The 576716-nt window shown below is 38.3% G+C and overlaps 7 protein-coding genes and 1 long non-coding RNA gene across 17 annotated transcripts; 4 read left to right on the forward strand and 4 right to left on the reverse strand.

Moving 5' to 3' along the window:
* The first annotated feature begins 504 nt into the window (after positions 1–504).
* SLC15A1 (solute carrier family 15 member 1) lies at positions 505–36925 on the forward strand. Its single transcript, XM_007421301.4, has 23 exons — positions 505–607; positions 7251–7273; positions 8057–8141; positions 8243–8384; positions 10891–11010; positions 12301–12400; positions 13002–13092; positions 14369–14452; positions 14784–14866; positions 16551–16637; positions 19304–19393; positions 20379–20423; positions 20675–20707; positions 20818–20906; positions 22729–22810; positions 24622–24741; positions 26308–26451; positions 28188–28237; positions 28826–28927; positions 30498–30591; positions 32159–32305; positions 32652–32759; positions 36068–36925. The coding sequence occupies exons 1-23, from the start codon at positions 604–606 to the stop codon at positions 36296–36298; spliced, it is 2154 nt and encodes a 717-aa protein (XP_007421363.1). The 5' UTR covers positions 505–603; the 3' UTR covers positions 36299–36925.
* LOC112541468 (uncharacterized) lies at positions 28921–42500 on the reverse strand. Its single transcript, XR_003085451.2, has 5 exons — positions 41488–42500; positions 41313–41367; positions 36919–37182; positions 29170–29483; positions 28921–29045 (listed from the first exon to the last, which is right to left on the reverse strand). It is a non-coding gene; the product is annotated as an uncharacterized LOC112541468 (long non-coding RNA).
* Positions 42501–42798: 298 nt separating this feature from the next.
* Positions 42799–75992, forward strand: STK24 (serine/threonine kinase 24). The gene is made up of 11 exons (XM_007421299.3): positions 42799–43078; positions 48880–49110; positions 59583–59639; positions 60279–60387; positions 60472–60629; positions 61996–62181; positions 64309–64454; positions 65539–65662; positions 66840–66908; positions 69204–69340; positions 70183–75992. The coding sequence occupies exons 1-11, from the start codon at positions 43034–43036 to the stop codon at positions 70217–70219; spliced, it is 1299 nt and encodes a 432-aa protein (XP_007421361.1). The 5' UTR covers positions 42799–43033; the 3' UTR covers positions 70220–75992.
* A 1077-nt stretch (positions 75993–77069) lies between these two features.
* FARP1 (FERM, ARH/RhoGEF and pleckstrin domain protein 1) lies at positions 77070–229314 on the reverse strand. Of its 5 annotated transcripts, none has more exons than XM_088136503.1 (27): positions 228661–229314; positions 210366–210560; positions 145369–145473; positions 141457–141499; positions 138981–139059; positions 137515–137612; positions 136427–136541; positions 135767–135914; positions 135377–135472; positions 133948–134111; positions 128702–128770; positions 127651–127714; positions 125977–126217; positions 110103–110293; positions 109621–109710; positions 108221–108354; positions 95739–95820; positions 94334–94571; positions 93256–93386; positions 91325–91393; positions 89974–90063; positions 88561–88643; positions 87893–88005; positions 87133–87296; positions 84428–84535; positions 80246–80397; positions 77070–78622 (listed from the first exon to the last, which is right to left on the reverse strand). In XM_088136503.1, exons 2-27 carry the CDS (start codon positions 210534–210536, stop codon positions 78541–78543), a joined length of 3120 nt encoding a protein of 1039 aa, XP_087992629.1. In that variant the 5' UTR covers positions 210537–210560; positions 228661–229314; the 3' UTR covers positions 77070–78540. The 5 variants fall into 5 exon arrangements, 4 of the variants coding, with proteins under 4 accessions (XP_087992629.1, XP_087992626.1, XP_087992628.1 ...); XM_088136500.1 differs by having other exon boundaries at positions 127639–127714; XM_088136502.1 differs by having other exon boundaries at positions 110103–110290; positions 127639–127714; positions 228661–229313.
* Positions 229315–235642: 6328 nt separating this feature from the next.
* On the reverse strand, positions 235643–276332 carry IPO5 (importin 5). The gene is made up of 26 exons (XM_007421298.4): positions 276124–276332; positions 272168–272248; positions 269784–269976; positions 268743–268845; positions 267395–267491; positions 266873–266977; positions 265678–265800; positions 265466–265586; positions 263095–263182; positions 261735–261841; positions 260457–260581; positions 260282–260371; positions 260029–260202; positions 259711–259929; positions 259402–259485; positions 257754–257886; positions 257550–257671; positions 257047–257143; positions 256350–256522; positions 252606–252717; positions 251742–251797; positions 244942–245064; positions 242734–242953; positions 240992–241220; positions 238275–238416; positions 235643–236375 (listed from the first exon to the last, which is right to left on the reverse strand). The coding sequence occupies exons 1-26, from the start codon at positions 276214–276216 to the stop codon at positions 236289–236291; spliced, it is 3297 nt and encodes a 1098-aa protein (XP_007421360.1). The 5' UTR covers positions 276217–276332; the 3' UTR covers positions 235643–236288.
* A 242-nt stretch (positions 276333–276574) lies between these two features.
* On the forward strand, positions 276575–308156 carry ERCC5 (ERCC excision repair 5, endonuclease). Of its 4 annotated transcripts, none has more exons than XM_088136504.1 (16): positions 276575–276847; positions 283818–283936; positions 284424–284599; positions 287872–287987; positions 288084–288176; positions 288310–288370; positions 290073–290216; positions 291698–291905; positions 292067–292987; positions 293446–293696; positions 294123–294242; positions 296739–296952; positions 300983–301127; positions 301223–301423; positions 301918–302002; positions 304238–308156. In XM_088136504.1, exons 2-16 carry the CDS (start codon positions 283849–283851, stop codon positions 304787–304789), a joined length of 3375 nt encoding a protein of 1124 aa, XP_087992630.1. In that variant the 5' UTR covers positions 276575–276847; positions 283818–283848; the 3' UTR covers positions 304790–308156. The 4 variants fall into 4 exon arrangements, with proteins under 4 accessions (XP_087992630.1, XP_015744661.1, XP_087992631.1 ...); XM_015889175.3 differs by lacking the exon at positions 276575–276847 and adding an exon at positions 282295–282424; XM_088136505.1 differs by lacking the exon at positions 276575–276847 and adding an exon at positions 282793–282812.
* Positions 308157–309538: 1382 nt separating this feature from the next.
* Positions 309539–327626, forward strand: LOC103060116 (methyltransferase-like protein 21E). 2 transcript variants are annotated; one of them, XM_007421293.3, is made up of 5 exons: positions 309539–309695; positions 313227–313335; positions 321359–321516; positions 323767–323884; positions 325967–327626. In XM_007421293.3, the coding sequence occupies exons 2-5, from the start codon at positions 313263–313265 to the stop codon at positions 326380–326382; spliced, it is 765 nt and encodes a 254-aa protein (XP_007421355.1). In that variant the 5' UTR covers positions 309539–309695; positions 313227–313262; the 3' UTR covers positions 326383–327626. The 2 variants fall into 2 exon arrangements, with proteins under 2 accessions (XP_007421355.1, XP_087992634.1); XM_088136508.1 differs by lacking the exon at positions 309539–309695 and adding an exon at positions 315460–315695 and having other exon boundaries at positions 313225–313335.
* A 46314-nt stretch (positions 327627–373940) lies between these two features.
* SLC10A2 (solute carrier family 10 member 2) lies at positions 373941–391557 on the reverse strand. Of its 2 annotated transcripts, XM_025170954.2 has the most exons (7): positions 391096–391557; positions 388031–388149; positions 379274–379362; positions 378279–378454; positions 376228–376385; positions 374604–374779; positions 373941–374202 (listed from the first exon to the last, which is right to left on the reverse strand). In XM_025170954.2, exons 1-6 carry the CDS (start codon positions 391533–391535, stop codon positions 374607–374609), a joined length of 1155 nt encoding a protein of 384 aa, XP_025026722.1. In that variant the 5' UTR covers positions 391536–391557; the 3' UTR covers positions 373941–374202; positions 374604–374606. The 2 variants fall into 2 exon arrangements, with proteins under 2 accessions (XP_025026722.1, XP_015744656.1); XM_015889170.3 differs by lacking the exon at positions 373941–374202 and having other exon boundaries at positions 374384–374779.
* Positions 391558–576716: the final 185159 nt, after the last annotated feature.

Consider the following 576716-nt stretch of genomic DNA (forward strand, 5'->3'; position numbering starts at 1 on the left):
CAGCTACTGGAGCCATTACAGATGCCCATTAACATTTTTGCATTTACTTTCAGGATTTTTAGGATTTTAAAAATCCACCTGAGATACTTTCAATTCTCTCCCAGTCCACCAGTGACTTGGGATTCAACAGGTGCCTCTTGACCAGCAACTGTGACAGAAACAGCACCTGTTGGATTTCTGTCCAATCATGATACCTATAAAGGCACAGTAGGACTAAGAGGACAAAGGCAATGGTTGTGGTGGGGCTAATTTCCCTTCCTCGACTGCTGTTTAATGATGTGCCGAATAATGGAGCGTGGAGGTCGAGAGCCAGCCTTCCCTCCCTCTCCCTGCCCTAAAAATTCCTCCAGGGGCGATGGAGGAAAGCGGTTTGCCTTCTTCGTCTTAAGTGTTTTGCTCTCTCGGGAGCGAGGGCGGTAGACCCAGTTTCTCCCTGCCCGCCGCCTACCTCCTTCCTCGCTTTCTTGGCCAGGTAGGGGTAGGACTTGGAGCCAGGCCAAGGGCAGAGGCTTTAAAGAAACCGATCTCCGTGGCCCTCTTCCCTTTCCACCTCGGCATTTGCCCCAAGTAGGACCGTCGAGAGCACCAACAAGGGCGGCCCCAATGGGTAAGTATGGAAAAGGGACTGGCACCGCGGCTGGACCATATGGCGAGCGGGTGGGTTTCCCAAGGAGCCTCGTCTCCGAGGAATACGAGCAGCTGTGCAGCAACAGGCGGGTGGCTTCCCTCGCTCAGGCGCCCCCTCGTTGCCTCGCCGGGTCGGGAGGAGTCTCCTCACTTTTAGGGCGACTGGGAGCGTTTGTGCGTCCTTAGGCTGCGATTATGCTGTACGCGGTTCTCGGCGTGCAAGCCCCACGGAGGGCTTGCTTCTGAGGGGACCACTATGGGCTGAGGAAGCCAGGGGGTTCCCCGGACATTTTCAGCCAAGGCTACCCCTCTCCCTTCCAGAAAGAGGTCCCAGGGAGCGTGAACAGCTGCTTGCGTTCCCGTGACGCTTTTGGTGGCTCGTGCAGGGAGTAAGTGTTAAGCGCAGGAGCGAATTATGGGCGGCAAATTTAAAACAAAAAAGTCCGGGCTCCGCTTAATAAATCTCCCTTTCCCCGTAGACAAGACCTTGAGGAAAGGAAAGGAAGCTAGCCAGGCCCCCTCCCCCCCGTGGTGAATTCGACTCCTAATACAGCAACAACAGCGCTCTAACCCCCGTTGCGCAAGTGAGCGAGACCGCAAGTGCTCGCGGCCGCCCAGGTGCTTCGAGGAGCGAAAGAACGAGCGGGATTGGCAGGAGTTTGCGGGTTGTGGGCAGCGGAGAACTGGCCGTCGGTGGAGACGGGGTGGGGGGAGGGAAAGCAAGCCCGTTCCGTCAGCGGCTACCAGGGCAGAGCCGAGGAAATCCATCGCCAAGCACCAGCTGTGTGAGAGGAGCCGGCTGTTTCATCATCACCTCGCTCCGGGGGAGCTTTCCCAACGCCCCCGGCTGTGTTCACTTGACACACTTACCCGAGGTTCAGTCAGCCGTGGCTTGCTTATTAATGAACCCCATTTTTTCTGGGCGGGACACATTGCACCACAGACGAAGCACGGCGCGCGAGGCTGAAACGGGGCGGCGATGCGCTGGTTCTCTGCGCACCCCGTCCTTGCGCAGGGGCCGAAACTCCGAGGCGCTTCTCTCCCGCTCTTTAGGAAGGCGCGCGCGCTCCTGGCCGGCGAGGGGCCGCTGACCCTTGGCCAAGGATGAGAGGGGCGGAGGGGAGTCTCGAACGGGGTGGGCTGCAAAAGGCGGGACGGTCTGTGGCTGCTCTTGATCCCGCTAGAGTAAAAAAAAAAAAAACTTGCTCCCAAGAGGAAACGAGCTGTGGCACCTTAAATCGGGTGGGATGTAGCTTCGCGGACTAGAAGGTGTATCCCATTTATACATGCACCTGCTCTTCTTCAAGGTACCAGAAGCTTCAGTATAACACTTGTGTTGCTTCTGGATGTTGTTCCCCAGTCAGCACGCGACTATTGAGCTGAGGTTCACGTGAGCAATCGGTTTAAATGCCTTTCTCTCGGTCTGGCTTATTAAGCAATTAGATCATGGAAGGCGGGAAGGGGGTGTGTTCCATCAACAACGGAGCTAATTGTTAGGCAGGCTTTTCGAAGATGCTCAAGTAGATACTCACTCAGAGCTTGTGTAAACCTTGTCTTTAAATGTTCAATGTGCAGCCAGTACAATTTTAAGAGAAAACCATGACAAACTGGCATTACATTCGGTAAGAAAGCAGTCTCCTCTAGACAAGAGCAAGCCTTTCGTCAAGCCGATTTTCTGCCTTTGTGCAGTCCCCAGCCGCAAAGTAACCAGAAAGGCTGAGCTCACGCAACACAGTGCTCAGCTTGGTCATGGGTTTAGTCAACCTATGGCAGTGTTGTCCAAACTTGGCCACTTTAAGATGAGTGGACTTCAACTCCCAGAATTCTGGGAGTTGAAGTCCACTCATCTTAAAGTGGCCAAGTTTGGACAACACTGACCTATGGGAAGCCTGCTGGGGATTAATACATTCCATGAATTCAGTCACTGTTGTGATCACTTGTAAATGCTGTGAACAGGCAAAGCACAACGAAATGTGTTATCTAAGATCAGGGGTTTGCAAACTTTTTGGGGCAGCAGAACCTGTTTTTTAAAAAATAATGGAATCCACGATCAAGAGGCAAACTTCTAGTGGTAGAAAATTGGTTGTGTTTGGGTGATTTTGTTGCCATTCATTTGTTCACCCCGAGTCATCTATGGAACCCCATAAAGTTCTTGTGGAACACTAGGTTTCCAAAAACTGAAGCACCTTAGGTAAATGTTTTGTTTTGTTTTTAAGTTTGCTGTTTGTTATTCATATTTCTACAATGCTAGACCGAACCTAAATACTTTAAATAATCTAGGGATACTAGAGGTAATGTTTTCCTTTTCCTCCTTCCACAATACCTTCTCAGTATAAAGTGCATTTTGTAACTAAAGATTGATCCACATTATTGATATGAAGCCAAGTTCAGTGTACCATAATCCACACCAACCACTGTCACAAAAATCCCAAGTGTTTTGGAATCTGCTGTGGTCATAAGTATTGCATCTATATGTAAAAGAGATCTACCTGGATGTCACTCTTTTTTACATGTCAGCTTATAAATTCATGTATATTTGGGGTTCCTTAATCTGCCTAAAATGCAGTGAAAAAAGTAAAAAGCTGGAGGTCTTACACTCCCTTCATCAAAAGTTCTCTGGATCTATCTCCTGCCTTGATGTGGGACTTGGTAGCTACTGCTGCTACCACCACCTATTTTTCAGGAAAATGCTTTTATGTAGCATCCTCCTCTACAACCCCAGTATGTGAGAGAAGAGGGCTTCTCCATTCTGAATTCCTTACTGGCAAATGAAAGAGAAATAAGTGATAAAGGGGAAATTAATTTTACAGCACCACCTTCTGGCCCTGTAGCACTGATGTGTATGGCTAGGAAAATTGGTCCGTCCTCCCCCTGCGCTTAATAGGTAGGTAGACCAATCTCACAAGGGATAAATAAATCAAACTTTACTGTAAAAGAAAGAAAAAAAAAAGGTTTGTATAAAGCATACAAGGACTGAGCTTATGGAGAGAGAATAATAATCAGAAAAAATATAATAGACTTAAACACACATAATGTTAAAATAAAATGTAATTGTGTGGTATATTTATAGCTAAACGTATTATCTGTTCCTTAGGATGACCTCATGCCTGAAGCTAACTCCTCGTGTTTGCTTCCGTCGATGTTTTTTCCAACTTTTAAAATAGTTTTTCCTTTTTATCAGAGGTCTTCTAGATTCCGTTCCTCTTTTCAGCCGCAGCACACTGCTTCTTGCTCATTTTCACCTGCAGTCTTTTCAAGGACCATACCTTTTCCTCTCTAGTAGAAAGCAAGTGGGTTGGGTAGTCTAACTTGGTACATGACCCAAGCCATATAACTGTCCCATGTACAGATGCCAATTGGGAACTCTGCCTGAGAGGATGTATTTTAGGAATCTGCATCTGCAGCGGGGGGGGGGGTGTCAAAAAAGTTAAGATGACAGGTAAGAGCATGTGACTGAAGAGTTGCCCCTTTGTACTTATGCCTGATGTTAAATCAGTGCACATACAAAAAGTGCAGGGCTTTGACTGTGGGTTCATGACCGTCATTGTTACTATTTTTGAACCACCCTATGGCCACCCCAATAGGGAATGTCTTCAGTTCTGCTGCCTTGTAAGGGTCCACCAGTCAGAACTTACTGTTCTCAGTTTGTTACCTCATTGTTATTCCCATTTGTGCTGAAATTACCCCCTTTACACTTAAGTTGGCTGTGAACTTTGTACATCATACTTTTTAAATCCTGCGCATTCAGATACTGACACTTCTATTTGCTATAACAAAAAAAAGCCATCAGTTCAAAGAAAAAGCTTGAAAGGTATAGTTAAGGTGGTGATAAGCAGTCACCTGTACATAACCTTCTTTCCCCTTTTTGAAAGATATTTGATGGTTTTGTATTTCTAGATCTAATTAGAAAATAACAATTTGCCTTTAAAATGATACATTACAAAAAGCATTTGATTATCTCTTAACCACATGATATCTATTGTTGCTTTTAGCCTTTTACAATGGCTTTAGAAGTTGACCTTTTCACATGCTGAAAGATGCACAGAATTGTATCTGCCAGGAATGAATGACAGCTGACTTTAGCAAAACCTTTGCAATGGACACCACTCAAGGCTCAGTTGTATGACTTCTGACAATTAATTTCTTTGTGTTTGGAGTGTAGTGCAGCAGTGTGATGCTTAAAAGTAGCTAACAGCCTTGTCAGTTTTTTCATGCATTGTGAACTATGAACCTTTTGCTATTAGAATAACCACAAATAGACCTGTAATAACTATTTATTATAGATATGTTTACCCCACAAATCAGAGTTCTAAAGTACAGATCCTTCTTGTACTTAGGTTTTATCTTTAAGATAGTAAAGCAGGGTACAAAGGTGCTTAAGAAACGCTGACATGAATTCTGGTGGTGTCCCAACTTTTAAAAATCTGAAGTGATTTACTTGCTGATTTATTTGATTCAGACCTCTAGAAGATTTAGAGATGGAAGCAAAACAATCACTGTGACGCAGATAAATAGTTGTGTGTTCATAGTGTAGATAACTTCCATAGTCTCAATCCAAAGAGAGGAACTGCACTTAAAGTGACATTTATAGATAATATTCAGCACAGAGAAGAGCCACACCATTTGCTTTTGCAGGATTTAATACATTTACAGAATTATATGAATTCTGAACTAAGAACAAGCATGTCATAATCACTGCTATAATACTGCACTTACCCTGAGGAGACATGGATTCATTAATGTGTTCTAAGATGTAAGGCTCACTGGGTCACTCAGTTTGTTTAGCTTGCTGTAACAAGCGTTAATACAGTATCTTGCATCATGATCTGGCATTGAGATTTATCATCTGGAGCCAGAAATATATTAGGGGAGAGGCCATAAATCACAATAATCATACTTTAAACTTAGTTACCTAGTATCAGGCATGACAGAGCATGTTATATGAACCAAGATTAACAGTTCTCTTATAATTAAGCAGGCATTAATCCTCTAAGAAAACAAAGCTCATGGTAGCCAGAGGTGTGCAGGAACATCTGCCAGCAGAGCTGTTCCCACTGCTTCATATCTGGTTTTGTTTTTTCACCCCCAAAGGTACAGGGTAGAAAAGTCCCCTTATCCCCTGGACCATGCCTCTGATCCCAAGTGGCCACCAGAAGTTTTATTCTGTGGTCTACAAAAACAACCCCTTACAGTCTTTCAAGCAAAGCCAGTCTCTCCCTGCACAAGAATTACTGGGATTGTGGTTTAAAAGGAGGAGGGGTTCACAGTTGAAAGGGAACCATGGTTTGCCATTTCATTCCACAGTTCATTTGTTGAACAAGTGCCTTAACTGTAGTTAAGGCTAAGCCTGAGTTACTGTGTCATGTGATGGTCTCAATACTTAAATTCAGTTATACTTGTTGATATATTTGTAAGTCATTATTCTTATTGTCTTTGGAGAAGGAAGTAAGGCTCATGTGTTTATTGTCTCTTACAACCCAATTTTCTGGATTCACACAAGATATTGGATTATAAACTAATCACATGAACAGGGTTTCTTCAACACGCTAGGCTGAAATGTTTTCTTAGTTTGTAGTTCAATATGTTCTGCGAACAAAGCAATTGGGTTGTTACCAGAGGTGGTTAAAAAAAAAAAGTCCATGGCTGACAGGTTTAAAATCAAAAAAGTATGAACAACAATTAACACTCTTTATTTCCCATATTTTACCTTCATGTGGAATTAATAATTTAAATTATATAGTCTAGATGCAGTGAAATATTTTAAAATACAATGATAGTGATAAAAGGGATATCAGAGTGAGATTGAAATAACATATTAAGACTTTTTAGTTGAATAATTGTTCAGAAAAACCTTAGGTTTAAAAGCAACTTGTTCTTGAATTTATAGACCAAATAAGTCTTATCAGATCTGAATGGGTATGTATCTAGGTTTCAGGCAAAATCAAAAGATTGATAAAATCCGTTCTTAGACATTTTGACGATGAGAAGTAATTATGGATTAAGATAATTCCTTGGAACAACATTTATTAGTAATTATCTGGGATAAATAGATGTTGAATGTGGAGGAGAGCCACATTGGTGACAATTGTATAATTCCTGTATGTTTTCATCTATCATATAGGAAATAGGCACATTCCATGTTCTGCATATATTCTGAAACCTATGTACATTCTGTATAGGTGGCATTCAACATATTATGTAATATTGTTATGTAAATTGGTCTTCACCAACCTGGTGCTCCCCTAATATACTGTATTTCAATTTTTATAATTACCTATTCAGAACAGGCAATAGTAATGGGAAAGGTTAATATAAGTAAATAAATCTACTTTGCATCTTCTAAAGGGAAGGACTTTTTAAAATCTGCAGTTTGGAAAAGTAGCGAAGTATGATTATCTTTCAGGTTTTCTATAGATCTTTCATGTTACAGTACTCCTTTTTAAATTTATATTTTATAGATATGTAATAGAAGGATCAACTTTAGGTTCTGCTGATGTTCTGTGCCTATAACACAAAACATAGCTAAAATTCCATCCTCTCAGTAAGAAATGGCTGTTGTACCGTGCTGTTACTTTTATCAAAACTGCTTATTTTACTACCAATTCTTGTTTTTTTCCCCACAGAGAAAAGTAAAGGAAAACATCGGGTAAGTGTTTATGCTGAAAAATGTGGAAGTTTTGTTCTTGGCAGGTTCCTACTCTTTTTCTTCTTCCTCCTAAGAACACATCATTTGCACTCTGTACTCTCTGTCAGGTTTAGCTACCTGTTGCTTTGTAGTGCAAAATCCAATGTTGATTTTGGTCTTGGTCTGTAAGGTTATGCCATCCTAACCTCTGTATCCTTTGAATATAGCCTTTACATATTTATTGCCTGATTTTAGTAGCATTTTACAAAGCAAAACAGAGAGATGACATTAACCTGTTACAAATCTTTTTCTCATTGAGCTATTATGGTACACGTTTGGATTTTAATTTAATCTAGCAAAAATTCTATTTTCTAATCAGAGTATAGTCCAGAGATGAGCTAGGGGTTATTGGGTTTTTTAATGGTCTTAGTGGATTTATCTAATGAATTTGACTGTAACCTCAAGCATTAGTACAGTACTTAGCCATCCTATCAGAGGCTGGACATCACCATATATTATATTCCAGTAGCCACAAAGCACCATCCCCTCGTTCCTACTTTGTGCAATCCCTCCATTTTAATTTGTAGAGCACTTACAGAGTGATGTCACATTAGTGGCTCTTGAATCTTTGCTATCTCTAGGTAACTTGGAAAGGCCCACTGTAATGGGAGGGGGGAAAATAGTATAGGTATTCTGTAGTTTCAGTACTTTTTCTTCTTTGAAGGATGCTAGATTGTGAGAGAACAGTTCTGTAACTTTTTGAACATTACAGTTAATTTTGTTGTTGTTTTTGTCTTACCACAGTTTGGTTGCTTTGGCTACCCACTTAGCATCTTTTTTATAGTCATCAATGAATTCTGTGAAAGATTCTCCTACTATGGAATGCGAGGTGATTTTAAAAATTCATACTCTAGTTTGATCCTTATTGATGCAGCTGCTGAGTGATTTTCTCATTAATCACTCTTGTTATTTTCTTTTTTCTTTTTTTAGCTGTGCTTGTCATCTATTTCAAGTTTTTTCTCAGCTGGGATGATAATCTCTCTACAGCCATTTACCATACATTCGTTGCTCTCTGCTATCTAACACCTATCCTTGGAGCACTCATAGCTGACTCCTGGCTGGGGAAGTTCAAGTGAGTGTATGTCAGTGGGAAAGCACAGTTAGGAGATTCAAACTCCTTCACTGGGGCATTTGAAGGTGGGGATAATTTCCTTAATTCTGAATCAAATCAAATCAATGCACCTTACACTCATTAACCAATATATAGTTCAGGATCTTATATGAAGACCAGAAGCTTTGCTTTAATAAAGAGATGCATATTTTTTTTAAGGCAGAATGTGTGCTTGGTACACTCCAATAAGTAGGTAGTGGCAGGCCTAAAGGGAGAAAAATTGTTTGATTTATTTAACTTAAAATAACCAATTAAATATAGCTATCATTCTGCTTCTGTCTTATTAAAATTACAATTCAGTGTTTTGATAAGTTCAGGGGCCATACCCAATGCTTGTAGGGCCCCTGGGTTTGCACACTTATAAAGGAAATACATTTTGCTGCAATTTTTCTATTCCTACACAGTAAAGTCTATCATTTTCCTCTCATAAAGATTATGGCAACATAGTTTTCTGGATTCTAAGGGGAAAAGATGACTTAGACCATGTACAAGTTCATACTTAGCTCCTCTCACCAACTCTTAAGTCAAACACAACTTTTCCCAGGATTGTACTGCCCCTGCAGAGGGCAGTTGCATGAACCAGGAGAAGGCACAGGTGTTACAAGGACTTGCAGACAGGTGCAACGTGCATGCCCCCTTCAAATCCCAGATCCTGCTGCCCTAATAAAGATGCAGTGATTGAGGAATACCTACTGAATGACTTCCACTTTTGCTTCTATGAAAGCCATTGGTTGTTCATGTGCCATCAAATCAGTATCGACTGTTAGATACCACATAGATAGGTTTTTCTATGACAATCAGTGCTTAACCCAGAGGAAAAAAATTACAATGACTAGGAAATATGTAATATTTATATATTCTCCAGAAATTTAAATTCCAGCTCATATTTTGTTTTACTTATGAAATTCAGCTAGGCTACCTTTTTTTAAAAAAAGTTTTGTTAAAAAATTACAAAATTATGTTAGAGATAATTTGCACGTAAGATCTTATTAATTATTATAATGAGTATCGAGCAGGTTAACCACATCAATTAAAGAGATGTTCAGATTTCATGTTGCCAGTTGCTGTTTGGTTCTATTTTCTATCTGGGTGTAACCTGGAAGTTATTCCCTACTTTGTTGTGCTAGGAATACTGGTTTCATGGGAGATCAGAGACAACATGTCTGATATCTCATGTTCTTATGACTGCAACAATGAAGAACTCTACAAGAAAACTATCATTTGATTTCCCTGATCTGTTTTCCAGTGTGGCTACCGACAGTATGATCAGGAAGGGTTCAAATCAATCAGTTTATTACAGTCATAGACCAGTACAACTAAAAATGCACATAACATGTCTACTTAAAAATCTTAGATATAATAATATCAAGTAAAATCTATATCATAATTATAATTTGGCCTAAATGTCATTTATACATGAAGTCAACCGGCCTATCCTATAGTGTAATTATTACTCCTTAAATTATGATATCCTACAATTACTGATCGTTAGCTAAAATAAGGTGATGATAAAATGATAATATCTAAAATTGATCAGGAAGGGTTAACATTCATTGATGGAGGAAGCAGAGTTATTTTATTTATAAAAGGGCCCAACTGAACTCACCAATTTAGAATCTTTGCTGCCTGTTCCTAATCAAACATACAGAGGCTGAACTAGATGAGCCAATGATCTCATTTTATGTAAATTCCATGTTTCTACTTTTATAAAGTGTTTTATCAAGATTTTATAAATCATGTACAAAACAAATACAATAAAGACTTTTGACTTCTGTTGACATAGTTATTTTAAATGCCAGATATACATGATAGTAATACTCTCTTAAAAGTGGGTTTACTATGTAACACCCCAGAAATGTTTTTTACAGATGATTGCCAAGTACAACAGATATAACTAGAGAACAGAATATAGGGTTTTTCACAAGTTTTCTTCATTGCCAGTATTCAGACATGGGGTTTAGCCCACATTTATATGAACGTTAAATACAGTAATGTGTGCATGCATACTCTGTGTGTGTGTGTGTGCGTGCATTGTGCAAATAGGATTAATTTCAATGGGATACAGTTTCAATTGGTTTACTTTGCTTATTTTTCTAGAATTAGAATTTAATTTGGAAGGCAACTGCAAACCATATATTACTGCCAAGAAAACTATATAGACATGTCTCTAGAGTCCCCAGAAGCTGTATCCTATTTGAGAGTCTTTACCATTTTGTTAATTTTTCACTCCATTATCCATATTTTACATCTTCCCCTAAGAGACTCTTAATACTGACAACCCAAATAGAAGAACCATCAAATACTGAATAGTATTCAGTGATATTTACATATGTGCAATTGAGTATGCTCATTTTTTATTATTACACACCGTTTAACTGAGTGGACCAATGTCACATTCTCGTATTCAAAAAAAAAGAGAGACCTATGTCATTAAAAATACATCTTCTGTTTCTGTCCTTCATTGCAGAACCATTATTTCCTTGTCCATTGTGTACACAGTTGGGCAAGCTGTCTTGTCGATAAGTTCCATAAATGACTTGATGGATGGTAATCGAGATGGTGTTCCAGATGACACTAAAGTTCCCGTGTAAGTTGCAGCACTTATCTTTATCTTCCACATGAATGCATATTGGGACCTATTAGGCATTCAATGTACCACAAATCTGTTTATTGTGAGCTTAATTATTGTAGCCTTGGTTCCTCCCTTTGCATCATCCTATGACCCCTATCATGTGGCAAAGTCCAAGGACCTTTTTTCTGATGTAGCAACAGAATCACAAATCTGCTTTTATAGACAAAGTGCTATCATTACTGTATTTTGATTGTGCTGTGAAAACCATCTGCAAGAGTTCATTTGGTTTTCAAAATGGAAACTTTGTAATCTTACACTATCAATTTATAGAAAAAATTATTAATTTTATAGCACATGGCTAAAGATTAATTGCCAGATACATGCTAATTTTTTAAATTCTTGCCCTTCTAAGGTACTATGTAAGAAATAATATTCCCTCTGCCCATTATTAATGGCTAAATTAGATGCTTGTCCCTTATAAAATTAAACTTTCAATATTATATTTTATAATATTAATAGACATGCACAGGGGACAGGAAAATTGTGTGGTTCACAGAAACAGCATTGAAGAATTTTGTAGGAACATCTTATATGTTTACAGATTATCCTAGAAAAATTTTGCATACTGTATTCAAGAATAGTTTTATAATACTGCATTGCTTTTAACCTTTGCCTAGCAGCATGTATGTCAGCTTTCATTCTTAATCTGTAATCTTATTTATGTCTTCATTATTTTCCTAATGACAATAAAATCTCTGCATATTTATTATACAAATGCTTGTATAATAAATACAAGTATTTGTATAATAATAAATGCTTGGGCAGGGGTTCTCTTTATATTCTGGCAGGCATACAAGTATCAGTTTAGTGAGCTCATCTTTAATATTTATTATTGTAATGGTTGGTTTTGACTTTGTGGGCCATTTACATAAAACCTGGATCTGAGATGTATCACAATGATCACCATTATGACAATTACACAGGAGTAAATCTATACCATACTAAAAATATGCTTCGGATAGGGTGTTGGCCAACATGTATTTGTTTCATGTTTTTTTTTTTTTTAATTTAACTCTAGTTCCTATCTTCACAGTGGTCATCTTCAGGATGACTAGATGTACTTTGTGCTGTGATCCCTGTAGGATTTTCAGAGATCCTGTTATGTGCCTCAGCTGTTTGCTCATGTAGCCCATTAGCAAGTACATAATGCTCAAAGTAAAATGTAGACAGAAAAATATATGTAAAAGAACCAGGGTACGTTTACCTCATTTGCCTACTATGGTTAATCTACTTCTGTTGTTGCAGAGCTTTGTCTATGATTGGTTTGGCCCTTATTGCTCTGGGAACTGGTGGGATCAAACCATGTGTATCAGCATTTGGTGGAGATCAGTTTGAGGAAGACCAGGTATCAATTTTATTTACTTACTTACAAAGATTGTAAACTGTCATGCTTTAGTTTGATTCTTGGTGGTATGACAGTACTGTCGCTGTATTGTCAATTAAGGAAATAGAAGGTCCAGAGGTGGAGCCATACATGGATTTGACTTGATTTTTTTGGTGGGGCACTATAGAGATTTCTGACATTTTATTTACAATATGCAGCTTGAGGATCAATGGAAGTACAGCAGATCTACATAATATTTCAGGATTCACACCAACTCCTACCTAGAATACTTCAAGAGCTTGTCCTCTGCCCAGATCTCCCCCCAAATGCAACTTTTATTTTTCCACTATTGCATCTTTGCAGCAGCTGCAATGTTTAACTGTAATTTTCTTAGTCAAAGTTATACCTGCCAATTTTTCCACTGAGGTACATATATAGTCATTTTGGTCCCATTAACCCTCTGCTTATTTCCATGTACTAAAAAATAAACATTATGTTACAAAACTTCTTTTAAAAAATATAGTGATTTTGCAAAAACATGCTTATTTATAGAAACCCTGCATTTTTATATTAGAAGAATTTCAAAAACTAATTTATAATAAGGTTCTTCTTCGTGTTTCAGGAAAAACAAAGAAGCAGGTTCTTCTCTATATTTTACCTTTCCATTAATGCTGGAAGCCTTCTTTCTACTATCATCACCCCAATACTTAGAGGTAAATTTTTCTACATCAGACCAATATGTCTGTCTTGATATAGGCATGGGGTTTGCTAAATATGGACACAAATATAAGGGAAGTCATTTAGAGGGACTTGTATTAGTCTGTGTTTGTGATTGAACTAGTATTCTTCTGGCTGGGATTTGCAACTCTATGATCATTTAAATCTTTTGCTATCTACTCCCAAAGCCATTTCTGAAGATCAAGCAGAAGTTGATCTATACTGCTTTCGGAAGTATAAATTCCAGCATGTAAAGTATTGGCAAGTGAAACTAGAGTAGACATAAATAGCCTTTTTTCTCTCCTTACTGTTTCTGACACAGGCCAAATGTCCTTTCTCATTATATAGGACCCTGTTTGGAATCCAAGCCATAGGCTCTAGTAATAGTGAGGACATTGTTAATAGCAACAAATTAAATTGATTTACGTAAGTCAAATACCCTGGCTGTAAAAACTATGGGTGGCTGTATTAATAAGATCAATATAGTCACAATCTAGTATAACAAGAAGTAACTGCACCAAATAATGATAAAATATATTGTTTCTTCAACCTAATCTTACATCTATAAAAGAACTGATCTTTATTCTTTGCATGGAATCTTTATCTTCCATAATCCAAATCTGGAATGGAATTGCTGAGATCAATTGATAGTTGGATTGTGATCTGTTGTCTGTTCTGTAATGGGGTCCACTTGTTTTACTAAGACGTAATGGTTTAATGTTAATTCATACCCTATGGTTTGTACAGTCGTAGCTTATTCAGTGAACCTTTGTGAAAGAAAGCATGGGTCATTGCAATGTGCAAATGCAGTTACTGTAAGAAAAAGTTGGTGGTTGATAGGGATATTATAGTATATATGTCCAGGAAGATCTGCCCAGAGGAAATAAATGAACTGGGAATTATTTTCCCGAAGGCGGGAAGACACAGCAGCAGGGGAAGTGTCCAAGGGGAAGACATGAAAGTCTGCCATTGAGACTGAATACCTTCTCTGCTTGGAGAGGATTTTCTTACACCAGCTTAGTATCAAGACAGCATGAGATAAGACAGTAGAGCAATTGAAGAGTGTGCTATCGATATACCCTAAGTCTAAAATCATTACAAGCTGCCTACAATTCTGAATGGTACTTCAAATGAGACTACCAGATATAAATTTTTGTTCAAATACAATAAGTAATTCAGTTCACTGAATAATTGACAGGAAAGGCCTGTCCTTTCAGACTATTGTCCCAGGAAAGAATCATGTCTATGCCTCCCGCTTATTTCTTTGTACAGGAGTGGAATGTGGAATTCACCACAAACAAAAATGTTATCCTCTGGCATTTGGTGTTCCTGCTGCACTAATGGCTGTTGCACTGTGTAAGTCAGACAATTTACTAGATATATTGCTTTTGAACTTCCATGTTATTTATTTTGTTACAGTGATATAATTGTAATGTGTTGGGGTTCATTATGACAGTTTCCCAGAACATTATTGATCTATTATGGGTTGTGCATGAGAGAGAACCTTCAAAAAAATAGTAGAATGTCAGAAAATACATATATCTTAGATTTAGTAGCAAATTCCCCCTTTCCTTAATTGTTTAATACTAGTTTTTAAAGTGGTTGTAAATTGATTTGCTACCCAAATCCCCTTGTTGACATTTAACTACTTGCTCAAAATTTGCTGTCTTCTGGTTTCTCTCTGCAGTTGTGTTCATAGCTGGAAGTACAATGTACAAGAAAGTTAAACCTCAAGGCAACATCATGGTCCAAGTCACTAAATGCATTACAGTAAGCAATATATAATGCAAGACTAGTATTTTCAAGGGCAACTTATTTTCCTGAACTTGATTTTGAATAAATCTGTATTCAGTGACTTCCCCACTAGTTGTCTCTGGGTTCCTCTCTTTTTTCTGACCTACATAAAAACCCTTTCTAGTTCCTTATCTAGAATTAGAGCAGGCTGGGTTTTAGTTCTAGATTGACTCAATGTTTGCTTGGTGATCAAGAATGTTTTTTTTCCTGATCCTTACCTAAAATGTTCTTCATGTCCTATCTCTGTTCTTCTCTGAAGCCTAACCTCCACTTATGGAGCCAGAGTTGTTGTTACAAACTAGGAAGAGAAATAGTGTAAAACCTTTCTGGCAGACCTCTTCTTCCAAGGGTTCCTTGGTGAAATATAATTATGATATGCTCCAAAGAGGCAGACTAAACCTCCTTATACTCCATAATTTGTCTATGTGAAGAATTCTTGGCTCTTCTGCCAAAGACGTCTCCCTTCAATTCAGCTCTAGGAAAAACTGAAAGGAAGGTAGTTTAAATCTCCCAACCTAAACCCCCTAAAATGCAGAACTTGACAGACCTTGTGCCACGGTCTGAAATCCAAGGAGAAAAGACTCTGCAGTTACACCATGGGTTTCAGAACTGGAACAAAGTTTGTCCCTGCCTTGTTCAACTAATTAAGCCAAATGTCTAGGTACAAAAAGAATTTTGGGAGGGAGTGGGGAAGAGAAATATATGCAGAATTCTTTAAAATGTGTAGGTAGCCTAGTCAAACCAGTTACTTATTACCTGGTTCAATAAGATTTTAACTTTAAGTATTGCATCTGGGCCTACTCCTTGGATATTGTTAGATGACACTCCTTGCTCTTTTCCCCCCTTTTTTGCCTTTTATTGTTTCTTGAGCACTATATTTATCTTTTATGGAAAATAGAGGATAAATTATAGCTAATATCGTTGGGACAGTTCAAGCTAAATACTCCAGCAAATCAGCAACTGTCTATTGGCTGATTTGTTCTTCTTAAAGACATTGTGGGGGAATGGTTAAGGTGCAGACTAGTTATGCCCTTGCACAAAAAAGTTTAATGGGAAAGGTATTTTTGGAAAACAGAAGCCGAATTCCATCTGTTCAGACCTCTTAGCATGGGATGAACGTACCAGCTACTTTGGGGGGACTGCTATACCATACAAGCAGTTTGACACAGTTCCCCAACAAAAAGGAGGTTTTATATTCTGAATAAAGCATCTATTGAGTCCAGACCAGCTTTTAAATAATTGTTTTGCTTCCTTAAATTTACCAGTGTGTTGTGGCTCTAGCTGGAAGTTTTTGTCTCGTTTACATTTGTTTAAAAAAATTAAAAATTAGTCCTCCTCTAGATGACACTCTCTGGCTGACGGGACCTCCCACTGGACCTGTTGGGTGGGTAGATGTAATGTTGAGGGTACAGTGCCCAAATCTACTGTGTGTTCACTACACCACTAAATAACCTTTTGCTTGTGTGTCTGTGCATATACCTGTGCATTTGTGAATGCATGTGCATGGAGAACTTTGATCACATCCAGTTAGCACCATTTCTATTCCCATATCTTTCTGTATTTCAGGCAATTAACTTGGGGTATTCTCCTGCAAATATTTGTGAATGTAATTAAAGGAAAAATAGTATTCTTGTTAATTTGCAAATTATTCTTTTTCCAGTTTGCTATTCAAAATAGATTTAAACATCGCAGCAAAGTATTTCCCAAGAGAGAGCACTGGTTGGACTGGGCTACCGAGAAGTATGATGTAAGTTGTACTATTTGCCTATATTGAATTTTATAACTACTGTAATTATAACAGGTTTGCCTTTGTTTTTACATTTTGGATTGACCTGGTTTCATTAAGTGCTTGTTATCTTAAGTGCCATTGCTAAACGTCTAATTTTATGACCCCTATGGCTGCCTTAAACATTTGCATGCAACTTCAAAAAGATAAATGACAGCACTTATACCTGGATAGCAATGGCCATGAAACTCCCAAACTTCAGAAATTTGAACAAATTTAACTAAGTTCAGAATAACGGCTAGAGAACCCTGTGGAACATTGTCATTAGGGACATTAGATTTAATCTAGATCTTACTTTGAAAGCATGCATAGCATAAAAATAATAAACAAACAAATGAGCAACAGTTTAATATTTCTTCAATAAGTCAATAGGCTGACTAGGCTGATTAATAAAAGCAATTCACACAGTTGTGGATATCTACCCCATTTACCTGACCAAAAATGTGGGTCTGATCAGTTTAACTTTTGGACCTATCTTGTTTTTTTTTTGAAAGCTGCAATAAAGCCAGCATTCTGTTCTTTATGGAGACCATGCATTCACATTTTTTAATATCTGGCCATGTACTACTCATTCTCAGTTACACAATTTTGAGATGTAAAAATAATTACTGCATTGCTTCATCAATTATATAATTCTGACTCACCTGGGTTTCAATTACAAGGAGGCATAAAAATATAACCTAATCCAATTTTGGCTATATTCACACAATACGGTTGCTGAATTTACAGTGAACCTAAATTAACCAAATGGGGTGGACTTACAAACATGCTAAACCAAGTTGAGTTAACCAAACATAATATTTATGATCTTGTGCAAATAAACACTTAACTGAGACAGTTACTCTGTTGTTGAAGTGACCAGTAAGGTATCTTATGTGATTTATTAATACCCTCTCAGTCAACACTGATACTGAGAGAAACTGTTTTTGATCGTTGAGATATCTATCCATCAGGACCAGAACACTTTATCTTCCATGAATTATCTATTTCCTTTTTACAGCAATCCAAGCTGATGACAATATCCACTAAGTAGAAAATATTTCCTTTTCTGAAGCACCAGAGTTCTTCTAAAAGATTCTAATACATTGAGAAATACCTATTTTTACCATCAATAACTATAAATTTCTACCATACTTCCACTACTTACCTGATGTTTTCCTTTATTAATTAGCTCCAAATGTTGTATTTTTTTCCATGGGGAAACTGCTTCCTTTGTTGAACTCCCCTACACCTTTTCCAACTATTTGAGGATTATCTGCAGATGCACCACAGAATTGGATAAAAGCATTCTTCAATGTGTTTCCTCATTTTTCAGAATAATTTGTTTTTTTTCACAGTTGACATTTCCATCATTTCACCATAACATCAAGAACCCATGATGGTATACCATGGTTGATGGAATACCCTGGTTTCCTTGACTAATTTTAACCTTCTGCTGGTCTTTGCTCTGTATTCTAAATAGTTCTGCTTATAGCCAGTACAGGTAGTCCTTGGATAATGATGGTATTTTGGGACTGGAATTTCCATCGCTAAGCGATACAGTTGTAAAGTGTGATGTCACATGACTGCATTGCTTAGTGATGGCAATCCCAGCAGTCCCCATTGCTATGGTTAACTGAATCCCACCTGGGAAGGACCCATCCCGATCCAAGCCATTCATGGCTTGGTCTCTCCCAGCCCTGAGCCTTGGTAAGACTACCTCCTCTTGAATCCCCCCCCACTTATCTCCCCCCATCTCTGCACTTTTGGCTGCCCTGCACTCTGCCAACCCTACCACCCCCAACTGACCTTCACTGTCTTCTTCCTCCCACTGCTGACAAGGCGCACCTGGCCTAGCCCTATGTGAGGCAGCCGCTGGCCATGTGAGGCCTTCTTCCCAAAGTCACATATGTCCTACTCCAAGTCATGTGCAGTCTTCTCCAAATCACGCGTGGCCTTCTTGCGAGGCTTTGGAGGCCTTGCAAAGCCTTGCGAGAAGGGCATACGCAACTTGGAGAAGGGCATGCACGGCCTCAGGAAGAAGGCCTTGCATGGCCAGCAGCTGCCTTGCAAAGGCCAAGGCTGGGTGTGCCTCATCAACAGCGGGAAGAAGAAGAAAGTGAGTCAACTGAGGGCAGCAGAGGTGGCAGAGTGCAGGGCAGCCAAAAGGGCAGAGATGCGGGGGAGATAGGTGGGTGGGGGGAGTCATAATGAGGGCAGGCTGCCAAGTGCCCAAATTTTAATCACATAACGGTGGGGGCACTACAACAGCCATAACTTCGGGGATTAGGTGTAAGTACCATTTGTTCAGCTCTGCTGTAACTTCGAACAGTGGCTGAATGAATGGTCATTAACCGAGGATCACCTGCAATGTAGTTTTCATTTTGAGGGGTGGGTGGAACATACCACTTCTGTGATATGCCTATGAATAAAGCCCTCTTCCATATCTACTGCTATTCCTTCTCATACTTTCCTTATCTCCTGGTACCTCTCAGTAGATTAGGTGCATTGTTGCTGCTTATTTCAATCTATATATGGAGAATGGTCTCATTTTGCAGAATTTAAACATTTAATATTTGACACATAAACAAATGCCTATGAATAAGGAATAACTATTTAACATTTCTTCTTTTGTTCTTTTGTTATAGAAACGGCTTATTACAGAGGTTAAGATGGTCTTGAAGGTTTTGTTCCTGTACATTCCTCTTCCCATGTTTTGGGCCCTTTTTGATCAGCAGGTAATTTGAGAGAAGGAATCATTATTCCTTTGGGTGTTCATATGGTCATGCATTGCTTTTGCCAGAAATATACGTAGGTCAGGATTTAGTATTGGACATAGACTTTAAAAAACTCTATACGAACATTTTTATTACAGTGGAACAAAATATATAACATATATTCCAGTGGACCACCAATGTGATTGTATATTAGAGATGGTGTACCTTATTCTTCAGTTAAACCTTTTTACAGTCTTAATACAAATTACATCCATCTTCCCATGCTTCCCATCATTCTACAGTATTTCCTTTTGAGAGAAATACCTTATACAAAGCACAGAAAAAGGGTATAAGGTAATGAACGAAAGCCAAATTAGGGGCAAGATAGAAGACAAAATCTAATTAAATCTAGTTTACACAGACCATTCACTATGCTTCTCTGTACCCTTGCAAACCATTGTCACTTCCACCGTGACCATGTCTTACTGCTTCATACATTACCTTTTGTTCTTTAAAATTCTCACCTCTCTCTTTTTGAGGATATCAGCAACTCTACCCAACCATGACCTTCTTAGTTTCCTCTTCCTCTTGACCCACTCACTCTTCCTCCATATATTTGTTTTATAATTCAATCACCATTCATTCTCTCTATATGTTCAAACCATGTCAATGTATTCATTTCATTTTATTTTGGTCACTCACTTTAATATTCAATCCATATTTCATTCATCTCCCTTTCATTCTGGATCCTATAGTTTCTTGTTTTATCAAAAAAGCTTCTTAAGTGGCATTCAATTTACTTTATATTTTCCGGACATATCCAACTATCACTTCTAGACAACAATGTGGGATCTTCATCTCTTTTTCATCTACCACTGACTTGTATAACAGTAATGTAAATATTGTTGATATACTGCAGACACTTACTGTATTTCTACTATTCTGAGAATATTTAATATTTAACTAGGGTTATTTGCTTACAAACTTGTAATTTTTTGTTCTGAAGGGATCTCGATGGACATTGCAGGCCACAACAATGGATGGAAATTTTGTGAGTTATTTCTTACTCATGAACCTTGATCATGTTCTAATTGAGTCTTTAATATGTATTTTTACCTAAAATAGCTATCCATAGTTCCTCATCCAGCAAGTGATAAACATTCCATTGATGTATATCCATGTATATTTCCCTTGCTGGAGTGAGGAAATGGTATTTAAATTAAATTAAATTATATTAATTAAATTACATTCTTATGAGTTTTTAAAAGTGAAATGCATCAATTTCTTTTTTCTCTCTTTTAGGGTGGTATTTCGATTCAGCCAGACCAGATGCAGGTACAGTAAGCAGGAATTTTTTTCCTTTTTTGGGTTTTCAGCTATTTCCAAAAATCATTTTTAGGTTTTTCTCAACATTGTTAATTTTCTTATTTTTTCTTCCACAACAGACTGTAAACCCAATTCTCATTGTTATCATGGTCCCAATTGTAGATGCTGTGGTTTACCCTCTAATTAAGAAATGTCACATAAATTTCACGTAAGTAAATATAGATTTTTAAAAATTATAAGTAGAAATTTGCATCAAATTCTATTGCATGAAATTCAATGGTGTCTTTAAGAGATGGTAACATGAATGACCTGGGTTAGTTAAATATTATTTTGATTTACAAATCAAACTATAAAGGAGCCATACCAAGTAAAATACTTTTATAGAAAAAATAGTATCTCTGTTCTTCTCTGAAGCCTAACCTCCATTTATGGAACCAGAGTTGTTGTTACAAACCAGGAGGAGAAATAGCGTAAAACCTTTTTGGCAGACCTCTTCTTCCAAGGGTTCCTTGGTAAAATATAATTATGATATGCTGCAAAGAGGTAGACCAAACCTCCTTATATTCCATAATCTGTCCATGTGAAGAATTAGAAACCTGCTCCAAGTCTTTGGGTATTGTAAGAATGATATATTTACAAGAAAAGCATTTTCCTCTAGACTAGCAGGTGCTTATTTTTACTATATGGGAAGTAGAGATCTACTACCTAAGGCGTAATAGGGTATTGTAGCCCCAGTCCTAGATAAAAGTTGCTTCTGTATTGTCATGTTTATATTTTTTTCTAATTTATTGTCCTGGCTCAGCCTATCATTTGGACCCCCAACATGCCACTCAAAAGCCAACTGCAGTACTTGGTTTGAAAAATGTTGTAAAATGACTATCTTAATAATTTTCAAAGATATAACTCCATGAATAGGTATTATAACAGCTGAACATTTTAGGTTAAATATGTGTTCCTCAACATTGCAACATATTGTACTGGCAGGTTTGAAGGGATTGCACAAAGAACTAACAATATTGGAATAGGTTTTTAGGGAGATAAGTAAGATATATGCATCACTACTTCTAGTGACACTAGACATATCGGGGTTCTTTGTTGTTGTTTATTATTGTTTTCTATCTATTTTAATATTCTAATAAATTGTCTGTTGCCTAGAGTCCCTTGGATGATTGAGTTTATAAATGGAACAAATCAATAAATAATACTTTTTATCATTATTAGAAGGAGAAGAGGACTGTATTAAAAATAAAGACATGCTTAGATTTTTGTTGCTGTCAGCAAGAATATAGCCTATAAATGGAAGGAGAGCAGAATGTCAACTTTAGATTTTGTACTCAAAACTATTAGAAATCATTTAATGGAAAAAAACTTATCGACAGAGTACATAAAATGCAAGATATTAGTTATATATATTAGGTATATATTCCCTCTGGAATGAGGTTCCTCCCAAGATTTAGGTGGCCCCCACTCTGCTGTTGTCTGGAAGACTGCTAAAGACCTGGCTCTTCACCCAGGACTTTGGTGAGGGAGCGTGAGACCCTTTGCTTAATTCCATCTGGTCTGTCATGCTTGCCATCTTTTATCTATCGTTGATTTTATTGTAATTTATTTGATTGTTGTGAGCCGCCCAGAGTCATAAGATGGTGTACAAGTTTAATAAATTATTATCCTCCAGTGAGGCATTACCTTGACGTGGTTGTGGGGCTTGTGTGCTCTGTGGAGGATGAGATGATGATGATGATGATGATTTCTTTTTAAAACTCATTTGGAAAGGTTTTCTTTGGTTCACTAAAAGCTCAGAAGCAATTAGGAGATGTTTGTCCTCAACAGTGATGTGAAGTTGAATGAAAGGGAGAATTTAAAGATGTTGTGAACTAGTTATGTATTATGACATTTTTAAAAATTTAATTATTTGAAGCCCTAATTATTTTTATTTTAATTTGTTAATTGACAATAATGTTGTTTTAATGCTTTTAATATTTAATTTAAAGTGTTCCTCAATAGCTCCTTGTTTCTTCGTTCTACTCCAGGCCTCTAAGAAAGATGACGGTTGGCATGTTACTTGCAGCCTTGGCTTTTGTTGTTGCTGCACTGGTACAAGTGCAAATTGATGTAAGTAAACATAGAGCTAAATTCTGCTTAGGGGGTATTTTGCATTATAGTACTTAAACTTTTAAAGTGGTGGACATTGTCTACTCATGGATCGCTCATGTGATTTAGAATCCTGATTTTGCATTTATGGGAGGGAGAACTACTGCATATAGGTAGTCCTTGGTTAATGACTGCCCTGTTTAGCAACTGTTTGAAGTTACAACGGTGCTGAAAAAGTAACTTTATGAGCGGTCCTAGAACTTATGACCATCACAGCATCCCCATGGTCATGTGATCATGATTTGGGTGCTTTGCGACCGGCATGCATTTACAACCATTGCAGTGTCCTGTGGTCACACGATCACCATTTGCAAGCTTCACAGCCAGCTTCCCACAAGTAAAGTCAATGGAAAAGCCAGCAGTAAAATCGCAAGACATGGTCATGTGATGTCTCACTTAACAACCATGTCACTTAGCGATGGAGTTGCTGGTCCCAATTGTGGTTAAGTGAGGACTACCTGTATATCTTTCTCATACAGGGGGATGGGTATCATTTAAAAATAACTGAGCAACCAAATGGCTTAGATAAAAGGATCTTGGCTCAATATCTCTTAGATTAGGGTTTTTCAAACTGGGTTCCTTGAAGAGTTTTTTTCCCCCTTGGTCCATTACAGAGAGGGTTGTTTTTTTTTTTTAACTCTCTGCAAGGGACCAAAAAGCTTGGTCCCTTGGGGAGAGATTCCCCCCCCCCCTTAGTCACTATGGTATAGCAGAAAGGACAGACTTACAGCTGACATTCAAAAGCCCCACCCAACTTGATAAGGGGTTCTTTTTTTTTTTTAACCAACAGGTTTCATGGCCTGAAAAAGTTTGAAAACCTCTGTCTTAGATTAGGTCTAGGTCTTTCACAAAGATTTCTTTGTGAAAAGTGGAAAGAGACTGCAGAGACAAAGAATTGATCTGATTCTTAAGAAACAGGAGAAGTTAGTTCTTTCCCATCATTTGGACAGTCTAGCTATGTTTAACATATAGAGGTAAGGCAAGATTTGTTTTAATGATCATTTTTTTAACAATTCAGATTTGCAAATGAGCAGCATAATGTTGGCTGGTGTGTTCTCTCCCTTGTCTAACAGAATTACATCCAGAAGATTTTTCTCAGTCTTTTATCTCCTCAAACTAGTGGTCCCCCACAGGATGCTGGGGCCCCCCTTAGCTGCAGGTTGCCACCCCATTTTAGACCCTGAATTTCATGGGTAGTTTCCTTCAGAGTGGCAGCATGTGCTGCGAATAAGTACAATTTTCTTGCAGACAATACATTTTAAAGTAAAAGTTAAAAAAGAATGAGCAGCAACAGCCCCACTGGATACTGTTTTGTCCTGTTCTTGTCCATTGCAGCATCAATGAGAGGTGATTTCAGGGACTCCTGTGTAGTTCATTTTATTTATTTTATTTATTTAGTGGACTTGTCCCCGCCCATCTCCCCACAATGGGGGACTCTGGGTGTTTTACATCAAATTAAAACCATAAATACGTCATTAAAAGTTATAAAAAGAGAACCATTTGTTGCTACCTGGATGTTACCTGGTCTATGAATTTTGACCCTGAAGCCCAGCCCTAGTTGTAGCTCAGAGATGAAAGACATTTTGCAGTGAAACTGCTTGAGGGTGGGTGGCTGGGTGGGTGGCTGGGGAAATAATGTAATAGCAATGAAAACTGCCATTAGTAATGCAGAGCCACATTTTTTGTATGTGAATAAATGCTATTATTTCTCAAGTTACTTTCAAGGTGGAGTTTGGCATAATAACATTTTCTGTTCATTATCATCTACACAGAAAACTCTTCCAGTCTTTCCTTCAGAAGGCCAGTTTCAAGTCCAAATAGTAAACCTGGGAAATGATACTGCAAAAATTGCTACTGCTGGGCAAGATATTACCTTGAGTCCGTTTAATGCGGTACGTTTGAGGATTTTTTTAAAAGTTTCATTCCAATTTCAAAATTGATGGATTTTTAGTGGGATAAAATTTCTCAGCATTAATTAGAAATGAGTGAATTTACTATTATTTGAACACTTTGGTCTTGGAATATGTACCTTCTCATGCATATACCATGATTCCCTATATTACATACCATCTCATAATTAAAAAAAAAGATTTTCTATTTTAATACTAATAATCTCTACATTTCTGAAATTACACGATCATTCCCTTTGGGATGTATCTACCACACCTAACTTGCCTGTTTTTAAATTGGTACTTGGGATGAAGATTAGTATCTTTTGGTGCCTATAACCTTGTCAGCAACGCAGCTTCCCATTGCTACTGAATCAGTATTTCTAAGTATTGTATCGCTTTGCACATCTTTCCCTTCCTTCTCCATATGTAGAAAAAAATTGGGGATTAGTAAATTCTAGAAGAACACCACTCTGTCTCTTAAATGACAAGTCCTAATTTGACTGCAGAAGCAATCCTTTACTTTGGAAAAGAACTTAGAATAGCTATTTACTGTTGAGTATGAGTCTTCTGCTTTCAAACTTTCATACATCTGGAGAAGAAAGTACACTTGGATTTAGCAGATAATTTCATATAAATAATTAATCACATCATTTTGTTCCGATGCTAATGCAATATTGTATTGAGAAAGAAAAATATATTTTGATTCCTTAGTGCTTTTTTAATGTTAGGGAGTCTGAGGTTGAACTATAGAAGCAGAAATAACACAGTGAATTCCATTCAAGCTCCACTTTAAATGCTCACTAAAAACCACTAACCCTTTGCTGACTTTCTAATATTTTTAAATACAACCAACCCTCTGAAAGCTGTATTGTTAATTAGTACACACTTGGGTTTGATTCCAAAATGGTGCTTTGGAGCACACAAGGCGAGGGTGCTAATGTAACATCTGATTGCAACTTTTTAAAGCAGAAACATACTTTTGCAAGATCAACAACCTGATGCAGAGGTAGCTAAAACATTTTTCCTAATTATTTTCAGAAGCTCTGCACAACCCTAATGTACACTTATCTAGCCACAAGCCTCAATTGGCATACTTCTGACAAAACTTGTATAGATTTGTGAATGAATTTTTTCTAACCCAAATTTCCTCATTCACTATCATCCACTTCTAGTTCCTTAGTCTAGGCACCCTTTTGTTTTGTTTTTTGTTTTTCTGAGATATCCTCCATAGTTGGGTGAGCCCCATTTGGACCCATATTAGGAAAGCAAGCACAGAATTTCATTGCTTGCGAGCACCGCACATCACAGAAGAAAAAAGAAACCAGTTATTCAAAAATCATGTTTCATGTGTACAACTGAAATGGTTGGGATGTACAATATTAGAAGCAAAATAATTACAAAGTCTGATCATATTTCAGCAATTCTGATTGATCAAATGCGGGGCATTTTTTTGCCTAGGTATCAAAACCATAAAATAGGAAACATAATTAATTAGCATATATGCAAATTATTTAGTTACATGAAAGGAATGCCAACCATTTTATTGTTCTTTCTTTTTATTTACAGACAGAATATATCACGTATGACGTAAAAGAGTTAAATGTTACTGTATCATATGTAAGTGGAACTCTAACAGAAACAATAATTAATTCGGGACAACAACGTCACACTCTTGCAATAAAAAATACACCAAGTACTACAGCAATACCGGTAAATTTATTTAAAGATTCCTGGTTCTGTTTAGATAATGTATTGTATATCAAGAAGATAGTGCTAGGTGAATGAGTTATAGACTGTATAAATCAGCTACAACAGCAGATGCTGTAATAGCACTGTTGTTCGTAAGTATACCCAGAGTTTTGGCATAGGGATAGTATATAAATAATTATAATAATTAAATAAAGAAAAAAAATCTCCAGCCAGATGAATTAAACAACAAAAACAGCAGAATAAGTCTCATAAGGGATCACAAAGAAACATTTAAATTAAGGTTGCATGTGTCTAAATGATGGCTTAATTCTTCTGCCTTCTCATTTGTGGAAAATATTTGTATATAGCCTGTAATACACAGAAACATAAAGACTGTATCCATATAAAGAGCCCAACTGCCAGTGTTGTTATATGGAAATTAGGAGAAACATACAAATATGTTGAATGCAGTTGGATGGGATATTTAAAAAGTAGTAAAACAGGAAGATATAAGGTCAAAAATGAATGAATGAATGAATGAATGAATGTAGATAAAATACAAAAATGAGTGATCAGCACAAAAGAAATACATTGAGGTGATTTGGCTCCATAGAGAGAATGAATGAGGATTGAATCACAACACAAATATATGAAGGAAGAGTGATTGGACCAAGAAGAAAGAAAATATCAATAAGGTTGTGGCTGAGGAAATTAATGAGAACCACAGAAAGAGAAGAGAGCACACAGATTGACAATAACCCAAAACCATCATTTGATAAACGGTTAAATGAAGTATTATATATAATAATTATGGAAAAATTAAAACATCTAAAATGTATTAAAGGATACATGGCCCATTTTTTATTATTAGTAGAAATAATTTTATTAGTAAAGATAATAAGGTTAAAAGATTCCTCAGGACTAAGGTTAAAAGATTCCTCAGGACTATAGAATACTCCAATCAAATATTTAACTTAATGTTATATATTATTATGATGTTTGTTGATTTTTCTCTTTTTATGAATTGGTTGGGTTTTTTAAATATATAAATATATTTGAATGTGGTGAAAATCAAATAAATGTGAAAGAGAGACATATGTGATGTTTAAAGAACAGAAGGAAGCATAAAAAAGGTGGGATCAAAATATATTAATAATAATAGTAATAGTAATATGAGGTGGAATGCAGACAAAGTGGTGGCAAGGATAGTTTGCAGGAGTAGAAAAGTATGGATATGAATGGTATCAGCACAGACTAGATTTAATTAGATCTCCTTTCTTTTTATCTCCTGCTTACATGAATGGTATATGTTTATGTATGTATGCATTTTAAAGCCTAGAGCCAGTACACCTGTGTTTCTTATTATTCCTATAATCTCATGACATTGTCCATTGTGAAAGTTAATCAGGCTCTTTTCTAAATCAGGGTTGAAACTGGCTTGAAATCCTGATTAACAGGATTTGTAGTTAAAATGAATGTTAATATATCCATTAATATAGTTAAGATTGGTTGATGTACCCATGAAGTGCACTTCAGAAAGGAGTACAAAACTGCATAAGTATTGAGCAATTGAAAACACTGTGTGTGCATGTTTAATTTAGTCATTATTTGTAGACGGCATTCAATTAATTATTAATGGTACTATAAGCATGTCTGTGAACAAAAATCATGAAATCTGCCTGTGATGTAAACAAATATACTGTTCCATGTGGTAGTATAGATTTTATTACTGTTACTTAAGCTATTTCTCCTCTCAGTCTGTAGATGGCATTACAGAAAAACCAGAACAAGGAAATAATATGATCAGGTAATAAAAATTATTTGTATGGACTTATATTTTATTGTGTTTTATGTTTAATTTGATTAAGATATCTATTAAGATAAGAGTCTGGAACTAAATATCGTGGCAGTGGTTAGTTGCTTTGACATTGAAGACAGTCCTGCAAGGTTCCACTATCTAGGTGTAATGATACCGAATACATGACAAACCACAAGTTTGTCTCCAGATTGCCCTCTCTTACACAGAAACCCCCACCAGACTCCACTGTAACAGCCTGCCAGTTTCAAAGACAAGACAAGTTGAGACATCATGTAATGTATGTAGAGCGTCTCTAGATTGCACATGGGAGAGAATGGAAGGAGAGGTGTACTTTTTAAGGAAGTTTTTTAGATTCAATCTAAATTAAAACACCTTTAGCTGCATAACTAAATTTTGTATCAAAGAATTTCTGGAGCAAGAAAGCTTTGGATATAGTATAACTGGACACTTGCAAATCTCTGTTAACAATATTTAACAGTGAAACACAATGCAATATAAGGAAATACCAATTAATGATAATACATTGCTAAAGCACTTCTGTTTTTTTAAAATGCAACATTTTAATATTTTTTAAAGATTCATAAACAGTTTGGATTCAGTTGTTAATATCACTATGGGTGATGTGGCCTTTGGAGAGGTGATGAATTTCTCAAACTACATTGCTTTTCAAAGTGGGTCGTAAGTATCACTGTTCTTTAACATTATGGTAGAGCAGCATTCCTCCAGTTGGTGCTGTTAGATGTGTTGGGACTTCAGTTCTCAAAATTCAAAAGTGACAGTTGCAGTTGCAATATTTCTGGAGGATATCAGAAAGGGAATGTATGCTAGTAATATGGAACTGATATGAAGTGAAGCTTAGTCCATAAAAAAATTAGGCACAATTAATGAGTACATGTCACAGCATACACTAGTAGGTTTACCTGTAATAAAGTTGGGTCTAAGCTGTGATCCATTGGTTGACTAACAACTGGTGTTGAAGAGTTCATGTCTCATTTTTCTTATCTAAACCGGCTTCTAAAATTGCTGTTAGCCTTTAGGAGTGAAGATGACATCTCAGTGGTCTAATCTTTGATTCAGATAACCATGAAAGTCTAGGCATTCTGGGTTAATACAGTGGCAATTCCCCCAAGTCATGGTGGCTTCCATTTTTCCCAACTTGGCCTGAAATGATTCAGTGTCCATCACACGTGAGTTGGTAAAACTGCCGTGACTGTCAGAGCTGGCAGCAAAATGGCTTAAAAAACAGGAAAAAACATATATGAGAAGAATAAATAATGAAACTAATGGACCTTTGAGAAACAAATACCAGAACAGTCAAAACTGGGAAAGGAAAAGAAAAAAAAGTGGGGATGGAGGGAGGCCACAAGTCCTTTTAAATTTTCTCACCTATGCCCGTTATTCTGACATCATTGGTGAAAGGAGATGGTGGTGAATGTTGAATATTAGCAAAAGATTTTTGCTAATTGTTGAATTTAAATTCAACATTAATTGTTGAATTTAAAAAGCCAGCAAACACATGTGGACTTGTAAAACAATAAAATAATTTAAATCAATGGTTTTTCATAAGCACAGATAACATTTGAGTTGAAATAAAAAGAAGCTACTGTGGTTGATTTTGAGAGGAAAATATTTCATAGAAAGAGATGAGCAAAACGAGTGATGTCTGTTATTTCCTTAATGGAAGATTTGAAAAGAACCTTAGACACAGGCTTACCAAACTTTTCCTTTGGTAAAATACTGAAAGTAGCAGCTGAGTTACAGAGAGGGACAGGAAAAGTTCTTAAGTGTTCACTGGATCCTGGTTTGTAGGCTATTGTTGCCTGCTTTGGGGTTACCACTTTGTGGCAGTAGACTTGCTTGCTTCTTGCCTGTTCAACCAGCCTATTTTGTAAAATGCATGTTCTTTCTGTGATTCTGTAAAACAGCTTGGCAAGTTTCTGTTCCTAATGAGACACTTGCAAGAATGTTGTGCTGCTTGATTACAAGTAGCAGGAACACATAATGATGTGTTGGGAATTGTCACAAACTATCTTAAAAAGTGCCTGCTACGCCTATTTTAAGATCAGTAATTAAAGTTTGCAAACCTATCTTGGGGTGATGCTCATAACATGAATAGGCTTTATTTATGCTATTACATTTGTTTTTGGTATTCTTTCCAAAATTTTGGTATTCTTTTCCAAAAGAAAATTCAGCTTTTCTTCTGTAAATTACATTATAATTACCTATTTTTTCCTATTTCTTTTTCTAGAGTCAATATTACTGCTCAAATTGATAATGCGGTGTGTGAAGTTTCATCCATAGCATTTGGTTATGGCAGTGCTTATAGTATTATTATAAAAGGGGTAAGTTCTAAATTGTGTGTCTAAATTAACAAAATATTTAATACAGAGCCAAAGATATAAACACCTATAATAGGGTCTTGGTTGAATATTTAGCATTGTCACATTCTTATCTTAATGCTTCTTACACTGTCACAGGTGTCAGATGTCATAATAATAAAATAAGAAAGCAAAGAACTAGAGTTGTATTGTTGTTTACAAGCAGATGTATGTTCGTGACAGTTTTGTTGGTGATGGTGGTAATCAAAAATATAGGCAATGCAAATAAGGAATGGGCTTTTATAAAGTAATACAAAAGCTTTTGGTTTCACCTTTACAGTTTTAAGAGACTTCAAAACTTAAGTCTTTAATAAACTCTGTTCACAGACCATAATTTCAAATTTGAAACTCCAAGTTTTACATTATGAAGTAGTAAATAACAGCTTTTAAAGCTAAACATACCCATTTGTGTTTAGTGTAATGCCCATTATTAGCTAATGTTTTGTGAAGAGATATCTGCTTATAAATAACTGCTTTGATTGCATTTGTGTATGTTTTGATATAATGTGGCTGTTGGAAAAGCCACAAGAAAAGATGAAAAAATAATTTTTGTTTGAATTTATTGTAGTCATGAAATTCTACCCTAGATCCACAGAGTTGGGTATATGTTGCTGTGCAGATATGTTTGTATGGGAGCTGATTTTCCTGTTAAACTTCGATATAGAAGACATCTCCCAGCAGGCTCTCCTACTGCATATGGAGTAGTTTGTTCTATGGCAATGAATGGAGAGTGCTTTTGAGCAGAAATCTCATGTGTGTGTATATGTATGTGTACACATGCATACTCAAAAGAGGTATTATATCAATCAGGGATATCCTCAGAGGGTCAAAACAGTCAAGATGGTGGCCCTAACAATGTGAACAAAACCCTGCCTCTTTTTAATAGTGGTTCTGGCCACCATCTTGATTTCTCGCTCCCTGATGATTCCCCTGATAACAATCAGAAATCTCTGCACAGGTTCATATGAGAATATGTTGCTATAATTCTTGGATGTGTTTGTTATTTTTTTTTCCAGTTTGTACACTGTGCCCAGGTACCATCTTGGTTTTGGATAGTATTGGTTTTTATGTTGTTATTTGTGAACCGCCCAGAGTCAGCTGGAGTTGGGTGGTGTCCAAAGTGAATTAATTAATTAATTTGAAGAACTTCAAAAAAATTATTATAGAAAACAAACTACCCATCTTTTGTGATTATTTATGTCTTATATATCTTGAATGCCATGGAGAATATTGAGAGATTATTGTATTTACTTGGGAGGGCAAGAGATTCCCCCTCCATGCTATAACTTTAAAATGGGGAGGTCTGCTTAGATTGAGTGAGAATATGATTATGGAGCTAGATGAAGTTTTTCTATCTTACTCTTCTTTTATGGGGGTCGGGGGGAAAGGAGTTGTCTTCAGTTCAAGATTGTCTCCCTTTCAGATAAATATGGTATAACAATAAAAGATATATTTTGGTAACTTTCCCCCTTTTTTTCAGGAAAAGGCACTTTAATAATATATGCATTAATATATTTTGCTTTTCTTTCAGTGTACTGGTGATAAACTAGACATCAAATACATTGAAGATATTCAAGCCAGTACAGTCAGTATGGCATGGCAAATCCCCCAGTATTTCATTATTACTTGTGCTGAAGTTGTCTTCTCAGTGACTGGACTTGAATTTTCATACTCACAGGTAACTCAATTGACTTTACAACAATTTTTGCTGCTGTGTGGAATGTTGTGCTGTTGACCACAGAAGACACCTTTTTCAGAAAAGGCTGAATGTAGGATTTGGAAGTGCTGTTGGGTCATCAGTATCAGAAAAATTGTAAACCCTTGGACCCAGCACAGTCACAACAACTCATTTCAAAGTGGTTCTTCAGAACAGGCTTCCTTGAGATGGTCGAGTTTTGTTCAAAACAAGGTTCTCAGGACCATCTTGATGCTGAAGCATTTTGCACATCCCTAAAACTAAACATCCCATACTGTATTTTGAAATAAGGTGCAAAACTATTGAATTGGATATCTTGTTTCTGTAGGCACCTACCAACATGAAATCTGTGCTGCAAGCTGGCTGGCTATTGACGGTGGCCTTTGGCAATATCATTGTTCTTATTATAGCTGGTGCTTCAAAACTCAGTGAACAGGTAAAAAATTATTAAACAAAACAAAGCTTTGATAACAATGTCAATGTTCAATAGTCATAGGTAAGAGTCATAGGAAGAGTCACAAAACAGCTGTACTATTATACTAGAGCCATAGCTATATTAAGATGCTGAATATATAAATATGGCAATATGATAAAAACTGGGCATTTCATCCATATGCCAGCTTTCTGTAACATAGTACATTCCAGTAATTACTAGAAGGAAATCTTCCTGTTACATTACTTTTAAATATATGAGCCTTTCTTTGGTTCCATTAAGGCAATGGAGGAATAATGTGTAAACCAGGGGATGGGCAGACTCAGTCTGCATTATTTTGGGAAAAGACTTGTTGGGGACTGAATAACTGTGTTGAGAAATGGGTGGGACTGGGACTCCCAAACTTATTCTCATACAGATTTCTGCATCCTATGCATACTCTGGCAACCATGGATTAAATACCTACTCGCGCCATACTTTTTATTCCATCTCTCTCTCTCTCTCTTTCTCCATTCTGTTCTCTTCTTCCCTTTTCTACCAGCTGTTGACTGCTTATTCTCTTTACTTCTTCTACTCCATTGACCATTCAGGACTTTATTCTCTAAACTTTATTGCCTTATGAACAGATGAGTGTTTCAGTGAAGTGAAAATTAAACCCACCCACCCACCCACCCACCCACCCACCCATCCATCCCTCCATCCATCCATCCATCCATCCATCCACCCACTCACCCACCCACCCACCCATCCTACCTAAATGGCTCAAAGGTTTCTGTAGGCTTTGTACAGTATAGCATAATACAAAACAATATGTTAGAGGACAGATGGACATAGCAGCTCAGTTGGTTACTAAGTCAACAAAATGGCTAGCAAGAGTTAAATCCCAGTTTCAAGAAGAAAAGTATCTGTCCTGTCCATTGAAAAGAGATTATTGTGTAGCCTTTATTCATCTCCTATTTGAGCAAATGCATACAATGATGCAGCAAAGCAGATTCCTAGGTAGCTCAGTGGAAGATAGATTCTATGTGTGGGGGACTGGTGAAATAGAGGATCTGTCACATTATATATTGGAATGCTGGTTGTATGTTAAATATAGGGATCATTATTTATCCCTATTCCTTGATGACAAGAGGAATTGGAATGCCAAAAATAAATTGGATTTCCTCCTCCTTCTACAAATACTAATTAGTGTGTGACACAACGAGTTGCTATCTTTGCAGTTAAGGCAGCCAGGCTAAGAGAGGAAAGGGATAGTACATTCTACCTGACATGGCAAATTATGTAATACCTATATTTCGTAGGAGTCTGACAAGGTGCATTAAAGTCCCTGCTCCGTTTCATTAACTATTTTAAAGTATTATCTTATAAAGGTTAAAAGATTTTAATATGATTATTGTTTAGATTTTAGATTTAAATTTTAATGTCTATAATTTGTTAGTTTTAGTGTCTTGTTTTAAGATATGTAGGTAATGTTGTTACCCACTGTATACTTGAAATGGTCTGGAAACTTATTCAATAAACTACTTACTTACTTACTTACCAATAGAATGAAATATACTGTATAAAATCAATAAAATAAAACCCACAAATAGCATTAGGAACAAAAATAATAGATCTTAAATCCTGGGAGCGGGGGAAAGAAATGTTTTCATCTGGGGCTAAAAAGGCAGCCATATTGATGGCGGTTGGACTTCCCTGGGATAGGTACTTCAAAATCCCTATCAAGAAAGACTTTGTTGCTGTTGCCACATGTGAGATTCAGAAGAAAGAGATACTTCTTTAAAAAATAGTAAACTATGAGTAAGGTGTGAGAGGTATTCTCTTAGGATATGAGGATCCCACCTATGCTGAACTTTATTGGTCAAACCCATTGATCTGGACTGGCCCTTAAAACAAATAAGAAATCAGTGTAGACCAACATATTATGAACGTAACCCCCTGTGTGAGTTTTTTTTTTTTTAATATTTTAGATGTGTTTTGCAGTAGCTTAAATTTCTAGACTATTTTAAAGAGAATCTCATATACAATGAAGAACTGTAATTGAAATGAGAGGTTATCAGAGCATGGATCACTGCAGGTTGGCTGTCTGCTTCCAGATAGCGTCACTGAATGAAGCTGGCAAGTGATGCTCTTTTCATGGCAAAATATCCTATTTGCAAGAATGGACTTTTCCTTCTGACTAAGCCTAATTGCTCTACCACCGGGGAAAGCTATAGGCTATATCATATCTCTAGGCAAGCAGTTCCTCTCTTTATGAAAAGACTACTGGTACAATCATAGGCATGTCTACTGAAAATCCCATCAAGATACCTCTTCCCAGGGAACTAATGTTGAACCCTTTTCCAAATTATGCTTTTCCCTTTTCTATTACCCAGTAAATGTTAATCCCTTTAAAAATGTATCCGTATGTATGACAAACGTGTCCAGAAGAAGACGGGGTGGCATACTGTTTGCCTTAAAGCTCTCTGTGTTCTAACTGAGCATAGCTTCCTAGGATGAACATGGTTTATGTTATGCTGGGGAATCAGGCCCTCCTGATATTGATGATCTATCACTACTTAAAGCCCAAGGCAGAATGGCCAGTAGTGAAAAGAAGCTGAGAGTTGTCATTGGGTCAGAATTTCCCCAAACCTGGCTCACACCATCTGGCCTACAGACTGTAGTGTAAATACCATGGACAGAAGATCAGTGCCATTATTGCTGGGAAGTGAGAAATTGAAGACTTTTTAACATCTAGAAATTATTAAAATTTTGTATCAAAGCATGTGGATAATGTAGTGCAGCTCACAAGGTCTAGTGACATTTGCATGGTGTAAATTGTGGCATGAGTTGCACAGTGTGATATCATCTCCCAGATATGTGATACTGAAAGGCACGTGCATGCATACAACTTGCAGTCCTTTAGATGTAACTAAGAAAGAAAAGGTTGAAAAGTTTCTACTAAAATTTTAGAAAATGGAAGGGATTTCAGGGATGTTCCAAATATGAAATGCCATTTACAGTCCTGTAAATTTGCCATATGAGTACTAGTTCCTGCAAGCACCTTAGTATTCAAATTGCTATTTGTACCACTTGGATTCATTGGAGGTTATTTTGATGGCTAAAAAAATTGTAAGTTTCGCCTTGTAAAGAAGATAAGAATGTTCTGTTCTCTGAACCAGTGTAGACATGCTTATTCATTAGCAAGATCATAATGTGCAATATACAGTGAGATGGGTGGCGTATAAATTTGATTAATAAAATAAAATAAAATAATAACGTGCAATAATCCTGTTTTCATCCTTTTTTCTTTTCTTTTCTCTTTTTCACAGTGGGCAGAATATGTTCTCTTTGCAGCTTTGTTGTTTGCAGTTACTATAATTTTTGCTATTATGGCCTATTTTTACACCTATGTGGATCCAGCTGAGGTTGAAGCTCAGTTTGCAGAAGAAGAACAGAAGAAGAAAGAAAAAGACCAACTGGAAAAGGAACAACAGGAAAAGAAACAATTAGAAAATATTTATGAAAATGAAGTTGGAACTGAGCTACAGACTAATATGTGAAAATATGTTTCAAATCAGAGTGAGAATGTAAATTAATGCGCAGAACACTGCACCTGTAGTTTGAGATTCATAAGGGATACTTTGTCGCTGGACAAGCTGTCTTACTGAACAGGAATGAGTAACGAGCACCATAAAATGAATACCGATGCCTGTGGCTGAAGATTAAGAAATCAGTTCTCCTATGAAGAACTGAGGTTTTCATTTTCTTAGTCGACAGAAGGCTGCACTTGGATAAAATCTGAATCTAATTGCGCTTGGCCATTGTGAAAAGACATTCAAAGTATTATTTTTATATGTAACTACTTTAATTTTATATGGAGAAGGCAAACACTCATAGCAATAGACATTTATGTCTCCTGCTATACATAGGCCCAAAGATTTGCAAATGTTTTGATGCTGCAATACAAATAATGATCATATATATATATACACTTTTTCCTGGAGACTGATCTGAGCCAGTTAAATGTTTACGATCAGGTATTGCACTAAACACTTCTTCATTTTCTGTCAGAGGATTCTGCCAAGCCTAACTTTATGGGGCTGTTGAGGTGGAGATGGGGGGGGGGAGGGAACTGCTTTGTCAGACAATCAAGGCAAATGAAATAAAACTTGGTTCTTACCATTAGAGTCCAAGTTTACTTTTTTCAGAAGGAGAAGAATACCCAGGCTTTAACTTTTGTTATTAATTCATTTGCAGATAGGGTGCTTTTGAGTAACATCATTGAAGCCGTACCCTGCTACCCTTCAGCTGGATCGGTTGGGAGCTGTAATCCGATTTGGATAATATCAGGGTTAAACGTTTGGGCGCCCTTGTAATGGCTTCTTTAAAACATCCATTAGCTCAAATCAGCCCTCATTTCTGTTTAAACTTATGTTGCTCCGTCCTTGAGAGAGAGAGAGAGAGAGAGAGATATTTATCACACCACATTCACAGTGGTTTAGAATATTAAATATGAAAATAGCACAACAAAAATGGGGGGGGCGGGACAGAGGGGGGCTGACAATAGAAATGCTACCCTATTTCCAAGCTATGTTTTTCTTTGTCACTGTGTAAAAAATCTCCAGAAGTATTCCCTTAGTACTGTACAGCTGTGGAGGTTGACCATGGCTGCCTTAGCAAGAATGTATGATGGGTCTATATTCGAATGTCATTCTGTGCTACAAACTAGCCAAACCCAGCTTCTGTAGTTAGTTTATAGTTCAGTTGAAAGTTAACCATTAGTAAGTATATTATACTTATTTGTCATAGTAAATGCATTGATTAATTAGCTCCCTCAGGTAATCTACCTATGAGTCATACCAACTCAATGTTATCCAGACCTTTTGAGTACCCCATTCACTGCACAGAGGTGGTTTCCCTTTGTGCTAAGTCTGTCATTGTGGGAAACCTCCCAACTGTTTTCTAGGAAAACCCAACTTTTATTTAGAGGGTAACTTTTATTTATTTATCAAATTTATATAGCCGCCCATCTCACAAAAAGTGACTCTAGGCGGCATACAACAATGAATAAAAAAAAAACATAAAAAACAGTCATTATTAAAATTTAAAGCAGTCATTTTGTGCTCCTGATTGACATTGTTGGCTGTGGGTTTTTAAAACAGTGTCACAAAATGTGGACTCTTCACATCTTTCATCTTCCCTTATTTTGAAGTGGGTGCAGAACAAAAGGTCTTGCTCTTAAGTTTTGTATATTTTGTACATTAGTCGTAACATTGTGATTATTCCAAGAAATTAATAGGAACTGTTTTTCATTGGCTACCAAATCTGGACTGCAAGAATCCAGATGACCATTAGGTGGAAGCAGGTTTTTCTGTCTCCTGATCCCGTGGTCATCTGGATCTTTGCAGCCTAGATATGGGAGTTCTAGCTTCATTATCCTACCTGCCCATTTTTTCACATTTTTATTACTTTTACCTTGCCATTTTTCAGTCTGCTTCCCTTAAACGGATTCATGTAAATGTTTCTAATTCTGGAGTTTCCAATATAGTGCTCAGAGGCACTTTTCTGAACACCTCCCCATTTTCCTCTGGAGTCTTGGGAAGTGTGTCCACAGCTGTGAAAGAAAGGTTGCTCCCTGCCATTGACAACTTACATTCTTGCTTTCCAGTAAGCTGGTATTTCATGATATGGTTTTCACCATGACAAGTGTTTTGTGTGACTGGACAAGCAACCATCTCCGGTGGCAACCATTTTGCAAGTGTACATGTGACACCTTTTAAAAGTCCAAGTACTCCCACTGTCCCAAGCAACTTGAGGTTGGCTGTTATAAATTTACCTCTCTGTTGGTGGATAATCGCTCTTTTTCAGGCCTCCAGAAACTATGTTCATTGCAGAAGTGGAGGGACTGGTCTACACATCCCTCCTTCACCCTCTTCTGGGTTATTAAATATACATACGGAGCTCTGCCACGCCATTATCTGTTCCATTTGCAAAACATCCCAAAGGCACTTTAAACTCAATGCATATCTTTCTCCACTTTGTCCTCACCATCCAGGGACCCCAAACATGTTTAGCATTACGGTGAGCTCTTAGGGAGCACCATTATACAATACTCCAGACGGAAGAAAGGCTCCGCTTCATTATGGCATCTTTCTAGCAAGCCCTGTGAAGGCTTTTGGGTGAGCAGATCTGGTTAGCTGGTGTGCTGTCAGTCTTCCTTTTTGTCTTTTAATCAACACAGGCAAACAGCCTTTCCTCAAGCTGGACTGTGGGACAGGCACTGAGGGCATTTGTCCAACCTAGGATGACCTTGTTCTAACCCATCTCTGGAATAGGGAGGAAGAAAAATATTTTGCTCTGGCAGAGAAGCAGGGGATTAGGGATTTTGCACTAGGTTACAGATCGTGGCTAGTGCCCAGAACTGTAGTAAAATCTTCATGTGGCTGGGGTTATGCCCAAAGGAAGTTTCTATATGGCCCCCAACAGGCAACCACTGATTCAGAAGAAATCAAGAAATATCCTGTTTTCAGTTGCCTCCACCTCTTTCTGGAGGGGTTGGATTGTGCAGCTTCTAATCCTTGGAACTACAGGTTTTTTTTTTTAAAACTCTACTCTGGTCTTACAAGATATTTCTCAAAATTTCTCCCAGATTATACTTCAATCATACGTTCAAGTTCAAATGATCCTACTTTGGACAATTTAGAGGAAGACCTAGCTCTCTTGAAAAGGCTGTAATGCTGGGAAAGGTAGAAGGAAAGAAAAGAGGACGACCAGCAACAAGGTGGGTGGACTCAGTTACAGGAGCAAGGGGTGCACCATTAGAAGACCTGGAAGACCAGGTTAGGGGCAGATCGTCATGGAAGAAATCTATCTATGTGGTCGCTAAGAGTCGTCAACAACTTGATGGCACATAATCATATATTAAAAATTGCTCTCAGACAACTGATAGTACTGTACACCAGATGGCTTTAATACAAAGACAAGAACTGACGGTAAGCAAGAACTTCCTGGGTCTAGCTAGATTTAAGTTGTTTTTCAGATTGCAAAGCAAGTGCACTGAGGAACCAGCAAATATGGTATTATATCTTGACGTCTGTGTCTATGCAGCAGGGCTGGGAGGGCAAAAAGAGAACCTTCAGATGCAACAGGGCTGTCCTTATCTCCATGGGTATCTGCAGGAGGAGCAAGTGATGTCACGCTCGCCATGACATCATCATACCAAGGATGTCAATTATGAAGTTTGCACCATTTGCACAATGACATTGTGACTTTTATCAGACACCTATGCTTATCCCATATTGAAGGAAATAAATATGGACGGCCACAGAGAGGGTAGCAGTTGAAATGATCAATCCAGAATTTAAGATTTCAATTCCTGCTACTATCTGATATCAATTCCACAAATGGGAAATTTAAGCTTCCTACATCAGGGGATTAAAAACCTGTTCTTGACTGTCTTTTTTCTTACTAAGCCAAACTAATTAATTATATCATAGTTCAGGGTGTGTGTCACAATTTATCAATTACTATAATTGATATCCCACAAATATAATTATATCTTAAGGAAAACTGAATGCAAATACAAGTTCCATGGAAATTACATCACATTCTGATTATTTTTAGTATACTTTATTTGCTATTAATCTGTATAAACAAATGTGTAGCTTTGAATCCTTTTCCCCAATAAATAAATGAGTAAGTATAATGTTTTTGACTCATTTGTTTAACTGGGTTTTCTTTATCTAGTTTTAGGACTTGTGTAGAGAATAGATCACATTTTAGGTCATATTTATGCAGAAATATTGAAAATTCAAAGGGGGTCACAAACTTTTAAGCACCACTGTGTGATGGGGTGAACCAAGCCGTTACTAGGAATCGGGGACAATCCAGCGGCATCCCCTGGACCTTGCTGTTTTGTCAGAATGACAAAATCAGGGTCCTGGCCCACCTTTTTGGGGCATCTGTGTGATGTCATGATTCATGTAGAAAGGGGGGGGGTTGCATTGCAATGCTCCAGCGCTGCTTTAATCAGACAGACCCCACTGCCACTTGGCATTGATTATTTTTGCAGTCTCCAGATCACTGAAAAGATATTGAAGAAATCTGATGGCAAAACCTAGAGATCCAAAAGGTACTAATCTACTCCTATGCTGGTTCACAGGAATTCGAAAAAAACCGAAGCGTGTTTTTTGGTCATCAAATTATTCCCTAATGTAAGACCTGTTATCTAGCTGCATTTTGTGTGTGTGAAAATAGATGTACTGTGACGCATGTGCTGGCTGTACTGCGGTGAAGCAGAGGTTAGAGAAATGGTAGTACCGTACTGGGGCAACCCAACCAAGCTGGGCCCATTTTCCCCTCTGAAAATCCTCCCATCAGTAATGAAGACAGTTTCTCCTCTTTCATATTAACAAAAAAGGTCTCAGTATGCAAGTTAGCTTGACCCTAGTTTCTCCAGCATCCTGGATTTCTCTCCTCACTCTTTACATGAACAACTTCCTGAACCAGGATGAATTCACACATTTATTATTGAATACAGATCCGGACCAAGCAGAGGCAATGCCTAACACTGACCTTAAACTTATCCCTTTCTCCCAAGGCATCCTGGGAATTGGATCCGTCCATCCTGCTTTTAGGTAAAAACAAAACAAACGGGTATTTTTGTTTGTTTTTCAACAGAGCAAAGGAATACGAAAACATTAGAACAGTGTTAAATGTCGGGGGTATTTAAAAATGGGACTACACTTACATGCATTAAAACGCTTTAGAAAACCAAATGAAGGAGCGTGCGTTCCAAGGAACGGGTGAGAGGACCTTATTCCAAATTTGGTCAGTTAAAAGAAAACGAATCCGTCCATCGTAGCAGCCCCTCGCGCTGCAAGTTCCCGAATGCATCTCTGAGGAGCGAAGCCTCCTCCTTCCTCCCCGGCCATCCGCGTCCCTCAGACGGGCGAAACGCTCTTGAAATTCACCCCGCTTTCGCGAGGCACCGAGGGGGCTCGTTTTGCCTTCGGGACTGGACTGGACTGGCCAGGAAAGCCCGCAGCCCTTCGAGGCGGCTGCCCGACATCGGGGGTGGGTGCGGGGGCGTGAAATAAGCAGCCGCAGCAGGTCTTTCTCGACTGCACCTGCCCGAAGAGGGAGCCGCGGGGCTGGGTGCGGGGTGCAGGCGCCCCTTCGGGCCGGAGCTGAAGCTGAGGCGGGAGACGGCCAAGGTCGCCCTCTGCGGCAAAGGCGGCGGGAGGAAAGCAGGAAGCGAAGGAGCGGCCGAGCCGCCCTCCTCCTCCTCCTCGCTTGCTTCCAGGTTGCGGCCGCTCGCTCCGCCTTCCTCCGTCCGGCCCGGGGTCAGTAGTGAGGAAAGGAGCCAGACGGGCGCGCGTAGAGAGCAATTGCAGGACGGTGCCAGGGCCTGCATTAAAGGGCGAAGTCTCCTCGGCGGGACTTCGCGGACAGCTCCGGGCACTTTTCTCGCAGAGGTTGCAGGCGGGCTGCCCTTGGCACCTCCCCAGTGGTGCATACGGCCCTGGGTCTCCCCATCCGAGTCGCAGCGAGCGCAAGCAGCTTAGCTGACCTTGGAAAAGCTAAGCGGGTCACAGCTAGTTAGGACTTGGATGGGAGACCACCAGGAAATGCCAGCGGTAGACTGGCCTGGGAGGCCAGAAAGCACCCCGGAAGAATATAATGCAAACCGGTTCCTTTTCCAAAGGGCCCTATCTGGACCCCCCCCCCGGGGCGTGGAGCTCAACTCTTTATCTTTCAACGCGTTCGTAACACGCGGTTGGCAATCAGGATAATTAAAGATGCCCCCGCAGCGCTCCCTCATTTGGCATGGCGGGATTAGGGCCCCCTACAGAACAAGAGGGGGGCGAGAGCCTTCCACCCGCGGCTCCAGCCCGGGCGCAGCCGGAGGTGAAAGACCCGGAAAACCCCCGCACGCCGCCCTCCCGCCTCCGCGAGCCGACGTCCCCCGTGGCCCCCCCAGTTCGCCCAGGAGGCGGGGCCGCCATGGCCCCGCCTTCTCCCACTCGGCTGTTGTGCGCGCGCGCACGCAGCCCAGCAGCCAACCAACCAACCAGCCTCCGTTCGCACGTTCCTTCCGTACTCCGTCCGTGGTTCTTTCTGGTGGGGGGGCCTGAGGGGAGAGCGAGGGCTGCTGTGCGGAGCGGAGGCTGATGTGAATCCTTCGGGTCCTGCCTGGAGCTGCTGGAAGGGGAAGGGGGAGGGGACGCGAGAGGAGGAGGAGGAGGAGGAGGAGGAGGAAGAAGAGCAGCGCTGCTTCTGCCGCTTCCGTCATCATGGCTCACTCCCCTGTCCAGCAGCCTGGCCTGCCGGGGATGCAGGTGAGCAAGCAGCCCCCCTCCCCGGCCTTCTCTTTTCCCCCGCCGGGGCTTGCAGCTGCTCTGGCGGTCCTGGCGGGAGAAGGTGGTTCGGGTGTGGGGTCCCCTGCAGGTATCTGGTGGGGGTCTGGCACGAGGTTCCCCGCTCCGGGGGGGCTGGAAGGGGCGCCGGCGGCAGGCGGGGAGAGGGCCGGGGTCGTCGGGAGGCGGGCGGGGGCATCTGCGGGGCGCATCCGTGTGCGGGGAGGGGGCGAGGGAGGCGTGGGCGTGATGGTGCAGCCGCTCTTCCATCTGCGCCCCTGGCAACGAGGGAGGGCGAAGAGAGCGGGTTACCCCGCTTGCCTTCTCTCTTGCGAAATAAGTTGCCCGTGGATGGATCCGTGTTCCGCAAGTGGGGCTGGCAAAAAATAGACCACCTTTGCAGGCACCCCTCGATCCACTGTAATTAAGAAGAAGGGTTGACCTTCAGGGCGTCCTGCGCTGCTCATTTGTGTACGTGCCCAGGTTCTCATTTGGAGCTGACTTGTAGAGGACACCGCAGATGTTATTTGGGGATCCATCTCTCTCTCTCTCAAACGATTTGTATCTCCAGTCGCTCTTTTTATTATTTAGGTGTTGGTTAGCAAAATCAAAATGTAGGAAGGCAGCATGGGGATGGCATTCCTGAGGTAATGGGGTGGGGGGGGGGAGTTTAAAATTTACATGTTAAGGAAAATCACTAATGAAGAGGATCATTTCAGACTTTTCCACTTTTATGGCTATTTTTTACAAGTGGTAGTTGGACCGTGCATATACATTTGAGAGATTGCTTGGCCAATAGGGAAGCTGTGGTTAGAAAAACTCTGTAGTATACTTCCAGGATACCTTTTTATTTTGAATTCTAGGACTCGGTGGGCCTGATATCTCAAACCCTAAATGACTTTTGCATTTTAGGAGGCCCTGTGAATTCCAGAGCTCTGAAATGTGGTTGTAGAGGAAGACAAGTCCTCATCTTCCATTCACTTGATCAAAGATGGAGGTGGGAGGAGAGCTGTGAGCCATCAGTTAAAGGGATGCTAAGCTTTTCCTCAATTAACAGATTCTCCTTCTCTGTCTTACCCAGAATATCACCAGATTTCATTGACCTCAAGATCAGTATCTATCCAGATCCTCTGCTGAGATCTTTCTTATAGCTCTTCTCAAAGGTCATCATCTTCATCTCTTTTAAAGACATTAATCAGACCCTGAAGAGAGATCCTATCAGTGTTTGACTAAGAACTAGAACTTATGAAGGCTCCACATTCTCTGTTTTCTCCCATCTTGTGGTTATTTCTCATTTTGTGCTGCCTCCTCCAATAACCTGTACAGGAGGGCTCTGATAATCAAGGGTTGCATGTATGTGATATGCACATGTACCTCTTACAGCGTTGTGTGCAATGCAAATCAGGCTGGCACGAAAGAGGGAGCAAGAACAAAAAAAGGAATTCCACTTTTTTTTTCCAAATTGGGCAAGGAATCTGAAAGCATGAACCAAGTTGGGCCAAAATAAATTATGCATACTTAAATTGCTCTTACCTAGCTGATGTGTATATGATTAGTCTCCGGGAGCCTCTGTGGACAGTGTTGGATCTCTGTGTGGTCACCTGGATTCAACAGGGTATAGTTACATGGTTTGAAATGTAGGTATAATTGTTGGTGAGAGTGAGATCCTGGGGGGACTCCCGCTTTCCAGTGTCCAGTTGTAAATGGTAAAAGTAGGACATTTTTACTTGATAAAAATGTAGATTGTAATTCATAGTTTAGCATATCCAAACATACAGTGAAAAGGGATTTAAAACATTGACAAATGCAGTGCAATATTATCTAAATATAGCTATATTTAAATATCCTTTTTTAAATGGGGAAAAAACCACTTAAAGTCACCATGTTCCCATTGGATCAGTCAACTTGTATCAGAAAATTACATATAGGTTATCTGATAGTCTTCTACCCTCCACAGCATAATAAATTGTGTATATAGCACCTTGTATCTCCATATTCTTTTGAGTTGTTTTTCAAAGAGTTTTCAATATTATTCCATTTGTGGATACTATAGTCTGCCTATAGTAAGTCCTTATATTTTTTAATATTTTTAATTTGTTGTCTTTATTCTTTATCAATATACTCTATATTTTATTTTTAACAGGGCTTTGAATATCTTTTAAAAATAACCAGTTCTTCAAAAGTTCCTAGCCTACAAATTTTTTTTCTTGCATTTCTACTCATGTTAATTAAATTAAGAGGAAAAGTCCTTACAATTAAAACTTTTGGAAAAGCTTCCCTGTTATTCATCTGAAGCAATTTGCTATGTAGTCATTCTCAGATGTTTTCCAGGTGTGTTGTAATGTAACTCCTGTTGTAATTACCAGTATTGGCCATGTGCCTGAGGATGATAGAAACTATGGCTGAATATACCTGGAAGGGGGCATCAAACTGGTTAAGGCAGCACTGTTTACTTATTTATCAAAATTATATACTTCAGAGGCTCCCAGTGAAACCAGCCCATGCAGTTAACAGTCAGTACAATAAAATCAAGCACAAAGAGCTTACAATGAAACTGGAGGAGACAGACTGTGTTTGCCTCCCCCGCTTCATTTAAGTGAATTTTCACAGCATAATTTCTCACGTTTCAGGAGACAGAAAAAGGGCAAAATCAGTGTGATAGGTGTATCTGCATCCTTTTTACCCATTTACCTCTTCCTCTATGGGCTGAACATTTCTCTGTATATTTTTAGCTTTGTTGCTGTTTCAGCAACACATCCCTAGGATTCTGTGCAACTCTTGGTAAAGCTAAAATATCAGAAGTTACTGGTATTCATAAAGAGACTTGCCTGTTGAAAGAATATACATCAGTTATTTTATTACAGTCTTAATCTTTAAATTTATTGTTATCCATCCCCAGTTGCCTGTGTGTGCATTTGCAGGCAACAGTTGCTGGGACTACCAGCAAAGTGAAGTGTTCCTCATGCACGCACACACTGAGATGGCTGAGGACAGGTAAGCTTTGCAAAAGATGTAGCTGCTTTAATGTGTCAAAGAGAGATGCTTGCTTTGTTCTAAAGTTCTCTGGGAAGCACCTCTTTCAAATGCTGCATACCCCTTGCCTAGAATCATACTTTTATTTTTCAAAATGAATGGGCTTATAGACTATACTTACTGATTTTCTGTGTGTCCCTTTCAACATCTTTTTGTTGGACTTATGTGAATCATTTTGTGTTCCTGTTGTCTTGAGGAAAGAGAACAAACTGTTGAGCCCCTGGGGACTTTCCAATGTATGGTTGCTGCTCCCATGCTTAATTAAATTGGGCTCTTAATATTTTTAAATAGGATGTATTTTTAAATAGGATTAATCAGAGAGCAAAGTTAAAAATAGAGGAGCTTTGCTGAAACTCTAGGCCTGGTTCTGCCTATATATTGCCTTGAAACGTAAGATAGAAGAAAGTTGGGATTTTGATATCATATTTTTATCCCCTCCCCCCATCTACACACACACACACACACACACACGTATATATGATCAACTCAATCATATTTGTCATGTTAGATTTTTGTGTGCATTAGGATTAGCACCAAAAAGCCTATGGAACATGGAAACTTCATATGCTGTTAATAGGCTTTCATGTGGTTTGGTTATAAAACTACTTACTAATTGCTCAAAGCCACAAATTCAATATCACCTTTATGCTTCATCAGTGTTTCCCATTCTCAGTTGTCCTTTGTTTTCTTACCGCCTGTTTCGGTGTTTAACACAGATTAATCTAAGACCACCAATTGGAGAATCTTTGGCTCTCAGGATGAGTTTCTGGCATTCTTCTCCATGGTCTGTGAGACAGATTGTTGTCTTAACCTGGATTGATGCTTATGTTTAACGAGACATTTACTCTCCAAAGAAATGAGGTTAGAAATAACCACAAAGTGAGCCAGGCCTCTGACTGTACTAAGCTGTTCCCTCTTCATAGTGCATTAGAACTTTAAGGGCTGGGAGATGACTTAGTTTTTCCTCATCCTGTGCACGGTGCCTCCAGCCCAGGTTGGGTCATGGTTGACTTTATCAGTATGCAGAAACAAAATTACCCACCTCTCTAAGCAATTGCTAATTGGCCAGCTGTGATTTGCTCAGCATTAATTGTAAGTTCTGCATAGTGTGTAATGCAAACCTGCTGTATACTATAAGGTAGAAGTTCTTAGATTTCAGGGACTCCGTGAATGTGGGTGGGGAAAAAAATGGACTAAACTCTATGTTGACTAAACTAACTTAAATTTAACTTTTCATTCAATAATGTATGTAAGCAAAACGTAATTTATGGCCTCTAGACTCCAAAAATGTTCATTAACATCAATAAAACTAACTATCTAGAATTGTTATGTTCCAAAAATGGTATTGTCTTGTTACTTCTTTAAGGGATTAATAAAGAAACATATTACCATATTACTTATTTGTTATAAGCGTAATTTTCCTTTGCAATACAGCCTGTATCTATGCATTTAAATACATTTTCCTGAGAAGGGTTGCGTAGGTTTCTCCAGATTCTTCTCCAAAAGATCCAGGGCACAAAAAGGTTAAGAACCCCTGTAGAAGGAAAAGACTTTCTTGGTTTGAACTGACTCTTGCTGACTTCATGAGCATGGTCATGTAGTTATTTTGATAATAACTTGATTTGCCATTGCTGCTTCCAGGAAGTGGGTTTTTTTTTTTTTTTAGTTTCCCCATGGAGACCACAGGGATTGGCCCAATCTTAGGTTTTCTCGAGATCAGCCAAACTCAACTAGAGTTAAACTACCTAGGCATTTTTATAATTCAAATATATTCACTCTGTGCTTATGCAAATGTATTGAAAACAAAAACAGACTTGCTAAAATACATCTTCAGTAGCTGGTCAAGTGGATAAATTCTGTGGCAGTGGCAGTCTGTCCCACTTTGATGATTGCCTGTTGTTTTTCCTTCAGCTGCCTTCCTAATCCTTTGTTCTAATTTAGAGATTTCCACTATTTCATTATACAACTGTTACCTGTGAAGATTTGTAACCCTTCCAAATAAGGATGGTGTTTTAATGTTAATTAATTGAACTTCAAAAATGGTGTTAATTCTGTAGAATGTTTAAGTTACACTTGGCTGTGATCAATCGGCTGACTTGATAGACTGATGCCAGCACTAGTGTACTTAATGTTAGACTCCACAGTGTTAAACTGCGTTTTTCTTGTAATTTTAGGTGCTTATTGAAAACAGAAGTTAAATTATACTGTAATGTTTGTAGGTCAAAGTGTGAATAGTATAAAGCTCAATCTTCAAAGTAATTGGGGAGATAGGATTGTAATGGCAAAGATAGAAGATCACACCCTTGCCTTCCTTTTACCATTGTCCCTGACTCCCCCTTTTAGTTTTGTCTTGTTTTTAGCCAACATCCTGGTTGCTTGCTCAAGTCCTTCATTTTTGCAAACCCTCAAATATAATGATTATATAATTTTTAAAAATCCCAAATCTAATTTTGTTAAAATCTTCAGCTTCTGGTTTATTTTTCATGGGTCCATTGTTTTGATTCCTTTACATTTCTTGTTTCCGGCATTTCTTCCATTTAAGTTTTGCACAAAGTCTATGTGAGATTTAATTTCTTACCTTTAAAGTACAGTTAGGGTTAGAGTTAAAATAATTGCTTTGCGCATCTCCTTGAAGCATCAGTGATCTCAAAATTGCTAACATATCTCAGTTATAGTGAACTGTGAGTTCGCTATAAAGTATTTGATAACATCAGCTTTATTTATTATGTTCATTTAAATATTTCTTCCAGAATTTGAAGGCAGATCCAGAAGAACTCTTTACAAAACTGGAGAAGATTGGCAAAGGTTCATTTGGTGAAGTTTTTAAAGGCATTGACAACCGAACACAGAAAGTTGTTGCTATAAAAATTATTGATCTTGAAGAAGCTGAAGATGAAATAGAAGACATACAACAAGAAATAACAGTTCTCAGTCAGTGTGACAGTCCTTATGTCACCAAATATTATGGGTCTTATTTAAAGGTAAGTCTTTCTTTTGAAACACATTATTTGCATTATGCCTGTTTTATGGTTTGGAGTATTTGTAAAATAACTGAATGGTTGTAAATGAAGCCATCTGACATTTTGAAGCCTGGGCAAAGCAAGATGCTTATTCTGTAAGACCTAAAGAAGATAAATTTATGTCTTTCTGTTCCTTTATATAGAGACATCAGCATATGTTGAAAACTGATCAGTATAAAGTTGAAGTACATACGTATTTATAAAATATTTAGGGTGTATATATGTTTTCATGTTTTATATACATAAATATATTTACATACATAAATATATACATACATATACACACATCTCCACACATACATTTTTCATGAATAAATACAATGTCAATGCTAATTTAGCCTTTTAAATTACTAGTCTTCTTATGAAGAATCTTGGAAGTTGTCATTTGGAAAGCATACAGAATGCAAGATATTCCTGACTCATTTTGCAGGATGTTCCTTAGTGTTCTCCACAGCTAGGGAATTCAGAAAGTCCTTTTGTACACCCCTGATTTCCCTCTTTCCCATTTGCACCCTTCACCAATATTGAAGTTTTCCTGAGCCTGGGAAGCCGCAGAAGGTTTGGTTCTGATCTTTAAAGGCCTAAATAACTTATTATCTGACCATTTGAGGAACTGTCTCCCTCATTGTTGAAGTTGTCTTGACATTAAGGTCAGCCAAAGAGGCTATCTTAAAAGATTTCCTAATTTAGTTGTTGGGCACATGGAAGAGGGTCTTCTCTTGTCTTGCTCCATGCTATGGAATGTACTCCCATTAGGAGATGTGCTCAAGAGCAGATATTACCGTGGTTAAGAAAGGTCTTCCCGTACAGCTAGACCTTGTTCATCGGAATAAGTTAATAGTTGATTGTAACTGCTTTTATTAGATTTTCCTTAGGTGTTTATTTTTATGTTGTCTATCTAGAAGATAACTAGATAACAAGGTAGTTAAGGTGGATATGAATCCAATAAATAATAACATTGATGTAGAATTTGGAGGGGCAAAGCAGAATGTCCTAGTAATTCTTGATCCAATAAATTTTAGATGATACCTAGTCTAAAATATATGAATGTATAAGAATGGGATATATTGGGTTTATCAAATACGTGGTCAGAAGTCTAAGGATTGGTTTTTGGATCATGGAAATTCCTATAGGGTTCATGTGACATCAGGTACCAGTGTCCATGCTCAGATCTGTGCCTTGTTCTTATTGCATAAGTCTAGAGACATAGAAACTGGGGCAGAGTTACCATTCCTTTTCTGTTGCCATAACAACATCTGATGGTTTTGATGGCATACTTCCAGGGAGAGGTGGGTAGGTATTTCTCAATTGCTAATAGTGTGTGTACTGTGTGTATCCAGGTTTTGTTACTACTTCAGTCTTTAAGAACTTGCCTGTTCTGGGTGACTCTGCGATTAGAAACAGATCTCAGTACAAATTGGAAAAGCAGCTTCATTTTCCTGTAGAAATTCTGCAGCGATGGCAGGTCTGGTGTTAAAAGAAACAGCTCATGAGTGAGTTTTGTAGTTTGGAGAGTGAAATGTTCTCAGCTTGAAGAATTAGATAAAAGTTCTTGAAGGTCACTAGGTCTGTCTTGGAGAATCATGTCAGCGCACAGTGCATTTCAATTACTATTTGATTTCTGTTTTGTACCTGTAGTACACTAAACTGTATGCAGTCCTAAGCATCTATATTTAAACTAAGAATAGGAAGAAGATTAGCATGGTAATACCATGGATAGGTTAAGTGCAGGATCACTATTGCTTTCCCCATCACCGCACTTACCGTATGACTAGGAATTCCCTAGTTTCAGATTGTTCTGTCTTTTGCACAAATCCAACATAGTACAGTGGGATTGCAGGGCTTCCCTAAAACTGTCAGTATATGTCTGCAGTATAGTTGTCCTTCAAACTAGACTTTAGAAATGCATTATTAGTTGATCCACTTGATTCTTCTATTTCCCCAGAAGGTGGCACCAAATTGTCAGTCTACCTTGTGCTCTTAAATGTGCACTGAGAGATTTTTAAAAAATGGACAAAATGAGCAGTCCTCAAAACATCCACAAAAATTTTAGAAGTATAATTTACAAAAGAAAAGAGAACGCTAATTAAAATATTCTCAGAATCCAGTTGACACAAAATCGTAGTTTACTGAAGTCAGATGGGTCATATATCTGAAAGCTTATAGAGAGAAGTATGTTGGAAATATAACACAGCTTGCAGAATGAAATAAGTATTTGGAGCTCTTGGTTGCTTTGGAAGAACGAGTGTGGGGATGATGCGTAACGATGGATGTTCAGAGTGGGGTAAATGGGTTATGGTGTCATTAGGTATGTAGAATCTAGGGACTATTGAGATATCCTCTTTTTATATCCTTTATTACAAATCTTCCATAAAGGGTCTTTTCTTAAGAGGTTCTAAAAAACCTAGTAATATATAGAATTGTGGCAAATTTAGGATTATCCTAGTACTGGCATAGCTTGTTTCTGCTTAATTTTCCTTTTTATTTCTTGTTTTTCTGTGATGTGTAGCTGGTTATATTCCAGTTGGAGATATAATAGATACTTTGTAAACTTGTTGTATTGGTCATATAGGATTGATCATGAGATTACTACAGGTAGACCTCGCTTAATGATTGCCCTGTTTAGCGACTGTTCAAAGTTACGACAGCACTGAAAAAGTAATTTTATGACCAGTCATCACATTTACAACCATTGCAGCATCCCACAGTCATGTGATTGCCATTTGCATGCTTCACAACCAGCTTCTGACAAACAGTCAATGGAGAAGCCAGCAGTAAAATCACAAGTCATGGTCATGTGATGTCTAAATAATCTACAGGGACTTGCTTAATGACTGAATGGGAAGTAATGTCATAACTCCATCACACTCACATAATGTTTCCCTTAGTGATGGAGTTGCCAGTCCCAATTGTAATCGCTAAGCGAGGACTACCTATAATTGAATATTTGCAGGAAAAAGAAGGAAAGCAAAAAATAAAAGCAGATTTTTAGGCCTATAAAGAAAAGCTGAATGCTGTAACTAAAAAAAAAAAGCAAGGAAATAATTGAATGTCCAATGAGTTGTGAAGTTTAAAATATAAGAATGGTAGGGTTGGCTGCACTTTTAGGCAATTTTACTGCAGAAAGCAAATTTTGAAATCCTTAAAAAAAAAGAAGCAACAAATTGTCCTATTTTTCACCACTATAGTGGCTGCTATTTAAATTATTTGCTTTAGACATCAAAATATGTCTGATCTTTTCTAACTAGAAGTCACTATATTTTAATAGCTCTTCAACAAGATATGATTTCAGTGCATAAAGTCCATAATTTTAAAGTCTTGTCCACTATGTTAGATTTTACTGCAGTGTAGAAAGATGCAGAAATGTGAAAATATGTTGTTTAGGCAGATCAGGTCTTTTGTAGCGGCTTACAATTTTGTATGCAGTAATAATGTAGATAAAATTCAAAGTCTGAGTAAGATTCCAGTTTAACAAATTGACTGATTGTACTAATAAACATTCATATGGATATGACTTTCCTACCATGTTGAAACTATTTGTGTTACAGCTTCCTTATTAGCCTCCAACTGTAAGTTATGCTAGAATTTTGTTTTGCCAAATGTATTCTTCATTGCTTGTCAAGATGTGTATATTTTCTCTTGTGGTTGACCTTGTGGGTGGATGGGAAACTAAACATGACAGATGCGTCATGTTCAACACCAGTATTTCTTTTCTTGCAAGGATATTTTGTACAGCTAGCACTAAGGATTAGCATTCAGAAGATAAGTTGAACTATATCTCCCCTCAAAGAAATATCATCTGAGGGCAGCTGATTATCATACTAAGGGTTTAAAGGATATAAGGATCTCCAATGATCTCTCAAACGTGTTGTTAGGTAAAAAGATCGAACATACATAATCTCTTTCAGTTGGCAAACCTTTTTAATGTTTAAAGTTAGTGCACAACTACTGACAAGGTTAATTCAGTCACCAGAGAGAAGAAGTTTTATCAAGTTATTAAAAGACCATACTGACACTTGGATTGGAAGTGAAACGTAAATGTTCGCTGTTCCCTCTCTTTTCCTGTCCTGTTTGGCACCGCCGCAGCTTCAGTAGTAACTGAACAAATACTAGTTTTACTTGTTCTTCTGGCAAAACAGGCTCTTCTCTACCGTAGCTCATATTTCTGTGAATTTTTAAGATTCTATTTTCAGTTTTATTACAAGAAACTACTACTGTTTTCGAAACACAAATCCGGGTTTTCTAATCCAAATATTTGTTAATGAGCCTGCATTTTCTTTTTGTAAAAATATTATATGAAAGGTTCTAGTATTGCCCTGAGTCAACTGGAAAATAGAGATTAAGATACGTATGTTCGTGGGTGAAATACTAAATTTGTTCTAAGGTGGTAGAAGCCAAATATTAAATTCCTATGAAATCTTTATTTTGATAGAAATGTCATGAACAGTGTATGTTACTCAAAAAAGTCTTGCCAAGCATCCTTTATTGAGGGAGCAGGCAACCAGGCAGCCTGTGTTTATTGCATTGTTTCCAAGAGTTGTAGTGCAGGTCTTTTTAAAAAATGGGTGAAATCCATCTCGGTTTTTAAAAATGTGGAGTGGGCTCTAGGAAGCTGTGTTTTGGTGTAGAGTTTTTGGAGACTGAAGAAATGATATTAGGGTTGCGTGCAGGTTTATTTTTATTTATGTATATCATTGCCTATCTCACATGGGTGACTCTGGGAGGCATACAAGGATTAAAAGCTCAAAAACCACAACCCCAGTGCCCAAGGATGAACAATGGCCCCATTCATAAAAAAAGAACACATCAATGACAACAGAACTCAGCAAATCTCCTGACCCAAATGTCTGGGGGAAACAGCCAGGTCTTCCATGCCTTGCAAAAGATTCACAGGGTCAGGGGTATCTGAATCTCTGGAGGGATACTATTCCATAAGTTGCCAACCCTATGTTATTAGTATTAGTTTTCAAAATCCTTATTTATTGAAAAGAGTATGCATATATTAAGTCATTACAAGTGTCATATTGAAGAACAAGAATTCTATATAGCACTGGCTACTTTTAATTTCAGTACTGAATGCCCTTGAATTCAGAAACATAAGTGTCCTTAGGCTGCTATTTCAGTTTTAGCTTTAGCTTAATGGACTAAGTCAATTTAAAAGAATTCAATTAAAGTTTGTTGAACATGTTCTCCAGTGCAGGAACAGGCTAAGATAAATTTGAATGTACTGGTATATTTTTGGCCAATTGCTGTAGATTGGCAAGGATGTCCAGATCAGTGATTTAACTGTAGAGGAAAATAGAGAAAAAGATTACCCTCTTAATTCAGACTGTGAAAATCAAGAAAGCTGAGGTCAGAGTACAGGACAAATAAATCTATGTATGGCCTTCAGTTGTATTGTCAAAAAATCCCACCGTTGATCATGTCCTTAGAAGCCCATTGCTTCTCCATTCCGTTTTTGTCTTTCCAAGTTACTAAGGATCTAGAGATTTTCATAAAACGAAAGAAAACAAAACACCTATCTTAAAACCCTAGGCTCTTCCAACCTTTGCTATAGTGATAAAAATTCAAATTGGTTTAGGCAACCTATTGCCATGGTCTCAATTCTTCAACAGTTTTTCCTAATATAGCTGAAAACTGGACTCATTTTGTGTCTGGGATTAGATCTTTTCAAAACAAAACAAGGAGTCTTGTGGCATCTTTCTTATTTTATCATTCATGTCCTCTTCATTATATGGATGGAGTAAAGTCTGGTGAGAGAGATGTTATAGTACATAGAAATGTAGGGGGAAGGGGATAGGCAGAAATACCGAACAATCTTCTAGTCCATCTTCTAGGTCTTCCCTCTTATTTCTCTCATACCATAGTCAATAGGCCTCTAAAAATAGTTTGCTTTTTTCTTTAAATGATACTAAACCTCTAGCAATAAAAGGATGTGATCAGAACTTTGAACCAGAACTCTGTATGGTCTTCACTGATGGTCTTTACTGTCTTCAGTAAGAAAATAAGCAAGAATTACCTCCCCATTTGTCATTGGAATGATCTTTTATTACAGCTTTGTATAGATTTGGGCCCCCTCCAGTTTCTTATTTGTTTTACATTACCCTGCACATATTTTAATGCCTTAATTCCTCCTTACCATTTGCAGAATAGATGGCATTTCATTGAACCTTTCCCAGCTTTAGAACCCAACTGTAGAGCCATTTCCAGAGAATACTATTCTTTTGAATATAATGAGTTGTCTAATAAATGGCTGTTTTGTAGATAAGTAAACCAGAGTTGCAGTTTTCTTCTTTGCAATCATTGATATATTAGAAAGACATTCATGAGATCAGCAGAGGGGAATGGCTGAAGTGGCAGGTAGTTAATGACAGAGCCATCAATGGCAAATAACCTTTTCTCACTTAATTGGTAAGCAGTGATTGCTGTGAGGGTTCTGTCCTCACCCACCCCCTACCTCTAATCTATGTGTATAGCTAAATATACAATCAGTATGAATTACAGGTTTGTCCACAAGCAAAACAGACTATCAATAATATTATTTTTGCTAGTGTCTATAAGGTTCTTTCTGATCTCTATTTTTATTATTCTCTTTTTTGGTCCTCTGGCAATGGCAATGTATATGTAATGATTCTTAAGGCAACACTGTGTGCATCTGATGAGGAGGACCATGATCCATGAAATCTTATGTATTAATAAATTTGTTAGATTTTAAGATATTGCAGGTTTCTTTATTAAGTAACAAACATAGCTATGCCTGTAGAAAATATTCAGATCTTAGTTTATTTATGAAATAAATAATTGGACATTCAGTGTTCTAAAGATGCATGAAAGAATGTGTTGAAGGAAACTTTGATTTGAAAATGAAAGATAAAAGCATTACTATGTTGCATACTTTTTCTGTGTTGCTGTTTTGAGTTTCTATGATGTGCTGTATTTTGCTAGTGTCTGCAATTGGTGAATCATAATACTACAGAATTGCTAATATCAGATTAAATATCTTGGCAGTACAGTGGTACCTCTAGTTACGAACACCCCTCCTTATGAATTTTTCAAGATACGACCAGCTCCGGCCCCAAAAATTTACCTCTACTTGCGAACTCCGCCTCGAGTTACGAACCAGATCCGTGACCATTTTCCCTGCTGCCACAGGGTCGCGGCTTCCTGTGGGCGAGATCGCGGTAGCAAGGAGACGTTCAGTGAGGCTTGTGGTGTGTTTTGTGGCGTTTGGAAGGTTTTTGAGGTTTAAAAAAAAAATGCATATGTTTCAGAACTGTTTAGCCGTATTTACATTGAACCTTATGGGGGAAATTTACCTCGGGGTGCGACCAAATTCGGAGGGCGGATTAGCCGTATTTACATTGAACCTTATGGGAAAATTTACCTTGAGTTGCAACCAACTCGAGTTGCAACCAGAGTCACGGAACGGATTAAGTTCGTAACTAGAGGTACCACTCTATTTGCCTATCTTCCAAATTTAGAGTTTGTGAACTTAAGAACCAAGAGTTGTATGTGGAGTAAATCTGAGATTTGATATTAGGGGTGTGTAAAATAGTGAGCATCATACCTTCATTAATCATTGCAGTCACAGGACATTGTCCTAATACAGTATAGTCTCAAGCTGAAACTAGCATTTAGAAATGTGGAAAGCCTCCAGCCTTAGCAAATGGAATAAATTAAGATAGTATAACTTGGACAGAGCTAGCCTGGAAGCTAATTGAAATCCACAGACCCCCAGCTGTTAGTGGATTTTATAGCAGTCCGGCATCAGATGCAAGAAGAAGCAGAATGGGATGACCTTATGTTACCCCTTATCCCTTGCCTGAGCTGGAGCACAGCCAGTAATTATTATTACTATTATTAAACTTTAAAAAAAAACATTTTATTGGTGAAATATAACCACCAGAAGATATGAAGTGTAACCAAAAATATAACAGTGTTAATAAAATCAGAAGAGAATATACCCTTCTGGAGGGCTTTGAAGACCTGGTTCTGCCACTTGGCCTGGGGTGGGGAGGGAATACATCAAGCGTGGGGATGACTAGCCCCATAGATGCCTGCTGTCTTCAGCCCCAGATCCATCATTTTCTTGGAATTTCTCCTTGTTTGTTAATGTTTTGTATAATTTTTTTATATTTTATGTATTTATATATATTTATTGTTTTACTGCTTTGTGTGAGCTGCCCAGAGTCCCCCATTGGGGGGAGATGGGGGAGAGAAATTTAATAAACAAACAAACAAACAAATAAATAAATAAACAGAATAAATGAGTGAATATACAGATTAAAAGAATGTACAAATTAAATGAGTGACATTTGTAGAAACTAAAAATATATCCATAAAGGATTAATATAGAACTAGCTCATTCTTTTAACATATTATTAAATCTAGCCGTACAGACCATCCATTGCTCCATCTTCTCAGTTTTGGCACAATATATTATTTCAGTACAATGATATTTATATAATACACTTAGATTCTTAATATTCTATTATTTATTTTATTATTATTAAATTTGTATGCTGCCTGACTTTGGGCAGCTCACAATAATCAAACAAAGAAATTACAATAAAATCAATAAAAGATAAAGATAAGAGATGGCAAGTATGACAGGCCAGATGGAATGAAATGAGGGGTCTCATTCTCCTCTCCTTCAGCTTAAGGTGAAAGGGGAGGCACAAAGACATTGCCTGCTTGCAATGATGCCCTGAGCTCAGGCCTGGCTGCAGAGCAAACACTCTGTCCTCTCTTTAGCTCTGAGCTGCTGGGGAGTAGGAGATTGCTTTTGCCTCCCCCATCTTGAGTTCCAAGTTTAGAGTGGGAAGGACGAATGGATTCTCCGCTGACACTGTGCTACTTCTAAAGCCGAGCATAAGAACAAGCCTTCTGGTGAAAATTAAATGCTACTTGGACTAGAAGATCCACCCAAAAAATTGGTCATCCTCCAACAATATGCTTATTAGTAGTAACTGTACCATCTTCTGTCAGAGTGAACGATAAAAGGAGAGTTGTAATTTATATGGCACTAGAATTTGGATTCTTCAGAAGGAATTATAGTCTAAGTTTTTTTTTCTTATTCTGGAAACTTCTAAAAATGCTGTCCTGAAATACATATTTCTGATACTTTTACTGCTGTTAACAATACCAGAATGAATGCTTGGCATGATATATGAGATATACATTCTTTGTTTCACATCGCTTATTTTACAAATGATGACATATTTAGGGTTGTTGGTGTTGTCTGCTTTGCAGTGAGACAATTATTGTCAATGTATTCCCTATAGTTTTACATAATGCTGATAAAGAATATCAAATTTTTGAGGGAATTGCTAAGCAAATCTTAGTTATATCTGAAGCATATAGTTATCATGGTAGATGCAAAATGAACGATATGGGGTGTGAGAGAGAAAAAAAGTTCCAACTGAAAAACAAACCAGAATGCCACTTTTGTGAAAGTAGCAGAAAATCAGAGTCTTTTGAACCCTCAGTTTTCATGTTTAATAGAATACCTGTTTCTTTGAAAGGACAGCCAGTTTCTCCAGATGATCTCTAAATAAATTATTATGAGGTTCAGTTCTCCATAAATGATTTTCCCCAGATTATGCAAGAGACTCCACACAGATCACACTCCCCTAGTGCACGCTTGGCATGGCTCGACCCTAAACTCTCAGAAGCCCAGATACCCAGAAATGAACCACACTCAACCTACCCATAGGTTCCTCCTCCTTGGGGTAATTCAGCCAGCTTTTTCCTTCCCTGGGCTGCTGCCCTCGTGCTTCCTCCACACTGCCCTGGCTGGTTTTTGCCTCTGTCCATTTCTCTTTGGTCTGCCTGGCCTCCTGCTGGTCCATCCTCTTGATCGAAGACCAAAGTCATTCTGGCAAGAGGAGGGTGAAGGACGCAGGACGAGATGACAGGGCAGCTTGGTTTTTCACCCCAAGGTTTCTTTGTTTTTTAAAATACAAAAGTTCTAAAAAAAGCAGTTTCAAGGGCATTTTCAGTCCAAAGCGTGGTTGCATCTCATCATTTAAATTAGGGTTGTAACAGAAGATTTTGCAGAAGATAAAAATTCCCATGCTTTGGAAATGGTTTTGTTTATATCCAGATTTTTTTTTTTTTAGTTGCCTGTGTGGTACAGTAAAACTCCTTTTAATAACTCAAACTATCTATTGAGTGCTTATTGTAAACTCCAAGTTGACTTTTAATTACTATAAGGCATGCTATACTTATAATTATCTCTGTTTATTTAGTTTATAATGACAAGCCATTATTAATGGCAGCAAATCATATTTATTTTGTCATTCACTTTGTGCTTCCTTTAAGTTGTTAAGTACAGACACGACATGAAGCAGGCATAATATAATAAACACTCAAAATTATGAAGAATTATTCGTTTTTTCATTATTTGGATGACATTTTGTATACATTAACAGGACACAAAATTATGGATAATAATGGAATATCTTGGTGGTGGATCTGCTCTTGACCTTGTAAGTAACCAGTTTTTATTAAAATATCTATAATTCATCTGGATTTCTAAATATTGTCTTGTAGCTTTTATAAAATATCTTGTATACATCCTACTTTTTATCATAAAAATAGACCTATGACCGCAGAACTGTAAACTTCACGAACAGAATTTTAATTATTCATGTAGCAAGGGAGAATATGTGCATTACTGAAAGAATCTTGGTTGAATAGTATTGAAAATTTATTTGAAAGTGCATAGATTTGAAACTTATGGGTATTGAATTACAACTTTTATTTTTCTAGTCAAAAGTGCCAATGGATGGGGCTTTTACCTTCAACCCCTAACCCACAACTCTATTCATACATGTGCCTCATGGAAACTTTCAGGTTGCTCTCCCATCATAGCTTCAGATAAATATTTGAGTGATTAACATGTTGGACCTGAAAGACCTATGTTCAAGTCCACTCTCACACATGGAAGCTTCCTGGGTGATTTTGTGCCAGTTGCTGTCCCTGAGACTGACAGAATTGTTGAGCATTACAACAAGTATTAATGAAATTAGAATAAATAAAAACGTACTATGTTGGACTTCAGGGTTTTTAGTTAATGTTTGTTAATTATGTGGTCTTTTGTTCTGAAAGTAATGTGTTTCTTCTAGTTAGAACCAGGTTCACTTGATGAAATCCAGATTGCTACAATATTAAGAGAGATTCTGAAAGGACTCGATTATTTGCATTCAGAAAAGAAAATTCATAGAGATATTAAAGGTAAAACTATTGGGGTTATGTTAGTGTTTTAACAATTGAAGCTTCAATTTTCAAATTACAAACTTTTAAAAAAATATTTTCTAGCTGCTAACGTGCTCCTCTCAGAACAAGGCGAAGTCAAGCTAGCAGACTTTGGTGTAGCGGGACAATTAACCGATACCCAAATAAAGAGAAATACCTTTGTGGGTACACCATTTTGGATGGCACCAGAAGTAATAAAGCAGTCTGCTTATGATTCAAAGGTAAGATTAATGTGCTTCTTAATATTTTCAGGCATCACTCAGAGCCCTATTATCTTTAACTTTCTTAGGAAACAGAAACATCTTTTGCACTGTGAGATGTGCATATGTGGACTTGGCAATTTACCTGTGGGAATTTTTATAGATGAGAGCACATTCATTCAGTGGTTTCTAACTGTAATTTCCACATATAGAATGATCAGGAAAGGCTGGAAAAGATTCCATGTGTTTTTATTGTGCTTACAGTCACATTCCAGAATACTTTAAAAACTTACTCTGAGTGGCAGAAAATTCTAGGAATTTGAGAGCATGTCCATGCTCTCAAGAGTGCTGTAGGTGAACTTTACAGAAGAGGCCTTATTCCAACACATTTTTATTTGGAATGAAGATTATTTTTAAAAATGGAGAAAGTATGTAAAGCTGTTCCTAGGGTTTCCTATTTCCTAGCATCTTCGTGGACTTTTCTTGGCTTGTCATGAGAACCATCCCTAATGTACCAAAATTATTTTCTTCATTTTAAAAACATCGCTAGATGCTCTGGTGAAGAATAACAGTGGAAGCTGTAGGGAGGCTCTCAAATAGGGTAGATGACATGAGTAAACACTTGATCAGGATTTAGAATTTGAAATGAATGTAAACTGTGTACTTTGGATATTGTTAACTGCTACTTTTCAGCTAAAATAATGCAGCTTTTATATTACTTGATATGTGACTGACAACAAAAATTCTTTTGCAGCTGCCCATATATGTAGGTTGCTCAATATAAAGAAATCCCAGAGAACATCAGAGAACAGTTGTACCATTTCTAGAAGGTACAACAAGATGTGGGACAGGTCAACTGAGGGAAGTAGATTTGGCCTCTGAGAAATATGTATATTCTATCCAAATCCATTTCTTCCCTTGGCTGAACCTTTTTCATTCTTTTTACTAATATGATGTTCCTTGGCTGTGGTTAATGTAAGAGATAAGCTTACTTGCTCAAGCTTGAGACCCTGGGCATTTTTTTCAGAGTAGCCACAAAAACAGTGCTGTCTGTACCATGGGGCTCTTTAATAATGGAGTATATGGGAAATATTGGGATATTAAAGGCCTGTTTAGAATTAAGGATATTTTGCATGTCCACTTTTGATCAGGCACATGCCCGTTCAGAATAATAGTCTTTCCCTTCTTCCAGAAATATAATGTGTGGGAAACATATTCATAAAGTTGACTATAAGCATTTAATGTATATTCTACATTTTGTACCTAAAATTAAGATGCAGAGAGAAGAACATGTATGTTTGAAAATGGCCAGTAAAAAGATGGAAAACTTCTAAATGATTTCATTTTTTATTTCTGTCAAACTATAAACATGTCCCTGTGTTAATAGGCAGATATATGGTCACTGGGCATAACTGCCATAGAGCTTGCGAGAGGAGAACCGCCACATTCTGAACTGCATCCAATGAAGGTTTTATTTCTGATCCCAAAGAACAATCCACCAACATTAGAAGGAAACTACAGTAAACCTTTAAAGGAGTTTGTTGAGGCCTGTTTGAACAAAGACCCCAGCTTTGTAAGTTACTAAACTTTGGTAGATATAGTATCTGAATTATGTGTGAATTGCCCAGTGGATTGTAGCAGTAGAAGGGTCGAGTCCGTGTTTGTTTTTAGGAGCCCTAGTGATGAATGTACATGAATGTTCATGCCATGTAAGATTTATTTTAAAAATAAAAAGTATACTATATAAGAGTTAAATCTAAACATGTTTTATGTCCAGAACAGTGAAGGTCTGAAATAAAACTGAAAAAACATTTTTTTCTCTTTTCAGGTCCCCCCCCAAATTTGGAAATTAAGAAAAATAATTATGAAATATTAATATTTTATTTTAAATGATACATAAAACACTTAAGATGTGAATGAAGCATGTGAACTCAAGAAATAAACTGACAGGAACGTTCATGAAAATAAAATAGTATCAATAAAGGATGAGAAGTAGCAACTGCTGATAGTGATAACATTTCAGGTTCATTACATGGGACAAATTGGATTTTCACATGACAAAATATGAATTCTCTTTCTACTCAACTTTTTTGTAAAAAGAGAGCTTTCTGTATCTGTCTGATACAGTCGATAAATAAACAAAACCAAACCCCAGAAACATCACTGTCTTTTTTTATAGTGGTGATGGTTTCTTGTTCCCAACATTAAGCAAAAAGAGGAGCTCCTGAGAGTTCATCAGCTTAATTTACAGTGAGAATTCAAACATTCTAATATAAATTCAAAATGAGTATACTTGCTGTTTCAGTAAATGTTGCTTTTCCATTTCATACACAAAATACACTTTTATAATAAAACCAAATTATACATAATTCATTTTGTAAAGAACAGTTGCAGAATAATTTTTAAAAATGAATATATGATGTTCTGGAGCATGGATAAATGGGGGGATGAGAATCAGCAGGATTGCTACGAAGAGCTATATAGATAATAGCTCTTTTATTTTCAGTGGATTTTTTTCCATTGCTTCAAAACCTGTGGAAACTACTTTTCTACCACTTTCACAAAATTATTTTATGTTATATAGTTACTGTGTTCTGTAGGTAGACTTGAATAATTGCTCATATTAAAAATAAATTTGTTTTTTTTTATTTTGAAAGTATATATAATTAGAAATTAAATTTTCAGGATATCCTTTCACAGTCCATGTTGTCAGCTACCGTATTTTTCCGACTATAAGACGATACTTTTTTCTAAAATCCTTACCCTAAAAACTGAAGGGCGTCTTATTCAAGGAAGTCAGCCGAGAATCGCGGTTGCAAAACTGCCAAACTTTGTTTCTGCAGAGAGGCTTCCTCCTATTGCTAGCCTCCAATCACGAGTGAAATAGCTTGTCTCCCAAACAGACTTCCTCCAATCAATTCCTCCGAGCCTGATATAACTCATGTCAGCTGATGCTGAACAAACCAATTGGAGGAAGTCTCTTTGCAGAGATAAGCTATCGGCAGTTTCACTCGTGCTTGAATGTAATCAGTTATGCAAAAGAGCCTGGAAATAGAGCTGCAGAGAGACGGTTTGGACCTCCTCCCACCGAGTGTATCAGGTAAATGTTAACTAATTACTAAATAAAAATGTGTTCTGCACTATCTTTAAAATACTGATTTTTAAATTTTGGGCTGGAAAAGTGGGGGGCCTCTTGTACATGGGGGTGTCTTATTGTCGGAAAAATACGGTACTTTTCTTCTAAAGCCATGTTAATGGGCTGAGAGGTTATAGCCTATAAGTTGCTTCTTGCTTCATTCTTTCTCCCACGGTGCCCGAAATGTTTCTGGAAAATGAATAAAGTAACTTGGCAAATCGTGATTTGGCCAAGTTTCTTTATGTCCCAAATGCATTGTATTTTGTGCATATATTGTATTGATGGCTCATATTTTACAGGTGATATACCTGGGATGTGCAAAACGTTTCAGATTCAAACCACTTTGAATTTTAAACATTGCTTCAAGTTCACAATACTTCTCAATTGTTGAAATAACCTGTTTTGACTCGGAAGTGTTTGACTAGAAATATTTTGGGCATCCTCACTGTCTGTGGTTAAAATATCATGCCTAATGATGCTGATCTGTCCTCTGGAACTGTATTATATTTAGCCATGTAGTAACTGAACTCAATTTAGTAAAGAAACTTACTTTCTATTTTTAAGAGACCAACAGCCAAAGAACTCCTGAAGCACAAATTTATAATACGAAATGCAAAGAAAACTTCCTACTTGACAGATCTCATTGACAGACATAAAAGATGGAAGGCTGAACAGAATCATGATAATTCAAGCTCTGAAGATTCAGATGGGTGAGTGTGAGCACAAGGGTTGTCAATTTGGTGTGTGAGGATGGAGGAACACTTCAGATAAGATGGGCAAGATTCACAATAAGATTCAGAAGTCTATTCTTAGATGTGTTCTGGATTAATCTTTTAAAAAGGAGCAAAACATTTATAGCCAACATGTAGTATATGTTCCTGGAAAATTAGGTTCAAATAAATACGTGCACTCTATCTTTCTAAGAATGGAATGTTTTAGAGAACTCTAGAATATCCCATCCCTTATCTGGAACACACTAGTTATCGGGTTATCCAGTGGTTTTTTGGAAACAAATCCTCTGAACCGTTTTGTGATATTCATGTAAAACTCAATTCTGTTACTACCTGATGTATAGAAACTAAAAACTGAATTATTACCCACCATCCTCCTTCATGTTGAAGAGTGTCCTCAAGCTCTTGAAAACTTGACTTAATTTCTCTTAGAGGCTTTCTCCACAACTTCAGTCTTTCCACTGGCCATATCCAATTCCCTTCCTTATCAATTCTTATTATGCTTTGGGGGAAGATATGGGGAATAAATATCTCCTCTGTAGTGGGAAAGAGGAAAGAGGATGGATCCTAGATTATTCTCTATACGCCTATCTTTCTGAAAGACATAGATCATTTTCAAGAGATATGATATGGACTTCAAAAAACTTGGCTAATAAGACAACTAAAGTTGAGATTTTACCAAAACCATAATCCAGTGACTTTGAATCTTAAAAAGAAACCTACTACCTGCAGATGGAGATTAAATGAGATGTTACTACAAAAAGACTGGATAGTGAAAGATTGCAAAAAAAAAAAAAAAAAAGATTAGAATTTTTTGAGAATAATTTAAATAAAGGCACAGATTTAAAAACAGTTTGGGATACAAGTAAAGCTTTTATTAGAGTTACTTTATTCAATATAATATGGAATTGAAAAAAAAGCACCATTTTTTATTTCTAATATAATTCAGATTTTTGTGGTTGCTTTAAAATACGATTGCATTTGCCAGTTTTGCATTGTCATCAGTACATAACAAATGGAACAAGACCATCTCGTAAATGTCATGTATGTATTTGCGTTAAAGTGAGACCGATGAGCAGGCATCAGGCGGTAGCGATTCGGGTGACTGGATATTCACAATCCGGGAAAAGGATCCCAAGAATCTGGAGAATGGAGCAACCCAACTCCACGAGTGGGAAAGAAACAAGGTATCTTACTATTACAAATATGGCAGGACGTGAATGTTGTAATATTTTAAACAGGAGTGCCAATATTTGGATTGCTGCCTTAATCTTGAGGACCTAATTCTGTGCACGTTGAAAACTCAAATGTGAAACACATAGGCTGCTTACAAGACTATTCTGTTTCTTTGAGACTATTAATGGTTTCTCAGCAGTGGTGGACTGCTGCAGAGTAGTGCAAAATGTGTCAGTTTGTTGCATTATCCATTGTTTGCCCTTATATGTTCTCTATCCTGCAAACTGGGAAGCCTGCCCAGCGATCATTTTACTTGGAACCCAACTGAAAGTGCAGCAGTGCCTGAGATCCAAAGAACTGGGAGCCTGATTATGTGCTCCAGCAGTCTCCCAAATGTCATGAGTCCAGTGTGTCTCCAGCTCTGTTTTTGCAATCCCTAAAGCAATGTTTTTCAAACTCGGCAACTTTAAGATGCGCGGACTTCAACTCCCAGAATTCCCCAGCCAGCTTTGAAAAACACTGCTCTAAAGCATCCTTAGGTTGCTGCTACTGTCGTTCAGCAGCAAAGCCTCTCCCTCCCCCAAGATTATGTTGAAAAGTTGGCAGAAGTTTTCAGCAGCAGTATTTTTCTCTTTTTGAGGGCAAAATAAAGGTTACCCGTTTATCCTCCTCAAATTCCACCCGACCCCCTCTCCCCAATCGGATGGCATTGTTGGTCATGCTTACTCTGCTGAAACTCCCACTTGGTTTAGAACAATGGACCACCCATTCCAGTGAAAAGCTGTAGATGAGGTTCAAAGGGATCCCTGATTAAGCATTTGAAGAGCTGTTGAAGAGCCATTGTTGGAGAGAAAAACCAGCAGTCGTACAGTCAGTGTGCGCACCTCTGTTCTTGTATTCCCTTCTCTTATTTTGTTTCTCTTTCTCGCTGAATTCCAGAGTTCCATCAGATTCCTATTCCATCTATTTTGCTAGATTTAGTTTTTCATTTAGGATTTGAATGTGTTGTTCAGTACTAACATGTTCTTTGCCAAGCACATAATTTGGTTACTCGATACATGTCGATTATCTTTTTTGTAGTATAATAACTTGATCAGCAATTATCCAGGCAATCTGGCTTCTTACCAGTCTTTATATTCTGTTTTAACTAACTTGCAATGCATGTATCTTTTCGTTTTTCTATATAAGGAAAATACCATTCAAAGGCGCCCTGCATCTCGATGTTTATCTACAATTATATCACCATTATTCACAGAGGTAAATTATGATTGGATTAATCATTTCTTCTCCCATTTAGAGATTGTATGGAAAGGATAGAGAGAATATGGGAAAACTAATGCAGTCAGAGTTGTTCTTATAAGAGTATCTTTCAAGCATTTTTTAAAGAGAAGTTGTTCAGTTATAATGATGGCATTTTGATTGCTTCAAAACGGTCAGTACTTACCTTATTTTAGAGCAACTGGGAATCTTGGATGGGGGGGTGGTTGTTTAAGGCCATTCATATTAGTGACTCCATGACTACCTCCACCAAGAGTTTAAGGTGGGGGAAATGTACACTAATCTTGGCATGGCGGTTGTCATAGCAAAATCCTGACAAGTGCCACGTGTTGGAGTGACATTTATTTGTTTCAGTTTATTTACTTATTTTAATGTATATAGCTACCCACTCAAACAATTCTGGGCAGCAAAGAAATGAAAATAATTAAGATCCAGGAAAAAAATAGATAATACAAAAGAGCATATAGACACACACACACTTGTAGTGCTGGGGTCAAAATTAATTTTGCATAAATATCAACACATTGATGGTCCATGCAACCTCCTGGCCCAGTGCCCAAGGGAAGAGCCACGGCCTTTCTAAACACCAGCAGAGTCAGAACCATCCAGATCTCGGAGCAACAGTGCACTTCCTAGATCCTGCCTGATGGCACTGTTTAATAGATGGAATCCAGAGCATGGCAACCCAAACTTGTTGGGTGGCGAGCAACAATTGGGGTTAGACAGTCCATCAAATATCCTGGTTCTGTACCATGAAGGGGCTTATGCACTGATAACCAGTACCTTATATTACAGCCAGAAATCTACTGTAACAAGTGTTATATGGCATACTGTGCCTATAACTACCTGCACCGCTGCACTCTGGATCAGCTGTAGCTTACAAGTGATCTTCAGAGGGAGTCCCATCTAGAATGCCTTGTAGTAATCCAATGAGGAAGTCACGAAGGCATGAGTGACCAATACCTAAGCCTCCCAATTGAGGCGTGGTTGCCACAGGCATGTAAGATGGATTTATGCAAAAGCCCTTTCAGCCACAGCTGCCACCTGCTCCAGAAGCAGGAGCTGCAAGACCAGGAGAATCCCCAGATTGTACACCATGTCTGACTGGGGCAGTGCAGGCCCCTCCACAAATAAGGGTGGAAGATCTCCATGATCTAGTAGTACTAAAACATGCAGCCACTGAGACTTGCTAGCCTGAGCCTGTTTCTCTCCATCCATACCCCCACAGCCTCTAAACAAGGAGATGGAACCTTGACGACATTACCTGAGTGAACAGGAGCTGAGTTATACCACTATGTCACCAGATGACCTCCCTCATCAGCCTTCTGTAGATGTTAAATAGGAGAGAGGGGCTGTCAAGCTCTGTATATCCCTTAAGCAGGGGGCTAGGGCTAGACTTCTCACACACCAGCCCTGATTGGAACTGGCCCTGAAGGAAGGAGGAGAACCACCTTCCTTTCCATGGCTTTAAGGTCAATTGAGAGCAGGGTGGGTGGACAAACCGGCAGCTTTGCTCTCAAAGCAGGGTGCAGCAGCCATGAGAGAACTTGGCTTGCCTGCCTTTGTGATGCCACAAGAGGGATAGAAACTCCCAGTGAAGGAGGACGCCGGCCATCTTTGTTATGCAAATGTAAAGCTGTTCCACATAGACTTAACTGGGCATTTAATGCTGCAGTTCCTACTTTGCTGTTTCTTAAACTGTTATTTATGCTGAGTCTTCGGCATCAGTAAGATCTTTTATTAAAAGGCAGTAAAAAATGTCTTTCTTCTGCTTACACAAGAGGAAATTCACTGCTGCATAATAAAGGCAGTTTCAAATATTAGTAGGATTTTAAATGTAGCGTGAATGATTAGGTGTAATAAAACTTCCCCCCCCCATCACATTTCCTCACTTCTGTCACTTCCCTCTACTTTTGAAAGGGATTTCTAATGTAGGGAAGAAGGAGCAAGAGAGGTAGTTGTGCTCAAAATAACGGAAATGGTCCTGTTGTGTTAGCAGTGTACCATCTGGATTATGGCTCTTATGTAAATTGACAAATGGTTGCCAATTTAAAGCTCATTTCCTTCCCGAAGTTCCATAGAAAATGTGTATTTTCTAATTTGCATTTATTTAATGCTATATTCAGACTTTGTGAAATGGTTTTGGTGTATCCTGTATGTTTCCCCACTATCTGTAGACCTAAAATAGAGAGCTCTGTTTATTTTTTTACCCATGTACATTTATTTTGCAGACATGTTTCAAATGCTTAGAACTAATCCCCTTCTGATTTTTAGCTGAAAGAGAGAAGTCAAGCTTGTGGGGGGAATATGGGCTCCATAGAAGAACTGAGAGAGGCTATTTATTTAGCTGAAGAAGCTTGCCCAGGAATTTCAGATACAATGGTGACCGAGCTAGTGCAGCGGCTTCAGAGGTAATAAATAATATGTAACGTTTCTTTTGGACACAGAGTTATTATGCACGTTTCCTATCCTTATTATTCCTATTAAAATCATTGGAGCTATTTTTTTGTCTTTGTACTTATGCACTTCCTATTAAGGTACATAGAATACCTTAATTGGGCATCATGAACACAAAATGACTTGCAACGTACTAGCATTATTTTTTTGTTAGAGTGCATGTGAAAAAATGATGGTGGCGATGATAATATTCTAAATATTTTAGAATATTTAGAATTCTTATTACTGAACCAAAAGTAACAATACCAATTTAAAAGCAGTTTGGATGCATCAATCTAAATTTTTATTGGACTGTTCCTATTGGACCATGGTCAATATTACTTCTTTTGGAATGGGGTTATTAGCAGTTATTTTACTGATGGAAATATTTGTCTTTTTGTTTTGATGTTGGTAGAGTTAAGCTAGCATCTCTGCTGAAGGCCATAGTCCCTTCCAAAATAGCCAATCTTTTTGAAAGATGAAATGTTTTTTTCTATCTCAATTTCAGCTAATATAAAATCAGAAAAAATGTGCTAAATTCATACAGTTCTTTGATAGCAAAAGTCATTTTATATTTGTATGCATGCACTGGCCATTGATACTGCATAACTAGAAAATCAGTAATCTTTTTTAAAACCTATGAGAACGGTACCTTTGGGGATCTGGTTCCCAACCTTAAATCTTGCTCAAAACTCTTCCTTAAGTACGTGAACATGTTTTTTCTAAAATATTGCAACTGAGATACTTATTTTTATTGCCTGTGTAAAACATTTTGTTCATTATTTGTGTTTTAACAATGTGCTTTTTCCCATCCCAGGTATTCAGTAGCTGGAGGGAGCACATCATCCCACTGAAGTATGATTTTGTGACCTTTGCTATTTCACTGAGGTTCCTGTAGGCACCTGTTCTAATGTTGGTCTTCCACAATTGGCAAGCAATGATAAGGACATTCCTGAAGGTGCAGCAACAGAAAAGGGTATTTTAGCAAGGGTATTGTTTTTCAACTCTGTACAGGTTTTTTTTTTTAATAATGCACATATTCAAAGGAGGTATCTTTATACATTTCTGAGATGTAAATTTAGGATTGCAGTTAGGAACTAAAGCTATTGTGAAATCTCAGGTATCTTGTGTTAAGTCATTGGCCTTCAGCTCATGGATCTGGATCCATAAGTGGGTGGCATTTCAACCTGAAATATGGGCACTAGCGGCACTGCCACCATTTTGTTTTAAGGTTTTGTTTTAAGAAAGAAATGGAAGTCTGGAATTGAGTCCCATGTTCCACGTTTACATTTAACATGGATTTGGGGTCTGAAAGAGTTGAAGGCAACTGCTTTAAGTCAAAGAATCTGTGAATTGGATGTATTATTGGCTCTGTGTACAAATTTGTATATAATCACTTTTTTACTGAATTTGCTTGACATGCATACGGAATTCCTCTGTACAAATTGCCAAGTGCTTCTGTAGATGATACTAGTGAGGTAAATATTTTGACAGATAGATCAACTTATTATAGGCTCGTCTTTGTTTATATGAAAATTTTAAATTGTATTATAGCAGGTTTTGCTTGACCTTTGTTTACAGGTCAGAAATAATTAAAGCCGTGCTATAAAAATCTGGTTTATACCTCAGATGCAGGTTTTTTTTTCTTATTTTGTTACACAGTAGCATTTTTTGTTTCTAATCATGGTACGAATTTGATTATTTTAATTTAGTACATCATATTCTTTGGAGTTCTCTAGTTTTGCTTATCTTCATGGTTTTACATCTGTTTAAAATTGTGCCAATCCAAAGTTTAAATTTGTTTTTAATAGTTTTGTTTTGGAATTAAATGGTAAAATCTTAACATATAACTAAATTATAGGCATTTTTCTTTTGAGATGCTTCCTAGAAATCCTGGATGAATAATGGCAGTTTTGTAAAATGCTGGTCGTAAAGAGGATTAAGAAGATGTGAACAACTTTAATTACAATCATTGAGATTAAAATTTGGTTTTAGTTTAGTATCTGAAATTCATTGTGGGGGGGAATGGAGATATATGAAATTTCATTAAGATCTAAAATAGCAAACTGCAGTCTCACTTTTAATAGGTAAGAACTAGTACAGTATAACACTTGTCTATTGTTAATCTTAAATAAATATATGATAGAAATCCCATCTGAATTTTTATTTTCAAGAGGTATTTGGAAAAGAATGGAATAAAAATGTAGTTAAAAGTCTGAGGATGTGATTACTCAAGAATTTTACAAGGGGCTTGCTGTTTGTTCATTTACAATAAATTAATGTTTTCAGTATTATTACACTGTTTTGATTTCAACATGAAACCTATATTGTAATCTTAAAAAAAATAAACACATTAACACTAAAAACCAACTTGCTGTAGAAGATTTAACCCTGTGACCAAGCCTTGAGTAAGAATTTCCTTTCTGTTTTGAGAAAAACCTAGAAATGGATTAAGGAATAGGTACATTGTGTCAGTGGAAATGAACTCAATGAATTTTTCGAACCTGCAATATCCCCTTACCAATTTAGAGATTGAACAAAGTGTTAATATCTTACTGCCTTGTGTGAGTCAGACATGTTGCCATCCTTTTAGAGCGGGTGTGATGTTAACTGGATGGACTTTGTGTCAGTCTCTACCCCAGTGTTTACACTCTGTGAAATGGTAGTGTAATGTAGGCTGCGCATTGAATTGGAATAGGATGGGTGAGAGACCAGCTCCCCTCTTGAGTTTTCAGCTAAGTTTGTATGCAGTCCAAGATCTAGTAGCTGTTTAAGAATTTTGATTGCAAGAATGTTGACTGCAAGATTTTCTAAATGGAAACCAAAAAACCTCAATGGCTTGGCTCTTTAGAATCAATAAATTAACATTTTGCCATGTTATACAAATATGGCTTTTCCAACAGTTTATTTTAAACCAGTTAAAAGATTACTATTTAGCTAGTTTGTTGCTTGATCCTGTGCAGTTTATTTAAAATCAGTTTAAGTGACTCAATCCCATATAAATTGTAAATATGCATAGAATTTCAAAATAACATGTTTGATCCAAAGGATGAAGCAACTTGGTGAAAGCAAATTGCCTTTGCATTAGATGGTAATCAAATTTAAACTCTAAAATACAGGTAGTCTCCAGCTAAGAATGCCCAGGTTACAGATGACCTATAGTTAAGAACAGAGCCTATTGTAGCAAAATTCGAGTTAAATACACAATGATTTGAGTTAAATACACAGTGGTTCAAGTTCATTACCCAATATTACTTATACAGTATTATACAATAATACTGTTCTGGCTTACATACAAATTCGATTTAAGGACAGACCTTGGGAACAGAACTCGTTCTTAAACCTGGGACTACCTGTATTTTGTTGTTGTTGTAGTTTTGAGTCCATTTTTACTTTGACCGTTTAACTTTATTGTTTATTAAATACTGTTTTAGAACTGTCCTAGAAAAACCCAGCATTGCAGTGTTGTATGTATTCAGGATTATTCTGTGGCAGTTTATGGTAGAGTTAGCACTGTTTTCTGCCTATCGAATAAGGTAAGAGTTCTGTCTTAACCTTTTTACCAGAGGGCACCACAATTTGCTTATGTATAGAGGAGAAATTTCCCATTTTGCATAATGAAATTGCTAAGCAGTCTAAAAGTAACCCAAGTCTTTCAAACTACAAAGGTTTTCTGTCTGAGTCTGTTGGGCCACTTTTTAACTATTTAATTAGAAGACATAATTCCATTACAGCCACCCCCTTGTAAATGAACTGGAAGATCACTGTTTTTTCTGGGAAAATTGTGAGAAGTTGCTCCTGTTTACTCACAACGTCACTTAGGTGCCGTTTTTCCCCCCTTGTAGTTCATTGCACTGTTTTGTTTGGTTCTTGACCTTTATATGAAACCTTTTGTATTTTTCATAATTTTCAATATTGATGTTTTTGTAATAGTTTTAGGACCTATTGAAAAGTGTGTGCTTTCATTAATAGATAGTAGAATTTTGCAGTCATTAGTGCACACAGGGGTAATAATTAGTACATTGGCTTATATATGTATCAATGGATGGAAGATTTTATTATCTGATTTTGGAGTGGAAAGATGGCAGGTGTGTTAGGTACAAAGTCATGAAATTGGCTTCCTCCCTCATATATAGACAGTGAGCCAAAGCACAAACATGAAACTTAAGCTTCATTGTGTCCTCGTAGATCTGCTACTGAACTGAAGTTGTAAATACACAAAATGGCAAAAGTGTTATTTTGGCATCTTAAGGGCTTACTGATTTACTGTTACATAAATGTTCATGGGCTAGAGTCCATTTTATCACACAAATAGCAATTCTATATTGTAGTGGGATTGAAATGCTGTGAAATACCTGTAGAATGCAGACAAGGACTTCAAGTGAATTTTGCAAAGTTACATCTAGAGTTTCATGGCTTTCCATCTGATTGATTTTTTTTCCCTTTGGCACTCATAATGTATATGGATGTACACACAATTTTAGTAACACTTGTGCATCTGACAAAGTAGAAGCTTAGTCCAGTGGTGTGGAAAGGATATACATTTTCGTGGGACCATTTTCATTTCCAAAAATGCATTGCTTTATAAAATGAATTAGCAATGTACAGTAACTTATGGATCTTATATTAGTCCAAACAGGTCATTTCACACAGGGGTTTTGGGAGGGGAGGGAGAGGCTATCCCAGGAAAAGTATGTGCATATATGATGCATAGAGTGTTGGAAGTGCTTAAATTAGCATGTAAAATCCTCCTTTCCATAATATACACAACATAAAGGTATATAATACTGTGTGAAATTTTGAAAATTATGTACATTAGAATACTTGTAATATTTCAGAAAATTACACTAAGTATCCCAGAGTATTTCCTGGAAAGCTTTCAATTTAAAATATTTTAGTAAATCAATCTCACTGATCTCTAATCCAATTTATGCCGTAATAAATTGGTTAAGATGCCACAAGACTTCATTTTTGCTCTTTTAGGTTAGCATAGTTACTGTAGTACATTATGATGAACTGGAAATGTCTTAATTAGGGATGTTTTATAGTCAGAGCCATAAACCAACTTTAAAGGTCTTCAGATATAAAATTACTTACACTTAGGAAGAGAGCAGTAATTGTACATTTCTATCTTCTAGTAACTTTTAGTAAGGATTCTGAATATATGGAGCATCTACACAGCTGAGGAATTCACAGTAGTTGGATAAAATATTCTAAGTATGAGCTGGTTGCTCTTTAGAGAAGCATAAAACTATGATTTCCTTGCTGAATTATGGCAAATGTCTAATGCTGGTCAACAGCTGCTTTTTGGAAATGCACAAACACAGCAGTCTAATACCTAGCTTATTTTTTTCATAAGCATCTGGGAATGCCTTTTTTATCTCTATACATGGAGGTCCCATTTTTTAGCCATCATGTGACATATGCAGTGAAGACCTATTCTTTGATCAGGCTCTGTTTACTTCTGTAATTCTGCTGTTTATAACTGTATACAGTATATTTGCTTATGTCAGATATCAACCTATTCTCAAAACCGTGTATGTTTCATGACACAGAAATAAAGAAATACAACCATTTTGTTATGTCATTGATCAGCGTATTTATATCAGATATTTTACAAGAAAGTAGCTTTCAAAATTTAATGACACTTGAAGGGGAAAAACAGAACCATAAGAAATTGCACTTCTGCAAGTCCAAATACTGTTATGGCCACCATGTTCTGGAAAAATGGATGTAAATATTCTCCTCAACCCTGTTAGGCTGCATACAGATGGAAAAATTGCCTAAGAATTTTGAGTATTTTTTCCAGTCGTGGCTACACTAAAACAGAAGGATAAGGGAAGGATAAAGGAAGGAATTGGATCAGCCATACTTAAAGTACACTTGTTGAAATCAGTTTGGATATAGGATGTGTCATGCATATTTGACTAAGTCTGGACCTACACCACCAATGTGCATACCAGTTTTCCAGTCAGTCATTTTATAAAAATGCCACATATCTTGCCAAATGTCTTATGGTAAGGTAGAAAGTTGTTGTCCAAACAGTGTTACGTAACAAATTGTAACAGAAGTTCATAAATAACATCAGAAATTGAACTAAGTTAACCCCTTCCTATTGTATCAAAATGAAGTGCTAATATTCTGGTATCTAATGTATTCCTTTAATTGGTCACCTTTGTAAATCTGAGGATAAAGAAATACAAGTATGGAATATCCTCACTGGAACTGAAGTAACTTTAGAAAGTTTTACTCATACCAAAAGGCGACAGGTGGAATTGTAAAGAAAGTATAATGAACTAAGGATAATCATCTTGGCCATCTCAAGCAAAAGAAACTCTCTCCCATAAGCTTTGTATGGTATCCTCAAATGAGGTTGTAATGTAATTGTGTAAATTGCTGCTCTTAAGAACAAAGTGACTCATAGCTGATGCATACTTCTAAATACAGTATTTCCTTGTTTCCAAGTGATAATATCTTAACTGGTCAGACAAGGGTGGCTTCTGTCAGTAAGGGGAGTTGTTTACTTCCTTTCTTTAGTTATTCCAACCTACATATGATCTAGGAAATGTCAACACACTTGGCATAAATCAAACTCTTTCAGTTAATTACCTAATTAACTTTATAATTTTAATTATTTAAAAAATATGGAAGTGCATAAATTATAGTCTGAAAGATACACCTTTGGAGTAAAGTGGGTAACATCTTTATATGCTCCTCCCTCAGTGCTGTTGCTAATTTATGAACATTAATGTTAAGAAAAAAAAGGTGTGATTATTATATTTTGTATGGAAATCCAAGTAACGAGCTGAAAGCAGAATTAAGTTGCCATAAGCAATGTTCCTGCAAGAGGTTATCTGATAGCTAATAAAAAATACTGAATAAGTGAGTTGTGCTTATGGTATTTATTCTCTGAGAAGCAGACAGTGGGCAAAAGCTGAAAACTGGTGCCACCCTTGGCATTATGATACAGTGACTGCCACAGGGAGCAAATCCAGCTGCTAAAAGCAGACCATGGAAACCTTGCTGAATAGAAAAGGCACAAGCTAAAAGCTGTATCTAGTAAATAAGAGAGATTGTCATAAGCTTGCATGATGATCTTATGTGACCTTCTTCAAAACCATCATCAGTGTAAAACCTACTCTAAAAATAGTTCCAGCTGTTTTTTTTTTAACTTTGTTCTTTTTTTCCCAATCTATTTGTAGCTTTTTGCTTTCCCCCCTTTCCTTTTACTTCTCCTTTAAGAAATAGAATTGCTGAAGAGGTTTCAAAAAGACATAATTGGGGCAGCACCAGCCAGGTTGACTTTGATCATCTTTCCTCCACTTCAAAACAAAACAACAATAAAAAATGAGAGACTCTTTTTACAGCAACAAGGTTCTGTGACCTTCTGGTGTTCAGCCTTGATCTCATGGTTTAGTGGGAAAAATCAAACCGCAGCCAAGGGGGGGGGGGGAAAGGTATTGGAAAGAAAAAGCTTTGAACCAACCTTGGACTGCAAAATGCATGTTGGGATATGTAAGCCAAAGGAAGGTTCATGCCTGTGGCCAGACAACTTTTCATAGACGCTTTTTGACGACCCAATGTAAGTTGCCTAAATCAGTTACACACACATAAATTATGTGATATCAATTACACGCATTCAAAATAACAAATTTTTGTAAATGGCAAGAAAGAAACATCTTCAAAAGAAACCCTCAAACTATACAGTGTTTAAAGCTGTTGAGGTATTTTATTCCCTTTTCAGTAAGCAAATCTTAAAACATGTTTATACCATGTAGGAACAATAGAGCCTCTATATTTGGCAAACCCACTCTTAAAACAAGAGATTGATTGATGCGGTAGTAACCAGTTCCTCAAACGTGTGGCAAACTTGGTGGGATTCATATTGCATGTAATAGTTTACGATAAATCTATTTCAACTGCTGGAAGGTGTGTACTCTCAATCAAATCTTCAGAGCAGCCTTTCTCAACTTGGGTTCCGTGAGAGCTTGTTATTATAAAAAAAATACTGCTTTTTTGAACTCTGTGTGCCATGCAATGCGAGCACTCCCAGCAGTGGGGATTTTTACATGCGGCAACCCAGCTTACTGATCACGCTGATGTACCGTCAGCTCTAGATATAACCACTTTTATGCAGGGGTTCCTTGACCCTGGAAATTACTTCAAGGGTTCCTCCAGGGGAAAAAAAGGTTGAGAAAGGCTGTTTTAGACTCTTAACTGGGCTGAAGTTGATTAAATGAACATATTTAAGGCTAATTGCTTCCAAATTTGTACAGACAAAATATGAATGGATTTATAGTACCACTGATAAAGGTGCAGAAACACACAGTATATTGGGACAAAACATTACAGAAAAAAATGTTTCCTCTGAACACCTGCACCTGTCCTTATTGAAACACCAATTTTCTGACAAAAAAATGCCACAATCTTTGTAGAACACAGATATTGACATTTTGTTACACCAACTATTATACCATCTTAAACTTCCTAAGACATCATCGTTACGAGCATTTCATGGGGTAAAATGTGTAAACTGTTTCTTGCGCATGATTTCTGGATATTAATTTTCACCAGGAAAGAGCAGGCAAAGCCGTCCGACAATATCGGAAGGAAATATTTCCAACTTCCGAAAGTGAGATGAATTAAACAAAATACATATTTGGCTGCCAGTTTTAATTTTTAGAAGCAAACTCTGTAAAACCACCAAAAATAAAAGAACTTCCATGTGCAGGTTTATGTTGAAGGTGGTAAATGCAACAGATAGGAATTAGGAAAAAAAAAAATCAGTCCAAAAATCATTTTGAGGGTCTATATTTTAAAGAAGAGGCATCTTGTTTTCAAGGAAATACAAAAAAAACATTGCTACAAAAATTGGTCTGTATATTTCTGGTGCAAATTTTTGAGGCAAAGAAATATATTTTGGCATTTGGCACTCCAAGGACAATATTTTAATACTGGCACAAGCTAAAAAACCACACCGAAGAACAAATACAAGACATGAAACCATCACTTGGCTGATAATAGTAAACAAACCTGCTGAGGCATTATTTCAAAAGCTGATCCAAAACATTTTTTAATAGATCTGTGTTTTACTAAACCTTAAAAGGGGAAAATAAATTCAAATATCCTCTAAAAAAGCAGCAGTTGCTGGAATGAACCATTTGGAGTTCAGCCATCAATAAACATGGGATTCTTCATGACTTAATACACGGATGCGCGAGGCTGGGCCTGTGGCACTTCGGATCACCTCCATCCACCTAAGCAATAGAGAGACAAACATCAGGGCTTCCTACACTGCACAAGTGGGAAACTTCTTTTGTGGATGTGGGTCCGCGGAAGATGTTTGCCTATTTGGTGAGTTTGAGAGAGGTAAGCGGGATGGGAAAAGAGAATGAGTGGATGGCTCTCCTCCTCACCTTCACATGGCTTGTTCTTCTTTCCCTAATTCTATTCCAGCCTGTTTTTCAAACAGTTGATTTGGTTGGCCAGAATGGGATTGAGTTGGGGAAGAAAGATGGAGGTGACTCTTCCCATAGGTTGTCTTTCCCATCCTAATGGCCCTGCTAAACAACTTGAGATTAAGAGGACCACGGTGGGATGCAGAAAAAAGTGAACTGAAATGCCAGTCTTTTCCCCACCCCATTTTAAGTTCACCTCTCTGGGCCAACTGACTATGTATGGGAATTCTGATGGCATCTCATATGGGAAGGAGAGCCTTAAAACTTCCAAACATTGTGGTGGCAGAGGGAAAAGTCTGTAGGAGTGGTTCCGTTGTGAGAGGTTTCTGATGTTTCTCAAACCTCAGCAACTTTAAGATGCGTGGACTTCAACTCCCAGAATTCCTCAGCCAGCATGAAGTCCACACATCTTAAAGTTGCTGAGGTTTGAGAAAGTCTGCACTAAACCACCATTTGTAGGCCAAACTTTACCCATTTTATAGAGCAAGACACATTTATTTAAATGCATTTTGCAACAGAGAACTTAGGTTTCACTATGCAAAGTTTGAAAATTTAGAAGTCCATTTTCTCCCAAGTACCACACCTTCCTGTTTCTGGTTAGATGGAACTGATTACTCAGATTGCTAATTTTCCTGGCTGTTTCCTTCTCTAACCTGCCAACCCCATCCCAAATAATTTCTGTCCTCAACGATCACATTTCAGTCCGTACATGGAAGTAAACAATCTAGTTTTGTTTTATGGACCACAACATCCTAAATATACATGTTTCGGTTCAAAGACAGACTACCTTACATCTAGCTCATGCACAAACATTTTGCCCACCCCTAGTGTGAACTATAGCTATTTCTGCTCAGGTCAGCAAAAATGAGTCCCTTGTACCAGCTAGTGGGGTATAAGAAGGGGCTCCTGGGTCAATGACTCTGCACACATGGTAGAAATTGGAGAATAAAATCATGATAAATTCTTTGTATCAGTGATTTAGTATTCTCATAACGAAAACATCAAAATATTCAGGGAATTTTGAAAATTACAATCCCTACCCCCATTTCAGAACTTTAAATACGTCTCTCTTCAGTTTCACAACATGTTTGTATTCTTTCACAAGACGTTACAAGATCTTAGTTTGAAAATGTTTTGTGATATCTTGTCTTAGGACTGGTACAAGATTTTGGAAATGATGCATGAGATTAGCAAAATAAAATGTGATTTAGTGATTTTGTGAGATTCCTGGGTCTGGACTGGAAAAGTCTGCACTAACTTACATTTTGCAGAAAACAAAGGATTTGACATTTCAACTCTTTGACAGAGCCCATGTTGACTTACTTAAGCTGGTTTGATTATAACAGCCCCTATTAGCCACCCATTTTTTATGACACAATTTAACAGCATACTATGTAGTAAAATCATAGTAAACAAACATACCTTTCAAATGTATATTCACTCTCCGCCCTAAAATAGTACACATGGGATTTGAAGTGTAGCTTAAAGACATAGTCTTTATTAATGTTCTCCGATTCAGAAGGAATGGTAAGTGAATAACCGAGCAGAGGAAGGCTAGCTAAGGGATGATTGTCCTAAAAACAAAAGGGGATAGAGGCTGTAACAAAAGCAGTGGCCTTGCTTCACAAATTCACAAATTGCATGCAAAGAGCTTCAAAATTATCTTTGTGCCATCAAATCAGAATGTGTTTCAAGCAAAGGACAAAACCCAGGAAGCTCCTCCCCAGAAGACAGTGGCTTCTTGTTTTGCCAGTACAAACACATGTATGGGTTGGGATTGACCCAAGACTTTGCCTTCTTAGTAAGAATTTCTCAGAGCCCAGTGAGTGAATGAAGCAGTGTTTCTCAACCTTGGCCACTTGAAGATGTGTGGACTTCAACTCCCAGAATTCCCCAGCCAGCATTGACCTGCTCATAAAAATGACCCTGCTCATAAAAATCAACAGCGGCAGAGTTCACCTAACCTAAACCAAATGCCTAGGGAAACAGCCAGGTCTTCCGTGCCTTACGAAAGGCTATTCTCAGGTGCAGAAGGCAGTCTCTTCCCCACATTTCGTAGCTCACTGGAATTGAGAGAAGCTTCTATCAAAGGGACCCCACGCATATTTCACCTAAATGTGAATCACTACCAGGAGGATTTTCTAGTGTAAAAGGTTTCCCTGCAACGCCTGTGGCTGGAAATGCTGTTTCTCACTTTCCTGTTGTCTAGTATATTTATATTTGACCAGATATACAAGTGGAAAGGATAGGTTGCTCATCTATTTGTGGCCTTCAAGTGGTTATTTGTGCATTATATGGAATTTGGCATGGAGAGGATGGTCAGAACATTCTAGAGCTAAGGTTCATGTTAGGCTCTTGGATGACTAACCTCAGCCACAGCACATGATCATTGGCAACTCTGTTACTTATCTCAATTACTTGAGATGATGCAGGCAAAGTATCTACAGCACATACAGGTAGTTCTCACTTACCAAGCACTCATTCAGCGACCGTTTGAAGTTACAACGGTGCTGAAAAAATAACTTTATGGCCAATTTATGGCCATTTATGACCTTCACAGTGTTTATTAGTCACATGATCGCCATTACAGAAAGTACACGTTGTCCTGTGCCTGACCTGTGGTTTTTTCTTTTTTTCCTCTCTTGCAGTGCAGAGAGATTGGAGAGGAAAGGATTGCAGGAGAGGAAGCTGTTTGCTCTTCTACATATCAAAAGCAATGCAATTGTGCCGGCAGCCTGGGGCTGGGAGCTGCAGGTACACTACACAACAACTTATGGTACTCTCTTGAAATCTCTTTCTCTTCAATCTAAAAAACAAGCAATTTCTGTAGGCAATCTCTCTTTTGCCTGACCCCCCCCCCCCCAGAATAGAGAGATTAGAGAGAAAGAGATTTCAAGAGAGTACCGTAAGATTGTAAGAGAGTAAATTGTTTGCTCTTCTACACATCAAATACATCATTGCACCAGCAGTGGGAAAGCAGTCACATGATTACAATTTCCTATGTTCCCTGCTGGCTTCCTAGAAGCAAAGTCAATGGGGAAGCTGGCAGGAAGTCTGAATTCGTGGTCATGTGAGGTCCTTGCTTAATGATAATTGGGACTGCTGGAACTGCCATCGCTAAGCAGCGCAGTCACATGACATCACACTTTATGACTGTATCGCTTAGCGATAGCAATTCCTGACTACCTGTACTAGCTTTGATGGACTTGCTTCATAAAACTCGGACTATAAGAAGAAAAGCCCACCAAGAAATCTCTGCCCAGGGGAAGTAGTTAACTACAGCATTTCATGCATTGGTGGCACAGAAACTTAAAGGCCATAAGACATAGAAGGGATGTACATCAAAACCACGGCAAGGAGAAATGGGGGGGAGTGCCATCTTCTTCTTGACTCTCCTCCTTAGCTGACATCAAAAGAATACAGTGGTACCTCTACTTACGAACTTAATCCGTTCCGTGACTCTGATCGCAAGTCGAGTTGGTCGCAAGTCGAAGTAAATTTTCCCATAAGGTTCAATGTAATTACCGTTAATCCGTTCCGGCGTCCGCGGACCACGCATCAGGGGCGGAAAAAATGGCCGCGGACCATGTGTCAGGGGCGGAAAAATGGCCACGGACCACGTGGAACGGGCAGAAAAATGGCAGTGGACCATGTGGAACGGGCGGAAAATGGCCACGGACCACGTGGAACAAGCAGAAAAATGGCCGCGGACCACGTGGAACGGGCGGAAAATGGCCGCAGACCACGTGGCACGGGCGGAAAATGGCCGCGGACCACGTGGCACGGGCGGAAAAATGGCTGCGGACCACGTGGTACGGGCGGAAAATGGCTCATAAGTCGAGGCGGGTTTGTAAGTAGAGGTAAATTTTTGGGGCCGGAGCTGATCGTTTCTTGAAAATTTCATAAGTAGGGGCGTTCGTAAGTAGAGGTACCAATGTACTTGAAGGCAGCTCAATAAGAATGTTCTCAAGAAAAGGCCTATAGTTCAGGTGACTGCTCTGATCCTCAAGATAATGCTGTAGTAATGAGGCAAATAATTACATTGCTGTTGAACAGTGCAATGGATGAGAGAGGCCTAAAAAGTTCAACATTATGAGAGGTCTCTGCAGGCTTACAAAAACTCTTATGTATGATACACAAAGACCATAAAGAACCCATTGGTGCTCTTGCTGGATGGAACAACAAGGCAAGAGACCGAAAGAATAAGGCTGCATTGCTTATTTCTTCCCCTCATTGATGTTCTGTGCTCCATCTGCTTCCAGTCTGTTCAGTTCCTCCATTTTCCACACACTGCCATATCTGTGCCAGTGTAAATGTGGACATCACATTTCAACTGATATTTTCTTACTGTAAACCTAACCTTTTCCAGTAGCAATATACACACCAAGAATCACTTTCTATTTTGGGGGGGGGGCAGAAGGAATATATCTTTTTTAAAAAGAGGATTAACAACTCTGCAAATTAAGTAGAGGTCTGGATAGCAAACCCACTTAAACATCCTAGTTCTGAAATAGTGAAGGATTTAGAATTCCCAGAAATCCATCAAGTGCCTTTGGAATAAACTATAATTCAGTGCCTATTTTTCTCTCCAAGTTGTTCAAGTATAATTAATGAACAATAATCCATAATTAATTATCCCTCCAGCTAATCCATTTTCTGTAAAAGTGCTCCATATTAATTCATCCTAAATATCCTTAGGTGCATCCTTCCTCAGAGAACTGAAATTTATGAACCAAAGCCACCACTGATAGAATAGCAGCTTTCAAACAGCACTCATGGCAGCACACGCTTCTTATTGCAGACATTTCCAATACAGGTAGTCCTCAACCTACAACCATTCGGTCAGTGACTGCTCCAAGATATGACGGCACTAAACAAATGGTGGTTACGACCAGTCCTCAGAATTCTGGCTATTCCAGCACCCCTACAGTCGCATGATTGCCATTTGCAATCTTTCCTGCCAGCTTCCCCAGAAAGTCAATCAGGAAGCTGGCACGGAAGGTCACAAATTGTTGGAGTGTCTCCCACCAGTGCACACTCCTCCAGCCCCTCTGCACTTGCACTGCGCCAGCCACTTATACACCACCGTGTACCCTCCCTGACCCACCCCCCACCCCCTCCCTGACCCACGCCCCTTGCACCCCCTTGCACTCTCACACACTGTCCCTGACCCTCCATCATACCCTGGCGCACCCTTCCTGTGCCATGCCGTGCTTCTTGCACATCCTCCCCAACCCTCCCCCGTGGCCCCTTGCTCCATTCCCCACCTGCCAGCAGCCACTTACCTGCCTGCCGCCTGGGACTTGAAACTTCCTGCTGGCTTCCCCACTGACTTTGGTTGTGGGAAGCCGGCAAGAAGTTATCTTGCCTAATGACTGTGGGATTCGGTCAATGATGGCAACCAGGACTGCAGGGATTGCCATTGATAAGCAATGCAGTTGTGCTTTACAACCGCATTGCTTAGGGACAGAAATTCCAGTCCCAATTGCTGTCATAAATCAAGGACTACCTGTAAAGAATACTAGCTCTCGTGTGGCTAATCAAACTGCATTTCAATCCTTTAATGTGAAAAACTTATTTTCTGAATTCAGAAGAATCAGTTACCTGGTGAGATTTGTAGAAAAACATGCAGAAGTTGGTGAATACCACCCAGAGTTTCTGCCACCCATTGCTGTTTTTGAACTTTCTCAGAAGGTTTCCAGAGAGTTGGTTCTGAAAAAAGGAGGGAAATAGTACAACAAACAAAATAAAATACATGGAGATGGTAAAACACACTTATGGAAAGCAGGCAAGCCTCATGTAGAATAGCATTTTTTAAAACCTAAATTGGAGGAGTTTATTTTTGTCTGTTGAGAATGGTAATAAATTGTACTGCACGTTTCTGAATTTAATGCATTATTTCATTAAACAAGGTCTGCTTGTAAGTTGATTCTATCAAGAAATAAATTATCGACTGTTACCTTATTAGATTCCCCACTCAAAATGAACTGGTGTTGGCACCCATGCAATTTTCTTGAGAAAGTTACAGAAATGTTTTGCCATTGCCTTCTTCCAGAACAGTCTCTTGGCTTCCCAGCCTATGTTCTAGCCCTGGAATTCCTGGCAGGCCCCCCATCCAAGTACTCACCAGAGCTAGCCCTGCTTAGCTCCTGAGATCAGCCAAAATCAGTTAAGTGCACCCACTTGCTGAAGCACATTAAATGCAGGAGTATTTATTTTTAAGGGAGTGTGGGTAGAAGGCAATTTTACAGTGATTCTAAATTACAAATCTTTGGGGGGGGGGGAGATTTATAAAGAATATTTCACATAACACCACTATTTAGAAGTGACCAGAAAAATGAATGCATTTCCCTTAAGTCATGTTTAGAAAGCTAGTTTAGTCACAATAACTTAGGTCCCACTGATTTTAACAGGTCAAATGTAGGTAGATTATAAACCTACATAAATGAGAGGCTTTGTCTTGCATGAAGTATTTGAAAACTGTTTTTGGAGAAACAAAGTTAGTTTGAGGTGCTTTGGATTAAAAGTGCACCTATCGTATCTTTGGAGGAAGCTAGATGCTAAATATCGAATGTATCCAGTGATTATGGCAAAGGGGAGATAAACACACATTTTAGCTTAAAATAATCAGTCTTGCTGTATCTTTACTCTCAGTGGAAAAGTTTTATTATTCTTTTTGTTCTGCTTGACGTTTAGCAGCATAATGAGTTAGGCTCTTATGAAAACAGCTAAACAGAAATGCTACTGCCTTCTAAATTGTCAACAGGGCCAGCAGGCATTTTACTGCATTTTCAAAGTTTTAATTTTGACCCATTCCAGTTTCAAAAAACCAGACAGAATGTGTGCATACTGGGGTACAATGACACACATGTAGTCCTAATTCTCTACTTTCGATTTTGGTTACCTCATCATTCTGAAGGATATCATAAAAGGACAGGCTTTGCATTCGGTACCAGCAGACATATGAAATGGAAACAGGCCGCTGATCACTGATCAGTCCAACAGGTGGGGAAGGACAGTCACTGACAGTGAGAGGGTCTTCTACCACAAGAAAAAGAGAAAGAAGGAGGGAAAGAAGGAAAGACACAGAGAGAAAGCATAAACTATAATGCTGATGTGACATTACACACAGAATTAGGAAAGTATGCCTGTAACTTGCCGGTCATGGGAAAAGCTGTGGAACTAAAGACAGGTGTGTAAGTGCACATGGATCTGCTTCTAGGTTGTGTAAGAGTTTGTTCTGATTAAACTCCGAGCATTACAATGGTTCTGATTGAACATGGAACACCGACTCTCAGAAGTAAGACCCAGTGTATTTGAAGGGAATTACAACCAAGTGTGTCTGAATCCAAAGGAAAGATTTAGTTCTTTAAAATATTTAATTTTAAAGCTATAGAACCTTTTATTTGATTCTATAAAGCTAAGGCATGTATCTCCAATGTGTTCCTCATTACTCAATGTGACCAAAGCAACCTAGAGGCATTCCTTTGGAAATGGGTGTCTGCAGGTACCTTAAAGAAGCTAAACCAATTTATAATTTAAATGAAATTCCATGTTATTGTTTCATCTAGATCCAATTTTACTGAAAACATATGTGCTTCACAAGAATGGTTTCCTTCTACTTTCAACAGTGTTGAATGGAGTCTTACTTTATGAAGAAGAACTAAAAGCAGAACAGTAATTATTATCTCCACAAATATCCCATTTATTTTGGTGAAATTAAGCATTGAAGTTCCACATAAAAGCTGACATGAGTTGATATGAAAATGCAATACTCTTCCATGCAAGTTTCATTGATTTGGGATGAGAGTGTTTTAGATTCAATACCTCATTAATCTGTGTCAAATTGGTTTAGCTACAGTCAAAATGTATCTTTAAAAACACACACACAGATTTCCTGTGATAGAGAAAACATGAGAGAGGCAGATGAGGCTGAGAAGAGAACATTGTAAGATTCCAGAGAAAAATAGACAGCTGAAAATAAAACAAGGTGCATAGAAATGCAAATTTCAGACTGCAGCGGATAGACAGACTTATTGTCCTTTCCAAATACACTGAGAATTAAAAAAAAAAAAATGCTCAGAAGAAACCCTCTTGATCTCAACATGTGAAAATTAATTTAGAAGCATGAAAGGTGTCACACGGAAATCAAAATTATTCATAAATTGCCTGAATGTCTGTTAAAATTGTGCCTTTCGAATGGAGTTAATAGTTTCCAATTAACCAAGAGGGCAATGATTGGAAAGGAAACCGTCTCTGAGGAAGACTGCTCTCTCGAGCTGCAGTCCAAGTCATTTTGAGGCAGATACCTCCACCGCAATACTAAAGTCGACCATAGAAACACTGGTATTTCTGTGCCAGCAGACGTGCACCGTAGTGTTGCCACGGTGAGGAGCCTGACGTTCAAGCGAGGTGCGGGATGCATTGAGATCATCTTCCGACTCCTGGTCTACAGAGGATTCTTCGGGGGACTCTATGAAATGCAGGGAAAAAGCATCTCTTTTTTTCCCCTTGTATCAAATATGGAGTATGAAAACATAAGCAAAGACTATGCCTGATACAGGTGGGTGTGTAGGGGAAAGAAAATATGAAAGGAGGAAGATTTGTTTCCCCCAGGGAAAATAAGAAATTAAAGGATAATTGATGAATTAACAATCCAGCATGGGACTGTGCACAGGAACATTATTATTAATTGCAGCTTGGGCCCAGGCAATTCTGTGCTGTAAATAGAGTGACTTAGAATACACTTCACTGAAACATGAATGATTCTGAAAGTCACGGCTTTGGACACAGAAGACATTCTTTCATTTCAGTACTAATTCATTTACTATTTTGCTTATTATTCTATTTATTACTGTCGAACACATTTCTAAAATTCTTAGAAGGGAATAAAATTTAGGGTTTGATACCCACAGACCAACGGCCATGTAATATATCTGAACTGAAATCAGATAAGGTAAGACCATACTGAGAATCCTTGTTTTTAAAGGGGGGGGTCCTGCAAAATTTATGTATAATGATGCTTTGGAGCTGTAGGATTCATCCCACGTTTCCTTGCTCTGGACTTACTTGTGTCAGGTGGGCTATTTCCAAGGAATTCAGCAGCAGGATCATTACAGTTCTCTGCTAAGTCAATTGCCATCTGTATGTCCTCAGTCCACTTATCCATTTCAATGCGGCTACTAGGAAAATAATGGAAGTTTATTTAGTATTTATTTACAGGACTTATATGACTGCCTATCTCATATTTCATGATTCTAGGCGGCTCACAACAATCCATAAAAACAAAGATAAAAACAGAAGGACCCTTCCCCTTCCAAGTGCCAGACCAAACAGCCTCCCAGCTCAACCCCCACCCTAGCCCAATGCTTGGGGAAAAGTCAGGTCTTCTTCACAGCTCTCTGGAAGGCTAAAAGAGTAGTTCTTGTTTATTTCATTGCGAACAGTAGTGAGCTTCACAGGTTGGGCAAAATTAAGCCAGATCTTGCTTTCAGACTATTTTGGGGGGCCCCACCTATCTAACCAGGCAAGAAAGTATACTATCACCTCCTGCACCACAATCTTTACAATATATTAGCTAATGCTTGTTCATTGCAAAGGATAATTACAAATGCATTCAGAATTACCATTGTAACCAGCTACCTAAAACAATCCAAAGCATTTTTTCTGTAGCATATGCATCATCGTCTCACATCCCTACGTAGGTGTCCTAAATGCATATGGTTCAAGGTAATTACCTCGCAGCAACGACAATGGACTGGTGTTGACCTCTCAGTGTAAAGCAATGGGGAACCCCCCATTCTTCTTCACTCTCTTCAATCTGAGAAAATGAAAATATAGATACCCTCACCCCACTGGAAAAGAAATTTTCAAGCCCATGTAGACAATAATTTACAAAAATTCAAGCTACAGCAGCCAGATCGTTCTTCACTAAGAAAACAAACAATTGGATTTTTTTTTCCCTTGACAACCCTACTGTAATACTACGGAAATTCTGGAAATAAACAATAATAGCTATTTAAAGCTATGCTGCTCCAAGGTTACTAGCCATTCCTGGTAATATGCAAATAGGATAAAATGCAAAACTCTTTAGGACTGGCAAAACTCATAGCTGCAGACACTACTCTAGTTAGATCTGGAGCATGTCCATATACACTAAAAGCCACAATTAAAAATAAAGCAATCAAAGGGAGAATATGGGCATCAGAATCATATACACTACCCCCTTGGCACACAGGCCAACTTCAGGGTTGAAATACAGGCAGCTGTTTTGTTTTCTATGGGAGATGTCAAATTAAGGGCGAGTTTTCTGAAAATTTTTAAAGTGTGCATTTCTCATAAATGCCGTAGCTTGGCAGTTGGCACAGAAGAATCCGTGGGTCATACAGGCCTGCTGCCATTTTTATGTGTTGCAACAACCCACCAAGTTTTCTCCCTCTAGCAAAGAAAATGCAGCCGACGGCAGCAACAGAATGATGATCTCCACCCTTTTATTGTTCTTCTTCATTGCATGGAAGATCACTTATCCCCTCCAACAAGGGAGATCGAAAATCACCATGCCTTCCAGCAATGCCACAATGAGTTTCCTCCCACTCTACTGGAAGGGAAACATGAATCTTCTGGCTTGTTTTCTGCTAGCAAAGGGGCTGAAAATCACTCTGGCAAATTGACAATTTCATTTCCCTTCGCATCTCCATTTGTGTGCAAACGTTATGCATCCCTCTGTGCATTTATCCCCGTGCATTTTCTTCTGAATAAGTTTGTATTTATAGGAGGTGACGTTTGGGCGTACACACTCAAGAGCAAACTTTCACATATTCCCTCGTGTGCAAGTCTCCAAAGGACTGATCTAGAACCTGATGGATGCTCAGATCTGAAAAGATTATCGAGAGCTGCTCTATGGAGCAAGATCCCCCCACCAACAATTCCTGCAGTTTGAAAGGATGGCTATGATTGAAGTTATATCCACTAAGTTTTCAAACTTTCCATTTTTTTCCAGATGTATATATTCATTCAAATTTCTCATGAGTCTAGTTGGAAAATACTTGACGAGGCTTAACTTTCTAAACAGCAGATATGAACCATAGCCTTTTACATTTTGAGAGATTCAACAGTAACCAATCCACAGTCTCAACTCAGCACATACTCACCATCATACCATACAGTGGAAGCTGCCCATGAACCTTAAACTGATTTGATGCTGTTAGGCCTCTGCTTGTGTACAGCAATATATCATTGAACTGAAACAGAACAGGCAAGAATACAATTTGTTTCACGGGGCTACAGTCAGGACAAAGGGAACAAGATTCCTGAATATGTCTAATATTCTATATGTGACCCAATGTACACTGATCATAGGCATACCATTTAGATCCAATGAACATATTATAATTTTTGCAGGATAACATGCATGAGCTTGGGGCTGTTATCCCAGTATATCTACGTTAAACCAGAGGATCAATCATATGAACCAGCCCTTAACAACGTGGGAGAAAACCACATCCATTCAATCATTTCTAGTAGTGGGGTGTTTTTCCATCCCTTGTCTACAATAACCCAACTGTTTCTCACTTTCTGCCAAAACCATTTAAAACTTATCTTCACCATTGTTCACTAGAGATGTAAGAGCTTTTCCCCAAAAGAAGTGTAATATATGCCAGTATTTTAGCAGCTAGCTTTGTTTCCTTGAGATAGAATATGCAGACCCTTCTGTTGCATTTGAGATCCAAGTTGACTGACAAAGAATGAGCGCATTTCCTCATACTGCTTTTAACAGGGAGTCAGGATTTAGTGGCCGAATTCAGACAGTGCCTGGTTTGGCTCTTGGGAAGATTCAGACTCATTTTTCTGCTTTCTGCACTGTATTCAGATTTTTTCCCTATATAGGACAAATACTTTCATGTTATATTCCAACGAGCTGCCTTCTGATCAGGAGTCATGGTAGATCTATTAAGGCGTTTTCTTTGCTATGTGATAATGCTTTATGCTTTATATACCAGCTCTGTCCTATGGGCAAGCTAATAAAAAAGTGTTATGATCTAATAACTCTCTAGACTAAATTGCCAAAATAAGATGTATCATAGGACTGTGTGTAGTGTAATGCAGATCTGCACATCTTATCGCAAAACGCTTTCAAGATAGTGATCCAAGTTAAAGTTTCTGTATTAAGTTAATTCTAGATGCATCATTTTCTGAAATCTATATATTGGGCTGCATATATTTCATAATTCTCAGGAAGAACAGAAAAAATGCAGAATACGTGAATGTAGAATTTGATTTCTTAGGAATCACACTACATTTATTCCATAAATTGTTTGTTTATTTAACATTTGGCCGAGCTTCCTTCCTTTATGGAGAACAGAAAACACAGATCTCTTCTTAGATTATTCCACAATTTGCATCTCACTGCTTCTGTAAAATTCCTCCCCCTTCCTTGTCTCTTGGTATTTGTGGCACAATTGTATTTAATTGCACACATTCTAAGCAGTTCTTGCCACTTACCAAGAAGAACATCCGTTGCTGTAAGCCTTTCCCAGACAGCTTGCTGAGACTACCCAACCTAATAAATTCCTGTGGAGGAATAAACACAAAACATGAAACATCAAAATCTCTGGCTGAAAGTCTAGGGGTAATTAATAAGGCTGGGCAGCATTTGAGATTCAGTTCCAAATATATAGCACCCGTCTGCTAACAATTACAGCATCCATGCCTTTTCTCAGGATCCTGCAGCTGCCCAGTAATCCTGGAAAAAGACACACTCTTTAAAGAGTTTTAGACAGGTACTATGTTCATGCCACTATGTTTTCCAAAACATATTTTTGGAACTGAATACAAACCCTACCCAGCTCCACTCATTAATGCTGCAAATCACCAAGGTCATTAAGTGAATCATGTGGTTGTTAAGCAAATTCCGGCAAAAAACGTCCATTGGAGAACCTGGATTCATTTAACAACTATGTGATTTGCTTAACAACCATGTGATTCGCTTAGTGACCATTGTAAAAATAGTTGTAAAATTGGGTCTGGTCATGTGGTGACTCGCTTAATGATTGCCCCACTTAATGACCAATTTTCTGGTCCCTATTGTGGTCGTTAAGTGAGGACTACCTGTACTTTATTTCAGCCCAATAAGGTAAACCAGACTAAGAAACCAATGCCATATAGGTCAGGATGGCTTTTATTGTAACAGCTACAGTCCAATTCCAGGTCCAATTCAAGGTGTTGGTTATCACCTTTAAAGCCCTACATGGCATGGGTCCAGGTTACCTAAGGGACCGCCTCTCCCCTATGACTTCAACCCGTCCCATCCAATCACACAGAGAGGGCATGCTTCGCACCCCCTCAGTGAAAGAACTTCGATTAGCGGGGTCCAGAAGGTGGGCCTTCTCTGCGGTAGCCCCCGCTCTTTGGAACATTCTGCCCCTGGAGGTGCGATTGGCCCCCTCACTCCTGGCCTTCCGTAAGGGTTTGAAGACCTGGTTCTGCCACTTGGCCTGGGGTGGGGAGGGAATACCTCAAGCATGGGGATGGCTAGCCCCATAGAGGCCTTCTGGCTTCAGCCTAAGATTTTTCATCTTCTTGGACTCTCCTTCCCCTTTTTAGTAATGTTTTTAACTGATGCTTTATGTATTTATATATATTTATGTTTTTAATGTTTGTATTGTCGAAGGCTTTCACAGCCGGCATACGATGGCTGGTGTGGGTCTTCCGGGCTGTGTGGCCGTGTTCTGGAAATTTTGTTTCCTAACATTTCGCCAGCACCTGTGACCGGCATCTTCAGAGTGCGGGAGCACCGACAGGAACAGTTCTCTCTGTGCCTGTCAGTGCTCCTGCACTCTGAAGATGCCGGTCACAGGTGCTGGCGAAACGTTAGGAAACAAAACTTCCAGAACACGGCCACACAGCCCAGAAGACCCACACCAGCCATCTTTTTAATGTTTGTTGTAAGTCGCCCAGGGTTCCCCATTGGGGGGAGATGGGCGGCCAAACAAATAAATAAATAAACAAACAAATAAATAAATAGTAATAGAATATTACAAATCTGATTGTGCTGTTATTCCCCCATTCTTATACACCCATGACTCAGGGAGGCATTTGTGGAGTCCCTGGGGTTCTCTGAGCTTGGTTCTTTTCTTGCAAATGTTTCATTACCCGGCTAGGTAACATCTTCAGTGCTAAAATGGGATGGGGTTTGCTCTCTATTTATGTGCTGTGGCCTGCCTTGCCAGTGCTGGTAGGGGTGGGAGTTTTGTTTTGCTCCTCTGGTAGTTCTTTGATTAGCATATGTTTATCTGTTTTCATGTTTCCCAAATAAAGGACACAATGATTTCATTCCACTTATCTCCTCACCAAACACAGTGCTATGTTTCCAGCTCTCTCACCCACTTTATCGTAGCCAAATAGTTTATTCCAAATACCATGGGGATACCTACCCTTCCTGGAGCCACCAGATTGTCCATAATGATCAAGTCTTTTTTCAGTTCATGCAGTTTCTGGAAGTTTTCCATTTTTAGCATACTGCTATGAAGTTGGGCCACCATCTCTGAAATTTCTGCCAGAGCAGCTGTGCGAAGGGGAAAAATAACAAAACAAAGAAATATTGCTATTAACTAGTGCCACTCTATTAGATGTCTGAAGAGCAATAGATAAAACATTCAATGTTTATAATTTTGTTAACTTTAAAATAGAATCTATAGCTACAAGACTTCCAGTTTAAGTTAAACCTGCCCCTTTAAAATAGAACTGAATTTCACTTGGAGATGATGGGTTTCCTCCTCCATGTTATTCTGGATGGTTGCTAGTGAACTAGTATAAATTATGTGACAGACTGAACTGATTCAGCCCCTGAAAGAATGTAATTTTTTCCCAAAATCTCATGTATAGCCTGAACTTAAGGAACCTATTTAAGCACTATGATCAGAGCATCTTTGCCCCTATGAAGCAAAGCATGATCTGACTGTATTTAAGAACAAATTACTAGACATATTTTCCCACCTTTCTGCATTTTTCAAGATTATTCAAATCATGCACACATACCTAAAAGCAAACCTATCTTTGGTGTAGATATCTAGAGCTTTCTTCTATATTCCTTCGTTATCTCCTCACTCTGCCTGCTTGTTGACTGTGAGATTGCTAAACTCAAGGTGCTCCCTTCCTGCCTCTCTCTTCCTAGCACACGTCCTGTCTGACTCTCTGCTTTGCCCATCCTTCTACCCCATGGGTGGCTGCTGTTGTTGTTATTATTTTATTAAATTTATAATGCTGTCAAACTGAAAAGACTCAAGACTTACAACTAAAAACTCAATAGAAATAATAAAGCAAATACAGAAAATAAACTATGTTGTGGGGAAGCCTAGTTCAATTCCCTGTAATAAACCTTCTTTCTGTTAAAGATAAAAGGTACTAATTGTGGCTCAAGTTGGATTCCTCCTCTCCGCGAACACACTCAGGTCACTTCCTCCAACATTTAAAATTTAGAGAATTGCTACAGGGAGAGTCCCCTGCATTTACCTCTGGAGTCCCTGAAATCCACATGATTTGGTGGATAATGTTTGCAGAGCCTTTCCATTATCTGCTTGTAGTGCATAAGCCTGTGCAGTGGCCTGAGAAGGAAGATATTGAGGGGAAGGTAACAGACTTTCTGCATCTCAAAATCTCTGCATAAGGCTTCCAGCCTGCGAGAGTTCTTGATCCCATTTTCCAGCTCTAGCAGAATTTCACTATGCTTTCGCAAATGAACAGTTAGTTGCTAGAGGAGAGAGAGAAAGGAGGATAAGTCCACATGGGAAAGAATTCTTTATTTAAATTTATTTTCCCATAATATCTGCTCTGATGTAACTTTTGGTAAAATAAAAATAAAACAATCAAAGCCACCTTGCAACATAAGACAATGAATCACACAGAAGAGATGACAATAACTTCCAAGGTAGCTCAGCAAGTATTAGAAGTCTGAGAAACTAAGAAGAGTTTTGTCTATTGTTGAAGCAAGATGAGATAAAATGCTAAGTAAGCCTTCTGAGGGGAGGATTCTAGAAGTGGCAGTCCACAACTGAGAAGAATCTGTCTTTGGTTGCCCTTTCACTGTAACTAAGAAGTGGGGCCCCTGAAGGGGAGCTACCAATTATGGTTGGGATCCTGGCAAAGTCTAGTTGTAAGATGTGAAAAGAGTGGGACCATGTTGCTTTTCTAACAAAGAGTTCCTTGGATACGCACAAGGGCTACCAACTCAGAAAAAGGATCTAGATGCAGAATCTTTTATCAAACTTCTCCCTAGGCTGGGTTCTCAACATATAATTGGAATCCAAATCCCATCAGCCCCAGACAATGTAATCAATGGTCATGGATTGATTACATTATAATCTAACCATATTAGGAGAGCCACCATTTCTCTACTCTTACCCTACGAGTCTTCCTTCTTCATGCACTCTTGAAGTCTGAGTGCTTTAAAAGTCTGGTGGCCACCACAAAGAACATAATCACTCCCGGGGCAGCTTCTTTCCAGTGCAATGCTCCATTCCCACAAGCCATAATACAATTTGATTGAGTTTGGCTCTATTTTCTGTGTGAACATGGCCACTATGTGTTTATTCACCCGATCAGGATTCAAACAAACTACGGCTTAATGCAATATGTGAACCCAGCTACTATAGGATGGCTGAGCACAGCTAAAAGAAGGAAGGCCTTGGAGTGATGATGTGTAGGAAAAAAGCACTCTATGTTTACATTGGATCATAATCAGGCTGGAATGTAGCAGAATTGAAGAACTGCTTTCATACAGACAGATTTGTTATCTCTTCTGACCAAATGTTCAGAAATGCATTGACTTGTTTTAATTTCAGTGAGCAAACAGAGCAGAAGTTTATGCATGGTTATCATTCCAAGAAAGAGCTAGCATGGAATCACATCTAATTCATACCTTCATACTCTGAATATTCTTGAGCATAACATCTCCAATTTTTTGGTAATCTCCTTTCAAGTGGGCATTAGAGCGGCCTTCCCTGCCAGAAACAGAATTATCCATGTCAGTCAAGCCTTATAATACCATTTATGTATGTGCGTCCAGACATTTTCAAATTTTCTTAAAGAAGTGACAGCACTTAAACATGCATTATTTAATTAATGTTCATTTTAAGAAGATCAAAGCAGTCAAACATCTCGTGTTTAGGGTTTGTAATTACATTCCAAAATGCACTGGCAATGAATATTCGTAAACCTGGGTGAGCAGAGAGGAAAGCAAACTTTCACCGATAGAAGTCTGTCTAGACAATCCAAACATCTGCACAAAAAGACATTAATTTGGGGTGAATGCTTCACTTTAATGAAACCCAAGTTACTGGCCTGGGATTGGACTCAGTTCCGCTTGTAAACATCTGAGGGAGCAACGTCTCCACTGCTTGAGAAATGTCTTCCCTTGGACAGAGATTTTGCTTCTGCCATATTCTTTAGAGACTTTCAGGTAGAACATACACTTTTTCAGTCATTTTGACTGCTTCTTAAAGGAAAACAAAGATTCCCTGAAAGTTGATTGCCCTCACTTATGGCCCTACCGTTCTTTTTCCCAGGTATATATTGTACAACGTAAAATGAGACAGATTTTCATGGGTAATACTTAAGGGACAAACTAACATACATATTCTAGAATAATAATTATTTACTGTGACTGTCTGATCCTCCTCTACAGTAGTTCCTCTCACAGCTCTTGGCTTCAGTGGAAAATTGCTGATTCAGAAATTGGGGCTTGGTTGTGTTATGTTTTTAAATTCTTATTCTCATATGCTGCCCAGATATTTGCAGGCATTCGTTTTAACCAAAGTGTAAGTTATCTCCTCAAGCAGCATTTGCTTGCAAATATGCTCTTATATGGATAATGAGGCAGGAAACGGCAATAAACTTTCTTGACTTAACTTATATTAGACAGTGTAACTATATTCAGTTATGCTTTCAGGGCCAAGTAAGGCCTTGATAAGAACCTGGGGACATAGGTGCCTGGGAGTGGGAGTAGGGGGGGCAGAAGACAACACACATGTGATGACGTCACCACACAAATGTTGCAACAAAAACAATGTATTTGTATCAGACATTGTGATGCAAATACATCTGAGATGGTTGCATGATTACAAGTGTGGTCATTTTGACATCATCGCAGTTTTTTAGGGATGTCACTAGGCCCATTCTCATGGGCCTAGGCACTCCCTCCTCTACCTCTATCAGCTGCTTGCCCTATACTCTTGCCCTGGAACATACTCTCCTGTTGCTCTTTGCTTCTCTTTCGGGGAGCAAAGTCCCCAGAAGCTTGCAGGAAAATGTGGTTGTATCAGAAAGCCAAGTGACAGTCCCCCCTGGAATCCTGATATTCCCAGGGTGCCTCTGAATAAAAAAAATGTGGAATCCAACTACATTTAGAGGTTTTCTGGGCTGCAGAATCAGTTTCATAGAACATGATCAAATGAAGTCTGTGAAAATGATTTCTTGTTCAAAAGCTTCAGTAGTACAATTGTTTTTATTAACAATCTTCTCTCTGAAAATAATACATTTTTTTGCATGTCAAAGACCACACTTAAATCCAATCTTTATGACTCCATAATTGAGGAACAAAACTTGGATATCCCTAGTACAGTACCATTGCCAAGGCTTTTTATTAACTTCTGCCAAAAAACATCCTACTTAGAGAATAACAAGAAATGGCTCTATACAGAAACAGTAAACTTGGACAGAGCCAATTTTTAATATATTCTTGGCTAAAAGACTACCAAGCATAGAAGATCAATAAAAATAATCTTATAGAAGCAAGAAAAGACACTATTGTAGCTCAATTTCCTTGTTATCCTTATGAAATAACCTAAGTCTTGTTATGAGCATATCACTCTTTATATTCACAATAAGATCTGCATGTTTTGGGACTAGGAGTAGTTTATTGCATGTAACAGTTGGGCTCTTTTGAAACTAAGAAAAACTGCTTTACTACTGTAATTCTACTTCCCAAATACTGTCATCTAGATCTTTAATGCTAATGGGATTATACTGGGAGAGTAGCAGAATACAAATACTTTGTTAATGTTTTTGCAAATATGAACTATCCTTAGCCTGACTCCCCTGAAATCAGTAAATAGGCTAACTTGCTTTCAACATTCAGAATAGTCAAATTTTGGGTGAATAAAACTGAACAGTTGGAGGAACATGTGATAATATTTACTCAACTGCATATTGGAATATAGAAATTCTTGACTCTATTGTGAATGGGCTGCAGGCAAGGCATTGAAGCCTGTTCTGTTTCCATTCAAGGTTGCAACTAAATATATTAGCTCATTAAGAAAAAAAGGAGATTTAAACATAATCCCATAAAAGTATAAAATATCCCAAATTTTATAAAATATGAGATTGTAGAGAGCCAATGCAGTGTACAGGTAGTATAGTACAGTCCTCGTTTAACAACCATTCAGTTACAACGGTAATAAAAAATTAACTTTACAACCAATCCTCACATTTACAACCTTCACAAGTCTGTAAAGCAAAGGAAGGCTGAAGTAAGATCATAAGCACAGTCGCAGTTTCACTTAGCGACCGCTTCATTTAATGACCGAGTTGCCAGTCTCAAGTTTCCAGTCCCTTATTTTCTCTTTCAATTGGAATGTTTTATTTTATTGTTTCCTAACCCAGAATCCTTCAGGATTGGGGCAGGAAATGCTGAAAAACAAACATAGAAGTGTGCGTTAGGATAGGGGGGTTCTGCAAAGAAATGGGGCAATATATTTTCTCCCTTATAATTCTCCTTCCCACAGACCTTGTGCTATATCATACAATCATCTAGGTATCACTTTTTGTTCTGTTTAGCAATAGGCTGATTTTTTTTCTAATTCACATTTTAATTCACATTTTTATGTGAATTCTGTACTTCTATAATTTTACCAGTTGAACCAATAATTGAATTAGTCTCAAAATTTTGTAAGGCAATAACACCAGTCAAAAATGTTTATCTATAAAAAAGCAAAGATTGGGGGAAACTGAACAAACCTACTCACATTGATGAAATAATCTGACAAGTGCATTAGATTCAAGAATTTACTTGCCCAAAATATGTATATTTAGAAAAATGTACATGCAAACATGTGAATTCTCTATTTAAAGCTGATCTTTAAGGGGCCAGAAAGATGGCGTCGAGGTAGCATCTATTGTTAAGAGCTCCCTCTAAAGCCAATTTTTAATGTTTAATTAGCTCTTTTGCTTTTCTTTAATTTTCATTTCATTTTCATTCTTGTTCTGCTGGAGTTTTGGATATACTGTGAGATCAAAGCAAAGAACACCCTTAAGATCTGTATTTTTACTATTTTTACAATGGGGAAAAGGAAGAAAGTCTTGCTTCCAAGACTTCACTCAAGCCTACCAAACAGCTCAAAGTTGTCAAATACCTAAAAAGCAAACAGCTACTTGCTGCAAATAACCAACCCCCCTTCCTCTTCCTGGTAGCCTCTCTAATAAATATGACCCCCTTGAGTGGGATCTACAAGCAAAGAGCTCCCAACTTTTAGATCTTTCCGCTTCTATCTCTGACGAAGCTCCTCCCTCGCAGACCAGCCATTTAGCTAGCTACTGCAAGGCTTATACAACAAGGAGATGAGGACCTAAAAAATGAAAATGTTACTGATTTTATAACCAGACAATGCCAACTGACAGCATTGTCAATTTTTGAGCTTCTAACTACAGTTAACAACAAAGTGGATACTCTAAAAAAGACCTTTATTAAGCTGACACAGAGTCATCCAAGTTCTATTGCTGAGACAGTCAAAATGAGCACATCCAGTGACAATGGTATCTCAAAAGCAATTAGTAGTGATGGAAAGGTGGATCCTACTTTGGAACCTAAAAAGGGAGTCAGGAATAAATTAAGAGATTTAAACCTACATCTAGAGGAGCGTGCGCGGCAAGCACCACTCTCCCAGGAAGTATTGGACAGAAGTCCAATAAATCATAACTGTCCCTTACAGGTCACTCCACAAATCCAAAACAACAGAATGAATAGAGAGAAATGGGGATCCAGAAGGGCAGCCATTCTCTCCCTCAGTCAGCTTCTACGCTGTGAAAGGCAACTGACTGATTTGCAGAAGGTTGAAGGGCTTCCATCCAGGAGAGCCTCCTAACGTTTAAACATTCTACTATTGCCAGCATGTTGTTTAAAATGAAGCCTTTTCTGAGCAAGTTTGAGGTCTTCCCATTATGTGTGTTTCACACAGAGGGAGTTAGCTCATCAATAACTCATCTTGGCAATAAGAGTGCCATTACCTTAAAGTTAAATTGTAGCAGCACAAAAGTAGGTAACTTCAAGGACGTTCTATCCCCACTGTCCTTGAAAAGATGCAGTTTGAGCAAACAATCTGTATCTCCTACAGCAAATCAGTCAAGTGGGTATTATAAAAAGACTAGACAATCTAAGGAATTACTAGCAATAACACATAGAGTTGCTAAACTTTTAATAGAGCTGGTCACCCCAACTGCCCGAGAAAATAGTACCTATCTTGAGAAACCATCTGCTGGTTCACCTCCTATTTTAATTAATTAATTAATTAATTAATTAATTATTAAACTTGTATGCCGCCCATCTCCCCCAACAGGTGACTCTGGGCGGCTCACAATAACAAAAAAGAAAAAACACACCAATCCCTCCAACAGTGGCTAAAATCCATAAATAATTAAAATACAAACTTACATTAAATTTGGGATATAGAGACACAAAAGAACAACGAAGAGTCATTGTATTCCCCACTTCCTGATCAAATACTACACCACACAGAAAACATAAGGAATGGAATCATAATTGAGGCCGATAGACAAGAGGAAGCAAGATGCAGCCCAAACCTTTGTGAGTTACTATCTGAGGACGGCTCTGGAGTGGGACAGAGTTACAAGGAGGACACCTTAGGCTCAATGCTTCTAAAAATAGACCCAAGCCCCAAATCATCCATTAGGGCTATAGCTTATGAAGCAGTCCAAAGTGGGTTAAGAAGAGAACTTGAGATAGGAAAGTCATCATTGCCTAGGGGTAAGCCATCTCTTCTGGACATTGATACTATTCTGAGCTGCCAACCTGCAAAAGCCCCCCACCCAAATTGCTGCTCACCTCAAAACCTGTCAGAGCTCATACATCAGCAAGGCAGTGATGAAGGCTGACAAATTTCCAACCAGTGTGTCTTTTTCGATACTGAAGGAATTTTGGACAACATCACTCCCACTGAATGACTGAAAGACTCATGTTCTTTAACCCAAAATTCCAATATTTTCCCAATCACCTCCACTGATATTAAGCACAAAGGTTCTTAACATGTCCAGTTACTGACATCGGATATCGCTGGTTGGAAGCACAGAGCAACAGATAGTGACCTGGTAGAGTTTCTCTCTGACTTTGACTTCATAGCACTCCAGAGACATGGCTGACCACAGATGATGAAAAGTTTCACTTACCAGGCTTTAGTTCCTGGACTATTCCTGCAAGGAAATACAAGACTAAAGGGTAGGCATCAGGAAGACCAAGGCAGAGTTGGACTGGCAAGGACAGGAATTGGTCCTCAGAGATGACTCTCCCCATTACTTAGCTGTTAAATTCTCATACACATACTCTGAAACGGTGCTACTGAACATGTACCTACTCCCACACTTGTCTCCCCACTTTTACCCTGATACTTAGGTGAACCTAGAAAAGACGGGGTTAAAGATAAATCACCCTAAAACTACTGTCATTCTAGCAGGGGACTTCAATACCAGGGTGGGGGCCTCCTTACACAATTTTGTACATCTGGGTGGTATCACTGAGGACTATCTGATAAATGACCCATCCTGGCACTCTAGAGACCCCAAAAGAATCATGGCGGGCTCGTAACTGGTCTCCTTGATGTACAAATGTAACCTTCACATTTTAGGAGGTAAAGAACCTGGTTTTATATATCCTTTTACATACCATTCAGGAGACTCTAGCGGTGTTTTAGACTATGTATGTGTTACATGAAACAAGACTGGGATGTTTTCAGACATCCAAGCCCATGTGAGGCAGGACAGTGATCACCAACCAATCACAGACTATTTCCAAGGCAGATCTGATACTAGATCATCCATGCTTCACATTAAGAGGCTACTAGCTAACCTTGAAATGAGGCAGAATAGAAGGCTCAATTGGGCCAAGGTAGACACTAAGGCAATATCCACCTTTCTGAACTCAGAACAGGCCCAGACCTGGAGAAATGCAATCTCCTCCCCTAACCAAGGCCCAGATAAAATCCTGACTCCATACACTGATCTGTGTCTTTTCTTAAAAAACATCTTAATTGATAAACTCCCCACTAGAAATCGACAGCAAATAAGTTCTAATTGATTTGATTCTAACTGTCTACGTACCAGGAAGTTACTGAGGGGAGCAATGTGCCAGACCCAGGGACACCCTACGATAGAAAACCACACTAAAATGTTAAAAATTAGGTGTGATTATAAGAAACTGATAGCCTCTAAAAAAGCTTGCTACATAGCTAAAATCTGATCAGAACTGGAAATTTCAGCGAAAGGGACAAACTCAATTTTTTTTCTGGAATACTATATCTGGTTTATTGAAGAAACGTAAATTCCAACTCAATATCTCTGTTCCAGCTTCAGTTTGGGAGGATCTTTAGACAAATTTATTTGCTAATCCTAACCAGCCTCCCACATAAGCAAATCATTGACCCATTAGGCTCTGAAAACCTTCTCCCCTGGCCTCCAATGCTAGGACTTGTAACAGTCCATGAACATCCTGCATAGCCCACGCTTTAATTTCCCACACCTTTAAAATTGCCATCAAAATAATGCTTTAAATAGTTTATAATGTATAATTTATTGATTAACTAGTCTTATGATCATATCAAACAAAATAAAATAAAGGAAAAATACAAGGTCTATTTCCAGAATAAAATAGGTAAAAGAAAATACAATAATAAAATACATATGTGCTAAATACAAAGAATCAAGGTTCAGTTAAAAACGTCGCCTTTACACAATACCCCGATGTGTTCAATATAAGAGATTCTTAACTGCCTTGTCTATAATTTTTTGGATCCTTTATATATATGGACTATAATGGTGACTTCCCATCCAACTGGGATGCAACCTGTGTAATTTATATGCTAACAATGGGGCCCACCAATCAATATGTGTCCTGAAGGGTAGGAAAACTTCTCCAAGCACCTTTGTGGGTTTCAGAGATTGAAGAATAGATTTGATTTCTAATTTTATTTTGTTTGATATGATCATAAGACTAGTTAATCAATAAATTATACATTATAAACTATTTAAAGCATTATTTTGATGGCAATTTTAAAGGTGTGGGAAATAAAGCGTGGGCTATGCAGGATGTTCATGGACTGTTACAAGTCCTAGCATCTCAGCTCTCAAACTATAAAACATATATGATCTTAGCAAAAAAACAATTGTAATGTTAGCACGGAGAAGAGGATAATCTGAAACAAATATAGTAAATAAGATTACAAACTGAAGTATTAATGTAAAGATCCCTTGAACAGGAAATAAAGAGAAACAGCAGCCCTGTTCACATGTTTAAAAACTGGAATGCCAAATCTTGTTTCCCTTGTGTCACTCAAATAATCTTGGCTCAGGCTGAACATGCCACTGCCCACCCAGAGCCAGCATCATGGGTGACTTTAGCTGGGAGGTGGGGGTTAATGACCATCTAGAATCATGTTCTAGATTTTGAATGCATGAATGGAGTCTTTGATGAGGAACAGCATACATTAAAACAAGAAGCACCACACATTTTACCTGAGATTATTTAAAAGAAAAATACTGTAACCAACCCTGGGTTTATTGTCTTAAACAAATAATTAAAAGGACTATTTTAAATAGTAAAATTCATATCCTTGTTTCTTATTCAACTATTTTTTATTACGATGGATGCCACACATCTGACCTTGTTTCATTATCCTTTCCAAGTAAATGACGCTTTTTTTGTGGTGCTAAGGAACTAGACTCAAGGAACCCCATCAGAATGTAAGATTAATGATATGTTGCCTATTCCTTTCCATTTCTTAGTCCAGTGAAATGTATTAATCCCAAATGCATAGCAATTATAGGCCCATCTTGGGCTATTTAAATTACAACAAAAGTTAATAAGAAATTAAAGGGCTGTTTCTCTAATCTACAACCTGAGCTTTATATTTCACTTGAGGAAATCCAATATATTAAGATTTAGCTTGACTTTTTTTTTCCTTTATGAATTTTATGTTCTAATGCAGTTTTCTCCAACTCTACACCCTCCAGAAATGTTGGATGTGCTGGCTAGAGAAAGCAGTGACCTTCACTGCAATGCACAGCCTTGCAAAGCAAATAAAGCTGGTCTTTGCTTTCAGCAATGCCTTATGCTATTTTTCTCCACTGGGTCCAACAACACAGATTCTCCCTCCTACTCCCAGGTATGCATTTAAGCTTGGAGGATTAGAATGCAATTCTGTAGAGACCATATGTTTCTCACAAGCCAGGAGAAGAAAAACAGAAACATCAAACATAGTTGAAAGGTTTCTTAAATATTTAGTTCATTCTGAGAAGTCACTAAATCTTCTTATTGCTGCTCATCATGGTGTAAAAGAGGCTTATGAATACTATTAGCCATCCTGGGTTAATTCTACCTCTCTTTTTAAAAAGCTTTCTAAGATCCTCAATTGAATTCCTGTACACAGGGGATTCCCTAAAACAAGAGCTTTAAAGAGCTATGAAGTGCTTCCATGGTTCTGGGTTTTTATCTATTTCTAAAAACATGACTGCTAAAGATATTGTTTTCTAACCTTTTGTCTTCAGAATCTTTCCATGCTGGTTCATCTAGCAATTCCAAGATCATCTGCAGCGTAATTCCCAAATCTTACAAATGACTGGGTTCTAGGATATACTAAAGCTACCAGATGTGAGCTACAAAATATGGATTATCTTAGGGGGGTAGCAAATAGTTCACTTTCTCCATCTCTTTTCTGCCATCTGGTGGTTGGACAGATTTCTGCAGTCCAAATTTGGTAGCATTAGGTTATTTACTGCCTGTCCATGGTTATCATGGAGTCCCAACCTTAGAGATCACCCAATATTCCCTTGCAGAGCAGAAGATTGAAAATGACAGATAAGCATACTTAAAAGCAGCATGGCTAATACTCCTGATTCTTTAATTGTGGAACCTGTAATAAACTCACAGGAAGATTCCCTAATAGTTGAACACCACTGTTTTACAGTTACTACTACAACTATGATAGAAACCTTAAACACAGGATTGGTTTTCACTGGGCTCCTTCACCAAGGCTGATGACTGACAAGAAAACAGAACATACCTGTCAAAAATATACTAAACAAACAAACAAACAACCAAAACTTCACAGTTTTTATCTACTCATGTTGCCACAGTGTACTTGAGAATTTGTAATGCAATGTATTCTTTCCAGATAGCTATTTAATGTACAACAATTAAAATAACCCTCCAACAGTTGTGGAAGTGATCAAGTCATGATATCTGGGATTTCCTAAAAAACAAATTGCGTTCTTCATTTTTGCAGCAAAATCCAACCAGTTCTTGGTAGGATTAACTTTGCCCAGTCTTGAAGGCTTACATTTCCCCCTAGCAATGCTGCCCTCCTTTATATCACTGCAGTATAAAGCACATGGTGACAGTTAATCTAAATCACAAACTCTCATCAATCAGCAACTAATTTCTTAATACTCAGAAAATCCATAGTGGATTATGAAAGCTCACACCCTGGAAAACAATGCCTTCAGTCATTTGCTTTATACTTCAATTCAACTGATGCAATAAACAACATTTATGTATCTTTTCCTAACATTGTATTCCAACTATGAAATATGATTTAGTAAAACACTGATGCTTTTCTTGGGAAGAAATGCCTGGGGACTTAGAGAGTAATGTGTAGGTATTCCTATCTGGGGGCTGGATAAAGAAGAAGACATGTAGAGAATTGGGTAACTCTTCTCTGTGTTACTTTTTTTTTGGCTAATAGAACTTCCTGTCCCCCCAAAATTTGGAAAATTATTTTCCTTAGAAATCCTTCAAGAATATGTGGAATAACAGTTTGGTAGAGATGGACAAAATATATTCACCATTGATTTTGAGTAATTGTAAAGCAAAGTCTTTGAAAAGAGCGATCTAATTTGTAAAGGTCTGGCTCAGATGACACTGAAAGTGTTTTCCCCTAATATCCTGAAATTGGCTTTAATATTAAAAAGTAGCTGCCAAAATGGGTGGCTTTGTTCACTCTTAGGAGAGTTTACATTACGCTGGAAATTCAGATAAGAAAAATAAAATTGGCAAGAAAAACTGTGAAGTCCAGAGATCAGAAGATAGGGAAAAAGAAAGATGCATCTTCAAATGGGAAATGAGAAGCATGGATCTTGCCACAGTGCAGTGAATGATCCTTAGAGAAGATATAGCTACCTCACAAATACATTTCTTTAGTGTCATTCAGGTGACAATTCCCCTTCACATGTTCCTGGGTTCTACATTCAGGATTTGTTTCCTGCTTTTCCCCACCACAATGACTTAAATCATCAAACTGGGAGTGGATTTAATCTTGTACTATCAAAAAGCCATTTGGGTTACTCAGCTCCTTGCAGAAATGGAACCAGAGAACACATCTGCATGATTTAAGGGCATTTTAATTTATTACAAGATCCAGAGAGAGAAACAGATGTAATCTGAACAGGGTCTTGCTAGTTTCCAAGATGAAGGAGAGAATTTTGCTTATTTTGCTTAAGTGTGAGTTGTGCTAAAATAAATGCTTCAGAAATGATGAGCCGCGTGCTTTAAACAGTGCTCTGAATTAGGAATGACGGTAAACAGCCTCTCCTAGCCCATGGCAGCACTAGAGATGAAAGAATAAGAGATTCCTATGAAAGGTAATGGAATTCTAAATGGGCATAGCTAATTGATTAAAGGTCTCCTTTGATAAATATTTATTACAAATGAAATGTCTCGCTAGACTAGTAGTATTTTATTACTGCCATCTTGCTTTTAATCAATATAATAACAAGCAATCAAAATACGTTTTTAAAGGCTAATTTGAAAACCTGTAACAATTCTTTCGTTTATCAGCAATGCAATCAAATCAAATACTCTTCAGAAAATAATATGAGAATACAGATTCAACAAAACTACCTCTGAAAATAATTTAGAAAGCGTCTGCTCCCTACATTGTGCAACCTGCTTAACTTATTAATCATTCTAATTAAAGCCCTTGGCCTTAACTGTGATGCCATTTCATTATCCATTAAAACCTAACAGCTTATATCCCAGATTCACTAACTTCACTGGAATAATTATTTAAGAAAATGCTTCTACTATTCAGATAACTACATCTCATTATTTTACTCTTGGCAGCTATCATTTTGAAGACATTAAGATGGGATTTGCCAAGGAAAGAAATACTGAAATTAGAGGGGATCCACATTGGCTATATATTTGCAGATCAGTTGGTCTTTGCTACAATGTATGCGGTAGAGGGAAAATGGTCAAGATCCTTCTATGGCTGGCTCACACTGACCCCACTCATGGGACCTCCACTCACATATTTCAATTATCTGTATTCTCTTATATTCTTCCTTTATTTTAAAGAATTTGGAGCCCCAATACCTTCTCTACTTATGGTGGTGGTGGATTGACTGAATCTGTATTGACATATTTAGCAAAAGGAAGTAGCAAAATAGGTCTGTTTCACAGTGCAGTGAATGAACCCCCATATTAGAAAGTCCCTGCAAATATAAAGCACATAGAAGGAAAGTTTATACACTAGTCCTGTTGCTAACTTTACCAATTTTCTATTTCTTTGCAGAAAGTTTTTAGTACAGAAAAGTACCTGCGCATTTTGTTTCAGTTGAAGTATGACACGGTGCACTCCCTTCTATACTTATTTAGCTTTGTGGGGAAGGGAAGTGGGAGGTGGATAAAACTGAATTAAATGCAAACTTCTGTTGGGATGAAATCAAACTTGTTGGACTACATTATTCCAGAACTTGAAAATAAATCTGTGATGTGTGCTGGAGAGAAGGGAACTCATTCACTAAGATACTTTAAAATTTTATATTTCCATATTGCAAATGTCAAGCAAAGCCATCTTGAAAGTCTAAATAACAATGCCTTTGCACAAGGTCTACTGAGACTGAAATTCTTCTAACTTAATTGGTTAAAAATAAATATCTAAGAACAACTATCAGCCATACATGCATCTTCTGCAGTTTTTAAGAAAATTCATAGCCTTCAGACTTTCATCAAGCATCAAGTTGGAACCAACAGTACATCCATTCTGGATTGAAGATAGTAGAACAGAATGTAAAATATTTAGCACCAAAATGTCATTTTATTAAAATAACGGCTGGAATTCTCACCATAGAGCAATGCGCTGTTCTATCTCCTTTAGAAAGTTGGTGTGAAATTTGTGCAAAGGTTCAAAGTTTGAAAAGATGAGATTCTTCAGTGCTTCTGGCATGCAGTCATCTTTACTTACTGTGCTCTGGAACCACTAGAAAGACCAAGCAAAGTAATCAGGGAAGCTCTTGCGACCAAGGTTCCTAGTTAGGATATGTATATAGGGGATTCAGACTATACTTGCTTATTGTCTCTCCTTACCAATACATTAATATTATGAAGTTGAACTTCTGTTTTTTTGAACTTATTGCCAATGGTACAGCTTCTTTTGTTTAAGAAACAGGCGTCCACATTTATTATACCACAAGCTGAAGTTCTGCTGACTCAAAATAAGTGGGAAATACCTAGTTTCTCATTATTTTTTCATGTTCACCAGCAATTCTTCTATTTTTGATAAATTTCTTTGTGTACGCTAGTGCATAAAACATTAAATTTCTTGGGTTGCATAGTCATTCTAAAACACCCAAGTTATCCAGAACCAACACAAGAATAATCAGAACTATCCCTAGTCTTCTGTGTATGTATGGAAACTATTTAGTAGGATAGTTACATCTTGTATTTGGAAAAGAAAAGATTTCCAAAGATGTTATTTAGAATATCCGCAGCCAGTGCTCTTCCTGGTACATCTGAGCATAACCTGAATTAATAATGCAGAGCCTTGAGTTCAAGTATCAAGGAACCTATAAAGGTTCACAATTGATGTGAAGTACTTGAGAAAAAATAATTCACTTTAGGAAAAAGCTGCTGAGCAAACGTATCAGTTAATGTGGGTGTTTTTACTTCATACAGCAAGATGTTGTAGACAGAATTGACAAGGCTATAGAATCCCAGATTAAGTATTATCTGTACAGCCTCTATTGAATTCTAAATTCTAGAAGGCTAACCACCCCCACTCTTGGATCCTAGACAGACTGGGATATTGTTGCTCAATCAGATTTTCTATTTATTAAGCAGACATTCTTTGATTTTCTCACATTTCAAAATATAGCTGAAGTTGATAGAACAGTATAATGACGGTAGGAATGCTGTTCTGCAGATATACTGAAATGATGAGAGAAAATGTTTAAAGATCCAAAGTACAAAGCATTAAAACTGCAACAAAATAAAGATAACAAAACTATCAGAAATTAAACGGTCCATCTGTGCATTTTAAAAAAAACACAATTAAATGTTTGTCTTCTGCTACTTAGATGAAATTCTAATCTCATCAGGAACATTTTGTGATTGTATATGCCCGTGATAAAGGCTACGTTGGCTGGAGATAGTGGGAACTGTAGTAAAAGACAGGAAGACAGATATTTAGGGAAAGATGGGCTGCATAATTTTGAATTTAAGGGGAAAAAAAAAGAAAAAAACATACCGATGTGATGACTTCAAGATCTTTCAGGTAAGTTCGTTCTGTAGTGGAAACTTCTTTAGCAATGAAGTATGCCTTGTCAGTTGGAAACCTCTGAAAGTAGTAAAAAGATAAAATAGCTTTAATTTGTACCCAAATGACAATGATAGGCCTCTTACAGTCAGGGAACTTTGGGAATTAAGAGTTCAATGCTGCAGAGTTACAGAGAATTAAAAAAAATGCCCAATATCACCAGATAGGAATACCTTTATTTCAACAATATAAATATTACAAAGCAGTTCTGGATTCAGAAGTGGTGCGTATACATAGGAATAGAGGCAGCTCTGCCACCACTTCCAGGCCCTACTGCTTATGTAGCCCTGGATGGTGATGGATACTTTGCCAGGTTTTTCAGCATGGCAATTTTTAAACAGTCATCCGCTGAAAACAAAGAAAAATTGCTAGACGTCCTTTGCATATCAAATAGGCAGATTCAAAATCAGTACCTTTCTCCTGACCTCCTCTTCATCATCAGCCCGGACACCAGTTTGATCATTCAGCAAGGGACTGACCAATGGAGAAACTTGCCTATTGTCAGGACTCAAATTAGGAGACAAAGTTGCATTTGCTATGGCTGGTCCACCTTGAGAATTGATTGACAGTTCTGAAAGGTGAGGGCTGCCAGCAAGAGAGCCTGCTGAAGGAACAACACAATACATTCAGAAAACTTTCATTTAGTTGATATGATTAAATCCCCTCAACCCATTTAGATAGGTATGGTATCATCATGTTCAGTGGAGCCTTTGCTATTTAAATGGCTCAAATCCTTTTAGATGGGCTCTTGAGTAGCTAGCCTAATCTGTTCTGAACATAGACAACTGATTGGAATAAGTTCCACATTGCTTGTAGCTGTGGAAAAAAATCTGTTTTATTATGTGCTGCTTTCTTAGCCCCTGATGAATTGAATGTAAGCAGTTCTAGGCATCATAAAGAAATAGTTATGGAGATTTTCTTAGATCTCACACAACAAACACATTGTTATAAACAATGAAGGTGCTACAGTTGTGCTCAGTCACTTCTGCTACTCTGCTTCTTCTTCATACGTAGCAGGAAAAACTTAAAGCCTCTAGTTGTGGTTTTGAACAAACTAGTTTTATGTTATGCCTAAATAAAACAATTGATTTGTTTCAATGTGCAATCCAAGATTAATCTGCATTTTTCATATCATGCTTTGTCAACAAATTAAAATGAGATCAAATCACATTTTATATAATCAAATACAGTGGAAACTGTTGCTTACTCAAAACCACAACTAGACGATTTACACATCCTTTCTTTTGAAAAAGAAGGAAAGTGAAGATTCTTGCACCTTTTTATCCTTACTTACCTGTAACTGAAGTTGAGTAATCAACTGCAAAATTCACATATATGGGTTATGCACTTGTGCAGAGACCATTCAGAAAGATATATACCTTACAGAATTCTTGGCAAAAGACACCCCTTCCTTGTATGGCTCCCACAGGACCTCCTCCTAAGATGAACACAGCAGAGCCAAGAAAGGAGTAAAGCAATCCATCAAGAAATGGAGTGGGAGGATAGATTGTCTGAATTCACAGATGAGCAAAGAACCTCAGTTATAGATTAGTAAACAGTTCATCATTGTGGTCTCTTGTGATCCACATATATGTGAGGAGCTTCTTTTACTACTTGGAGGAGAATCTATGCCAAAAGCTGGCTAACAGATGGATTATTTTTCCAAAGTGACAGTGATGATTGGTTGCCATTACCATTTTGAGAACTGTTAGGGGCAGAGACCAAGTACTTTGGATGGAAATCCAAAAATAAGATGCCAGTCTCTTTGGAATGACATCATTTGGTTAATACAACAGGCAAGAACTCTTTGGATATTTCTCTATCAGGGTCAAAGGACTAGGGAAAAAGGGTAGGGAATATAATGTCTGACACAAGAGGAATGCAGAGACAAATTTTGGGAGAAAGGAAATGTTAGTTCTATTAAGAATAAAGAAAGATGGATCTCTACATGTGGTACATAACTCTTCTGCTCACAAAACCTATGTTAAAGTTACTGAAAATGATGTCCAAGATAGATGAATAGGAGCAGTAGCCATTATCTTGAAATTATTTGACATCAACGTAGACAGAACTCAGGGAAAAACTCCAGGCAGGGCCAGGTGAAGAAACTAATGGATAGAAGTGAACCAGGCCTTTCATGAAGGGAGATACCTTCCACTGAAGCGCAGAAGGAAGACAGGTGTGACAAGAGTGAACACTGACTGTTGAGGCAGTTGGCTGAATCTGTGTGGATATTTCCAAGGACTTTGGTCAGAGGGATATTGGTGATATAAGAGAGTTCCAAAAAGCATCACAAAGAGAATGGGGGATTAATTGCTCCTCTGCTCTAGAAGCTTAGGCATTAACAGTTGTCCAAGAAACTGACCTTAGGTTGACCCAGTGAGATTTAATGATGATGGAGGGATATAGTCTCCATTCAGTGATTGGTCAACTGGGCAGAGGTAAGTTGGCCAGCTTGGACACTTTTGTTCCCTGACATATGGATTGCCTGAATAGATATGGATCATAGGAGACTTAATACCAAGGAAGCAATCAGCATCCTTGACTGTTGCTTAAACTTGATAATGGATGAGGGAGGATAAGTTGGAATTAAATCTAGACAAAACAAAGCTTCTGTTGATAAAGGACAAAGCTAAATTTGGGGTCAAGGTAAGTTATTTTGGATGGGACTGCATTCTTCCAGAACGTACAGGTTTGCCATTTGGAAGTGCTGCTTTACCTCCAGCTATCACAAGATTTGCTAACTGCTACAAGGTACATGGCTCATATGCCTTAAATTAAAGTGCTGGTGTGCTTAAATTAAATAAGGGCTTATTTAACTGACTATTGGAGGCCCCACTCTCTTAGGATTTAGGAAAACAGCAACGTTCCATCTCTTTTACCAAGCTTTTGTTAGTTGACTTTTGATTTTTACATTGAATCAAATTTTGCATTGATTTTATTATATTATTTTTGTATTTTTCAGTATTGTAAATCATTTTGAGTATTGTGTAAACAGAAATGTGGAATATAAACTTAATAAAACATAAAATAAATACAACGACTTGCCTGCAATGTGAGATATAAAAGAGGTGGATTTCACATCATCTTTTGATTTATACCAGACAACTGTAAAATTCCCTGATAAAATCTGGACAATTTAACCTCAGAATAATCCCTCAAAGTCTTGAAGCACCTTCCAAATTAGCAATAGTTCTAGGTCATTGATATGCCATAATACTTTCAGACAGACTGTAGATGTACTACCCATCCAGACATAGAAGCATCAATGATGAGGATGTGCATTGGGAAGGGAAGCATGAAAACTACGCTTCCCACAATTTTTTTTGTAACTAGCCACTAGTGGGTAGACTCCTAGATGCAAAGTGAGGTGGAAAGATGGAACTATGTAACATCACCCAGAGACACAGTATATAAATACCATGTCTGGATCTGAAGATGTGCAAAATAAATGAAGTTATAGCTACCAGGCAGCCATTGCTGAAGTGATCTTGCATGTGAGTGTCTGCATTAAATGCAGCTATGGCAGTGGGATGAAGGTCAATTCTGTGATAGTATTAATTGTTGCATCTTAGCAACTGAGATCTCTCTAAAGCAGGAGAGCTTCACAAACAAGTTAAGTTGGAAAAAATCCAATATAAGTATGAGCTTGTCATTCTTTTTGGAAAGGTGACATACTGTATTTTGAGTACAAGGTGGGAATGTATCCTTACTGGCACATAGTCAATCACCCGTTTTTGTAAGGGAAGGCAGAACTTCTGGCATAATTCCAGAATTGCTCAAGAATCAAGTGACTTGGTGATAAATCTGGGAAACAAAAGACAAAAGCCACAGGTCATTTGATATGGAGGCCCATGTAATTTGAAAGCAAGCCAGTAGAAGGCCTGGGTGAACATGACAATAAAAAACACCTTCTGGAGTCTCAAGTGTATTGCCTAAGGCTCTGCTGCAGAGATTATTTGGTATCAATGTCTGTTCAAAGCCTCTATCTCCATTTGGAAAAGAATGCACCAATTGGAAAACTGGTAGTCCCTGGTAGAGGTAGAAGTGAGAACATGGATTGATGAGAGAAGGGATGAAATAAGGCTGTTATAGGCCTTATCTGTCCAGGATATTGTCATTTTTAACAGTAAATAAGCCATCTTAATTGAAAAGAAGGTCCTTGACAAGTATTGGCCTCCAGCACAAGCCCATTAGAATGAAGTCACACCTAGTGATGAATCTCAACAGAAGACACTGTAACTTTAGCCATGGAATCAGCTGCATGATGAATCTTATTAAGTTCCTATTTAGCAAATGTTACTGTCCATGGAATGACAATTTGATCACTTGGAAAATGATAAGGATGGAGGCACTGTCATCCATAAAAAGTGATGGTATCTCATTCTTTCATTATTTATTCCCTATAGACAGTTATGTGAACAGACAGCACTTCTGAATAACTGAGTTTGCGATAAAACTGTCCAACCTTCAGCCTTTCTTGTCTGTGGATGTGGAATCTGATTTAGATGCCTCCACTATAATGGAACTGAGAGATGGATATTGAAATATGAATCAGCAACTCTCTTCAGCTCTAGAGATTCTCTACACAGTGAACTAAATGGCACTTTAGCCCATCTCTTCCTACCTTCAGCAAGATTGGAAATATGGGAAAGAGGATTGGAAAAGCAGTAGCATCTTGTACCAGCTGTTAAACTAGGTCCTCCATACTAAAGTGATTGTTGAACTTTTAGTCTAAGAGAGACTACTTGTTGTTGTTTAGTCATTAAGTCGTGTCCGACTCTTCGTGACCCCATGAACCATATTGCGCCAGGCCTTCCTGTCCTTCACTGCCTCCCTGAGTTCGCTCAGTTTCATGCTCATTGCTTCAGTGATGCTATCTAACCATCTCATCCTCTGCCGTCCTCTTCTCCTTTTGCCTTCAATCTTTCCCAGCATCAGGGTCTTCTCCAAAGAGATCTCTCTTCGCATTAGGTGGCCAAAATATCTGAGCTTGAGCTTCATTATCGATCCTTCCAATGAGCAATCAGGGTTGAAAGAGAGACTACACTAGTCAACAAATATACTCAATAAAGGAACAAGATTTTCAGGAGGAGAAGTGGTTGCCTGAATACCAACGTGAGCATTGGGTGGAAAAATACTGAACCAAATGGCACTGGAGATGTAATTATCCCTTTCTGAGATTATCTTGAGCCTTACACAATGGTAAATTGAGTTGATCCCAAGGATCGATTGCAGTTGCAATGTTCTGGTCATGAGAAGCAAAACAAATAATTGAAGCTAAAGAAGGGAAAAATTAGGAGATCAGAAAATGAGTTTCTGTTAGAAAGAAAGAGTTCCAGTAGGAGCCATGTCTACCGAAGTGTGGTTAAAAGAGGATAAGATTCCTGCAAAACATTACAAAAGCACCACCCATGTGTGTGAATCAAAGGCACCATGATGGAGAATATTAAGTTAAGGTATGGCATCTGTCCTAGAGAATCTGGTTGTGGAAATCTGGTATTAATCTAATTGAGTAACAACACTTTACAAGCAACAAAAGTCAAACTTTGCTACAAATGTAATTACCATTACCATCAATTAATAATTACCATCTAATCTATACCATCCAGAGAAACAACTACTGTGAGGATTTATTCATCCCACCCTACCCCAATCATTATATGCACAGTAATGTAGGTATACACAAACTTCTCCACACATTTCCCTTATCACCTGACCCACTCCTGGAAAAGTAGGTGAGTGGGATGGGTGGGTGAAGTAATATGATTAAGGAAGTCCCATATTTAGATAAAATAGGGTATATAATTTCAGCCACTACTTCTTATAATTCTAGAAGCAACCTACGCTCACTATGTGTGTAAAGTTGTGTGGGAGGGGCAGAATCACATCCAAAGAGGACCTTGTTGTTTATTTTTTCAGAGCTCTATCTTCAGTTTTTAATACCTAAAACAAAAAAGGTGTTACTGTTTTGTTTTTTTACTCTTCTACTAATGCAGCTTGTCATTTTTACTGCACAGGATGCTAAAGAAAAGACAATGACTAGGGGAAAGAAGCAATTTGCTATGTCAAAAGTCACATCTAGAACAGATGGAGAAAACTATTTCAGACCCTCTGGCTACTTCCAAGAAAATTAAGTACAGTATACCTTGATGAGTGGCTCCTTTGATTGTTTGGGACAGAAATGCTAGCATTGCAATAATAGAAAATGCATTATTTCAAAGCGCGTAATAGGAGCGTTTCAAATGTTCAGAGTTATGCTAATAAGTGCCCAACAGTACGGGTAATCCCCGGATTAAGAACACCCGGTTTAAGGACAACCCATAGTTAAGAATGGAGCCTACTGTAGCAAAAATCAAGTTAAATACACAATGGTTTGAGTTCATTACACAATACTAATTATACTGTTCCAGCTTACATACAAATTCGACTTAAGGACAGACCTTGGAAACGGAACTCGTTCTTAAACTGGGGACTACCTGTACACTTTTATGCCTATGTGAACTACAAGAGTGAAAAAAGTTTCAGTTTCTATTCCCTTTTCTAAGAAGGCAAGTAGGTTACAGATTCTGCAAAGGCAGAGCATAAAAATCTATGGACGTTATTATAATGACACCAGCCATTTCCTTATATAACCTTTCATTATTTCCCACACTTCCCAAAGGATTTTAATTTAGAAAAGTGGATATGCTGTCAGCTAGGCAGTTATTAAGACCCAAAGCTAAAATGCAATGTTTCACACTCAAGTAAGTATCTCTTTGTTGAAAATAAAGTTAGAATTTTAATTTGCATCTGAGTGTGGAAACATTAGGAAAATGTGGTATAACTGCAAAACATGGGAGCAAGAGGTCAGTTTATTTTTCAGTAATACATGTAACCTCTTTAAACAAATCACCAAGATTCATATTCATCCCATTATCTTTCCCAGCACTAAGTCAAACCATGATTAAAAGGACAGACTTGCCTGCATTAAAGATTTTTGCTCTTAATGTGCCAAAAATCTGACAGAAAAGTCACAGCTTGTTACACAATTGTCAATTTTATTGACACTAGTACACAACCTTATACAATATTTTCATAATAGAGTGAATCCACATGTAAGAAAAAAGAGGAAAGGATTTATACTCATAAAAAGATACTTTCTAAGTTTATAACTGGTACATATTCAAACTACATTTACAAGACCTATGGAAATGATGGTGTAATTTTAAATATGAAAGAAAAAAGGCAGGAACTCTGGCACTATACGGTCTCATTACAGGACGAGAACGTCACATCTGTGTGTGAAAATATTTAACCTATCCAAACTAAGCATAGTCCAAATCTCAAAGCTTTACATACTTGCCAAAGAAAATTTTAAACAATGGCAGATACACATTATTAATATTATTTTCTATTTATCCGGGAAGTGGTTAACCAGAGGGAGGCCACACCACAAGCCTGTTTGGAGGCTGTCGTACCACACAGATTCAAGTATAGGGGCTCTTGGGGCCACTTTCAGATTCACCACCTTGCTGGGGCTGCACAGAGGCCCCCCATAGAAGAATCCAAAGTGCTCCAGGGAGCAAAGGAACGCATCACCTCAGACTAAGTAAAGTAAGAGTTGGCATTAAGCACTTCTCTGGATTAAACTCTCTACTGAGAGTTGGGAGATCTTGTAGCAATTGAGCAATAAAGGCTCAGCTCCATGGACTGTTTTTAATTAAGAGTTCAGTAAACACCAAATGTATCTGGTTTGTATTCCTAGAGGCTTTATACAATATTGATCACTTACCAAAATATCTGGGAATCAAGAGATCATGAGTAAAATATATTCAAGGCCAAAAGATAACAAGTTTAATCGGTTTTTTAAGTTCATTTTTTTTTCTTTTCTAAATATGCATTTCAACCAAATTTATTATTTTGTACCTTGCACACCAAATAAATGCATTGCTTTGTACTTATCAAAATGATTGGGCATAGCAGTATGTTTTCCATTTTGCTTCTAAGAAAAACATAGCATTTCAAAGGGAGAAAGCTCCTATGTTTAACAAGAATCAGGAATTTTTCTATTTTGAATAGCTCCTACAAAGAATAATCTTCATGTAAAAAATCAATAATGCAAAACCTTATTATATTATAATCTGAAGGTGGGAAATGCTTGCTCTGCATATTTTTATGCAAAAATACACAATCTTTCTATAGGAAACAAATGAAATTTTAAGTGGCCCCAAGAACCACACCTAGATTTTAAATTGATATCATGTGCATTATTTTCCCTGTAAGCAATGTAGAGACCTTATTGTTAATAAATTATTGCACTCATGTATTTCTGCTCTAAAACTTCCCCACAGTAGTAAAAACTCTGCTAATGCCTTTAAGGGTTTGCATCATTACATAAATTAACATTTAACCTTAAATAGTTCATACTATTAACCTACATGTAATTTACTCACAGGACTGAAGATGTTTCATTGCTTGGTGCCTGTACAATAAGGTCTTTCCCAAAATTAGATGTCCAGAAGAATACAGCAGATAATGGGTAACACATGATTCCCTAGAAGAATTCTTACCAAGTGTATGAAAGGTTAAGCTTTCCTTTAGATTTCTAGACATCATTGAATCAGAATATGTTTGAGCAATCCTAGGTTTTGCTACTACAGACCTCATAAATATTTATCATTACTTCATATTTTACTTGATATGAACTCAAGTGAGTAATGCAAATGCATTTCACGTTCTTCATGTTTTTAAATAGCAAATGAAGAAGTAATTTGCTGCCAATCAAACAGCTTATTGGTGCCGTGATCTGAAAATAAGCTGTGTTCTTACAATTCCGTGTATCACCACCAATTCTTTTTTTCCTCCAATCAATATTTGAAAATTCTATGCTTGGGAAGGTAGAACTATGGTTACCCTGATTTAACCATTATGGCTTTGGAAAGCATTTGAAAGAGGTTAAAGCAGCCACATTTTTGCAACTCTGCATGTCTGTTTCAGAAGCTGCATGGGTATGAAGTGTGGTGCTTTCAGCATTTGAAGAGAAGTGCTTTAATTGTGTCCAAGAATCTTTTTAATAGGTTTTGCACAGGCCTACTAAGTAGAGCTATTTGACCAGAACCAGAACCAAAACTTTTGTTAGCTGTTACAAACAGGCATCTTCAAAGATAAATGGAAAGCAGACACATTCAACAAAGAATGTATTAGAAAAATGCAGAAGCAAAATCAATGCTCAAAACCTGGCACCCTTGATGGTTCTGATTATAAGTCTGTAGTAAATTCTAAGTGCAGTATTGTTGTTATTGGATCTCTTCCCAATTCAATTATACAAGAAAGAAGTATGATTGTATGGAGGGATAAAAAGGGCTGTAGAGGCGAAGAAATGAATATTTGTATTCTGGCCCTGAATCAGAAAGATGTAATATATCTTCCGATGGAGAAAAAAATAATATCCACTTTGGGAGAATCAGAAGTTGGGAGGTAGGGAGCACTGCTCGTGTTTCCTTTTCACCACTTCAAAAAGAAACTAGCTTCAAATTGGACAAGATTATTACATTATTAAAGGAGTAGAATGAAATTTTCTGACAATAATTTATTTTTATGGTTGGTCGCACAGTCAGCCAGATGTTTAGATTTTATTTGGCATTTTTATCCACCTACCGAGTCCTTCCCAAGGACCTGGGATAGGCAGATATTGCTTGATGGTTTGATGGTGTTAAATTATTATTATTATTATTATTATTATTATTATTATTATTATTATTATTATTATTTGCTACTTTGGAAAAGTTACAGTGTACTATCCACAGGGAAAAGGGGAAAGAAGAAAAGGTTGGATTCCTAAGCTTAAAAAGGATAACCATGATAATGGTGATGGTGAATGATATGTGAATTTGGAGGATCGTACCAAGAACACAGACCCCATATTTGGTCAAGCAGTTCAGCCAATAACTTGAGAGCACAATAAGCAAGGGAGAGTTTTAAAGCAAGATACCAGCCAGAAAGGGGAAAAAGCCTTCAGTACAAGTAACAGAAAGCAAAACAAATTTAAGATCATGCGTATATAGGTGAATAAACAGCTTTGGCTTGACATGCTTACAAACAGTCACCAAATTCATAACTAGATTTAGCAGCCAGTAACACCACCTCTTGCATACAAATTTCAGGGTAAAGTGATATAAAATAGAATTAAACAGTGGCAAGTACAAAACTGAACAGTAACCGCAGCAGTTAGCAAATAATTGAACACTTTTGACAGAAAAAAACGACAGGGCATTGCAAACTTTCTAATAGCAGGATAAGATGCGTGAATTTAAAAGAACAGTATATTGCTCTTTTCTATCTTTATTTTTTCTACCACTGGGAAAAAACAGAAAAAAAATGACCTTTTCTTTAAGCATAAATACAACCCCCCACCACCACATTAAAGAGTGGTTCATGTAATTGTCTATGCACATTGGACTAGAGACCCAATCCATAGTAAGCTCAGGCTATAGTTACTGTCTATTTTGGCTTAACATCTTTCAATACAGCAGTGACCCTACTTAAGAGAAATTTTGCATTTAGAATAATTTTTAAATTATTCTTAATTTTTCTTTTACCGAAATGAAGGACCAGGTAGTCTATGTAGTTATCATATGGTTCCCAATATGTGTAGGAGGTCACTATTGCTCATATCTTTTTTCATATTTGTTTTTATTTTTGAGTTTTGCAAAGTTGGGTCCTTTCATGAAATGGAGAATTTTATAGATGGATCACAGTAAAAGGAAGTCTTTTCATTCTGCATTATTTCTCCCTCTAGGAAAGGGATATTGGGGAATGGGATAATAATGCAAAGAACATAAGATACACCATGCTTTTTAGTATAAAGATAGAATAGTGCAAAAAAGCATTTTCCTTCCATAGAGGCACATGCTGATAAAACAATGCATACAGTGAAATAACTAAAAAAAACGTTATAACCTCGTTAAACAAATGACAAGAATGAGTATGAAAATCCCAGCAATTTTTAAACTGATCTTACAAGTTAGACTTATATTTAGAATTTGTAATACAATCAGAAAAGAGATGGATGATAGAAATAAAGCAGTAATTTGTATCTTACATTTTGTTAGTTGCTCAATATTCACCAAAAAAGAAGATGGGCAATGTAAGAAATTCCAATAAGAACAAGAGCTCTAATATGGCGGGTGCTTCATATTTTATTCTTTTGAAGCCAAAGATCAATATTACTTACACTGAAATTTCAGCTTTGAGAAGTAAAAGAATGAATGATGATACCTTGCTGCTAAGGTACATGTGCAGATAAAACAGATGAGTTTTGTGGTTCCTATTTTGAAAAGTGACATGATAAATTTGCTTTAACTGATAACGTTCTATTGGGGAGGGCAGAATTGGGGAAGAACAGTACCAGAGAGTTGCTTTGGGAAGAACACTGGCAAATAAATAAATAAATAAACAGTAAGTTATCTCACTGCGGTAGATGTATAAACTCTTTTTGCCCAAACCAGAAAGACTTGAATATGTTGATTTTATTGGGAATAGCCCTAAATTTTAAAAATGTTTTCATTTTACCCATTATTCCATTTAATAATGGTTGATGTTTGAGTAGGAACAATTAAAATTTGTGGTACATGTGAAGGACAAGCCCTCTAAATAAATGAATAATATAGTACCTTAATTCTTATTACTACATGGATTAAACATGTATACCATTTTAAGTTGAAAAAAAAGGAAGGGCAGCCATGAAAAGATTCTCTCTGATTAGGAAATAAACATGCAGGCAACAGTTTATTCATGGACCACCAAGCATGTCAAGAGACTGGAAATGATATTCTTGAAAAATCATTTTTAATTGGGAGTAATCTCATATATTCCATAGAAGCAGGAAAAGGAGATGATGTATTCTGGAGGAATACAGAAATGCATTTTTCTCTGGAATATATATACATCAATAATTTTCACAAAAAAAAAAAAAAAAACAGGAAGAATGAGGATAAAACTGCTGTTTCCATGAGTGGTCAACGTGAACAATTTGTTTCATCTTTTCCCTACTGTTAAAATATATTGTTATCACTTTATTATGGAATTTCAATAATATCTTAATCCATCACAGAAACTTGACAAATGTAGACAAGACAATTCTAATTGTGACTCAAAAATATAAAAATTAGATTTTTTATATTTTTGAGTCACAATCAGAAATCAAGAAATGAGTGTCTCTTGATACAGTTCATAATTTTACGCTAGCAGTAACGTTTGATGTGATTTAAAGGAACTTAGATCTGATAAGACCACTGTCTCTCTTTTACAGTCATGTCTGTTGTATATATCAGCTCTACAAGTATTATGCCAATGAAGTCCTGCATATTTATGGCATCATTCATTCATTGCAAAATGCCAGCCTTCTTTTCATATATTTTCTAGCCTCCAACTTGCTTAGCTAGAGACTAGCAGCTATGTCAGAGACCCAAGTTAAAAAAAATATGATGAAAAATAATAAATTGATGTTAACGTAGTGTGGGAAGGCACACACATGCACACACACCCAGCACACAAACCAGTATTTGTTGGAATTAAGAACATCTGACTAGAGAATATAGGTGAATTATTATTATTATTACTGTGAATATTTATCTGAAACAATGAAGCAGGTGTATTTATTTCAATCAGAGATAGGGAACTATTTAAGCTTATATCACAAGACTCTGTTTTACAAACTGAATACGAAATGCCTATCACATGGTTAATATGCATGTCTGGCATTTATACAATCAAGTCAGCCTGAACACTGAATTATGTGTAAAATCCCATATATTTCTTAACCTTTCTTACAATGTTTGGTACATTCTCCAGTCAGATAAAATTAACTATTAGATATATATTTCACAGCTCAATTGCCAGTTCTAATTAATGTAACATAAGCCGTGGGAATTTTTTTTTCTAAAAAGGAAATTACACACTTGAAAATGCTTGGAGAAATCATTGAAGCAACTAGTGCTAATATGAATCCCTAATCTACCAATGTTTGCTATACAAGACACTCGATCTACACTTCTTCAGTGAAATTTGTTTAGATATATTTTAAAAGCAAACATTTAAAAAATTAAAGGCAATAATTTGACAAACTATTCTAAGGCCCAAATCTGATCACCTTTTGACAATGTGACTTAAAATCTTCATCTGCTATTTTCTAACCACAGAACTGTAGATTTGCCTACATATTTTCTTGTTGTCTACTGTCTAAACAAGTATCTGAACTGTATGCTCATAAGGTAAGTAACAATACTAAGCAGTTACTAGGGTAGAAGAAGAGAACACATTAAGTCTGAGCAAATTAAATGTTCCTATGTATATGCCTACTTTCCCAAAGCTGGAGAGCATGTGGTAAAATTATTTTTAAAAGCTAATCCTTTGAGATTTTTACAGAAATCTGAAAACCTCAGTTTCCAGTTGGCCTGCATAACTACAGAGATAATTTTGCTTAAAGAATGTCAACATTTCTGATGCTGGCTGAAACGGATATAAACTGTAGTTCAACAGGGGATCACCAGATGTTGGGGAAGGCTGCTTTAGTGCAAAAAGGTTGCCTCTCCGAAGAACAGTTAAAGCATTACCACACTTGGCATCTACAGACTGAGTTCAATCCAAATATTTATACTGATTTACCCTTACTATTTCTTTTTTGAATGCATCAGAAGTAGTTATCAACATTTCCTGATGCTGTTCTATAAACACAGAAAGCCATTAAAGCTCAGCTTTAAAAAAAGTTCTGAAAATATTTAGAATCAACTACATGCAGCAAAAATCTGTCAATTCCATTTTTTATTTATGATGCCCTTCCTTCAGTATTACCCGACTAAAACGCATTTCATAACAGCGGTAAGGTTATTGGGCAGATAATAACATACTCATTCCAGGTATAAATCTTTACATCAAGGAAGCTCCTCTAAATGCAGGGTTCCATTTAAAATGCTGTTCATTTAATGAACACCTTCTGAATGTTTATGCTCCCACATCCTACATTTGTTAAATCATTAAATGAGATCTGGAATAATAATATTTTATGCCTTGACAAACATGCAAGCATGCAGACTGGCCATGACAATATACACAGAGCCATTTCACAAACTACACCATTATGCTGACTAGATCTAGGATGGTGAAGAATTGCAACCAGCTGATTGACTCTATTGCTTTTCTTCTGAAAGGGTTGGATAATGATATGAAGCGTGTGTACAGAAGCTATACACATATGGTTCATATGGTTCCTCACTCAGCTGAGAACATATGTGTGAAAATTATTTCCATGTTTCCATTCAACTCCATCTGAATCCTGGCTTAACTGTTGCTGAGAACTTTGCAGAGTCAACTATACAGGGTCTAATTTTGTAACAAACTTCTAGAAATCATAATTTTGCTTAACTGAGGCCTTTCAAACAGTTGCTCCAGTCTTTCATTTTTTAAATCCCTGTTTTTTCCTCTTTTCTATTTCTTCAGTACGGTATTTCCAAACAGAAATGTTAAATGTTTAGAATAAAAACCTGTCATTTATAATACAATATGTATGATACATAATGTTGATGGGTAAAACATGGCATTAGTTCTTGTAAAGAGGCATAATCAAACTTAGTAAAAAGTATTTGCTTAAATATCAAATTTCTTTCATTTTGATTGCAGTATAAAACTTTAAATAGAGGCACTGAATAATAAGTTCTCCCTCAGTAGGAGAGAAATGCATATTTGTATCATATTATGTTGTTTCACAAGCAGCAACGGCTGCGGCCCTAAACACATCTACTTGGGGATAAATTCTACTGAAAAAAGTGGGAATTATTTCTAAATGAGAACCAACAGTACTGATCTGCAAGTTATCTTTTTCAATGTCCATCCTGCCTACACTTCATTAAGTACCTCATTTATACCAAGAATATAGTTCTTTTCCTTAACGAAAAATCTACTGCCAAAATTATCTTGTCTTTCAAAAACAAATAAAGAACATGCCACCATTAGATTTTACTGTAAACTACCATCATCACCATCACAAACTCTTCATCTATCATCTCATTAAAGTCATTTTATATTTTAAAGATCAACATTTTTTTGTTGATAATCAGATAACAACACGATATCCTCTATATATCTTGGGCAACAATTCCCAGTCAAAGTTCATATACCTCTTATTGAAACAGAGAATACATCTGTAAATGCCAAGCTGTGGAAGGCTACTCTAACAGTGACTTGACTGGAATAGTCCTTAGCCTCTTCTTAGAAAGACTGTCCAAGATTCTCAACAACTGAAGACATGAGCAACCTCTTCATCACTGAGGTCCAAAGATACATCTTCAGCTTCTTCACCTAACTGAAGGCTACCAAAGGGATACTTGTTTCTAGACCTTGGAGATGAATTCAGCACTACCGGATTACTAAACACAAGAGGGTGTGTGAAAGAATTAACCATTTCTGAATCTGAGTCACTAGACTCTGTTCCACTGCTTGTAGAACCTTCTGTCATTTGTATAGTAGACATATGGTCCATCATGCCCCTAGCATATAAGGACTGCATAATGGGACTTTGTTTTGATTGTGCAGTTGCTGGCACACCATTAGCTATACTTTTGCCTTCTAAAGGGACCGTTTTAACCACTTGCCTTTTACAAAACCTTTCTGATGTATATTCTTGACCCGGAGTTGAAGATACTTGGCTCAAAATAAATGGATCTGTTTCAGATCTGTTACAAGCATTCTTAAACATTTGCATATGTGGTCTTTGCAAAACTGGGGAAAATCTGCTATAATTATGGCAACTAATAGTATGTCCATCATTATTTTTCCTTCTAACCCTACATTCCTGATTCTCTTCAGAGAGATAGTTTTGAGGACCTGGACTACCAATACTCATATGGGGACTTGATCCTTTGCTACTAGAATGCAAAGGAGTGGCTAGCAGACTACGGATATCTGGGCCACTAAACATTTCTTCAACCAGCGTACTGTGCCGTGGGAATCTGAGATTCTCACCAACAGAGAAGGACATATTACTAGGGCTACCATCAGTGCAGTCTTCCATGACATTGTAGGATGCCTTTACAGGGGAGGTAGAGGATTCCCTATACCTATTTTTATTATGATTTTCACTTCTATAGTCAACATAGACCCCACTGGTTGAATCACCCTCATAATTGTCATTTGTTTGGGAATGTGACTGACTCATTTGCCCTCTGAGGAGATCATACTCGCTATCTACATCACTGCAGTCAATAAAAGGTATTGATGTGCTACTGCCACGAGTAGCTCGGGATGCAGGACCTGTGCTTGGCTGCTGCGTCTGAGATCTGCTGAGTTGTGACCTGTCCTTTATGACTTCCTCTTCTTCCTCCATCGTTGCCATTGTAGTACCGTCCATCCCCTGGCCTTCTTTAGGGCTTTTTTTCAGGGAAGGAGTTGTGTGTGGTCCACCATCTTCCACTGAAATGTTTAATTCCTTTCCCTGTCGGCAGCTTTGCACAACCAGGGAATCAGCACCATCTCCACGTGTAAAACTACCACTCTGAAAAGAGAAAGAAAGAAATGTGATACAGGAGGCAACAAATTATTATTAATCTTTATAGCAACTGTTTTACGAATTCAACAAAAATAGGATTCTATTCAGTCTAAGAAATTCTTTGCTTTGGGTTGCCCTCTATTAAAACCACCTAGTGTTTCTTTATGTAAAATCATAATCCTTTCCCTAAAATACTGGAAGAAAAGAATTTAACTCTGATCAAATTATATCAAAATATGCAGATTAAATACAACAAAAAGTGATACTTCAATGTAATTTACTACTGCAATATGAAGCTATAGCCAACTTAATTCTAAAAAAAAAATCAGAAAAACTTATAGCAGATAAGAATATCAAAAACTATTAGTAGCAATGGCTTTATACTAATCCAGAGCAGAGGCAATAGGTCTCACACCATCACTGGAGCATGAATGGGAGAATACAACCTCGCACACATCCTGCTTGCGGGCTTTAAGAGTGTCCCTTGGATCAGGCAAAGGACATACCTGAAACCAGATGAAGATAACTCAAAAACACTGACAGAAAATACTGGTAGAGCAAATGGCTCAACCCATCCCAGTTCAGATTAAAGCCTTCCATGAAGCAAAAGGTAACACCATAACAGCCTTGTTTTTTTTTAATAAATTTTTTTTTTCCATAAAATTGCATGGCATGGAAGGGAATGAAGGGGGGTTGGGGTAGAAGAAGGAAAGGGAAGGGAAGGACTCAAGGAAGAGGACAAAGTTCAGTGATAAATAGTTCTGTTTTAAAATGTGAGTGACTCTTGAGATTGGTTTCCTCAGTCACAATAACTTGAGAAGAGCTGAAAGTAGAGAGTAAAAAGTAAGTGTGTGTTTCACTTACAACATCTCATCACTGTTACTTAGTCTCTGAGCAATGGCACATCCTGTTATTATTGAACAGATTGACATACTTTCTCCTTCTTTTCATTTGTCATCCTCGCTTATCCTTGACACTTTTATTATCTCTTTGATCTGTTCTTTCCCCAACATCCATTTCCAAGCATTTACATTATTTTGTACACAATGATTCAAGTGTATTACTTAGACCTCCTTTGTTTAAACATTCCTCCAAGATTGATTTCAGTCAACTTCCTTTGGGAGCGGGTCTACATCTCATCTTGTTCTTTGTCCTGACAAACAATGCCACACATCCCTGTTAGACCTCCCAAAAGGTTTGTGTGAATTTACTAGATACACAGTTTCAGTATTTTTATTGGTAAAGCTTGTTGAAGTCAAATCCTTTCTCATTGCTTGCATTTTCCATTCATTTGGCAGTATTCCAAATCAGAGGGAAGACTACTGTTCCTTCAAGCAATTTGTTTGCCCTCTTTAAACAACAGTGCACAACAAAGAACAAAACAGATATTGGACTTTTAGTTATCAAAAGCATGAAAGATAACTGACTTGTTTTGGCACCTCAGAAAGTTGCTCTGCAGATTTTGGAGTCAGACTCCTAACAGAATGAATCTTGCTGTGTTTTCTGTGGAGAGAAAAAGAACCATTGGAGCAGGGACTGTCATAGCTGTTGCCTTGAGCTCCTGAAGGCAGGCTATAAATTTAACAAACAAAATTAATTAAAAATTAAAAGCATTTACACCCAATTCCTTGATTTCCTTAACCCTGGTAATAGCTATGGAAAACCCCAAATATTGCTTTTGGGGTATATATGTACAGTGTGTGTATGTGTGTACAGTGTGTTGTCAGATACATATTTCACTCAATGTATTACAAAAACTTCACTGAGAAAAGGAAGACCTCTGATTCCAAAAGCTGACTCAGAACATAAAACCTGTTGCTAAGATCATTAGAAGATTTAACAAGAACACTGAACTCACCATGTACAGATGGCTTTAGAAACAGATTTGGCAATGGCATGCCAAAATCCACTCTTCTATTGTCTAACATTTCACCACTAGTAGTCAAAATTGCTTTTTTAAAAAGCACAAAAAATATTATATATCATTAACAATGTAATCCAAAGAAATGTTCTGAAACAATCACATCTGTCACCAGAATCACCTTCTTTTGGCAGAAAACCTCTTCTGCTCTTAGCTTAATTTTCTGCCAGTCAAGTCAGAGGTCTCCCAGCAGAAATACTGTGCTGGCTATGAGTTTCAGAAAGGGTGAATCTAATAAAAAGTTAACGTGCAGGAGTTGGCAAGTTGGAACTATTTACTCAAAGGGGACAAAGAGCAATACAATTAATTAGTCACTAAACAAATGCTCCCAGAGTCAAAACAGCACCGTGGTACTTTGCTAGAAAAGCAAAAAGCTATAGGCCCCTGGATGGGGAAAAATATGCAATGCTTGTTTTTCCTTTTCTTTCAGCAGAGGTGCAACTAAGTTCAATCCCGATTGCCTGCAGCTATCTTATGGCCAACTAAAAAAAATCAGCATTCCTGACACAAGAGAAAGACCTTAAATGTAAAAGATATCATCATCATCATCATCATCAAGTATCTCAAACCTCTCAAATTGCACTTTTTTATGTCCTCCTTCTTTAACATAGTCAAGGACCTGCTTCTGAGTACGGCCACTAAGGGGAAGAAGGGAGAGAAAAGGAGGGAGGGAGGGAGAGAGAGAAACAATTATAAAAACCAGAAAATTAATACTTAATACATTCTTTTTGTCTTTTTCATTCCTATACGTTCTTATTACATTTTGCTTTCTTATGAGCAGCAGCTGATGTCAGGAAAGAACGTATGAAGAGTGGAAAATGCATTGTGGTCGTCATGATAGCTCTGAAAATAGCCTCTGTGCTGCTGAGTCAACTATTCTAAAAAAAAAATTAATATTAGAAAGACCACTGATTTTATGACCTTTAAGAGATTCAGATATTCATTATACAGGCACTGGCAACAACTGAGTGCCTTAACATTAAATGCAATCCTTTGGCTACATCCTTAGGGAGCTCAGTAAACTTTCCTATGAGACTGAGAAAACAAAAACCAGATACTGCAAAACTATATTGAGCTTCATAGCATTACTGTTCACTATAAATTCCAGTTGTTATTCAGTGATTTTGTGTTTGCATTTATTATTCTGCAAATTACCCCAAGAAATGGACTGTTATCACCATGGACTTAATGTGGCAGAGAGGAGCACCTGCACATCTACTGGTATCCATGTAGTGGTCACGTAGGACAAAGATGACATGTGTATTGTGACATCAGTGTAAAGGTTGCAACTTGCATTCTTGCATCCAGCTTCATTATGCAAGCATATAATTGCATTATTTGTGTGATAACATCATGATGTACCATATATGCTCATGTATAAACCCATCAGTGGATAAGCTGACCCCCAATTTTTAAAACAAAATACCATGAAAAACATGCCACCCGTAGATAAGCTGACTGCATTTTTCAAGGTATTTTGGTTAAAAATTTGAGTGTCTGCTTAGCCACGGATGGGTTTACACGTGAGTATATATGGAATATACAGGTACTTTAGAAAGCTATTACCATATGTACTTGAGGATAAGCCCATCTGCAGATAAGCTGAACCCAATTTTGGGGTCTATTTTGGCACCTAAAATTCTCAGCTTATCTGTGAGTATATACAGTACAGGTGGTCCTCATTTAACAACCACTCGTTCAGTGACCATTTGAACTTACGATGGGGCTAAACAAGTAGTACTTATGACCGGTCCTTGAAGTTCACAATGTCCCATGGTCATGGGGCTGCCATTTGCGACCTTTTTGCTGGCTCCCTACAAGCAAAGTCAATGGGGAAGCCAGCAGGAGGCCACAAATGGCAACCATGTGACATCCTCAGTTAATGATGACAAGGGATTCAAAATGGCAACCAGAAGTGCCAGAACTGCTATTGCTAAGTAGTGCAGTTACATGATGTTGTTCTTTATGATAACGTTGCTTAGTGATGGAAATTCCAGTCCCAAGTGTCGTTAACCAAGGACTACCTGTATGCATTTTCATTTAGACATCATCATGTCTTGTAACAGATGCCCATGCTTACCATAAACTATGACATAGTGCATTTAATATGGTCAAACTTTTATGGAGAAAAATATGCCTACTCTGAAATAGTTTGTGAATCCTGGTAACCTGGAGCACTCCTAGTAGCTGAAGATTTAAGTCAAATATGGGAAAAAGTCAGTTTGGAGTTAGTAAAGTATTATGTTAGTGTGCAGCTAAACATGCTACCTTGAAAAATTACTTCACATTGAGTGAAGTTCATGCAAGAAAGGGTGGTTCTGATTACTTAATCATCATAAAAATGAATGGACATGTGCCTATGTCTAAAACTGTAACTGTAGAACAGGTTATTTGTATTCCTATAGTGGTTGTTTTGATCCATGCTCTTACTGCTACCTGCTAAGGAACTGCCCATCATGATGAATTATGAATGGCTCTAGTTGAAGATTTTTTAAAAATAACGATGTTCAAATTCTAAATTTCAAGTATACAGTTCCAAACATTTGATCTGAAAAAAATCTGCTGGCTGCTATTAGCCAGTGACCTATATATTGGATTCCTCCATTCCCTGGCCCCAGTGACAGTGACATTTGGTGCTGGACTGCAGGCTTTGATCCTGCCAAGAGGTGGCTGTTTCCTTCTGCCTCATTTACAGTGGGGCAAAAAAGTATTTAGTCAGCCACCAATTGTGCAAGTTCTCCCACTTAAAAAGATGAGAGAGGCCTGTAATTTTCATCATAGGTATACCTCAACTATGAGAGACAAAATGGGGGGGAAGAAAATCCAGAAAATCACATTGTCTGATTTTTAAAGAATTTATTTGCAAATCATGGTGGAAAATAAGTATTTGGTCAATATCCAAAGTTCATCTCAGTACTTTGTTATATATCCTTTGTTGGCAATGACAGAGGTGAAACATTTTCTGTAAGTCTTCACAAGGTTTTCACACACTGTGCTGGTATTTTGGCCCATTCCGCCATGCAGATCTCCTCTAGAGCAGTGATGTTTTGGGGCTGTCGCTGGGCAACACGGACTTTCAACTCCCTCCAAAGGTTTTCCATGGGGTTGAGATCTGGAGACTGGCTAGGCCACTCCAGGACCTTGAAATGCTTCTTACAAAGCCACTCCTTCGTTGCCCGGGCGGTGTGTTTGGGATCATTGTCATGCTGAAAGACCCAGCCACGTTTCATCTTCAATGCCCTTGCTGATGGAAGGAGGTGTTCACTCAAAATCTCACAATACATGGCCCCATTCATTCTTTCCTTTGCACGGATCAGTCGTCCTGGTCCCTTTGCAGAAAAACAGCCCCAAAACATGATGTTTCCACCCCCATGCTTCACAGTAGGTATGGTGTTCTTTGGATGCAACTCAGCATTCTCTCTCCTCCAAACACAACAAGTTGAGTTTAGACCAAAACATTCTACTTTGGTTTCATCTGACCATATGACATTCTCCCAATCCTCTTCTGGATCATCCAAATGCTCTCTAGCAAACTTCAGACAGGCCCAGACATGTACTGGCTTAAGCAGGGGGACACATCTGGCACTGCAGGATTTGAGTCCCTGGTGGCATAGTGTGTTACTGATGGTAGCCTTTGTTACTTTGGTCCCAGGTCTCTGCAGGTCATTCACTAGGTCCCCCCATGTGGTTCTGGGATTTTTGCTCACCATTCTTGTGATCATTTTGACCCCATGGGGTGAGATCTTGTGTGGAACCCCAGATCAAGGGAGATTATCAGTAGTCTTGTATGTCTTCCATTTTCTAATTATTGCTCCCACAGTTGATTTCTTCACACTAAGCTGCTTGCCTATTGCAGATTCAGTCTTCCCAGCCTGTGCAGGTCTACAATTTTGTTTCTGGTGTCCTTCAACAGCTCTTTGGTCTTGGCCATAGTGGAGTTTGGAGTGTGACTGTTTGAGGTTGTGGACAGGTGTCTTTTATACTGATAACAAGGTCAAACAGGTGCCATTACTACAGGTAACGAGTGGAGGACAGAGGAGCCTCTTAAAGAAGTAGTTACAGGTCTGTGAGAGCCAGACATCTTGCTTGTTTGTAGGTGACCAAATACTTATTTTCCACCATGATTTGCAAATAAATTCTTTAAAAATCAGACAATGTGATTTTCTGGATTTCCCCCCCCATTTTGTCTCTCATAGTTGAGGTATACCTATGATGAAAATTACAGGCCTCTCTCATCTTTTTAAGTGGGAGAACTTGCACAATTGGTGGCTGACTAAATACTTTTTTGCCCCACTGTAGTCCCTGAGGAAGCCTCATATCTGGCTTCCAAAGATGATTATTGAAAAGAGGGAAGAAACATTACATAATTCAGTGTTACCTTAATAAAGCACTATATTGCATATATCTTCCAATAGAAGAGAACATACATAGCTGAGGGTTGAACTACGGAATCCTTGGTGCTCTCTGAGCTTGGTTGTTGGTTTGCAGATGTTTCATTACCAACTAGATAACAACATCACCAGTGTGATAATCAAGAAAAAAAGCCAAAACACCAAACAGCCAGCCACAACAGGATACACAGTTTGTGAAAGTGTGTTGAGGACTATCAGAGCCTTTATGGAGCAGATAAAAGGAACTGAATCCCATCTCCATGTCACTGACACAGGCTTGGCTCTGCTTTCATTTGAAAGGACACCTACCATATCACCTGAAATCCAATAATACCATTACTTCACCCTTTCTCTTTCCTACCAGTTTTCCATGAAAGGGTCTTTTCTGTCCATCTGTAGCACTCTAAAACTCTTAAAATATAAATAAAAACTGGACCTTTATCTGGATTCAAACAGAAAACCACTTAGGTAAATCCTACTTCATCCTGAGTCACTAAAAGATGTCACTGAACAGTTCTGCCAATAGGTATTTTTAAATAATTTCCTATGCTGAGCAATCTCCTACAGCAAGAGCTGCTAACATGTCACTTCCCCCTATCTCCACTGGCTAGCACCTACAGACTGCCAAGTAAATTAGACCTTGGTGAGTTTCAGTTATTTTTAATTTTAAAAATATTTCATTAAAAGACATCCATGACATTTCATGGAATTCTACGATGGTGTCTACCACCTAAAAATGTTGCTGACTTTTGTCCTACAGGTATTTCCAACATTAATTCTGAAGCTCACAGAAACATCTAAAGAAGTTATCATACCTCACTAGTAGGGATTACATATACTTCAAGGAAATAATATGGAAATCACATGGTACCTCTTAAGGTCAACTGCTACTGTATCCCAAATTTCTTAGATATTCTCATAAATCCTCCTCCTCCTCCCCCCCACTGGAACCCGATGGATCCAGTGCAAAGATCCAGAAATGATAAATACTAAACATGATCAAACAAAATGTTATACAGTGAGCAATATATTCAAGAAGACAAACTGACATTAACAGTCTCTAATCAAAATGAATGGGCAGTGAAATTTCAGAGGACAAACAGAAATTCAATTACTTGTTACTTGATAACAAGTAAGTTTCCCTTTTAGCATCCTTTGCCATACATAATGCTCTTTTTCGAACAAATTGTGGTTTCCTGCAATGGGAAAGTGTAATAAACTCAAGAATTCCATTCTCTCCTTAGCTGTCTGGTTTCAACAACAAAAACTGTAAGTAGGTTTGTAGGGAACTGTGTAACCCCATGCTCTGAGTTTGGACACTATAGTTTAACATACCAAGTACTACATTTGAACCAATCCATTCTCTTCAACAAGTGAACAAACTTTTTCATGGATTATTATTATAATGAAAAACAAAATCTTACCTGAACCTAAAGGATGAACCTCTGGTGAAAAGAACAGGTTTGGGTTTGGGTTTGGGTTCCTCAAAGAGCCTGAAGAACGCATGGTGTTCTACACAAATTTTCCAAAAGGCCTTGCAAAAATCCCGACTAGCCATTAGGAATTCCAGGGTGTCTTGGAAGTTACTCTAAAAATTAATAAAACTAGGTTTAGTATTGGAAAGAGAAAGGGAAAACAGCAAAAATATTTTTTTCCTTTGACGTGGGCATTTTCTCTTTGGCTGTTTGGTTTACTTGAAGATGGTGCATATTTTGCCTGTAATGAAGATGAAAATGTTTATAATTATGTGCTGTAAGATTGATTCTTTGGATCTATTCTTGTTTATCCTCCTAAGTGTATATAGCATTCAAACAAATAAGATCCAGGTGAAAAGCTGTATTATTCATGTTATTCTTTGGGGTGAAAAGCAGAGTGGATAGGAACTTTCCTGACATGTGAATTTTGAAGGAATATTTTGTGCAAAGCCCAACTATATTAACATGACCATTTTCATTTCTTTAAAGCAGTGCCTAATAAGTTTAATTACTGGCTTAATACATCTTCCCTAGAGGAAGTTTTCCAGATGTGTGAAGGTGTTACTGGTTGTTTTGTCAGTTCCAGATTTGTCCCCCTCTTTTGCCACCCATAGGCTCTCCTCAGATCCCAGCAACAATAAAGACTATTTTGCATCTGTATGTATGGCCTGTGTGTATGCAAGTGCATGGTACATTCCATTTATGGCAGTCTTTTTGACTGAATGTTTGAAGACTGGTGCATGGCTTTATTTTGCTCACGTCCTCGTCTTTCATTTTTAAGGCAATGAATGCTTCTGGGGAGGAAGGCAAAGAATATTCTTGTTAGCTGCCTGGTATTATTTTTTACATGGTTGTGTGGCTAATGTATTTCTGGGATTTGCTTTGGTGTGAGTTTGTGGTGCACAGATTTCTTCCACTTATGGGGTAACTGCTTTTGTTCGGTGTTGGGCTTGTTCTGAAGTACAGTCAATTTTTTTTTTTAATGAAGGCTGTGTGTTGCTTTGCTTGTGTGCATTTTTCTGCATTATCACTACTTTCCCCTCTGTGAAATAGGTACTCTGTTGTCCTTTTTGAGAGAAAATATATATGCTTAGCAATTGGAAGTCAGATTGTTATTTCTGCCTTGTGCTTGAGAATTAGCTGGACATGGGCATAATAACTGTTGCCAGGGTGAAGTAGGAGTTGGAGGGAAGAAAATAAAGTTGACCTGGGGAACAGGGCCTTTTTAAGCTACTTTTGCCTTGCACCTTGGCAGACTGGAGAGAAACTTGGGGTACAGAAATACACCAGGAATAAATGATTTAATTTAAGGAAGCAATGAAAAGCATCCTTCTAAAATGCTAAAATTCCAAGAGGAGCTGACATTTCAGAGACTTACATTTACATCTGGCCGTAGTTTAATAAGAAAACGCTTCCTCTTAAAGCTGAGTTTTCGAACTTTAGCCCAGTTGAATGCATTTATCTTCGTGTAACCCTAAATATGATGCATAATGAAGGAAAATAAGGTATTTGCCGAGTCAGTTTGCATTATTGCCCCTCATATCAAACAAAAACAAACAAACAAACAAAAAAAACCCTCCCCATTTGTAGATGGATACTGGATCTTATGGTTACTGGATGTTAACCATATCCAATTTAACAAAGACTTGGCTTATAAAACTTATACAATAAATTTTACCAGGGATTTATGATCTTGAGGAACAGTCAATACAATCCAACCTTCACTGTTTGCAATTGGGATTAACTATGATTAGGACCACTTACGCACCTGAAACACCAGGATGCCTGTATGAGCCACCCCTAGGTTGATCTTCGTTCCTTCTCTATCCTTGGCTGGGTGCAACCGGATTCCATACATTTCCAAACGACGGGCAATCTCAAGCAGCTGGAAATCAGATTCTGCTGGCGTTTGACCACTGAAGGAATTATAATACATTTCACAAAGTAAAATGGAAGTAGGCTTAAAGAACTTGCTTTTCCAAGGAGACACTGTTTCCTCCTCAAACATGCTCTGTTATTCATTGTAAGAAGAAATGGACAATAAATCATATTGTCTAGTACAATATCTACTTATACCACTTAGCAGAGATGGGAGTTTCATATGTAAGAGTCATGAACTAAAGCACAATCACCTTGTCTTCTTGCTTTTCTGCAAAGCAACCTAATGTTTCTTTCAAATTTGGAAGATACTAATCTCTAATTTAAAATAAAGTTCTTCACTGATAATTCAAATATTTTGTATTAACCTTCCTCCTCTTGATTTATATATCTATCACTATATCCAGTTCTCTTCACCACGCTTTTATTTTTCTTAGACTTATTTTATAATTAAAATAAAAATTATACTTTATATATTCCCTACTGTATTAAGCATGTCATTGGCATTCTAGCATCACATAATAGTAATGCTTAAGTATGATGTACTTACATATGATTATGATGAAATTCCATTATTTTGTCTTCTAAAGCTTCTTGCTGAGGTATATATTTGTTTTTTGCTAAGTGTTCACGATCAATGGTTTCATCAAAATCCCCAATCTCAGCTAAAGGAAAAAAAAGTACGCTCAATGGATAAAATCTAGACTTGGAGAGGTGACTTCCACTGGAAGGTAGGAATCAGCCTGATTCTATGAACATCAGCAATATATTCTAGCTACTTTAATAGGAAGCACTTTCAGAATATCTAATTTTTATTCTCAAGATGGCACAATGTATTTTTCATGTGAAGATGTGAAAACACAAAGACAAGATACTGGACAATTGCAGCAGTCATAAACTTCTAAGGCTGCTGTTATGCTTAATTAACTGGAGATTTAAAATGAGGAAATCAGAAAAAAAAAATACACCAATTATTACTTGTTTCAAAGTAATAATTTGTAGCAGCCATCTGATCTACATTCAGGCACTGAAATTGATCTAAAATTCTATTTTCTCATGCAACAGAGATTTTATACCAGAACACAGAAATGTCTTACACTTGATTACTGCCAGTATCTCCTGTTTGGGTCTACACTGGCACATCTAAATGCAAAGCAGCTAAAGGTGTTCTGACACCTTCAGAGAAAGGAATGAGACAACAATTCTTTTTCAGAATGTAAGTGGGCTCTCATAAGAAAAAGCTGGGATTTGGCTAAGGGAGCTGTACCTTCCCCCATTGTTATTTTGCATCCTATTTCTAAAGATTGGATGTATTCCCACTTTTCCAGCTTCAGCACTTAGAGTTGTGGGGATAAAGTCAATTACTTTAGAATGCCAACAAATATAGCCCTGACTGTAAACAAGGAAACAGTTTATTAGAAATCCCTACTCCTTCCCCACCAAAAACAGACACTGTGGATCTACCATTGATCAAATATTTTATGTAAATATTGCGTAATATTTGAGGAGTAAGAATACAAGAAAAAAATAAACCTTTGGAAATAGCTTTATTTTCTGCTTTGCAATCTACAGAAAAATGTTATCTAACACTACATTGTTCAAAATGCAGAAGTTAAAAGATGAAAAAGCTTTACTTACACTGTACAATATGTGATATTAAGAGAGCAGCACTAGTGTCATTACAGGTTAGTCTTCCTTGTGCTAAATCCTGTTTTACTTGCAATGCAAATAAGTACCTGGAAAGGTACACAAAAAAGAAGATATTACTAACACTTTTATGGAGTATTTGTAAAATCAACATGTTTATACATCCCTTACTAACAAGTTTACTTGGGATGAACAACCTGCCTATACACTAAGATGGTCAGGTAAGGTTTTTCTCTGAGCACCTTATACATTATTTACATATAAAGGGTGCTTATATCTTTTTTATGCCAGCACCTTGGAATATGTTCTTTATTGAAGTCTCGCTGCTGACAATATTAGAATAGCCAAGCCTCTCCCATTTTTTGCCTCAGCTTTTTCAATTATATTATTCTTTCCTTCTATAGTTTCCATTTCTAAAAGTTTATTGTTTGCACTATTTATTTTATGTTATTATTTGTAATTCTGAACATGCATACTGTGCAAATATTGCTAATTTATCATTGCAAGAGCTGTAAGTTTTAACCATAACTTTTTTGCACAACAAACATCCCAAAATGTTTTTACAAATTATGAGCTACATAGATTAATAATTTCGCTAACTATTGTATCAATTTAGCTCTTTTAGAAGAGGGAAAAATACTACCAAATACTTCAGTCAATGCTGAAGTACAAGTTGAACTTCATCTATTATTTTGTGTCATGAAAAAAACTGTCCTTTCATTGTTAGTACAGAACTCCATTTGACTTAGCATTTTCTTTGAAAGATGTCACAATAATACCCTTACAAATCCAAAGATTCTGCAAGAACATCTCAGTGCAATCGCCCAGTTGATTTAAGAGGAATAGAAGATCAGCCTGCCATCCCTCAAACTCGGCTTCTTTCTCTATGCATAGAGGTCAGTAGAAGGGGCACAGGTGTGGACAGACATTATTTAGCAGAAGGTTACTTATGATATGGGAGATCAGAGGTGGGGGGAAGAGAAGGGAAAATTCAGTGGGGATAAAATCCTGAGTAAATGAATACAGGTAAGAGCAGTCTTTCCTAATTAAATACTCTTCAAATGTCTAGCATGCTGGGTAAGAGCAATACAGAATATTAATAAACAATTATGGATTAAGGTTAGATGGAAATGTAATATTAGCAAGTGCTCACAATTCATTTTAAGGCACGAAGACACTGTGGTACGTAAATAAAAACCTGCTCCCAGGACACGTTATTTATATATAAGCTTTGAGTATCTTTTAGGTCTAGGTTTCACTCCCACTTAAAAAATAAATCTGAATATAGTAATAGAACAAGTTAAGCTAAATTTCAGATCAGACACTGGAAAATCTGGAATCCTTTCAAGTTAACTCCTGACCTTGCCCTAACCTCGTTTGTTTGAAAGTTCGGTATGAATTCTTCCAATTCTTATTGCTTTAATGAAGAGGAACTTAAAATGGATGCTTACACCAACCTTGTTAATTCTTCTTGTAGCTGAGCATGATCAGGTGGGAAGAACTTCACCACAAATTTTAGAATGACATGCTTAGGTCCTAAAAGACAAAAAGAGGGACAACAATGACAAACTTCATGAATTTAATGTTTACATATATTGCATACAAATACTTCATTCACAGAAGTGACTGAACAATATATAATGAAGTATATAATAAGAAGCAACGCAAAATCCAATATAATATTGATTAAACCAAACTAAGACTCAGAATGGAATGGAGAGGGCAAAAGAAATTTAGCCACTGTCTTAATAATCCTAGGATCTCACTTGAATAAAAAATAGCCAGCTTTTTGAAGGGCAGACCAATGTATATGATTCAGATTATCTTGTAAATACAAATCTCTGATTTTTGAGATTTTTGGCAATCAAAAAGGTAATTTGTGAGATCTCAAAAAAATAATATGAGAGATCTTCTAATGGTTAGGTTTGTTTGTTGTTTTTGTGCCTTCAAGAAGTCATCCTTGACTCCTGGCGACTGCCTGGACAAGTCCCTGCAGTTTTTCTGGCAAAATGTCCAGAAGTGGTTTGTCATTATCTTCTTCCTATGGCTGATAGAGTGGGATGGGCCCAACGTCACCCAGTTGGCTTCCCGTCTAAAATGGGATTAGAATTCATGGTCTTCCCTTTTTTTAACCTGATGCTTTAGGCTAGACCTTACTGGCTCTTCCCGATGGTTAGTATTATAACAAAAATGTAAGTTAAAAGTTTTTTATATATATCTCCCCTGTAATGCAGCTAATGGCATCATCTGAAATCTAGTATTTGTATACACTTTTCATAAAACATACTGTATATGTCTAATATAGAAACATATACCTCAGTCTCTGGTTTGTTTCAAACGTTTATACAGGGGAGCTATCTCTATCTTACTCAAGGAAGATAAATCCCTCTGTAACTTCTCTGATTCTCTGTCTGAAGTCTATCTTTTCTCATACTTGTTTACACTGACAGAAATATGACTTTGAGAAACCAAATTTTTGAAGACAGATTGAAAATCGTGCCAACCTGAACTTATTTTCTTGATGGATATAGGCAGTTGTTCACTAAAGCATAGTCTAGGTTACTTATATTCCGGCATGAGTATCAATTTTAGCCCATAGTCAAATATTTTTTGATAAGCTGATATAAACTTTTCCCAAATAAATATATAAGAGTTATCTGTGGTCCCTAACACTACTCTCAGTATTCTATTTTGAAAACAATTTAGTTCATCAGAAATTTTAAGCCTCATACTTTGGTCCTATATAGTATCTGAGGTTCTAATGTGGTCCTTAATAACATCAAAAGAGGGGACACTGGTCTACCACTAACTGTGGTCCAGAATCCAAGGAGGCTATTCTCAGTTGGTTTGGTCTTTTAACCTTAGCACTTTTATATGAGAATTCTATGAAGTATTAAATTAAATTCTAAGATAACAGTATAAGGAAACTTGTTGAATTTCATTTTGGCCAATATGCTATTTATGCTTGTTCTGCTTATATAATCTACATAGAGTAAAAGTTTTCTCCCTTAGAAGGTTGAAAAAATGCAGATTACTTAGTTCCTGAACTAAATAATTAATAAAGCAGTTAAAAAGAAAAGGGTACAATTAACAAACTTGTTTCACTGCTCCATTAATCAGGATTGGTTTAGTGAGGATACTATTAGGAGTAAGCCTCACCTAAATTTGCATGTTGTAATAGAAGGCACAGAGACAGAAGGTCAAATAAATGCATAGCATTCAAAAAGAAAAAGTTATTTTCTGTCCTAAATCAAATAAATTCTGTCTTAATTGGACACTCTCTGTCTCTGGATCTGTCCTAACCACATGCTGAAAGGATAGCTGTATAAACTCTTCTTCATTTGGTACATTTGTCATGGCTCCAACATTCCTGAACATTCATACTGAGGGCAATGTTCAAATAGATTTTAGATTTTTTTTTTAGATTTTTTTATCCCGCCTTTATTATTTTTATAAATAACTCAAGGCAGTGAACATACTCATACTCCATCCTCCTCCTATTTTCCCCACAACAACAAACCTGTGAGGTGAGCTGGGCTGAGAGAGAGTGACTGGCCAAAGTCACCCAGCCGGCTTTCGTGCCTAAGGCAGGATTAGAACTCACCATCTCCTGGTCTCTAACCTGGTGCCTTAACTGCTAGACCAAACTGGCGAATAGGGCCTATGCATGTAAAATTCAATTATACATATTCATTTGTCCATACATTTAACAGTTCAAATAAAATCACAACTATGCAATTGGGTTCTATGTGAAACAAACTGCATATATTTATATTAGGAAATGATGGCGTAGACTTTCAGAAATATAGGGAAGTGTATCAAAGTATGAAAAGAAAAAAGGTGTCCTCTTGTTTCATCTAGGACACAGTGAAGGATAAGTATAATCTGAAAGTAGGTCTATACTTGCACCAAAATAAAGCTGTCAACACATACTTTTGATTTGTTTTATGATAGGTTTCAAAAGATCCAGCCAAACCTGGGGGGAAAAAAAGGATATAATCATTGATGCAGCTAAAACAAGAAACAGCTCTGCAGTATAATTTCTAACTCAATCATTCATAGATCGCATCATTTTAACATAGGGCTACCAGATCTGAATTATAAAAATCTGGATGATCAATGGATCCTGCATCTGGCAATCATCCCAGTTTTTTTCAGATTAGATCTCATAGCCCTATTTTAAGATGAACGTGAAGACAGCTAATTCCATTGGACAGATTGCAATCAGGATAGGAGACAGAAATCCAAATTATAAACTCAATCAGTTTAGCAATCATACACATAGTTACTAGGATATAAACCATATTAAACTGAATTTTCAGAGGAAAAAACATGTTAACAACAATGCTAATATCTTCCAAAAAATCCACCAAAATAATCATAGCATAAAATTTTGTGCAGTATAGCTGCCTTCATCAGATGCATGGAGGATCAAATTAAGGATTGTTTGTCCATGTACACAAGGTTATACTAAAAGGAAAGGTAAGAAATTCTGAAATGTAGGAATACAGATAGAAAACTATCCACAGATAATGGCCATTCACAAATATTTGTTGGATATGAAAAATTTGTGTCGTAAGAACAGCCTCTGTTTAATCTTGAGAAACTGTTAATTAATTAGGTGTTGGATCTAACTGGATCTTTCTGGCAACTGAACAGACAAATGCCAGCCAGTAGCTCTTCAAAGATGACGATTTCACTGATCCTAACAAACTCCCTTATCCACCCCTTCTTTCTTCCTCAATTTTGCCAGGGTTAAACAATTATCCATTCACATCATAAGCCCAAACCATGTTTCTGCTTGCTGATCACCACTATAATCCAGTATTCAAACTTTATTTGTAGTACTAACCTAATACATTCAACCAATTGTTTATAGGTAGATTTTAAACTCTATTGTGTTTAAAAATAGATACAGTGGTGCTTAAAAGTTGGCAAACACTTATGAATTTTCAATATTTCTGTATAAATATGACCTAAAATATGATCTGTTCTCCTCACAAGTCCTAAAATTAAATAAAGAGAACCCAATTAAACAAATGAATCAAAAATCAAAAGTTGTTCATTCATTTATTGAGGAAAATGATCCAAAGCTACATATTTGTGTGTGGCAAAAGTATGCAAACCTTTGCTTTCAGTAACTGGTGTGCCCCCCTTGGACAGCAATAATTGCAACTACATGTTTCTGATAACCTTTAATCAGTCCTGCACATTGGTTTGGAGGAATTTTAGCCCATGCCTTCTTACAGAACAGCTTCAACTCGGGGATGTTGGCAGGCTTCCACACATGAACTACCCATTTCAGGTCCTTCCACAACATTTCTATAGGATTATTAAGATCAGGACTTTGATGTGGCACTCCAAAACATTAACCTGCTTTAACCATCCTTTGGTCATACAACTTGTGTGTTTTGGGTTGTTGTCTTGCTATATGACCAACTTTCTCTTGAGCTTCAATTCCCAGACAGATACTCTGACATTTTCCTGTAGAACTGGCTGGTACAATTCAGAATTCATAGTTCCATCAATGACAGCAGCAAAGCAGGCCCAAACCATTATACTGCCACCACCATGTTTCACAGATGGGATAAGGTTCTTATGCTGGAATGCAGTGTTGACCTTTTGCCAAACAATGCTTTTCATTCAAGTCAAAAAATTCTCTTTTGGTCTCAACCATCCACAGAACATTCTTCCAATAGCTATCTGGTTTATCCACGTGCTTTTTTGCAAACTGTAGATGGGCAGCAATGTTCTTTTTGGCGAGTAGTGGCTTTCTCCTTGCAACCCTGCAATGCACACCATTGTTGTTCAATGTTCTCCTGATGGTGGTCTCATGATCACTGACACTGGCCAATGCAAAAGAGGCCTTTAGTTCTTTAGACGTTACCTTGGCCTTCTTTGAGACATCCCGGAGTATTACATGCCTTGCTCTTGGTGTGATCTTGGTTGGTCGACCACTCCTGGGGAGGGTAACAATGGTGTTGAATTGCCTCCCTTTGTACACAGTCTGCCTGACAGTAGACTGGTGGAGTCCAAACTCTTTGGAAATAGTTTTGTAACCTTTTCCAACCTGGTGAACATCAACAAGTGTTTTTTGGAGGTTCTCCGAAATTTCCTTTGTTCAAGCCATGACATTTCCAAATATCAGCCTTTGACAGTAATACCCAGAATTCTGTTCTTTAAATATGGCAGGATCTCCCACACCTGATTATCAATCACATTGATTGAAACACCTAATTTCCCCTTCAAATGAACTAATAATCCTAGAGATTCATATACTTTTGCCACATACAAATAAATAGCCTTGGATCATTTTTCTCAATAAATAAATGAAGTATAGTTTTTTACTCATTTGTTTAATTGGGTATGCTTTAGTTTTAGGACTTGTGTGAAGTACAGATCATGTTTTAGGTCATATTTATGCAGAAATATTAAAAATTCAAAAGGGTTCACAAACTTAAGCACTACTGTATATTGCATTCATGCTAATGTATGCTTGGATACAACCTACACACACACACACACATTTTCTATTGAGTTAGATGTATTTTACTCCTAGATAGTAAAGGGGCAAACTTTTTTCTCACCAAAAAACCCCCCAAAAAACCTCATTTTGTCCTGAACAAGAGGTTTTGAAAGAATCATACATTTGTTCAGGCTAAACTTGAACAGTTCTTTGTTATACCAAGATAAAAACATATCCTCATTCCAGAAGAATAGCCTCAGGACCCACAAACTAAGAGAAAAAAATTAAAATATTGTGTTTAAATTCTGGCCCCATCTATGTATTTTGATTATTAAAGACTTCAAATATCACAATGGCATTTTCATTTCAAGGTCTCCTATATATGCATGTGAACATTTAAAAATAATTCCTTCAGGATAGATTTTGGGGAAAAAAACAATTAATTTAAAATTGTTTTTTGTTAGCCAATAAAAACTTCTATGCTTTAGTCATTTATATCCATCCACCTGTGGAAAAACAGAGTTTTTAGACTTTTTTTTTTAATGGATCTTGGTGTTTCTTGGCATTTTATTAATTCTATGTTTTTGAACTTCTCACTTGGCAGCCTGAAAAATGTGTGCACTGCCAAATTTCTGAAAAGAATAACTAAAATACAGCCCAGTTACAATTGCCTGGGTACCCAGCACAGGAGTAGGTGGCTTTATAATGTTATTTCTGGCACATAGATTATAAACTCAGAAAGAAAACAGCTCAGACTACTCTCCTCTACAGTAATAAGTGATTCTCCATTAGAAAAGGTTAATATACAGAGTAGTTGCCAAGATACAACAGATTTGTTTCCAGCAGAAGAGATGAAGAAAAGGATGGACCACATCAGTCACACATGTTATTTTCATAATTTAACACAATGAATTGAGCAGCAATCACTCAGTCCACAATTAACTATCTTTCCATCAAGACTGGAGTTTTGTTCTTCAAATAATAATAAAAAAACCTGTCTAATACATTTGTGCATACATATGTGCACACAAACATTTACATATTTTAGCAAAACAGAAGTTCCGTAGTCTATCTACAACAGTATGTTTCTGTTCTACTACTGTGTATATGTCTTATTTGTGGCCAAGCACATTGCACATTGTGTGGTGATGGATGGAAAGCTGAAATTTTCATACATTTTGTATACAACTTACATCATCATCATGTAGCTGGGAAACATACAAGAATGTGTACTCACACTCATCTGCTTTGCTTTCAAGTGAGAAAGCTATAAAATATTTTAATGCAGGCAGACAGGAAGTGGCAAGCTTTTAAGAGCATGAAAAGGTCATAAAATGATATCATGGGAGAGATGACTTAGGCAAAATATCTTTACATACCATGACCTTCTTATGATCCAGAAACTCAAGGCCAAAATAATCACCTTCAACAAGATTCAGATGGTTGCAGACTGCATCCAATAAAACCTTTCCTGGAGCTCTTTGCTGTATGGAAGAACAAAGCTTATATATTATATGCTAAAATGAAAAACTATATTAAAAAATTAATTAAAAAATCCATTTCAAATTCAAGTTATCTTGTCTTCTCACATATGGATGAGTAGATAACAAAATCATGCTTTCCTGTAACACAGTCTATTTTTAGCTGAATGCCAGAGTACTGAAGGATTGACTCTATGGTTGTCTCTGCTTTACTTTATAGCTGAATGAGTTAGTTCAGTGTTTCTCAGCTTCTGCAATTTTAAGCTGTGCAGACTTCAACTTCCAGAATTTCAACTCCCATGCTGGCTGGGGGAATTCTGGGAGTTGAAGTCCACATGGCTTAAAGTTGCAGAGGTTGAGAAACACTGAGTTAGTTGAAAAGAAGTGGGCAGGAAGACATCAGGTAAGCTAGCTGTATACTCTACACTTCCATTTAGTTCTTCAGCTACCGCATAGCTATTTTCCCTTTAAGAAATGTAAAATAAATAAATAAATAAATCAGCTTGACTATATCAATGGACCAGCAAACTGTGTGATATTTTTTTAATCATACAGTAACACTCACTCTTATTGAGGATGGAAAGGTACAACTGATTTCTAAGTTTAAATTATACACACATATATATTTCTTAAAAAAAAGTTTTGCTTGCAACAATAGCCATAAAAGAGATTCTAGGTTTTTCCCTCACTATAATAGTCTGTGAGTTAGCATATTTTAACTCTCCTTCCAACCCTTTTTGTTTTTTGTTTTTAAAAGCATAAATTTCCATTTTCAAATAAAACTGTTGACAACTTAATTGTAAACTGCCTATATAAACTTGGCAGGCTTCAGTGCTGACACCGAGGTTTTAAGGATTCACAGTAAAATCCTATGTCTATTTGCTCAGATGTAATTTTCAGTATTTAGTTCTGTTTACTGTCCTGCAACTGTGTTTTCAGCCAAAGCATTTAATATTTTTGTATCTGGTTGTTATCTGCAGCCTCCACCGTTCCTCATTCCCTCTCTTTTCCTTAACAGGCACTTGGAATAAGGACGTTCATTCTTCTTTCATCGCACAAAGCTTTTTAGATTCTATTACTTTCAATGTTTGACTCACCCTAAAGAAATTCCAGATCAATAAACAAATGATCTAGTACTCTAGACAGCGCAGAATGTGCTACATTCTTTAATGTGACCTTTTCATAAAGAAAGGATTGAGACAGAGAAAAAAAATGTTCTGTAATGTTGATATAACACATGACCTTTATCATCTGTTTCAAGTAAAAGATTTCTGAATGAAAATAGGTATATCATAAGCTTGAGCAGACTGAGCTATTGATAAACAGATTTAATATTTAGAAACGTTTAATCCAATAAAGCAATTTCAGATAGATAATGTAAGCAAAGTTTTTTGTAGGCCACTGAATCCTGAATTGTTTGTACTTTAGTTCAGAAAAATTCTTAGGAGTTTTTTAAAGTTACCTTTTAAAATGGAGATACAAAATAAGTGTGATACTTAAACAGATGTAGGCATTGACACTCTGCCCCTAAATCTGTTATTTATTCTTTTAACATTATGTGTTATACTATCATTCATTTTTTCCCATTTGAATCATCTCTATTCTTTCCAATACCTGTATGATCATAGCAACAAAAACCTGCACACTTTTTTCACAGTATTATTTTAAACTCAGTCTCTATTCCTACTTCTGCAAATATATATTCATAGTTTTCTCCCACGTTAAAGCTTCTGACTCTTCTGTTCTTTCTTTTGCCCAACAGAGAATCTTGAGCTTTCTTCAATACCAGTTATGGCATAGATTTGTTGTTTCCAATTTTTGTATTTCACAGAAAATGTTCTCTTGGCACTTAAAGAAACAACATATTTAGCTATTGTACTTCTTTTTCTTTCTTGCTTTTTTTCTCCATTTCATTCCTGCACATATATTGATAATTTAGCAGACACAGGCTTGCAAACAGATTTTTGTAGGAGTCCAAAAAGGAACTCCAACAAAATAGAGGAGGAGCATGAATGTGAATGCAAGATGAAGGGAATAATCAATTTATTACATTTGCCTAAGTGCACCTTGGTTTGTATATCTGCCTTCTACATTATTCAACTGCTTCTGCTCAGGTGAAAAAAAAAGAAAGAATCTGGAATATTTATTCCAGTTTGTCATTTCATATATAAATTTCTCCTTGGCTTTATTTTCATCTAGCCCCCTCACTCCTAACTTGGGTTGCTATTTGGAAGTGTACAAATGGATCATGTATAATATGGATTAGTAAAAAAGAAATGCGCATAGTAAACCATTTGAACAGATTGTCACATGGAATAGCCATCACATGGCCTTAATTTCAGATTCCCAAAGATATGTATAATTTTGTCATTAGAGTGAATAACGATAATACTTAAAAATCTTAGGCTAGTGATATGCAAAGGCCAAATCTATTTCAAAGTTTAGATCTAATTTACTCCTCACCAGTTATCCACCAATTGCTAAACAATAAGGAGAATCAGTAGCAAGATGAGCCTCATCGTTAAGGTCATGACTTATCTGAGCATGCTCAACAGCTTCCCGTCTTACTTGAAACCTGCAAGGGAGTTTTATCAGGTCAATAACCAGGGGTCCTGGTAGATTAAAAAAAACAGCACTCATATATTCTTACGAGCCTCCAGGTGTTAAGGAAGAGGCCTAAAAGACCTGCTATCATTCTTATCATTGCAGCAGGAAAGAAGCAAAGGTGTCTGCTGGTGTGTTTGCCCATAAAAAAGAGGCAGGGTTTGATCCTGTCTTTTTTGACTCCCCTCCATGGATGCCTCTGAATGGAAAGATGGGAAGAGAATCTTCCAAGCTTGCTCTTGAATGCTTTCTTGAAAAATAATCAAATGAAGCTTGCTGCTCACTAATGGTACTTGCAATAAAAAGGAGTAACAATAACAGAGATGTTCATTTTGCTATGGCCCATAATGATCAACTGGAGTATTTTCCCCCTTTGATGGTACCCCAGAACTTGGCATCTAAAGAGAAGCTGCCTTATCTATGTAACGTTAGGCACAAAGAGAGGAATAACAACTCCCATGATGTTCTGTACTAACGGATGAAGTGACATTTATGCATCTTAATTTGAGTGAAATGTGTTAAATTCCAAGAAGCAACTTGTATAATTTCAATTAGCCTATTTTTTAAATTGGATTCCCCCCCCCCAACAAAATGCTGATTTCATAACAGGCATATTCAGCTTCAACAAACAACGTAAGCTATTTTTCTTTTCTTTCCTCAATATTTTCTGCAGGTACTGAAAAAATGTATTCCCCTGGCCTCCCGGCTAGTCAAAAGTACACTATGTCCCTTCTTTCTTCACTAAGCCTAAAAAAAGTTTCAGAACGTTCATTAAGAAAAGCTGAGATTGAATTTCATAGTCCGTAACTTCAGAGAAGTAATATAATAGTGCCATTCAGATCAGTTTATCTATGCAGCAAACATGGTATAATGAGGTACTGGAAGTTTCCCATTCATTCCTACCCCAATATGTGCCTCCGATGGATAAAAATTTGGGTGTTATAGCTGTGGATTTATTTTATAGCAGTCTACAGCCTAACCAAATGGTCATAAATGATTTCTGTGGGTTTAAGCCTTAGCCTACCTTTCTCTTGTCTCACTTTCTCTTTTATTATGATTCCACTATTATTACTGCAGTCACCCAAACCTAGCAATTAAATTATTAGAGAAAGTAACAGAGCATTTACTCTGCAGAACTAAAGATAAAGCAAGATACAGTGGAGATGGCCCAGCTGCTGCTGATATGCATGTTTGTGTCTTTGTGCGCATGTGTGTGTGTGTGTGTGTATTGGTTCCCTTCTCATTTGCCACAAGAGTACAAATGAGATGCAATGCTTAATCTCATGAACGTGTATTTTTTCTGTAAATAGCAGCTACTAGAGAAGAGAGATTACAGCATATCTCTCTTCTCTAATTACAGATTGCTGGGAAAAGGAAGGCCTTCTTTTCATAGAATTAGTATCACTGCAGAGGTGTGCACTAAGCATGAAAATAAGTTAGAGATAAGAGTGTATGCTAACCCTCCTCTGACTTCTCCCTTATGTTCTGATGTAAACTCCATTCATCTGCATGGAATCATTCCAACTTTCACTAATCAGACTGGTACAGAAGCCTAAATGTCAGAGGAAGTAGCATTTATTACCTTTCCCTCTCTTTGAATAATCTGCTGAGGACACAAGAACCTAGCAACGGCTTTTCCACAAAGTCACAGCACACATCTGCCCCCTGAGCCATCAGTTCTGGTTCTAGATCTTCTTCTAATGGTTCTTTAAACTGAAAACCCTGCTTTTTTCCAAGTTTTGAAATCTGCCCCATTCACTTGTGGGCTAAATTTTAACAAATGAAAATAGTATTTTCCAGCTGATGAGGTCAGATGTTTTAAATGCCAGGTCAGAACTTCTGTTATATTATGTTTCTCACTGTAATATATATATATTGGCTTTTCACTGCCTATATATATATATAAAATTTTGATTAATCCAAATTCAATTTATCTTGTCATTTTTTAAAGTGAAATTTTTCTTCCATTATCAACACTGCCCAATGCTTGCTGCAAGCCTCAATCACGGTCTGGTTGACCTGCTCAAGACATTCAGCCACAAGACCTACTTTGTGCCAGTCACCTGAAACGATCTCACAGAATTGTTGTTGTGGGAAAAATGGGAGGAAGGAGCAGTATGCTTATTACCTTGAGCTCCTGAAGGAAAGGCAGACTATAATTTCTTCACAGTCTGTTTGAAGACTGAACTATTGATTTCACTGGCAGGTTTGAGTCAAGATGTTTGGTTTGCTCCTGAGCAGTTGTGAAGTACTATTGGTGGGTACACTTCATAGCAGGGGACGCGGTGGCGCAGCAGCTTAATGATGCTGAAAGTTGCTGGCCAGAAATGGTCAACACTTCAGCGGTTCGGGTCCAGCTCCGTGTGGCAGAGTGAGCTCCTGTCTCCTCCCCAGCTTCTGCCAACCCAGCAGCTTGAAAACTTCTGTGAGTAGATAAATGGGTACTCTCACCCCAGTGGGAGGAAAAACGCTGGCTGCGCCTTGCACGGGAGATGGGGCCAGTTGCCAGTAACGCAGAAGCTGCGCACACCCGAAAAAGGTGCGAAGCAACGGAAACCCTGCCTCCTGTGCTCGCCAGCTGGGCTCCGCTCTAGGAAGGAGGCAATGGCAAACCACTTCCGAAACACCTTGCCTTGAAAACTGCAGGGACTTGTCCAGGCAGTCGCCGCAGAATCAGTCACAACTGAGTGTGGATAAAAAAAAACAAAAACACTTCATAGCAAAAGAAGCAGCAGGTATGAACAAGGCTTTAAAACTTTCCTGCTCTGAACTCTGTTTCAAACTGAAAGTTTCACAGCAACCAACAATCTAAAAACTAAGAAACTAGATGAGAATACAATTCTGTGGAGTTTAAGAGTGAACAACATATCATATACTAAACCCTGACAATAAAAACTGGGGCAAAGTCCTATGGAATAGAACATTTATTAATAGGCAGTTATGTTCATTAACTATTTTTGAGTTAACATTTGTGTTCCATTGAATTTATGTCAACTCTAAAACAAGTCCCAATTCAGCAAATCCTGTTATCAGTCTGCTCATCCGGCTTCTAAGTGTTAACCTACTCTATCCACCCAGAGTCAGTCTGGAGTTGGGTGGCCCCCAAATGGAATAAAAAAATAGAAAATAAATAAATAAATAAAAATTAACCCTCTTTGGGTCTCCCAAGTATACCTAACCAGAAGGGCAATCTTTGGATCCCAAGGGATACACACAACCCCCAACCTCCTTTTTCTGAGATCTCTAGAATCCCTTGAGAACAATGTTTCCTGCCATTATGAAAAAGGAAACCACAAAAAACCTAAATCCTAAAATGTGTTTAATATCCTTTTATGCACAAAGCAAACCCACCCAAAGGCACAGGCATACAAAATCCCAGTTCAGAATATGAAAAAGTTGCCCAAACCAGAAACTTAGGCTGCAATCTCCCATACTCTGACATGAGAATAAACACTATGCTAGTCGTGCTGGACTCATTTTCAGTATTAAATTCTAGCCTTTGGTGGAGTACCTCAAACAGTAACCTATTTGAAAAGGAAAAATAAGCAGATTAGATAGCAAAGTCAAGGTGCAGTATGAGAAAGGTGGAAGAATGAGAATTTGTTTCTAATTATTCTTATACTTCCTGCCAATCTTAAGAGACTTCTGTTACAAAGCCTCTATGGATACCACCCTAGATTCTGACCTCTAAACTTATATACCAATCTATCGTATGGGTAGAATAATCAATATATCTGTACCACTGTCAATAAATAACACTGGATGTTCCTTTTCTTTCTCCCATCTCTAATTCTGAGAACAAGATAAAGACTTGTTTCTCTATCCAATCTCACCTACCATTTTTACCAAGTCACATGAAGATAGTATAATAATTAGATATCCAATATTTAATTTTATACAAGAACTCTAGGCATTTCCAGTACCCATCAAGCTTAATCATTATATTTATATAGATATTTTGTTTACTGTAATTTCTGTAATCAGATATTATTTATTTTTGAAGGTTTGTATATTTGTATCACAACATCCATATGTATTGATTACAACTTAAATGCAATGTAAGCATTTGGAGCATGAATGAAGAATGAGAAAATTCTTCAGGAGATCAAAGAATGGGCAGCAGTGAGATAAAAGTTGTAAAGAAAGGAACGGTGTCAAGAAATGGCGACAAGCAAAAAGCTAAAGATCAGAACTGATAGGTAGAATCTAGGCTGCCAAGAAAGAGATAACAGGAATACCAAGGTCTGTAAAAAAATAGGTTATTGTCTGCAAGCTAAATAATTTGCTAAAATTTATAAAAGTCCTGTAATATAAAGAGCAGTTGGGTGACTTCTAATAATTGCCAGCCTGACCAACGTACAAAAGGTTTTTAAGGCTGCAGATGTACCACCATAGCTCTAACCTCTCAAGAACTCTCCTGTACCCTGAAGGAAGACTGAGTTATATGTGAGTATCAACAGGGTACATTACTAATAAATCATCTCTTTAATAAAACTAAGTTCTATTAAACTTTGGTGTAGGTCTTAGATTATTCAATAGCTCTAATTATCCTGCAGTAGATCACAGATTATTCTGGCCTGCACTGGGGGTTGAGGGAAGTCAGTTAAACATAATTGGGTCTCAATTTTGTGCATAGCTATTCTGTGCACAACATCAACTGATTTCGATTGTCTATTGTTAATGAATGAAACTTGGCCAAATTCTGAGTGCCTGCAAACATGATCAGGAACAGACTTTCATGAATCAGTATCTGGAAGTCCCCATCATCTACATTTCTTTTTTTCATTAAAACAAAAGGAAAAAAAGGAATTGATACAAAGATACAATATCAGTAAGTGGATACAGAAGTTGCAAAAATTATACAGTTAGTGCTCAGTATATCCTTGAGGAAGAATTAACTATAAAAAACAGAATACATTAAATTATTAACAAAAAGGAAAAGGATTTTAAAGGTCATTTCAAATCTCTGAGCCAAATGCGAATATCTCAATTATTTTATTAGTTAAAGATAAATCACCTAAAGGAGAAGAGGAAGAGAAAGAAGGAGCAGGAGGAGCAAACTACCAAAAGCATTATAGGTGAATGTTTAGTTTCTAACTTCCTCTTTGGTGTCCTCTGACTGATATACAATATTTACAAACATTTAAAATACTCATATATTTCTGACTTCAGTTCTTTGGTGAATTATTTTCCACTTAAAAGCCACACTCTAAATGTTTAAATTTGCCTAGTTGCATAATATATAATATATATAGAACCCATTCTTGCTTGAATTCAAACTTCTATTGTGTTATGCTGTTAGTTTTGCCATTGCTGCATGTTCTCCTATTTTAACTTCCCAATCTGATATCATCAGTAACATATCTCTTTTCCAATGTTGTGCTAAATTTATCCTTGTAGCCATGACCATGTATCTTAGTAAACTGTGATTTTTTTTCTTGACATGTCTTGGAATTATGCCTAGTAGAAAAAGAATGTGGTTTCAATTCAAATTTGGTTTCTAAAATTCTCTGAATTGCGCTATTTCTTTTCAGAACTTTTCAGTTTTTTTACATGCCCACCACATAATGGTAAATTGTTCTTTCTGTATCATGGCATTCTAGCATTTATTATATATGATTGTCTATCTTGGCAATTAATGATGGAGTTGCATGCCATCTATACAACATTTTGTACTATTTTTTCTTAAGTTTAACTTGGGGTGAATTTTATAGATTTGTTCCACAACTCTCCCCATTGTCATATTGTGACTGTTTTGTTTTGCATCCATTTTATCACACAATTTTTGATTTGTTCTACCTCTATGTCGTATCTAAATAACAGTACACACACACACACACACACAGTTATTTAGATATGCCCTAATAGATGGTCTTGATTCTGCATGAGTATTTCAAATTTTGTCATCATCTACATTCCTAGCATTACAAATTTATTACTTAATATAACCCAATCCTTATGATTCAGTGGCTTATTCTATAAAAGTCTCATAAAAGCTAACTGACTGCATGTAGAGGTTTCAGAAATTATAATTAGGTAATATAATCACTTGAATGCATCCCTAAAGTTGTCTTAATTAAAAATATTTTTAGGATAATTTTTTTTCATTTCTTCTGTCTAAGGAAATTGTTATATCCAACAAGACAGCTACATTTACTTGAGAACTATACAAGTAGGCTATTATTCATGAAAACAGGTCCATCAATTACTGCTAGTGCAATTATATATATTTGGAGGAGAAAGGGTAAGAGCAGAGTCTACTTCCCTCACTGCCTTCGAAAATACCAGGTAAGCAACAGTTTCTTACATGGCTGAGCATTACTGTTTTATTTGATAGCATCTAAATGTATATCTAGAGGACACAAATATGAAATTCAAGTCCTCTACCATGTGAAATAATCAAAGTTGATGCACATCTAAAAGCTGAGAAAGATGGAAGAGCACCCAAAATGTTTATTAAAACCTGTTCCTCAACTATACATACTGTAACATAAACAGCCACAGCTCTTCCAGCTCAGCCCTCCTGCACTGAAAAAGGGCTATATAAGTGTGTTTGACTAAACATTATAACAGTACTCCTACAACTTCTGCATAAATTGGTAGATGTCTGAAATGGTGGTGCAACGCTTTTCCAGTGCTGAGAAAGAGTTAATTCTGGAGAGGCTGGGAAGGTGAAAATAAACCTGAACCACTTGCCTGGTTACTAGGCAACTATGCAAACATCCTCTAATTACTTCTTGATCCCTCCCACCAGTCTTTTCTCAGTTGAGCTATGGTGAAATAAGCCGCAAAAAGTGTGCCATTGCTGTTGATGCCTTCTAAGGGGGGAGTGCTGGGAACAGCTGCAAAGCAGCTCTTTTGCCTTCTCCTCCTCCTCCTCCTCCAACCTTGAGTCACCCTGTAAATAGTATACTTACACAGGAGCTGACAGCAGATCCGCTTGCTAGCAAATCAAGCTGCTACCTCTAGATCATTACTACTGTTCAGTAGTACAGAAATGGCTTGTCAGAAACTAATACTGAATTAGATGTAATATTAAACTTCCAAATCCTAGGCAACTTTGGAAAAAGTCCTGTTTATAATGCTATATGGTTTTTACTATCATTCACTTCTTCAATCATTCTGAATTGATTCAGTTCGAGTTGGGCTGGACTGGCACTTGCAAATGAAGACCCAACTAGCTCACTCAGCCCAACTTATAAAACGCTCATGAATACTTTGGACAAACAACACAGTTCCTTTTGCATACATATGTTAATATATGTACAGGAGAACAGGCTGAACTTGAAGCATTAGATAAAGTCACCATTACAGTACAATGAAAGATGTCACGCCTGCGATGAATGTTATCCTATTTGATAATTTGTGATATAAATACATATACGTCCACCTACTAAAACAGCATTAAATCATTTTATCACTCTGCTTTCCATATTCATATTGCATAATATAATAACATACAAGTTGGAATAATTCCTTATTTGAAAGTTTAAATTTATAGTAATCTGCCTATCAGTTTTCCCCATCTGATCGCATTCAGACATGTTGGATTTCAACTCTTATAATCCTTCATTCAAAGAGCCACTTTGGTCTAGTGGTTAAGGCACTAGGCTAGAAACCAGGAGACTGTGAGTTCTAGTCCTGCCTTAGGCACAAAGCCAGCTGGGTGACGTTGGGCCAGTCACTCTCTCTTAGCCCTAGGAAGAAGGCAATAGCAAACCACTTCTGAAAACGTTGCCAAGAAAACTGCAGGGACTTGTCCAGGCAGTCGCCAGGAATCAGCACATCGGTGATCTCTCTTTCTCAACAGGTCACAGCTACAAGGAATGTGTATATCCTATTTATATGCAACAATAAATCTGATTCAATTTACATCACATTCAGCTTTGATGTATTAGTCTTAAATAGTTTCTGACACTCAGACTTTACAGTATTTCTGAGGCAATAAAAAGCAGAAGTAAAGAAGGAACTTAGTTTCTTAATCTACATGTTTCTTTACGGCATCTATTTTGGAGCAAAGATACTTCATACTACAAAAGCTATTCCCCGTCACACTTGTTTTTTACTGTTTATGATATAGAAAAATGTAAATAATACTTTCTTGAACTTTATGGTTTCAGCAATTCTTAAATACCTTAGCTATCATACAAGCAATCATATTCAAGAGTTAGCAAATAAACTCATCTTATGACCCACCACCCATCTATTTACACAGAATTTGCACAGAAAAAACACCTTTCATCTCCTGCACAGTTTATTGTTGTAGCTACTAATTCTTTGATTCTTAGCTTCCTTGTCGCTATTACATTGAAGGTCTTTGACTTTAAATGAATGATGCTTTTTTATAGTCTTATTTTAGTATACTGCTGCACTATTAATACTTTATCCTTGTAAACAACTGAGAGTCAGAATATTGTGGTGCTAACAATCACTCAAACAAATCAATAAAACTTGCAATGTTACATAATGGTCCCAACTGCCTTGGTCTTCTGGAAGATCACAAAGACCTGGATTTTCCCCCAGGTGCTGGGCTGGGGTATTAGATGAGCCCAATATAGGCCTGTTTTGTGTGGTGAGCCTGTTATATAGAACCTTGTTTTTGTTGGGTTTATAGAGGTTTTATTATATTGGGTGTTTCATTAATAGCTGCCCAGAATTCATATGTAAGATAAATGGCCATATACATTTTCAAACAATTCTCAGAATCTGAGAAGCAGCAGCAAATAATGTCACTGGGTGAGGCCCAGCTATGCTTCTGTAGCAGTACACCAATAAATTTTATTCTAGAGAGTAGGGATAAGTGACTACAACACACAGTAAATAGCTTCTTCCACCTGAGATGTTCTACAAGGATTCAAGCTGTGCTGCTGGGGTCTTCTTATACCTACCCTGCAAGTAGGTTGAAGGTACTACAATACTTATCTTAAAGGGAAGTTTATCAAGAACTACAAATTCTACAGATTACCAAATTATTTTCTAATGTGAGAGAAAATAAATCTATTTGCAAAAATATCTTCACACAAATTTAATTAAATACACAAACCTGGTTTATGAACAAACATCTAATCCAGGGCTTATTCCACAAACCTTCCAAATTAGGTGTTCCATCACACTTGTTTTACATGTCTTTTCCTTTTGTTTCAAACAGTCTTATTTTATACTAAACCTATGCAAAAGAGTTTTTTTTAATCAATGAATGTTTGAAACTGAGCAATGAAACATACAAGTAGAACAATATATTTTGCTCTAATTTACTGCAATCCTTGTTACTCTAAATATTTTATTTATTTATTTATTAAATTTATCCCCGCCCATCTCCCTTTAATGGGGGACTCTGGGAAGCTTACAACTGATTAAAACAATAAATAAAAATACAATTACATAAAATTTAGAGCTATATAAAAAAATTACTAAAAAAGTCTAGGAGGCTGATGGTTCAGAGCAGCAAACGCCAGGGCTCTAAGGGGCTAGCCAACCCCACACCTGATGTCTTCCCTCCCCACCCCAGGCCAGATGGCAGAGCCAGGTCTTCAAATCCCTTCGGAAGGCCAGGAGTGAGGGGGCCAATCTCACCTCCGAGGGCAAGATATTCCAAAGGGTAGGGGCTACAGCAGAGAAGGCCCGTCTTCTGGACCCCGCTAGTCGGAGGTCTTTTAGCGAGAGGGTCCGGAGCATGCCCTCTCTGTGTGATCGGGTGGGACGGGTTGAAATCATGGGGAAGAGGCGGTGCCTCAGGTAACCTGGTCCCATGCCATGTAGGGCTTTAAAGGTGATAACCAACACCTTGAATTGGACCCGGAAGCAAATTGGTACCCAATGCAGCTCGCGGAGCAACGGTGTTATATGGGTCCTTCTTGGGGCTCCAAAAATAGCCTGTGCAGCCGCATTCTGGACCAGCTGTGGCTTCCAGATACTCTTCAAGGGTAGCCCCATGTAGAGCGCATTGCAGTAGTCTATCTGGGAGATAACAAGGGCATGAGCGACTGTTCAAAGGGTATCCCGATCAAAGAAAGGGTGTAACTGATGCACAACCCGAAGTTGTGCAAAGGTCCTCCTGACCACGGCTGCCACCTGCTCTTTGAGCAGGAGCTGTGAGTCCAGGAGGACCCCCAAATTACGCACTGGGTCTGTCTGGGGCAGTGCTACCTCATCCAGCACTAAAGATGACAAAGTCTCGGATTCAGAGGAGCCATTGACCCACAGCCACTCCACCTTACCAGGGTTCAGCTGAAGCCTGTTGTTCCCCATCCAGACCCTTACAGCCTCCAGGCACTGTGAAAGGGCGGTCATGGCATCACTTACCTCACCTGGGATGGAGATGTATAATTGAGTATCATCAGCATATTGATGATACCTCATCCCATGATGGTGGATGATCTCACCCAGTGGTTTCATGTAGATGTTGAAAAGGAGCGGAGAGAGAACCGAACCCTGCGGCACCCCACAAAGGAGGGGCCGAGGATGGGACCTCTCACTCCCTATCACCACCGATTGGGATCGGGCCTAAAGAAAGGAGGCGAACCAGCACAAGACCGTGCCGCCCACCTTCAATTCCCTGAGTCGTCCCAACAGGATACCATGGTCGACGGTATTGAAAGCCGCTGAGAGATCAAGGAGAGCGAGGATGGTCGCACTTCCACCATCCTGCCCCTGCCAGAGATCCTCCATAAGTGCCACCAATGCCGTTTCTGTTCCATAGCCAGGCCTGAAACCTGACTGGAAGGGGTCCAGATAATCACTTACTTTATTTACTCATCACTTCCACATACTTATTCCTTAGTATAACTACTATGACCCAGGAAACCTGCAAATGTTTGCTGGGCAAGCAAAGAAAGTGTGCTAAGAGGAACAGAAGGGGGGAAAGTGCAGAAAGCTGAATAACACGAGGTATCCTCAGGGCTTCATCTTTTCTTCCAGAATTAAACAACTCAATACAACTCGCATAGAGGAAGGTGAAGATAACCTTGATAAGGGGTATGCAGGAGCCGTTAAGAGGAAATAAAAGAGAACTCATTCCTGGAAAAGAGGTGGCGTGAGAAAGAAAATAACCGCTGCTTGAAACTCTGGCAGGCTTTCAAGATTCTGTAATTATATCCTACAACAATTTAGTAGCATTCCTTTAATCCTTGCAATGTCTGTTTCCTGACCTGGACCATCTCAAATAGCTGACAAAGAGGTAGTGTAATATTATCAAAAGCAACTGGTGTCTTAAAGAGACAGATTATCTGCCATTTATAGAAATAAATTTGATAACTAACAGCACAATCCAATGCATATTCACTCAAAAGCAAGTTCACTGGGATCTGCTGTCTGGGGAAATAAATATAAAACTGCAATTTAAAGTATGCAAGGTTGGGTACTACTTCAATTTTAGTAATAGTGAAAGACAAAAACAAGTACACAGGCATAGCATTTTTTAAAAAAAAATCTGCAATGTTCCTTTAAACTATTATGACAATGTCCCTCATTACCAGCAACAGCTTGGACAGTGAATCAGAGACAGAAGAAAAAAGTTGACAGTACCATAAAATATCCAGATTTGGCCCTGAGCAGAGTCCAGCAACAGGTCCTCCTGATCCAGAGATCTCTGAGCTGGGACTACTGTACAGAAACTGTACCCCTGCATTAGAGGCCATCAATGAACCCCCCCCCCCCCGAAATTGTTGGCTACTTTTGGCAGTAAGCCCAGGAGCAGATAGCAGAGAACTGATGTAACTCCAACCGACTGTAAAAAATTCTGGTCAGACAATGACTACAATAAAGGATTGACTGACTAGAATTCCTAACTTATTCCCTGGCAAGAGAGGAATCAGAGACTTAACAGAAGACATTTGCAACTTTTCTAAGTTGAGAACCCCACTTTGGGGCCCATTCCAGAAAGTAGTGCTTAGGACCAGCAAATCTCCATATCTGATTTGTTTTTAGTTAACTTTCAACAGAATGAATTTAGGTAGATTTCAATACAACTAATATAATACTTGTTGTTATACTACCATCCAGTTGGATATTTCACAGCTGAGTACGTCCTCCTTCTCTCACATTAAACATTACAATTTAGTATCAACTTTAATAACATCTAGAAACATCCAAGGCTTTCAGGGGTCACATGTGGCCTTGGGCCTCAAGTTGCATGCCTCTGATACAAAGACTCATCACAGAGAGTGACCTGACCTCTGTGATCATCCTTGTTTTCCTTGTTCCTGGCTATCCTTACCTCTTGATGTATGGCCCTGGCCTTTGAAAGGAAATGCCAGAGATAGACATCATACTGCCTAGAGTCCTCTCCCTTGGTGCTTATTAAACCTCTTATCCTATATTTTTGCTAATTAAAAAGAAATCAACGGGAAGCAAAGCACCAACTTTTAGCATCAGTTAAGAATTTCGAGAGTAATGAAGAGCACAGGGGCAATATTTCACTGAGCAGTAACTCAACCTTGAGTGGCTGCTTGATGGCTTCTGGATGGACTTAGGGATGGATGTGGCAGTGGGAGATCTTTTAGGACAACCACTTTCATTCCCACCCTTAAAACCACCTACCTTCCCCATGGCCCAAAGCATGCCACTGAAAATTAATCTCAGGATATTTCAGGCCACAAATGTGGTGCTGGGAGACCCTGAGCAGCCCACAGATTAACCACCCCAATTTAGATTAGACATCCTTCAGCTCTAAAAGATAATAAGTAAGCCAAATTTGTCCTTGAATTCCACTATCAGTCTGAACAGGTGAGCAGTAACTGCATCTTATTCTCGCATTCAGTATTGTTTTAATAGAGAGAGATCTCTTTAAGTTGTTTAGAAAACATATATATTTTGGTATGTTTTGTTTTATATTATTAACGTTCAGTTTCTCAACTTAAAAAATAGCTGAACAAAATTACAGCTTGAAACTTTAGGCTAAGGAAGAAATTAATAATCATGGTATATTTTCAGGCACTACATTTCTGTGCTAGAAGTTTTATGTTGTGAAGTAGAGAGTGAGTAGAGAATTTCATGATTAGTTTTAAGCTAATTCATGATCAGTTTTATTCAACACCATGACATATTTTCTGAGATGAATGTATGTAATGAAATCTTACCAAAATATAATTGCTTTTTAATCAAAAAAATCCAAGTACAACTTTCATTTAGTAATTAGAATTTTATTATAAATCTTCAATTTATATAAGCTGCCACCATTCTGATACATAGTTAATAAATTCTTCACTAAATGAAAATAATTTTAATTATCAAGTAGGGTTAATTCTGGGACTCACTTGCTCAAGTAACACTCCAGTGTCACCCCAAAGTTCAGTGATTTAAGCACTGGTTTGTTAACCAAACTCAGGAGAGCAAAAGGGTGTTATGTCTTAAAATGCTTGATCACCCTTACAAGAAGAAGCAACTTGCCCATGGAAAAAAGTTCACCCTGAAAATCCTCTACAGCAGTGTTTTTCAATCTTGACAACTTGAAGATGTGTGGACTTCAACTCCCAGAATTCCCCAGCCAGTCATGCAAAGGTTGAAAACAACTGCTATAGAGTCATATTATTTTAGCTTCCAGCCAAACTATGGGACATAGGAAAATCTATTAGTGAGATATGCTGCTCTTGTGGTTAGAATGAAGCTAAACTCTATTGTAGGTATTCTTCTGCTGCCCTTTCTAAGCCAATTTATGTGCAGACCTTACCTTACCTCCTCCTAACAAAATGTGGGAAAGGCAATCTGTTTTCTGTTTGCAGATTGGGACCGTACTATCACCAATAGAGTTGCTAAGTTTCTATCTGCAGCGATTACAATAAGAAAACATACAGGGGTCTAATCCTGGAGTACAGGTAGCTGCCAGATTGAGAATGCCCGGGTTACAGATGACCCATAGTTAAGAACGGAGCCTACTGTAGCAAAATTCGAGTTAAATACACAATGATTCAAGTTAAATACACAATGGTTCAAGTTCATTACACAATACTACATACAGTATTATACAATAATGTAGTTCTGGCTTATATACAAATTCGATTTAAGGGCAGACCTTGGGAATGGAATGCATTCTTAAACTGGGGACTACCTGTAGTGACATTATGAAGGGTTTCCCCCCTCTTTTCTATTACTGTATTTCTATTTTACTTTATTTCTATTTTATCTTATATTCAGCTGCCCTCTTTCTCCAGTTTTTAAATATTTTTTTTTTAGGTTCTGAGATTTATTTATTTATTTAATTTTGCTGTTCGTTGACTATTATTAATTAAATAAACTTGGAAAACATTGGGGCCAACATTTTTACATCCTTCTTGATTTGAAGATGCGGGACACTGCTTTGTTTTATAAAAGTTTAACCAAATATTTACATTTCGTTCCAGGTTATTGATACAATGAAAAGTAATTAGAGAAGTAGAAAATCCAACAAAGAGCAAAAGGTGATGACTAGAACATTTTTTTTTTTCAAAATCCCCAACTTGATGCTGGAAAAAAAAGGCAGACTTTGATTTCTCCAGAACACCCCAAAGGTAATTTCTTGAATCTGTGTAATTAATAAATAGAATCCATTTCGCTGAGGACAATACATATTCTAGTTAGACTTCCCTTGATCTTTAACAGAAATTTGAATTATGCCATCACATCCCATATTTTGCTAAATCTGTATGTGTTATATGGCATATTAATATTTTTCTAAGTAGCTATTATTAAAATTTTGGCTGCCATTTATGTGGAAAATGGATGAATGCTTCATTACAGAACTATTCCCCCCTTGTAAATCCACCCCAAGAGCTCTGTCACCACATGTCTGGCTTGAACTCAACAGAATCTGGCCAAACATTTAAGGGGATGCAGCTAGATAAGCATCTTTCTTGCAAACTAGGGTGAAGCCACACTGAAGAGTGAATTGCTTTTTTTCCAGATAAGAACACAGTTCCTTCTTAACTCACACTGACATTTCATGGACATGTTTACGTTACGTTTACGTCAGACCTGGTGCTAGAAATATACTTTTAAGTAGGCATTCCTGCTTGGGGAAACTTTAGCGTTAATTGAAAGTCCCACACTAGATATGTTGCTACCGTGGATCCTATAAAAGCTTAAAATATCTCAAAGAGGTAAACCAAACATGGCATATTTTGGGAGCATGATCATAACACATGAAGTAAGGAGCTTTCCCTTTGCACCATTAATTTGGGGGTACCATCATTCAATACAATGTATAACTGATGCTACATTAATTTAGAAGATTAAAACATTCTGATATTACCTGAGAAAAGGGGATATTTTTCGTGCTTAAAAAGCAGGAGAAACATCCCTTTCAAACGTTTTGTGGATAACATTTGCTAGCTCTGTGATGTGTAATTACTGGCTTTATTCATACTTTCATTTTCACTTCACTTTTTCACTTCACGTTTTCATTTCACTTTGTCTGATAATGATTTTATGCTACACTTGCATTATTTGCTATTCTATAAGCAACACTTCCTGGCAAATAGAAGGGGTAGAAATGGAAGCAGTAACAGACTTCATTTATTTGGGCTCCAAGATCACCGCAGACGGAGACTGCAGCCATGAAATTAAAAGACGCTTGCTCCTTGGGAGGAAAGCTATGGCAAGCCTAGATAGCATATTAAAAAGCAGAGATGTCACCTTGCCGACAAAGATCCGCATAGTCAAAGCTATAGTTTTTCCAGTAGTAATGTATGGCTGTGAGAGCTGGACCATAAAGAAGGCTGAGCGCCGAAGAATTGATGCCTTTGAACTGTGGTGCTGGAGAAGACTCTTGAGAGTCCCCTGGACTGCTAGGAGGTCAAACCAGTCAATCTTAAAGGAAATCAACCCTGATTGCTCACTGGAAGGATCAATAATGAAGCTCAAGCTCAGATACTTTGGTCACCTAATGCGAAGAGAGATCTCTTTGGAGAAGACCCTGATGCTGGGAAAGATTGGAGGCAAAAGGAGAAGAGGACGGCAGAGGATGAGATGGTTAGATAGCATCCCTGAAGCAATGAGCATGAAACTGAGCAAACTCAGGGAGGCAGTGAAGGACAGGAAGGCCTGGCGCAATATGGTTCATGGGGTCACGAAGAGTCGGACACGACTTAACGACTAAACAACAACAAGCAACACTGTTTTTATAATGGTGGAATAATGTTTCTTCAACTTTCAATCATTTTCAAGAAATCTACCAGAAAAAGGATGGCAAGCCCATTTCTTAATAGAATTTGGTAATTAATAAGAATTTTGATGAATAAAGAAACTGTCATAAATGTTGGAAGCATAACAATAAAGTAGTACAACTACTGGAAGCTAGATATAAATATACAATAGCACTCCTTCTGGCTACTGTGTCACTTTACTAAAAAGAAGAAGAAATGAAATAGAAATTAAGAGTATTACATTAACATACTCTACTTTCTTAGGAATCAAACACTTCCATATTAATATATAAGTACATAAATACTTGGGCTGTGCATGCATCAGAAAATGAGTAAAAGAAACACAAAACATTTTAGAGATTCTGTCAAATTATTCCAGGTTGGCTGCTCTTCAACAGAACTAAAATCCAAAACATGTTGGTTATTCTGGATTTAGCAGAAACCAACTCCAGAAGTATCTTTCAATGCCATAGTTGTCCTTCTCATTTGTCTGCATGGTCTCTGTGTTGATCCACCCCCTAGTCTTCCCAGCACCTTCCTTTCTCTCTCTCCACTTAATTGCCATCACTGATGCCCAGGGCTTCAAGCACAGCATATTTGACTGCCTCCTCACTCCCTGATCCCTTTCTCTACTTTTCCTTAGCCACCGTGAGTTGCCACTGATGTCCTTGGCCTTTACCTGCTGTTCTTCCCAAAGTACTTCTGCCTGGAATAAGTGTGTTTTGGTTTCTGCCAATATTGCCTGAGACTAGCTGTTCTGTGCACAAAATGGTTCAAACATAGAATGTTTTGAACATAACCATCTTGCTATTCGCTTCTGGAATAAGAAATATTATGCAAAGCACAGAAATGCAGTAAGAAGTAGTAAGCAAAATCATTTAAAGGCAAGAGATAAGAATAAGATAAGAAAATAACATCTGTATGGTGGGCATTTGGGTTCAAAAAAGACACGCTATTGTGCAGTTCATCTGTGGACACAGAGGTGGCTCTGCAGTCCCAGTCTGGAAGTGCAGAGTCTAGCACAATGGGGGCACTGGAAGTCCATTGTTGTAGTAACTGTGAGTATTATTCTGTGATGCCGCTCACGGTTTTCTATCAGTTTTTCGCTGCGCCTGTCTTCAAAGCTGGCGGAGGCTTCATAGCACAGGACTCACCAGCAGGTTCTGTCAGCAGCCGCAGCTTCTAGTTCCCTTGGCTGGAACTAGTGGCGTAGGGTTTCTTTCACAGCATCTTTGTAGCACTTGTGGGGTCGATCTCAAGGTCTTTTCCCAGACTCCAGTACACTCTAAAGCAACTGGCAAGGTATACAGTGGTCATCCATTCTGATGATGTGTCCCACCCACTGCATCTGGGCTCTGATAATCAGGGACTCAATGCTGGTGGACTCCGCCCGATCCAAGTCCTCCAGGTTGGAGACATGGTCTTGCCAATGAATGGTGAGGATGGAGCGGAGAAAGCACATATGAAATGTCTCCAGATGTTTGATGAGCTTTTGGTACAGAGTCCAGAACTCACATCCATATAGGAGCATAGCTCTGTAGACTTTCAGGTCTGTGGAGATACAGATGTTGTGTTGATTGAGCACTCTAGTACGCAGCTGCCCCAGTGTCTGGGTGGCCTTGCTGATCTTGGAGTCAATTTCTTTGTCCAAAGACCCATTGCTTGAGATGGTGCTTCCAAGTATTTGAAGCTGTTTACATTAGTCAGCTGGGTGTCGTCAACAGTGATTTTTGGTTCTATGGGGTTGATATTTGGCATGGGCTGGCAAAGTACTTCAGTCTTGTTCAGGCTAATAGTCATAATATCTAAATCTAGCTTATACCAACACTATTTATTATACTTTCCCATACTTCCTATGCCTCAAAATCATCTTGGCTTCCATCATGTCCATACATTGATTAATGCATTATCTTCTCCTCTTTAAACTTCTCACCTCTATGTTTCTGAAGATATCATTAATTCTACCTAATTGTGATTCTTTTAGTCTTCCACCTTCTCTCATTCCATTCACTGTTACTTCGTATACTTGTTTTGCAGTTCAATCCTCATTCATTCTGTCTACAAGACCAAATCACCTCAGTGTATTTCTTTCATCCTGGTCACTCACTTTTCCATATATTCCATATCCATTCAGAACCCATTCATTATAGATCCCTTTTCTTGTTTTACCACACACACACACACACACACACACTTCTTAAGCAACCCATTCTCCTTAAATTCATAATTTCCCCTGAAATACTTACCAGACACTGTCATATATCAAAATGGGCCAAAGCATTCTTTTATACACATTTTTGCTTCTTTTGGCAAACAATCCAACAGATCCCCCATTATCTATTTTTCACTGACATCTGGACATCTTAAAATTTTTCCATCCATTTTCCTTTCTTTAGTAACTTTCTACCAAAGTACACAAATTCATCTACTTACTCTATTTTTTTGCCATTACTATATAAGTTGAGATAATCCACCCCACTTTCCTTGGTCCATTCTCTTCCTGTTATCATACTATCTTTCTTCCATTAGGACCCAACAATGAAAGACAGCATCTAATTTCGATTGAGCTATTAATATAAATGGCCCTAACTGAAGTAGCCTTTCAGTAGAGTAGCATCTATCAGTATAAGAGATCATCAGCCTTCTTGGACCAATGAAGCATATTTGGAATTTTGAAAGCCTGTCCTAGGCACTCTTGTATACTGGAAGGATGTGACATTACAAGTCACATCCTTCCAATATACAAGAATGCTCCATAAGCCTGCCTAGCTTCTTTCCAAAATGATTCATACTTCTTTGTCTTTTTTTTTCAGGACAGATGAGCATAATTCAAAAGAGAACACTGGACTGCAGTCACCCAACTTTATTTGGGGGTAGAGATATTCTTGGGCATAAAAATTTTGCCACATGCTTCTGCTTTGCTTTGTAGTGTTCCAGCTTTCATTTTTTAAAATAATATCATTATTTTTAAATGTAAAAACTCAAGTACTACAGGCAGGCACACTACCTGTATCCAAGAGTGCCAAACTGGAAACACAGGATTATAAAAGGTAATGGTAACTGGAGTGGCCCATGGACTATGGCATGAAGAAATGTGCACATAGCTTTATCCACAAATACTTTTAGTCTTCCTATTTGCAAAAGCTACATTCCTTACATATCATGGTATCCTTTTTCACAACATGAGGCATAGCAAGACAGAAAGAGATTTAGGAAAAAACCATGTCAGCAAATACAGTGTTACAAAATATGAACTACTTCTTAAATGGTATTATCCAAGAGCAGATTTGGAACTAAAACAGAAATGCACAGAAACTGGAACACACATGAGCGATGTTTCCAATAATAATAAACAAGTGATATTTGGTGGTATCAGTTCTCTCTTATCAGTATGACATTACATTATTTAATGGATTGGAAGGCATGCTAAATATTTATATTAGGGTTAGGGTGATTGGAGTACACTTTATTTTCCAAACAGTGGTTCAGGGGGGAAAAGTATATTCTGCCATGCAAACCAACCCCAATAAATTGCTACCAGCTAACTTAAGTGGTATAATAACATATATGCCATGATATCATATAAGAAACTAAGCTGCGTTCAGAGAGAGAAAGAGAAATGAACATTCTGGTGTGAAACTTCTCTTACAGCTGTCTCTGTTGTTCCTTACGAGTGACAAACTTTTTGCCAAGCCTTGTGTTAAAATTTGTTAGGACTGCCAGAACCAGAGAGTTTTGAAATGGATCAAATATTTCATTTAAATAATTATAAATATTTCAAATAGGGCTGTTTACGCTTTGAAAGTGATTAGGAAGAAGTCCTTCCAATCTAATGTGAATGCCCTGCTATGCATTTAAAGCAGCCCAACGTTTTTGAGCCTTTGATAGGAGACTGGAAAAAAAAGATGCTGTTTAAGGCATCAACTCCTTAATGTGACTTGTGACTGCGTTCTTGACTGATTTTAAGAATTTATTTTCAACGTGCTTTGCATTTTTTCTGAAATTAAAATGCAGCCTGTCAGGAATGATGCACTCTGCCAATTTAATTCACTCAAGCAACGCACCGAATAACCTTAAATATTTTAAAATAATTATTTTCCATGGTCTGAAAAGATGACCTTGTAGATTCCAAGCTGGTGAGAGCACTTTACTCATGATTAATGTAGCCTCATCTATTTTCTGAAATGCTGTCTACACATAGACACATCTAACCTTCACCTTAGCTCCTAATTCCTTCTGTGAGTCATAGAAAAATGTGATATCTCAAAAACCATTGAGAAAAAAAGTGATAGAGCTGTTCTGTTCTAAAGAGAAGGAACTGTAAACTAAAAGGAAGACAATATCATCTCTTCACACAGCCCCAGGCCTTTTTGAACTGGTGCAATGTCCTTGTTTGGAGGTGCCTAGGATTTGGAAAATATCGTTCTGCTAATACAATCAGAAATTTTAGACTGATCAGTTATGATCCTGAAATTCTTTTTAGTAATGGTATCTTCATGATATTTGATTGATTGATACACACACACACACACACACACTGCTTAATTTGCCTCTGCATTTTCTTTTGTAGTTGCACATATTTTCATTTTTTTATCAGTCCCCTTGAATTTTAATCCTGACTTCTGCTATATTAACTGTCCCTCACAATCTATTTTTTATAAATAAAATCCCCCCAACCTGGTGTCCTCCAGAGCATTGACTACATATCTGGAAAAGGGGTGGGATGCAAATTTATTTATTTTATATAAACTCCTATCACTTATGCTAACTGAGGATATAGTAGTTCTAGTCCAACAATGGCAGCAGGTTGGGAAAGGCTGGTGTAAACAAATGACAATAATGTAGAAAAAAAGTGAACCCAAGACAAAACCCTTTGCCACTGTCCTCAAAAATTTTCCTTCTGCCATGGGGAGGATGAATTAAGGAGCACTTGATAGTTTCAATCCAATTAGCATTTATTTAGTTTGGTATAAGATAAGTGTGGTTGGTGCTGCCTCTAGTAATCACTAGTGGGCTACTAAAATGCTGAGAAACAGACTTTAAAAAAGTCTAGTATTTAATAATCTAGTATTTTCTCTACACTTGAGATGCAATACAGTGGTACCTCTAGTTACGAACTTACGAATTTTTCGAGATACAACCAGCTCTGGCCCCAAAAATTTACCTCGACTTGCGAACTCACCTCGACTTACGAACTGGATCTGCGGCCATTTTCCGCCCGTTCCACATGGCCCGCAGCCATTTTCCCGCCCGTGCCACGTGGTCCGTGGCCATTTTTCCGCCTGTGCCACGTGGTCCGTGGCCATTTTCTGCCCATTCCACGTGGTCCACGGCCATTTTTCCGCCCGTTCCACGTGGTCCGCGGCTGTTTTTCCGCCCTCCCGCGTGGTCCGCGGCCATTTTCCGCCCCTGACATGTGGTCCGCGGCCATTTTTTCGCCCTGCCGCGTGGTCCGTGGCCGTTTTTCCACCCCTGACGCATGGTCCGCGGACGCCAGAACGGATTAACAGTAATTACATTGAACCTTATGGGAAAATTTGCCTCGTGTTGCGACCAATTCGAGTTGCAACCAGAGTCACGGAACGGATTAAATTCGTAACTCGAGGTTCCACTGTATTTCAAAATAAAGACATTTCATGTTGCCTTCTTCTAGAAAGTTAAAAGGAAAGGAAAGTCAATCATATTTTCAGATCCTCAAACTCAATATACATGCTTTATAAACCATCTCTTTCCTTTATCAGCTACGAACCATAAAACACCAGTTTTCTCTTTCAAGACTTACTTAATTTTGGCTGTTTTCAAAACAATAGTTATACAGGTGGTCCTTGCTTAACGACCATTCATTTAATGACAGTTTGAAGTTATGGCAGCCTCAGAAAGGGTACTTTACAGCCCGTGAAGCACTTCGGCCACCGTAAAGTGTCCTGCCGCGCCTCTGGTCACATGGCCACATTTTGGGCGCTTGGCAATTGGCTCGCATTTACAACCAGTTGCTAAGCACCCCATGATCATGTGATTGCCATTTGCAATCTTCTCCTCTGGCCTCCCCATTGGAAGCTGGCAGGGAAGGTTGCAAGCGAAGGGGACGCGGCAGTGTGCAGGAATGGAGCTTGAATCTTGAATATTTGAGCTCCATTCTTCCAGCCCCACCAAGGATTTCCCCTCCATCCACGGAGGGGAGGGCAAACCCTTCCGTGCGCTTTAGGGACACTTGAGAGCGAAAGGACTGCCTGCCAGGAGGATTTCAGCTCTACATGGAACTGAAACCATCTGGTAAGCAGCCCTTTCACTCTCAAAGAGCTGCCTGCTGGGATGATTTCAGTTCTGCACTGAGCTGAAATCCTTCAGCAGACAGCTCTTTCGTTCCATCTGCTTAACGGCCCAGGAGATTGCTTAATGACCGCAACCGGGAGTGTCTGGATTCTGGTCATTGAATGAAGCAGTCACAAGGGCGTCTCGCTTAACAATTGCTTCACTCAATGACCAAGATTCCAGTCCCAATTGTGGTTATTAGGTGAGGACTACCTGTAATACTATTTTAGTATTCTCTATTTCTTCCCTGCAACCTTCCCTATCTTTAGTGCACTATGGAAAAGGCATCTGATATTAAAGAGAAAATCTCATGAGCTAAATACAATAATCTGTCTGATATCTTGCCAATGGTTACATTTTACTTGTACAGAAGCTAAACCAGGATCAGCATACAAATCCAAGTTTTCTGAAAAGAGGCTTAGGGAGAAGTTCTGAGGAATGCAGTGTTACTTAGATGTGGGAAAGATAAATTATATAGACAAAAAATACCTGCATGATTCTCTTAGTAGGATGGGTTTTGCTGCCAACAGTCAAAGCAAGTAAAAGTTAATTTCTTAAAGCAGCAAACTATGATGGCTTTTTCAAACCTAAATCACTGCAACAGGAAATATGTCTTAATGCCTTAAGACATAATATGTCTTAAATATGTCTTAAGCAGCAACACCTTTTTTCCTCCCCCACTCAATACTCAAAGGAAATCAGCAGATGAAGAAGAAAAATATAATGGGATGGGCAACCTGCTTAGTCCTAAGGAGAACATGGGATGGAGGGAGCCTGGTATGCATAATACACATATCTGTGTAAAAACACAGTATGTTGCAGGAATCCCACTAAGGAAAAGAGAGCATCCAAGAGTGTCTCTTCTTGTGTGTCCTCTTCTGCAATGTGATTTTGCTTCCAACAGCTACCAAACCACCAATCCCAAATTAGTTGAGGAAGATGATGCACAGTGTGGTCTTTTCTCCAGCGGAACTAAGGTGTGGCAGAGGTGGGGAACAGGAAACCAAAGCAAGCCTCATAAAATGCCACTAGGGACTACACATGTGCCTAATGTAGCTCATGGACTACACAGATGCCTGATTTAAACTGAACTCGTCCGAAGTGATCTTAATTTTATACTTAAACTGGGTTTAGCTAGGGGAAACTTCAGACATGCAAACACACAATCGTGTATCTTCAGCTTTATGTGGCATGATTTAGGCTTCTGGACCAAGATTAAGATAAAAACAATCATACTTTGGGTTAAACAGATGCAGCTGTGCTTCTCTGGGCGTGTGCCATGTTTTACAATTTTTTAAGATAAATTAAAGATTTTAGACATGTTTTTAGAAATTTTTCTGATTTTTTAATGAACAGTACTTTGGGAATTGTTTTTCATAACGAAAAAGCAGGATAGACATTTTATACCACCCTTTTTAATTTTTTTTCTTTTTCTACATTCTTTTCATAATGCACAATTTTTAACATACTAACCACAATAGCCTCTAGGGTTACAGTGTGTGTTAAAAAATAATGTAACAAAGACACGTGTACCCAGCTTGCACCACCAAAGGAAAATAAGAGACTTTGCTGTTTTAAAACACTATGTAAAATGGTCAGTTGACAGCAATGTGGAAACCTTTATACTCCCATCATTAACAACTACATGTCAGATAATAATTAGTCATGTGGATGAAAACCTTTTTAAAAATTGGATTAATCATTTATAGCCTAACACTCTTTCGGTGAAGGTAGATTTTAATGATTAACCTTTATTAAACAGCACTGAACAACAGCACTAAATTTGGAAAGTTATAAAACAGAAATACATATTCAAGTAACAGGAAGGATCTGAGCGCTGGTATAAGCTCCAATTCCACTCAATTAAAATTTCAATTCACATACAGGGAACAAATTTGTCACCTTCACAAATTAGCAAATATGTTGCATAATGCTAAGAGTTAGTTCTTATCTTAAAGAAGAAAAATACCGATCATCTCCTGAAACTTCAGACCGGCTCCACGGATCTTAAATCTCGTAATTGACAACAAAGTGTGGGTAACTGAAAGCCGCATAACATTCCAGGATAACTGAAGAACAGCCAACTGAGTTGTGCACATTTCAGCATTCTGGTTTTCTGCAGTTTCACTGCCCCGACAGCCTGAATTTATTTGACAATTAAAAAGAAATGGAACAACTAGAATGCAGTTTTTTAAAAAATAATCTGTGTAGCTTTTCTCAGTTAACAATCTATATCTGTCACAGAAATGATCTTTCAATTTTTTTCCCCAAATCGAGAAACTGCTTTTAAAAGGCATATATTACACAATACAGCAGGCCTGTATGTATGTTGCATGTATCTACAGACATAGAAGAACCAAGATTTTGCATTTCACAAAGTAAAACCGCTATCTTGACAATGGAAATACAACTATATTAGAATAGATTGAAAGGTGATACATTTCAACCCCAAAGGATTTTCTGCAGAACCAGTGCGGGGCATTAGTCCGCACTGTTGAGGTTTGCTTTCTGTTTCAGTGCAAAATTAATGAGTCACTTTTCTGTGCTAACAGTTCTTTAGGTTCTCTTGATATTTGTCTACTTGATGAAGAACCAAAACAAAGGAAGTATGTATTCTTGGTCAGAGGGAATAATGTTAGTATCAGACCTCATAAAAATATTGAATTCCTTGCTCATGGCTTTTAAAGAAATGTCTTAAAACCAGGAAAACACCAGGAATATAAGTCGTTTCATGTTAATACAGACTATTGGGTATGTCCAACCATTAACTCTGTACCATTCATTAGCAGCCATTACACAGAGTTTCAGAAAGGGATCTCTTTCCCAACCAGACAGCACAGACAGACAGACTGACAGATAACAGCCAAAAAAACAACAGAATACAATTGCTTAGAAAAACACAGGATTTCTCATAAATGCAGCTAACAGTATCTAAAAAATAACTCTCTACTTATTAGAACACATTAATCTGCCTTTACCAGCAGTCGGCATGTGAAACTAGCCACTGAGCACTGCTGGAAATGCCCAGTTTGACAAATAGGTAACCCATGTAAAATCAAGCTGGCATCTTTCCTGGAAAGCATGGTAACAGAAGTGCAAAGTTGCCCAAAAATATCTGTACAAGGGATAGTGGACAAGAGCATGAGTCACAGATTCCACTTTCCAAGATGGAAAGATTCAGAATTACCCACAATGGAGGAATGGTTGGTGAAGACGATGGAACTTGCTGAGATGGCTAAACTGACTTCTTTGATCACAGAAAAGACAATATCCATGTTTATTGCTGACTGGAAACCCTTTATGGACTTCTTGTGTAAAACAGAAAAAAATGAACATGATTTATGGTTTTGATGATTAGGCAGGATAGGTTATAGAAAGAAGAGCGTCATGTTGTAACCACAGAGTAAGAGGTGAATTTATAATTGTGCTTGTAACTGCTGTAAAGAAGATTGGAAGCTACCTCTTTGTATTTTTTTCTTTTCAATTTTTCTTTCAGTTTCCCCCCCTTTTTTTGCACTTTTAGCTTTCTCTTTGATTTCTTTCTCTTTTCTTTTTCTTACTTTATACTAGTTTGTATTTCCTTTTTAAAAAATCTTTAATAAAAATTATATATAAAAAATAATGTCTCAGCTCAGTGGGCTGGGAGAGGGAGATATGATGCTATGGTGGTTCTCCTTTCTCCAGAGTTGGTTCCAGTTGTGTTGATGGGAGGAAGAGGCCTAGCCCTTGGCTACTGCTCTGTGTGGTATCTCAGGGCTCAGTTCTCTCCCCACTCTGTTTAACATCTACATGAGGCTGCTGGGTGAAATCATCCAACAGGATGGGTTTAAGTGTCATCAGTATGCAGTTATACCACTCAACTCTTGGCCACCCAAGTGATTCCACTGAAGTTCTGTGTTGATGTCTCGAGTCTGTGGGGAAATGAGTGGGGGTGGGGGTGGGGAAGGCTCAAGCTCAACCCTAACAAGACCAAGTGGCTGTGGATGTTGGAGCCATTTGGATCCAAGGAATTTTCATCTTTGGTTCTGGGTGGGATCACGCTATCCCAGAGAGATGTGGTATGCAATTTGTGGGTCCTCCTGGATTCACAGCTACAGTACTGCTGAAGAGCAGGTAGCAGCTGTGGCTCTGAAAGCCGTTGCACAAATCCATGCTGTGCATCAGTTGTGCTTATTCCTGAACTGGGAGGTTCTGTTTATAGTCACTCACTCTTTAGTGACCTTGTCTGAATTACAGCAATGCACTCTATACATGGATGCCTGTGAAGATCATTGGGAAGGTATAGCTGTCTAGAATGCTGCAGCATGATCAGCTAAGGACAAGCAAGTAGACAAGCTGTACCACAGAAAAGAAGAAATTATACTATTATCATTTTGATATTTATTAAATTATAAAGGGGAGAAGGGCTTTATCAAATGTGCACTCAAAGAAATGTGATGTAAAGTTCATGTCAAATAAAGTATTTGTATTTACAGTATGTAGAAACTGTATTTACATATTATATGTAACTTTAGGCACTGTTACTATATTTCAGAAGAGCTGTGAAAAGACCACTACAGCTGCATTTCCACATTTCATACCTTCATTGGTATGTTCTTCAAGCAGAACAGAAATATTGATTATAATGAATACAGTGAAGAAGAACTGAAAACTTGAGAAGTCGGTATGGGACCACTGAAGGGTAAAAGAAATACTTAAGTAACATTCAAACAAAATATTGTTGAACTTAACCAGCAGATTGTTAAGAGAGGCCTGGAATGTCAGACATGCAGTTTCTACACTGATAACCAATAACTTCTCAGAGTTGTCCAGAAGAACACAAAGAAATTACTGATGACAACTGACGTGACTGGGGTAAATTCTACATAGGAAAAGGAATAGAAAAATATATCCTTTAAGATATATTCCTAATTTCCTATACATCTAAAGGAGTCGGCGTTGACTAATCAAGAGTGCTGTCAATGTATAGTTCAGTGATTACTAGTTAGAAGAAACATATTTATCAAAACTTATCAGTAAATATCCTGACTCAGCAGATGTCCAGTAAGAGAAACCAATAATTAAAAATGTTTCATACTTTTGTGAATAAAAACCTTGCAGTTTCCATAATTTTTGGTTTTATTAATCCAAGGAAATCCACTCTCCAAACAACTAGTTACTTATTTATGTCATGCATACACATGTACACACACATAGACTGATCAGTTGTTAACTGCAAAGATGTTTTGATCCTATTCAAATACCAGCAACATGAAAAATGAAATAAAAAAGACTATGTACATATTTCCTGCCCCACAAATTAGGAGAATAAACTTGTACCATAAATAGTATGTTTAAGGTATCTCTGGGACTATTTGTCAAATTTGGAACATACTCAACAAAAATTGCAGTTTTTTAAAAAAAAGTATGACTGAATATGAACAAGTGAAGTGCATATATTATTTTCAGAGATAGAATAGCTTACACATTACTCTTCATCATGGTAAAGCTATAGTTTAAAAAAAAACATAAACTGCAACAGGTCACATACCATGTTAGGCTAAAATCATATTATGACAGTGTAATGTATGAATCCATTCAGAGACAAACAATTAGCTGCTTTTTAAAGATATCTTTAATCTTATCCTTTCTTTAACAACTACTTATACTCCCAAATGCCTGGCCCATGGTGAGGGCATCTGTTTGCTGAATGAAGTATGAGAAAGAAACTCAAGACTGCCCTGCCTTCACTCTATTTGGTATAAAAGGGAGGCAAAGAGAAACTCTGTCAGGCTTTCAAGATATGGTTACTACAGCCTATATCAGTAGAGTTATCTGTTTCTTGGGATGTCTGTTTCCTGACATGGTCTACCTCAAAGGGATGACACATATTCACTTGGAGATAACTAGTATATTCTAGTGGTTACAGCCACTCCAAGAATTCCCAGCCAGCATGACATGTTGTCTGAGAATTCTGGAAACTGCAGTCCTGACACATCTGGGGGGCACCATGTCAAGGATATCTGGGTTAGAAGAATGAACTGAACAGCAGATCTACAATGACCAGTCTGTTGTAGACCTGTCAATTTAAGTTTCATCTTTAATAAAAGGATGGTAATACTGATCTCATTTGTAAACTTGTTTAAAAACGATATCCCTCCATACTCAGTTATAACAGCAAAGATGTAGCCAGGGACTGACTGTGGAACAGATCACAAATTGCTTATGTACAAGTTCCAAGTTAAGCTAAAGCAGAATAAGAAAGCCAGTTTCCATTATATGATCTTGAGCATATACCCACCATTTTCAAGGAGAACATCAGGAATTGCTTTGAAGTTCTGAACCTCATTGATCAGGTAGCCAGAGGAACTGTGGCATGAATTTAAAGAAGTTGTCAAGGATGAATGTGAAAAGAGACTGCCAAAGATCAAGAAACAGAAGAAAGCAAACTGGATGTCAGAACAAACCATGGAAATTGCCAAGGAAAAAAGAAGCCAGAACAAAGAAAAAGATCTCAGGAAGTAACTTAACAAAGAATTTCAAAGACCCTTAGAGGAGACAAAGACATGGAAACAGACATGGAAAAAGAAGGGTAGTCTTCCAAAAGATCTCTGAACTAAGGAGGTTTCAGCCTAGAATCATTATGTTAAAAGATGCCAGTGAACAGATAGTAATGGATTCAAAGAAGATGAAACAAAGATTGAAAGAGTATATTGAAGTTCTGTACAGTAGAGATGTCAACAACCAAAATACCTTAGAAGATATTCCCTACTTACAAGAACCTCTAGTACTAGGAGATAAAATTGGATCAGCACTCTGGTCATTACCAAGTCAGAAGGCTATAGGACCTGATGAAATACTCACTGAAATATGGCAAGTAGCAGAAGGAGAATCAGTAACAGTTCTAACTAAGCTATGCCAGCAAATCTGGAGAACGACACAGTGGCCAACAGATTGGAAGAGGTCAATCTACATTCCAATATAAAAAAAAAGAGACTTAACAGAGTGTGCAGACTATTATAAAATATTTTAATTATCTCCCCACCTCCAGAAAATATGAAGTATTTAAGTATTATATGTAGATATATGGAACTGTACTCACAGTGGAAATAGAAATCCATTTGATCTGGTCATTTACTTATACCACAGACAAATACATGAATTATGATTTGTTTAACATACATGTTCTGCCCAGAAGGGGGTTTACCTCACAAATTCTCGATCATGCTAATGAAACAAAAAAGGTTACACTATTTAAAGGTTGTTAGGTATACAGTAGCATAAACAAAATTCTAAATTCTAATTTTAAGTAATGGCCAGCATATTGAATGAATACCAAGATAATCCTGCTATGTAAAGCAAGAGCTATGATTTTTTAAATGCACTATATAATCACCACCAACTTTTCCATATTTAAACTTTCCAATTCCCAACAAAACATAATATGAACTGATAAGATATAGAATATGAAAATGTATTTAGCATATTATTAATGTACTTACCACAAATACATTGCACAACATATTGAAATAATTAAATATAAGTACAGTAAGACTCCTATAACTTCCTAGTTCCTGAATCATTGTTTTAAAAGGTTTAAAGCTTTTGTAGAAACATGGGATAAGTATTGATTCATATATTTCAAGAGTACAGGAACACACGCGCATACAAATGATATGGGTATACATCAATAGTCCCATTTTATAAATTTGTTTTGGGAAAAGTAAAATGGTTTAAAGATGTGAATGTAATTTTGAATTATATATAAAAGCCCTAGAATTTATCCCTACATGAAGAACTGTGGGTTTGCCATGCATAGGATACAGTACAAAATTTTAAACATACATACATACATACATACATACATACATACATACATTATGCCACTCCAGGATTACAGTCATGGAACAATTATATGTCTTTGCTCTTTGCTTATGAACTGGCTCTTTATCAATGCTATGGAAAGACTGATCAATATCATTCTGTGTGCTGTAGTTAAGTTTTAATGCTGTATTTAAAGACTGAGATGGTTTCTACATGTATTATAATCCATACTTTTCCTGTTCTCTTTTTCTGTATTCTAAAGCATAAAAAGGAGCGTACTTTCAAGAACAAATATTCTGCAAGTGTTTGCACTGAAATTACAACAAATGAGCTGAAACAGAATTTACTGCCAGACAAGTTTCCTGTCCAATTATTTCCTGACATGCAGAAAATGGATTTATTTTTATATTTTATATGCAAACAATGCCACGTATTTCCTCTGTGTATTTCACAAACAGACCCTTTGAATCATAGGCTCAAGATACATTCCTAACAAAGAATTGTCTCCTTCTTGCTTCTGTTTGGACATAACTATACAGTATGTTATATTTTGAGATATTTTAAAGCTTTTTAGAAGCTGACAGCCCAGGCGCCAAATGTAATCTCAATTAAAAAGGATTACAATATTACAGCTGGAAAGCTGGCACACGAGCTACTTCAGGGTGAGCTACTTCATGCAGTCCATGAGAGACCCTTAATGCTAAAACAGCAAAGAGAATTTGGTCCTTAGAAAAGTGGCAGGAAGACATCCAAACTCAGGAAAAGAACTCTTGAGCCTGAAGACCATGGTACAAATATACATGTATAATTTTATTATAGATCAACGTAAACTCCTTGACAACATAACTCCTGGTTAATATCTCCCAGAAATTCAAGGCATCGCTTTGTTATATGACCACTTCATAACTGAGCACAGGTGTGAGACAATGAAAAGATGACCTTAATTTTTGTATCACAGTAAGAAACACTTGAGTTGTGACAAACTGCAGAACAACACTGTATGAACAAGCTAAGACACAATTTATTAATATAATCCTTCTGTAATAATTTCACCAACATTAAAATTAAAGTACCTTAGTACTTTGTAGGTATGTAATCTGCACAAATTAGATATCCTCAAAGGTAAGCTGTTGATTAAAAAATACAGCTATACATATAGTAAAGAAATATGGTCTTAAAATGTTTTTATAAGGAAAAATGAAGTAAGAAAAAAATCTAAACTAATTAAGGCACGAAGTAAAAAAACAACAACAAAACTAAGGAATGGAAGTTTAACTGGTCAAATGGATAGCTTGTAAACCTGTGGGCATGTATGCTCTCCAGAGCAAAACAAGGATGGCTCCTCAGGGGAATCTTCTAATAGGATAGCAAAATCCCACCATAGAATTCTGTCTCCAATGTAGGAAAAAAATAAGGTCATCTTTGACAGACTTACCCCAATTTTAAAACTGAAAATATGTTCCTTTTTATATACATTGCCACACTGAATAATCTTATACTAGATTATTTCTCTAAAAATTCTTTCAGCCATCTCATTTACAATTTTAATGTACCATGTTAGAAAGGATAGTGTTTGAGACTTAAAAAGAAATCAGTTAAGCTAGACTGTGGGTTGTTGTTTTTACATGGTGCCATTAAAAAAAAAAAGCTAAAAACTTGTTACACACTTGAATAAAGGAGGCCTTGTTCACTAGAGTAGAGTACAAGCATTCAGGCAATGACTAAAGCACTGTGTGGGCCAGGCTGAAGAGAAAACAACTGTTGTTCTCTGTGGGAGCTACAGAGTGAAATGATGAAGACAGAAACTTACAGATATAAATGTGGCATCAGATAACTAGACCTATGCCACTCAGAAGCATACAAGTACCTCACAGTAGTAACACAAGAAATGGCAAGGAACTTGGATTGAGGACTCAAAAAATTGTTGAATTCTGGACCAGATCTAGAATGGGAAGAGGCATAATGTTGAGTGGTTAAGAAAGAACTGACCAATTCTAAAGAGAATATGAAGTCTCTTTACTCTTTCTTTATCAATCCAGGGCTAGGTGTCAACGGACATCACCACTATTCAAGTTCTTTCTATATCTGCAGCAAACAGAATCCTGAAGTCTTGAGTGAATTGGAAGCGTAATATAAAAATATTTCCCTGAAAAGTTCTATTATCTACCCAGGGGATTAGATTTGTATACTATCATTTATATTTTAGTGCATTATTTTTCTTCAAGAGTTTTTTTCTACACTGTCCAACATGCAATATTGTGCTGTGCACTTTGTATTAGCATCTATCGTGAAACAGACTTTTATCTACAGCAAAAATAATCTAATAACAATATTAGCTCACAGTCCTCATCTGTGACATATCTGCTGTCATGGCAACTAAATTCAGGACTGATTGAGTGAGTTTGGTTTCAATTTCACAGCAAGAGTACTAGGAGGAAGTAAAAATAAGACACTAGTAGGCCCCTTGTTTCTTGACTCTGGAGTTGGGATTTTTGACTTGTCCTGATTATGACCTACTCTGGACAGTCTGCTCTGTTGATATGAAACTATGCACCATCTGCGGCATCAAGGAATCCCTGTTTCAGTGTGCGCCACAGTGTCAGCGTTTCACATAGTGACAAATGCTGAGTGTCCTCTGTGATTGAGGTTAACCTCTGTTTAGAAAACAAAACAAACCTATAAACTGGTATGGTAATATAACAAGATCAGAGATTGTAGCCATGACACTAGATCCTACCTAAGATGGTCAAAGCCAGACTCCAGTGCATTGTGGGCAATGGAAGCAGCTGCATCTGCATCCATGTGAATACGCAGTGGTTAAGTGATAGGCCCGTGGTTCTTAAATTGTTTGGCTAAATTACCTCTTTTACCAGTCTCGGATAATGTCATTACTCCCACAAAAAAACCAGTCTCTGTTGTCTTGGCAGCGGCCGTCCCAAACTGGATCCTCAACTCATAAAGAAGCAGATAGCTCCATTACCGGGGGGGGGGGGTAATTACCCTCAGTTTAAGGACCGCTGTGGGTCAAAAAGTCCCAAGTTCAATAAAAACTAAAGCCAATAAATAGAGTTCTACTTTCTTGCCACTATTTTCTTTCACAATGTCTTTTCAAACCCTAGGATTTTCTAGTGGCCTTCCATTTAAAATTTAACCAGGTCCAACTCTGCTTAGCTTTTCCAAATCAATCAAGTTGGCCAGTGCTAAGTTCAAACTGTACCTTAACCATGATGTTATCTGATGGCCTAAACTAAACCTGAATCTCACACCAGATTTTGACTTTCCCACTCCATTTATAACATAATGATAACAATACTGACATACCTTGAAAGATTTCTGTAGCAAAGATGACAACTGAATCATTCACATGAAATGATTTTAACATTTCAAGACAAGAGCTAAGTACTTATATAAATTATTGGTAAGATTTATTAACAACAATTGCTATTAATGCCTGTGTGTTTTACTAAAATAATGACTGGGGAATTCCATGAATATCTAAATACGTAATCCTATGTTCATTCGCTAGAGTGCAATTCCAGTGAATTGGCTGGAATTCACTTCTAAGTAGACATGCATAATGTTGTGATTTCAAGTTGTTATGTAGATATACCTGTTACTGTTGCATTTTTTCCACTTCCTGTTAAATTATTTATATATAGTCATTTTAATCTTTCATGTAGTGACATTTATTCTTAGAGTACATACACATTATAATATTGATATAGTCATGTTCAAACTCTATATTCATTTATTTATATTTCACCCCTCTTCCAAGAATCTAAGAATAACATACACAATTCCTTATTTCATACTTCATTTCCCATATTTTATTATAAAAACCATAGTATGAAACTAATTGAGACTGCCTATGTATGACCACCCAGTGAGCTTAGCTGAATGAATACAGGCAGTCCCTGGGTTAAAAATGCCCAGTTTAAGGATGACCCATAGTTAAGAATGGAGCCTACTGTAGCAAAATTTGAGTTAAATACATAATGATTTGAGTTAAATATACAATAGTTCGAGTTAATTACACAAGATTACTTATGTATTATATAATAATACTGTTCCTGCTTACATACAAATTGGACTTAAGGATGGATCTTGGGAATGGAACTTGTTCTTAAACTGGAGACTATCTGTATTTGAATATAAGTCTTCTAGTTTAAAACTAATAATCTAGGAATCTGGAAATGGAAATGGAAATCTGTGGTCATCCTCTCTTCTGAAAATAAAAGTAGCTCGTTAACCATATATTTGGTGGGGGGACATAATTTTCAACACACATAAATGTGCAGCTGTGGATAAGTATGCAATATTTTAATCTTATAAATACATTTCTACATAGCTGTTCAGGCGTCTGTGCATTTAGTGGGCTTTAAAAGAAGTTAATGTGACCATTAAAAATATGCATTTGTTTATGGCACTTACTATATTGTGAACTCAGCAGTTACTATGTTGTATTTATTACTGTGTTATCACAGAATTGCCTATATCAGTGTTTTGTTTACATTTACTATCTATTTTGTCAAAGGGTCTCACTCTTAAGAAATAGCAGGTACTATTATCTGGCAGAGATATACTTACACATCTATGGTGCATGATATCATGCCTGCCAAAAATGTTTCTCATCAGCTGGTCAAGACAATCTGTTTCCTTCCAAAACTGAAATGAGCCATTTACTCATTTTCAATTCAGAATTCTTATAAAAACTCAAAGTCATCCCATGAGCTGGGTGGTAGGACATGCAAGACAGATAAAAGGGAGTTCCTCACACAGCACATTGTTAAACTATGGAATTCATTACCATAAGAGACAGTGTTAGCCATTAACTTTTAATAGCTTTAAAAAGTCATTAAACAAATTCATGAAGATTATCAATATCTACTAATTATATGGCCATGTAGTATCTCTAGTATCAGACAGTAAGCCTTTCAACATCGTTCCTGATGGAAACAATTGAGCAAGAACATTTTGGTCCTCATATTCTGCTTGTGGACCTCTTACAGGCGTCCAGGTGGAAAGAAAACACTGGATTCAATATATTTTGCTCTGATCCAGCATGATTCCTATAACTAACAGACATACAGGATTTAATTTCTTTTTAAAGGAGATCTACAGCTGACAGTGATAAAGTACATCATGCAATCAGCCTTAACATTAATTTCATTGGTTTAATACAGCAGCAGTTAGCAAAATGCAATTCTGAGCTATTGTACTGAGTTCCCTAGTTTTGCAAGTGAATTTTTTTTTACTTGGTTATTTCTGTTTGCATCTTTAGAACAGACAGATTTGAGTAATAGCATTTGGTCTACTGACAGTTTGATATCCACTTGCAAATATCCACATGATATCTTAAGTGCGCTACAGCATAAAAGCAGAATAGAATCAGGACAAGGAGAATTTAAATAAATTAGAAACTCTACATGATCATTCTTTCTTTACTTTTTTAGAATACCATGACCTTGAAAGGAAGTTTTGCAAAAGCAGAAATTCAATATTCAGAGCAATACTCAATATATAAAGCTTAATTTTAATTAACCATACAATTTGGTATGCCCAGAATGAAATTATTGAAGAGTGGGAAAGTTGTCTAGACAGTTAATCTCACTCTCCTATAATCCTCTCATTTTCATTACTCAGTGTTCCGCTAAACATAGATATTTACACCATCTCTATTAGCACAATAGTCAGCTTTGCAGAAATATGAGGCCAGCTAAGCAATTTTGTCCATGAATAGCAGCTCATTAGTGCATATAATAAAAACGTTGCCTCAGGTTTTATATTACAGCTAAACCCAACCTGATCAGCATCTTCAATAATTTTTAATTTAAGAAAATGTCCTCTTGAACTCTTTTTGACAACTATTAGCTATACATTTTTTTTAAGGTTAAAAAATTCTGAAATTGCTATAGAATGGATTGTTCTTGGTTAAGCTTAGGATGTAACGGGTATTTAAGATTGCTAGTCAGCTGATGGCTAAGCAGATATTAGTCATCCAGGAAAAGAATGTGTTTCTGAGGAGCAACAGCAAAGTAGGCCTGTCGGTGAAGCAGCGCTTGCTATAACACTTTACTTTTAACTCCCTGAAATATATGTATTTTTTAAATGATTACTCTTCCTCCTCTCCCTTCTGACCCTATTTTGGCAGTGGTGGACTTCTTGTGGTTTGCAAAACAGCACACACAAACAAAAAAGCAAGAAGTAACAGATGGACAGCTATCATAAAAACTGCTGGGATATCAATGAAGAAAGTCTATCAAGAGTGCATGTTTGTTTAGGTGAGTGACTTAACCCTAGTTAACACTGAGTCATATTTCTCATGCAAACATGGTCACAGAATATCCATCAGTTCCAATTCTAATGAACAGTTGATGAGATCTAAAACCTGAGGCACTCATATGCATTTTCACTATGATCACAAATCCCTTTTTTGAATTAAAAATCAACCAAAGTTGAAAGGTTATATGCAGGTAAATTCAGAAGTGTAAGATAAGAGAAATGCTGTTAAAAATATGTTGAGTAATAAGATGAACAGAGCAGTTAAGTACAAATCAGTTCTGCCAGATTTCAAAATGATCTTGGATCATTGATATAGAAAACACTTTTATATATAATTTCTACTTACTGTATAATAAAAGTAAAAAATGGACATTTACAATACAATTGGTACAGAAGAATGGACACAGACATGGAATATTCTACACACTACTAAATATTGTTTTTACATAACTATACAATGGTTTCACTCAGTGCACAGGAAACTAATATTCCGAATGGGCCAATAAGGTTTTTTCCCAATTAACTTACGAGTTTGCCTTTGCAGAAACATCTTAAAGACAATTGTCAAAAAGCTGGAAACATTAGAAGGACAACTGCAAAATAAATTAACTTGCTATTAACATCATCATCACAAGCCAAGAATTTGAACTACTATGAATACATACATCATTCTTTAATAAAGAAAAGCATTATCAATCACAGCCCAATGTTGCCAACAGCTGAATTCATTATGCATTTATAATGAAATGCACTTTGGGGCAGCAAAAATCATTCAAAACGAAGGGGGGAGGGTCTTCATGGGCAGTAAGTCTTGAGCTATATTCTTTTTGCCAGAATCATGGTGCTGGAAGAAATGCTATACAGAAGTTATAAAGTCCAAGCTATCTTGAAGAATGTAGATTCAACTTGCCAATATGTAGCATCTTATGGCTAATGTACATCTTAAGAGGCACACCGAGCACTCCTTTAATAAAGTCCAGTAATCTTTTTTTTGGCCTTCAGCAAGCAATTCATATTTAGTTTCCAAAACCAGGAATGTGGGGATGCAATGGGCATAGAATTTTTTTTTTTGCTCACTAAACTTCTGATATTAAAGAATAAAAGTGCAATATAAATTTAACAAATGAATATAGATGTTACCCAATTTACCAACTATTTTATTTCTCCCAGGTTTCTGAGGTCTCCCTAAAGCAATTAATCAAAGACAAAAAAATAACATTAATAATACGTCGGCTTTTAACTAATCTTGTTAAAATTAATTTGAATGTTAATATTAATTCATTTTTTATAATCAATACACTCACAGTGTGAGTATATAGTTAAACAAGAGCTCCATTCAGCTAACAACAACCTACTGAAAGGCACACAAAGGCACAGGAAAAAAATTGAAAAAGCTGAATATTTTACAACATCATGTTAAGCAATAATGTGGTTTGTCTGGTTTAGTTTAACTATATTACATAAAGCCAGCCATTGTGATTTGTAAACCAGAATTTATGGTAGGCTTGGACAGTGACTTGGTTGCTGGAGGCGCATGTAACTTTTTAGTGGGGAGGTGAGGGTGGCAAGGATATGAAACTAAGTGGACATATGTATGTGGTCTCCCTACTCCTGGATTTTGGTGGGAAGTTCTGGTTCAGTTCTGTTTTTAAAACTAAGCTGAAACTTTAAAAAAAAAGTTTTCATATATTTCCCAGCTAAAAATGGCATGATGGAGAAGTCTCCAAGCTTACTTTGGAGTTGGGGAGGCTAGTTAAGGGCAGGGAAATCTCAGGAAGGATGGAAGTAAAGATCACAATGGCCAGAGGTAGGAGATAGGGAGTGGACTGCTCTTGGGGAAGCAGGGCTGTGTATCTGAGGCCAACCTCATCTTTCACTCCCCCCCATCTCAAGAGCCAGGCTATCAAGTTCTCAAAGGCTACAATCTGAGATTTGTCTGCAATAAATCTTTCCACAATTACATTCATGATTTAATTGTGGTTGAGAGAGTAGGCCTGGCCTACCTGTATCACTGAGACCTGGATGGCCAAAAGGGGATAGATTTCCCTTCTCTGAAATATGCCTATACATATTTCTGGGTATGTTATCAGCCATGAGCTCAGGGCAGTGAAGATGGAATGGCTTTTGTCATGCAAAAGGCTGTACTGGTGACTAGAGGTGCTCTTCCCCAAAAAAGGATGGTTGGAGACTGGACAAAAGTTATCTAACACGGCTGGGTCCAAGGATGGCCTCTTGAGAAGATGGCACACCACCGCCTCCTTCAAGGCAGGCAGTACTACCCCCTCCTGCAAAGAGGTATTAACCAATGCTTGGACCCAGCCAGATGCCACCTCCTGGGAGGCCTTAACCAACCAGGAGGTGCATGGGTCCAGAACGCAGGTGGCCGAGCTCACATCCACGAGGACCCTGTCCACTTCCTCGAGATCAACCGGCTCAAATCCTCCCAGGTAGCAGGCTCCAGACGTGCCTCGGTCACCTCCAAAGGATCTGCGCAGCCAGAGTCCAACTCTGAGCAAAGTCAAGTGATTTTATCTGCCAGATGCTGAGAATATTCCTCACAATGGCCCTGCAGGAGCTCCTCTGGCTCCTCCTTACCTAGGAGGGACCTGATCACCTGAAACAGGGCCACTGGGCAATTGTCTGCCAATGCAATAAGGGCAGAGAAGTAATTATGCTTTGCTGTCCTTATCACCACAAAGTAAGTCCTAACATAGGCTCTTACCTGTGCTCGGTTGGCTTCACTCTTTGTCTTCTTCCAGCAGCACTCTAGGCATTTCTTATGTTGCTTCATCTCATGGAGCAGCTCAGTAAACCAAGCCACTCTATGAGATCCACATACACAGAGAGTCCACATAGGTGCAATTCGGTCCAGCGCCCTCTCATTCTAAGCAGCAAAGAGGGCATCTGCTGAACTGTGTGCCAGAGCTTCAGGAAAAACCTCAAGTTCCCTCTGAAACTGCACAGGGTCCATCAGCACCTGAGGTGGGCCGTTCTAATAGGCCCCACCTCCCTGAGGTGAAGGGCAGCTGCTGAGAACTGTAGGGTCAACAGGGAGTGGTCTGTCCGTGGCAGGGGACTGATGTTAATGACCCTCCAAACCAGATCACGCTACTGCCCCGAGGCAAACACCAGACCTAAAGTTATACCATCTTTCTGGACAGGATTGCACTATCCTGGACAGAGCTGATTCATAATCTGGGGGTCCTTCTGGAGCCTCAGGCCCTGCTTGAAGAACAGGTGCCAGCTGTAGCTAGGAGAGCCTTCATATAATTTTATCTTGTATATCAGTTGTGACCTTACTTGGACAAGGAGGCCCTACAGTTAGTCATGCCTTAATCAACTCTTATTTGTACTATTGTAATGCGCTGTATATAGAACTGCCTTTGAAGACCACTCAGAAACTTTAACTGGTACAGAATGCAGCAGCCCAAGTAGCGATAAGTACTGGTAGGCATTCCCATGTAATATTTCTGTTTCAGGAGGCACGTTGGTTACCAATTGCTTTCCAGGTGAATTTCAAGATGCTGGTTGTTATTTATAAAGTATGGCACAGGTTCTGATATCTTTGGGATGGCCTACTCTTGCTGGTTTCTGCCCATCCAATACTAGCTGGGAGTGGGCTTTCCTGGAACCCCTTCTTTAAGAGAATGTCATCAGAGGAATCTTGGAGACCAGCCTTCTCAGTTGTGTCCTCCTTTCTTTCTTTGTAACAGCATTCCCTCCTTATTTAAAAAAGATTAAATAAACCAGCTCCTTCTTTCTACAGATTCCAGAATAGCCATTAACATCTGGCTATTCCAAAGGATTTGGGGTGGAGGATTGTAAAGAGAGGAGATCCCCTTCTACGGTATGTGCTGATATTGGTTTATTCCTTTGGTGTACAGTTTATTGTAACTATAATCTCTTGCTTCATTTTTGTTATTTTGATGTATGGTTCTTAATCCTCTTACTGGAGAGGGTTTTGTAATCTGCCATGAGCCTCCATGGACTAGAGAGCAGCAAATCAGCCCTAATAACTAAATAAATAATAAAGGTCCTCTGATTATATGCAATAATTTCATATATTCTTTTGGTGTCAAAACATTTTCAGTATTGCCATTTTCTTCCCAATCTATTATGCTGTAAGTAAATAAATTATTTTTAGAATCATTCTCTTTTCAAACTGGCTTTACAGGTCTTCCATGGAGAAAACAAAACAAGCACTATATTGAAATAAGAAAATATATGGTTATACTGCAAACAACTAAGGTCACCCAACAGGAAAGTTAATTACTCCTGGCTTTTTTTGTTTTTTTACGCCAAACGTTTTCTTTTGGCAACCTCTGGATATATCTGGAAAAAAAAATCAATGAATCTCTGGGGGGAGAGATGAGGGATAAATTTTTTTGGATTCATGCATTTGAAATTGTAATTCTCCGCTTGGTTTGATTCAAGACATTAGTTATAATCAAGGACGTTCAAGATTCAAGAAATATATACAGTGTGTTATTCAGTAAATGACATTAACAATACAGCCAAAAGCAGGATCACTCTGGATGGTCAACAGAGAGACAAGCAATTGAAATCTAATGATTTGTTCGCAATAATCTATCCCAATTGAGTTTTCTCCTAATATGCACTTATCCACTCTTTCTGAACTTGAACTCTAGGTTGTTGTTTTTATATCCTCCTTCCTTGAGTGCAATTGGTAATCATGTTTGACAGTTTCCTGCCCCAACATGTACACCTCAACAGTTTTCTTGTGCACATAATCAATACATGGAAAATAGGATTGTGTAACTGAGAAGGAACAAGGAGAAAACTGTACTAAACACACCCTGATTAATCACTCCAAGAAAAATAATTATTTTATTTGGCATCATCACAGGCTCACAGGTCACGTTACCTGTAATTCATGCTGTGGTTTGGCTCTTGTTTAGCACACTGTGTGAACCCAGTCACTGCAATCTAAACCATTATCTATGATTTAATTGTATTAAGTGCCCCAGACTTAATAAACCAACATATAGGCAGTGCTAAACTAATTGCTTAATTCAGACCAAAATGGTTACAAAAAAGAAAAAGGAGAGTGAAAAAGGGTAGCTGCTGGCCCGAAATGTAAACAGTTTTTGCAAAAATGCTTTTTTTCTCCTTTCTTTTTTCTTCCCTTTCTCCTTTAATTCTATAAACAATTGGTTTGTTGCAACTTATTAGACTACGAATGAAGGATATTGAATATCCATTGATACTTCCTCCAGAGACCCACAACCACATTTTGAATTTGCAAGCTTTCTTCAATAAATTCCTCAGACAACATTTATTATGTTAACATTAAGAGTCCTACAATCAGAGTTAGAAGCCACCACTGAAGCTGTTGAGACCAATTTTCTGTTTAGGGCAGGAATCCCACTTAAAGCATCCACAACTAGTGGTTGCCAGTCAACCTTTTCAGCACAATGAAGGAGAGCTTACATTTCCCTGGATATTCGGTACCACTGTCAAATTTTTCTTACCCTTAAGAAATATTATACAGCGATCACAGAATTTTCCTGTAGCATAAGAGTAGCACAGCATCTCCTGCACTTTGGATCAAGAGAGACTGATCTCGCCTTCCTCTGTGTAATGCTTCTCCGGGTACTTGGAAAGCACTACCTTATCGCCTTTCAATCATCTTTTCTCAAGGGTAGAACATACTGAATTGCTTCAGACCCTTCTCATAAGACCGTTTCCAGTCCCCCGAGTATCCTTATTGCTCTCTCCTGTACCTGTACCAACTTTTCTAAATTATTCTTAAAATGCAGCGTGCAGAACTTGACAGTAAGATGTTACAGGGAGACTATATTCAAAAATTGCACTTTCCAGCAACATTCACTCCAAAACTCAATTTCTGCCACAGTTTAATGTTCCTTCAATATTCCTGTAAAACATAACGTTGTGTGTACACTATGGAAATGCACATTTGCATTAGTCAATGCTTATATGAGTGGATGGGCTTAAGCTCTTTGTCTTAATTATGTGGGATAAATTCAAATGACTTGTGGTTTCAATACACAAAGGAAGATGTGAGATTTGTAGTGACCTAGTAAAATTTATTACTTATTTTTTGAAAATAAGCAATTGTAATGGCCCCATCAAGAGCTTATTTGTTTATTGGCCAACGTATAACAAGGCCAGAATCCCCCATTTTTTCCCCATTTCATCCACTATGTGCTCTGCACCTGAGTAGAAAACATAACTCTTATCTCAATGACAACAGGATTCTCTAGCCAAAACATGGCTTTGTGCATAAATATGAACTGACCTTGACCAAATGCCAATGCTCCATTGTCGTGATGGGCAAGAACATAACAGTAATGTAAATGTTTGGGATGAGAGAAATCAAGTAAATATACTAGTACTGAATTTGTTTCTGCTATGTCATGATTTATTTAGACTTTATTCTGGTTTAAATTATTTTATTGCTCTGGCTCCTTAACATCTCTGACAACTTTGACTGAAAAAGCAGCTGGTAAATTTCTTAAGCAAAAACAGTAACAGTTACATATTGACCAGGCAGAACAGGTACCTAATAACAACGCCGTAGGAATAAGTTTAGTACCACATAACAGTTGTAATCTAAAGCAGACTATATTACTATGCTCACCAGATATTCAGGGTATATGAAGCCACTATCACAGTGACCCCATGTTCCTTATTTGCCCTTCTCCAGTTGTTCTCTACATGGTTTGTTAGTAGACACTAAATCAGAATTCCTCAACTGAGGTATAAAAGGGCATTCTGGCCTACTGCAAATCAAGAGCCATGAGACAAAGCCAGGGAAAGAGAGGAGGAACACATAATGTACTAATGGCATATGGCTTTCCAAGTTTCTGTCTTTGAAGGATTAACAAAGCATACAGGCCTGTTCAAGCTTTGCTGAATAACAAAATATAACTCTTTGCTTATTCATTATGTACGCCACTTATTCATTATTTCCCTCTAGAAATGACATACTAAGAGCTTTAACTTTTGATTTAAAAATCTTTGTTCAGTTACTTAATTGCCAATTAGCAGATTCTTAATGAATGAAGTTGGTATTTCACTATTGAACTGATTTGCAATTAGCATGTTTTATCTCAGAACTGCTCAGGGATATTTAATTATTTTTATGAATTTCTCTAGCAGGGTTTTCAATAGCTGGAAGAAGCAAATCAACTCCACTGAATCTAGAGTATAGTAAATATACAAATCCATCCCTAAAACTAGAAATCCTGGAGTATATTAATTAAATCAATCTGTCTATCATTTTATGTTTTAACTGAAAATTTTTGCTTGTTTACTCAGAAATTTCTCTGGATACTTTGAGATTCTTCAATAAAGAGTTGTTAAATAATTAATTTAAATTATTAAGTTATTTTATTAATACATTGTTTTAATAAATTTATTTTATATATTATTAATTTATTAATAAATTATTTAAAGAATTCTTAAACTCAACAATGCTGGGTTTATTAGCACAATTTAATCAAGGCTTAAAAAACAGGAGCTTGTCTGGGTTTCCACAGAAAAAGAAACAACTTGGCAGTAAACATTTTATACAGATGGCATGTACAGTTAAAAAGTTTTCGGAAAAAAGGGTTAAGAAAGACCATGGTACTGACCATGGAGAACTACTGCCAGAATAGACAACTGTGTTCTAGATGGATTAATAACGGAACTCAGTGTACCAACTTCCTGAGGAGTGCTTCAGTTGCTACTTCAGAGCCCAGTCCACTAAAAGTTTCATGCTTTCATGTACGCAATCTGCCCATTAGAACAGTGTTTCTCAGCCTCAACAACTTTAAGATGTGTGGATGCTGGCTGGGGAATTCTGAGAGTTGAAGCCCACACATCTTAAAGTTGCTGAGGTTGAGAAACACTGCATCAGAACACCCAAAGATGTGGTACAGAAGCTCATGTGGTACTTGATGTGCACAAAAAGCCATTGGACTGGAGCAGAGTGTTAGAAAAATACATCTCATGTTCTTGGGTTACCATATTTAGGTTGCACAAATCCATACAACCACTAGATGACAGCAAATGTCACTATGGGATGTGAGTCATGTGACAACCCTACCATTTCCAAAATATCCTTTGCACTGAAGTCAAATTCCTTGTATGTTTACATACTTGCCCAATAAAGTATTCTATTCTATTCTATTCTATTCTATTCTATTCTATTCTATTCTATTCTATTCTATTCTATTCTATTCTATTCTATTCTATTCTATTCCATTCCATTCCATTCCATTCCATTCCATTCCATTCCATTCCATTCCCTTTAATTTTCTATACAAACCAAGTACTTTTAAAATATATTTCTCTAATAGGTATTGGCTCTTTTTCAATAAGCCAGTCTGTGAAAACACCAGCGGCATTCATTTCCAGATGTTGAACAGAGACTAAACTATTTAAAATGTGCGCATGAAGTTTTATTCACAAAAATGTAAGCGGATAGAGTGGAATGGTTGAAAGAAATTATCTTTGTTGTTTTCAGGTTAATGCCTATTTACAAATACTTATTTCCCTCATCTGCAGCTTTGATGCCACATATTTAAATAACAAAGAAAGTAGAGGCATACAATACCAGCCAATCATGGTTCACACAAGTGTGAGATGAAAGAACTGACTCAGATTTGATTATAAGACAATGCCACACAGCAAACTGGAGTGAAGAACTGTTTCCTGATGCCACTACAATACCAAGTATTTTACCACACTTTACAGTTCCTTCCCTTAAAACAACAAATAATACACTTAATTGTCCTTTTTGGCCCTTTCATTTTCACCTTGACATTTCGGCTCATGGTCAAAGGCTCATCCTGCAGTCCATTCTGAAACTGAAATACTCTTTAAAAACAAAAAGCAGCTTGCTTTTAAAACCTATTTCAATCAACTCTCTTATCACTTTGTGTTTCTGCATCATGACATCCAACAAAATTTTAGTCTGCATGGCTAGTTGTGGAACAAATCATCTCACCAGTTGGCTCAGAAATAAAACACAACACAATAATAACCAGCCTGCTTTCTTCATGATAATATGGCTGCTAGTGCAACATAATTAAGATCAATATGCTCTCAAATCAAATTCAAGTACTGGTTGCTAAAAAAACAAGCATTAAATCATAAACTATGGTATACACACAATAGCTGAATTTACCCAGGGTACCAAGCCAAACCCAGACAAACCACATTATGGCTCTGAGAATCAAAACAAAGCTGAATTCAAGATAACACTAAGGGAAGATTTCATTGTTGAATGAGTAAGCCATAGAGTCCTAACACATATATAGCTAGGCCATAATCGATGGATCCATACATTAGACAAAGTTCACATTATGGTTTTATGTCATGAATGCACCAAAACACTGTGTGTGAAGAAACTGTATGTTAAAGTCACAGTCCATTAATAGGGAAGCACTCTTTAACATAAGCTTAACATGGTGGCTCTTACATCTAACACACTGAATTTAACTGGTGTTGCAAACAGTGCTTCACTTTGATTAAAGTACTCCCTAAATATTCATTATAACTTTGGATCTTGAACCATACCATGCTTTTGAGTACTGTTTCAAAGGATTAATTAGTCTAATTACATTTTAATCTCTTTATAAGACAATGACATAAAAACATTTTAGTTAAATTAAGACGATAAGTCTTAAAAGAATAACTGATTTCTCAATTGCAGTAGTCCTGTTTTTGCATTAAGAACAGAAGCAACCATTGGCAGCAGTCTGTAGTTTTAGATGAGACACATAACCAGATGCCTTCCAGATGCTATGATTAAATTTCCATTAATCTTAGCCAATAGCGACGGATTGTAGGAACTGTGTATAAAACAACTAGAGGGCATCAGGGTATACATATCAGAGCTCAAAGCTAATCAATGATGTAAACTTTCTTGAAATAAGACAGGCATCTAACATGACTGGTGTTTCAATCAGGTTCTTCTACGATAGGATTCCTAAACATTGGTTAATGAACTTAAAGTAAGTAAAATAATTAAATACTATATCAAGTGGGTCTGCCTCAGCAAAGTGGAAGCAATATGGATGTATATCTCCCATCTCCCTCTGATATGACAGTGATGCAAATAGAGTTTTTAAACCTATGAATGTATTATTAATTTTGAATTTAAAGTTAACATGTAATTAATTAGATATTGCTAATAGGAATACTCCCTATTTGTCATACTGAACATTACAACTGGACAGCAACTTTTACAACTGGAGGGAATGCACCAAGGCTTTTGGGGGGCACCCTTGAGCTGCAGTGTTTACAGGAAAAGAGACTCTGAAGATTTATTTGTGTAAGCACAGACTCTGCTGGCAAGCATATTAGGACATGGAGGAGAGCCTTTCAGTCCTTGTATACTCCCTTTGGGGATGCAAAGTTTTGCACCTGAATAAACAATTTTGTGCATGACAAACTGCATGCCACTATCGGTATACATTTGTGTTCAGGGTCAGTATGGAGGTGGCAACAAAATACAAGCAAATGTCATAATCCTCCTGCTGTCTTCTCAACTCAAACATGCATTTTCCTGAGCCTGTGACACTGCAATTTGAGCCCAGAAAAACATGCAGTGCAGTGCCCATGCAGGATCTGAAGCACTGTTGCAGATCTGAATACTTCACACCTCAAGAAGAGACCAAGTATGAGCTTCTTTAAACAACACAAACTGCCAACAAACACATGTTACAAGCAATGGTCCAGATCATCCTTGCTCACTGGTCTGAGAAGTTGAGGAATTAATCATTTGGTTCTTTGCATTTACTATAACTTGATGCAATCTTTGCCATATTTTGTCTCCAGCTTGACTGAAGGAATAAGCTATGAAGCAGGGTTATTTTTACCACCTGCAGAAACTCAAAAAAGACTGCCATTCTGGGTCCTCTTTTACCACAAAAGATGCTAATTTCCACATGTGAAATCTAACAGGATGTGCTAATCTCTTTTAATAGCCTGTGTGAAGTCATTGGTTTTGTTTTCTCACTAAATATTTCATTACTCTGTGGGAAAGGGGAGAGGATCCTCCCAAAACAAAACAGCAGTAATGTTTTAATCTTCCTGCTAAATAAAGTAAGCTGTAAAAGTTTCAAAAATAAAATACCAATTTGAGGAAGGAGAGGGCTTTTGAGTCAAATAAAATGGGCCAGATTTGATAGGTTTCATCTTTGGACATAATCTAGGTTCTCACTAAACATCAGACATAATACCTATCATGACTTTCACATTTAATTTTTTTAAAAATGCTGCTCTTAATTCTAAAAATGCAGGCCAGGAACAAGGAGTCTATGGTTTTATTGGTTTTAAGTTCCCTTCTTGAAGCTCAAAATCTGTTAATGTAAAAAGAAGCTAAGAAATCTATTTTTCTTGAAAAATCCTAGAGGTCCTTGAAACTTACCTGGCACTGTCACTTCTTGCTGCATTCTCTCACTGAAAATCACAAAACTGGCATCCTACTCTGACTTCTTTTTTTCAACCGAGAATATGAAAACATTTAAAGCGGGGGGAAAGGAAGGTGAGCAAAATGCTCAAGGGAAGTGTTTTCATTGCTTGAATTCCTTCAGCACTTCCTTTTAAAAGTGAGATCATAAATCCTTTTCTTGCTAGGGTTCCAGGAAGCAAATAATGTTGAAGGAACTAAAATGTTAATGGGGGGCGGGTGGGGGGAAGGCTAGGAACAAGATGATCATGAAATCAGGGCAATTTGTCCAAGGATATAGTACTGTAAAACTAATGAAAGTTTTTAGCACATCTTACTTGTTTTCCTGCCAGAATTTGGCAGAAAATTGCACAATTAATATGCAACAATTTGCCACTGAATTTCAGCAAAATGGGTGGTTTGTGCCCTCCCACCCTCCACAAAAACTTTGCAATTCTCATGCTGGTTAAATACTGACATATCACCGCATGAAAAGATGGGCACATTCTAATATAACAAACTGAACTCAGCTGACAAAAAATATTGCATTCTTCTTCATCTAGAATGAATTCATGATTTTAAAATAGTTGCCAAGTTTCCTTATTAATTTTTATTTTTTATTCCACCGCAGAATGAGGGTTTAAACTGATGACTGAAATTAAAATCATATCAAAATCATATAAATACTACTTTTTCTCACCCACGTATTTTCAGACTAATAATAAGTCTACAAATTCTGTGCCTTGGGTGACTCTCCATAGACATATCCATGAAGTCAATGGAATTTTATTTAATATTGTAATTTTAATTGATTTCAATTGTTTTGTAAACCACCCAGAGTCGTTTAACAAGCTGGGGAGTGACAAATTCAATAAATAAATATAAATAAATAAATAAACAAATTTGGGCTAGACTGGAGGAAAGCATTATGTTTCACTGTCCTTTCAACCCAAACAGTCCCAGGCAGTTCAAATTTCGAAGCAGTTGGAGAAATTTGTTCATTAGACAAACAGAACTGGCATAGCAAGAACCTGCTTTTTTAAGTTGGCAGTCTTAAATTGGCTAACATGCTGCTTGGTAAATCTGTATGTAAGTCCACCAAAGGTCCAGCACTTTTACAATACTACAGATTGCTAGTGGCTTCTTTCATGTTATAAAAAATCCTGTGTTTCTTTTGTTAGCGTGATCCTGTCAATCTTGTACCTAAATTCTAATTGAAGTTTATGCAGCAATGTTTAACAAAGTGGATTCAGTTTGCTTGTTTAATTGTACTAGTACACTCATAAAATAACAACACAAATAAGAAAATACAGTATATAAACAGAGAGCAAACCTCACTCCATTCTGGCACTGAAGATGTTACCTAGCCAGGTAACAAAACATTTGCAAGAAAACAGCCAAGCTCAGAGAACCCCAAGGACTCCACAGTTCAACCCTGAGCTACATATATACTCTTCTATTGATAGAAAATACAGTTTTTCCTTTAACAAAGGAAAATAATTTTGACAGCTCTTGGTCATCCCTACTCAAGTAAATATTAACTTTGCTTAGTTCAAACCCAAACTGGTTAAAAATAACTTGTTTGTTTAGGGCAGGAAAGATGTAAATGAACACCTGCATTTACATGCAATAATCCTCAAGTGACACCCAAAGGGGAAAAAAGATTATGTGGGAAATGTCACAAGCTTGCTTAGACAACAAGATAATAGATAATTTGAGCTACTCACACAAGACCCGAATGCACATCTTTTCGATGTTAGACCTTTTGTCCTTGCCTTTACACTCCTATGGCACCTCCATCCAGTCTTTTTATCATCCCCTTCACCATTTCCTCTTGTCTAGATAACAACTGAAAGATGGATAAAATCTCAATCTTGTATTAACATCAGTTATACAAATGAAGGGCATACACAGCCTATTTGCATAAAACTGAAAAGAGAATGTGGACAGGATTTCTGTAGAGAGATCCTGGCCCTGTTTTTTGTTCCCTTAACTTGACTATTTGAAGCTCCCAGGAATGCAGTCGGAGTCTGCTCATTCTTTTCTCAAGGGAACGTTTGCTTGGCTTAATACCAGTCCCTCCTTTCAGGTCAAGGGGGAAAGTAAGCATCTCCTCTTGTTGCAGCCAACTGGCTGCCTTCAGTCCTCCGAGACTTGGCTTCATGAGCTTCCACAAAGGGCTCAGCTGCAGCTGAAGTACACGCAATTCTGGCAGCACGTTTTCTGCTTGAAATTTAATTCTCAAGCCGCCAAACACTGCATGACCACGAAACTAGAAAGGGGAATGGACAGCCAGAGAAAGTTTTGAGGGAAAATTCATCTGAAAAGAATGAACGATAAACATCGGACCTACTTCCATCAGCATACTGAATGCTGTGTGTTTAAAATGGTCCCCATCAATCTAACGACCAAAGAGCCCACAGAGACTGTGGTAGTCTGTACTGAGAATTTTCTGCAGATGGACTGGAACTCTAAGCACTAAGGACCAGATCAGCTATTAGATCAAATGTGTGCAGTGGAATTTTCTATTTTGATTTTATTCTGAAGAAAGATGACACTGTAGAGCCAGAGAAGGACAACCAAGCAGAGAGGGGCAGTTCCACATAAATTAATAAATATTTTCCCCATGTAGCATTGAAAAGGAGAAAGAAATGGGCCAGGAGAGGCTCCACCATTTTTTCCTGTTTAATTGCCATGAGGAAGAGGAGATGCCAGGGGAAAAGAATTAAACTTCCTTCTCCAATTATCAGTCTTGCATATATACACTAGAGCAAACAGAGACAGAAATAGAGCTATGAAATACGTAGTTCAGCCCACCTTTTCAGTTATACAACAGAGCTCATTTAACATTTAAATAATTCAGTGATTTAAGAAAAAGTAATCTTCAGGATTTGTAAGGTGGAACATCCATCATCTAATTTTTATAATCACAAAGTGATTGTGTGTGTGTGTGTGTGTAAATAAATAAAAGACTGGCTTTCAGGTGATGTATTATGGCTGGTTAGATGTCTCTGCGAGGGACGGCACAGCTCAGCAGTGGAATTTCCAGCCAGGAGGTGGTTCTGGCTGACAGAAATTTCTCTGGAGCAATGAGAAAATGGGGGATCAACCATTTGTGCTCTGGAAGAGCTGCTCCTCATGGGAAAACTGCAGGAATTTAGTTTCTTGTGGTCAATTGTAGGTTGAGCCAAGCGGAGGATTTACAGCATGCCCTAAATTGCTGTGTAACCTTTATGGGCTTTGGACTGGCAAAAGCCTCACCTTCTTAATCACTTTATGATGTAATTGCTTTACAACCTAAGAGAGATATTCCTAATGGCAGTGAAGATAAAAAAAAACCTCAGTGGGTACCTTCTTTTTGAAATTAAGAAGAGAGGGGAAAAAATGCTATTTTAAAGGATTTTAATTTAAAAGCGAAAAGCTTAATAAGGTTGTGATATAAGAAAGTTTCAAACAGACAAAGAGGACAGTGATTTTTAAAAAATAGAAGAAATAATTTTTCTGACAAAAGTGCCTTTCAAAATAGTAAAATTAATTAGATTAACAGACCGGGCCTTTGTGGGAATGCTGTTTGTTTATTTATAAGGACATTAATAATTGGTGGATTTTATGAAACAAGAAGATAAGAGTAACATGAGCCAGACTGTATGACTATGACTATGGAATGCCAGTAAGACTAAAGTATTGAAGAGAGAAAGAAGCAAGACAGAAAAAAAAAGAAGCTTGCTTTTTCCTTTTACCATAGTAATGGACATACTTTCACTTTCACACCACGGCAACCACAAGGAAAGCAGCCAAATTGGGGCAAGAATGCAGGGGTTCATTAGAACAAATTACAGATAAGAGTATTTCATTATATTCATTGCAGAAAATGTTTGAAGAATTTGGCAAAAAGATGACTGCAACAGTTAAAAAGGATTAATGGACAAACAGAAAAAAGCCATGGAAGTTTATTTCACTATACGATTACCTCGGCGAGATTACTATGTGCAAAGAGATGGAAAGATTCGACACTACCCACTATGGAAGAATGGTTGGTGAAGTTGATACATTTTGCTGAAATGGATAAACTGACTTCTTTGATTAGAGAAATGACATTATCTACATTTATTGGTGACTGAAAGCCTCTTATGGACTTTTTCCACAAGAATGAAAAAATGAACTGTGATTTATGGTTTTAATGGTTAGACAGGATAGATTATAGCAAGAAGAGTAATATGATGTACTGTTATAGAAAGAAGTAAAAATATATTTGTACTTATAACTAAGGCGAAGAATATTGGAAGCCACTTCTTTATATGTTTCTTTCTTTTCTGTTTTTTCTTAACTTTTTTCCTTTCCTTGAACTTTTTGCTTTTTCTTTGATTTCTTTCTTTTTTCTTCTTCTTTCTTACTTTATATTAGTTTGAGTTAGTTTTTATCTTCTTCTTTAAAAGCTTTAATAAAATTATATTAAAAAAAATAAAAAAAGACTGAATACAAACAAACTTAGCTTTTATCTGTCTAACATATTGCAATTTTTTCACATAATACTATCTGGACTACAACTGAGGAAGGCATATATACTGTTAGTTTTCCTATTATGCTATTGTGCAAGTAGATCCCCATTTTTGTGTGTCTTCCATTCCCCAATTTGGATTCATCCCATGTTATATGTCTGGAGCTGTTACTACGAGAATATCCTTGATTGTATATGTGATAACACACAGAAAAAACCACCCAGTGATAAAAGGCAGGAATCTTTTCTTAATTACTATAGATCAGGAATGGGCAACCTAGAACTCCAGAGATCTCTCCAGCCATAATTGCTAAAACCTAGGGACTGTCATCCCCACGAGGTAGACCAGACCAGAAAATCAACCCCACAGGAAGGCTAAAACTACTTTTATTGAGATTGGCTATAACAGAATATTGCAAGTCTGATTGTGCTGTGCCTCCTCCTCCTTCTTCTATGGTTCAGTGCATTAGGGAGGGATCTGCCTGAGCTGCCTCTGAATGGTATTTCGTTCTGGACTTTTAAAATGTTTTTGGCCCCTTTTTCCAAGGCAATGGTTCCTGCTTCTCTCCATCAAGGTCATCTTCCTTACTCTCTACAGTGACATAGGTTCTATTATTTTAACGCTGGGAACACACAAAAACTGTAAGGTGAGCCCTAAAATAAGCTTAACATTTTAACAGTAAACTCTAGAAGAAAAATCCCTACACAATCCCATGTGAAAGATAATCCTACCTACCGTATCTCAACCACTACAGCTCTCCTACCAAAATGTTTAACTGCAGTTCCCAGACATGAAGAGGTTACCCATTCCTGACATTAAAACTCTTTTCCACAATGCAGGGGAAGTGGTAAACTTCTAAATTATCTAATATTTATCATTCTTCCCGAGAAGGCCAAAGATGAGGGACAGTACTGCTACTCCAGAGTTAGATTAGTGAAAAGGTTTTTCTCCCAGTTTGCAACATGAAAAAGCTATCACATGGAAGGACCAACATGCTGTTGCAATATAGATTGTGAAGTTTTAAAAGAAGATACAACAGTTCCTTAAGTAAGATGATAGCCTTATTACCAGATAACAGAATGAGTGGCCCTGAAAGGAGGGCTTCCAAGCTGCACCTCCATTTATGAAGTCTGTCCTTCATACTTTAGGGAAAAAAAATTGACTGGGTAATGAGAGATATCATTTTTTTTCTTTACATTTCTCAATTACGGAATGCCTCTGAGGAAGAAGACAGGCCTGTATTTAATGTTTTTTGTCATCAAATGGAACAGTCTACAATAGACTGCAATCTGATGCATTGACAAGCCTAGTTAGAGCAAAAAAGAAACACTCAAACCAAAACTGAAAAACTACCTAGTCTGCCAGGATGGTATTATAGAGTAGCACATCCCCAAAAGCAAACACTGGGAGAGCAGCCTATGTCTTATTTCTTAATATATAAAGTAAAATATAAAAAATAAAAAACCACCAGATGGGATCCATTAAAGCTAAATTTTAACAAGGCATTTATCTGAACAATACAGAAACAAAACACCAGGTTCTCTACAGACTTAAAGAAGTAAAGCTTTAATGTAAACAACGTGCAAAAAGACTGCAAATGAAAGAGTCTGAACTATCTTTCAAATGTCACTGTCTTGTTTTTGAAAGAAAATCTTTCTCCAGTTCCCAGCTAGACTTGGTGACAGTTCAGAAAGGAAGCCTTGAGAAAGACAGAAATATCTGACATCAGAACAGAAGTTATTTTATTCACATACTCACAGGCCAGGAAAGGAAGGAAATCTCTGATCAGCCTGCAAAATCCTCACAAAGCATACATTAAAAATTATTTTAGATTTTCATCGGAGGGAAGGGACAAAAAGGGCAGCACTCTTTGAAGCACACAGGCATGATCCCTTGGCATCAAAGCCATGTCAAAACTGGCACTGAATTTTAATAGAGGATTAAACAGGATAAATTAAGCCATGCTACAGTTTGCTGTGTTATATATTTTCTCTGTTACAAGATGGACAGTTTGGTGTAGTGGCTAAAAGCACTGGATTAGAAACCAAGACATTCTGAGTTTTAGTCCTGCCCTAAGTACAAAGCCAGGTGAGTGATCTTAGGCCAGTCTCTCTCTCTTAGCCTGAGGAAGGAGGCAATGGCAAACCATTTCTGAAAATCTTGCCAAGAAAATTGCAGGAACCAGTCCAGGCAGTCGCCAGGAGTTGACACTGACTTAAAGGCACAAAAACCAAGATATTCAGAACAAGCACCCATAACTGGCGAGTGCTGGATTCCATAATTCCATGCTGGATTATTCAGTGTTTGGCCATATATAACACAAGTTGTCACAACTTCATGAATTCCATTGCTGGATATATCTGGCTAAGGCCAAACTAGTTCCACTTTTTGCTTCCATTAAACAGTAGCCAGAGGCTGTTTCCTGTCAGCAACAGATAATCAGAACGGACCACCTCCAGACATGGAACTTCCATTTAATTATTATGCCTAATAATTATTGCCAAATCCAAGTTTTTATTATCGTGGCCACAGGCCAGTAGTAATTCTTATCGTCAAACCTCTTGTGAAGCTAGAGGGAAGAAATAAACTGTTTATGGAACATCACAGCTTCTTTGAGGCAGAGTGAGAAAGGAAGACGAAGAAATGAGGAAAGATGTATGATTTATATTTCATGTAAATTACATCTCATTTTTCCTTCCAAGAGCTGGAGGAAGTGTGTGCTATGCTGTCCCTCCCATATTATTCTCCCCAGAGTCATCTGATGTTGAGTATGCTGTGGCAGAAACTACCCAGAGATATAGCTGAGTGAGAATCTGAACCTTTATCTTCCTGGTCCTAGAATAAAATCAAGTCACCTTCACGTTTAGCATTACTCCTAGTGATTTACATGGTGACATCCATGCAATTTTCTTAAGGTGATGCAGAGGTGACTGACCAGTGCCTCCTTCAGGAATGCTTTTTCAAATTGTCAAGCCCACAGTCCTGGACTTCTCCCATCCAAATACTAACCAGGGCCAACCCTGCTTAAGCTTTCTAGATTGGCCAAGATTGGCTAGGTGCTGCTATCTAGCTGTACTATGTCTCCTTTGAACTGATTTCATGTCCATGTAGTTTCATTGTCAAAAATATTAAAGTAGGTTACCACTGCCCTCTACTAGGGTATTTTCCAACTTCCCATAATTCGGGCCAACCCTGCTTAGCTTCCAAGCCTAAATGACACATTAAGTAGTACACCAGACCCAGCCTCAACTTATCAAATTATGCTTTCATATATTCTTACTGCATTCTCAACCAGAATTTCATTCCCTTCTCACTCATTTTCTACTTAAGAGAATCCAAAAATAGCTTCAGTCACTGAAATAAATAAATTGATGAACTACTCTTAATCCTTCTGCCTTCCCCATCCCTTAAAGGACATCATTCTGTCTGCTCTGGTACAGAAGTGAATACTGAGTTGCTTATATCTGACATTCATCCAAATATATCTTACTACAGAGGCTGCTGTCAAGGAACTGATAGTTTCTCATTATTCTCAGCATCATCAAAGGAACAACTACACACAATGACATCACCAGGACGTTTTTACATTTATGTTACACCATCGATCCCAGGGCCCACTCAACCCAGAGTTCCTCTTTATATGGATAATTGTTTGGGAAAATAGGCACTAGTTTAGCACCCCAAAAGAGTAACAGCAACTATCTGTCTGATCTATCAATACTTTTTTTAGATACTTCCTTCCCACAGTTCAGCATATTTCTAAAATGTATTTTGTAGAGGAAACAAATATACTTTGCCAACTTTCCAAAACCTGCTTTGGTCTTTGGGACAGAAAGGAATTTCCTGGAATGATCTGAAACAACTAGCACATCAAATAATTTGTATTTATTTTGCACCTTGTCATAACATATAGTAAATAAGGAGTTGAGATTTTAAAACTTAGAAGTACTGATTGTTAAATGCCACTGGTTCTACTGACCACCAGGAGCAGTACTAAAACCTAAAAAAACCATATAGGATATACACTGTATAAACATAGAGAACCCCCCTTCACAAATTTGTACAGGTAGTCCTTGCTTAGCGACTGCCTCATTTAGTGATAATTTGAAGTTATGATAGTGCTAAAAAACAACTTAGCAACCAGTCCTCACATTTATGACTGTTGTAGCATCTCTCTGCTCTTATTTTCACTTGCTTATTTACCCCATAGTAAGATGTCCTCAAAGAGAAAGAGAAAGAATCCCAGTTCAGCTGAAGGAAGTAGCAAGAAGCAAAAGAAAACTGAAGTAAAATCGTAAGCACAGTCACAATTACATGATTTTCACTTAGCGACCATTTTGCTTAACTATCAACTTGCCAATCCCAATTGCGGTCACTAAATGAGGTCTACCGCAGTAACTGTATTTTATTAATCTGGTGTATTATAGCGCATTGTGTAAGCCTAACTATAGTTCCAGTTTATGATACTGACTGATATTATGGTAGACATATTCAGTAAATTGAGATATTAGATTGATGGACAACTCTGCCATCTGTCATAAAAATCTACTTTACAGGGAAATCAACACTGTATTCCTAGCCTGGAAAGCCATGTACAGCAATGCTAAAAAATGTCAATTGTACCGAGTGCATTAGGGCTCTTAAACCAAATCCAAGGATTTTCATATAATGTAACATAATATACAATACTGGGTTGTAAAAGGTATTTGTGTACAGCACTCTGAATGGCTTACAGAAGACGAAGCCAAGGATATGAGAATAAAATAATATCCAAGCATATATAAATGTCTTGCTGATTTGCAAGAATGTGACCTGATTATTTAGCCCTGAGCAAGCTTAGTATCCAAAAGTATGATAGCATCTAAGAATCTAACCGAGTTTTATATCAACACTGCAGCCATTTCTAAATACTATGAGGAACTTAAGAAGACTGTAAAAGGGAAAATAACCTATCTAGATGTAAAAAACAGCTAGCATAATGCAGATAAAAATATATATCAAGAAGAAAAAAGTAATTCCAGTGATAATTATTCAAATAATAGAAATAACATCTGTTATTCATGTAACCCAACCCATTTTACAAACTTCATGAGAAATATGTGGATCAAGAAAAAAGAAAACCAAACAACAGAATTAATGGGAGAAAACCACTTAAATGAGTAAGATACACGGCCTTATGAAGAAGGGAACAGATAAGAAAATTTTAAAAAGCAGCTGTTATTTTCTCACATAATTTTATGCATGTTATTCTATTTGGCATTAAGAAGCAAACTGGCACAAGTTTCAACCTAACATTTGCTATTTGTACTATAATACTGATACTGTTTTAGTACAATTCTGACACTCAAAACCTATTTGTCTGTTAGTTTACTTAGCTACCATCCAACGTGCAGGATATATCCTGTGGATATGTTTTTACACCTTAATTTATGACTTTACTAAGCATGCCTTATCCATGTGAATGGGAACAATAATTTACCCATAACAGGAGCCAGAGCCATCACAAAAGAAAATCAGAGGCAAATAAAAATGGAAAATTATTGAAGCCTTTTCAAACATCAATTCTGAAATGCATTCCTGTCTATAAAATTCATTTAAAACAATGCTGCCGTATCCAATGAAGCTAAGCAATCAAATTTCTCAATACTACACTCATGTTTTTTCATTATTTTAAAAGATGAGGCAGAAATCCTCCGCGTTTTAAGAAAGACAATCTAATTATCTTTTAGTGAAAAATCCATTCTTAAAGAAAATGTATTATATGTGTTCTAATGAGAATACTAAAACAACACTTGTAATAAATAGAAAAAGCTGTCATTGATTTTCTTCTTAATTTCATAGGTCAAGCTTGTTCTCAGGGCTTCATAATTATTTAAACGTTTGACCCATTGGAAGAGTTTGAATAGTATACTTTCAGGCATGGAGAAAAAAGCCATAGAATAAACAAAAGTGGAACTTGACCTACTGTTCACTTCTGAAATTAGAGGGAGAGTCAATTTACACCACAATTAAAGCAGGTAGAGAAAGCTTAAAAGATTGCTCCATGGGTTCTTCACAAAATCTTGCTTGACAGTTTTGCTAGATTATAGAGTTTCAAATTTGGCAGGGCAGATAGGGGATAAGAAGTGAGAAAAACTGCATGAAAAAAGAGCTACTGAGCCATAGGTCAGTAGCGACCATAGTATCTGGCAGAAACCAAGATGATATCAAAATGAGATGACACACATGATGTCTCTTGCCCCTCACATGGTCACCCATGTACTAAGCTTCCTAAGTTTATTTTGATCAATTTAGAAAGTACCTTTCTTTTATCAGCACTGTCAGGTTGGCACACAATTTAGGAGTAGATACAGTGAGATTATATAAGCAAAGAAGATTTATGGAGAGTTACTAAAGATTAAACCAGCACAAAACATGTTTGAACACCTGGTGGTGGGGAACCTTAACTTGGTGCTAAAAGGACAGATTTGTTACAGGTGTACATCCCTAAAGAAGGTAATCTGTCCCTGAGGCACTTACTTTTAGGAATTGGGGAATGAGGAGAGACTCTTTTCCCCTACAATTATTGAACTCAGAACCTTTCTCTGTGCTACAAAAGCTTCACTTGATTATATTTTCATCCCCACTATAGGAGTTTTAAAAGGGGTTTATCATAACAAACCATGACATACTTATCTATGGTTTTCCTGATTCATGTACTAGAATGGCATCTCACCTGAGTCAGGGAGGGGAAAACATCGATGTTGGTGGCCAGCTCTAAATCTATCCTATCTGTGGCTTCTTCTCCCACCTACCTCCCTAGCCTTGTTTAATAGAAGCACAAGAATTAGTCATCAAGAGATACCAATCAAGAAGAAGGGATGCAACACTAAGGGAGAGGAACACTGTAGTGGAGGCTCCTTAATTGAAGAGGATCTGGGAATCCACCTCCAACTTTCAGTTCTCGTCTGATAAAAAACCTGATCCAGTTCTGAGAATTAGTTCTCAGCCAGTCCATGTTGTAAGCTAAGGACTCTTTCCATTTTATGTTGTTGTTTAGTCGTTAAGTCGTGTCCGACTCTTCGTGACCCCATGAACCATATTGCGCCAGGCCTTCCTGTCCTTCACTGCCTCCCTGAGTTTGCTCAGTTTCATGCTCATTGCTTCAGTGATGCTATCTAACCATCTCATCCTCTGCCGTCCTCTTCTCCTTTTGCCTTCAATCTTTCCCAGCATCAGGGTCTTCTCCAAAGAGATCTCTCTTCGCATTAGGTGGCCAAAATATCTGAGCTTGAGCTTCATTATCGATCCTTCCAATGAGCAATCAGGGTTGATTTCCTTTAAGATTGACTGGTTTGACCTCCTAGCAGTCCAGGGAACTCTTAAGAGTCTTCTCCAGCACCATTCCATTTTATACTATTCCTCAGAAAGACAACAAAATGCAGGAGGTTCTTTCTGAACAGGGAAAAAATTTTTTTTTCCACGAATAGGTCAGGGAGAATGAATAGGTCTTTAGGGCTTTCTAAAAATATGAAGTGAAGAGGCTTGATGGATTCCAGTTGTCAGCCAATTCCATAATATAGCAATCTCTGTAAAAGTCTCTTCTCTTGAATTGATTATGGATTTTAAGGAGTTTATGATATTTAATTTTATAAATGGGACAAAAAAATTTAATGGACTATTTGCTCCCATGTGAAATAGCTGGGCATAAAGAACAACTAAAGGTATCTACTCCAAGTAACATTTTTAAAGCAAGGTTGGTAGCTATACAGAAATGATCTTCTTGATGATTGCCCTGCTACTATTTGATAGCTCCCTGAAGTTCATTTTCCTCTGACCCTTTTTAAATTTAAGCTGAAAAATTTGGTTTTTTTCTTTTGCTTTTAATGGTTCAAATTGGTTGATGGATGATAATTTTCCTTTTGTTTTAGAAATGAACATTTATTTCATATTAGCTGTTTTGAATGCCTTTTGATAGCAAAGTGGGATATAAGTATTTTAAATAAGCCACACACAGATGATCTAATGAGGACTTCCCTTAACACATAGACTAATATGGTTACAGTGGCCACAAACCATTTAAAGATTAATCTTGGTGCTGAGAAGAACTCCTCCAGCATCATTTTCTGAGATAATTCTTTCAAGAAAAATCATATTTACTAAGCCCAACCTGTACATTAGTCCAAAATAATACCTCAATCATATTCAACCTATTGAGTGGTCCAGAAAAATAGAACTGTGTTATACTTTCTTTTTGAAGGTTGTTTCCATCCCATTACCAGTTGAATAACCCAAATGAGGCGAAATAGGAGAAAATACTTTTGATCTAACTAATACAAGTTACAATACAACTAGTTACAATATCAACATTCAGCATCTGCTACTCAAGAATGGAAAAACATTATCTAAAAAGTTGTTAGTGACATACTGGAAGTGGAGGGAAGAGAAGTGAGCAATAAATGATTTTGAAAGAAAATGTACAATACCCTCATCTATCAGAATTGCAGAAAGGAAGACAAAATTGATAATTATCTGCAAGTAGATCAAACTTGACAACATATGCACTTCATTTCTGTGTGGAATAATCTGTACTCCGAGTGGAAGTTTAGTGCGTTTTTTTCCTGAGAAATTTTGCCAGTGTTCAACCATAATTTAAAATGTATTTATGAGGAACCCATAAGGGTACAAGCAGGACAGCCTTTCTACTAATGACAATTGATGACTTTTGCATGACTAAGGTAAGGGCATAATGAAGTGAGTGCCCTTACAAGTGCTGGGTGCCAATGGATCAAGCAACTTGCCAATACATCAGCTTTTGTTCTCTACCAATGCAGCTGGTTGAGCATAAAATTTAATTAATTGAGACTGAGATTAAAGGCTAACATCTAATGGCATAATGGAACATAGGACTGACATGTTAAAAATGACAATAAATGTCTTAATATGACAACATTATTACCAAAGCTCAGCTTGTTTAAAACAGATAGAAAATCTGTTCATCCTTACTTGATTAATTCTCTATGGCTCAGCAAGTACCATAAGGAATCTTTCTCTATAACTGGGAATGTAAAAGAATACCTCTCAGCAATTCAGAAATCAGACTCGTGTGGATAATACACATCTTAATAAAAGTCAGCCCAACTTTCCAAACACAAAGATTTATGCTTACTTTTAAGGCTAAATTATCTCACAAATCTACCGTAAGTTTTGCAAGAAGAGAATTATATATGCAGCCTTGAGCTGCCAGAGGCAAGGTGGATTTAAGTGTACAAATAACCTTTAAAACCAGTAATTTCAGGCAATTAAAGCCAGACACAATCTGTTACAAAGAAATCCTCAAAATATATAGAGAATCAAACAAGTAGTGATGCACTAGTAATGTGCTAATATTAGAATGCAATTTGCTTGTCTAGATAATACTTAAGATTTAAGATGTAAGAAAGATCAAAATTACTTTTACAAGTATCTGCAGAATAGTTAAAGTGAAATAACTTTGTCGATTCTACTTTTTTGTTCTCAATGGGGCTAATTATTTAAAGTTATTTCATGGTTCTTAATCAGTTTATGGCAGAATATACTGCAACTAACAGTTTGCAATTAGTGTTAGGAGACTGATGTGGAAGATAATGCAATTAACAGCAGCCTAAAAAGTATTTTTTTCTAAATAGCCTGTGATGCTATCAGGAAAATACAAGATACTGGACACCTATAACAGTTTAACTATCTTTTAAATACTAAATATTAAATTTTTAATACTGCTCATGTACGTGGGCTGTTGGCACATTATACCAAGTTGCAAAACTAGAGGCAGCTTGGTCTGTGGGCACCCTCTCCCTCCAGCCAAGAATGAACCATAGACTCAGGATATCACCTTACCAGAATTTCAAATGTTTCCTGGGTATCATCCAGCATCTGGATTTTGATAGAAATAAGTTTTCCTGTAGGTGTTGTAGGCAATTTCTGTCCATGTTCCAGAGTACTGATGCCAGCATTCTCCTGTCCTCCCAGCCGAGATCCTGTTGTCACTCTTTGCTCCACTTCACCCATATCTGAAGAAACAAGCTTCTATTTCTAATAGAGGGGCAAAGACAAGGAGAATATGGTGCCATGTTAGTTAAATTATTCATCAAATGATTTATTAATTTGCAAAATGTTGTAAACCTGAGTATTACTGAAACATTTTTTTTTCTTTAGAGGAAGGGCTGGAGAACTCTAGTTTTCCAGATGTAGGATTTCAGTTCCCATTATCTCTGTACAGCTAAAATGATGAAATATAATTGGAGTTAACCACATTGAGAAAGCAACTCAAAGGGTACCTACTATATTTCACAATGGTACTTGACTCAGTAGCATTTTCTTTGCGTTCTTTCATCTTTCATATAGTTACTTGAAAACAACTCCACTATCTTCATTACAGTTTCTTTCAAATAAGAACAGCCTTGTCTTTTTATTTTATAACCTAAGCCAAAATACTGGATCTTCTAATATTAACTGAAAAAATTTCAGATGGTGTCAGCAATTCCAATTGTTACTTTTTTCGCTTAAACTGTTATACTAATCCTTATGTAGTTTAAGAGCAGACAAGATAATTTAAAAATATAGGACAGAGATATTAGCAACAATGGCAGGCCAGGCCTTGTTATGACTTAGATGGAAGACTCAGGAAATATTAAGGCTGGAGGCTAGATTAGGAAATCGAAAAACACCCAAGGAGACAACAGCAAATCACTGCTTGGTCTGGAGGAAAACACAATGTTCCCAAAAGAGTAAGTTTGGACCAGTGTTTCTCATGCTGGCTGGGGATTTCTGGAAGTTGAAGTCCACACGTCTTCAAGTTGCCAAGGTTGAAAAATACTGGTTTATGCAGTAGATCTAAGTCAGGAGAGAAATAATATATTTCTCAAATAATGCTAAGAAAACTATTTGTGTGAAATGACAGTGGATTGTGAAATATTCATGTTTTCCCTAAAGCATTCACAACAAAAATTACTCAAAAATATGTAAAGTAAGCAATAGTGATCATAAAGGCGACTGGCCGTAAAGTGTTTGGAATCCTAGAATAATCATGAAAATTAATAAAGGGGTGGCCAGGCTTTTTGGCTTTGTTGTAGTCTTATGAGACAAGATTGCATGAAGATTATATAATTTTGCCTCCTTAAATAACATAAATTTAATTATTTTATACTGGAAAAGAAATTCCAGACAAGGAAAGTGTTCCAATGATTTTACTGTAAGTTAATTGGTTCTTGGGCTTTCCATTGTTCAGCAATGTTATATATCTTCTACTCTCTGTAGCTAGCTGTTAAGATGATACAACAGAACACTGCTAGCACCGTAATTGAAGGATGATGTAAATGTTATTTGTCTGATATCATTACTGCACTCTTTCCTTTCATTCTTCTGATAGCCAAAATGAATCTAGTCCAAGCCTTATGCTGTTCCTCATAAGCCATCCTTTATGCACTGATCAATTATAATTTCCAAGGATGTAACAAAACAGCAACAGATATATAAGAAATAAAACAGATATTTTACTGGCTGAACACACTTATAAGTATAATTTATCAGAGGCACCATCTTTGAAAAATCACACAATGTTTACTAATATACAACCCCCTCCCTCAAAACATTCATAATTCAAAACATTTATTACTGTGATTGGAGGGAATGCTTTCAGGACTTCTATCATTATAAAACTATCAATTATTAATTTGAAATAAAGAGCTGCAATCTGGCTACTGGTTGGATGGTGTTTGTTTTGGTGTTTTTTTTTAGCATAATTAACCATACAATTTTGGGTTTTTTTTAAAGAAAGGAAAAGGTTATTAGCCAACACAACGTAAATTTTGAATGGATTTCTGCCTCTGTGTTTAATGATGTTGAAGCTACCCAAGGCTACGGAATAAACACTTTTTGCTTCACTAGAAGTAAATAAATCTCTGAAAAAATAGCATCTTCAACAAGATAATAGAAAATAGAATGCCTCTTTCCTAGGCCTAATAAGATATTATCCCCCCCCCCGTATTGTCCTGTTATTATCAGACAGCTACAAAATCAAGCACTTCCGTATTGAAGCACAAGGACCCACAATTATTAACCTCTCCATTAGGTTTACTTAATCTCTCTGGGTCAAGGGAGATCAATATTTGTGTCCAAGGAGCTGTAGGAAACTTGATTATTCTCTTCTATTTGCTCCATTCAGCAGAGGGCAAATTCAAGGAAGCAAATTTTCCAACTCTTTGGCAGCTACCTAAACCTGAAAGTAGTTCAGGTAACAATTCTTGAAGTCTCTTTAACAAGGATTACTGAGAAGAAAGGGGCGTGTTACAAAAATTCCAGCAACTAAATTATTTCCCATTTAGAACTAATTCATGGCCATTACAGTGGAAAATTTTGGTCGGTCCGTCCTTCCTTCCTTCCTTCCTTCCTTCCTTCCTTCCTTCCTTCCTTCCTTCCTTCCTTCCTTCCTTCCTATGCTTGGGTGAGGAGGCAGGTTTGTCACTTTTCACTTGTATCCATTTACCTAACGGTCTCCGGAATCTAGGGGACCAACTCTTACACAAGTAGGACACGTGTAAGATAATGTAAGTTTCTACAAGTGGAAAAGTACAGTGGATCGTCAAAAAACAGTATGAACCGATCATAAAAACATGGCGATATTAAAGGCACAGCAACTACAGCCAGTCTTATGTTGTTATATAGGTTTCTTTTCCCATAACCATTACAGATGTGAATGCCAATTATAATTTTTGTTATCGTGGCTACAGTGGTCATATTTATGGAATCCTGGATTAAGATCATGAAGAAATACAAGAGAGTATAGAGTAAGAAAGAAAGGCATCTAACAGAAATGAATTATTTCCAAGGTTACAAAGGAGGAATAAATATTGAAAGGAATAGCAAAAATAAGAAACTGTACCTGTTACTATTAAAAAATCTAGGGATTTAATTAGCTTCACCATCCAGAAAGGTAGTACAATGAGAAATAAGAAAACAAGATACTAGGGCAGTTTTGGGATCCATGTCAAGCTTCTGCATTCTCAGGTTCTGTTTAGTCCTGGCCTAAGAAGAAAGTAACTTAGACAACTGCAGTGTTACCTGTCACTTTGCTCAGCCCCATTTTGTGTCACCCTTACATTTTTCTGCAACGCATCTATCAATCTGTTTCTTTTGCTAGCCACATAATTGATCATCTGTGTTGACCAGAGCTGGCATATGCCCACCAATCTCGATGGAGAAAAACTGCCAATACATTCCAAGCTGCATGGAACATTTAGAGCAGTGTTTCTCAACCTTGGCAACTTTAAGAAGTGTGGACTTCAACTCCCGGAATTCCCCAGCCAGCATGCTGGCTGGGGAATTCCAGGAATTGAAGCCCACACATCTTAAAGTCACCAAAGTTGAGAAATACTGATTTAGACGAATGTATGTATGTTTGGAGGCGTGGGAGTAGTCATTCCACGCTCCTGGATTTGGAGTCTGGCCTTACCTTTCCATAGAACAAAATCTGTTAGTAAAGCACAACTCCAAACCACAGGCTCCTATGAACTGGAACATTCAAGATGGAGGAGCGATTGCCTATTTCAAAACATTTTTCTTTGCTGTCTCTCTTTCCTAATTATAGCATTTCAACTATCTAAGCGAGATTAAGCAACCTGATACCTTCTATAAATTTTGGCCTTCAAGTTCCATCAGACTTAAACATCATAGCTAATAGCCAACCTTAACAGAAACATAATCCAAAATATCTGGAAGTCACCAAGTTATTTCAGTGAAATTATCTAAAATTGGAAGCTAAAAAAATAGTTATGACAGTCTGATGCAGCGATCACAATGTTTCTATAAAAAATAATAAAGACACTGATGGCTGTTTTAAAACAAACCTATTTTTATTCTGTCATAAAGATTACATGGATCAAGGCAACTGCTTCAGATGAATAGAGTAAATTTATCTGCCAAAATAGGCATGATTCATAAGGCTTATGATACAATAAAATTACTAAGCCTAAAAAATGCCATAAAATCTCCTCTTTTTTGTCACTATTAAAGCATAAATATGGCTACTCTGCTGGAAAATTGTGGTACCATGAAGATGAATGCATTTTCATCTTCATGGTATCACAATTTCATCTATGAGTAATCTTTCATATATTACAATCATCAGACACATGGAATATTGCTCCGAGATATGAATATGGTTAGAAATGGAAAATAAGTAATAAAAAAGAAGTCAGAGAAGACGGTACAAATATCGGTAAGAGAGTTTATCCATACGGATGGGATGAACTATCAGAGTAAGTCCATGGCAAACATTCAAGCAATGTTAAGAACTGGCTATCCAACAGAACATAGCTAAAAGAGATAAGAACCCTACATTTATCAATTGAGTTGGTGTTAGAACCAAATGTAAGTCTTGTCATATTTCTCTCTTTGAGAATTGAAGACATTTTAAATGGTAACATATTTTACGTCTATTTATTTATAACTTTTGAAGAACCCTATCCCAATTTCCTAATCAATGCAGTACTGGACTTCATTATTGTCTAATTTAAAATAATGTAGCATTGACAGAAGATTGATTACCATTAAGAATAATCCACTCAACAGTTAAAAAATCCATTTTCAGGCTTATTGGAGATAGTGGTAGCTAAGACTATCTTTTATTTATTTAAAGGGAATTAGTATATTTTATTTACATGTCTTCAGAAAAACAAATTCTTATCTGCATTCACATACTGCTTCATGTCCTGGTGATTTCAAATGTAAATTTCTCCCATAGTATATTATTTCAATTCTCTTTGAAAAAACACTGTAAAAGACATTAATACTAAATAATCAATATTTTAATCTTTTTTAGTATCAATCATATTTTGTTACAAAGAAGAAATATTAACAACCCGCACACATACAGAAAATCAAGCCACTGATACAGCCTAAAAATGTTTAATCATAACCCAGTCTCATCAAGTTCTAGGGAATGCTCTTACATTATATCCTTAATCTCTTATTTCCACTTTCAAGCAAATGAGTAGCTAATATAACCCATGAGCTACAATAAGCACTCTGTAATTATTCCAGAACACGAGAAGATGAAGAAGAGTCTTGGATATGATGGCAGGCAAACTTTTCAATTCTGTTTTAATGAAATTAACTACAGCACAGGCATATGTACACTTTGCTGCAGGCCCTTTTATAAATAAGACGGTTGTACCAGTTGGAAAGCACCATATTCACTCAGCTACATAGCCCTTTAAAATAAATGTCAGGGAAGATAAAGGAGTCAAACTTTCTTAACAGTTCTCAGTAAAAGAACTAATGGGATACTGAAATAAGCATGTCCAGTCTGTAGGTATAATGTAAACACCAAGTTTCTTTTTTTAAAAAGGCAAGAATATTTAAATTCAGAAAAAAATGACCATCAGCTTTCTGTAACAATAAAACAGTGCTGCAAGCTGTAGATACATGCATTCTGTGCTTATGAAGTTGAGAATATAGACCTGGGGCCTTCCAGAAGGGCAGCAATTTGAAAAAGGATCCTACTGAAAGTTATTAATTTTCAGGAAAAACAAAAGCAGCCAAAACTTATTCTGAGATGCAATTCAAGTCTACCTTCCATTTTGAAAATACAATAAAGTTAGCCACTGTTTGAACTTTTATTTGGCTTCACTGCTTTCTACCATCGCTACTTCAGCTTCTCATGGGAACAGCTATCCAACATCATTTGGAAAGGTACATATTGCCTATTGAGTACATAACTTTATTTTAAATATTTGCTCCAATCTGAAATGTTTGCCTTTATTAATTCACTCAAGTTCGTTGAGGTTATTTTAGTCTGCAGCTGCAAAACACTACAATAATCCTTAAGGATTAAGCAACTTAAAGGCTAAAAGGTATAATGTCAGAAGGTTGCATGAGCTATAGCTTATCACAGAGATGGCTTCACTGACATTGCAGTATCTACAAGCCTCTTCCTAGGAATTCCACAAGTTCCCTAGACTGTTTGACTTTAATTAAAAAAAAAAGTTTAATTTAAAACATATTTTGGAAGATGGTAGACTATAAACCTCTTGCATCATTTTTATTTGTAACAATGCCACTGAGCCAACATAGATACCTTAGACTAGTGCTTTTCAAGCCTGGCAACTTTAAGATGTGTGGAATTCAATTCCCAGAATTTTCCAGCCAGCACATGTAGAAAAGAAGGGGGGAAAATCCAAAACAAAACAAGCTAGGCTGGTGTGGTACAACGACCCTGGCAGGGCCAGAGTAGATGGTAGAGTGCAAACTTTATGGTAAATTAGTGATCTGTACAGATAGTCCTTGACCTATGGCCATTCATTTAGCAACCGTTCAAAGTTATGATGGCACTGGAAAAAGTGAGTTACAACCAGTCCTCACACTTACAACTGTCGCAGCGTCCCTGCAGTCACATGATCAAAATGTGGGCGCTTTGCAACCAGCATGTATTTATGATGTTGCAGTGTCCTGGGGTCATGTGATCGCCATTTGTGACCTTCCTAGCTGACTTCTGACAAGCAAAAACAACGGGGAACTGTGTGATTTGCTTAATGACTGCCGCAAAAATGTCATAAAATCATGTGCAGCCATGATGCCTTGCTTAACAACCGTATCGCTTAACAACAAATTTTCCAGTACCTATTGTGGTCATAAGTTGAGAACTATCTGCAATTGTCTATATCCACCCTTGCAGACATTTTGTAGACTGCTATTCTGTCCTCCTGATGGCAGCCACTGTGCTTTCAAGATTTCAGTTATGCTCACTAGCCCCAAAATTTGGCCTGCCCTTGACTAAAAATGTAAAAAGTCAGGGAGCAAAAATGTGAAAAAAAAAAAAAAAAAGAGGAAATCTCTCCCCTCCTGGCCTTTTTTGTTTGTTTGTTTGTTTTGGTTTCCCCCCCCAAAGAAAAAAGACTATAATGTGTTGCTTCCTAATATTGTCCTTTAAAATGATACCTAAATAGTCAAGATGTGAAATGAATTCATATTTGAAAATGTACCAAATCAATCAGCAAAGCTTGTGAAAGGATTTAAAAAACAGCTACGTGGCCCTGTAGCAGACACCACCAATTTCACAGCCACTTGAAAGTCTTTTAAGTCCCATAAAACTGTTTTTGATGGGATGCATTATTAATCAAGTGTTATAAGGGTGTGAGGATGGAATAGAAATGCAAACCCAGTTTTTAAAACCAGTATCAATAGCCATCTGGTTAAATCACTTTCCAAGTATTCTAGGTATGCTATAATATGTCAGTGAGAAACATGACAAACTTGGAATTTCAGTGGAAACTTCAAAGAGCATTGCAGCCTTCTGCAAATCACTCTTGCTAGAGCAGCTATGCCACATTTGCAGCAAATGTTAAGAATTGCTTAAACTCTTTTTATATTAGATTGTATTAGATGGTTAATGGACATATCTAATGACTCAAGAAATGCTATTCTTTCTGACTGAAAAAAAAATCTGGAACTGCACAGTAGGAGACACTGATTAAATGCTAAAAGATAGAGGTATAATCCTATGTTCTATTCTAAATCTAGCCAAAAACGGTAATGAAAAATATTTCCCAATGACAGAGATTCTTGCCAGAAAGAAAATCAATGTGTTCTGCTTGAGATGGGGCTTTTAAAGTAACATCTGTATCCCAGATGTTCAAAAAAATACTTTACTAAATTTGTTATGAAATGCTGAATATGGGTTGTAAATGCATTGGCTGAAGGAACATGGAGTCTGATCTGATAATCCTGATAATATAAGCTTCATGTCAAGGTTGGCTAAAGAGAGCCACCTACTATCTGAATTCCTGGAGATTTACTACTGGTTCAGTACATTTGGCTGATTATGTTTATAACCCCTTTTCTGGTCATCATAATAAATAGTTAATTTGAATACCTGGGTATACAAGAAAGTAAGGGTATGGTTTCGATGCATACCTGCTATAGGTAACTCAACACACTGTGATACAGAAAATTGTTTTCTACTCAGTCATATTGTTCATTCATCTGGTTCTATATTGCCAAACTAGCCTTTCTATACATGTTTGGTGGGCTGGAGATGCTAGGCTCTAGCTTAACACATCTGGAAAGTATTGTGTTGGTTCATCTGAACTAGTAGTAAATCTCCAGGATTTCAGATAGTAGGTGGCTCTATTTAGCCAACCTTGAAATCACCCGCCCCCAAAAAGCTAAGCAGAGTCAGATCTGGTTACCGCCTGTCTGGGAGATCACCTGGAAATCCTAAAGCTATTGGTTAAACTGGGGTGGAGGGTGGGGATCCAAAAAGAAGACAATGACAATGCACTTTCATACAGCTGCCAAACAAAAAACTGTGGTTGAGCTTGACTCAAGGAAGTTTTCATCTTTACCTTGTTTGGAAATCCCAATGATTGATCTGGGCCTTTGGCATGTAAAGCATGTGCTCTATTACGGAGTGTGGCTTTTGGCCCACAAAGAACATATCCACAAAGCACTGTACTAGTTTCATTCAGCCTTATAACCTGAAATGTTTTCTCTTGTTAAGCTTTCCTAAATGGCTTGGGAATGCATACCATATTCTTGCATTTCTCAACACGCAAGCCAAGGAAATCTGATTCATGCATTTGTAATCTGATTGATTACAAAGTTATTCCAAACTAAATGTACACTGGTTCCAAGTCCTGTAATAAACAATATTCTATTACTCTTTTAAGCAGCATTTTATCTTTCTTCCTGGCATTTTTTTTTCACGCAAAAGATGGAACTTTCACATCATTCAATAGTTTTAGTAATGAACAGCTGTACAGCTTGAAAAGGCCCCAGTTATCACCTTCTGTAAAATTCAGAAATCAATTCCAACTCATTTTCTACTAAAGAAAAAAATAAACCCAAAACTTTAATAGCATCCCACAATATTTTAAAAGCTAATAAGAAATGAAGATAATCTCCAGCACTTCCTTTAAAAACCCCATCCAGACTGATATTCTGTCCCATACAACAAGCATAGGAATGTGTTTCCAAATGTCCAATTTGGCAGTCATATTAAGCATTTCCTTTGAATCCCTGGAAAATATGTCTTTTCCTTTCAAAAACTGACCTCAAAAAATGTCAGTATCCTTTGGCTAAACACAGCTGTTACACACAACTAAATAGACTCTTCTTTTTCTCAGTACTTACAGTGTAACAACTATACTATAATAGCACTTCTCTAGCTCACCATACTGAAAAAACAAAACACAAACAACTAAATGAAAAATTATTTCAAAAACTATAGGGAGGGGGAGAACACTGTAAAATAAAAATGGCAAAGCAGAATACAGATCACATTCTGTGAATAATAAAAGAAATTTAGGAGACATCACTTTCTGCAGTGCACATATTTCCTTTTGTCCCATCACTAAAACATATTTCTGAAATTTAATATCCTGGAAAACATCCTTATGAAAAGTGACATAAAACATCGATTCTTCTTTCAAGTCTCTTTCAGCTCTTGGGAAACTCTTGGGAAGCTACAATATTTTCTAAGGAGTACTGTATTCTAGTTCATTTATATTAATAAAAAATGTGCTGCCTGGTACTATATGAGGACGGCATAAATGCCATTTGGCTGCAGACAAAACAAAATAAAACCTCTTAGTTCTAGTTAAAACCAACAAAGCAATGTCCTTTCCAGAAGAATGAACATATTACAGACTTCATGAAGTTATATGATCAACTGAGAACAGTTTCAATATATGCCCAAACTTAAATACCTTTAGCTGAGAAAATTTATACTGTTACTTCTCAGGAACAACTATTTTTTTAGTTAGAATTTATATTCAAAAGCAGATCGGTAATTACCACTCACCTCCGGAATCTTCAATAATTTGCTAAATAAAAGTTGGAAGAAGCAATGAAGAAAATCTAAAAAAATTATTCTAGACCAGATCTTTCAGACCCAATCACAATTAAGGCCAGCCGAGAACTTCTTTGATTTTTTACAATCTCTTCAATCGAAATCATTCAATGTAATATAAGGAATTCTGAATCCAGATTTTATTTATTTTATTTTTTTGTATATGCAGAGTTGAGGTTTCAGTGAGAAAATGAAAAAAGGTGATGGGATGGAGGAGGAAGACCAGTTGTACATGCATTCAGAATTAACAAACCGAATTCCCCAAATTCACTAGCCAGAACCCACTTGTTGCCTCAGCTGGGAGTCTGCATTTGCCAACAATCAGTAGGCCAGTTGACTATTGGGGCACATGGGGGGACGAGGCTGAAGTAGCATGTGGCTTCTAGCCAGCTGAATGTCAGTGCATGTGGGGAGGTCTCCAACCATCAGCTGGCTAAAGCCCACTGGCCACTTCAGCCCCAACCCCAAGTGGGAAATAACTACTTAATTTTAGATTGTGAGATATAAAACTAAGTTTTAAAAGGGTATTAAAAATGCAGGAGATGAAATAATATATACAAATGCAATTTTCCAAAATTGTATTTAGTGGTCCACAATTGCAGAAAGTTCCAGTCAAGCCATCACTAACTTGACCCATTCACTTAAAAGGAAGCAAAATCCAATACACTTAACCTGGAATCAATTTCCTCTCTATTGTGAAGGTTATAATCTTTGATATTCTGCTGTAAGTAGAATATTCGTATGTGGAGATACTCAATTTCCAGCTGCAGCCTTACTGCCTCTTCTCCACAATTCAATTTGCACCAAACTCTTCCATTCAATAGCCAGGGTTACTATATTATTCTGGAGCACCCAAAAGAAAGGTAAAAACAGCAAATCAGTCTGATAAATGAAGAAAATCCAAAGTTAATATTCTGATAGGACTAATATGCTACTTTTCTTCTCTTTCCAAGCAGCACACAGTATCTTTATTCAGTTCACCAATACCACAGTATTCCCATGAGAAAAACACTTTTGGTAGCATGCAAAGCTGCCTATAACTTCTTATAGCTACATAGCCTGCCAAAACGGTATTTTGGTTCAGGGGCTGTTGTTTATAACCATTTCTGTTGAAAGGAATTTGGAAACTGTAGAAAGTTACAACAAGCCAGAGCAACAAGTCAGTTCATTCATTAAGATTCGGAAAAGGTAAGTGTTTGATTCCAAGGCCTTCAATTTACACAACAGCAGGGGGAAATCTGCCAATTCCTCCTCCTTCCATAACTTCCATGCACACCAAAGGGATTGAAAAGGTTGGAAAATATCATTCCATAAATATTAAATATGCTCTTCATGGAAAGAAAGTTAGACTCAGTTCAGCTTGGTTTCCTCTGGCCTCCAAGAGACGAATACCAGGATAAAATCTCTGCCTCCTTTCTTGTATAGTTACAGATTTCCAAAACATCACAGATCAGTAACAAATATAACCAGTATATAAACATGACAGTGCAAAAACACAAACCTAACACCATCTGGCATCTGATGAGAATAAAAACTGCACTAGCACATACCTTCTCTCTGCATACCACAATTGAAAGGATGTTCTAGACCAGGGTTCCTCAACCTTGGCAACTTTAAGATGGGTGGACTTCAACTTCCAGAATTCTGGGAGTTGAAGTCCACCCGTCTTAAAGTTGCCAAGGTTGAGGAACCCTGGTCTAGACTACAAATCAGAAGGAACAAGCAGAACAATCTTGAAAAAAAAAATCAGCTCTCAAATAATTTGAAAGAAATGTATCAAATGCAGCCCTGAGAAAGAAAGAAGCAACAGAGCTTTTAAATGGAGAATCATTAAGAAAGAGCTACCATATAAACCACATTTCAAGAGTACAAAAACCTGGACCCATCTGTAGATAAACTACCTCAAACGTATCATACTGGATAATGGCGCACTTAAGAGTGACATTGCCAGGCAAGAACACACATTTTCCAGCAAAAATGTATAAAGAGTGGGAAGTCAGTTATTTTAACAGGCACCACAACTATTTGGTGGTTCTTAAGCTAGGACATGAGAAAGAGATTAAACAAAAAAGCCTAATAAAAATAAAGATATATGATTTTATGTATTACATTACAATTTTCAGAAATTACATGGGGGAAAAAAGATGTTTCCAATTACATATGAATCTTGGTAGCAGGAGATAAATCCAATGAATGGGAGAAAACTGAATCACGTTTGGATATACAATGAAACAAAATACCAATCAATGAAAGGATGCTAAAATAAATCAGTAAAAAAGCCCAAGATTATAGAAACTAATTTTAATTATTTTCCAGATCTCACAGCAGTTCACAGCATCAAGCGTTATTACCCCACAGTTTTTTCCACTAAACTTTTCCTGCTTCATTCAGAAAAATGTACAACTGTGCTTGGTTGAGCCCTGTTTTCAAAACAGAAGAAACATAAAGTAGCAGCTGAGATTTAGCAATCGCTGGACAGATGTACTTAAAGAACTAGCGAACAACATATCCTTGTTTCTGCTATAATTAAAGGTAATGCAGTTGCTTCAGCTAAGCAATTTTAAATCCAATGAGAGTCATATTCTTGGAAAGTTCATTTCCGTTCTTATCTCTCCGGATCAGAAGCTGGGCTAAGAAGAGTTCCATTGCGTGTTTCATGGCACTGCTCTTCTGTTTCCACAATTGTGCAGATACATTATTTAGAAAACATGCATACAGTCCTAAAAAGATAGCCCAGTGTTATCTTTGATAATGCCCATCACTTGTCTGAAATACGGAGAAAAATGCAGAATCTATACATACAGAGTATTGGGGAAGACTGGGGGAGTTTGCACTCAGGCTGTCATCACCTCTACATAAACTACCAATGTTGACAGTGTGGGCCACTAACTCTGATTGTGCTGAGTGTGTAAACCCATGGTCTGTCTTGGATAAGTCTGATTTTGAATCCTCCCACAGTCTTGCAAGACTAAACACCAGCAGAATGAAAGTGATGGTAAAAGGGTATCTGCATCATTCATCCTATATTACTGAGGAGACATAAATAAGAAATATTGGTTCTCATTAAATAACTAATGATTTATCTTAGCTGCCACTAATACCAATAAGCCTGAAACAGTTTTTAACAGTTGAGACTAATCTTAATAGTCATCAGACTTACATCAATGCTACATGAATTGAACTGAATTCAATGCAACTGAATTGAATTCAGTGCAGCTGAATTGAATTCAATGTTACTGAATTAGATAATACAAAGTTCAATACTGCATTCAGTAGGAAGCTGAGTGTACTGTTCTTGAGAAGTTATAACAAATAGATGTAAAAAAATAATGCTACTTCTTAAAAATATCTTCACATTCCTTCCATATACCTCCAGAAAAGACTAAAAGAGATGCAAGGTCTGGAGTTTGTGGGGGGAAAGGGAAAGGAAAAGGAAAAAACGCCATCCCCATCATCTGCCCTGGCTAATGAGAGCCATGAAGACTGATCAGTTAGCAGTTCTTCTGTCACAGTGTGGTGAGACACAAGGATGATCTTAGAGAAACTAGGTGGTGACAGTTACAAAAACACATTTTAAGCCCAGGAAAGAAGTTTTCTTTTTTCTACTGAAGAAAACATGACAAAGAAACTAAAACTGATTCTACCTGAACTCCCTGTGGTATAGAAGGGAGAGAAGGGAAAACACAGCCACACTTTCAAGATTCTGTTACTACAGTCTATATCAACAGAGTAGAGTGGAAGTATCCTTACAGAATCTGTTTCCTGATTTGGTCTATCTCAAAGGGCTGAGACGGGGATTCTCTGCTTTTTCATTTTTGTGAAGTATCTTAATTACTCTTCTTTTCCATTCAGCTTCATACAAACTGCAATAAAGTTACTCTATAAAACAGTCAGATAATATAAAAGCATTTTTTTCAGTGAAGTTCCTTAAAACAAAGAAAACTCCCAACGTCTGTCAGCAGTGGCTCCTTTACATACAACATATTATGCCGCAAGGCAAGCTAAGACATTTAGAATACGGCTTTTGAAGAAAAGAGAAACAGATTAAAAACAACTGAAAAAAATGACTTAAATAAACAACTGCAAAGGTTTGAGAGCAAAGTATAAATATCTAAGTAGTGGTTAATGATTGGGAGAAAAAAAGCAAGGAGAAGAGTACATTATTGAATGCTTTTCTTTACAATATATTTTTTATTATACAATACCTGAATGCATCTCTGTTTTTGATCTCCCACTTTGTACAATGGTTATGTAATAATAAAATAATATAAAATTTTAAAAAGACAGAGAAAGCTCAAGAGGCATATACTGTAGAATTAATATTATCCGAGCAACTTTTCACATGCTCATAAGATGTCCAAGACAATAGTGACCATACACCAAACTATTCTCAACCATTCAGGTTGCTCAGTTCAGACACTGCAATAGGCTGTGATTTGCTCCAGAGACAGTTTAAAGTTTTCCACACAATCCAGCAAACTACAGCTAGTCATGATTTTCATCTCCTTAGTCTCGCTATTTCTTTCTGCAACTGTTGCTGGAAAGAGTCATGGTTTCAGGTATGGCTTGGCTGGTTCAGTCATCAAAGCAGTAAGCACAAGTCCATGTTTATAAAGCCATATTAAAGCAAGATCCCAATTCTTCTTTGATGGAAGATTACAAATTATGGTCAGTGCAGACTCCAGTCCAATTAAACTCTGAATTCAGCTAAACTAATGAATTAATTCACTTAAGCTTCTTTAAGACCCATGGTGATACTACATTTTATATATAATCTGATTAATTGTACACCAAACTGCAGAGTAATATTTTTAATTTTATTTATATATTTATTTATTACATTTATATGCCACCCATCTCCCCCAAAGGGTGACTCTGGGCAGCTCACAGTTAAAATAAAACCTCAAAAACAGTTAAAAATATAAATATCTGCATCAATTTAGCTAAAAAGTCGAACTATATAAAAAGACCATATACATAAAAAGACTAAAAATATTCAAGATGAGGGGGGGCGGGTAGAATCAATTACCCCATGAGCCAATTCCAATGGTGCAAGCCACCATCAAGGTGAGTACGTCACAATTGCCCATACATTCACTAATAGAAGAGTTTGGAGAGACTGTTAAATACAGTATTATAATATTATTTAAATTGGGTCATCTCCAATATCAACACTTCTCCAAAGATTTATGTTGGATGCTTTACAACGAGAATACGTACCAAGAAGCTAAAATACAAATAACTAAATAACCCTAGGGCCTAAGCAGTTATCTTCTCATTCCCCAGAGGCCTATCAACTTGAAAAAAACCTTGAAATCATGAGTGAAAAGCACATTACATTCAGTATAACATGCTTCAGTTAAAGAATGTCAAATATAATAAATGTTTTTTTTTAAAAAGGGAATAAAACTAAACATAACCTTTCTGTTTCAAGTTGCATAGAAATATTTTTAATATCTAAATAAGTATCTTGTATGGGTGAACCCTCAAAGAGGTGCTTTGCTTCAATCATACCTCTGTTAAAGCAATGGATAGATGGGGATCTGCAAAGTGAAGCAGTTGCCACCCCACCACATGAAAGCAATTGCTTGATCTTCTGTACTCTGTCCTACAGAAGACCCCCATCTCTTCATCACAGCCCTTTCTTTCAACAGCAAATTCAACAGATTCAGTGGCTGTCCTGACACGTTACTTTCTTGGTTGCATTTATATCCTATGTTTTCTGAAGGAACTTACACAGAGGCTTTCCTCTTGATTTTATTCCTGAAACAACAATACTGCAAAATAAATTGGGCTAAGAAAGAGTGGCTGGCCCAGCCACACAGCAAGTTGCACAACTGAGTCCACTTCTTTTTCCAAGAGAAAAACGGAATTTGTTCCAAACAGATTCAAAATCAAAATACACCAGTGTGTGCTTTGGCTGCAAGGAAATTATCCTGCACCATCCTAGAAACTCTAGTCTTGTCTCACTTTCAACCTTCTTTTCTTCCAGTTTATAATATTTGTGTCTCACTAGATGGTTTGCCATATAGGAAATATCCTAGATGTGACAAACTGCAATTTCACTGACTTGCTATCTAAAAGCACGTGGGGAAGGATTAATTTATGGAATGTATCTCCAACATGCAGCAATCATAACGTACCGATTATTAAGTTGCAGGGCTGCAAAGAATGGCAAAATGACTGCATTTGCATTCACAGTATATATGTGTCAATGATACTACAAATACAGGCACAGCAAATACCCTAATCCCAAACATTCTGGCTATCCTAAACCTGTTCACTATGATAGGTGAGAAACATGCATTTCTTTGCCAATGTATTCAATTAATCAAATGCCTAATAGTGTTAATAATTCCAGTCTTCCTCAAGCTACTGTCCTCCAAATATTGCTGGTCAAATTGCTGGGTATGAGGTCCAGGTCATACGAAGAGCTCTGAGTTGAGAAAGAGTGAAACAGATCATGTGGTTAACTGGTAGAAGAATGAGCAGAGTTTTCCAAGATCCTGTTGGACTGGAGTGGCATATAAGCCCCAGTAAAGAAATAAAATAAATGACAAATGACAAACAACCAAAACATAAGAATGCATCGATAACTTACATATGATACGAAGTCACCAGATTCTAACAAAAACATTCATGTTATTTCCTGTCACAGTGCTTTTCCATTCTATTCATCCAGTCAGTTACGATTCATCAGGCGTAGAGTAATCGAGTGATAAGAAAACAGCTTATTTGTGGTGAAAGTAGCTCGCTTGATTTAGGAGCTGTGTATGAGGTATTGCGCCCTCACTTAAACTGGTGTCCTCCAGATGTTTGGACTTCAATTCTCGTAATTTCCATCCAATGTGATAACAGGGAGTTGTCCAAAACATCTGAAGGGCATCAAGTTAAGAATGGCTGTCAAATGAAGTACATTTCATTTCTACTGAAATCTGGAACATACCCATTATTTAGATCCCCAGCAGACAAATACAAGCACCGCATGCGATTATAGGAATTCTTTCATTCTGTAACTTCCACCATTGTTCTGCTCAGTTTTCAAATTCACTATTATAACTCGTATTAAATGCCAGGCGTGGATATCAAGACATGATGCCTTTCACTGAAAGGAGAGCTGTTGCACTTTTAGCATGCTACACCATTGCTTCTCCTGGTGGAAGGGTTTCTTTTAAAGGAGAGATTTGGCTCCTGGTCAACCCATTCAAGGTCAAACTAAATGGTTTCAGTGCCAGAGGCAGAATAAACCAATGCAACTCCTGCCTAATCATTAACAAGGGGGGCACAATGCACCAGAAAATTCCCCAAAACACCGGATATATATTGGAGGGGGCCATGGTCCTGGGCATGAAAAGCTTCATCAGGATGTCCCTCTGCCTCCCCCTGATCCCAGAAACACTCAAGGGCCACCCACCCATGGGGCATGACCCCAAACCCTCCGCCCCTTACCTTGGCGCACTGTACAGGGCCAGTTCTGCTGGGTCCCACTACCCGGCTCACTTCTGTCCTTCCCAAACACATTCTCCAGGGCCTCATAAACTCCCCCTCCCTGGGGCGATACTCGACCTTTCACTATGTTGAATGAAACCAGAGAGACCCAGGGCTGGTTTCTGGCACCCTGGGCACTCCCTTGCCTTCCTTTGTGCCCAGCCCCACCTGACTCTAGCCAAGGCAGTGAAACGGTAGGAGGGAATAGTCGGGACGGTAAAAGGTGGGTGTCTCTGTCTGGAGACTGATTAGGCATATTTAGAATAGATGCGTTTAAAGGGCTCACTTTCAACGCCTTGGGGAAAAAAGAGCTCGGATAGGACCACCCTCCTTCTCCCCTCCCTCCTCCCCCGCCCACCGGCGGTCGACCCTGCAAAGAGCGGGGGGGCGGGGGCGGGGAGAGCGAAGTAAGGAGAGCCGGCAGCGAATGCCCTGCGCTCGAACAAGTTCCAAATCCCGAAGAAACAAAAGGGACCAACTTCGCAAAGTGGCTCTTTGGAAACCCAGCCCGGGGCGGGGCGGCGCGGGGATGTTCTGGAGGGCGAGAGCGAGCGAAAGAGACCGAACACCAACGCACACACCTCAGCCTGCTTAAAGCGGATTTCCAGGACAAGAGATTCCCCGCACCCCGCTGGAGTCTCTCCGCCCGCTCCTCCCCGCCCCGGGCCGACCCCCGCCGACCAGCCCCTCTCCCCGCGCGCCACCGGAGTTCCCCGTCGCCCCCGCGAGCGAGCGATCGAGCGCGCGCGCACCCCAGCCCCGTCTTCCCATTGTTCCCAAGTCCTTGCGCCCCCTCACCGTGCGCGGCGCTCCTCTCGGGTTTCTGCTCGTTGTGGCGGCCACCGGTGGCGCAAACAAGTCGGGTGGCGGTCGCTGGAGGGTCCGAGCCATTAAAGGTTCCCCGAGAAGACGGAGGCGGCGGCGGAGGCGACGGCGGCAGGAGGGGAGCAGGGGCAGCCTCGAGGGAGCGACGGGACCGAGATCGCCATGGCTGAAGCGCGAGAGGAAAGGGAAAAGGCGCCCTGGCCAAAGGGCAGGAGCAGAGCCTCGCGGCGTCCAGTCGAGCCGAGGAGCGGGGAACGGGCGCTGCTGCTCCGGGTTGCCTGGACTGTGGCTGTGGCTGCCGTCGCCTCCTGCTCCTTCTCCTCCCACTAGCACTCCGGCCCCCGCCTAAAGGAGAGGCGGGGAGGGGAACCGCCGCGGTGTAGAGCCCCCTCCAGCGTCCGTGGGCGCGTCCTGCCCCCGCCACACAGCTCCGGCCCCCGCCTTTCTTTTCTCCCAGAAGCACCGCGCCGTCTCAGCCCCGTAGGTCCGTGTCCTTTGCCGTGAGATGCGGGGCGGAAACGTCCTTCTCCCGGGGGCCGCCGGCAGAGGGGACGGGGCGGGCGGCGGCGGCGGCCCCGGACGTCCTTGGCGGGCACGGTGTCTAGGTGTGTTTCTACCCTGCGCAAAGAGGCGTGGCGCTGGCTACAAGTGTTCAAAGATCCACCGAGAGGGTAGCGCGGGATTGAATCCGGCACAAAGCGGGAACAAAGGGAAGTGGGACGGAACGGTCAGCCGGGCGGCTCCGGGTCTTGCGGCGTGGCCTAGGACGCGGCGATCCCCGACAGAAGCTCCTAACCTCCTCTTGAGGAAACCCGGTCAAATTTTAGTTGCCTCGCTGTTGAAGAGCGAAGACGGCTTACCTGGGGACATTCCCAGAATTCTACAAGGGATCCAGACTAGCGTTTCTTTCCCTGTGTGACGTTTCCCACTTTTTTAGCTTCCACGCCGACAGATCCTGGAATGATCATTCCCAAGGCAGGGTGCAGCCGTTCTAGATTTCCCTCCTTAACAATGATCTGTGATAAGAGTCAGTTGCATCGGGTAGGAAATGGGAGATTGCTGATGGAAAGGAGCAGTATCTGGTTTGAGAATGAGGCAGATGATTACACCATCAAAGCTTTGTCGGCAAGCATCCTTACTGAAAAATAAATTAAGGGGAGAAAGATGTAACTCCACCACAGTACAGTATTTTTAGATTGTGCTAGGAGCTGTCCATCACTGGAAGAATCCCTGGTCTGGGATGTTTCCAGAGAGGCAGTTCTGGATAGCACTCACCAAAAGCTGTTGTGAAATCGTTCTGTTCTCTTTAACAGTGTTTCTCAACAAAGAAGAATGGAAGAATGTTGAAGAAAGAAAAGTTTGCAAATAAAAAGATAGTGGTTCCTGAATCCCTTGTGAAATCCCATAATTAAAGAACAATTGTGTAATAAAAGCTTCATCTGGAAGCACCTTTGTATCACTTCCCCCAGTGATCAGATATGTAGGTCTTCTGATCATAACATACCATATACAGTATGTTTGCAGATGGTTATTAATATTAATTTTGCCTTCAACGAATAGTAGCACTCTGAAGATCAGTTTATTGCAATTCAAAGCATGTTTCATAATGAACACGTGCAGCTTTGCTCGATTTAATAAAAGAAGGTCCATTTAGACTGTGATCTAATGCCAATTTACCTGGAAGAAACTTGCTACATCTGAATTCAATGAGACTTATAATTGCACATATATAGATTAATATATCAGCCGTGCATCTTGTTCACAAGTTTGCAATGGCTAAACAAAGCAGGAAGTGAAGAAAACAACTTTGCTCCTGTTTGTCTTTAACACCTGATATTCAGAGGCATTGGAGATAACACCATTATTATTGGGTATTATTGAAAATCAAATCAGTTGCAAAGAACTCAGTAAAGCTCTTTCCAGTGCAGGGGATCAGAAAAAAAGGACCTGGAGTGGTTAATAGTTAAGGTGTAAGACTAGGACTGGGGAGACTCAAGTGCAGGTTCATTCTTAGTCATAAAAACTCTGCAATTATTTTCTCTCAGCTCAACTTTCAGAATTGTGAGGAAAAATGGGAGGACAGGGCGTTTTTGTACACTACCTTGAGTTTCTAAAATAAATGTGTGATGTAAATCTAACAAATAAATAAAATGGTAGCAGTTCAGGCTTCCTGAATACATCTTTTCTTGCTGTGCTGCGGACACCAATGCTGTTGAATTACTTGTTAGATTAGATGAATGTTGGATCTGATGAATGTTGGGATTTGGGTTAGATTTGCTTTTTCACCTGATTGTCTAGTAGTCTGTTTCACTGGGCCTACGTGCAGTTTAGCAAGGCCATCTTTGTGCCGGACTGAATATGGGGAGAGCGATGACCAACTTCGTTTCATTGTGATCTTCTGAAATAAGAATACATTTTACAGTGCAGTAATGAAGTGAAGCCAATCTGTGAAAGAAACCCTTTGGAGGCCAAGGAACTACCATTTTGCATGGCAGCAGCCGAAATCACAGAAATTACACCTTAATTTCTTGGAATTTTGTCACCAAATGTTGAGAGCATGATTTTTGGAGGCTGCAGGAACACTTCTGGAATACACCCACAGCTTGTCTACCTACTTTTATCATATTCTACTGATTAGGTGACAAGACTCATACATACATTGCCCATACATTTCACTCTTCAAATAATCTGTAGTATTCCTAGTAAGTATTACTAGCACACAGAGGATTACTTTGAGCATGAGCAGATAACTAGATTTGCTGAGGGGGAATGTTCTTCCACCCTAACATGCTTTATGTGTCTGTCTGAATTTCAGGCAGAGAAGCAAAATCAGATAGTGGAGAGTTAAGGCTCTCATGATTTCTTCTGATGGCTAGTAGTCTATTTTTGTTCATCATTATGTCATCTTTACAGCACAGAGAGCTGTAACATATATCAAAATACATGGAATGGATATTACAAGGGAAATTAGGAAAGAACCCTTACGTTTTATTTTTATGTATTTATTTTGTATGCTTCATATTCCTGAAGGTTCTGAGCAGCTAGCAATCCAGAGTATCATAAAAACAAGAAAATTTATCAGAAAATAATAATAAACAATAATGGCTCTGGTCTCATATACAGAAGTTCAAAAATTAATTTCTCAGTTGAAAAATAGCAAAGTCCCCAGCAAAGAGTGGGTAAAGAGTTTTACCTGAATTCTTAAAAACCAATCCAACCCAGTGGGCATCTGTTCCAGCCCCTCTCTTCACTGCCCTAAATAACTCTTTCCAGATTCCATAAGAGGGGCTTAATTCCATTATTCTTCCCATATACAAATAAGGGACAAGTCTGATCCTGCAAACGATTGCCCTATCAGTCTTTTATCTGTAATCAGTAAATTATGTGTCAGGTTTTTATACTATAAATGTATTGATTGGAGGCTTTCCAAGAATATCCTGACACCAGAGCAGTCAGGGTTTAAACCCAGTCATTCAACCATGGACCAATGCACAAAATTACATCACCTAGCTGAGAAATACTATAGTCTTACTAAAGGCAGCCTTTATGTCACTTTCATAGAGCTAAAGATGGCCTTGGATTCCATACCACGAGAGACTCTGGAGAAAATTAGCCATAACATTGTCACCTTCTTAAATTGATAATATGACTGTATTCAAAAAGTACTGTGTAAGTTAAGGTAAATTGTAAAAGAGAGCTCACTAAATCTATTCCTAACCTAAAAGATGTAAAATAAGGCTGCATTCTAGCCCCATTATTGTTAAATGTATATATTAATGATATGATTAAAGTCTTTGCTAAGCCAGAATTTCACTCTTCATCTCTTGCCTGTCTCCCTGTTCCCATCCTTCTGTATGCTGATTAATGCAGGTATTCTTTCCATAACCCAGGTGGGCCTGCATAGATGCCTTGAAGTATTATCTTATTGCCATAGGGAGTGCCTTGAGATCAATAACCCTAAAACAATATGTTTTCCAGAAAGCACTTCAAGTCCTTGATTAGCTGGAAGATTAACGATAGACCTATTGAGCAAGTGATGACCTTTAAGTACATAGACATTCACTTTTAGTCATCTACTTATTGGATCAATCAATCAAACAACCTTCTTATAAGAGCCCCAAAAGCATCCTTTGTGATTATTAAATATGCATGTCAACATGGTAACCACTATGTACTGGCAGCTGTCAAATTATTCAACACTAAAGTACTGGGTTCAATGCTATATGGTGCCCAGTTTTTTATTTATAATTATTGCGATTATATGTGCATGCTTTGTAGTTATAATTTTTGAAATCAGCCTTATATTTAGAAATGAGGGCTATAAAAATAAAAGAATCTGAGTAACAGCCTGTGGTACAAACAGGAAATCAATGGGGGGGGGGGAAGCTGTTCTTGCTTTAGTGAGATCTTACTTTCAAAGAATTTTTAAAATGAGTTTCCTTAAGGAATACAGAAGGCCCAATCTGTTGTACCAGTGCAACTGAAGAGGTAGTTATGGAAGAGCAATTGGGCCTTGGAGATCAGTTGCAATTTAACAGAGATATTCATAGAACCATAAAAGGACAGTTAAGAAAACTTAATACGTCTCTCCAGTGGCATCTAGGGCATCTTGCCTTCATTGAAATAAAAACTGTAGTGAACCACAATAGAATTTTTAAAATGCTGACCACATGGCATTTCCTTAATTATTTCATTGGCTCTCTTGTCCTTATTTTCAAAACCTTACAATTCTTTATATTGTTACATCCCTAGTTGCAGCATCAGATTGTGTCTTGTCACTTCTAGCTATTAGAATGACTGTTCGTCCTAATGAAGCTGCTTTTTCTCTTTGCTGTTCTTATGTGGCCTTGAGTCTTCACCCTGAGGTGAAGATCACCCTTATGATGTCCCTGAAAATTATAAAAATCTGGCTTTTCCAAAGAACCTTTGGGGATTGATTGCAGAGCCATCAGCATTTTATTGTTGCTATATTTTTATTGTATGATTTTGTATTGTATTGTATTGCATTTTACTTGCAAACCACTTAGAATCTGACTGGATTCAGATGGGTATAAAGTTCCTAAGTAAAATAAAACAAATTTCTACTTCAAGTCAAATTTAACTCCTGATAACCTAGTGGACATATATTTCAAATTTAGTCACAGCCCATCTCACTCAATGAGTGACTCTGGGCGGTTTACAATAAATAAGAGTAAAAACTAATTAAAATTCAATAAAAACAAATTAAAAAATATTAATATAGTTCTCTTGGCAACACCACAAAAATGGTTTGCCACTGCCTTCTTCCAGAGTATTTTTCACCTTCTCAGACTAGCTTACAGACCTGGAATTCTCTGGTTTCCCAACAAGGCCTAATCCCACCTAGCTTCTAAATCCAGGTAGGGCCAGACAGGTACTGGCCACACACTGAGGTGAGCTAGACATTTCTTCAAAAGGTTAAGGGTGAGATAGTGTTTGCTTGCTCTCTTTCCCACCAGCAAAAAGAAATTTGGATCTTCCAATATCAAGGATGCTGGGCAGGTGTTATTCTGTCACAAGTGGGTTACTTTGTCCAGAGATGTGTGAATAGCAATATGTCTGTTATAAAATTCAGCAAGGCATGTTTGTGAATATGGCTAGGGTGAAATAAACCTGATCCTAGTGTCCTGTTGGTAAAATCCCATTTTTAGTTCTTTTGTTAATCATCACACTTTGCTGTAATGAAATATATAGCCAGATATTCTTAAAGAAGCAATTTGCTCACTCATCTGTATTTTCCATATTGCATTACAGTATTGAATGATCATGATTATGTACTCCACACAGGGTACCTCTCTAAAACTGCATTACCTCCATCTAGTGGCAATAAGCAACACCAAATTGTCACTGAGAGCAAATTGTGGGAATTTTGTCGGAGAAAAAAAAATGGGAAAGGATTTTGAAGAAAGTTGAAATGTTTTGATAAGGCCACCAGATCCACCTCTTTAGGTTCTTGCACAAAAGCGTTTGAAACATACTGCCTGCAGGACATGCATTGCCTAGACCAATCTGGCACATGCCAGACAACTCTGAAAACCGGGACAGACAGGACACAAATAAAACAGGATCACAGAACTGTGAAAGAGACAAGGATATAAAGAGTAAGGTAAAGAGAATTGGGTTTCCCCTTTTTTAATTGATAAACTTTTCCAAGTTTCCAAATTTCACTGGAAATTAATTAACAGCACAGAATCTAAAATATTTCTTCTGCAATACCCTATAATGACTAACATTTATGTTTGGTCTTTAGGAGTAACGGTTCCGGAAAACAAAACAGATCTGTCTCTGTGCCCTTCTCCCTGCACTTCACTCAAAAATATTTATTAAAGTATTTCAACAGTACTTATAGAAAATCTCAGTTTTATCATTCTAAAATGGCTTACTCTTGGAAACAATGCATAGGTATCAATTTACTGGGAATAAACCCCAATGAGCTCAGTGGTGCTTACTTCTAAGTTGACATGCACAGAATTTCACAGTTAATTAGAATAAGAATTTTTTTGAACCTTGGAATGCTACAGTACAAAATGCAGTGTGCACAATTAAAACCTTGAATTAACAAACGCATGAACTGAATTGTAGGCAAGACTGTTCTAGAGTCACATTCCCCTTCCAAAATAAGTTATTAACTCCAGTAGAGATGAAGTACTGCATGCTCATCAATTTTAAATACTGAAAAATCATATATACCAAATCAGAACCATCCGGTAGGTGAATTGTATCACTTTTAGAAGGCATATGAAATTAGGCCAACATGAAAAGTCAAATACAGAGAGAAACACAAACATAAATGGGCTCCCCAAGGCTTCACACAGTGTAGTAGGAAGGGTAAAAACATAAATGGTTTAAGAATAAGTATTTTGGATGTGGATAATATATGTATTTGGAAACAATTTATTTTTACTAAAAGCAAACAAGAAACCACACAGCACTGGACTTTTACACAAGCTCTGATTGTATTCAATGTCATTTATTGAGGGAGTGGATGAGATACTGTCAGACATGCCAAAGACACTTCACATTCAAGGCCGAGAACTCAATGGTTTTCTTCACTGAGCCACTATACAAGCCTGCTTCAGAAAACTGAATGCAATATCAATGAAGTCTTCATGCTTGATGGTGCCTTCAATTTATAGACCCTTAATCTACTGGATTGGTGGGCAGAAGGAAGTTTTCTACCCTACAAAAATACTCACACTCCCATACGTCTCAACACTAGAGGGTAAAAATGCCTGTAATCTGTTATAATGGGTATCTACGAAATACCAGCTTTAAAGCTGTCTTAATCGATTTAAGCTTAAAGAAATTTCAGCTTGTTTCCCTTTCACCGCCATGTAGTTGGTTCATACCATTAGAAAAATACTCTTCAGTGCTATTGTAGGATTCATAGGGAATTTCATTTGTGCTGATGGGGTAGAAATTCACTGCAACACCATTTGTAACTGTTTCTTCCTGCTGCCATTGCATGTAGGTTTCAGAATGACCCACATGCACTGCAGTTTTCTTTTAAAAACAAAACAAAGAAACCTAAACCGAAGGGTAAATGTTTATTTGGAGCTTTTGTGGATGATAATTAAGGCCCTTTATGGAGAGTTCAGGAGCTCCTGTATGGCTGCCTGCTGGTCTGCATTTAGCTGAGATATGCATTCTGTCCACAAGCCTCCAGAAGTCTAGAGCATGAGAGAGAGATAACAGATAAATTAAGCATGAACATGTGCGCACTCCCCACATTGCCAAACATTTATTTATTTATTTATTTGATTTAGGTGCTGACCAGCTCCAAATTAACTCTGGGTGGCTCACCATGTAAAAAGTACTAAATAATAATACAATAGATAGAAACTAATGAGCAGGATGGAGAATCCAAAAAACAGATCCAAGACGTACGTCAAACAGGACACTATTGAAATGACTTTTTCATATAAAATTTCCCACTGTTTAAGATATTCATCTTAAGTTTTAAATATGATCCAAAACAGATTTAACAATCTTAAAAGATTGATGAAAGAGAAATATAAAAGCTAAACAGTGTTAATATTCTTTTCAAAATTAACTATCTTATACAGAAAAGGTATGGTGCTTGTCAGATACAAGAATGAAAGGAAGCTTTTAAAATGAAATTTTTATAAAATGTTTATAGAATTTTTATAAAATGATGTGCCGTTGGCATATGACACCAGGAAAATTACCTAGAATGTATAAAGGTACTTCAAATCTATGCTGGAAATGCAGAAAACATGAAGAGTCATTTTACCATGTTTAGTGGACTTGTAAAAAAGCTACAAAACGTTGGGTTCAAATACATAAATACAAATAATTTTAATGATTATTATTCAACTGAAACCAGAGTTTTTCTTGCTGGGACTAATGGATAGACAACTAGAAAAGACTTATGGAAGACTGCTTTTGTACATGGTAATTGCAGTGAGATTATTATATGCACAAAGATGGAAAGACTCTGAAATACCCACAGTGGAGGAATGCTTGGTGAAGATTGCATAGATGGCAAAATTGACTTGTTTTTGTTAACTTGTTGATTAGGGAAAAGACAATAAGTACATTTGTTAGTGACTGGAAACCCTTTATGGACTTTTTGCTGAAAATGGAAAAAAAATAACTTGGGATTTATGAGTTTGATAATTAGAGAGGGTAAAATATGGAAAGGGGCCATGATGTAACCTTAGAGAGGGAGGATAAAATATAAATGCATTTATAACTGCTATAAAGATCAGAAGCCACTTCTTTGTCTTTTCTTCTTTTCTCATCTTTTTTTCTTGTTTACTTATCACTTTTCTTTACCTTTACTTTCCTTTTTCTTTAAATTTGTATTGTTTTATTCTGTAAAAAAATCTTTAATAAAATTAATTTAAAAAAATTAAAATGAAATTTTAAAGGCTGAAGGCTAGAGATTATTTTAGGGCATGTGGGGAATTTCTAGCCTCTACAGCTTGAGAATTGCCCTTTTCCTTCAGCATGACCAATCAGAGAGCTGAAACACAATGAAAGTCTGCTACAGTTGAACCTACTGTATTCCAGCTGGAGTAGGACAAGCATGACTTCGTTTATATAGAAAAAGGAACTGTCATTCCCAGCCTCCTCCTACACAGAGGGATCTCTCAGGGAAGGGAGTTTCTTTCTGAAAGCTCTGCTCCCTGACACTCAATGGACTCCTAGAGGAGAGGTGACCAAAACTGGTTCTCAGGTCAGATTCTCATTCCCATCCCTAATTTATGGAAGCTTTCTTTTTTTGCCTTTTGCCAAATCTGAAAATCTCAAGGTCTGTGATCTCATTTGTGTTGCCTATAATCCCTCGGGCAGGTTATTTATGCTTGATGTTTTGCATCCCAGTCAGTCCTTTCCTCCTACTATGTGCTATTTCTAAAATGTAATTATATGCTGATAAAAGCACATAAAACTCTGAATCTGCTATTCCAAATAAAATGTGAAAATTGCCTATATCTATAGTTCCCATCCGATGATGGTTCTATTTGAGGAGAGTATGGAAATTAAGGTACAATTATGTCAAGTGATAAAATAACCTACATATCAAAATATTAACTTGCAATTACCTGCACTTGTCGAACTACATTTGCCAGTCGCTTGGTACATGGATCTCCTTGCTTGATTGCTTCACTAATTTCACCGTCCGCAATTATACCAAATATTTTGGGCAGATTAGTGTTGTTAGGACCCAGGACAATGGGGTTATTACTGTTGAGAATATAAGCAAATATTTAACGTTAATGCAAAGTAAATGCCACACCTTTCTTAATGAGGATTTTAGGCTTAAATTCAGGTTGCTGTAACCTCAGTGGATAAACTCGGGCAAACCCATTTTGGAATGAGAAAAAAGGAAGGTAAGCAACAAGCAATCCAACAGTCTGCTCTCTCCTCCATCCCCTGCCCCTGGTCATTATCCTTATCCTTATCCCTGTGAGAAGGGCTCCTAAAGGGAGAAGGTGGCAGGTTGGAACAGAATTTTGCTCCAGTTAGACTCCCTCTGCCACCACATCATTACTGTAAACAAGGCTGCTGAAATCATCCCATTTAATAATTTTATTTATTTATTTATTTATTTAAATTTATATGGCTGTCCATCTCCCATAAGCAATTCTAGGCAGTTAACTGAGTAAGAACATCAATATAATAATAAAAAACCAACATACAATGAAAATAAAAAGAATGGCAACTGAGAATAACCATCAGCAATAACAGTAACTTTCAGGCTCACCTAACCTTCCGACCCCCATGCCTGGGAGAACAGCCAGGTCTTAAGGGCTCCCAAAACACCAGCAGAGTCAGACCCAACCTAATCTCAGGGGGAATGGTATTCCAAAGGACAGGTGTAGTGACAGAAAAGGCATGCTTCCTTGATCCCACTAGATGACACTTCTTGACAGAGCCTAGAGCATGCCTCTCCTGCCAGATATGATGGGATAAGAACAGCAACTGGAGAAAGACAGTTCTTCATATATCCTGGACCTATGCTATGAAGGGCTTTGTAGGTGACAACCATCGTCTTGAATCGTACCCAGAAGGCTACTGGGAGCCAGTGCAGCTTGCAAAGCTAATGTAAATATAATACAGGGGTACTGCAGCACACCTATAATTGCTTGTGTCAACTGCAGCTTCCAGACGTTCTTCAAGGATGGTTTCATATACAGCACACTGCAGTAATCCAACTGGGAGGTAATCAAGGGATGAGCGACTGTGCAAAGTGCACCCTGATCCTACAAGGAGCACAACTGGCATACAAACCAAAGTTGTGCAAAAGCTCTCCTGACCACAGCTGCCACCTGCTCCTCCAACAGGAGCTGCAATCCAGAAGGACCTCCAAACTACACACTGGATCTGCCTGGGGTAGTGCAACCCATCCAGACATAAAGATGGAAAACCACTGGATCTAGGGTGCCTTAAACTCCAAAGCCATTGTGTCTTGGTAGGGTTGAACTGGAGTGTGTTCTTTACCATCCAGACTCCCACAGCCTCCAGACACTGGGACAAGGCCTCCATGGCAACACTTGGCCAGCCTGGGGTAGAGATGTACATTTGATTATCATCAGCATATTGATAATTCACTCTGTTCTGTTGAATGGCCTCAACCAGTGGCTTCATGTACATGTTAAATAAGAGTGGGGAGAGCTCTGAGCCCTGATGCACCCTGCAAAGAAGTGGGCATGGGGTCAACTTCTTCCTCCTATCAACACTGACTGGAACTGACCATGGAGAAAGGAGAACAAGTACAAGACTGTGCCCCCAACTTCCAACCTCTGGAGCTGGGGCAGAAGGATCAGCGGTACTGAAAGCTGAGAGGTAAAGAGCAAGCATGGACACATTATCGCCATCCCGTTCCCACTAGAAGTCATCCACGAGATAATCAATGCTGTTCTTTTCTCATTTTCTCATTAGAATGATAAAAAGTTGGGGAATGGTGTACAAAAAGAAGTGCTGGTTAACTAATAAACCATCTATTTTACTAGATCTGTCAAAACAACAGTACTAAATGCACAATAAACATCTGAGAGTGCTTTGATCTCTTGATCTAATAATCACAATTTTTTTATGTTAAAAGTGTTTCATCAATTGACTGGGACACCTGTGTCTATGAAAGAATATATTAAAACTGCTTTACCCAAACAAATGTAGCGGTAAGAACTCAAGATTAGTTCATTAGATTTTTCCTTTTCAAAAATATATAAGGATAATTTAGGACAAAGTTGTATTTATTAAACAACAATCTGAATCATTAAAATGAAATCAGCAATCCTACCTAGGAGATACAGAAACATTATTTTGTCCAAGTATTAATGGTGCAAATTATTCCCATTTTTTTTTCAAAAAGAAAAAAGAAAGCTTTAAAAACCCCAACATTCAAATGTACAACCAAATTAGATGAGACAATAAACACATGGTTAGACCTGGAGTGTTAAGGCCTTCTATAATGTTTGTACCACAAAGGTAAGTGAAATAATTATCCAACTTATACAGTTGGAGGGAAGTAGAGGTTAAGAAGGAACACATTTCTGTAGTTTTCAGAAATTCATGGAATACAAACAGGTTGAGAAAAAGCATTTGTATCCACTTGTGATGAGATACAAATGTACAGGAAATTTAAATTAATGAAATTTTTGTATTTGATAGACATGCAGACTGATTTATATAGGCAGAACAATGATATTTAACACAACACATGAAGATAAAATTTAGACCAAATATTGTATAACTTGAAAAAAAATGAACTTGAGGAAATTATTATTTCATGTCTACATATGTATTTTCTTCTTACCTCTCTATTAAATCACACAAGTAATTGAATGTATGAACAGCTTCCTCTTTGTCTTCATGAAGAGGAAGCCATGATAACCAGTGAGGCAGTACTTCTTCAACATTTATACAGTCAGGCTTGAACTTCATGATTTTTCCAACTGCTGAAATGCAGTTTTCTGTTGCGTTGATATTTTCTTTGGTTTTGGCATCTGCTGATTGAATAACTTGCACCAGTAATGGAAGTGCCTCTGATAATGTAAAATTTGCAAAAATATCTTAAGTCATAATACTTTAGTATCAACATTCAAATATGACTTTTTAAAGCACACTGACAACTTGGGCGTGGAAGAAAATACTGAAGAATAAACTGCTCTTTTCCAGCCAGAATATGGCATCCAATCATGATACTGTACAGCATGATTAAAAGATACTCACAATAATCTTCAAGCAAAGTGAAAAAGTACTTTGTTAATCATAAATGGTGACAAGTATGAGATAACATGTATCACTGGACTCTGACACCTACTGCTGGATCATGATTAAATTCCAGCTCAGTCTTGGAATGTCAGCAGAGGGACATTTGGTTAGTCACTCTTAGTTTTATTTTAGAAGGTTGTTACAAACATAAAAGAAAGAAAGACCATAAATAACCCTAATCTCAAAGCATTTTTGAGGAAAGACAAATAAGATATAGTTCTAGCAGAAAAAAAGGTTCAACAAAATCTGTGGGCAAAGTTACAAACAGTAATTTTTAGTTGACAATCTGTCAAATTTTGCTTTGCTGTCGATGAGTCATGTGGTGAAAGTCAACAGCTAGAGTTCTCAGGGGCACAGATTTTCCTTTATCCTCTTCCTAACTACCAGTTCCTCAGCCTATTATCTTTCCTATGTGATCAGCTTATCTCTTTTTAGTAAAGAAAGCAAGCTGCAGTTCTGGCAAGCATTCTCTTAATTATCACATTTGGTAAACTGAGGCAACTGAGAGATAAAGCTCATGTGCTAATAAGTAGGATGATAGAATTAAAATGGAAAATGTTCAAGTCCTACTACAGGTAATCCTCGGGTTACAATGGCAATTGAGACTGGAATTGTCATCACTAAGCTATGCAGTTATAAAGCGCGATGTCATGCGACTGTGTTGCTTAGCAATGGCAATTCTTGTAGTCCCTGTTTTCATTGTTAAACAAGGACCACGTGGGTTGTTTAAGTGAGGACCTCACGTGACTATGACTTCGGACTTCCTGCCAGCTTCCCCACTGACTTTGCTTATGGGAAGCCAGCAGGGAACATTGGAAAGCACGATCACATGACCACAGTCCAGTGCGATGGCCAGAACTCCAAGGACCTGTTGTTAAGTCTCTCTCATTCAGTACCATCGCAAGTTTGTACAGTCACTGAACAAGTGGTCGTAACCTGGGGACCATCTGTATATGAATTTCATTTTTTCCATTCAGTAGTGCTCATCACTGATTGAATCACTGACATTCCAGCAAGCAAGTTTGATATTAGAAATATCCTCCACAGCTGTTACACAGTGCCAGGGAAGGGCACACAACCTTTAAAGTGTTAGAGACAGATTCTATGTTCATGTATCTACGCCTATGAAACACTTTTTCTAGACATCGAATCTGAAACATGAAGCATTATACCATTCTACAAGTTACTCTGTATGCTGAAAGATAACAAAACACCACTTTTTAGAAATACATTAGTCAGTAATACTTATATTTAGATCATACTGAGAAATATCTTTACACATACCTGTGCAGAAAGGCCGATAGTTGTCCCCACCAAACTGTGCCATGACTCCAATACCATATGCAGCTGCTTGCCTAACTTCTGGACTGTTATCGCACACAGACTGTAGCAGAGGTCTCAAGAAGTATTCTGCGTATTTGAATGAGGATGGACTGCAGTGTTCTATGACATCATCAAAAATGCACAAACCCCACTGCCTGTCAGGCCATGGCCTATGTGGACACTATTAAGAAAAATGTCCAAGTAAAAAAAATAAATATCCAGCTTTTTGTTTATTAAAGTGTAACTCTTGCCATCCTACCTCATCTACATGTAGAGTAAGCTGCATGAATTTTTTATAATTTTTAATATTCTTGGGATCAGGTAGAGCGTAGCCATTTTTAACAGTTACTCACCTATACATATTCTGAATATGCATGAACTTTTCCATAGTGGTTTATGCAAAAATATGACAATTTATTACTAAGATCTGAAAAACCACATTACAATAAACATGTTAAAACACATTTACAAAACAAAACAAAACAAAACAAAACAAAACAAAACAAAACACCCTGACTTCTTCATCCCTTCTAGTATCATTCTACAGGTTACTTAGAATGAATGAACGTATTCCTCCAAAGCCATTATGGGAAATCATTTTGGGCCAAAGGAGATACTAGGGATGCATAAAACCTACTGTTCTAGAAAAGGACAGTTCAAGAGTTTTTCAGAATGTTCCATTTCTCCATGTTGATCTAGTTAGTTTGGGTGTGGTCCAGGTGTTTCCCCCAAGTTAGTCTTCTGAACCAGAAGTTCACACTATTCTGGAAATATTTTGTCCAGAACACCATGAAATGCTTCCATTTCAAAAGATTACATACACTATATTCCCACTGTACTTTTTCTTTCAGGTTAGGCAATATTATGTAAAGCACAGAAAAAGAGTGAGAACCGGACAAAATAAATAAAGGCACAAAATAAGAAAAAGAAATATAAATCTGGTTCACCAATAGTACTCATTAACCCTTTCCATACATTTCTGTCCTTACAAATAATTCCTTCCTTTCAACATGTCCATATATTGCTTCTGTTATTTACATTTGTCACCTCTCTCTTTCTGAGGATTTCATCAACTCCATCTTAGCCTTCCCATTCCCATATCCCCTGCTGGCACAAAGCTATACTGAACTTTCAACATTTTAATCACTGTTACCTTTCATACTCTTTCAATCAAAATTTTGAGGAACATTTAAACTAATTCCTTTGTAGTTTCTTCATTTGTTATTTTTTCCCTTGTAAAAGAGAAAAATGACAGCATTCTAACAATGAGGGATGAATGCAGTTTTCACACACATATTTTCAAAGTCACACAGCCATGCCATAAATAATCTCTAGTCCAACAAAATCTGCCCCTATACCATTTTTCAACATTCTCACAGCATTTATGACTTTCTTTCTATCATTCTTTCTTGGACTCTAACATTTATAGCAATCAGTCTTCAACATATAACTATCATTCTCATACAAATCTTTAAAATATTCCTAGTAGCATTCCCTCACTTCAGTTTCATCTCAAATAATTTCATTAATGTTATTTTAAATTCCATTCACTCTACTGAGGACTCTCTAACCTTCTTTATCTACTTCAAAAATAATGTTTTATTTCCATCAAAATTGTTCTGCATTTTCTGATTCTTCTTAACTTTTCCTTGCTTTCTCTGATTATATATTCTTTGCTACTTTTTCCTCCATGTACATGTTATACAATATCTTCTTTTATCCTATTTTTTGAAGCAATCATTTTCTTACATGCATCCACAGCTTCTTTCACTTTATAATTTTCCCAAGCATCCTTTTTCATAATTCCTCTTAGCATAACTCCACACACTTGTTTAGCACCATGTAACATCTACTTTCCATCCATTCATTCAGGAGATTAATCTACCATCTAATACTTTTTCATACAAAACTGTCAGATCACTCTTGAAAAGATCTGATCCAGAGAAGAAATGGAACATTCTGAAGTTGTCTGGGATACTGTCCTCCTGGCATGGTAGGTTTTGCACACATCTAAGCCCCACTTCGGATTGATGGCATCAGTACAAGATAAAAATGAATGGGCAAACCAATATAAATGAATAAGTAAACAGTTCAGTATCACTCCCATGCACTCTTTTTCTTCTCTTATTGGTCTTAAAGTGGCACCACTGCTGAAATCAGGCTACTTACAATTAAGTTGACAATTTGTGGCAACAGCTGTTCAAACCACGGTAACACGTTTGCTTTGTAGCTACTGAATATTGAGTGCAAAATATCTGAAACTTTAGTCAAAATGTAGACATCACTGTCATGCTGATAAAGGAAAAAAAAGTGGAATTTGATCAGTACAAAATAATTTTAACTCTCTTAAATGTTATACATCTCACAAACTGAGTTTAAAGTAATTTCTGCGTTTCTTAAGAAAAAGAACTGACAAATGGGCCAGATGGAATATTTCAGGCTTAAAATGTTGCTTTTACATGAGTGCTTATCTTTTTTGTTTTGATAAGCAGTATGCTATCTTATGACATTTATTTATTTGTTCCCATATTGCACATCTCATAAGCAAATAAAACAAATTGAAAATTGAAAGTTTTATGTGATAATCTATTCAGGCTCTGGTTTACTGATCCCATATTAGGCAGAATTCATAAGCCTAAACTATAGTTCGATCTTAGATTATAAATTCTGGCTTTTTTTGGAAACAAATAAAAATGGTTTTTTTTGGAAACCAAAAACCAATTGGAAACCAACTGAAAGCCTCTCATGAAATCCACACTTAGCCTTGGTGTGGATTTCATGAGAACCTTTCAATTTCTAATTTGTTTTATCTGCTCATGTGAAAGGAGAAGTGAACTATCTAAAAGCACCAGTAATGGCAGATAATCTAGCAATTCTGCCTTATCATTATTGGTTTACATGGTCAATTAATCCTACTTAAGAAATAATCTCATACTTAAGAGGTACAGGTAGTCCTCAATTTATGATCCCAATTGGGACCAGAATTTCCATTGCTAAGCGATGCAGTTGTAAAGTGAGACATCATGTGATGGCTTGCTTTACATCTGCATTCCCCTTGCTGTTGTTAAGCACATTTCACCGGTTGTTAGCCATGGACCTGCCCCAATCCAAGCTGTTCTGTGCTTGGTCTCTCCCAGCCCTGAGCCTCAGTAAGGTAAGGGACTGCCTCCACCTCCCCCACCTGCTATTTCTCCCCTATCTCTGCCCTTTTGACCGCCCTGCACCTTGCCTTGCGGGGTGGCAAGCAGCCCCAGAACTGCGCCCCAGCCCAGTCCCCCTTGCCACCCTGCACTCATGCCTTGTCAGCAGTGGGAGCAAGAAAATGGCAAGGTGAGCTGGGGTGGCAGAGTGCAGGACAACAGGGGTCTCAGAGTGCATGGGGGCAAGGGTGACTGTGGCTGGGACTGGGCTGGGCTGGCCGCAGCTTCTCAGGACATGGCAAACAGCCCCAGAGCTGCACAGTTCTTGGGCTGGTTGCCACCCCATGGTAGGGTGCAGGGTGGCCAAAAGGGCAGAGATGGGGGGAGACAGGCAGGTGGGGGGAGTTGAAGTGCCCCTGTGGTCCTAAGTGTGGGTGGCTGCCAAGTGCCTGAGTTTTGATCATGTCACTGTGGAGGCTCTGCAACTGCCATAACTTTGAAGACTGGTTGTAAGTCACTTTTTTCAGCACTGTTGTAGTTTTGAACAGTTGCTGAATGAATGGTCGTAAGTTGAGGACTACCTGTACTGCTTCTTATATGCAACCACATCTTTGCTACAGCAATCCTAGCCAGCTTATAACTGGTTTCTCCTTGCAACTATCTATCTTTTGCTTTTATTTCCTGAAGTTCAGCTTCAGATGTTTGGTTTCCAATCTTCTTAGCAAGGATTCCAAGTCCATATGGATCCCAAAAGCTTAACCCTAATGTTCACTTGGATCATCCTACCCAAATAGTGTTTGTACCATAAATCAAGAGCAGATAATCTTCTAACGTAGTTGGGAAGTGAGGAATTAGAGCAAATCAAACATCCTTTAAAAGACAAGTAATATTCTTGAATTAAATAGGACCTGACATTCTATCATTGCTGACATAGTTATACAAACACTTGACAAGTCACTGAGGTCAATTAAGCTACTTTCTGAGCAATTACTACTTGAAAACAAACCAACCCTTAAAAATAGAGAAATTTATTGCTTCTGGGAACATACCACTCTTTCAGAAAACCTAGCATGTGAATTTTTCCACTGAAGCTAATATTGTTATTAATTCTGTATAAATTTCATTCCATTAAATCCATTCCCAAATTATAGCTTAAAATCTAATGAAGAACTATAGACAGAGAACAGCACAAGCTCACAACATGTACAGCCAAAAACTGTACCATTAGTATACCTTTCCTCTGACAACTCCCTGGTTCATGGAAAACATAGATCCCAAAAGTGCTTTTTGGAAGAAACCGGAATGGACAAAAATAAGGCAAATATTATGAACAAGAGTGCTGATATTGTAGAGAGCATTCTTCTTATAAACATTAGTTCATCTATTCTGAACAGACAGTTCTATAGCAAGAAAAAAACAGAACTGCCTGTCTTGATAGCTTTTCAGAGGAAGCTGCTGACCGTTTTCGAGACCTGTAACTTATATGTGGAAAGAAGTGGCAAATATTTTATAGCTTTCATAATGAATGCCAACTCACTTATTATTTATTTGATTTATACAGCCACCCACCTTGCAATCGCAACTGTAGGTGGCGAACACAAGATGTATTCAAACAGAAGTATAAATAACAAAATGACAGTAACACAAATTATTGTAGAGATCTTATAAAACTTTATCCTGCAATAGTTATATAATGGTGTATGCCTTAAAAGAGCCCTCTTCAGGATACTGATACTTTAACTATTCCTAACATTTAGTTATGTACCACTTTGGATTTGTTAATTTCTTTAGTTCAGGTCAAAGATAGCACATATCTTTCCAAAATAACCTGCCAATATATTGCCAATCTATCTTAATGCTAGAAATTAGGTTTTACTAAGTAAGATGGATAATCCCAATCATATGATTGGGTGATTTTCAGAAGTTCTACACTTTCAGAACCGCATTCAGAAAGAAACATGCAAATGCCAGGAAAGAAAGGAAAACCCTCCTCTTAAATAATACAGCACAGCCAAGCATTGAGCTTCCCCATGCCCAGGGACAAGGCATTCACCAGTATTCACTTATATATAAACTTTTGCATTAAAGTTTTCAGAGCCATCTTGTAACAAAATTAATTAAATGTTGCCACACAAGATATTGTTTACCCATAACTGGTCATCTGTGCATTCATACTTGTAAGTTTTGGTCCTGCACAGTCTTTATCAAGACCTTTCATAGCTAAGGAGATTTTTGGTTAGAAAGTCATCCCACTGGATGAGGCTTGCCTCCCACTTTCCCTTCAGTTCTTAGTAATGAGTACAGCAGTCAGAACAATGCAATGACCCAACAGGGTAGACATATGCAAAAGAGTAGATGGGTTGTGTGAATGCAGAGATTGGCATTTGAAGAATCAAGTATAGCTAAGCAATCTTGTTTTCTTACAATGTGGTCTCTTTGCATTAAGCTTACCCTATGGCAGTGGAGCAGGTGCTCCTTCATGCTGATGACCATGATAAAAGAGCCTGGTCAAATAATACAACAGCATCTCACAAATGTTACTGATCAAGACTATGCAAAGTTCTGGAATTGAAACCTTCAAAGCTGTATATATCAACAATGCCTGAACTGATTTTGGTAATGGTTGACTAGTGAGTGACCATCACCTCTATGCCTTCATAACATAAAAATAACAACTCAGATTGTTATCTTTGTATAATAGGTGATGAAAGTAATGGTTGCTTAAAACCAATTCAGAGTCCTTTCTTCTTCTGAAACATAATCCTTTGCATCCTACTTGCTTAGTGATTTATTTAGAAAATTCATATAGTTGCTCACCTTAAATAACTCTGAGAGACTAACAATATAAGCCAATGTAAAACAAAAAATACAATTTAAAACATAGTAAATACAAAAGCCAAGGCATCTCACATATAACTCACACCCCCAACAAATATAGTGGTCCACTAACAATCTGACCCCAATGCCTGAGGGAAAAGCCAGGTTTTTAATAGCCTTCTGGAAAGCCAACAGGGTTGGGGCCATCTTGAACTGTGGGAGGAGACTATTCTATAGGGCTGGTCCTAGGACAGAAAAGGCAGATCTCCTGGGTCCTACAACATGGCACCATTTCACTGAGGGGACCCAGAGCATGCCACTCTAGCGGCTCTGGTGGGATGGACAGAAACGACTGGAGATAGATAGTCTTAGAAGTAACCTGGTCCTGTCCTACGAAGGGCTGTAAAGGTGATAACCAACACTATGAACTGCACCCGGAAGCCAACTGGAAGTCAGCGAAGCTCACATAGCAATGGTGTTACATGAGCAAACTTGGTGTACCCAATGCCATGCATGCCACTACATTCTGGATCAGTTGAAGCTGCAGAATGCTTTCCAAGGCCAATCCCATATAGAGTGCATTGCAATATTCCAGACAGGAAGTGACTCCGGCATGAGTGACTGAACAGAGTCTCCTAATCCAGGAATGGGTGCAACTGGCACACAAGATACATTTGTCAATGGCCTTCCTACCCATGGCTGCTGCCTGCTTCTGGAGCAGGAGTTATGAGTCCAGGAAGATCCCCCAGACTGTGCACCAGCTCTGCCTGGGGGAGTGCTATCCCATCCAATTATAGATGGAAAAGTTTCAGAACTAAGGGAGATACTCAGTTTTGCTATGGTTGAGTTGCAATCTGTTCACCCCCATCTAGACTGTCACTGCTTCCAGGCACCGGGTAAGCACCTCTACAGCATTATTTGTACAGCCCAGGATAGAGATATCAGACTAGGTCTGTACAAATAATCTATTACCATGGTCACTTGTAGAATTGTTACTATGGTAGTCACTGGCATGGCAGTCATTGGTAACACCAAGGAAACTGGAATCACTGATAACATGAATGAAAGCTGTGCACTACTTCTCACTGTTCAGCCTTGGTGATCTCAAAACTAACTACAAGGGTTTAAACCACTGCTGCCAGTAAGGGTATAGTGACTTATGGAAAATCTTAAAAATATATTGAAGTGCTTGGGCCTTCATATGGAAGGAGACATCTGTGTAATGGTAGATATGCCAATCTTATTTTCCCTCCAGTTATCCCATGATGGATATTGAGAGCATAACAGGGTATAAAAGAAATAGTAGCAATTTCTTCTGTTCTACTTCTGTTCTGACTGTAGCTTGGTAGAAGGTGGAGAGTTAAATTGTTTGTATTCCTGTTGCCAAAAGGCCTGTGTGGTTATTGGGTTAACTGGTCCGTGGGATGCAGAAGTCAAGGACAGAAAGGGCTCTCAAACTACTCATTGTCATTCCCATTGGTTACCCCAACATAATGCTTGAGAATGAGAAATTCCTCATTGCCTGCTTCCTATTCATCATCCTATTATAAATTTGTTTGGAATTTGGAAAATAAGATCTCTTCAACTAGTAAAGTGCTATTTGGATTATCTATACTTTTATTAGAAGTTAGAGCAGCACAGTGGTGATAGTGGAGATCGCACCAAAATTTTTCTATCAACATTTTTTTCATTGATTTGCCCAAGTAGGGCCCTATATGCTGTATATTTCACGTACTGCTGCTCTGCACACAAATTATTTTTCTCATGTGAATATGGCAGCCACACTAACTCTGCATAAGCTAAAGCAAGGGTGAATAATCTGTGACATTCCAGATACTATTGAAATGGCATCTCCCACTATATTGGACCGTATGACATTCCCTAGAGGAAAGTATAATTTTTCCTAACAAATGAAATTTTAGGTTTCACATGACTCAGTTCCTCAGGACTGGGCCTCTAAGAACAACGGGAATAATAATGAAGCCTGTAAAAAGTGATTTAAGATTCATTTCAACAGAATGATTAGGCTGTGGAAGTGACTCTATTTGCTTTGCTGAAGCAAAGCAACCACCCAATTCACTTTGATGAAGTGATTCAGGTGGCTTCCAGGAGCTTTGTGTCAATGCTTGCTGAAGACTCTTCTCAGCTTTCTCCCACAATGCTGACAGAAATGCTTCCAAGCCAAGCAGCTCTGGAATGGCCCCCCGAGTTCACTGAAGGTACTCAGCCAAGAGGGCTTCTTCAGTGCACACTGCAGGCAATCTTGTAGCATTTTCTGAAGCTGCCCAGGCTAAAGCATTCTGGAGACTGCTAAAGGAAAAGTGCTCTTGAAAGACCTTTTACTATTGTGCCATTTGCCTTCTTCCATTATGACATGTCTTTGCACACCCCCGCACTCTCTCCATGATGCACCAGCTGGCCAGAGGCTGGGATAATTAAGTGACATGGAAGGACCTTTTCTCGTCTGCTGGACTCTGTCAATCACTTCTCAGGAGAAGGTGACTGGTGCAAAACACTTGCCAAAGAAACTCTTCTACTGTAGTGTGAGCTTGGCTATTCAGAAGCAGAATAAAATGAAACAACATGTTTCCTTTGCTTCACTGTGAGAAATGAGGGAACCACACTTCTGAACAAAGAAGCTTCAATGGGTTGCTGTATCTGAAGCTTTGCTGAAGTGAAGAATCTATCTGAAGCTTGACTGAGTTAATAAGAGCATTCAATATGTGGAAAAAAGTGATGATAAATTCATCTACTTTGGAGCTTGAGATGAACATTTTGAATTACATCTGAGAGAATCCGGACAATCTTTTCCTTTTTTGCTGAACAGCTGACACTACTGACATATGCACTGGTTTCAACAGCATGAAGGAATTTTCGCAGAAACACAATACATGAGCAAAGCATTAGAAAGTTGTGTAACTTTTTCAAACCAACATATTTTCAAGTATATAATATGAAATTATATATTTCAACAATTATATTTTCAACATGAACAAATAATAAGAGCCTTACTTCATCTTGCAAGGACTCCTCAACTTGTTCATCATAGTCTTCATCTTGCCTTTTCACTAATTAAAAAGTAAATTGTTAATGTATTAGCATAGCTGTTTTTCATAAATATTCAGGCTCGCTGTAAGAAAGGTGAACAAAAGGAGCAGAGGGGAATTATTTGGTAGACCTAAGGAATAGGGGAGTTTCTGTAAAAAAAAAAAAAGTTGGAGAGACAGTTTTGGACAAGTTAGATATTGTTTGGCAGCTATCCTGGGTAAATCTACAAGCGGTAGGTTCAGATTTGTAGGACCTCCTCAACTTTTGAAACTAGTTTGGTTCAAGGATAGACAGGGAAGATAATATATAGGTATAAAATCAGGAAATAGAAATGTCCAAAAAGTTATTTTGAGTACTAAAACTGAAATATGCTCCCCCAAACTTAATAACCTACTCATAAATTTTCTTCATTACATTATTATAACAGAAGGGTGCCAGGGAAAGAAATTTTTAAAAGTGTATCAGAATACCTTGATGTTCTACTGAAAGTCACAAAGCTATGGGTTAATTAATAATCACTTTCTGCTTAGCTCTAGTGTAAGCAAGGAGGAACGGTATCTTGCATTTATTCCTATTTTTTTTGTGAAGTGTTGAGATAAATTAGGACTGAGAATTTCAAAATGTGTTCAGAACTTCTGAATTGTCCACAGACTGGTATTTTAATCTTGGGTGTGATCTATCATATTGTTTTGAGTATTTGGTATTTTAAGTTCCCTGTTTCTTGTAGAGAAACACTGGAATTCGATAGGATAAATATCTATTTAAGTTTTAGAACTCTTGCCCTGAGATTTGTATTTATCTGATATCAAACAATTTTAATCTATTTACCTTGTCTTAGTTCTTGATTCTTAAAGTGCTCTTCTAATTTTCCTTTCAATATTCCTCCAAGTTCTTCAAAATGTTCATTGTTTAGGCAGCCATCTCCCATTACTTCAATACACTAAAGAAATAACATTCACCGTTAATTTGAAAACATATTTAACAGTGACTATTTCCACAACTGTAATTTCCTGCATCTCACATAACTACAGTAAGTACTATAAAAAGTCAGTTTGATCTTGCAAGATTGAGCTATTTTTTTGTATACCACACAGAGAACTTCTATTACTGGGTGGTAAAAAATTAAATAATCAAAAAGAAAGTAGCTTCCCTCATATGTGAACCATGTTTTCAGTAATAGAAGAACACAGGCTCTGATTAAGTAAGGAATTATTTGCCCCTTTTCAAATGAATACACATAGAACTACTGATCACATCGTCTGGAGTAGAATTATATGCACAGATCTAGTACTTTCCACTGATAAATACTGTCCTGTCTACATGTAAAAATCCCAAGATGAAGACTATATTCAAGAACTGGAAGATCAGGAAACAACAGTTACTTCATGTTTTCTTCCTCCCTTTCTTTACATGTAAGGGGACAAAATTAGAAATCTGCCTTTTTGTTAAGTGGCATTCAGATTCAACAGCAAACAGAAGTTCTAATGGAGTGAGGTGTGGGAGAGGAAAAATTTGGACACATTGCTTATTTATAACCATGGCTCTTCAAGAGGCAATCTATGCATTCATATATATATTTTTGGAATGTTCTATATCTGAGATTTTTGGTAGGAACCTGCCTCTGTCTTTACAGCTATGGATGAATATATACCTCCTGTGCATCCTGCTCAAAACTGTCATAACTGCCTAACTGCATTGCAGTGGGGAAAAACGCCTCTAGCAGGGATGGAATGTGAATTATATGAAAGTACAGATAATTTCATATAACCCCTGATTTCTTTGCATATCATTCATATAATTGCCAGATTGGTGTAGTGGTTATGGTGCTGGCCTAGAAATCAGGGGACTGTAAGTTCTAGGCCTCCCTTAGGCATGAAAGTCAGTTGGGTGACTTTAGGCCAGTTGTTTTCTCTCAGCCCAACTCACCTCATAGTGTGGTTGTTGTGGGGAAAACAGGAGGAAGAGGTATTAGGTATGTTTGGCGCCTTGAGTTGACCGATAGATATAGATAGATAGATAGATAGATAGATAGATAGATAGATAGATAGATAGATAGATATAGAGGGACAAAAATATAACAATAATAATAATAATGGACAACTGATAGGGATATAATAGATGGTTAGAACAGGACTGCACATACTACTGACAATCAAATACAGCATCTGCCCAGGCATATATTGTTGTTGTTGTTGTTGTTTAGTCGTTAAGTCATGTCCGACTCTTCGTGACCCCATGAATCATATTGCGCCAGGCCTTCCTGTCCTTCACTGCCTCCCTGAGTTTGCTCAGTTTCATGCTCATTGCTTCAGTGATGCTATCTAACCATCTCATCCTCTGCCGTCCTCTTCTCCTTTTGCCTTCAATCTTTCCCAGCATCAGGGTCTTTTCCAAAGAGTCCTCTCTTCGCATTAGGTGACCAAAGTATCTGAGCTTGAGCTTCATTATCGATCCTTCCAATGAGCAATCAGGGTTGATTTCCTTTAAGATTGACTGGTTTGACCTCCTAGCAGTCCAGGGGACTCTCAAGAGTCTTCTCCAGCACCACAGTTCAAAGGCATCAATTCTTCGGCGCTCCGCCTTCTTTATGGTCCAGCGCTCACAGCCATACATTACGACTGGAAAAACCATAGCTTTGACTATGCGGATCTTTGTCGGCAAGGTGACGTCTCTGCTTTTTAATATGCTATCTAGGCTTGCCATAGCTTTCCTCCCAAGGAGCAAGCGTCTTTTAATTTCATGGCTGCAGTCTCCGTCTGCGGTGATCTTGGAGCCCAAATAAATGAAGTCTGTTACTGCTTCCATTTCTACCCCTTCTATTTGCCAGGAATTGATGGGTCCAGATGCCATGATCTTAGTTTTTTTAATGTTGAGTTTCAAGCCAGCTTTCGCACTCTCCTCCTTCACCCTCATCAAGAGGCTCTTTAGTTCTTCTTCACTTTCTGCCATTAGGGTGGTATCGTCTGCATATCTGAGGTTGTTGATGATTCTCCCTGCAATCTTAATTCCGGCTTGTGATTCTTCCAGCCTGGCATTTCTCATGATGTACTCTGCATATAGGTTAAATAAGCAGGGTGACAGTATACAGCCTTGTCGTACACCTTTCCCTATTTTGAACCAATCGGTTGTTCCATGACTGGTTCTAACTGTTGCTTCTTGGCCTGCATACAGATTTCTCAGGAGACAGGTAAGGTGGTCTGGTACTCCCATCTCTTTAAGAATTTGCCACAGTTTGTTGGGATCCACACAATCAAAGGCTTTTGCATAGTCAATGAAGCAGAAGTAGATGTTTTTCTGGAACTCTCGTGCTTTCTCCATGATCCAGCGAATGTTGGCGATTTGATCCCTAGTTCCTCTGCCTCTTCGAAACCCAGCTTGTACATCCGGTAGTTCTCGGTTCATGTATTGCTGAAGCCTAGCTTGTAGGATTTTGAGCATAACCTTGCTAGCATGTGAAATGAGTGCAATTGTGCGATAGTTTGAGCATTCTTTGGCATTGCCCTTCTGTGGAATTGGAACATAAACTGACCTTTTCCAATCCCGTGGCCACTGTTGCGTTTTCCAAACTTGCTGGCATATTGAGTGCAGCACTTTAACACCATCGTCTTTTAGTATTTTAAATAACTCAGCTGGAATACTGTCATCTCCACTAGCTTTGTTGTTAGCAATGCTTCCTAAGGCCCACTTGACTTCACTCTCTAGGATGTCTGGCTCAAGGTCAGTGATCACACCAGCGTGGACATCAGGGACATTAAGATCTTTCTTGTATAGTTCTTCTGTGTATTCTTGCCACCTCTTCTTAATCTCTTCTGCTTCTGTTAGGTCCCTGCCTTTTTTGTCCTTTATCAATAGGCATATATTACGATATGTAAAAAAAGTCATAGATGCTGATACTATACTGGATGAATGTCCTTTAACTGAATTGTTAGGAGGTAACGTCAGCAACTGGTATGAGACAATAATTAATGAGGTCATCCTTTTAAAAAAAAAAATTGGGTGGAAAAGGAAAATCACCTTCATAAAATGGAAACTTTTAATGATGGCTGTTCCACATACAAGGCAATGTTCAACAGCTAGTTAAAAAAACAGAATGCTATTTTTAACATACTTGGTGGATGAGAAAACAAAACAAAAATATCCTGATGATGATGAAAAGGGAGGCTATCTTCAGTAGAAAAGCTATTTTGAGTCATAACATAAATCTGTGTTGTGCCATACCAAATTATGTTGGACAGAGTCAGAGCTCATTAAAAGAGGTGACTCCAATAATGCAGCCCCTCCTTAAAAATCAGGAAATGAAGTGGTAAAAAAAGTTTTCTTCAAGTCAAGCTCAGTGAAGCACTGCACTTAACCACTGTGATGCCACAAAAGAGTGTAAAATGCAAAACCATTCTGGGAGTTGGAAGATTAAAATTCTGTACATCGAATAACAGGATAGGAAATTTAAGCCAATAAACATTAGCTAAATTACTATGAATAATTATTTATATGCTACTTTATTTCCACTTACTATTCTAGGAGATCAGCTATTAACAGAAGCAAAAAGCTACCACATATGAACTAAAAACTTACCTTGGCAAAAGAATGCATTATTTCTGATAGAACATCTGAGTCAGGCTCTGTTCCTATGGCCTTGATAAGAGCATCACACATAAAATGCCACATCTGGGTGAGATAGTCTGGACCACGAACTCTTGCGCATTCCAGAAGTAAAGGCATTGATTCTGCAGCTGCCACACGAACACGTTAAATTCATTAAGGGAAATTATTACATTTTTCTAGCACCATAAAGATTCTGTCAGAAAATGTGATCAATGCACCATCCCATTTTTCTAGTTCAGCTCCCTAGTATTAGATATTAAATCACAATTAAGGATGAAGCACACTATAACTGTTACATTTAAATTTTGCTTAACTAAGCCAGATTTAAATCCAGTAAAATTGAGGGCACTTTTCTTAAGAAAAAACCAAAAACCAAAATTATGTTAAGTCTATTTTAGGTCTCATATTACATTTTAAAAGTGTGCCATAAAATGGGAATTGCATAGCTGATCTGGGTTTGCAACAAAAGGATTTACTTGAACATATAAGAAAGATGGAATATTATGGTTTTCCTGAATAAGCTATTCTGCTGCAAGATAATTTGCACCTCTTCTAAAAAGCTTCTTATAGAATGGCAGCAAAGTATTTGATAATAGAATCTAAAATCTGTAACATTAACATTTCATAGGACTATCATGGAAAATGAAACAGACTTAAAAAAAGATATCATCATGGAAGTAGAACTTCAGCAAAGGAACCATTAGCTTCACAACTTGTTCAGTGTACTCCACAAATCCTTCCTTCAATTCTTTGGCATAACAAACCTAAAATCCAAACATAAATTACTTCAGCAAAGGAAGCTGGATCATGAATAGACAACTATACTTAAAAGAAAATGGTAGAGTTAAAAGCAATAAGCTAGACAAACAAATGTATTTTCATAAATTGTGAAATACTATTTGACCACGAATAGATATACTATACATTTAAAAGAAAATTGCAAAGCTGTAAATGAATAGTGAAAGAACATCTTTTCTTTATAGAAAAATATTTTTTCTTGCTAACAGTGATGTAACAGATCACATTTCTCAAGATTATTGCGTGTTTCAACAACTTCTCTTAAAAGAGTTCAATCCTGCTTTCAATTCCTCAACTTCAAGGAGAGACATTCCCAAACATCAGAGGGAAGGCAGATTCTTATTTAAAACATGTAATTAAAATAGTACCCACCAACATCTGGCATGCAGTTGCTTTTTCCTCAAGACCTGCAGTCTTAATACCAAAACTCTGCTGATCTCCTAGATTTACAAATTCCCAGCCATCATCATCACTCATATTTTCCATATCTTGAGCTAATGAGAAAAAAAGGTTAATTTTAGTAGAGTTGTACCATTCCTTACTAACTAAAAAAAAGATTGAAATGTTAGAACTTACTGTCAAGGAGGGCCACTTCAGGTTTAATTGATGCAGTTTTCATCAAAGGACCCATAACAACAGGAAGATATTGCTGGAATTCCTTTCCAAGAATCTTGCACATTCTAGCCCATGCAGAAATCATATATGAGATCTGTAAATTAATAACACTTGGTTTCATTTTCTTCAAGAATAATGACTATAATGCTATATTACAGCCTGGACTGTGTAAAAACCAACCCCCAACAAGCCTATTTTAAAAGTTAACTCTCATGCTACATACTACAATCACTAAAACTAAGGAAATTATACAGATTTGTGTAGTACTTTGAACACTCTGAAATACCTCACAAAAATACCATGTTCTAGTCTTTACAAGAGCCTTAGAAAATATTAGTGTCCTCCCAAAATTAGTTGGGCTAAGACTAACAAATTCATGGCAAAAATGAGGAGAGAAAAAGAAATTTCCATAGGTCAGTTTTAGTCACTATGCAACATGAAGTCTCAATTACAGAACAATTTCCATAAGCATTTCAATAGTACTTTGCTAAAAAATATCCATACAATTAGACTTTATCTAATTTAGCATTTTTGTACAATAATTTCTGGATGCGAAGGTGTTTCCTGCATATTTATAGTGTCCTTAATGATAATTGGGAACGGAAATGCTGTTGCTAAGTGATGCAGTCGTAAAGTGCAACATCATGTGACCACATCACTTAGCAATGGCAATACTGGCAGCCCCCACTGCTGACGTTAAGCAAAAATCGCAGGTCGTTAAGCAAGGACCTCATGCGACTGTGACTTGTGACTTCCTCCTGGCTTCCCACAAGCAAAGTGAATGGGGAAGCCAGTGGAAGTTACAAGTCCTGGGCAGCTGGCAAGCAGGCCAGAGGGTGAGTGAGTACTATGGAGTGTGGTGGAGGGGGGGAGTGCTGCACTGGGTGTGTGCGGGCTGGGGAAGGGATGCTGTGCTGCAAGTACACTATGGAGTATGAGATCCCTGGGATCTCGTACTCCGTAGGGGCTCCTTGGGAGAAAAAGTGGTGGGAACAACTTGCAACCTGCCAGCTTCCCCATTCACTTTGCTTGTGGAAAGCCAGCAGGGGAGGTCGCAAAAAGTGATCACGTGATGACTGGATGCTGCCATTGTCAGAAATGTGAGCCAGTTGCCAAGTGCCTGGATCGTGATCACATGACTATGGGGTGCTGTGATGGTCGGAACTTCAAGGACCAGCTTTAATACTACTTGTTCAGTACTGCTGCAACTTCAAACGGCTGCTGAACAAGTGCAGTTAACCGAGGATACCTGTATAGGTGAGAAGTGCAAACTAAAAATAATTTGAGATTGCAGAAGTTACAAAAGCCTGGAAGATGTTGAGTGTACTTGAAGAAAAGCTTCAAACTTTTCAGTCCTATCATGATTATGCTTAGCGAGCTCTTAGGTAGCTTGGTAGCTAAAACTTTTTCCTTATCCCTACTGCAGTATGTCAACTAAAACTGTACTGTCACTTGGGAAAATGTAGATTTGTACCATACATGTACTGCAAAATCTTGAAGTAACTAAAATGTGGTAAATCAGATTATTATAATCTCATTCAGAAATTCTATTCCAAATATATATAGTTATAGAAACTTGGACCAAAGCAAGATCTGCTATGTGACATACCTGAGGATCATCATCTTCCAAGTCATTAAAGTCAGTTTGTGTTTTCAGCAAGAGTTGCATCACATCAGATGCATCCTGCATAAACTAGAAAGAAAGAAACAATCCAAATCAACCTGTGACAGTTGTTAAACAGACACATAGTATCCTTATAATAATGTATTAAAGAGCATAAGCTTAAAAATATTGAAATTACTAAAGCATCAAAGCTAAAGCTAAAAATCAGGAATCAATGGTTTCAGTTTAAAAACACAGAAGCAACTCAATGTAATTACCAAGTTGAAGATAGTACAGAATTAAATTGATACCTACCTTCTCTTTGCCTACTGCAAGGCCAATTAAGCTGATACATTCTATAGTTTTGCCTCTTAAGAGTCTAAGTTCCTTCTGCACAGCATTTTCAACTATGTGTTTAAGAGAAGGCATAAATAAATCATAGTATGGAACAAACTTTTCTTCTGCTGTATCAGCAACTGATGCAATGGATGTAACAACTTGTTCCAAAACAAGTTTGGTTCCTTTTTCTATCAACTGTGGAAAAAAAACAGCAAATATTTTTTTAAAAATTGAAGTCTTGCTGAAACACTAAATTAAATGTAACTTGATTCCATCATCTTAAAATGTCCTTACCTCCTGTAGCTTTAATACCATAGTGGAATGAAGGTGCTTCACTAAGTTATCTAAATATGGAATAAGCAGCGATTTTGGACAGTCTTCAGTAAAGTTGATCAGAGCAGCAGCTGCGTGAGCCTGAACACGTTGGTTACCTTGGTCTTCCATGGTCTGCAGAAGAGCTGCAATAACCTACAACAAAGATGGCGATCATGAGAGAAAGATCCCAAAAGAAACTTTGTTAATATACACCACAAAGCCTTCTACTTGCCTTCTCGTGGAATTTTTTCTGGAAGCTTGGTGCAAAGTCTGTAGCCATTTGACCAATTGCATTACAGGCTGCATATCTTACTCTTGGATGCTGAAATATTTATATTTAATTAGTAATATCATAAAATAAAACATTGAAATAGACATTTTGAGTAGGCAAACTGCATTCAACTTACTGGATCTTGAAGGAAAAGCAATACCAAGTTAACTATTTCATTCAAAATCCCCTCCATTTGTTGGTGACAGCCTTCACCAATAGCTGACAGAGCCATCAAGCCAGCATGCCTGCACTTCCAGTCAGCTGTATGGAAGATATGGAATGGAAGAATTAATAGTCAGAAAAAAATCATATGGAAGCTAAGAATATATTTTTATTCAGAACATGAATCTGTTCAAGCTAGTTCTCTTCCATTCCAGACTCCAGAAGAATGGTTATACTCTCCTCACTTGCACCTCAGTTGGCGATCAGATAAAACTGGCTCAGGGAAGTGCAGAGTGTGGCCACAGTTGCCTATTTCACTGAAGGAATCTTCATGATATGTGATCAATGATCTATATGCCAATTTCTTGAAAATATGCATAAGCTGTCCTTATCACTGGATGGAAGTAATGCTCTGAACATGATAAAGTAGGAAGAATCTGTTTTAACATTCTGTTTTCAAAGACTGCCAAACACAGAAGAAAAAATCTGTTGCGGCTGGTGAATCAGACAAGAGACATTTCCTAAAATGGTCACTACTAAAATCCAGCGTGTGCTAACCTGAGAATCCCTCAGCAGTTTCTGGCTATCACAGGGCTTATGAACCCACTTCACCCATGCATGGATTATATTTATTTATATTATTGTTGTTAACTTTTATTTTGGTTGCAGACCAGCATAAGACAAATAACTTAATAATCTTTCCAAAACAGAAGGAGCAAAATATAATAAAATAAAAATTATTAGCATAGAATTACAAAATATAAAATATAAAACTAGGTAAAAACCTGTAAGTAGTTAAGTCAAATAACTGTTGGACATTATAACAATTTAAAATGGTCCTAACTTGTAATGACCCTAATGCTTCCTGTAGCTCTACTGGGATCTGACTGGGATTATTGCAATTTATTTACATATATTTTTGTGCTTTCAAGTCAATGTTGACTTCTGGTGACTGCTTGTTGTTCTGGTGGTCTCTGCAGTTTTCTTGGCAAGATTTTCAGACGTGGTTTGCCCTTGCCTTCTTCCTACGGCTAAGAGTGAATAACTGGCCCAAGGTTACCCAGCTGGCTTTGTGCCTAAGGCGGGACTAGAACTCATGGCCTCCTGGTTTCTAGGCTGGAGCCTTAACCTCCAGACCAAACTGGTTCTCATGCATGGCTTACTTGGTTGTAAATTCATTTAAACCCATTTTAACTGCTCAGCTCCTAAACCATTTAACCAGCAGCTCAAAATCCAAAATAAAATTACTTACGATTCTGAAGCATTTGCATAATATGCTCCTTAATCATAGGCAAGACAAGTTTTCCACCAAGGCCACATGCCATTCTATCCAGTGCACTCTCACCAGCAACAGCATTGCTAAAATTTGCAAAAGTTTGAAAAAAATGAGTAAGGGCAATATTTAGGACAGCAACTGATATTCCTATTCCTTAATCTTTCGTTTCAAAGAAAACACTGCTTAATGTAAAAAGAGCTTCAAGTACAAACTTTTTACAGATACATTAAAATCAAAACACACTGCAAATATTTTGGGTTTAGCCTTTCCATTTTCTTAAGCCTACAGAGGATCTTACACGCTATAATGAATACATCTTATCTGCTGCTGCTTTCCTGGAGCTGATATAAAGAGTTGTATCCAACTGCATTCCTGTTATGACAGAGAGGACTTTCATACCACTGTTTTGCACCACTTTGGGATCAGCTCCATACTGATTAATCTCTTCATATTATCTGTTCCTGAGATCTCATCTGATTTAGCTTTTGACTCTTTGGATTGTTATGAACTTCAGGAAACCTTGCATTTTCTTTTTAAATCACTATGGTACTTCATGCCCTATGGCAAATCCATTTGTTCCCTGGCAGGAATTCTTGCCTCATTCTACCCACAGAGATGAAGCCATCTAATTGTTCACTCTCTGTCTCTCCTCTCCCACAACTGCAATTCAGCATTCTGTTTCTGGGCTTTGTCTCCTACAGTATATATTGTGCAGAATATAATTTACGTTCCCCAATTCAGCAACTACTGCAACATAAAACCATGGTCAAAGTTATTTTGAAAAACCTTCAATTACAAAATTGCCAACCTACTGCCATACAATTTCACAACTAACAGCTTTTAAATGCAATAAAGGAATAAGACTGGTCAAAGACTGTAATAAAGATATTTAATTTGCAATAAAGGAACTGTGATCAGGAACCTTGGAGTGAACTAGGAGAAAGAAACTTTAAGAATGTCATACAACAAAGAACTGGTCATGTGATCCTTGAGTTTTAGGGTAGATTCCTTCTTTGTGTGGATTCCTCTTTGTACCAAATTGGACACTGGTATCTTTTCTTCCTATGAAGAAGCTTCTTTCACTTTTGATTCACTTTATACTTTTCTATACAGACAACTGTTACTCTCAATAGAATTTCTTAACTATGTCTTTTTAATGAGAAGGAAAATGTGCCCACTCATGCTATCAATCCTTAACCAGTTCAAAGTGATGGTGGGCCCATACCTGTAGGGCTAGGCTTTGACATGAATTTAATGTCAAGACAGATTGAAGTGCAAGAGAATCTCGGAGAGGATAAAACATCCTTAGCTTAATTTCTAAAATATGCATCTTTACCTGTCAAAGTCATCATCTTCTAATTCATCAGAATTTGCCCAATCTTCATCTTCTTCTAGATCAACCATCATCGCTAACATCTGAGGGACTAAAACAAATGTAACAGTGCATATTAACAAATCTTCCAACAGTGCATTGGATGCTAACGTAGCTTCTAACAATACGAAAAAGAAATGTGGTATTTCCACTTACTGCGTTATGTACCCACACAATTTGTGAAAAACTGCTGATCAGTTTGATATTTGGAGGAATTTTAACTAAGTAAGGTAAAATAAGGATATGCAATATGTTCTGAGTACTTTGAATTTGGAATAAAACATACATGTTCCCAACATTTTTCCAGACCTTGGAACAAGACATACTGATTTTATCCCATCCTCAGAACAAAATACATAGCATTTGTTCTGAACCTGAGGCAAAGTGTGGGTATTTTAAATGGCTTGGTCTCAAGCACTTGAGAATTTTATTGTCTTATCATTTGTATTGGCACTCTCTCTATATATATTTGCAGTTGCTGAAGAGCTTTGCTGAAATTGGCTGACTAAAAGATTCAGCTAAAATGTGTTAGCTAGGAGCTGCTGTTTGAAGTTGTTTAAAGCTAATGTTGTCTCAAATGTTGTCAGAATTTTATAAAGTAATTACTTGTTTTTGTTCTTTAATTAAAACTATTAATCGATTGCCTAAGTCATGAATATGTTTCGTATACAGGATTTGTGTGAGTCTGTATAAATACTGCTTTGCTACTAATCCAAAATGATCTTTCATCCATTTCCCTTTATCTTTTTTGTAACTTATATTATGAGAAGAGAATAGGATAGAAGGGTAGGCTAGAAGAAACATATTTGGCTTCTCACCTAAAGTTATAGAGCTAAAAAGAGACGTATGTTGAAAAAATAAAAGGATATTGAAAGTTCTGGATGAAAGAAGCAACAAAGAATAGCAAAAACAGTAAATACGTGACAAAAATTCTGCAGAAACAAACACTAGGTTTCTGGATATGCACCAATTCCTTGAACTGTACAGATTTCCAGAAAGTCAGATAAAAGATACATTGCAAACAGCTCATAAACAAGAAAGGAAACCAATTAAAACCAGGAAGGGCCTGTTTGGACACCACATGATCATTATAATCTAAATAGAAATGCTGCTTTCAGAATACTCTAGAAAGCAGCAAGAGAGAAGTCTATAAAATAATTTACAGAAAGAAGGAAAAATCCATTATGATTAGGTTGCAATGTCTCTATCCCAAGCATGCTAACCATTCCAAACTCACATATAGAGTTTGCTTCAATAGACTGAGTGGTATTTGCACTGAGTGGGATTAAATAGGCAATTACTAATACTATATTTCATACTTAATCATTTTTACTTCTATTATTAATTTGCAGGTAATGTAACCTGGTCTTTAAGAATCTTCTATGTAGAACCCACATATTTTAATAACTCCTAGATATTGCCCAAACATCAGTATTTTTTTTAAAAAAAGGTTTAAAATCAGCAGTAACGTAACCAAGCCCGAATCAGGCTTAAACCATCGTGATTTTTAATATAAAAATGTTTCAGTTCTCTGAGGATTTTAATTGATTTTGGCATTTAAGCCTATTAGTTATCATAACTGTTCTAGCCATTAACCCTTGATTTTATTACTGCATCCACAAAGATATGGTTTATGCAAAATTACAGAAAGGATGTGAAGAATACTGATACTTCCTGTTTAGAAGAAATGTGGCTTACATATTCCTATTCAATGTACATTTTATGCTTCTTTCTGCTTCAGCACTGTAATCTATTGTATGTCTGATTTTGGCTAGCTTTAAACAGCAGATGAAAACTTAGCTTTAACATTAAACTATGAACAGAATTAACCTCTGCATAGATAAAGTAGTAGTAAAGATCAGAAGTATGCAGTAAGTAACTTTTAAAAGCCTTGACTGTCATTACAGGTGCCCACAGGAATTTCTGGGGTGCTGGTGGTCCTGGGTGCAATTAAGATGTGATTATAATTTGTACATCACTATTACATATCAGTTTTCTTGTATGTATGCTATTGGATACTACTTGGCAACATCAGCCATTCATCAGTTTTTGGATTCCTCTTAATTAATTAAAAAGCACTGAACTGTCAGTTTTCTCTTCAAGGGTGCTCTAGGTATAATTTGCCTTGAGGAGCTGGTTGTTCTGCTATACAGTTGGAATCTTCTGAAAAAAGCTGAATTGGTACTTTTTAGCTGTTTTAGTAAATGGTTGATACATACTTGACCATCAGGATTTTGGCTTTTTAAATCCAAAGCAAGTTTTTTAAAAAAAAAAAAATCTCTAAGTATTTTCTATAGTTTAAATTTGACTAAAATAACCAAAATGGCTTACTTACTAGCTTGTGCAACAATGTTGATATGCCTTCTCAGCATAGCAGCAGCAGTTTCTGATAATGTAACTATTACTTCAAGGGCCAGCTGACGTTGCATATTACTGAGACTTGTGTCTGCACATAACTGAAATTGAAAAGTATTTCAGGAAAACACTAAAACCAAAGCCAGAGTTCTAACAAAAATTTCAAAATGAAGTGATAAAATACAAACTTACTTTCAAACTCAGTTGCAATGTAGGTTCTAAATGTGGACGTAAATATTTTGGAACTGTATCTGCAATCTCTACAAGAGACTTTAGGACCGAATCATCATTTTGATAACACGAGTCATTTACTGCCTAAAGAAAAACAGTAATTAACATATTTTCCCTTGTAATTTGCACTTAGAAGCATTAAGAGGAAACCACTTAACATTTTGCAAGATTCTACAACAAAGGCATTTGAGTGTCAGAACTCAAAAGTTCACCTTAGTACAGGCAATATAATTTTAGCACATGCTCAACCAAGAGAGGCCTATTAATGTTCACCTCTTCTATAACTCATCTGATGTGATTGTCCTTCTGTATTTTTTTCTTGTTGCATATGATTAGTTTTTTGGAGAAACCATAAACTATTTTAACCATGCTCTCGTTTTTCAGAATTATGTAGTTAAAGCTACAGATACCACACTGCATCTGTGTAAATTTAAGACAAATATATTCTCAAAAAACCGGAGTTTTTAGTTTTGCTTAGAATTTCAGGTATTTTTTTCTGGTAAGTTGTAGTGTTGTATATGTGGTAACAGATTTCAATCATTTCACATTTCTGTGTATCTGAGAGAATAGAAAGACAATTTGTGGCTTTATGCAAACTTGGGAACTGTTACTAGTAACAGAATAAGCAGTGTATCTGTGCTTGATGTTTCATGCTACTTATCAACACAGTTCATGCTTTTAATTTTCTATTCTCAGACACTTTAAATTATCGTGTCTGATTACAAGTTTTAAAAGAATTTATGTATCTTTTAGCTTCTGATGATTCTCTATTATACGAATACTATTTTTGTATTGCATATTGTGTTATGCAGAGTTAGAAGTAACTTTTAAGGTTTAGATTTTAAAATCTAAAACTATATAAATCTCGATAAAAATAACTGATTTCTCAAACTTTATTCCTTGCAGGATTTGAATATAGTAGTTGCTCTTGCATAAGCTCCCATGTATTAAGGTTTAATCAAGTTGCACTTACTGTATGTGCTGTAGTACAATATTTTACATTTAAAAACAATTACCCCATTATTCCGAGTGACACCCACTGTACTAACAGATACATCAGAACTGCATGTATTATTGACATAAATAGCAGCAACATCATAAGCATCTTAGTCACCAAGTGTCCGTACAATCTTCAGATAATTTTCTGAGATTTTACCTGCAAAATTCCAGGAAGCAAGTCCGCAAAATGTTTAAGCAGCGGAAGATTTTGCTCATTAGCAAGAACAAATGCAGCTGCAGCCCTAGCAGACAGTGTCCTGATCTAGGAAAAAAACCAAACATCAGTATTAGGATGATGGCATACTTAGGCAAAGAGGGGAGGGGAATACAGATAAATGTCCAAATCCAATGAGAGTCAACAAGGGACTTTAGTCAAGCACATTTACAGCACCCAGATTTCTGCTGATTTGGCAAGAAAAACACTGCTGTTTATGAGATTAATTTGTCTCAGTCAACGGTCAGCATTCTGAATTAATAATCTCTTTAAAAATCAGCTCTATGAAGAACAAATCACAATTCCATAGAAGCATTTATCTAAAATAATCTCAAAGTAGAGTTATTTCATGTAGATTACTAAATAGAATGGGGAACAAGGTAGAACCTTAAGTGCCTTGAACAAGAGAGATATTTTTGTAACAGCATTAAAATAAAAAACAAAATTAAATAAATATTGAATTACCGTTGGATTCTCCTGATCCTGCATACACTGCACCAACATTCGTTTGATGACCTCTAAATAATGCTGCTGTTGATTTCCAAAAATACCAGGAAAGTTCCTAAGCAGACAATAAAATAAATATATTTATTGAATTATTAGAATACACCAAAAATCCACTTGTGGATGCTTCTTTGTCATTACTTATCCCACTGAGGAAGACCCGACAATAGCACAAGCAATCTAAGTGATTTTCAGTGCCCATCTAAACAAAATTGTGCACTATTCTGTATGGAAATGCAAGAGAATAAGTCCATCACCACTGTTTTGTTTCATTATCTTATCTCCTATTATTTTTTTAAAAAATGGACTAAAATATGTTAAGAAAAATATTCTAAACCATAATGTTCTGCAGTTCTATGACCTGAAGTGCATCCCTGCTGAGAAGCAATCCAGTACTATATATGAAAGACTAATCAAGATATAAATTTTGCACTAATTATTCATTAAAAATAGTAAAGATGGGCATTTCCCAACTAAACAAGTGGCACATCAGACTCTCCCCACCGTTTTACTCATGAACTTTTCATTCTTAATATAATGTGAAATAATCTTTTGCCATTTTATCTAGATGAATCAACATTTTGACTGGATTATAAACTTTCTAGGATTCACTGGAACACTAAGTTCTGGAACACAAAGTTCTGTACTAAATCGGCAGAGAAGGCCAAGCAAGAGATTAGCTAAGAGTCCACATATGATCATAAACCAGATTTTTAAAAAATCTGGTTGGGAAATGCCCATCTTTACTATTTATATTTTTAAAAAAATATAAAATGAAGATAATACTCATGGGAGTGTACATGCCCAGAAGTGATGGGCTTGAACAAGCTTTGTTCAGATGCATTATCTGTGTGATAATGCATATATCACATATAATGCACATTATCACATAATATCACACAGATATTACTATACAAAAAGTACCTTTTTGTATAGTAATATTTCTTCACAATTCTACCATCTCTACATTTTCTGATTTTAAAATGGATTATTGTTAGAATTTAATATTTTTAGCTCTGTTTCGGTTTCTTTTTTTATCAGTTGTTCTTAAAAAATACTAATCTTCATTGATAATGTTTTATCAAAATACCTTAAAACCTCCTTGACACAGAAGTTGTTCCTGCCAAGATTACGTGGGTAGTGAAGAATAAGAAACAAATGTATATTATAAATATCCCTACTTTGCTTGGGATATTTGTAGTCCAAAAAGACTACAAGCTCTTTAAACAATCTGACAACCCTTCCTTGTTTCACAGTTTATATTGGAACATACAAAGGCCTCATGAAGCATTTAAGAACAACCATATACCAAAAGATATGTAGAGCAGCTTCACGTAGTCCCACGTTTTGAGAGCTGACTGAGTCAAACAAGAACTTCAGACCTTCTGGCCACTGGTTATTGCCATCTTCATCTAAGCAAGAAAGAAAATTAACATTTAAGATATACAGCTTGTAAATTAAATTAAAATAAAATGGAAAACACAGCACTTAATCAAATTAGACCAATGAAGTCTGATGCATATTGGACTTTCTCATATCCTAGCATGGTCATCAGAAGTATTTACAAAAATTCCACAACGCTTAGAAAATCTGCAACTGTTGCACCTTAGCCTCCACCCTTACACTTAGAATTTCAACTGACCTTATACTGGCTGTCGGAAAAAGCAAATGGAAGAGAGTAAGTAAAGCGCCCATGAAGCAATAATACAGAAAATACAGTGGTTGCATACTGTTTCGCTAAATCAAAATGCTAAATTAAAAAGTAGACATCTGAGTGAATACCCCATTATTTCAGAAGAGATCATTCCACCAATGCAGAAAAGTTACGTGCAGAGATGCCATACTCACTAATGTCAAACAGAAAAGGCTGCACAGAGATCACATAAGGTTGTGGATTGCTACACTCCTCAAGGCTTGCGCAGCATATCTAAAGATAATATTTCTAAATATGAAAATGCATATTTAAAGTGGTAGATGTTTAATCATATTATTTAAAAGTTTTATCTTCATTTCAAAGCCAATAATGGAGCCAAAGCATGACAGAGAGTACAAGGAAAATATACATTCCTGGCTCAGACAGATACTATGTCATGGCTTAACCATGCTTTATTGAACAAGCTTATACTATGCCATGGCTTAATTATGTTTTAATCAGTAAACCACAATTGACTGGGCTTACACAGCATGCTAATAAAGACAAGTGAGCCCTATTATGACTTAGCACAATCTATGAACCTTGCTGCAGACACTGAAAAGGAACTTTTTCTATACAATGTTTCTCCCAACTATCATGTCAGCCAAAAAATTCTTATTTTATGCATTCTGTACCAAAATAATATAGATTTTATACCTATTAGGTTCCTGGCCAGTTCGGCTACAATATCACAGATTTTTCTCCTCATACTGGATTGTGTTTCCAACTGAATAATCACAAGGAGTTCGCTTTTGATGGCAGTCTGGACTTCAGAGGGTAATGTTGGATAAACTTCCTCAAAAGAAGCTGACAAAAGTCTCCGTAGAAGCACAGCAGCCATTTGTCTAGCCTGTTAAGACACATACATATTAAACTGTTTTCTAGTAAAAACAAAAAACCCAATACAATACAACATAGTGCTGTTTTTTGTAAGGACATTTTTCTTCCATGTGTAAAAATTTAGAAGCTGAGCCAAAGTGCTGACTTGGCTGATCTATTTTTGGTATCTTTAGTTATTCCACCCCCCTCAAATATTTCACTCCATAGCTGATATAAGTTCTAAACAAAGTAACTGACTCTATAGCAAAAGAACTATGAACTAAGAAGCATGTAGTAAATAAATTAAGGAATGACTTTCTATTATACATTAAAATATAAACATGACTTCTGAACAATGTACAAACCATCACATTAATGGGAAGGAATAAGGTGTGTTATTTTAAAATAACCGAGTGACTTAGTATTTGAAGAAATGCAAAGGAAGTAAAATTATAGCTCCAGAGCTAAAAATTTGAGTAAGAATCATTCAATCCCAGGTGTCAATAAAAATATACCAATCACAGCTATAACAATATAAATATCAGCTATTTTAACTCAGATGTCAATCTTCAGTTCTGTTATAATCAGTAAATGCTAAATACATGTCTGCACAAGGCCTACAATTAGACAACAGTCTCTCAGTTAAACTTAAAACATTATAGTAAGTTATAGGGACAGGGAAAGAAGAGACAGTTAACATGTAATCCTACCAAATAAACAACCAAAATATAAACATAATGGACTATTGCTTTAAAGATCACAAAAATGAGAAGTATGGAGAACTGATTAACAATCTCCACCTGTAGTATATAGAAATTATCATAATAGTGTCGTGTACTCTTGTATGTGTTCTTCCAAAAGCAACTGAGGGGTGACAAAGAGAAGATGTGACAACCTATTCACTATACTATTGAGTACATTATATGTCAAACTATGTTTAATTTACACACACCTATCACTTAAACCACTATTATTTATTTGTATCTCTCTAGTATTAGTTGCTAAATAAGCAAGGAAAAGCCACACTATACAGGTAGTTAAGAATGCCCAGGATGGACAACCCATAGGTAAGAATGGAGCCTACTGCAGCAAAATTCGAGTTAAATACACAGTGGTTTATTACACAACACTACTTATACAGTATTATATAAATTTGACTTAAGGACAGACTTTGGGAATAGAATTGGTTCTTAAACTGGGGACTACTTGTAATCTATAACAAACAATGCAAAAGGGTATGGTAAGAAACTCCTTTAACACACATGGTCCATTTCTGTGTTACATGTATTAACTTATTTTTCTGATCAAATTTTCTATGATTATTCTTAAATTTGTTATTGAACACTTTGTGTAATAAACAGTTGCATGTACAATTTGTAGAAATATCCTTTTTAAATGAACTCTTACCAAATACATTTTCTTGTATTTCCTAAATACTGTTTAGCATGACATGATATAGTACAAACAAGAATGACAGATTAACAGATTCCTCTCCTTGCTGCCACTCATACCAGATCATTATCTCTGAAAGAAATCTATGATGTATTTTATACCCCAAATTTCGTTAAAGCCTTAACAGAGATGCTCATTATTTTAAATTGCTTTCTATCTGCATCTCATACAAATGCTACCTCCTCTCTTCTCTGCTAAGTTCAAAGAGCTATTTAAGATGATTATGAGAAGAAATACTAAGACTGAAATTCACTGTAATCAGACTTAGAGCTCAGAGTGCTTCTTCATTCAAGTAAAGAATGTAACATTTTATATTTGTCTCCTATATCTCAAAGCCCTTGCACCCTGTTGAAAACCATTCCCAAGAGACTTCCTAACCTCATCCCTTTTCACAGCAATGGGTTTTCAGGAAGTACAGAGGGCCACAGAGAGAAAGCAGGAAAGCCATGTTCTGTTCATGAAAAGAAAGTTGAAATCCAGAGAATTTATTAACTTTATAAGTATACGGTCAAAATATAAAACACTGATTTGCCATAAAACTGGGAATGAAAGCTTCTAATCTATACATGTGACGAGTTAGAGTTTAGCAATACACGAGTAGTGAACACTAATGATGCAATTTCCTGACCATTTTTTCTTTAACATAGTTGTAGCGTTAGTAATATACTCCACCTTAGCTGCTATGACAATATGAGTCACAATCACAAAATCATGTTTTACAACATAAAACATTCCTGTAATTCTTTTAAGTTTCTTAGACTGAAAAATACCTCTTCGGCAACGGTAGTATTCCTGACAGCTTGTAGAAGGAACGTAATCTTAGACTGGCCTGGTATGTTCTCATATGTTTCCTAAAAAAGAAAAGATCAGAATCAGGCTAGCATTAAAAAAATATGAGGCATCAAGACTTAATAGCCACTTGATATGCTCTAAGTAGACGATTGTTTAATATTTACTAAAAATCTACAACAGAAGTAGTTACTTTACTCAAAACAATAGGAGTATATGAAGTACTATTCTGTGCAAGATACAGTACCTCACAATAACAAACAGCAGAGAAACTACTGTAAATATGAAAGGAACCCTTAATTTACATAAACTTGTATTTTAAAGCATATGAAGACAGACATCCAAAGGTTTTCTTCTGCTTCAGAGAAGAAAATATATAGATTTTCCTCAGGTAGATTCAGCCTTTTTCTCCCTCTCAAACATCCTGTTAATAAAACACATGAAAATGTATAGCAGCTAGTTAAAAGCAACTATAACTTTATTTCCATTTATTTAATCCTATTTTTTCTTCCTAGGACAGTTTAAAACAAATTTTACCTTTTTAATACATGAACACCATATTACCAACATGATTACTTATATGTCACAATGGTAGCCAACCTGGTGATCTTCAGATGATCTGGATAATAAATCTGTAAGCTCAACACATCAGGGCCAATGGTTACAGATTATGGGAAATAGCCCAAGCTATCTAGAGGTTAATAGGTTGCCAAATGTTCTGGCACTGATGTGCTATGAAGTGTTGTCTATTATTCTTCCAGCTACTTGGAACATGAGTGGGAATCCATCCATTTGCCATCCAGAGACTGCAATTTAATTTTTTTCAGCCACTGAAAGCCACATTGGATATAGCAATGATATAACTTGTTTGTTTATTTATTTATTTATGGCATTTATAGGTCACCTTAATCTATTACAACTCTGGGCAACTTACAAGACAAAACAATAACTTTTTTAAAAAATGAAAATACATAATCAAAATGAGAAAGTTCAGAAAAAAAGCAACAACCATTAAAAAAAAATCAAAACATCACGTAAGGGGTTCATCACCCACTCTGGCCTAGGGCTTAGGGTTAGATTTTGAAGGGCTCATTTAAATAAGGCCAGGGTGGGAGCTGTGTGAACACCAGGAGGAATGGTGCTCCAGAGGGTAGATGCCATGAGAGAGAAGGCCCACTTCTGAGTCCTGCCAGGTGACGTTGTTTAAATAATGAGATTTGGAGCATGGTGACTCTGTCAGATTATGTGGGACAGGCAGAAACTATGGGGCACAGATGGTCCCTCAAATAACCAGGCCTTATGTCATGAAGTGATAGCCAGCACCTTGAATATCACCGGACAGTGGCAGTGTTTTGATTTCATTATAGGCTCAATACAACTGTTTTATTTCTAACCAAAAGCTATTAAAAGAAAAAAACCATACTGCCTTTATTTGGAAGTTTACAGCTGCATTTTGGCAGCAGGATCTTGTGGAGTTCTGGCAGGTAAAGCTTAAAAGCCATGAGTAGATTAATCAAGAAACTACCATAATGGTTAAAGTGGTTAGAAATGATTGCTTAAATTTCTTACTTCAGGTGAATTAGAGGTGCACAGCTTGCAAAGATTCCAGACATGCCAGATTAGCTTTTCTAAACAGCTGATTTTTTTTTTACCAAATTTTAAAGGTAGATGCTCCCAACTCTCATCAATATGGTAGTCTTGATAAGTTATATAAATGCAATCAAGATCTCATTCCTTATAGATGTAAGTGCTTTAATAAAGTCTGTGAATATGCATTAAACTGCTACATGGCATAAGGGGCAAATGCTAGTGGATGGTGCTCCAGCCAATATCTTATAAAAGCATCATTACTGTGTGGAGTCTATAATGTCAGTAACCTGCACTGACAGCCACAACCTTGCACTAATGGTACTAACTGGATCATCTCTCACTGCTAAAAAGACAAGATTCTCCCTTCCCCTAACATGCATGGATGGTCAGCATACTGATATTCCTATTCATATGACATGAAAGTCTTTATTAATCTGGGCTTTCAGGATTTTACTACAGTGATGTCCTCCAATGTTGCTTAGAACTATGAGATAATGATTAGGATCTATACAGACAATGATTCTGGAAACTCAAGCGCATCTAGGCAACAGTCCTCTACTTTCTGTACCTAACATTTAATTGTTCAGATATAGTACTCAGAATATGGAAGTACTATATAAGCTGCCACAGTAGAATTAGGATATCACAATTAGGCAATATTTATGTTTGTCAGCTGTCATCTTATTCATGTACAAGTAATATGCCTTTTTCTGCAACTTCTTTCACAGAGCTCCTTAAAATTTGGTCACACTAATTGTAACTCAAAGAACTTTTTTTTTCCTATTTGCCTCTTCTTTTGTCTAACTTTCAGCAGACTTGCCATCCACAGTACTTAAATTGACTGCAATGATGTGCAGAATTTTGACTCTGAATGAAGGATGCCTATTTCAGATCCAGAAAAATAATCAGACCGTATTGTTTTACATTATGGTACTGAGGACAGCTTTTTGTACAACTATTCATAATGAAAGAATGTGCTGAACTCTGCTGATCACTCAAGTGATGTAAATGATAAAAGCCCAGCTACAGCCATACAATGAGAAAACACTAAACCAGACACTGGCATTTATTTCACGGGACAAAGATTCCCCACTAAGAATGTAAAGTAGCCTTACAGGTGGGAAGAAAATATTATTCTTGTTTACTAATTATAGAGAAATCCTCTAGTTTAGAATTTTAACTAATAATGAAAAGATAGAAACTATTCAGAACAAAACAGAATTACAAAGCAATTAGGTATAACATATTCTTGCACTGTGAAAAAAACCCCTGATTTCAAATCTAATCTACGGGAAATAGTATTACCCTTCTATTTAATTTTCAGTTCAGCTAGTTCTTAATGAAATCCATCTCCATAATTCCTTTATTCAAGTCCAGCACCTTGAGCTCAGAATATTCTGGGGAGCTGAAATATCTCCCTATGTTTTCTACCGACAACTCCTACAGCAAATGAACTTAACCACAGTCACAATGCTCATTCTTCTGTGAGTATCGTACATTGGAGACTCAAGAGGACAGAGCAAACAGACCAGTTCTGATTCCTCACTTCCTTAGCATTTCCAAGCCCAGCACACAATGATCCGCACTGTTGAAACAGAGATCAATTGTGCGGCCTACGAGGAGTTTCCCTCATGTGTATGCATTACTTAACTTATCACTTCTATTTAATTACTCATCAACTGCAACCCTAAGCTCTTCCACTTACAGTATCATTCTCATTCACCCCAACTAGGGAGAGGGTGGTGGGAATAGAGAAACTCGGATGAGGGAGTAGAAAAAAAGAAGTGACTCTCTATGGGTTCCTCCTGCACTTGATAAAGAGTTGGTGGAGGTCGTAGCTGCTCTAGTCCAAAGGGTCAGGACCGAAAGTGAGGCATCACGTATGGCAGAGGAAGGGGGCCACGACAGCAGCAAGGGCTGAGGAAAGGCACCGCCGGCAGGGAAAATGCGGACCGAGCAGGGGAGAAGCCGGCTCCGCGGCGAAAGGAAAGGCGAGCGGATGAGTGGAAACCCCATTCCTGACAGAGGGAAAGCCCCTGCGGGTCCGTTGGTGGGAGAGCGAGCGTGCGAACGGGGCACCGGAGTCGAGGGTGGGCGAAGGAGAGCAGCAGGACACCGACAGAGAAGGAAGAAGGGGCAGCTGGCCTCTCCGCTCCGAGCTCTGCTCTCGTTCCCGGCCAACGGCTGTAACGGCCGCCGGCTTGACCGGAGCACGTGGGCCCAGCCGAGGCCCTCCACAACGCGGAGGGCGGCCACCGCTGACAGGCAAGGCCGGGAGCGGAACCTCGTGCGTGGCGGGGCCAGAGGAGAGGACGGGTGAACGGAGCCACGCGAATGCGCGACTCACCTCGGCTTGTTTGCGGACGACGTTGTCCGGGCTGAGCAGGTTGCCGAGAAGGAGATAGAACTGCTGCTGTTCCTGCTCCGCTGCCGCCGCCATGGCTGCCGAAGAGAGAGGGGCCAGCCGGGCGGGGAGGAGGGAGAAGGGGACGCCAGGCCGCGCACCGACCACAGGAAGGCGGAGCCGCCGCCGCCACCGCCGCGCTCTTGGGAGCCTCTCTCCTCCCTCCTGGCCAGCCAAACCCCTCCTGCCGGTGCCGGAATGCCGCGCGCTCATTGGCTCGGGCCGGCGCGACAGTGCTTGGATTGGGCGGCCAAAACAGGGGCTTTATGATTGGGCGGGAAGGCCCCATTGTGAGGTCATTTCCCTTCCTCCCCAGGTTACTCCAGCGCCTTTTTCTAGCGGGCAGTGGCGGCTGGGGGAGGTGCTGGTATTGGGAGGGCCTCCGCTGGAGGCGGGGGGAGGGGGGACTGTGGCAGCCGCGCTCGGGATGGCGGGAAAAACACCGGCTGGGAAGGGAGCGGCGGGGCAGAGCGAGGTCCGCGACCGTGGGTGACCTCACGGGGAGCCGCAGAGGTTTCCCGGCGCGGCTCGGGTGCTCTTTCGCTACCTCTCACCCAGGACCAGCCCTCGATAAAGCGTGTCCCGGCCCCTTTTGCCGAAATGGTGACTCGGGGAGCCGGTTCCCACGTTGCTTGGTGGGGGCGCGCGTCCTTTGAAAGGGATGAAGGTGAGGCGCCTTTTTGCTGCGGGAATCCTGTGCCAAGGCCCGTCGTTCCCAATCTGGGCGCCCCGGGTGGGCTGAGCGGCCGCGTCAGGCAGGACCCGCGTGGCCTAATCCTCTCCAGTTTCATATCTCGACGCATCCGGATGACTCCAAGTCGGGGAATGAAATTCCCTAGAGCGTTTCTCATTGATTGAAATGGATACTGTACTTTTGAATAGAAATGTATACAGTAAAATATTTCAGCATGTGCACGTGCCTCGTGACTGAGGCTGCGTGTGTATGGGTGTGCAACTACTGATCTTCCCTCTCCCGTAATTATCTCTCCTTAGTTAACAGGTATCTGGCATGGCACAGCAAGCAATGAACTGGAAGTAATGCTATTTAGCAATTATAGCCAGCTGTGTTAGGGACAGAGTTAAGTTTGTAACCATGTTTAAAATGAGGTACCTAATTTTAAGGACTCCTTACTCTCAATTTTGCTTATGAAACTTGTTTCCAATACTGTGCAGAATGGATGGTTGAATGAATGAATACAAAACAGGTACAGTATGTGTGAAAGGAAGAATAAGTAGAGATGCAAGCAAGAATCTTTGAAGTGGAGAAACCATTGTATTATTTTTGGGGGAAAAAAACTCAACTCAAAAGATTTTTTTTCTGCAGCAGCTGAATACATGCTACAGTCTGTGAATCACAGGATCAAAGAGAAGAAGGAAGATGGGGCAGTTAAAATGGCATTAAAGGAGTAATTGACATGTAAATGTTTTCAGTCATAAAAATCAGGCCAGTCCTGGGTTTTAATTCTGAAAAATCTGTGTCACTACAAAATGTGAATAACAGTGAGGTTAAATACTAGTTGAACTTGAGAAATGATTGAACAGTGATGATCTGTGTAGCAAATACTTGAGTGAGATTAGCCAAAATCATTGAATTATACTGATCAGTAATGTATGATACATTAGCCAGTCTGGCAGCATATGTCTGTTAAAACATATTAAAATATAGACATGAACATAGAAAAGTGATGGAACTGAATTGTTTGCTCAAAAGCTTTCATTATGTGCAGGATACCAACCAGCATGCTGTAATAGTAATAAGTAAACTTTATTGTAATTGTACCTCATACAACGAAATTAAATGCCATCCCCAGTGCACCTTATAAATATAAAAACCATAGAATAAAAAACACATCCTTCACATTCTATTCACCATTGCACAACCCCCGATGTTACATTTGAAATTGTTGAAAACCACATGGAACTGGGCTTCTGCGTGTAACTATCAAAAGAAAAAAAGATGTCAATCTGAAAATAATCAGGGTAAAAAATAGACTCAGGCATGCTATTGGTTGTACAAGACCCCCACATCCTCCAGAAACCAATGGAACTTGAAAATCAAGGTAACTTAACTCACAGCTAGTGTACTTATCTGAAAATGCTGTTGAAATGAAACCAGTTTTACAAAAAAAATTGAAAAAAGTGAATCTTGAAAGCCAGACAGATCCTAAATTCTTTCAGGCCCATGTTAAATTTGATGAGGCATTATTACTGTATGAGTGCTATGGGTATTTCTTCCCCTGCTGACACTGTTATGTGGGCTTGTCTGCACATTCAATATGGAGGGAGGGTTGCATTTGCTTCCCAATGGAAGACAGTAGTTAAAGAGAGATTTGCAGAGGTTTTCCTGCCGATGTTTGCACTCTGTGAATGGTACATGAGCGAATGATGAGCAGCATTTTGTCTAACCCTAAAATGTGTGAATAAACTTCAGAAATTGAACCATTTGAAACTGAATTTCAGGATTACAAGTATTGATATATTATTTTCCTGTAAAATGGAATTGCACAAAGAAGGAAAATGTAGGATGTACTGATACATGGCAGAAGCAACCATCTTCTCCCAGTATTATGCGCTTTCCAAAAATGTAATTTAAATAATTGGCAAAATATTTAAAGTAATTCCATGCTGACTAATCAGCATGAATGATAATTCAGCAATAATTATTATATAACTGATTATAACAAAATTATTCAAAGCAAAAGACTGCCTCACTTCACAGTCAGTTTGCTTTTTTCTCTCCAAAATCTTAACATGTTGAGATGAATAGTGAGGTTGGGAGCAGGGTACCAATTGCCTTCTGTCTTGGGTGTTTCTCTACTGGCCAATGGAGGTTGTTCTGGCCAGTATAGTGAGGGAAGGTGAACAGTAGCTGTGTGGAAGAGACTCGTTAACCAGCATTAGTACCCTGCTTAACATTTCTAATTCTAGCCATGAAAGTATTTAAAGTTACACAAGTATTATAATGTTAATTAATTTGGTGAGTCTGGTAGAGCCACTTCTCTGTTCAAAAGAAAAGGACGGGGATGAAGTTGAGGCAATCTGGCATCTTGGCTTCTGAGAGTGGTGGTGTGGGAAGAAATCTTAGAAGCAGGTTATGAAACAACAGGGCCATTTTTCCTTATAGGAAACTAGGGAACTGCTCCAGTGCTGTGAAACTTTCATCAGGGTTTTGTCTAGAGCAGGTGTTGAACCAAAGCAGTTGCAGAGCAGGTCTTCTTAATCTTTCTGTGCCATGGACCTCTTTGAGACTCTGGTGAAACCTATGGACCCCTTCTCAGAAAAATGTATTTAAATGCATAACATAAAATACATACAGTGGTACCTTGGGTCACGAACCTAATTCGTTCCGAATTGGTTGCGACCTGAATCAAATTTTCCCATAAGGTTCAATGTAAATACGGTTAATCCGTTCTGACCCCTACGAATTTGGTCGCCAACCAAATCAAATTTTCCCATAAGGTTCAATGTAAATATGGTTAATCCGTTCTGAACCATATGTATTTTTTTTTTAAACCACAAAAATATGACACAGTACAGTACACTATGAAGAGAGAGAACGCTAACCTTGCTTGAGGCATGGAGGACAGGAAGGCGGGTGGGGAGGCGGTTATTGTTTGGAGGGAGAGTCCCCCTCCCTACAGGAAGCCATGACCACGTGTCATGGCAGGGAAAATGGCTGCGGATCCTGTTCGTCACCTGATGCGGAGTTTGTGAACAGAAGCAAAATTTTGCAAACGGTGCTGTTCGTGACCCGAATTGGTCGTGAACAGAAGCGTTCATGACCCGAGGTACCACTGTATATGTAAACCAATTATGCTCAAAAACAGTTATCCAAATACTGAAAATAACAAATACGTAATCTAGTAATGTAAATGCTTTATTAATCCATTAAATTGGTAACAAGACAATACCCTTTTTAAGGTATAATAATTGTAGGTCATGAGATTTGTGGATGTTAAATGTTTTTGGAGTCTAGAAGTCATGAATTACTTTGTTACATACATTATTGAACGAAAAACTAAATTTTAGTTAGTGGTTGGTGGAAATAAAGTTGTAAGTTTTTCCCCATGGACAAAAGTTCATAGACCCTCAAGCGATCTGTGGATATCACGTTAAGAACCCATGTTGGAGACTCAAGTGACAACTTTCTAACACTGCTGAAGCCCAAAAGCATTTTGGGAACACACCCTTTTTGTAGTTGGAAGGAGCTTAAGCCTAACTGTTCTAAACTTCATCTTATGGTCATAACCATGACAGTGTTGTTGATTATAAAAGTCTTAATATTCAACCTAATTAACAAGGTACCACATAAACAATTATTAAGGGGAGTGAGCAGTTCTTGGCCCAGCTTCGCCCTTGCTTAATCTTTGTTTTAAAACAGAGTGATCTTGATTCCAAGGCTACAGAAAGATAGCAAAGGATGGAAGTGTATCTGCAGCTAAGAGATTAAGGGCATTTGGCAGAAGTAGCTTTTGTAGGCATTAGGCTACTTAACATGTCATTGCAATAGTTAGTTATCCATTGTTAATCATGCATTATTTTATGGGTGTTTGCTATGCCTAAACTTTTATGATTAAGCCTCCATCTGTTTAAGATTACTGACGTGTTTGAATTAATAAGTAATCTTTTAAGAGGGACCGACAACTACTAACTTTTCTACCAAGGTCTTTAAAGTGCAAGTTAGTTTGGTAGTTAAAAAGCCTTTCTGTTTATTTTATAACGTATTTGTCATGACAATTTTCTGATAAATGAAATTGCATCTAAAAATAGAATTTATTTGCTTCAGGCTAAATGTAATGTCTGATAGTCACTAAAGTTTTTATGTGCACAGACTTTCTAGTCCAACAATTAGATGTGTGGAGAAGTGTTAGTAGTTCTTTAAAAAAGCAGTTGACAAAATGTGAACATAGTGTATCAGAATGGGTTTACAAATGAGGGTGATTCAAAACATTGGCATAGGTAGTGGGTTGGCACTAGTTGCTTGCATTCAAAAAGAGGTTTATAGAAGGCAAATTGAATAATGTTATTTCCAGTAATTATATAGATGAATGATAGCAAGTTCATAAAATGATAGTAATGATAGTAAGTTCATACAAACCTAAATAGTTTCTTCAAGATTCTTGACATTGCTTCTTCCCAACAATAAATGCAATGATTGGTATACACACTAATCCAAGATCTTTCAAAATATAATGAAGAAAACTCCCACATCCATATTTTAATGCATGCATTTGATTTCATGCTTTCCCCCAACGCTATATAGAATTTCAGCTATGCGTATTTAATGCAGTAGTCGCCTGAGTAAAGTTTTCGCAAATGCTTAGTGCCATCTGTTGGTAAAAGTCAACATTACCCTGAGATAGCCATTTTATTATATTTATTAAATGGTTATGGAAGAGGGAGGTTTTCATATTACGATTTCAAACTTAAACGACAGCAACGTTTCGGTTTTTAAATTTTAAGCAACGGAGTGAAAGAGTTGAAAAAAAATCTTGTCCTCATCTGATTCTAGTTTTTGTTTAGCCTTAGCATTCCACTCTCCGATAATAGTTTAGGAATGCGGGGGGGTGGGGGATACAAGGAATGCACAGCGCAACCTTCACAATATTTGCCGAGGAGTAAACCGTGAGTTCGTTACGGCTTGTTACGCGAGCTTGGCTGATCTTAAAAAACTTGAGCAGGACAAAGCCGGTGAGGATTTGAATGGGAGAACTCAGAAAACGCTTGGGCTCGAATGGGAAGTCGAAAAAAACTTATCGGAAGAAGGCAGCGACAAATGACCTCGTGTTTCTGCCAAGAAACTGTCTGGAGGTCTACCTTTATTTCTGGGCACGGTAAATGTGCGTGTGTCTCTGAACGTGTGCACACAGGCACACAGATTCATCCTAGCCGCTTTTTCCATCCTAGTTTCTCGTAGCAAAATTCTTCCTTCGGCGTTAAGGAGCAGCACAGGAAAGAAAGAAGAAATTACAGTTCCGCTTGCGGTTGCAAAGCTGGCACTACAGTACACGTTCGTTTCACGTCCCGATTAATTAGCAGCCGCTCTGTCAGAACTACATCTCCCAGCAGGAAGCGCAGTGAATACGTCACATTTCTGACGTCATAACATGGCGCTGGCTGGATGAGCGGCGCTTTGTTTTCGAGCACTCTTCCCTGCCCCTTCTAGGGTTCCGGTGGTTTTGTCCTACTTTTCCTCACGTATTTTACTCAAGAAGCGTATCTTCTTCGCTTTACTCAAACTAAGGTTCGTCGACTTTTCGCCCTGCGTGGTGGGAATTCTTTTTAGCAGAAGTCTCGCCCGTGTGAATCTGGTTTCGGTGTCGGGGTTACTAGTGAGGAAGGCAGCAGGAGCGATTACGCAATGCCAATAATACTTTACAGCAGGGTTCCTCGACCTTGGCCGCTTGAAAATGTGTGGACTTCAACTCGCAGAATTGCCCAGCCACCCATGCTGGCTGGAGAATTCTGGGAGTTGAAGTCCACACATCTTCAAGCGGCCAAGGTCGAGGAACCCTGCTTTACAGAATAATAACAAAAAATAAAAACAAAAACCCTGTGTCTAGAAGAAAATTGCAGTGGGGAATTTGTCTCAGGAGACCTGATACAGAGGAGAAATGAAAAGTGCAAGCCAGGTTAGTTAGGGGAATATATCTGCTTAGTTAAGGCAAGGTGCTTAAAATAATTGGAGTTGGGACTGAGAAAGGTTGGCCTTCAAAATGACATTTGACAGTATTTCCAAGACTATCTGAAAAATTGCCTCACCAGCGCTTCAATGGTGCGAGATCTCTTATTTGTCCTTAGAAAAAAGCATCATCCTCTTAGCTAATTCTGTATTAATAATGGACAGACCAGTGCTAATTCAGGATTAATTAAAAAGAAAAAAGAAACTTCAAAACCTTCCACAATTTTGTAACTGGTTTGAACTTTTTCTACTTGTCAGATGCCACCTTGTTGAGGAAATGGAGTTAGAGTGAATTTTTAAAATTAAAACTGGTAGAATTTTACTTTTACATGTGAACATTAATGCTAATTAGCTAATGTAGCTGTGATTGCCAGCCTGAGGTGGGTACATTTTGTTATCGTAGTTGGTGCAGAGATTCTTTCTGTGCTTTAAAACGTTTTATGCTTGCCTGTTGGTCAATCAAATCAATATAAATATATATGAGGAAAGCAATACATATGAAGCATTATTCCTTTCTTTCATAAGGTTTTATTTATTGTTTCATTGGTTTATACATAATGATGGGGGTTGACTCTCCTTGGCCAGGTTTTTGCATTAAACTGATTTCACTGTCTAAATATTGACTATTTTCTTCACAGTGATTTGGTACAAAAAATGACATTTTAAACAATAAGCTACTGTTTAAATTTACTGTTCAGATAAATCAGCCTTCCCCAAATGGTGCCAGTCAGCTGTGGGATTCCTAACTCTGATTGCCACTATTCAGCATAGCTAGTGGTTGGGGAAGAAACCAGCCAATCCATTTGGAAGGCACAGGTCTGGAAAAAGCTGAGTTAAATATTTGTAAAATGTCCAGCAAGGTTGCAGCTACAGCTGTAAGCTAACAAATACAGTAAGATGGTATAATTGTCATATTTAATATATAAGTTACCAATATTTTTATTGTTTTCAACAGATTTAACTTTCATTATATTACCTAACAAAAAATGGGAGTTCAAGGGCTTTGGAAGCTATTGGAATGCTCAGGAAGACCTGTAAATCCAGAAACATTGGAAGGAAAAATTATTGCTGTCGGTATCCTTAAAAAATTGAGCTTCGTTAGGAACTCTTTTATAGGTTACATGTATAATTGCTAATTTTTCTCTGGAATCAATAAATATTGAAAGCCGATATTTTATTTTCAGTCTTCTTGTTAATTTTGGCTGATGTACTAGTTTTACTATCTCAGGAAAACTAGTACATCAGCTAAAATTAACAGCACAATATTTTTTTTCCTAGCTACTTACACATGACATGGTGCCTAGCAGTCATGTTAATCTCGTAGTGTGAAATAGTTATGCTGGCTCTTCTGGGAGGTGTGGTCTCACATATCCAGAGGTGCCAAAATGAGGAAAACCATCTCAAACCTAAGGGAGCTATTATGGTATAAGCTTTCTGTAATAAAGTGTGTTTTGTAAAATGCTGGTTATGCAAGCATAAGTGATTGAAATGCTTGAAATAGATCACTGCTTGTTTGTATGTGTCACTTTTTCTGTTGTCTTCCTTTAAATGCTTTCTTAAGATATCAGTATTTGGTTGAATCAAGCTGTTAAAGGAGCAAGAGACCGCCATGGGAATTCCATCCATAATGCTCATCTCCTCACGTTATTTCACCGACTTTGCAAACTGCTCTTCTTTCGGATCCGCCCCATTTTTGTTTTTGATGGAGAAGCTCCTCTGCTGAAGAGGCAAACTTTGGTATGTTTGCCATAGCTACCCCATTCATAACTCCATTGAAGTAAGCCTTACTAAGTTCAGTGTGTGTTACTTTCAGATAAGCAAGTTTAGGGAAACCAGGGAGTAGGGGATTGAGCAAAGGTGGCAAGAACAGAATAGAGGAATACAAGAGACTGGAATTAAAATCCTATTTTTTAATGATTCAGACTGTTGCACTGATTCCCTCTGGCTCTTGAAAATGTTGTTGTTCAGTCATTAAGTCGTGTCCGACTCTCTGTGACCCCTTGAACCATATTGCGCCAGGCCTTCCTGTCCTTCACTGCCTCCCTGAGTTTGCTCAGTTTCATGCTCATTGCTTCAGTGATGCTATCTAACCATCTCATCCTCTGCTGTCCTCTTCTCCTTTTGCCTTCAATCTTTCCCAGCATCAAGGTCTTTTCCAAAGAGTCCTCTCTTTGCATTAGGTGACCAAAGTATCTGAGCTTGAGCTTCATTACGAATCCTTCCAATGAGCAGTCAGGGTTAATTTCCTTTAAGATTGGCTGGTTTGACCTCCTAGCAGTCCAGGGGACTCTTAAGAGTCTTCTCCAGCACCACAGTTCAGAGGCATCAATTCTTCGGCACTCAGCCTTTTTTATGGTCCAGCTCCCACAGCCATATGTTACTACTGGAAAAACCATAGCTTTGATTATGCGGATCTTTGTTGGCAAGGTGATGCCTCTGCTTTTTAATATGCTGTCTAGGTTTGCCATAGCTTTCCACGCAAGGAGCAAATGTCTTTTAACTTCATGGCTGCAGTCTCCATCTGCGGTGATCTTGGAGCCCAAATAAATGAAGTCTGTTACCGCTTCCATTTCTACCCCTTCTATTTGCCAGGAATTAATGGGTCCAGATGCCATGATCTTAGTTTTTTTAATACTGAGTTTGAAGCCAGCGTTTGCACTCTCCTCTTTCACCCTCATCAAGAGGCTCTTTAGTTCTTCTTCACTTTCTGCCATTAGGGTGGTATCGTCTGCATATCTGAGGTTGTTGATGTTTCTCCCTGCAATCTTAATTCCAGCTTGTGACTCTTCCAGCCTGGCATTTCTTATGATGTACTCTGCATATAAGTTAAATAAGCAGGGTGACAGTATACAGCCTTGTCGTACTCCTTTCCCTATTTTGAACCAATCAGTTCTTCCATGACCGGTTCTAACTGTTGCTTCTTGGCCCGCATATAGATTTCTCAGGAGACAGGTAAGATGGTCTGGTACCCCCATCTCTTTAAGAATTTGCCACAGTTTGTTGTGATCCACACAATCAAAGGCTTTTGCATAGTCAATGAAGCAGAAGTAGATGTTTTTCTGGAACTCTTGTGCTTTCTTCATGATCCAGCGAATGTTGGCAATTTGATCTCTAGTTCCTCTGCCTCTTCGAAACCCAGCTTGTACATCTGGTAGTTCTTGGTTCACATATTGCTGAAGCCTAGCTTGTAGGATTTTGAGCATAACCTTGCTAGCATGTGAAATGAGCTTGAAAATAATGGTCTGATTTTGGAATAATTGATTTGTGTTTTACCACAGCAAAATGTAGGCAGTAGATTTGAAGACAGTGAATAGTGGTGGAAACTGGAAGGACTGATTAAACAATGCAAAAGGATACTTTTAGGCAAAGGAATAAAACACAACATGGCAACATTCAGTAGAGGAGTATCTCTCATCCCTCAGCAACTGGGAACTGCATCCTTTTTATAAGGAACGGCGACGGTCCCCCACATTATTTTGTCTAATAGATAGAACAATTCCTAGGGTGGCCTATGCTGAAGCTCATCCCTAGGACGGGCTTAAAAATTTATGTAGTACAGTGGTACCTCTACTTACAAACGCCCCTACTTATGAAATTTTCAAGATACGACCAGCTCCGGCCCCAAAAATTTACCTCTACTTACGAACTTGCCTCTACTTACGAACTGGATCCGCGGCCATTTTCCCTGCTGCCACGTGGTCGCGGCTTCTTGTGGGTGAGATCGCGGTGAGGCTTGTGGTGTATTTTGTGGCGTTTGGAAGGTTTTTGTGGCGTTTGGAAGGTTTTTGAGGTTTAAAATAAAATGCATATGTTTCAGAACTGCTTAGCCGTATTTACATTGAACGTTATGGGGGAAATTTACCTCGGGGTGCGACCAAATTCGGAGGGCAGATTAGCCGTATTTACATTGAACCTTATGGGGAAATTTGCCTTGTGGTGCGACCAAATTCGGAGGGCGGAACGGATTAACCGTATTTACATTGAACCCTATGGGAAAATTTACCTCAACTTGAGACCAACTCGAGTTGCAACCAGAGTCACGGAATGGATTAAGTTCGTAACTAGAGGTACCACTGTATTCTTTTACCATTACTCATACTTCTACTGTACTTACATGCATTTATTATGTAGGCTTCTCACTTACCAGTTAGCAAAATGTGAGAGAGCACCAGCAAAACAAAACAAACACCTCCTTGCTGCTGGTGGCTGACCTTGGCAAACTATTTTTAAAAGGAAGAAAGAATACTCTTAAACTAGGTTATATCAGAAGATGAGCTGGGGCAGAGGGAGGAAGAAGCTCAGAGGCTTCCTTTTAGAAATCTAAGGCCTTCCTCGGCCAGGCCGTGCAAGAGAATACAGAAGAAAAGCCATTTTATACAAGGAAGCACAGAAAGAATGGTACTCTCAATCTAAGCCTCTAGCCCAATACAGTTGTATTCCACAGTTGCACTGGAGTCAACAGTGTAAGAAATACTTTAAAAAGAAAGACCTTTGCAAATCTAATAAATAAATCTATTTATTCACTGAAATAAAGATTTAAATAAAGATTTAAAAATAAGAAATTTAGGAAAATATCCATGGAGAAGTTAGCTTCATTGGGCTTTGCCTCTTCTTCCAGCAGCAATTCCATTAAGATTCCAGGTCTCTCCCTTAGTTCAGGCAAGTCACCACTAATTTGGAGCTTTTCCTCTGAGCTGTTTCCACTCCAGTTGGGTACGATAAGAAGACTAATCACTTCTAGCAATTACAAGATTCATATATCATTAAGAATTGGTAGCTGAATATCCTTTTGTACTTAGACTCTTCCTGCCCCTTTTCCTTTCCTGTTGTGTGTGTGTATGTTTTCGTTTTAAGTGGTAATTCTGAGGACAGGAACTCAGAAGTTCTGAGAGGACAGGAACATTTCTTGATCTCTAAGATGTTGGGGCAGCATTTCTAGCTACAAGGTGGGAGATAAATGCTTTAATAAAAATAATGACTAGAAAGCATTTTAATCAATGCTGTTGCAGGCTAAACGAAGGCAACGAAAAGAAGCTGCAGCCACAGATTCAAAGAAAACTAAGGAGAAGCTTCTGAAAACCTTCCTGAAACGACAAGCAATCAAAACTGCTTTAGCAGGCAGAAGGCAAGAACAAACCCATGTCTGTGTATAAATATCCATGGGAGCTTTCAGTTTTAAGAATTTTGTTTTCCCTAACATGAAATATCCTTGTATTCCCAGCAATGCTGAATTTCCTAGTCTTTCAGAGGTAAGAAGAGAAGAAGTAGATGACATTTATGTGCTCCGTTCCTTACGAGAAGATAAAAAAAACAGGTGAGTGGAACAAGTTCAAAAGTTAGATTGTTATGTAAACATTAAGAAGCAATAGAGCCCAAAACACTCTTTGGTTTTCTGTGGAAAAAGTTTTGTCATTTAGCAAATTGCTACCTTTATTTTTAATGCATAGCTCGGAAGAGGAAGAGGAGAAAGAATGGGAAGAAAGGATGACCCAGAAGAAAATATTGCAAGTAAGACTTTTATGTGTTTCATGTTACATTTCAATATTTTCAAAATGAATTAATAATAATAATAATAATAATAATAATAATAATACATTTATATGCTGCCTGACTCCCAGCAATTCATAAGGATCATGAAGTAAAATCATACGCTGCAATTCAGTCCTAGTATTAAAAACACTAGACCACTTTATATGGCACAGTAAGCCAGAATTCTGAATAACTTCTCCCCATGATTTGTTTAATTTTGTATCGGAACTAGGAGCTTACAGCTCCTCTAATATGCCAGAATTTGAAGCCAGGGTTTGCTCTTTGTTTTAATTCTGGTTGTTTGCTCTGCACATAATGACATCAGTGTGATTCCCCCAGACCTCTCCAAAAGTTGGTCCCAAATTGTTGCTTTTAATAGGACATGAGGGGATAAGTATTATATATGTGGAGTACTCATGTTAGCTGTATTTAATTACATTTACTTTAGTTATATTTAAATAAATTTGAAAATAGTTTTGTCCCTCTCATATTCAATTTTGAAGCGGAGCTTCTGGCTTGTGAAGAAGATTACACACCTATTCTTACATTTGTCCCACATTTTAGAAGCAGCAGATTTTAGCCTAAGACCATTGGGAGTTCACTCTAGACAAAGCAGACAATACTGGTCTAGTTGAAGCAGGGGCTTAACCCCATAAGAGACACCTTCATAGGCTATTGTGCTATCTGAAGTTTAATAAAAATGGCCTTTAAATATCTTTATATTTTGGACATTGTCCCGATTTCACTTTATTGTGCTCCATGATTTGGGGCTATAGCATAAATGGAGAGGAATTTTGAGGAAAGAAGCAATGCTTCCAATCTGTAAGTAAGGAACTACTGCATAAGCCTTTTGATCTATAAAATACTGGATTAAAAAAAAAAAAACTTCCATAATGCAATTAATAAGAGTAGGATAGAGTAACAAAAAGGGATTGAGCTGTGAATCAGGAGGAACAAGGTTTTGATACTAACTCTCTAATGAGCTCATTAACTAATAATTTCTGCTAATTATACCTGTTGTCCAATCCTAGTCTAGCATCCTGCTTTCCCATAGTGGTCGTATGGGAAGGTGTTTCTGGGATGCTCATAAGGAAAGATTTGTAAGGACAATACTCACCTCCCTGCATTGTTTCCAGGAACTGATATTTCAAAGCACATTAACAGATTCTGGGGATAACAAGCCATGTCTCTTGGCTTCTCCCCCTTAAATATGCAGGAGGACCCTATATCTCATACATGCTTTCATCTTGTCTCTGGCATGGCATCTGAGAAGCCCTACAGTTTGCCTGATTTTTCTCCTCTTAAAATAGAAAAAAAAAAATTGCCCTTAGAAGGGCAAATTTTGTCTCAGACCTTCATGGAAACTTCAGGAGCAGATATGTTATTTAATCTAAAGATATCCCAAGTCACTTTCCCCCCCATATACCAAAGATATACTTTGGACTTTATTGACAAAAGCTGACACTGGGTGGACTCGTTTCTAATGCTGATCTACTAAATTCCTAATGTGTGCCTACAACTTTCTGCTACTTGTTTCAGAAAACCAGTGAGTGTCTTCAACCTGTGTAAAGGAGGTTTGGATAGGTTCTTTTTATGCTTCTTGCCTAATCTACGTGTATAACTTATGCCACTCATTTCACAAAACTCATGTTTTTGTACTCCTACTTCCTACTTTGCAAAGGAAGAATTGCTTGAAAACCCTCGTTCTGTAGACGTTGAATCAGAAGATTTCTTGAGCTTGCCTCCTGAAATAAAACACGAGATCCTCACTGACATGAAGGAATTCACAAAACGAAGAAGAACATTATTTGAAACGATGCCTGAGGTAATGGACAGACTTTCCTTTACCTTCTCAAGCAGAAGAGCACCTTGTCTGGAGCTGATGAATCTCTGTTAGGCAACCCTGTATCGCTGTTAAGTACTAATGTTGAAAATACTTGGGTAATAATTGTCAGTATACAGGTTTTAACAGTATTTCAACAGTGGAACATTCATACTGTAACTGCTTGAATGAGAATACCTTGGGAAATAGGGACATTTGTTATCACTTTTCATCTTTGGATACTTTCATTGAGACTTTACAATAAATGAAGCTTCCTTGTAGGCAGATATCCTTATTTGGGTACTTTACTTCTGGGTTTGTGCTTACTCATCTATAGATCCTTATTACATTTCTATCTTGCTATTCCATAAATAAAATCAGCTAATTTCATATTTAAGATTTGTTAGAAACTAAAAACCAAATATCCCAGTATAAAACAGTCAAAATACCAATTGTGAAACTAATAGGAAAAAGAGCTTTGGTGTCTCCCTGCACCAAGGGCTCCATATATTCTCTCTCTCTCTCTCTCTCTCTCTCTCTCTCTCTCTCTCTCTCTCTCTCTCTCACACACACACACACACACACACACACACACAGATACACACTTTATATGCCTGCCTATCTCATTTAACCATCTAAACTATGACCCCTGAGGTCAAACCAATGAACCCAACTCATAAGAGCAGCTTTACCAGCCAAAAGCTTGCCCAACCTGCTAGGCCAAATGCTTGGGGGAGCAGCCAGGTCTTCAGTGCCTTACAGAAGGCTAACAGGCCATCTCGATTTCTAAAGGGAAATCTGTTCTACAGGGCAAGTGCTGCCACTGAGAAGACAGTCTTCTTCGTATTGTTGAAGGCTTTCACGGCTGGCATATGATGGCTGGTGTGGGTCTTCCGGGCTGTGTGGCCGTGGTCTTGAAGTTTTGTTTCCTAACGTTTCGCCAGCACCTGTGACCGGCATCTTCAGAGTGCAGGAGCACAGACAGGAGCAGTTCTCTCTGTGCCCTGGAGAGAACTGCTCCTGTCTGTGCTCCTGCACTCTGAAGATGCCGGTCACAGGTGCTGTCGAAACGTTAGGAAACAAAACTTCAAGACCACGGCCACACAGCCCGGAAGACCCACACCAGCCACAATCTTCTTCCTTGCTCTCTATTTGCAGTGTCTCCAGCCAGGGACTTGGTATGATACTACTGTAAGGACTTGTCATATATGAGGAAGAATTATTCCTGCTCATAATCAAGTATTTCAAGTCATTAGATGTTCTTTCATGTTACATGTGTTCATCCAACAAACACATATAACGTTGGTACTAGAAAAAAAAAGGAAGACAAATTGCTGGAGGAGGATGATGTTGCTTTTGCCTTTTGAAATTCTTTTTGTTTCAGGTCCTGTTTTTTTTTCTTATGTAGTGAATACATGCATCCTACAAATGTAGGAAGTCTAGTTCTTTCAGGCAGTCTTTTAATTCCTGTCATTTCATTAAAGGAATCCAGTGACTTCTCCCAGTATCAGCTCAAGGGTTTGCTTAAGAAAAGCAGCTTAAATCGACACATAGAAAAAGTGCAGAAGGAGATGAATGAACAACACTCTGGCCAAATCCAGCACCAGTATGAAGAAGATGGGGGTTTCTTGAAAGAATTGGAAACCAGGAGGGTTGTATCTGAAGATACCTCCCATTACGTCTTGTTAAAAGGTAGTACAGAAATGCTCCAGATTCATAGTACTATTGAGAAATCCTCAATAAATGATTACTGTAGCCTAGTTTCCATTAATGTTTTAGAAACAGCACTTGAATTTTACCAAGCTCTTATAACGTATGAATAAATGCCTTTGTTTACGCCTTTTCTCTTTCAGGTACCCAGTCCAAAGGAGATACTTTTAGTCATGTGACATCTGCAAGCCATTCTTCTGCAATGCCTAAAGATTCAAAACCTAGCAAAAATGTTATCAACATGCAAGTTAAGCCAGTCTCATGTGACCTTTCAAAGATGGAATCAACCAGTAGTATTTATTCAACACCTCCTTCTCCCAGAACAGTGCTTGCTATCCAGGCTGCTATGTTGGGAAGCAGTTCAGAAGATGAGTTGGAAGATGGAAACAAGAACTATCCTGATTTAGATAAGTGTGAGTCCAAGCCCAGTGTAGACGCAGGTAACATATCTCCACGAACACTCAAGGCTATTCAGCAGGCATTATGTGAGGGGAAAGAGGTTGTCACGGCAACATTTATCAATAGGACTAATAATACTCAAGGAGAAAGAACTTCCACGAAGGACCATCTTGCCAGCAGTTCAGATGAAGAAAGCCAGGTTCCTGAAGATCAGAATGAGAAACAACTTTTATCAATACGGCAGTTGGAAAGTAGAAATATTAACCAAAACAAAGAATTTGTGTTGGAACATGATCAGAATAGAGCTAAAAGCCCATGCATCCCTGTTGTGCAAAAAAGGCCTTTGTCCTGGGCAGAAAATGACGAAAAATGTGTGCAAACACGGATTTCTCAAACAGATGTAAGTCTTGGACAATGTCAGAGTCCAAACAGCAGCATAAAGCAGCCAGAAATTTCTGTGACTCCAATTCCATCAGTTGTCTCAACCCAGTCAGGTTTTGCAGAGTTAGTTCAAACTGGAAAACTTCAGAGTTTAAAGGAATTGGCTAACCGTCCAGAAAAAAATGTATCCTGTACACAGAATGAATTTTTGTTTGCTTTAGAAACCCCGAAACCTGAAGAGTGTGTGGAGCATCAATCACAAGCTGAAGAAAGTGATTCTGATGGTATGTCAGCTTTAATTTAATGTTAGAGACAGATTACTGGGATAATTTTAAAAATATATGTCAGAAAGTAAGAAATTCTATGAACTTTCCTGACAAGATGGCTTGTGAATATGCATATTCAGGTAATTCAGAGATTGATTTAAAACTGTTCAGTTTAGGAAGGCATGCATTTTTCAGGTATTATGGATTTCAGTTGGTTTCTTATGATACTTTTTAATATTAGAAAATGCTTTGGTTTCATGAAAAGAAAAAGTGGAGTGGGTTTAAAATACAAATAGGAATTTGTGTGTAACTTAGCTGCAGCCAAAGCCTGTAACTAAGTAGTGGTAAATGTAAAGAATACTGTGGTAAGCGATGGCTAGTAGGCATCTAATGTGGTAATGCTTTCATTTGAACAAAATCAGCTATACACTATTAACATGATGTATAATATGTAATGCAATATAACGTATTTATAGGTAGCTTCGTTGAAGTAGAGGATGAACCAAGTGGTGAACTACAAGATGGAATATCTGAGACATCACTTGCCTCCACTGAACAGGAGGATGGAATGGTGTCTGAAGCTTCATTAGAAATGAGAGAGGGGAGTGAAGGGGCTACCGAGAATAAATCAGAAAATGGTGAAGATGCAGAGCTTGCTATGGAGCAAAACGCTGAAATGAAAGGCACAGAGAAAGCTGAAATTAATGAATGGGAGAATATTAATATGGTAATTATTTTGCTACTATCTGCATTTGAGGAATAACAAGGCAGAGCTGTGATCTGTGAACTACTTTTTTATTTTATTGGCATTAACCCATTGGAAATCTTGTGCAGACATGTGGAAGTAATGAAGAAGAAGATGACTTAGAAATGAATAGGGATAAATTTTTCCTGTGATCATGAGAATTAGAAAAGTGTGTGCTTATGGGTTTAAAGAGTGAAAATTCTGGATTCTGTTGGGTGGAAGCATACCTGATGTAATAATGCTACCTATATCATATCTCTTCTAGAATTTAAGACTGAGTTTTTCTGTTTATTTTGTCAGGAGTTGAGAGAATTGGTTTCTAATTATACCTGTAAGAGGCTTAAATGAAGACAGTTAACAGACATAAGTGCTTTGGATTTAACCATGTTTTGGTTTTTATCTTTGTAGGAGGATTTGGGAGTCTTGGAAACAAACCTATCAGCTGAACAAACAGCCCTTCAAGCTCAGAAACAACAGCAGGAACGTACTGCAGCCACTGTGACAGGACAGATGTTTTTAGAGAGTCAGGTTTGTGTTTATGATCTATTTCATTTGTTCTCAGTGCGTGAGGGAGATGGCCTATTATGTAGAAGAGGAAATTGAGAAGTATTGATTTGGGCAAGATTGCCTAGGCAAGTCTGTGTTTTAGATGGGACATAAAGTACCTGAGCAATGTGGTTTAAGATAATACCATTAGGTTTTTCCCATGTCCAGTTTTCCCTTTTAAGACACTTGGACCTCTGAAATGTAAAAGGATCTCTATGCTACAAAGAATTCCAGTGAGTTCCGTTAAGTTCTTCAGAGAATGTATCATGCATAATATGTTTAATGTTAAGTTGTATATAATACTGAAAATATTCCTTTAATTTTAAACTCAGTAGGTTGTACTATTTTTAAACATTGTTTATTGCTTTAATTGTTAATATCTAGATGGTTTATAAAGGAATGATTAAACTTGATTCACTTTAAGTAGTTGGAATTTGTGTCCAATTAATTTTACAAAAAGTATTCAGTAGTAACAGGATCAGAGGTTCAATAATTAAATCTTTAATTCTATAAATTCTTTATAGTTTTCAATCTAGCAATCAATTCCTTGTATTGAACAAACTAATCTTCATGTTTAAAAAGAGTATGTTCCAGGACAAGTAGGAGGACAGAAAGATCAGGAAGTGAAGATTTTTCCATCTTTCTAACATCCCCAGACTTCTAAAATAACTGTTAAGCATCAATTTGAAATAGTTGATGCTATTTTTTTAATGTTGGGGAAGAATGGTATATCCCTAACTGATAGAGAATCCAGTGCTAACACAACTAAAACGAGAAAACTTGAATTCCTAATAATATGAATTATCTTAATTAAAATTAATTAAAAGACATCAGAACAATATTTCAAATTTTATATAAGCTTTGCTTATATTATATGGTTTACCTTAACGTTCTTTATGTTATAGAAATAAAGAAATAGACAATGGAATTGGGAATTTTGGAAATAAAAATAAATTTTAGGATGAATGGTCATTTTAAATATAGTTATTCTATCAAGCAATGCTAATGAAAGATGCTGCCATGACTTCAGTGTCATTTGAATATTTGACAGAAGAGGGCCACAATTATTTATTTATTTTTGGGGGGATACCATTGAATCAGTGTTGACTCCTGGCAACTGCCTGGACAAGTCTCTGTATTTTTCTGCGCAAGATTTTGGAAGTGGTTTGCCACTGCCTGCTTCCTAGGGTTGAGAGAGAGTGATTGTCCCAAGGTCACCCCGCTGGCTTTATGCTTAAGGCAGGACTAAAACTCACAATCTCCTGGTTTCTAGCCTGCTGCCTTAACCACTACCCCAAACTGGCTTTTTATTTTTTACTTGCTGCCAGTTTTACAACTCGTGACCCATTGGATCATTATTTCAGAGACGTTTTCTTATCTAAACAGAGAAACAGAATGACCACGGGTGGGCAAAAAAGCAGTGGGAGTGGGAGTGACTTCTGACTTCCTGCTAACTTCCCCATTGACTTTCTTTGTGGGAAGCTGGCAGGGAGTGTTGGAAACCAACCTCCCTTCCTCCCTTCCTCCCTTCCTCCCTTCCTCCCTTCCTCCCTTCCTCCCTTCCTCCCCTCCCCTCCCCTCCCCTGTAAGTCTTCCCCACCTGTGCAGCCTCCCATGACTGAGTTTAGACTTCCTGCCAGCTTCCCCACTGACTTGTGGGAAGCTATCAGGGAGCATTGGAAAGGAGGATCATGTGACCGCAGCAGCATGACAGCAGCGCTGAAGCATCAGCAGCACAGTGGCGCTGAAGCAGCAACAACTTTCCCAAATTTCAGTCCCACGGTTGTAATGGATCCCAGATTTTGGACATATTCTGCAAGGTATCCCATTTGAGATACCTTGGCTGAAAAATTTTGGCCTATGATGCACCGTTACACAATTGAAGGTTACAAATAATCAGACACAAGAATTTTCATAGTATATAGGTTACTCCTAGATGTCTAAATCCATCAGGAATGATGCAAAGTCTAATAGTTTTTAAGGTTGTCCTTGTAACTCATAATCAGTATTAATTAATATAGCATATGTTATATGAAAGTTAACTTCTAAACCTGTCACTGAATAAAATATATCTCAAATTGTAACTGAGTTATGCTTGTTAGGTTTTGAACAAAAATGAGTATATTATCTGCCAATTATATGATATTTTGTTTTTTTTTTCATATTCTGTGCTAGAAATTTTAGAATAAGATGAAACAAAATAAAAGAGAATGGGAATCTTTATTTATTGCTCCTAGTCATCTGAAAAGAATGTATCTGATCCATTTATGCTAATTATTGCTTGTATGGCTGAATGTAGCTGATTAATCATAGAAATAATGTCCAAGTCTTGTTTCCAATAACAGTTTTTAAAGCTGTATCTTCTAGAAGTCATACATTCAGCTCCAGGAAATTAAGTAATACACGTGATGGATTAATCGACCCTTAGCAGATTTGACCACCAACTAATTTTGCAGCTGTTTTCCTGCTTGTTCACAGGAACTTCTGCGCCTCTTTGGCATTCCGTACATTGAGGCTCCGATGGAAGCAGAAGCTCAGTGTGCTGCCTTGGATCTTACTGATCAAACGTCTGGGACAATCACAGATGACAGTGATATTTGGTTGTTTGGAGCACGGCATGTGTACAAAAACTTCTTCAGTCGAAACAAGTATGTCGAATATTATCAGTATGTGGACTTCCAAAATCATCTAGGTAATTGATTATATGGAACTTCATATTGGATCTTGGATTCTTCTGTCTTTTTCCAAATATATAATTTAATTTCAATTGTAAATTTACATACCCATCACACTCTTCTCTTTTGGGGTAAACAGCATTAGACAAAGGGCAGAAAATGAATAAGAAATAGAAAGTCAAAGGAACTGAATCATGAGATAAGGAAAAAGAGAAGGAAATATAGCTAAATCTAGTTTACACCAAACCAATCACTAATTCCTCTCTATACCATTCTGCCTTGCAAACAATTCTGGCTTCCATCTTATCTATACAGTAGTTCATACATTGCCTTTTGTTCTTTAGATTCTTATCTCTTTCTGTTTGAGGATCTCGTCAACTCCATCTCAACACAACTTTCTTAGTCTACCCCTGCCTCTTGACTTCTTAATGCTTCCTCCATATACTTGTTCGTGATTTGGTCTTCATTCATTCTCTCTGTATGATCAAACAACTTCATATTATTTTATACTGATCACTCACTTTTATATTCACTCTGCAAGATCAGCACCCCTTCATTCTTTGTCTAATCTTTTCTTGGCTTACCATGCATATTTCTAAAATATGCTGTTCCTGCAACTAATTTTTTGTTTCTGCCAACATTCTTAACACTAACTTCCCATAACAAAATGGATATAAACATTCTCTGATACACAGTCAGTTTTGCTTCTTTTAGCAGTCATTCCTGAGGATGGCCATCTATTACCTACTACCCTTTTACCAGCATTTGGTCATTTTAAAAGATCTGTCCTTTCCCCCATTTTTAGTAAACATTTCATTAAGGTACACAAATAAATCTACTTGCTTTAATTTTTTGCCATTTATGTATAATTTGCAATCATTCCCTCTGTTTTTCCTGTCAACTTCCTTGGGCTCTGATCCATTTATTTTCAGATCCATGCTCCCATTGCATCATCTATACAATTACAAAATTAACTCTTACTCTATAATTACAAAAAAAGCTCACTTTTTTCCTATTGTCTAGTTTTTTCCTAATCATTGAAGCCACAAATCATAAGTGCATTTTTTTTGCAAAAAGTCTATATGGGGTTTCCAGTCAGCCCCATATAAATGTAGATATTGTTTTTTCTCTAATCAAAAAAGCTAATTTAGCCATCTCTGCAGGTTCCGTCATCTTCACCAGCCATTCCTCCATTGTGGGTAGCGTCGAACTTTTCCATTTTTGAGCATATAATAGTTTCGCTGCAGTTGTCATATGTAAAAACAAAATTCCACGACTTTTTTCTAATTGCCTGTCCATTAGTCCGAAAAGAAAAGTCTCTGGTTTCAATTTTAGCCTATAAAATCTTCTGAATTAATGTATGTATTTGTATCCAACATTTTTTGGCTTTTTTACATGTCCACCAAACATGGTAAAAGTCCCTTCATGTTCTTCACATTTCCAGCAAAAATTTGAAGTACCTTTATACATTCTAAACAATTTATCTGGTGACAAATACCAATGATACATCATTTAATAAAAATTAACTTTAAGGCTAGAACATAATGTAAATATCAATCCTTTCAACCACATATTTTCCCATTAATCTATTTGTATATTATAGCCAAAATTTTTAGCCCATTTTATCATACATTTTTTCACTTGTTCTTCTGTCTCGTATTTCAGCAAAAGTTTATACATTTTAGCAATAAAATGGTCATAATTAGTACACAATTCTATTTCAAACTCAGTCTTACTTTGTTCAAAACCATAAATTCTTTTATATACTTTAAACCTTTCTGATAATTGTACATAAGAAAACCATTGACAAGAATGTCCTTCTGTTGTCAAATCTTCTCTTGATTTCATTTTACAGTGCCCTTGAGAAAATTCTAGTAAATCATGGTAGATTAACCATTTATGTTTACTTATCATTTCTTGTCTATAAAATGCTTCTTGTGCTGAAAGCCACAAAGGTGTTTTTGGGCAAAACCTAAATTTATATTTATTCCATACTCTAAGAATAGCCTGTCTGATATAATGATTTTTAAAATCTACATTCACCTTAGCTTTATCATACCATGGATATCCATGCCATCCAAATCTCAGATTGTGACCTTCAATAACCTTCTATTTCTTAATAACACCCATTCTTTCATACGAACTAAACAACAACCAGCAAAATATAGTTTCAAATCTGGTAAGTCTAATCCTCCTCTTTCCTTCGCATCTTTTAGTAACTCGTGGTTTTTTCCCTTGCCATACAAATTTAGATATATCCTTCTGCCATTGTTTAAATGGTACATCAGTTGTCAAAGCAGATATTGTCTGAAGCAAAAATAATATTCTAGACCAATCATGTTATATAATGACTTTTAATCATGATTTATTGAACAAGCCACACTAGTTGGGTTCACACAAAATGCCAAACCATATACTGTGATTTACAGATCACAAAAGGCAGGAAGCAAACATCAGGCTAACCCAAAAGCAGTAGCACAGGATATGAACCCAACTTGTGACTGGACTGATTTTAGTGGCTGCTGATTCTGAATTAATGCTAGACTTTCTGAGGTAATTCACGAGGAATGCTATTTTGTTTGTTTCCATATCTGTATGGAATTTCAACTAACCAAAGTTGCAGCTTGTCAGACTTTCAGGATTAGTAATCAAAGGTATCCTTTAGTCTGTACTTTGGGTCTTATCGAGATATAATGATATGGCACAATAATTCAAACTAACCTCTGCTCCCTGGGGACAAGGTAGAATACTTACCTGTTTGAGCCCTTGTGGTAGAAAGTTTATTTTATTTCATTTAGATTTTTTTTATCTGGCCTTTATTATTTTTATAAATAACTCAAGATGGTGAACATACCTAATACTCCTTCCTCCTCCTATATGCCCCACAACAGCCCTGTGAGGTGAGTTGGGCTGAGAGAGAGTGACTGGCCCAGAGTCATCCATCCGGCTTTCATGAGTAAGGCGGGCCTAGAACTCACAGTCTTCTGCTTTCTAGCCTGGTGCTAGTGACAGTGTACATTTATATTTATGTTTATGACAGTGTACATGCTAAATCTTTATCTTACTTCGTTACAAATAAGCAGCCACCAGTACACACTGCTCAAATCTCACCTGCTGAGTCTTCTCTGCTTCATATGATAGCAAGGTCCAGTTTAGGGGAGGAATTAATTCGTTAACCCATATTTTGACTTAATAGGACATGCAGCTGTGCCTCTGTAAGTCCAGTTACCTAGTCGAGGTCTCCTAGTTTTGGTGGATGTGTATGAATGCACAAAAACTCTTGATACTAATTCCAATCACTTCTGATTCTTTCTACCAAGGATCTTGCTCATGGTCATTCATGCCTTAACTGCCTCCCAGTTAGACTATTGCAATGTGCTTTACGTGGGGCTATTCTTGAAGACCATCTGGAAGATTTAATTGGTAGTTATGGGTGCATATTGTTATGCCCATCTGAACCTCTATTAGATGAGCTGCACCGGCTCCTAATAGACTTATGGGTGTGATTCAAAATGCTGGGTATCACCTTTAAGACCTATGTGGCATAGGACTGGGTTACTCGTGGGACCACCTTCTCCCAAGAATATGTGCCCCCCAACAAACTTCCATAGGGAGGGCATGTATCAGGTTCCCTCTTTTAAACATTATGGGACCTAGGACGTGTGCCTAGGACATGTGGCTGCCCCTGGAACAGTCTCTCCCCCCAATCTATAACAGGGCCCAACTCTACTTGCCTTTAGAAAAGTGGGTAAAACCTGGCATTTTCCCCAGGTGTTTAGGTCCAGTTGAGTGGAGTCCCCTTGTAGTTGTCTAATTATCCTGTTTGGTCATCGTTTTATATTTTATATATTGGGTTGTTCTTTTTAATGTTATATGGTTAATTTTCGTGGTCTATTGTTTGTTTTTGTTGTACTTTGCCCAGAGTTACTTTTTTTGAGTTGGGCAGCCCTATAAATCCCTGAAATAAATGAATAAAACAAACAAATCTTTCTGCTATGTGTTAAGAAAGCTGCAGATGATCACCTATGGCTTCCTTCTTTTCCTCAGGCTTGGATCGAAACAAGATGATAAATTTGGCCTACCTCCTTGGCAGTGACTACACTGAGGGTATTCCTACTGTTGGCTATGTAACAGCAATGGAGATTTTGAATGAATTCCCTGGACGAGGATTAGAGCCTCTCTTAAAACTCCTGTAGGCATTTTTTACCATGGAGGTTTCATTTTTATTTTCCAGAGCCTAAGGCAAGATTATTTTTTTTAATATGCCTGTTTTTTTTTTTTTTTAAGGGAATGGTGGGATGAAGCTCAAAAGAATAAGAAAATACGTCCCAATCCATATGACACAAAAGTGAAGAAAAAACTGCGGCACATAGAAATTGCCCCTGGTTTCCCAAATCCTGCTGTGGCAGAAGCTTATCTGCACCCTGTGGTAGATGAATCAAAGGGATCCTTTATCTGGGGAAGACCTGATGTGGAACAAATTAGAGAATATCCTTTCCCTGCTTGGTTCCCTGAACAAACTATTAAAAATTCTAATACAAATGTTTGCATAGGTGAACTGTGCTTCAGTGTAATGGTTTCTTGTTTACTTCTTTGCGTGGAAGAATTTTAGATCCTATAGTTAATAATTATTTATCTGGGGACAGCAGATTCAATTTTTCTGAATACTAATTTAGTAGCACTTCCTTGGCACATGTTTTTTGTTTGCTTGATGCAGAGTTTCTACACTAGCGTAAATAAAATGAGGAAGCTCAGTCTATTAAATACCATGTTTGGCTTTTATTGGTTTAAAAAAACAGCAATGATTGTTTCTTGCCTGATGCAGTTGTCAGTATAAAATAGTCTGGGAATTCATAGTTTTTGCATGTGAAGAGAAGTGTAAGGTTAAAATGAGCAAAAGAGCTTCAAAATGTCCAATTCAAACAGATCTTTAGAAATCTTTTTCGTGTGCTTGTTTGTTACTGATCCTTAATTGTTTGCATATTTTGCCAAAGTCATTTTGGATGGACCAAGTTAAAAACTGATGAAGTCCTCTTTCCTGTCCTCAAACAACTGAATATTCAACAGGTATTACTGAAAATGAAATTTCTTTGATAGTGGTCTTGATGGTCCTACAGTGTCCAAGCCAGGTTTGCTGCAAACTCATAAAACTACTTACCTATGTACATGCAATACTGAATAGAACATTAAGGGTATATTTCTCCCTCCCACAAAATATTTGTTATATAACTAAATTGCCATACTGCATCATTGTGGGAAAGTAGCATCTCCGAGAATCAAATTTTAAAAAAACAGATGATTACTTAGAATTCTGTAGAAAAATTGGTTGGATCAGGTGAAAATATAATCAAGAATTAAGCTACGTGTTTCATAATTTCAGAACTGTTATTTTATATACAATCTGAAAAGAGCAGTACTTACAAAATGAGTATTCCACCACTTTGGGGGGAAAGACATAAATTGCTCCTAAATCAGTGATAGCTACTGTATTTGGTTTTGACATATTTTATGTAAGGCCAGTCCAGAAGAATGAGTGCTGCTTTGGTACTGGGTTGTGTGATTTTTGTTCCTTTTGAGTCGGGGAGAATCATCGGATCAGCTTGAAAGAGAATAGGGCTGGTTGCTGGGTTTTTTTTTTTTTATCCTGTAATCAAATATACAGTTCCTCATTCTCCTAATAAGGAGCATCACAACACTTCTACGCTACAGATTGTCTCTTCATGTTCAGCCAAGTTGTTTGCTTTACAAAAGAGAGATGGGTTGTACCAAAATTTTAAAGTAAAAGATGGATCTTTCAAGCAATTCTAAACTGAAATACGTTTTCTCCCAAGACTGATGAATAACTGGATGTAAGTAAGTACATAAAAAGGGATCTGGATTTAGTTTGTGTTCAGATCTCTTGATTTTTAAATCCAGGAACTGTCAACATTAGTCTCCCTGCTGATGGCTGGAATATTTGTCAGAAGAAAGAAGACCTTTCTTTTTTTGAAGCAGAATTTATATTCAGGCGAAAATTGTTCTCTTGGCAGGCTATAATTTGAGAGCAAATGCCTTTTTTTAGCAGATGCCAAATCTTAATACTGAGTAGGCAAAATCATATCTAGATTGCTTGCTTTCATGGTCAGTGTTCTGGAATAAAGCAGGCTCCTTTCCCCAGACGGTTCCCCTTTGTTCAGAGATTGAAAGGAACTGTAGAGAATGGCAGAGTAGCTGTTTGAATGTGCAGTGTTCATAATCCCAGCATTTAGAAGTGATTAGATGAAGGGATAAAACCAGCTTTACCCAGGTAGTAGCTGGTTACAAATTGCAAAAAAGACTGTGGAGAAAGGGAGCCTGATTTTCTATATCCAAGATTTGGTAAAGATCAAATCTAGGCAAATATATGTAGAAAAAGCACAAATGAATAGCAGTCTTGGCAATTATATAAGAAGTTGTTGGTTGCTGCTATTTAGCAATCTGCATATATTTTCTAATTGTGTATAATTTATAATCTTTCCAAGTAAACTCTGACAGAAACCATAATGTAAAAATGCAGCCACCAATAGTTAATATTTTAGTGACATAATATCGATACAAACAACAGCAGCCTGTGCTAAATAGTTGCTTACCAAAAGTTGTCTAAATAAACAGGTTGCTATCAACCTATGAAAGCAGTCTGGCATCAAGCTCTAGGGAAGCTTTTAAAAAGATGTGTAGGTACCACTAAGAGCAAGTACCTATTGCAGCCTATAGTGGAGCCATATTGATTGCTGGAGAGAAGCTTGAGAAAATATGTCCTGTAAATGTTTTGGCTCAGAAGAGCTTCTGTGAGGTAATGAGTCTAAGCCAAAAAGGTAATATATACTTCAGTGCCAACAAAAATGATGCCAAAATGGGGCTGCTGAGAGAGTAGAGTGGGATATTAGAAAATTGGGGCAACCCTAATGGAGGGCACCCCCTAACAGCCAAATGAAGACTTAGAGTGAATTGACCTGCTTGACCTCCTTAAAGCACCTAGAGGTGGTAGGGAATATCTGGCAATCCAGGTGTTGTGGAATTATTTCCCAACATTCCTCACTGTTGTCAATGCTAGATGTGGCTCCTGGGAACTCTAGTTCAGCACAAGCTGGAGGGCCACAGATTCCCTACTCCATCTTAAAATATGGCACAATTACAACAAAATAATTATAATATTTAGCTAGAACTCTGAAGAGATGTTCTCTTGTCAAGGATGTGAATTTTGTTGCAGATTTTCTTTACTGCAGATAGTATTCTCCATAACTCTTATAGCATCTCACAGGGATACTTTTCTTTCTTTTGTAGACTCAGCTGCGCATTGACTCGTTCTTCAGGCTGGCACAGCATGAAAAACAAGCCATCAAGAGCCAAAGGCTTCGCCGAGCTGTGACCTGCATGAGGAGGAAAGAGAAGGAAGAAGAGGAAAGTGAAGTCCAGGAGGCAACTGCAGTCCTAGAAGAAGAATTTAAACAGAGGAAAGGGCAGGCATCCAGTAAAGGAAGAGCTGGGTGCCAGAGCCGAGGAGGCAAACGGAAAAGACGCCCGCCATCTAAGCCACAGAGCTTTTTTTGCGGTGGCTTCGTAGGAGAGGTTCTGCTCTCGGAGGCATCCAGTGAGTCATCAGCTGATGATCTTGAGAATGAAGCTTCCAAGAAGTACAGAAGAAGGGAGAATGCAGATATGCTCAAAATGAATGTGGCAAGTTACAAAACTAGCCTAGAGGTTGCATCTACACACAGTGAAACAAAGAGTAGTAGCTCCAGTGCAGAGGAGGAAATGCAGATGGTGACAGCCAAGCCTGTGTTTGAGGGCAAAAAAGCACGAGGCAAGACTTTAAGGGGAAGATGGAAGAAATAATGCTAGTTGAAAACATATATGGGTTTTAAACATGCTGTTATAAATTACATAATGTAAATTTCACTAAAAAGGCATTATTTTCCACCTTCTTCATCAATCCCCGTCCCATATTTGAGATGATTAGCATTTGCATATATTGAGACTGGTTACCTACTTAATAACAGCATGATATGAAAGTTTTAAAAAACATTTTAAATAGGAAAGTTCTGTTTACTCCTCAAGAAAGCTTCTGCTGAAGTTTGTCAGCTTGCTTCTGCGAATTATCTGAAGGTGATTTGTGACACGTATGATTTTCAGAATGAAAATGAATTCAATTTAAGGTGTTGCTAATCTGACATTAAGCTTCATACATCACAAAAGACCTAGTGTACAGGGCTTCTGTATTTCACTAGTAGGAAATATATGGGACAGCCTAATTTCCTGCATAACTTGCTATGCACATATTAAAAATCAGTTTGTGTGTTTTGCTTGATTACTTTACAAATATTACTCCATTAATATTTGCTGGAAAGAGCAGAGTTGATCATTTTTTATTACATATGGATATTAAAGAATTAAATGAAATGGAAATGAGAGAACAAGCAGTGGACATAAATAAATTGAAGGAAAGCAAAAAATGGACATCAGATTCAAAGTTCATTTTCTCTGTAGTTAAATTATGAAGCTTTCTGTATTAATCTGGTTCATCTTCCTTCATTTGCCCAATGGAAAAGAAATTTCACATAGTTTTTGTAGGCAAAAATGTGCAAAATATATAAACTACCTTTCGGTTTTCATTTCTTGTTTTACAAAATGAATGCTGAGCAATTTATTGAATTAACTGAATTTATCACATTAACTGAATTTATTTCAGTTTTCTGTCGAAACATACATACTCTCAATTCATCTAACAACACAGCTGAAGCAGATGAAATAGAAAACCAGAATTAAACCACTAAAAAGATGGTTGTTATAGGATGCAACAAAATAATAGAAATGTAGGAATCAAACTGTCAAACAAAAAACATAAAACTATATGCAGATTATGTTGAATTTACAATTACTTATCCAAAGGATTCTTAATAAAGCTTAATGGAATTTATACAGCAGTAGATTTATTATCAGAATATTGGATTAATAAAACAAGACCCAAATGTTGGCATGAAACTTATCTCAGGAAAAAAAACTGCTTTCAGCAAACAACGAGCTTTAACATCACTGCTAAAAAGATCAGTTATCTGGGGATTTATTTAAGAAAAAGTAATAAAGATTTATTTAAGAACATTTACTCCCAGATTTGGAGAAAGCATAATTTTCAAGATAGAAAAAGCTGAAACTGTCCTGGTTAGGAAGAACTGCAGGAGTAAAAATGCCAGAGCTTAGCTTTTTGATCCAAATTCTTCAATAAGAATTGAAGAAAAGGCACTAAATTATTGGAAACAAACAAAAAAATTATATGGCCTAATAAAACACTCAGGGTAAAATTAAAAAAAAAAGACTTGAAAGAATTAGATAGACTAGTAGCAGCAAATTGTATTACCAGGATACTTGTTTAACTTGGATAACATATTGGATTATAACATTTTATGGCTGGATTGCCTGTGTGGAATGAGTAGGCTTTTAAAGGGGTTGCACAAACATGGCTGCTACAAATAGAAAAAATAAAATTTATAAGGGATCATCCAATAATAACTAGTATTTTAAAATATGGGACAAACAGAAAAAGAATCAGTCCAGTTCTATTGCCTCTTGCCTTGATAATAAATATTTTCATGGAGAATATACAAAGAAATATGATCAATGGAGGCATAATAATTCATATAACTGCAAGACTTAATTATTAATAAAGCAATCTTTCAAGGTGCTCTCTTCTGAAAGGCCAGAATCTTTTTATTGGTTTCAGTATCTACAAATAAGTAGCATTGTCCAAAAGGAATTATGAAAACAAGATAGAGTACTTAGAGATCTGACTGAATTTGAAAAAACGTATTACATATAATTAAGAGCTTAACTTATTGGAGAAACTAAAAAATTATTAGTGAAGTATGATTCAGAACGTGAACAAGTTAAAGAGTGTGATTAAATGAATGCAGAATTTAAATAGCACAATCAATATGCAACAATAGGAATATCAATGGAATAAACATATTTGATCAATATTATACTGAGAGAAAATTGGTATCATATGTTTTTCTGGTGATATATTACTCCAGAAAATTACCAGATAGACAATTGATTACCAAAATAGACAATTCATTCTCAAAATATTCCTGGAAATGCCATGAGGTTGGATCATTTTTCCGATGTGGTAGCAATGTTGTAAAGTCCAACAGTTCTGGAAAATGATTTATAATAGCATGAAACAAATTTTCCTTTCCAGCCTGTCATATTTTTATTAAATATTACTAAACCTTATATTCCCCTAAGGTATACTGAATTGGGTTTGTACATGGTATAGCTACAAGAATTCTGTATGCCTCCCACTGAAAATACAGTTTCTTCCATAGAAGAATAACAAAGTAAATTATAGGAGTATACTTCAGTGTCTTAGGATAACTCTGTTAGTCTATTGTAGCCTAAAAGAAAATCAGTCTGGTAAGACCTTTTCAGACTAACAAATGTTATTAAAAGCTATAAATTTTGTAAGCTATAACTCACTTCATATTCATGGAGTGGCTAAACTGATGTAGGATTTAAACTGGGATGAGGCAATGTCAAAATTAACTTCATGTCTAAAAATTAAATCTGATACAGAATTTACCGCAATGTGGAAACTATATAATTCTTACAAATAGATTCATACCACATCCAAAGTTTGGGTTTTTTTAACATAAGATTATAATTATATTGTGATCTAAATGTATTGAACATAGATCAGGCAATAATTACTGCAATTTTTAATCTTGGTTCATAATTTATAATTTGAGCTATATTGGTTATAGTGGTTAGTTATTGCAAAATAACCCAAATTAAAAACTGCCTTCTTTTACTACTAATACATTTCAAATTGAAATGAGATATTCTGATATGCAAATTATATTAATGTTGTTTTGAATTTTTAGCTAATTTTACAGTGCTTGTAAATCTCCTTTTTTATCTATTTTCTGTTCTTTTTATTCTTTTATTGTTTTCCTTTATTGTACTTGCAAAATTAATAAATGAGAAAAAAAGATGGTGGTTATAATAATGCAGTGATGTTCCTCCTTTTTTGTTCTACTGAGTGACAAAAGTAGTTTTCGTTGTTGAATAGACTGTTGTGTACCACAAGCAAATAGCGGGACCAAGGATTGTCAGTCTGGCCTTGCTTAACTTTGGTGAACAAAAACAGGCTGCAAGTAAATTGGATGTGAATCTGGAGTACCTGAACGTGACTACAATAAACTGTTAAGGATGCAATGAACAGTAACTCTGATTATCTTTACTTTTATCTCGAGGGGTATGAGAGACAAGTTAACTTTGTAGTTGTGTTCATTCCTATCATCACAAAATTTAATACTTTGATCTGGAGCACTATGACCAGTTTGTATTAAATGTTTACGTGACATTTCAGCTTATTTTATATGACATACCAGTGTTCTTGTCTCTGAGCAAAAGAAGAAAGGGCTAGGAATTATCTCTATTCATGCTTCTTGTCTAATGCTATCTGCCCCAGATTGGTTTATGTTGGAGTTGGGAGAGAAACTGAGTGATGTCACAGCCCATTTTTACCAGCTTTTCTAACTTCTAGCCAGCATGAACCTTGATTGAGGATGATGGAATTATAGGCCAACACAGCTGGAGAGCATCAGGTAGGGGAAAGTTACTCTGTAGGGGTATCTCATTTTATCCTAGTTCTGTGATTGCTCTGTTCTCTCAGAGAGTGCTTAATGCAGTACAATACAATCCATTCTGTCAGGCCCAGCCCAAGAACGACAACGAGGCAGTCCAGTCCAGTATAGTTCCTTTATTAGCTTGCACCTAATAGATAGAATCTCGCCATAGTAAACCTATGCTAAAGCAACTAGTGGCTATACCCCGTGAGACTCAAGGGAGGGGCCAGTCTCAGCTTCTTCACCTTCTCACGGTCCTGCTGTGGGCTGAAGAAGCACTTGCTAAGGAATGCTCCCCCTCCCTCCTGATAACCTTGATCCTCCATTCCAGTATCCTCCTTGCACATGCCTTCCATTACACATTCCCTTGATTTGAATTTTTTTTTTTCATTTATTCTTACCTTCTCCAACTTGATACCATCTAGATTACAGTTCCCGGAAACTGCAGCCATTATGCCAAAGTGGTATTGTTTGGTAGTTCTGAAAGTTGGTATGAGGCTGAGAAAGGCTGTTGTACTGTATGCATTCATTTTCTCAAACAGTTTAAAACTTGGCAGGGGGATCATGCTTGTATGTTGGTGTCAACACAACTCTTCCTGAGAAAAACTGTATCTGGACTGCGAGGATGCTTTGATTTCAGTTCTGTTCAGCGTTTGCCATGTAAGTTCTAAAATAAGAAAAGAACCATATTTCTGCAAAGACCAATATGATTTATCTGGCTGTGGAATATGAGACATTAAAATGTTATTCTCTAAAACTAGGTGTCAATTCAAAATTAAGTCCTGCTGAGTTGGTCTTCATCAGCTTGAGATACGTAGTAGAATTCCAGCTTTATTTTGCTAATTTGAGGCCAGAGTCTGACCGGCTTGCCTGTTGTCATCACTGTCCCTTCTGTGTTATGTAAGTGTACTTGGTGTTTTGGTTTTCTTCTCCCAATGAAATTCAAGGGCAGCTGTTGGTTTTATTAATTCTCTTACCGGGGAGTTGTTGACAGATTGCATTTCAGACTGATCTGCTGTTTCTCTCTAGTACTCAGTACTCAGCTAGAGCTGCGGGGAGAGAATTAGCAGATGAATAATTTTGCTTTCACTTTTTCTGGATACAGACAAGAACAAAAGGTATGTCGCTTGAACATTTATACATTTTAAGGTTCTAGAGACGTAGTTCGTTTTTAAAATTACTCTGAACAGCACACAACTCTAACAGCTAGACAGCTCATATTTTGGGTTTTGTAGGCTGTTCTAGATTACAGCTCCTAAGATCATGTGGAATAGAAAAGACATTTTGTGAAATGCCTGTGAGGAATGAGTAGTGCAGAAAGTTTCTTTGGTCATTTTTTTTCCTGCCACTGCTACTGTTACAGTGACCTAGAACTATGTATGTTTATTTCTTCTGCGTAAACATGCTTAGGACATATCACAAAATCTATGTTTATATCTCACATAGATGCAACTATTATGCTTGCTTGTTGGCTGTATCGCTTCAGCCTCGTGATTTGCTATGCTGGCTTGAGTCAATGAAATGTATATATTGCTTCTGCAGACCTAGAAAATACTGTGTAGGAGTCAGCTTTTGTAAGGAGCTCAAGCCACTTCTAGCGGTATGGTGGAAAATACCGTCTAAATGAAAGAAAAGGTTCTCTATTACTGTGGCTCAAGACTACTGTTGGGCATGCAGTTGTGTGTTTATGAGCATTTGGCAAATATGCTGTACTTTCTGCGACTTGCTGTGCAGTGTTATTAGGGCAATCATTAATGGAATAAGTGGAGGCAGAAGACCATTAAGATGGTCCGCCCCAGAGACAGAGGGTAAGACAAAATGAGTAAAATTGCCCCCAAATGCCTTTCTTGCTCCCTGGAAGCTAAACTCCCTGCTTTTCTGGGGAGCTCCAAGCAATGAAAGAGGCCAAGAGACAGCTAGAGTGCAAATGGTGCAATGCCCATTGTGAGGGCAGCTGGACAAGCATAAGAATATATAACCCTGCCTATTGCATAAGAGGAAAGAAGGCTTGCTTTACATCCTGTAAGTACACAGCAAACAGAGCTTTTTTGGAATGGTTAAAGGCATAGTATCATTTGCTATAGATAATCTCATATTGGAACTTCTGTCTCCAAGCCATATATTTATTTATTATTTGAATTTATTAGTCACCCAACTCCAATGGACTCTTGTATCCTGCTCTTGATGTAACATCTAGTGATGGGATCAATGCATTGTTTGGTCCAGTTATATAGGAACACTTTCAGTTTTTGTGCCTGGAGAACATGGACAAGACACTTGTAGCTAGATAGCCTACAGTGTGCTCAATGGAGCCTTGCCCATCTTGGCTTATTCAATGCAGCCAGGGTGTGTGCGACTAGTGGATACAAGGAGCATGAACACTTTGTGTAATAAATGGTGCTGCTGGTCTTATGGGAGGCCGTAATGCATTTACCCTTTAAAAAAAAAAAAAAACTTTCTGGGATTTAGAGATTTATAACAATTACTGCCCGGTTACAAATACCCCTTTTTGAACAAGGTATTTGAGAAGGCAGCCAACAGTTTTGAAAGAAATAAATTATTTTAATCCATTTCTGTCTGGATTTGAGACCTGGATATAGGACTGAATCAACTTCATTGTCTTGATCAATGACCTCATGTGGGAAAGAAATAGACTTTTATGGTTTTGCTGGGTCTTTCAATAACTTTTAATACTAATGACCAGGCTCCTGCTTTAATGTATAGATGTGCTTTCAGAGAATAATATTGGGTATTTGTGCCCTGGCGTCTGGGCAGTTATACTGGCAATATTACTGTATAAGGCATTATCTTATTCTCTGTGAGAGCAGCCATTAGGAATTGCCATCAATATGCTGGTGATATTCCCTATGACATCTGATTCAGCAGGATATATGTATACTCCGGACTGGTATCTAGAATCAGTTGGATGAGAACAAAGAAATCAGTATTGAATCCTGTCAGTGGATGGATGTGAATGGATGGATCCTTGGCAAGGGAATCTGGGAGTTTGTCTGTTCTTAATGAGGGGGCACTCTCTCAGAGCAGGTACCAAGACTGAGGTCTTCCTAGAACTGTCACTGTTGCTAGAAGCCCAAGTGACCTCTCTGGTTGGGACTGCCTATTCCTAGTTTCAGTTAGATTATCAGCCAGACTTTTCTAGACACGGATATCTTACCAACTCTTCTCTACACACCAGTAACTCCACATTTGGATTACTATAATGTCCTCTTTGTGGGACTACTTGTGTGTCTAATGCAGAAGATGCAGTTGATGCAGAATGTGCTGGCCAGGTTGCTGAAGGTCACTATCCATATATTCTATCCAGACTGAAGCAATTTAAATTCATATGAACTAAAACTAACAGTTGGTTACCAATTAGATATTGGTTCAGGTTCAAGATTTTATTATTGGCATACAAAGCCTTAGCCAACTTGAAACGAGGACACAAAGATCACCTTCCCTAGTATAGGTTTGTATGATCACTAAGATAATCCGGGGAAATCCTATTGCGAGTGCTATAAATTGTGGATTATCAATCTGTTATTCACAGATTTCTCAGCCATAGTGCCTACTGATTGAATATTTAAGGGGTGCTTACTATTACACTGCTACTGATACTGAGGACCCATCTTTTCACTCATACCGTTCCTGATTGAATACATTTTCTGTTGTTATTATTTTATATTATTTATTTTTTCCTCCATTTATTCCCATCCAGTTTAATGCTGCATGGTAACTCCTTAAACATTTTTTATTACAGGTTTTTTTTGGTAAAACAATTTGAAGTTCTCATAATAATGTTGACATGCAGCAGAGAGAATCATTGTAAAGTATTTGTCAGCATAGAGCAAAACAGGATAAAGAAAGGCATCCTTACAACCTGAAGATGTCAGTATTCACATGTGGAATAAATTAGATGTATTAAATAAAACATATATATTTCTCAAGAGGTTTTAATTAAGAATTTGAAGATCAATCTAGATTTATAAATACTTGTGTCATTTATAATTTTCTAAAACATAAAAAATTGGTTTGCATTTTTGTGCAATGCAATGCAACCATATTAAATACATGTATTCAGTTTTCTAAATATGACCTTTTTTAACACTTTCCCAAATGTTACACCTTTTTATGGTATGTAGTTTTTGGAAATATGCACAGTGTTTGAGATGAGAAACACATCTATTTATGTCATATCTTTTGATAGATCTTGCAATTTTGTTTGAATAGGAATCTATCTCGGGTGCTTTTTTGGGGGGGAGGTTGTTTTTTACATCTCTTGTGTAAAGTTCTTTTGGAGGGACACTGAAATCTGTGAAAAATTGAGATGTGACATGGTGCCAGTACAAAAGCATGACATTCATTCAGCTATAGTGTTCAGTGACCTTGTCCATGAAGTTGGCTTTCCTCGGCATGAATTTAGACCCAGTCATTGCTATTAGAGCTATTCCTATCAATAGCCAATAATAATTTAACCACAAAATTAACATTGGCTGTTGACCATTACAGAAAAGTTTTATTGCTTCTTATTTACTTATCCAACAAGAAAGCATGACTAATGGGATGGGTTCTACTTCATAGAATCATACTTAACTGTCTTAATTATTACTTCTTATGTTGTTACCTAATATTTTTGGTTTCATTTCTAGGATTGCTAACTTTATTTGCCCAGGACTTTGTATGACATGGATTCAGAATCCTCTCAACACAAATGTCTTGTAACAAATGAATTATCTAGAAAGCCAGACCATAACAAAGGTAAATATTACACATTCTTCTACCCAGTTTTGTGGCTAGCTTGCTGTGTTTCATATCTGTTGACTGATGATATAACAAACCTTACAACAAAACCCCCAACACCTGGTGGTTTTACAACAAAACCACCAACAGGATAGGCAAGTTATTTTTTTAGTTGATAACCACATGTTGACATTTTGAGAGAAAGGTATTACTTTTAATATTCTGGTAAATGGTAGTCTACCAGTAGATAGTAGCTTCTGGCTGATTTTTGGGCATGGAAGCTAAGCCTGGTTAGTACTTGGATAGGAGATCATCAAGGAATACTAGGCTAAGAAGTCTAAAAACAGTCTAGAAGTTGGGAGTAGTCATCTACTCCCATTGTTGCCAAGGAAATGACATGGATGTGTCTATGAAGTTACCAAGAACTGAAATGGAGCCAAAGGAGACTTCACCTTTAAATAGATATCATAAAGGAGCCATTTATTGGAGGACAAAGTAGTGAGGTTGTTCTTATGGCCCGTTCTAGTCCCCTAGGACGCTGTCTACTCTTCCCCAGCTAACCTCTGTGGTATCGGTAGGAGGATGCAATTCCAAACGAAATTTTGGGTTACACTCCCCATCATTTTTATGTTCTAAGGATATAAAATATTTTAGGGGCACATTTGAATTGGAGACTTTGACAAATTATATTGAGGCACAAATGGGTTTATTGACAGTGCCGGAGGTAAAGACAGGCCTAAAGAGGGGTGGGGTTACTTGGACAGAGCAACTAGGTATATCATAGGCTATAACACATCATGTGTCTAGTGAAGTCTGTGAAACCATTAGGGTGTGACTAAGAGGTACTGGGACAGGACTTCAAAGACCATGGGGGTTTGAAAGAACAAAGGCAGTATTTCACGAACATAGTTTATTTCTGGGGCATTACTTTCTTATGTTTTCCCAAATACTGCTCACCTCCCACTATCTTTTCCCAGTTTATCAGCATTTCTTGGCCTCCTCAGTATTCTATGGCTGAGCTGACAGTGTAATTCTCCCAAGAAAGAGTTTTGGTAATGTGGTAGTTGCCCTGTTTGACACCATACAGCTGAGTCAGTGCTTTGTTTTCCCTGGGAAGATGTAGTTGGGTCAGGGGCTTTTAACTTGCTCCCTCATCTCCTACAATGTCTGTGAGCTCTTATATAGACTCCAGAGGCATTTATATAAATAATGACAATTCTACATTAACACGTTATTTTGTGCTTCTCACAAATTCTTAGCTTTTCATTTATTTTCATTTAAAAAGAAACTGGGGGGTGCCCATGAAGGGGACAATGCTACATGGGTTCCCATAGACATTCCACTAGGAATTATAATCTCAACACGTTTGGAATGTGCCATGAGGTACACTTTCATTTATATAGTGGATAGTAGTATTACAGTACTGAATTCATGTCCCACGGTCACTGCTGCTCACTGTTTAGTCAGGAGAAGACAATTAGGGGAATAGAGACAAAACTAATGAAATAGCAGAGCAGTACAGAGTAAACCCTAAGCAGGACTGTGGAAATGGCTTTATAATAGAGAAGAACAACCAATATGTTGCAAGAATAGCGCCCTTCCTCCAATGTATTCGACTACTACCTTTCCGTTCCCAAAAATATGATCCCCCCCAAGAATGTGCTGGAAGTGGACGTTAAGTCAGGTTGTTCAGTCTCTTTGGTGATCGCTAGGTCAGAAAAAACTGGGATGGAATTACAGAGCTTAGGTGTTGAAAAATATGTTTATGAGGAAAAAACTCTTTAAAAAGAACAACTAAGGTCCCCAGGTCCTCAGGGTCTTAGCAGGGTATCGTTTCCCTTGACAATACAGTGGTACCTCGGGTTACGAACTTAATCCGTTCCGTGACTCTGATCACATCTCGAATTGGTTGCAACCCGAGGCAAATTTCCCCATAAGGTTCAGTGTAAATACGGTTAAACAGTTCTGAAACATATGCATTTTATTTTTAAACCACAAAAACATGAAAAAAAGTACAGTACAGCACAGTATGAAGAGGGAGAATGGGGTGGGGAGGCAGTTATTGTTTGGAGGGAGAGTCCCCCTCCAAAAGGACATTGGGGAGATCTCCTTCAGGGGTTTCCTCTCTTCTTTGCCTCTTAGCTGCAGGCTCAGTTCTGGGGAAAAACCTGTCTAAAGTCAGTTGTTTTTTCCTGCGCTGCATAACCCTCTGGAAATGAAATTGCCATGCTGACAAGCACACCAAAAACCTTCCAAAACGCCACAAAACACACCACAAGCCTCACCGAACGGATCCTTGCTACTGCGATCTCGCCCACAGGAAGCTGTGACCGCGTGGCAGCAGGGAAAATGGCTGCGGATCCGGTTTGTAACCCGAGGTAAATTTTTGGGGCGGGAGCTGGTCGTAACCCGAAAAATTCGTTAACAGAGGTGTTTGTAACCCGTGGTACCACTGTATTTAAAAGAGGCTGACCTGGTAACCCTTGTATCCTATTTCAGTGTTTGCAAAGGATGTGTTGCTTTCACTTCTGAATAGATGTTCTCACATGCTGAAATCTCTATCATTTAACTTCGTTAGGATGAAGCCCCAGAGAGAGGCAGCTTTTAGAGTGTACTTCTAGAAGTGATGAGAGAGAGAAAAATAAAATTCTTACATTAGAAAGGAATGAGACTTTCTAAAGGATGATGGAGTGAATGGGAACTCAGCATGTAATGGGTTTCAGTTTCCTTAAAATAGAAACAAGGGGAAAAAAAGATATACCCATACAAGAAAAATGCTTGGATGAGCAATCTAATAAGAGAGAAAATTAGTTTATAGGCTTTAATAGGACCTGATAAAATGGAATAAAATATGCACAAACATTAACATCCTAAGCTGTTAATTGATGGTTTAAATATTCATGTGCACAAAAAACTGTATCTGTGATTTATTCAGGTCCTCAACTGTCCTCTTATAAAGCAGTCAGCTTCAATTTGCTTGATTTTACCCCATTATACATGTACACAGAACCACGTCTTACTGAGTTCAAAGGGATTTACTCCCAGCCCTGTCTGTCTGTCTGTCTGTGTGTGTCTGTGTGTCTGTGTGTATGGCATCTAAGATAGATAACTACAGTGTTAAGTCTTGCAAAGCTATACATGAGTCAACCTGTCTCACGTTCACATTGCTGTGAGGAGTGTTTTTGATGGGGCACCAAAAATATATTTTAGATGGAATCAGGGTGACAGAGCTGAGATCTGAAATATTTTTAACTGGAGCTCTTTGAGCCCAAAATATACTCCCAGAGAGTAACAGATATGATACAAGGTTAAGGCTAAAAAATCCAGACGACCACAGATAGCAGTAAAAAAAATCCAAGAAGTTTCTGTATCTCATGGCTGCCATCTAGTGACCACATTGATTCTTTCAGGCAAGATCCGGTACAGAAATTTTAGTCTACATTTTAACAACCTGGTGAAGCTACTACCTGAGGGAAAATTAGAAGCTGCAGGGATGATTTTAACTGGTAAATGGTGCAGGAAAAGGTCATGGTGTAGTGAATTTCCCTTCACTACACCATGACCTCTGTTGAAATGGGACTCCTTTTTTTTCACCCACTGAAAACATTTTTAAATGCATAATATTTGGGAAATAATTTGTCCGATTTCTGTAAAGGCCATTTGTCATTTCTATCTGAGAAAAAAAATGTGGCCAAGGAGCCAAATCTATCACATCAACATTTTGCCACAATATAGGGTTTCTCTAACTGGACCATCTGCAAATGTTTCAGAGAAAGACTTGATGACATGGTTTTGAGGGCAATAGTTCCTCTTGATAACCATTGTCCTTGCAGTTGGAGATAAAAACTATCATCATCGTACTTTGAGATGGTAAGTATAGTTCATTCAAGACTGATGCTTAACATCAAGTGAAAGCTGAAATTTGCCCTAAGATCAGCTTCTAGTAGTATAAGGAGTTAAGACCAAAGATAAGATAACAGATAAGACCAAAGACTTATATGTTCCCCCAGTACAGTAGCCAGTCAAATGCTCTCTGGAAATCTGTAAACAGGTTATGAACCTCATACTCCTATGTACCTCGTCTTGCCCAGCAACTGGTACTGAGACTGTCTACCTCTAGATGCTGGAGCTAATATATACCTAATGATTTATAGCCAGTGATAGCGTTTTAAATTTGCCCAGGTTGGTAGCCAGTTCTCTTCTTTGCAGTAGTAAATCTCACAGTTCCTTAGAACAGACAAGCTTTCCTACAATTATAATCTGATTTCTGCAGAGTTAAAAGAAGTTATGGTTATTTCTTATTAAAAAAATCAAGGCAATTTATCTGAGATTTGATTTCACGCCACACCATATAACATGCTACTATTTTTTAAAATTGGTGTTAATTTGTTGGGTTTGTAAATAGGAAATATGGAGACCAAGATTCTGAGTGTTGAATTCAATATTTCTGAATTCTTTGTTCAAATCTTTCTGCCTTTTACCTTTACCTTTTGCTTGTGAGTAGTCTTTCTGACAGTAAGGGGGTGGCAGGCCAATCTATAGTTCCCAGTGCTGTTCTTTTTATATGTCTCTCTTTTCCCTTCTTATGCTCAAACGTGGGATTTTTTTACATGTTTCACCTGCTTCTTCCCCAAATTCTATCCCCTAGCACACTACCTGACTTACTTAATGCTGGTTAAATGATCACCTGGAGACAGCTGGTCTAGCAGGAAGGGCAGTCCACCTTTTAGTTCGCATTTCCTTTACATCCTGCAGTTTAGCTATTTAGTTCAACATTTTAACTTTCTCATCTTCCACCAACTTTACTAGAATGAACTGGATTGCAGAATGCTAAACTCATGTTTACAAGGAGCTGATGTAAGGCTTGGCCAGTGCTTCAGAAAGTGTGTTTCATAGACAGATGCCTCCACAGAAACCACGTCTCTGGTCTGTATTGCAACCCAAGCTAAAATGGCCATGGACAGCAGATCATGTGACTGAAGAGGTTGGGAAAATAAATGTAAACCCATAATTCTCTCTTGGTTACTTTTTGCTGTTATTGGTGAAACTTCCTAGTGGTTCATCTAAAGTTCTTGTCAGGCAGTATTGTAAGGCTACCACAACTGGACTGCAAACATTAAAATGATCGCTAGAGGGAAGCAAAGAGATATAGAAAACACTAACTCTTTGCTGCCATCTGATACTCAGATAGATTTTTGCAATCTAAATCTGATAGCGAACTTTTTTTTTCCTTTCTAAATCTTATGAATCCAACTTTCAAAAACTCTTAACCAATAGAAAATATCATAATTTATATTGTATGATTTGAGCCTAGTATGTGTGTGTTCCTAACATATCTACACTTACTCTGCTCCCTACTTACTAGGCCTATTGTTATTTTCTACTCTAGAACTAAGAAGAGACTATTATTAGTCATTGCATTCTTTAGGTCATTAATTTTAAGCTATGGCAGCTTTGGAGAATTTCAGAGATTCTAGGTTTTATCTTTGAAGGTTTTTATTTGTTTCCACGTTCAGACTTTTCCAAAGTTTTGTTGGCACTACTGACAATAGGCTCTAGGATTCAAAGACAATAGGCTTTTGCCTGGGTGAATATCAAACCGATTTGAGTAAGAATAGTTAAGAGAGTAACAGAGGAAAAGAAAAAGTTTACCAGAGTGCATCATTTCAGCTTGTCAGGAAACCCCAAAATGACAGCAGACGGACCCCCTAGAGCTAGTTAGCAGCTGTGTGGCATCTTCCTGGGTGTGTAGTCTATGCTGAAATTTAAAATATCTGGAGTATTTTGTCACTTTTTACACTTTTTCACATAACAGGGAGTGTAGATAATACAAAAGCTGGGGAGGGCTTGGTGGCACATCTTATCTGTGAGTGGATCGCAAGTCAGACAGTTGACCTACTGTCAAAGATATTTAAGTACGACATTGTCTCTTGTGTTCAACATGTAGAGATGGTCTGATGACACATATTGTCAAGAATTTGGGAACTCAGTTGACCCTTTGACAAAGATATTTTTACATGAGTCATTGGTTCTAACATACTACTGTTCACTCTCCCCTCTTCAGGTAACAAATTAGGGAGTTCATGTTGTAATACAGATTAAAGCTCAAAGTGAGATTGATCACATACAATTTGCAGAAGGCTCAAAGTGAAAGTATTTACATATGAAATGTAACAGGCTTAAAAGTGGGGGGATTGCATGAGAATTGTAACAGCTATTAAGTAACCCTTTAAGCATGAGTGAAGAGTATTTTATATGTGGACTGCACCACTGTGTGTCTTTCCCATTTCATTCATGGTGACACCACAATATTGCCTGTAAATCACTGCAAGACCATAAACAGTCTCAGATGGCTAGACAAAACAGACCAAGAAATGCAGATAAACTCCTCCAGAAAAATAAGGGTTTATCTGGCCAAGATTGGGTATAATGAAAGGAACAAAGAAATACTACAGAACTGCCATCTTCAATGCTTCTTGATTGAAACCAACCAATAGCATATCTTTCTCTTTAACGATTATACCTGCTGTGATTCTTATATCAGTGTAGATGGTTTCTAAAGATTATAGGTAGTCCTCGCTTAACGATTACTTGTTCAGCGATTGTTTGAACTTATGATGACACCGAACTAGTGGTACTTATGACTGGTCCTCATAGTTGTGGCCATCACAGCATTCCTGTGCTTATGTGATCGTGATCTGAGTGCTTGGTGACTGGCTCGGAATTATGACGTCGCAGTGTCCCATGTTCATATGATCGCTTACTGCCAGCTTTTGACAAGCAAAGTCAATGGGGAAGCTGGCAGGAGGTTGCAAATGGTGACCATATGACGTTGCACTTAACAACGTTGCAGGATTTGCTTAATGATGGCAACTGGAAGTACCAGAATTGCTGTTGCTAAGCAACACAGTCACGTGATGCTTTATAACGGTGTTGCTTAGCAATGGAAATTCCAGTCCCAATTACCGTCAATAAGCAAGGATTAACTGTATGTACTTGTTTATCACATTCTCCTCAAACTGAAGGTAGAAAAAATGTATTTACATTCAGAGAGAAGAAATGCCTTTTGGTTTGCCAATGTTACTGCTTGTTTTCTTCAAGGCCCAGGCATCACAGTCTGCCGAGCAACAGCCAGAGTATCAGACATAGCCACTTTGAGAGGGCTCTACGATGGTTGAGCTTTGCAGAAAAAGACCAATTTCTGAAAGGCCTTTCCTTGCAACATGAAGGCGCAGTGATCATTCTGCCAGTTTAATGCAGAATTAAGATTGCCAAACACTTTGGCATTTGCATTAAAAGGATCTATGGACCTCTATAATTGTTAAACTTTCCAGAAGCAGTATATTTTAAGAAAAACTGGCAGTGGCTGCGATAATCAAAAGAAGGCAGACTTGCTAAAGGTCTTGACGGGTTGCTTGTACTCAAGGGGCATTAGTTATTTACCCCTAGTTGATAAGATAGTTGGGCTCAACAGTTACTAACTTTGTAGGCAAAAGCTAATAGCAAGTTCCTACAAAAGCAAGTAAGGATCCTTTACTTGTGCTAGAAAAGGATGTACAAACTTGTCCTTAGATGGCCAGTTGGAGAGAGGGCTTTCTCTGCTAGCCCCAACTGCTTTTGAATAAACTCCATCAGTCTTCTAATTATGAAGTTTCAGCCAGTTACAAGACTACTGCAATAGGCTTTTTATTTCATTGTTACTGAACAACAAAGAAAACAAATTATGTTATTACAGTTTTACAACTATGTGGGTAATGTCTTTATATAATTACATACATATTAAAGCATTCATTGTGGGGATCCTTTACCAGTACTGACATAAAACAAATATGTTGATATTTCAGTGGGATATCAGTCCACATACAAATTTATTTACAATTTGGACAATTTACATCAGTCCAAATAAATTTACAATTTAGTGATTTGGACTGGAGCCATCGTTAGTGCAGCGTGGCTGCCTCTTGCTATTTCTAAGATGTGTGTTATTGACATTGTCATTGTCATTGTTATTATGATTATGATTGTTATTATTTTGAATTAGGACAAAATGGAGATGAAGACATAGTTGCAGAAATCATGGGAAGATGTTTCTGTCCTTCACTGGTAACCACCCAAACTTGGGAAGAATTCAATTTTGCTGGTCACCAGATCAAGATTACAGAAGCTAAAGACAGTTATGGAGCTGTGGTTTGGCCTTCGGTATTGTTATGCAATATTATTGGCTTTGGTATCTGAAACAAAGTACAGTAGCGTATTTCATAGGTCTGTATCTGCCTTGGAAAGAAGCCCATAGAAGAGATTAGCTTGCATTGGTTCCTTGTTGGTAATGCAGAGGGGACTGTCTTCCCTCTGTCATTCCACTGAATTTCTGATTTAGTTTTGGAGTAAGAACCTGTCCTCTGCAGCTAGCACAGGAAGCAAACAAGTTGGCAGACCAGGGTGGAGTCCTGTTCTTCCTGCATTAGTCCACTCAAGTTGCATAAGATTTCTGATCACCCATGGACACAAGGCAAGTGATTAAATATATGGCAGGACTATATGAAATACAGGCAGACTTTGCTTACCGACTGCCTTGTCCAGCACTGTTTGCAGTTACGACGGTGCTGAAAAAATAACTTTGCAACCAAGGCACATATTTACGATCTTTGCAGTGTCTCTCAGACATGTGTTCACCAGTACAATCTGTTAGTACGCGTTGTCTTGTGCCTGACCCATTTTTTCTTTTTTTTCCCCTCCTCGCAGAGTAGAGAGATTGCCTAAACAAGTGATCTCTTTAGGTAATCTCTTCTGGGCCTGACCTTCCCCCCCCCCCCTTGCAGAGTGGAGAGATTGGAGAGGAAGGGATTACAAGAGAATAAGCAGGCACACAATGGAGAATACATATTGAAAGGAGTGTGCTAGTGCTGGCTGTTTGCCTAGCGTGTTTGGGGCTGGGAGCCGTAAGCATGCTAGGCAAACAGCCAGTGCTAGCATATTCCTTTCTATGTATATTCCCCATTGTGTGCCTGCTTACTCTCTTGTAATCCCTTCCTCTCCAATGAACGTAAATATGAGCATTAATTCCCTTCTTGCTAATTATCCCAGCACTGGGGTAAGCCTTCCAAAGGGTGGGGGAATGGGGAAAAAGGAAAGCATAGTTGCAGTCATGTGATGTCCCACTTAGCAACCTTGTCACAGAGTTGCTGGTCCCAACTGTGATGGCTAAACAAGGACTACCTGTATATAAAAGGGAATCTGTTGACAATGTACTTTATCAGATTTCAGAAGTATGAAATTATCTTCCCATACATATCTTGTTCATCATTCTGGAAATTCAACCTGGTTTAGACAGGCCTTTGTTCTGAACCTGCACAACTCATGTAGTGAGTTGTTACAACAACTCATGTAATGCTTTTATGTGATCCTAAACATTTTATTAAAGAAGACATCTGAAACTGAAAATAATGTACTATGTGACATTTGAGTAGTAAATTAAAAATGTTAGATATCAAGGGTAAAAGGTGTTATTTCAAAGCAAGTGTTAATTGGCCAATGTACTAAAGTTTACAGCTGAAATAGAAAGGAATAAAAAAAGAAAACAAAATAGTAGCAATTAGCTTAGTAGCAATTGACTTAAAGTAAAATGGCATTTGATTCCAGTAGTTATTGATGTGTGCTTTGCTAACTTGCCTCTCCCTATGATTCAGCTAGATGAAATGATAGTGGATGGATCCAGTCCCATTGTCTTGCAAAAATTAGTAGCTCCCACTGCATTTTATTTAAGGAAAGCGAAGAAAAATAAATTCATTTCAGGAAGTCCAATTACAGATCCCTTACGTGATATGCATGCTTTTTTCCCCTTGTTAATTCTTAGTGCTATATTGTTCCCAGTTACACAATTTCTGGCAGTAACGTGTTAGCTATCCAGAATGACGCCCATAACAAAGTTGTCAAGTCCTTGGAATATACATAGTCAGTCAGGAATTAATAGCATGGTGCTAGAAGGCCCTTAGCTAAACAGATCAGATAAGCTCCCCTTTGCAATTAATTTTGGAAGACAACACACAGAAGGAGTTTTATAGTTACTATAAGGGAAGGTGATCTATTACTTTCCATATGTTTTGGACTGCAAATCTCACCAGCCCGTCCCCTGAACATGTTGATTAAGAGTTATGGGGGCATTGTAATCCAAATAATCTGAAAAGCCCTGGATTGTCAATTGCATAAAACTAGTTCACATAAAACAGCCCTGAACTTCTGAGTGTTTCTCTTACTTCCTGAGTTCCATGCTTTTCATATATATTTTTTGTGTCAAGAAATTCTTTTGTTCATATCAACTGAAGTTTCTTTCCCCTCTTTTTCTTAGTTTATATTAATGAAAGGGTGGCCTTGTTGAACTAAAGGCATTGTTTCAGTATTCTTTTTCAGAATTGCCATTGTCAATTTATTCTTGTTCTTTTTCATTCTCAGGCTCTTGTTTTGTGCCATTTTTTGGAAACAAATGTGAAGCTTTATAACATGGTTGACAAAAATGTTATTGAAATTGGAGCTGGAACAGGCCTCGTCTCTATAGTAGCCAGCTTGCTAGGTAAGTGGTAGTTCCTGCTGTGTCCTCTGTTTTAAAAATAGCATATGTGATACTGGTAGCTTGAAGGACATAGAACAGGTGGAAAAAACAGGTGCAAAATTGATTTGTTGTCAGAGCAAAGCCTCTTTGAACAAGACACCAATCTTGCAATTAGTATTTGTAAGGTTCATCAATTTCTGAAGTAAACTGGCAATGGGCTGATTTGGATCAAATTCTAGTATGGGGAACAATGGGCTTTATTCCTGTGGACCTCGCTGCAGTCCTGATTTAAACAAGACACCCTGGATTGAGAAAAAAAAAATAGACAATCTAAATCAGGATCACAAAAATCTGGACCACCATTAGATGGAAGCAAAGTAGTTCAGAAAACTCTAACTTGATGTTGCACCTAGTGATTGCACAGATTTTGCATATCTGGTAGCTCTAGGAAAAATGCTCTCAATGGAGAAAATGGGAGCTGCCCAATTAATTAATTAATGCCTACAGATTCAAGAAATCCATTCAGATTGGGACTCCAGTAGTTGTGGTAGGACTAAAGGGATAATTCCTCCTAGCTTTTAACAGGATCCTGAACCCCATTGTTCCCCTTTCCACAATTTACTTTAAAAAGTTAATCACAAAGGGAGCAGGTGTAGTGGGATAGAGGGGAGAAGCAGGAGAAACCTGTCTTTTTGGTGACTGTTCTCCTGGCACCAAGAAGACCCACTTCCCCAGTAGAAGGTGTGCTGCCTACAGAGATACTTCCTCTCTGCACCTCTTGACCCTTCTACTTGCCACCTTCCCAGCACCTTAGATGAAGTCTCAGGGGGCTCTTTATACCCTTGTTCTCGGAGACCTTTGGACAAGTGTATAAAAAGCTGCTTCTTCAAGCTACCCTTGGCTTCCTAACAATCTTGCTGGCCAATATGGTAACCCTGAAGGACGGCAGGACAGCTTCACCATGGAGCTGCATGCAGGAGGACTGCCATTAGCTCTGCAGAAAAGCTGCCTACTGTGAAGCTGTCTGTGGGGCTCTTCTGCAGCCCCCACTGGCAGCTTTACTATGGGGGTGTTGCTTCCCTTCCCAAGTATGAAGAGAAGTGGGGAAATGGTCATATAGTTGCCATTCTATGGGGAGATGTAGGACTTTTCTCTCCCCCTCCCCCATGGTTTCTGATACTCATGGGTGTCAGGAGAAGCGAGGGGCAAGAGAAAAGGGGAAGAGTCATTCCTTTTCTGCCAGTTCTCCAATTCCATGGAGAGATCCCTCTGTGGGATTGGAAAACTGACAGTAGTAACCTGAACTAAAAGAGGCATTCCCTCTGCCCCCCCTCCCCAGCTTTCTTTTCCCCTAAATTCTGGTCTGCGATAATAAAAAACTTTGATTGGATCTCCTGCCCTCCAACAATACCAGCAGGGTGGGTGGTGGGTGGAGACATAACGTTTAAAACAGTGTTGTCCTGTCATAATGTGAGTTCATATGAGTGTCATGATGTTGCACATATGGCCCAAAGTACTAAAGCTTCCACCAAGGCAGTGTGATGTTAATTCCATCATTTTGATGAAAGGAGGAAGTTCCTGCAGACACCCATGCTCCCCCCATCTCTGATGTGGACAGGACCCCTACTCTGCTTTGTGGGTAAGGCAGAGTAGGGGTTGGAAGTGCAATCAGGATAGTCTTCTGCTGGCTTCCACCCTGGATAGTATCAGTTTAGTGCTGTTGCATGGAAGAGCCTGTAGTAACTGGTCTAAAGTTATCTAATGAGCTTCATGGCTAGTTTGGCAATCTGACCACAATCCCATACTGGCCCATTGAGCCTAGAAATCTAATCCACAGTTGTGGGCTGTCACATTTTCAGAGAGCTTTTCTGCTCAACTTTGCTCTGTTTACAGTTAGAAGCTAAGCAAATATTACAAAACTGCCTTTCATCCAAAGTTGGTCTGGAAATTCACCAAGTAAGGAGTTGGGGAACACACCAGAATATTGTATTTCTTGGAGTGGGCAGTGGTTCATTATTCTTTTATTTATAGAGAATTATAAAATTGATTTGTACTAGCTTGTTCAGCTGTCCTCAGTAAACATTGTGGTCTCTTTTGTCACAGGTGCTTGTGTGACTTCCACTGACTTGCCTGAATTGTTAGGAAACCTCCAGTACAATGTTCTCAGAAACACAAAACTGAAATGCAAACATGAGCCCCAGGTGAAAGAATTGGTCTGGGGGGTGGACCTGCAGAAGAATTTTCCCAGGCCTTCATCTCAGTTTGACTACATATTAGCTGCTGATGTTGTATACCACCACCCTTACCTGGAGGAACTGCTTCTAACCTTTGATCATTTGTGTATGGATAACACCACCATCATCTGGGCCATGCAATTCAGACTGGAAAACGAAAACCAGTTTGTGGACCAATTCAAAAAACTGTTCTATCTGGAAATGATTTCTGATTTTCCTAGTTTAAATATAACCCTGTTTAAAGCAAAGAGGAAGCCAAAATGGACTTCAGTGACTGCATCCTGACTTTTGGTTGTTAAATGCCAAATAATTAGCCAGTTTAATTCTTCTGCTTAATTTTCCAGTTCTGAATGTGCATTTTATTTCTTATCAACATTTCAGTTCAACACATTCAGGGTACTGCATAGATTATTATAAGGCTAAGATTCACTTGCATGCTTTTGTATGAACAGGTTTTGGGCTGCCAGGTCAACCTTATTTTCTCAGTTGATATCTTGATTATTTCAGTGGTGCAAAGTTGACCTGCTATGATAAAGCAAAGAGAGGTGGTTGCTTCAAGCAACAGATAGTGTGGGTGCAGGAAAGGTAGTGAAATGCTATGGGGTAGAGCTGTGTAGCTTTAGTTCTAATAAATGCTTTTCCATTGATAATGCCTAAGGAAGACTCAACTGCCAGTCTTGTCACGTTTTGTGAAAAAAAGTAGGGGTTAATGAGTATCTCCTATCTAAGTAATAACCAGGACTGAATTTTAACAGTTACAATAGTTATAGTGGCTGTGACGAGTAGGAACTGGAATGTATTGAAAAAAATGAACACCATTCTAGTTTCACTCTTGCTTCAATAAAGGATGCTTTTTTATAGTCATATGGGTTTACACTCCTCTATTTAACATTTCCACCTTCTTCAGACTCATCATTAAAGCTAAGAGACAGGCAGGCAGAGAACAGTGAAAAAGCCACAATATGGTAGATGTTGAAGCAGGAAGGTAGGAATCTCTAATCCTCACCCCAAGGAAAGCTGTTTTATAGGCAAGGGACTGTTGGCTAAAAACTTCAAGCAGCTATATTGTGGCTACTGACTAAAGAAGGTGGGAGGAAGAGGCCCAGAATTTAAATCTGGGGGGGAGAGAGAGAGAGAGATTGATTGATTGATTTTAGGTGCTGTTACACAGAACTCTTTCTGACAACAGTGACTCGTGTTCATCACCATGCACGGTCCAAAATATAATAGTTAGGATGCTAAGTGGAAGGAACAAGTTACAATTATAATACCACTACTTTAGTCACTGTACTGGCTACTGATTATTCTGAGCCCAGTTCAAAATGCTGGTTTTAACCCATTAGTCCCTACATGGGTAATTACAGGACCATCTCTCTGGATTAGATTTGCCTTATTGGATCTAATGTGATTTGGCTTACCTTGTTTGGGAGTTATGTTTGTTCACGTAGGGTTCTTTTAACATATGTGATTTGATGTTTATAATAAACCACCTTGAGTTTTGGAAGTAGTTAAATAAATGACTGCATGAATGAGGGCTTCCTTATTCTTTGCAATAAATCTACTTACTTCACCTTCTTGTATCTGCCTGGAAATATGGGACAGAGCATTTAATTGTCATATCTGGTACAAAGCCTTCACAAATCTATATTTGGAGAATATAGAAAGCATAATCCCAGCCATATTATTTATCTCTTTCATGTGCAAAACCTGTGCCTTAAACACTAACCTAGAATAAAGTACTGTACACTTTAATGCTATAAATGCAGGCGGGGCTCCCAACAGTGCAAAGTACTTTAACTCTGCTCCCTCCATCAAAATAGGATGTGATGGGGCATATATCATCATTTGTCCTCCTCCACAGCTTCTTTTTTGGGAACACCTGGAAAATGCTTAATGCAGCTGCCGTAAAGAATGGCACAGGCTGTTCTATGGGCTGGGTACAGCTCCAACTATGGGTACAAATTAAGGTCTCCAAGTAAACATCACCATCTTTAAATGAACTAGTTATTTCTCATGGAACCACTAGTATACCTCGAAAGTCAAAATGAGGCATATTTTCCTGTTCCAGTATATTTTGCTGGATATTACTCCTGAATTGTCAGGAACAATTAATAAATAATTTGGATAACAAACCTTGAACTCTTTCATTCTCATTCTGCGCCTCTCTTTCATATCCAAAGGAAGACCTAGGCTTGAATAACAATAGTATTTTTAAATTTAATTTTCAAAATCTGGATGGCCCTACAGTTGCTGTCCAGAGTGGTATAGTCTTCTAGGACACTGTGACAAGGTTCACAACTGAGACAAGCATCATATTCTTTCATTGTTATATTTTTATCGTATTTATATAGCTGCCCATCTCACATAATGTGACTCTTACTATAAACAAACATTCTAACAATTCTCCACAGAGAAGGCACAAGTAAAAAAAAAAAAATCAGAGACATTTGATGGATGTCACAGGCTCTGGTTTTGTTTCTGACAACCAATTCAGCTTTGAAGTTATTTCAGTGAGTGGGTGGTTGTTTGTGCAGTGCTGCATCTTGCTTGGATCTCAAATTTCCACCAGGTGGCAACACAGATGTACATTTCTTGCACAAAAACTAATCTGTGTATGTAATCTATTTCTTAAGGATGGAAGGTATGACAACTGGAAAAAGTTTCTGGATAACATACCTCATTATTTATTTTAATATGGATGTGTCCAGAGAAGCCTGCTTCCCCTTTGTGGGCCTTTCCAGCCCTCCTTGCTAAGACTTTTTGTAAATGTGCCATCCTAGCCAAAGCAGGACATACTCTACTATTTTGTGAATAATTTTGGAATGAGTTTCCGGGGTGTCTGCTTCATGCTTGGATAGCCTGGTCATAGTTGCCATCTTGCCTTTTTGACACCCCCAGAAAACCTCTGGTGGGCTTATAAGGTAACCAAGAGCAGCCAATCACGTTACTCCTGACTAGGACTTGGCAAAAAAACCACACAGATCTCCTGATTTTACATGTCTTAACTCGGCTGTGGCTTGGCAGAAGTCTCAGAAGCATGGCTTGTCTTTATTAGAACCTTTATCACAAACAAGAGTGATGCCAAATGAAACAAAGGATTGCCCACAGCCAGTGTGAATGTGCTTCAGATCTATTCAGAGTGCTTCAGACCTGTAGTTTTTTCTTCCCAACTTTTCCACAAATGAACATGCACTTTACACAGTATGATCCAAACTTGAAGCTGAGCAGCTGTCAAGTGTTTATAAAGCTACTAGCCCTGGCCTGAGAACTGTTGGTTCTTGGCTTACATCTTAGCCACCAGGAAAGGCTGATCCCACTATGCAGTGGGAATTCCCCATAAGCTAGGGCTTATCCATAGAGTCTAGCTGCCCTGTCTCCAGAACAGGACAGCAACTTTTTTTTGAAGACAGGAACAGATGAAATCAGCCTTTGCTCGCCGCTCTCCCATCACAAATTCAACTATAGGGTGTGCTTTCCTGTTGCAGATTGAAAGTCCTATTTTTCTTTTACATTGTCTTGAGTACACTTGTGTGTTTTTGATGGGATCCTTTATGGACTAGTAGCCAGAAGTTCCTTGGCTACTTTGCAGAGGAAGGCAAAGGTATCCTGATCTAAGAGCTCCTAAAACACCTATTTTATTAACACTATTAAAATAGCACAGTGGTTAAACACTTTGCCTAGTATATAAGAAGTTGCTGGTTTGAAACCCAAAATAAACATTTTTAAAGTTATTATTTCTCTTGCTTTATCTATTTATTTTGTCTACCTAGCTTTCCTGGCCAGCTGAGGGCTTCCCCCCTGTTCTCTCTCCCCTCCCCCTGCCCTAAGGCAAGGTGATCTCAAGGAACTGGAAAAATGATGAAAAGCTAGAATCCTGCATTAGCAATTTTTAAGCCCTCGGCTAGCTAGGGAAAGCTAGATAGACAAAATAAAGAAAATAGTAATAAAACGATGAGCAAACAAAACCATTTCTGTTTGGTTCTGAACCAGCTAGTACTAAATACAAATGAAGTTCTTAGCCATTAGGCTATTTTAGCCCTAATGCTAAAAAGAAGATATAAAACTTAATTAGAGTGCAAAAGAGCTGGCATGAAAGCAAATTTACTTTTAAAGGTGGTCATGTGCTGCATATTTGTGCATTCTGATGCTTTAACTTTGCATTTATAAATTCTAGTTTCCTTTGTGTACATATATTTTCATTCATACATACATACATACATATTACATACATATAAAACTATATACATTCTGTCAGTGTTGTCCAAACTTGGCCACTTTAAGACGAGTGGACTTCAACTCTCAGAATTCCCCAGCCAGCCATGCATTATGTCCCAGAAGGCCTACCCATGGGAAAGGAACAATTGGCCATTGCTTTCCTGAAAGAGAAAGGTGGGTGGGCCCAGCTGCAGGGGAACTGTCCTTTGGGAGGACTTGGAGCTTGTATTGCAGAGTGGACAGCTGGCAACCTGTTGCCTAAGTATTCCAGGTGGGACTGGATTGTCTTAAGCCGGCTTAACGTCAAGCTGACATGAGCACAGGAAGACCTTAAATGGCAAGTAAGGTATGCCCAGAGTGTTAGTAAGTGGAACATCTCCTTCCTCATCCTTGGCTATTCTTCCGAGCTTTCTGCCTCTCTTCCCCCATGAAGGACTGGAGAGTACATAGGCCTGAAGCCTGACCTGATCACTTTGCATTGTGCTTTAGTTAGCTGATGTTGTCTTAATTAGTTACTGTGGGAAGAAAACTTCAAGGAGACAGTTCAATACATCGAACAGAGGGAGGTCAGTTGGCAATGGATGTTCATTGGGGAAAGGAGCAAATCACCAGGATGAAGATAGAGCAAGCTTTGAAGTGTGCAAACTCCCTGCTGGGAGATGACCTAAGAAGACCAAAGCTGATGGTCAAGGTTCTTGGGATAGGAATGGCATGGTATACAAAATGCAAAAGAAAAGAAAAGAATTAATCTCCCCTTAGAAAAGAAGTGAACAATCCTTCTTTGACTCCATTTAGCTCAGGGGAGGTCTGTTGGGAGCAACACAGTAGGTAGAACTATGTTTCCGCTGCCTGTTTTCTCTTCCAAGCTACAAGAAAAGAGAAGAGCAATTACTAGAAGAATGATGTGATTCCTTGCAGAGCATTTGAAATTAGTCCAAGGGCTATATAGAACTAGTCAAGGAGCTCAGGTTTTCTACCCCTGTCTTAAAAGGGGGTCACTGTGTATAGTCCTGCAATCATAATGGATAAAGCCATGTCAATTTGCTGGGAAGCAGGTTTGTATGTGCCACGTAATGTGCTTATATAGTGAGCGTGTGTACTGGGGACAGCCAGAGGAATTGTTTAAAATTTATTTCCAGTTATTTTGGATTGGTTCAGGTTATTTGCTCTTCTTCTTATCTCACTGATAACAGACTTTGCTGACAGAAGAACAAGAACTCAAGCTGTGAAGTAGCGGGAAAACTTCAGGCAGGTGGCAGAATGCATGATTAGAAGACCATCCTTTTGCTCTTCCAAGATGCTGCTCTCTCAGCCCCAAAGCTTTCCTGACTGAGCCTGAACGGGCTTCTATTGACAATTACATGAATTACAGGTATTCTGAGTGGCTGGTTTGTGATGCATTATCTTTCTTTATGTCATTTATAAAATCTTTCAATCTCAGAGACTCCAGCAGACTGACTACCTCCCTACCTATCTACTTGTGATATCCTACTGTATACAGTATAGCAGTAAGATTTGATTTCATTCAAAGGTGGCTCAGTCAAATCATCCCTTCAAATCAAATCTTTGAACTGGATCACTGAATCAGTTTGATATGTTGAATCAAACCAGGCACCTCTGAATCTCTTTGGAGATTTAATGGACCTTTCTGCACAGGCAAATACTTTCATCAAATTGATGTATTAATTGATTGACATTTTGAATCAATGGTTTGACTTGACTTGACTTGTTACATTGAATCATACAGTCCAATGGGGGCTTGGTAGGTTGATTTGTACACTCCTAGTAAATAGAGAAGCAAGAAATACCCCTGAAATAATTCAAAGTGAAATTGGTAGTAACCTTCCCATCTCCTGTAAATCTTTGACTTGACTTGACTATATGCTAGATTCTCATCAGTGTGCAATTTATGTGTGCCCTCTACTGGGAATTGCTTCTGCTTTGTGCTATATGATTGGATGATAGGTTCTGCTACTATAAATAGCGTGCCATCCAATGCATTTGGGTTTTGTCACATTGTTTGTCACTGCATTTGATTATGATGAACTTGTCATTGGTGGATTTGGGTGTCATGCCACTTCGGACTATAAATTTAAGATAATGCATTTCAGTGCATCTCTTCACTAAAATTAAAAATACTGCATTAGAGTGCTGTGATAACTGAAGCAAGCCATGTCTTCCTTTTGACATGAAATATATGAAATGTAGCAATACTGGTCCATGAAAACATACAAACTCCACAATTGGTGATATCACCCCAAATGCCACCCAAAACTGTGCACGATTTTGAGTTCTGCAGAATTGTTCATCAGGCTAGATCAAGGATCAGCAAACTTATTCAGTCCCAGGCACTATTGTACAATTTCCTCAATGGCCCTAGTATCAAGATAAAAAAATGAAATCTCATGAGATTTTATGATCATGTTAATCTTCTGGCAATGTTTAAATGTAGTTATATTTGATTTAGTTGGGGTGTTGATCCATCTTTGGTTCTGTCAGGCACCTGGGAGTGTTTCATTGTTGATTCCTGGATTACAGGGTGTGAAAAGTAGGGCAAATTTCCTTACTCTGGCATTTCGCTTACATTTTGAACATTGAACTATGCCCACAATAATTTTTGAAACTCGTCTTGACCACATTGACACTGAATTTTCTTTTCTTTTTTTTTGTTATTCTTTCTGGCAATGAACATTATGCACATTCTTTCTTATTGTTTCCACTTGAAGGGCTCTTCCCCATGGCTGCATTCATATTTGTGCCTCTTGCCCTTGAGTTGGCAGAAAAATATGCCTTCATAAGCGAGCTCTATTCTGCATGGGTGATGAGGCTGGTGACTGGTGCTGTGAGAAAAGCAATTGGTGGACTCTCCTGGCTGCTTCTTCCTTCTACGTAGCCTCACCTGCCAGCAAGAAGAACAGCCAACAATCACTGTCATGCATCTGTGATGGATGTGCTTGGGTGACTGTGGGCGGGTGCCTGAAATGAAGGAGTTAGCTGCTTTTCAAGTTTCTGAGTGACAGGTTGTTGGTGCTGGGTGAAGCAGGATAGAATTCTCCTGGGCGATATACCTCCTCCTTCGTCCTGCATCTTTCCTCTACTGCACCAATCGATTTGCCAGGCTACCTCTGGACACAGGATGACTGGTTTTCCGGAAGATTGATAGATTCATGTCCAGAAATAGCCCAAGTGACAGCTTATCGATACACTGAAAGGATTGTCAGGTGGATTATCTCTTTCCATTTCATCCCACACCCTTCTTCTGTGCCAGGGACCTGCCACTCAGGCTAAAAGGGGAAACAGAGGGAACTCTTGCCATCCCAACTCCCATGTATCCCAAACTGGTAAAGTGCTCAAGGGCTGGCAATGTGTGGCTGGAGCTGGCAGCATCAAGAAGTAGCCCATGGGATATGTCAAATGGCATTGGAAGAGGCATTATGGCACTGACCCCAAAGTAATAAAAATGATGAAAAAAAGTATGGACACTGGACACCCCTTTTGGCAAAAGCAATGGAAAATCTGCAGTGAACCAGCAACATGCAGCTGATGGAACTTGGCTCTCTTTCCTAGTTTCCATTGACCTGGGTATCAGCCCTATTTTTTTTTAAAGATAGACCTACTGCTCTTTTAGAAGAGCACTAGACTCGTATATGTTAAGAGCCCAAGTAATGCTCAGTCAGCCAGTATGTGGGCAGATGCATCTGCAGAAGCCTCAGTCTCTTCTTCAGCCAGTCTCTTCACTGGCCTAAGATGAAATGGCCACAGAGGACAATGCCCAATGCCTGGATTGGAAGGGACATGCCTTCAAGCCATCTCAAGTGCCCAAGGGGATCTAGGCAGACCAACACTGGCAACGAGGCATTGCATATTGTATGACATAAATTTACCAGAACAAGGGGAAGTATACCACTTCAAAAACTGGAACAGCTAGGCACATTTAGGGTGCTGCCATAGTGGGGGGGGGGCACTGTGGACGAAATGAGGGCAACATCATGAGGATATATCCTCTAAAAATTGTTACCAAGGCATGTTGGTGCTACTGTTAGTGGCATAAACCTATTCTTCTTCAGAGCCCACCATTGGTATCAGTGCCATCATTGCCCTGGGATTTCCACTGTGTTTCCTTTCACTCTGTATCTGGGAGATGTTAACTCTCCCCCTCTCTGTCTTTCTGTCTAAGTTCAAAATGGTAGAGTTAATATACAGGTCCACGCAGTAATGTGGAGTCATTTTTCTCTTTTATAACATGATTGCCTGCCTCTATATGTGTTAAAAATAAACCTACAAAGTTTTTGAACTTGAATAGTTGTTTGAGATAATTATTCCTCATTTCTTTTTGAACTTGGATGGTTGTGCTAATTATTTCCCATTTTAGAAGCAATTATTCTCCAAGGAGTAAAACACAGGGCATAAATATGCTATATGCATGATACATCTCTATAAAAGATAGCTTATTCTGGCATCTTCTGACACATATGTGAGCTCAACAGCAATAAACAGAGAAAGGTTTCTTGCATCTTCATTTTCTGTCTATAGATTGTTTTTCAAAATGCTTGGAAAGGGTGTAGTGTGTGTTATTTTCTAGATTAATGTTCAGCATTAAGATTAGCAAGTTGTATGTATGAGAGTGATAGTGAATGAATGAATGAATGAATGAATGAGAGAATGAGGAGGAAAGGCTAGGTTTATGGTTTATGTTTTTTATTGTCTTCAATCTCATATTGTGATTTTCTTTTATTTTGATTACTTGCATTCTGTCTTTCTCTGGCCATGTAGAGTTCACATATGTGATTTGGGTAAGTTCCTGCTAATGTTGCTCTATCAATCTTTGCAGAAATCTTTATGTTCAGCACAGTTATACATGGTTTGGCTTCCACACAAGCCAGGATGCTGTATTATCATATGGAAGCACCACACATCCAACGAGAGTCACATTGCTCCTTCAAGAACAGAGCTCCCTAGCTTTCTGAGTATGATACCATCTTGCCCCAGAAATAGGACTGAATAAAATTTGTTCCACGTCTGTCATTTCTTTATTAACATCTTTTATACATAGTCTATCCATAGAAGCAGACATTATTACTGACAATGTTGTAGTTACTAATTTCTGGTTCCATTCCTCAAATATCTCCTTTAATATTTCTGATGTCATAATGTTGTGTTATTTTTGTAAGTTCCAGTATTAACTGACATCAAGAACAGGCTTGTATTATTTTTTTTTTGCTTAAAATCTTTAGTCCCCTCTAGTGTCCAGTTTCTAAAATCATTACTTATCTTTTGATATGACTTGCAATAGCCAGGATAAACAAAAAAAGTCTGTTTCCATGAAAAAGCTGCTTATTTTTTATAGTTAATTTCAAAATCTTATAGTAAAAGTCAATATTCCAAATTTATCTGGACCCTTAATTCATTTATAACTTTCTTAGATCAAAATCGTATTTAGCTTTTTGCTGTTTATTTCAAAATCTCTAAGTTCTTAAGTTTATAGTTAATTTTTCTTTTGTTCAGATCTGAAGATAAACTCGCCCGATGAAGACTTTCCAGACTTGTCATTCCAAGGTCTCTAATAGCTTTAAGGTGATTAATAGGCAGTTTCTGAAAGTGATTAGAAAGTAAGGTTTGCGAACTTACTGTCCTTTAAAAGCCTCCGCTGCATTTGTGAGCAAGGTGTCTGATTCCATCGTCTTCCAGTGTTCAAACCCATGTAAAACTGCTGTCCTGTGGTCTCCTTGTGAGAAGCAGTCATCTGGAGCACATGTGGGCAATCTCCCATTGTCTCTTTATCCAGAGAAGTTCCAAGGATCTGGTCTACTCATTGGTTCCTTGGTCTTTTCTGCATTTGTGGGCTCCTCTTTTGCAGAGCCATCTTCAGTTTGTCATACCTCCCTTGGAAGTCTGGCAGCAGACTTAATATTTTTAACCAACCGAGTTGAAGTAAAAAAAGCAAATTAAAATTAAAAGCAAATAATATAGTGGGTCTTTTTCATAGGAGGAAAGAAGATGAGAGCAGACCCTGTTATACTTTCCTCGACATTATTTTATAGTGATCCCTCCCTATGAATCACAGTTAATTCCTGTAGACATTTTTTTAGTAATTGGCACTTAGGAAATTGTGGTCTGGGGTAACTTCACCAGGATGGGCTTACTTTAAGGCAGGGAGAGGTAGTCATCTCAGGAAGCTGGCTGGGGTTATCGTTGTTACTTATTTAATATATTTTGTATTTGTTATCAGGAAGGTGAAAAATGCCTGTGGACATTTCTGCTTCAGATGCCAAAATAACTTTATCATGCCTACAAATTATGAAGTCTGACATGTTCCAAGAGGAAAGGTGAAATATCTTAGGAAGTGTTCACTGAATTTTGTGGTCAGTGATGCTGGATCAGCTTCGAGTGAGGCTATTAAATGTTCTAAAGCAATTCAAAGCATCTGTGTTTTCTCTGTGTGGCCCTTTGGTGACAAATTTTGAAGCAAAATCTGGAAACAGCTTCTCTGATGCTGAAACCACTGCATACTATATGATGGGAAAGCCAAGAGAAGACAGTAAAGCTCATCAAACATCAAACTGGGAAGACAGATGATGTCATTGTTGTCATTATGAGAGATAATGCTTGACAGAAACTGTTCATGACAAAACAGTGACAAGGGGAAATGGAATTATAAAAAACATACTTTCTGTGTGAAGCTCAAGCTCAGATACTTTGGTCACCTAATGCAAAGAGAGGAGTCTTTGGAGAAGACCCTGATGCTGGGAAAGATTGAAGGCAAAAGGAGAAGAGGACGGCAGAGGATGAGATGGTTAGATAGCATCACTGAAGCAATGAGCATGAAACTGAGCAAACTCAGGGAGGCAGTGAAGGACAGGAAGGCCTGGCACGATATGGTTCATGGGGTCACGAAGAGTCGGACACGACTTAACGACTAAACAACAACAAAATGAGATAACTGTTTGAAATAAATGGTGTAAGCAGGAGACACCAAGGTGTTGACCTTGATATATCTGGAACAACAGAACAATTGGACAAAGCAAAGTCATACTTGTGCACGTTGTTCTTACAGCCTTCCATATCCTGGTTCTTGCCTCACCTCTGAATACTAGGATTTTATCTCTTAAAACAACACTATGTAAAAATAATCACAAAATAATGCAGACACCTTCGGTGATATTTTTTTCCTTTGTTTTTCCAAGCAGTGAAGTAAGACTTGACATTTAGTCATTGTTTTATATTCAGAGGGTCCTCAGAATGTGAGAGCTCTAGTTCCTTATCTTATAAGGAAATTGGCATTGAATATATGTGCGCAAATAAGATGACTGCCCTCTTTCAACATCCTTTTGTTGCTTTGTGCTTACATCTAATACTTCCTATAAGAGTTGCAGGTTTCAAGCTGAAGTTAATAACACATCTATATTCCAGAGTGACACGGGACGGCCTACTCATCCTGGCAAACATCTTGTTAGAGCCTAGGCTGGTCCAGACCTTGGACCTTCAAGAAGCATTTCAGATTTTTGCAAGCAAGGAGGCAGGAAGAGCATCACTTCAATTATTTAAATAGAAATGCCGGTGTTAACTGTGCACGCAAGAAATCTTACATTTTCTATTCAGTTGTTTGCAAGGTATTTAAAGTTTTTGAAGAAGGCATTTTAAATGGTTCTTGCACCATGTCGATTTGGTAGCGGAGCAGTCCCATAAGAGGAATAGAACAGGAAGAAGGCAGCATGGAGAGCTTTCAAAATTTGGGCCCAAGTAAGGGGACATGATGTGTCATTTCAGACCCTTTGGCCCCAGGTACAAAAATGCTGAAGGTTGGCCCTGACTGAGAATCTGAAATTCACACAGCATCTCTCTCCCATTTCCCATTATCCTTTAGATCTTAGGAGACCTGCCATCACATTCCACCACATTTAAAACCTTTGTATTTATACCCATAAAAGCATCAGCATTTAGCAAAGTTCTATGCAGATACAGGTAGTCCTTGGCGTATGTCCGTCTGTTTAGTGACCTTTTGAACTTGCAACAGCATTGAACGAGTGGCACTTAAGATCAGTCCTCAGAGTTTGGCTGTCGCAGCATCCCTGTGGTCATGTGATCATGAGCCGGGAACTTAGCCCCTGGCTTGTGATTATGATGTTGCAGCGAGCTGTGGTCATGTGACCACAATTTCCGACATTCCATGCCGGCTTCCCGTAAGCAAAGTCAATGGGGAAACCAACAGGAAGTTGGAAGTTGCAGTCACGTGAGGTCCTCACTTAATGACAACTGGGATTGCTGGAATGTTGTCACTAAATGCCACCATCACATGATGTCGCGCTTTATGACCGTGTTGCTTAGTGATGGCAATTCCGGTTCCAACTGCCATCGTTAACCAAGGACTACCTGTAAAACCCAAATTTTCTGTGAACATTCATTGGTGGAACTGCTGCAAACTTCACTTCAAGCTTCATATTGTAGCTGCCCATTTTTGTAAACTTTCTGAATGTTGATCCTATGGCGTTAGATTGAAATGGAATTTCAAAAAATTTTTAATTTTTTTTTTTAGTTCAAGCCACAGAATACAAAAATGTAACAAACATAGAATTAAATGCTTATGGTTTAAATCAATTCATCAAGTTCCAGTAAAAAATTCCTTCTTGTTCAGGACTACTATACCTGAACTGCAATACTTCAGACAACCAGTAAGGGCAGGAAAAAGCTACAGAAACCTTCTAACTCCTTTGCTGCCACCTAGTGATCATCTGGATTTTGCAGGCCAGATGTTAGGTGTAAAGGTAAAATCTCCTTGGCTGAGCTTGGCTCCTGTTGACTGCATGAAATGTCCATACGGTTTTCTTGGCAACAATTAATTCTGACTGAATTAATTTTCCATTGCCTTCTCTTTGGCTTGTTTTTGACTTCCCAGTCTAGCCTATAACTTTGGTATTCCCTGGAGGTTCTCCAACCTAGTAGTTTTGCCCCCACTCCCCCTTAGTTTCTGAGCTCAGATAAGATCAGCCAAGCAATGCTATCTGCCGAGGCACAGAAGCCTATTAATGTTTCAACTCTACGGTCACGGAAATGCTTTATGGGTTCCTCAGAATGTACATAAGATGACCAGGGACGTAATTATGATTTGCAGCTTTAAATCAGAGGACTGTAATAAGAATTCAGTTTAGAAAAATGAAAACCAATTTCAAGAAAATAGTAATTGATTCCCCAACTCTTTATCATTTAACCATGTATATTTATTAATTCAAGTTATCTTATTCAAGGTAATAAAAGCTAACAATTATAAACAGTTTCCTAGCAGTAGTATTCCATTCGTTACACCCCAAGCATCTTTTGAATATTGACTTCGCTGTTACACGGCTCTACCAAGCAGCACATGGGAGCTACAGCCACAGATGAATCCATAATGGGGTGAGGACATTGTGATTAGGGGGGCCTTGCCCAGCCTAGCATTAATGGCTCCTTGAAGACGGTGGTGCAGGTAGACAGTTTTAGTGGGCCCACTTTTAGAGGATCATGCTTCTCTTAGAAAGAATCATGATGATGCTGAGAAAAAGAGTACCATCTGCTTAAAATACAACTAATAAAAAGAGCATCTGTATGTAGATGCCCAATTTACCTTCTGACAATCAGCACTGGCCCCCTTTGCTGCTCTTCTCATTATAGTCTCTCCATGGTTGTGAGGATGGGGAATTTGGATTTAAGGCCCAGGTTCCAACTCTAACTACACCACTACTCTTAAGCTTATCAAGGGAGGGCTAGTGGCAGACTGGACTGTGTTTGACCTCCATATTGGTGCTGAATAGAGCATGAAGATATATTGATAAATTAAGCTTCTGTTAAAAAGTTGGAGGAATGAGCTATTACTTTTTTTTTTTTTACAGGCAATCCATTTGCAGCATTTCAGGGAACCTCAAAAGCAGCAGAAACTGGTCCGTGCTTCTGAGATTCTGCAGTGTGTGCATCAATAATGCTTTAAAAGAAATTTAATTAAGTTTTGGTTTGCTTAATGTAGGATTTTTTTAAACAAGAAGGTCGTATTTGTTGTTGATTTATTAAACAGTAGATTGCGAAGAAGGCTGAAGAGGCTTGCTTTTAATTTCATGAAAATATACATCTGGACATCTTGAGATGATTTTTATTTTTTTGTTCTTGTTGGATGCTGCTTGATGACAATTCTGAATTTTTTAGTATCCAAAGCAGGGAAGAAGTGTTTGGGAAGACACATAAACAGAAGGTAGAGGGAGAGAATAAATAAGAACTTGACAAAAGAATATGATATACCAAGCTTAGAAGTGGGGTACAATGTAAAGGGATATTCTCCCAGGAAGATCACCATCCCATAGACATGGAACAATTAGCAGCTGGAATTTTGACCTCACCTGTCTCCCCTCCTTAAGTTACCTGAAAGTTCCCATCGTTCTTAAGTAAACTTTCTCAGACTCCTAATATTCAATGATTTCCTAAATTATTCAAACGGTATTGAAATAAAATGAATAATAATAAAACATTTCTGTTTCTGATAGAACAGAGGGAAGCTAGTTACTTTTACCCACCTTCTTCAAATGAATGGGTTTTATTAAGAAGATTTATAGACAGGTGCACTGTCAGCTGTATTTTAATTAAGATATGACTGCTTACCGAGCAATTCAATAATGAGTGCTTTAAAGTCAAGTCTCCCTAGTGTGGAGATAATACAGCTAACATTTCAGCTTTGATGTAAATCCAAGATGTGGTGGATGAGTCTTCTGTCTCTGGTTCCTATTCAGTATGTCACATTTTGATAATGATCAGGGCTCAGTTACTTACCACTTTAATTTGAGTATTTCTGATCAGTCAAGAGGCTGATTTGAAAGGACTATCCACCAGGGGTCACTATGGCACTTAAGATTTTGTTGACCGTTTTGAAGGTGGATGTTAGAAAGAGACAGCAGTAATTATGAATTGGGTTAAAAACAGAAAGGAACAAATTCAATATGCAACAATAATGTAGTATTTGTCATAAACAATCATTTCTCTCATGTTACTGTGAACATACAGGGTTGAAGGAGCTAAATATAAACATACACCATTTTGCCCATGCTGTCTTCACACTACATTTCGGTATCAAGTGCAAGGAATAGTGATCAGATATGTTGGCTTGGATCCACATAAATTGTAGTATCTCTCTCTTTCCCCTCCTCCCCTTCCTACAATTCCTTGTTGGTTTTCAAATTTTAACAGAAAAGCATTGTCTATTTTTTTTGGGGGGGGGGGACTTGTGTTTCTAGTTTGCTGATTTCTCTATAGCCAGAAGAGGCTATCTAGTGTATTTATGAATGATACACATACTGTATGCACCTAGAAAAGGCCTTCTGACACGGTTCCCTGTCCCTGGGAACTAATGATCGTTCTTCTATGGGCTCTGAGGTCCAAAATCTTAATATTTACCCCCGTGTGTTGTCTGATGATAATGGTATTTTGTTTCTCCTTCTGACTGAATGTCGGGTTGTGTTGGTGGACAGAAAAGGCTGGCAGGAGCAAAAACTTCTTGTTCTTGACATAACATAGAATATGTAGGAATATATTCTTCTTCTCAAAATGTATTTAATTATGCAGCAGCCTGTCTCTCCTGAATTTCAGGAAAATATCCATCCCCGTACATTCATGATCCTGGTCCTGACAATAAAAGAAAGTTGTAGTACAATTGTACTCAATTTCTTTTTGTGTCTTAAGTCTCACCAAAGCCCTAAGGTTTATCAAAAGCCTAAGGTTCCGCCAGGATAAAAAACAAAAACATCATTTCCCCCCAAGAAGGTTATTTATATGTATTTAAAAACTTAGTTAAAATTTCAGGGATTTACTCTGAATCTCCAGCCAGAGTACTTGTGAATCCCACTTAAGGTATGAGTACTGTTGGTTGAAAACCACAGTTAGAATACATCTTCCTATATTTGTTAAGGAGAATTCCAAGTTTTGGGGTTTGTATCCCAAATAAACAACAAGGCTTGCTTTGTCCTCTTGGAGAATTTAGTCTTTATTACCAAGTCCTCTTTTGGATTGCTAGAAATTAAATCTCAAGTTGGGATGTATACAGGTGCATATAAATTCATACACAGGAAGAATAGGGCACTGTATGATGTACAACCTTCCGTTGTATGGGAGCTGTAATGGACGTTCTTTATGAATAATTGTTGTAACATGCTACAAAAGAATTCTTCTTTTACTCTATACTACCGAAGAGAAATCTTTAACCTTAGTGCTGTAAAATAAACAAATGCAACTAAGAGTGGCTCAGCAATGAAGAATACAGGGGAGAGGACAAAGGGCTTTGGTGTTGATTTGGTGTAAACAAGAATAATCTCTGGTGTGCTCTGTGAAATATTAGAAGCATCATTTATCAGTAAAGCCAAGTGACCACAGGTGAGGCCGCTGATATCAGATGTTATTTAAACTCACCAGTGGCATGGCAGCCCATGGCAAACTCTTAATTTCCACCATGCTTTGGAGAAGGTTCACCAAGTTAACGGATTCTAGGAAGCAAAATCCAGGATTGCTTGCCTGCCTGCCTGCCTTCCTGGGACATTTAGTAGCTTTCAGTCCAGGAAGGAACAATCCAAGCTATATACTTCAGGGAATACAAATTCTTTTTCGATCCATACGTTGCAGCCAGCTATTGGTTGCTGATGATAATTCTCCTAGAAAGCTTGCCTTCACAAAGCATCACAGTGACCTGTTCGTTAGTTAAACACTATCCTCTCTAGTGATTCTTTGCTCATGGCACTGGGTGGTCTGAATGTCAACGAATTAATTGATTGATTGGCGAGTAAGCAGAGACTAGGGAGGGGTGGTTCTGCCGCTGTCATGCAGTAAAATTGGGACTAGGGTGCTTTGCCACTTTTTCATTGCTTAATGTTAAATTCTGGCAAGTCCAGGTCAAGTTGCTTTCCACAGCTTGTTCTGACTCTCCCCCTCCCTTCCCCATTATTTGGGAGGCAAGTAGCAGTGCTGATTGAACTTGTAATCTTGGCAAGGCATATTGAATGTATCTGTGTTGCAGAACACATATTTTATGTTCACATAATAACAGAAAAGTGCTTCTCTAAAAGCCATTGAATTTGAGGGTGGTTATAACAGTTTTAGAAAAGCATGAAATCAGGTGGAGGGGCCCACCTTTAGTTTCCCTAAAGAGAGTGTGGTTTTCATTCAGGCAAGGCATTCTTTAAAGCCTCAGGGAGACATATTAAACATGATAAGTGTTAAATCTTCCTTTGGGAATCAACAGGTTTTGAAAGTGTTGATTGTGCCCCATGTGATTTTTACAAACATTGAATAAAAAGTTCCCCCATCCTTTGTATGTGAGGTTTAAATCAGTGCGTGTTTAAATTAATCTATAATTTCATTTAGAAATTCATTTCATCTAACCAATTACACTGGTTAGAAAGTATTAATCCCGTTTGTTTCTTCTACTGTTACTATATTCTAACCCATGCCACCAGCATTTACATGTTTAACTAGTACTACCAAAGATGTTCAGAGACACATTTTTCTCTAATGTGGGAAACAGCTAAATGCAGAAAACAATGCGCTTAAGTAAAGAAATGCTGTGACAATGCAATGACGTGAGTAATCGAACAACTGCTATTTAAGAATACCATTACTAGAAGTTTGTCAAGCTGTTACTTGACTCTTTCTTAAAAGCATCGGATAAATTCCACTGAAACTTGGCGTGAAGCCCTCGTGCAGTCTGGGTTTGATTTTCACCTGTACTTACTCAGTCCACTTTCCTTATGATTACTGAGATTAGAGTGGGCCTGGGAAATGAAAGGCTTTGGTGGTGACCTGTTTTTCAAGGTTCTAGTCTAAGGCATTTCACTGTGTTCATCTATTTTCTGTTGGGCTCCCTACCACAGCTTGTAACATAGGAACATAGACAGAATTCAGAATTCACACACTGATTTCTTTTTGTGCTCTTTGCACATAGGAAGAGCTACTCTGAAAGCCTGGGAGACATGCCTCATGCTTAAGAAGGGATGATTTCAAGTAGGATGATCTTCTAAGTACAGTGGAACCTCGGGTTATGAACGCTTCTGTTCACGAACTTTTCGGGTGATGACCAGCTCTGGCCGCAAAATTTTGCTTCGGTTCGCGAACTCCGCCTCGGGTTACAAACAGGATCCACGGCCATTTCCCTTCCCGTTACCCGGTCCATGGCAATTTTCCTGCCCGTGACGCGTGGTCCGTGGCCATTTTCCGCCCCTGACACGTGGTCCGCAGCCATTTTTATGCCCCTGACATGTGATCCGCGGCCGTTTTTCAGCCTGACACGTGATCCACGGCCATTTTCCACCCCTGACACGTGGTCGTAGGGAGGGGGACTCTCCCTCCAAGCAATAGCCGCCTCCCTGTCCTCCATGCCAGAACGGATTAATGGTAATTATATTGAACCTTATGGGAAAATTTGCTTCGGGTCGCGACCAATTTGGGTCACGACCAGAGTCACAGAACGAATTAAGTTCATAAACCGCGGTTCCACTGTAGTGATTTTGTACAACGCTGTCACTGTTCTTGAAATTAAACACAGCTTTGCCATTAGAAAGAGCCACTCCTGTTTTCAAGGAAGCCATTTTGGAACCTGCCTTTGTAAAGGATAGGAACTACTTATCAGAATTATATTCCGGTTCTTGGCATATAAATGTATTGCATGCACACACACACTCACATATAGCAGGACAGGTGAAAAATATACGTTTATATCTGTTTTTAAATTATTTAAATTGTTTTTTATACTGTTTTATATTTCTTCTGACTGTTTATTGTACACCGCCCACAGTCACGTCCATAAGTTGGGCGGCTATATAAATTTGATAAATAAAATAAATAAATATATGTATGAATTCAATAGAGTTCCTCTTAAGAAAGTGTTAATAAGGATGCAGTTTCCTTAGATGCAGTCCTACTTACTGTTTTCTCCACATAAACATTGTTAGGATTGAACTTCTCAGTATTTGGTTGTACATTTTTACTTGCTTATATTTCGTTTTCATTCTGCTTTATTTCTAGGAGCTCAAGAAATGGCCCAGGGCCAATCCTCCTTTTATCCTTACAACATCTTGGTAAAATAGGTTGGGTTAAAGATAATAATTTCCAGATAATATGAAAGTATTCATGCAGTCATTTCAAGGAGTACAGTATGAGCATTGCTTTAAACCCCTACAGGTTCTCTGTTCTGCACGTGGTGATCCAATGAAATTGTTTTTCTCCGTCCCCACATGTAAAGTGGCGTCTTGCCTACAGGGATCCTCTTGCACGCACCATGAATGAAGTTGAAGCTCTTGTACGCTTCAAATGTGTTTGAATCAAAATATTATTATCAAAAGATAACTTGTAGAAGATGATATCATGTTTAGTGATATCATATGAGGAGATATATTGTTTAAATATGGAGGTCTAATTAAATATAGTGCACTAGCTAGATATACCTCAATGGCAATCTATTCCTATGTCCATCAGTTCCTTAAGCAGAACTGATTAGTATTGTGGTGTAAGATGGCCACTGATAAGAGGAACTGTTGTGCTCCAACATCAGAAAAGTGTTACTCACATCAGATCCATAGGCTTTTAAAAAAATTATTTATTTATTTATTAAGTGTACATGTATAACACACCTGAAATTTGATAATGTTGCTCAGTTATGACCATTGATTTTGTCCCTTTCTCCCTACTAAATATCTACTAACTGCCCAGAGTCACTTCCTCATAAGATGGGTGGTGTCTAAATTCGAAATATAAACAAACAAATAAATAAATATAATAAATGAATGATGGAAACATGGATCTGCTTCCATGCCAAGGTCTCTTTAGTTAAGTACACAATGGAATGCCTTGACAGTCATTCTCCAACATGACTATATTGTCTGGAAATTCTAGAAGTTGTAGTCTAACACATTTTGAGGGTACTACTTTGGAGAAGACTGGCTTAGGCCATGGATTTCTCATAAATCTTGAGAAAGAAGCTGGAAATGATAAGATTGAAGAAATGATGAGACCAGCCAGCACATATCTTGTTGATGATTTAGGAATCTCTGAATTAGGTAACCTTCTGCGTAACTTTTAGATGCAGGGGAGTGTTTTATGAATTTATTTAGTTAAGAAGAAAAATTAGACTTCTCTCCTTTTTAAAAACAACAAACCCCCCCACCCCAAACATTTTGGAGTGGCCAGAAACAACATCCAACAAAAATTGTTAAAAAAAAAACAAAAACTCCTCTGCTAATTCTTACAAATTTCATTTTCTTAGAGTTTTCTGTGAAGCATTCCACTAAGCCATGGCCAGAAACTGTCACAGAGAGGCCGCTTAATCTGTTTGCTCAGTGTATTAAATTAGATATTTTACACATGCCGCTTTCTGTGAATCAGCCAGGCAGGAAATCAACCTGACCTTTCAAAAGTAACTGACAAGATTGTGTGAAACACAATTAATTAATGAGGTAGGTTTAACATTTCACACTTTCTGCTATGGCTTATATCACCATAAGAGTCCATCTCACTATTTGTGGAACTAGATCACTGCATATTGATCTCAGAACAACTGCTCTTGTCAAGCATGACCTAAAAACTATAAAATATTCAAAGTGGGAACTGTTGCCTCAATTACACCTTTCTAATGCCTGTTCTTATTCCCTAGGTGATAATCTATTTATCCATCTGGGTGATAATCCATCTCACCCATTTCATAAATTTAATAAACTCTGGTTTAATATCTGATAATGTTAAAATCAATATCTCTTAAAAATACAGAAATGATTTATTTGTCCAGATTAAAATATTGATATTCTGATCTAATCCTTAACAGATATATTCCAATTTGTAAGGAATAAAATTTATGGCTACCTTAAAAGTTTTTTAAGCTTTCCACTTTCCAATTGCAATGCTCAATATTCAGGCATATATACAGCAGGAATAGGTAGTTTTCTCAGTTCATAGTCTGCACCTTAAATAAATTGTTAGGATTATGTTGCCCCCAGGTATGCTGGATATAAGTCTGGCGATATGGCAATGTCATGGGGTGGATATGGAGTAAAAAATCCATTTTTTGGAGATTAGACATTTTAGGGGTGGAGATAGATATAGGTTCCTCACTGAGAATTAACATATTTTCTCCCATTTGTTGTGCTGTTGTGTGTGTGCATGTGTGTGTGTGTGCGCCTTAGAGTCAGTGTTGATTTCTGGCAACTGCCTAGGCTAGTCCCTGAATTTTTCTGGGCAAGGTTTTTCCTTGCCTCCTTCTTAGAGCTGAGAGAATGAGGCTAGCCCAAGATCACCCAGTTGGCTTTGTGCTTAAGGTGGGATTAGAACTCATGGTTTCCTGCTTTCTAGCCTGATGCCTTAACCACCCCACCAAACTGGCTCCCACTCTTACTTTTGCTAAAACTAGCCAACCCTCCTGATCCACTAAAAATCAGTTCTTTTGCTCCTGAAATTCAGTGATGTGAAGTGGGGATGCTCCAAAATATGAGCTGGAGGACCATATGTGGGTAAAGTTCCCACCAAAATCTTTGCTCTCACCCATGGAGGCAAGCAAGTGGATTTTATGATAATAGCATCATATCAAATCTGAAATCTCTATATTTGCTTGATGAGGAAGGCTCCCCTCTCTGCACCTCCTGCTACCAAGTGTGTTTTGTATTCTCCTGCCTCTAAATCTGATGCTATTAGTTCAGGGCTAGTTTAAAGCCAGTTGATGTCTTAAGTACAGCCCAACCAGGGTGCCCTTGGACAGAAGCAAAACTCTCACACTGCGAGATAGACACCAATGTGATATCTGACGACACCTTCAAATCAAACTTTTAAACTCATCATGCCATAGATTTTTTTTTGTTTTGTTTTAACAAAGATTCAAGTTGAACATGGCAGATAAGGACAATGACAAAAAATTAAAGTTGTTATGGTGATTAAAGTTGAGTGTGCCAGTGAAAGAGTTAAGGGCATGATAGCTAGGGCCCCCTTACCCTGGGTTCCCCAAGCACAAATAAAGCCCTGGGTTTATTTGGCTTAATGGTTAATCCAGGGCTGAATTAGCTATTCAATTATTCGCTGCTAATTAATAGGGAGGAGGATGCTTCAGCACTGTATGGCTGTTAAGGGTAGGTGTCCTGCTTGATTATAGTTGTCTGCCTACGGAGGTGCAAATAGCTGCACATACTGCTTCGGAGAAGTGGAGGTGATTTTGAACATTAGCTTGAAGTTTAGCCATTTTTTGGGAGAGTTTTCTTGTCGGCCAAATGTCACCCCTTTGTTAATGCCAAAACGGGGCTTGTCTCTCTTTTCTTTCCTTCACTGTACAGTTATCTCTTCCCTTCATCCCCCCTCATCCAGTTTTGCTCTCCCCCACTCTCTCTTCCTTCCCCATGTGGTTACCCCTTCTCCATCTCCATCCTGCTCTTTTCTCCTTCCCTTTTGCTGATTTTGGTGGAAGTCGGGAGGAGAATCTCTCTCTGTGCATGTATGTGAGACAGATTGGTTGGCTGTGCAGAAGTAGGTCAACGGACAAAGTACCTTATTTTATAGACAGTTAATTTTAAGTAGTTATATATGTTTGTCCTTTTGTGAAGCGTGGTTTCCGGTAGAGGGGCAGGCAGGCAGGCAGACACAAATATATGCAAGCACATACTGTGTATAAGGTTGGCACCGCAGATATTTGTGGGGGAAGCAGACGTTCAGGATTGGTTTCAGGTAGAGTTGGCAACTTTTTGTGTGTGCCAAGATTGGGAAGCTATTGCAGAGGAATGTTTATGCTTAAATACATTATTCTATCTATACTTTTTTTTTAGAGGGATCGTCTTAAATTTAGTCTTTTTTCAAGTAAATATACTAGATGATAGCTAGATAGGAGCTCTCAAGTAAATATAGTAGATAGATAGCTAGATATTTCTGTAGAAGGTAAAAGAATGTCAATGAAATTATTGCATTATAATGAATTGGGTTCCTTTACCTGGATTGTGCTGGACTATGTGTAAGAGAAGTGGGAGAAGCTTTGACTTCACTGCCACAATATTCTTAAATTTAGCCCCAGGTGAGCCAATTTGTTGGTCCCAACCTTCTTTCATCCTGAGATTTATTTTATTTTTATGTCAGGAGTTGGCCATCTATAGTCCATGGCTTATGTGCAGCTCCTTAGCCCTTGTTGTGTGGTCCCAGGAGTCCTTCAGGACTGTGGCTGCAAGAGAGGGCAATGAGCAGAACCTCCAGAATGGTCTCCTGGCTGTCCAAGGAGGAAGGGCTGTTTGGTGGCTCGACTGAGGGCCAGGCCAGACTGCATGACGAACCAGATTGTTTGATGAACCAATAGTGAAATGCAGCCGTGGCAGTACCACTTGTCAGCTGTTCGAAAGCACATGCTGCTAGGCTGGAGGCACCACTGCCCAGCCTTTGAAGATTTGGAGGTGTGGTGGGGCTGACAGAGCTGGCAGTGATCCCTGACTAGGTGACAATGGTGGCAGTGTGTTCGGCTAGGTCTGATCTCCCAGCTGAGTGTGGTGGTGATGGCAAAATGCAGATGCCTGATCTTTCTGTTGCAAGTGATGGCACTAAATGGCTGCAGGAGTGGGAGCGGACGTGTGGGTCTATTCTGTACCCTGTAGCTATTGGGAGGCTTGTCATGCTGGGCAGCGGCCAACTTGTCCCTTACACATTGCAGTGAGACTCACAGGGATCAGAATGTTGCTGTTTCATTTTTAGGTCTGGAGCTTTCCATCTATGTTATCTGAAGAACTGGTTGGTGGAAGAAAATGGACTTATGAACTTCAGGTACAGAGGATTTGGTGGATGGAGTTGGAAGGCTGACATTGACTGAGGTGCAGCTGTCTGATTTCCCTCTGGATGAGAGATGGGGGGCAGTGGGGATTCCTACTTCACTCCAGCTTTTGCAAGGATTGAAAATCCTTTGGCTACCCAGATGAGAGTGGGATGAGTGGAGGGTTGTCTGCCTGCTGTGTGGGACTAGGAACGCTGAGTGCCGGGCAGAAGCATCCCAGAGAACCAGATCAGTTAGCTGGTTGGGTGGTTGTGCTATTGAAGTGTGTGATGGGACTCTTTGACCTGGGGGAGGGATGGCAAGGTCTGGAGTGTGTATGCTGGTATGTCAGAGAAGGGGCAGACTATAACATCAGAGTGATGATGAACATGGGGAGATAAGGTGGGGGAGAGGGGATGGGCTGCTCTCATGGAAGATGGTCTCAGTGTTTCATGCCAATTCTGCATTTCAGCCCCTGGGCTCTGCCCCAATACTTTGTCATTAGACCCTCAGTGGGTCTGGTATCCAGCTGTTGCTATTGAATGCCACATTGGCCTGTAATAAGGGAGCCCTCCTCTAGGACCTAAAAACAGATGGGGTAGCACTCTCCCAGACAGAACTGGCACACAACCTGGGAGCTCTTTTAGACTCTTAACTTCTGCTTGAAGAGCAGGTGGTAGCTATAGCTAGGCTTGTGCGCCAATTTTACTCATTCCTAGATTGGGATACCCTGTTTACAGTCACTCATTGCTTGATTGCCTCCCCTTTGGTCTATTGCAGTGTCCTCTATGTGGGGCAGCCCTTGAAGACCATGGATGTATTATGTTTTTATATTTGTTCTTATTTTAGTTTTGATAATTTCTTGTTCATCTGTTTTTAACCTGCCCAAAGTCATGACTTGTGAGTTGGGTGGCCCTATTAATTGATTAATTAATATCATATTGTATATTATCATAGAAAGCCAATGGCTATGTTAGCTTGGAATTCTGGGAACTGTAGTCCCAACTCATCTGGAGGATGCGAAGCTGGGGACACCTAATCTAAGCTCATTCATCCCGCAGAAATAATTTTACCATTCTAAAACAACAAAATAGGGCACCACAGAGAAATAGACAGAAAACAAAACAGTATGCACGTGGATTATTAAGTAATGTCGATAAATTCTAATGTTTCAGGCTAAACTGAATAAGTAAGTCTAAAATTGATAGAATCTTAACAGAATAATAAACCACTCCGGTAGATATTTTGTATTTATGTTAATACTTTTCATAATTTAACTGCCATGACTCACAAGTGAGAATTTGGCTATAAGTGAGAACCTGGAGGAACTTGCAGGAAAATAATTGCAGGTAGAAGAATTTCTGTCCATACTGTCTTGGATCCAGTGATTGCCTGTTTTAAAGAAAAACACTTTCTCACAGTTGGAGACTGGTTGTAACTGACTGTCCTTGAATTTCAACTTTAAGCACTCCAGAAACAGAGTTATCATTGGGGGAGGTCAAATAATGAAATCAGCATTGTGCTGTCATGACACAAGCTCTGCTCAATTTGTATGTGCATTGTGATATCATGCACACATACAAAAAGGGTAGAGCTTGTGTAATTTTATTTATTTATTTATTTATTTATTTATTTATTTATTTATTTATTTATTTATCGTGTTTGTATAGCTGCCCATCTCACATAAAGTGACTCTGACCGTCATGACAGCAGCATGATGCTACTTTCATAATTTTGATGAAAACATTGAATGCGGTGAATACCTCCATCCAGAAGCTGGAGGAAATTCCCAAATGATAGGCATATGAAATATGGATTAGGGGGTTGGGGAGAAAAGATAATGGGGAAAATAGAGTTCACTTCCTGAAAGGACAAATACACATGTGTTCATGCAAATCCATCTTTAATGGGGCAGTTACAGACTCCAGCATTTGTTATAAGTAAGAACTCCAGCAAACAACCAGTCCAGAAACCAAAAATCTATCTTGATACTGCATATCCCGTGACATTCTCTTTCTCTTTTCAACATCTAGAAGTTCAGACTGAAATCTAGAGGCCAGAGGCCTCTGGATTTTTTTTTTTATTGCCTATATTATTCACGAGTAAATAAAACGATTACACCTGAGTTTTTTTTCTTTTAAAAAAGTTGTAATACCATAAAAATAATATAGGCAGGCGCAGTTCTTAAAAGTTATAGGGTGTGCAATCATGTGGATTGCATCTCCTTGTGCTTGGGCCTTGAGCAATTCATAGGATGACCTTCTAAATTCCAATAAACAGTAGCTTTTGGGAGGGGCTTATTGCATGCTGGGATACTCAAATGCATCACTGGTTCTCTTGAACTTTGATCCCTTGAATGATTTTAGTAGATAAAAAGAGTTGATGAACTTAAAAGAATATACTGTCTCAGGAACATTGCAGGAACGTAGTCATGAAATCATTACTTTCGCACCATTTCCTTGATATCACAGTCCTATCCCATCCCTTGGATATTTCACAGCTGCTGGGAAAAATTGAGAGAAGCAAAGTCATTTTTGTCACATCTTGTTTTAATGTATTATATAACAGAATCTGCTTTGGCTTGTTAAGAACTAAAGATGATCTTTGAACATTCTTGTCTCACTTCTGTCCTCTTGTTATTAAAATTGCAGACAGGTACACAGGTTAAATCTGGGGCACCTCTCCAAGCCATGCTGTCTGGCCCCCAATGGACCTACTATAGTTGAATCAAGATTTGATAAAACACTGAATTTGTTCAAAATGATATTTTCATGGAAAGAAACCATTAGCCTTCAAGTTATATTTAGTATGTTTATTGCATTTCAACCAGTGAAGGGTAAGAGAAAGAGAGAGAGAAAAAAATCCAAAATAGTTTTGTTATTTTATGTTAGAAACAGGGAGGCACTGTGGCATTTCTTGGTTAGAACATGTCAAGGAAGCAACTTGAAGGGTACTCAGCAGCCAAGAGTCCTTGTTGTTAGTAGAAATAATAACTGTAGGCTCTTGAAGACCTTTAATACTAATTTTTGAGCAGGAAGGATTGTTCAAAATGTATTTGTGTCTGATGGGAACAAGGTACTGTTTTCTTAAGCATGTAAGTGATGCTTCTTTTAGGATTATACATTCTGAAATAATTATATACTTAAAACAAAAAGCTCCTGAAAGTTGGGTGCTATTCTTTTTTTACCAGGCCAGTGTTTAGCCTGATGTGCAGTATGACATAAAATCAGTCGTTATTATGTGATATATTATGTAGGAGCAGATTTATTCCTACAGTGACTTTGCTTTAGGGATAAGGAACCTTTCCTGTGGTCTATGACATCATAAATTCCCCAAAGCATATAATTCAACTGGAAGCACATTTTAAGTTCCACCCTGGAAATTATATATTTATTTTAGATTAAAAGTTGAACAAATCTGACAATATTACTGATATATCTTACAGTGAGAATTTGCAATAAATCATGACTGATTTAAGCAAAAATGGCATTTGGGGAACTATGTGAAATGCCAACTTACTTCTCTACCTAATCTGCATTTAAAAGGCCACTTCACTGCTGCTTAGCAACAAATCTTTTTTTAATGTTTGGCCACTGAATGCATACTCAGCTTGAAACTCCAGCCAATCTCGGTGCTGTGATAAGTACATTTGAATAAAACACATGCTTTAGGTGTATTTTACAAAGATACTTGTTCAATACTGAGATCAGTTGGGCTTCCTGTTGCATTTGAAGACATCCCTTTGTCAGACTTGGGTGTGATATTTTTAGCTATACAGTTAACAAATCTTAGCTATGGATCTCAAAAATTAGGGTGTGAACCAGATGCTTGTGTATCTTGTTGATATGGTAGCTTTTAAATTTTATCTGATGATCCTAACTATAGCTTTGCTTTTATACTGCTTTGCTGTGGCTTTAGGCTTAAAGCAGAAATGAAAACAGCTAGATCCTGATTCTTGGAGCATAGCAGGAAAGGAAAAAGAAAAATTTTCTAAACAGATATCAAGACCATAGGTGTGAAGACCCAGGACACTGCTGATTCATCATCTGGAGAGACATTCCAGAAGAGAGCTAAAGCTATCTGAAGACATTAGTGCAGTCAATTGAAATCAGCTTTCCCCAACTGGGTGCCATTCAGGTACGTGGGCTTTGTCTCCCAGAATTCTCCAGCCAGCCTACCCATTATCGAGAGTTGAAATTCACATTATTGGAAAGTATCCAAATCAGAGAAGGCTAATCTAAGTGATTTATAAGGCCAACCTAGAGTACATTATGAAACAATGTTTTTCAATGGGTTTTGAATGAAAGATGCATAAGAAAACTTATGCAAAAATGTTTATCACTATTGCTGTTTGGTTAAGGGAGGGATTAAGCCTTTGAATGTTGTCTTTGGTATCAGACGAAGTGTCCCCAATTTTCTTGAAAACAGATACATTTTGATGTAAACCGCCCAGAGTCCCCCATTGTGGGGAGATGGGCGGGGACAAGTCCACTAAATAATAAAATAATAATAATAATTTTGGATCAAAAATTGAAGAAGAAAAAAAGCTGAAAAACTTCCTCTAACTCATGGATATAATATGGATCTTTATGTTGAAATACACAATTTCTGAGAATCAGAACAGTATACAAATATTAATCCTAATACAGATATCAATACCTAATGCTTTGTTCAAAGAATGGATTTGCTAATAAAACAAGCAAAGTGACACTGGTAACTCCCCCCGCCCCCTTCAGTTTCCTTATCCAGAATCCTTTGTTTTAAAAAATGCAATTTTGTGTGCCAATATTTGTACCCTACATGCTGATATTACCTCTACTAATTGGCATCACCTTCTTGGAGAAAATATCTGGGTTTTAAAAGCTTCTCATTGAATATTGTATCCATTGGCTCATGAAGATCATGGAGATGATTGGAGGCTTTCTTTTGAATGAATGAAAGAAGAAGCTGTGCCTTCCTTCAGGGTTGTGGCCTTTTTGGGAAACTGTATCTGGTTGCCCATGCTGGCGGAGACCTTTGAGAGCAACTTCCAAAGGCTAGAACCTGGAGAAAGACTTGGCTGCTTCATATGTGCTCCTGGGCATTCCCAAACACCTCTTTCAAAGGATTTGCACATCCCTACTGAACACATCAAATACTCTCTTCAACTACACCATGTAAAAGAACACTAGTGGTGGGCCTGGTGGGCAAGTTTTTTTTTAGAAAAACATTCTTAGCTATCAAAATTTGTTTTCTTACTGAAGAACCTGATAATCTTCCAGTACCACCATGGGTCACATGTTGAAATTAACTGCTCTAGAAAAATACTGTTAAGTAGTACCCTAGCGAGACAGAACATCATACATTATTTAGATAGTAAGCAAATAGATTCTTTTTAATGCATTATTTGTGTAATTTAATGTACAAATATAATTACATACAGTACAAATACACACTATACAAACAGTGACAGAGAACCACGTAACTCAGTAATAAAAGGCTGGTTGTAGGTGGTTTTTTTAGAAAAATACTCCCCAACAAGTATATGTAAACTTTGTCCTTCTCATGGTTTGCCTCATGAATTGACCATATTTATTTTCAGAAGGTCAGCTCAGAAAAGTAAATTTCACTTCTAAAACACTTTCTGAAATAAATTCCAAGGATCAAAAGATGTCAGATACACTATTTTAATGCTGGCTGCCTGTATCATTCCTCAAAACAAATGGAAGCTAAACAATCTAAGAGCTGGTGCTTTTATATCCAATAATACTGGGCTGGCATATTAATTGAAAATGCACAAATCTAAAATGTGACCAGAAATTTCCTTGTTATATCACTATATTTAGTTAAAAACAAATATATTCATCTGATCTGTTTGGAAAAGCTCTTTCATGGTCTACACAATGTTTCTGATCTGGTTAATAATAATTTCTTGGCCACCTGAAGATGGAAGCAACAGGAAAGGGTTAATAATTTTCTAAAATGATTTCCTCCATCTAACCACCTCCTTTTAACAACATGCTTTCTTAATGCAACCATTTCTTCCTTTTAAAAATGTTATTTCGTTTGTGATTTTTTGCTTTATCAGATAATGGAAACCAATGACAAATTAACCATATCAGATTAATCTTATCTGCTCTTTTTTATCTCCTCCTTCCCTGTTATCCCTGTTTCACTCTGAGATAGTGCCAGCCAGCTACCTTCCTGCTTCACTTCCCCCTTCTCTGTCCCTTCCTTTCCTGAGTACTAAATTGGAAAGCTAAAAGAACTTTATGAGCTTAAGCATCTGTGGTATTCATGATGTTCAAGGTGCCTCCCACTAGACAGTGCCTTGCAATACCATTCAAAAGAGACTGCTCACCTTCCTCTTCTAAGAGAATATTTCATAATTAGAAACAGGGAAGAAATGATGGAGAAATACAGGAAGGCTAGAAATGGAGAATGACAATATGGTATAGATTCTTCTTCCATTGCAGTTTTGGAATGGAGTGATTACATGATAAAAACCTCCACTATGATTCCCAACCAGGATGGGCTCAATCTTAAAAATTGGGGGGGAAAAAAAAGAAAAGAAAAAATACACAGTTAAATGGCAATATAGCAAGGTATGTATGTATGTATGTATGTATGTATGTATGTATGTATTTATTTATTTATTTATTTATTTATTTATTTGCTGGTTTATTGAATATTCCAGGAAAGCTTTATGGGTGTCTATTCTTTTGAGAAGTGAAAGGAAGGCAGTAGGATCATTTCCTACTTCCTTCTCAGAGTCAGATTCTGAGAGTAGTTCAGATCTCTGTTAAGAGCTCTCTGTACATTCCCTGAAATCAGTTGCTTGGAAGGGAGAGAAGAGGGCAGAGCATATGAGAAAGAAGAGGATGTCACAGACATAATGGATACTGGGTCCAGTAGCCCAAGAAGAAAAAACAAGAGTCATCTACAACATTCAGTGTAAGGACTGTAACAACCACTATATAGGACAGACAGGCAGAAGACTAGGAGAGTACCTCCATGAACACCAACTAGCAGTCAAAAGACATGATGAAAACTCCTTAATCTCACAACACATGGACAGACTTAACCATAGTTTCAACTGGGAAACTGTCAGCATCTTAGACCAAGCTAAATCCAAAAATGCAAGGGAATTCCTGGAAGCTTGGTATTCAGACAAGTCAGCCATCAACAGGTACATAGAAATAAACAACATCTACACACTATTCAAAAGGGACAATAAAAAGGAAACAAAAAGTCCAGAACATCTCCTTGCCAGAAATCATCACCCAGATAAGCAGAAATTAACACCAAGATTAACACCAGACAAACAATCAGGCAGTAAACAATACCCTATTCAAGGAACTACCAAGGGGGGGAAAAAACCATACCCCCACCAACACTGGCAGGGCAAGCCACTGTGTGTAAACAGAGAGCAAACCCCACTCCATTCCAGCACTGAAGATGTTACCTAGCCGGGTAATGAAACGTTTGCAAGAAAACAACTAAGCTCAGAGAACCCCAAGGACTCCACAGTTCAACCCTGAGCTATGTATATTCTCTTCTATTGATACATTTGTACTGTGAGGAAGTGACAACATTATGTAAGTTGCTGCTGTTCCTTCACATGCCTCCTGGAATAGTTACTGTGGTATGGATCCTTCACCTCCCTGTTATTTTGGCAGATACAATTTTCTGAGAAAATGGCTGATTTCAGGGCATTGTTTCTTACTGTGAAAAAACAGGGCTTAAACATGCCAGGAACAACGATCTCACACTGAAAACAGTTTCTGAAATATCCAAGAAATGTGGTGGCCAGAACTGAAGAACATAGAGGAAATGGATTTTATAATAGTAGGAGAGGAGCAGCTTGAGGATGGCAGGCAAAAATAGTATGTTTGACTGAAGCAGATGACTAATATCAGTAAGCTGTTGCCATCAGCCTCAAAACATTCTGTAGAGGTCAACATCTGATCCTTCAACAGTTCCTGATACACAAGAACTCAGAAATAAAGCACTCCTTAAATGAAGGAAGCCACAGGAAAGCTGCTTGGTTAAATAATTGTCTTTTCCCAAGCTACCCTGTTCCTATTCTGTCTGTCACTGACCTCCACACACTCAGCTGGGAGATGTGAAGGAGTGCTGGCTTTGTTTTGATTTCAAGAGTACAAGTACGGTTCTCTGGGGCATTTGGGATTCTGCTTTATTATGGCCCCAGATAGTGTGGAGGCTGTACTCGTAATCAAGCCAATGAGAAGTCCTCCTTGGGCTGGCCAACGGAGCAGAGCCACTGGAGGTCACAGTCCCTCTCCGTATTCCAAATTCAAGCCTCACCTGTTCAAGTAGCCATCTGAAGAGGGCTTTTCAGTTCTGTTGTAAAGCAGGCTTTCAATGAGCTAATCTAAATAAAGAATAAAAATGAGAGGATGTGTTCTTATCAGCCCAGGAGAAATGTTCTTTGTGAAGAGTTTTATTTGGCAAAGAATTCTTAGTTTGATAAACAAGATAATTACTTCTGGGGAAAAAGTAGTCTCAATGAGTGTGTTTGCGTCTCTCAAATCAGTTTATTGGGGGAAAGGATTCAAAGATACTTATTTTAGGAGAATTGACTTGGTAATGGATGTGCAGAAATCAAAGGAACTGTAATCATATAGCATCAGCAACTGATATTACCATAATGTTGAAGATGGAGTGTACTTCATAACATTTTAGTAGCACATATCATGTCTCTCATGTTGCTTATTTAGAAATGTGTGACTAATTTCCATTAAAAAGAAAATCCTAGTTTGAATACACACACACACATACATATCCACATCAACACACAGTCCATTTTTTTACGTGTGGCCTAAATGATACAGTACTAGGACATTGGTGCAGTTTATGTATGACAGGGTTGCTGAACCTCAGCAACTTTAAGATGGGTGGACTGCAACTCCCAGAATTCCCCAGCCAGCCATACTGGCTGGGGAATTCTGGGAGTTGAAGTCCACCCATCTTAAAGTTGCTGTGGTTCAGGAATCCTGATGTATGACACTAATGATAGCACTTTCTCCCTTAAGAACAGGTCTAGGAAACATTTTAAAGAGACACTTTCCCCAAATTCAAAACATTCCATAGGATTTCATGAAATATCCTTAGAAGCCAAAAGACTGCTTAGCAACCATATCTAGCAAATGAAGGTTAGTAAAGAATTCCAGAGAAATACCATGGCAAAAACTAAAATAAGTGTTATGCATAGAATCATCCTGCTCTGGCCACCATTTCTTTTCTGAGGAATGATCCTCCTTGCCAGGTTGCCTCATCATGATTATGGACCACCTACCCTTGCTTGGAGGTAGAAATGAATGATTTTGTCTTCGACTCCCTTGTAGCCCATTGGGAAGGCAACTTTGACTTGTGTTTTCCTGCTCTGAACCAAGAACAGGGGTTTCCAGTTTGTTTCAGCTTTCCAGGTCACTGGCTCTGCTCCACTTCTTTGCGTGCCAACTGCTCTGCTCCAGTTGGCTACTGTGCATTGTGCAAGGAACTCTTTACAGTCACCGGTAGCTGTCCGTGATTCTCTTTTGTCCTGTAACGGTAGCTGGTCTGACCAGATGCCACTTAAGCTGCTCCAAAATTGGTCAGTTCCTATAAGTCCTGTTTTAATGCCTAATTTAAAGATTCTAGATGCCAAAGTGAAGTTTGCTATCCTGGTAGACCAATTTTTGCAGACCATTCCTAAATGTCAGCAGGAAAATAAACGTACAAGAACTGCACGCAACCCAAAGAAAAGCAACATATTCACGATATTGCTCTTGCATGTCAGTTGTCATTTTCCTCCTTCCTTTCTTGCACCCCCCCCCCCCAGTAGAGTCTTTAACACAGCCAAACAATACAATGATGAGAGTAAGCAGAAAGAACAGGTGTGAAGTGAGAAAAACAGTAGCTGTTTGAGTAGTCCTGCTGTTACCCTAGACTATTCTCTGTTGCCACAGAGATCCTTCCCTCACTTTGCTCCTGACCAGCTGAACTGGGGTTGGCCATCAATGATACAATGGAAAGATCACGGTGGCAACACAGGAGAGATGCAGCACCTGAAGGGTTGATGGTTCCTCAAACAGCCACTGTCTCCATGTTCTTTCATTTATATACAGTGTGTGTGTGTGTGTAAATAAATCAATTGTCCAAAGAGTTAAAATACCCCCCCCAAAAAAGGGGGGGGGGAAGAAAGAAAGAAAAAACCCAATTAAAAAAAAGCATAGAAAAGAAAGAGTAGCTTCCGACTTTCCTTGGTACAGGTATAAATGTAAAATATATTTGCCTCTTACTCTAATATCTAAATGTTTACATAATAAAAAATAGTTTTTAGTCTAATATTCATCAAAATTCCTAAATCAATTTATTTCAATAATACATATCATTTGAACAAGATATTTCTATAGGTAACTGTCTCCATGTCCTGATGGTGACACTGTAGGGAAAAAAGTTGGGTAAAACAAGTGGCTTAATTCATGGCTTGTGTGTGGCTGCCTTTTTTAAAGATGTGCCATATGAGAACCTCAACAACCTAAAAATCAGGTTACAATCTAAAATGGGCATCTTGAAAAGCCGATTGACTAGAAGTGACTGTTGGGAGGTCAAGGGGAGCACTGTCATACTGCATGCTTAGCCCATTTCAGACAAGTGTTGTGACATCACAGACACATGTACAAAAAGGGTGGAGCTTGCAGGGTGACAACGTGATACTTCTTTCATCATTTTGATGGAAGTGTTGGTTCCTGTGGATGCCTCTGAATCTGACTGACTTTGGTTAAGTTTCTAAGATGTCACAGCTTTTCATTTGATCCTTCTGACCCAAACTAGCCTACCATGTATGCTTAGTGAAAGCAAACTGTGCTAAGCTTGGTAGGAATTACTTCAGCTTCTCTTTATATATGTTGTTAGGACTGTGACAATACTCTTTCATATGGAAGATACAAAACCTTGACACTGTTTAAAAGGCTGTAAGTCAACGTCTAAAGTTATCTACATTTCTTTCTCTCTTATGTAAACACACATGTAAAAACTGAGGTATAATTGTTCAGAAGACTTATTTTAAGTAAGTGGTTAGTTTAAAATTATGATGGAGAACCACAGGGGGAAAAACCCCAGGGAAAACGAATTTTTAAGTGTTTGGGAAAAAAGGATTTAAGGTGGGCTCTGCCAATAGGCAGGAGGGTGGGTCAAAGCTAGGGGGGCAGTGATAGGGAGCCACATATTTTACAAGACTCACCCCCTACAGCAGTGTTGTCCAAACTTGGCCACTTTAAGATGAGTGGACTTCAACTCCCAGGATTCCCCAGCCAGCATGGCTGGCTGGGGAATTCTGGGAGTTGAAGTCCACTCATCTTAAAGTGGCCAAGTTTGGGCAATACTGCCCTAGAGGAAAGCAATGGTGCTGGCCTTCCCACCACTGGTGGGATGGGTGCACAGGTAGAGAAATCCACCCATCAGGACCTGAGCTGATAGTTTTCCAGACAGAATATGTGGTTGTCTCTCTGCTGGAGAATTTCATCAGGATAGGATGGCTTAAAATAATTTGGGATTCTCTGTAGAGAGAACAGTAAGGAAGCATATGACTCAAGGACTCTACTGAGCCACGTCCACCAGGACATATATGTTGGTGGAGGGGAGTGTTTTTGTAATGCCCCAGCAGAATTACAGAAGGCTATGTATCCAACCAGCCTGGCCAAAGGGAAAACCTGGTGAAATTTCAGAAATGTTCTGGTAGAGAGGTAGAAAGTTGGCACGTCCCCATTTGGGAACCCCCCACATTCTGCAAAACTGGGAATTAGACGTAAACTGGGGGTAATGGAGAAATTTATAACTGCTTTTTTGTGAGTCAAGGATCCAGTTTGGGACTGCTGATGCCAAGACCTTTGTGTAAAACAATAGAGCCTGGGTTTTTTTTTTTTTTTTGGTGGGGATAATTTCATTATTTGAGACTGGGAAAAAGGGTAAATGGGTCAAACAGTTTAGGAACTACTGGATTAGTAGATAGATGTTCTGGATATACTGCTTAAGAATGCTCTGGCATTTTTGAGGCTTAATGGGCAGATGTTCTCTAATGAGAGTCCCAAGAAGTGAAACTTGCCAATAAATTTGTAACCAGGTTGACTCAGAGTAGCCTTTAAGGACCAGTGAAGCCAGACCCTTTGGGAAGAAAGTTGACTTTAGCTAAAGGTTAAAAAGATAGTACCAAACTCTAATATCCACAGAGACCCAGCCTCCCTCTAAATGTAGAAAAGTGTTCTTAATACAACTTGTGGAACTGCAAAGCTCTAATGATGTTAAGGTCTAATGACCTTAAGACTAAACAGTTTCAAAGATGTCAAGCTTTCTAAAAGTACAGACTTGGACTTGAAAAATTACCTTGGCTACAAAGACATTGCAAGCTGTGGGACTTGTGCAAACTTCCTTCAAATGGGGGGGGGGGAATCTCAGGATAACCGAAAACCTATGCTGAGCAATACTTGCCAGATCTAAAAAAATATTCTCTCCAGGATAGTAAGGACAGAACAGAACAGCACCCAACAGTATTTATAAGTATGCACCTGCTTGATAGCATTCCCATTAATGTGCTAATTATGAATTTTTATGATAATTTTGTGCAAATCCTAAGATTTTATCAGAAAGCTGAAGCCTTAGTATTTGCAAGATGTTTATTACTACTACACCTGTGGTAAAGTATGGGGAGCTATGAGTGATAGTTGACTCTCCATAGGAGAAATCTCTGCAACAAATGTAAATTGCTAAAGGGTAAAATCTTTGCAAATCCAATATAAACAAAAGACAAAGTTGGTGCTAATTTGCCATTTGAAGTTTCCAAATGTAGGTTTAAATGTGTCTACAGAGACATCTTTTCAAATACATCTTATTTAATTTGGATTTTAAACAGCCAGTTATTTTGCACCGTGGATTCCTTTTTTTGGCAGATTCCCTACTTATAGCATCACCCAGCCATAACTGAAGTGATAGAAAGCCTGTCTTCATTATCATTATTTTGGCATAATGCTGGTTGGATGACTCTAGATTAAGTCAGCGCCCCCCCCCTCCACTTTTCTTCTTTTTTCAATTAAGTATTTTTAGAAAGAGCATAAATAAAAAGAAATACAAAACAGGTACAAAGATAGGAAATGGTACAAATAATAAGCTATGGGTGGATAAACAGTGCATCTAAGTTATTGTAAAGACTAGTATATTCCAGAGTATCATTAAAGACTTATCATATTGTAAATTATTTCATATCCTTTCTCTAAAAAATCCCAGATGTCTCTATTGAACTTTCTGCTTTCTAGTGACACATATACTCCAAACATTGAATATAGATGGAGCCTTCTTTTGGATCAACCCAGAGTTGTTACTCAAGGCACAAATGTCCAGGCTCAAATTATCCTACTTTGGACACATTATGTGAAGACCCAACTCTCTGGAGAAGGCTCTAATGCTGGGAAAGGTGGAAGGAGAGAGAAGAAGGGGACGACCAGCAGCAAGATGGATGGACTCAGTTACAGTGGCGATGAGTGCACTGTTGGAAAAACTGAAAGACCAAGTTAGGGATAAATTGTTGTGGAGAAAATCTGTCTATATGGTTGCTAAGAGTCGACACTGATTTGATGGCACGTAGTCAATCAATTTTATTTTAGGAAGTATTAAACCAATTTAAAAGTAAAAGTAGCAATACTTTAATTAACAGATTTTATATACCTTGCATATATCTATATTCTAATTTATATGTCTAAATTGGAATTTATATCTTGACAGAAAATATTCATCAATATATAATTGTATTATATGACACAATAAAACATTAGCATGTCTTTGAAAAATTGCAGAGACCAAAGACACATGGAGATCTCTATGTTTAAGTATCATAAAATAAAATAACATAATCGCTACGTGATAACAAGACTGAAGGAGATAAGGTGAGTCATAACTGACAACTTAAAGCATAGTCCAAAGGAGTAGTTCCAGAATGCTTCTGTCTAGAATATTTGAGGTGTGTAAAGGATATTTTAATACTAAACTAGCTAATGAAATATGGCAACCCATTTATCTTTGCACTTATACAACTGTGGGATGCAACAATACTGAAGCAGCATTAAGCTCAGATATATCTCCATTACTATACATTTTCCTTATAATTACTCTTTCCTTTGCTCAGAGAGCAAATGGAGAAAATATGGAATTATAACATTCTGCAAGACATTGAAACACAGACAGTGTACAAACTGGAATGAAATAAAGAGAAGTATAATCTGCTTCTTCTTTGATCTGCTTTAAAAAGAACTTAAAAAACTATCTATGTGCTTTACCCTTTCTCCCATAGGAAGTTGATAATTCCTAGACTATTGTTTATTTTTTACAACTTATCTTGAAAGCTATTTAATTGGATGATATTGTGGTTCATTGGTCCCCATTGTTAACCACCACATTCTGGCTTTGCCAGGAGTTGTGCAATATACATATTAGTTGAATAAATCTAGGGAAGAGCTCTTATAGACTTTTAAAGCCCTCTATAAGGAAGTATCTGAGGTGTTCCTGATTCAGAAGAATTGCTTCATTTAACATCTTATGTAAATATACCCCATGTACAAAGGTATTTCCCAGTTTATAATGGTAATTCAATTATACCTCATTTGCTGAATTGCTAATTGATACTGGAGAGCCATCTCTTAACATGAGATCCTGTCTTTTTTTCCCCTCCTTTTTCTTTTTTGGTCTTCTTCTGTCTTTGGCATTTGTAACTTCATAAAATGTCATTGTTCTTAGGACAGAATGAAATATGAATGCTAGCGTGTGTGCTGTTTTAGACCTGGCATTTGTCTGAAATGATACTCAATTCTTACAGTTATTTTTTTTCAAACTGGTTGCATATTTTCAGGTACTGCTGAAAATTCTAGCAACGACTATTGAAAGTCTTCTCCTGGGTGCCCCTGTTGGAACTTTTCTGATATTTCATTCAGTTTCTAGAATTCTTTCCCATCAAAATTCCAATCCACATTTCATTCATTCATTCATTCATTCATTCATTCATTCATTCATTCATTCATTCATTCATAGCAGCCTGGTGGAAATGGTCCAGTAAATGCAGATCTTGGATGGTTAGCTAAGTTTTGTTTAGAATGGTCTCCATCAGAAACCTGCTTCAGTTTGATCAGTCGGCTGCTGGAACTCTGTTAAAATGATGGCAATATTGTTTCATCTGTCATCTCTGCTGCATTTCTTGTGCTGCTTGGTGTTTTTATTTTATAATCATTTTAATGGTTTCTTAGCTGCTGTGACTGCCTTGGCTGGGAAAAGGCTGCAGAAACATGTCCAGAGAAACAAAGAACATTTCCATAGACTTATCTATCTCACTGGGCTAAAGGTAGAGGTGATGTTGGGAGAAAGAATTACAGTCAGCATTACTCTCAATCAGTGCAGGGTCCTGAGATAGAAAACAGATTCATGTTTGTATGCTTCTGTGATTCCTATGTCAGGCAGGGAGAAAACTTTGTCAGGGCATTTGCACGTGGCATCATTTTTACCCTAATCCCCTCAAAGTAGTTTGAAATGGTCTTGTGAATTAGTGTCATTACTGAACTGGGAATGCTGAGAATGTGCTGAAAACATGAGCCAAACAGTGCTTTCTCTCTGCCTGATCAATAATAGCAACATGCAAAGAAAGGCCATTAAAGCAGTGCCCCACCCAAGAGAAAACTCCCCTTACTTCCGCACCATATGAAAAGGACATCAGTTGCTAGCACATACTCTGTTCCTCTATGTTTTCAATATGTGTAATGGCTCTTTGTCCCCTTATTTGGGTTAGGGTTAGGGTTCAAAGGAATAAGTGGAATCTCTTCCTTTAAAGGGAATTCCAAATTTTTAGTTTTTTTTTTTTAAAAGAAGAAAGAAAGGGCATTTGTAATAGGCTGAAGTTGCCTAACTATTGAGCCATCATTCCTTCTGTATTAAAATAGCACTGGGAGTTGTAAAACTGATACGATTATCATGCCATCAATTTTTACAATCAGGGGTTTTTTCCACCATGCAGGTTGCATGGTGGTTGAAATGGGAGAGGAGTAAGTTCTATAATAGTCTGGAGGAATTGGAACTCATGGTAAGGGCATTTCTATACACTGCTTCCACTCCACTGGAATACCCCAACTCACCTCAACCTCATTCCATCCTAAAGGGAAAGAAAGATCAAACTAGGGCTATTGGACCTGGGCTGTAAAAATCCAGTCAACCAATAGATGGCAAAAAAGAGACACACAAAATTCTATTTGCTTGGGTCTAGTAGTCCTGTATTTATTCCAAGCATCCTGGGTCTTTCCATATGAGCTTGTTCCAACAGCTGGGAAGGGGAAAACTTGACAGACCTCATGTCAATTTCTCTATTGCTAACTCTAGCCAACATTCCCTAAAGGACCTGCTTGGACTGCTGAAGCTCAGGAGCCAGGAGGATGGGTGGGGAAGTATTGATCTATGGAGAACTGAACTGCCCAGAAGCTCTGCAGATCTTCACCCTTGGAAAACAAAGATATTTCTTTCCCCTCCAACTTGGATTACACTATAGATGAGGTAGAAATAATTCATCTGTACCACTGTGGCTTCATGGAATCCAGCCTTTGAGTTGGTGGAGGGTCCTCATGAGAAAACACCATCAGCCTAACACCCATGTTTTCTCATGGGTAAACTTCCTAGCTAAAAGTGCATGGTATCAAACTCACTTCTTGATCCACACATATTCTTATGTTTACTCACTTTTTCCAATCCTCTGTCTCTGAATGAACCATTGAATTTAACTATATTGCATTTGTTACTAACTGGGCTTATTCTTGAAATAAGCACATTCCACCCTTTAAAAGTATTTCTTTAATCATTCCCCCATGGAACCTATATTTTATTTATTACATTTATATTTCACCTTTCATTCAGAAATTCAAGTTGAAGCATATAGTGCCACCTCCTTTCTTTTTTCCCACATCAACATGTGGCCGGGCAGCTGTAGGTTGGGCTGAAAGAGAGTGATTAGCCCAAAGTCACTTGGGAGCTTCTGTGGCTGAAAGTGCAATAGAGCCTGGCTTTCCCCAACATTATAACATTTTAACCACAACACACTGGCTCTGGTTTTCCACTTTGCTGGAGATAGAATATTTTGTGGAGTCCTTGGGGTTCTCTGAGCTTGGTTCTTTTCTTGCAAACATTTCATTACTCGGCTAGGTAACATCTTCAGTGGCTGAAGATGTTACCTAGCCGGGTAATGAAACGATTGCAAGAAAAGAACCAAGCTCAGAGAACCCCAAGGACTCCACAGTTCAACCCTGAGCTACACATATTCGCCTCCATTGATAGAATATTTTCTTTCCAGTTTATATCTGACTTTTTACATGCCCATAGGAAAGAAAGAAGGCCAGATGTGTGTTGGTCTACAGTTCTTTTAGTATGAGATGATGGAAGTTGTATGCCAATAGAGAGAACTTTGTTGGTAGAAGATGAAGGGAATCATGGTCCAACACTTTTGGACCAAGATGATGAAAAGTTATAAGAGGTATGTGTTATTTTTATCACAACACAGGCTGACCAGAAGAGGAGTTAGGACATTTTTATTTAACTGTGAAGGAGTATTCCAATATATGAATTCTTACAGTCACAGAATGGTTCCATTGCATTGCATTTCTAAATGTATTGTCAATTTACCTTACATGTTGTCTTTTAACAAAAGATATAGCCCCAGCATTCTAGCCTTTGGTTCAATTACAGTTTGTTCAGGCAGATGCCTATGCCATCTTTCATTCAGATTTATAGAACTAAAAGATGCTGAGAACCAATACCCCTACTGGAATGATGGATTTCTGTATTTGTGAGAAAATGCAACATATAGAAAGAGATGGCTTAAGTCAGAGTGCTAAAAGTAAAGAAGGACCATTGATTTTGCTAAGGCTCCTACAAATGAATATTTTCAAAAGTGAAAAGGTGAATCTGTTGGCTTAGTTCTTTGACAGATACATATAAATAAGAAACACAGTTGGAAGGATTAAGATACTTCCATTGATCTTGTAAATGGTTGCAAGACTAAAAGCTATTTACAAGCTAGTCCTGCAGCAGGGTGTCCAACTTTCCAACTGTGCCTTTAAGAGTTAGCTAACCTGGAGATTAGACATTAGCATCTCATAAAGCTTATCTTCCTCCTCTGGAAAAAAAAACCTAAAAAGAAATCAATTTCCTTTCCATCATATTAATGAGAATGATATAAAAAAAAGCAGACTAAATTTTTGATGCAATGTTGGAAGTGCTACCACCACTACCAGTCTTCTGTTAAAACACAGGACATGGCAGACAGGCACTCCTGATTGTGGGTTCTGATGATGTAATTCAGGCATTTATTATAAATGTAATTGCAACATTTGCCTTTCCAAGTCCACAGTTTTTAAATTGCATACCTGTAAAATTTGTAAAGGATTTAATTGCTTCAGTGTTCTTCTCAGTTGTTCAAAATCAGTGTTACGTAGGTTGAAAATGAAAGATAAGACATCCATATCGAAATCAAGGAGAAGCACATCATTTAAATCTTTACATCTTATCAGATAAATTACCTAGATAGGCGATAAGCATTTTGCTTTATCAACGGGTACAGTAGGCATTTATTGCACTGCCGAGATATAAGAAGTGCTGTTACTTTTAACCCTCAAGTGGTAGCTGCACTTGAGATGTCTTCCAGTTCCAGCTTTTCTCACGCAAGTCCTTTGCCTATTCCCAGAATTTTCTAAAGAGACCCTGAGATTTGGAAGGATTCCATTACATTATGCCATAATAGGGTCTCTTTGGTTGTGATGTACATGTTGCATAAACCCAACCATTGTGGTGTCTTTATTTAATAAAACATAACTGAAGAAAATATTGCATAGTGCAGAATATGAATCAGGCCACCTTTCTATGTTTCTTTTTCCCATCTGTGTCTAACATTCTTGTTTTTTTTTTTAACTGCTTCTTTATTTTCCTTACATAGAAAATCAGTTAAAGAGGGAAAAATGGACTTTTTGACTGGCAGTAGTAGGAGTAGGTATGAGCAGATCCATTTAAATTCATTTGAAGATTTGCATGTATAATTCCCCAGTGCTAGAAAATATGTATTGTCACTGTCACTTTTTCCTCATGTATATGCTGTTTTGTATGCAACCTGTCTTACAATACAGAATTTTGCCAAATGTATTTTAAAAAATGCAATTATCTCTAATACATATGTTTATATACAGAATTGTCAAGCATACGCTTCTTTTTGAATACATCTTCACCAAATATGCACTTCTTTGTGAGAATACTTCAATGGACAATGATGGATATTCATAGACAGTTCACGGCTGTCTGACCAAACCAAATCCATTTTGCTATATTTCTCACTAAATCTGGTTAATTTCTTTTATATCCCTAGCCAAGACTTCTCCATCTTGAAGCAGTTTTGATCCAAAGATCTACTGAACTTTGCATGCTTTTATTCCTGAGTAAATATATATAATATTGGGCTATTTTTTAAAAAAAATCCATATATATTAAAACGTTTGCAAATTAGTATGCAAAATTTTATTCCTTGTTTTAAGCTAATGTGCCCTTGTCTAAAGCACAGAGGTAAAAAAACACTGAAGAACACTAGAAATCCTTAGACTTAAAGGAACTTAAAATTGTAATCTTATATATAGTGGTCTAGGAGTAAACTGAATTAATCCCCAAAGGACTTCTGAATAAACACATTTGGCATTTTATCAAAAACAAGGCCAAGTCTTTGCCCCTGCAGGATTTATATAGATGAAACACTTAGCACACCCCATTTCTGACAACTTTAAGTTAAAATAAGTTCTACACATTGACTAAACATTTTGGTAGGAAAGCAAATAACAAGCAACAGAAAAGAAGTAGTGCTGTAAATAAGGTAAGTTTATACTGGCCTTAATGATCTTACATAAAGTTACTAGATCTGGGTTGCAAAAACACCCAGAAAACTCTAACCAGATGGCAGCCAAGAATTAGAGAATTCCTGGATTCTGCTGCCATCCAATGATAATTCAGATTTTGTAACCCAGCCCAAGGGCTCGTACTCATGTCCCATGTATTGTGGCACCAACCACCTTTAAGGAATATGTCTTGATGGCTTCATGTCTGTCTCATCCCCAGCTCACTGCAGAGGCATTCTGAAGTTGACTTTACTTCTGCTGTTAAAGTGGTCTGTTTCCTCTTCTCCTGGTAAGACCAAAGATGCAGGTCACAGGCAGGCACCTCCTCAGCTGTTATTAGATGTCTAAGCTTGCTGCAGGCATATCCCCTCATGTTCAAGTCACTGGAATTGCCCTAAATGGTGATTTTGGTTTGTTTTGGGAGTGAGTCTGGACACCTGGTTTGTGCAGCCTTTTATTTTTGATATGGAATCTCAATCTCCCAGAAGACTGGTGCTGTCCAAATAAATGAAGTAAAGAAACTGATACACCCTTGCAGAAACAACAACAAAGGATTGTGCTGATGGGTCAGTGGTAGGCTGGGAGAGGTTCTGAGTGAAGTAGGGAGATCTATTCATCTTCCTGACAGCTTCAGCCTGATTGAGAGGTTGACCTCCCTTCCCTTCCCTTCCCTTCCCTTCCCTTCCCTTCCCTTCCCTTCCCTTCCCTTCCCTTCCCTTCCCTTCCCTTCCCTTCCCTTCCCTTCCCTTCCCTTCCTGCCTCCTGAAAGACAAACATTTCTATTTTTTGGGATACCATTCTCTTGTCCTTTGATGGGGACTGCTATTTTGGTCTATTTTGATTTGAGCTGCAAAAAAGACTGGACACCTGTTTATGCAGAGTAGATCTTTTTTAGGGGGGGGTGGGGGAGAGAGAGAGAAAGAGAGAGAGAGAGATCCATAGGACTATTGATCTCTTAGAAGATCAATTGTCTTATGGTGCTTGACAAAAATAAATAAAAACAAACCTCTATCTGGGGTATACGAGGGGAAAGGGATAAGCAGAAGGGAGTCTGGTTAATCTGCATGTAAATTCTTTCCTGACCCTAAGGCTGTTTTTTTCCTGCTAGTTCGTTTTTGGATTTTTTTTTTTTTTTTTACACAGGAGATTGATATTTCAGAGCAAAATACAAAACAAGCAAAAAGCCCTCTTTGGTGAAATGCCTGGTACAGCATTAGGAGAGAAATAGAATAAAAGTGGAATGGAGCACTTGGAGGCCCCCAACCCTGCCCCATCGCCTCTTATGGAGAGAGCAAGCGGTTGCTTTTACACTGCTGAATGATGCTGGGTCGGAGGGGAAAGGGAGCCAGAGAATCTACAATTGCTGCCTTGAAACAGCCTCTCATTGAATGGGTAAGGACAGCCCCACGGTTCAGTCTTGTTGCTGAGGCCTAGTAATGCTCAGCCATTGAACTATCGCTAACCATGTTGACATACTTCTCTGCTGACTCAAGAATGGGAGGAAAGTATGTGAATGCAGCAGTGAGGAAGCACTCCTAGTTTTAGAGAGCTTCTCCTCTTCCTTTTTATATGAATAAGTATCATTGCAGTTACTTCAAAATTAGTTAAGCTGATTCTGCCACATTTAGCTTCTGCCCTGCCCTGCCTGTACCAGTAGAAGTATATCTGGTTATATCCTTTAGGGAAGGAGCTCATGACAGTGGAAGAGCACATATTTTGCATACATAGGACCTCAAGTTCATCATCTAAAATGGCAGGTGGATCCGGAAAAGATTCTTGTCTAAAACCTCAGACACCTACTGCTGCTCTATGTAAACTAGAGGTAGGCAACTGTTTTACTATTAAGATTTTTAGGAGTAATCTCTATGACAGCCAGTTTGATGTACTGGTTAAGGCATCAGTCTAGAAACTGGGATACCATGAGTTGTAGTCCCTTCTTACACACCACAGCTGAGTGACCATGGGCCAGTCACTCTCTCTCAGCCCTAGGAAGGAGGCAATGGCAAACCGCTTCTGAAATCTTGGCAAGAAAACTGCAAGGAGTTTCCAGTTTATAAGAGATATTATATTCCAATATGTTGAGGGTGGGTGGGACCAAAGGGTCTAGCAGACAATGGTAGGGTCAGAAGTAAGAGAGGCAACTTGTTTTCTCCATTTTTCAGTCCCAACCAACTGACTTGCCCAGAAAACTGTCAGAGGAGGGAGATCAGTCTGGTTAGAGGTCAGAACTAGAGCTCACAGCAGACTTCTGAGATCAAGCTGCTGGTGATAGGCTCCCCAAACCTGATGTAGATAACATTGAAATAGATGAACTAATGTTCTGACTCAGGATAAGATGACTTCTATATTCCTGAAAGAGGAATTATACTTTCATCTGTTATGGATGTTATCTTAGATAATATGATGCTAACTTATTTGTGTTATGAGTATCTTATCTGATGTGTTTAGTGAAGTACTTCAGTGGTTCTCTACAGATGTTACGTGTACTTCAGATGGGGCTCAGAAATAATCTAAATAGGATAAGTTTGAATTTTTAACTAAGTTTTTTAAAATTACCGTAAGTGATAAATAGAATAATAACAACATCCCTTTAACAATGTAAAAATGTATTTCTTTTTTGTTATAGTCATGGTGAGATCCAGGCTCGTTGATGGAGCAATTTGTGGGAATTAAGATAGAAAGGGCTTACCAAGATCATCTGAAGAAAACACTTCTTGAGGGATATCTTGAGAACTTATTAGGTTTTCCTCAATGAAATACCAATAAAGGTGAACAGATTTCACTGAAAGAGAGCTTGTTTTCTCCTACAGCAAAGTTGGTAAATGACTGTCAAGAAGTTGATGGCTTACAGCTCCCAGCATTCTTCCTCATTCACCATGCTGGCTGGGGCTCTAGACAGTTAGGGCCAACAATTTCCTGAGGACTACAAGTTTCTCAGAATGTACTTCACCACAGGGAAATACTGAGATTGCCACCCACAGACTTTCTATTTTACATGAGAAAATTATGAGATACAGCAAATTAAACCATGCTGGAATATGCTATTGAACCTTCTTTAAAGTACCAGAACTCCATAGCAGGTGAACAGCTAGTACGAAGGGCATTTTATGAAGTTAGAACATATTGTGAACTACTGTTTTACCCTGACAAAACAAACAAACAAACAAAAAGAATTGGAGAAAGGAGTGAAGCAAACTTGAATTTGATTAACTTTCCCCTCTTTCATACATATATATAAAAAGGCATGATTGCCAACCTTTTTTCTTAATGGAATTCCTTGTGGCACCAAAGAAGTATAAGAAAAAGATGAACAACAACTGTGTTGTCACATCTTCTTTAATGTTGCATGCATCTAGCCATGGATATGCAACCTAGATCCTAACCCTAACTTGCCCTTTGTGGGTGTGATCAGAAAAAAAATGGCCAAGATCTATTTACCCCAGCATTAAATTAGTTTTGGAGGTTGTATCTTAGATGCAGCAAAAACTTGCCACTATCAAAAGGTATTAAATAAGTTAGGCACCAAGAAGGCAGCAATGTTAGATATGTGAACTAGGAAGCTTGGATCAATAAATGCACCGGGACTTACTTTCTGGGCTATATATCCTCCCAGTTGTCTACATATCTATCTGGAAGTAAGTTTCAGTGGGTTCAGTATAATTTATTTCCAAGTAAATGCTCATAAAATTACAGCTTGGCTAACTTTTCAAGGTTGTGCCCGTTAGTATGTATTCCCCAGCTCCTGGTTTCTCATGATGGCTGTTCTGAGACATCGAAGCAGTACCATTTAAGAGGACAAATTCTGCTCAGCGTTGAGTGCTTATTCCAGAATGCTTATGAATAGACCTGCCGCATGTTAGCCTATGATGCAAAATTTATTTTCAACATCTAGACTGCACTGGCAATATTACTTTGCTCTGCCTTTGGCATTGGTGTTTCCTTTTTATTCGTCATGGAGAAAAGTCTTATACCTAGTGCTTAGAATCCTTCATTGAAGCAGTGTTGGCCAGACATATATTTGCAGTAGAATACAGAGAGCAATAATGTTACATTCAATCACAGCATCTAGTATTAGGAAAATTGATCTTTTCCATGTGTTGGCTAAGAAGCACCACTCAACCGCATGTTCCTGGGTCTTCCATTCTTGGAATATAGCCTGCTTGTTTCACATCCCTTGCATTCTAGTAAGATGTCATTAGAATTGTGCACCTGCAAGCAATCAGTGGACAGGGAAATAATAAAATGATGTTTTTCAGTTTCTCAAGCTCAAAGAAATATTTATAGTTGCTTGGTAGTCTCCTTTGGCTTCTAAGCAACTTGTATTGGGATTAATACAGTTCCACACAAAACCCAGCGCAAAGTAAAAAAGATTTCCAATGGTTTATTGTAATGCACATTTTTTGCTGGCTATAGTTTTAAATCCCTTAGAAAATTAAAATAACTTCCCTTCCATTTCCCTGAGAAGTGAGAGGAAAGACCAAAGGATACAATTGTAAGTGAATAATTTAAAGGGAAGGACATCTGTACAAAAGTATATTCCAAATACATTCTAAAGTATTTCTCTTTAAGGGATAGAATTTTGAAAAGCAAAAGTCCCAGAAAATCCATACTTCTTATGCTTTTCCATTCGCCATCCCTGTCATGTGGTTCTCTTCTTTTCCTTCCTCCATCTTAAACCCTCCATTTGTTGTCGCATATGTTGACTCAGACCTCAATTCAGCTCCATTTTCTTTCTTTATCCAATCGTTCTTTCGATCAGCAAAATGCCTTTTGTATACCAGGTAGCCTAAGGACAGAGGCATGACATGTAAAGGGCTGAAACCGAAGTAACAACCAGTCACAAAATCATATTTGCTTTGGAACCTTGACAATATTCAATCGTTACATAAAAACACCGTCCTGATGTCTCAAAGAAAAGCCTCACTCAACGTCTGAGTATAGGTTTGCACTCTTGATTACTATTTGTGGCCAAGAGCAAAAGAGGAATCTGACAGGGCTTCAGAAAAGAGAAACCATTATTTGGAAATGCTATTGAGGTGCCCGCATTGTATGGTCAAGAGGGGGGCCACGACAGAGCAAACAAATCTCTGCCTGGTTTTTTTTATGTGCAATGCCCTTAAAAAACAGCAGAACTTTCATCACAATATCACGGCTGCAATCTTGACTTTTTTGACTATATATCTTGTGGTTACCCTGGAATGCTATTCTTCCTTTGCTTTGGGTTTCCTTATACTGCATTTTTAACCACTAGCTTGCATGTGGTACTTGGAAATGCCATTGTGTCTCTCCCACATATTCTGTGGTACTTGTCAGGTTCCCTACACTGTGCCTCACCAAATTTTATTTTTGTAGCTTCCCTTAATTTGAAAAGAACGAGAAGCTTGCATCCTGCAAAGCAAAGCACCATCCTCAAGCATAATTAGTATTTCCAGAGAGGCCTCTCAGCCCCACACAGAGACTTCATTTAGGACAGTGTTTCTCAACCTCAGCAACTTTAAGATGCGTGGACTTCAACTCCCAGAATTGCCCAGCCAGCATGCTGGCTGGGCAATTCTGGGAGTTGAAGTCCACGCATCTTAAAGTTGCTGAGGTTGAGAACACACTGATTTATAACTTAACATTGAGTGTGGTTGCAGCCATTGTTTTGTTCAGCTTCTGGTAAATGGAAGTTTTGTGGCTGGCCATGTGCCTCAAGGCAACAATTTTGTGAGAGTGCTCACAAATGTCGAGGTGTGTGCACTAGTCCAAAATATTTGGAGATATCAGCTTGAGCTGTAACATTATGCTTTGCCAGGTCAAAGTTTGTGTCACATACGTAGACGTATGGCTCCTAATTCTGTTTTTTTGGCTGGTGGCAAATTCAGAATCATATAAACATGACACTATCCTAACTATACCTACCATTCTCATGAACGAACAAATAAATAAAAAAATAAGACAAAATGATTTTCTTCTGTAATCTGTAGTAGGAAGATTTTCAGATGTATTCCTACTTTTGTGGTTAATATTGAACAAGCCAGAGAATGTATTTGATTGATCACTTTCACCACCGTCTTTTAAAATCATTATCTTAAAAGTTGTGCATTTTATTTACTTTGGGAGATACTGACAGGAAATAGAATCATCAGTGCTGCATGAATAAATAATAGTCTCTGAAATGATTTCCTGATTTAACCAAAAGAGAGAGAGAGAGAGAGAGAGAGATACGAATGAGTCATAGGCAAAGTGGCTTACCTCCCAAAATTATTGCTGCAAAAACAATCTGGAAAATGGCATAGATGAGTGGGAAAGTAAACATCAGTGACAGTTGTTCCTGACTGAAGGAGAGTTGCACAATAGTGGTACACAGCTGAGTGTTCTGCAGTCCCGTTTCTAGAGCAACCGTACGACATCTAAAAGAAGTAACATTTTTAAAAATGTAAATCTCATTATCACACGCCTGCTTCTTCACCGGCAGCATTCTTATTGTTTCATCTACAGATTGGCTAACATTACAAGATGACTTGTTATAAATATTTTTTAGAAATTCCTGGCCCATAGGCTCACTATCTAAAAGGGACTGGCGCAGAGGGGAAATCGGATGGAAGGGCAACAGTTCAATTTGTGACATTTCTCTCCTAATTAAACCAAGACCAGGACAGAAATGGTTTGGAAGGCAGGCAGTAAAACATAGGGTTCAGGGTGAGATGTATATATAGGTCTGTATTTCAGTATCGGATGTGTCTACTAAGCTTTTCCCCAAACTAAACAAATGAATGAAATGTCCTTGGACAATCACTGTGTGATTTTCCCCATGACATTTGAATCTTCAAGCTACTGGTGATATCCCTAAGTTGATTTCCTTGTACATGATGCCAAATAGATGGATGAGACTGGTTGCAAAATATAACTGCAGTGGGAACCCCTGAGATACCACTATGTTATGGGCCCTTTAACAAGAAGAGTCAAGTGAGTCTGATTTTAAGAAGCCAGGATCTAGCTTAGAGATCTCAACAGAACCAATTCCTCTGGCACTGACTTTGCAGTTCTAAATGTTGATCCTGAAGCAGTGACACAACCTCCAAGTCTATGAAAGCATTACTTTGTGATGTAAGAGCCAAAGGATGGAGAGAGAAATAACCACCGGATTGCTTCAGAAAGAGTCTTAGCAGTAATGGTCTGCTTGGGAATAATGACCTATACCTGAGTAGTTTGACTTCTGCAATCAGTTCTCATTAGTCTGGTTGGAGGCCAGAAGCTTCCAAGGAGAAAGCTCTGACTGAGAGCAGCCAACGGCTGGAACAATTTCTGTGACAGCTTGATTTCTGTTACAAAGCAAAGCCTTGCTCATTTCTAAGGACAAAAATCCTGCCTTTTATCAGGATCTGATGATATTTTGCTGATCAGATCTCTGAACTTGCTACTGGCATTGAACCTCATTGACTAAAAGTCTGGTCTGGAGCATAACTATGTTACTGTCTAGCGTAAATGCTTTGAGCTTGAACTGATTATCCATCTTGCCCTACTGTGTGATTCCTGGGTCAGGGTATAGATAGTATATACCTATGTCTGTCTATATTTTGATAATGCCCACTTTGGGCTTCAGGCCAACTCATAGCCAGTATGTAGCTCCTAACTGCTTTCCCCAAGAGAATACAGGTCTCAGTAAGAAACCCTCCTGAAATTGGGAAACCCATCTCTGGCATACTCCTTTTGAGTTGCATCAGGCTTCTAAAATATCAGGAAAGGATATGGATGTTCTGAGGGAGCTCCCTTCCCTAAGTAGATCTAAGGTTCCATCAGGAAAATTACATGGATCTATTGAACTACACAAGGATTAATGATAAATATGGTAAATACAGTGAAGTAGATTAGCTCCTACCTCTCTTTCTTGCTTACTGATAATTCTGAATTTATGATGCATCAAGAGTTTCAGTACAAGTTCATTTAAATTAGCTTTTGGATCTGAGATGGGGTTGGAGAAGACTGAATAATTGAGTTTTGTGAATCAAGCAGAGTTTTTATGAGAATTATTATGATGTCTGTGTAAGGGGAGGATGGTTACATATGTTCTTAAGATTTTTTCAAACCAGAAGATTTCAGAAATATGGTTATCTCAGCTTGGGAACATCAGTTTTTTAAAGGGAACTAGAGAATGACTAGGGGTTATAAACAGAAGAGGATAAAACCAACATATAACTCTATGGTTAATTAAAATCCATTTAAAAAAATTAAAAAATGGAGACAGGGCTGTATGGTTTATGTTAGACAGGATGACAGAGTATTAGTTGTGGAACAAACTTTACCTGTTCCAGGACTGGCCAGCTATACGAGCCAAAAAAAATCCTAAGGAATAACCAGCAGCTGGGAAGATAGTTCCCACAATCCAGAGCTGAGGAGTAATTGTCCAGGAACTTTGGTATAATATTCCTCCAACCACAGCTGTGACCACTATGAGAATAGCACCACTAACGGAACCAACCTGAGGAGCAGGGAGAGAATGCATGTCGTTTAATTTAACTGTGTAACCAGCACAAATTATAGCCTTGAAATCATCCATCATGTATGGTGGAATCAGGACCAATCCTATTATGAGGCAGACTCAGGCAGTCCAAGATAGGAAATATGTGGGGCAATATTATTAACAATAATTGATCAGTTTATTAAAATTATGACTATATTTTCTGTAACATAGTAATGCTTTCTGTACCATATATCAAAATTACTTGGACTACCTCTAGGTAGCAGAGGAAGTAAGTAACTTTCCAATTCCCACTTTGGGGATTGGATGGTCTCTGATAATCCAGAGACTTAAAGGGAGTAGATGACAAACAGATCTTTTAAATCAGTGTTTCTCAACCTCAGCAACTTTAAGATGTATGGACCTCAACTCCCATAGCTGGCTGGGGAATTCTGGGAGTTGAAGTCCATACATCTTAAAGTTGCTGAGGTTAAGAAACACTGCTTTAAATAATTAAGTAGAATTATTTTGTTTATTTCTCCAGCATTCAAGTTTGGCTGAAGAAGCAAAAGAGATTGTTCCAGTATATGTTTGTTTGTTAGATTTATATGGCCGTCCATCTTGCTCCAGCAACTCTAGGCACCCAACAACATATAAAAAACATAGAGCAGACATCAAAACAACATTAAAAAATGTATGAAGGCAGGCAAGGTAAAACCCCCAATCTACAATAAATTCAATCCACAACCACGTGGGCTCCAGCTAAGTACCTGATTCCCAAGCCCCCCAATTATATCTTGAGTATTCTTTGAATAAGCATTCATAACTGTTTAGCCTTACCTTAAGTATAATTTTAGCTAGTTTGGGCCATCGATGCTTAAAAAATATCCCAAAGGAAACAGGAATGACAAGTGCAACCAATGAAATTCCTGGGGAAAAAAACAAACAAACCCAAGTTAAATTGGGGAAAAGGCACCTAGGTTAAGAGAAATGAACTCTTTTTAAAATGTTCTTTTATGTATGTGAAAAGAAAAAGAGGAAAGGGAAATTTTTTTTTAAAGCTCTCATGTACTAATCAAAAATAGTGTTATGTATGCCACGTTATACAAGTCACTATACTTAACGAAACAGGAATATAAACTAGTAAACATATAACATATAAACTAGTAAATGAAATTTAAATTTCTAAATGGTTTCCCATATCAGAACTCACAGCAGTAAAATGCACGTTCAAATATAGAAAAAAAGATACATTCTTCAGACTATTGTATAATGGAAACGTAGTACTGTTTCAAGTTTGCAGTGTCAATTATTTTTTCAAACATAAAAGGGTGCAATATTCTTGACTATTGTCCTGCACAAATTTCCAAACTATTGGTATATTATTCAAGAACCAATGAATCTTCCAGAACAAAATTAATATGAAAAAAACCTCCTGTCCAAAAGGGAGCCGTTATATAGTACAAGGTTACATTTTTAAGCACCATTTCTCCATCAAGTACCTGAATCCATCAATTTCTTCTTGAAAAGACATGTAGGTATCCAATAAGCACAATATAATAATTTGTGTTAAATTAACTGTGATTTGCAGGAAGATGACAAAATGGTCTTCCATTGACGTTCACAAGCACAACACTCCAATTATTTATCCATCTCTCCTTATATTTCTGAACACCTAACAATGTATTTACAAATAATTATTATAGATTTATCATTTAGTACAAACATTAAATCTTCTAGTACTAGAAGCAGTTAGGGAGGCCAGACCATATCTAGATATATAGTTTTTACTTGAAGATAGTGCCACTCTACATTTTTGTCAAATGATATTTACATTTTGACTCTTAGGATGATATAATTTATTAGCGGGTCTAAGGCTATGTACTCCATGGTCTGGTTAGGTTCTTCATGAAAAGGATTGAACTGGCCAAGCTATCGCATATCATAATTCCTTAACAGCTAATTCTGCAGGAGGAGAAATTCCATATTTTCTAAGTAGATAGGCCAAAATCCTCCAATTATAAGAGGTACCAAATACCCAAATGTCAAGGTGACACTTGCCATTCATTAACCCAAAAAAGAAGATAGGTGATGCAGTGTAAACTTTTATCTGTAAAATTAAACCAACTCCAACTGATAATTGAGTGAAAAACAAGGGGGAGATTTTTCTCCAAATAAACCTCCAAAACAGAGCATTAACTTTCAGAAAATACATTTTAGGTATGCCATATATGGCATACCCTATCTGTGGTATAACTTTCATTTCTAAGGTATTAATTTTCCCCCAAATACTCATCATCTGAGAGATATTTCTAGGTATTTTCAGTCCAAGGTAACTTATTGCCTCTGGGCACCATCAAAAGTTTCCAGAAAAAACTGATTTTGACAACTTAGTAGTCCCTAAAGACATCCATTCATTAATTTTGGTACGGAAGAGTCAGGTTGATCAATAACGACCACACATTGTTTGTAAATAGGACTACTTGATATTCCTTACTTGCATTATCAAGCCATGAATCTCACTACTGTGTCTAACTGAACATGCGAAGACTTCCAAGTACAGATCAATCAATGAAGGGGAGAAGGCAAACCTGCTGTACTTCCTTTTCCAGTAAAAGGGTTCCCAATTTTTATGTGAAAGTAAGATGATTCTGAATTTAAGACTACAGCTCCTTATGCCCACCCAAGGAGTTGTAGACAGAACAAAATTCTAAACACTCTGCAACGCCCATTTTTTCAACCTTGGATTGCCAGCTGAAAGCTCTCTTGAATATTTTTTCCCTCCCAGTAAAATGCATATAGGTGTCCCACTTGTCTACGTTTATGAATGTATATCTCTGCCAGGAGCCATACTCCAAAAAACTGCCACGGCTTAGAAAATAGAAGACAGACAAATAAATACATCATTAATCACTGATTAAAATAAACTATCAGTAAAAAAGAGGTGAGAGCCAGTTTGGTGTAGTGGTTAAGGCACCAGGCTGTGAGGGTGTGAGTTCTAGTCCCACCTTAGGCACGAAGCCAACTGAGTGACCTTGGGCCAGTCACTCTCTCTTAGCCCCAGGAAGGAGGCAATGGCAAACCACTTCTGAACATTTTGCCAAGAAAACTGCAGAGACTTGTTCAGGCAGAGTCACCAGAAGTCAAAACTGACTTGAAGGTACACACACATACACACACACACACACACAAAGACACAAGATATCCCATTTTTTAAAATTAATTAATTGATTTCTCTCCAGTCTTATCAATGTAAGGTGACCCAAGTAATTTAAATGTAATTATCTGAGGGGCAAGGAATCTCATCTTCTTATTGAGCAAATATAATAGATAAAATTCTATTTGTTTTCACATTTGTTTTTGGATAATAATAATAATTTATTTTATTTTATTTTATTAATCAAATTTATATGCCACCCATCTCGCTGTATAAGTGACTCTAGGTGGCTTACAAGTAAATAATAATAATAATAATAATAATAATAATAATAATAATAATAATAATTCTGTAATCCATTTTGAGAATTCCTGAGGACAGTAAAATTTTGAAATAATAAAATTATATTGCCTATAAGTTGTAAACCTGCTGTTTAACCAATGGAATAATTATAGCAGGATCTACTGCAATGTTACTGAAAACTGCAAGATGTATTAATAATCTCAACTTGTCAGCCGCTATTTATTTTACTTTCGTACATGAAGCTTGATCTGCCTTTGGAGAGATATTGCTGAGATATTGGTTTTGATGACAAATACATTGAGAAAGATGCTTTTGATCAGACTACTTCTGGCCATGCAATAATTAGTTATTCTGTAGCGTGTCTGTTTTTCCCTATGATATTGCAAAACATGAATGTTTTCCTTCCTTGGGTGTTAGCTTAAAGCTTTTTTCATAATGGGGCCCAGTGTGTGTATGTGTGTGTGTGTGTGTATTGGCTTTCATACAAGAAAATAAACAGGTGCCTTCTTGCTCTTCAGGGTAGAGACAGGAACAGCTCCATCATGGTTAAATCTGCATATACATTTAATATAATAATGTATATAATATAAAATAATGTTATAAACTTGAAGGCATTTTAGGACCCTGAAGTAATTAAGGCTGATTAGAATCCTGTAAAAGAATTGAAATTAAAATATATTTTGCTGGGCCTCATTGCCTTTTTGCTTTTAGAATACTCTTGTAACAATGCAATTGTGATGAATCAGGGTCAATGGCTCTTGGTCTTGATGGCAGCGTGACTGCCTCTGAAGGCCATCTGCTGGGAGACTAGTGGGCTTCCTTAGGCAGTTGGCTGGCCACCGTGAGAACAGACTACTAGACTAGATAGACCAGGGGTTGGATCCAGCAGGGCACTGCTTATGTTCTTATGACAACATTGGCAGAATTCCTTTGTTGCAGTCTTTTCCCAACTTTTGGATTAGGGCTCCTATCAGCTCCATATGGCATCACTAATAATCATGGATGATGGAAGTTATAGTTCAAAAACAAGTGGAGGTATTTCCAAGTGCTCATTCTGCATCTTTCCAAATTGCCTATTTTATTCCTTCAAGAAATACAGCATAGACAAGCACTTAGTAGGGTAGCAATGAAGGCCTTGGAAAAAACATTCAGATGCTTTGACATGTCTACACCTACAAAAATCATCAGAATCATGCAGGCAATGGTTTTCTCTGTGACATCCTATGGAAGTAAGTTGAAGAAACAGCATGGAAAGAGTATTGATGCATTTGAACTTTGGTGTTGGGGAAGACTCAAGAATACCATGGGATAGCCAAGAAAATAACAAATAAATGAATCATAGAACAAATCAATTCAGAGTTCTCACTAAAACGATCAAGCTTAAATTAGACAGGGCTGCATGGTTTATGGTAGGTAGGATGACAGAGTATTAATTATGGAACAATGTATGTTGTTGACAGACAGTGCTGTTAATATTGGAGGGGATGAATTGAACTGATATGGATTGGTGCAATTTTATATGAATTTTGCTAAAACCTATGGTTGCAAATAATTGTATTTACTACTACATATTTAATAATTTTATGCAAAAACCCAACTTCCTTGAGAAGTCCATCAAGTTGGGAAAAGTGGAAGGAAAGAGAAAAGGACAATCAGTAGCAAGTCAGATGAACTCAACTACTGTGGTGATGGGTACCCTGTTGGAAGACCTGAAGAGTCAGGTTGGGAATGCATCAACCAGGGTGAGAAGTTCAATCTACATAGTTGCTAAGAGTCAATACCAACCTGATGGCACATAATCAATCAATCAATCAATCAATCAATCAATCAATCAATCAATCATTTTTATTCCTTGATCCTTTGGGTTTCATGCAAATTGATTGGGAGATGGAAAACAGTTTGAGCTTCAAATGTTTTGAGCTTGGAATGACTATTCAGAGGGTCCTCAGCTTGAAACAAAACAACCTAGAATTTGTCCTGGATTTGTGTTCCATGCTCGAGATAAAATAATTTCTTTAATTCCATGTTGTTCTGAACATTCTGAGGATGCTTATTTCTTTTCCTCCAAGTTCTGAGAATTAGAGTGTATTAGGCAGTAAAAAAGTAGGCATAAATTCCATCTCTTCTGCCATTAGCTATAGCTAGTTGAAAGGAAAAGGTGAATGGGGTTGAGAGAGGGTAATTATAAGCACATGTTCAGAGCCTGAGAACCATTTTTGAACTGCTGGTTTGTGGAAACAGTCAGAAGTTGACCGCTGCTTGATTCATGCCTAAGTAGTGCTGTTTTTCATTCTTTGCTATTGAAAGTTTATGGGTTGTAAAATAACGCTGTTATCTTTGTTTTATCCTTTCTTTCTTAGGCAGGTTCTGAGTTCTGCGCCCAGGCATCACAGATAGATTTACTATGCTGCTGAGCTTTGAGGGCACCAAATGAGAAATCTATTTTGCTTCGTTTGTTTATTGAGACTTGTAGTAGATCGCTACAAGTGATCTTAATTGATCACTTATCTTAATAAATAGAAAATGTATTAAATCGCTTATCTTAATAAATAGAAAAAATGCACTGTGAATGTGCATTAGGAATGATGTCTGATGGTATTAGCCATACAAGTATATTTTTGTTGTTATGTCATTCATGAACTATGTTGAAATTAATCTATTGTTGCTTCCTTGCTGGATAGCTGCTTCTTTGCTGGGCTTTATAGCTTTTTGCAGGGCAGGTTGCAAAAAGTGGGCTTAATTGATTCTAACATTATTTGCTATGGAGATGTTTTAAATATCATCCTCTTGAACAATTTTTATGGAGATTAGGTGTAGGCAGCACTTAGTGTGGACTACTTATATGGACCTAATGAAAACTGAAGGAATAAAGGACTTGTTTCAAGTTTCTGTTGCTCACTAGGGGGGATTATTCAAAAATATTTGGGGTTTTGTACCATCAAAACATAATACCCTTGAAAACCCATGGGTTGTTTTGTACTAGGTTTATAGCAAAACATTCTAAAAAAAGGCTACACACACCTCAATTTTTTCATTGTTTCTTCTTTACCTCACTTCCATAGCTTGATCTCAATTGTTTTCTTAGCTTCTAGCTTTTCAGCGCACTACCTACTTTTCATCCATCTTTGTTCTACCTTTCTCTTGGCCAGTCTTCTTAACATTCCTGTCTCACAAAGCCATGTTATATAGCCCATCCTTATCTGCTGGAATTTGTATGAACTGCTTTGTTCTCAGCCTTTTCTATTTATTTCTCTGTTTTCCTTGGCTTTTATTAGGACTGCACGTTGACTCCAAGAATTAGTTTATGCCCAAATTAGTGATTCAGAAACAGCACTTAATTAAATTTAAACAGTATCAGAGGCTGTTTGATTTGGGTTATGGCCTGAATCCAAAGTGAGATTTGAGAAATGAAGTTTTGTGTCTCTTGTGGACATACATGGAAAATTCACAAATGCTGTAACTTTTATTTTCAGCAGGAGGCATAAATCCTGCCCACTTTCCAAAAAAAGAGGAATATGAATTTTAGATCAAGGTTGTGATTTAACCCTATAATTGGGGTTATTCTGCCATTTAGGCAGAATTAGCTGACAACTGCAGACAAAAAGATAAAACTCTATCCATCTCCAAAACTAGAGTAAATGGAGAGTCTGCCAGTCAGTGTCAGAAATTTTATATCATATCCACAGTGCAATATTGCTTAGTGTATTGTCGAAGGCTTTCATGGCCGGCATACGATGGCTGGTGTGGGTCTTCCGGGCTGTGTGGCCGTGTTCTGGAAGTTTTGTTTCCTAACGTTTCGCCAGCATCTGTGACCGGCATCTTCAGAGTGCAGGAGCACAGACAGGAGCAGTTCTCTCTGTGCCCACTCTGAAGATGCCGGTCACAGATGCTGGCGAAACGTTAGGAAACAAAACTTCAAGACCACGGCCACACAGCCCGGAAGACCCACACCAGCCATCGCAATATTGCTTACTTGAGCTTTCAGGAATACCTGCTGACTACTAAAGGGACACCCAAAGATGATGCAGAAGACATTTAAAGAAGCATCTAACAGCATTGAACTTGAGTTCTTGTGCAGTATCTTCATTTCAGGTGTCTGCATCAGGTGACAAATGAGCAAACGGTACCATTTCATACATGTAACTCTCGGCTCCCCAATCTGGTACCAGGGGCATCAATGTGCCTGCACAACCTTTTTTTGGTGCCCACAGGCACTCTGTCTTTTTGGTCTTTTTTACATTTTAAAAATGATATTTTAATTAAGATTAGTGGGGAGCTGGCATACTGCAAAAGAAAGCTTTAAGCTCCAGCATCATTTTTAACACCATGAATGCCAATAGGCTCTGCATAGACCCAAGAGACATTTTTTAAAAAAACATATAACATGATGAGTACCTACAGACCAAGGCTTTTTTTAACCACCTACTTTAAAAAAGGACAAATAAAACAAGTGTGTGTGTGTGTGTGTGTGTGTGTGTGTGTATTCCGTGGGGATAGGGATAAAGAAAGTGGCAGGTAGCATTCTGGAAAATGGTTGTTTTATAACAATTCCAATTCAAGGTGTTGGTTATCACCTTTAAAGCCCTTCATGGCACAGGACCAGGTTATCTGAGGAGCCATCTCGCCCCTGTTATATCAGCCCGCCCCACTCGGTCTGGCAGAAGGGGCGTGTTGCAGACTCCGCCAGTCAAGGAATTTTGAATGGTGGGATCTTTTCTGCCATGGCTCCCACCCTGTGGAACATCCTACCTCCCGAGGTGTGGGGTGCCTCCACTCTCATGGCTTTCAGGAAGAGCGTGAAATCCTGGCTATGCCAGATGGCCTGGGGGCTACATGGGGGCTCACACCAGTGGAAGTGGCTTGTGGGGTAATTGATGTTACTCCCCTGTCATCTTGAATATTTTTTAGTTTTTAGGTATAGGGTTTCTTTCTGTAGTTTGACCCTTAAATTAATAAATTGATTTTAATTAATGAATGGGGGTATTTATTTTTTAACTGTTTATGGCTTTTATTTTTATTGTGAGCCACCCAGAGTCACCCACTGGGGGAGATGGGCGGCATACAAATTTAATAAATAAACAAACAAACAAACAAACCGATTATGTCTCCCATACCTGCTATTGCATGAATGGGCAAGCTCCCCAGAAGGCATTTTGTGAGAGTGCTACAACAGGCTGCAAAATTCCAAATGTCTTCACTAGCTTCAAAAAGTTAGGGATTCCTGCTAGTTGTTGCTAATGTGTTGCTAGCCTGTTTGAGTTTCCTATTACTGGAAAAAAAGAAAGCTCATAGAGATGGTCTAAGGATCTTGACATTGCAGTCATTAGTAGCTTTAAATATGTGCATAATTCCTTTGGCTACCAATCTGACCTTCATCTCTTAACAGTAGATAATCATCTACTCATACAATGGAGTGCAATTATGTCCATTATAACAGTGGAAATATATGCATTAAATTATCTTCAGTGTTCACTTTTTAAATTTTCTATTCATTTTAATTGATTGGGTTTGCATGTTCTCAGGGAAGGCACTCAGAACACAGTGACATAGTTCCATGTTTCTCTAGTTAATACAAAATCTAACTCATAATAGGGCAGTTTAAGCCTCAGATTTTGCTATCTAAACTTATCGGTGCAGTAAAGTTTTAATATTCTTCTAAGAGGAGAACACTGTAAGTTCTATATTTCTTTTGAAACTGAAACACATTTTACAGAGATGTTTGTGCCATCGTTTCCAGAAGGTGTAGATCCATACTCTGGAGAGCTACGTATGCCTTAATTATAGGATGCTACTCCTTGTCAACAATTGTAAGTATAATTACAATATCATAGATTTTCACTGACAAGGAGGCATGAATGATATTGGTCTTTTCAACCCCTGTTGGGCTTATATGTGTCTGCTGGAAATGCATCATATGTCTCTCTGGCAACCTAGTGTTTACTGTAGTTGTGTAAAAAGATGCCACTGTGAGCTTAAAGCATCTGCTTTGAGAAAGTGGGAAGTCCTAAAGCTGCAGACTAATTAGCCCCAAGTATAAAACAATAGTGGAGGTTATGGGTGATTTTCTACTGCAGACTTTAGTTGTGAAGATGGATCTTGGAAAGACTGAGGGAGAAAAAGATGCACATTTAGCCTACCAATGTTGTCATAGGGGATGTAAACGGAGTTGAAGTCCGTCCAGATCCTGGTGTAGATGAAGACACAAAGGGGCATCATTCCCATGGCCAGCAGAGTTGAGCATGTTGTCATACTGACGCTGCAAAAGAATCAGTTGTTGTTACTGTTGCTATCATATTAACTTCAAACATTTTATGGTTTCTCACAAAATTGTGCTTGTTTCCATATTCTAGATATATCTGTAAGGTTGATGGTTGTCTTTTCAACAATAATAGTATAACGCCTATAGGTAGCAGTTTTGTAAAGTAATAGGCACATCATAAGGATCTCCCCGAGTGATTTCTCTCGTGATGTTCAGTTGGCCCCAACCTACTGGCCGTTAGAAAGACTTTGAAAACGTGGCTGTTCCCCTGGGTGTGGGGGCCAGGATGAGGGAGCATATCAGGAGAGGGTATGAATGTGAGTCAGGTAGTCTATTATTGTTTATTGCTGACTGTTGTTTCTGATCTTTTCTGTTGTAAACTACCCAGAGTCACATTGTTCAAATTGGATGGCTATATAAATCCTATAAATGAATAAATAAGAAATCTTTATCATGCATTCACTGACTTTTCCAGAGAATTGTAGGAAGAGGCATCCTGATGTCAGCTAACATCTAATGTTCCAGCATTTCCCCACTTTTGAGGCATAACACATGTACACACACAGTGCACAGACACAATATCTGATAATGAGGAAAGGCAAAAGAGCTGTCCATTGTCACAACATATTTTAAGTGGTAGAGCTAGGAACTGACAATCTAGAAGGATTCTTAAATATAGGAACATTGAAATGCAGACTCCAAGGATGGTGAAAATGGAAATAATTTCCAAAATGAGAAATCATGAGTGGAAGCTTAAAGATTACCCATTTAATGGAAAACAATGGAAATTATATCCAAATAAACATATCAAAGATAGTATTGTCTGGTTGAATTTATATATGAATAAGCCTTGCTGAACCATGCTTTCTTATTTTCCAAGTAAATATAAAAATTGCATTAATAAAGTTTATTTTCCCCATTGTAATGTAATGCCCCAGTAATTAAGTGTTTACAAAATATTAATGGAAGAAGAGGGACTAAAAATAAATAGTTTCTATTATTCATTGGTTTGGCCCATTAGGGATCACAAACAATAATTAATTACAACTGGGAGGGAATGCAAGCAAAATTTAGACAGAAAATCTGTATCTGGTCTAATTCTGGAACAGTTAAGCTAGTCATTTGTTATTATGGGAAATATTAATTATTTACTGTACGTAACCTGGGCTCAGTCTTTTAAACAAACTTACTTGGAAATAAGTCCCACTGAGTACAATAGGCTTTATAGCTAAATAAACATGGACAGGATTTCACTGTAAGGCAGGAGCAATCCTATTTGTGTGGTGTAAATCTAATTTCACTTAGTAGGATTGTGCATGAAAACTTTATTTTGCTTTAAGAGTAGCTAGACAAAATCCCTATTGCTTTTAACAAAAACACTGTGGAATATGATTAATGAGTAAGCATTGTTAGCATTTATGAATGATAACCCTTTAAAAATCAATTACTTTGTTTGGATTTTAAAACAATAGCTGTTCTCAATTCACTTGGAATGTAATATTGTTATTAATAGCAACATGTGTACTGCAAAAATTCCTATGATTTAGTGCAGAGAATACAACTGATGTGTGTGGGCTAGAATACCATGTTCATCAGTCGGTTCTTGCAGGCATATTCCATATGCCATTCCATATGCGTCCGCATATAGAAGCTCACACCCGTGCGATCCAATAAATATTGCAGGTGACCTGTGAATACTTGAATGGAATGAATAGATGTAAAGATATATTTCTGAACTGGCTCTTCTGAGCCCAGCTTTCAAGAGCGATTTAATAGTTTGGCACTGGCAAGTTAAAAGAACAACTCCAAAATCAGAAATTATACCCTGCCAAGTTTTCCTTGTGCTAGAACAGACTTTAGATTGGTTTAAGATTCTGAATATAACTGCAATTGTGCTGGTTCAGATCACACATATGGTGTAGTGGCAAGCAGGGTATGACTCTGGACTGCATTCCTTTTATTGGAGTAATAGGAGTAATATCGTTACCCTTCATGTTCTAGCTATCTATCTTATTGACTAAAAAAAAAAAAGTAGAAGCAAAAAAGCAACAACCCTAGAATGAGTCATGCACCAGGAAAGTACCTGCCAACTGTTCAAAACCATTGATCAAAATACGTGAAAAATAGAACTGAGGCTCTTGAAATATATAAATGTGCTTCTAATCTTTTCACTCTCTTGCTCTTCTTTCTTCTCTTTGTTCCAGTGGTGGGTTTTTTTTCTTTTTTCCAGATTAAATGGTGCCTAGCAGTAGTGGACAAACCTTCAAAGAATCCCCAAAAGAGTCCCTTCTTCCCTGGAAGAATTTTGGAATTCTTTTACCCTTCTATTCCCATCCAACGTTTTTTATCATCTCTGCTCCTATGGCTGGTGGTGTCAGTAATCAGCCAAGTCTGTCCTGAAAAGTTCTCTTTTACTCTTCCTACTTTGCTTGACTTACACTGATTTCCCTGCTTTAATTAATCATGTAATTCATTGTGCTATATTTTATATTGAAGACTGAGGTATCCATTTTCTCCAGTTGGAATTCACTGTGTTTCTGCTATTCCCAATGGAAGCACTTGAACACTTTAATTTGGTGTTCTTTTTATATATATATATCAATATAACTATTTATTTTGAAGAGACTGATGGTGGCAGATAAATTCACCAAGATGAACTTCTGCCAAGGTTTAAAGATCCTGTAATGGGTGTGTTTCTGCAAATGGACTTGAGCTCAAGCCATGATGTTGAAGGTGTTTTCTAATAAGGTGGAGGCTGCAGAGCAATGTTTTAAGTACAACGCTCTATAGAGAAATACAGTGTGTTATGATTATGAAATTATAAGTTCTATCAATTTCATTGGGCTCTCTCACTAATAAATATGCACAAGGTAGCAGTTTAAAAGTTCAATTTTTAAAAATATGGCACAAATTTAAACCTTGAGAAAAGCAAATAACTCTTACCTTAGATCCATGTCACCATCCACCCAGTAAGCCAAAATGTTAGAAAATGCTCCACCAGGACAACATCCTATGATGATTACTGTAACAGCTTGAATTGGAAGCACATCAAAAGCATATGCCAGTGTGAAACCCAAGAGAGGCATGATTCCAAACTGGCAAAGGACACCCACAATGATACCCCATGGTCTTTTTATGTGTCCTAAAAATTTCTTCAGTTCCACATTGCAGCCCATGGAGAACATCACTAGTGCCAGCATAACAGACAGGACGGTACTTAAGACTACACTCAAAACTTGGTTGAAATCATCTGTGGGCTGTATGCAGGATGTGCCTTTGCAGATAGTGGCATTTTCAGAACAGTGCGAAAAATTCAAAGTTGATTGTGTTGTCAGAAACGGAGAGGTTAAAATATCAGATTCCCTTAAATGGTCCTCCTGCATTTTGAAGGGGAAGAAACACTTGTCCAAGCTCTTATGCGCTATACTGAAGCTAGTCTTCTTCAGAATCTCATTATAAATGACTAGGGGCAATAAAGAAGATGATAATGTTGGAACTTGGCAGCTGCTAAGGTTTAGAGTTAAATTGCTGAGTCATAATATTCCCCTAGTACAAATACATACATTCACTGTGAATCAATCATTTATCCCCAGAAAAGGTGAGGTTTCACACCAAATTAATATTTAAACATAATGAGTGACAAGCAAAAAATAGCTAATATATTACATGAGGATGTGAGCTTCTCTCTTTAATATTTATCTATTTACCACCTTTTAATTTTCATCCAACACTACAGTTCTGTGAAAAAGTATTTGCCCCCTTTTGGATTTTCTGAATTTTTCCATATCTTTGCCACTGAGTGGCACATGTGGGCCCTTCTGACATATAAAGGAAAGCAGAGTGAAAAAAACAAACTCAAAGTTTGGTGCTAGTTTCATTTACTTCATAGACCAAGTCATACAACATTCTGATGTGTTGTCAGCTTAAAAATACATTGGCAGATGGCTGTGGTCTCATATTAAAATGGTGTGCTGAAACCCATATTATAGTTCCCCCTTTTTAAAAATGAAACAAGGGTGAGTCTTTGAACATAGAATTTATTACTGCAGTTTTCTTATCTAGAACGATCTGGTTTTCTTGTGCTGCATGAAGGAAAAGATAATCCACTGAAATTAGCGCTAATCTTCTTGGCTACCTGATATCTTCTTAGTTCAGAGAAAACCCACTGTATGCACTGCATTTTTAAAAAACAACATGAAACACAGTGGCACAAGTGTTGGCATTCTAGGGATCCAGCAAATGCCATCATTTGCCTTACTGCTGATAGTGCTCTGCTGGATGGCAATGAGGATTATGATGTTAGCCAGGCCTGCGATGTCTTATTGTCACTGTGGGATTCTATCCGTTCCCAGTAGATGTCTATTGGAGGTGGGGGCAGTAGTTGGATGGCAGTGACCTTCAATTCTTCTTACTCCATTGTCTGCCCACAACATATCAGCATTACCCTTCAAATTACATCAGCTTGTGGGCATCACCATACCCATGTTGGGGATGGGACTGGCATAATTCAGGTGGTGATGCTGCTCAGGTTAGATGTGCCAGAGATTCCTTTTAACATCTCTGTGTGAGAAACAAGCAAAAAGACCACCCAGCAACGAGTACTTGGTAGAAATTTGCACTTGCTCATCACTCCTGATATCTGGATCTGAGATTGCGGGGAATGGCATTTATAAAACAACTGTCCAAACTGTCTCTCTTGGCACAGAATTTGTAGATCTAAAATGTGAGTCAACTTCTGGGGTGCATAAGTAATGTGAACGTGTGCCACGGACCTTCCCCCACGGTTGCTGGGATGAAATTTTAAAAAAATGGCTTGGTCCAAAATATTTGGAATATAAAATCTGTTTCCATTCTAAGGTGAAGCATGCTGGTCCCTTGGCAGATGGAAAGCAGAAGAGCAATAAAAAAGGTGGTCTTTATGCTAACAAAGCTGGAGATAATTTTAGATTCTGTATTGATGGGACCCAAACTGCATGTTTCAGACCACGCTCACATTCCATCAAAGACTGTAATGAAGGGTAGACATTACATGAACACCAATCACATTCTTCCACCTTTTGAATAGTTCTTTTCACTCTTACTTAATAAAGAATTTTTGAAAACTCAGAAGTTTAAGCACCAGTTTAAGCACCAGTTGCCGTAATACAGGTATTCTCTTAACCTTCAATATACTAGTTTAGAGTGTTTCCTTCAATAATCAAAAGCGTCTACATATATTTGTTAAACAAGCTTTTTAAATTTAAGACATAGGAAAATGGCATTTTACTATATATTGATTGCTAGTAATATGCCATGTCCTATGTCTTAAATTTGAAAAATGTCACTATGCTGGAGGAAAAGAAGCCTTGAATGCTTCCCATTAAATGACAGATTAAACATTCAGTAATAATCTATTCTAACTAGTATCAAAATAAAAAAAAATCACCAGGTCATGTTATTGGAACCATGGTTTTATAAAATAAACTGCTTTAAAAATGGAAAATGGGTGCTGAGACTCGTCTTTTTAATCAGGTGGGGGACATAAATAGATTACTTTTATAACAATGAGTGAAATGTGAAGGTAGCAGAGCGAGTCTCTGCAGAATTGAGAGAGTGAATATAACACAAGATAGCAAGTGGAAGAGTGCCAGACAAAATAATCCCTGTGTAAACTATTCTGACATTAACGCTGCTTGTGAATTAAATAGTGAAGTGTTATATAATGAATTGAAATAGTGATTTCCCAGAACATTAGTAGAATAAACCTATTTTTTAGTCAAATGATTCCCTTACTGAATTTTTTTTTAATATACTATATATTTTAAACTCTGTAATGCATTAGCTGCATCTCTTAGAAGACTCTGCCCTTGAAGGGAAAGACCCAACATTTCATCTTGAGAAGCACAATGAAGTAATGCATACCTGGGTGAATGTAGATGATTTCCCCAGTAAGATTCACAACTGACATTTTGCTCAGCATTATGCCTCAAACCTATCTTGAATGACCTATTATAATATTTTATCAATAGCAAAATGGAGCAAAACTATTTGATTCCAATGGCACAATGTTTTGACATTTCCAACCATCACTCCTTTCTATTAGTAAAATGGGGTGGTGGTGGGGAGAAGAAATGGTCTCAGGCCTGTGGACAAAATTAGGCCACTGAGAAGCAAAACACTTATGGGAATCTCATAAACTGGGCTGGGCCACAGAGAAGTAACGTTTATGAGAATCTGATGTATTTTACTCGGATTATCTTTATGTTTTTAAAAATAAATTCACAATATATTAATTATTTTATAGTGTTTTAAGTTTCAGGATTGAAAGTTCGATGTATTTCCATTAAGGAAGACATACATCTCTTCTGCAGAATGTATTCTTTGCCTCTACATTAAAATGGTTTATCTTAATATATTTGCATATGGATTTGTGCGGTCATAGAAAGTTAGTTCCTGCAATATTGTCTAACTTGTCTTTTCATTTCTGGCTTCCTTCCATAGCCACTAGCTTTTTTGCTCATGTATTTTGTTAATGAGTTGTTAATATAAACAGAAAGATTTCTAAGGTGTCAGAAAAAGCACTGAAAAATACCATAGGTGAAGCCAAGCAGTGCAGAAACAATTCGAACTGAATCCAATGCCAAATCAAAGTATCTTCTGCTTCAGCTAGCTAGAAACAGAAAGAGGCCTGCAGTACGTACATAAATAGAATAGGACAATTGGCATCTCCAAAAAAGACATTAGTTGCTCCATTCTTCCCCCCAAAACAACCATAAATTGACTTTCAATTTGTCTTTGAACTTTGTTTTTGTCTTACTCTTGCCTTTATAGATCTGATCAATCATCTTGGTAGATCAAGGGACAGTTTCTCAGAGGGCTTTTAAAGATTTACTATATCTGTAGCCAGAACTACTGCTCTTTCTTAAGGAAAGAGAAAAAGAGTCTTAATAAAAGTAGCACAACTGAACTCTACAATTCCCTCTGCTCTGCCCCTACAATCTATATATTTGCCTGGTCATGAGAGGTAGGAAACTTTTGCATGAAGATATTATGAATGGAGGCTTATCAACATTCCAGAACCCCAGTTGTACAATGTGTATTCTAGAATGTGTGGAATTTTTTCTATACATCTGAGGGCTTCCTTAACTCATATGACTATATGAGCTCGTGAATGGAGACCTTGGGAAAAGCCGAACAATGCTACTCAAACAATCCACACCAAGGAGAAGGGGAGTCAGTGATACAAGCAGCATCATGGCATCACAATGCAAGCCCTTCCCCTTTTTTATGTACATCAAGAGAGCCTGAAGTCACCACTAGATATACAGTATGAACTTTCTGCTTTTTCTGCATGAGGGGAGGTAATGATGACCTGTTATGAGGCAAATACTAGCTCAATGCAACTTTTTAAAATAAACTCAAACCTTGTTGACCAAAAAGCTATAAGACACATAGCTCTATATTACTGAAAGCAAAGTAACATCATAATGATAGACTTTAATTATTTCAAATTATTTTATTGGATCAGAATACTTTAATAAAAACAAGCATGTTCCTTTTCTCTAGCAAGTAATGTCCTTGGACTTTGGCATCTAAAAGACTATGGAACGTATCCCAGCCTTGGCTTGAAAGTTATAGTTTTACTTTATAAGATTCATCAGGAGCTGCTGAATCAACTTGCAAAATTTTTCATATCAGGCCAGTAAAATAAATGCACTCTTGCTTTCTTTATTTTCAGAACGGCATTTGAGTATCTTGATTTTTGCAGACAATGTTGAGCAAAATATTGAGTCCATTGGAATGTATAGAAATATATGACTATATTCTTTTCTAAATATATGACTATTGTTCTAATGTAAGTTTCAGTGTATACCCTTCTCAGTCCAAAGGCCAAGCCCCATTTAAGGAGTGGTAAATAAAACTTGCTAACTGGTACATTCCTTTATGAATGGCAAGAATGGACTGATTCATATGCTTCTTACTTCACACTTTGCCACACAAGTTCTAAAAAAACTTGCGCGTGTGACCTGACGTGGAATATTTCTGGGCTAGAGGTTCTGTCAGTGACATCAACACTTGCCAGATATGGGAGTTTCCAGGTGTACTCCAGTGTTAGACACAGAGTCACATATAGGGCTGAGATACTGCTGGGATTCTGATTGTATAATTCCCCCACTTAAATTAACAGAGGCAATGCTGAATTAGCAGTTTGGGTTTAGGTTGCTTGAAAGGATGTCTTAAGCTATATGGCTGAACGTCAGAGAGAAACTTATTTGTCTGCCTGGCATAAGTGTTGGTCTAAAGGGCACAACGGTTAAGGCTTTCTTGATGGCATCTCTCTATTTGTAGAACTTTGTTCCAACTGATGCTTACTAGGCTCCTTCATTAGATGTAGCACTACTGTTACTGGACTGCAAAAATGTGATCTAAGTTTTCTGCATCTCTTCGCTGCTACCTGGTTGCTGTCCAGAATTAAGTTATGGCACCCTTGGCTTTTAAGCAGATCTAAAGAATCTCTCGTCTATTATGGCATGTGATTGAGTTTGGGCACAGTGGTGCTCAAAATGAACCCTTAAATCTAATTCTGATGTTATCATTATTTGCAGTATTCTTAATTTATCCTTAACTTATTTATAGATTTCAGTTTTCTTTAGATTTTACAACATGAATCATTATTATATTCTAACCACCCTCAAGTGAGATGCAGTGTCTCTCTTCCCCACTCAAAACGCTGAAAGGTAACTGGACAATTAGAGGTGAATTATTCTAAAGATCTTAGATATCAAGAGGGTTCTCAGATCAGTATTACAAAGCTGAAGCAAAGCACTACTCCTCAGAGCCCAGAGATAAAGCTGACAGCTAATTCATATGCATCGACTGAACCCCTGCAATCAAAACCTCTGTGTCTCTTATCACAAAGATAGACTGATATTTGATAAGTGAGAAACAGAAGTTTGTTGGAGATATGAGTAGATATATTAAATTTAGAAATACCTCAAGATCCCTCTGCTTTGTTGCCAGTCAGTACACAAAGCCAGCTCCAAAACAAACGAACAAACAACCTATAGAGAAGGGCAAGCAGGAATCCAAGCAGGTGAAACCCAAACATAGGATGATACTTTCTGGAGTACTGCAAATGCTGTTTGGAGCAGATATCTAGAGGTGAAATGCCCATCATGTAAGACTTTCAGAAACCTTACAAAATCAGTTCTGCAAAATATTTTGGGGGCTTCCCCTGAAAACTCCTGCTCATCTTCTATGAGCAGAATTTAGATTACTGTCAATTAAAGCTTGTACTTGAACAGATAAGGTCCTGATCAGCTTTTACAAATGTATCTCTCCAAAAAAAGCCCAAATTGTCATGCAATGCTTGGACCTGTTAATTCAGCAAAGCACCCAGAAATAAATCTCTTTTATGTGAATTGTTGGATAAATATTATCTCTCAGGACTATTCCTTTGGAATCTGAGGAACCATGAGAGTTGATTTATAGTTTGGAATTAAGAGGGTTATGAACCTTATCATGACAGCTAGGTTCTTGACTTGGTATAGCAGGTATGAATTTGGCCCATAAAAGAGCTAGGTCAACATAATTTTCTAAAAAGCTTAGCAAACATTTACAGCTTTAAGATTACAAACCATGCCTACAGCAATTACTAAGGTTAGAAATCAGGAAATCCTTGTTGAACAAAGACTCTGACCTTGTGGTTGTTCCCAAACTGAGGATTTAACCACATTACCTTTTGTACTGTCTATCATATTTAGCCATCTATGAAAAATATATTGAAAAAAGGTGGAGAATCTCTGAGCTCAGTTCAGTTAAAAAAAAAAAAAGAGCGCTTCCTTCTGGCTGATGCTAATGAAGTCATGTCACAGTGTATACATTTATCTGCACCCACTCCACAAATGATTCCTCTAACTCATATAGAAATGGTAGAAGATAGGGGTAAGTGCTGAATTAAGGTCTCTTGTTTTAATTGTATTTTATTATTTATTTATTTTAATGTTAACAAATATAATGGGTTATGGCTATACACTTTTAATAAATACACTTGAAACTTATTAAGAAATACATGAAGATAGAACAGGCCCATCTCTGTTAAGTTTTCTTGAAACTTTCAAAGATGTCTTAAAATTCCTGAAAAGAAATAAATAATTCTAGAAATGTCTTCCTTCTGTGAGCGTCCTAGAAGTTCACAACTTTTTTTGAACGACCACATTTTGTTTTTCTTTAATGGTTAGGTATTGATTTATTTCTAAAGAAAGGTTAGTGTTTTGTGTTCATGATGACACTTTAGAATGGAAGAACATAAAATTCTAACTAATAACAAGTTAATATAAAAATAATACCTTTCTCACTCTTGGGCACACAAACACACTGAACAACTTTAGCTGCATCAGTAATTAAAATAAATCCATCATGCCTGTTCCAAGATGCATCCAATTAATCTGAGTTACAAGCTCCAATTAGATCTCATTGATGGGCTGTATTTTACCAGACAAATTGGCTTGTATAGAGGCTTTTTGCGTACTCTGAACACGCTGTAATTTAATGTTAAGACCTTGATTTTGTTATTTTGCAAGGTAGCTTGAAACTAATTGTATATAATCTCTCCACAATTCAATTAGAACAAATTCTACTTCATTCAAATCTTTAGCCTGAAAGACTATAATTAATTTTGGAAACTTTAAAGGGAAAGGAGGAGTAAACAAGAAAGAAAAGAGAAGCAGGTGGACAACAGAAGACAAGAGGGGTTGAGAGCTGGAGGAGTTAATACAGAAGGTCCAACTTAATATCCTCCTTTCTGATCTTCCATCAGTACAGCTTCCAAGTTCAATGCATTCTATAAGGGATTACTATCAGTTGTTCTCAAACAAGCTGAAGTCCACAGTGAATGCTAATTCATAAGGGTTGAACTCTAGGGTTATGAAGAGATACGATATCATGTCTGTGTTAAATTTTTTGGGGTCAGTGGCCCTAATGCAGTGGTTCTGTTCTAATTATTGTATAAACATCTGCTTTTTTCCCCCTTCATCAAAATAAAAAGCACCAATGATTACCTTGAAGACTTAAGTGGACCAAGTTACTTATGAGAGTGCTTTATTTTGCAGATCCCACCTGCTTATTAAGTCCAGCTAGGGCAGTATTTCTCAACCGTGGCAACTTTAAGATGCATGGACTTCAACTCCTTCAACATGCTGGCTGGGGAATTCTGGGAATTGAAGTCCACGCATCTTAAAGTTGCCAAGGTTGAGAAACACTGAGCTAGGGAGTTCCAGGGGTACTTGGCAGTTGCTGGAGACCTGGCCTTCTCTGAAGGTGTCCTCAGTTTTGGAAGACACTCCTTTCTATGATAAAGGGAGTAGTTTCTTGTGGCTGTTACAAAAGTCTTTAAAATCTATTTCCATGGTCAGGATGTCAGCTGGCATTTTATTGTTTTAACTATTTTGTCCATATTGTTCTATTTGTTGTGGGGAATTTTGTAGTTATAATCCATCCACAGACCAGTAATTAGTGATATAGAGATGTCAGGTAGTGCTAATTCTAATACTAATCATACATGGGAGGCAAGAATCAGCTCTATGCTTTCTATAGTAAGTTTCAAAGAACTAGGTGTTGTAAGATGATGGAATGAAAACACCTAGTTCTTTGAAACTTCCTATAGAAAGCATAGAGCTGATTCTTGCCTCCCATGTATGATTAGTATTAGAATTAGCACTACCTGACATCTCTAGAACATAACTTGTTATGTACTTTAGATTTGACAGTAAAACACTTACATAGGAAATGGGAAGTATTCCTAAGCAGATGCATTAGTGCTTGGGTCTTCTGGATGTTACTGGACTACAATTCCCAGCAAACCCATTTGGCATGGTCAGTAATGAGGAATGGTGGGACTTGCAGTTCAATATCTACAATATGAAATACCCTACAGCTAAGTGACAAAATATAGGTCCCAGATGTCCAATTATCAGTTCTAAACCTATTGGAGTTTTGTTTGGATCTGAAATCCCCCACCCAAGACAAAAGGCAGCCAGTGTTGAACATAGCAGTTCTACCTTTCCTCTTCTTTCAGCTGTTTCAATCCTAGATGGATATGAGTCAGACCATCTGGACTGGCTGTGTCCCAGTGTCTGGCCCCACTGGCTCTCAGAGACCATTTTAAATGAACTTGGCTTAGAAATGCTAATAGCAAACACCAGTCCTTAGGTCTCTCTTTTGAGAGCCTCTGCCCATTAGGGTTAAAAAATGCTAGGAATCTCCTTAATTAGAGTATCTGGGATACAGATTTTCAAACTAGTTTAAGACTAATATCTAATCCCATACTTGCTGGATTTTTTTCAGGCGGGCACATGCATTGCTCTATCTTTCTTCCATTACCGTTTTAAAATTTTGCTGGGCCTTCATCTTGGCTAGGTTGGATGCATTACCATCTGCAGTCCTGTCAGAGTGTTATAAAAATATCTCTCTGTATCAGCATATATGCCCACGTAGGGACAGTTCTGTGGAGTCCCTGAGCCGTGTGCTCTTCTGTTGCTCTTTTAACAGGGATTCCTAGATGATACTTATCTATTTCATTCTGAAGAAATAACCTGGCAGAGAGTACAAACCTTATTTATTGTTTCTTCTCTCTGACCAGGATTCTGATGTATTGTCCCAGGTTTCTCAATGCTGTGCTTCTTTTTGTTCTGTTCGTATTACTTGTGATTGAAGAACTGTAGTAATCTTAGTTAACACCACTATCTCTTATTTTTTATGTAATTTTATTGCATTTATACTTATCTTTTAGCATATTTATAGATTTTGGTGTGTCTGTCTCTGTAAATGTTCAATATACATAAACTGAATTGATGTATATTGTATCTTCTGGCTGTAAGGCCATAATAAATATAAAGAAAGAGAAGCTAGATATGTGTTCCCTACCCATGTTTTCAGACCTCTTGTTCATCTCAGCCTATTTTCAGTGCTGATAAAAGTCTGTGTGGCTATTTATCTGCTAACAAATAGGGTTAAATTATGCTGGAGAACATGTCTGAAAATCTTGAAGCAATGTTGCATGAAAAGACACTCAAGCATTTAATTCAGAATGTTTGGGATGGAATTTCCATCTTCCCAAATCCAGTTTAATCCTACTACGCCTTTCTCATAGAGTTGACAGCTGGTACAGCAGTAGGGAGTTTCATTTACCGTTCATTTTATCTAGAAAAAGGAAATTCTGGAGAGGCTGATATATGTAGAATGTGGTCAGTTAACTGTGAAGAATATTTTTATGTTTGCCAGAAATCAGCTTGTTCTGGTTTGGAGGAGATTCTTGAGTTACATATTAGAAATGCATCTTTTAGGTTTGAGGCAATCATTAGCTTACAAAGAATGGGAAAATTATTTCCTTAAATCTCTTATGCCTGAGAATGATATATGGTAGATCTAAGGCTTGTGAAGAAAAGGTTAGAGTCCATTCCCACCACTCAGAGTTCCTGATAGAAATCTCCATCCTCTTGCCTGCTTTAAATAATTTAGAAATCCATGACATACTTTCTAATTACACATTAAATGCTGGACCTAGTTTGTTCCTTCAGGGATAGTTACACAATAAATACACTTTTTATTGACCAAGTTTATTTAAATTTAAATCAGAATTGAAAACTGAAGAGAAAATTTGCTTAATAATTAATATCGTCAATAGCAACTTCTAAAATCAGTAGCTTCCCAAGAACTGTCAGTTTTTCAACCAATACCTTGCCATTAAAACAAAGGGTAATAGCTTTTGAAATAACAGGTAGATACATTAGTCCTCTGGTAAATAGGAACATCTTGATGAAACTTCCACATTTTGATTATATTTGATAAAAGACCCTGTTTCTTGACAGAAATTCCTGCCATCATTTCAGCAAGTAGAATGAAAAAATCTAAGCCAGAATTAATTCATAAGATCACAGTTCTTTAAGGAAAATATAAATGTTCATTTGACAAGAAAACATAAATCTTGATCCATACCCACAAGCTACACAGTTAAAAAGAATTCCAAGAATGGGGCAATGGAATGTGGGAAGATGGAGATCTGTGGCCAGTGACAAGCTCATTAGACTGTATTGGATCTGCTTCATATAAAGTAGTTATGCCTTCCTTAGTCTGGTAATCTTGAGATGTAGTATTTCAATTCCTGTGATTGTCCACCAGCGTAGCATTACTGAATTTGAAGTCCATCACATCTGAAAGGCACTAGGTGGTGAAGGCAGGAGAAAGTTCATATGTGTATAAGTGCTGATGGGGTACAGTGACTCTCTTTGGCACCATCTTCACTTTCTCTTTAATGCCAAATCAAAATATGGCTTTTGTTTTATTTATTTCATGCAGGGGTGGTGAATCTGATGCCCATCAGATATTTTAGACTTGGCTTCCATTAGTTCCAGCTAGCATGGCCAAGTGCAAGGAATATTTGTCCAAAGATCTGCTGATTTAGGACTTAATACATTTCTTAGTTGCCTTTAAGACTACCACTTATGATATATTACAATTGCAAGTTCATAAAATCTTAAGAAGAAGTTAAATCAAGAGAGAGTTAAAAACTGAACAGAAACAGCATAAATAATTAGAAGTTGCATATATGATAAAAATCGTTCAGTTAAGAGCCAAGGAAAATGAACAGGTTTTGAAAACCCATATAAAAAGAACAATAGAGATCTAGTTGTTCATCTCCTAGATTTTTTCCTAAGGGTTTTATGTTAGGTTATGTTGAATGTTTCCCTTTTTAAATTATTTCTGGTTGGGTAGTTGTAGAAGCCTCTTATGTTGAAATGTTATTGTTCTTAATAATTGTACTTACATTTTTATAAGCTGTTGAACATTGCTCTAGGATCTCTTGAAGGCCAGATTGGAAATATTAAAGAGATATAAATAATATAAAAATTGTACACAATACAAAGGTGGACTGGATACTGAATATTTTCCTTGGTCTCTTTTGTGTACAGTACATAAATGTTGCAGTTCAATTCAGATCCTAGGTGGCAAAAATGCTTTTCAGTCTTCAAGGAATATCATAATTGCATGTCTTTTTCTCTTTTGGAACACAGTCACTGTTAATTAATGTATATAAATCAAAATACACTATCAAAAACCCATTACTTTGGTGGATTCATATTTTTTTCAGAAGATAAATGTGACTCAACACTGTGTTAATTCTTAGCAAAACAAGCGATTCCTAGCTTGCTGTAGCTCTGTGGCTATAAGACTAGTAAGGTAACACACACTTGCTGTTACATTTCTGACAGCCTGAAAATCAATTGTGCTATATTTTGCAGCTGACTGGAACATGATTGATTGATTGATTGATTGGGCAGCATAAAAATATAATCACAAGGACTCTTGTGTATAGTCAAATAAAACATATCCAAATTTTAGAAATCAGCATAAGAACTACATGACAAAACATCTACAATTACAATTTGCTCTTTCATAAATGCACCTGTCTATTAGCAGCTTAAAATATATGATGGTATTGCACAAATCAGCTGAATACAAGACTGGCTGTACAAAATATTTAGCATTTGGGTGGTTTTTAGTTTGTTAAATTAATTAGATACGTTTGGAAAGATCTGAATAGAATTCTCGACTTACCATGTTCTAGAAGTATCAGATTACAAACCCCAAGAGTTCCAGCCTGCTTGGTTTGTGGATATGCTCTTTAGGAATGAATGATGTTACAGTCCTAAATTATGAAATTTACCAGTTCTGGCAAAATTTACTGTGGAGGAAAGAAGATGCTTTAAGTACCTTCTGCTATAGATTTTTTGAAAAATGTAAATTTGGAAAGGCAATGTTACATTCAAGATATACCTTAAAGCTTTTGAAAGCAAATATATCCAAGTAGAAAATTGTTCTGGTTCAAAGTCTGACTTAGAAATGTCCAAGTAACTTGATCATTTTTTCTCTTAAAATTAAATGTATTTTCTTTTCTTTCTATACTGTTTTCTTTTCAGAATAGCCTAGAGCAGCGTACAAGAGAACAATAGAAAACCTGAAATAAAGCAATCATGATAAAGACATCAGTTCTTAAAAACAATAACTATAAAAATTAAATTTAGTTTTAAAAAACCCAAAAGAAAAAATAGTAGTGGATTTAAAGACCATCTGGTCCTAGAATAGCTATTGTCCTACATGTCTGGCTGGAGATCCATGTTTTTATTTGTTTTTGGAAAGTAAACTGCATGGGGACCATCTGATCATTCCTTGAAAGGTAGTTCCATAACTGGGCTACTGTTAGGGCCCTATTCATGGCTCATGCATGAACAGCTATTGATCTTCCATGAATTTGTCCAGCTCCTTTTGGAAGCCAGCCAAGGTGATAGCAACGCATATCATTGTAACGCATCTCATTGGCCAGGCTTTGTAGGATAAACATCATAAAAATTTTTAACTAAATGTGGAGCCTTTACATGTTTCTTATCAACCCATTCAGCCATTGATTTGGAAAAATGTTTCCACTGAATTAAAAATTGAACCCCCCCCCCATGCTTTCTACTGTCCAGTATCTCTTTAACTTCAAAATGTTGTTCTCCTTCAACCATCATCGGTTTAGGCGGTGCTGGGGAGGGATGCCATTGAGATGACTCTTTATAGGGTTTAAGCAGGTCGCAGTGGAACACTGGATGGATTCTTTTAAAGGTAGCAGGCATCTGTAATCGTAGGGCAACTGGATTAATTACTTTATCTATAATAAAAGGCCCCACAAACTTTGGAGCGAGCTTTCTGGAAGGTTGTAATGATTTAAGATGCTTGGTGGATAAAAGAACCTTATCTCCTACTTTCCATTCCTTTTCTGGGATTCTCTTAGCATCTGCAAATTTCTTGTACGTTGCTTTGGCCTCCTTTAACGACGCAGCAATCTGAGGCCACACTTGTGTCATTTGTTGGACCCATTCATCAACTGAAGTGACTTGAGTGGATTGGTTAGGTAGTTCTGGGATTGATACAAAGTCCTGCCCTGTAGCTATTTTAAAAGGGGTGAGGCCAGTGCTTTGGTGCACTGCATTATTATAAGCTACTTCAGCAAACGGTAACAGCTCATCCCAATTGTCTTGTTGGTAGTTAATGAAACATCTCAAATATTGTTCTAACACTGAGTTCAGACGTTCACATGATCCCGCCGTCTGGGGGTGGTACCCTGAACTCAAGCCTTGCGATGTCCCCAGTAGTTTTAGGAATGCCCTCCAGAACTTGGCAGTAAACTGGACCCCTCGATCCAAAATTATTCGTTCTGGGACACCATGAGCTTGGTAGACGTGTTGTATAAATAACTTGGCCAGTTTGGGTGCTGATGGAAGGGATTGGCATGCCACAAAATGTGCTTGTTTGGAAAAAAGGTCTGTAACTACCCAAATACTGTAACTGTCTTTTTGTTGCTTTCAGGCAGGTCTACAATAAAGTCCATGGAAACTTTCTTCCAAGGAGTCCCTGGATTTGCTACTGTCTGTAGAAGCCCCATTGGTTTGCCCCCTCTTTTTTTCGCCATTGCACACGTGGGGCATGTAGCTACATATTCCCCTACATCTTTTCTCATTGTCAGCCACCAAAATTGTCGCCTGAGTAGATGTAATGTCTTCACAAAACCAAAGTGCCCAGCTGTTCTGCTGTCGTGACTTCTTTGCAAGACCCACTTTCTAGCATCTGCAGGGACATACAGCTTATCTTGCCACCACCATGCCCCTTGTTTGTTCACTAGTAATTAGCTGTTGCTTTTAAACCAATCATCCTGAGCAATTTGGGCATTTAATTTGTTCAACAATTCTCCTTCTGGTTGTTCTTCACCCCTCTTTTTCTGAGCTCTAGTGACCACCCTTAGGGCTGTTTGGGTACATGGAATTACAGGAGCGACTACTTCCTCTCGCTTGCTGTTGTGTTGAGGCAATCGAGACAGGGCGTCTGCCAGAAAATTTTTTCCCCCAGGAATGTACTTCAGGGAGAAGTTAAATTGATGGAAATATTGTGCCCATCTCATTTGCTTGGGTGACAGTTTCCTCAGTGCAGTCAAAGCTTCTAAATTCTTGTGATCAGTCCAAATTTCAAAGGGATGGGATGATCCCTCTAACAAGTGCCTCCAGCAAACTAACGCCCAGCGCACTGCGAACACTTCCTTTTCCCACACCAACCAGCGTCTCTCAGTTTCTGAAAATTTCCGGGATATGTATGCACATGGAAACAACTCTCCCCCTGCCCCCTTCTGTAACAACACAGCTCCCACTGCTACATCCGAAGCGTCTGCCTGTATGACAAATGGCTGTTCTGGATCAGGGTGCTTTAAGATCGGTTCAGCTTTAAACTTTGAAAAGCTTTCTGGCACTCCTTAGTCCATGCCAGGGGGGCTCCAGGTTTTGATGCCTTCGCTTTGTCCTTGCCCTTGGTTTTCAACAAATCGGTGAGTGGGAGTGCTACTTGGGCAAAGTTGGGTATGAATTGCCGATAGAAGTTAGCAAAGCCCAGGAAACTTTGAACCTGACGCCTGGTTTTGGGAGCCTCCCAACCTGTGACGTCCCTCACCTTGACCGGGTCCATTTCAATTCCCTGATGCGAAATTCTATACCCCAAATAGTCAATTTGCTGTTTATGAAATTCACATTTGGAGAGCTTGGCATACAATTGAGCCTCCAGTAGCTTTTTTAGTACCTTCCTGACCAATTGTACATGTTGCTCCATGGTCTCAGTGTAAATCAGGATATCGTCCAGATAAACCAACACCCCCTGGTATAAATGGTCTTGTAACACCTCATTTATAAGTTGCATAAACACCCCCGCCACTCCTTTTAATCCAAACGGCATTATTTCATAACGGAAACACCCCAGGGGCGTGTTAAAGGCAGATTTCCATTGATCTCCTTCCCGGATTCGCACCCTGAAGTATGCCTCCCTTAAATCCAGTTTTGTGAAAATTTTCCCTTTGGATAAATGGGCCAACAGATCTTTCATCAAAGGGAGTGGGTACCGGTTGTCAGCAGAAATGGCATTTAGCCCTCTATAATCTGTGCACAAACATAGCGAGCCATCCTTTTTTTCCCTAAATAACACCGGTGCAGCAATTTGAGAATGCGTAGGTACAATAAAGCCCCTCTTTAGATTCTTATCAATGAACTCCCGCAAGGCTTCCAACTCTTTGGGTGTCATTGGATACATTTTCTTCCTTGGAAATTTAGCCCCCGGCTCAATCTCTATGGCACAGTCACAGGCACGATGGGGGGGGGGGGGGGTAGCTGATCTGACTCCCTTTTGCTAAACACCTCCTGCAGGTCGAGGTATCGCTTGGGAATCTGAGTTGCAGCCTCCCCTGCCTTTTCCCTACTCACAGCGCCCATCTCTTCATCTGACAACGTTTCAGTAACTCCTTCAACTTGCACTCCCCCCTCCTTTGGGAAACGCAAGATCTTTTCCTCCCAGTTCACTTCTGGGTTCTTCCTTTTTAACCAGTTCATGCCCAGAAGCACTGGGTTGCCTGCCATGGGAGTCACTAGGAATTTAATAGTCTCTTTATGGTCCCCCATGGTTAGCTCGAGCTCTTCAGTACGATACTCCACTGGCCCTCCCCCCGCTGGGGATCCGTCCAGCTGGGTAAAAATCACAGGGGTTTTGAGTCTCTTTAAGTGCAGTCCCAAACCCTGGGCAAGGGTGGGATTAATTAGATTTTGGGAGCAGCCAGAGTCTATCAGTGCCCGTATCTCTGCCCTTCGCTTTGTCCTCACCACCCTTAGTTCCACCCAAATTTTAATGGGACTCACCCCCATCTCTTCACTTTCCGAGTCCTCTCGTGAGCTGCTTTCTTTCTCCGGGAGAGCAGCCGCCTGTCGGGGAGAGAGCGGAGCTAACAATTTCCGGGTTTTGCCGCCGCCGCGTGTTGCTGCTCTAGCTCCTGACTCGCTGCTTACCGCCGCTGACTCCTTCTTGCCGGGCTTCGAAGACTTCGGCCCCTTCTGCTCCGTCTTCTTGCCTCCTTGCTCTGTCTTTGCTTTAGGGCACGCAGAGGCAAAGTGCCCTGGCTCCCTGCAGTTGAAACAGACGCACTGGCTCCTGCTACTTCCTGGCGCGTTGGTCTTCGGCTTGGGCACCACCTTCTTTGTGCCAGGTAAGGGCGGAAGTCGGGTTCTTGCTTCTATGGTGCGCCATTGCTCCTCCACCTCCACCATTGCTCCTCCACCTCCACCATAGCCATCCATCCATTAAAGGTTTTGGGGAAACCCCGGCACACCACGCGCTGCAACAACTCGGGTTGCAAGCCTCTCTGGAAAAACTCGATCAGGAGCTCTTCAGGCACGTGAGGCAGCCTTTGAGCCAACCCCCGAAATTCGTAGGCGTACTCTGATACCGACTTGGACCCCTGCTTCAGCCTTTCCAGGTCACATCGTGTTTTAAGTGGCACGCACGGGTCTTCAAAGCGTGCGCAGAGAGCCGCCATGAAATCCTCTAATCTCCTTAAAGGCTGGTCCTTCGCCCTGTGCAGGCCAACCACCCATTCTGCAGCCGTACCTTCAAAAAAACTGGACACATAGGAGACCTTCTCTTCCTCGCTGCGGAACAGACCTCCATAGCCTTCCATGTAGATCCGCACCTGGGTGATAAAGCAAGCCAGCTGCTCAGCATCTCCCCCGAATTTCGTGGAGATGCCCCGCTGCTGCATTGGGCTCTTCTTGGCTCTGCTAGGTGTGAGATCCTCCTCCTCCTCGCTGGAGGTCTCACCTTCAGCTGACTGCTCTGCCGCCTCCGTACCTCCTGGTGTGGCTGCTGATTCTCGCGTGGGGGGCGTAAATCCCCCTCCAAGCAGTTGATCCACCGCTGCTTTAAGCACTCGCACATCATCGGCTAGGGACCCCATCTGCCCTTCCAATTTCCCCATGCGATCTTTCATCGAAGGGCCTCGTCCCCTTGTCGCCGTTGCCTTCGCCCCCGCTCGGGCTTGGCGCGATGATTGCACCGGCTCCTCCTGGGTTATCACCTTCACTTCCAATGGACGGGGGACCAGTCTCTCTTCTTCTTCCTCAATTACATCGTCAGCCATCCCGCTGCTCGGTTGGTCCTGGTCAACGTGAGGCTTTGGACTCCCCGCAGGGCAATCTCCCTGGTGGAAGTCTACACTTGGAGTCTTAGCAAAATGTAATGAGCTGCCACCTGTTGATCCCAAATCCAGCAACTTTCCTTGCAACCAATATTGATTCAAAAGAAAGTTCATTTATTGAGAATAAGTGTACAGATCCAAAGCATTGCTAAGACTGATCAAAAGCGCGCCAAAAGCTGTTTTTCTTACTTCCCCCCCTACATTGCCCTTAGTTCTTGGTCCTCTGATTCTCTTGCTGGTATGACCTTGAGCATGCCAGAGCTTGTGATAAGGAGCCATCTGCTTTTTAACGGTTTCTCATCCCTACTCCCCCCCCCGCTTTTACAATGGCAGAACCGCAGCATGTAAAAACCCATTTTTTTTTCTTTTTAAACTAGCCATCTAATAATCTATTATAAAATCTTGCGAGGATTCTGACACTCATGATAGTGAATTCCAAAATTGCATTACGCGTTGTGTATAAATATTTTTCCTTTTGTCTGTCCTGATTCTCCCTGTGTCATTGGGTGAGATTTATTTTATTCTATTAAACTGCATAAAGAAAGGTTGCCTTCTCCCCTGCCCCTCCAATATATATATAAAATGTGCACGACAAATAACTTATTGCTTTTGTATTCTGTAAAAAACAAAACTGGAATTTAATAGCTGCATTTTCAACTCATTTATTAAACAATATACAGTGAACAATAATAATCGCCTCTCTGAAAAATTCATGCTAACCATCCTGTAACATTTGGGAAATGTAATTCACAAAAGCTTACTCTATATTAACTTTGCTTTAATCTTTAAAGCATCAAAATGAAATACAGTGATGTAAATATATAACAAGTCATACTTGCTTTGAACTTCCAGGATATCTATACACACACACACAGATGTTCATACATACATACATACATACATACATACATACATACATACATACACAATAGCATAAGGTGGGTTGAACTTTCCTTCGAAAAATAAAGGCAAAGGTATAAAGTGTACTATAAGAAGAAAGTGCTGAATTTATATCAAAATTCTGTGATGAAATTGATTTCCTATTCTTATCATTGTAGGTCTGGAATCCAAATGGAAATTTGAAGCTATCAATCACTGTAGCAATAACTGATTGTAAAAAAGCCCCAAACAAACCATGATTTCAGAATCAATTTGTCATTGTCCAATATGGATTCACTGCTTGATTTGTTTTGGCATTTCCCATTTACTAAGTGTAGGTACACCACGGTAATCTCTCCATGCTTCATCTGTGAAACAAGACGTTGGTATGCAGATGAACTTTTGAGTTTGCAATGGGTGTGGAATTTCCTGCCAGTGGTTTTATTTTCATCGTTTATCTAGTTTTAATAATGAAATGTTTACATTCTCTGATTGTTATGAGATTTTGGGGATGTTCAGTCCTCATTAGAGATGTGTAGAACAGTCTAAATCCAATCCACAGTATCTCAATGTTGAAGGATTTCCTTACTATTCTACTTGTCAAATTAATTTCGCAAGAAAATTGCATTTATTTTCCAGGGAATGTTTCTTGATATATATATTTTATATCTATCTATCTATCTATCTATCTATCTATCTATCTATCTATCTATCTATCTATCTATCTATCTATCTATCTTATATGCAACTGGAAGCATCCACAGTGTGTGTGTGTTACATATTAAAAAAAAAAATCTTGCCATTGTGACACAAGCTCCACATCTTTTGCACACGTGTTGACTGCATATACAAAAGGGATGGAACTACTTGAATTATTGCACTGGAACCTGCAGATGCCTGTCTATGCAACCTTCCCCAATAAAATATTCAGTGGAACTCTACCTACTATCTGTGCCTTTATTAATATGGCTTTACTCTTCTGTAATGCAAGGAGAAGGAGAAGGAGGAGGAGGAGAAGGGGAGGAGAAAAGACAGAAATTGCAATTACCTTTATGTACAGTTTGTACAAAACAACAGTAGTCTTGTCACTGGAATAGGCTTCTCAGGGGCACCTGGTTGGGTGAAATTTTAACAATGGTTGGATGGAATTCTGCAGGACAAATAAAGAAATATTAGGTATACAGTGGTACCTCGGGTCACGAACGCTTCTGTTCACAACCAATTCGGGTCACGAACAGCACCGTTCACAAAATTTTGCTTCTGTTTGCGAACTCCGCATCGGGTGACAAACAGGATCCGTGGCCATTTTCCCTGCTGACACACGTGGTCGTGGCTTCCTGTAGGGAGGGGGACTCTCCCTCCAAACAATAACTGCCTCCCCACCCACCTTCCTGTCCTCCATGCCTCAAGCAAGGTTAGCGTTCTCTCTCTTCATAGTGTACTGTACTGTACTTTGTCATATTTTTGTGGTTTTAAAAAAAAAATACATATGGTTCAGAACGGATTAACCGTATTTACATTGAACCTTATGGGAAAATTTGATTTGGGACCCGACCAATTCGGGTCACGACCAGAGTCGCAGAACGAATTAAGTTCGTGACCCGGGGTACCACTGTATTAGGTAGGCTGTGTCTTCTATGAATAGGACTGGATTAAAGCAGTTTTTGGTCTGACACAACAAACACTTCTTGTGTTTTTATGCTGAACAATGGGAGGAAGGTGATATATTATAGAAGAGATGGGATACTTAATTTACACCCCCCCCCCATTTTTGCGTAATGCTGGTAAACTTTAATACTAGCTTTCAACCACCAGTAAAGTCCAAGGAGAATGGAATACATGCATTCATTTCCAGTAAAATTCACGGGAGAATTCTTTTATATTTCTTAATGCAGAAGCACAATCCAAAACATTCTTTCTGGTCCAAAGCCAAGAGGAAAATTTTAGAAGAAAAAGGCTGGTAATGGATATAAACTAGTAGAATGACAGGAACATACCCATATGTCAGAAATGGTGATGACTTCTGGTAACCAGCTGTCTGTTTTGACAGGCAACCTGTTGCTTAATTTAAACTGCTTACTGTGTGATAGCTAATTATGTGCTTCATAGAGATTAAAATGTGCAACATTCACTTTGTCGAGCCTAGTTAAAAAATACTCCCACTGTTTCAACGCTATCATGTTTAATCTGTTAGCCAGTCAACTGATGTACATACAGTTGATATGGTAGGAAGCAGCTTCACTTAAGCAATGAGTACATTGTTTCTGACAATGAGTAGATCATACCTTGTGTGCAAATTAACTTAAGCATATTAATTTCTTTTTAGCTGCTTATTAAAGCACCTTTTGCATGAAATCTAAATATCTGGTTGCCTTGCCACATAGTAGAGATGGTCATGTTCAGCTCTGAAGGCTGCCATAGTAATCTATCATGAACTGAATCTCTGCTGCCATGTTCTTCTAATGCAATATGAGCAACAATCTGCGTACATTTATTAGACAGTAAGTTGTGACTGATGTTCAACATTTTTTGTGATACTATTTCTGCTTTTAGATTAGATGTGGCATGTACTAGAAATGATACACGTTAGCCCAGTAGATCAGAAAATCAACTCCACAGGAAGACTAGAACTACATTTTATTGAGAATGGTTATAAAAACATGAGTCCTGCAAGTCTGATTGTGCTGTACCCGCCCCCCCCCCCTTACGCCTCAGTGAATCAGGGAGGTGTCTGTTGAACTACTTTTGGGTATTTTCTTGTTTGCCAGGACTTCAAGAATGTTTCAAACTCCTTTGCCTAGATATGGTTCTTGCATATTTCTGTCAAGGTCACCACCCTTACTCTGTACAAACGTGATTAATTGAGATTAACTTTCTTACAGCCTCTAGCAATAAAATGGTTTATTTACCAAGGCAGTTGGCATCAAAAAGGAGCAGTCTTACTGTGTGGTATTGCAGTGCAAGTGTCAAGAGTGGCAATTTGTGGAGGTGGTCTCAGGATAAACGGTGAATCTTAGGCCATTGCATCAATAGAAACTGGACTGAGAGGCTCTCTTTAAGAAAGAACCGTAATAAAGTTGGAATAGTTGCTATGGATAAGAGGGTTAATTTGCCCTTTCCACCAAAATGCCAAAGGCCCACTCCAATGTTGATTCCAGGTAGTTTGATGGATTTTGGTCTTAAATCTCTAAGTGATCAAAAGCAGGGTATCTGAAAGAGTAATTATCTATCTATCTATCTATCTATCTATCTATCTATCTATCTATCTATCTATCTAATCTCAAGCATTTGAGACTTGTTGATGCATCCTTTCTTATAGGTCAATGGGACTAGTTTAGATCCATATCTAGTAAGTCAATTTTCAATAAGTACAAAAGATTGTAGAGTTGTTGTGAGGCTTTTCCGTCAGGCTTCTCTGTTAACAGCTTGGACTGAAAGCTGTTCTCCTCAGGAATAATTTAATATGAATTATTATGAGGTAGTCTAACTGACAACCCAAGAATTCTGGCAAGGAGTCTATCTTTAAATTAGAACCCTACATATAGGCATATTAGGATGTGGAGGTTCTGGATCTGTTACATGTACTTTCAGTGTAAAGGGGCTTAAAGGGGCATTTTTGTGAAGGAAAGGCAGCCTGCACCTCATTGCTAATATATTATTGTTGATATTTTTTAAAAGGACAATAGGGTTTTAATTTTTTTTTGGCTGTTATGAATATTCTTTGAATACCACTGGGTGCTGTTACACACGCTGCTCCCAGGTTCGGCTTATGGTCACTCACTCACACACTCACAGCCTGTTGAGGCATGTGGATCTTGTCAGCCCCCCTTGCTTTCTACCTGGGTTTTCCAGATAGGTGCGGCTAGAGCAGACAAGACACACAGCCCTGGTCAACAGCCGGGAAATAATTAGGGATACACACAAATCACTTCCAACCAAACACTGAGGCACAACAGGTTCTTTGTAATACATGGAGACCCAGTGAATTTAAAGTAACAACAAAACTTTACTGGTTGCAAGGTACATTTGCTCTTTCTCATACACACATGCAGTCATCCATACTTACCCATGTCCTTCCCAACTAGGCTTCCAGGCACTAGCTAGAGGGACGGAAGCCACCAAGTCTGGATCCAAAGATGACTCAGCTCAGATGACTCAGACGACTCAGAGTGGGCAGGCTTTTGGACCCCTTTTATCCCCCAAAGTCCTTGCTTGGTTGATTTACAAGTGGATCGGATTAGAGTGAGGGTTTCCATGTGCTCAGGCCCAACTTCTTTTGTCTGGTTCAGGTCCTTTGTTTTTTTTCCTTAACAACTTGCTTCCTTCTTTTCTACCTCCCTGAAGGGATCTCATAGATAAGTTTCCTGGCTTTTGTCCTCTCTGCTTACATGCCTGCTTCATCTTTAGGTTATGGGAGCTTCAGCCTAGTCGCACAGTGCCCTCTGCTAAAAACCCAAAATCTAAAGTTACATTTTTTTGAGTTCTGTAGAGAGCTTTGATCAAATCTATGCCACTCCTTAATATTTAGTTATGATACTTGTGAAGGGGATAAAAAGTCCACAGGTCAATTTTTTTTTCTGGAAATAAAGTTTTAACCTAAAGGAAAATATATCTGCCTTTCTCTGATCCTAATTATACATTGTATAACCAATGGCAAGTGCTGCTTTTTCAATTAAGTCTACTTTTTGAAGCTGACTAAAAATGTGAGTTTCCTCTCAATCGATAGGAATGAGGTTTCCTTTTCACTATTACTATCAGAATCTCTGCTCTTAAACAGAGATCAAAAACTCAAGTCTCTAATGTAAGGCCTGGGGAATGACTGGCTCAGGCATCATGTCATTTGGAAATGTAGTGGAGTCCGTGCTTAAGACATACTGCCAATTTGTTTTCTCATGGAGAATGTTCCTAGAGCGCTGAGGTTTTGTTTTGTTTTTAAGAAAAACGAATAGTTTGCAGAAGTCCTCAAAAGATATTTTTTTCAGGTGGTCATAAATGCACAAAAAGCTTAAATAAGGCTTGCATGCATTGTGGGGAAAGAATGTATTCATTAGTGTTTAATATACTTCCCAAGGTTATAAAGTTTAATGAGAAATTAATGAGACCACTAGTACCACTGATTAAGTATATCCATCATATTGTGAATATGAATAGCAGCGTTCAGCTCTGTTTAAGTTGTAATGAAGTCAAGATCTAATATGTCACTGTCATGTGCAATTAATCATATGCATGAGGGGCACTGTATGACAACATTCCTACCTGTAGCTTTATGTCTGTCTGTATTGATTTGCTGAACCAAGCAGCCATTAGTTAATTAGTTGCAGAAACTGAGCTTCATTGGTGGCTAGCTGATTAAAAGGCAACTATAATCAAAGTTAAATGCTTTCTTATATGAACACCGTTGCCTTTTGCTTTAAGACTGTGCTTTTTATAAGCCACCAAGTCAAAGTATCAACCACATGCTGCAATTTTCAAGCTTCTTTCTACAGAAGGTTTTCTAAGGTTTGATTATTTTTCATAGCAGATGGTACTTTGCAAATTGTACATGCATACAAACTTGATGTTTTATATATTTTGATTCCCCCCCCCCCATAAGAAGTACTTCAAACACAAATGAATGAAGAGACATTTATCTGAAGTGACAGTCTTATAGGAGCTACAAAAATCTGACTGTGCCTAGCCTACTTAACTGAACGGCGGAAGGCAGTTTTCCTAGGATAAAACTTTCCAGCTCTCTGGAAGGCCAGTCAGTTCTTCTCAGCAGGAAAGAATACGAGAAGTTTCTAGCTGAATCATGCTTAAGTTATGTAGTGTTCTCTTCATTATTCCTTTATAATGACTGGCTTGTCACAGGGTACTTAAGTTCTTGGTTTATCATGAATTGCTGCTTGTTCCCAGTCATGATATCTAAAAAGATGAACAGATGATCTACATTGTCAGTCATTGTTCCACTCGAGACCAGTATAGTCATGTATTGATTCAGAGGTACTTGTTAGCCGAACCATATCTGGAGCAAAGGAATCTGCTTGATTTTTCTGTACTATTTACTTCCAGAAGGCTAGTAGATGCAGATTATTATGGTTCAGGAGAAAAACAGTGTATTACGGAGTTTCCCAGAGTATTCTAACTTTGGAATAGAGTGTTTTGCACTTCCCTAGTGATGAGTGTGTGAACATCCCTGTAAGCCTGAATCTTTTGGAAATGAGCAGGGATTATCATGTGCTCTAACCTGGGCATTAATACCAGAATTTAGAGTCTTCTGGAACTGGCTTTCTAAAATGAACCAATCTCAACTGTTGCTTGTTATGAACTGCCTAGATCTTTTGATGTTTTCTATTTGCAAATAAGCCCATCCAAGGATAAGCCATCCGTGGATAACCAAAATACCATGAAAAATGCACCTCTTGGGAGTAAGCTGACCCTCGAAATGTTTGTATGTTTTAATTTTTGCAATTGGCTTATCCATGGGTGGCACATTTTTCATGGTATTTTGTTTAAAAATGTGAGGGTTGATTTATCCATAGATGGGCTTATCTGCGAGTTTATACAGGTACTTTAAAAAGTATTACCATATATACTCACAAATAAGCCTATCTGCAGATAACTGAACCCAATTTTTTGGGTGTATTTTGCAACCTAAAATTCTTGGCTTATCTCCAAGTATATACAGTGTGTGCTGATCACATTATAAGTAAATAATATCAACAGCAGCAATAAACTACATATGTAGATTGCTGTGATGTGAATTAGATGATGGAAGAATTCTTAATTAAGCAATTAATATTTCCTGAAATAATTTTCAAAACTTTGTTTTATGAATGCATATGAATATCTTACTTTTCAGAAAGACAAAAATTAAGCTCCCTGACATGTTGAATTGCTCTAGGATATAGAGCAATGCTGGTGAAAAACATAAGCAAATAAGATTGGATGTGGGTACCAGATCATGTTCAAGTCTACCTTGTGGTGGTAATGAAGGTGAAATATTGATACCTCCCCACTTTTATTGCATCCATGAATTGTCACCCAGCAACACTTTTTAAAGTGACTAGGACCCTACTGGGGAAGAAAGTGTTGAAAGAATCGATAGTAGGCCACTAGGATTAATTAGTCAGACATTTCACTGATAAAATATCTCACATTCATTTAGAATTGGAAGTCAATTCAGTAGAATTCTAAAAGTTCACCTGGGTGATATCTTCGGCTGTTTCCTGCAATGTGTTTGACCCTGTAGATCTCAAGGAACTGGACAAGGTCCTTGGTGAGGCCATATCTACAAACTGTGGGCTTGATCCATGTCCTGTCTGGTTAATAGTAAATGCATCACCCTGGGAAGAGAAAATGTAAGCAGCATTGAAACAGACATGGGTACATTCCCTACTTTAAGGTCCATTCTGTACCTCACTGTATTAGATAACTATTGCCCAGTTTGCAGCCTTACCTTTCAGGGTAACTACATTGAGAAGGTGTAGGTTGGAAGTTAAGGGGACGTGGTGGTGCAGCGGCTTAATGACGCTGAAAGTTGCCGGCCAGAAATGGTCAACGCTTCAACGGTTTGAGTCCAGCCTTCGCGTTAACAGGGTGAGCTCCTGTTTCCTCCCCAGTTCCTGTCAACCCAACAATTTGAAAACTTACGTGAGTAGATAAATGGGTACTCTCACTCCGGTGGGAGGAAAAATGCTGGTGGCGCCTTGCAAAAGGAGTCAGGAGCAGTTGCCGGTAAGCGCGAAACCATGCTCGCCTGAAAAGGGCGCAAAGCAATGGAAACTCTGCCTCCTGCACTTGCCAGCTGGACTCTGCTCTAGGAAGGAGGCTCTGGCAAATCACTTCCGAAACACTTGCCTTGAAAACTGCAAGGACTCGTCCAAGCAGTCACTGCAGAGTCGGTAACGACTGAGCGCAGATTAAAAAAAAAAAAAAAGGTTGGAAGTTAAAGGGATCCATGAAGAACCAGATTATCTAGGCCCTTTTCAGTCAGGATTCAGATCCCAGACACGGGATAGAAACTGCATTGGTTGCTTTTGTAGATGGTCTGCTGTAGAAGATGGATGAGTAGACTATGACTCTCCTTGACTGGATCTCTCAATGGTCTTCAACACTTTTGACTATGGAATCCTGGATTGAACCTGAGGATAAATTATGATAAAACAAAGATAGTGGTTTTTGGTAGAAGCAATGTTAAACATTCACTATGTCTTCCACTGCCCCATTTACAATGAGATCACAGTCAAATTATTGATGAATTCAAAGGCTCAGACCTTGAATGGTTGAATTACTGTATCTTCTTGCAGATGTGTTTCCAACTGTTAGTAGTCAAGCTGCTACTTTTGCTCTGTCATCATTTAAACTTAGAAAATTTTTTAAAAAGTTCTTCACCGTAGCCCTGGCTTTATTTTGTTTCAATCTCTTTATATCGAACACTGTTTTATTACTTTACTGTTATTTACTTGTATAGTGAGATGGGTGGCATATATAAATTTGAAAAATAAATAAATAAATAAAATTTTCTTTTATTGTATTTTATGCTATACTACTTTGTTATGACCTATGGTTACAACAATAAAACCTATTATTTATTCCTTCTGGATTGCCTGCAAAGATTGTAAGTTGGAGCACATTTTATGATGGTTCTACTCCCTCCTAAGTGGGTGATTCCTATCAGTGATTGTGGGGAAAGAGAAGTTGTATCCTCAAGTACTGCAGTATGGGGTGCCCCATGGCAAGGCCCTCTCCTCCATTTTGTTTAACATCTATATGAAGCCACTGAGACAGCTGATATAGCAGCATCGGAGGAGTTATTATGAATACGTAGATGATGCCCTATCTCAAACCTAGACTGAACTGGATATATAGTAGAAGTCTTGACCTGGTGCTTTGAAGCTGTTAGGTTTGGAGGCCAAAAAACAAGATTGAGTGGCTAATCATCCAAAAGGCAACTGATTTCAGGACAGTTCCAATTTTGGATCTAGAAGCTGTAGATGGGGTCATGTTTCCCCTGAAAGTGTAGGTTTAGAATCTGGTGGCAGTCCTGGCCCCATAGTGGCTGTTTTGGTGAAGGATAAAGTCAGAGTTTTTGTTCAGAGAAAAAGAGATTGTATTGGGTCTGAGTAATAAAGTTTTTGCTTGTTGTGGATGTTAGGTTTTATTGTATTATTACACTCTTTTGTGCTTTATCTAAACTTGTAAGTCCTTTAGAGTCAGTTTGATGGATGTGGCATAGAAATTATAGTAAATAAAGAAAGAATACTACTTTTGTGTTCTTTTCAACCTCAATATGGTGGCAAACCATGCTGCAAAAAGACAAGAGGATTTATATGATCTGAAGAGGAGCCAGAGTACAATGCTGCAAATGTTTGGCAATTATGGTTTAAGAAGATTGTGGGGAAGCAAACAAGTAGCTGCATATAAGTAGGAGGTAAACTTTATTACAGTCTTTGACCAGCATGTGTGCAGCTGCATATAATTCTGGGACTTCAGGTTGTGCATTCTGGTTAAGCACTAACATCTGAAAGTGAGGGTAGTTGTGGTATTTCTGTTTCACTAGGTCCCAAGTTATTCTTCAATAAACTTCTATACCATATGGGTAGACCTCACTTTATGACTGTTTAGCAACTGTTCCAAGTTATGATGGCACTGAAAAAGTAACTTTATGACCAGTCGTTGCACTTATGACTATTGCAGTATCCCCGGGCTCATGTGATCGACATTCAGGCACTTTGCAACTGGCAGGTATTTACAACCATCACAGCCATTTGTGTGCTTTACAACTGGCTTCTGACAAGCAGAGTCAATGGAGAAACTGGCAGTAAAATCGCAAGCTGCGGTCATGCGATATCTCGCTTAACAACCCACGGTGACTTGTTTAACAACCGAATGGGAAGTGATGTCATAAGTCCGTCATAGTCACATGATGTTTTGCTTAATGACTGCATTGCTTAGCGATGGAGTTGCTGGTCCCAGTTGTGGTTGCTAAGCAAGGACTGTCTGTATTTATGGGTTGCAAATTCAGTCTGACCACTAGACGGCAGCAAAGAGAGACCGAAAACTCTTTTTGTTGGCCATCTGAATTTTTGAAGCTCAGATACAGTAGCTCTAATGGAGTCTCCAACTAGATTATGTAAAACCCCTAATGTGAATTTCTTTTGCACATTAACTCAGGCACATCTCCGTCTGCAGATCTGAAATTAGCATAAAAATAAAACAAAAAACTGGGATGAATTTCACAAAATAATGACAGTTTCCATCGCTCATGTAACAGACACTTGCAAATAATTATCCTCACACTAGGAAGAATTTATAAGGGAGACTCCCCCCCCTGCCAATATTTATAAAGTATATTATAGGGACTGCCTGAATTAAATTTAAGTACTAAGAAATATATCAAATTCTTATAGAGAAATCAATCTGTATTATAATCTGTGAAAATTGAGACTAGCCATGCTTTGATCTGAATATAGAGTTCGCCTAACTCTCAGTAGCAGCTGTTTTGTTTAAAAGGGAAAGACAGGAGAATTCAACATCCATGAAACCTTCCATCTATCTTCATTAGAGGCACAAATAAAATATTTCTGACTGCTAAACCCATGTGCATCCTGTTCAATGAATTTACAGCAAAGTTGTGCTGAAGTGATGGATTGATCAGGAAAGACATTCATCTCTTCAAAATTATATGTCAAGCAAAAGTCCTTAGCCTGGTTATCAGAAAGCAGTAATTTAAAAAAGATCTGAACAAATGATGGCCACATGACACTAAAGAGGTTCAGAAAAAAAATCGTGATTCCTTGCTCCCCTTTAGTGGTCACCCAGATTTTTTGAGTCCACATATAGCCTTGGGCTATGGTTAAACTATTCTTGGAGTTAATTGTGTATAGATGTATTAAACAATTTCTGTAATGAAGAGAAACTACAGTTTGGCTTCATGTATCACATAAAGGTGCATTCTGCAACTTTAGAATAGCATGCATGTCTCCTGAAGTTGCAAATCCTAGACTTGGAATTATGAACAGCATGATTTATAGCATGACTGCCAAAATCAATAGCGCAGTCTCCTCCCACTTTGAGGTGCCAAATGCATTAAAAACATAGCACAAGTTCTAGGATTAATAGGCTTAAGACAGTTGAAAAAAATCAAATACTTTCCTCTAAATCCCAGAAAACCCCTGATCTCCTTGTTTTACTGATATGCCTCCTCCCCCCCTTGCATCCACGGCTTTTCCTCCATGGCTCTTCTCTCTTCAAAGATGCATAGTGAAGTTTCTGTCACTAAAGGCTTCCTATAGAACCGCTTAAATCACAATACAGGTAGGCTTCACTTAACAACAGTAATTGGGACCAGAATTTTCATTGCTAAGCAATGCAGTCTTAGAGCATGATATCACGTGGCTGCACTGCTTAGCAATGGCAGTTCTGGCACTTTGGTTGCCATTGTTAAGCAAATCCTGCACATTGTTAAGTGTGATATCATGTGGTCATCATCTGAGACCTCCTGCTGGTCTCCCCATTGATTTTGCTTGCAGGAAGCAGGCAGAGAAGGTCACAAATGGTGGTCATGTGACTGGGGGACACTGCGACATTGTAATTGTGAGCCGGGCACTGAGCACCCTGATCACAATCATGTGACAGTGGGGATGCTGCAACCAATGTAAGTACAAGGACTGGTCATAAGTACCACTCTTTCAGTGCCATCATAAGTTTGAAGGGTTGCTGAATGAGTGGTTGTTAAGTGAGGACCACTGTATGGCTTTAGTTCAACTTACCCTTATGTATGAACCTAGCATTTGGGTCTTTGATATTATTCCCAGAGACCTCTAAAACTTGTTACTAGTTTTTAATTAATCAACCAATCAATTACTTGATTTTATTTATTTATTTATTTATTTATTTATTTATTTATTTATTTATTTATTTATTTTAGTAGGCTTACATGCAGCTCAAATGTTATTCAACTCTGAAAGAATGGGAAAATTTACTGAAATCATGACAGAGAGTAAGATATTTAAATGTTAATTAAACATACATGCAAATGAAGTTAATCTATCTTAGTTTTTATTCTTAACACCATCCAATACTTTTCGGAGTGAGGTCAGTGCCAAGTTGTGCTCCTCTGATTTAATGGGTACTCTTATGTGTGATCTAGGCTGCTACGGCTTATTCAACCAAACATGTTTAAAAGAGACTGTAGCTTAGTGCAGGGCATGAACCAGGCCTTTGCTGTAAGAAAAAGTTACTTTTCCTTTACCTTTTGTAAGGTACATAATATTATCCTTAACCATTAAAATATTTTAGATATCATTAGTTATGCAAACACTTTTGGGGCTTGCTATGAAAAAAGGCATCAGCTGGATTTGGGATCTGAACTAATATTTCATTCATAAGTGGAAATGAGTAATACAAGGAGAAAATTTCAAATAATCAGAGGATGGAGGTAGTTTAGGATCTATTTTCTGTCTAGTATAAGCAGTAAAACCTTGACACATCTAAATTAGGTTTAGATTTCTGTAGGTTTGTACTTTCATCTGTAATAGCATTGTCCCAATCTAGAAATTGAATGAATGACACATAGGGAGTGGAGGTGGTGGAATCCATAGTAAAAACTGTTAACTAATATCTAGATTATCTATGTCCCCCTATGATATTTTTAAACTGAACCAAATGTGATATACTTTGCAAAGTAACTGAGCTAACAGAATATCATTTGATTCAATCAAAAAACTCTTTTTTAGAAATATTATTCGTAGAAAGAATAGCTGCTTACACTTGTTTATAGTCTATTGGATATTCACATTTACACACCAATTGCCTTGCAAAAAGACAACAAAAAGTAATAGCACAGAATAGATTGCCTCCAGAAATTAAATGCATCTATATACTGCTAACACTCTCGTGTCTGTCATCTTCAACTGGGCGAAATGGTGCAGCATAGGGCAACAATTTTTGAACAAAGGTACTTCAAATGGGCTAACTTACAGAATGCATCCAAAATCCAGGACCCGTTACTCCTGTGGGACTGAAATTTGGGAAATTTGTGGCTGCTTTAGCACTGCTGGCTACTGCGCCACTGAGGTCATCCTAGGTCATGTGATCATTATGGGCATATCCCTGATCTCTTTCCCACCTCCCTCTGTCATTTGTGCCCAATTGGCCGGTGGCAAGGCCCAACAGGTGAGTGGTAATTGGCTGCTTTGGAAATGAGGCAGACATTTGAAATTTCTTAATGGTGGACACTGAGGGAAGGATGAGGGAGCGACTCAGATGCCTGCTGGTGAGGTAGGGCTGGCTGGGGGGCACTGGTGGTTGATGGGTGAGCCCTCTTCCTCCCTCAAGACGCACCAGAATGGGGAGTGGGGGTGCAGTTTTCTCACAGTCCATGGCTCCCTTTGTTCTACCTTCCCCCAACAAAGTGGCAGGCAGTTCTGTGGGTCAGCCAAGGAAGGGGAGGCTTCACTGGGACTCTCCTGAGGGTCATGAGGGAAGGGCAAATGGCACAAGTCTATATTATATGTGGAAAGGAAGGATGGAAGGAAGGGAGGAAGGGAGGAAGGGAGATTTCTGCTGCTTCTTGCTAGCTTCCAAAAGCAAAGTCAATGGGGAGATGGCAGCAAGTCGAAAGTTGCTCACATTCCCACTGCTTTTTTGCCCTTGGTCATTCTGTTTCTCTGCTCAGAGGTAAGGAAATATCTTTGAAATGATGACCCAATGGGTCACGGGTTCTTTAGCAAGAACATAAATTTGACATTCACACAAATTTCCTCATTCTCTATGTGCCTTTTAATACTGCAGACTTCAAGATTTCCAGTACATTTTTTTAAAAAGCAAGGATTTGTAGCAAATCTAACACTAGAAGGAAAATGGTTAGTTTTTCAGTAACATAGTTATTGTGCATCAGAAATTACATCTTCTGTATCCTGCAAGATGCATTCCAGGAGACCCCTTTCCCCATTTTCATCAATGAATGAAGATGATTTGCTTAAATGGGGGGAAATGTTTGGTAGCAGTTTTACCATGATTAATATTCATTATTTTTCAGTCTGTGCCCATGTTGCTTATTGCCGTTAATATTTATTTTTAAAAGTTGCATTTCTATAACTTAGGATTGTTATTAGCTATGTCTCTGTACTGCCCAACATGTACACAAACATGCTACAAAAACAATGCAATACTATGCATCTCTGTGCAGAAGTAAGCCCTACTGAGTTCAATGGTCTTTACTCTCAGGTAAGTAGCATAGTAGTGCTAAGAATGTAGAATTTAAAGCCGCATCAGTGCAATTTTATTTACATTTACTTGTAAATAAGTCTGATTATTAGAACTTTAATAAGTATGGTTTGGATTGTAGCCTAGGAGAACAATTTTAAAAAATGAACGTCAATACCTTTATTCAAAGGAAGGAACTGTAGGATATTTTAGCCTACACAACTGGTTTATATGTTGTTTTAGGGGATCTTACCTGGTCTTCTGGATGGGTTTCTTGGGCAAAGAAGAGACTGGATAAATTTGTTGCTGGAGGAGAACTCTAGCAGCTGCAATGGAGAACCAAAAGGGAGCTGGAATGAGAAACAGGAGAATCTTATGTTCTATGGTGAGAACGCGTATTCAATTTACTCATGCTGCTACTCCACAATTAACCATCTGGCTGGGTAAAAAATGGAATTAATTTATATGTTGACCAACAGTATCTACTGGCAATTTGCATTACAATAAACACCTGTTACCACTTTTAAAAGCCCTTTTCCTAGAAAGCCAAATAGGAAACAACACTGATTGTTACTGCCAGGGTCAACACACGGAAACGTCACTCACTCATATGGTTCAAGTAATGTATAAACAAATTTGTCAAGTTGACTGAAGAGCCTATGATTGAAACTATGGTATTTAGAAAATCCACTGAACTCTCGTAATTATGGCTCTCCATATTCATGACAGGATGCTTGAAAGCCCAGTGTCCTATAAATTATCAAAGTCAAAAGCCTGTCTCTAGAATCTTTTCCCCAGGACTTTAGTAACTGAATACCATTTGAGGAAATAGCCTTGTAAAGGCTATATATTTTTAAGTAATGGACAGTTACCCTAGAAACTAGAGGTATATGGCTCTGTAAGGTTTCTTTGTATCTAAAGCTCCAAGATGCAGTTCATGAGTTAATATAACTGATAGCCTAAGAGCATGACTTTTGAAAAGTCTATTTTATTTATTCAGTTCAGATTTATCCATGCCTTAACTAAGCTTATAGAGAGAAGCATGGCTCTCTCTTTCATTTCATACCCAGAAGAATTCTAGAAGTTCAGTTAGGCTGAGAGAAAGTAACTAGCCCCAAGTCAACCAGTGAAATCCATGGTTAAATGGGAATTTGATCTGGGGGGGGGTTACCCCATGGGGGAGTAGGAAAACATTTGCGTACATGGTGGTCCAGAAAAGCAAAGACATTCTGTTTCTCATGTTTTCTTTTTTCTACTCTTCAACAGTCAAGAGAAAAAAGGGTGACTGATGCTGCCAGCTAACATAGGTGAACTTGTTAGCAAAATTTGAGTTTCTGACTTTCCCAATTAGGATTCAGTCTGGCAGAAGATCAGACACAAAAGTACCAGCTGAGATTTTAAAGTTTTATTGAAAGCTTGCCAATAGAGTCAGCTGGGGTCTCCCCTTAAGACAGAGAAGAACCCTGGTCACACCCAAAGAAGAAGATCTTATACATGTTTCTTACAAAGAGATACAACAATTAACAAATGATTGGCTGAATTTGGCATAAGTTTTGGATCCTCCTTATTACTGGGGGAAACGTATCTTCCTGATGATCTATTGATTGCTAGTCAGAGTTTGGGGGCACCCCCCTCTGATCTTCCAAACTCCACTGCTTCCCAGAATGCAGACCGGGGTCACCTCCTCCCACATCTCCATGGCCTCGACACTCAAGGAGACAGGATGTCTGCCTAAAGCCCTCCAGCATAACAGAAATGAGGGAAATGTATGAAGGTTCATGAACATCAGTTTCCTCGTTATCCCTTTGGTTTTCAAATGTAAGGAAATAAAGATGAGAGAAACTGGGAGCCCTTTTTCATAAGGTTTCAAACTCAGGTCTCTTAAGTCTTCCTCATGAACTTTTCCCCTAGCATCCTTTAGGTGAGATAAAGCAGCTGACACCTGCTTTAGTTCTTTCAGGCCAAGCCACTGTAAATGGATTCTTCCTTGGCACTTCTTTCTGCATTAACTTGTCACCTTCCCTGGCTGCAATGTTAAATTTGATCATACCATTGAAAAACAAACACATAAAAAACCCCACCCAAACTGGGGCCGTTATGAGCCTCTGAAAGCCTCTACCCCTTCCAAGATCTCTCCACCCATTCCAGCGCTAGTTCAGTATTATAACCTTCACACCACATTGGCTGTTTCTAACATGCTTTAGATCAGCTTTGAAGGAAGTAGTTCTTACAAGTGGAGGCTGTCATAAACCTGTGTCGCCTTTCCTGGAGTGTCTGGTTGCACCTGTTGGGCAATAACCACATGGGCAGGTGCAACTAGGAATAATGTTGTGTTGCCATCCTGGAGAAGCTTGAACATTGCTCTTGGTAGCTTGTGCTGTTCCTGGTGGCCCCACATCAAGACCAGCAGATCTTGGAGTCTGATAGAGGACAAAAGGAAATTGAACAACAGAGTTATGTGAATATGGATCTTCACAGTTTTAAAACTATTATGCATATTTTGTTTATTACATTTATATCCTACATTTAATCCAAAATACCTAAGGCAGTATTTCTCTCACCATTTCATTCCCTCAGCAACCCTGTGAGGCATGCGAAGCTGAGTGACAGGGTTTAGTTCATAATCACAAGGTTATTTCATGACTGGATTGGGGATTTGAACCAGAGTATTGGTGTAACAAACTAGCCAGTCAGAAGCAATAGGGAGAAAGAATCAGATTGGGATTCAACAGGAGATCAGGTGATTGTTTTCCTACTGGTTTCTTGCTGTGAGCATTATATGATAATAGCTCCCTACATCCCATGAGATTCCATGACATATATTTCTCCTTTGCTGAGGATATAACTGTGGGAAAAGTCTGATTCAGAAAGTCAGTGTGATGTAGTGGTTAAGGTTTTATCTAGCAAAGCAAACCATTCTTTTTTCCCCAGCAAATAGCAAGGGTCAACTTTTTTTCTCATGGCTTTTACTTATCAGCTGTTATTTCTAAAAGTTCAATGATAGTGTAGCACAGTGCAAATCCATCCATGCATCTTCTTTGTTAGTGGTTTAGATTTATTGATTAGATTTATATCATGCCTTTCCTTCAAGAGCTCCAAGTATGTAGCCTTCATTTTATTCCCACCCACAAAAGTAACCCTTAAGGTAGTTTCTGCTGAGTATGACCCACCAAAAGTCATCCCATATCAGTCTTCATGACCTTAGTTCAATTCTTTAACCACTGCACTACCCTGGCTTATCTCCTTTATCATAATCTGGTTGATTCTGCACATTGACCTTTTTGGACATCATGAAAACAAATAAACGTTTATAGTGTTCAGTTCCTGCCAGATTCCTTATTTCCTGTTTTACAAATGTTCTATGAGATATGGGCTTGCTGTTTAATTTGCAGCATTGATTTGTTTGTTTTACTGACATTCATCTTTGCTCTCTGATGTATTGCTGTTGCTTATAGCATAGTTGAAGCATTCAGCACAAAAATGGGGCATCCAGAACTAGGACACCCTTGATCTTGTCACAGATCTCCAATCTCTCATCTTGCTTCTCTCGTGATCCTGCTGTTTCTACCCTCCAGCTCTTTTACTTAGTCAACTTGCCACCTGTCTTTCTTTCCATGCTGAATGTCACTGTGCAATCATATTTTAGGTAACCCACCGTGATTGAAGTCAGGTTAAAAGTAAAGGTCTGAATGGCTAGGGGCAGAGTGTCTCATGTTGTTTCTTTTTGACCTATTTATGTTTTGGAAGAAAATAATGGTTGTTAATATCCCCTGGGTTGGTTGGTATCATTAACAGCACTGACTTAAGCCTCAGACATTTGTCAACTGTATTGAACTGTATCCTGGGTTACACAGAGTCAAGTGGAAACGATCCCTTCATATTATGTTCAATTAAAAATATTGATGCCTTGAAAAGGAACTAGTTTTAAGTATTCCTGTGCCTGCAGTGTATTTGAAAAGGGAGTGGTTGATTATAAACCAGTCTTGTTGTGCAAGGAGGTGAAGTGATCTGCTGTATGTGGTAACTATTAGAGAGAAAAGGAGGTTGAAGGCCTAATGGAGGGGAGAAATTGGCCTCTGATTGATACAACAATCTTTAAAGTGGTATTAAAAAGGTATTTTGTTTGGGCTTTGCTTTAGGCAGCAAAATGTCACAAATTGACACTACTACTGCATAAACATACTGTATAGTATCGGTTCTCTTTTGATTACTTAGTTCAGGAAGAACTTATGTCAGAGACAGCTATAGCATAGATTAAGATGCAACATTCCTTGAGCATCTCATCTCTTAAGTCCAAGAATACCCCACTCTGCACAATTCCTGAAATTTTCTTTCAAATTCTCCTTCAAATTCTCTTTCAACCAATTTTATGAGAAATTATAGGAAAAAAAATGCAAGAGAATTTCTTTGCCTGGCAACCTATGGATCAATATAAAACTCTTTCTCTCTCTCTTTTTAATGTCCATCTTAGTAGAATAGTATTCTGATCCACTGGGATTTTTAAAAGTCTTGAAAAGAATCATTAAAATATTTGCCTTTGTATCATTCCCTAACATAAGGAGTTTTTTTTTTTTAATGGAACTTTTCTAATGAACACAGCAGTTCACGTACATTTCTCAAGAATTTTTAAAAATTAGGTAAAGAAAGAATGGGCCTCATGTTTATAAATCTACCTTTCCTGGATGAAAGTTCTTTTTGTAACAAAAGTATGCTTTCATGCATACAACTTTCAGAAATGTATATGCTTTTTCAGATGTATATGTTCACAAAAAAATATTGATTTTCTTTTCTTACAATTTCTTTGGTAGAGAAATATAGGCATTAGTGGAGTCCCTTTTATGTTGCCTTGGATGCTCTGGTGGAATGTTTCCAAAGTAGTAAATAAAACAATTTAATTGAAAAAACAAGCATCTAATTACAACTATAGAACAGCAGAATATTATGAAGTATAACTAAAAGCAACAGTGTTAAAGCTCATAAAAACCATGCTAGCAATGCACAGTAAAATGAAAATATTAAAGACCTCAAGGAAATAAAGAAATAAAAGAATGTTTTTATCTGGCCCTAAAAAAGGTACAGATCAACTTTATAGGAAGGCACCCCCTGCCCGCACTGAATAGGGTCTATCTTAGGCCACCATATTAGCTGTGATCAGAGGAAAGATCTTAGAAGGAAATCTTAGATCTAATCAGGCTGGTATGCAGCAAACAGCCTTGAACTGGTCCTAAAATATCTAGGCTAAGATATTTTGAATGAGAACTCCCGTAATACCATGTTTTGGCTGTACTGGCAGTTACTTCAGTGCTGTTTCTGAATATCAGGTTTGACTGCCCTGTGATTTTTTTTTTTTTTAACCAACTGAAGCTTCTGACAGTTTTGAAAGCAGGAAAACACGTTCAGATCATATTAGCTGGGAACTGAAGTCCAATTTATCTAGAAGGCATTAGGAAGAGAAAACAGCATAGCAATATCGATAGCAATTTTGCTGATATCTCCATGCATTTGTAGCTGATTGTAAGGCTGCAACTATAATGTCATCCATAGGCATATGAGAGAACATGACATTAGGGCTACCATATCTGTGCTGCAAAAATCTGGATGACCATAGCTGGCAGCAAAGAGGTACAGAATAATCTTTGCCACCTTCTAGTGGTAAACTAGATTTTTTCAGTCCAGATATGATAGTCGTAATGATACTACAATGGGGTAGGTGATAACTCAGCTAACCGTGCCAGAGCAAGATGCCCTAGCAGGTTTCAGCACAGTGAGAAAACACCATCAAAAATGCTGGTAATTCTGTTTTCCATCAAAAACAGAGTACCACTAAAGAAAGCATAAACTGGTTAAACAAACAAGCAAACAACACCCTAGAAGCCTCTGAAACAAATAGCAGTTTTAGAAAATAAATGTAAATGACAAAATTGCATTTAAAAAAAAAAACCCTTCCGTTAAAATTATTGTGTGTCATTTTTATAAGAGCACTAGTTTAGCAGTAAATATATAAATGTTAATGTTTTGACATTTGGAAGAAGACACTGAATGCTGGGTATGTTCTCTGCAAGCTGATTAAAAGAGATTGTGGTGTGTGAAATTTGTTTTTGGCTCACATGATTAAATCCTTGCTTAAAACATATGAAGACAGTAATCTTTCAAAACTTTGCAAGGAAAGGAAATTAAAATTCACCTGTGTGCTTCTCAGATAGAGAAGGCTTTATTTCCCCCCTCCCCACCCAGAATTGCCATGCACAAGATTCATTTGCAGCTTTTGGAGAAGACATTTATCCAGGTATACCTAATTTGAGCAGAAAGCCTGTTGTGAAACCACCTTCACCCTATTTGGATCAGACAGGCAAATTTCTATTAAGGCCAGAGTTCTGCAGAAATTGGATTATTCACTTTGCAACTCCCTTTTTTCCCAGTTAGTTAAAAAACAAATAAACACTGAGAAGCATAAACTAAAGGGCTTCTGATTGATGTTGTTGTTTATGCTAAAACTCTCTGAATGATGGAGAGAAAAACAGAGAAAGTGGAAATTAGCAATGGGCTTGAAAACTCTTGTGTGGGCTATTTAGAAGGATGAAGTGCGGTTGGGGGAACTGATCCAATCAAGTAGCAGTAAAAAGCAGAGTTCAGACCATTGCTAAACTACAATGTGGCTTGTTTGGCTTTAGTTTAGCATGTTGTGTAACATCAGTGCCCCACATTTGCAAATGTGGTTTATAGCTTAGAGGAGGGGTAGTCAATTTTTGGGGTATGATGACCTCCTAAAATGGAGAGATCCAGCAAAGCTTTGCTGCCTCATTGCATAGATGGGGTCCATATATGTTGCTTTAGTCTGGGGAGGCCCAGGTTCAAGGCCCCCATTACATTATGGCTCTTGCAGGGTATGTTTGGACAGCCACTCTCTCTCAGTCCAACTCTCAATGCAAGTTTATTATGAAAAAATTGACTGTAACTGCCTTGGGCCCCTAGAGAGAGGAAGGAAGGGAGGAAGGAAGGGAGGAAGGAAGGGAGGAAGGAAGGGAGGGAGGAAGGAAGGGAGGAAGGGAGGAAGGGAGGAAGGGAGGAAGGAAGAAAACTTAAGCATATATAGGAGGAGAAAGGAGACTTAAAAAATAGCTAAATAATTTCTTCTAAGGGTATTTCCCAATGGCTGGCCGGTTTTTCTGTCACAAAACTCTCATTCCAAATTTTAAAATGCAGCCAAGATTGACTGCAAATTTCTGACTACTAAGGAAATGGCATGTTTATATATTTGCTGACGGAGAACTAACAGCCAATCAGCATTTGCTCTTCCAAGTCAATATTTGTGTGTGTGTGTGTGTGTCCTTCCAGATTCAGCATTGGCCTTGGACACTCAAGTGGCATCTGTAATAAGGAAGTTTTTTTTATCAGTCCTGCTCCCAATCTGGAGGGGAGAGACCTGGCTTTGTTGACACATGTGCTGTTACCTCCAGGGTGGATTATTGTTAAGCATTGTTGTGGGAAGGCCTTCAAGATACTCTGGAAACACCCTCGGCAGCTGGCCCAGAATATAGCAGTCCAGGTGGATAACATTTCACAGTTCATTCCAGTTCAAGGTGCTCACAGTGGCATATAGCGATTTACATGGCTCAGGCACAAGTTATTTAGAAAACTGTCTACTCCTGTACATTCTTGTCCATATTTTAAAGTTATGACTGGTGTATCTTTTCTGAGTCCTGACATGGATTATATATGACATCAACAATTGACTCTGTTTCCTCCATGAATGAGTCCCTGTTATGGAACATACTGCCACTAGAATTGAAGCAAGTCCACACTTTAAGACAATTTTGAAGAGGGGCTCAAAAGATATTTACTTGCCCAGGCCTTTTAATGTTACTGAATTAGTTAGTTAGCTTTATATGTGTTATATTCCTATGATTGTTTTTATGGAAATATTTTGAAACTGTCCAGAGCTGTTAAAGGAGTGGGTGGAATATTAAATAAATTGTTTAGCACAGAGAATTATTAACGGTTAATGTTCAGTTGTTGGATATCAATGAATGCCTTTTGCCTGATCAATTTTAGAGCAAGATATTTTCTTCTTGTGACATATTTGCGGAAACATCGTGTAGAAGAAGAAAGCTTCAAGCACATATAGGCCCTTTTCTATTATGACAGAACAGGGTTGGGGGACCTGTGCCTCTGCAGATGTTGCTGAACTATCATAACCAACTAGCTTGGTCAGTGGTATGGGATTCAGAGACATCTGGAGAAACACAACTTCTGTACAGGACATGATAGCAGACCTCTGTCCTCTGAGATATGCGTGAGTCTGTCTTTCAGATTGAATTTTACGTGTATCCAAGTTCCCAACTATCAGTTGGTTCACCTTGAACTCAAAAGTACAGGAAGAGAAAGGAAAGTACCCAGAAGAAAAGTCCTAGTAGAAAATACATCCTTGGCATACAGTCAGTTATTAATATCTGTGAGGATTTGGAACCAACACTGAGAATTGCAAAAGATTTTTTTCTATCTTGCATTTCCTCTCCCCCACCTAAATACTTATATGGAGAAAATTGAGTACTGCCACTGTTACATAACCTTGTCTGTTGTTTGATCTTAAGGCAACCTACCACCACCACCACCACCAAAGGCATGCTGGACAGAAATCATGAATATATTCCATGACCACTAAATGCTTGTGATAAATCTGGTTTGTCTAATTTGTCTGTCTGCCATAAGTGTTTTAGTCTCAAGTCTTCCTTTTAAGAATTTAGTCCTTGCTCACTAAGAGAGCTTTTTAGTTCTGTTCTGGCTCTGAATATGTGGCCTGTTTTTAATTTCTTGAGATATTATTTGTGTGTACCCTATAGGTATATTGTCATAAAGCATATGTATGACTTGACCCAATTCTGTAGCTTGGGGTGCTTCCCTGAGCTGTACTCTGCTCATGTATTGAGAGCTACAAATTTAGGGCCTGTGTTTCAGTAAAAATATCTCAGTCTTTTTAAGTCAGATCTATAAAATCTACAATATTCATTATGCCATTTAATAAGATGTATAAATAGATTTGCAATATTTCTAGAGTTGTCTGCTTTGTATATAAATTATTGTGGATTATAATTGTTGCACTAGCTTTCCCCAGCCTGATGCCTTCCACATATATGAGACATGTGGGATGTGCTAAGAATTCTAGGAATTGAACACCCCACCTATGTGGAGGGTTCCAAGAGGGTAAAGGAAGGTTTCCCTGTCCAGTAGACAGCATCACTTCATGGTTCACAGATCAAACCTTGTCTTGGGTGACAAAATCCTTGAGTTTTAGCTCTGTTCCACTTTGTCATAAATTATGGCAAGAAGCCACAAATCAGCCATCAGCAAATGAAATGGAACGATGAATGAAAAGAAAATGGAACTTGCTTCTTCCCATCCCCATCTACATTCCATCTGCTTTAGCACTCCAGGGGCAACCACTTCTTTCTAAAACTATTCATTTAGAAGAAGAAAAGAGAGAAGGGGAAAAAAAAATCCCAAATGCATAGCTACAAGCTCATGGCTGAATGAGATTTTTCCCTTCTAAATATTATACGCTTCTTCATGCAATCCATTCCAAGCTGGACTGGGGTGCCAAAGGCAAATTCTTCACGCTATGGGTGCATCCTGTCATTTTGCAGAGGCAGGTCATCTTGGAGAGAAAAGGTTCATGACACGCAGGAGGGAGCTGCTCTTTGCCTGAAAGGTCTAAAGACACATTGAAAAAAAGAAAAAGGGAGGAAAAAAGTCTTCAGCAAAGCCCCTCCCAGTGATAAACCTGACAAAGCATGACCCATCTTTCTTTGTAACATAGTCATATGTTACTTACTTAATCCACCGTAACGGGACTTTGATGGAAAAGAAAATGCTGAGGAGTGAGTGAGCAGACACACTGTATTTCCAAGGGAAATTGTCCTTCAGGATATGCCATATTTCAACAACTTTTACATAGACAAATGTAAAAAGTGCATGATATTCAAATAAGGCAGTCTCTGTGTTGTTCATTTTTTTTCCCTATAGAAATCAAGTCAAACCTGTAGCTAATGTGCTCACCATGTAAAAAAAATAGTAAAAAAAAAAAAAAGATGGTTTTTCTGTGCACCTGTGTGATAAATCTCTGCTTACCTATTATCTGTCACTTTTGCAGTACCAATCATTGTAAGGGAAATAACGGGATGCGTGTTGTATCTATACAGACTCTGCCAAATGTTGGGATAAGTTAGATTTGCCAGTTTACTTTTAGGTATGGTTCCCTTTCACCACCCACCTGTCATGGCATCTTTTGCAGAAAATAAAGTCTCAGGAGGTTCCTGTTGATAAGACAAGGGGGAGCTTTGCAAAAAGCAGGGTGACACTTGCTAACTAATCCGGGATCTATAAATCTGGCTGCCACTGAACTCAGACATGCTTGCCTGGGTTAGGGATAGGTCCTGTCAGTTACCTCTGTTAGCATGTTCCTCAAATCTCAAGAGCCATTGGAATGTATGGGAAAGAGATGCTACTCTGTTACAAGGATTTACTAGATTGCATCGGACACCAAAAATGCTTAAACAAAAAACAGCTAAGTATGGCAGAGTGGGGAGGACACTGAGCTTGGATTGGGATTCAAATTTCTTTTTAGTGATGAACAGCCTCAGATAAGATGGCAAATTTTCAGGGGTACCCCATGGGGCTTCTCTGAAAATAGCATGGGAAAAAACCATGAAGGCAGTCAAAATGTCCTGTGAAGCTAGGAAGTTATGACCTGGACTGACAAATTTTGCACATCCCTAATCAATGGCAAAAGAATAATTTTAGGTTGTTTAAGCCTTCCTTTAAAAATAGTATATATAGATGTATCTGTGTATTATACATATGTGCATGTGGGTGCTTATATAAGGGGGTGGAAAACGAAATTGTCCTGAAATAATTAAGAAGATTTCATTGAGTCAAGGCTAATCCCTAATGACTGTGGGCAAATGCCCTCCATATTCATCTGTCTAAGGCCATCAGAGTGATATTCCCAATCCTGTCCATCCATTTTTTCCATTGACTTCCTTTCTTTTACTTCCCTCAGCTTTGCCAACTGTAGTTGCTTTTCCTAGCACATTACCTGCTTGCCTCATAAACCCAAAGTATGTGAGTTCCTCTTAGATGATCACTGCCTTAAGAGAAATATATTTCTCAGTGTCCTCCCCTCTCTGCCATACTTTGCTGTTTTTTTGTTTAAGCATTTGTGGTGTCCAATGCAATCTAGTAAATCCCAAGGAGTATGCACCATATTTCTTTCATCAGGACTGGTTTATTAATGATCACAATTCATGGTAGTTTTAGTATTGTCTCCAAACCTGCCTGTTCAGGAATAATTATGAAAGTGATCTCAGAGAGGTAAGCGGGGTAACAACAATTTTTTACAAACAGTGTTAAAAAGCAGAAACCTTTGCAAAGAGAAAACATGAGTTACAAGAGAAAGTGAGGTGCAAGAGATAGTAGAACAGCTCCCCAAAAAGAAGTTCCAATTGTGGATGAAATACCCACTGAACTTTTTAAACCAGATAAGAGAATTTAAGGTACTAATAGTTCCATATCAATAAATATGGAACGAGATTATGTGGTGTAGTGATGGGAAAGGATTGGTGTATGTAACTAAATTGAAACTGGGATCTCCAAGAGAGTATGTCCATTATAAAATCTTTGTGCTAATTCTTAATGCAAACAAAGTTTTACCTAAGAAGAAGAATAGAGTCAGATATGTAGAGAGAAATACCAGATGAATAGGCAGGTTTTGGAAAAGACAGAGGGATATAAGATCAGACAGTTAACAGTATATGGATAATGGAGAGAACAATAAAACTCAAGAAGGAGGTTTATCTTTGCTTTATTAATTATTGCAAGCCTTTGACTACATAGATAATGCAGAATATGGCCAGTATTAAGGCGAATGGATGTGCCAGAACATATAATTAATTCTGTTGCGAAAGCTTATGTAAGAACTGAGTCTGAAGAAGCAGAATGGTTCAGTATGGCAAAGAGCATTAGATAAGGATGTATGCTACCCTTGTGTCTGCTTTACTTGTGCAAGAAATATTTTGTAACAATGGCAGAATTGGAAGAGTTGGAATCAAGACTGGAGCTTGAATGAAATGGATATCCCTGTTCATATCAGGGGGCTCTGCAGTTATACAAGAGTTCAGGAAATGGGTAACAAATCAGATCAGAAAAACAACCACTTAGGGCATCCTATTTTGGTATTGCTAAATGCAAATTAGAAATATTAGATTTATATCCTACCTTTCATTCAGAAGCCATACATAGTGCTCTCTCCTCCTATTTTTCCCCACAAACCCAACTCTGTGAGGTAGTTTGGGCTGAAAGAGAATGCCTGGTCCAAACTCACCCAGTGAGCTTCTGTGGCAAAGGGCTGACTTCACCCTGGGTCTCCCACCTCCTAGTTCAACTTCTTAACCATTACTCCACATTGGCTTTTTCAGTTACCATAATCAGTACCTTGATCTATGCAAAACTATAGGTGGTCCAGAATGAGAAGTATCAGTAGTCACCAGTGATGGGATGCTGAGAAGTCTGCAATGTTATATTCACTTTCTTTGGAAGAAGTTTTGTTGAAATAAATGGGATTTGTCATAGTCCAGACTAGGATTATGCTGTAAATCAATGCTGGGATGCTCCAGAAATTGTCAGGCTTAGAATCAGTGAGGCAGCAAGATCTCAGTTGAATTAAAACTTATGTGAATGATAATTATTCACATAATTAAAAAATTATTATTAAAAATTAGAATGATAGAACCTCAATAATTATAGGACATTGTATACACATTGAGACCCACTGTATTCTAATTATGTTTAGAGTGTATGTTAATATGAAGTGAAGAGAGAATTGTTCAAAAATCACCAGTGGAAATTGGGCTTAGTTATTGCCTACCCTTTGTTTTCTTTATTGAGTTGCTGCATCATTTAAGATACTTTTCAGAACTTAGAGAAATCTACATAAAAAATACAACTCTGAATTACATCTATTAGGCCAGAATACGCAAAACCCACTATTGGACCAACATGATGGCCACAAACCTGTCATTTCACAAATTCCCCAGCAGGGGGCAAGAGAGTATCACTAATAAAAATGCCAACCTTCTTGCTTTTTCTTGCACTTTTTCCCAAGACAATTAGATCGGAAATGTTAAACCGAATTGCCTAAGGAAGGGACATGAAAGCTAGAAAACATCCCCCCTTTTAGATCATAATGGCTTTTAAACACAGCCTTTTAAGTCTTTAAAGATTTCCATAGGAAAGACAAAGTAGTAAAAGAACATGAAAGACCACCAGTGTTGCCCCCCCACCGCCCAGTCTACTGTGTTGGCAGTGTGCAAAATATACAAAGAGCTCTGTTTTGCCCCAAACATTGAGTGTGCAAGAACAACGCAGCCCATGCAGGCACTGGGCAAGAGAAGCTGTGATACAGGCACAGCTCAGTGAGGTTGGTGATATTCTGAACTTGACTTGCTATCTTCTTTACTGTGATTAACAGTTCCTGATTATCTACTTGAGTTTTAATCACAAAAGTAAAAAGAAAAGCCAAGGGCACTTTCACACCACGCTGTTTTCACACTCCAATACTTCACAAAGCTCTTTTAAGTTTATTTGTATGTATCTATCTTTTCCTCTGCTGATGTTGAAACACTGAGAACACAGAGAAGAGTGCAAACAATACCGTCCACCATCCACTTCGAGTTCTGCCCCCTGAACTACTGCAGACACTGGGACATTGAAAATCCCCTCACTTTCCACTCCTTACAAAAGGAAAATAAAATTAGTCCCTGGCATTTTGGCAACCAGACATTTTCTCCAATACTCTAACTGCGGTTGCATACTGCTATTTGCTGAAATAGAGGAGAGGGGAGATGAGACAGACCCCTCCTGAACACCAATGGCATTGTGGGAATGCTGGATTTGGTGCTGATTCTGAACTGATGCAAAGAGACATATGGAGGTGTACAGCAATGTTTCTGAAACATTATTTCAGAAATGCCCCCTCCCAGGTAAACGGAATCTGAGTGTGCTTGCAGACAGCAGGCTTCTAGTGGCACTAATCAACATTTCACATTATTCTTAGGTCTCCTTGCATGTATCTTTAAAAATTCAACCCTGGAAACTGTGAAGGCCATTCTAAAACCATTATTTTTCTTTCCTATAAATACTTCATGTTTCAGATCATTGTCATACTGAAATATCCAATCTGTTTTCAGCTTCTATTTCTCTACTGACTGTCTTTTACATGAATGTTTAAGATCTCCCCACTTTGAGAGCTGTGGAAGATCCCAAAGATGCAATGTGTGCAAGACCTAAGAATATTTTTGAGCTAGAAGAGTTCTGCAAGGAAGAGTGGGAAAAAAAATCCAAAAGCAAGAATAGAAAGATTCATAGTTGGTTCCAGGAAACATTCGGAAGCAGTTATTACAAAGGTATTACAAAGTACTGACTAAAAGAGTATCCAAACTTATGCATCTGTCATATTTTCTGTTTCCTTACTTTGGATCTGTAAACATCTGTGTATAAATAGTAAGCATGCATTAAAAATAATTTACAGAAAGTTATGTTTAATTTTCTACCATGCAGAGGTTGTGTAAGCTTCTGTTCACTTGGGGATTCACTGAAATTGCAATATGCAATTCAAGAGTGCCTAATCTTTTTCATAAAACTGTGTGTGTGTGTGTGTGTAGATGGTTTAGATCTATATATGCATGCATGTATACAGTATTTAGTGTACTAATGCATTTATTGCATTAGAGATGAGTATAGGAGTGCTTTGGTTGTATCTAGCTGTAAACCCTCATAGAATTACTTTACTTATAAATTCACTCAGAGATTACCTAACTTGTAAATTTTCTTAACATTTCTGGTATGGAACTTTTATTATAAATAGAAATAAACGAAATTGAGGATTGACAGTCACAAAAATAAGTCCTTCGTATAAAATTGTCTACCTATTTCTTCACATTTATTGATTTTGTTTAACGAAATAAAACTGTTCCTTCTGTTTTATTTTTATTTTTCATTGAAATTTGGGAACTAGGACTAGAATAAATAAATAAATAAATAAATAAATAAATAAATAAATAAAATAACCAAGAGAAACCTATGCTTCTAATAGTGAAACGAAGGCACGACTTCTCAAGAATTATGCACTGGAAAAAGGCTGAATTTATCACATGGTGTTTGCATAGTCCAAAATAGACAGTAGGGAAGGTGTTTTCCAATGCGTAATTAATGAGTAGTAAGTTGTTTAAACACTTTTTGTTGCTGGCATTGGCTGAAAGGAAACCAAACCTGCATGCTGTAAGAACAAAAAGCATTCATGTACTCTAAACCTAAGAATATTCAAATAAAAATGCAACTTTTGATTTGAAAATTACTGCTCAGAAAGGAAGGAGTGTGGCTTTGTAATTTCATACTGTGTCAAACTGTAATTTCAATTCCTAGAGGGGAAAATTAAGATATGAAAATAGAATAATGTGCTGCTTACATAATTACCATGCGTACCATACAGATTTACTTAGAAGTAAGACCAATGAGCTTAGCGAAATTTACTCCCAGGTTAGCAAATATAGGATTGCTGCTCAGAAGACAAGTTATCTCCAAAGTTGCAGAAGAACTAACTTTGTTATGTACATTATCATATACTGTATTAAATTAGAGAATATTATAAATTACATATAAAGGAACAGCACCTCCTGTGGTACAATTTTTGACAGAAAGATAACAGTGATCTTTCAATCTTATTGAGGATATAAACTTATTGAGGATATAAACTTATTTTAAACAGTTTTGATCTGAGTCGCCTGGATCTGATCAGATGTTGCTGCACTGTAACTTCCAACAATCTCTTCTCCGTGGTCAGGAACAGGAGATTCTGGGAATTGTAGTGGAATAATATCTTGAGGATCAAAGATACAGTAGCTCCTCACTGTAAATTGCCCATTTTCCTGAGGAAATAAAAACAGCAGATAGGTTAAAAAAAAAAAAGCAGGATTTAGACCAGAATTTGTGTACATCCATCTGGACTTCTTCTCATCTTTGTAGGATGAAAGTAAATCATGTGTGAGAGTAAACTGAACGCTTAGTGAATGGTTCAAGGCTGAGCAGGGAGTAATTCAAGGATGTCCGATCTTTCCTTGGTTGTGTTTATGTATTTATTTGTGGATAAAATGTATTTATGGATACATAATGTAAAAGGAATGTTTATGGTGAGCATTGGTTGAGAATGTGAATATACGTATATGTATACTTTTGTATGCAGATGCGGTTGTGTTGTTGGCTGTGACCCTAAGTGATTTGCAGTGAATATTAAATAGATTGTATAATGCAATTATGAATATGAACCAGAAAATTAATGTATCAAAGACCAATGTAGTTGTGTTTGATAAGGACAATGCAGTGAATATTTAAAAGTAATATATTAATGGTGAAAAAAGCGGCCAGATAGATGAATTTGTGTATCTTGACTGAATGTTTGCTAAGAGTGGAAAACTGGATGGAGCAATTTTAAAGACATTCAAATGCTGGTAGAAAGTAGTGGGTAATATGTCCTTTCTTGTGAGGAATGAAGTTTTGTCAAAAGAAGTAAAAATAGCTGTGCATAAGATCATGCTTCTACCTACTTTATTATATAGAAATGAGAGTTGGTTTTGTCAGGAGAAACATAAAAGCAAGTTAGTGGGAATGGGATACTTAAGAAGCATGTGATAAAACAAGAAGGGATAGGGTCAAGAATAAATGAATGCCAAATGGATGTGGACTGAATACAAAACTGAGTAACCAAGATGAAATAAGAATTTTTAGGTGGTTTTGTCATACAGAAGGAATGAATGAGGGTTATATCACAAAATAACTGTATGAAGGAAGTGAGAATGGGTTGAGAAGAAGGGGAAGACTAAGAAAATCATGGTTGGATGGAACTGATGAGGTCCTCAAAAAGAAAGGGGAGAAAATTAAAGAACAAAAGACAATCTGTGCATCTGGTGGAAGCAAAGATGATTTGCAAGAACATTAAGAAATGGAGAGCTATAGTGAATGGTACATTGTAAACTGATTCAGCTATATTTCCTTTCTTTCTTACATCATCCCTTTATTGTTTTGCTTTGTACTGTATTTTTTACAGTTCTGCATTATTTTGTTTACACTAAAATGTAATAGCATGCTGGCTCTCCCTCTCCCTCTTGGCCTATCAACATCATTTTGTAGAGTTGGCCTGCAAAGCTCCAGATGACCTCTAGGTGGCAGTATAAACATACAGAAAACAATAACTCTTTGCTGCCATCTACTGCAACCCATTTATGCTTGTCCTTAAGTTTGAGACTCATGGTGCCAATCCTGATACTTGGCATGTAATGTCTACAGAGAGGTTCTTTTTCTACCTGCTTTAGAAAAGAAAAATAGATAGAAGCCATCTTTGTAAACCTCACTAGTGATTTTGTGGAAACCTTTCTTCAGGGTACCAAGCTGATGGTTACTAGTAAGATTATCAAAAAGATGGATAGGAATTTCTGGGCTTCCAAATATCACTGAACTCCAGCTTTAGTCAGACTAATGGTCAAGGAGTCTGCAGCTGCCAGATGTTGTTGGTTATCAACGTCTAGAAGTTTCCATACCTAGTCTAGAGAATGAGTTTTTCCACATTCCTTTTATCTGCTGGCCCTTATTTAAAAAGCATTCTTAATTTCCCCTTCCCCTGGTTTGTTTTAATATTATTTGCAAGGCACTTTGGAATGATTTGAAATGGAAAAGCAGGATATAAATGAATAACTCACACTTGTTTTGGGGGCAGTGGTGACAGGGGATGGAGAGATCACTGTAGGCGTACAGCCTGTGACCCTGAGCATCGGGCGCTTAGTGTCTGCCTGAATCTTTCTTTTTCAAGCCTGATCCTCACAGAGCCTATTTTCCGAGATTTATTGAAAAGAGATGGGATTACAAGAATTCCAGCGATTGAATCATTTCTGATTAAAAATCAACATATCCCAGAATACATTGGAGCATAGACTTTTTTATCTTCTTCCTAACTGCCTTTCTGTGAACCAGCAAAATGTTTGGTCCCTTCACTGATAACCCAGGAGCTGGCTGCTGGCTGTGTACAAATCAACCATCTCATAAATCTTTATTAGTCTGACAGCTAACAATGACCCATAATGCAGCATCCGGGCATTATTGGTAAAGTTGGCTGCCAGATGCTTGATCTTCTCATAGTTTTACTGAGCCTTCCTGGCTACAGCATAAGATTGGTGGGCTGCATTGGGCTTTGTGGATCCTCAAATACGCAGTTCAAAAGACTGTAACGTGTATTTAATATGCATTTCTCTTTATGCTGTAATGAGAATACATCTTGGTGCATAGAACTGAGTTATTGCCATTGCATTCATGCGTACTTCTTTATGAGCATATGCATGTATGCATGTGAACGCACCCCCCTCCCCAAGATGCATGCTTGAGGAATAAAATACATAAAGTACAATTTGAGGCCTATTTCCCTTCAAACTGATACCCATTTGGTTTCCATGCATGTAAATTATCCATGCTAAGTATAAAGCTAAATATATTCCACCCGCAATTCATTAACTCTGAGTAGGCAGACTGCATGTGGTGCAAGATCACAGCTTGAGTGGAAATTAGCATGTCTGCAAGAACAATATCAAAATCTCACATATTTGCAGATCATAAACATGCAAAAGCCTATCTGAACAGAATGTACCTTCTTCAATGGCTTCAGAACATCAGCTTATAATATGCCAATTTGTACATCTCATTATGAAGCCTTTGTTCTGTAACCCAACATGCTAATGAGGAAGAGTTTATAAAGTAGTAAATGAGACTCAGGCTGAGTTAAAGTACTGTAATTTGAATGGAATCCTTTTACTGGTTAATCTAAGTAAGGCTGGCTCTCACAAACAGACCAGAAAATAAACTCGGGTTTGCATCATGACACTTCAGACCAAAGACAGAAATGTCGTATGACGGAATTCCCTTCCTTTTTTTTCAGAAAAGGAAATCCATCTGTGTAGAAAGCAATAATCCATCTTAATTTTCTTCTTTGAGAATTTAGGGAGTTCTTTTTTATATGTAATATTCAAATCTTCTCAAAGTATCTTTTAAGGTTTATATCGAAAACCCAAACAATCAACAAAAACAAAGCAAAGGAGCTCCCCCAACTTCTCTTTCCTAATTTGTTAGTGAGAACTGGTTGCTCCAATTGCATATAATAACAAAATCCCATCACAAATGTTTGTTGTTTCTTCCACACTTCTTGCAGACTCCTGTACCTATCTGTCTGAAATTTGGCAGGCGTTTATTGTTAACATCAAAATCACCATGGTGTTTCTTGGTGTGCTGCTTTTCCATGGTAACCACGCTCAGAATATCTCCAAGTATGGCGCCTTCTCTCCAAACTAAGAGTACACTTCATTTGAAACGGTTGAATCCACATTATCCTTGCCTTTAGAAAAGGGGTCAAAACCTTTCTGTTGAGCGTGACTTTTGAATTGAAGTAACCATTTCCCCTGTTGTGGATTTTGCAGAGCTAAACAGGGTCTGTGGGGCTGTAGGCTAGACTGGGAAACAAGTTAAAAAAAAAAAATCACGGAAGAAGGGAATGCCAGCCTAAGGACCCTTTCGGGCAATCAAGATTTTATTTATAATAGGTACCTTCTGAAATGACATGAATGACCTTGACAGAATATCAATTTTTTTAAAAAAATACAATGATGTACAGGGGTGGCCAGCATGAGGATAGCACTTGCTTAATCAAACTTCTTATACTTTACAATGACAGCTGAAATTAGTCTTGGAACTGAACAGTATGGAAGGTAAAGCAAGAGAATGAGAGTGGATTTGCAGTTATTTGAAGTTAACCTCTGTTATTTTCCTCCTGGAATCATCAACCTTAAATTACCAGCATTTGGTGAGCATTCTTCAGAAAGGAATAAAAAAAAAAAAAGAATTTAAGTATACCCATTCGACACACTGACAAGTGGTATCTAAGAGCATATCTAGGGCAGACAGACAGACAGACAGACACACACACACACACCTGGCTTTGCCATCAAGCTTGGGGCCTTGACATTGTAGGTGAGCCCATTTTATGGTTATTTTGAGTGTTATGAATGTTCTCAGTTGCTATTTTGTGCTATTTATGTTGTTTTTAATTTTGGTTGTTTTAGTTTGTTTTTATTTTGCTTTAATTGTTAGTCACCCATGGTCACATATATGAGATAGGCAGCCATATAAATTTATTAAATAAAAATAAACACACACACACACACACACACACACACACAGTGAATCTGTATGGACCAATTGGGGGAAGGGAGTATCAGCTATTTCCAATTATCTGTTAAATTGGAAAGTACACGTGAGTGACAAATTCCATTATGCAAGTGAAAGAAAATAACACAAGTAACAGGGGAATTTTGTTCATTGCATCTATTCTGTGTATGTGTGCATGCATGCACAGACATGTGCATCCATACAACTAGAAGCCATACTCCCAAAAGCTCAGGATGAAGACAAAATAGCTAAACTAAAAACTGCTAAAATTGGTAAAGTAGATACCCCAACTGATGAATTTAATTGAATCCCAGTATGAATCCCTGCACACATACCTCCTCCCCCACCCATGACAGATGCGTGTACATCCATCCTCTGCCCAACAACATGAAAGAGGAGGAGGAAGACAGGAGGAAGTGAGGTGAGGGAAATGGTAGCTATGCTGGGAAGTGATGGAAGGCTAAGCAGGGGACAAGCAAAACAGAAGGGAGATGAGGCAAGGTCATGGGACAGGAGAGAACAGGGCACAGAAAGAGATGGTTTCCCCTTAGTGAGCAGAAAATGCATGCTTTAAAATGAGAGAGGATTAAAACACTCTACAGTATGTAGAGGACTTAGCATGATTAATCTATTAAATTTCCTCCATGTCCTCCTGTGGACAGTTTTTGTGATTTCATTTTAAAAAATGAAATATCCAATTTAATTCATTATCTGTTTGAAGATGTTTTAAATCATTCTTCTATTTTCCCGGTGTCAGCTCACTGATCTATTCAGTTCAGCCCTGGCTCTTTTGCCATCCAAGCCTATTGCTATGATTTCCTTTCAAAGGGAGATACCAAGAACTACCCCAGAAACTTCTGCATAGCATGGGTGGGTCTCCCTGGATATTTATATGTACAGTATGTGTTAAATTTATATAAAATTAAAGCATCAACATACATATATATTTTCCAGCAACTTTGAAAAATAAACCTTCTTTCCAGGATGTACCCTGATGCTTCTATATCTGCCTTTACTGGTAGTTTTAAAATAGCATAGTGGTTAAAATCTTCTATCTGGGAGCTGGGGTTGAAATCCTTCTATCTCAGGTGACTGGAAAAATGATAACACGATAAACCTTAGTTTTATTTAAAACAAATTAGGGGGAAGCAACCTATCCAAGAAAAGAACATTTAATAAAGAAAAATCTGCTATGTTCTCTATGCTGAGCAAACAGCTTCGCCACTATGCTATTTTAGCAGTGCTAGTAAAGGGAATTATAGAAGCATTAGAGTGCATGATAAGCATTGGCTTAGCTGAAGAAACCAATCTTTTTCTGCAAATTAGCCAATGAACTAGGGAGGTTAGTCTGCGACTAACTGAAGCATGCTGTTCCAATGGACAGGAGTGCTCAAGGCAAGATAACAGGCGGAAAGTGTCTTTGGAAGTGGAGCAAAGAAAGTGCCCTTGGATCAGTTTGAAGGTGAGTGGTGGATTAATTGAAGTCAACATCACTTACTTCTTCCTTCCAGAAATGGTTGCCTGCCCATTCTGTTGAGTGTTTACCTCCTGTTACCAACAGTAGGGTTACGGAATTGCCCTGTGAGTGAAAAACAAAGAAGAAATATGCTTCCCCACCTTTTGGTCTGGCGAGTATGAACTGGAAAGATATAAGAAGCAGGCTATCTGCTATTTTGCTATCCCTTGCCCTGCCTTGAACTGAATTTGGGTTGAGTAAAGCTGTAATCTGAGAGTAGGGTACAGCCCATTTAGTATATTATACATTCAAGTATTTTATGGAAAATCTTTTAAAAGCTCTGCCAATAAATAAATAATTAAAAAAAAAATTACACCCTGTGTTGTGTTTAACTTTCCCTAATGTCAACATCTGCATACATCTTTCTTGAATATATGCAGATCTGTATACATCTTCTCTGTTACTCTGATACCCTTTCCTGAATAACAACCTAAGAAGCAAATATGGCTTGTAAGCAAAGAAATCTCCAGGTCAGGCTTCACACAAATTAATCTAGATTAGCAATTGATAGAAAAGGAGAAGATTAGCTACCTTTCTATCTTGGCTTTCTGTCTTTTTTCCTATTGTAGCTTATTTAAGAGGTTATGGCAATTTCAAAATAATACTAACTGAACAATGCTTTCCTCTTTTTCTTATCTCTTGTCTCCTCCTAATTATTTTGAGCCTGCATTTTATTATGGAATCTAAAATCGCTTTTACTGTGGATTGAAGGTATGTTTGACAATGGGACTATCTATTAAAGCACATTTTCTAAATGGAGCAAAGTATAGCATATTTCTCTGAGTCAAAGGAGAAATGTGCTTGGTCGAAATGTTATTACACGTATCACAGTTCCTGAACCACTATGTGAACTGGATTCAACTTGCACGGCAAAGTCTACAGTTTAAGAATTGTGCAATATAGAAATATGTGCATATATAAAGTGCACATAGCAGAAAGTTACACAAAGCTGGAATGTTATAGGAAATTTACTTGCACAATTGCATACGAGGAAAGTGAATAGAAAACATGATCAAGAAATCTCCAGCACTGTACATACATTTTCATACATCTTTGTTTTACTGAATTTGTGAACTGACGAAGCAATAAGCCAAAATGAATTTATGGTTAGAAAATGAGAAACTGAATTAATCTAAAATTGATATCCCTCTGTGAACCCGGTAAGTTTTGAGCTAACGAAGCAACAGAAGAATTGGCACAGCGATAAGAAAGAATTCTTCCATAAATGAAAAATGACACCAATTGATAGCATATACAACTAATTTACTGCTCATAAAATTGCATTATGTTGCTCATATTATTAATGAGTAGATCAAATTGCTGCATCGGTTAGATTATTTTTATCAGTCCCCTCATCATTTTTCCTTTCTGATTTTTCAGGTGGAATAATAAGTAGAGTTTGATCCATAAAGTGGGCTGATTTATCGAAAGGTTCATGAGTAAATGACCAGATGCAGTAATTTAAAGAACCTTTATGCCTCAACAGCATAAAGCAGTGTCATTTGTTCATTCAGGCTCCCTTAATATAGCAGTTAATATAACGTACCTGCATAAAGCTCTGATTACATTCAGTGGTATGGATATTGAAGAAATTCAGAAAAGTCTCAAAGAGGACAAATAATTTTTCACAGGATGGTATTCACTGGAGGTAAATTACAATGCTCTCTCTCTCTCTCTCTGTGTTTGTGTGTGAAGTTCAAAGCACTCTAATGAAGAAGACATTCACTTTTTGAAATAATGGCCGATAGAGGGAAATCAGTCTTGCCATGAAGCCTCTAATTTTTTGTTGGGAGGAAATAGTAAGCTGTTGATCAGAAACAGTCTTGAGTACATTGGAGCTTTGCATACAGCCTCAAGTATAAAACAGAAAAGTGCATAGTGTGGTTATTGTTATCCTATTTTCAAAAGGCGCAGACTTTTCTTTTCAAAAAGAAAATTCACCCACCCTTTTCTATAAGCAGAAAATGGGTTTCAGGAAGAATTCCTTGGCAAGGGATTATGTTTGGAGGAGGAAAAAGGCTGGGGGAGGAATATCCATGGTACAGGAAAGGAGGTGGACGTGGTGGAAAAGAATTTAAATTAGTGCAGTTTGCTTCATTTTTGGCTTTGCTCTGGGCGGGGAAGGGGACAGGTGGAGAAGGAAATAAAAGTAAAGTAAAAGTGGAAGAGATGGTAAAGACAGTGGAGCAGAATTATGGCTGGAAATCTGAATGAAGGGGAAGAGAAGGTGACCTTGTCCTGTGTAGGATTTCTTTTTTATTTGTTCTGAAAGGAAAGAAGCCTTTGAACATTGCAAGCAAATAGATGGTCCTCCTCTTTTCCCCCTCCATCTTCTACCATGGAAAAAGTTAAAAAGTAAAGTGCTAAACTAATTAACGAAAAGGAAAGTATATTAAATACATCTAACAGTATTAATGAAACAGTAGTAACTTTATACTTAACAGCCGTCACAGTAATAAAAAAGAGGGAGGGAAAAAAAGCAAACAGCTTGCTAAAATAAGGTCAGCAGTAACAAGATTGTTTCCCTTAATTGTAACTTAATGCATCACAAGTAGAACAGAAAGCATTTGTATTCCAGAAATCCCTATGAAACTTTCTCCAACTGTTGCAAAGACAGCAACTTTCCTTTGTGAGTAATTCGTTACTGCTTTCCAAGAGGAAGCAAATTTTCTGCTGTGTAGTCCAAAGCTGAGATCAAACTAGTACAGGTGCTCTTCCCGAATTGAATCCTCTAAGCCCCAGTTAAGAATACAGAAAGTTTTTCCCACAATGTTTTGCCCAGAGTATGGCCTGGTATCAGGTTTTAGGAAAAGAGGATGTGCCATTCTCTAAAAGGGAAGAAAACCAGAAACCAGTTTCTCTTAGGAATCAAATCTCAAACAGAAATAGTGAATGAGGTATGAAAAAATTTCATAACCTTGGTAGAAAACAATGATCATGATAGTTTGTGATGACAATCTCCACGCTATCATTAACTGTTCAAAAATCATATGATCAGTAGGAATGGGGTGGTAATTAAGATTTTTTTATCTACTAACTGTGATTCTAATGAGGATCATAGAAGGGGTTATTTAGGGCAACAAGTCAAGCCACTTACTAAGAACAGGAATCCAAATTAACACATCCTCAAGCAATGTTTGTCTAGCCTCTGAAGAGAACCCTCTGAGTAAGTGGTTCCCCTGCTGAATTGCTCTTATTGTTAGAAATTGTTTTCTAACACTCAATTGGAATTTGTTTTCCTGTAACTTAAATCCATTATTCAGTGCCCTACACAATGGAAGTTAGAGAAGGATCTTCACCTTCTCTGTGAAATCTGTTCAGATTTTTGTACCCTATTATCATACTCCTTCAGCTTTCACTTCTGAAGTCTGGACATGCCCTTCTCATTCAATCTCTTTTCATAGGACATAGTTTCTACTACTTCAATCATCCTTGTTGACCTTCTCTGAATGTTTCCAATTTCTCTGAATCCTTCTTAATGTATTGTGACCCAAATGAACGTGGGATTTGGAGTGGCAAAGGAATCAGTAGTCTGGTAGCACCATTTTCAGGTTTTCATGAAATGCAGCGTCCTTCATCAGATGCTAGGCATGTGTAGGACTTAAACTGGAGAGCGGTAGGAGGGGGGGGGCAAAGGGAGGGGGAGGGGGCAAAGGGAGGGAAGAGAGGTTGGTTATCAGATGCAGGTTACTCCCCACTTTTTTCCTTCCTCACCCCAATTTATATCCTACATCAGTCTAGCAGCTCTATGCATCTGAAGAGGTGAACTGCAGCTTACCAAAGTTTATGCCTTTTAATAAAATTTGTTAGTTGGAAAAGGGTATTTTCCATATTCTTGATTTTTTGCCACCATAGACTAACTCCTACATTCCTCCTACCTCTATAACAGGAAGTACTTGAAGTGGAGTCTAACCAATGCAAGATAAAGTGAATGTGCTACCTCCTACGATTTGGAAATTATACATCTGTTGATGTAGCCTAAAACCTTTGCTTTTTCCTTCTTTTGCAGCATATCAATTTGTACTCAACTAGCATTCCAACATCTTTTTTGTAACTACTATTAGTAAGCCATGTATCCTGCTTCCCTGCCTATGCATTTGATTTGTTTGGTTCCTAAGTGAAGAACCTCTCTCTGTTAAATTTCATTCTGTTTCTTTCAATCTATTTCGCTAGTCTATCAAAATCGTTTTAAATCTCATTTCTATATTCTAAAGTGTTAGTCATTTCAGCCATTCTTGTATCATCTGCAAATTTAATAATTATCCCCTCTGCCTCTTCATCCAAATCATTTATGGAAGATGTTGAAAAGTAGCCTTATGGCACTCCACTTGAAACCTTGCTGCAGTCTGATGAGGTACCATAGATCAGTCTGAATTTTGAGCCAGCTGTATATACATCCAATTGTCCTGTTATCCAATTGGCATTTAACCACTTGGTAATTGGAATGGGGTATTTTGTTAAATGCTTTGCAGAAATCAAGGTATCTATGGAGCTTCCACAATCTATTAAAGAAATTAACTCATAAAAATTGGGGTAAGGTGATATGGGCAAGACTTGTTTTTGATAAATCCATGCTGATTTCTAGAAGTTGCTGCATCCTTTTCTAGGTGTTTATAAACCAAACTCTTTATGATCTGCTCCAGAATCTTCACACACAGCAGAGTGACTGGTCTGTAGTTTTATGGATCCCCCTTTCTCCCCTGCTGAAGATAGGGACAACTTTTGCTGTCTTGCAGTCATCTAAATTTCACCACTTCTCAAATTTCTTGAAGATGACGTATAAAGGTGCAACATGACCATCTGCAAGCTTCATATCAGAATCATTGTTAGCAGATTCATCTTCACATTGTTCACTAAATGAAAACTTAAACCCACAGTATAGATTCATCAGGTGGTAGCAGGCTGCTTCAAACAGGAATGTTACCTCTTATCATCATCATCATCATCATCATCATCATCATCATCATCTACATCATCTTCATCACCCATCATCCATCAGCAGCTTCTTCAAGCCTTCTTCAGCTTCTTCAAGTTGTTGCTCTGGCTGCTCCGAAGACCCTGCACATTTGAAGTACTGAAGTTTCTACAGCACTTCAGTTCATCTAGCTCTAGAGATTTCCATGTTTCTAACAATCTCAACCTTCAATCTTGCACCATCATCTCACTCTTTACAATTTTATGGTTGGACATACCTATCTTGTTGGAGAAGACTAAACCAAAATAAATAATCGAATAGCTCTGCCTTTCCTTTGTCACCTTAATACAAAGTTGTTTCTCATGGGGAGTTTTTCAAGATACAGCGAAAAGGGCATTCTCTCAGAGAAATTGAGGACAAGAAAACATGACCTCTATGAAGGAAAACATTGATCAGAAGGAGACATTAAGAAGTCTTGGATAATTTAAACATTTTACATTTATTGAACCTGCCCACAGGGTAAGAAAATGCTGTCAATTTATATAATGGCCCAAGGATGCTCAGGAATGGAAATCCTTGGCACTTCTTTCTCTAGTGAAATGGGCAGCAGAACAAGCTGAGTTTTTTTTTCTTTTTAAAATGCAATGAACTAAGCATGCTTGTTTTAGTGTTTGAAGTTATACAATTACCGTTTTTCAAATAAAGCTGCTTACACAGGCAAGGTGGTCAGATTTAAAAGAAAGGAGGAAGGAGATTTCTGTCTTTTCCACTAGTACAGCAGTTGCCAAATTGAAGCAAATAAACCAGGATTTTGTTTAAAAAAAAAAAACACTGCAAAGAATATATTTATTTTAATGCCAAATCATTTGCCTCCTTTTTTTAGGCAATGTGTTTTATATAGTGTTGTACATAATTATCCAGATGTCCTAGTCCTGGGGTTTTGTATGCTCTTCCAATCTCATTTTACATGATTATAGACCTTGCCAACAATCTCCCATGTAATGTATAGAAGGCTGATATTTTTTCATCATAAAGAGCCCAGAGAAGATTGCATGGATTGCATTTATGATGTCGGTATCCAATGGTGGCAACCTGATGGCCTCCAGAGATTTTAGTTTATGACTTTGGAAACCTTCACTGTTACTCATGTGCTTGCTTATGTGACTTGTAGTCCAAAGCTTATGTATGCTTCAAACTGCTTATCTCCTCATATTCTTCCTTCACTTTACCCACAACTGCCACCTGCTACTCTTCTGTTAGAGAGGAGCCAATAGGGAAGAAAAGGGAAAAAGGAAACTTCTTACATTAATGGAATTCTGCTCATATAACTTTGGATTTTTAATCATTCTAGGTGCACTGAAATGGAGATGGAGGTGAAGACTAAATACACAACATTTCAGACAAAACTGGAACCCACTGTATTAGCCCTTATAGATTAAGAACCAAACCCATCACTGATGGTTCAGAAACATTGCCCTACAAAAATTTTAACAGCTGAGATTGTAGATCAGCAAGCAATGGATGATAGTTAATCCAATAGGAAAGGCATAGATCTTCACAGTATCTTAAAGGAACTTAAATTGTTCTGGCCATGCTATGGTTTGGAAATGCAGTAGAGTTATGGAAGTAGATGCTTCCACCATGTTTGGTATGCAATTTTTTGGGAAGTTTGCAGGTAGGAATAATCATTTTATGAAAGATAGCATAGATGTTCCATCTATGTCTTCCTTTATTTTTAATTCTCATAGCACTCTTCGGCTTCCCCAAAGAAATGGATATGGAATGTCTAGCTAGAGATCTGTTCTGTCAATAATCTTTAGGACTTCCTTTTTTTCTTTTCTGCAGCTGGTTCTGTATTTCTGAGCAGGAAAAAAAGCACAAGAGAATCAAAGGAAAATAAGTCTTTGGAAAACAATATTTTAAAGCCTACTGCTTTTTTTGGTGCATTTCCTTTCTGTGCACATTATAAAGTTGCTGTGTTTTAGAGCTGACCCAGTTGGAAGTTTTAAAAATAGTTTGTCTAATTCCCTGTTGTGTGTCACCAGTCTCAGCACTTTTATGCACAATGGGAGGTGCAGAAGGCTGGAGTATAGAGAGATTTAATTCTAGGACTTGAAATGAACTTGCATTCTCTCTCACCCCCTCGATTTCTTTTCCAAAGTAACTCCAGTGAAGAAAACTTTGAGTAAATTCAAAGTGACTTTTTATTTTACACTACAGATAGCCTCATAATATTACACCAAGAGTAGCTTCATGACAAACTAAAGATTCTTTGCCAGGGTAAAAACAAATAATTCTAATGCTGTGCTAGTCTTTGCCTTATTCTGAATGATTGCAAAGTGAATTCAAGGCAGAAGAGCAAAGCTGCCTTCGTCAATAAATCACACAGATCCTCTTTGCAGATGGCCCTGAGCTGGCAAGAGACAGTTTGTGGAATGTCAATTGACATACATCGCTTGGACAACAGTCAATTACACTCAGTTGGTACCTGGATGTCAAGCAAAGCAGGTGATTATTTTTATCGGTAGGCAATGAAAACAAAATACTGTTATTATGTGGAATTTCTTTGGCTCCCAGATCTCTGCAGTGTTGTTATTTTGAGGCAAATCATGGAGATAACAACCTTGCTGGAAGAGTGGCTTGCAAAAGAAAATGATTGAATCAGGTCTGGCTCACAGTATTTATTTATTTGGATTAAAAATGACATGGATGGCAAGATATCTCATTGTACTAGAGTATTTTATTATTATTATTATTCTCGCATGATTCTAAAAACTCTTAGTTGCTGAAACAGCACTTTGCAACAACTGCTTGAAATGACAGTTGTCTGCTCTAGTAGAGGATGAAGGATTTTCCCCATCTGCTATGCTCCTCTGTCTTGAAACAAAAGTAGTGGGCAAGTGATTATAGCATCTTGTCCAATATAGGCATGCTATTTTAGGCAGAAGATGAGAAGTAACTTCTGTGAACTTCAGAATTAGGTTCCTTCCTTGGCTGTGCAGAATGCAACAAATAAGTTTGAGGAAGGCCTTAGTGTTTTCCATGCACTAACAAACTTGAGAAACGTGTGCAGATGGATTAAAAAGAAAATAAACATGGAGACTTGTTCTTCAGGAACTGAGTACTCAGAAGAGATTTTTCTTACCTTCACAAATCACCTCATGGATAGGCATGCCTCTGAATGAAAGGCCAGTCTTGCCTCTTTCTCCTGTGACTAGACATCAGCTAGATACTTATGATCTGAATTTAGAAATATCTTTAATTTTCCCAGTTGGTGGAAGAGGAGGGAAAGAGAATGGCCCCAAGTAGGACGTAGTGATTGATGATGAAGCAGACTTTCGTCTCTATGCATTTTTCCCTGTCAGAAAAGCAAAAGATGAGAGAGATCTGTGGGAATGCCTTTTCAAGGTGCTCAAAGTATTTTAATAATAGCAATTCTCTGATAGCATTGGTTCCCCTCAGCTTTTCTGAGAGAGATAGCTTTTTGGAATTTGAACATCCCTTACCTGGGCTAGAGGTTGCATGTGGAAGGTTCACTAGCACTACTAAATATCTCATAGTTTGTATGTCTTTAAATATGAATGAGTCATATTTCCTTAAATACGAATGAGTCTGCAAATATATTCCAAAGTATGCATACTAAGAAAGTGTGATAATAGTGTTTCTGCTTTAACTGTCCTCCATTACACAATGTGATTAGCAGTGTTACTACCTTAGTTGACTTGTACCAGTCCCTGATTTTGTATTATTAATAAAATTCATTAGAAATCACATCCAGGTTTGTTTTTGCTCCTGGCCACCTTAGGTTGGTAGATCAAAGTAAGTCTACTGAAAGCGTCAATGAAAAGACAAAGCAGTAATTTTTCTGTTGGCATAACATTTTTATGATATTCTGTTTTTTTTTAAAGTCTACCTTTCAGCAGTTACATTACTGAGTGCTTTGGGAGATTTTCTTTTCAATCCAACAGACCTCCTTTTCTCTTCTTTTCCTTACTTTCTCTATTTTGTCAGTCATTTTTTTCTTATATAACACTGAAAAGCTGGGTTAAAAAGAAACGCACCTGAAAAACAAAATATTATGTCATTCCAAACAAGCTTTACCGTTGTGAATATACCTTCATTATTCTTGAAGCAAATCTTTGTTTCAGTGTTTTCCATTAGACATTATACCAATGTAGCTGAAGACATACATTTTCTCATCATTAAGAAGGGACTCTTGGATTATATTTTGTGACTGATTTCCTCAAATAAGAAGTGAAATTTTGTATAGGTTGGCATCTCATTACAAGTGGGAAATATTGTACAGGTGTTATCTTGTTATGAACCATAATGTTCTTGAGAATCTATGAGCCATTTCAAATCTCTGGAGGGGAAATAGAACTCCAAAACACAGCACTTTGGCTGGAAGCACATCTGGCATGTAATCATACGCATCTTGAAAAAAAAGTCCTGGTAAATTTCATCCCGGTTTAGGGTAGACTTTGACTTTTCAAATTTAGGCTGGCAACTGAATGTCATTTATGACAAAATTCTGATTGATTAGTGTGGTGCATACAAAGAGAAGAGAAGAAAAATGTCAGAAGCTGCCAATTTTGTGGGCTTTCTCGCCATTTCTACTTAAGATTTAATTTTCAATATATTATCCAGATTTTATACTCTAGTCTGTGTGATATGTATGCTGTTTTTCTGTTTATTGGGGGAGTGGGTATAGATTTTCACGTTCTGACTTGAAATAATTCTTGGCAGACGTTTTCTCCACCTTGTCAAACAAGGTTGTGGCTTCATATAAGATTGCCATTTGACTATCAAAAGCAATATAGGTTGCTTTAACACTTGGCTTTGTGTTTCACATTAAAAAGACCTCCAGAAGAGGCAACAAAATCAAAGCTCCACTTTCTCAATATTGTACTCACTTCCTGAGGGTTGTAACTTGTTTTAATTAATTAAAAAAAAAAAGACACTGCCAGGTGTTAGAATCTGCAGATGATCATGCTGAATATATAGGATTCTGGAGCACGACTAGTGAAAATGCAGGATGTTGGGTGTGGCTGCTCCCTGTATGAGAGTCCAAGCTCTGACTAGTTTAGTGACTTTGCAGGACCTGTTGACTCTCCCCTTACTCCAGTTAAGTGCTGTGTCAGTCAGAGATGCCCTGAGTGAACGCATTAGAAGCTTGCCTGAATAGAATGAATTAATTCTGTTTCTCTTATTTTCATTGGGACTGAGATTCAGACTGATCAACATCCATATTTAGGGCAAACATAATCTTCGTTGTTGTTTTATTTGCCTATTCCTATTTATTGCCATTTATACAAAGATGGTATCAGGTACATCATCTCTACTTCACCAAATCAAAAATGTGTGTTTCAATTTCAGGCTTAACATGATGAAGAAGTTATAAAGCACACTGTGTCCTAAACTACCTCTGAGCTTCTGGTAACAGCAGGTTTTATACAGATGAGTGACTTTTATAATAATGTCTCAATGGATCTCTGGGTTTCTACTAACAATGTCACTTGAATGACTTTCCTCAATTCCTCATTTCATCTTATAAGGTAGATTTCAAACAAAATAGCAAACGGTTGGAATTCTGTTGTCTTTCATGAGTGCTCATGTGTTATTGTCCACTAGGCCCACAAGGTAAATATCCATTATTTACATGATTGTTAGTAATGTACAAAAGCCATCTGGGTGACTTTGGGCCAGTCCCTCTCTTTCAGCCCTAGGAAGCAGTCAAAGGCAAACCACTTCCAAAATCTTGCCAAGAAAACTGCAGGGACTGGTCCAGGCAGTTGCCAAAAGACTGGCTTGAAGGCACAAAAACAAAATAAAGCAAAACAAAGCACAACAATTCCAGAGAGTGCTTCACTTTCCAATGTAGCCTCGGCAACAAAGTCTTTTTCTGCTTTCTAGTGTTCTTCTGATGGAGGGCTGGAAATAAGTGGAAACTTGGTGCTTCTGTGAAGTGAGGGCAAACTGCATCTGCATATAGATATTTCCCAATCTTCTTATTAGTCAGGTAAAGCACTTGGGAATCCTAATAAAAGTTGTTCCTCACTCAAGTCTGTGGAATTATATCAAATTAAACATTCCTGTGATCACAGTTAGCTTGGCTTTGGATGGCTCTTGTGCCTTCATTTTCCTTACTTAGCTTCTCAACATTTCTTTCTTTAACTTTTGCAGCTGGAGCAGGGAAGGGGCTGTAATCTAGTGACCTGACTTGTAGAAAGCCCTTGCTTCTTAAAATCTTGCATCTGTAGGTCACTGTGGGATTGGTCCTCATCTAAAACCCTGGAGATCCAATATCAGTCAATATGGATCATAATATTGACTTTGTTGACTCAATCATTGTTAATTTTCTCTGTTTCTGCTGCATTTGTATGAAGCTGCTAGTTCACAGAGGGTAATGATCTCTATACAATTCCTCCTAACTATGTCTGCTGTCCAGTATTAAAAAACAATCAAATGAACAACAAAAATTTGAGATTATGTCAACTAACATTGCCAACCTAATGCAAGTATTGTAGGTAGAAAAGAAAGGGGATAATGATTGACTTTTTCTTTCTGGGCTCAACGATTCTCAGGGATGGTGATGCAACCATGAGATAAGAGTCATCTACTCCTTGGGAGGAAGACTATGGGACATCTAATCAAGACACTAAAATGCACAGACATCACAGTGACAACACAAGTACATGATGTCAACACCACACTTTTCTAGTTGTAACATATGACTGAAATCTGGACCATCAGAAAAGTCCTTGAATGAAGAAAAATTGATTCCTTTGAATTGCAATGCAGAGAACTGAAAATACTTTGGACTGCAAGAAATACAAATCATCTAATGTAGACTGCTCACTAAAACCACTAATAATGAAGCTAAAGATTAAATATTTTGGACTCATAAAATAACTTTTATGAAACTTTGAAGGCAAGTTGCCTTGGAGAAGAACTTGATTGGAAAATTCAAAGTCAACAAAAAAGAGTCTGTAGACAATAAGGCTAGATGCTGTCAGTGATGACACAAGCATGAGCTTACAAGAATTCAAACTAGCAGTTACTTACAGACAGTCCTAGTGAAATGATGTCCATTATGTCGATCAGAAAGAGTCAGAAGCCACTGAATGATTGAAGAATAACACTATCCAGGCAGTGAGCTTATGTGGAAGAATGTTATATGAACAGATCATCCAAGAAATATTTCTTCATTAGTCCGTACAGCTTAGTATAGTCTGGCATTGGCACATTACAGATTTGAAGAGTGCTGGGAACTCTGTTCTGGGCCTTCTTATTTTGGTATGTTCATTTGGTAGTGGGGCAGCAGTTTGAGGTTTAACTTCTACATTTCCTGTAAGTTCTCAGAAGGATGTTAAATCAGAAGTATTAAGGAAAAATAACTGTTTTGACTTGGCTCAGTTACTTGGATTACTGTAGCCAGGTAATAACACATGGCTAGAAGACCAATTGCAGCATTGATCAGCCATTAAAAAATAATACCCTCTTTGTGTTAGCTGAGTAGTGGGAGCCTTTTTTTTTTTTAGTGGATGCCTTGGGGCTTCCAGCAGAATTGAAGCTCACTACCAAGGTAGAAAGCCAATGATGACACTTTGAACAAAGCTTTCCATCGTACCTGAGAGCATTTGGCTGCCATGAACAAGAAGATGACCAGAAAATAGCACTCGTCCTGACAGTGGTTGGAGCAGATGCCCTCTATGTGTGTAAGACATTTACATTCTTGGATGAATGAAGAAAGAAATAACTGTAAAACCCTCTTGTGGGAATTGGAGGCTTATTTTGTACTCAGAAAAAAAAAAAAAGATAAAAGTAACATCTAAAAGATGTGTATTCAGATCCACCTACAAAAGGAAACTGAAAAAACCTGAACTTACTCCCTTTGGTATATTGACACAATCTTTGAGCAAGTATCTAATTGTTTTGAGTGTAAGGCAAAAGAGAGTGCAAGAATGCTTACTGAGAAAGGTGAACTCCCTAAAAGGTTGCTTGCTCACAATTGAAAGTTACGAGATACAGCGATGATAATACTCTGGCATTGCCATCACCTGTGATAAAGACTTATGGAAAGTAAGGAAAACAGAAGATTCTAGTAAGAAACATGGTTTTGTCCCTAGCAAAGGGCCAGCAGCAGTCAAAAAGCATTGGAAATAGGGCAAAGTGAATGCACACAATGCAGATTATGTGATATGTAACATGCTTTTGTGTAGATCCATAAAAGCCTGGTAACAAATCTGCGGTACTAAGCAAAGAACACACACACCATTCCTGCCATGCTGATGGAGCTGTGTCTGTTCATCAATTCTTGCCAGGCAGAAGAGTGAAAGGTCTATAATTCTGGGGGTTTCAGGCCAAAAGGATGTCACAAAACTCACCAAAATCCTAAATCAGAACAGATTCTTTGATGTAATCCAAGTTAACTTCTTCCAGTTTGATCCCAAAGGACAGAACAGTCTAAAGGATTACTGTATCAGCAGAAAGCTTGGAACAACTAGTACCCCCTGAGAGAAAGGATATGTAATCAAGATGCCCAACAAACTAATTGAACAGCACTGAATCTTGAACAAATAAGCTATTTTATTTAGAAAGAGGGGGATGTGAAGAAGTTGGTATGAACCATAAGTTGAACCTACCCATGTTTTAGAGAATAATGGTGTGCTTCTTGTAATACATTAAGTTTCTTTTTGTTCCAGGTGAGAATTGGGTCCAAGCCGATTTTAATAAAGACAGTAAGTTCACCTCTTGTATCACTGCCCCCTCATAAATGAATAAAACGGTTGTGGCTCTGTACAGATGCCAGCTTACGTTTTTCCCTCCTCTAAGCTAGAAAAATGTTATTCCTCAGAATTTGGCATGGATACATAGACATTAGAATGATCTTTTGTCTTCCTGTGCCATCAAAAAATCAGTAAAGGGAGACAGCTTGAAATGGAAGGATAGATTCAGGATGAAGAGAAAGTCAGCTTCAGATTACAGTCTAGATTGGGAGAACTTTTGGAGTTGTATGGCTTCCTTTATATGCAGTTAAATGCTGCACCCTCTCCTAAATACAAAAGGCCTTATCAGGGCTTGTGGAAGAAACTTCTCAGTGAAACTTATGTGGTGCAGATGTTAATGGTTTTTCAGAGTCAAACCATAGTCACTCTTCTTCCAAGTGTTTCCAGTTTTGGGCTCAATTTGATTTTATGTCTGTTTCCTACACTGGATGAATGGATTTTAAGTTTTTAAAAGCCTTACTTTGTCATATATTTATTTGTTGTAGTTCAGTGTTTCAATTGTTTTCTAACTCTTTTTTTCTCAAAACGTTTGGCTCCAGTAACTCTGTAATCCACCCTCAAAATTTTGATTATTCAGCTGAGTAGAACTGTAATAAGAAAACTAACAAATAACCTGAATTATTTGCCTTCTGTGTTTTTTTCTAAGATAATGGTTACATTTATTACTCAGCACAGCAGTTTGTGTGTGTGTGTGTATTAGCTTTTGACCCTGATATTGCTATTGCTTACGGTGGCTGCGTTTTTACACAAAGTAATGACTTCACATCACTGGACAATAGGAAAAGCTATGTTAAGTGTAAGCTCATCCTGGAGAAATCACATTCTTTCTGCCAGTCCTATTGGGGGGGGGGGGGAAGGAGGGGGTTATTTCTTCTCTCTGACCAGCTCTCTCAGATATTTTCCAGAAGCAATCAATAATTCTCCAGGCTGTGCTGCATCATCTCACTGAGAAATGCCTTGGAAATGTCAAAGGCTGTAGACAGTCAATCATCTTGCCTTTGGAGACTGGCATACAGAAAGCCTGGAGACCACACATATTGCTTCCTTATGTTTTCAGTTGCACAGCTGTCACTGGAACCTTACCTTGGAGGGACAGCAAAGAAACTACCCCAGTGATATCCTGTCACTCACTGTAAAGCCCATACAACTTTGCTCTCTGTTCAACATAACAGAGGAGGAGGAGGAGGAGGAGGAAGAGAAGGTGGCGGTGGTGGTTTTGATTTGCTTTACCTGTTACTATGTAAACCAGGATTGTCTGACTTGCTTTCCCTCCCTTTCTTTCCATTCCAGGACCCAACCTTTTTTAGGTTCAATTTTCCCTTGATGCAAACATTAATAAATAGGAAGTCGCCTAATCAAAATAACGTACCACAGTTTTGGAATATGTTAGGCACTGGCAGACATTCAAGAGGGGCTTAAAACCCTTCGAATGTGTTTTGAGTTCTCTTTTTAAGGCATGTGTGGATTTATCCTCTTGTAAAATATTACTTCTATAAGCTACAGCCATTAGCTAGCAACTCAAGTGGTACTGTCTGCCCTTATTTTTCCCCCCACTGGGAGGAACTGGGCTGCAACCAATTATAAGAGAAAAGCCATTTCCTAGACTTTGGGGAATATCCTTCATGCTATCTGGTTCTATAAGTTTCCAGTAGAAGCTGCCTATGGATAGGAACACAAAGGAAATCTGCTGCAGATTTCTTATCAAGTCAAATGACATGATCTGCCATCATGGCACAGATGGTGGAAATGTATAAAATTTGCTTGCATCCAGCTTTGTGCTGATTTGCTGGCTTTCAGCAAGCTGTAAATTAATGAAGCACTTTTAGTTAATTCACAAGGCAATTAATTTAGCCTGAGTTAAAACACAGGGTTGCTACTGGCGAACTAGATTCAAAGGGCAAAGCAAACACATAGAAAATGTGAAGCAGAGGATCAAGGATTTTAGGAGACAATCACTGAATGGCAGCCAGGCTTGAATGGCAAGAGAAAACAGGGTTGAAGCAGAAATGAGAGATTCCAGAATCAAACATAGATTGAGACATATGTAAATAGGCTGCAATGAGAAGTGGCTCCAATTCTGAACGGCACTTGAGTAAGGTTTTAAATGCACACGCACTTAGCTTCTGTCTAAGCACAGCTTCTCACACCGGTCAGAGCTTCACCCAGGGCCTGGCCATCTCTCTCTGTCTTTGGAACTCAAGCCTGCCCTTAGGAGCTATCAGTGAAAAGTCAAAGACACACCTTGGTGCTTTTACTGCAGATACAAGAAGGCCTAATAATGAAGATTTGCTATCACAAAATCAAGCAGTCAAGCTCTCTGTTTATTAGAGGAGCAGGGTTTAAATCTTCCATCTCTTTCTCCTGCCCTTACAGGTTGTTGACTTCATTATCAGCCTTGATAGGGGTGTCCACTGCAGGGGTGGGGGTGGGGAGGGTCAAAGCAGTCTAGATGGCAGCTGTGAGTTTGTGGTGAAAATCTCACCCCTTTCTTCACATGATTGCAGCTACCATTTGGACTTGTTCAACATCTCCTCTTCCACAGGTGCCTGTGCTTTGATGTGGATAGAACCTGTACCAGGGTCTGATACCAACCTTATCTAATCTCAGGGTCTGTGTTTCCAGCCTGTCAGTTTCAGTCCTCAGACTAATTGCATGGCTTGACACATCAAGGCCATAATGCATTTGTGGTTATGTCCCCATTTTCATCTAGCCACAGTGCAAGTAACAGCTTTTTTCCCCTCTTGGTCCCCCAAACATTGCTTTCATGTTGTCTCCAGCCTATGAATGAGACCATGTTAAATTCTTGTTAGTGGTACTGGTGTTAAAATAGTATTCTCCCCCTTAGTCTGATACCATCCAATGACACACTCAAGGTGTGTAAAGTTTGTTAGGGTTTTGGAGGGAACTCAGGCAACTTGAAAGAAGTATTAGAAACAGTTTTGGAATTGGCGGTGGGGACAGACACTTTCATGCCAGGATAAATTTCTGCCACTCAAGAATAGGTGAGTAGTACAATAGTGTAGTGAGAAAAAAATCCTACAAGCCGTGCTAGATCATACTTCCACAAATGTATCCTCTTCTTTCTTTCTCTCTTCTGGCCCTCTACTCAGAGATGACCGCCATCTTGCAGGCTAGGCAGTCAAGACTAGAGTCGATGGGAGGAGGAGCTGAAGGGGCTTATCTGAAGTAACCTCTTCAGAAATCTTGGAGCCTGAGTCTTCTCTATCAGCACTATTCCTCGAGCTACTCACTGTGCAAACGTGGCTAGAATTGCCTCTCTCTTTCTCACACTCATCTGTGGAAGAATCTTAGATCAGACCCATAAACTCTTTATGGCTCAAAAATGTAATATGAAGAGTTTAGTTGAAAAACCTGCTTGTAACTCCCTCCATCCAACTCCCCCAAATTTATATAATACTAGGGCTAATTGTATTTTAAAGAGCACATTATTCTAAAAAAAAATCTGTAGAAAGAGGTATGTTTATGGGGAGTTGTGTGAGAAGGGATATTATTAGAGAAATTTGCATGCAAATTGTTTATTAGAAAAAGTTGAGTACAATAATACCTGCAGATTATTTGTTTTGGTTAAAAATATCACATAACATTTGATGGAATGGAATAGGTAAATATATGTGAATACAGTGTAGATTTAGAGTGATATGAATAATCCTTCTTCTGGAAGGATACTGATTGTCTGCTACTCATGATGTGCCATGTAACTTCAATCCCTATCCTTTCAACAATTTTTAATAATTTAGAAAATGTAAATAATGTGGATGATTAATGCATAATGGCTAAATATGTAGGCAGACAATCAGGACTCTAATTCAGAGAGCATTTTCTCTGTGTTAAGGCCATGTTAAATTTTTCATTTCTTTTTTTAGATCTTGGGTATCACTGCTGCTTGTTTGATTTAGTTTCTGTTTTAACTCTGGATTTTTTTTGTTCACCTGTACATTTTTTTAAATTTCACAATTAATCTTGGGGAAAAAAAATAAAAACTTATTTAAAAGACTGGAAGTCTTATATGGACTTTTTGCTGAAAGAAATAAAGGCTGTACTGGTGATTTATGGATTTGGAGATTAAAAAGGACTGAAGAGGGAGGGGCAAGTGTAAGATGGCAATTACTTGTTAGCAAAAGGGTGGAAGTCAAGATTCTATGTTTTCTCTTTTTTAATTTCTTTTCTTTTTTCTTATTTCCTATCTTTTTCATTTTACTTTTCATTTTTTATACTTTTATTGTATTGCAAAATTCTAATAAAAATATTAAAAATTAATCCAGACCGAAAATTACATCAGCATGTGGTTTGGTGTCACCTCTAATCTATTGTATTTGCAAAGCTAAGTTTGCAGAGGGATCCACTGTGAGTTTTCACTTTAGGGTATATCAGTCTTCACTCCCATTTACACGTAGTCAGTCAATGTACAGGAAATACATTGTTTAATGCACTGGAAGATGATGGGAGTCGTACAGCACAGAAATTTATAGTATAATAGGTAGCATCTTGCTTGGGAAGAAATGTTAGGAAACATTGTGGCATCAAAGAGGGATGTTGAGGGATGTTGAGAGGAATACTTTTTTTTAATCTGCAAAATTTTGTCACCATATAGGCACTTGTGGTAGTATTTCTCTGAATTTTTCTAGGGACCAGGATTTATTGATTAGTTATCAGCACTGAACAAGCCTGAAGGTGTCTTAGCTTTTTGCCATTAATGTGGCTTAGATAAATAAAAATAACACATTTTATTTTATTATTATATTATTACATTACATTACTCTTTTCACATCACTGTCATATCTACAGTGAGTGATGATGAAATAGTATTCATAAATGAAGTTATAAAAGGACAAACTTTTTTTCTTCATTAGAAGGGCTCCTGATGCCGCTGCTGGTTTTCTGAATTCATGGCAGTACCTGGCAATCAGTTTAGAGGTAGCATCTAGTATTCAGGTGAACATGTTTTTTCTGCCTATAAAGATGGTCCATGAATTTATCTACTCCCCTTTTAATGCCAGCTTACGGTAACTGGACTTGAAGAAGCAGGTTATAAAGAGTATGGATGCTTTTGAACTTTGGTGTTGGAGAAGACTCTTGAGAATACCATGGACAGCCAAGAAAACAAACTGATGGATCATCAAACTAATCAACTCAAGTTGTCACTTAAGAGTCAAATGACCAGGCTTACCTTATCATATTTTGAATACATTATGTGAATGCCTAGCTCTCTTGAGAAGTCTACAGCGCTAGGTAAGAGGAGAAGAGGACAACCAGCAGCGAGTTGGAGGGATTCAGTTACTGTGGCGATGGCTGTGCTATTGAAGACCTGAAGGGTCAGGTTGGGGTCAAATCATCCTAGAGAAATGGATGATTCCATTTACAATAATTAACTTTACAGTAATGAATTAGATTATAATGTTTTAAATCACATAGGCCTTTGGAGTTAGGAAACTGTACTTCTATTTGTCTGTCTTATGTATTTTGTATATTTATCTGAATTCCATATACTTATTGAACAGATGACAGCTTCAAGTGACTAGGCTCAGCTGCTGTGTTTAATCACCAAAGTGATTAGTAATACATACGACAGTGTGTATAGTACTGATATCACCCCTTGCCATCTTTCCAAATGTTACATTTGGGAAACTGGACACTGAACTGTGGCTTGGTTCCTCAGTGCACTATGTACATCCAACTATACTCTTTTTCTCTTTTCTTATTTTACTCCACTTAACCAACTCACCTTTTTCCTGTACGCCTTTTTCTCTTTATTGAGAGGTTGGTAGGGTTTTTTTTGCATCTGTTCCCCACCACCAGGAGAGATAAATGATGATCAGAGCAGCTAAAAGTAAGTGGGAGGTAAGAACAAATCATCCTGAAGAAGATATACCTAAAAGTCAACACTGACTGGATGGCACATAATCAATCGATCATTCAATCAATCAGTCAGTCAGTCAAGGCAATGCCTGTCAGACATGTGAGGCATGCTTTGGAAATTTTCCTCTTCTGAATTTCTCTCTAGATTTTGGAATTCCAAATGAATTGCTTCAATGCTTTTTGTGTGTTGTGTGTTATGATGTGGAAAGCAGAAGAAATAATGAGATGAAGGAACTGAAAGCTTCAAAAATTGCAAATATTTAAGACTAGAGATTTAGAATTTCTAGTGTAATTAGAATGCTATGAACCCAAAGAGCATGTTAAAAGTATAACAAGAGATGTTTGCTACTCATGTTACTAGCACATATCTTTCTCAGATGTGTTGGACTACAATCCTCATAATTTTTAGCCAGCATAAGTATTAACCATATTGGTTTGGAATCATGAGAGTTGTAGTTTCAAGCATCATTTATCAGGAAATGTGAATCTACAGAGGGTTAATCAGCACATGTCATTGCTACTTACATCATAACCATAAGCAGGTTTAGTCAGAAATACATCCTACTGCATTGATTTAATGTACATACAGTATGTGTGCATAATATGGTAAACATCATTGGATTTCCAATTTCATGCAGTATCCTGGCTAGGAAGGGAAGGTTGCAAACAGGTAGGAAGGTCTCATACCATTATCTATGCCCCACTGATTTCAGCTTTTCAAATATATTGTGGAGTGAATTGAAATCGCAGGACACTAACTCTAACATACATGGAAGTGTTTCTCAACCTCAGGAATGTTAAGATGTGTGGACTTCAACTCCCAGAATTGCTGGTTGGGGAATTCTGGGAGTTGAAGACCACACATCTTAATGTACTGAGGTTGAGAAACACTGGTATATGGTGATGTAACTTGGAGGAGTTTCCTCCTGATGTTTTTCTTTGGGATTTAATTAGAGTGTTGGAGAGATTGACATCCATATACACATTCCTTGGTCATATGTAACCAAAGAAGTGCAAGAACTTCACTCTCCACCTACGAGCATTTATCTGAATTTCCCTTTTCTCTTGGAAGAATTTCTAAAGCTAATTCTTATCCAGCAAATTAAAGGAACTGGTAGAAAAATGCCAGTATGTTGTTGGGTGCGAATGTATTCTAATTAACATGGGATAACCAGTGCTTGCCATTTGAGTTTAGCCTTGTATAGGTGTTTGCTTGGACACATGAGGACTAAATGTGCATAATGGATATGGGTATGGGTATAAGCCATACCCTATATGTGCAAGCTGTTCTTTAGACTCCAAAGAGGATTTCTAAGTACATTGATCCAAACATCCTTGAAATACATTATGCGACTGAGAATCAGAAGATAGGGATGCTGATTGCCAAGAAGCTTAAAAACCCTGTTTTAATTTCATAGGAGATGTGGGAACATCTTAAAGGAACGCCCCTACACTTTTAACCCTTATGTGTTTAGGTGAATGACTAAATAGGCTTTTTGCAAAGCCTATTACTGGACAAAGTCCACATTGGCAGATACAATGTGATGGAAGTACAAAAATATTCTTTAGTGATTTCTCAACTTCAGACCCCAAGTTGAAAATTATGTGAGTTCTGCTGATCACAAGAGACTCAGCTGTAGAAATTATTTTACTTAACAGGTACAAATCTAACCTGTTGCAGCTTTTGTCACAATGATTGCTATCACAGGAGTCAAGTCTTTGATGCTATCTCTAGAATTGTTTCCCTCTATCATGGAACATTTGGATCCTACTATGTTCCCAATAATATACAAACATACATAATGAGATCAGAGGGCATGGAAAGAAAGGAGATGAGACATGAAGACAGTGTGGAAGAAAAAGATTTTAGGTACTGTATCAGTTGATCATTCCAATGTGTTTTTAATGGTTTCTTTGGGTAAGTCTTGGTAGAAACAATGAATAAATTCTTCCTTATTGGTAAGAAAAGTAGCCAGTGAAATCTAGATAGAAAATAATGTTGGTCCCAACCCAAATGGATACATTGCAAACATTGCAACCCTACATTGTACATATTGTGATAAGGTTCTCACAATTTGCCTTCCTTGGCTCTGACCATTTAGAACTAATGCATGCAGGTCTGAATTAGAGCATTTCTGCTGAATAAGTATCAGGAAGTTGGCCTTACAAGTCTGCATATTCAGTCTTGCAACTGTATTTAACAAGGTCTTTCATGAAGCAGAAGAAATATTTCTAGATAGGTAGGTTAATTTTTAAAAAGAAGGAAACAATATCTGGTGGAGAATATTATTTTAGAATTCACAGTTGTCAAGATGGACTTTTCTAAAGCTGAAGATATGATTTTTTTTTTTCAGAGTTGGTGCTCTGAAGCATGTATCAGAAGCTGGATGAAAGGAAACAGCTATTATGCAGTCGGGTAAACATCTTTCATGATATTAGTACTTTTTTTTCAAAAAAGGCCGAGAAGCTATTGGGAATAGAACCCCCCACTTCCATTTTAATAGCTTTACAAAGCGATGTTTAATGTAAAGTTTCAAAAGATTCCCCTACACACTTTAAAAGCTCTAGCAGCTAATGTTCCTATTTGTTGTTTGAATGTAGATTTGGTGCTCCTTTGAAGAAAAGAAAAACTAATTAACATTTTAGTTTTGATAGCTGCAAGTGCATCATGGTTTTTAGATCCACTTTATCCTCAGCTCCTCTGCACTGAATGGGTAAGTTTAAATTTGCACTCACGGTTAGAAGAAAGAGGCAAGATACAAATAGAGGATGAACAAGGATGGCATAGATATTTGGGGTTTGTTTTAATTTTAATTGTGTTTAATTTTAATTGTTTTTATCCACAGTAAATCTGGATCGGTACATGAACTCAAGTCAGTAATATTTAAAATGTAATTTAATCAATACAAATTAATTAAGTAATTAATTAATTAATCAATGGATGCAATAGTTCTGGACAATTTTCATCTGCTCTCCAGCCTTCCTTTGAGAAGGTGGTTGGGCTGCAGCTTTAGAAGGCCTTGGATGAAGCAGATTATCTCAACCCATTTCAGTCAGGGAAAATTATATGACATTGCTTGCACTTGCTTATGATCTTTGGTGGAGCTGGGACAGGGACTGTGCATGTGTTCTAGTCCTTCTTGATCTCTTAGTGGCTTTCAATATCATCAATCATGATATTCTCCTGGACCAGCTATGGGGGTTGGGAGTGGGAGGTACAATGATGTGGTGGTTCTCCTCTTTTGTCTGTGATCTGTTCCAGTCAGTTTTTATAGGGAGAGAGGTTGCTAGTCTAAACTCCTAGTCTGTAGGGTATCTCAGGGCTTGATGCTCCTACTCCTGCTGTTCAACTTCTACATGAGATCTCTGGGTGAAGTCCTCTGTCAACACATGGTCAGGTATTATCAATATATCGATGATACTCAGTTGTATATCTCAACACCTAATTGACCCTGTGATGTTGTCAAAGTCTTGTCATAGTGCCTGTAAGGGTTTGGATAGCGAGGAACAGGCTCAGAGTCAACTCTGACAAGACTGAGTGGCTCTGGGTTCATGGATTTTCTATCTTTAGTTCTGAATGGGGTTGCACTCCCCCATTCAAATTGTGTGGTGCACAATTTGAGATATTCACAGCTCCTGCTTGAGGAGCATATGGCAACTGTGGCCAGAAAGGCCTTTGTACAAATCTCCTGTGCCAATTGCACCTATTCCTGGTTAGGAGACCCTACCCATGGCTACTCATGCTTTAATAATCTCTTGTCTGGATTACTGCAATGCAATCTACAGCAAACTGGTTACACCCAGGTTAGCTGTTCTTATGTTGGTCCATACAAATGATGATGTGGGCATACTCAGAAGGAATGATTGGTCCCAAATGCACTGTAGATGTTTTAACCGTGAAAACATCTTTACTGATGCAGCCATGGGGAAGAGATATTATTTCAAAGTATTCTCATCTCTTTGACACTACACATCCCTTTTAAGAGAGCCATCAAGTTGATGTGCAACTGCATGGTCATATGCATTCATACTTCAAGATGTAGTAATGCAACACTTCAGGAATTCAGTTGAGTTTGTTTGTGGCTCAGCAAGATGGAGCAGGGAATGATATCTAAATTCATCTGGGATTATTTGTGGTATGATGTAGACAGGATAGCCTCTGTTTCCTTTGGTTTTAAGAGTATCCTGCCCTCACCTCGTAGGATGATAAGGCAGTTCAGAAAAGAGAAATACATACATTGCATTGTCTCTATCCGGTCCTGTCTATGATAATAGCAGGATTAAGAACACCACTAATTTTATGCCCCAACGAGAAAGATGACCAAGCGTCAATGTACACAAGCCTTATCCTTATCACATTAACCACACAATTCTAAAGTAAGCCATATAATGGGTGATGTTCTAAAAATTAGTCACACGAATGACATTATAACTACTGAATCACTTATGTGATGAAATGATTAATCACATGGCCAGTATAACTGAAGTACACAGTGAAGGTAATGAAATGGAATCTGATTTTCCAGTTCATCACGGCTAGTTCCTCCATTACAGAAGAGGGAGAAAAATACATTGCTTGATAAATACAAACTTTGAGAAGGAAGTTGAGTAAAATTCTGCTTTTCCTGCTATACTGATGTTATATGATTGGGATTTTTTTTTCCTTGGAGTTGCATATATAATTTTATCCCAGTGTTGGATTTATAATAAAAATAGCTTCTGATTATTGAAAGTTATAGGAAGCATCCTAAAATTGGAAAAAAAACTTGTAGTTTTTGGCACATCAGAGACTAGAATCCCATATATTTTCAAATCAGTTAAAACTGCTGTTATGTAGTAGTACAATAAATAAGAAAAAGATTTATTGGTTGAAATACAAGATTTCTGAGCTTCTTGCCATCATCAGAATTTTGCCCCCTCATTTATTTTTGTCCCTAGACTCTAATCAAGCAGGAACACTGTTCCAGACAAATAATTCTTGAGAGCCATTTGATCCTGCTACATTACCCAGATACTTTCTGCAACAACTCAACTGTTTCTCCCCACTCCCTTCCCTGCTGATGACTGCCCTGAATTGTTTAGTTAAACTCCACATTGGCTCCACAGGAATGTTTCTCCTGCGTTATCCTGGATGTGCTGCTAGAGATTGGCAAGATTAGCAAGTACCTCCAGCAGCCCCAAAGGCTCAGCAGTTAATTAGCATTCGGGTAACCTTCACTCACTTGTTAATCTATAACGTCTGAGTTTATAGCCTGTAATGTGATGTAGCCTTCCATTTTCACAAGCTTTCAGGCAACATTGGTTCAGTTCCCTTCCCATCTAACATGTGCTTCAAGAGATCCGCTTCTAATTGTCTTCCTTATTTTGGGGGGCACTTATGAATGGAAAAGCTACTTTGCTCTTTTCTGTTGCTAATCAAGAGATTCTTCCCCCTTCTGCAGGGCCATAGTAAGATTACTGCTGGCAATCTCTTTGGATGAATGGAATACTGATTTATACTCCAACATTTTTATCTTTGGAACTGTATTTATCCTTGTTTCAGGCACAAATGCAAACTACCTCTCAAGGTTTTTTTTCCTTAATAAACTTTCACTATTTTGCCAATAAAGTATTGGTTCCATATTTTCATCACTAAAGATATTTTTACTAGGGGCCTGTATTCTTTGGAGTCCATAATATTTTCCATTTTTAAGTAGATATTATAATATAATATAATATAATATAATATAATATAATATAATATAATATAATATAATATAATGGCAAAAGGTTTTCTCTTTCCCATCATCCCAGAATATTTTTAAGCATTTAAAAGTTTATTATAAAATCTTCAATAAGAAATTGATTCATCCTAATAAACCGAACAGAATTTGTCTGAGATGCTAGGAACATTGTTCTACCTTTAAGGGCTGAATTAATTGATATTGGCCTAGATCCAAATAATCATGTAATTAGCCCCACAAGCCTGAAGGAGTTATAGTTTCGTATGCTTTATGGCAAATCTTTTGTAATGGAAGAGTGTGAAAAAGAGACTGTTATACACCGTGGACCTCTGTTGCTACAAAAAAAGTCTGAAAACCTAGGATGTACAGTACCTAAGTTTTTAGGAATGTCAAAATATGTTTAGATTTTTAAAAAGCGTAGGCAACTGAGCATTTTTTGTGTAATTTCATGCAGCCCTTAACCTAATTTCAAAGACCCCAGTCTTCTCAGTCCTCTTGCAAGTGCTGTTGATCATTTCTCTGGCAAAAGAAGGGTGGTGAGAGGGACACAGACAGAGAGATGGAGAAAGGGTGTCCAGGAAGATAAAGAATATATACTTGGCCAAAATTAGGTTCTGGTTCAACCCCTGCTTGTTTAGGTCCTCCTTAAGCATCTATAGGTATGTGGTACGACTTCAGATCATGACTTCTGTAGGTATATATCCTTCAATGAAAAAGGTTTCTCACCCTGTTTTAAAGTTTAATCAAATACAGGTAGTCCCCAGTTTAAGAACAGGTTCCGTTCCCAAGGTCTGTTTTTAAGTTGAATTTGTATGTAAGCTGAAACAATATTATTGTATAATACTGTATAAGTAGTATTGTGTAATGAACTCAAACCACTGTATATTGAACTCGAATCACTGCGTATTTAATTTGAATTTTGCTACAACAGGCTCTGTTCTTAACTATGGGTCGTCTGTAAACCGGACATTCTTAACTCAGGGTCTACCTATAAGTCTTTTAAAGCAATTCATTATTTTTATATCTGAGAGAAGAATCAGAGGTGATATCTAAGAATTAAGTAAGGGTAAAATATATGGCTTTTGTAAAAAATAAGAATTGAAAATTGATTTTTTTTTCATTTTCATATATTTTTCTATGTATAGCAAAGATGGAAAATGTGTAACTTAAGAGCTAGCCCTGTGAGTCTTTTCCCTGCACTGTGGATTTCTAAAAAAATCACAATGTTAATTGGTAATGTTTTGGAGCTGTAGGGCTGTCAGTTCAAAATTCCCCTTCTTGTACAAGAGCTAAAAACATTGATTATACATTAGTTAAAGATTGTATGTTGGTTTGTTAAGTTAGCTAGCATATTTGTATACATGATTCCTGTCTATATGACCAGCATTGTGAATAAAATAGCAAAATGTGGTTGCTTTCAGTTAACCAAAATTGAGAAAGATGAGAAGACACATCTCTGGGAAGTTCTGTAAAAGCAGATACTACACCTGATTAATACTCTCTGTATGCCTCATTAATGCTCTCTGTTTCCCAACAGAACACTGCTGGAGTATTTATCAAAGACTTGGGGAGAAACAGTCAATTTTCCACAGCTTTTGACTGCTTGCTTTTTCAACTGGAGAGCATTTCACAACAATTCCAAAGGTCAGGACCAAAGTAGTACAATACCCAGTGACACAGCTTAAAAGTAACATCTTTTACTAATATGAAACATATGAATGCACAGCTGGTTCTTAAGCTGTAGTAGGTATGTGTGAGAGACCGCAAAGTGCATTTTTTCATGAGCAGTGAGAAAACATCAACTCCTCTTAGTTTGCTAGGTATTGTCAGTTATCTTAAAGATATTCTACTGTCTTTATTACTGGCAGTGGAAATCAACATGATGTTTGCCTACTACATGATTTCAGCCAAGATAATCTGCCGTTAGCTGAATAACTCCAGCCACAATATTCTTCTTTTTCTTTTAGCCATACTAAAATGGGTAGCCCATTGGGTTTCAAGATTCCAAGTGACTTGTATCTTCTTGTACGAGGGTGCTAAAAAGAAACTAGTCTCCAAACTTTTACTCTTTACAATATCTATCGAGACACAGATGTTTCCATTGCTTTCTGGCTTAATTCAACATGTTCAGCCAACAGCGTCCATAGGTGGATTAGAGTCAGATTGACAAAAGTAGCATAGTGGCATTGCGAAGTCCCCTTTCATGATGGTGCACATATCCTAAGACCTTGTGGCATGACATTGTGACACTGCTTTGGCCATGCTGATTCTGCAGATGCTACTGTGTTCAGTTTAGCCTTTAAAACTGCAAATTGCTTAAGCTAAGCCGTCAACATGACCTTTTTAACTGGGACTATAGGAACTTTAAAGAGAAACCCTTCTAATGGTGTCTCCATTTTTCTTGAAGAGGAACTCTCTAAATATGTCCCGATTTGTGCTTCCCAAACCCTTTGAAATGGCGCTAATCCCACTTCTTTTCCTTTCAAAGAGGACATGAATATTTTGAATTGGTTTAATAATAACATCTTATTCTTTTCTATTTTTGTTTTATAAGTTATGTTTGTTTTGCTTTATGTTGATTGTGTTTTGAAAAATATGTTAAGAGAGATTAATCTCCCAATAGATTATAGGGAAAGTGGACATAAGATAAAGATGGGAAAGCTGTTTGGAGCTGAATGAAAAAAAAAATGCTGCAGAAGTATCTGGAGTGAGGCTAATGAGAAGTATGAAAAAGGATGTTAGTTGGAATGATGAACAGAAAGGATGAAGGGGTGAATGAGAAAAATGTACATAGGAGAACAATGGCTGCAAACTATGAGGATGAGAGAATGATACATATAGTATACAGTATACTGAGAGAAAGTATAACCTCAGAGAATGTAGTCACAGAGAGCAAGGAATGGTTAAGATTAAAAAGGGAAAAGGGAGGGACTTTGGTGGAAATATTTTTTAAAAATGGGAAGAGATGGACAAGGAATCTCCCGCAGCATGAATAGAATTAGGAATAAAAAAGATAAAATGATTTAGGATGAAACTGAAGTAAAAGAATCCTGGAAAGAGGATTTCAGAGATTTGTATAGGAATTGTAGTGATATGTCAAAGGGTGGGATTGAAATGAAGGCTAGATTCCAAGAAAAAGAAAATAATGAAAATCAAGTCAGTATTGAAAAATAGTAAGGCTGCAGATGTATATGGTGTAACTGGGGAAAGTCAGTGACAAGTTAAAAAAAGTTTGTTGAGGTGGTTTGGTCATATACAGTAAATAAATAACAATCAAATTACAAAACAAATATATAAAGTAAGAGTGAATGGCCAAGTGAAGGGGAGGACCAAGAAAGTCATGACTGGATGGAGTTCCTGAGATTCATAAAAAGAGAGAGATGAGACAAAAGGAGAATTTTTGAATCAATATATGGATGTGATAGAAGCAACAATAGAAAAGTATGGAGAGGTAAAATTAATTGTGTTATTGTAAACTATACTTGGTTAAATTTTCTTTTCTCTTATATATTGCCTTAATTATATTGGCTCACTAATTCTCACTCTTTTTCCAGCCTTTGCATAATAATACTTATCTCAAAAGGAAATAGCATGATGGTGTGTGTGTGTGTGTGTGTGTATACACATACACATTTGAATTAATTTTTCATGTATTTTGTTCAGTTAGGCACCTTGAACAACCATTCTTTGGTGGCATTGTGAAATAATAATAATGAAGGAGGAGCCAAGGCAGTGGTGAGCAGTTTTTACAGAGATCCCTGAGCTTTTATTTATATCATCATCATAATGCTAATAATATTGCAGGAACCATTAATATTCATGATTGTCCCTCAGAGTAATCTTCTTTGGAAGGCCAATGAACACAGGAATATTGTGCAATGCATACTGTCACTTCTGTTAATAGGAGAATAGTGGTACAGGTAGTCCTTGCTTAACAACTGTAATTGGGTCCAGAATTTCCATTGCTAAGTGAAGTGGTCATTAAATGAAACATCACATGACCATGCTGCTTAGCAACAGCAGTTCCGGCAATCCAGGTTGCGGTTGTTAAGTGAGGACTGTAGTCGTTAGGTGAACCTCATGTGACTGTGACTTGTGACTTCCTGCCAGCTTCTCCATTGACTTGGCTGTTGGAAGCCAGCTGGGAAGGTTGCAAATGGCGATCATGTCTCCCATCTCCTGACAGCTCCCACCCTGATCCAAGCCACTCCCAGCTTGGTCCTTCTCAGTCCTGAGCCTTGGTTCTTCCAAGGCAAGGGACTCTTTCAGGGGATAACTGAGCCAGAAGAAGCCAACTTGTTTTTCCTACCCTGCCCGAACTGCTTCCACTTCAACTCCTCTCACCTATCTCCCCCCATCTCTGCCCCTTTAGCTGCCCTGCACAGCATGGCTGAGATGAAGAGACCACTGTATTCTGCACCACTGCCTACCCACTGTGACCCCCATCGCCACTGCCTCCAGTGGACCATCTTCCCTGTCCTTGTCCTCAGCGCCGTTGTTTTCTTCTTCCTCCTCAGCGTCCACCTCATCTGCCCTCTGCTGGGCTTGCCTCTGCTGGCTGGCCTCAAGTCCCACAGTGCAGGGGCTCTGTTGGTGCTGGGTTTGCCCCACCCTGCCTCTCATCTCTGCCTCCTCCTTATCATCCGCCCTTCCAGGGAGGGCTCTTCCTGACCCCTGGCCAGTGGCAGTGGAGGGCTGAGATTGCTGAAGTAGGAGCCTGGTGGCTAGGGAGGCAGAAGACAAGGAGGAGGCAGCAGTGAGGGGTAGAGGTAAGCCCAGTGCCAACAGAGTACCTGTGCCGTGGGGCTTGAGGCTGGCTGGTGTCAGTGAGCCAAGCGAAGGGAAGGCAAGGTGGATGCCAAGGAGGAGGAAGAGGTGGAAGATGATGACTATGGCTCTGAGGAAGAGGACAAGAAGGTAGGTCTGCTGGGGGCAGTGGCAGCAGGGGATGGCAGTAGGTAAGTGGTGGCAGCAGAATATAGTGGCAACTTCATCTTGGCAATGCTGTGCAGGGTGGCCAAAAGGGCAGAGATGGGAGGAGATAGGTGGGTGGGGGGAGTTGAAATAGAGCAGGGCAGGAGAACTTGACTGAGGGATGCTGTGATGGTCATAAATGCGGGCCAGTTGCCAAGTGCCCGAATTCTGATCACATGATTGTGGGGATGCTGCAACAGTCATAAGTGCAAGGAGCAGTTGTAAGTCCACTTTTTCAGCACTGTCATAACTTCAAATGGTTGCTGAAATGGTCATTAAATGAGGACTACCTGTATTTAAAAGTAAAACTCCATTGAATTGAGTTCAAGTCCTCATGACCACTTTCTTGGTAAACATACGGAAGTGGTTTACCATTGCCTTCTAGATTTTTTTTAAAAACTTCATGGTCTAGCCTATGATTCTGGGATTTTTTAATTTGCTCTTGATTTGCTTTTTGAAATTAGTCAAGGTTGTCTAACTACTGCCTCCTGCTGTACATAACATATGAACACAAATAATTGCAAAACTACTGGGTGAAATTATATATGTATACAGCTAATATAGCGGCAAAAAATTAAAAAGTGCTAGCCTACTGGGCTGGATATGACCATTATGTAGAAATTCTGTGCCTTTGGCTGTGGACAGATAACAGGTTTTTACATGAATGAAAGCTCTCTGCCATAGCAAGTAGATATTTTGTAGATGTGTGGACAATTCTGGCCTGGCCTGAAAAGGAGGTATATTTACTAGAGAGCAGAGGAAGAAGAAGAGAGCTTGCCCCCTGAAAACTGATTAATTAATTAATATAGCCATCCATCTCATATACGTGACTCTAAGCAGCTTACAATAAAATAGATAAAACAGATAAAATACATACTATAAAAATAAAGCACATAGCAGCTAAGCATCATAAAATGACCATCAACAAAGCCAAGAGACGGGCTCTATCATACATCTGCGCACAAAAGTTTTCAGAGCCTTCTGAAAGACCAGCAGGGTCGGGGCTAACCTAATCTCAGAGGAATGATGTTCCAAAGGTTGGGTGCCATGGCAGAAAAGGCTCTCCTCCTGGGACCCACCAGCCGACACTCCTTAGCTGATGGTCCCTGGGGTATGCCCCTCTTGCTGGACCAGGTGAGATGGGTAGAAACAATTGGGGAGAGACAATTCCATAAGTAGCCTGGACCCAAGCCATGAAGGGTAAAATAAAGTCATGTAAATGGAAGAAAGGTGGAAGCTAGACCTTCTTGTGTACTTTTGGAACTAATTGGCTATTATTAACTTTCAATATATCTTTAAAAATAAAGGATTTGATCAGTCCTTAAACATTCTTTCATATGGATAATGAAAGGAAGTTTGTAATAGCCCTGGGAATGGCCTATACACAAAAGCTGAGAAATAGTGGCAACAGACCCAGAGATCTCCACCCTCTGGAACAGCAACCCCCCAGGACCTTCTCTGGGGGGATGCGCCCTCTTTGGGGATGCACCCCTCTGGGGAGACAGTGCCCTCTCTCCTAGGGTTGCAGAAAGCTTTGAAAACCTGGCTTTGGTCCCAGGGCCAGGGTTGATACTTAATATTTGTTTAAGGCCCAAATATTAAGGTTTATTAGATCATTTTAGTCTGGGCTGTCTGTCTGATTTAATGTTTTTAGCTGTTTTTATGTTTTTTCTAGTTTTGTACATCGCCCAGAGTCCACTGGAGTTGGGTAGCCAATAAATGTAAACAAACAAACAAACAATAATTACTAAGTCCCACAAACTTAAGATGTCCAAGTGCTGCTGCCTTTATGGTAACTGAGCTGTGTGTGTGTGTGTGTGTGTGTGTGTGTGTGTGTGTATGTATGTATGTATGTATGTATTCTTTTACCCATATACCTATCTGTAATTCATTATACTGTACACATTCTCTATTCAGATGCAAACAGGTAACTCCTATTGGGTCTTCTAAAACTACTTTCCCTAGAAATGTGAAGAAACTTCAGAATTCCCTCAGTTTTGAAGAATTCTGCTGCATGACAGTTATTGAACCCGTATATATTGCTTTAAGATATTTCTCATATTCTATTTTTAGTTTTTTCTCTGGGAAAAATTCATTTTAACAGTTAAATTCTTTGTTTTATTAATTATATTTAGCTTGAAGAAAAAGTATAAAAAATCCCATGTTTTTCATCCAATTCCTTTAGTCATGGGTTTGAATTATATGTGATTGTGATTTATTCTTTTATTTATAGTTATTGAAGATTACAATTACAGCAAGAAAAACTAATACAATCTAAAAAAATTAAAACAGAAAAATAAAAAATAAGAATATAGTAAAGAAAAAAAACCCAAAGAAATATATAAAGAAGTGACTTACCCCTTGATCACAAGTATAAACAATTTTAGTAACTTATCTCCTTCTCTTAAAATACAGCAAATGATCTCTTCGTCCCCTATCCCATCTCTTATCTATAAACAAATTCATAAAGCCTTGTCATTTCAGTCCTGATGTCGGCAAAAATCCATTAAGGGTTACCAGACACAACGACATATCTATTTTAACCTTGATCAAATAAACCAACTTTATATTCCTTTCTTTTCTAACAATTTTGATCTTTAGTTCCTTCAAATAATGTCCTAGAACTTGATTTCTTTTCATTTTTTTTGGTCACTTCTCACTAAAGTCTTCAAAGCTTTAATAAGCTTCTCTTGTTTATAGGAAAATTATCCAGGTCACTCTCTTGGTTTGTTATTTGTATATTCCTTTTCATTATTAAGACATCAGCCAATTTCTTTTGTGTGTCTAATGCAACATCTTTTTCCATGTCATTCTTGTAACTTGTCATTTATAAATCCACCTTCAAATCAGTCTCAATCTTGTCACTTGTTCCTCTTCTATAACATCTTTTAAATACTTATTCTATCTATAGTCTATAGTCTATCTATAGAGGCAGACCCTCTTAAAATTAACTTCTAGGTCCATTGTTCAAAAATATCCTTTAATATGTCCAATGCTAAAATATTTTGCTTCATTCTATATTTGTAGATTGATTTTGAGTGTTCTTCTTTAATTGTAATCTTTAGTTCCTTCTAGTTCCTTCTAATGTTCAACTTTTAAAGTATTATCTTTAAAAAAAAAAGAATTCAAAACAAAAGTATTTTCTCATGGAAAGATTCTTTATAATTAATTCCAAAATCGTATTTCAAATTTATCTGGACCTTTAATCCATTTCTAACTTTCTAAAATCAAAGTTTTAACCACCCCTTTGCTGTTTATTACAAAGTCCTTATTTAAGGACCTTTTTTTTTTTTTAAGTCTTTACATTTGTATTTAAAACTTCTTTCGCTAAGGATTGAAGGAAACTCACCCAGTGTTGTAAAACATGTCAGTCCAAAAGTTTCTAAGAGCTGAGAAATAGTTAATAAGTAATTTCTGAAAGTGATTAGAAAAGGAGGTAGGCAAACCCAGTGTCCTTTTGAAGATGCCGACCTTGGTTTGAGGGAGTTTGTTATTCCCACATCTCCCAGAGCTCTAAACCTGCTGAAGAGCAACTGTCTGGAGAACTTGTGGGTAATCTCAAGTTCCCTCCTTGTCCAGAGAGGAATGATTGAAGAGCTGGTCTACTCACGAGCTCTTCATTCTGCTCTGGTCATCGGGTTTGCTTTTCGTGGAGTCTTCTTCAGTCTGCCATTTCTTCCCTGGAAGTCAATTGTCACTTATTCTCCCTAAAATAAACTTGTGGCGTATCTGACCTCCAATTTGGAAATCTAAAGCAGACGCATAATTATTTGGCTTACTTTTCTTTAATCAATCCTGATTAATTTCTGTCTTGGACTCTAATGTAGAATTAATGGAATATAGAGTCCAATTTTGTTTGCCCATTGAATAAACAAATTGAACATTCAGCTCTTATCTTTTTGTATTTTTGTGGTGAAAAGCCAGCTGCATTCAGCTCCCCTCTCCAGAGAAAGAGATTCCTGTGTGTTTAATCCATGTGTTATAATGAAGTAATTTTGTTATGTCTTGTTCTGCCTTAATCAGTAAATAAGGGTCAGCCATCTGCAAAGATGTGTCTTGCTCCCACTGGATCCATCTGTTCCATGATGAAATAAGAAGATTCTTCTTTAGTGTGACATTTAAGGTTTGACATTAGAGACTGGAGTTCTTCATAGGTGTTTAAAATATGAAATCTGGGAATGATTTTTCTTTGAGGCTGTCAAAAGGCTTTTGGAGACTTTAACAATAATTGAATTGCTAACAATTGGCCCATTGCTTGCTGATCTTATGTGAACCATTGTTGCTAGAAACTTAATCGTCTGCAGAAGCACAATGTTTTTGACCAGGTGCAATTGTGAGTTGATCTAATCAGTACCTATTCAAAGTGTTTTAAAGCAAGCTGTACCCAAGATCAAAATAAGGTTGACTAAAAGTGTTCTATGATTGGTTTTGTAAAACTTTCCTCTATCATTTTTTCTTCTGTGTAATTATCTCTTCATTAAATGTTCACGGGAGAAATGAAGGCATCGTAAGGGCTGCAAATCTAAAAGAATATTAATAAGATAAAACCAGAACAAAAAGGAAACATGAAGGCTCAAAAAGCAGAAGAAAATATGATTGTGTTGGAACCACTTAAAAAAAACAAACATATACCACAAAGACTCAAATGTATATAAAGATTGAAATGCATTGGTTTTAAATATAGCGCAACTGTTGTTCTTTGGAAATTTAGTGCCATACATAGGTCAGGTGAGTTAATCCCAAGCTTGTCAGTTACCAAAGATCATGACTGCTTCATCTTTTTTAGATGTCTCCCATTTGGAGAATAATGCTGGAAGTGTCAGAGGTATTGATAAGTTGCTTGCAAGCACAGCACATCACTCAGTAACATAGCACTCCATGGCCTAATCTATAGCCCTTTTGTTTTCACATTTACTGCAGTGTCTGGTTTACCAATGGTAGGGGTGATGCAACTGTCATCCTGTTATCCTCTCATCGCCATAGTCATCCTGTTTTCATTCATGCTAGTTGAACGTTTGTTTCTTATTTAGTCGCTGCAATGGGTGGGCAGTTCTGAATCTGTGGCTGAAAGAGGTGGGTTTAATTTTCTTCATCTTTCTCCAATAATGCATCTGGGCATTTCTTATACAGAAGTTAAAATCAGAAATGTGTAACATATAGTTTGACCTCTTTACTAAAATATGATTCATTTGTTCCACTTAAGGTGGGTCAAAACTTCAACCTATTTATTTACATATAAATATGTAAATAAACCAAGGCTTTATCAGGGGATTTTAATCTGGGTCCAAATCTGAGTTGTTTAAAATGGTACCCAGATTCTGAGGTGACTGTAGTTTTTGGCTAACTGCCAAAATGCTCAGAAACAGAAACGATGTTCTCCTAATCCAGCGAACTGTGCCAAATTTACACAGCCGATTTGATAAATTAAGTGATGTGTTTCTGTCATTTGAATTGCAAAAGTTGAGTATTTTCCTATTCAATACCTCATTTGGATATTTTAATATAGACTGGATATGAGTGAAAATGAATAAAAATGCCCAAGGGTTTAAAAGATAGAAAAAGCCTACTAGTGTGTTCCACAATATATTTCAAATTTATAATATTTGGATTTATCTTCAAGGACAAAGCATATAAAAACATAAACATTTCTATCATCATATAGCATTGTCCTTTCAATTGTTGTTATATAAGCATCACCATTTCTAACATGGTTATGAAAATAACTGGGCAAAACATGTTTCCCTGGCCCCATGCGACATATGGAGACCTAATATGTATGTATTTTACCTGGGGCAAAGCAAGCTGTTTATGAATTCCCAGATCCTAGTGAGGATTCAAGAGGAAGCATTGATTCTTTTTGACCAAAACTGGGGATTTCTTTGACTTGCAAATTATTTTACCTGAACAGTCGCAGCACTACTCACCTCTCCCATCTGTTTACAGATGCAAATAGTTTCAGGACACATTTTTGACTTTTCAAAAGCATTATTTATTTAGTGATTTACTTATGGGCATCTAGAAGGAGTTACTCTGTTAAACTAATGAATTCTTAATTCTGTAACCGACTACACCTCATGATGATAAAAATGCTATGTTTTAGAACTGTCTGTATTCCTTAGGATCTGTGCTTTGGCTGGATGGCAGAAACTATAGTGGTGTTATGGCTGCTGAATGAACTGTGCTACCAGGAGAAAAACTTGTTCATTCTTCTTTGTGGAGTCAGATGAGATGCAGGCTATGAATTTAGATAGTTGTGAAGGATATTACACACATTTATGAAAAATCAGACTTCACGGTAGTGTAATATCCAGGGCAGTCAGACCTAAGTGTAAGCTGCTGGAGAAATCCTGATGTCCTCCTTGGGGGAGATGGGCAGCATACAAATTAAACAAACAAACAAACAAACAAATAAATTTCCCAGATCCATCTAGTTAGTTACTGTGTGATGCAGAAAGATTAATTAGAAAGGCTTTAGCTCCAATCCTACAGGGCTATTTTATGTCAAATAGTTCTTTTAGATACTCTTATCCCAAGCTGAAAAGATGTAAAAGTATTGTGATCTTCTCAAACAGCAAATCTGCAAGCTCTCAGAGATAGCTATTTAATTTGAATTTAGGAGATTCCCCAAGCAAATCATATACTCCACCACATAATTATGAGTCATTCATCTTCCCAAAGATAGAAGCTTTTGTTCTTCCTCAGCAAGGACATTGTCAGTCTGGCTAGGTAAACCAGACTAAGAAACTAATGCTATATAGGTCAGGACTACTTTTATTGTAACTGCTTACAGTAACAGAATCTTGCAAGTCTGAATGTGCGTCTCCCCTTCCTCCCTTTACTTTCATGTGAACCAGGGAGGTGCTTGTTTGAGATATTTTCTCAGTTTAGTTTCTTGGAATGGACTTAAGCTGTACTTATCTGACCATTGCCTTGGTAGCAGCTCTTCCCTGTGTCCTTCAAGGCCATTCTCTCTGCCCTCTACAGATGTTGAACTAAAGCAGTGTTTCTCAAACTTGGCTAGCTGGGGAATTCTGGGAGTTGAAGTCCACACATCTTAAAGTTGCCAAGTTTGAGAAACACTGCTGTAGAAGATTCAGAAATTCAGATTTTCCCTTCAGCTATATCTGGTTTCCACAATAATGATGATAATTATGACAATAATAATCATGACAACAACAACAGGCTAGGACGTGTGTTCTATACTTCCCTGCTCTGGTTTATATGTTGAGTCTACATATGGTGGAAAAACCATAAAAATATTTTAAAAGCTAAAAAACAAACGAAAAAAAGGCACTGGGCAAAAATATATGCTTATGGCCAGAACTCAAGAAGAGTGACTATTGAAGAGCAATGGACCTTGGATTTCACTTAAAGATTAGGGTGATACGGCAGTTGTTTTACTCTTCATTATTGATGGGTGAGCCAGTGAAATGCTTGCCAAAAGAAACAGAGAATCAAATAATGGCTGGGTATGAAAGATCTGACCTCGGAAGTAGAGCTGATTGAAAATAATTACCCCAGGTGCTTGTTTTCTCCCTTTCTTTTCTTGCACACATTCATTTCCTGTTTGGGCAACAACGTCCGGCTTTGGCAATTATAAATTATCCAATCATTTCAGCATCCAATTAAGTTGCTCTGACTATTTATTCAGCATTAGTATTTAACACTGTTGACACGTTGGGTAAAATGGCATTAATTATCTTTGTTTTCTCTTCCGTGGGGTGTGGGCATGGGTGTGTGGGCAAATTGGGTGACTAGATGAGGGCAAGCAAAAGGCAGAAGAGATGCTCTGAATATGCCATGACATTCCGCTGAGGCCAAATGCCATGCCGAAAAAGTCAGAATCTTGAAATTAACTCTCTTTTTTCCCCCCCTGACCTCTATAATACTTTGCTACGAGCAGGTGCATATGAATTTTCTTTTACCCTTTTTGTTATGGCTGTCTGGGCTGTCAGACTAACATCTGGAAATTAGATATAGGGAAATTATCAGTCTTATGAATTATAATTAGCTGTCATTCTCTTCCCAGGGAGCGCTTTGGTCACAGGTGAAGAATACTGCCTCATGCATATTCATACAACTAAATTAAAAATACATTACAAAATTGTAGCTTTTATTATATCATTTGGCTTGTTCACCCCTTTCCTATTCTAGTTTCTATTTATTTTTGTTTTCATTTTCTACAGCGGCTGCTTCAAGGAAACCAGGTGTAGCTTTGCAGAGGGCTTTGATTAATATACTACTATTCACTGGGGCACGTAGTTCTATAAAAGGAAACTTTGCTGACACAGAAAGGAAAACTGCAACTCTGGAATGCTTGTTGGTTTTTTTTAATGCTGTTTATTGTAATTATGCCGGATTATTACAGCATCACATTTATAACAGTGAAACTGTAATGGTGTCAGCATCTTTCTTTAAGCATTTAGTACCTAGTAATAAGTTTCGCCCTTAGCGGGATGAAAATTAGTCTCCTAAATATTAATTAATTAGTCTGCTATGTATAATTGAGAAATCAGACTTCATTTTCCAGACTCTAAACTGAGTATACGGTAGTCCTTTGGGTTTGAAGAAGACATGCGATTGTGCAGTTCATCTGTGGATGTGGAAGTGGCTCTGTAGTCCCAGTCTGGAAGTGCAGAGTCTAGCACAATGGGGGCACTGGACTCCATTATTGTAGTAACCATGGATGTTATTCTGTGACACCACTCACAATTTTCCATCAGTTCTTGGTGGCACCTGTCTTCAAAGCCAGTGGAGGCTTCATAGCACAGGACTCACCAGCAGGTTCTGTCAGCAGCCGCAGCTTCTAGTTCCCTTGGCTGGATGTCACAGTGGTGTAGGGTTTCTTTCACAGCATCTCTGCAGCACTTGCGTGGTTGATCTCGAGGTTTCTTCCCAGACGCCATTGAGCATATAGAGTAGACCAGTAATAAATGGCACTAGATCAGCCTTGCCCAATTTGGTCCATTCCAGATGTTCAGGGCAAGAACTCCTAGAATTTCCAGCCAGCAAATCCATTGTGACCTGTAGTCCAACAAATCAGGAGATCTTCAGATCATAAAAGTCTGATTCAAGCCTAAAAGGTGGTCAGAATGTGTATTTCTTCTATATATGTATGGATATGAAACAGTTGTAACTGAAGCTCTTATCAAAACATATTAGTTACTCTAAATAAATTTTCTTGATGGGGGCCCAAAAATATTTCTAGAGCCAATAAATTAGGTGGTCTGAATATACAGTAAGAATACAGGAAGGTCTCTTACACCAAGTCAGAGTTAATCCTGTGATTCATGTATCACAGTCTGAGTAACTTTCTAAGGCTTTAGGCAGGATTTTTTCCAGACCTACCTAGACTTATTAGTAGGTTCTGAATTTTCAGACCATCAGTTTTCTATTTTTCTCTGGCATTAGCCTTCATGTTGTTACTGACCTTTGGTATTCAGTTTCAGGATTTTTATAATATTGTTACATCTTCAAATGACTGCTCTAAATCTTCTGAACTAGTCTTAACCGCCCCTCCCCTCCTTGTTCAGGGTGTCATCTTTTTCTTTTTCTGTTCATAACATATCTACTAAATGATCTGATATAGTTTGCTGCTTTTTTTTAAATAGAAGAAATAGATATAATCTGAATGATCTTGACCTTCCATCGACCTTGTAGAGCATATGCTATCACAGTAGTGGGCTAGCCCTGACTTCCTCTTTTCCCCCTTTCTGTCAGGTTCGGTCAGCACGAGGCTTCAGGGAAGCACGGGGCTGCAGGGAAGCTCGCAACCAGACCACGCGGAATCCACCGGCGGTAGCTAGCGGGGAAAAGAGGAACCGAAAGCGCCGCTAATTAACGAGCCACCTGCGGCCAGCTAAACAGGAAAACCACAGCGGAAGCTTTTAACTATGAACTGATAACGGCGCGAGCAAGCAAGGAACGGGGCCGCAGGGCAGCACAGAACCCGCGGGTCTGCATGTAGCAGGGAGGGACCAAACCAGCCGGAGGGGGACTGGCAATCAAGGACAATGGACTCTGACCGACCCTGCCATCATGAACAATCAAGGGGGACATTGGGGGGCCCAATAGTCCACAGCTGCAACGCGATCACGAGGCGGGAAAAAGCGCGGGAAGGGGGGAATATAACAAGTGATGCAATTGTACCAAGCCAGTCCTGGCTTTGCTTGTGACTACTACGTTACGCATGAGTAAACCTTCTTTGTGAACCACACGTGTCACGAGAGTTTCTCTGTCGAACGGGGCAAATCTCACATAAAGCCAGGACTCACCGTCAGCGCTACCCGGTACCACCGAGGAGCGTTTTCTTTCTCAATACAGGCATGACCAGCGACGAGGAATCCGTGGGTCAGCTGGAGCGCGAGGAACCCAGGCTCGCGGAAGGGCGGTCGGAGCCGCCCGGGAGCGACGGGGCAGCGGCCAGGGCCGGGCGCCCTCCATCCGAGCGGTGGTCGGTGGGCGTGAACCAAGGACCAGACGGTTCAGGTGTTACGATGACCCGGGGTTCGGGGTTCCGGAACCGCGAGTGGAGCGAGAAATTCGCCCGACTAGAGGAGAGAGTCGAGCGACGCCTAGACGCCGTGGAGACGATGCTCCAGACCCTACTACAGAGAATGGGGCAACCGGCGGTGAACGAGGGGGCGAGCGACAGGGGGGCCGGTCCGGCACCCCCGCCGGCACCACCCACGGTGCCCCGGTCGGAGGACCAATGGGCGGCAGACGCCCTGAGACTTCGAGGTATCACTGGGAAGTTCTCAGGGGACCCCGAACAGCTGCCGCACTTTCTGACGCACGTCAGGGGGTTCATGCAGAGGGGTGGTCACCTATTCGCTAGAGACGAGGACAGAGTATCCTACGTGGCCGAGCTGCTAGATGGCCAAGCAGCCAGCTGGGTGATCGGGCTGTACGATGCCAACGCGGCGGAACTACGGAGTTTCCCGGACTTCATGCAGGCGCTCCGGGACAGATTCGAGGACACATTGAGCGCCAAGCGGGCGGAGGACGACATCCTACAGTTCAGACAGCGGGGCAAATCGGTATCGGAGTATGCCCTGGAGTTCCGGAGGTTGGCCGAGAAGCTCACGGACTGGCCGGAGTCCCTGAAGGTGAAGTATTTTAAGAGGGGACTCAACCCAGAGATCCTGGAACGGGCACTGGGGCGGGACGACCCGCCCACAGTGAAGGATTGGATCTGGCTGGCCGGAACGGCGGAATCGGCGTGGCGGCAGATCCAACAGAGCACAAGACGACGGGACCAGCCGAGGGACCAGCCGAGGGAGAGGACCTCCGAGGAGAGGCGGAGCGGTCAGCGGCAGTCCACCGGGGGGCGAGAGGCGACCAGAGCCCCGAATCTGTGCTTCCGATGCGGAGGCAGAGGCCACCGAGCGGCGTAGTGCCCGACGGAGCGGGAAGGAGCCCCACCACGGCCCGAAGTCAAGCCCCCGCGTGCGAACGGGAAAAGGACCGGCGACCGACCGCGGAAGGGGGCAGTGGCGGCGGTGACCGAGAAAGGACGCGGGGGGTGGTTGACCCCGGAGACAGCATCCTCCGGAGAGGACTCGGAGCCGGCGGGAAACGAGGCGCGCTCGCACTGAACGGCGTCCCAGTGCGAGCAGGGGAGTCGAGGCGCGCGGACCCAATAGGAGACGAGGACTGCCCACCGTTCCGGGTGAGGATACACGTCCGGGGGGTGAGATCCGGAGGGGAGGCGCAGCTACGGGCGCTACTGGACTCGGGCTGCACCCACTGCTTGATGCACCCAGCGGTGGTCTCGGGGCTCGGGCTACAGCTGAGGCGCCTCCGGGAGCCCATTTCATTCAGCCAGCTAGATGGCACGCTGGCAGGGGGGGGGCCAGCTCAGTATTACACCGAGCCGGTCCAGATGACGATCGGGAGTCACCGGGAAGAACTGAGGTTTGTGGTGGTCCCGGTGGCCGACTACGCGGTAGTACTCGGCTTGGCGTGGCTGCGGCGGCGGAACCCACGAGTTGACTGGACGGCGGAGGCAGTGCGGTTCGGGGTCGACAGACCGGCGAGGGGCGAGAGCAGAGGGGATCGAGCCGTGGAGACGGAGGCAGCCGCAACCACCGGCGGGCAAGCGGAGGGTCCGGGACACCAGGAGACGGGGCGAGAGCAGATGGGGCCCGAGACCCGGGCGGCAACAGCAGCCGCAGCAGCGCCGGGACCCCGGAGACCCGCCACGATCCCGAGGCAAGGGGAGGCAGCGGCGACTGGCGAGGCGACCGCAAAGCGAGGGGCCGGACCCGGGGAACCCCCGACAGGCGGCGGAATCCCGAGGCAGTATCGAGACCTGGCGGCAGCGTTCGGGGAGAAGGAGTCCGACCAGCTCCCACCACACCGGTCCAGTGATTGCGCCATCGAGCTAGAGCCAGGAGCGACCCTGCCTAAGCCGAAAATGCACTCCCTGTCGAGGAGGGAGATGGGGGCCCTGCGCGAGTTCATAGACAAGAACCTAGCGCGGGGATTCATCCAACCCGCGAAGTCACCATTAGCGGCCCCGGTGCTATTCCGGGAGAAGAAGGACGGCTCGCTCCGTATGTGCGTAGACTACCGGGGGCTGAACGCAATCAGCACGGAGTACAAATACCCCCTCCCCCTGATGAAGGACTTGATGTCGCATCTGTCGAAGGGGAGGGTGTTCACAAAACTGGACTTGCGCAAAGCCTACTTCAGAGTCAGGATCCGCGCAAAAGATGAGTGGAAGACGGCGTTCAACACCCCGCTCGGAAGCTACCAGTTTTCCGTGATGCCGTTCGGATTAAAAGGGGCCCCGGGGGTATTTATGCAGCTAATAAATGAGGTGCTGCACGACCTACTCTACCGGGGCGTCCTGGTCTACGTGGACGACATCCTCATCTACACCGAGACCCTGGCGGAGCACGTGAGCCTGGTGCGCACGGTGCTCCAGAGACTGCTGAAGGCACAGCTGTACGCAAAGCTCTCGAAATGCGAGTTCCATCGAGAGCAACTAGACTACCTCGGCTACCGAATATCCAGCCGGGGAATTGAGATGGACCCGGCGAAAGTAAGGGATGTCCTGGGCTGGGAAGCGCCGCGAACCCGGAGGCAACTCCAAAGCTTCCTAGGGTTTGCGAACTTCTATCGCCAGTTTATCCTGAACTTCGCCCAAATCGCCCTTCCCCTAACCGACCTGCTAAAAACCAAGGGCACTGGGAAACCCCCCAAGCCCAGCATGGCACTCGCGTGGACTACAGAATGCCAGGGGGTGTTTGAGGAACTAAAACGGCGGTTCACAGCGGAGCCGATCCTGCGCCATCCCGACCCAGACCGGCGGTTTATAATCCAAGTGGATGCATCAGACGTGGCAACGGGGGCAGTCCTGCTCCAACCCAGCCCGGAGGGGGCCATCCACCCGTGCGCCTACGCCTCCCGCAAATTCACCGAGACGGAGAGGAGGTGGATGGTGTGGGAGAAAGAGGCGTACGCGGTCAAGTGGGCGCTGGCCACGTGGAGGCATCTACTGGAGGGGGCAACTGAACCGTTCGAGGTGTGGACGGACCATAAGAACCTCGAGGCCCTGAAGACCCCGCGTAAGCTATCCCCCAAACAGGCACGGTGGTCCCAATACTTCAGGAGGTTCAGGTTCACACTGAAACACATCCCCGGGAAGCGCAACTTCCTAGCAGATGGACTGTCTCGCATGCCCCAACACGCCAGCCTACGGGAGGAGATCGTGGACTCCGTCATCCCCGCCAGCAGGCTGGCTGCAAAGGCGGTGACCCGAAGCCAGACCAAGGGGGAGCGACGGGACGCGGCGCCTGAAGTAAGGCAAGGGTTCGCGGAGGCGGCGGAGCGGGACGCTTGGCTCAAGCAGAACCGAGAGGCGCTAACCGGCCAAGAGGGGTTGTGGTGGCACGAAGGAAAGCTGTACGTGCCCGAGGGTTGCCGACGGGAGGTCATGGAGAGAGCCCACGACAGCCGGAGCGCGGGGCATTACGGCTTCATAAAGACACTCCACTTAATCCGGCGGCAGTTTTGGTGGCCCACGCTCCAGAAGGACATGGAGGCGTACTCGGGGGGTTGCCCGGTGTGCGCGACAGCGAAAGGGGCCAAAGGCAAACCTAGAGGCCTACTCCAGTCGGTAGCGGAACCCGACGGCCCTTGGCAAGAGGTCGCCATGGACTTCATAGTGGAGCTCCCGGAGAGTAAGGGGAAGACCGCCATTTGGGTGGTCACGGACTTATTCTCCAAACAAGCGCATTTTGTAGCGTGCCGGCGAGTCCCCACGGCCGAGGGGCTGGCGAGACTGTTCGTGCAACATGTCTACCGACTCCACGGCGCACCTCGACGGGTCGTCAGCGATCGGGGCGGCAACTTCATCGTGAGGTTCTGGCGGGAGTTCCTGAAGCGGGTGGGGACGAAACAAGCCCTATCCTCCGCGGCGCACCCGCAGACGGACGGAGCCACGGAACGCCTGAACGGGGGGCTCGAACAGTACCTGCGCTGCTACGTGGGGCACCAACAGGACGATTGGGCGGAGCTACTACCATTCGCGGAGGTGGCATACAACAACGCCGTCCACAAGAGTACCGGGTTCTCTCCGTTCAAAGTAGCCACCGGGAGAGATTTCGTCCCCATGCTGGAGCTGCCTCAGCCGGAATCCCAGATCAACTCCCTAGACGCCTGGTTCGCCCAAATCGACGAGACCCGGCGAGCGGCGCATGCGGCATTGCAAAGAGCCAAAGCCGACTACAAGAAACACGCGGACCGCAAGAGGCTCCCCGAGGAGAAATGGAAAGTGGGGGACCAGGTGTATCTGTCAACCAAAAACCTAAAGACGCACCAGGCATCGAAAAAACTCAGCCCGAGGTTTGTGGGGCCGTTCCCCATTACGGAGGTCATCAATCCGGTGACCGTCAGGCTGACGCTCCCGAAAAGCCTCGGGAAGATCCACCCGGTGTCCCATTGCAGCCTGCTAAAGTTGCACCAGCCGGGGAATGCCTGGCACAAGGCGGAGGGAGTGCCGCCACCCATCATGGTCGGGGGGGAGCAGCACTTCGAAATCAACCGGATACTGGATGCCCGGAGGCACAAGGGGCAGACCCAGCTCCTAGTGCAATGGAAACATTTCCCCAAGTCCCACAGTGAATGGGTGAGTAAAACCCACATAAGGGCGCCGGACCTAGTGCGGGACTTTTACAGTAAATACCCCGGGAAGCCGAAATAGAACCGAGGGGGGGGAGTTGTCTTCAGGGGGGCGGCATGTCAGGTTCAGTCAGCACGAGGCTTCAGGGAAGCACGGGGCTGCAGGGAAGCTCGCAACCAGACCACGCGGAATCCACCGGCGGTAGCTAGCGGGGAAAAGAGGAACTGAAAGCGCCGCTAATTAACGAGCCACCTGCAGCCAGCTAAACAGGAAAACCACAGCGGAAGCTTTTAACTATGAACTGATAACGGCGCAAGCAAGCAAGGAACGGGGCCGCAGGGCAGTGAAACAAGATCGCAACGCAGCACAGAACCCGCGGGTCTGCACGTAGCAGGGAGGGACCAACCCAGCCGGAGGGGGACTGGCAATCAAGGACAATGGACTCTGACCGACCCTGCCATCATGAACAATCAAGGGGGACATTGGGGGGCCCAATAGTCCACAGCTGCAACGCGATCACGAGGCAGGAAAAAGCGCGGGAAGGGGGGAATATAACAAGTGATGCAATTGTACCAAGCCAGTCCTGGCTTTGCTTGTGACTACTACGTTACGCATGAGTAAACCTTCTTTGTGAACCACACGTGTCACGAGAGTTTCTCTGTCGAACGGGGCAAATCTCACATTTTCAACCTAATTTTTTGAATGCCAGTATAGGTGCTTGAGTGAATTGAAGACATGATGTTCAGCTTTTCATTTGCTTTTAGTATTACACATATTACAGGCGCACTACAATTGGTCATTCCTTCACATCCATGCTCCTCTCTCTTATGAAGGCATATGCATGTCTTCTTCCCTTTAAGAGGGGAGCTTATTGTGAGACACAGTGAGGCACTTGTCTTACGCAGCAGATACAGGGGACAGGTGAGCAAAGCTGTTTGTGCCATGTGGCCTTCTCTCACTCCCTAGCCAGATTAGTATTAAAATGGAGTGCCATTCTTGTTTGGTAACCTCTGCTTCCAGCCTCAAATACTAGGTATCACTTTAGCAGTTACATTTTATTTTCCAGTCTGAAACTCACACGAACAAGCTTTTCCTGACGGTTGCTCTTGTGCACGTGGGAGAAAAAGTAGGGAATTGCCAAGGAAAGCGTCCTCCAAAACTGCAGTGAGATATGTAAATTATCATTTTTAATGTGTAAACATCTCCCAGCAATTTATGGGAGGTTTTCAAGAATACTTTAGAGGCTATATTCAATATGTGTTGTCTTGCCTAATTGCAGCTACAGTCAGGGCCTGAGTAGAACTGTGCAAGACTAAGAGTTGGGTTTAAGCCTTTCTCCTTCAATGTTGCATTAGCAATGACATTAGTAACAACTGAAGGATCCCTCCAGCCTTGGGGGATCTATTACACCAGGGAAAGAAACCCTTCAGGCAGCATAGCATTCAATGGGCAAAAGCATTAATTGCATGAAATGGCCCTCTTGCTCTCTACTGGGCACTTAACAGAGAAGAGAGGCAAAACTGCTCATGCTGCCCGAGATTATCCTCCTTATTTGGAAGAATTCTGAGACCATAGTCATCTATATTAGGAAGAGAGAAGATGTATTTGTTCAGTGCAAGGGAGGACCCAGGTTATTTTGCAATGACTGCTTCTGGACCAAGGCACATCCATGTGGTGCCCTGGGTGAGTTCCACGATCCCAAATATTAACATCAGATTTCATAGGTTTGTGATACCAATTGTACATAACCCACAACCATGATTCTTGCTTAATAATCACTATTTACAGGACATGTCCCATCTAACATATGCAGATTCTGTGATGGTAATCATTGCTTGTGCTAGAGTTATAAATAGTTTGCTTCCAATTACCCTGGAATTAGCCATTTCCCCCTCTCAGTGATGGGATTGAGGTTGAATTTTAGGTGAATGTTTAATCATAAGTGAGAGATACTACAAATACAATCTCTCAGTAACAAATGCAATGTCTTCTGGACAGTTCCCAGCACAGCACATGGAAGATGGCAACTCTTCATCAGGGCAATGGCATGCATGCGCTTAGAAACTACAGTGTGATGCTGATTTGATTTGGGCAGAACTGTGAGTTAAAAACAATAATGGAAACAAAGAGACACCATTCATTTGGCCTACTAATATTGTATGATGCTTAATAGTCATTATGCTAATGATAAGACGTATCAGCAGACAGAAGAAAACGAGCTGGCCTGGATTCAGATTGCTTGAGATACTCTACCTCTGCAAATTCCAGTACAAATCGATCTGTTCTACATCACCTGGACAGTAATAAGCAGAACTGAATTGGGAACAAGCATTGTGTTTTCCAACACAGCTCTTGTTTTAAAAATTGCATCAAAATATATTTGAAAATGCATATAGTGGGGAGAAAAAGGTTTAGAAATGTGTGATTCAAACAAAAATGATTTAAAAATAGGCATTTAAATGCAAATATTCAATTTCCCTAAAATGTGGGCTAATGTGGAATTTGGATAGATTAAGCTCATGAGGTAACCCATGCAAGAGTGTCATGGAACAGCAATAGACCAATTTGTAGAACCCTGCTCTGGACCTATCTCTATAATCCCCATGCAAAACTTCACATTCATTCTTTGTATTAGGTGTGACTCAGGGTCATTGTGTGGTGAATTCCTTCACCTCCCTGATGAATGCTAAGAGAAGATAAGCTGCAACTGAATTATGTTCCCAGAGAGACTTTAGTAAACTTAGCTGTGCTGATGTCTGAGACCTGAATTGGGACTGCTCCAAATGTTCTTAATTTAGTGTGGTTCATTTTTGAGTAAAGTTTCTCTGTGAAATCCAATGCAGTCCTGGAGTGGAACCAGGGAACAGGCAATCCTCTTGCTGTCCACTGGGCAATTTTGGGGGTACCTATGCTGAGGGAGGAGAATCAATTTCATCAAATAATGCATTGGATTTCAACCTCTTTCTAAAGGCAGAGTCAAATTGTACTAGTCTAATCAACTGGCAGCCATGTGAAGAACTAAGAAAACGTTTCCTTCTCTTCCTTTTTATGAAAAGGCAATAAGCTGTTAACCGAAAATCACAGGATAAAGGAGCCATCTATAGCAGTTCTCATGGAACCTATTTTTCCCATATGCAAAATCCCTCAGCAAGCAAACTGCTCTTATTTTATTGTAATGCTTAATACAATAATAAAGGTATTTACAATTTTTGATCTAAGTGGGTAATATTTTTTTTCTTTTTTAATTTGGCAAAGTCACTATATGATTTTAGTGTTTTCTTTTGCTGTTTAGCCTGACATTCCATTTTAAGATGGTTAATGTGTTTTTTTGGCCACTAGATTCTAAGTTGGTTTCACCAGGAAGGGGAATGAATGAATGAATGAATGAATGAATGAATGAATGAATGAATGAATGAATGAATCTACAGCATCTGCCTCTTTGGGAAAACCACTTTCCAAAGCACAAGTAAGATGCTTGCAATAATGTGAATGTGGCTAAGGGGAGTCACATTTCTATCAGATAAACATCTTTTTCAATGGTGAATAAGTAATACATTAAACATGATTTCTATAATATTTGTTGGGACACAACTATTCTTAAACATATATTTATTAAGAGCACATCAAATCAGAATTTGAAGAAAATTCAGATTTCTCTCTTATCTTCTGCTTTGAATGCAACACTTTTGCCACTTCCCTTTGAAAAACATTATATACCTGTCATGTAGATGTTTTCCTTCCATTCATTTATCAAAAAATCAACTTAATTTCAGCTGGGGCTCAGTGTTGCTACAGACTAATGAATTTATCTGGAAGGAAAACCAGTTTTCTCCAACATTATATATCTTTAAAAAGGGATAGTCATTTTAGCTTTGCTGAGAATATGGTAAAGGAGACTATGAGTTTTTCTGTTTAATCTTCCTTTTTAGAAAAGTTATCACCTTATATTGAGGATTGTCTTCCATTGGGATAAATACAGTATTTGCAATGTAAGATCTATTGCTTTAGGAATATGCTTTTTAAAATTTTGATCATACCTCTGAACACATGCAAAATACATTTCTTCCATAGCTGAGTAACCGTAATTAGTGCACCGTAAATCTGGAATTAAAATGCAGGACTGAGATCATGGGATACTTTGAGGTGAATTGAGGTCCACATGCAGTCCTCCATACTATTTAATGTCAGCCCCTAGGTAGACCAGACCAGAAAATCAACTCCACAGGAAGACCAGAACTACACTTTATTGACATTGGCTATGATAACAGAATCATGCAAGTCTGATTGTCCTCCTTCTTCCCCCTTCATATACCCCAGTGAATCAGGGATAACTTCTGAATGTTGTCATACTTTCTAGGACTTAAAGACTGTTTCAGCCCTCTTTGCCTAGGTGACATTTTTTGCATATTTCTATTAAAGTCATCTCCCTTACTCTCTACATTTAATGATGATACCCTCTATCTTAATGACCTTGTCCTTTGATTGAATAATGAAACCCCAAGAGGCAGAAAAGCATTAGATGACACAGTATGCCAGCTAGAGCAGTAAAGTACCCTTTGGAATAATGTTCTCAGCATTATACTTGGTGGTTTGATTTCCAAGTTGCTCCTTTTGTTTAATTTTCTGCAACAGTGGTGGGTGGCCACAGAAAATTATACGTATATATGCAATGTCTCACAAATTACATTTGAAAGTATCTTTAGCTATAAAATAGCAAGTCACAGGGAAGGCTGCGCTTTAAGAAAGATAGATCCAAAGACCTCCTGGGGCACATACAATCAGTTGGCTGGCTTTTCCCCATCCATGCTTGTATCTTATACCAGTATTTTTCAAACTTTGCAGCTTTAAGATGTGTGGACTTCAACTCCCAGAATTCCACAGCCAGAGTTGAAGTCCACCCATCTTAAAGTTGCCAAGTTTGAAAAACATGGGTATACACTGCCTTGCTTCAATTTGCTGTGTTTGGAACAAGGAAAAGGAAAAAAACAAAAAAACCACCACACCTCCAGTAATAATCTATGGCTATATCCTGACATTTGTCTTGCTTTCAGAGGTAGATTCAACACTCATTCAAATTCCAGGCCAGGCCAACCTTCTCTGTGCTTGGAAGGACCTGCTTAGTAATAGAATAGGAGACCTTCAGGGAACACTGGGGCTGTCTGCTCGACTTCAGAAGAAGTCCGTGGTAAATCATTTCCCCATTGTTGCCAAGAAAACTACATGGAGGTGTCCATAATTCACTAAGGTTTGATCTTACCTTAAATATTACTCTATATTTACCTTAAATGATAGCTTGTTAATTGGGTGCAATTGTTCAGATAATAGGATAAAACTAGTTTCATTAGGTTCCAGGTTCCAACAGAACATGTACTCCTGGCTTTTTGCTTTCGTTTTTAATCATACTATGAAAGAGCAAAAGAGAAAAACAAATACTTTGGGAAACTGCAAGGCAGTAAATTGTGAGCAATTCTGCTAATGCTTAGAACAAATTGGATTCACCTTCAACTGGCATTCTCCACCCAAATGAGTACCTGCTCTCTTTGCAAGCAGCTTAAGGAGCAGTTTATATAGTCGCTGTGTGTCTTCTTTAAATGAAGCATGTTTCTGATTTATTTTATTGCTTTTGTGCAGTATTTTTTTTTCCCTTTTGTACAGAGATAGATGTGTAAATTATATCTTCATGGTCTGAGAGTGAATCCTCTTACACTACTTAATGACTTCTATTAGTGCTTTATCTCTTAAATCACTATTTTACATTCTTAATAGTTGATGGTGTTGTTACCAATAATGCATTTATCATGGGGGTTCTGATGGCATATTATTAAGAGATTTGTAGAGCATAAGTAAACTTAGAGCATATGTAAGCTCAAGGGAAGTGGTGTTAGAAACACAGGCATCAAGTCAGGCTCTTAAAGCTAAATTTTTAAAAGCTCGGGCTGATCATAAGCCAGCTACCTTTTTCTGACATGATTTCCTACTGAATGCAGCAAAGTGCCAATAAATTTTCAATGGCAGCATTCAAACTGACTTGCACTAAAGTTTTGCTCAGGATGATTTTAATATTGCAAAGGATATTTTATCTTGCTTAGCTACAAATGAATGAAGAGACTTGACTGAAAACAGATTCCCAAGGGACCACTAGGGATGTGCTATAACTTTCAAGTAATTTTATGCTCAGTAACACATAATGCAGCATTAATTTCCCTTGATCCATACCTGAGATGCTTCTTTTGCAATTCTTGCACGAGAAAACTATTCTTTATAAACTGATGACACCATACTTCTTCTTGCTTTGGCCTGGAAATCTTATTCTATTTTTGTTGTCTCTAGTAGGACTCTCATGCACTTATACTTGGCCTACTTGTTCCCTAGAAAGTACGTATCAGTAAGAAGTAAGGGTGGTGCAGTTGGTTGACTTAAATTCTAGATTCTATTTTGCTCCTTTACAAAGTTCATTACACTGTTTGCGTCCTTTGCAGTGGAAAAACAAGTACGATTTTAAAATGAAAATAATAAAATGAGCTGTTGTAAATATTTACTGTATGTCTGCAGTCAAGATAAATATCTAAAAGAAGGTTGGTAGTGAGTAGTGCCAGCTTTTCTAGGGCCCAACACACCAACATCAGTTCAGGGATGGATGTATTGCCTGCTTCCTACCTCTTCTGCCATTCTGTAGATGGCCATATGGCAGGTCCCTGAGCTGTGGATCCCTGACATTTGTGGTGTTGCTGAAGAATAGTTGTATTTTTCTATGTTTCTTTTCCCACTAAGTATGTCTCCTGAGTCTTAGTTCAAGGCAAGACGCATCACAGAAATTTCTTCTTGCTATTTTATTGCTTTAGCATGGTAGGCTTGGAATATCTTTTTTACTTGTTACAGTGATCTAGAGGGCAGGTCAAGAAAAGGACAAAAGAAGATAAGAGATTTGGGGAAAACCCCTTCTAGTCAGTTTCCTTCTCTTCTAGTCAATTTCAAAGTGCTTATAGAAAAGGGCCAGCTGTTTCTCTTAACCCCATCCCACAAGTAAAGTGAATAGTAGGCAGCTTGGAATCAAATTGCATTTAGCTACAGACCTGTGCAAAGAATTTGTGCTTTGCTTCAATGGGAGTTTCATGCCATAGAAGGTGATATGAATTGTCTTGACAAGGCACTTCACATTGCCTCTGAGGCTTTAGGAGCCATTCCAGGAGCCAGGCTTTTCCAGATGTGTGGTACCTATGCAGAAGCCTCTTTTGGCACTCTAGTAACATTTCTGGCTACTGGAGCACTCCCTGAAGTGATCCAAGTCAAAGCCATACAACAGCTACATTTTGCTTTTAAAAGAGAGGATGGGAGGGGAGGTTACTCTCTCATGAAACAGCTTGGAAGGGAAGCCTTACAGAAGTCTTGGTTAAAGTGAAGTATCTCTAAGCTTTGTACAGCCCTACCCTGCACCTTCTGGAAGTCTTGTTTGTCCAAAATAACAGCTATAAAAGTTCAGGGTCAGGGAGAAAAAGGATTGTTTTTGAGAGAAAATACAGTGGTACCTTGGGTTACGAATTTAATCTGTTCCATGACTCTGGTCGCAACCCGATTTGTTCGCAACCCGAAGCAAATTTTCCCATAAGGTTCAATGTAATTACCGTTAATCCATTCCGGTGTCCGCAGACCACGCGTCAAGGGCGGAAAAACGGCCGCGGACCACGCGGCAGGGTAGAAAAACGGCCGTGGACCGCGCAGCAGGGTGGAAAAATGGCCGCGGACCACGCGGCAGGGTGGAAAATGGCCGCGGACCACGTGGCACGGTGGAAAATGGCCGCGGATCCGGTTCATACCCCGAGGCGGAGTTCGCAAACTGAGGTAAATTTTTGCGGCCAGAGCTGGTCATAACCCGAAAAGTTCGTAAGCAGAGGTGTTCGTAACCCGAGGTACCACTGTACCATTAGGGGAATGGGTTGGAACAAGCACTGGGTGTTCTGAGGCAGAATATGGAATCTATCATCATGTACATTCAGCCAGGCTGAAAGATAAATTCTTCTTGGATTGGTGTCTTCATGTTTAAACGTAGCTTGGATTTGAGAGCCTTTAAAACAGAAAATGCCCTATGTCTAAAGCAGAACACAACATACTGTTTAGCTTTCCACTGATGTAAATAGGGATATTCCTTGCATAAATCAGCAAAATTAGAAGCAGAATCTGGCAGTCTATGAGACAGAGATGCACATCCAAACAGTCAAAGATCTGAAGTGTCAGAAATAAAAAGCAGGAACTAAATGTCCCATGAACAGATGTGGGTGGGGGGAGGTATCTGCAGGGTATGGTTAAAAAAAGTCAAGATAGCAGGCATGATGGTCTGATCAAAGGTTGGCCCATTTTTTATGTGTCCTGCAATCAGTCTTGACCATCCAGTGGGCACCCTGCACAGATGATATCAGAAAAGTACTTCTGAGTCTGCTCAGAGTATCTCCTCTTCTCCACTGAACAGCTGTATCCCTCTGTTACCCACACAGATGATCCAGAACATTAAGGCAGTAGGGCAATAGAGAAGATGGTTCTGCCTTGATGTGACAGACCCCGTAAGAGGTATTTTAAATAATGTGAAAATAGAGTTACTACTAAATTTAACACAGCCATTGGCTCACTGGAATTTAATTTTCCTTTATTTTTTGTAGGGGAGGAGAGGTGCCAAGTTTGAGGATATTCTGGCCTGAGATAACAAATTTTAGGCAACTGTTCATGTTGCACTGTTTCTTTCTCCTGCTTTCTATGGACACACATTTGGAGACATAAAAGTTGGGGTGGGGGGTGGGTGGGTGGGGAATGCCACTGACTGATTTTCCTTCATTGGTTCCACATTTTGAGCAAACTCATTTTTGGAGAGAACTACCATGTGACCATCATTTATGCATGAAACATTTTGTGATGCAGAAGTGTTTGTGGTTCTTTTCCTGATCATTATGACATCCCCAGTGTCATGTATGTATGTATGTATGTATCATTATCAACATTATCATCTGAATCAATCCACTGCAATCCCTAGTGTGGGTTGGTAGATTTGTGTGTGTGATAGTATGTAGATGTTAGATAGTATGACTTTGCTTGTGGAAATCTGGCAGGGAGTGTCGGAAATCACAATCACGTGATCACAGGGATGCTGCAATGGTCACAACTTTGTGAATAAAACTGGTCTGAACATTGTGGAAATTCCATAGGAGTAATGGGTCCCGGAGTTTTACGCATTCTTTAAGTTAGAGGATTTCAGGTACCTTGATTCAAAAGCTGTTGTGGTATAATGCACTGTTTGGGCTAACTTGGGGGTTGAAACAGACAAACAGATAAACACAATGAGAGTTTTAGAAGTATATAGATATAGATATGATATGCACATGCTGTCCATATACATACAGACTCTGTAAAGGACTTTAGAGCTGACCTTGAGGCAGGTATGAAATAGCCAATAAGCGGGGGAGGAAGGAAGGAGCCATTAAGAAAGGATTTGGAGAAGAGATTACATGGTCCTTGGATTGACAAGCACAAGAAAAAAATAATAATAATCCCACCTTGTTTTTATTTAGGATAAGATGGGACAGAGAGAAATTTAGACGGGCTTTCAAGATACTCTCATTATACCCTATTTCAATAAAGCAGCAGTGTAACTGAATCTCTGCAGTAGTATCTGCTTCTTGACCTGGACCACCTAAAAGGCTGACATCAATCCTGAAAACCTGTCCAAGTTTGCTTCCTTATACGGTCAGCTCTAAACTCCTTTACACACACACACACACACACACACAGATCTCATCATAAAGACAATGCCTCCTGAAACAAATTAGGGCTTCTGACAGTTATTTCTTCCAAGTAGGGTGAAGGAGGTGTGATTTTATCCTATGTGTATCTACCTAAGGATACACATACTTGGGATGTCTTTAGATTTTTCTCACAGGACTATGAGATGACATCAGATGTCTTACTTGATGCTAAGCACAATCTTTCTGATTATGCCTGACTAACAACATTGTTATTAGTATTCGTAGTGACCTTTCAAAATCCCTTTTCCCAGAAAGCTTTTTCACGTTGTGTGTGCTGCATAATTGCCATTTGTGGAAAGAAAATGAATTCTAAATTTAAATGTGACCTTGCATATCAGGAAGTTCACCCACAAGCTTGCCCTGGAGACAATCTATTAACAATGTTTTGCATCTAAAATACAAAGAAAAGATTCTAATTTATGTCATTCTTTATTCACACCTGGAAGAAATATTTGAGTGCATTAACAGAGAAGTGACATCCTCCACCATATTAAAAGTAATAATCATCATTATAATTTGAACTGCACCTAACGGTCAGGAAATAATTTCTCTGTGTAATGTATGTAAATGCTGAAATTGCTTTTAATTTAGGGTCTGAATCAGTGTGGAAAGTATAGCTTGAGGGCATTGTAATTTGATTCCTCTTAATAATAGCCTGTTACACTTGGAACAGAAAAGTTCCAGCTTTATTTGTTTCTCTTCCAGGACTGGGTACTAGTATTCCTGACTGCTCTGGAATGGGAGTGAATGAAGCAGTCATGGGGGTGAGTAGTAACAGCCCAGACCTTTTTGGCCAGGCAAAATAGATCTTACCAGAGTGGGTCATTTGAAATCATGAATACAGGAATATAGTCTCATCTTCATTTAGAGAGATAAAAGATCTGTTTCTTGATCCTCCATTGTTCTTGGATTTTTGGGTGGCGGTGGTGGTGAATGAGAGCATATTTGCACAATTATATATAGCATACTATCTAACCCGGAAATGTGACAACTAGATACATTGTAATGAATGTATTATGTGGAACTTTAGTTGCTGCAAAATGTGGAACCTGATATCATGTCTATATTAAACTATATGCATTGATTGCCAGTTGACTCCTGGGTTCAATTCACGATATTGATTTGACTTTTAAAAGCCCTGTTGGTTAAGGCGAGAGATAGAAAACCTGTGGCTGCAGAGCTACATGAATCCTCCAAATTCTGCAATCTCCTCTGATCATAACTGCTGAAAACTGACAGCACAATTTCCTGCCACTTTGAGATGGGAAACACATGAAAATAGAAGATATTAGTCTCAAAATAAGCATTCACAGTTTGATCTCCCCACAATCTGCATGGCTCATGTTGTCCTATAATTTTGTGACAGCTCTTGGACAACAAAAAAATTGCCCATCAGTGGTTTACGGACCAACCCCATGAGGTACTACCTCAGAAAGTGAATCTTGGCTGGATATTAAGATTGGCAGGAAAGGACATTTTCAAGATACTTTCACTTAGAAGCTTATTATTCAGACGCGTGAAAAAGGTCCTTCAGACCCTTATGTTATCCTTAAACTGTAGCATGCATTCTTCTGTAGTTTCTTTCAGAAGGGTATCAAGATGCATTAGGACTAGTTTTTATTATTGTTGCTTTTCATTTATGTTTGCCATCAAAAAGATATGTTAATGTTGTTTTAAACTGTGTTTTCAATTCAATTATTTATGTTTTACTTTTCCTTATTGTTAGGATCTTAAATACTATTTTTTCTTGTGAGAAGAGAGTGTGAACATTCAGTTTCAGGACTAATAGAAGAGAATGGGACAGGGCCCTTGCTCTGAACCTGTCCACCCCAAAATTATAAAATGTACCCTAGGGAATGTTCCACAGTACAATATTTTGAGTTTGCATTCAAAGGTCTGCACATAAATCCCCGTTTAGCTATGGATTTATTGATTGTCTAGACTAGCATAAGTTACTTAACTTTCAGCAATAATATACATGAATCAAGTGATTTATAAATGAGAATAAGCATGCATCGATCAATTGCTGAAGCCTTAAGTTTGCTCCAAAGTTCTCATCTAGAAATGAGATTGAAGGCATATTTAAAATCCAGAAAGGCAACATTAAAGGTATGAATAAGAATAATAGATGCTAAGCAGTAAGACTGAGTAAGATAGTATAGTAAGCAACTTGACACATTAAAAGTGCACCATCAATAATAAAAAACCAAGGCTACCTACTGTTTTACAGAAATCATGTGCAAGGAAGCTTCATAAATGTGTCGTGTGAGGTAGGGACACAAGCATATAATGGCTTTTCATAGAATGGGAAAATAAAAATATAATTTCTCTTCCAATACATATAGCATTCCTTGGACATTAGTAGTACGGACCAAGCTATGGTCTTAATAAACCAGTAATGTTGCCTTTCCTAAATTGATGCCCTTACTGAGGATTATGGGAATTGAAGTACAACCCATCTAGATAGCACCGGGTTGAAGAATCCTCCAATATAAATTTGGTTAGCAGGTATAGTAGTTGTGTCCAGATAATGTAGTCCTGGGAACTACTACCAATAATAATTGCAATTTCTTCATATGGAAACTAGACCAACATGATTAAGCTGGGGCTGCTCATGAGTTAAACAATCCATTGGCATAGATGGAGTTTTAGCCATACTTTGAATGGGCCAATTGAAATCTATGTGGCTTGGTATTAATAAGTCTAAATATGATGGGATCCAGTGTGAACTGGCTTAGATATATTTTCAGTATAAAGTTACATCATGTACAGTCAGTTTGGCTAAATATAACAAAAGGGCTTCCTGTGAACTTTTTGGCTTTCCCGAAGACTCTTCTGTTGATGAAGCAAAGCCCATTCTTGCACCAACTCACCATTCTTAGCCCAAGTTGGGATCAAGTTTGTTTCTTTGGATATAAGGTACATTTATTGAGAAGTAAAGGGGATTGCCACATTCTCCAACTGATCATGCCAAAGCATACCCTTTCCCTTTTTACACCCTTATGGGTTAAAGCTTTCAGTTCAAGCAACTTAGGAAGGAGGTCTCCCATTGTAATTTATTGGAGATTAACTCCAAATCTCATATCCAATGAAAACATGTACATGCATTATATAGTTAATGGAAAGGAATCAGGTACTGTTGATTGTACATTTGAAAAATGAGATAAACCATACAAAATTGGCTATTATAGACTTAGTATCTAAAACTGTGGTGAACAACATGAAACCTCATGATTATGTATGTATCCTGAACACCTTTTAAAGCCATCTGTTACACAATGGGACTGTGGGTTTTGAGATTCATTATGTATCTTCTAAATATCAGAAGGAGGCCTCCACAAATCTGTAGAAAGGATTCCAGAATCCCCAACAGAACTTTCAAAATGAAGCAGTAAGCTAAGAATATTTGCATTTCTCAGAATCTGCCATGAAGCCTTGGTTTAAAATAAGTTAAAAAAAACCCCAACACCAGTAAACCTTAAATAATGAAGGGCTTATTAAATTCTCATTTCACATATCTGATATTTGCAGAAACATAAATGAGGAGATACAAAGTATGATTTCTTAAAAGTGGATTCTATGGCATACTAGAGTCACACAGTGAGATGGGTGGCATATAAATTTGATTAATAAAATAATTCATACTTTATAGAAACCTGTCAGGCTGCAATATTTTTCTGAATACTAGTTCTAAAAAGTGTTCGTAATAGATTTGGTAAACCAGTTAGTGTAGGACTCATTTCTTTTTCTCTGTGTTCTATCACATTTTTAATTAGAGTTAAACTACAAAACAGATTTCATCTTAGATGTTCTGCAGGGAGCTGACATTAAATAAAAACATTTGTGGCATGGAGAATTGCAATTCACCCGACAGCCCTTTTGTGTATCTTATGGGTTCTAAAAAGATTTTAGTCTATTGTAATATTTTAAGGATGGCTCGATTGTGGTCTTCTAAAAATACATAATCCCTCGGTCAATAGTTGAGATGGTCAGTAGAGCTGGGCTCTTATCAAATTCAAAATCCCTCTGGGGAACTGGAATCTAAAGAGCAAAGAAAATTTTTGAAAGGCAGTTGCTCCCTATTTCTAATACTTTGGAACACAAGTAAGATAAGAAGAACTATAGAGTTATGTCTCATTGACAAGTGATCTTGAGTTAAGAGTAAGCAGTAAATTGATCAAGTTTGTGGATGATCCCAAACATCTTAAGGTGGTGAAAGCCAACAGTTATTGTAAGGAGCCGCAGACTGGCTAAATACTTAGGCAAATGGCAAATGAAGTTGAGTTTAAGTAAGTGTAAAGCACAAGTATAAAGAGATGCACCTTGGGCAACTCCCCCTCATGTTATACCTACATTGATGGGAACTGAATTTTTATTTATAACTAAGCAGGAAAAAGACTTTGTAGAGAGTTCAATGAAGATGTCACCTTGTGGTGGGGTTAATTAGGAAAGGGATTAAAAGTAAAATTGCCAAACCTAATGGTCCTAACTCAAGCTATGATATGACCATATCTGGAATAGCAGTTCTAAACAAGCTCATTCACTTCTCCCCTTATCCATTAATAATAAGGAAGTAATGCTCACTTTACTGCATTAGCCCAGTGTTGCACTTTGACCCCACAGTGATGGGAAAAGGCAGGGATGGGGACACTAAAATGCAAAACATCTTCTACGTAATATTCGGTCAGATCATTACACCTTATTCCCCAAATAGTATTTGGGGTGACATCATACAGAATGAAGGGGCAAGCAGGCTCCTTCTCCTTATTCCCTACAGTTCAAGCTCTGATCACAGCTGGATATGGATAATTAGCATGTCTAAAGGCACAAAGATGTAGTGGAGAGATTGGCATGGTGGAACCTTGAAAGGAAGGCTTGAAGAGATATAGGAGGCCATGTCATGCTCACCTGGAGGTTTTTGGTTTTTTGTAAGGAGTAGGTAAAGGAAAGCATTTCTAAAAACTAGAGGGGGCCCCCTATACTCCCATCTACTTAAGTGTCATCCTTCCCTCCTGTTCTTTCTAGGGGGAGTAGTTGCTGTTTTCAGTGTGGAGAAACAGTTGTCTACAGGCATCTGCAGCCAGGAATAAAGGGAACAAAAGCTAATTACGGACATGCATATCTGCAATAGAAATATGAAATGAATTTATTTTAAAGGAAAAAAAAATTAAGGAAAGAAGCCCCTTCAGTGGTACCAGCCTTGTTTCTAAACCTTAAAAGTCCAGAGAAGGAACGATCTGAATCTTCTACAGCAGTGTTTCTCAACCTTGGCAACTTTAAGATGGGCGGACTTCAACTCTCAGAATTCCCCAGCCAGCCATGGTCTCCTCTGACAAAGGTCTATATGCAACTCTGCAGCCATATTGGGGATGTGGTTTCCCCAGTGAGACTTCTTTGGCCTGGCCTGAATAAGAGCGTTTGTACAATCTCATGGCCTTTCTCTCAGTGTTCTTGTTCACTTGAATTCCAGCATTCCCCAGACAGATTTTCTGATACTGATTTTGGCCCAGTTTGACCTTGCAGTAAGAATCACTCTTACCATTCAGCTCACTGAAGGCTTCCTCTGCAAGATCTACCTGAGGAACTGTTTCCAAGATATCTTGAAAACTCCTGCAGAATTCATTTTGCCCAGCAATCTCCTCTGGGCAAGGTTTGCTGGGGCCCATTTGATCACCGCATTAAAATCATCAGTAACAACAGCAGTGGCCCAATTCGATTTCATAGCTTCAGCTTGGATTTGCATAGCCTTCAGTGGTTCAGTGACATTTCTGCTGGAGACAGTGGTGGTCGTTGCCTGTTATCAGTGTTTTGCTCTTTATTCTAAAAGATACTGTCTACCAGGTTGGAATCTTTCTGCTGAAATCAAGAGGGACAAAAACAATTTGAAGTCAGTTCAGTAATGGAGATATCTCCTGACACAGGAATATCAAGAATATAACAATAGGAGTGTGAGCTTAGATTTCATGCTTTAGATCACTGTGGCCCATCGGATGTTGCTGAACAAGGATGCACATCCATCACCACTGACCAAGCTGGTTGGACTGCAGACCTCTACCCTCGTTTGAATTATCTGTTTTGCTGTTTTTTGGTGGCTGAGGCTTTGTTTTGGCTCTGGTGCCATAGGTCTGGAATGTCCTTCCCAAGAGAGCTCCTCAAGCCACTTTCTACTTTGTTTTGGCATGGTCATTCAGACTCATTAATGAAATGTCTGCTGTTTATGATTAATAATGCACAGTACTTGGCAGAGCAAAGGTCTGCCCAGAGCTCTCTGAAGACAGAGCACTCTAACATATCTTTCTGGCAGGGCAGAAAGGAAAACAGAAGGGCATTGGCATCATTCTGCTGTTTTTCTGGCCCTGAAAGACAACAACACACAGATTTCCCACTCCATCAATATGAGAGAGAAAATAACTGGTCTACGTTTTTTACTAAAGCTATGGAAGCTGAGGTTCTATATGAGGCTGCCCTTGAAGAATAGCTTCAGCTGGTGCAGAATGGGATAATGCTGGCATTTAATGGTGCATGTAACATCGCTGCTCTGCAAGCTGCATTGGTTCCCAGTGGGCTTCCAGGTGCAATTCAAGGTGCTGGTAGTCACCTTTAAAGGACTCTTCATGGCTTGCGATGGGGTTACCTGTGGGACCTTCTCTCTCCAGTTGTCTTACCCAATCAGGCAGGAGGGGATGCTCCAGCTATTGTCAGCTAAGGAGTATTGGCTGATGGGGCTCAGAAGAGCCTTTTCTGCCATGGTGCCTGTCCTTTAGAACACCATTCCCTTGGAGATCTGATTAGCCCTGACCCTGCTGGCCTTTCACGAGGCCCTGAAAACTTGATTTTGTGTGCAAGCCTGGGCCCCAAGTGTGGGACAGAGCCTGTCTCCTGGCTTTGTTCATTGTTGCTAAAAGTTGTTTGATGCTCAGCTGCTATGCACTTTTATTTGTTATATTGTATATATTTTATCTATGTTCATTATAAGCTGATAGAGTCACATATGTGAGATGGTGGCTATATCAATGAAATGATTAAATAAAAGATGGGAGAGGAAAGCTTAAAAGCCTTCAAATTCAGGGTTCTTCTTACTTGCTCTTTGCCAACTTTGGCACAATCCCTTTTAGGGTTTTTGTGTGTTTGTTTTGTTTTAAGATTGGGATTTCCTAATCCAGGAAAACACCAGCAGAGGGTTTTTTTTTTTACATTTGGAAGGGAAAATCTCCACAGGTAATTAAATTGAATCCATAGTGCAGCACCTATTGTGTAGCAGAATTCCTCAAAATAATTTCTGACTGTGCTGGACTTTTATCATGTCAGCTGGAATGACAGGAATTAGACCAATATAGCTGAAGGATGGGGAGACACTACATTTATAGATAAATGGGAGTGATTGAAGAACTAGTTATTTGTTGATTTAATCTGCACTTTGACCGATATACAGACTTCTCACTGATTTCCATATTTCCTGAAAGTTCCAAAACAGATTCTGACTAAAAAAAGTATCAAAATTCTTTGAAAATGTATATTTTAAGAAAAATGCAACCATAATTATTTAAATATATTAAGCATTTAATGTAACATTTTGGATAGTTCTTCTTACCAAAAGTGGGGTATGTAAGTATATCTATGTCAGGTTGCACTGACTTCTAGGTTAACATTTTAAATAGAAGCACAACTATACCAAAGGCTCATAATGCATTTAAAAATTGTTGGCATTTCTTATTTTTGATGAGATCCATGCTAAGAAATAAATGGTTGGACAGCTGAACACAGAAGGTGAGTTCTGAAGATTAGTTGAATTTTGTATTTGTTTTAGGTTCTTGATTTAGGAAGCCCCTAAGAATCTGCTACTATGTTCAACTAAAGCATGTTCAACGAAACTATGTGGTCTGTGTATCATCCAAGGAAGCAAAGAGCTTGAATAATATGCCTTGGTTGGAAAGAAAAACAATTCTTTGTTTTATTACCTGTGTCTCCGTAAGTATCATTAGTGGATTCTGAAACAGTTTTCCAGGTGCATATTCATCATGGACAGGATTAAGATTCCGCTTTAGTCTGTACCCCAGCCAATCTATTTTACAGAGGCAAATGAATCATTTATCTATGCAATTAGCTGAAGCAGAACATTCCTTCTTCCACACAAATGATCAGGAAGAGGGAATTACAAATTAAGTAAAGTTTGTCAGCTGTAAATCAGAAAGATCTGAGACCATTAGAGGTATTACATGTTGTTGACTTCTTTTCTCCTCCAAAAACACTTTGCAAGTACCTACTGCTTGGAAGTAAATAAAAATGGATATTTGAAAAATAATGAAATTAGTGTCCTTAAATCCATCATTCATGAAAACAATTTAGCATGGAAAATAAGTTGGATTAATGGTTGTAATCATCAAGGATTTTGGATAGAAGCAATAATTATTTGCAGTTGCCATCAATACCTGAGCACTTTGGGGTGTAAGAGGAACTGGAAGAGAGGCAGTGTATTATGTCTGGATTATAGTAGAAAAAAAATGAATACAACTCTAGAAAGGGATTCAACTCTAAATTCAGTTTACCAAAGATCCAGGGACCCTTGGTAATGAAGGACAGTGTTTCTCAACCTCAGCACCTTTATGATGTGTGGATTTCAACTCATAGAGTCCCACATGGAAGTCCACACATTGTAAAATTGCTGCGGTTGAGAAACACCAGTGAAGAAGATGTGTGGTTTATATCTGGGGAAAAAAACCCCTGTGAATATCTCTCATGTTCTTTTCATGATGGAATTCCTTCCCTTTAACCCTAACCCTAAAGTAAGGCAGTAGAATTTGAATGCCATTTAGCAAGTGGTCAGTCATAAGGTTTACTATTATACTGTCCCCTGCCATTACCATTTTGAATTTAGGTATCTATTTTCCATCAATCTTAGACTGGCTATGTTGACCTGTTCTATTTAACACAGATTCTTCAGGTGTACCTGAGGGAACAAATTTGTCTAAATGTGTTGGCTTGTGTTTCACATCTCTTACATCCTATCAAATTCTAAAGTTAATTACATGTAGAGGCTTCTTATTGGATGTGAAGGGAATTAAAATGCTTAATTTGTCATAATTCCTTTGGGGTTTTTTTTTGCCCAAAGCTTTCAATCTGATACAATTAAACTTATAATTAGGAAGTCTTCAGAGTTACTCTTATTATTGATTTTATTGAATATGTCAGGCAATGCCTAACTGAACAATATTTAAATTGATTAATCACAAATTGAAGAGAAGGCTATGGTTGAAGAGTAGAGATTGTTAGAGGGTTAAAATTCATGAAGTAAAGAAAAAGGGAAATATTGAATGAATGAATATTTTTATTATGGTCAGAATTGCAAACACATTAAAAATAAAAATAAAGTAAAACAAAACAAGATAAAATATTACAATTGGTCAGTGGACAATAAAGGTTGCCTAATTTTACAGGCACTATAACAAAATTTAGCTATGTTCAAGGAGACTGAATAAAACTGATCTGATAGCAACAACTGTACATAAAAAAGATAAGAATTTCCTGGGTGTTTTATCAGATAAGGAGTTATAAGGTGGGTCCTTGAGTCCTTATATAGAGCAGTGTTTCTCAACCTTGACAACTTTAAGATGTGTGGATTTCAACTCCCAGAATTCCCCAGCCATCTTGAAGTCCACACATCTTAAAGTTGTCAAGGTTGAGAAACACTGTTCTAGAGGGTACAGTATAGCAGGACTGGAGTTATAGTTTCAACAGTCCTTTGTCCACAGGGGCACGGTCTCAGCTCATAGGGGACTTTTGTATTGGCCCTCCAAAACTGCTGTGGGGAAAGTGTTGAAATGTGGCAAAGTTAGCGCTCTTCAGAATTTGGAAATAGTTATGTGGACTACATATCTCACTGGTTCATAAAAAGGGGATTGACTGCTCAGAAAAACGTTCTTAGATAGAGCAGATGGGAATTATTGATGGTTAGTGCTGTCTGGTGTTGTCACGTATTAGTAAAGCTTCTAGTTTAGGAAGGGGGAGGATTTCCCTGTATTTAATTTTGAGGAAAAGTAAAAAGACATAAGTAATAGATTTAGACAAGTAGTCTGGCGACATTTTTATATAGCTGAGTAGATGAAGAGCCAAAGATTGTATTTTTAAAACATTAAACATTACTAATAAAATATTAGTAGAGAAGAAAAATTGAATCTGTGACTAGAATTTCTTGAAGTGCGATTCTCTGCATCTCTTGGTACTGTCCAAATAATTTAGCTATCCCAGTTAGTTCTGTTTTTAAAATGTCCCTGGAACAACCTAACATGACAAAATGGTAATCACACCATTGAGGGAACATGTGAATCAAGGCTGAGGAGTACTTATAGGAAGTGATTGTGGTGTTGTTCCTGTCCCAGCTTTTTCCCGTTCCAATGGACAACCAGGCTACTAAAAAAAAGAAAGAAAAAAAAAGTTGGCCATTTTATGTCTTAGGGCAAGAAGCTGATGGACAGGAAGGTAAATTTCACAAGGCTACCTTAGATTTTAGATTTAGATTTTATTTTATCTTGCCTTCCAATAGAGATAAGCTTTGATTTATGACCATTCATTCACTGACCGTTTGAAGTTTCGAACATGCTGAAAAAAGTGACTTACGACTGGTACCTGAAGTTACAGCTGTTGCAGCGCCCTTGCGGTCACATGATCAAAATTTGGGTGCTTGGCAGCCTGCCCACACTTATGACTGTCGGGGCGCTTCAACTCCCCCCTTCCCCCATCTCCCCCCCATCTATTCCCTTTTGCCATCCTGCTGCCCTGCATTCCACCGCCCCAGCTGACCTTTGTCGTCGTCTTGCTCCCACTGATGACAAGGTGTGCCCAGCCTGGCTGCTAGGCTGGGCCGGGCCGGGATAGGCTTTGGCTACAAAAACAAACAAACAAACAAACAAAGCCAAAAGCCCTACCCAGCCCCACCCAGGAGATTTAGCAAAGGGGCATTTTGGCACACTGCAGCTCAGGGGCTGCTTTTTTGGCTTTTTTCCCCCACAGCTGAAGCCCAGCACAGCCTGGCTCAACAGCCAGGCCAGGCACGCCTTGTCAGCAGCAGGGGCAAGAAGACTAATTATGCTATGTTGAACAGTAACTCCTTTTTGAAGACGATGGCATATACATGTAAACAGTTGGAGAAATAGCAAAACCTAAAATTTCAGGAAGATTTGGATTGGGTAAATGCAATAAAGCATGAGATAAATCTTTAGAGTTCTGAAAAGAGAAGACTTTGTCCATTGTCAAACTTGCCTCAAGCAATAGAAACACAACTCTACACAAGGACATCAGTGGATGAATAACATGGAATCAAATCATCTATATAATAGGAAAATAGAAATTGGAGTAACACAATCACAGTCCACTAGGATACTTCCAGGTGCTATGAAACAAAAGTTGGATTTTAGACTTCTGGAAAACTGTGGCCTTCCCCCAAGTGCAGGGATAGGGCTCAAGGAATCAGGGACCTGATTTTCTTGGTTTTCTTGTCTTTGGTTTTATTACTGCTGTGAGCTGCCCAGAGTTGTGTTTTACAAGATGGGCAGCCGTGTAAGTCTAATAAATAAACAGATAAATAAATAGAAACTTTAGAAAATTAAAGAGAGGTGGTATGCTAGCAATATTTGACTTGTAGGATTTACAGGCAGACCTGAGGTGCTATGGGAACAGATAAGGGACTTTGTGAAAACCAAAGCAGAAAAATACTCCCCAAATTTCAAAGAATAAAAGATACGAACGGCTTTCAGAGCAAGCTTTCATGTTAGCCACTATATAAAAAAGGTAATAAAAAGGATGTTAGGTGATTAAGGACTTTCAACCTCAAGCAAGAAAAGACAAGGAAAAATATCTTGATTAAGAATGTTAACAAATAGAGGAAAATAAGGAAAATAACAAGAAAATGATTATGAGAAATTTAATGAGATGTTTTTAATAAGATTGAAGAAATTACAGGAAAATTTATAGCTAAAATAAGATTACTCAAAAGTAATTATTGAAGGCACTTAATAGACATAAATGTGGTTAAAGGAAGATGGAAATACTATAATAAAACCACTTAGAAATAGGATTAGAATGACAGAATCATTTGTAGAGAAAGAATATATTCAGGAACAGACTCCAAGAGAAAGTGGGGAATGAGAGACAATAAACCAGCTGTCAAGCAGAAAAGCACCAGGCACAGATGAAATGCTGTTAAACTTTAAACAGTTTAAAGCTCAGGAGAAGAAGCAGTTAAAGTGTTAACAGCTTTATGTCAACAAATAGGAAACAAGGCTCTGTGACCTAGAAATTGGAAAAGATTGGTGTATATATACCAAAAAAAGTACAAGAGAATACGCAATTTGTTGAAGCATTGTGCTAATTCTTCACACAAGCAAAACAGAGAAGAAACAAGTTCTGCCGGAAAAAGAAATGCCAAATAACAGATATGTTAAAAAAAAAAAAAAAAGCAGAGGGACATGGCATCTGATAGCTAAAGTTAGCTAAAGAAGATGGATAAAGAAGAGCAAAAGAAAAGAAGAGGAAGATCTACCTTTGCTTTACTGGCAAAGTAAGACCTTGATACAAGACATGCCAGAATATGGAATAAATTTAAGTTAATGGGCATGCCAGAACCTTTGATTATTATTTTGGGGATCCTTCATAATGAATAAGAATCTACTATAAGAACTGATTTGAAGAAATGAATAATTCAAAATAGAGAAGGGAGCAAGAAAAGTATTCATATTGCACCCATATCTATTTAATGTGCACAGTGAATATATTATAAGAGTGGAAAGATTGGAAGAGATGATATCTGTAACCTACACTGGACATCAAAATACCAAGAATCTGTGATATGTAGATGTTACCATTTGTTAGCTGAAGATAAAGCAGCCTTAAGAAAACTCATTAGGAAAGTAAAAATGGACAGTGAAAAAAAATCAGGGTTAATGTTAAATATTAGGAAGACAAAGCTAATGTCAGCCAGCATGTTTAATAAAATCACAGTTGCTCGTGAAGAAATGAAGGCAATAGTTTGGCTTTCCTGGGCTCAAGAATGGTGTTCTGGAGAAGATATTAGAAGATTAGTCTTAGACAGGAAGGCAATGGCAGATAAGATCATGAAGGATACACAGTTTGAAAATTTACTTTTGGATTCTATCCAACTTCTCCAACAATGGCATGGACCAGGAGGTGGTTTGGTCTGGAGAAAAACAGAATAGTTCAGAGTTCTCCATATATTCTATTTTGGGATTGACAAATTTTGCATATCCCACAGATATCCCTATGACAAAAAAAGATAAAAATAATTAAAGCAGTGCCTTTTCTGTTTCTAGTTTGGAGCACTTACTCCTGAAAAGTGCCCAACTACCTCTAGAATGGAGGGAGGTTAGACATGGTTTAAAGGGAAATGGAACTTTGTGGAGTTTTATGGAATATTCTATTCCTGGATCAATTTTGTGCATCCCTAGATATTTCTAGGATAACAAATTTCAGGACAATCAAAGCGATAGCTCTGTCAGTGGTAATGGGGGTTGGGGGTATGAAAGCTTGCTATTGAGAAAGAGTGAGAGAAAGAAGATAGCCACTGTTGAATTATGAATTTGGAGGCAGTTAAATTATGAATTTGGAGGCAGTTACTAAGAGTATCATGGACCTTAAGAAGAACCAATCAATCATTCCTGGAAGAAATAAAGACTGATTGCTTCTTTGATGAGGTGATTAGCAAGCATAAACTCATCTACTTTTGGCATGTGATGTGAGCAGATGATGGGCTAGAAAAAAAAAATCCATGCTGGTCAAAGTTGAAGGAGTAGAAGGGGAAAACACTGAAGAAGAAGGATGGACAGGATCAGGGATATTGTTGGAAGAGTTGGGGACAGTCAAGAGGAAGGTCATTTGTCCATACAGTATAGGTATTAGCAATGAGGCCCAAATTGACATGTAAAAAAAAAAAAGAAAAAAGAAGGACTTAAATGTGAGGCTTGGAAAAAGTAAATTTCTCCATCATAACAAAGAGAGCAATCAAAAGGTGAACAGATTACACTAATTAAGTTCCAATAGAAGAGAATATATGTAGCTCAGGGTTGAATTGTGGAGTCCTTGGTGCTCTCTGAGCCTGGTTGTTTGCTTGTAGATGTTTCATTATCTGACTAGGTAACAGCATCAGTGTGCTAATGTTACCTAGTCAGTAATGAAATGTCTGCAGGTAAACAACCAAGCTCAGAGAGCACCAAGGACTCCACTGATTAAGTCCTAGGATGCAAGAGGTGTCATCCTGTTAATTCTATTTCTAAAGATAAATTAAATGTTCTTTTTAGAAAGGAAAATAATGAATTGAAAACTTAACTCAATCTGGATATGTTGCTGGAAACTGTTTGATGAAACTTATCAGCTGTATCAAGATTCCTGGTCATGTGCTACTCTACTGAAGAGTGGGTCTCCTAGTTCCTTCTTCTTTGCTCCCTTAGGGAGCATCGGGGTGAGGCTGATCTTGGAACCAGTAATTCCTGTGGGTGCCCCTGGACTTTGGACATTTCTTGTAATAGTTTCCCATGTTTTCCAATTCAGAGCTGCTTAGTTCTCATCACTGGAGCTCAACCTTAGGTTTTCCAGATCATCTTTAATTTGCTTCATCCATATTTTCTTTGGCACTGTCCCCTGAATCTTCCACCAAGCAGGATGCGTTCTCCACAGTAGACTGTAAGGAAGGCAATGTTCTGACATTCGGCATAAAAGTCCAACCATCATAGTCTGTCCTTTTGTATTTCATCCTCAATTGTAGATTGTTTACTGCATCTCACTATGATGGCATCATTCTTGAGATGGTGGAGCAGAAAGTTTCCCTATAGGAAAACATCCAATTTATTTAGATCTGCTTTTAACAGTGTCCATGTCTCAGATCCATACAGTGAGGCTGTCAAGATTAGCACCTGGAAGATTCGCATTTCTGTTTTCACTGAAATTTTTCATTTTCTTCCACAGGCACCAGTTTAATGATTCAAAGGCAGCAGTGGCCTGACCAATCCTGCTATGTGGTTCTGCTTTAGATGCTGTTTCAGTTCTTCCACCAGCAACCCAAGATATTTGATCTGGTTAACCTGCTCTATTTGGACTTTGTTGAAATAGACAGCATGCTATGAACCATTAGTTGTCAAAACCTTTTTTTTGTCAGGATTAATTTTCAGGCTGTATGAATGGGCAGTGTTTGTGATGTCATACAAAATGTCTGTGGCCTCTGTGTCACTAACTGCAAATGTGGCACTGTCACTGGAGAACCTGGGGTCGGTTATATTGTGGGCTTCATTGTACTGTCCCCTTGCCTGCTGTTAAACCTGTCCTCATTATAGCATACACTATGACATTGAACAGCAGAGAAGAGATCATGCAGCCTCGCCTAATGCCAGTCTGAATTGAGAATTCCTCTGAAAGTTCCTTTCAGTTGTGCATAGTTGCTAGAATATGATTTTTGTAGGCATGTGCTCAGTTTTCAATACTTTCCATAAAGCCAACCAGTAAACACTGTCGAAGGCTGCTCAAAAGTCAATGAATATAATGGCCATTCATTTATCATATCAAATTCTTTTGTTCCATGAGTTGCCAGATGGTGAAAATCTGATCAAAGCACCCTCAGTTTGGAGGGAAGTGGGCCTGCTGTTCTCCAGTTGTCTGCTCCTGCTGTTTCTAGAAATGTAGTAGGAGGATTCCCATGAAGATTTTTTCCAGTGATTGATAGAAGGCTTATGTCCTGGTAGCTTTTACATTGGTGGCTGTCACCACTTTTCAAAATAGAAATTATAATCCCTTGTTTCCATGTGATGGGGACTTTTCCTGAGTGCCAAATGAGTTGTAATAGTGAATACACTGCTGAGGTAGATGATTCCCACCAGCTCTGAGTGCCTCAGGTGAATCCATCCATTCTAGCTACTTTATCATTTTTCAGTAGCTTTACTTCTGTTATTGACAGCTCAGCATCCAGGGCCTATTTTCAGGCATTTTGATGAGTGGTGGATCTGCTGGTGGTTTCTGCAGCTTTTCAGGGTTGCAGAGTTGCTGGAAAATTCTTTCCATCTTTGAAATCACTCATATGAAGATTGTACAAGTGTCCCATCAGTCTTGTATAAGTTATTGTTGGTTGATTTAGTTGTTCACCTTAGGTAACTGAGAGTGGTAAAGGGCATATGGTACTCATGTTTTTGTGCAACCTCTTCCAGCTCCAAGGCCATGGTGTTATAGTGTGCCTCAAACTTTATAATTGAGTTTCCTGTATTATGCATTGTCAACAGCCTGGCTTATTTGCACTGATCACCAAGCTTAAGGCACTCATCCATGGTCCATACTTGTATTTGGGGTTGCATGGTCAGGCACACATTTTTGGCACATTCATAGATAGCTTCAGAGACTTGTTTTTATTCCATGTTCACATCATCAAGTAGTATCAGGGTGGCAAACCAGTCTACTAATGCTATTTGGAATTCTTGTTTACAACCTAGTTCAGCCAGTTTTGACCAATTCTGCTTTGTTGATGGAACCATCTGTCATTTTATGCACTGGAACTTCAGCTGACTTTTGTGCAGACTAAATAATGATTGAAGTCATGGTCAGCACCTAATATCACATGTTCATCTTTGATGGATGATTGGACCAGGTACTGAGTAGCATGTAATCCTGGATCAATGTATCCTTGCCATTTAGGGTGTGCCATGTGAGCATCCCACACTCACTGGCACTGATGATGTTACCTAACTGGGTAATGAAATGTCTGCAGACAACCATGTTCAGAGAGTACCAAGGACTCCACAGTATTTATATTCACCAAAATCACTGCATTTTTCTGCTTCTTTTAATTTTAACCCTTCCTTGCTCTCTTTGACTACATTCTTTACAACTGTCTTTTTCTGCATATACACATTATATGGCTTATTTCATTCTCATTTTTACAGCAGTTATTCTTTTATATGTATATTTCCTCATCCACTGCTTCTTTCACTTCATCATTCCACCAAGCACCCTTTTTCATAATTCCCATTAGCATAACTCTAAGCAATTCTGTGCCACTCTGCATTTTTTTTTTTTTACTCTTTTCCAAACATCCCCCACAACTTCTCTCTTTAAATCCAATTTCCATTCCTTCTGTTGGGAGATTAATCTATACTATAAATACTTTTTCATAAAGGACTCATTCTCTTCTTGCATTTGTTCTATTTTCATTCTTGTTTCTTTCACTTCTTTTCCTTTCTTCTTCATGTCCAGTTTGCCTCTAACACAAAATATTTGTCCTACATTTGGAACATCACCTTTGTATCCATGGTTAATTTTTCATCATAAACAATCAGGCTGATCAAGCTTGTAGATTTACATTCATTTATTTGTCATGTGTACATTAACATACTTAAACAATGGTTTTGAAACAAACAGAACTTCATTCTAAGCAGATACTTAATAAAGAGTCATTTTCTGTACTCTCTCATCTTATTTCAATCTCCAACCATTCACTTACGTCACTTAGCACAATACTTTTTCCCTTGGATTTCTTTCACTCAGAATGTTGCGTAATCTCTCCCTCCGCCCCCTGCCAACATATCTGTGGTTCTTTCATTATCATCATTCACTGGAGTGTAATATACAACTATCACCAACTGATGTAGTCCTACTTTCATTTCTGTGCATACATTTTAGTCATTTCATTCCTAATTAATTTATATTTTCACTTCCCTGCATGTTTTCATCAACTACACTGCACCAATCAGATCACCTTCACTCAGACATTATGCATCCTTCCCCTTTCTCTTAGTGTCATAGACAGACCATCTGTCAATTGTTGTTCTCTTAATTTCATTTGTTAATTTATGCTTTATACTATTTACTTTTCTCACATTCCAGGTTGCAATCTTCCATATGCTATGGCTATCACCAGATGGGCTCATAGATATTGATCTCTGTTACCCAAAATGACTTTGGCTAATTGAGGCTTTAACGTAATGCATTTTAGTAAGTTAGAGAAGGTGTAGGTTAGGTTACAACCTTAGTTGTAATGGTCCCTGCTAATGGTAAAAACAAATGTATTAGTTTTGACACATTTTCACCAGTATGTCACAAGTGCAACTAAAACCCAGTTTTATCCAAGCATGCTTATGCTATTCTATGCAAATAAAGATCTATAACTAAGAGACTACTTTGAAAGCTAACATACAACTGCTTACATCTCACCAACTAGATGCTATTGACAGATGCTCTGGATCCTTTCTCTGGTCTCTCACTTTTGTATTTCAGTCCACATTCATTCTTGACCCTATCTGTTCTTCTCTTACTGCACATAAATGCAGTATATAAATACACAATTAAACCAACTTAACTGCTTGATTTGATGACAAATTTATGAAGATGTTTGTTTCCTTAAGCAAAAGGTTGTAGGTTTAATAATTTGATCCTAAGCAGAAAATGTTTTCATCTCTTAGAAATGATAGGCAAATGTCACTGAAGAGAGATTGCTCTTCTTGTTTTTAACATGCAGATGAAGACTACACGTCACTGATTATCAGTGGGCTAAAGAAATTATCTTTGAAATGGCGCATGAAGTTGAATCATCATTCACAGTGCCAACTTGGAATTTTGGGACATTTAAAGAAAGTTACGCCCGCCTACATTCTGGTATAAACATCATCTTTTTTTTTTAATACAGATTCTTGTAGTATTGCTAAAGTCAGCCTGTTGTATAACAGTTTTCTAACCCTTCTTTTTTTCCGGTAAGCTGTGGAGAAAGTACATGTTAAAAGATCTTTGCGACATAAGCTAGTTCCACAACTATGCAAGTGTCAAGCAAGAAAAAGAAAACAAAAATAAAAATAAAAAGGGACTGTAGGACTATGCTTTCCTATAACTTAAGTATTTTATTATTGTTATTATTTATTTAAGTTAAATATTTCATTCTGTATCATGTAGCCTGGAACAAGACAGCGTAGATTTTAACTTGATATGTGTCATCATTTCCATTTTTGAAGAGAACTATCAAATCCCTCACTCAATAATTTTCCTCAAGATAAATATACTCACTCTGTCTTCCTGGTGCTTAATTTCTAGTTTCCTAGTAATCTTTGTTGTTCTCTGAATCTGTTTCTGTTTTTCTGAGACCTTCTTAACGTGTGGTGCCCAAAACTGAAGTCTGATCAAAGCAGAGGAGAATGGTAGTTGTGGCTGAGAGTGAGCGACTAGTCCAAGGTCACTCAGTGAGATTCCAGGGTGAAGGATGGACTTGAACCTGGGTCATCATGGTCCTAGTCCAACACCTTAACCACTATGCTTACACTGGCTGTTAAGGATGACTTAAACCTATTTTATTCATGGGATGGGGACAAGATGAACCTTGGTAAGACTGATTATATGGACTCATTTCTTTTTGGAGGTGCACTCAGTGGATTAATTATGTCACAGACCAGACCAGGGAATGCAGACCTGCTCATTCGTATTATCTCATCTCTACTTTCCTCACAGGGAAAAATACAAGGAGGGAGTTCTATACATGCTGCCTTGATCTCCTGGAGGAAATGCGGATATAAATCTAATAACAAATCTGCTGAAATGTATTTTATGTATTTATTTATCAAATGTACTATCCTTTAGTCAATAAATAACACAATATCTCAAAAACCTTAATGATGCTTTTTTATATATTAAAGCCAAAAAATAAATAGAAGGTGGCAGGGAAGTTATATAAATCTGACGTTTGCAATATAATGCATTTTGCCCTAAACAGTTTTAGGAATATGGGAAAAATCAATAGTTAATCTTTGCAATATCATTATAAGTTTGGATGCATTCCAAGAATACACTTCAAGCCAATCAAACATACATGCAGACCCATTTATGAGGAAATTTCCATTGGTGGGGTATATATAATGAGGAAATGAAGAAAAATAGATAGTGTATATGATCAAATAGCCTTTATAATAAACACGTTCTTTAGTGAATTGGCATAATGTGCATTTAGATAAAAAGAAATTATGCTTTAAGGAGATGGTCAAGTATTCCTATGATCTCTCAGACAGGAAATCTCTAACATCTAACAATGGAAGCCTTCTGAATTAAAAAAAGGAAGCACACCATACCTTTTACCTCAACTTTTGCATGAGGTATTATTCTGGGCCCCTTGGAGAGGTCCCAGGATAACTCCTCTCACCTCATTGAGTTACTGGAGGTGGAGGTGGCAACCATGTACCTCAGCTGGCAAGGCTGTTACTTCCACAGTATGTGGGAAATGCCTTTGAGTTGCATACTATCTTGATACTGCGGTTGTGACTAAGATAGTCTTGCTTTCAGTTGTTCCAGAGACAGAAAAACAGGGGTTTCCTAGCTGCCTCACCTTCCTATGTGGTAAATCTGAGCCAAGGATGTTAAGCATGAAGGCTTAACTTAAATGCCAATATTTAAATTAATTATGTCCAATTACGCCAAATGCTACCACTGGTATAGTGTGGTATGCAGAAATGCCAAGAGGTGACCTCCTCTGGTCAGTCAGTGGGTCAGCTGCCTGTCTATATCAAAAGACTTAAAAGAACCCAACAAACATTTGGAGAAGTAGAACCAAAAAATGGATCAGGCAAGGCACCCAGAAGACATTTCTTTATCTACAGAGAAAGTCACAAAGTCACAAAGGAGCCTCTTCGTTTGTTTGTTTAAGGTACATATTTCATACAGCATATTAACAGATGGCTGGTTTGCAAATACCTGCTGTCATAATGGCTTTTTGCATGCACCAAAGCAATTTGTACATGAGGTTTTGATTTGTATTTGGCTCCCCTAAGCTATTTGAATATCTGATCAGACTTAATGTGGACCGCAGGCACTTATAATGCTATTGGCATTCTGAATAGTGTAGACCTCATTGTTGCATTGCAAATGTTTGGAGGAATTCCTCAGGAGGAATATCTGGGAGGGGGCTCTTCTCCTCTTATCTAAGGGTAGGATTGGGCTTGTTGAAAAGGTTGGTTCTTGGAGGTTTCCAAAATAATACAAATGAAGAAGTAGTGGAACTTTCACAGGAATGTTAGATTAGATCTAGTCTGTGCAAAATGTCAATTCGGTGGGGGTGGGGAGATAATTGGAGAGTTGGGTATATGTGGTTTCATGAAGTCCTTAAGGTGGTATTTTTAATAGGAAAAATAAAAAGATGAAAATTCTGCAAAAGATCTGCTACTTTAAGACTGGCTTCTTTTAACAGAATTACATTAGAGATGTAAGGTGTTCATTGAGAATGGGAAAGCGTTCCCTCTCCAGCAGCTGCTTCAAGCATTGGCAGATCTGAAGACAGATGAGAGTGACCAGCCTTATGGAACCTGAGATGCTGTGAAACGGGGAACGTGCCAGGAAGCAATAGAAACACTGCTGAAAATGACAGTAGCTGTTTCTCCATCTGCAGAGCAGAAATTCAAACGGGATGGATCTAGATTTTACTAGAAGACTTTGGACAGCCATAATCTGCATTTATTGTATCTTGACACCTTTGATAGGATAAGGGCACAGCAAATATTGTATTTACATTTCTGTTTAATGACATCATCATTAGCACCTATCGTGCTATTTATATGGTGTCCCAGTGTTATTTTTCCCCTCTATTTGGCTGTGCCTCTTTGGATTGTCTAGCACAGGGTTCCTCAACCTCAGCAACTTTAAGATGGGTGGACTTCAACCCCAAAATTCCCCAGCCAGCCATGCTGTTGTTGAGGTTGAGGAACCCTGGTCTAGCAGATATCTTTGTCACATGACCTGCTACTTGCTTCTTTTCATACGGAAAAGTTCAAAAAATGAAGTCTTAAATGAGAAAGATAAAAAAATTATAACCTGGATGCATGTTAACCTGGCAATGACTAGGTAAAAAAGCAAAAACAAAGACAGAGGGTTATCTGGTTTAACATGGATCCTGCATTTTCTGTATGCCCACCATTACACTACTGTAAACTCTGACCTCTTCCAAATCTGTGAAGTTCCATAAAATGTTTCACTTTTGGGTTTTTCTTTCCTCTCCTCTCCTTTTACTTCTGCCCGAAATGGCTGAACACCTACTTGCAAAGCAACTGATACTCTTTAAAAATAACATTGAGAAAATCGATTTTTCAAAATTGTTAGGAAAAGCATTTCTGGATTGCTGAAAAATACCAAGTGCCCTTATCACTATGTGGATATTCCTGCACAGCTAGGGTTAAAGTAATCCTCAGCAGGGCTAATTCAAGTAATGATGCATAGATAATATCTCTTGTGCTTGTTATGGAGGGATGCATCAGGAAACCATATTAAGGGAAAGAGAAAATAGCCATAAGTAATTCATTGCACTCAGACAGCATTTCCTGAAGAAATGTGGCCTTGGATAAACTGTAGCATTAGCTAATTGACTGACTGGCAGGGTGGGAAGGAGGATTGCTGGAAAGAGGGAAAGACTTTTCTGTTGAATATCACAGAACCAAGCTGGCTTTAACACAAGGAAATCTGGCTGATTTTTTTTTTAGTGCCACCAGGGACTGAAGGAGTATGACAAAGAAAGATCACAGGTCCCCTCCCCCCTTGTTACCTTAGTCTTATAAACTGGTAACCATCCATATATCTTTTATTATAAAACTGGGTTCCAAGATGCATCTGACTTTGATACTGGCTACCTAAAACAAAACAAAAGTGGGGGGGGGTGATGCAAATTTGCATGAACTGTTCACGGGCATCTCTCTAAATGCATCGGTAGGAATTTAAATGGAAATATAAGACATCTCACACTTGTGGGAAAGGCTGTGATTGAGTATCTCATCTGCTGTCAGAAGCTGATAATTCATGGATAACCCCTAGGCTCTGTTCTCTTTTCTTGTGCTTCTTTATCCTTAAACAAGACTTGAACCAGAGAGCCGCTGAAACTGAAGATGCCTTCAAATAGAGGATAGAGCATTCTCCTCTGAGTCCTACTGCTAGGTAATACCAATACTGAGTTGGAAGGGCTAATGAGCTGACCAACGAGAAGGCAGTTCCTGAGTTGTAAAGGTTACTAACTACCTAAAGAAACTGAATTCTTAGCTGCAGTGTACTTCAGTCTCCTTAGCTGCTGACAGCTCTACTTGCCTGTCACAAGAAACAAATAGAGAATATGTTTGCAACAGTGACTTAAATGTAATGAAATAGTCTTCCTTGCCCAGAGAGGAGCCCTTCCAAAGCTCTCAAGTCTTTATCTCAGTGTTTCTCAACCTTGGGAACTTTAAGAGGTGTGGACTTCAACTCCCAGAATTCCCCAGCCAGCATGGCTGGCTGGGGAATTCTGGGAGTTAAAGTCCACACCTCTTAAAGTTCCCAAGGTTGAGAAACACTGCTTTATCTTGTTGTATAAAATGTAGCTTAGGCTAAAGTTTGCTAAAGGCCATCAAGGTAGCATTTCTTATGAAACTAGTCACTTCTAATGATTGTAAACCAACCCTGCTTTCTCTCTTTATGGCCTGGTAAACCAATATGTACAAATAGAATGGAGAATTGGGGCCAATGTGTTTTCACTGATGGAAATTAGGGAGACTCAAATCCAGAATGTAGTGGACGTGGACTGCTGTTCTTTTGTGCAACGTTTGACCCGCAAAGCCTTCCTCCCTTTGGTCAGTCTTGACCTGCAAATGGTATCCTTTCATGAGATCACAGCCATTAGAAATCCTTACAGGTAATGTTAGGATGTTTTGTGCAGTGGCCGTTTTGTGAACTCAACCCATACTTATCCATTTCTGATTAAATAATAGCTGTTATCTCAAGCAACTCCCAGAACAGAAACTAAGTCAGAAGATTCTGTTTTAAGCCAGCAATTTGAAGGGTGCAGTTGAACAGGCTGTGGATTAGAATGCAAATGATTTAAGACAGCATTTTCTTTGAAAATTTATGTCATGGTCACCTGGGAAGGTCATTGTCTGATTGTTGAGTATTAAAAACATTTTTTAAAAAAATTAACAATACTAGTCAGATGTTTTGGCAACTCGCCCCCCTCCCCCAAACTGGGGTGGACCTAGGAGAATCCATTCTTTCCCTTCTTTTTAAGTTGCAGCTTTTAATTTTTGAAAATAATTTTGGGTGAGCCATCCCAGCTGCGTGCACCATTCTCTGCAGGCAGAGTTCCCAGTTCATGTTGGGTTACATGCTAAGAGCCTATGATAGGGAATGATCCAAGGTGGCTTAAATGGCCAGTTTTTGAGAAAATACAAGACAGTGAAATGGAGAGATGTCACATTTAAACAGTAACAGCAACAAATGCTGGGAATAAGTATAGGAATAGAGTTAGTGTGTGTGTGTGTGTGTGTAGTCCTTGGGGTTCTCTGAGCTTGTTATTTTCTTGCAAATGCTTCATTACCCAGCTAGGTAACATTTCACTGAAGATGTTACCTAGCTGGGTAACGAAATATTTGCAAGAAAACAACCAAACTCAGAGAACCCCAAGGTCTCCATGGTTCAACCCTGAGCTACACATATTCTCATTCATATCTATCCATCTATCCATCTATCCATCTATCCATCTATCTCACACATATATACACACATCTGTATACTATGGCCAGAATTAAGCAAGTTTAGATCACATTGATTTTAGTGACAACAGTTTTGGCATGTTTCCTCATTTCATGCTATCTATGAATTGCAAAGTATTTAGCCTAGCCTTTAACTAAGTATTTAACTTAGCACCCTAGAGAAATATGACCTTATATCAGTGTTTTTCAAATCTGGCAACTTTGAGATGTGTGGATATAACTCCCAGAATTCCTCAGCCAGGCTGGACACAGGCTATATGTGTTGCTATTTCATATGCTGTATAAACAATAAAACCCAACCTTTTTGAACCTGCTGTTGGAATCCTGTGCTCTTGCAGATGTTTTTTGGCTAAAATATAAATGTGGGGTGGAGGTAGGGGATACAAATAAGATTGTACCTAAGAGCTTTGGTTTGTACCATACTGACACTAACTGGAGAGCCAACTTTTGCTAATGTAGCATCCTGTCCCATATCCTGTTTGATTTCAGAGGTGTGGAAGAGATAGAGGTTGAAATGATTTGGTGGGCTAACAAATATTGGGCATTCTGCTTGTGCAAACAGAAACATTTTCTAATAGGCAAAGCTACCACTGGCTGCAAACCTCTATCTATAATAAAATAGGGGTAAATGTTGGTAAAGTCAAGGGCATAACACAACAGTATCGATGTGGTTTCTCATTGCCTTTTCCCAAGTTTTTTTTTTTTTTCATTTTTTACTTCCCGCTCTAGTCTACAGCCCCAGAATTTCCTAGTGGTCTGTCTATTATCCAAGTACTAAGTAAGATCAGCTAGGTGTTTCAATCTACTGAGATCTCTATGTCTATATAATTTTACCCAGAGAAGTGTAATCTGATAAACATAAATGGGTTAACTTGTATTTCTAGTGCCACTTATGATAAGGATTAAAAATACGGTTATATCAAACAACTGTAAGCCTGGAAATGACAAAATTTCACAACACCTTAAAAAGCCAGCTCATTGTTTCAAGAAATCTTCAAAGACACTTTCTATAAGAGACCCTTCATCCAATTACTTTCCATATCCTTATGAGAAGATCACATTTGGTGCAGAAGAAGATGTTCATTGGACGCAGAAGAGTTCTTGGTGATGGATAATATATTTACACCATTTCTATTTAAAGAGATAGACAAAATATGTCCATCTTCTCATTACAGTCAAATACTACAACTTTCCCCTGTATTATATCTGTCCATTCCAATCTTTCTCCTCCTTGTGTCTTCATGAGCTTCACCTGAGACAACATTCATGCTTCCAAGCCATTTTCTTTACCCAAGAGTGCTAAAAAATTGCATCAATTTGTAATAAAATGCTGAGATTTTTAAAATACAAAATCATTTCTAGATAGCCATGAATTCTTTGAATGGGAACTTACTGATCTATTTTTGTAAGTGCTATCAGCATAATAACTTCAGTCAGTGTTGTAATCAGTCATTTCTGCAATCAAAGCCACAGTACTGTCCTAGCTAGGAAGTTAAAATATAAAACAGGATTTGAGGAATGATTTATAATACAGAGAAAGAAAAGTGTCTCTAATTTCATCTTTCACCCATTACCGCTACTTCATTTTAGAAGATGCCTGAATGTCACAGGAACATAGGAAATGTCTTACAGAGTAGGCTCATTGGTCCATCTTAACCTACTGTTATGGATTGGCAATGATTCTAGAAAGTTTCAGGGAGTTAAGATACTACCTTAAGATACTGTACCAGACTTTGAACTAGGATCTAGATCAGAGTTTCTCAAACTGTGAGGTGTACCTCCCTTGGGGAGGTGCAGACAGAGTCCAGGGGAGGTGTGAAGAACGTTTTAGTACACTGTTACAATAAAACCACTTTTCCCAAAGTTTAATTGTATTGTTTTCATTGTTCATTTGTGTTCATTTTGGTGTTTGGATTTGTAGGGAAGGTGTGTACATTAAGATTACACCAAAGGGAGACATGATGGCAAAAAGTTTAGGAACCCCTGAGCTAGATGAATTTGTATAATACATAAGTGCTATTGCAACCATGTGACTAGTAAGAAATGATGACAGACTATCCTTGCTCCGGAAAGTCAAATCTGTGAATGTCTACAGGAATTAATCCTTTTGCATGTGTTAATCAAATCATATCCATATTTTATTTCATTTTTTTCTGCAGGTCCCTCTTAAAGGCATCCATGAGTTCAATTTTCCATTCTTTATAAAATTACATTGATAAGTTGTTTATAATTATGACACAATTCCTATGAAGGTGATTATTTTTAAACCAATATATCTATAAGGCCCATGTAGGAAGAGTCATGTTTTCCCACACTTTCTAGCATCTGTTGCTTCTTTGTTGTGAGTGTCTATGTGAAATATTTCTAATTTCATAATTTTTGATTTTGACTTTTCAGATTTACACTTTTGAGAACTAATCTATTATAGTTATTAGACATGAAGAACAATCAATGGGCAAACTGGGCAATATTTTTTTTACCTGGAAAATGGATTCATTTAGACAATGTATGCTTTGCTAAGAATATCATTATGGGTTATGGGTTAAATACATCAAATGAAGCTCAGCTTCAGGTGTGATAGTTATCAGAGTTAGAGAATGCATAAATAGTCAAGACCATTTTGACGATGACCCACAATGTGAGAGTCTTTGTTTTAAAGCTCTGTTAAGCTTTCCTAGTACGTATATTTAGAAAAGGAAAAAAGAAGAGTTTACTTTAGTAAGCATAGTGCTGATTATACTGGGGAGGAATTGTTCACAATTTTTCATTATAACTTTTTACCTGTAAGGTAATTATTTTACTCCAGATAAATATATAAAGAAATATTATTTATGGTTTCACATATTGTTAATATTCAGTGTAATCATTTCATATGCATTCTGTGAAATCAGACAAATAAATAAGTTAAATTTAATAAATAAGTAGCTTATCTCTGCACCCCCTCCCTGATCATCTATAATATAAGCAAGATTCTTTTTCTCTAAAGAGACACCATTTGTAATTTAATATATTTGCATTAATTGTAGAAGACTTGCTTTCAGTCATGCCTATAAGATTGATGGGTGTGTTGGGTAGAAATTACATTTAAAAACATGTAATAACTTCAAGATTATATGTGTATTTGATATAATGGAATACCACGACTTGATCAAATCATTCAAAAATTCATTTTTGTTGCTTCAACCTTTCACAGTGACCTGGAGAAGTTCTTGAACCAGAAAGTCATGCAGAGAATGAAATCAGTCCTGAAAGCTAACAAATAAATCATATCATAGTGTAGTTCATTTCTGAGTAATCAAAAACGATAGGTTAAAATATTAAATGATTAATATTGCACAAATTCCTCCTTTGTCAGCTTAAAATATGTCATAGGTTTAAACAGTCTGATCACACTGTCTATTTATATCTATGTCACAAGAACTTTTCAGGAAGTTGACTCTGATTGAACTTTCATTGGAATATGTTTGTTTACTTGTCTGATTTTTTTTTTTTTTTTTTACAAATTGTGTTAAATGCTATTATTTATCCTGTTATATGTTTTGACTGCTGCTGGAAAAGAATTTTACCCAATGTTTTTAAAACCAAGTTCAGTCACGGAGGACAAAAGTAAATAGGAATGAGTGTTGTGCAAAATCGATACTTCCTAAGAAAGGAGGAGCTAATGATCTGCCCATCTTCTATATGTATTATCTTTACAGGATCTGCCCTCAGGATACAGTCAGACTTTGCAACTGAACCCTAGATTCCTACTTCCAGAGAGCTTTCATTTTTCCCCAGAGGAAGGAACAGGGGAACATTTCCAATGCACAAGAGTTGACTTCCCACGGTCTGCATCTCCTGCCCAGATCGTGCCTCAGAAGCTAATTGATTGAAACATATGGGATCCAAGAGGCAATTCTAGAGGAGATCTGAAAGAGAACTCTGTCCGTCAGATCTACCCTGAAGCTTTAAAAGGAGCTCTTGGCTGAGCTTTGCCAATTTGCCTACTGATCTGGCTTGTTGATGAGGCTATGGAGGAATTTTGCCTGCATTTTCACTGGGTTGTTTCCTTTCTCATAGCAAGTATTCTAGCTTGCCTTTGAATCGCATTGTTGTATATTTTGTCGGCATAACCTTTGCTTGTGCTATTAAAGATTGGGCTATATTCCACATAACAAGAGTAAATAGAGATAAATTTTCAACTTACTGCTTACTACTGAGGAATACACAGAAGGAATCTTGAAGTCTTATTTCACACACAGAAAGCTAGGCCTGCTGTATCACTATGCAACTTTATATCATGGAAGACCCATGGTCCAACTGATATCTGCTGGAAGGATATTTGGGCTGCCTTGTTTTCTGCCAGCCCAGACTCTATCAACTATAAGCAAAAAAACTTGTGGCCAGTGGCCAGTGCTCAATCCCTTCGGCCTACCCATACACCATTCTTTCTAGATTAATTGGGAACTCATTTGAACAAGGTCAGTGTATATCCAAATCATTTGGAGGAACAACATCTGACAAATCCTGGCGGGGCACCACCAGCGACAGTAAAATAGCATTTGCTGGCTAGAAAAACCTAAGCTTCCAGAACAAGAGTTTTGGAGTTTCTAGCACCCTCCCCATGCCAACAAAATACTGGTTCAGTTCTTTGGAAGATATCCTGGTCTTTCTCTGTTGTCTAAGGACACCCTGAGAATACTGAACTAACGATTTGTTTTAGTGGCCAAATCCATCAAAGCCATACTCTTCCCTTTCCACACATTGTACTGTCTTGCAATTTATGCAGCTGGTGTATTTATGTGTGTTTATGTACATACATGTAGAAGTTGTATTCCCTTCTACTACTTTGGAATGTTCATCTACTTAAATTTCTGTAACATATAGTCGCTACCTCCTGGCCATTGTAAATCTTGGATTCCAGCTGCTCTGTTATATACTTCCAATGATACATTCTTGTTATGCAGGTCAAATGATCAAATTATATTTACTTGAAATGCAGGCTACTGTTTTCTGAGTATGAGCTGTCTTACTAATGGAGCAATTTGTTCCATATCCAAACACATTTTATTTCCTGCCAACAGCAATTAAGGCATTCTGGATTGAACCAGTGTTTCTTCAAAGAGATCCCTTCTGAAACTGAATGGTATTTCTATCTCCAATCCAGGTGTGTGGTAATGGAACTAAGAGTGACCTCTGATATCAGGGTAGATGCTCATAGGATTGCGGTGAGCGTAAAACTTATAATCTAGAGAGCATCTCCTCTTTTCATCTTGACATTTCCTGCCATTTTTAACAAGTCAAATCCAAATAGATGATACTGCAGTACATGGAAAGAAGATCCTACTCATTATAAGCCATGTCATATGTTCAGGTGATGAAGTTTCTTTCCTCCATTTTTAATTGTTTATGCTGTGTCTGTGGTCTAAGGGATGGGGATGGGCCTATGTCTGCACTCTTGAACACAAAATATAAATGTGTGCAATATTTGGAGAACATTTCAGACTGGAGGTAAGCAGAAAGTCCTAGTTCAATTTTTTATTTCAGAGACCAGAGTCCTTCCTTTATTATAGGCCCAGGTTACTAGATGTCATGGTTTCAGAGATGTAATAGATGACCCATAACAGATAAATTGAACAGAAAATAACCTATTCAACTTGCCTTTTTGGGTGGGGGAGGTGTTCCAGCTGGTAGACAACGAAAGTAATTTCTTCTTCCCCTCTTTCTTTTAGTTCCCTGTTATTCTCTGAACACATACCAAGGCAAGTAATGAGTTATTGTAAATGGCTTTCCTTTGTAACATATTGGTGGATTTACCAATGTTACTTGCTGGCAAATTCCCTGGAAATACAGTATCTCATTACACGAGTGGGTTTTATGATATTGTATCTGAACCAGTATAGATTACTTCTATTGCAGAAGGCTACTACACAGACCACAGGAAAGATAATATTTATAAACTATTGCAAATGTCTATGTTCCTGGTCTCGTTTTAATTGCAAGTCAATTAATAATAAAAACTGCATTAAGTGATGAAATAAGTGTACAATAGCGGAGAAAAAGAAGTCCAAAGCTCTTTCAGAGTGTTCTGACCTTGGGGTCCAAAAGCCATGCCAGCTGTTAGACTTGTAGAGGGTAATGCAGAAAATTGTTCCAGATGCTTTAGAATCATCCAGAACTTCTCTATTAGTATTGATATTGAAATGTGTTTTGGTTAATTCTAAGTCTGTAGTATTTTTTATAAACAAAGACTGTAGCTAAGGTGGATATTGTTTGCAAGAACCTAGAAAAAAGAGTTGAACTATCCCATATAAACAACTCAATGGCTAAAGATCTTAAATAATATTAAGTATGTTTCTTATGATCTTAAGTTGATATTAATTCAACAAAACGTTCTTTTTCATGTTTAACTCCCTCTCACTCTGAAAATGTTTAAAAAGAGTTGGCTGATAACCTCAATAAATTGGAAGTATGGTGAGGGGACACTTGCTCAGAAGATATGGGTTTAATCTATTAAACTATTACCCTATTTGGGTTTAATACCCATACATGTGTTAATATCACGTTACATAGATCAGTATGATGTAAGGATATGAATGTATTTCTGGATTATTTACTTTGAACTCATCACTATATGAAGAATTATGGATTTATCAAACATGGGAGAGCAGCAAAAAAGTTTACTCTTCAATGTCAGAAATATGGTAAGGCCCCAGATTTAAGATCTTAGTTCACTGATCACTAATGTGTCTTTGCTTTCTGTTTTTAAGCTTCCTGGTTATCAGTAGTAATAGAAAGACTGGTCAATATTATTCTCTGTGGTCTAGATTTGATTTAAAAACTAGGTGAAATGATTTCGTGAATATAACATACATTTTTGTTGTGTCCATTTTTATTCTGTCCCCCCCCTTTTCTTCTTTTTTCTTGTATAGCAATAAAAGCAATAAAGATATATTACGATGCAATAGTTCTCAATTTATTTCAGGCAAAAATCAAAACATTGATTTGTGTATTATACTGTAAAGCTGTAGTGTCTTCTCTAGCATTTGTGTTTTCCTTATGTCTTTACTTCTTCATCTTTACATCTTCAGAGGTCCTTTTCTCACATGCACCAATATTTTGCTTTTTCTGCTGCTGCCCTGCCCTGTGGAATATCTTGCCCCCTGAGGTGAGATTGGCCCCCACACTTCTGGCCTTCTGGAAGAGTGTCAAGACCTGGCTCTGTCAACTGGCATGGGAACCCAATGGGGGTTCGTAGCACTGGGGGTGGTTGATGGCTTGAGGACACTCTCTCTGTCTTTTAACTTCATATATTTTTGTAAGATTTGTACTGTTTTCATGGTTTTTGTGAGCTGCCTAGAGTCACTTGTATAGTGAGATGGACGGCATATATTTTGATAAATAAATAAATAAATATGTTACATTTAGAATGACAATAAAGGCCTTCTCAGTGACTGCTGATCCAGGCTGTGATGTTCCTTCTCTAGATAATCAGATTTTTCTTCCATGCTGATATCCTTCCACTATTAGAGACCAAGCTGGCTTCATATTCAACAACATACTTCTATAAGGACTCATTTAGTGACCTTGATTGATTTAATTATTTTTTTCTTTCTATTTGTTTTTTGAAGCTATTGAGTGAGAACTAGATTTATTGTGTTCTTATTCTTCGTGTTACAAACAGGAATATGAATGCATACAAAAAGAATGCCTTTATAAAATGGCAGTTTTTAAAATTATGCACTTTAAAGGACAGCTGACAGATGTTTGATTCTTCCCTCATCAGTCTAGTTAGGATAAAGATTCTGTTGCTCTTTCATTGGGGCTAGTGCTAAGAAGAAAATGCATTCGGTTTGCTCTTCTTCTTACGCATTGAATCAAGCGAATTTCATATTGTATTATAGTAATAGATATTCATTATGTCAGTCGGCAAAAATAGTTACTGTGGGAGATTAAAAAAACACACAACCCAAACCCGATGGGGATCAGATTAATATGAGAAGACAAGGTGACCAAACAGGAAGTGGCAGTGAGGGTGGCATGATGCCTCAGTGGCTGTGACAGGCAATTAGTGAGCAGAGCAGAACAGATGTAACAGGAGGCAGCAACAATTTACTACAGTATTAGTTTGCTCAGTTTGTAGTTCAGGTCCTGGAGAATATTGGTGGGTACAAATAAATATAAATGTATCCTTGGCAGGGGAGACAAAGGAGAAGGCCACACACACAATTTTGTTGAATGAAAAAAAGGAAAGGGAGAGGTTCCCCGTGGCCCAGATTCTCTTCTTTAAAAAGTTATGGCCCTATTTCTTGGCTTTTTTTTTTTTGTTTAAATGAGGCTGTAAACATATAGCCTCTTACTTGGGATTAAGCTTCCTGGCAGTTATTCTTGGCTAGGAATGTGCATTGGCCTTGGAGAAGGAAAACTTGCATTCACATCCCCCTCAATCACCTTCCTGATTGACAGAAAGTTTTTTTGGGGAGGAAGGGAGGGTACACAATGATATTTCCCATGTAACCCTCCTGTATTTTCCCCTTTGTTTTTAAAACTGTTTGCTTAGCAAAGAAAATGTGTCATGTAATGGGGCATGTAATATGGCATGGCCTCTCAGCAACTGAATCTGGAAACATCCCCAATCATTATTATTACTGTAATAATCACAGGGTGGACTGAACCAGTGCAAAGGCCTTAATGTTTCGCTGAAAATATACATGTATACATCTTATTTTATTTTGGGGACAGAATTTAATTCCATTTTTTTCTCAAAATAATTTAAGGGAGTATACGGTGGGCTATCCCATATTAGTTGCAAAATAATTTGGTGAGATAGGCTAGGCAGAAGGATAATGATTGGTCAGGATCATCCAGTGAGCTTCATAGAGGAGCAGATTAGGTCTATCCTGTTCAGATCTATCCACTATAATTATCAGCTCTTGGATGGTTCATAAGAACTAAGCTACTTCAGAAAGTTTGCTATCCTATAAGGAGGGATATAAAAACATTGTAATAATAAAAATATCAAAATAATTAATTTAAATTTACATATATTCATGGAATTGAATATAACAGTTCTGTACCTTAGGGGAAATTGTGAGCAAAAGCTACCCATCTGAAACTGTTAAAAATTCTGATAGATCAGGGTAATGGCCTTCTTTCTCAGAGCTGCACAGAGTTTCAATCCACAGATTTAATTTGCAGGCAGTTCAGTCAAATCACCCTTTTGAATTGAATCTTCAGATCAAATCACTGTAGTTAAGTGAATTGGATGCCTTCAATTGATTTGCTGATTTGCTGAATTTTGGCACATTCATACTCTCCCTTTTATTAAATTGAATCAGTAATGCAAATGAGTGACTCAAATTGATTGAATTGAATCAAATTGACATGTACTGGAGATTACATGAATCAGATTGACTTGTCAAATCAATGGTTCTAACTGATTTGACAATTTGAATTGAATCAATGACTGGAAATGGACTATTGTGTGACTTGTATATCCCATTAGATATTATTGTGAATTGTAATTTTTTCTGCCCTTTGGAAGGTATCGAATTTAGCCACTTGTGATAGGTTCTAGCTGCAGATGAAGAGGATTTAATACAATATAAAAAAAAGATTGCAAGTTTTGAAGGGAGAAACTCCTCTAACCAGTAGGTATGATTGCACAGTGCTGCTCAACTGATTTCAACCTACGGCAAAAATGAAAATAATTTCCTTCCTTTCTAGATCTGAACAGTGGGTGATAGACATGAACCTGTGTTTTGTTGCTTTGCAGAGCTGGGAGTAACTGCTATTGCTTTGGCTCTCATGAGTGAAAGATAGGCAGTTTTGATGCTGTTGGCAGTAGTTAACCATCAACGCTGGCAATTTGGGATTGACTTGAAAATATAAATCTTATGACTTGAAAAATCCATCCTATTTAATTTTCCTTTCTTCTTACCACTCCCTGCTTTTTGTAACCACCCTGGATAAGGGTTCTAGAGAACATGAAAATTTGCACACATTTATGCCAATTCAATTTGTTCTAAAAAGTCATCATCCGGCTACTTATTTTATATGGTTCTGGTGCTAGAACTGCTAAAGAAATAATTGAATGATGACCAACCACTTCATGGCAGTGTTTGTTTATTTACTTAAATAAAAACCATTTGAGCCCAGATTTTGGAAACATTCCTTCATTTGTTCCTCTGCATGGTATTGATAATGAAATCCTCCACAGGACACTTTTTAAGATTTATTGAATCCTGGGATATTATGAACACAGCATATGGCACTGGTGAGAAAGTAATTATTGCTCCAATATCTTACCTGTGGCCATTTTTTGGGAAAATGAAGCGAACAGAAGATGGTTAAATAAGTCTGTTATGCATAGTGCATAACAGTGCATATGCATAGATCTGCATCACAGAGGAATACTTGATGATTGATGGATTAGCTGTAGAAAAATGTTGCACAAGCTTCTATTTTATTAAAGCCATGCTTCAAATTTACTCCAGTGCTGGATTCTACAGCAGAGCAGGCTCTTTCAGATCAAATTATCTCTTCCCTGGAGTGAAGTAAATGGTCTGATTCCCTATCGGTTTGTTTCTCTGGAGTTTCAGAATTCTCCAAAAGGCACCACAGCCAAAAAAGAGAGAAGTGTTTGTGATTTATATAATACGGTAGGGAGAGAAAGGAAGGGAATTTGGGATCTCTTTAACGGAGAGATTTGCTCTTGATGGAAGGATCACAAGAATGATCCTTGTGATCAGTATCTTACAAGGTAGAGAGGAAGGAGAGATCCATAGGTTTGTCATTTGTGGGTTGTAATTCTTTATTGCCAGTGTCTTGTCTTCAGCAATTGTGTGATGGTTATTTTATTAATTTCATCACCTACCCTGGACACTATTCCAATTCAAAAACTGTTGGGGACATCCTTCATTGATTTCAAAGTGCTCTGTTTAAAAGGAGTAGATGGAAAAATCTAGTGAATTATTTATTTATTTTTTATTTATTCATCAAAGTTGTCACCGCCCATCTTGTGAAATGACTCTTATCAATCTTTCTGCTTCTACTTCAGCCCCTAACAATTACCTTCTCAAATTCAGGAAACATCTGTTTCCCTCTCGCAAAAGTTCTTCAACCTATCCATCTGAAATTTGGCAACGTGTCTGATCTTTAACAGCATCTAAATGCTTTGAAGCATATTGTGAGATTATTTACTTTGCTGTCATTTTAATATGCTGTAATCCATATTCTGGTTAAGAGGAGCAAAAACCTCACATTGAAATGAATAAGCATGATTATACATGCGTTGCTTTTTTACTCCTCCTGCACAGCCATTCCATTTTATTCTGCCATTTGTGGCAACAGTTGTGCAGAGATGGACGTTGTGCATGGAGAAATTTGTCATGCGCGTGCATTTTTCAAACATTGGTATAACTTCAAAATGAGAAGGAAACAGGATTATATATGTATTTTGCCAGGAATATACACCCTTGTAGTCTGTATTTCTCTTTAAACAAAAATGAACTATGCTCAACATTGAATGGAAGAGAGATATTCCTAATTGTTCTAAGTTTTCTTACTTTGCAGCCAAGAATAGCTGACTTATGATTTTTTGTTTTGGTTTGAATTTCTTGTCTTCCTTCAAGTCCTGTTTTGCTGATTTTCAGGAAATTGTTCAAAGCCTGTATTTGTAGATCATTTATGATTGAATTTATGAAATGTATACTATCTGGACTGTAAAACCTTTCTATAGGTTTTTCTTTTGGTTACACGTGAAGTTAGCTTTGTGCCAAAAGACAGAGACCCTGGGAAGAAAGTTTAGAAATATTTCCATTTTGTACAGTTGTTATACAGAAGATTTTATATAGAAGATATTCTGACAAAATTGTATTCAGTAAAAGCACTTTATATTTTTCAGAAGCTATATGTTTAGAACCTCAGGTATCCCTCAGATTCCCATAATTCTGAAAGGCAAAGTCCCTAAAAGACTGTATTTCTTCTCTATGTATGGACAGAGTTAAATGCTCATTTATAGAGTTGATCTACTGAGTAGTGGCACACCCTTATAAAAGAAATACATTCCCTTCTGGTCTTGTAAAATAAGATGATGAAGACATCTAAAACTGTGATATTATTATTTGGTAATTAGGTTCCACAATACTGTTGTGAGAAGAGATCAAATCCATACTCAATAGAAGTGACAGATGTGAGATGCTGTGCTGAAATATTGATTTCTCACCCACAATGCCCATCACTTTCACTGCTTTCTTCACACTTGCAGTAAGATTAACAGGCCTTTGGGCAGAAAAATAACATTCTGCCAGTCAAATAATGACTGGCATTTTTATTCTGGTAAACACTATAAATTGTAGCATCTGATGGGCCTTCCGCAGCTACTGTACATTAAAGGTTACTTTAACATGGCTACTTGCTTTAACATGTGTAACTTCTTGCTGGTTTCTTAGTAATATTCCACTTTGACTTCTATTGACAAAGATTCAACTCTCTGTAGGAAACGTATGTTTTTCTGCACATTTACTTTGCTCGCTACCAAATTCTAAAGGCATAGTTCAGAATATCCAAGATTGTGAGGAATAGCTCTGCTGAACAAAAGACCTAAAAGACTGCTTTTAAGGAAATTACTTTTAGAAGGTATAATCAGGCCATTGTCTCTTTAGTCCTATTCTTGGCTTACACCACGCTCTTTAGAATGATCAGCTTGCCCTCCAAGTACATTGGCAGCAAACCATCAGCCAGGAAGAGAAGTGATGGCAAGACTGCAGGTTATGCAGCAAATGTGTACAAAGCTCATTCAGATGATATTTTTGTAGATTTTTCCCTTAAGCTGAGGATAAACATGCTGTTCGTGCCCACCCTTCATATTTGCCTTCAACTCTAGAGAGCAGTATTTCTTCAGCTGGAGACTGTACCCACAAATCATGATCTGTATAAGTAGAAATTTGATTTCTGAGTATAATCTTGGAAGTTGTGTGATTTGAACTTCTGTGGAATGAAGAATAAGCTCTGTGAATAGCTGGCCATTGGAGATGAAAAAGGAAGTGGGAGAGGTGTTCAAGTGTGTTTTATGCTTCATCATATAAGAAATGATCTATATGAGTATTGTCTGACCTGACCCTGGGTCTTAGATCATTCAATTGTAAAACCAAGGCTATTCAAGAAAGCCAAGAAAATAGAATCACAAAGTGAGTGTTTGCATTTCCTAAGAAATCACAAATTGGACTGGAAGGAACACAGAAGCAATATGTTGGAAATGGTATCTACTAAAAAAGGCAATAGGAAAGAGAATAAGATATGACAAGGGCTTGGGCTGAAGAAAATAAATGTATAAAAATAGAGCAAGCTTACATGAAATATTTCATATCTTTTTTTTTTAAAGAAGGGATGTGTATTTATTTGGTTTATTTAATATGGTGAGATGCTACTTGCCATAATAATGCTTATTAGATTCTGAGTAGTTATAGTTTTAATTCCTTTTGCAAATTTTTCTCTTATATCACCATTTTGCAGGGTAGACTGGAGACAAAGGTTTATGGTGGGGATGTCAGAGGAGTTAATACTGCATGTTTTTCCAAGTTTGTGCTTGTGTGTCTCTGAAATGTTACTAGAAATAAATACATTTCATAAGGTAAGGCAGAAAAGGAGCTTTCATCAAAATATGAGGGCAAGATGACATCCAGAAGCATTTAATGATGGATAGGCTTCCAGTCTAAGTTTTATATCAAAACAACTGCATCTAGGACTACCTGGAAGTGGTTCAGCCATCACATGGTTACATTACATAAGAACCTTGGAGTCCTAACCCTAACCAAATGCATCTAGGAAGCTCGCAAGCAAGCCCTCTTCCATGTTACTTTCTAGCAAATGCTATGAATGTTGTTGCTTTTTCTTTTAGAAATAAAATATATCCATCAAAATTACTGGCTATTAATAGCCTTGCCCTCCATGAGTTTATTTAGTCATCTCATAAAACCATCTAAATCATCATCAGTTCTGCTGGCAGCAAATTCTATAATTTCCCTGTACACTCAATGATTCACAACTCTGGTAGCTGCATGGATATCTCAGTGATCTTGTGAAATTGTGGTTTCTTATTTCACTTGCCTGTTAGAGAGTGCCACTGGAGAATGGTGCCCTCAAACCTCCAACAGTGAAGAAACCATGACCATCCATATGTTTCCAAACTACAAGTTTAAATATCTTCAACATGTCTAGTCCATAGTAAAAGGATTATAATTCAGCAACATCTGGACTACTGCAGCTCCTCTTCTAGTAGTATGATCTCTTGCTGGATGATACTGGCTTAAAAACCTTCCATCAAACCTATCCAGTGACCTCTAGTGTCCAAAGATTGGAAACTGATCCTCTGTCATAAAGACTTATACTGAGGACTATATGCTTTGCCCTTAATCCCATTGAATGCTTCAACCTTCAAGATTCCATCTGATGCTGTAATCACTTCTCTGTCCACCTAAAACTCAGTTTCTGATTGGGACCTACATGGATAGACAAATTGGTTGGTTTCCTCTGGCAAGCATTACTTACTGCCCAACAGATGTGGTTTTAATGACATCTGTGGTGCAGAGGTGTGGAGTAGGCATTTTAATTGTTTCAGTTATTTCATTCTGTATGAAGGCATAAATCCCGAACCCAAAATAGCTTATGATCATCACAGTAATTTGTCAAAATGGGCAACTTTAGGTTTTATTTACTTTTAAATTTTGATTTAGAGCACATTTCTCTTTTAATGCAGTGTTGGAAAGACGAAGGTTAGCATAATCTTAATTTAATTCATTGTCATATCGAGTAATGGGGGTGGATAGGGGAGAGATCCTTTTTTGTCTAGCGATGAGTATAAGAGAGCTACATTAAATTAAGTAGAACTGTCACATAAATTATCCTCTGTCAGATGGATCTGAAAACACATGGGTGAGTGAAGGACAGGGTTGGTTACATAACAGAAAGGGAAATACTGAATTTGCTTTAAGATATGGTATGCATTTGGAATAATGGCTTTCACCTTCTGTTCAAACTGCTGCAGAGCATTTTAAATTTGGCTAAAATCTTGGAGTACAGCGAGAATGCATTTAAATAATTGTGGTGTCTGGAGAGATCAGCACATTAATGAATAGATTAAATGTAATGAGGGTAAATAAGATGCTTAAGATTATGCATTAATGGTACTGCATTTACAAATGGGTATGTGCTTGATATTCACTTGCTGGTCGGTTCTGTACTTTAGCAGTCTGGTCCAACATTTTGTTTCACAGCAGCAGAAGTTATTGATGTTTGGGAAAATGTCTTTGAGCCCATGCAATAAACATTTTAAGGCTGGAATAATTCATAATGTGGAATAAGGATGCTCAAATGCACTGCTGTTCACCTTAAATCAAGCCTCCATAAGCTTTTCAAATAAAGCTAATGCTTGAAATAACTGAGACAGCTCCCAAAGTCACCTTTACAACTGGTGCTTTTTTGTTCTCCTATCCCCCCCCCCCAAAACCCTGCAGTTTAAAGTTAAGAGTGTCAAGGGACCAGCTCAACCCCTTCAGATCTTATTTTCCTTCCAGAGACCAGAAGAGTTGGCCCATTTTAGATTCCTTTGCACAATGCCTAGTTAAACCATAAACTTTGCTCCCCTCAGATAGTGTGATGACTACCAACTAGAATGGTTTTGAACATGGATTAGACAAATGCATGGAAAGTCAGGCTATTTATGACTATTTGTCTCATTGACTATGTAATAACTGCTTGAATCAAAGGTAACAAATCTTAAATACTAGCTGCTGGGTACTAATTTTAGGAAAGGACTATTGCCTTCTTGTCCATGATGGTGAACTTCCCAGTAGGATGTTGAGAGGACTTGATAGCTGCGCTGGATGGGGCCAGCAGGGCTCATCTTAGGATGCTCACCAAGAATGAAGAAACTGTCTACTAGGGAAAAAGCCCTCTCCAAATGCCATAGAAAAGCTAGCTATATGTTACTGGGGAATATAATGACGACAAAAAAATTCACTTTGGCAACAGCATATAAAAAATGAAGGTAATAGTTTTTGGTATTCAGAAAAATAACAAGGCTACTGCTTCTCAGCCAACAGCAATCAAATGAGCCCAGAAACACTAAATTCCCTGAGGAGTCAGAAAAATGCAAACTTCTTTGAGAAAATCAGATTTCAAAACAGCATTAATTAAATGCTACAAAGAAAGCGATACAACCAACCCTTTCAAATGCCAGGGCAAATAGAAAAGTTGTAACCTGTTATCAGATAGTTAGCAAACAGCAATTAATTGGCATAAGCAAAATCAGTGCACTTATGCATTATTATTATTATTATTATTATTATTATTATTATTATTGTTATTTAGTATCTCAATTGGACTGATGGTTGCCCCGAGATCTTGAAATCATAGGCCATTTCTGCCAAGGTGGAGTCACCTTATTCTGGTGCTTGTTGCTTAGATATAGGATTTCAAGTCTTCTTTTACTCAATCAGCAATCACAGGCATTGATGCCATCTATCAAAGAGCAAAGCCTCCTTTAAGTTGAATTCAACACCAGATAACTTCATGGATATAGTATGAAAGTGGCTTGCTAGTACTTCTGTTTTTGTTTTAATTCCCAGTGTAGCTTACCTCATTGATATTCCCTGAAGATTTTCCAGCTAAGTATGACCTAGGCCTGCTTCTCCTTAGCTTCTACATCTGGACAAAATTGTCAGATGCTACTGTCTCCTGAAGCACGGAAGCTTTTATTGCTGCCATTATTATGCTGTGTAAGCCCAGCATAGATAAAGATGGGAGGTGAGCCCACAGTGAACCAGATCAGATATTTGATTATTTTATGGCAAATTATATCTCTCTATCAGTGCAAATTGGGCTAAAGGTACACCCCCATATATTTGTTTAAACTAGTATTTTCACCAGCAGAGTCTTGGATGGGCCTCAACAGAGACACCTCCAATCTCTAACTGGACAAGTGCATTTGCAGTTGAATGAGGAACTCAAGAAGCATAGAGCTCAAGAATTTACACTGGACTGCATAGGAATCACTTCTCAGCCTTATGGCTAAGATCAAGTGTGTGTAATCATGTACTAAATAGCTAAATATGGAGCAGTCAAAGCTCAGTTGTAGGGAATACTTGTTTCTCTATGTGCTCAAGTTCCCTGCCTGGCAATTTATGAGATTGGGAAAAACAGCCTCAGTGAAAGAAACATGCACAAAACTCCATTCAGATTTGAAACAATTCAGATGTTCTTATTTCAAATTCATAAAAATCTCTAGAATTTGTACAGTGGAAGCAGTAGGATGATTAAGTCTTCTTCACCATGATGTCTGAGGAATTCATGGATATATATGCAGCAATATGGAAGTGATCTGCCATTGCCTTCTTTGGCATCCTGGTTTTGTTCTACTTAGCTTCCAAACCCAACAAAATCAGTCAGGTGCTGCCCCCTGCTGAGGACAACTATCAAACCACTTCTGTATCTTAAACATACATGATGACAGCTCAAGTGGATTCCTCCACACTTGAATGGCTGCAAGAAAGGACGTTTTGTGTATTTGTGCAGAAGGTGGAAAAGGGAAACGGGATAAGGGACCTGAATGAATTCTGAGACCTCCTTTCTTTGCACCTAAAGGAATTTTGAAAATTGTCCTAAAGTTTATTAAATTTTACCAATAGGCAAAGGAAGGGGGCCTTTGTTGTCACAGTGCCTGCTATCTGGAACAGCTTCCCTCCAGAGATTAACATGGACTCTACCTTGACCTTGTTCGAAAAGCTCTTAAAACCTGTTTTTCCTCCAGTCCTTGGACTAGGTCTTGGTGGCAGGGTCTTTGGGGGAATGTCTTGTGCAAGACAGTGTGTTGTTTTATTCTTCTTAGATACATATTTTTGTCCTGTTTTTTCTAATCTGTTTTTAATATTGAATGCTGCCCTGTCTGGAGTTGGGCAGCTTTACACATTTGATCAATCAGTCAATCAATCAATCAGAAGGAATACAAGGCTCCACTTGTAAGCAAAAATTAAAGAGAAAAGCATTCATGGGAAGAGCATATAATCAAAAGAGAGGTCAAGACTACAGATTGCCAGGTCAGACCATGTTGAGATAGCCTGCAGGCTGAATCAAGAAGTAAATCCTTTCACATTGCAACTGAAAGCAACATAGCTTGGAAAGGCTTTTTATAAAATCTAAAATAGAGTTCAGAGATGATAAAATTTGTTTTAGTGCCTTGGGGCCATTGGCTTTGGAAGAGGATGTAGAATGAGGGGAAAGAGAAACAAGACTTTAAAAAGGTGGGAGAGTGTGAGACGGAGTATCAGTCTTTCCTCGCTGATCAGTCTGCAACCTGATCTCAGGACAGGGCAGTAAGAATGGAAGGTAGACATCCCTTGCATGGACTAGAATTTAGGGAAGAACAAGGACATGGAGAAAATCAGTGGGGAAGAGCTGATATGACCTAAGGAGTGGGAGAAATCACCTGGGTTGAGGAGAAGGAACTCAGGGAGATTCTGGCCTTGCAGTTTTATAGAGATAGTACAGAGGATAGGCATTTCCTTAATCTGGCATTTTGGTTGGGGGCTCATCCCTTGCCTGTCTAAGTAGAACACTTAGGCAAGAAAACATTGAGGACAGCTAGGGTTATGCTGCAGAGTTAAGCCTCAGTTTAACCTACCATTACCAGGCAAAACTGAATTTTCTCTGAGCCAAGGGGTGAAAAACACCCAAACAAACAAACAAACAAACAAGAGAATGGTTGCATAGCAATAAAAGGGTAGAAAATAAATGAAATGACCAAATTCAAAAACCTAATTGGAGTCTCTGTTTTATGTGGATTTAACTCAAGGCCAGCCCTCACCCAGCCTTAAATAGTCCCAAATTCTCTTCTCACAGATAAAAACCAATGAACAATGTTTATTCACTGATGGCAAGATGCATATTGGTGTACTAACATTAATACTGAATATTATTATGCTCTGCTTTGAAAAGCTACATATCATTTCATAAATGTGGGACATAATATCCTAGATCTTGGGACAATTAATTTTCCTCTCCCTCCTTGTTTTAGATATTTGCAAGGGAGGCAAGGGGAGGGAGGTGGCAAATGACATTGCAGTGCAAACTTTTCCCTTTTGTATGTGCTGCGACGTTGCATGCAAGAATATAAGGAGTGGAGTTTCATCATTGTTTTCCCTTCTTTCTCTCTTTCCTTAATATTGAAATGGGGTTCTGCACCTGCCATCTCCAATTTCAAAAGGGCTTCTTTAGATGCACGAATAAAAGAAACCAAGAACAGCTACTAAATGATAATGCTTTGATGCCCCCTTTTAGTTTCTCTTCAGACAGCATCCTACCTAGTCAGGTACCATGTAATTTCATGATGAATTTGGATGTCACAAATACTTACTTCTTCCTCCTTAGGTCAGGAACAAGGAGGTTTTTTTCAGCTTCAGACTTCAAAGGCCTACTCCCTCTAACATTTTGATTCATAAGCAAGAATCCGAAGTTTTAAAATCATGGATTTAATATATAAACAGAACGTCCACCCTTCCAAATGCAGAAACAATAAATATGGACCTTTATGTTACAGATGTGGATGAAAGGTCTTCTTCAATCATGTAGGCATCAAAATATATAGTTTCTTTTTCACTTTCTCACCTCTGTCACAGCAGTCTGGATGTTAGGACACAATGTTTTGGTATTAAAGTTTTCCATCAAAAATCTGCTTAAAGAATGTGTAGTTACATGGCTGGGTCTCTGTCACTAGCATTCAGATACAAAAAAATTTACTTTTCTTGAGATTTTAGTTTACCTCTGGATCATAATGATGAATTTAGGGTCTGGATATATACTCTAGAGCAGGGTTCTTCAACCTTGGCAACTTTAAGAGGGGTGGGCTTCAACTTCCAGAATTCCCCAGCCAGCCTCGCTGGCTGGGGAATTCTGGGAGTTGAAGTCCACCCCTCTTAAATTTGCCAAGATTGAGGAACCCTGCTTTAGACTGCAGCCAGGTATTTATGTCTATTATGTCAAAGAGAGCCAGCTTATTCTAAAGAACTGAAAATTCTTAATTCTAACTACATCTAATGATACAGCCTTTAAAAGTATTTACAGCAATTTGTTGAGAGTCTTCTTTGACAGGAAATAATATACAGATTTCCCCACTTTTATGCAGCACTCTGCACAAGGTTTCCTGGACCTTGACTATTTTATCTGGGAGGTTCCAGAAGGTCCATTTCTTTTCTGGAATTTGTTCCTAATTAAGGGAGTCCCAATTTATTTAAGCAAACTTGCTGGATTCTGGCAGTTCTGATGACATAGGTATGCACATGGTGAGTATGGAGCCATATTCCAATGGGCAAGGTCAAGACAAAAGTTACTTTTGATTAAATTAAATTACATCAATTAAACTGCATCAGTTTTGTCAGTTTGCATCTATTGCATCCACTTGTGTTCTAAATGAACTAAGTTCTAATTGTAAGCTGAATCCTCCATATACTACTTGACCTTAATTAAATTATGTTCCTACCTCTGCCATATGTGAGGATTATTTCTAGTTATTGGAATGGAAACATCTCCCAGGTGTTCTTATTTTTAATTACTCCTAAACCACTGAAGTAACAAGTGTTCCTTCCACCAGGGGAACATTAATCACTGGTATCATAGGTTTTGTGTTTAGCTTAGGTCTACCAGTTATGGGCTGGATAAATCCTGTTTAGATTTTTCTGTGTCTGTTTAGTGCTGTTTGGCTTTTGGAAGCTGTGATCGGGTAGCCCTAGTATAAGTACAAATCTCTAAACAAACAAACAAACAGCCAATTAAATAGTATGGATATGTATCTTCTCATTTTTGTATTCCCTCTCCCTCCCCCAAATATTCAGAGAATGAACCAAAAGCTTACAGAAACTGGAATTACATATAGCAGGAGGATGTAGCTCCATTATAAAGGATTAGTAATAGGATACGGAGAGGCTATTCTTTGCTTTGCTAATGAGTGGGGTGGCCAACCAGTGGCCGGCAGGCCAAACATGTCCTTTTTTGAGATCCTCCAAAAGTGTCTGGGCTCATGCACTGAAATTTGGGGCATACTATCCCATCAATTCCCCATGGAAACTGAAAGAAATAAGCATGTTAAACTTTCAAATAATCTTTGCTCAGCTACAAATGGCAAGCAAGCAAACATATGAGAATAAGAGTCTACCCCCCACCGCCCAAAAACTGTTTACTTGCAGGATATTAAGAAAGAAAAAATGTGTGCCTCTACAGGGATTCAGTAGAAGCCATGATGATGTCATGTACATCATGGTATCTGAACCCAGATGACATCACTCATCCCCTTTCACACCCACAGATGTCTATGTGTCCTTCCCCAAGTGAGGAAAATATTTTCTGTGTCTGTTGACAATACTGAACTTGATAAATTCTTTGAAATTGTATAGGGTGGCCTCTTATGTTCTTAACCATAGGAGCAATATTCTAAATTATCTGGAAGAAGAGTGAGGTAGAAGTAAATTTATATTGTCTTGGTTTGATTTAAGTCTTGAGGGGAGGGGAATACTATATAATACATTTACATTTTGAAAGTGCTCCTAATTCTCCTTGGCAAATAGTTGACTCATATCTAAAGCCAGAAGGCAAAAGAAAGCTGAGATTTGTCTCACATACAGCCAATATAAATTTTAAGATGATATTTACTTATATGAAATATACTTATGATATTTCATATCAGTTAATTTGTGTCCTATTATGATGTTGATCATAAGCTAGTTGGGAAAAATCTAAAAAATTTAGAAACTTCGGTTTGCTTTCTGCAAGGGTGGGTTGGACTGGCAGAAGAAAATAAAGCAGTCCTGATGTGAAATGCTTTGCCTTCACCTCTGCTTTTACTGCCATTATATTGTAAACCTTCCTCGGAGATGCAAACACCAATTTTGATGTGATACACTATTAAAAGTGAGTACACCTGTATGTTACAAGTAGTCAAAAACTATGGAGACCTTTGACCTGCAGAGATCCAGGTAAACCTCTGGAGAGGGAGATGGTTTAGAGGAAAATAATTGCTTTGAGCAATTGTCCATATAGCAGATATAAAAGCACACACAACCAAAACAGCAACTAGAAGTGTAGGAGAGCAAAGATATAAACATTTAGTCTTTTATTTGCAGACTTTCACAAATATCTTAGTCTCTCAAGACAGTATGGAAAACAGGTCCCAGGAATACATGATATTTGCTGGTGTGAGAAGGACCAGCCATTGATCAGATGGCAGATAGCTTTTCTACAATATTTCCTGAAGGAGTAAATTCTCTTCAGTGGATAAGGCTATAGGACTATGGAGGGCCTCATCCTTTCCACTCCTTTCAGTTTTTGACCTTGCTGTATTGCCTGATGACAACTGAAAGGAATTTCCTAAATGAAACCTTGTCCTTTAATTTCAAGGGGCATCTTCAAGGAGGAAAGGGGTAAAAAGTCTCTGTTGGCAGTTGCGACCGTGCAATTGAAACCCTGCTCCTTTTTACATGCATCATGCATGCCACACTTGTAAAACAAGGATGGGACTTCAATTGCACTGTTGTGGCCACCATCTTGACTCTTTTTACCCCCTCCTTTCCACTCCCACCCCTGTAGCCGATCACTAAAAAGGGATTGCAGCAAGATGGGCAAATTAAGATGACTACCTAATGCATAAAACAAAAAATCTGTGAGGCTGCGGTCATGTGGATCTCTGGGGGAATGTTCTAGATTCCAATAGGTGGTTCAGAGAATGGAAAGGAAGTCTGCTCTTGAAGGGGAGAAAGTCAAATCTGCAAAGCCACCCAATCTCTAGGGAACATCTGTAGCTCTAGCTTCACTAGCACTGGTATTTTGCACTGGTTGAGCCTAAACAATGGCCAAACTAGAGGAGAACACAGATGCCAGATCTGGAAATTGTGCACATCAAATTATTTTCCTCTCAGTGTAAACAGTAGAAGGTTTAAAAAAAAATTATGAGAGGAAAATAAATATGAAAATGCATCCTTTCCATTACCTCGCAGCACATACCCAGCAGGACTTTGCAGGAGTGGGGCTTTGATCTCATGGTTGCATTATTTGATTTTCTCTGTGGGGGATACCTGTGAGACTATGGAGAGGCGGGGGCTAATTCACACTCACTGCCGAGCCATAACATAGAAAGGACAAAGGAGAATCCAACAACACATTAGAGCTTGGTTTCACCGTCTACAACTAATACTTAATACTGCACTTTATCTGGAGTGCTCAAATACTCATCATTAAAACAATCTTGTAAGAGAGACCAGTATTATCTTGATACCACTGAAGGGAAAATGGCACCTTTATACGGTGACTTCTGTAAGCTTTCCTGCTTAGTTAAAGAAGCTGCAAATGTGCCAGTGAATTTTGGTTTAGCGTGTTGTGAAGCACAATCTCTGGTTAGTTTGTAGTTCTGAGTGTTCTGCAAAGCCATAAAAATGGTTAATGGAATAAATCATGATTAATGTAGCTGAGTGTGTCATCCGAACACAGCCACTGACTTTGCCAGCACAGACTTGTTTGTTGCAAAAATTTAGTCACTAACTGCATATCAGGGCTGAAACAGGATTTGAATCCCAGTTCTGTAGTGCCTTACTATCTATAGTATTAAGGTAAGCTTAGGGCAGATATACTTAACCCCTCTGTTTTTGTTTGATATATCAGAAATAGGCAACTTTTTGATGCTATGGTAATGGAGGGGGAGGGAAATACTACAGTGGGAAGGCAATAGTATGGGTGTGCTTTTATGAGGGGGGGGGGATATATAATTCTCCTGTCCCTTCCCCTCCTCCTTTCTTCTCTTCCTCTGTAGCAATTGCCAATTTTAATTGCCAGTTGTAGCAATTGGACAATTAAAATTTGGCAGCACAGTTGGACTGGCCTCCTGAGACTGTGAAAAAGTATTTCATGGGCCACAGGCAGCTTTGTGGTTGAAGATTACCATTCCCTACTGCAAGTAAAGATGCTACTGTACATGTAAATCTGTTCTGCCTGTAATCTTCAGTTTCTCATGCTGTTTTCAAAAAAATCAGATTTCATTATATACAGATTGTCCCTGGGTTAAGAACGCCAAGTATACAGATGACCCATAGTTAAGAACAGAGCCTATGGTAGCAAAATTTGAGTTAAATACACAATGGTTCAGGTTCATTATGCAATTACTACTTATAACGTATTATACAATAATACTGTTCTGGCTTACATACAAATTCGACTTAAGGACAGACCTTGGGAATGGAACTTGTTCTTAAAGTGGGGACTACCTGTATTCAGAAAGATCTAGCTGGCATTTGTCTAAGCTCTAGCTACCATTTGTCTAAGCTTTTATCTACCAGTGGCTCAAGACAAGGTAATTCACATAAATATATTGTTGATTGTGGGAATATTCAAATCATAATGACTTTCTATTCCTGGCAAGATCCTTGTCTGCATTTTGGCTCAAGTAAATTCACCAAAGGGATGTCATTATTTGTGGTGCTCATAATATGACAGCTGTCTACTTATTTCTGTAGATTTGAGTACTTAAATAATGTTAAATAAATATATTTAGAATATATGAACTTTCACAATAATTTGGGTAATCAGAATAGCTGGATAATATACTTTGGAGAACAGAGAGAAACATGTGTTTTTATTGCATTGTTTACTGTAAACACTGCAAAAAAGCAGATGAAATCTCATTAAGTTAAAGAACTGGGCCTAGTTTAGATGTGCTACAAACATCAGCTTTCTTCAGGCTGTTGCCCTCCAAATATATTTGCCTTTGATTCCCTTTGGCCATCTATCTTATGGGTCTCCAGCTGACATATCCAGAAGTTACTGCTTGCGCCCAAGTTTCCAATTTGGGCCAAATCGTGGATGTTGCCACCATTACATGAAAGAAAGAATACCAAGCCCAAGGACATTTTCTACTGGCAATTTGTTAGGAAGCATTTCTTACCACTCAGTCCTAGGTTAACAATGTGGTCTCATTATTTTCTTTTTGACTTTTCCTCTTTGTTGCTGTCCTCAGGCAGCAGAGGAAAGAATGGAGAAGAATGGAGTCCTGTGTTTTCTTCATACCTCTCCTGAACATATTTGTGTTCAAATTATTTGTGTTCCATGCCTATGATCCAAAGAAACTGATAAAAAGAACAGTTATCATAATGTTGGGATTCCACTTGTTCAAAGCCTTCTTATTCAGATGGTACAAGTCACTAGAAATACTGCATGTTGCTGCACATCTACATGTGAGTAAGTTTAGCAGATGTGAACAGCTAAGAGAAGCGTGAACAAACATTTCAGAGTCAAACAGCTGGCTTTCTTCAAAAGCTGCTTCTTGCTTGAATTTAACTGCTCCCCCACAAAGACAGGCCTAAATCGAATAAGTGAACTCTGGAAATTCAGTGGCAATTCTTGAAGTAACAAGATTTATGTAGGCCTCAATAAAACAGCTAAAGAAACAGCATTCTTCCCAAAAGCTTCTGAAACAGTGGTTGGTAAAGGAGTGTATTTCATTGATTCTCCAGAGTATCCTAGTTTAATAACATTTCACGCTACAGTACATCAGATTAGATTATAGCCTTGCAGCTACAATATAAACTACAGGACCATGAAGTCATAAGACATGGTAATGAGACATCCCAGCCTGGTGTAATGTGGCCTAAAGAATATGGCTGCATCATCTCACTTCAAAGCTGCTCATGATATTTTGTGACATTTCCCATAATACATGAGTTTTGTACATATTCACATTTCCACAGAGCATCACATGTACACGTTTTGTCGTTGTGGATGTAGCATCAAGAAATGCTTAACTCCTAGAGTGAAAGAGCAGGCTTAGCGGTTCAAGAGAAGGGTGGGACAGTCATCAACGTTTGCCTAATCAACAACAGGGAATATGAAGGGAAATAGGTTTTTCAGGGGACTTTTAAGGTTAGATGAAAAAATATTTCTCCTCTACTCTTCTCAGGAATGTTTAGAGCAGTGTTTCTCAACCTTGGGAACTTTTAAGAGGTTGGCTGGGGAATTCTGGGAGTTGAAGTCCACACCTCTTAAAATTCCCAAGGTTGAGAAACACTGGTTTAGAGGCTTTAACAAGAGTGGAATTGGGCAGGAAAGGTCACAATGTTTCTTTGGATGTTGCCGGGGTTTAAGATCAGTGATAGTGAAGGAAGAAATTTTTAAAGAGAGCTCTCTTGCACGTGCGCTCTCTCTCCCCACCTCACTTGAATGCTCAGCCATGGAACTGTTCTGGGGTGTCATGCAGGGAAATGGCTTCTTCACTGTGGTCCTTCATTTTGTGTGACAGTTTCCATCTCCTCTCCATCCCCCAGTACCTGCCTTAGAACATCTTTCCCCAATATGAGTGGCTTCCAGATACATGGATTCAGTTCCTTCTGCCTTTGCAAGCAATGGAATTAACTAAGAGGATGGATGGATGGATGGATGGATGGATGGATGGATGGATGGATGGATAGATAGATAGATAGATAGATAGATAGATAGATAGATAGATAGATAGATAGAATGGAGAAACTTCAAAATGATAGGAAATGTTTTGCTGTGGCCAACTGGGTTGCCCCTTTGCCTCAGACAAGAAAATCATGTTATCTCCAAAGTATGAGGCTCACTGATCTTTGATAACCCTGTACCATGCTTTTGCTACTAATATCCTCAAGATAGTGTCCCCACTGATTTCATTGTTTTGAAGTTTTCTTATAAATCAGGGTGCTAAAAGCTTTTGAAACAAAGTTATTCTTTTTCCTGTCAGATGTTAATAGGATTTGTTAAGAATATATGCTGATTCTACCCCATCCCTTGCAAAGCATTTAAAAAGCAATTGAGATTCGTGATGCAGATATAGCAGTGAGCTTTCATGCTGTAAACTGTACCATAAAGGGACTATAATACAAAGACAAATATTTGAATTTATCACAGTGCAAAGCAGACCTGGAAATTCCAGAATATAACTTGCATTTCATATTTCCCAGTTGCAACTATGAACTCCTAAACAACCTGGAAGCCTACCATTTCCATAAGGGAAACCAGGGAATTTGTTAAAAGTTATATTTTGAAAAGTTATGTTCATTTTAGGACACTGGACCAAATATGCATGCTGTCACTTGGATATTCCAGTTTCCAGTGGTCCATGTTTGAAGATTAGTATTTATAGAGAAAACGAAATGGGTGCATTGAGCTTTCATGTTTGCCATCCCTATTCAGCTCTCTAATGTATAAGTCTAAATAGCATCTTTGATGCCATGCTCAAAACAAGAGCATTCAGAATGTTCAAAATACTTCTTATACATTATCCGGCTCCACAAACCTTACAATAACTAGTTGTGAAATTTCCTCCTTGCTCATATTATTTCCAGCTTCTTACTTCTCTAATAAAAATAATTTTCCTTTCTCATCTAAAATATTTCAAGGTGCCAGCATTCATTTATAGCTTTACTTGCCTCAATGACCTCTCAATGAGAGTTTACAAATGTTACACACCTTTTGATTTCCCTTGTGATTCACCTCTGGATATATTCCTCAAGGCATATCCATTTTTCAGATGCATACTGTTAGGTGCCTGAAAAATATGTTCTGCTGACAAGCACAAATGTTCAGGTTTTGATCTAAAACATACACAATCAGAGCTTGGTTTTTGAAATACCACTTCAAAGGTTAATTTGAAGATTCAATAGAGACCTCTTCTAATGTAGAACATGACCAGGTGATACTGTCCCCACTGATTGCCTATCAAATATAACAACAACAACAAAACCATTATGATATCTTTCTTGATCACTATTTTCCGGTTAAGTTACATATTCTGTTAAACTTACACTACTGCTTAAATCCCATATTTTCCTTATTATTATAAAGATATAGTGCTAATGCAGATAGATTATTTTTCCAGATACTTTCGATAGCCATTTATAGCTGTATGGAAATATCAGGAGCTAGAGCTGACCCAAATGATTTTCAGAGATGTTTTAAACAATATTAAAAATGTATTCACTTTTCAACAATGTGAGCATATTTATTTAGGAATCCCCATCTGCCCTTACAGGAATCATGTCATCAAACTGTCTCCATTATTCATTGTATGACCTTAACTGAATTATTTGTTTAATCAAAGAAGAAAGAATACTTAGTTTAGTTGTGTACAAAACATTATTGTCCATCACAAGAACAATCTGAGGTCCTGTTTCAGGGCCAGGCTTCATCCAGAATATCACAAGCCACTTCCTTTCCTAGAAGATTCACTTCTGGAACTGTCTGAACCACCTCTGGCATGCTCTGATTGACCCGTTACAAGAAAAAAACAGAACGCTCTGAGGAATTTTGGAACATCTGGGTACAGAAGATGCTGTGTTGACCATCATTACACAAGAATAAAAACATTATAGCCAATAGTGAAAGTGACGGCCAAAGAGGTAGCAGCATCCAGCTAAACTTGGCTGATCTTGAAAAAGCTAAGCAGGTTCAGACCCTTTTGATCTAGTAGAGAAGTACTTCAAGATATCCCAGGGACGTAGTTATGAAGTTACAGGATTTAAGTCTAATTGAAGGAGACTAATGAAAGGTTTGGGAACATGCAGGCAGCACTTGACAAAAACCCAGCCATTAGAAATACTGGCCAATTGCTGCCCAAGAAGAGTACTTGCAACAACCTACAGGTCTTGCACTTCTTTATATACTGATGCCATTAGGCTGCTTTACAATATTCACTCTCTCCAGCTCCTTTTCCATATTTGTTCAGAGGAAAAAAAAGGCTAGTAGGAATAAATAGTTTACTGTGTATAAAATAAATCAGACATTAAATTCTAAGAGCACATATGGATAAACCTGATAATAGAGATGGGCCTTGTTAATATATTTATACTCTCTTTTCATTCTTGGACCTTGCTTCATTTAAACTAAAACATAGAACTAAATCCTATCACTTTTGCAATATTCTTATCACTACCTTTTATAAGGCACAATTTACATCACCTTTTATAGAGGTAATTGCAGTGATGACATAACATTTATTTTATTTGTATATCATCATATTGCTAACATATAACTAACCAATTGTTGCTACATTATCAGATGGTTTAAAGATAAGCGTAGTTCAAGTGGAGGTAGAGTCACTCATTTCTTCTTATGTGGATAACCAGTTATCTTCTTTTCCAGATTGAGAATCAAACCCTATTTGGCAAATTAATAGTACCATATGAATGTAGTTAATTACAACATTCTTTAACTTAGACATCTGGACACTGTAACTGTCCATAGAAAGATAATTTTCATGACATAAAAATGACCTCTATTTCTGTGAGCATTTATGTAACAAGTATATAAAGTTAATTTCACAAATTTTTAAAATAATTGACCCAAACTGAATATGCCTTCATAAACATTTCCAGCATAATGTGTGCAGAAGCTTTGGGTTTAAAAAAAAAAAATCAACAGTTCTTCTGATCTCTTTGTTGCCACCTTGCAGTCTCCAGTTTTCTATAGTCCCTCAATATTGCAACAATATTTTATATTACTTAGCCAAGTCCTTTAACATCTCCAAATATCTGAAATTCTAATTTGAAACCATAGAAAGACTTATTATCCTAGTTCTGCAAATCTCATAAATAGGTCTAAATATTGCTGTATACTCTTTTTAGTTTTGCAAAGGTATATTCCTAAAGGACTCTTAATGTCAAAAATAAAATAGATTTATCCGCCTTGTAGCATCACATCTTGCCAGTTCAAAGCTGAGATGAAGTTCCATTACACAAACCTATCTAGCTATGGGCAATTTCAGGGGTCCACAAAATATATCTATTTTGTTTTTTTAGAATTTCAGCTATCCACTTATGCAAAGAACTTGAATATTTAATTAATAGCATATATGTTCCTATTTGTGCCACTGCTATGACTAGAACATTATGTTGGAGAAAGGTTCATCATAGAACTGAATAGCTAAATTTGTCAACAAGGCCAAAGTTACTCATACTTTGAAACCTTGAGTCAATCATGGTGGAATGAGTGTTGCTATTTTGTTGGGAATGCACAGATGATCCAGTGGGGTAAAATGTAGTGTTGTTGTAAATATAAACAGCATTTATTTCCAGATTCATACTGGGTGTGCACTCCCTGCAGGAATGTTTTTGTGAAGCTTATATGTTCTTGAGTTAATTCAGCTTTACTTTACAAAGGCAACTGATGGATGAAAAATGATTTGGAAAAAATACTTTGGACTTGATGTGAACACAGCTTGTCTCTGCTGTTCATTAAAACTGCCTGACCTTTTTTTCAGACTTTTACATGAGTTTGAATAAAAAGCTGCTGCTGCTTTAAGGGTTCCATTAACATTCAGGAATGGATTCCTTAAAACAGTAAGATCTTTTCATTCAAGCTTGCAGAAAAGTCTGGGAAAAAAATAGGCCTGGCTTGATGAATAGCATGTTTGTGTGCTACACCAACATGAAATTTTTCAAAAAATATTTTTTGACATCATTTTCAAAGCGTGCTCAACCCTAGTTGATAGTATCTCTGTTGCATTGTGCCTTGTATTCCAACAGTGCTAATAAAACAGAAGAGGGTATATGTTGTGGTTGTGTAAGGATAAAATCCACTGCATATTATCCACTAAACTTAATGGGATATATCTGTGAGTAACCATGCATAAGGCTGAACTTTTGGAATGATGAGCTTAGACTCTCTGAATCTGAGAAAGCAATTTTAGAACCAGCTTTTTTCCTTCTCTGCACTGAACTGGCAAGTTCACTTGTCAGTTGGAATTTCCGATGTTGGATCCATTTATTTATGGGTACTTTCATGATTGTCCTGAAACCAAACCTCTGTCATCCATTCAAGACGGACATAGGATATAGTTACTCTTCTTTGACCAAATGAGAAAGGTAATTATGGCACGATGCTCTTTGGGAAAACTTCTTAAACTAAGCCTCATAGTTGAGGCTCTGTTACAAAATGAATACTAAAGTTCACTCTGGCTTTCAGCCAAGACACGTATGGGGAAGGAATAAAATAATTCAGCATAAGGTTATAGATATTATTCTTTTCCTTTTCAGTTTTTCACTTCAACTTTCATTAATACCTAATCATCAACTGTATGAACACCAGAATAGACATAGCTAGATAATTAAATACACTGTAAATTAAAATGAACCATAATTTCCCCCCAGTTTCTTTTAGTTGCTAATATTCATATATGGTATGAATCTAATTAATTATATGGCGGAAACTTGCTTTTCATTAAACAGTATAATTATGCCACCAAAAGGACTAGAAACTTACTGAAAATAAGAATGCTGTGACTGGATTTGACTATCCATATCAATCAGTCCTAGAGGAATTTTCACTAGTGCAGCCATCCATCCTGGAATGATAGTAATACAGTGGGTTACAAGAGAGTGCCTTGATACTAAATTGGTCTACTTGACTGTATCTCAATACACCTGGATAACTTGCAGCAGGTTCAGGCTTGATGAACATCAGCTGAGGAAATGGATAGCTCTAGTCTCCACTAGAAAATTTTCTCCTTGAAAGGATTTCATTGCTGAAAGCTGGATTTATCATTTGTTAGCCTATGTAGCCAGCCAACCGTTTTCCTTGAACTGTTTCAGAGACCTCCTGGTATGTTAGTTTTTTGCTGCCTGGATCTCAAATTTTGTTTTCCTATCTTTGTACTTTGGGACATAAACTACAACTCATGCTGGTTGGGTTTTGATTGCTAGGCTGATTTACTGATTAGTTTTCCTTGTGTTTTGGCTTTAAGTACATCTTTTTGGAATTAGACCTCAGACTGTATAACTATTGGGTCTATGCAATGCTTTGGATTTGATTTGGAAATGGTGCTTCAGAACACACAGAAGCAAGCATATAGCACTGGACTGCAACTCATTAAAGCAACCATGTCTTTTTCCAGGATCATGTGGCTGTTGCAGGGACATTTCCATTGCATCTGTGTGATCTGAAAAACAGATGTGGCTACTTTAATTAGCTGCATTTTAAGAAATCCATTCAATTGTGTCCAATTCTCAGAGACTGCCTGGACAAGTCCCTGCAGTTTTCTTGGCAAGTCGTCCCCCCCACCCCCGAAGTGGTTTGCCATTGCTTCCTTCCTAGGGCTGAGAGAAAGTGACTGGCCCAAAGTCACCCAGCTGGCTTTGTGCCTAGGCACGACTAGATAGAGCTTACTGTCTCCCAGTCTCTAGCCCAATGCCTTAACCAACTCCACCAAACTGGCTCTCAATTAGTTGCATACAGGTCCTCTATTAGTACCTTTGTGTCTTCTGAAATGCCTCTTCCAGATCAAGTCTGTAGTTCTGGATAGCCCTAATAACAATTTTGTCTCTCTGAATCCTGTTTCTGATTTAGAACAAGACCCACAGCCATAAAAGATAGAAAGTGTAAAAACCTTTTTCGTGATTGCTCCTTGTTCATTTACCCATGCTGGCCTCATTCCTTTCCTTGCTTTGAACTGTACCTGTGACTGTGTGTGATAATGGTAGGTTTGGAAGAAAAAAGAGAGAAAGCCTCCAAAAGTGAATGATCATCACAGATGTCTAAATTTCCTACTATTTTTTTTTCTTCAAATGTGTACTTGTGAGAAAGGGTAGATGGCACACTATTTGAGCATCTGCTCTTCCTATCCACTGTACAATTTTCATTTATCTTCCCCTTCCCACTAATTTTATCCTTGATGTGGGCTAAATCTCCTGCACACAACAATTAAAACAGGGATGTCCATATCATATCCATTAATTTTTACTTCTCTGCTATTCTTTCACAAGACTTCAATCTGTTGTTGGCTCACATGGTGGCAGTACAGCTGGAAAGAGCACCATGGAATCTGTTTTTGTTTGACTGTGTGCAGTTGAAGTAATGAAATTGTACATTAATCCAATGTGCCCCTTTGGAAAAGCAACACATTCTCTTTTAGGCTTTATTGGCCAACTGTGTTGGCCAGAGGGAAGAAGATTGAAGCTGGAAAAGAAAAGTCTATAGTAGCTTGGAGAATTCGTTTCATTGTATCTTCTTAGCAAACAGAGTCAGAGTCAAAGATTTGAGTGAATTGCCCAAAATAAAATTTACTTACTGAATGCAGTCAGACACTGGTCAAATGCATCTGGTGCTTTGTTAGATCACAGATAACATGTCTTAACAGTGCATACAAATCAGGAGCATTCTCTGTGTAGTTACCCTCCAATAGGTTGGCAACAGTCTGAGAAATGCCAATCATTATATATTACTCCTTCATTTGCATCATATTGATATTCTAATGGCACCCAACCACTCTAAAAGTAAATGTATTGCTTTAAAGAAGTCAACATTTTACAATAATTCTTGGCTTTCTGAAGCAGAGATCTAAGAAACAACTTTGTGTCAGTCTTTGAAGCAAATGTGGATTCTGATTTCTATTCATTTCTAGGGATACCTGCTGCTAGAAAAGTTCAAAGATTTTTCCCCCAACATATAAAATAAATTGGCAGCATTTGATTTTACTGTGAAACAGACTTGTTGGAGAAGTTTGTCTCCATTTTCTTATATGACCTACTCTTTACAGTTCTTCTACTCTAACAGATTCATAACTCTAACTGCAAGCCGTATAGCAGAAGATGAATTCTGCTGAACTCAGTATAGCTTTCTGCTGAATATGGATAGGGAAGGTTGCATTGAACATTTCTTGAAAAAAGATGTTAGCATTTTGGTTCTATACTTTGGGAGCGTTGATCATGGATTAAATGGCTTTATTAACAAATGAACGGATTAGCAAGGAGAAAAAGAAATTAAAAACATGGTTGAGATGCCTTTGCAAAACAAGAGAGGGGTGCAAAATGGAAAAAAAATGAAATGATATCTACAATAGCACCTTCTATCTTTCTGTGATAGTCTATCCATTTCAAGAAATGGTAGAATCCTGCCACTCTAACCCTGTGATCACTGCTTTGCAATGTATTTGGAGCCTTGGTGACCTCTGGCTGGTTGGAGAAGAGCGAAGGCAGGACAACGGGTCAGGGAGAAAACAAGGATGCATGGCAGCAGCTGTCTCATCTCTTGCTACGTGTGCAACATTTGAATGGGATGAACTCATGAATATTCTCTTTGTTCTATGGCATTGAATCTGTCAGTGTGGGTCCTTATTGGAGTCTCATTAAGCATACCTTTGTTGCAGCTACAAAGCTGACTTTACTGTTGGGGTTTATTATGTGCCATAATGCTCATAGCACCACTAGATGGCACCCCATGACCCCCTCTCTCTTCTCTCACATTCAAAATTCTCATGTTTTAATTTGCTGATCTTGTTTTTTTCTACCTTGTTGTATACTTCCCCAGAGTCTCACAACTGGGACAATGTACAAATATTGCAAATAAATAGGCCCCAATATTTCTAGAGAGCCAAATCTCACAACACTTGGTTCTTGCATGAGATGCTAGCCACTTTATCATCTCAGGAATATTTAAATATATTTATATTATTGTTTTGGCATCCATGAAATCAGGACTACTCTACATAAAGTCTGTCTCTAGATCTGCTGGTGCAGCATAGAGTTACAAATAAGAGTGAAAGACATATTCAGAACTGGCCCCAAATAAATGATTTGAAGCCAACCTACACCAAATTGCAGAGGGTTGGATTCTGAATGCAAAATGAGTACTGTATGCAAAGGGATTTTAAAAATACTGATTTCATGTTGCCTTTGGTCAGGAAGCTCACAGTTTTGAGAGTGAGTAAACATTTGGACCTTTGACATGGGTCTCTTGTGAGTGTTTTGTCCTGTTTTTGGGGGAAGGAAATGGAATGGAGTAAAAATATTTCATCCCCCTTTAAAAGCCATAAATGTTATGGGTCTAGTATCCTGACATGCACTGTTGCTGAAGATCAAACAATAGATAAACTACTACTCAACAAAGATCTTTTTAATCTTTGCCTTATTCATTCAGTGACAGCTATGAACGTTGCATACAGAGGTGCCTGGGGGGCAGAGGGTAAAATTCAAGATGGCAACTGCCCTGTGTGATTGAAGCCTTGCCTCTTTTTACATGTGTTGTGTGCGTGTATTTGTGTATACACAAACCCGTTGTCCTGCCTTCACTCTTCTCCAACCAGCCAGAGGTCACCAAGGCTCCAAATACACATAAAAAGGAGTGAAGCATCAATCACACAGTTGCAAGGGCCATTTTGAATTATTTATCCCCCCTCCCCCCTGCAGATGCTTCGGCTACTGCCACATCGAGGGCTGGAAAGTATTTGCATGCTACTTGTTCTTCTTTATCCAGAGACTCAGATGCATCAAAGCAAATTTAGGTTACAACTTTTATTGCTTACTCATTCACATTCACAGACTCATCTTCTCAACCCAAAGTCTACCTATCCAGGCTTGCTCTGAGTTCCAGAACAATTCACACAGGATGCCAAGATTCCTGATGGCTTCCAAGGACTTCAGTGCCCAATTTATTTTAAATCTTCCAACTAGTCTTGACCTGTCCAACAAAACTTGGCCAGTCTCTACCTTGGCACTTTCCTCATACCTCCTCGTTCTTTTTCCACCAGAGGGTCATTGCCTCATCCAGTTCATATGCAAAGCATATGATGTTTTTGGAACCATCTTCGTTGTACCTTGTTTGACCTCTTTATTCTGGCACAAAATCTTCCCAAGCACACCTTTCTGCCTTTGGGGCCTGTTTCAATTGGGTTTCACAATTTTTCATGCATGCCCAATCACACCAATTCAGGGCATAAAATTGTCTATAATTATGCCATGGCATGAAGTTAGTGATAGTGTACTGGCATTGTTACATTGATGTGTAGTTTATTAACTAACATGTTCAGATGTGGCTATCATATATCTGACACTACTAGCCTAGATGTGCCATTAAAAACAGTTGCAAAGCACAATGTCTACTATTATAATTTGCCCAGTTACCAAAGTTTCTGGGCAGTTTCTAAAAAGTGTCTAAAAACATTTGAAAAAGAGAGGGATAAATTTTAAAGCAATAAAATGCAAGGGATCAATAGCACAGTGGACAATAAAATTCTCCACTCCAATCTAGTGCAGGCGATTTGCTCGTGATGTGTACCTTTGGATCTTAACCTACTGGGTAGCTTTACTTCCTGTTTCCTGTTTGCATCTCAGTTTTGCAAAGTGAGTTTGGTTTCGAGTTCTTGTGAGCAACTTTATCGGCAGCATACATAATAAGGATGTTTTTCTTACAGGCATGAAAAGAAAGCTTTCTCAGAACTGAATACTGGTAGCTAATATATCTCATTGTGCCAGAGACTTGACTCCCAGGAAAGACTAACCAATAGAATTGATCCGGTAACATTTAAAGAGCCTTCATTTCAAATGTATTTTATAGCTGCCTGGCTGCAATTATTTGGAATGTAAGTGAGGCCAGGACTGGAGTTCAGAACTCAGAAGGAAATCAGTTCAGCATGCAGCTGCCCTCCTCCTTAATGACAGAAGAAGTTGCATGGGAAATTAATTTTCAGGGTCACATTAAGCAAGGCTGCAGAAACTATTGTGTTTTTCAGTTGGGCAAAATTGCTTAAGCTGCTGGGAAGCTGAGTGTCACTAATGATATTTATTAAACAAAATGAATAACATTTGGGAACCATGGAAACCAACATCCCAGAACTGGTTAGATGCTCTAAGTGCAAAGGGTACAGACAGCTTTTTGGCAATCAAAACGTCTCAAGGACAGGAATAGATTTGATCAATTCAACTTGCTTTTTTGGTTTGGTTGTTTGGTTTTTGGACTTTCTGAACCTTCCTTAAGAACATAAATGAAATATTCTTCATATTTTAAATATTTTTCCTTTAAGAATAATTTTGAGCAATTAATCCAAACTTTCTTCCAGTGGAAGCTGAATATTTTTGCCTATAGAAATTATACCCATCTAGTTTATTTGTACATATTTGTCTGGCTTAACTTTACAGTCTTTTTAGGATACAGATCTATCATTCTTGTTTGCACTGGTGTATACATTGTGCGATTTATACCCTCCCTTTATTCCAAGAGCACAAAGCGTAGCATTCTCTTCCATAACTTTTCTCACAACAGCAGTCCTAGGAAGTAGGCCTGTGTGAGGCAGCTTTGCCCTAGATAAGCCATGTGACTCCCCTTGTGGGACTGAAGAAGTAATACCTCAGTGAAGCAAATTGTCAGCCTCCTCTTAAATCACTTTTGGTGCTTAGAAAAACCAGAACTGGCTTCTACGTTGATCCTATGCTTGGCCAGAAGTGTCTTTTCTAGGAGAAAAGTTACCACACCGCTTTGTGAAGCAGCTTTGTGAGGGCTCTTCACTTCACTGACACAGAGGACCCCCTCACAGAACTGCATAGCCCTACTTTATGGTAGGCTGGTTTGGGAGATAGTGACTGGTCCTGAATCACTCATGATACGGATAGATTGTACCCTTTTTTTGTTTTAAACTGGTTATTGGTGGTTTTAAATGTTTGTATATTGGTTTATAACTTGTTTTTTTATTGTACTGTTGTTTTTAACTGTTGCGAGCTGCCCAGAGTCACTTAGGCGAGATGGGCAGCCATACAAATCAAATCAAATCAAATCAAATCAAATCAAATCAAATCAAATCAAATCAAATCAAATCAATCAATAAAAAACCCTGGTCTTCCCCAACCTATTCCAACAATTAAATCACCATACCACAATACATTTTACCCACTACAGTGATGGCCATGCCTGCTAGAAATTAAGAGGAAGGGAGAGAGAATGAGAATGAGAAGATATCCAGGATATCAAATGCAGCCCTCATTACAAATTTCTGTGTTCACCAGTGTGGTTCAGCTTTTCTACATCCATTCAGAAATACAAGGAGGCTAATGGGAACATACTCAGCCCAATCCAGAAAGGATTACAATAACAAAGCAATGGAAACAGGAATAGCAGGAGAGACTCCAGTATTGCAAAAGATGAGTAGGGTTCACCTTCAGGGACAGGGTTTATGGTGAGCAGTAGAAGACCAGGAGCTGCATAAGTTCCCACAGGAGAAATTCCAAAGCTGAACTGTCACTACCAAAAAGGCCTTCTCTTGTTTGGTACATATTGTACCTTAAATGAAGCAGACCTCAGAGGGTGCCTTGAACAAATAGATACATTTGTATGAACATAAATATTGTTCTCTAGTTTTTGTTTGGTTGAGTATAAAATCTTGGAGATTCCAAAGGTGCACGTAGAGATGTCTCCTTCTGAGAGACAGAACTGCATAAAGAAAAAATGTGTGCACGTAATGAGGAATTAGAGAGAGTGTGAGAGATAAAAGAGAACAAAAGTGAGAGGTAAAACAAAACAAGAAACTCAACAGATATGTGCCACAGGCTTATGCTTTTGTGTATTTGTGTGGGCATATGCATGCTTGTTCTTTGTTATCATCTTTCATTTGTTTAGCATTTATATAATAGTAAACTCTCAATTGCAACAATTTGTAAGCAGCGGCCTTAAAAAAATATGGCAGAGCAATTCCATTTTCAAATTAACTTCAAATTAAAGATGGAACTAAAATGTTCCAGAATGTAATAAAATGGAGGGGGGGGGGGCGGGGAGAGAGAGATCTTTTTCTTTTTCTTTCATGGAAGGAGTGGGAGAATTGCTCCCCACACTGACTCAGTCAGGTCAGGAATATTCTAATATTGGGTTGGAGTTCCAGGAAAAATGTGGCTATCTAGGAAAGAATGAGCAAGGTGTAGATAAGAATGTTGGGGTTTTATAATAGGGAAATGATTTGAGTTTTGACCTGTGTACTTTGCTCTGTCTTTCCTCTGTGTCTTTTAGAAGTCATTTGCATTTTCTTTTCCTTTTTCCTTTTATTTTTTAACTCCCCCTTAGTTCTTTAATCCTGGTCAACATAATTAAGACTTGAATTCTTATTGAGTCAATGTTTTTCATTCTGAAAGGATTTTAACCCAAGCATATACATCTCCCTACTTGATTAAGCTACAGAAAGGAAGGGGGTGTCATTTCACTAACTCCTGATAATTCAGCACCAAAGATAATTTCTCTAGGGAAAAGTAACTGGTGGCAGTGTTTACCAAATAGACTTTCCTCTGGAATGTGAGGAAAGGTGTACTAGAGAGTGTGGGGGAAGAACTTATGGGCCTCCTTCAAGGAAGCCAGAGGGGACAACTTGCCACATCCCAGATGTGTGTGTTTACATGCACCCTATTATACCATCTGCTTCATAGAACTGCTATATCAGAATAGTTAACAGACTGTTCTGAGCAAGATAGCTCAGAAAATTGAAAGAACATAAAAAAATGTTGAAAATGAAATGAAGTTTCCACTTAAGGATGAAGAGAAGCAGTCAGAGAAAAAGCTGGCACAGCGACAAAAATGTGGGAGAGAGTTTTAGTTTCTTTCAAGGAAATGAAACAGCTGTGGACACCATTCAGACAAAAACACAGCATCTTAGATCGTATTGATTTCATCAAAAAAAGAAGTGAAGGTTGTGATTGTCATGTTACAGTTGAAATCAAGGAGACTTAACATTCTCAGCTTTGAGAGATTATTTCCCTAGTCTTTAAAGCCATTGCAGAGAAAATACTATGTAAAGCTCATTTCAATCAATAGCTCAGATTGTAATGAAACTTCTGTAAAGTGGTCTGAAGTCAGTTGGATGGGTTGTGTAAACAAATATCTAATATTATGCTCAATGTAACAAAAACAACTGTTTATTACTTGGGGAAGCAGGGGATGGGAGAGTTTTCAGTGACTGAATAGCTTTGCTGCTTTTAAAAACTTGTGCGCTGCAACAGCATTGCTGTTTTTTGACTTGTAATCACAAGCATCAGTTTCAGCTAAAAAAAAAAATGAATGCAATCTTATAAGGTCATGGAGGTAGTATTTTTGGGTTCCTTGTAGAGTGAATGAAAAATGTTATGTTCCATCTAGCTTGTACATGTCAGTAAAAATGTTGCCTGCTCTGTTTCATTTCTGAGCAACTCACTGGCTTAGAGTTACAAGCACACACACACTGTAATCAAGTATATCTATTATCTTGTCCAGTTAATAACTGTCTATGATACCAGAACAGACTCAGCTCGTCCATTAGCTGAAACATCATAAGGGTGCAAATGTCTTTTAATGTTCAGCCATCTGTTTTCCATTAAGACAATGCAGGAGACGAAAAGATGCCAGGATCTGTTGTTGTTGTTGTTCTTAAATAAGATAGCGAGAATATGCCTGAAATGATGGATTTCTTAAAATCACTTTCAGATGCACAAAGGAATCCCTCCTATATGTGGCACATCCTATTTCCTTGGCCATTTATAAGCTCTGAAGTCACTTTCAGCTTTTTCTGTTGAAGTATTTTATCATACCCAAGAGGTTTGCACAGCAGAGTTCATGCAAGCTGTATCTGCATTTAGAGTCTGTATATTTTACCCAGGAACAGCATCAGCCACATAATGCAACTTGTACAATATTTCAAGTCTAGTCTGACTCTGTGGTCAGTCCATGGCCTACTAACTGCATATAACTCCAGATTCACTCTTGTGGTCCCAGGGCCCCCGTGAGCTACTGGAATCTGGAAGCAAAATGATGATTATTTGATTATGGTGGAAAGCTTTCCATGTGCTCTGGGTTAATTCTGTTGAGTTTGAGCCTTACAGGGTTCAGGTACTTTAGGAAAGATTACCTCTATCGGTCCTTATAGAGTTAAGCTTCAGCTTTGGAAAATGAAAATACAGTGTATTTAAAGGGTAATAAAACAGAACACCAAGCAGACTTGGCAGCTTTCTCCCCAGCCTCTCTGGAATTTCTGTACTACTGACGGTGAGGAGAACATTTCCACCAGTAAGACAGATTTAGTATTGAAGATTTCTGCTTTTTTCTTTAGATCATGGAATCAACTGCTCTTTGTTTCTTCTAGGTTTCCATCTTCGGTTATCAGTTCCTTTATTATAACTGTTGATAGCCCTTAGAACATGAGTGAAGAATTTTTATGATAATCAGGAAAGCACACAGAAGCAGCATGAAGTAAATTAATTCTTCAAAATTGAGAAACAAATCCAGCAAGTTTGGATACTGCCTCCTTATTTATTTATGTAGCATGCATCACACACACAAAAAACTGTACTAGAAGAACGAGATATTGGAATTAAAACTGCTGGGAGAAACAACAACTGCTTTAGATATTTATTCATATTTCAAATTTTTCACCGCCCATCTCACTGCACAGAGACTCTGGGCGGTTTACAGTAAAAATAAATATTAGTTAAAATAGAATAAATATGAATTAAGATACATTACAAGAAGACTTCCTATATAAATAATAAATATCTTATATGCAATATGCTGAGAAATAAAGAAGACTTAAGGAATCTCTTGATTTTTTTATGAATAATTTTTATTAAAAGGTTTTATGAAAATTTTTAAAAATTATAGAAACATAGAAGAAGAAAGAGAAAAATAAAGAGGTTGTAAAACGGTAAAAGAAAAAGTGAAGAATAGCAAAAAAACAAGGGAAAAAAGATATCTAAAGAAGCGATGAATAACAATGGAGAAAGTGGTCATCTCAGCCTCGTTCAATTTTTCGTGAATGTTTTGTGAAGTATATATTGATTTCACCCATGTATTAAAGTTTTCTCCAAAATCCATATCTTAGGAATCTCTTGTTGAAGGTGAGAAAGAAGAGTGCAAAAGTTGACTTCTGTTGCTGCTGCTCTCTTTTTCTCTCCATAAATAATATATCTATACACACAGAAAATTAGGTTTATGTCATAAAGCCAAAACAAGGGAAATAGATGGAGAAAAAGTTGGAGGAATAACAAACAAAATTCATAGGTGGTGACTGTAGCCATGAAATAAAGAGACATCTGCTATTTGGGAGAAAGATCTAGACAAAATATTAAATTGCAGAGATCTCACACTACCCCAAAGTTATAGTTTTCAGCAATTTGTGATAAGCTACACCATACATAAATCTGAGATTTCACCACATGGAAAGGTGAGAATCCCCAAGAGGAAAATATCTACTGGAGCAACAGGATTACTATTATTATTATTTGTAAATTACCTATCATATTTTCAGTATATTGTTTTTTTTAAACACAGATATTTTATTTCTGCTCTAGTTGTCTTCCATTTAGAAAGGGTTATCTTTAATTTTTTCATGATTATATGTAAACAGTCTTTTACAGTATGCATTGATTGGGGAGGGGAAGGATAGGATAGGAGGGGGCCGCAGAATGAAAATCAAAGTAAGTGAGAGGTGTGAGCATCTGTTCATTTTCCTTCATAAAATTTCACTTTGTCCTACCGCTGTAGCATTCTTCCTGAATTTTCCACAGTAGATTTTCCACAGAAGGTAAGTCCAGGTTCAGTTATTTACCATGATGCCACTCATGGTGGGGACCCACATGATGCTTTAAAGTCCCTTGTATAACTTTTTTACTTTTAATGGAGAATTTGAAACAGCTAACATGCTTATTTAAGAAGTTCAATATTGCATTATCAAAAGAGCCAATAATATTGAGGCAGAGATGATTCTCAAATCATACAAGCTGATAAGAGCTCAGACAAAAGGTGTTTGGCTATCAATCTGCCATCCAGTGCTCAGCCAACTGCTGCAACACAAATGAAAGATAAATTGTCCCAAGTTGGTGGAAGAGAACTGTTGAGCAGATCTGAAGCATGACCCATGTGGAAACCAAACAACAGCTTCAGCAGGTTAGATTAGGAGATTCAGAAGAAAGAAAGAAAACGCAACTATTCCGTTAAACCAGTTATGCCTGTGAAACAACACCATATCTTCAACCATGAGCTTTAGGCAAAAGCCTTGGAGGTTATTATCCCTGCAAAAGAAAGAAGAGAAAAAGCAGATATCGGTGATTTCTTTTCTTAGAGCCAGAGCTGTATTCTGTAATAGGTCAGTGAGAACTGGAGTAGCTGCTATAGGAAGCAATATATGGGAAATCACCTTCTGGAGTCAGTAGAACAGAACATGCTGAAAAGGCAGTGAAAAGTGGAGGAGAAACAACAAAAGGGAGGGAAACAACTGCATTCTAGAAGCCATGTTCTCATAAACATATTCATGGCAAAAAGTAACTTATTTGAGTTCCCAGGTTAGGGACCAAAGATTTCATCAAACCATCTGCCAGGGACATCACCTTATTTTTTAAAAAATCCCTGGCACTAGATTGACTGTCTGAGTGAGACCAAGTTGTTGGCAAGATGTGCTGTCAAACTATCTTCAGGTATACTCCCCATCTCTTAAGACAAGGATAAAAAGGTGACAAAAGCCCACAAAGAGTTTGAATCTTGGTGTAGACCTAGGAGGTTGCTGTGAAACTGTAGGCTCCAGGGGATATGTCTCCCGCCATTCTAGAGGTTCCTAGCAAGCTGGAGGAATGCAGACTGATATCTCTTTCTTTCTATGGAACTCTCTTAGTATTTATTCAGTTAAATCCTCTTTGTCCTTTCACCCTAGTTTGAGCCCTATTGCCTCTGAATCCTAAAGAACCTGGTGTCTCCTGATTGGCCACCAGGTACTGTCCTAGCCCAATGCATGGGAGAAAAGCCAGGTCATACCTTTGAACCTGTGTTGATTCCTGGCGATTACATGGACAAGTCCCTGCAGTTTTCTTGGCAAGGTTTTTCAGAAGTGGTTAGCCATTGCCTGCTTCCTAGAGCTGAGAGAGAGGGTCTGGCCCAAGGTCACCCAGCTGGCTTTGTGCCTAAGGCAGGACTATAACTCACGGTCTCCCAGTTTCTAGCCTGATGCCTTAACCACTACACCAAACTGGCTCTCTCATCTTATCTAGAACTAGAATACATAGCAAGATAACTATAAATGTAACTAGTAACTAATAACTAGTAATGAGAGCGGATTGGGGGGAAGCATTCTATGATTTTTGTTCACAGGAGGGATGAGGTCATCTGTCAGAGTGCATAGTAATAAGTGGACTTTCCTTGTTCTGAAAAGTGATATTTATATCTATTTATTGTTTTACGACTAGTGCTTGTTCATAAGGCGAAGGACAAATTGATGCTCTCAATTCTACCTAAAGACGTGGAGAGGACTGCAACCTGAATCTTACTTGAAGATCAGCAATGGGAGTGAGGGATTTTAAGAGCTGAAGGGAAAGGGTCTGGGAACGCACAGCCCCCTCCCATGCAGGAAAGAGTCAGAGGACAGCGATGGTTGCCTTTTCATGCCCACCCAGCCCTCAGTTCTGTGAAGTGATTGTCTAAGAGGAGAATGGTGGTCCTGGCTTATTCACATGGTTAAACAATACGTAAATTATTATCCTTGATATGTGGTAGGGGTAAATGAGTTTTGCCAATATATTAATATCTACATAACTATATAATATTATATATATTATAATTATATATAATTATATATAATATTATAATTGTAATTATAATTACAGTGGTACCTCGGGTTACGAACACCTCTGTTAACAAACTTTTCGGGTTACGACCAGCTCCGGCCGCAAAACTTTACCTCGGTTTGCGAACTCCGCCTCCGGGTATGAACAGGATACGCGGCCATTTTCCCTCCCGTGACACGGTCCGCGGCCATTTTTCCACCCCTGACACATGGTCCGCGGCCATTTTCTGCCCCTGACACGTGGTCCGCGGCCATTTTCCGCCCCTGACACGTGGTCCGCGGCCATTTTTCCGCCCCTGACATGTGGTCCATAGCCATTTTCCACCCCTGACACGTCGTCGTAGGGAGGGGGACTCTCCCTCCAAGCAATAGCCGCCTCCCTGTCCTCCACGCCAGAATGGATTAACGGTAATTACATTGAACCTTATGGGGAAATTTCCTTCGGGTTGCGACCAATTCGGGGTGCAACCAGAGTCATGGAACGGATTAAGTTCGTAAACCGAGGTTCCACTGTATATATATATAATATATAAATATCTACATAAGATATTAATAACAATATATTAATATCTACATAACTCTGTCATGGAATTTGCCAAAGGAAGGAGCACAACACTGAGGAGAAAAGAACCGAACTTTATTCAACGATCGTTGGGTGCCTATTTTCAGAGAAAGAGGGACCCTGAGCAATAGAAAAGCATAGGTATCCTATTGGGACGGCTCAGGGACTTGGGAGTGGGCGGCACAGTCTTGTGCTGGTTCACCTCCTTTCTTCGGGGATGATCCCAATCAGTGGTGATAGGGAGCGAGAGGTCCCATCCTCGGCCCCTCCTCTGTGGGGTGCCGCAGGGTTCGGTTCTCTCTCCACTCCTTTTCAACATCTACATGAAACCGCTGGGTGAGATCATCCGTCATCATGGGATGAGGTATCATCAGTATTCAGATGATACTCAATTATACACCTCCATCCCTGGTGAGGTAAGTGATGCCATGACCGCCCTCTCGCGGTGCCTGGAGGCTGTAAGGGTCTGGATAGGGAACAACAGGCTCCAGCTGAACCCTGGTAAGGTGGAGTGGCTGTGGGTTAATGGCTCCTCTGTATCCGGACGTTGTTATCGTTGGTGCTGGATGGGGTAGCACTGCCCCAGACAGACCCTGTGCGTAACATGGGGGTCCTCCTGGACTCATGGCTCCTGCTCGAACAGCAGGTGGCAGCCGTGGCCAGGAGGGCTTTTGCACAGCTCTGGGTTGTGCACCAGTTGCACCCTTTCCTGGATCGGGATGCCCATTAAACGGTCACTCATGCCCTTGTTATCTGCCAGATAGACTACTGCAATGTGCTCTACATGGGGCTACCCTTGAAGAGTATCCAGAAGCTTCAGCTGGTCCAGAATGCAGCTGCACGAGCTATTTTTGGGGTCCGAAGAAGGACCCATATAACACCATTGCTCTGTGAGCTGCATTGGGTACCGGTTTGCTTCCGGGTCCAATTCAAGGTGTTGGTTATCACCTTTAAAGCCCTACATGGCATGGGACCAGGTTACCTGAGGGACTGCCTCTCCCCCACGATTGCAACCCGTCCCACCCAATCACACAGAGACCCCCTTGGCAAAAGAACTCCGACTAGCAGGGTCCAGAAGGGGGCCTTCTCTGCTGTAGCCCCCACCCTTTGGAACATCTTGCCCCCGGAGGTGAGAGAGGCCCCCTCACTCCTGGCCTTTTGGAGGGACTTGAAGACCTGGCTCTGCCATCTGGCCTGGGGCAGGGAGGGAGGTCATCAGATATGGGTTGGCTAGCCCCCTAAAGGCCTGGTGTTGCTTCCATTGGCCTCCTGGATTTTTCCTTTTCCTTTTATTCTTTGTAAATGTGTCCTCTTATAAATTTTAACTGTATATTTATTTATTGTTTTAATATGCTGTAAGCCGCCCAGAATCCCCCATTGGGAGGAGATGGGCAGGGACAAGTTTAATAAACAAACAAACAAACAAACAAATAAATAAATAAATAAATAAATAAATAAATAGAATTTATACACTTTTGAGGTTGAGAGGCAGGAAATCTGAGGGATCTGATTGGAGGATAGGTTTGGATAGTTGTTAAATGGAGGATAAATGGTTTTTCTTTTGTGAGATAAGAACCAAAAACCCTTAAGCAGACACGTGATGGCCCTCCCATTGTTTCAGTATGATAGAGGGCTATTTTTGGTCACTCTTGGGTCATGCAATAGCTTGGAGCTAATCCAGTTTTTCATGAGCAAAGAATGGCAGGAGGGAGTGGAGAAGAGAGATTGCAGGAGAGACAAGGCGGGGGTGGGGGGGTGGGGAGACTGTCCAGCTTTATTTTATCATTTTTCCATCACAACTCTATATATGGAAATCCATATAATCACCTATATATCCTAGGGCATAACTGTGCATTCTCCCTCAGCAAGAAGGCTATCATGCTGGGTTCCTAGCCTTAAAATTTTACCTCTGCACCACTGGTAAATGTTATATTTATAACTTTGGCATGAAGCACATAAATCTCATAACTTTTAACAGGATTGGAAACTAACCTTCGCCACCTTCAAGACTTCCTTTCTCTTCACAGTGTCTCTTTCACCTGACATATATAGACTGCCTGTTTTTCATTACCTGATGCCTCTATTTCAATCTTTTAAATGTCCAATAGAGAATAAGTTCTTTCCCTCGCTCTCTTTTTCTCTGGTGTTTCTGACATTTCAAATCAGGGTATAATGGGAATGATTTTTTTCCCCTTTGTCTGCTGCCTGAGTCTGAGCAATGAAACTATCATTTTATAATCAAGGAATTTAATACCTAATAAAAGTTGAACTGGAGAAACAACACTGAATCTTTGGCTTCAGAACATCATGCTAGCTGGATTCTCCAAGCATTTCAGGACCATGCGCCAAGGAGGGTTTTTGCTCATCCCTGGCTAGTTTAGTGGTTGTCTGAATGTTGGCAGTCCATTGCAGTAGCCCTTGGGGGGCGGGGGGAAGAGATGGTATTGAAGTGAACATGGTGAGTGAGTGCCTCCATATGTACACTCAGTCAAACACACAAACACACTTCTAAAGATTTACCAAATCTCAAATTTTGGAACTAGCGCAGAGACACTGGGATCAGAGTATATATGGCCCTCTTACAACTTCATGGCCTTCAGATGTTTTTAACATACAGAATTAGTTCTCTGTCATGCCACTTTTTGAAAAAGTAGGTTTTCCCTAGAGTACTAATTCAAAACCTAGGTTAAAATTCAGCTTAGTTAACCCATACCTAATATATTCACTATGATCCACATCAGCCTTCCCCACCATGACTTCATCCAGAAGCATTGAGACTTCAACTTGCTTTTTTAAAATAATTTTTATTAAAAGAAGATTTTACAAAGATTTGAAAAAAACTACAGAAACATAAAAGAAGTAGGAAAAGAAAGAAATTGTAAAAAGTGAAGGATAACAAAAGGAAAGAAAAAGAAAGATATCTAAAGAAGTGATTTCTGATATTCTTTTCAGCAATTACAAACATAGCAATTACTATCTCCACTTTCCCATATCATGGTTCCCCTCTTCCCATAGACAAACTTTTTAAATCAGTTAATCCCAAAATCACCAATTCATTTTTATCCATTTTCAGCAAAAAGTCCATAAAGGGTTTCCCAATCTTTTATAAAATTAATTTGAGTTCCCTCCTTAATCAAACAAGTCAGCTTAGCCATTTCTGCAATCCATTCTTCCATTATTGGTGTTTCTGTAGTCTTTCATCTTTGTACATATAGAAGTCCACAGATACAGTATGTGATTTCCCATGGATAAAGAATTATTCAAGTTGTATCTTCTGGATACTTCTGAATCTTTCTATATGTACAGTTGCAAAGATATTTGTTGCTTTCACCATTTTTATGCAAATTTAAATATTTCAAGTATACATCAAGTGATCATGTGTGAAGTGTTCCTTATACCACAGCCTAGGATCACTCCAATATGTTCCCATTCATATTTTTCTCTTCTTCCTATCTGGAAGCTCCCGATCCTGTGGTCCATCTGACTAGGTGAAGAAGTGAAATCAGGAAAAAAGGAAGAATAGACTACCCTGGCCTACTCCTTACCAATGATTGCTCCCAGAGAGCAATTGCTCCCAGAAAAATCTTTATGAAACAAGTGAAGCTTAGGGCACCTACACAGGAGGTCCTGCATCACTCCAGATTCAGGTCTGGACCTGCATAATTTCATCCTTTTATCTGTGTTCGGCAGCCTAGGCAACTTATTTTCAGTTCATTTGGGATGTCTCCACAATCACACTGAATATGACATTTTATTTGACATGCTGAAGCTTGGCAGACCTTGGGTATACTTTTTTCCAATTAGTAAGAACCTTTGCCTTACCCTGATTCCTGGGCTCAAGCCAAACCTCTTCCCCTCCACACGTAAGTTCAGTTGCTACCACGACATGTTGAAATGCAATCATTTCAGAGTTGTTTTTTTTTTTTTAAATAAAGCAGAATAGTGATGTCAGCCTTCACACCTGGGCTTGGCAGTAAATCACCAATCTTTCAACACTTCTCTCTTACTCAAGGCCTGCCTTGGCAGAAGACCTCCAGATATGACTCAGCTAAACTAAAATATTTATTTCAGACAAGAATAAAACCCCCAGTCAAAGGTTGATTGCCCATTGCAGCACAAAGACATTTGGGATTTTTATATATTCTCAAAAGTTTAAACATAGAGTATTTTCCTGCCACCCTTCCAAATTAACTGATACTGGGAAGAGCCTTGGTGAGCTTGAATTTGGGTGTGTGTGGTGTGTTTGATAATGGCCCTCTCTAGCCTGGGAACCACTAACCTCAACTGTCACAAATGCAATTTGGCAATTCTCCTCAAGCAAGTACTCATCACTCAGATTCTGTGGGTGTGTTTGTTTTTTTGTAATCCCCAAACAAATGCACACAACATGAACTAAAAATATGGGGTAGAGAGTAAGGGCTGGGCACAGATTGATTGATATATTTTGTACTGTCTAATGCAGTGTTTCTCAACCTTGGCAACGTTAAGATGAGTGGACTTCAAGTCCCAGAATTCCCCAGCCAGCATGGCTGGCTGGGGAATTCTGGGACTTGAAGTCCACTCATCTTAACGTTGCCAAGGTTGAGAAACACTGGTCTAATGGGTCACATGGAGAGCATACTTTGTGTGTTGAATCAATAGTAATGAAGAGTATCATAGGTTTACTAAACTCATTGAAAGGATTGGGGGTATAAATGATGGTAGTGTGGAAATGCACTTAGTTAATCATGACCTGCACTGAAATAAACATGGTTTGGAGCTTGGATAGTCAAGTGTTCTGTATTACAAAGGGCTGCCCTCTGAAGGGTGTCAGAGGACAATCCAAAATTTGCGTCCAACTTCTGTCTGAAAGGCTGTCTGATTAGGTGGACTCGTGATTGCTTTAAGACTCTAAGAAGAAAGTGCCATTGCCTTAGTGCCCACCAACTAGTTAGCACCTGGACAGCAGAATCAACAAACAATTCATTCTCATGGTCTTTTCTATTATATTTTATTTCTATTCTGACTACAGTGCTTTTTTAAAATTTGCATCTATAAATATCAATGCTTCTCCTTTTATCATCTTTTTTTTTTTTTAGCGATGTTCCTCTTCTTTTGCTGGAAATGTGAAATTGGGTTCTCTAATGGGATGATGTCACATTTCAGTTAGTAGCACACACCTGTGAGCTGGAAAGGGAATTAATTTTGCATTGTTTAGATTCTAAAAAAACATGACAGATGGTCTGGGATTTTCACGGAATTAAAATTGTTGTAGTTCCAATTTATCCAATTGCATTAGTTCTAATAACAGAGAGGAGAAAGACACAACCCGTTGATTCCATTTGACACGTTTGCAGATTTTCATTACAGTTTGGATGTCTGATGTCTCTGTTTCTCATAGTAAAAAAGCGAAATAAAAAAATGCCAACAAAAACAGCAGAATAACAAGAACATACTTATAGAACATATACAGCACATACAGTACAACTCTACTGTTATACTGTATTACACATTGGAATGACTTTCAGACAGAATTATTTTTCTATCAGGATGATTTTGATAGGTTGCAATATAGTTTCCTAAAGAGATTCGGAAGTCCAATCATTTTTTGGGATAATCAAGCCTTCTTCCAGACTTTTCCAACATTATGACTTTCTGTTTGGTGCTTGTGACAAGATAGTAGTTGCACCTGCAAGTGTCAAATCTTATTTCACCTTTATGGAAGACATTTAGCAGATTCATTTACATGTTGTCAAACTTAATTTAGGTTGCTGGTATTCAGAGCACACTGCACACAAGCTTTGTTGAATCTAACAGACCACTTCAAGAGACATGGAAAAATGGTCATAAAAGAGGAGAACTTTTCATTAGCAAGTTAAGGATGATATCCAAGATGGAAGCATTGGGTTTACTGGTTCCGGAGCCATCTTGATTTGGCCAAATGTAGTGAAATGGCTAATCATTTTGCCATGATTTTGATGTCAAGGCTTAGAAGACTCA

Source organism: Python bivittatus, unplaced genomic scaffold (genome assembly GCF_059951505.1).
Source record: "Python bivittatus isolate LINGU-HERP-01145 unplaced genomic scaffold, Pbiv_v1 ctg000060_np1212, whole genome shotgun sequence".
NCBI lineage: Eukaryota > Metazoa > Chordata > Lepidosauria > Squamata > Pythonidae > Python > Python bivittatus.

Bases quoted from the DNA above. Each gene is read 5' to 3' on its own strand.
- ERCC5 (XM_088136504.1), top strand. From the start codon at position 283,849: ATGGGAGTTCAAGGGCTTTGGAAGCTATTGGAATGCTCAGGAAGACCT. The intron at 290,217-291,697 runs GTAATGGACAGA...ATTTCATTAAAG, and splicing joins TATTTGAAACGATGCCTGAG to GAATCCAGTGACTTCTCCCA. The intron at 292,988-293,445 runs GTATGTCAGCTT...ACGTATTTATAG, and splicing joins TGAAGAAAGTGATTCTGATG to GTAGCTTCGTTGAAGTAGAG.
- SLC10A2 (XM_025170954.2), bottom strand. From the start codon at position 391,535: ATGCAGGAGGACCATTTAAGGGAATCTGATATTTTAACCTCTCCGTTT. The intron at 388,150-391,095 runs GTAAGAGTTATT...ATTCTTTTGCAG, and splicing joins GATGGTGACATGGATCTAAG to CGTCAGTATGACAACATGCT. The intron at 376,386-378,278 runs GTAAAGTTTGTT...TACTTCTTTTAG, and splicing joins GCTGGCCAGTCCTGGAACAG to ATGTCGTACGGTTGCTCTAG.
- FARP1 (XM_088136500.1), bottom strand. From the start codon at position 210,536: ATGGGTGAAGTGGAGCAAAGAGTGACAACAGGATCTCGGCTGGGAGGA. The intron at 137,613-138,980 runs GTTGGTGTAAGC...GTACCTTTCCAG, and splicing joins CTACAAGAAGAATTAACAAG to GTACTTATTTGCATTGCAAG. The intron at 90,064-91,324 runs GTAAGTGGCAAG...GTTCTGTTTCAG, and splicing joins AGCAACGGATGTTCTTCTTG to TTCAATGATATATTGCTGTA.
- IPO5 (XM_007421298.4), bottom strand. From the start codon at position 276,216: ATGGCGGCGGCAGCGGAGCAGGAACAGCAGCAGTTCTATCTCCTTCTC. The intron at 261,842-263,094 runs GTAAAGATGCAT...TGCAAATTTTAG, and splicing joins GAAGATGATGACTTTGACAG to CAATGCTGTTGCTGGTGAGA. The intron at 238,417-240,991 runs GTAAGAAGAAAA...TATTCTCAACAG, and splicing joins TTGTGTGATTTAATAGAGAG to TAATAACCCCATTGTCCTGG.
- SLC15A1 (XM_007421301.4), top strand. The intron at 19,394-20,378 runs GTAATTTGAGAG...TTTGTTCTGAAG, and splicing joins GGGCCCTTTTTGATCAGCAG to GGATCTCGATGGACATTGCA. The intron at 32,760-36,067 runs GTAAAAAATTAT...TCTTTTTCACAG, and splicing joins CTTCAAAACTCAGTGAACAG to TGGGCAGAATATGTTCTCTT.
- STK24 (XM_007421299.3), top strand. From the start codon at position 43,034: ATGGCTCACTCCCCTGTCCAGCAGCCTGGCCTGCCGGGGATGCAG. The intron at 43,079-48,879 runs GTGAGCAAGCAG...TATTTCTTCCAG, and splicing joins CTGGCCTGCCGGGGATGCAG to AATTTGAAGGCAGATCCAGA. The intron at 59,640-60,278 runs GTAAGTAACCAG...TGTTTCTTCTAG, and splicing joins GTGGATCTGCTCTTGACCTT to TTAGAACCAGGTTCACTTGA.
- LOC103060116 (XM_007421293.3), top strand. From the start codon at position 313,263: ATGGATTCAGAATCCTCTCAACACAAATGTCTTGTAACAAATGAATTA. The intron at 321,517-323,766 runs GTATTGTTATGC...TTTCATTCTCAG, and splicing joins GAGCTGTGGTTTGGCCTTCG to GCTCTTGTTTTGTGCCATTT. The intron at 323,885-325,966 runs GTAAGTGGTAGT...CTTTTGTCACAG, and splicing joins TATAGTAGCCAGCTTGCTAG to GTGCTTGTGTGACTTCCACT.